Raw genomic sequence first — 434894 nt, 5'->3', positions numbered from 1 at the left:
GGACATAGAACAGTCTATCACTAAGCTATGTTTAATGAAATTTCCAATTTCCTAAACTCTTTAAAGTTTCTAGCTTTGATAACAAGGTCATAATTTTAATAGCAATGAAGAAGCAAAGATATGAATTATCTGTATAACATCTAGATGGAGATGTCTAACAGAGGGCTGGAAATAGTATGTTGCACAAAAGAGAAGACAAGGTAGGTATTATGATTTGGAACTCATCAGCATCTTGGTAATACCTGAGATTACCTTTGAACCATGTAAATTTTTAAAAGAAATATAACTATTATAGAACTTGGGCTTTTTGGGAAACTGAGGTGATGTGAAGGCCCCCTTCACACTGATTCTTGCAATCAAGTCAGAAAGATTTCAGATATGTCCCTCAGAGTGACAAAAAAGTTCATTAGAAGAGAGACAGCGTCCTTTCAGAGAGGAGAGGGACAGCATGTCTCTCCTGCCCTCCAGTTTTATTGGGCTGTCCCAGGGAAGTCTCCAGAGAGTTCCACCTAGGTCCACCTCTTGACTTTTGACTGACAGCAGGATGATGTCAGACTTTCGAGTCCTCATTGCCGTGACAACTGTAGGTCACTTTGACCTATGTTACCAATTCTAATTGGAACCTCTTCTTGTAGATTTTATGATTGGGGGAATTATCCTAATAACCAGGATCTGGTTGGTGTAAGGGTCAAAAGAACCCCCGCTCTCCTTCAGGTAGCTTGTGTTCTTATTGGGATTTAGAGGACTGCATTTCTGCAGATAGCAGGGAGTTTACTGGGGAATATAACATATCCTGTGGATGTAAGTCAGGCAGAGATACAGGTAAATTATTTTTTTTTAAAGTGAAAGCACATGTGGGTTAATGCTGTGGGCCCAGTTTATAGAATTATTCCCTTAGCCTCATGTTACCACCATTCATATCTGTCTCCTATCATAACTACACAGAGAAAATAATTTTTTCAAGATTTTATCAAAGTGTTCTGACTATACAGAATTCATTTGGCATATATCCTACAGACAAAAACAGTGGGAATGGTGGCATACACCTTTAATTCCAGCTATTTGGAAGGCTGAGGCAGAAGAATTGAAAATTCAAAGCCACCCCAGGAATTTAGTGAAACTCTGTCTCAAAATAAACTAGGAAGCCCTGGGGATGTAACTTAGTGGTAGAGGTCTTTCCTAGAATGTACAAGGCCCTGGTTTCAATCCACAGCACTGTAACTGATAATGATTTTTAAAAAAAGACAACAAACACATTTTAGTTTCCATCAAGTAAATTTGTTGTTTGTAGTGATATGAATTTAGTAATTCTGAAATTATGTTATGCATGTTATAAAATTGAGAAACAAAAAATATATTGATTACTTCCCCAAGTAATGTGTTCTCATTGTGGGAAAAGATAATACAAACATGCAATTAAGGAAGGAAAGTAAAGAGTTTTGTGGTATTAACTTAGAACAAGTATCAATATGAAGTTATAATTTGAATATGTCTAGAGAGGAAAAACTTTTTTACCCTCTTAGGTTGAAGACCTATGGACTTCCAACTTAAACTTACAAAATATTGATTAATAAGACAAAAGGCATACAATTTTTATTAATATTTATGTGCGTGGAAGTTCACATAAAAGAAGTGAAACTCAAAGAGGCAATCAGACTAGGTGGGGAGCATATATACTCTTTAAAAAAAGAAAAAATGGTCCAGGGTTGTAGCTCTGTGTTAGAGTGCTTGCCTAGCATGTGCAAGGCCCTGGGTTCAATCCCCAGCACCACAGAAATTACAATAAGAAAGAATAAATAAAAAAGAAAGATAGTTTGAGCTTCAAGGGATAAGAAATTGTGGGCATAACTAAGAAATATATTGGGGAAAATAATAGATAATAATAGCTATTTTAGGAAAGTCTGTTTATACAAAGTCATTACAAGAGACTGAATGTTGGTGTTCCCCCACCCCACCACCAACATCACCCTGCCCCCAGTTCATATGTTGAATGTGATATTATTTGGAGGTGGCCTTTTTAAGAAGCAATTAGAGTTAGATGAAAGAGGTTCAGGAAAAGTCTAAATATTAGATTGTAAGAACAGAAAATAGAAGTTAGAGATAGAGTATAGCTCAGTGGTAAAACACTTGCCCATCAGATTATGGTGAATTCATGGATAAAAATAATGTGAGGTGACAAGCAACAATGACCATACTTGATAATGTTTTCCTGAGTGACCAGAAAAAAAAATATATAAAATGGACAATTCTTTGACCATTGTTTGGTACAGTCTTATTTCTAAACCATATGTGATCTTAGAAAGTTTTTAAGGACAAAAATTAAGAGTGCTCTTTTATATATTAAAAATTAGGCTTAGATTAGGTCATGAGGTGGGGACCTTCATGATGTGTTTAATGATCTTTTAAAAGAGAGAAAATAACAACTCTATCTCTCTCTGGAATGTGAGGATTCAGCAAGAAGACCATGCTGATCCTTTGGCACCTTAACCTTGGACTTCCCAACCTCCACAACCACGAGAAACAAAATGTTGATTCAGTCACCCAGTCCATGGTATTCTGTTATGGCAGCACAGACTCAGACATTCATTTTGATACTGATTCCCCCATCAGAGTTTCTTTTCACTCCCTATATGAGGGATGGGGGAGCGCTTTCCTCAAAGGAAAATTTATGCTGTACCTTCAGGCAGATAAGAGGTGAACAGAGAATTTTTGCATCTGTTGATTCTCAGTTGCCTTTAGCTAAAAGAAAAAAAAAATGGGGGTGGTGGTATGGAGAACAAACCCAGGGCCTCGTGCCTGCAACACAAGTTCTCTACCACCAACCTACATCTCCTGCCCCTAACTTGAAATAATCTTTATGCCAAAGTGCCATATTGGGTATGGAATGTTCCAATCCCCTTCAAATACATATGTGTATTTTATATATACATGTATGCACACGTGCGTGTGTGCGTGCGTTTTTTTGCTCTGTTCACTTATAGAGCCAAGAAGCAGTGACAACCTAATAACAATGACCATTCCTAATATCCAGATTAAAAGAAACTCTGGAAATATAGATGATGCAGTGGTAAGGCAGAGGAAAGGATTAATCTTGGAATGCTTTGTTATACCAGAAAGTAAGGAAGTGTTCAAAATATGAGTACAAACCCAAGTGCTAATGGATAAGCCTAGAGAGTGGAACCTTCTGAAACTATTTACAAAATAAGTAAATGAATTGGTACTATTTTTTTTAAAGAGACAGGGTCTTGCTATGTTGCCCAGGCTGGTCCCAAACACTGAGTGCAAGCACTCCTGTCTCAGCTTCCCAGGTGAGTAGCTGGGAGTACTTATAGAGCCAAGAAGCTTGAACCGGTCCATCTCTCTACATAGCTTTGAACAGGTTCTCAAAAGTAGTTGATAATCAAACAAAAATGTGTACAGGCTTGCCAGGACACATGTGCCACTATGCTTACTTTTATTACATCTTTCAGACCTGTATCAGCTAAATTTTAAATATAAAGTGTCCACTTATTAGGGCTGGGGTTGTGGCTCAATGGTACAGTGCTTCTCTAGCACAAGTGAGGCACTGGGTTTGATTCTCAGCACCACATGTAAATAAAGAAATTAAATAAAGGTCATCAACAACTAATAAAAATATTGTTTAAAAGTTTCCACTTATTGATGAAATACTGCTGTGTGTACTCAGCCTTATGCCTGGGTGGGTCACATAGCACCTAATTCTTTCTGGACCATCTCAGGTCACCTAGTCACTTGATGTTCGATGGTCAGACATTTGGTCTCTAACAAGACTTACGTGGCTTTGCTGCAAAACAGTAAATGATTCTTTTGTTGAGGCTTTCTGGAGACTATGTAACAAATTTATTAGCTACTGTCTCTGAGTGTCATCTAATTTGCTGGGATTTTGCACCACAGCTTACTTTTTCACTTCAGCCAGAATTTGTTACAGAGCTTCTTCTTTCTCTGCTCCCCAGTGAAAACTCCCCTCACAAGTTGCTTATTAAGTGAGCTAGAGTAGACATCAACATCAATTGATCATCACAATTCAAAAAGGCTTATCAAGCATTGTGTTTCTATTCTATTGTTTTGTTGTGTGGTCATGAGTAGTTATAGTGCAAGGGACAGCAACTTGTCTTTTACTCTGGAAGTAATAGGCCTCCAGTAACAAATTATATTGTGAAATCCATTTCCTGGAGAGACAAGCAATCAATTGTGAGAAATAATATACCAGTGTTATGAATGAGTTGGGCCACACAGAAGAAATGCTATATGATCTGGTGCAAATGCATCAGCTAATGGATAAATTATTTTAAAACTTAATTAGAAATTTTATCTCTATAATACACTCTTATGGTTAAAGTTTTTTCAAAAATTTACTAATTAAAAAGTTTTCCTCCTATCCCTGCCTTTGTACACCCTGTTAGGGCAAGGTCTTATATTAATTTCTTACATATTTTTTCAGTATGATTTTCCTAAGGCCTCATGAATACTAGGCAAGTGCTCTACCACTGAACTACATTTCTAGCCCAGTACATATTTATTTCTTTAAGACATTTTAAATTGTTAGTATTATTTTTAGCATATATTTATTTACAAATTAATGGGATTCACTGTAGTATTTCCATATGCACATGGATCATGCATTGATTATGTCCATTCACCCTTCTTCTATCTTTTTCCCAACACCCCTTTCCTCCTGATCTCTATCCCCACCCCATTCAATCATACTTTCCAGTCCATAGTAATCCCTCTTCTATATTCTCATTGTTGGTTTTTTCTTTTTCTTTTAGTTTCCACATCAGAGAAAATATGAGATACTTGTGCTTCGGTGTCTGGCTTGTTTTGATTAACACCATGTTCTCCAGTTTCATCTATTTTTCCACAAATGATAGGATTTCATTCTTCTTTGTGGCTGAATAATATTCCATTGTGTATAACCAAAAAAGGATGGCTAGGTGCTGTGAAGAAGGTGATAGTGCCTTACCTGTATGCATGTTGTCATCCATTCTTCCATCCTTGTCAAGGGAGTAAGGTTAATGCTCTCTCCTTTCATACAATACCTAGCTAGCATTTACTCATGCAAATAAAAATATGTAATCTTTTTATTTTCTTACAAAAAAAGGTAGCACACTCTTTCCAGTATGTACCTCACTATTTTAATTTAAGGATGTGTCTTGGAGAATGTTTCATATCAATACATTTTATTATTCTTTTAAATAGCTGAAAATATACCATTGTATGAATGTACCATGAGTATTTATCAAGTTCTCAATTGATAGACCCTTTGGTGTTCTCTTCTTTTGCAAATGTGAACAATGTTATAATGAGTCACTTTGTACATATCACTTCATCATGTGCAGACTTGTCTGTAAAATAAATTCATTAAAAATCAATTTAACACTTAGATTATGTTAGTGAGCAACCCTACGGTTGGGGAGGGAGTGGCTAAAGATGGGAGAGAGAAATGCTTTGTTTACTGAGCAGCAATATCCCCTATATATGATGGAGTCAACTCAACACTTTCACACTCATGACATTGTCCTAGAGTATTTTTTACAAGTAGAAGGTGGGTTTTAATATCATGCTCCTTAGAAATACTTTTGAAAAAACATCTATAAAGTAAATAGTAGTATAATTTAAAGATGAATTTATTACTTTAATATTAACAGTAGCAAGATTTGAAGAGGTATTTTATGAAATAAGTGATTTTATCTTCCCAGAAATGGTGATATTGAAGTCAAATGTATTTTTCTTGACCCAGATAGCATTTAAGTATAAAAGATCTTTGAAGGATCTTCATTTGTCAGATTCACTCTATTTTTTAAATCTTTGCACTTTGTCCGTGATGCAAAGGGTATATGAAATGAAAATATAAAATCCTTCTGTGTTAAATGGGTAATCCTTTTAACCTCACTTTGCTACTTCAAATATTTTCCTGGCCACTTTATAGTTTCTAAACTTTCTTTTCCCTATTTGTAAATGTAAGAAAAGAAAAAAAATGTTAGAAATAAAGAGAGAGAAGAGGTGGCTCAACAGTAACCCGAGTTTATTTGGGACAAAACTGAGCGAGATATAGAAGAGCCTAGGCAGCCAGAGCAAGATGACAAGTGAGAAAGGGGCAAGCCAGACCAAAGCGGCATGGAGAAGGTCTTCCAATAAGGTCAAGTTCCTGTTTGTCAAAAGTATTCATGGACACCCACAGGGTACCCACTCAGACAGACGCTTCCATACTTGGGTTCCTAAGTGGGGGATCCAATAGAAAAACCAAAATAGATGTATAGACACAGTGGGGTGCACCAATAGATAATAGTTGAGGCAGCCAGAGAGGTACTAGGAAACAACTGTTTTAGCTAAAGACAGGGTCTTATAGGAATTTTTTTTTTTCATTTTTTAAAAATTTAAGTGCCAAATATATCTTTTTAGGTATACATGACAGTAGATTATTTTTTGACATATCATACAGACATGGAGTATATCCTATTCTAATTAGGATCCCATTCTTTTGTTGTACAAAAATTTTAATGGGAGTTTGGTGGGTGGCCATGATGAGCTTTGAGGTATCCCACCCTGTGGTTGACAACTCAGACAGAAGCAATGATATTAGAAGGGAAGGAAAAGCTTCTGGTCCATATGACAGGACAAGGGAGGCAGAGGAGTGTGGGGAACTATGGTAGAAAGTAAAATGGAGGGCTTGAATTTGGTTAGGATGTCCCTGATAAGGATAGGAGTTTGTCCTCAGAGCATTCCAGTCAGGCAGTCAAAAACAAACAAATAAAATATTAACCTAGGGTTTTAATCTGGGGTGGTGGGATCATTCTCCAAGGTTCCCCATTCTATTTGAGTACAGATAATCTATCTTCTGCCTCAATCCCACCTCTGAAGAGGTCCTTGACTACTGTCAGGGGAAAAGGGGCAATGAATGCTCTGGCTTCATCAAGCTGATGGTAGGTGTCAGCTGTGGCAGTAAAGAAAGCCCCCCAGAGGGTCAGTCAAAGGAGAAACTAATTCAAACTAAAAGCCAGAAATAAAATGACAGGGATTAAAAAATCATTTCTTAATAATAACATTGAATGTAAAGACCTAAACTGTTCAACCAAAAGACATAGGCTGGAAGACTGGATTAAAAAATAAGACCCACCAATATGCTGTCTCCAAGATATTCACCTCATAGGCAAAGACATCCATAGACTAAAGTTAAAAAGGATGGCAAAAAACGTACATTCACTTGGAACTGGCGAACAAGCAGGGGTTTATATCTTCATATCTGATAAAGTGGACTTCAAATTTAATCAGAAGGGACAAAGAAGGCCATTGTATATTACTTAAGAGAACCATACATCAACAAGACATAACAATCTTAAATATCTGTGCTCTAAACAATGCAGCCTACATATAAAAAAACAAACCCTTCATAATCTCGAGAATCAAAGAGATCACAACACAATAATGCTGGGTGACTTCAACACACCTTTCTCACCAATAAATAGCTCTTAAAATAAAAAACTAAATAAAGAAGCTGTAAAACTAAAAAATATAACTAATAATTTATACTTAACAGATATATATATATATATGTATTTCATCCATCAATGAAGTGAATACATTTTCTTTTCAGGAGCACATGGAATATTCTCGAAAATAGACCACATCTTAGTCCACAAAGCAACTCAGCACATACAAAAAATAGAGATAAAACCTGTATTTTATCAGATCATAATGGAATGAAATTAGAAATTAATGATAAAAAGTACATTGTGTCAATTCGCCTATAAGCAAATAAAACTGGAAGTTTATATAGAAAGGGTTACAAAAGACACTACCAGAGTCACAAGTTTATTCTAAGTCACTTTGAGAGCTACAAATTTTCCTAACCTCCTGTATAGTTAAATTCAACCTATTTTTTTTTACTGGTATGATTATTTAGTTCTAATATTTATCCTTCAGATTGATCTAAAAGATGTAATATGGCACATAAAAGCTCTGACTTTACCAAGAGAGTCCTAAGTGACACAACTAAAGGGATCCTTCAGCTAACCCAGAGATTACAGAAATAAGATGGCATCCCACAGCTCAAGGTGACATCTGTGCCATTATAAAAATTAAATGTGTGTTTTTAGCAATCCTGCTCATGTTTCTAAAGACTTAAATGGCCTCTGTTTACAAATAAATGACATGGCAGATCACACCCTAAGCTCTAATAAGTTAATGATCTTCATGGTCTTCAGAAGCTTGCTGAAACAGTAATTGTTTTTATGCGAATTATTTTAGGAAAATAATGCTTTGCTGTATTCTTATTTGCCTAGTATAAATTCTGCCCCATGTACACCTTGCCCAGTCACCTGTCAACTGCCATCATGGACCTCTGGATTACCCTGATGCACAAAATTCCAAAAGTTCATTAAGCTCCAGATGGTCATGAAAATATGACCTTCCATGGAGCTGCTTCCCAGCTTCTACTGAGACTTCCTAGATAGACCTTCTGGAGGGCATCCTTTACTGCCACAGCTGACAGCCACCATCAGCTTGAAGAAGCTGAACTGAACAGACGCTTCACAGAAGAAGAAATACAATCCATCAATAAATATATGGAAAAATGTTCAACATCTCTAGCAACTAGAGAAATGCAAATTAAAAGTACACTGAGATTCTATCTCATTCCAGTCAGAATGGGAGTTATAAAGAATATAAGTAGCAATAAATGTTGGTGAGGGTGTGGGGAGAAAGGTACTCTCATACATTGTTGATAGGACTGCAAATTGGTACCACTATGGAAAGCTGTATGGATATTCCTTAGAAAACTTGGAATAGAGTCATCATTTGATATAGTTATCCTACTCCTTGGTCTATATGTAAAGGTCTTAAAAGTAGCATACTGTAGTGACACAGCCACATCAATGTTTATAGCAGCTCAACTCACAGTAGCCAAGACATGGAAACAGCCTAGGTGTCCTTCAATGGATGAAAGGATAAAGAAATCGTGGTATATATACACAATGTAATATTACTCAGCCATAAAAAATAAAGAAATTATAGCATGGTGGTGCACACCTGTAATTCTAGCAGCTCAGGTGGCTTAAAGCAAGTTCAAAGCCAGCCTTATCAAAAGTGAGGCACTAAGCAACTCTGTCTCTAAATAAGATACAAAATAGGGCTGGGGATGTGGCTCAGTGGTCCAGTGCCCCTGAGTTCAAACCCTAGTACCCCCACCATGGCTTGTGGATACTAACCCCCCAAACAAAGGAGATTAGGGAGGGGAATAATAGAAATCCATCAGACTAGACAAAAGGAAATGAAGGGAAGGGAATCAGGAGGGAAATAGGAAAGACAGTGGAATTAATTGAATGTATATTTCCTAGCCTTGTTATTTTTATACATGACCAAGGTAACTCCATATCATGTATGACCACAAGAGTGGGTACATGAATCAGTTATACTTTATGTATGTATATTCTGCCAAAATACATTCTACTGTCTTGTATAACAAAAACAGAAACAAGTATAAAGATAAAACAAAAACAAAAACAAAAATTCTTTCATCACCAACTCACTGGAGTTGCAGGGCCCTTAGAGGGTCCCATTGATCCCTGGGTCCTAGCTGACCTTAGAGGGGCAAAACTAAAATGTTGTCTGATTTTTCTCTGACATTTTACTTCCTTGATTTTTGTCTCCAAGTTTTTTGTTTTAACCATCCAACAGGCCAGTTTCACTGATCTTAAAGTGGGAGTAATGGGTTATACTTTAAAGTCTATAGTTTTTACAGCAACCCCTTTTGTTTAACTAGGGCCATATCAGAACTGGAAATTTGCAGTATATCCTATCTGTTCTGTAGGTGATGCTTCTCTTAGTTCAGATTTTTCTTTCAGAAGTAGTACTTCTGCAATACATTAACAGGCAACTGTTATAAAGTTTCACAAAATGAAATTAATGAGAAACAGTGTTAATGATCAGAAATAAACTTATCTGAGGGGCTGGGGATGTGGCTCAAGCGGTAGCGCGCTCGCCTGGCATGCGTGCGGCCCAGGTTCTATCCTCAGCACCACATACAAACAAAGATGTTTTGTCCGCCGAAAACTAAAAAATAAATATTAAAAAAATTTTTAAAAAAAGAAATAAACGTATCTGATATTTAAGGAAAGTAAAGCTGCTGTTTTGAGCATGAGAGGCAAAAAGTTCTGGGTGATGTCCCCAGTTGAGAAGGCAAACATTTAAATTCCCTGAATTAGAAGAGATAAGTGGTAGTTTACTGTAATTAAGTGAAATGGAACTTATGGTCTTTTTCCTGAAGGATGAGTGGGAATATAGAAGAAAAGATGTCTTGTGAAGGTCTAATTTTGAAGCTAGGGGAGTTTAAGTCTTGATAATCTCCCACAAGGGGTTCCTTTTTAGGAGATGGACAACAGGGACAGACTTGGGGTTTGGGTCCCAGAAAGTGTTTGAAAGACTGAGGTTCCTATGAACTCTAGGCACTTGAAATAGAGAAGATGAAGGAATTGAGGGTCAGTAGGACATACCCAGTAGTTGAGAGTAGCCTAAAGACAGGTATGCATGTAGAAAAGACATTTTTGCAAAGAAAGAAAGAGACAGCTCAGCTCATGCTCTGGGGATTAATGAGTCACCTCTTTCCCAAAGACCTTGGGTCAGACTAAGACTTCATCTCAGGATCCAAGATTTATCAGTGAGGATACCCTCCACCATAAGGGCAAGTCAGTCAGAAACAGAAAGATACCGGTAGTTGATATTTGGTACCACTGAGGACTGTCAGGGTTAGATTCAGGACATTTGACCTCCATGCAGCAACAAGGAGTCAGCCCAGTCTTCTACCTTCAGTTGTCTCAAGCCTTTCTCTGTCCCATGCATCACTATTTTTTTCCCATTTGATCCTGAAGCAAGTCAGGATCAATATTCCCAATGCCTAAGCAAAGGGGGTATCAATCCCATCTGCCCAGGAAGCTTGTCACTTGAGTCTTAGGACCAGCAGCTGCACTAGTCACTTTTAACTGCTGACAGGTACATGTTGTTTAATGACTGTTTGTCCACTAATAAAGAGCACAGAGAAATGAGAATTCCATTGTACATAGTACCCTTCCCCATAGATCACTCCTTCCCTGTCCCCTGAAATGTAACACAGGGGATGGGTGGGTTCTTTGTCTTGCAATTCAAGGGATGAAATTTATGGACACAGGGTCAGACACAGCAAAATAATAGGATGTGTTAGAATAATAGAAAGAAAGAAAGCAGAGCTCCTGAAGAGGGATGGATTCAAAGAAAGAGATATCTTGAGGGCTATTTTTAAAAATTATTATTAATATGAGGAGAAGAATGTGAAAATTTGAGCAGTTTTTGAGAGAGAAGGTCTGGTGTGGAGGTACTAGGCCTGGAGCAGAGGCCTGGACTTAGGGAACTTTGGACCATTTGCCATTGCAGTAGAGAAGTTTGCAAGATTTCTGTGAAATTGGAAATCAAATGTGCCATTTTCAGGCCAGTGACGAATATTGTCCAGCTTGTATTGGGGCCAGGCAATATTACAGAACACCAATCTTTTGAGAAAGGCACCCCAAGAGGGTGTCTTATGGAGGCTTTGGTGGGGTCTGGCCATGTTGGACAAAAGGATTGAGGAGGGCCCCCAAGGACCCTGACAGACAGAACAGCCAAAATCCAAGGGCATCTCCACAAGAATATGGTTTCTCTAAGGATGTTCCAGGAATGACCAATGGACTATTGGGCAATTGATAGGAGCGATAGCAAGTCATTTCCACCCAGTGGTGGCAGGGGTTTCTCTTATCCAGCCCTGGGATTTGTCCGAAGAACAGTATCCACAGAGAGAGAAACTATGGCAGGGATTCCAGGAATGCAGAGGAGTTAAAGGGCATCACTCACCCAACAGGTGATCCTCTGCGGTGAATGCAAAGTCCAGCAATGTGACTTACTAAAGTCACCAAAGGGAGAAGAGGGAGAATAAGAGAGGAAAAGAAAGAGAGACTGAGTGGAGGTCAAGGGAAAGCCTGGAGGGGCTGCCCACGGTGAGAACCTTGAACACTAATCCTGGGTTTGTCACCAAAATAGAAGGAAATAACCAAATGACAGAAATAAAGAGAGAGGAGAGGCAGCTCAACAGTAACATGGGTTTATTCAGGACAAATCTGTGAAGAGGGACTCAGTGGAGACTAAGACCAGTGACAGTCTTGTACTTACAGCCTGAGGTGAGGGGAATTTTTGTGGCTAGGTGGTTGTCAGGGAAGAAAGAGTCCTTGTCGTTGTCACCTCTATTCTTTGAGGCAATCAGTATTCCATATTGAACAGGTGCTTTTCAGTATTTCAGGATTTCAGTCCCAGATAATAATTTTCTTTCTTTGCATAATGATGGAGTATTGTCTAGGGTTTAGGTCAAGCTGAGTCAGAGTGACTGTGAGGTGATTCTTGTTCTAAGATGGAGGACATGTTTCAAATGGCATTGCCTGTGTCAAGGTTTCCTAACAGTAAATAGACAGGTTGTTCTAGAAATAGATTTTAAACTGGGTTTCTCAATTGAGTTCTGGATTAGAGAAAGTAGGAACGTATGGTTGGTAAGTCTTGGGCCCTCTACTCTGTCTGGCTTCAACCAGAGTGACTGTTTTTATGTGTTTTATACATTGGAACTCCTAATACCATTGCTTGAATTAAGAGTTTTTGAAAATCACAAGTCTTAGTCCTTAAGATTTCTGCAGATTTTTTTCCTATCATTGATTATTATTATTTTGCATGGTCACATCTTATATCCGAATATTTTCAAATTCTCTTGTAGGAATCTGATTATCCCAGCTCCTAAAGTTCCTCCTGGAGTCTCTTATTTTCTCACTGTAGATTCCTCTGAATCTCATTGCTAGTGAACAACCTGACACGAGTGAGCTTTGGATCACGTTTCCCTCCTGCTGTTGCCAATCTCTGTTATGCTTATTTTCTCTTTGTTATACTAGTTTTCACAATCCTAAATTTTTAACAGCTGCACCTAAAGCCTACGACATTTTTTACCCACAGGGAACTTATATCACCAGGTGTAAATGAAGTACCATGGTAAATACTGGTGTGTTGTTGTTGTTGTTTCATGCATGCTAGGAAATGAACCCAGGGCCTCCTCACACATGCTAAGCACCCTCTCTGCCACTGAACTACTTGCACAAAGGCAGTGGAGCTGGTAGAACCCTGAATGCACCTTTTTGAATCTTTTGCCTTTCTTTATCCTGAAATGGTTTTTCCCTCTAACCTTAATGTTCCTGGCTATTTGAATGTTGGATCTATTAGCAACATAAATTTTGGTAGAATGAGAATAGGAAATTTGAAAGAAAATCTTATTCTCTATGTCAGTGCCCCTCAGCCATCAGTGTCTATTTACTGCTTCACTCCTCCTCCTTCCCAGAAGCAGTGCAATCCCAATCTTACCTTATCAGGACATTATTTCGGATTATTGCTGTGACATTATGAGAGTGTCACCCACTCTGTGCCTCTGCCTTTAAGATATCCACTCACTTGCTGAAAGTCTTCAAGAATAAAGTGATCAGCTTTACCCGTGGAAGATTAAAAATTTTAAGGAAACTTTATGTCTCATAATAAAATTTTTACTTAGTTAAAAATTAGATATATAGTTTTGTTTTGTTTTCTAGTTTAAACATCCATTTTCTTGAGTAGGTAATACATTCACTATACAGAAGATACTGGGTAAAAATATTCATCTCACCTCTTCCTCAGTCATCCAGTTACCTTCCCTCAAGAGTGCTAATATTAGTAATTTCTTGTATACCTTTCCAAGTTATTCTGTGCATTAATGAATAATTTTAATGTTATTTATTTATTTATTAGTTGCTCAAGACAATACGGATGATCTTGACTTATCATACATTTGATTCAAATAGGGTATGAATTCTCATTTCTCCACATGTACAGATTGCAGGATCACATTGGTTATACATCCATGTGTATACATACAGCAATCCTAGTGTCAGTTGTATTCTGCTGCCCTCCCTATCCCCCCTCCCCTGCCCTCCCCTCCGTCACTATTCTTTACTCATTCTACTGTGACACTTATCTATCTCTCTCTCTCTCTTTTTTCTTCCCTTCCCCCTCACACCATCGTATATATATTTTGTGAACCCATGACGGTCTCCTTCCGTCTTCCGTGCAAGTCCCCTTCTCCCTTCCTTTCTCTCCCTCCTCTTTTCCTTGTTTCGTGGTAATCTTCTTCTCATGCTCTTCCTTCCTACTCTGTTTTGAGTCACCTCCCTTATATCAGAGAAGACATTCGGCATTTGTTTTTTAGGGATTGGCTAACTTCACTTAGCATAATTTGCTCTAGTGCCATCCATTTCCCAGCAAATGCCATGATTTTGTTATTTTTTAATACTGAGTAATATTCCATTGTGTATAAATGCCACATTTAATTTTAATGTTTTGACTTCAAGAACATGCATTAAAGATATTAAATTCATTATTTTCCAGTGAATTTAATAGTTAAATTTTGAGGACTTTCTTGAACAGTGTACCCAATACTAGGAAAATACACATCTTAATGTGGAGAAAAGGGTACACTGATAAATTGTTGGTGGGACTGCAATTTAGTCCAACCACTCTGAAAAGCAGTATGGAGATTTTTCAGAAACCTAGGAATATAGAACCACCATTTGACCCAGTTATCCCACTCTTCAGAATATATCCAAAGGGGTTAAAATCAGAATACCAAAGTGATGCAGCCACTTCCATGTTTTTAGCAGCACAATTCACAAAAGCTAAACTATGGAACAAACCTAGGTGCCCTTCAACAGATGAATGGATAAAGAAAATGTGGTGTATATATACACAACAGAATATTAGGAATAAATAAAAATGACTTTATGAGTAAGCCAATCCCCCCAAACCAAAGGTTGAATGTCTTCTCTGATATGTGGATGCTAACCCATAATAAGAAGGGTGGGGAGAATATAAGTTCCATTGATTAGACAAAAGGAAATGAAGGAAAGGGAGGGAGGATAGGAATAGGAAAGACAATGGAATGAATTTGACATGACTTTCCAATATACATATATGAATACACCACAGTGACTCTCACCATTGTGTACATCCACAAGACTGGATCCTAATTAGAATAAGATATATTCCATGTTTGTATAAATAAACAAAAATAGATTCTACATCATGAATAACTAATAAGTCTAATATGAAATTTAAAAACCCACAAATACATTTTTTTTTTTTTTTGGATACCGGGAATTGAACTCAGGGGCACTCGACCACTGAGTCACATCTCCAGCCCTATTTTGTATTTTATTTAGAGACAGAGTTTCACTAAGTTGCTTAGTGCCTCATTATCGCTGAGGCTGGCTTTGAATCAGGATCCTTCCGCCTCAGCTTCCCGAACTGCTGGGTTTACAGGTGTGTGCCACTGCTCCTGGCCAAACACATATCTTTTCACCTCTAGTTAATTCTGATAATCAACTTGTACTTGAGGCTAGTGTAAGTTTAACCTTCTCATGTGTCTACCTTTCATTATAATCTTTAAAATTAAGTGTTCAAAAATAGAATAGGTAGATGATACAAACTATCAGTAATTTTTTGCACTTTTATATTATATATGGAAAATGAAAAATTTAGAAATGTGCCAAGGAGCTGAGAATTGAAACCACCGTTGGGTTCTAGATATGCCTTTGCCATTTGCTATTGACTCTTCTAAGATGACAGTAAGATTATGTACTTGTAATATGACTAGTGGAAGATGCTGCAGATTGTGAAGTAGGAGAACTAGTCTTTATCCACACTCAGCAAATAATCTGACATTTCTGGAATTCAAATTCTTTCTCTACAAAAATATGACCCAGATTCTGAGGCTACTATTGACTTTCAGATTCTATTTTGAAAAAGAAAAATATTTTCCTGAGCTGTGTGTTTGGCCTAATAGAATATTGCTAGAATGCATGACCTACAGATAGTCACACACCCCTTCAGTGTTGTAAAAATTATTATTCCCCTTTGAGATGTTTCTTCTTTTAATATGATTTACAAGAACATTTGGGCTTGATTGTCATTTCGTTATTATTTGTTCACATTAGATGTTCACTCCAGGCAGTTGTTTATGAAATTGGACATGACTCATCGATCTGCGAGTATTGATTCCCAGAGCAATCAATGGACTGAAAGAAATGCACCAAAATTCAAATCACCATAATCATTCACAAACGAGAAAGGGAAATTCTCCTTCATTTCACTTTTGGTTTCCAATTGAAATATACCAGAAAGGGTCTCAGCTTAGTGTCAACTAAAAAAAAAATACTAAAAATTGTAAAGCATCAAAGAATATTTTGAAACTTGGGAGAAAATTAGGTTAGAGTACATTGATCAAAATTACTGTGCTTGTTCTGGACTAGGGCCCCACAGTCACCTGACTAGAGCCTTTATATCTGCAGCCATCAGCAGTTGTTCCACTAGTTAACCATACATGTTGCAACTTTAAGGTTATTGGAGTCCAATGGTGATTTCCCCCACCAACCTTACGGTAAGTGACAAATAAATATGTGGACTGTCTTGCTTATGTGAATTATTTAGGAAATTCCTATTGAACTAGAAATATAAGAACTGAAATTAAATGCAGAAAAGAATTACCAGCTTTTCAGGTAGGACATGGTAAATTAATATTTGTTAATAAAAGAAAATTGAGAATATTTCTAGGACCTACAGTTATTTAATAGTAAAAAAGAAGTTCTTTTTAGAAAACAGGGCTACTTGTTTAAAGGAACTTCCTCTTGCATACTAACATGTAGATTTAATGTCTATTTTTCATATAGGCCCAGTTTTCTTTTATTTTAAAATCATAAATTTCCACAAATAATAGAGTGACAGAAAGAAGGATTAGAGTTTAGGATTGCCAAATAGAGAATAAGTAAATTGAAATAAGTTAGCTTTCCCATTGCAGGATTTTTATATAAAATTGAAGTTCTAGATTTTTTAAGTGCTAATGGAAATTTAAAAAATAAAGGGTAATGATAGAAATTTTTAGAAGAATAATTATGAGAAAAGACCTTAACACTTTATGAACAGAATAAACTTAGGAAATTGTTTCTTCAATCAACGAGGTATAAATCCAAAATTTTTAAATCTACTTTTATTGTTGTTGTTCTTTAGGTTCAAATGCCTTCTGGACATCTCCACTTTTTGCCATTCAGTTCTGTTTTGTAAAAATCTGTATTTTTTCCAATTATAATTTCTAGCATGGATCTGCTCAGAAAGTCTATCCTTATAAAATATATATATTATTTTATAATATATTTTAATACTCTTTTGACTTAATTTTTCACATTTAATATATTTTTACATCTGGAATTTATTTTTGTGTTTGGGGAAAACTCTAAGGATTTTTTTTCCTCTCTCTCTCTTTGGTACTGGGGATTGAATCCAAGGGTGTTCTACCACTGAGCTACATTCTCATGAAAAATGTTTTCATTTTTTATTTCGAGGCAGGGTCTTTCTCAATTGCCTCAAACTTGCAATCCTCCTGCCTCAGCCTCCATGCCTTTTATATTTTTCTGGTTGATATTAATTTTTGTCTTTTCAGTCTTGTTCCATTTTATAGGTTAGTGAGAATTCTAAGTGATCAAGTACTGTGAGAGTTGGGCACAGATTTATCATGCTTGTTATTGAGTTCCTGACATCTGCCACAATGCCTAGGTGATAGTAATATTTTAGTAAATATTATTGAATGGATAAATTATTAAAGTGGAAAAATGTTTCATGGTCTACTTTAACTAAATTACATTTTCCTATTTTTCCTTTGTGTCTTTCATATCTAAAAGTCTTATATATCTTAGAAATATTTTCTGGAAGGGGTATTAGGGATTGAATTCAGGGCCTCATGCATGCTAGGTAAGTGCTCTACCATTGAGCTATATCCCCAGCCCTTTTTAATTTATTTTGAGGCAAGGTCTCACTAAGTTGCCCGGCCTGGCCTTGAGCTTTCAATTCTTCTGTCTCAGCCTCCCAAGTAGCTAGAGTTACAGGTGTGTGTCACTGCATCCAGCTATATCTTAGAAACCTTTAACTTACCAAGCATTTTAGCCATTTTGAAATTTGAAAGATAATATATTTTTTTCAGGCTAAATAAAGTAACTTGTTCATGTTAGCTATGCCTTGTTTTTTTTCCTATGTCCCAAGCTGGCTAGAGAAGCAGTTTGTTTTCACTTTTCCTCTAAGTTAGCAAACTTTCCATGAAGACATGATGATCCAGATATACCTTAGTGGATGTAATTGTATGTTATTGCTCATACTGTTTCTTTCTGCCTAATCCTTACTGCTACCCTGATCTGAGCCAGTTTTGAGGACTTACTTGGCTGATTTCTATTTTCATTATTTATAATTTATCCTACCATGAAAAACATAAATAATATATGATAAGGATCTACTTTTCCTTTTGGCAATTATTTCATTGATAGAGTAAAGGAACAAAATCTTAAAATAAAAAGACCATTCAACCCACTATTATATATTGATTTTTTTTTTGTGTGTGTGTGCGTGCAAAGACTATAATGCTACAGAAAGAAGTTGCTATCTGCAAGGGATGTACCTTTTTGGGAAGGGAGACATAAGACACAAACATTGCAAAACTCATCTAAGTACAATGCCACATGAGAGGTTGTAGAAACTTATGAAAGGGAAAAATAACTCCAACTTGGGAAAATTCTTGAGGAGTTGAGACTTATTTAAGATCCTATCAGATCTATAATAAATGGGGCATTTCAGAGGAATAGAAAAATGAAAAAATTGTGGAATGGGAATGCATTGTGCAAATATGGAGAATAGAGAGTATAGTGGAATGGCAGGCATGCTGTGTGGGAGAGTAGAAGAGGATGGGAACTAAATTGAGTTAGATTGTGGAGAGTCTTTAAAATTTTTTTTTCCAAAAAAACAATATTCCTTGGAAAAATTCTGTTTCATCAAGCATGGACCTGGAAAATCATTTGCAGTGTTGCTGACATGAAAAGGAAGCTGCTGTATTTATAAGCATATGCCTTTATAGATTACATCTGTGGGTGCTATTAACCTCAGTGTTTTCTGTATATTTCAGACATTAGTCTCTAGCCATGGGGGACTGGAACTTATTGGGTGGCATCTTAGAGGAAGTTCACTCCCACTCAACAATAGTGGGGAAAATCTGGCTGACCATTCTCTTCATTTTCCGAATGCTGGTACTTGGTGTGGCTGCTGAGGATGTCTGGGATGACGAACAGTCAGCATTTGCCTGCAACACCCAGCAGCCAGGTTGCAACAATATCTGTTATGATGATGCTTTCCCTATCTCTTTGATCAGATTCTGGGTTTTACAGATCATCTTTGTATCATCTCCTTCTCTGGTGTATATGGGCCATGCACTTTATAGGCTCAGGGACTTTGAGAAAGAGAGACATAGGAGAAAGTCACACCTTAGAGTCCAAATGGAGAATCCAGAGCTTGACTTGGAGGAGCAGCAAAGGATAGATAGAGAACTGAAGAGGTTAGAGGAGCAAAAGAGGATCTATAAAGTCCCTCTGAAAGGATGTCTGCTGCGTACATATGTCTTACATATTTTGACCAGATCTGTACTGGAAGTAGGGTTCATGATAGGCCAATATATTCTTTATGGGTTTCAAATGCGCCCCCTATACAAATGTACTAAACCTCCTTGCCCCAATGCAGTGGATTGCTTTGTATCCAGGCCCACAGAAAAGACCATTTTCATGCTCTTTATGCACAGCATTGCAGCCATCTCCTTATTACTCAATATCCTGGAAATATTTCATCTGGGCATCAGGAAAATCATGAGGGCACTTTATGAGAAATCCAGCAGTGGGAGCATTGAGAATGAGAGAGGCCCTCCATTCCATTTGAAGAAATATTCAGGGACCCAACCATGTACGATTTGCTCCTCCTTACCTGAAAGAATCTCTCCACTTCAAACCAATAATCAACAGAAAGTCATCCAAGTCAACGTTCCAAAGTCTAAATCCATCTGGCAAATCCCACAGCCCCCGCAATTTGATGTAGATTCTTCCTTTAGCAAAAGAGACTGCACTGAGAAAGATCAGCACAACGGACAGCTCCACATCCATAGCCTATGTCCTCAGGACGGCAAAGCCAGAATTCAGCACCCAGGACAGCAACCTTGCCATTCCTCCTTTGGCTTAAGGAATACAGTGTCCCAATCCTGGCTAGGTGCAACGGTGGCCTCTCAACACTGTCCATCATATGCATTACGAACATGGGAGCAATCCCAGGACCTGGAATCCTCAGGTGAACCTCTCACAGATATGCGCAGTCACTTCAAAGGGAGTGATGGCAGTGTGAGAGGGAGTGGTGTCTGGATAGACAGATCTTGCTCAGGCAGTCGCAAGATTAGCTTTCTGTCCAGATTGCTGTCTGAAAAAGGACAGCTGTGCAGTGACTCAGGAAGCTCCAGTTCTCTGAATAGCACCTGCTTGAATTTTTCACACCGGGAAAACAGCCCCTCACCTCTGCCCTCAGCTACTGGCCACAGAACATCAATGGTAAGTAGACAGACAGCCATATTGATTACGGAACAAGAGCTGGTCCACTCTGACTACCTCTTTCCTTTTCCTCTTTCCTGGTGTGTGTATATATATATATATATATATATATATATATATATATATATATATATATATGTGTGTTAAGAGAGAGGTGTGTGGAGGGAGATTAATTCATGAAAAAGTAAATCCATTCAATACCTTCAATTTAATTCAATTCATTAAATTAATAAAATAAAAGTTTAGAAAACATACTTTGTACTAATCACTCTTATAAGTACTGGTATATAAATGAATAAAATACCATTTCCTTCCAACAAAGGGCTCAGGCTCAGAGTATAGCTGGGCATAGTGGCACACACTTGCAATCCCAACAACTAGAGAGGATAAGTGAGGAAGATTGTAAATTGGGGCAGTCTAAGCACCTTAGCAAGATCCTATCTCAAAATACAAAATATAAATGTCTGGGGGTGTAACTTAGTGGTAAAGTGCCTCTGGATTTAGTCCTCAGTACAAAAATCTGGGGGAAAGTGCTTAGAGCATAGTTAGGAAAGTTAGACAGATGAACATGTTAGCATAATCAAGTGTAAGGTGCCATACCATGTTAGTGGGAATAAGTGGGTTGGTGAGGGAGTGATCAATTCTGTATGGATGGGTCAGGGAAAACTTCTACAATTGAAGTTACTTTAAACTGGATTTTGAAAGATGTAGTGAGTTTCTACAGAACTAGGAGGACTGGAGTACATCGAAGAGGGCTATCCTGGTAGAAAAGGCAGTACAAAGGCTGCATGACACAGAACTGTCTGGGGATCTGTGGGTGGCTGGATCAGGGGGTGGTAAGAGGGCTGTGGAGATAGGGAAGTTTGGAGAATGAACATGGAGGTCTCATAGGTTGACAATGTAGAATCAATACGGAATGTGAAGCAGAGAAAGGACTGAATCAGGTTTGCAGTTTAGAAAGTACTTGCTGTCACAATAGGCCCTGAGTTTGTTCGCCAGCACCACAATTCCCACCAAAGGACATAAATGTCTAAACAGACATTGTATTAGTCAGCTTGAATTACTAGAATGAAATATCTGGGGCTGGCTAACTTTATTAAGACATGTATTTAGCTTATGACTCTGGAGATTCAAGGGTAGGGCACTAGCATCTGCTTGATTCTGATGGGGCCTCTCCTGGCTGCATCACATCACAATGGAGGTACATGTGTAAGGAAGGTTCACAGCTTGCAACAGGAAGCCATGGGTGGCAGAGATGGAATCCAATGATCTTCTAAGGGCACCCCTCCAATTGACCTAAGTACCTCCCACTAGGCCTCATTTCATAAGGTTCCACACTACCTCCCACCACTGCCACTTTGGGGATTAAACTTCCAAAATATGAACCTTTGGGAGGAAAAACAACATCCAAACATAGCAGGCATGTTTGACTCTGAATGTTGCAGTGTTTTTTGTTTTAAATACTCTGCTTTATTTTTTTAGAGCAGTTTTAGGTTCACAGCAAAATTAAATAAAAAATTCAGAGAGTTCCCATATACCCCGCCCCCAACTCTCCTCTGCTATTGACATCCTGCGCCAGAGTGGTACAATTGTTACAACTGATGGACCTACATTGACATGATTAGCACTCAATGTTCATATTTTACATTTGGGTTCACTCTTGGTATTGTACATTCTTTATATTTTGACAAATGTATAATGGCAAGTACCTGCCATTATAATATTATACAGAATAATTTCACTGCCTTAAAAATCCCCTGTGCTCCATTTATTCATTTTTTCCTTTCTTGTAACCTCTGGAAACTACAGATGTATTACCATAGTCTTAACTTTTCCGGAATGTCAAATAGTTGCAACCATACAGTATATATATAGTCTTTTCAGATTGATTTTCTCCACTTAGTATTATGCATTTAATTTTCCATGCCCTTTAATGGTTTGATAACTCACTTATTTTGGTCATTGAATAATATTTTATTTTCTGGATGTGATATAGTTTATCCATTCACCTACTGACATACATCTTGTTAGCTTTCAAGTTTTGGCAATTTTGAATAAAATGGCCATGAACATCTATGTCTAGCTTTTTGTATGACTATAATTTTCAGTTAGTTCATTTGGTTAAATATCGAGGAACATGATTGCTGAATCATATGGTAAGAGAATATTTAGTTCTGTATTAAACTGTCAAACTCATCATTATCCAAAGTGCACATATGAAGACACAAATTGGTGTGAACATACTTTATATACAACCAGAGGTATGAAAAATTGTGCTGTATATGTGTAATATGAATTGTAATTCATTCCACTGTCATTTATTTAAAAAAATCAATAAAAATAATAAAAAACCTGTCAAACTGTCTTCCAAAGTAGATATCATTTTTCATTCCTACAACACATGAATGAGAGCTCCCGTTGTTCCCCATCTTTGTCAGCATTTGGTGTTGTCAGTGTTTTGAGTTCTGGCCATTGGGTAATGGCATCTCTTTGTTTTTTTAATTTCAAATTCCCTAATACCATACGATGTTGAACATCTTCTCATATGATTACTTATCATCTATATATCTTCTTCAGTGAGGCATCTGTCTAGGTCTTTTGTCCAGGTTTTAATTGGATTGTTTGTTTTCTTATTGTTGAATTTTAAGAGTTCTTTGTATATTTTGGAAAAATAGTTCTTTGTTATCAGATGTGAGTTTTTTAAAAAAAATTATTTGTTCAAATTAGTTATACATGACAGAAGAATGCATTTCCATTCATTGTACACAAATGGAACAACTTTTCATTTCTCTGGTTGTATGTAACGTAGAGTCATACAAAACATGTACAGTCATACATGTACCTAGGGTAATGATGTTTATCTCATCTACCATCTTTCCTATCCCCATAGATGAGAGTTTTGCAAGCATTCCCACCAGGCTGTGACTTGTCATCTCATTCTCTTTTGCACAGCAAAATCTTTAATTTTAATGAAGTTCAGCTTATCAATGATTTCTTTCATGGATCTTACCTCCAGTGGTATATCTACAAAGTCATTAAACCTAAGGCAATCTAGGTTTTTTTATGTTATTTTCTCATAGTTTTAAAAATTTGCATTTCTCATTATATGACAATTTGTGAAGGGTGTAAGGTATTTATCTAGATTCATTTGGATGTCCAGCTATTTCAGTATCATTGTTGAAAAGACTTCCTCTTTGTATTATCTTTGCTCCGTCACTAAAGATCAGTTGGCTGTATTTACATAGGTTTGTTTCTGAGCTTTCTATTCTGTTCCATAAATATATTTGTCTATTTGTTCACTAGTACCACACTACTTTGATTTCTTTGCAATGACCACTCCAAGAGTACTTTAGTCAGTTATTTTGTATTTTCTAAATGAATGACTATATTGTCTCCATATAAAATAGCTTTATTTCTTCCTTTCCAACCTATATGCCTTTTAATCCTTTTTTTGTATTATTGCATCTTCTAGGACTTCAAGTAAGATCGAGAAACATCAATGCTCCTGATCTTAGTGAGAAAACTTCAAGTTTCTCACCACTAAATATGATACTAGCTGTATTCAAGATGTTCTTTATCAAGTTGAATTTTACCTCTATTTCTAGATTTTTAAAATTTAAAAAAATAAGTAACAGTAGTTTGATTTTATCAAATAATTTTTCTGTAGCTACAGATATGACATGTGATTTTTCTTTTATAGACTATTGATGTGATGGATTACATTAATTTTGGGATGTTGAACCAGCCTTGCACCCTGGAATATAAGCACACTTTATCATGGTGTATATATTTTTCACACATTCTTGAATTTGATTTGCTAATATTTTGTTGAAGATTTTTTTTTTATTTTGTTTGTTTTTTGGTGCTAGAGATTGAACCCAGAGCTTCATGCATGCAAACATATGCTCTACCACTGAGCTATGTCCCAGCCATACTGAGGATTTTTGCTTCTGTGTGCATAAGATATATTGGGGTCTGTGGTTTTCTCATATGTTTTTGTTTGGTATTAGGGTAATGCAGACCTTGCATAATGAGATAGATATTGTAGAGAATTGATAAAATTTCTTCTTTAAATTATTAAAAGTTTGGTAGAATTAAAGACTTTGGTAGAATTCACCAATGAATCCATCTGATCTTGGTACCTTCTGTTTTGAAAGGTTATTATTGATTCAATTTTGGAGGTACTGGGGCACTCAACCACTAAGCCACATCCCCAGCCCTTTTTTTGTATTTTATTTAGAGACAGGCCTTCCCTGAATTGCTTAGCACCTTGCTGTTGCTGAGGCTGGCTTTGAACTCACGATCCTTCTGCCTCAGCCTCCTGAGCCACTGGGATTAGAAGTGTGAGCCACTCCACCTGGCTTGATTCAATTTTCAAAATAGATTCAGGCATACTCACATTTCCTGTTTCTTATTGTGTGAGTTTTGGCAGATTGTGTCTTTTAAAGAATTGGTCCATTTCTTCTAGGTTATCAAATTTGTGGGCATAGAGTTATTAATAATATTCCATTATAATCTTTTTAATGTTGATAGGACATGTACAGATGTTTCCCTTATTGATTTATAGTTTAATTCTGTTGTGGTCTGAGAGTAGTCACTGTATGATTTTTATTCTTTTGAATATGTTAAGGTGTGTGTTTAATTCCTAGAATGTAGTCTGTCTTGATAAGTGTTTCATGTAAACTTGAGAAGAATATGTATTTTGTTATTGTTGGATGAAATAGTCTTTAGATACCAATTATGTCTAGTTGATTGATGGTGCTGTTGAGTTCAGCTATATCCTTTCTGCTTCTCTGCTTGCTGGATGTGTCCATTTCTGACACAGCAATGTTAATATCTCCAACTGTCACAGTGGATTCATCTGTTTGTTCTTGCAGTTCTAGCAGTGTTTGGCTCTTTTGGCGTTTGGTGGGGTGTTGGGAATTGAACCTGGGACTTGAACATGTTAGGCAAGTGTTCTACTACTGAGTTACATCCACAGTGTGCCTCATTTATTATGATGTTCTGTTGTTAGGAACATACACATTAAGAACTGTATCTTCTTGGAGTTGGCACCATTATTATTATGTTGTGCCTCTATTCATCTCTGATAACTCTGGTTGCTCTGAAGTATTTAGACCTACTCCTGATTTATTTTGATTAGTGTTAGATGGTACATCTTCTCCATCCCTTTGTGTTTGGTTCATACCTATATTTATACTTAAAGTGAGTTTCTTGTTGCCAACTTATTTTTTTTTTTTGGATCTTGTTTTGTGATCCATTCTGAAAATCTTTGTGTTTTCATTGGTGCAATAGTTAGACATTGATATTTAAAGTGATGGTTGATATAGTTGCATTAATATCAACCAAATTTCTGTTGGTTTTCTATTCACTGCCCTTTTCTTTATTTTTATTTTTGTCTTCCACACTTTTTTTTTTTTGCTTTTTATGGTTCTACTTTCTTTGCATATCAATTGTACTTTTTTTTTGGGGGGGGGTACCAGGGATTGATATCAGGGGCACTTGACCACTAAGTCACATCCCAGCCCTATTTTGTGTTTTTATTTAGAGACAGGCTTTCGCTGGGTTTCTTAGTGCCTTGCAGTTGCTGAGACTGGCTTTGAACTTGCAATCCTCCTGCCTCAGTCTCCTGAGCTGCTGGGATTACAGACATGCACACCACACCTGGCTCTATTATACTTTATAAAAAAACTTTTAAAAATGATTGTCCTAGAGTTTGCAATATATATTTACAGTTTAAAATTTTTGCCTTCAGATAACACCATGCCACTTCATTGTAATGCAAGTAACTCTTAATAATAACATTTTCTTAATGCATCCTTCCACTCCCTTGGATCATTGTTGCCATTCATTTCATACATATAGGAGCACATACACATCAGTACAAATAATTGAATATGTTGCTATTATTATTCTGAACAAATTGTTATCTGTTTACATAAATTAAGAATAAGAAAGACTGAATTGGGATGTAGTTTAGTGGTAAAGTGCTTGTCTAATATGCACAAGGTCCTGGGTCCAATACCCAGAACTGAAAAAACTAAAAAATATTTTCATTTTACCTTCAATTATTCCTTATTCAGTGCTTTCTTTTTACATAGATCTGGATTTTGGACCTATATAATTTTCCTTCTCACTGAATAACTTTCTTTTGTATTTAAAAAATATTTTTAGTTGTAGACGGACACAATAATACCTTTATTTATTTATTTATTTATTTTTATATGGTTCTGAGGATTGAACCCAGTGCCTCACAAGTGCTAGGCAAGTGCTCTACCACTGAGCCACAACCCCAGCCCTCATTTGTATTATTGAGAAGGTGGTCTTTCTATTTTGCACAAGCTGGTCTCAAACTCATAGGCTTGAGTGATCCTCCCACTTCATTATCCTGAGTAGCTGGAACTATAGGTGTGTGTCACCAAGGCCATTGTGAGAATATCTTTTAACATTTCTTGCAAGGTTAGTCTATTTTTTTAATATTTATTTTTTAGTTTTCGGTGCACATAACATCTTTATTTTATTTTTATGTGGTGCTGAGGATTGAACCCAGCGCCCCGCGCATGCCAGGCGAGCGTGCTACCGCTTGAGCCACATCCCCAGTCCAAGGTTAGTCTATTAACAAGAAATTTCATCAACTTTTGTTTGTTTGAGAAAGTATTTCTTCTTCATTTTTGTAGTTTCAAAGGATAAGGAATTCTAGCTTGGTGGTATTTTCCGCTTAATGTCTTAAATGTTTCACTCTATTCTTACATGCCTGGTTTCTGATAAGTAGTAAGATATAATTCTTATCTTTGCTCTTCTATGGAGAGTTGGGTTTTTTTTTCAATCTGGCTTCTTACAAGATTTTTTCTTTATCTTCAATTTTCTGAAGTTTGGATATAATATGTGTGGGTATAAATTTTTGGCATTTATCTTGTTGAGTGTTTTCTGAGTTTACTGATATGTGGTTTAGTGTCTAATATTAAAATGAAGAAATTATCAGTCATTATTGCTTCTAAAATGGCTTCTCTTTCTTAAATTTCCTTCTTCTTGTTCTGGCTTATATTTGCATTATGTCCCTTGTATTTATCCCACAGTGCCTGAATACTTTGTTCCTTGTTTCTCCTCTTTTTTGTGTATTAGTTTTGGAAGTTTCTATTTTCACATCCTCAAGCTCAGAGATTTTTTCCTCAACCATGTCCATTCTACTAATAAGCCATCCTTTATTTCTGTTACAGTGTTTTAGATCTCTAGCATTTCTTTTTGATTCTTAGAATTTCCATTTCCCTATTTACATTACCTGTTCCCTGTTTACATTACCTGTCTGTTCTTGCATGCTATCTACTTTTTCCACTAGAGCCTTTAGCATGTTAGTTATACTTATTTTAAAATTCTGATTTGAGAATTTCAACATTCCTGTCAAATCTAACAATTGTTCTAACACTTGTTTAGTCTCTTCAAACTATGTTCTTTTGTCTTTTAGTATGTCTTGTAATTTTTTCTTTTTGTTTAAAATCTAGACATTATGTATGGGTGACAGGAAGCTAGTATACAGAGGTTTAGTGGTGTGATGTAAGATGTGGGGTAGGGAAAACATTCTATAATTCCATGATGAGGCCTTAGTCTTTTGGTGAGCTTGTGCCACTGGATGGTGAACTTCACCAGTGTTTTTTGGTATTTATTTTTCCTGCCCTTGAGTGTGATAGGATGGCTAGAAGGAGCAGGAATTGGGCATTTCCTTTCTCCTAGGTAGATTAGGCTCTGAGAAAGCCCTGGGAAGTTAAGACTCTGAGTCTTAACTCCTGATGGCAGGCCTTGTTAATAAGAACAAAGTTCCTTAAACAACTACTTTTGCTGGGTGTGGTGGAAGACACCTGTAATCCCAGCATCTCAGGAGGCTGAGGCAAGAGGATTGCAAGATCCTGGTCAGGCTCAGCAATTTAGCAAGTAACTTAGTGGGCTCCTGTCTCAAAGTAAAAAGGGGGGTGGGGCAGTGCTGTGGATGTAGCTCAGTGGTAAAGCACCCAGTACCACAAAAAGGATTACTTTTCCTCTTCCTATGCAAGAAGTGGGAAGGGATTTTTCTCTGGTAGTCACTTTGAGGATCTGTTGAGAGCTTCAGGAGATAAAACTCATGACAGCATGGGAGTCCCCACATGACTGAGTTTCCCTGAAGCTTTTAATTCTCAGATCTGTCCATTCTCAGGCTCTAGGAATTTGTCAGGTACAGTTTAGGTTTCTCTACCCTGGCTCTGGTTCCTGCAAGGGATATTCATGGATTTATGTTTTGGGAAGTTGCGATTTTTCTGAATTGCCTGTCTGTCTCTCTAATTATGGGGGCTGTGGTTTTCCTTGTGGCCTCTCTTCTCTCACTCATAAAAGGAATTTTGGATTTTTCAAGTTTATTAGCTTTTTACTCATAATTTAGACAAAGTGGTTATTTCTAAGCTTCTTACATGCCAGAACAGAACCCTCTTTCTTATTTCATTTTTTTCTCTTTCTTCTCTGTTTTTTATATTTCTAGGAATTGTAAGTAATGCCTTTGGACATAGAGCTTTCCTAATAATAAATCACCTTTTCCCAAACCTCTTATGGTGTTGACAAGCTATATCAATCAAAAAATGGTAGGAAGAGTTAGGCCTTGAGGCCACGGATATCAACTTCAGAGAACTGTGGCTGCCGTATGATATTTTCTGCAGACAGAAGGATCTTTCATTAGAAAGATAGGGCTGGAATGTGGTTCAGTAGTAGAGCACTTGCCTAGTACATGTGAGGCCCTGGGTTCAAGCTCCAGTACTCCAAAAACAAAAGAAAACTAACAAACAAACAAAAAAACCTCATATAGCATATAGAGAATTATGATCATTCACTTTTAATATATGGGACTTAAACTTTTTGTTGTGTGTGTGGTACTGGGGGATTAAATCCAGGGGTGCTCTACCACTGAGCTACATATATAGCCCTTTTAATTTTTGAAAATTTTAGTACAGGGTCTTGCTAACTTGCCAAGGCTGACCTTGAACTTGAAATCTTCCTCCCTCAGCCTCCTGAATCACTAGGATTATAGGTGTGCACCACTGTACCTGGCTAAACTGCTTTTTCTGCTGTGTATATTAGGTCCCAGATAGCATAATTTCTAGGAATCAATCAGATACATTCTGATTGTAGCAATTAACTTTTCAGAAAGAATGATTCCTAGTAGGACCACAATTGCTCTGTCACTTTTGACATATCCCCTTCCAGTTACAGGGAATTGTACTATCAAAGAAATTCATCATGTTTTATAAAGTCAGAAAAGCTATCTGATAGAACTATTATTTCCTATTTGCAGACATTTACCTTGCAATCAACAAAATCCTCAAATTCAGACCCTTTGGCTGCTGAACAACTTTCTATCAGAGTCAACTCTTTGAGGATGGACTTAATTAAGCATAGAGAGCAGCCTTTCAGTCTGGCTGAGTGAACATGGGGAAGAAGTCTGATTGGGTTTTAGGAACTCATGCTGCCCTCTGGACTGATTTCCCCCCATTACTTGGTGTCTTCACCTGTGAGGAATGCTGTGGGAGAAGTAATTCCCACCACTACAAGGTCTTTGAAAGATGCCTCTCAGTAAGAATCTCTGGAGATTGGAACTGGGCACCAGTACCACCTTCTTCCTTCCTTCCTTCCTTCCTTCCTTCCTTCCTTCCTTCCTTCCTTCCTTCCTTCCTTCCTTCCTTCTTCCCTTCCTTCCTTCTTTCCTTCCTTCCTGACTGGGAATCCAACCCAGGCCTTGAACATGCTAAGCACATACTCTATCATTGAGTATTCCCACTGCTGGGCCACTAATATTTTATAAAGCACCCAGGTGACTCCATTTTTCAGGAATTCAGAGCCATGACTTTAAGGAGAAGGAGATTTTGGCATGAAGAAGTTGCCCTGTGAACTCTTCCATTCTTTTGGGACATTAAGGAGAGGAGTGCACTGAGAAGAATTGTTCCTGAAAAAACAATAACACTTCTCCCTTCTGCCTAATACCATTGTATTTGTCAATTTACTGTTATTATAATGAGATACCTGAGGCTAGACCTTTTATAAAAAGGTATTTAAGCTCACAGTTTTGGATGTTCAAGGATATGGCACCAGTATCAGACTGGCTTTGGTGAAGATCTCATAGCAGATGGCACCAGAATGGTGTAAGCATGTGAGGAGCAAGAGATTACATGCTGAGACAGAAAGCCAGAGAGTGGGCTGGGGCCAGGCTTGAATTGGGCGGGGGGTTATCAGGGATCCAACTCAGAGGTACTTGACCATTGAGCCCCATCCCCAGCCCTATTTTGTATTTTACTTAGAGACAAGGTCTCAGTGAGTTGCTTAGCACCTCACTTTTGCTGAGGCTGGCTTTGAACTCATGATCCTCCTGCCTCCCGAACTGCTGGGACTACAGGCATGTACCACTGTGCTCAGCTTCAAGCTTGATTTTTTTTTTTACCACCCTGTGCCTGACTTTTGAGGACTGAGTTTGGCTTGTCTTGAACTTAGGGCTCAAGTGATTATCCCATCTTAGACTCCCAAGCATCTGGGAGTTATCCTCTGCAATATGTTTTGTTTGGGTCCCTGGCATTTATGACAGAGGTCCAGGTGGGTGGGCAGGGAAGATTTTTACAAGCCTTTTGGATATATTTTATTTGTTTTTGGTTTCTTATCTCTTTCAGAATATGCTTCTAGAACTTTCATCTATTATGAAAAAGTAATGCACCAAGAGCATTATCTGGTATCTGCGGAGTAAAGCTGCATCTTTGTCAACTCAAGACTATGGAAAAGCTTTGGGATTCACCTCCTCACAGTACTGTTACAGTCTGGATCTTAAATGCCTCTCAAAGACCCATGTGTTTAAGGCTTGGTCCCCAGCTTGGTGCTAATGGGAGATGGTGGGACCTTTAAGAGGTGGGACTAGTGGGAAGTCTTAGATCACTGAGGATGTGCCCTTGAAGGGAATTGTGGGGCCTGAGCCCCTTCCTTTTTCTTTTGTATATGGACATGAGGAGAACAATTTGATTCATAATACACTCCCACCATGATGTGCTACCTTCTCCAGGCCCAAAAGGAATGGGGCTAACCAATCATAGGCTGAAACTTCTAGAAGGCTGTGAGCCAATATAACCCTTTTCTCTTTCTAGGTTGATTACCATGAGTATTTGATATAGGGACAGAAAGCTCACCCACACACATGGAGACTCCTGGTAGGTGACAGGCTGTGAACAGAGTGCTCTAAACCTGGACTCACCTCCCCAGGATCTCTTTCTCAATGGGGACTGAAGCCAGCCTCTCATCCCTCTGTCTGGGAATGCTGTATGAGGCAGGTCTAAGCCCAGGCAGGGAGGAATTGTGCACCATGAGGGAAAATCTAGGGGCAAGAGCTGCTGTTGCCCCAAGGAAAAGAACTGGGATATGTTTCTCTTTCCTAGCCCCAGCAGTCTGGTGGGACACCAGAGAGAGCATCCAGCTCTGCAGCAGCAGCAGATGGTCCCTTGAACATGGATACAGAGCAAGCCTGGAGCTCTGTGTTCAGCCTGGGCTCAAATATGCTTCCTGTCTGCAAAGGAAGGTAGATGACGAATTTTTATCCTCTTTCTCTTGTTAGTACATTTCTTGGGATAAACGAGCTGAATTTTTAGTTCATAAATGCTATGAAAATAAAATATTGATTAAAACACTGGCGAATACTCACATTGCATGATTTGATTCTATCTTTCCACTGGGACCATGCATCATCAGTGGTGCTGCCATGACTGTGGCCCACACAAAATGGGTTTCCTGAGGATTAGTAGAAGCCAGCACCTTTTCTTTACCTTGCCAGTGGTCCTGAGCCATCCAGCCAAACTGTCTCCCAAAGCACTTAGCACTTACAGTGTAGACAGACACAGTTGGCCATGTGATGTGCACTAACTAGCTGGTCTATGAGGCTGCTTGGCTGGTTACTTGTTACTTGTCTGAGTTCTGAGGCTAAGGTGGGCTTAGTTCCCATGGGAATTACTTAACTCGTCATCTTCCGTCCCATGGCTAGACTTTCCCAAACTCTGGCCACATACCTTGTAATAAAGGCTTCAAATTATAAGAAGAATCAGTTTGGTTCAAAGTCACAGGGCTCTGCATCATCTACATCCTGTGAGATAAAATCCAGAGGAAATTCATGTGCTGGCTTCTGCCTCTGACCTCATTCCTACATCACATACTCTGCCTAATATGACTGCTGATAGTGCTCCTGCTCCTCCCTGTTGTTACCTATATAGCAGTAGGCTTCTGGACAGCCTTTTGAGGACTGAGTTTGGCTTGTCTTGAACTTAGGACTCAAGTGATTGTCCCAGCTTAGACTCCCAAGCATCTGGCCTACAGTTACATATCACCACACCTGGCCTGGGACTCATTCATTTTTATACTGGCAGTTCCAACCCTCATTCTAGACAACCCTTCACTCATGATGCCTTTCTTTATATCAGCCTTGTAATTATAGTAATAGGTGCTATTCATTTTTGGTTGACGTGATTTCTTGGTATATGATAATTTGTATTTATTTTTATTTTTTGCGAAAGGGAAGTATAGTAGGTGTATCTTATTTTCAAGAAGCAATTTCTAGACATCAGAAATAGGCTCTCCACTATAGGGGGTATTCAGACAGAGGCTGGGCAGCTGCTGGGATGTTGCAGAGACAGCTTAACATTGGCTGGGCTGTTTCATGCTTTTGGCTCAAATATCTCCTGGGTCTTCTCTGTTCTATGTTTTGTAGAGCTATGAAAAGAGAGTCTTCTACAGACACTGACTTTGTAGACAAGCCAGTGAAGACCAGGCAGATGAAATGACAGTGGGACCAAATTTAAAAATGTGCCTTTTAAGGTGCATATTGTATTTCAGGTACTCATGACACATTATCTAAACCTGCATAACTGTGTAAAATTCTTATTGCTCATCCCCATTTTTAGACCAAACAAGGTTCAAAGAGATGAGGTACCCTATTGAAGGGTATGCTGGAGACCAAACCTAGGCCTACTTGCTCCTGTGCCCACTGTTCTCCATAAGCTGCTCTCCTGTCCCTAAGTCTCCTGCCCCTGGGAAATGATTTATTTCTACATCTCTCTGCCCAGCTAGTTTATGCAAACTCTTAAGAAGAAGGCCTGTACATTTTTGATATTGGATATTCAGCATTTTGCAGTGTTGGTTGAATGAAATATATGTATGTATAGATGCCCAAAACAATCTGTCTGGCAGCTTTTCCCCCTATTTTTGTAATTTAAATATCCTTCACCCTGAAAAGTCTTTATAGGGTTGTCAACCATACAGAACAAATAAATAGAAGTTAAAAATAGTTTGAAGAACTCAGTGTAAAATGTAATGCTTCCAGTGATTGCTAGCGTCAGTGTCTCTGAAGGTTTTCATCCATTGATTTAGAGTGAGGGTCGCTGCCTCAATAGTGTACTTGTCTTCAAGAGGTAGGTGTAAAAACTAGCCATGGAGAACCAACAGTGTCTCTTTCTGGTTGACCAGGCAAGTCAGTGGAGGCATGTGTCAGGATCTGCAGGAGCCCCAGGTGTGTGTATGGACAGGAGGTGTCATGTTCTTGAATGAAATGAAAAGAAAGCACTTGCATAATGAGTTGTGTGCTTTTCTTCAGCTCTCTGGGCCTTCATTCTTTGACACCAGGAAGTACCATGTTAATTTGTATTAGGAAGGCAAAGGTGCTCAATGGGGAGAACTAGGAACCCATTCCATGTTTAGGACACCATCACCAGATGGTGTTAAATACACATCATATATAAACTTGTTAATGTGTCTCAGCTGAAGGCTTGTGAGTGGGTTAAAGAAGAGTAAAACATTCCAAAGCAATTTCAAAGAACAACTCAAGTTATTTCCAAATACATACAATAAAGCAACTGTCCTGATGAGGAGGGAGCCAGTCCTCACTATGGCCAGAGTAGATACAAATGACTCACAGGGAAGTCATTTTCTTCCCTTATTCATAGTAGGGAAGAAAATGACTGCTACCCATCTGGGGCTGGAAAGTCTTCACATGCTTCCTTTCTCCAGAATAGAAAAGCTGGTGAGGTTTATTCCTTTTTATACAACAACTATCACTCCTGCTACAGAAGCAAATGTTAAGGTTGAAGTTGCAAATGATCACAGTTCTAAATTACCAGGTTTGTCTACAGAAAAATTTGCTATTGCAACCCTCCTGATTTTCCAAGATTGGATTAAATAACTTAATGGCTTCAGGCAAAAATGATCTACCTCTTGTATGACATTGATGTTTTCACAACAAAATAATCTAGTGTTCTCTGGAAGCCTTCCATGACTCAGTAGGTGCCTGAACCTGTAATTCTAAACTTTTGTCCTTGAGACTCATTGCATTGTTATGTTGGTTTAATGCCCACCCCCATTCACTTTCATTTAGTTTTAGGGTTTTTGTTTTTTGAGATAGGGTCCCATTTTCTTGCTCAGGTTGGTCTTGAATTTGTGGACTCAAGTGATGCTCTTGCATTAGCTTCCCAAGTACCTGGGGTAATCACTGAAGGAGAGGAGTGGAGTGCAGCAGCTTTTAATTTCAGTCTTCCCATCTGGCAGATGAGATATGGCCTGGATTCCGTGCACTGAGTTGGATGGACCTTGTGTGTATTCATTATTCACAGCCTCGCTGTCAGCCCAGCCACATTGCAACTCCTCTCTTCTAGTGGCTTCTCTCTTACCTCGAAGTGTGAGTCCTGTGTTACTCATGGACATCTGGCATGTCTACAATGCAGTATCTTGTTTTCCCTTTACATAAAAATCCAAGACACAAGCTTGTTTAACTATATTTACTCCCTGTAATTCTAAACTTCTGTCCTTGAGACTTATTGCATCGTTATATTGGTTTAATGCCCTCTCCCGTTCACGTTCATTTAGTTTTAGGGTTTTTTAATGTTTATTATTGTTATTTTTAAAAGTTCTTTGAGATAGGGTCTCATTTTCTTGCCCAGTTTGCTCTTGAATTTGTGGACTCAAGTGATGCTCCCACAATAGCCTCCCAAGTACCTGGGACTACAGGTGTGTGCCACCATGCTCAGCTTAGTTTTATTTTTTGTTTGTTCTATAAAGCAAATATTTTATTTTGATATAATTTTAGACTCACATATATCTGAAGGAAATAATACCCTTCATGTAGTTTTCCCAATAGTAAGATTTTGCAAAACTACAGTTCAATATCAAAACCAGGAAATTGGGTTTAATGCTTTTTATCTACTCTAATAAGCACTAAGGATTTTTAAAATTCAGAGTTTAGGAATTACACTAGCATTATAAAATTTTTAAGATTTCTAATCAGTTTAATCAGGTAGTAGGGAAAGGTCCAAACTAGAAGAAGAAAAATGTCCTCTTAAAAAGAAAATATTTCTACAGGCTTCCCACTCTGTAATCTGTAAAACATGGATCAGAGGCAAAAAAAAAAAAAAAAAAAGCAGTTTACAATGCATAATGATATGTCTTTATTTCATCAACAGAAATGGTGTCTAGACAAAATTCAGTTAACACTAGCAATTCAACTGAGTGAATTTTTTTTGCACAATAGTGTATTTACAATGAGTAAATGAAGTTTCAATTCATTAGTTCTTAGCAATGTTTTCCCCAAAAAGGTAAAAATTCTTAGTTACAGATAATAAGCATCAACCGCCATTTCATCTTTACAATAAAAACCACAAGAAAAACCACAATCACTTAGAAAACAAAAATAAGGACAAGCCTAAGAACTAGTACAATAAAATGATGCATTGAATTAAGTTACATTAATCGCATAGAATCTGTGTAAAAAGTATGTAGAAAAACACCTGATGTAACCTGTTACAGTCGTTGACCAGTTATGAGAGGTACAGAGGGTTATACAGGTAGATATGTGTGAAAACTGTCCGTATTGTTCGACCTGGGGGGAAGGGAAGAGGGGCTGCAGCCCCTTGCATACGCTGAGAAGACCCTGTTTTGAATATGGCCTCTGGAGTTTATAAGGCATAAATTAGAGGTGCACTTGCATCAGACTGGTTCTGGAACAAATTCTCACAGGCCCTCTTGCCTTGATTGGCTCACTGTGTCTAACAAGCACCCGAAGCTCCCAAATGCATTTGCCATCTTCCTGATAACTCACTAGAAGTGCCATGTTCTTTTGTCAGAGTGTGAATGGACATTCTAGCATTTGCACACACAAAATGCACTGTTCTGCCTCCAGACATGTTTTGGTAGAAGACTTAGCATCAAACATAGGAAAAGCTCTCTTTGTCCAAGTCCCTTCACTCTTTCCTGATATCCATGTCCGATTATCCCCATGGGAGCATTTGGCACTGAATGTGAGTCTACCTGAAGTGAATGGTCTTGGTGCACTTCTGCTTCTACCAAGGGCCACTGTTTTATCTGAGGTCAATAAACTGGAATGAAAATGAAAGTCAGAGTTGCTTGTTCATTGCTTAATAGTGAAATGCATACACCATGTCACAACATTAAATCAAAGCTACAAAAGTTGGCCTTTGCAACCAAGTGGGTATTCTTCACAAAATGGCAGCATCATTTTCATACTACGATTAAAATGTACTGATATTCATTTGATATAAATAATTATGACCCAGAGTGGAGTGTAGGAAAATACTATACACTTACTTCTCTTTGCAAGTAATATTTTTGCACCGTCGGTTGAATAATTTATCCTCAATCTGCCACAAGAAGACTTTTCTATATACAAATACTATTTGCACACGCTATTTGTGTACAAATATATTCTATTCTACAGCATCAGTCTTGGATGCTTGGGTCATTAGATGGCTCGGGCAGTATTAAAACATACACTTTGGACACAAAATGCCTCCATGCACACAGATTTCCTTTATGAATACCAACTTGACACAGGGCATCTCACTGGCAACTGACTTGCCAAAAATTGGACCTACAAGAAGATCCCGAATTTGGGAAGAAACACTAACTCATGATACAATGAATAGCTTTATTCTTTAAAGAAAATCTTGATCTCTAGTCTGTTTTCCATGATTCGAGGACAAAACTTAATTTTTACCCAGATCTTTCCAGATCTGAAGAGTCCTCCTGAACTGTAAGCAATAGTGGAGCAGTTTGAAGTCACTTATAAAACAGCTCCTAGTTTAAATGGGGCATGGTGTATAGAAGCAGTTTGCTATGTTCTATAGAAAGCTTTGCAGGGTTTGACTCATTTTGAGAGGAAAATACTACTCCATTGGATGCAGAGCAGCTTCCTGGGGCAGGACTTTGAGGTTTCTTTAAAGGCTTACGATTTTCAAATCCATGTTTGTTGTTGCTGCTTCTCCTTCTTCTCTCTTCTTTAATGGCAATCATAAACATTAAAAGAGAATATGTAGGTTTTTGCCAGTCCTCTCATGAAAGTCCTGTAGCTTGGTCCCCGAGCTCCTTTTTAAGGAGAAGTGGCAGTTGGCATACTAGTCACTAGCCTTTTTTTTTTTTTTTTTTTTTACTTCCTTGGAAAAGCTATACAAGGATTAAATCCAAAATTATAGTGCATCTTAAAAAGCAGCATACTTTTAGAAAGACAGTCAATAAATTACTTTGTACAACATACAAAATAACATTTTCTACTGCAGCATCACCTCTGACGCCTGAGTCATCGTTATGGGAACTCGGAAGAGAAGTAGCAGGATGGCCTAGTAACTTTGCCAGCTTTTTCTTTTCTTTTAAAAAGTTTTAAAAACCATTTTTGTTCCAGAATCAGTATGTAATGAAGTTTGATTTTATTCAAGGCACCCCCAGATAACGCAGAGAAACAAAGACATATAGCAAAGCACTCACCTGCCCAAAGCCTGACCAACCTGAATGAAGGGAGGTGGTCTGGAGACACAAATAGGACAAAGATGGATCCCCAGAGAGGACTAGATTTAGGTGGGATGTTAATTAGTCTTGGGGTCACCTGCACTGGCCCTACCACCACAATCCATTCCTATTATCCTGACCATCTGGAAATGCAACCAGGCTGTCACAGAGATCCTCCCAAAGAGCCCACTATTGGAGTGTTCTTTATTTTTGTAAGGAAGAACTCTTAAAAAAATACAACTGAATGTTACCTTGTTGTGCAAACATTTATTCTTTGCTGTTCACTTGCTTTTCCTTTTTATAAAAGGCATGAGGTTGACTAAGGGATCCCAGGTAAAGAAGACAGACTGGGTTTTTCAATTCCACTTTGAGGCAATTTGGATTCTGGTCCCCAGCAAGACCTCCCTTTGAATTGAGACAGAAATATTTCTGACAAACAATGATTCAGAATAGCAAAAGACAGACTATCACATGAACAATTACATAAAATCAGTCACTGTTTGTTGTGGCTAATGAATGAAATAACTTGTTAAAAATACTTCAGAAGTAGAATGACTGTTTTTTTTAACATTTTTTTTAAAGCCAGTTCCCATGGCAGAGGTTGGGCAGGGGAAGAGGAAGAAAAGTGAGGCAGAGGCTGATGGGAGGGAAATGAAGGTTGAGTTAGGGTGAAGAGAAAAAGAGACCCCTTCCCTCCTGGAAATGGCTGCCACTCAGGTCTGGGCTACTGAACAACAGAAACCTGGGGAAACAGATGGAATGTGGTCAAGACTACCAGTTGCACATGAGTTGTTACCAGGGTAAATCAAGCAAAGAAGCTGGTCTGCACCTGGTTAGTTATGAGCAGAAGACATTCCTTTTTTAAAAGAAGAGGAGAGGTCACTTAAAAAGGCAACGGGAGAGTTAAAAAAAAATACTGTCTGCTGACTCTTGCACCATAACACACACCTGTGAAGTATCACATGATTCACATTGAGTTAAAATTCTAGCTGTCACCAGTTTTCCACAAAGGCAAACCTCCCGGTGAAGCACAGAGCTGTTCTACAAGGCTGAGAAATTCCAACAACTGTAACAAAAGACAGTAGCTCCAACACAGAGCTCTATTAAAATCTGTCTTTGACAAGTTCGTGTGTGTACACACACACACACACACACACACACACACACATGGAGAAACGAAAACCCAGAGGCAGGTTTCAAAAGTGGAACTATTTTAAAAGAAAAGCCTTTTTTTTTTTTTAAATCCTACTGCATGAACCAACAAATTTCTGGCATTCGTACATATTTAAACATTTAGTGCTAATATTTGTACAGAAAAAAGTTAATACTAAAACATATGTTACTATGATTTCACTTTTCGCCTACTAATCATATACTAATTTCTCCTTTTACATGCAGCTTTAATATTGTCCAAACAATGGCACAAAAAAGAAACAAAGTCAACCATCTATTCCCACTGCCCACCACCCCATTCCCACATCAAACTGTTCTGGACTCTCTTTTACAGCCAGGCTGAAGTGGCCTTCAGGCTGCTTAGTGAGAGGAGATGGGACCACTGGAAGGAGGGAGCTGATTCCTCTTCCTTGGGGCACACCTTCCTGTAAACATGGCCAGGGGCCAGGATGCCCCCAGAGCCAAGGGAAGCTGCTCTCTCTGGGTTGCAAGCCAACCAGTTTTGCAGCAAGAGAAGAAAATGATCATCAGGTGAGGGTAGGGTGTATGTGTGTGTGTGTTTGGGAAGAGGGGCAGGGAGGACTCCTGGTGATGTCTCCTCCAAAGCCTCTGAATGAAGCTGCCTTCAGACAAGAGAATGGCAAAAAGCCTCAGAGTACAACTTAGCATTAGGAGAAGGAAAGGAGAAGAAATGTGTTAGTCCGCGTCAGGGATGGATCTCAGGCTCGAGTCTGCCATGTTCTCTCCTACTTTCGGGGAGCTGCCCCTTAAACAGGACCCTCAGGCTGCGACTCAAATTCCCTCAGGGGAGATGTCCTGGGAGGCCAATCCCAGGCAGGAAAGCCGATGGTTGGTCCTTCAAAGGAGAAGGTCCTACTGCATAACACTTCTAAGAGCAAGCTAATGAAGTGCTGAAATGGATGAGCCTACTCCCTGGGAAAGAAAACAGTTCTAGCTTGATTTCTAGGAGCCTTTGCCTGCTGAGTTCTGGTGAGAAATCATAGATTCCTGCTACTTTGATGCAATTTTGAGTGAGATGTCCAAACTCTCTCCCCACCCAGGAATCTGAACATCCAGCATCAACTCTGAAGTCCTTTATCTGCAGTTAAACTTTACTTAGGGAAAGGTGGGGACGAGGTGAAATATAAAAATATTCAAGCAGATTATTGTCTAAACATCCTAGGATGAATTCATTATTTGGCAAGATTGTTTTTCCTACATAATTATCACCTGAGTGCTTTTTAAAATTAGCTAAAATGTTTTACTTTTTAAACTAAAAGCAAAGAATATACAGTATACTTGAGATATACTGAAGTTACAACTTCATTTAAGAAAATAGGTTTGACCCAAGACTCAGTGCAAGTGGCAAAGTTGACCATTACTGTACAGTATCTGCAAGGAAAAACAAAACAAAACAAAACAAAAACGGAGAACAAACCCACGATGCTCACACGACACCACCTGGCGGTGCCCAAACCAAACTAAACAAACAAAATAAGGGTCTAAAATAAAACCTTGAAAAGCTTCCAACATTGAATTTTATCCATAAATAAGCACAAATTGAACTGTGAAGCAAGAAAAACGTTAACAGTTACCAAACTGGTTTTAAGCATCAGAGACAAAAGAAGAGGAATGTTGGAACCTGTTTATAAATGAGAAATGAAGTTTCCAGTTTTGAGAAAATTGAGGCATGCAGGACTTTTGCATATGGATATATATATATATATACTTTATATATATTATATATAATATGTACAGTATAGCTATAAAATTTTGATGTGTATAGAAGCTGTCTTCAATGAAAAAAATTGAACATTCAGAAGAAATTCCTGAGATAGGGTTTGTGACATGGGCCACTGAGAAAAAAAATCCGTGGTTGGGTCCTCGAGGTGTTGTAGTCTATCCCTGTGAAGACTGAAATTAACCCACAGACAGACAGTGTCGCACTGTTGTCTTTCCTTGCCTGAGCAAGGGGTAGCACCATTGTGAAGGTAACTCTGTCGCTCCTGCTTGAAGAGAGGAGGGAATACTTCAGAACAGTATTGCTGCTAAGACCACTGTAGTGTGCACCAAATTCATTCTTGGTTCTTCAAGACAACAGATGAACAGTGCCATAGGCTGACTGAAGAACACCTGGATGGGAGAGGTGTGAGGACTGGGAGGCAGATCCAAGTCACTAGGTGTAATCTTTTCTGGGCTGTTCATCAGTCGTACACTTGTCAGTCATTTCCTGGCAGAAGTCCACGGTCACTGACTGGCTCCTGGGTTCAAGAGGAGGTCCTCTCTCAGAGAAGGTTCCTGGGTCAGAACCTTCCAACCTCCTCCCAGAGGTACAATTCTCAGAGGCGTTGCTGGGGACCCAAGGGGGCCCGGGGGGAGCCGCACCTGGCTCCAAGCAGCAGGGCACACTTTCCCCCACTGCACACTGGGAGGCTGCAAGGTTCTGCTCAACACCCAAGGGAGTGGGGTTAATACTGGAGGCTCCAGGGAGATCCATGGGGATGAGGACAGGGCAATACCGGTGCAGGGCCTGGATCTGCTCGGGACTCTGGATGTCTCGGCAGACTTCCTGGGAGAGGCAGGAGAAGTTGTCTAACAGTTCCCCCATGCATGCTTTCAGTTGATTCCTCTCCGACAACAGTTTTTCTTTCTCACATACCTGGACGATAGAGGAAAAAAGAGACGGCTTGATCAATTCTGAAACTGAGGGCACAAGACCAACGTTTATTTTTATATACCATACATCATAACACATCTCATGAACAATGAGGTCAGGGTCAGACACTTAAAAATTACACATGTCCAGGGAGCCTGGACACACAGCTTGGCCATGTCTGCTGCCATGGATACGTTCCCTGTGGTGTCTCTTCATGCTTCCTCTCTGAGACCCAGGCAAGAGAACAGCAAAATCACCACCAAACGGAAAACAGCAGGAAGTCAATGCCCCAATTTCCTGGAATTTGAGGTTTGTAGAACATCAACTGGAAAAAGTCTTAGTCCCAAACCTTATAGTTGAAAATCTCCCTCTACTGTATTGGGTTGCCATTTTAAGAGGCAAAAGTTGACCAATTCTAGCTATCTGACATTCTGAAAATGGCAAAGCTATGAAGATAGTTAAAAGCTTATCTGCGGTTACCAGAGTAAGGAATAAATGAATAAGTGGAGCACAGACGATTTTAGGTCAATGAATCTAATCTGTATGATACTATAGGGGTAAGTACTATAGTATGTGTATATATATATGAATATATATATACACATACATATCTATATATCTCTTTCTATATATAGTCTTTTATATATTTGTCAAAATGCACAGAATGTACAAACCAAGTGTGAACACTAGTGTAAGTAAGGACTTTGGGTGACAAAGATGTGTCCATGTAGATTATAGCAAATGTGCCACTCTGGAGGGCATGTTGGCAGTGGGGAGGCTGTGAGTGTGTAGGATCAGGGGGCAACTGGAAACTCTGAATATCCCATTCTATTTTTTTGTAAAACTAAAACTACCCTGAAGAAGTAAGTCTACTTAAAAACAAATAAAATCAACCATCAGCAATTTCATGTGGTTGAACCTACACCTGCAGGCTCTTTGGCCTTTGTATCACAGCAGACAGAATACAACAGTTCCCTTTTTGGGACCCTGGACGCAGGACAGGAAGATAGAAACGTGGAGCCTGAGTCCTGACATACTAGCCCACGATTCTGAGATGCTTTCCCCCTTAAGTCAAATCCCACATACGGCGCTTCTGTTACTAAAATTTATCACCTCCTCTGAGAGATGAGTGTAGCACCAGAGAGGAGACTAATTAAGGTTTTACCATCGGTGTTTATGCGAGGTCCATGCGTTGCATATAATGAAGTGGATGAGGAAACCAGGCGCCTGAGGCAGTGTGAAGGGATTCCTGGCCAGCCCTCTGCTGGTGCGGGTGGGAAGGGCAAGGGAGGAAGGGAGGGAAATGAAGAGGAGGGAGAGAGGAGCAGACATCGCATGCACAAGGAGCAAGTCTCCGATGTGGTAGCTGCACGTGCTGTAACACGAATACAATCTGGCAGGCAGCGTGGGCATGTGTGTCGGAGAGAGAGATTTACATGGGGAAAGGGCACCTGCTAAAATATTTATAAATTTATCAAGAAAACATGTTTTAAAAATGAAAAATAAACAGATGTACAAGTGCGACTCGAGAGAAATACATTATGCGAGTTTGCACAAGCGGAGTGGCGGGTGTGTGGGAGACGGTGTGGGTGTGGGAAGTGAGTGTGGGGCCTGCTGCGGATTGTGCAGGGTGAGAGGGGTGGGGATGGAAGCTGTCCTTCCTGCCCAGGCCATCTCTGTCACGGGATCAGGCAAATGAGTGGAGCACCTGTTTAGCTGATAAGAAATAAATCAACAAGGGAGGTCTTTTGGGAAGAGAGTCTTGCATGCATGATGGGTCACCTGGACCCCTCTCCTTTGAACCTAGAAACCTGCAAAGGAAGGGGCAGCAACTCCCAGCCACCAGGAAAGGAATCTCAGTCTCAATTCTGCCACAGCAGCTTGGCCAAGGCACACACCACTTGTGAAAAATGTCTGGGCCACTTTCTAGGGGAAAGAAAATGAGGTGCCCCTTGTGAGAGTTTTGGCTCTGCAGGAAAGGCAGCATGAGTCACGCCTTGGGTAAAAACATAAGTTCTAAATCACAGATACAGATTGATGAGCGTGTGGCACTCTTAGCACTGGAACACAGCATAGTATTTAAGTGGTCGCCAAAAAGTGGTGCAGAACTAGGAATTCTTAGTTTTTCCTCCGAACAATACCAGCAAAGGTAGATATCTGCCTATATAGTTTCTATCTTTAGATATCTGCTATATAGTTTCTCAGATTTTGTTATTTGTTCAGTATTACACAATTATAACAGCAGAATGTTATTAAAATCTTTTTCTCTACTACCTGAAGAGAGGGGCAGAGCAAGAATTACTATAGAGATGTGACCCTGTAGACTTGTACCTGGTTGTCTTGGTGATCTAAGCCCACCAGGCTTTCAGAAGATCCACAATCACCAGCAGGAACATCCTGCTTCCTTATGTGGTTTAAGTTATGTTCTGTATTAAAACAATGAGGGCTGGGGACATAACTCAGTGGTAAAGCTCTTGCCTAGCGTATTCAAGGCACTGGGTTTGAGTCCTAGCACTGTAAAGAACAAAACAACCTCCTGCCCCCGCCCCCCCCCCCCCCACACACAAATCAAACAAACAGAAAACACTAAGGAAAAATTTGGAAAACAAAAAAATTTGTAATCTTCTGGCCTAAATTGTCACAACTTCCAGTAAGTTCTTAAAAGCCAACAGTGGGCCAATGCTGGTGATTCAGAGATGATGAAGACACTGTCTTGTCCTTGAGGAACTTACAGTTTAGAGTTGGCGGTGGCGGGGACAGACACATGCACAAATAATCTAAGAATGAACGATAAGCACTAAATCAGAGGGCAGATCAGGGCTCCCAGGGCAAGGCCTCAGTCTAACTGGAGACTCAGCAAAGGCAGACTTCCTGAAGAGTTGACCTGATTCTTAAAGCACAAAGCAGATAATTTGAGAAGGAAGAAGTAGAGGAATGTCCAGGGTAGAGGGGAGTCAGTAGGCATGGATGCAGAAGTATAAAACAGCAGGAGATGTGGGGTAAATACGGACAGTTTGATATCATTAGGGGTTGAATCCTAAGAAGGCAGTGAAAGGAGATGCCAGAGGGACAGTTTAGAAACTGAATCATGGAGAGCAGGGTATGTCTTTAAAAATGTTTCTAAGTTGACGCATATTAATTGTGCATATTTATGGTGTACAATGTGATAATTCAACATATGAATACAATGTGAATGATCAATTCAGGCTAATTAGCCTGAATTTCTCTTTCCTTAACCACTTTTAATTTCTTTTTTTGGGGGAAACTTTGAGCTCCTCTTTTCCAGTTCTTTATAAGATAAATAATAAATTGTTATGAACTATAGTTCTGTAGTTGTAAAACATTGCAATTTATTTCTCGAATTGTATTTTGGTACCTGTTATCCAGCCTCCCACTAGGATTGCTCCTTAGCAAGGACTGACCTTACTAAGGAGCTTTAGCTTTACTTTGCAGGTGATGGGATCTACTGACCATGGGCAGATTTTCCCTGTATCATGTCAAAACAAGAACAAGAACAATAGCAAACCCCTGAAGTCCAAGGTTATCTTTTCTTAATTTTTTTTTTACAACTTTATTTTATTTATTTATTTTTATGTGGTGCTGAGGACCGAACCCAATGCCTCACATGTGCTAAGCAAACACTATACCACTGAGCTACAGTCCCCCAGGGTTATCTTAAGAATAAATTATACAATACTTCCTTGGGCTTTCCCAATATCTCATCATTGCTCACGAGGCAATGAATTTGCTGCAAATAGCCTGAGAACCTAAACTTAGATCTTGACCATATTATGTGGCCTCTCTCTTCTTAAGCTTGACACAATCCAAGGCCAGAATTTGGATATCTTGACCATATTATGTGGCCTCTCTCTTCTTAAGCTTGACACAATCCAAGGCCAGAATTTGGATAGTAGAGAGGTAGAACTGAATAGGTCAAGTTGGTTGTCTTCAAAGCTATAGTCAGAAGCCAGAGGTTGACTGTATTTACTTCCTATATCTTGCGGATGCTTACCAAGGAGAAGGGTGGGGACACATAAAGCATGGAGGAGCCTGGGAGATGGGAATTTGTTTCCTGAGATAAAACATTCTCAGGCACAGGGAAGAGATGGCAGCCACTTTTAGAAGAATTGCAAAATCAAGGACCTGGGGCTGCAAAGGGTGCTAGATCATCTCACTAAGCAACTGCCTCTCTGTAGGTAGATGTCCTATCTCTCACCTATACTCTTCTGCTGGGACGCAGAGAAAGCAGTGGTAAAATAACACCATTTGGAATCAGACATCTAGGTTTTCATCCAAGGAAATTTACCTAATCTTTTGCATCATAGTTTCCTCCTCTATAAATGGGGATAAAATAGTATTTAAGTCATAGTGTAGATTAAATGTGATCATCCACAAAAATAGTTTAGAAGAATACCTAGTCCACTAGTGCATGCAATAAATATCTGCTATTATTACATATCAAATGGAAAATTAAAAAATTCTATATGGATGACTGAAGGGATGACACATGATTCCACACCTACACACCCACACACAATGCAAAATTTCTGTTGAGAAATTTCCTTAAAAATAAATCCAATTCCCAAAAGGGTGCCCCTTCTCTCTATTTCTCCAGTCATCACTGCTACAAATTTACATCAGTCCTGGTCACTTTGGTTACTGAACACAACTGATGGGTCAACTCACCAATTTGCGGATTTCACATTCTAAGTTCTGAATACAGTCCAGTTTCCTCTTGCGGCAGCGCTGAGCTGCGATGCGGTTCTTGCTGCGCCGCCGGACGTCGTGAATGAACTCTAACTGTTCTGAGGTTAGCTTGTGCATCTTAATCATCATCTGGAAATCGTTCCTTGGAAGATCTGTGATTTGATCTACAGGAAAAGGAAGTTTAACCTGAAACCAAGAAAAACAGAGAAAGATTATAGCATCTGGATTTTAATTTTAATTCTGATAGAACATCAGAGAATGGTCACTGCTCTTTTTAGGATCACCAGGTAGTAGGGGAACTACTGAAAGCAAGATGCAATTAATTGTGGCCTCTCTATTCTTCAGCTTGACACAATCCAAGGCCAGAATTTGGATACTAGAGAGGTAGAACTGAATAGGTCAAGTTGGTTGCCTTCAAAGCTATAGTCAGAAGCCAGAGGTTGACTGTATTTACTTCCTATATCTTGCGGATGCTTATCAAGGAGAAGGATGGGGACACATAACTCTGTTTTAAATACAAGTAAGATGAAATATTTGGGTAAGCAAACAGAATAAGAACACAAAAGTACAATGTGGTTGTTATTCCTAAAACTTTTGAGGCAAATTACACGGAAATTGTGTCATTTTCTCCCATTGCCATAGTGCTTTTACAAGAGGGACTCAGTATATATCTATATGAAGATAAAAACCTTCAGCCACAGACATATAGCATAACTCAATAAAATGGCAAGTTATAGGGAGGTACTATTGAACAACTTATGCAAAACACTCGAATGAAGAGAATCATTCCTACCTTGAAGATCTGGAAAGATAAAACAATCAGCATGATTCTTAGTCACAACAGCAAAAATGTCAAGCAAGAAATAACTTGGATAGCTCTGCCAATGTAGACTAGGAGTCAGAACTGGGTTTTATTCTTTCTAATCAGACATGAGACAAGGGGGTCTCTCTCAGTCTCAATTTCCTCATCTGCAAAATGGGGTATGCTTTTTAGCTGTCCTGTGTTATGCACTGTAACTGTGTGTTAGGTACTTTGGCAGACTGTGTTTTCCAAAAATGGCTATAACATCTCACATTTTCTATTACAACATAATGTTTTCATTCCTCTATCAAGAATGTGAGGCATATTCCTGCCATATCAACAGAATTCACTGGATTTCCGGGGCCAGAAAGGCATGCAGTTTCCCCTTAGCCCTCTTAGACTACTTGTTCTGGAGGAAACCAGCTGCCATGCCATAAGAATGCTCAAGCAGCTCTGTGGACAAGCCCATGTGGAGATGAGCCAACACCTCCAGCCAATAGCCAGCCTCACCTCAATAGTCATGTAAATGGGCTACCAAGAAATGGATTCTCTAGCCCCACTCAAACCTTCAGATGAACACCCACTTCAACCCCATGAGAAATCCTCAGTCAGTATTGCTCATGGGCCACTCCTGAATTCCTGACTCCCAGAAACTCTGAGAGATATTAAAGGATCATTGTATAAACCATTAAATTTGTGGATGACTTATTACACAGCAATATATAATCAATGTAGGTACTTTTGTCCATAAGATTCTTACTTTCAAACTCTTGCCAAGTCAAGGTAAATGAGCATTAGCTAAAGAGAAGATGCTTGAGGGATAGATGTGCTTTCCCTGTATGGTTAAATGCTTGACTCTAATCCTGAGGTGGTTTGAAATATTTTTTTCTTTTCTCTCTCTCTCATTTTTTTTTTTTTTTTTTTTTGGTGATACTAGGGATTGAACTCAGAGGTGCTTTACCACTGAGCTACACTGCCAGTCCTTTTTATTATATTTTGAGAGTCTTGTTAAATTGCCCAAGCTGGCCTAGAACTTGTGATCTTCCTGCCTTACCCTCATGAGTCACTGAGATTACCAGCATGCACCACTGCAGCTGGCTGGCTGAAATGTTTCTGAGGAAGAGAATAACAAACAATGAAAATGCAAAAGTGAGAATGAACCAAAGTTCTCTGTCTCCAGGGCCTCCTGAGCACCCATGAGGTGAAGAACACAGGCCTACACCTTTGAGCGGTTTGTCACCCTTTCTAAGGCTCTTAATGACAATTCAGTTATTTCTGGTTTAAATTCTGGTCCTGTTTCAGGAACTCCTGGTAAAGAAAGGAAGGCTCCAAACTGCTTGTTCAGGAAACACAATGTTACCAGCTCAGATGGCTGAGTTTTTGCATACATTCGCCTCTGCTTTGGATGGGCCAGCAGATGGCACTACAAACCTACACTTCATTCCCGTGCTAGACCTGGGCTATGTAACAGGAACAGCAGCCACATAGGTGATTTTAAATTTTCCAGTAGCCACATTAAAGGAAGTAAAAATAAATAGGTGAAATTAATTTTAATAATGTTATTTAGCCCAACAGAGCTGGAATATTTCTGACACGTAATTAATACAGAAATTATAAGAAATCTTTAACATTTAAAAAAAATTCAAACACCCAAAGCATATACATACATATATGTGTATACATTTTATCATTCTAGCACATCACAGCTCAGACTGGCCACCTTTCAGGGGTTCTCTAGCCATGTGCAGGGTGTGACTACTGTGCTGGACAGCACAGCTCTAGAAGACTCAATCTGAGCAGCCAGAAAAACACACGAGCCTGGGTTTCATGAATCAAAATATTTATGGTGAAGGAGTCAAGCCCTCATTACTATTCAGATGCTTTTGTGTTAATGTGGTGTCTTTCAAGGGACTGAGGGTGAAGAAGTGTCTCTAGCCTAAGCTCAAGCCTTTTCTTTGGTTGCATCAGATACTGGCAGATCTGATTTCTGATCCTGGCATCGGTGGTTAGTTAATCCTCATGCACAAAGGCAATCACCCTAAATGATCATTTGACTTCTCTGTAGGTGGGTGCAATTTCTTTGTCAGTTTACTTCCTACCTCTGAGCCAGCTCAATGTGGCATTTACTAAGGGCTCCCAATGGGTGCTCTGATTGGACTTCCACATGGTGAACCATGTCCCATGACACCTGTAAAATTTTGGCCCAAGAAAGCAAAATCGCAGCAGAGCACATTACACTATTCTCAGCTGAGCCCTGCTCCAACTGCTAAAGACAGGCAGCCAGGACAAACAGTTCCTTGTTACAGGCTGGGGAAAGGCCTTTGTCCATGGGGCTGTGTTTGCACAAGGCTTATAATGATATGAAAGAATGTTTGATTTCCCTTTTATACCCTTTGGATAACAAACAGACACTCAAATCCCGGACAGTTTCTCTGTAACACAGAGGTCTGTCTGTTGGAGACATGGGATGTTTCGACACAGCAGGGGTTGTGGCATTTTGGGGGCTCCTGGAGTTTCCCCCTCTGGTGACAACAAAGCCATTCTTCTGCTCCAAATTATGTGTACTTGTTTTCAGAAAGAAAACACACCTATAGTTCAGGCCACAGCAAAGTCAAAAGGACTTCCAAACCAAGAGCTTCTGTATTTAAAGTCATCTAGACAGTAAACATAAAACACAAGGGAGACAGGACACGGGACTGGCAGGAAAAGGGAAAAATCAACAATCCTAGTTTCAAAGTCCTTGAAGCAAAAGGCCAGATGAATTTCAGCAGGGCTGTTGCAACTCAAGCTGCTTTTTAAAAAGGGTCACAGGAAAAGAAAATAGTCAACTACAGACTTTCTTCCATGTGGGAAAAACAAAACAACAAAAGAAACCCCTCACTCTTGGGTCTTTTTAGAGATGTTACCCCTGCAGCAAGCAAGAACTTTCACTGATTAGCAGGTGGAGGCCCCTGACTTGTTCCTGGAGGGCCACGGTGGGAGCCTGACTAAATCTCTTTATTGCTTTCAGAGTGTTAAGTTGGAGCCAATGGGCATCTTCCCCGGAGACAAGGAGCAGCCATCAGTCCTTTGGTCGCCTGGAGAATATTCTACTCACAGACTCTTGGGTGCCCAGCATTCCCCACTTGGGGGCAGAAAAGTCCAATAATGAATTCCACTGGGGCTTGGAAAGCTGAAACACATGGAGAAGACTGGGGCTGTCCTCTTTTTCTCCGGGAAAATTACTACATCACAAATAAGCCCAACAGGGCTTAACATCTTACTGGCCCTCCACCCACTGATTCTTCCAGGATTTCACTTCTCATCAGTGATTCGGTTTTCATTTACAAGACCTCATGAACAGTGCAGAACAGACAATCTGACAAGATGAAGAGCCCTGCCAACTATCACCAACACCTGTCTGAAGGGCCTCCAATTATATATTGCCAGCCACATGTGGCTCCAGGCAGGCAGGCAACATAAAAGGGGAAATGCATGTGGGATTTGTCAGTGCTGATTCTCCTCAGCCATGAGTCTGCTGCTTTGGTTCTGAGAAGAGCTCAGACACGCAGGAGCAGCCACTGGTCAGCAAGTCAAGGGCCAAAGAGGGCACTACAGGCTGCTGTCACAGTTTGCACAATAAGCTACTGTTGATTTTACCCAGCCCTGGCAAAGTGCTGACTCTTCTCTTCCCTCAGGAACACACAGGAGGAAAGGGATTAGAAATTGGTTTTTAGGATGGTATTTGCTCTATCTTCCCTAAGCAATGTCCAGAGGAGGGTTAAATCTTCCAGGGGCTCCAGCTCTTTAGCAGTCAGCAAAATGGATGGTTCTTGCAGCATGCCCAGGGACCTCTAGCCTAAGGAGCTGACAAAGGGTGGCAGGAGGCTGGGATATCAAGATGGTGCATGAAACCTTAAATGTCCTTCCTTCGTGCTGTCTGCATGGCCGGACAGAGTCCCTGAATAGGGGAGCCTGCAGCCAGACCCGCCCCTCTCCCCCAATGCCAGTATTCCCTTCTCAACAAACAGCTTGCCAACAACTACCTGAATTCTTTAGCCTAAGTCATTACCCCCTTTCTTTTCATTAAAAAAATTTAAAAACTTACATGAATATAACTTCTTACAGAAAATTTAAATTTGAGACAAAATGAGAGGAAAAAATTCCCATCCCCAAATGACAACTCTCTTGGATCATGGATTTCTGCATGATATTCATTTGTTTAGCAATTTTTTTTCCATACTGGGGATTGAACCCAGGGTTTCTTTACCACAGGGCTACATCCTTAGTCCTTTTTATTTTGAGATAAGGTCTTGCTAAGCTCCTGAGGCAGGCCTCCAAATCTGTCATCCTCCAGCCTCAGCTTCCCAAGTAGCCTGGATTTCAAGTGTGCACCCCTGTGCCCGGCTGCTCTGCACATTTTGTTAAAGAAGTTGCAATTAGTGGTACCATTTCATCTCACCATGCCTCTGAACACACATTTCACTTGCCTGGTGCTTTTCATTTGCTGGGTAAGGGTTATTGGAAAAGGAAGACAGAGCTGCAGATTTTGGAGTGACAGTCCCAAACATGCATGTCTTTGCTTCCGAACTCCTACTGGAAGAGTGGTTTGTGAATATTTTTTTCCAATTTTAGTTTCACTATCAGATGTTGAATGGAAGCTGCAGTAGTAGGGCCATATTAATAAGATACTTTGAGACACTGATGTACAGTCAGCTCTTTGAAGCCTTTAATCTGTGCTCTTTAAGTCTCTTGTCCTGGTGAGCTGTTGGGGAGGCAGCAAGATACTCACTGGACTGGTGATTCTAGGGCTGGTGGAAGGAGTCAGCCAGGTCAGTACTGAGTAGATGCCAATGATATGATCTCCTTTCCGACTAAGAAATGCCCTTCTACTCTCTATTCTTGTGGTCCAGTTTATAGCACAATTTGTGGAATACCTGGGATTTTATCCTAATGTTGAAACTTATGAGCTGTGTGATTTCAGACAGGTCACTCTCTCTGTTCTAGTGCTCTTTGAAGATCTGTGAGTCAGACAGAAGTACCAGTTACCCTACTTAGCCTATAGGGTTGCTATAAAGAATAAAATTGGATCACTGAAGAAGAAAGTGCTTTGAAAAACGTGATCTGCCTGTTGACATGTAGTATTATTATTTCTATCAGCCCCCATTGTCTTTGTCACTTGGCTTCTTCTTCTAGACATACAGTATGCTTTGGAGTTCCAGATGTTGAGAATGTTCTAGACAAGATGAAAACACTGTTGCAATTAGAAATATGACCAACTTCTACACTGCCCTGCAAGGTCTTCTTTTTATAAAGCAGACCAATTACAGACACTTCTAAAAACATGCCTGATTCACCAAACCACAGAAATGATTGTAAAAATTTTACATACAAAGTGTGTGTCAAAGCCAGCATTTGGGTAGGAGGAGTTAGTAAGACATGGCTCTTCTGTACCATTTCAGTGTTTGCTCTGAAGGGAATTTTTCTCTTTCTCTCCCTATGCCCCCCGATACATTCACTCTCATATACTTTTATCCCCTCAATGTGAATCATGTTAGTAAAGCAAATCCAGATAATTAATTAACTCTACCTTCTAGTGATTAAAAAAAAAAAAAAAAAAAACCTAAATCCACAATTACAAACACTTTGGGTACAAAACAGTTTTACTAGGAAGCTTATTACTTGGAAAAGTGTGACTGCTCTACAATTTTCAAGTTCTAAAAACACACCTATTAACTAATAGTGAGATACCATATCACATTTACTAGAGGGTTACAATAAAAAAGGACATACAATAGTAAGTATTGGTGAGGATGTGGAGAAACCAGATCCCTTATATGCTGCTGGAGGGAATGTAAAATGCTACAACCACCTTAGAAAAACAATCTGGTAGTTCTTCCAAAGGCTAAATATAGAGTTATCATATGATTCAGTAATTCCACTCTTAGATACACAATGAAAAGAACTGAAAACATGTCTACGAAAAACTCACACTCAATGCTCATAATAGCATTATTGGTAATGGCTAGAAAATGTAAACAACCCAAAGTTTCTCAACCAGTGATGATTCAACAAAATGTCAGATGGCTCAAAAAAATGGATCCACATGATGGAATATTATTCATCAATAAAAAGGAATGATGTACTGAACCCAAAAGTCCATATATTGTAAGATTCAATTCATATGAAATGTCTAGAACAGACAAGGCCATTGAGACTGAAGGTAGATTAGTGGTTGCCTGGGGTTGAGGGAAGTAGGCGATAGGAGTGACTATTAATGGGTACAATGTTTTCTTTTGGGGTGATGAAATTTTTTTGGAGAAGTCTGTACAACTGTAAATATATTAAAACCTATTGAATTATTCACTTTAATAGGGTGAATGTTCTGATTTGGATAGGACATATCCCTCAAAGGCTCATGTGTTGAAGGCTTGGTCCACATGCAGCAAAATCCAGAGGTGGGGCTTTGAGAAGTGATCAGATCATGAAGACACTGGATCTCATTAATAGATCAATCTGTTGATTAGTTCATAATTGAAAGGATTATTGGGAGGTGGTATAAACTGTAGTGGTGGAGCCTCGTTGGAGGAAGTCTTGGGGGGTATCCTGGAGGGATATATCTTGTGCCTGGTCCTTTCTTCTCTCTCTCTTTGCTTCTTAGCCACCATTAGGTGAGCAGCTCTGCTTCACTATACCCTCTCAACATGATGTTCTGCCTTACCACAGGTCCAAAGTGATGGGGCCAAGCACCTATGGACTGAAACCTCTGAAACCATGAGCCAAAAACCTATTTTTCTTTAAGTTGATTTTCTCAGGTATTTTGTCACAGCAATAAAAAGCTGATTAACACAGTGAATTTTATGGTATAGATATTATGACTCCATGAAAAAATAAACGTGTGTGTGTTCAGATATACATACATACATACAATGCAAACATTAAAGACCTACACAAAAATGAAAATTTCCCTGTACTCCCTTTCCCAAACCTTGCTTCCAACTTATCTTATTCTGTGTACTGGTTCTATATCTTATTCTGTATTCTTTTTTTTTTTTTAAATGTTTTATTAGTTATTGATGGACCCTTATTTATTTATTTTTATATGCAGTGCTGAGAATCGAACCCAGTGCCTCACACATGCGAGGCAAGTGCTCTGCTACTGAGCCAAACCCCAGCCCATTATTCTGTATTCTTATATGTATTTTATGAAAGGAACTAGGACCTTGTTATGCATACTGGTTTGTGACTTTTTACATGATATGACTTGTTCACTTGTTTCATCCTTGGAAGAGAAAAATTTACAAACTGACTTCTTTTTTTTTTTTAAGTTTTTGCCTTTAGCTTTTATTTATTTTTTTTTTTTTTGAGAGAGGGAGAGAGAGGGAGGGAGAGAGAGGGAGGGAGAGAGAGAGAGAGAGAGAGAATTTTTAAAAATATTTCTTTCTTTTTTTGTTTTAGTTCTCGGCAGACACAACATCTTTGTTTGTATGTGGTGCTGAGGATCGAACCCGGGCCGCACGCATGCCAGGCGAGTGCGCTACCTCTTGAGCCATATCCCCAGCCCCACAAACTGACTTCTTAAGGAATATAGCAAAACCAGAAAAGTCATAAAGAAAAGAAAAAAACCTGATACCTTGACTAGATAAAATTTAAGATTTTCTATATGGAAAAAATACTATAAATAATAAATAGACTAGGAGAAAACAAAGGTAACATCCATGAGAAAGGAATAATAATCCTAATATTCAGGATTAAGGTCTTATAAATTGTTTAAAGCTAAACACCACAAAAGAATAATGGGCAAAGATGTAAAATGGCAATTCATAGGTAAGGAAATACAAATGGTGAAATACACCAAACAAGAGGTTAACCTCACTGGCAGTCACCATTTTATACCCATCAAAAAAGCAAAAGTTAAAAAGACTGGTGATAACTAGCACTGGGAAGAATGGAGGAAATAGAGACTCCTTACCTGCTGAAAGGTATTTGAATCGCTATAACCTGTTAACTTGTTGGCAAGGTAATTAGATGGTCTAAATAAAAGGGTAAAACCTTTACCTCACTTAGGAGACTACAACCCATATAAATAAAAGAACCACTACTAACAATATGTTCACAAAAATGTTTATTGGAGCAATCTTTATAAGGGGGAAGAAAGTGGAAGCAATTGAAATATCTGTTGCTAGGTGATAGCTGAATAAATTATGACTTATGGGAGCTATGGATATTAGAGAAGCACATGTTGGCAGTATGTGATCGACTAGAGGCATGTACACAGTAGATAGCTATGTGGAAAAGGAAGTTGCTGAGAATTATACAGCATAATGCTATTAAAATATGTGAATAAATATCATTAGAGGCACAGAGGAATCCTGTTAAATTTGGTATATTTGGGGCTGGGTATTCCGTATTTTAGCACTTAAAAAAAGAAAGTTGTGGGTGTAGCTTAAGGTAGAGCACATGTTTAGCTTGTGTGAGTCTCTGAGTTTCATCAACAGCACCCCCCAAAAATTATTTAAATTATTTAATTGATAAAGAACTTTATTGTGCTAATTTAAGTCTTTTTCAAAGCTAGGAAAGAGTTAAAAAAGATGATAAATTTAAAAATTAAAAATTTTTATTAAAATTAAAACATTAAAAATTTATGAGATGGGAGAGCTACTTAACATGGTGTAATTAGAACATCTTATGGAAGAAAAGCTATATCGACCCTTTTCTTTTGAGCTAACATTTGGCTCCTTACAAAAGTGGAGAAAAAGAGACTGGGCAGGAACACCTTTAGTATTAGACTGGTGGTGGGTTGCATGTAGGAACCCCAAATTGGTTTCTGACTCTGGTGTCTCCTTGGGGTTTACCTGAAGAGAAAGCACCTGGATCCCATATGACAGCAAGTCAGAGCAGAATAAGTCTAACAGATGCTGGCTTCTGTATCAGTTAAAAACACAAAACAAAACAAAACAAAAAAAAACAAGTTATAACTCATGTGGGGAAGGAACTGCCTTTAGCATATTCCTGAGAACAACACTTCCACCAGGTCAAAATAACTCCTTATAAAAATGTTATTACTTCCCAGAGGAGCAGTCATGCCAAGTCCCTGAGACACAGTCAGTTCTTAGAAAACCTGACCTCCTCTACTCTAGGAACACTGAAATGTCAAACTGGGAAAAAGTTTAGCTTGACTATTTCTCCTCTGAACAAAGTAAATTACCAAGAATGGCTGAGTGTGACTCCTGAGATGGCAGAGAGCTTTGGCAAATGTCTCTTTTCTTGTAACTTAGGGAATGCAAAATGTTATGGTTTGGATATAATGTGTCTCCTCCTGCCCCCCCAACCCACCACAAGGTCATGTTAAATAATGCAGGTATGTTCAGAACTGAAATGATCAGATTATGAGAGACTGTAACCTAATCAGTGGATTGATCCATTTGCTGTAGAAATTATTTAAAAGGAATACTGTAATGGGTGGTAAATGCAAACAGGTAGGGTTTGGTTGGCGGAAGTTGGTCACTGGGGGCATACCCTTGGGGATTATATATCTTGTCCCTGGCTCCATCTGCTTATTCCTCCACTTCATACCTAACATGAGCTTTCCTCTGCCATGCCCTTCCACCATGAAGTTCTGCCTCACCGTGGGCCCAGAATAATTGGCCAATCATAGACTGACCTCTGAAATCATAAGCGTCAAATGAACTTGTCGTTCTTGTCAGGTATTTTGGTCATAGTGACAAAAAACTGACTAACACAGCAAACAACAGATTTAAGTAAAAACAAAAATTACAAGCAGGGGTATTTATTTAGGGGAGGGTAGTCCTATTCTTGACTTTCTATAGGTTGAAAGAAAAATTCTTCCTTCTAACTGAGTAAGTATTTTCAGCTCTAAGGTGGATGTTGACGTGGCCTGAACGTGGAAAAGACACATGCTTTCTTGCTGATGGCGCTGAGTTCCAAAAAGTGACATAAGCTCTCTTTTGGACTATTACAGGGGCACAAGGAACTGTATCCGAAACTGACAGTTCCTGAAACATATGCACACATCATAAAAACACAACCTCTTGAGAGCTGAATGGTGGGGTTTCTCTAAAAGGACAGGCATTAGTCTTCTTTTCACAGAGTACAGGGCAAGATAAGTCGTCACGCGGATGAACTTAGCCCAGAGATGAGCTTTTTGCATCAGGTACACTGCCTGACAGTTCCGGGGACAAAAAGCAAACCCCACAGAAGTTGTGGTCAGAAGGAAAGAATGAATGAGGACAGAGAATGCAAACATTTCCCTGTTTTCACAAAACCTCACTCCTCCGGAGGCCAGGACATATCTGTGCATCTGACTGGGATACTGGGTGCATCCCAAACCCAAGGGGATAAGGTACATCTGAATGGAAATAGTTCCTATTCATATTTCCTTTATAATTTTCTTAGTTAAATTCAATCCTCTGTTTTTCTGTCTTTCTCCATTTGTGCCAGGTAGTAACAGTAGAGCAGGGAACAGGCTAGTTAGCAAAGCAGAGGAAGTGACCACAGGGCATTTCTACAGTTGGCACAGGGAGCTCTGGAATCTATTTTCAAAACATGCCTGAACTAAAACCTCAAGTGCTTCTTGCCTGCCAATCTTGCGGAGGCTGAATAAACTGCACGTGGCTCTGTAAAAAGTCACCTCACCCCGTGTGGCATTTCTGCTGTCTGGTTAGGTTAACATCTGCTGCCCCACAGAAGCTAACACCCAGGAAGTGCAGATGAGTCCAGTATGCTGGCCTCACGAGGACCACACTTCCTTTCTTCTGTGCTTTCTGGACACAGGAGTGTAGGACTTGTCACTGGCTAGGTTTGCTCACTCCTGCTCCTGAAGCAGATCTGAGGCACAGGTGTGTCTCAGGCTGGTTCCGTGTCAGCAGCAAGACAGTGCAGAGAGTGCCAGGTTATGACACAGACTCCTGATTTATCTAGGGAACACTGTGGGGACCAATGGAGGCTCCTATTCTTCTCTCTCTTTAGTCACATGAGTCTAGCTCATGATATGGCTGGTGTTGCCCCTGTTTCTTCTACCACAAGTAGTGAGACATGGACTGAGGCTTTGGATATTTTTATCTACAAAGCACTTTGCTTTCAGGGTATATACAACCACTACTCCATAAAATGACTTCTCATTTTGTGAGAACTCCGGAAATGAGCCATTATATATCTACTTGTGCTGACTAAGACACTTGTGCAGTGATCCTGGGACAAGAATGGATGACCAGCATTCCATCACCTACATTGTGATGGACACAGGATGACCCTGGGGGTCTTCTGTTGACAAGGAAAACATACAAGGTACTGGGAGAGCACTTGTTTTGTGTTGATCTATCTAGTTTCAATCAATCAATTCTGAAAGAGAATCTACATTTCCCTTCATACTGAAGGGAGTGAAGAGCAAGAATGAGGGTGATACATACAGTATCCTTTCAAAGTAGTTGGAGGAGAGAGGAGAAAGGGAGGAGGAGGGGTGGGGAGGATCCAAAGTACCTGAATGCATTTTCATGCATTAGACTTACTCTTTTCATAAGCAGCTACTTCTGCTCATTGAGTACTGAAATATAGAGCAAATACTTAGTTCCTTTTAAAGCAAAAGTGGTTAATTTGGAATCACCTTACTGTATCCTGCCTCCATGGATTGGGGGAAGTCCCTTTACTATCACCTTTAGCCTTGGCAAATAAGAACAATCAGGGAGTGGTGGTGAGGGCAGGGAAAAGTCCAAAGAACGGAGAAAGTAGGTCACATGCTTGAACTTATGTGGGTTCCCTACCTCCTGGCCCCTGTCCTGCACGGGACACGACTCACTGTCTGCTTCTGAGAACGATCCAGATTCATCGCTGGAGTTGGTTCCGTAAGACTGCTCACATTTAATTTGGGGTCGGACTTGGTTGTACATTCCATCTCCCATCAGGCCCTGCTCCTGATGTTCCGTGGCAAGGAATCTGGCTCCCTGGGAACAGGGTGAGGAGGAGAACTCGCAGAGAGGGAGGCTGCAGGGTGAGCCCCCACTCCCATCCTCTGCGTAGGAATAGGAGGAGCAGGAGCTGGAAGTCCTGGTCCTGGTCTCCAGCGGGGGTGAGCGAGGGCAGACTTTGATTGGCACCGGGCAGCTGGTGTTGGGCCGCATCCTTCCTGGCAAGTGGTCAGCCATCAGCCCGCTGTGGGAGTAGGCCTGTGAGCTGGGGAGGGACTGGCCAGCTCCCACCCACAGACCCTTTGGCACCGGCTCGGAGAGGTCTTTGTCTAAATTGCTCACCCCAGAATACGAATGCACCGAAGTGCTCACTTGGTCACAAGCGCTCGAGGAGAAGATCACACTCCTCCGGTCCAGCTCTCCCTCCTGTTTACAGAGAGCCTCCAACCCAGGCCCCCTGAGGGGCGACCCCAGCGTGAAGTTGGACACATCCTTCTGGCCCACTTGGGGCTGTCCATAATTCCCTGTGAAAGGGGTGTAGTCAGTTTTAAGGTCACCCTGAGTGATCCCCTTGTCAAAAGGGCACGCTGAACCCCTGGCAAAGTGCTGCTGAGATGTACTGGGTAGTCCAGACAACTCCACACCTTTTGTTATACTGAATAGAGACCTTAAACAGGAAGGCGAGGACACGCTCCTGGATCTCTCCAGGCAGGTGGCTCCGGTGGGGGTGGTGGGGGCGGGGGCGGGGGCAGGGCTGGGCTGTTTGCGGTCCATCTCGACATCCCCCACTCTGTCCTTGATGTCAGACTCATCTCCCGACAGGCAGAGCGTGATGCTCTCTTCCTCGTTCTCTTCGCTGGGTGGCTCACTTTTGATCGGCCCCATGGCAAGCCCTGGCTTGAGGCTGTTGCCAGGGTTTTCTTCACTGAATGTGCTTGCGAAACCTGAGGTACTGTGTGATGATGCATTATAGACATTCTTGGTACATGCAAGCTGGTATTTCTTGTATCTAGGGTACTGGGTCAGTGCATCCTTTTCTGAGCTCCCCTTGGTGTCCGTGAGCATGTCGGACTCAGGTAGCAAGGCCTCTTCTTTCTCCGCTACTGGGAGGGCAGTGGCCTCAAAGTTGATGGGGCCTGGAAGCATCTGGTCCCTGGGGCAAGCCATCTTGGCTGTCTCTGAATCCATCGTCTCCTCCTCTTCTTCCTCCTCCTCTCCCGCGGAGTTCTCATGGTCCTCATGTGGGCGCTGGCACGCGGTGTCCTTTCGGCACACAAACAGGCCATCCTCGCTGTTCAGGAGCTGGGTCTGCAGGAAGCTGAAGCAGGAGTCCTCCAGGTTGTGCATGCGCAGGAACTCAGCACAGCGGATGACCTCGCGGATGTTTTCTCTGCTGAGTAACAGCTTGGCAGTGTAGGCAAACTGTAACAGCGGCCCAAAGCCCCTGGCAGTGACCTGCAAAACAAACAGGGAAATTGCCAACATTACCATCAGCACTGCTATTGTCCTGAATCCCTCAACTGAAGCAAGATAACCAGACACTGCTAATATCCCACAATAAAGACTGCAAAGGAGCAGTTAATCTCGTACTGGGTCAGCAATGATTCTGCTTCCAATAATTAGTGCCTGTCTCGTGCATGCCACTGCTATACTTCATCAGGGCACAAGCAGAATTGAAAATCACCAGGGTCAAGTGGCTGAACAAGATGACAACGGGTTCAGTGTTTACACTAATGAAATATCCTGGCAAAAATGCATGGAACAATGGGAAGCCTATTAATTTCCCTCCCAATCAGTCCTGTTGAGAGCTGTTCTCCACAAGGAGGGAGTGCTGTGACACTTCTTGCAGCTCACTCGAGCCAAAGAAAGCATTATCATTTTCTTGTCAACCACAGAACTGGCAACAGGGCCCTGTTAAAAACTCAGTCCATGGGGTTTCAAAAATAGTTTTTCCCTCACTAACAATGTTAAAAGAAACATTAAAAACAACTCCTATCTTGCTCATCCATCATGGTTTCTACTTGGGATTTTCAATCATCATGTCACACCTGATGTTATAATGATAGCGGAGATGATGACAATCAAAAGCAATGTTCTCAACAAGAAATTAACTCCTGGCCCACAAAGAATGGGGGTTAGAGAGCTAAGCAAACTGGCTGTCATTTCAATGGTTGGAGCTGCTGAGTGGCACAGGACACAGGCTATGCCTTCCCTAATTATTAGCAGCAGCTTCACCAGGCAGCTGCCTTCTTGCCTTGTAAATCATCAGGGGCTAAGCCTACTGTCATTTGCTGCTTATCCATTATATTTTACACAGATTGAAAATGTGGTACTTATGTACAGCTGGTACACTCACATCTGCACACACAATGACTTATACAATTAAAAATATGTTGCCTAACGTTCACTGTTCTTTCAGACGGAATGAATTAAAGTTTCTGGTATTTAGGGTAGGTGATCTTACCCTGTCTGTGACACTACACATCCTCTAGGTTCCTGCAAGCACTGCTGATCCCCTAAGAAGGAGAGGCAGGTCTACAAATCATGTGTACAAATAAAATGAAAACAGCAATCTTGGGCTCTTGCTGGAAGGTTTAGTAGCAGTGATCAAAAATTTCAGCTGGGGGAATGAATGCAGAGAAAGGCAGAATGGTAAGCTTTGGATCTGACTTCTGTATAAATTAAACTCACTGTAGCATACAGAAACAAACTGTTGCAAGGACCTGTATCCATTTTTCAAAATTCAACTTGGACATTGCCTCCTCTGGGAGCCCTCTTCAGTTCTTTTAGAGAGAATGAATGGCACTGTCTTCCCACCTCCTGTGGTCGGAGTGAGGATGTGTGCAGGATTCTCCAGGGAGCATCAATCCTATATCACTGCATTCCTTCCAGTAAGGGAAATTTTTTAGATCCATAACTGAATGGGATTTTAAATCTTAATATTTTGGAAGTACTTAAAATTCCAAACTTAAAAGAATTCTCTGTCAGATAACAAGTCCCAAGATATTTGGTTAAAAACAAGCAAACAAAAATCTATGTCTGCTAGACCCACACTATAGTTCTACATGGGTAATCAGTGCTGTTTCCCTTTACTGGTACTTATATCTGTTTTTATCATATGATGGTAAGCTCCTTCATTTCTCTAACACTGCATCTAACCTAACCAGAGTCTCTAACATGATACGTGTTTAGTAAAAGCTTGTATGTTACTGAATATGCCATAAGTCTAACTGTGCACCTAACATAACTATAGAAGGTGACAACACAGTATGATGGGTGGGTGTTGTCCTAAGTTAGTTTTGGAGCAAAGCATCATGTATACCAATTAACCAAACCAATCAACCAATCAAAGGCAGGTGAGAGTCCTTCTTTGTCTTGTCCCATAGTACCAGTAGTAAAGTGCAGCTCATCTGACCTACGTTTTTGAGTCCTATTAAACTGATATGGTAATAGATTCAGCAAATGTAGTACCTACTGTATCTGTTTTATGTGTATTTCTCCCAGAAACCTTAAAAGGGTATATGTAATACCTCAAGCAAGTGTGTATATATAGGTCACTAAAGAAGGAGATAAGAATGCTGCACAGCCAATTTCTTTCACGGCAACAGCTCCACTATAGACATCAACAGCAGAATCAAGGCAGAATTAACTCCCCCAGAAGTAAGCCTCTTCCACTACACTCTTAGGCATTTGCCAGTTGCTGAGTGATAATACACATCTTGAGCTCTGGCAAATGTGCTCTCTATATGGGAAATGTGGGAAATTGATCTTAATGCTATTTATACTTTTCATCTGGTCCTTCTCATATACCTGCCCTCATCACTGCTTTTTATTTATTTTTATGTTGTTGGGCTCAGTAAATCTTAAAACTATCCCCTATTGGGGGAGGGGTTGGGGCCTCTTTTCAAGAAAACTAACAAAGAAGCCACCTGCCACAGGGCTGCAAGAAGCTCTCACACAGGGTAGAGCTGACGCTTGAATGTGTGGATTGGACTGAGGATACCAATGAGCAAAATCCTTACATTGCAAATTGATGACACTCCTCAGGTCACTGAGTTTAAAATGATCATCACACGATCATTAAAGAATCATGAATAAATTGGTTTGGAAGAATACAAGGATGCTGCTTGCCATTGCCAGAACAATTAGGTAAAATAAATAAATAAATAAAAGGCAAGAAGGGTAGAAGTGAAATTGTTCCTATTCATAGATGACATCTTATATTTAGAAAACAAAAAATTAAACAGATGAACAAGTTTAGTCATGTTGTGGAATACAAAATCAGCATATAAAAATAAGCAGTGTTTCTATACACAAATAGTGAATTATCTGAAAAAGAAGTAAAAAAAAATCCTATTCACAATAATTACAAAAATACTTAGGAATAAATTTAACCAAGGATAAAAATCTCTACAATGAAAACTATAAAAAAATGAAAGAAATTGTGGACAAAATAAATCAAAGGATATCCTGAATTCATGGAATAGAAAAATTAATATTGTTATAATGTCCATTCTATCCAAAGTGATCTACAGGTTCAATGCATTCCATATTCAAATATCAATGCCATTATTTAAAGAACTAGAAACAAATATTGGAATTGTATGGAGAAGCATGGTTCTGTGTGCCTATAGCCTCAGCTACTTGGGAGGCTGAGGCAGGAGAATAACTTGAACCCAGAAGGTTGAGGTCAGCCTGGTGACACAGAAAGACACTGTCTGTAAACAACAACAACAACAAAAAACCAAAACTGTATGAAATCACAAAAGATACTGAAATAGCCAAAGAAATCTACAGCAAAAAAACACAGTAGGAGGCATTATGCTATCTGACTTCAAATATACTATATAAAGCTGTAGTAATCAAAATAGCATGTACTTGCATAAATAGAAATACAGACCAGTGGGACAGAATAGAGGGCCCATAAATAAATCCATGCATTTATAGATAGATGACTTTTGACAAAAGTGTTAAAAACAACAGTGGGGGAAAATGACCTCTTCAATAAATGGTGTTGGGAAAACTGAACATCCACATGTAGGATGAAAGTACACCTTATCTCAAACCAAATACAGAAATCAAGCTGAAATGACAAATACAAAAATCAAATGTAAGACCCAAAACTATGAAATTAGTAGAAGAAAGCATGGGGATAAGTTTTCATGACATTGGGCTATATAATTCTTCAGACATGTCTTCAAATATGTTGCCTCATAGTTCTGGATATGAGGTAATAAAAGCAAAAATAGACAAATACAATTACATCAAAACAAGAAGCTTCTGCACAGCAAAGGAAACAATCACCAGAGTGAAGAGACCATCTATGGAACTGGAAAAATATTTACCAACTATACATTCGATAAGGAGTTAATATCCAAAATATATAAGGAACTCAAGCAACTCAATAGCAAGAAAACAACCCAATTAAAAATGGGCAAAAGACCCAAATGGAAATTTTCCCCCCCAAAAATAAAAATAGACATACAAATGCCCAAAATCTTTATTAAAAAAGGTTCAACATTATTAAGCATATGGAAAAGAAAAATTGAAATCACAATGAGATATCACCTTATTCTTGGTAGAAATACTATTATCAAAAGGAAAAGTTAATAAGTGCTGGTGAGGCTGTGGACAAGGAAAACCTTTATATACTGTTGGTGGGAATGTAATTCAGGACATTCATTATAAAAACAGTATGGAGGGTCTTCAAAAACTAAAAATAGAACTACTATATAAACATCTCACTATTGGGTATACATCTGAAGGAAGTAAAATGAGAATGTCGAAGAGATATCTGCACTCTTCTGTTTATTACAGTATTATTCACAATACCCAAGGTATGGAGTATGTCTATCAACAGATGAATAGATTAAGAAAATGCAGTACATACACACAATGGAATACTATTCATCCATAAAAGGAAGGGAATTCTGTGACCTGTAACAACAGAGATAAACCTGGAGGACATTATGTCAAGTGATACAAGCTGGCACAGAAAGACAAGTGTGCATGATTTCACTTAAACGTGAAGACTAAAAATGTTGATTTCATAGAAGTAAAAAGTAAAATGGGACTGGGGTGGTTAGGGGATAGGAGGGATTGGGGAGATGTTGGTCATAGGATACATAATTACAGTTAGGAAGAAGAATAAATTTAAGAGACTGTATAGCATGGTGACTAGTTACAGATTTTATTCTTTCTTTTTTTATTGGTGGTGCTGGGGATTGGACAAGGGCCTGGTGCATGCCAAGTAGCACATGTTGTATTCCTGAAAAATGTTAAGAGAATGGATGTGCTCTCACCACAAAATGGTAATTATGTGAGGTAATGCATTTTTTAGTTAGCTAGATTCATCCATTCCACAGTGTATATACACTTCAAAACATTATGTCATACATGCTAAATATACACCATTTAACATGTTAATTTAAAAAACAAGAAATTAAAAAAAGAGACTGGTTTGTCAACTGTCACTCAAGCCTAAGGGCAGAGGAAATGCTGTCCTTACCATGAAATTTCAAGAGCCCATAACTAGCTTTTCTTCTACAGTAGTTTAAATTCTGGGTTGTCACACTCAGTTCTACAAAATTCTGTTCACCTTCTAGGTGCAGGGCTTTGTCTGGTGAGTACCAATTACCTTTAACCAAGCATCTTCTGGTGCCTAGCTATGCCTTCAAGGCAGCCACCATGGCCTCTGTTTTGTACCTAAGGGAACTGAGAGGCAGGGAAGTGAAGGAATACATACAAGGTTAAGTTGGTGGGGAGTTGGCCAGCCTGACTCTCTTCCTGCACTAACCACTGTGAGGGATGGACAAGTACATCACTCAGCCCTGTGCTCAAGAGATCTCTTGAGATCTATGATTTAGTTTTGTAGAAAAGGTACAAATAATAAAACGCTAATTACTGAGTAACAATGCAAGTAGGTCAACCAGGGAAGGGCCATCACAAGATTGTATGACTGTCAACCAAGAAATCCAGAGAAGTTCAAGAGAGGAGGAGACTGCTGAGGTCTGTGGGGTCCCTTGAACACTAGCAACTGCACACCTGGAGTGTAGTTTCTCCCCCCCATCTATGTCTTTGGGTCAGGGTTGCTTTGATACAATGGGTTCTTTATGCTCTGACCCTGAGATTTTTCCTAGGACTCTATATCCGATGAATTTCAGGCAATGTTAATAGTTCCAACAGAAAGCAAGTGCTCATCACACATGTTGGCCAGTATTAAAACAGGTAGAAGCTGTCTAAATATTGGTTTAGCCTTCATGGGAAGAAGAATACACTGTTCATTATTAGGAATCACTTAAATCCACTCACAGTACTTAAAAAGCAAATATTCAGGAACCAGTGTGAAGCTGTGTGTTCATGAAACTGTGTCCACAAGTCTGCATTATTTACTCTTTTTTCTTAACAAATAAGAGTCTGATAATGGGAAGAACAAGAAAGGGTGGGAGGTGGAGAATCATAAAATGACCCATAAAAATGGTATTTTTTAAAAAAGTAATGATCAGAAAGCTAAAGTAGAAAGAAGTGGCTAGAAATAGCAAACCAGTTCTATTACACTGATGTTGATGGAGTGCATCCCACTGCTCTAAGGAAAGCAGACATATCTAGGCTAAAATCCACTGGTTACTAATGGTCTAAAGCTATGATAAGTGCAAAGTACAATATTAGTGCAGCCTGGGATAATAGTCTTGCATTTTGAATGAAATGTTTTGGATGGATCATTTTGAAGAGTTCTTATTCATCACACTTAAATATTTTATTTCCTGGTCCCAGAATGTACAATGCACACTGTGCTACAGGTGAGATTGGAGAACACATAGGAAATAAAATAGAGTGGTCTATGTGGGGCTGAGAGCTGGGAAAGGTCAGGAAATAACACCCTTTTTGCTCCCTTTTTGGAACCAGGATTGAACCCAGGGGGCACTTAACCACTGAACAACATCCCAGCCCTTTTTATTTTTTATTTTGAGACAGGGTCTCACTAAGTTGCTTAGGGCCTTGCTAAATTGCTGAGGCAAGCTTTGAACTTGAGATTCTCCTTCCTCCGCCTCCTGAGTCACTGGAATTACAGGCATGTGCCACTACACCCAGCTCTCTGACTGCTTCCTAGTCAGCAGTTGGCACGGATAAGCAAAGTGACACTGACTTTCAAGTGTCAATCCTGAAAGAAATAAGGCCAGGCTATCAAACTTGTGGGCTATGATGTGAGTCAACACATTGATAATGTTAAAGATATGATCCATGTAAACTATGGCCCTTCACCTTCTATTCCTGTGGGCTCTAATTTATCATTTCTGGGTATCATGAAAAGAAGATGGGTTGATGAACACTCAGTGGGTGTGGAACACTTTTGGGTGGTATTTGCAGGACTAGGAGCTCACTCTCTTTTGAGATGCCCATTTGCGACTGGACAGAGCTAATGATGGAAACTTCTAACAATTTCATTGCAGGACTTTTACAGAGACCAGGCAGTTGGCCTTTGGGTATAGAAAATAGGATCTTAAAATTTTTATGAGATGTGGATATCATTCTCCACTTAAACCATATGATTGATTTTGGCAGTACATACTTGTGGCTGTAGCATGGAACTCATCTGTAGAATGTTGATCAGATTAAATGGGAGATCTGGGGACTGTCCCCTAGGAGAGGGGTGGCATGCTTATCAGGACCCCCTAATTACAGCCTTACAAAATATGGAATCTTGGGCCTTCAGGAAGACCATGTGCACTTTCCTGAAGAAGCTGTATCTCTTACACACTGCAGAAGTTGGGAAAATGAAAGTAACAAAGCCATGCTTGTGGGTTTCTTAAGTTTGTGGCTACTGACTATCCCTCCAGGATGTATCTGCACAGCAAAGCAGATAAAGTTGTTCTCTTGAATAAAGAGAACAACAATAGTGAGAACTCTGCCTGCCCTCCACACACCTGCACTGTATCCCACTCTGCAGGATGAAGATTTATTTAGTGAGGAAGCATCACTTTTAATCTTAATTATCTACAATTAATAGTCACATTATCACATATTTCTCCTCAAAGCAGCATGCTATGCAAGTATATCACCACATTTAGGGTGCATTTATTAGATTAATTACTCTCACTATTTCAACAAAGTTTCTGGTCATGTTAGTATTAATTTTAGACAAAGATAGAACAAATTTTGTTTTCCATTCCTAAAGCAACAATATAAAATATAAATAAACATCCAAATTGGTTTAAATATATCAACACTTCACACACACATATATACATACTTGCTTAAGAAAATCATTATCTGTGCTAGTGGATATGGCTTGAAGCATAAATTGTTTTTTCTCTCCTTGCAGGCTTTAGTTTAGGTCTGTAGCTGAAGTCTCTTTCCTATTTGTGAATCTGTCCCTGAAAATCTCTATCTGATCATTTAGTCTTTTACTATTTTTCATTTATCCATTCATTAATTCTCCAACCATGTGCTAGATACTCACTGTCATTATGTGAAGTTTGGGGGAACTGGCTTTTCTGGCTTTAAGTCACAACCCTTTTATCTGTGAGTTGTGTAAGGTTACTTAACCTTTCTGTGCTTTGGCTTCTCCACCTTTAAGAGAGGGATACTGATAGTGCCTTTCTTGTAATAAAAACTTTGGAATTGAATTTGGCATGGAGTAACAACTATTATTGCTGTTATTACAAATAAAATACAGCTGTCCCTTGGCATTCTCAGGGGAGTCATTCTAGGATACACCATAGATACCAAAATCCATGAACACTCAAGTCCCTTATATAAAATGATGTAGTATTCGCACCTAACCTATGCATATCCTCCTGTGCACTTTAAATCATCTCTGGATTACTTATAATATCTAATACAATGCAAATGCTACATTAATAATTGTTCTGCATTGTTTAAAGGGTAATGACAAGAAAAATGTCAGTACATGTTTGGTATACATGCAAAATTTTCTCTCAATATTTTTCTTCTGTGGTTTGGTTGAGTCTGCTAATGTTAAACTCAAGGATAATGAGGGCCAATTTGTATCAACTTTTTCTCCAAAGAGCTAATAAGTTGGCCAGAGGGATGCATATTTGATAAATTTTACAATATCATCTAAGCATGTCACAGAGGAATTTGCAACAGAGGTGAGGCAGTAACTGCTAAGGACATCCATGTGAGGCAACCTAGAGGAGGTGACATTTGCACTTGAGTGTTGAGGACTGAGTCAAAGTTCATCAGAATAAGTAAAACAAGGGCATGGCTCACTCTGTTCTTTCCTTCAGGCATTTCCTTGAATTCCACTTTTTTTTTTTTTTTTGTGGAGGAGCAGGTGCTAGGGATTGAACCTAGGGCCTTGTGCATGCAAGGCAAGCACTCTACCAATTGAGCTATATCCCCAATCCCTTCAAATTCCACTTTTAAAGTAAATGAGGCCTTTCCTGGCCTTCTTACTCACAATTGCCTTCCTTTACCCCAACACCAAAACAGCCTAAATGATTTGCTGGGCCCAGTGCAAGATAAAAACGTGGAGCATTTGTTCAGAGATTATTAAGAATTTCATGACAGAGACAGTAACACATTAAACTAAGTGCGCAGATCTTCTGAGCATGGAGACCTGTGCAACAGCACAGGTTGTATGCTGTGCAACCAGCCCTGCCAAAACACATACAAAGGCTACCTTCTCCTGTAGTTGGAATGGGCTCTCTAATTTTGGGGATGGGGGATAATGGCATCCCAGGGCAGAGGTCCAACAGTGGAACTCTGAGTTAAAATCAAAGATTAGCTAGCAAGGCTACTGGCATCAGCAGTATAGGTCAGGGGTTACTGACAGGACCTTGGCCATCTTGCACTGAAAATCATGGTCAGCCCACCAAGGTACTTTTTGATTGAAATAAGAAAGAAAATCATGTAGCTTCACTGAATACAGACCTGGCTTGAGTCTCTGTGATAGACAGTCATGTTCCCAGGGTAGTCAATCCACAGACCCAGACTCCCTGAAACCAACTCCCAAGAACTCTTGAGGGAGGACCCATGTTTTTGTGATCATTTCTCCTGTTACAATGGTTTAGAGAAGTGTACATCCTGCAGTTCTTCCTAAATCATGACTTAATGTAAACTTTTTTTTTTTTTAATTAGAAAAAACCTTTAATAAAAAAATTCAGAAACTGTTTAGATCAGACCCAAAGCTCTGTCTTTGGTTCCATCTATTTCCATAGCACTACTTTATTACACACAGAATAGGAAAATCTATTGGTTCTGACCAATTCCTATGACCTCTGTCACTTAATTTAATTTTAGTTTGAAACTATAAAGTCATGTGCTCATTATTTACTATTGTCTCTCAGTCTCATGCCAACTCTTCTTATATTCTCCTCTGTAATGCTGGGTTTTTTATGAATTCATTTTCCTAGGCTGGTTGACTTATTATTGGAGTCTGCCAATAAAGGACACTGGTAGGAGATTATAGGGTGCAAGAATGAGAAGCTATGGCTCCTTCTGTTTCTTGTTCTCTTTTTCTTTCCTTCTCTGGGAGTGGCTGCATCCCCAACTCCCTGCTGGAGTGTTCCGGAAGTAGCCATCTCTCCCACAGTGAATTCCTCTAGCATCAGCCCTCCTCCATGCCCACATGTCCCTTTATCTCCTCCAGCCCTAGGAGTATTAGATGCTTCCTCCAGTAATCAACCATTGGGTTAACTGTCCTTCTCTTTTCTGATCTTTCAGTCTTACAACACCTGTGTAACCAGCTCCCTGTTTCATATCCCCTCTGTTTGAAACACCTGGCATGGTATCTATCTCCCTGATTTAATCATCCATTTTATAGATAAGAAAGCCAAGGCCTAGAAAGGTGAAGGGATTTACCTAAAGTCATGTGGCATCACTAAAGTCTGATGACCATAGAGTTAAATTCTCACATTTTTCTCCTACCTGTTGCTACTTCTCTGAAGTGAATGAAACAGAGAAGAAAAATGATTTCATATGGAAAACCATCAAATTTCCTAACACTGTCTAAGATATTCAATTTCATATGCTTCTATTCAAAGGGATCTGCGTAAGAAGAAAGATGGATCTCAAACTTGGTTCTACCATTTTCATGATTCAGATTCCAGTCCTTAGATTTCTCATGAAAAATAAGGATGGCTGCTATGTTCCTCTCTTACTTGGTAAAATTCTGCAAATACTAGGAAGCCCTTTGATCACATGGAGATTCAATAAATTAGCAGGCTCTGCCTAGCATCATTCTTTAGAATCGAAAAGTTATCAAAGGAGAAATGCCTTTCTGATAGGAAGGTACATGGCATCAAAGCTTTGTTCCAGATTAGAAAGGCAGTCTGAATAGCTCATGTCTAGAGGGAACATCATGTGTCCCCTATCTGTGTCAACTGGCTCAGAATTATCACAGGGCTACATTACAGCTAAAACTGCCCCTCTGTATTTCTTTGTTTCAGGGTTGGTAAGAACAGAGTTGGGGAAGCAAACATGCATTTTTGGCTTTTCTGAGAACTGGTGATAAGTTGGGCCTGTGAATCCTTCATTTCAACTGGGTGGCCTTACCCTCTCACCTTGCCTCCTCTAAGTGTGGCATTCATTATTTTTTTGTTCAGGCATGGATGGTTATATTTCCAAGGTAAGTTGCAGGCAAAAATCATACGATATATTCATTTTTACTCTAACAGTATACAATGAAAATAGAAAATCTCCCTCCTGATGATTATGTAATGAAGTTCATGGAATAATTTTTTAAAAATCCAATTTCACTATAAGTGTAGATCCCAAAATAGACATAAAATAGTAGTAACTTTTTACATTTTTACAGTGTGAAATGAAAGTGAAAAGCATCCCACTCACTGATAACAAAGTAGTAAAACCTGCATCAAGGTTTATAGTTTCATTTGAAAACTGCTGCCAGATGAAAACTATTTTTAAAAAGAAGCGTTAGAAAAAAATCACCTAATTTCCATTTTAAATGATCCTCTCCCTAGTCAGGACGCCAATGATCTTCCTAGACCAAAATGTCCTTGAGTCAAGTTCTACTTTCACCCCCTTGACACCTCTAGTCATTTCGAACCAACCATCAACCACTTGATCTTCAACCAGAAAATACAAAATGATTTTGAAGTTGCCCAATGATGTGAAGTTCAGCCCCTCATTAAAGCCTTCTTACGGTTTTTCATTTAGGCCAAAATTCTCATCTTGGAAATTTAACCAGTGAGGAGTCCTTCTGCTCTCCTGTTGTCCTCTAAACCATTTGATTTTGACTACATCTATCCAGGGTTTTTGTTCCCTTCTCCAAGTTCTTCTTGCTTTTTTGTCTAATGGTCATTCTCTTTTACACACAACAGAGAATCTAACTCTGGGCTCTTTGCCATCCTTAACACTACAATCCGCTTCCAAGAGCTGCTGGGGATTTCCTCATCTTCTTACCTCCAAAGAAAACACAAGTTCATTGGCCTTGTCTGGGGCCTTCTTTGAAAAGTCTCTACTCATTTTGGGCCCAAGTTTTCTTGACACTACTTTTGTGGTTCCATACAGTTTCTCATAGTTCATGTTTTCCTACCATTTAAAACAAAAAACTGAACACAGAACTGCTAGAACAATTACTCCCCTTTGTTGAAGAAGGGTCCTCATCTAAACTTTGTTTTGAGCATTAGACTTTCTGAATTGTCTTTCTCTGTAAAGGCCTCTTTTTTCTTGTTTAAAAGGAAGAAAGCACTTTCACAATGTCTTAAACTCAAAACTATAAAACTCCTAGAAGGAATATAGGTAAAAACCTTTAGAACACTGGGCTTGGTAATGACTTCTTAGATATGACACAGAAAGCACAGGAAACCATGGCCAAACTCAACAACTGGGAGTGCACCAAACTTAAAACCTTGTGACAACCAAAGGACACAATTAACAAAGTGAAAAGGCAACTATGGAATGGGAGAAAATATTTGTAAACTATTTTACAAAACTCAAAAACAACAACAAAAAACTCAAAAATAATAACAAAAATCAATAACTCAATTTTAAAACAGGCAAAAGGCTTGAATAGACATTCTTTGACGATATATAAAGAGCCAACAAGCAAATGAAAAGATGCTCAACATCACTAATCACCAGAAAAATGTAAATTGTGAGCACAACAAAGTATCACCTTCCACCTATTAGCATGGATGCTATCACACAAAACAAAACCACAGGGCTGGTGAGAATGTGTAGAAAGTGAATCCTTAGGTTCTATAGATGGGATTGTGAAATGGCACAAATGCTATGGAAAACAGTATGGAGTTTCCTCAAGAAGGAAAAAAAATAGAATTACCATATGATCCAGCAATTCCACTTCTGGATATATATCCAAAAGAATCAGAGCAGAATGCTGAAGAAATATTTTCTCACCCACGCTCCTAGCAGCACTACTTACAACAGCCAAGAAGCGGAAGCAAACCAAGTGTCCAGTGATGGATGGGAGGATAAGCCAGTGTGGTAGATAATGCAGTGGAATATTATTCAGCCTCAGGAAGGAAGAAAATCCTGCAACATGCTACAATGCGGATGAGCCTGGTGGACATTATGCTAAATGGAATGAGCCAGTCACAAAAGACAAATAGTGTGTAATTCCACTCACACGAAGTATTTAAAAGCAGTGAAATTAATGCAAACAGCAAGTAAAATTGTGTTTATCAGGGGCTGGGGGAGGGGGGAAAAAGGAGAGTTAATCAGTGGAGTTAACAGAATTTCCAGTTTCCAAGGTGAAAAAGTTCTAAAGCTCTGTTTCACAATAGTGTGAATATACTTAACACTACTGAACTGTATACTTGAAAATTATAAGGATGATGAATGATATGTTTTTTTATTTATTTTTTAAATTTTTTCTAGTTGTAGATGGACACAATATATTTATTTATTTATTTTTATGTGGTGCTGAGGATAGAACCAAGTACCTTACACGTGACAGACAGGTGCTCTACCACTGAGCTGCAGCCCCAGCCCAAATGGCATGTTTTTAAAAATATCACAATAAAAAAGTCATGAAATATTTCAGACTGTGAAAAATCTCTTTGGCTATCATATACTCTAAGATGATACTATCTCTTTTTTTCTAAGAATCCTCTCGTGTTCTCTTGACAATGTCTTTTAGTTAGTAAGATTAGGAACCAAACAGCAACACACTCTTGCCTTCCCTATCCTCTGGAAGGTGAAATTGCCAATATGACAGATCAATGACCACTCAAGTATTTAATTGATTGAAGATGATTCTGGTAGCTATTCATATAATTGAAGTTCTGCCACGTGCCTCTCCTCTGACTAATTTTGTAAATGGGAATAAGAACATGGAGCCTATAATCACTAGATGACCCATGATGAGCTCATGCAACAATATTGATTGTTGCTTCTTTCTTTCTAATCTCCTCCTCTGGCTCTTCAGAGGGGTCCTTGTCCTCCTGTTTCTGTATTTGCTTACAGAACTTCTGAAATACAATGCCACTCTGCTTTTCTTCTAGGTGGTTACATATTTTATTTGAATACAGAATTCCTTTGCATACTCATATTTCCATGTGATGTCCTTTTCCCCAACAGGTTATCTGAATTTCCTAAAAATTCTATTTATTATCCTGATAAAAATCTCTAGTTCCAATTTAAAAAATTACTCTTGCTCTACCCATGGATAGAGACTGCAGACTACAGATATTGCTTCTGTCTTCCCTTTTTCCTTGGTTCATCTGATTATTCACCAAATACTTCACACTCCATATGCATGCCAAACCTGGTCAGCCTTCTGCCATAATTGGTGTCATGAATTGAGCAGGATATTCATCTCCTTCTTTCCCCCACCACTCTCAGCTCAAATCACATGCCTTGGGCACTGCAGTTTCTCAATAACCACAAGTTGGATAGACCTGCGCTAGCCCTAGCACTGCCCACTGGAGCAAGGAGATGGTTTGCGTCCCTTTTTCACATGACATATTTGAAGATACCCGTCATGCCTGGCTAGGATTTTTTTTTCTTCAAGAACTTAAGTCATATTTTCTGTCTGAAATCAAAATTGAAGAACTGATAGATCACATGTCTCTTGTAGAAATGAGACTTTCCTCTTGACCTCTGGAAGCAAGAGGGTTGACATGTCAGTAATTCTCTGAGAGCCATGACCAGTGCTACCAAGAGAGGAGGTTGGAGCAACTTGTCTGCTGCCCTTTTTCTCTTTTATTTCAAAATAGGAGTAAGGAAGAACATGCTGAAGAAATGGAGATAGTATGTTTGAAAGGCTTTTGAGAGACAAACACTATAAAGTTTGAAGCAATGTGTATCATCTTTTCAAGCTATCAATGGTACACATTGCTACTGGTCTTGCAGAGGAAGAAAGCTGGAGTTTGCCTCATCAGTGGGGCTTATATAACCGCAAAAAATAGTTACTTCTCCAGTTTTTGTTTCCTTCATCTAAGTCCTTTACTGACTGCCACATAAAAGTATCTGAGACACATTGCCTGGATTCCCAAAGGTGTAAGTGGGGGTAAAATCATCTGTGGAAATCAGACTTTGTGCCAAAGGGACTGTACACTGAATTTTCCCTCCTTCTCATGTCTCTGCAATGAGCTTTGCTGATGGAGAACAGTTAGGCCGAAGCATTGCTGGCACTGCCTGTGCTCTGAAGATTTAAGCACTGCCATTAACACAAAACCCCCTATATGTGAATTGGACAATGGCTGCCCTGGAGCTAAAGGGCAAGTAGACAGAACATGCAGCTCTGTAGTGCACAGGCTGCAGAAATGGTTATGACACAATGCCTACACACGTGGATCAGAGCACCAAGACAGTGATATCACTCAGCCACCATCCTTTAACAACTGAGTTCTAATCTTTCCTATATATGATTCCTGTCTGTCAAGGGAGGGAATGAAGAGGCAGCCAATGTCATTCATCAGCAAGGCCACAGTTACCATTTTTGCCTAGATCTGCTGAGTTCTTGCCTTGCCCTTCCCTGGGACAATAGGGCTCTAGGCTTGTGTATGACATGAACAGGAACTGGGAGCAAGTTTTTGCTTGAAAGAGCATGAGTCTGGGACTTTAGGTTGTTGGGACGTGAGGGCCAGGTCCTATTTTTATCAATGGCGTCATCTCTGGCAGCAGCAGAGCTGACGAGGTAGGGGAGGCAGAAATTTCCAATAATGACTGGAAGGGGTCTTGTCCAGTTTCTGTGGGGCTGAAACATGCTTTTCACACTAACTTGGGGGATGATGAGAAGGGGAAATAAGTCACAGGTGCATCCAGAATGTACCTTGGAGGCTGTTCTGGGCCATCTATTTTGAATGTAGCTTGGAACATTATGAAAAACCTCTTTACTCATAGCTCCCAACTGGGAAAACACCTTTTCTACTATAAATCAAGATATCCAAACATCCTGAAAATGAATTTTTGTTTTTTTGACAAATACCAAATCTCAAGAATACCAGGTGTTCTTGTTATGGGTGAATCGAAATATTTCTGAGCATGCCTTTAAGGACGCAGGTTAAGATGCCTACAATACCTAAGGGTGTTCCAGTATTTTGATGGAATTTGAGTCACTGAAGCTTCAAATCAGAAACCTAAAAAACCCTAACAAAAAACAAGTCCCCCAGTGTCAAATATCTGGTTCACAAGAGGGAGGATCCACAGGGCTCAGTCACAGTTGTTTTACAGTAGCTTACCAGAATGATGTAGCTTTGAAAAGCTCGACTAAGCTATCAGGTGCCTGGAAAGCATCATCATTTCTTTCTTTAACAATTGTGTAGGAGGCTAGGGCTTAAGAATCTCTAGGTAGAGTCACCATTGTGGTAAAAATACAGAGACTCAAAGCAAAAGGGAAGACAAACACTGCTTTTATACCCCACTCCTCTGCTTATGAGCTCTCCTCTCTGTTGATTCCTTCTCTCCTCTCTCCTGTTATTTCCATGATCTCTCTGGAGAGTCAATCAAAGAGAGGTTGGGGAGTCTGTGAGTTAATGTTCCTGATATGGACTATGTTTCAAGCACCAACTCCCTGCTTTAGAGAGTAAATTTAACACTCTGGTCTGACTTCCAATTTCCCCCCAAATCTACTCCTTTTTCAGTCTCATCTCTAGTTATCTTCTGGAGTCAGAGTCTCAGCCCTTCCTTTGACTTCTAACATTTGTTCAAGTGGTACCCACTGTCTGGATGTACTCCTGATATTGCTTCCCCAATTCTGCCTATGTACAAATGTACCTATTGAAAAACAATGAAGGATAGGGATGGGGGTATCCATCAACATGGAATAAAGGGGCTAAGGGAAACACAAAGGAAGCATCAATTAAACTGGATCCTCTTCTCTGACCTGAACAAAGAACACTTCTTACAGACCACCAGTCTTGGTATTTAATCACAAAAATGCTGTTGTGCATTATTATCTGAATATTCCACTGTAGAACTCCATTCAGGAATTCTTCAAAGTCAAGAATCAAATCTTCTAATTCTCATGTGTCTTCTGCATGAATTTTAATAAAACACTTGCACTGTGAATTGGGTTTGTTATTTTTTGGAAGGCAGTAACATTACACAATAATGAAAGGTCATGATTTCATGTCAATCAGATGATATAGTATTCAAGACATGCTACATGATAGCAAATCTCTAACTCACAAAGAAATGCTAAGGCTACATGTGTTTTTATATATGTACAAGGCATCTGGCAGAAACAAGATATTACTAAATAATCAATGTGAAAATATTACTTGAACATTTACTGCTTGGAATGCTGAGGTGAACTTGAAAGAAGCCAAAACACAGTTTTACCCTGGAGGAACTCAGAGTGTATGAGTGGGACATAAAACAAGTGGAGAATAACTAAATGCTAGCCTATACATGGAGCAATAGAAGATGAGAGAAGAGAGGCGGTGTGTGCTAACAACACTAAGCTTGATGGGAGCAGGCTGGGAGACAGGAAAGCTCAAAACCAACACAAGTCAGCCTTTGACTTCCAAGTACTGCAATCCTGATGTTGGCAATTGTTAAAAACAACCTTGTGGCTTTCTAAGAAGAGATCTTCCATAAGCACTTAGGATTAACACCCTTTTCTACCTAAGAAAAACAAGTGCCCTCCATCCTGCATAAAGGAAACAATGAATGGATGGGAACAATGTGGTAGAAAAGAGAGAGGACTCTTTGGGAAAAGGAGGACAGTGCATGGAAAGTAATAAACAAAACAGATGGGGTGCCAGGAGAGGACTCACCTACCATCTCTGTCAGAGCTGCAGGAGGAAGGGAAAAAAGCCCCAGAGCTAGTGTGAAATGAAGGCTGGGAGAGGAGAGTGAGTATGCTAACCTAGTCCTTCCTTAGCCTGTTAAGTCAGAGGAAGAGAACCTTAGATCTAGGGCAGCCTGAAAAAATGTAAAATCAATCTTCAATGCTAAAGTAGGAGAGATGGTTATCAGGGAAGACATTTCAGAAAGTTAAATGGGGAAAAGGAATACAAGACAAGCAGGTAGAATTGTGAAATGTCTAAGAAACAACACAACCAGGGAAAGGTGGGCAGTCAGAGTTCAGAGAATACTGACAGCCAGCGAGGCCATGTGAGCTCAGTCCGCCATGAGAAGGAAGGGCAGCAACATACTGCCAGCCCCCAGGGAGGACCTTGCATAGCCCTGTTCCCAGTCTTGTGTGCTTGAAGCAAAGCACCGCCCAGCCAGGCTGTGAAAACCACTCCACATTCTAACTCTTGGTGGGAAGAGAATACAGTCTGCTCCTCATCATGGTCATGGACCAGACATCAGAACCCTTCATCTGGCATATGGAAGGAATAGAGTGTCAAACGGGTTTATTATTGCACCTGACCAGATAATTAGGTAATTAACACTATTAACTGAACTGGCACATTCATACATGCATCTACATATTTCCAGGGAGGCATATTTTTCAAAAATGTAATATTAAGTGAATTTTTATTACAATTTTTTTTCCCAGAGAACATTTCATAACTCAAAAAGGATGCCAGCATGTTTCTTTTCTGTGCCAGGATGGCCCTTTTGCACTTTGTTAAGCTGGACTGCGAACAAGGAAGAAAAGAATTTGTTTCTGGTCCCCCATGGATCTTACAACAAATCCCGCCGTGCTGGTTGGCTTCTTTGTTCATATGCTCAGGCCCCCACCTGGGTGGTGCACTATTCTAGGAACCTGGCCTTGCGGAAAGAGAGGAGACCAGGAGAGGGAGCACAAGAACACAAGATATTTATAAATCTGGGTGGCAAAGAAAGTCACAGAAGGAGAACAAGGCAGAGCGGCAAACTGCCTCAAAACACATGTGGAGTATGAATGCTGGACTTTTTTTTTTTTTTTAAGGAGGAAAAAGGAATTTTGAACTTGTGTGTTCATCACTTAGAATACATTTTTAGATGAACAAACTGAATGCAGACCTAAAAAAGGCCATTTCATTATGTTAGTCCCAGATGATGACTTTACTTTAGGAACTGCCACATTTGTCAGCAATTAGTAACACTTTCTAGCTACTCACCTCCTCCTAGTTCACATTCATCCCAGTATACAGTGATACAGGAGCAAATGCGTCAAATGGCAAGTGTGCAGTCAGAGAGAAACCAGTGGATTTCGGTTACACTACAGGGCTTAGCTGGATTAGGTGTAGAGGGTGAGGATTGTGTCACCCAAGAAAAGGCAATGGGACCAGAGTTTTCTCCCAGAATGGGGATTCCCAATTCAGGATGCTGTAAATGAACACCTTTGCAATGTAAAGTATAACTCACTTTTTCTTTTAAAAAATAACATGCTATTTTCCATGGTTCAATTTCCATGGTTCCTTAGTCTTAGGTGCTGGGGCAGGGGTATAAAACAATAAATAAGAAGGAAAAGGTGGGATATGTAGCTCAGTGGTGGAGCACTTGCTTAGTGTGCATGAGGCCCTAGGTTCAATCTCCAGTAGTGTCAAAACAACAACAACAACAAAAAAGAATGAAGGTATATCTAGCCAGACTGTGGACCCATGGGTCAGAGACAAGTCATAGGTAATTGCGAGATAGTATAAGAGATAATAGAGAATGTATGGCTGCTGGTGAAAGGACATCCAATTCTGAGAAAGTGAAATATAAACTGATGTATGAGGGAGGGTTAGCCAGGTTTTGGGTGAGGAACTGGCATACCAGATTGAAGGAGATGTGCAAAGACACACAACAGAATACAGGAGAGTGTGTGGCAAGAGTATAGCAGGTATGTGCGGGGGCGCAGATGACACTGGAAAGGAGAACAAGTGGAGGCTGGGAAGGCCATTCTATGTCACACTGAGGGGTGTGTCTAGCAGGAGGACATTCAGGAGATCACCCTGGCTGTATTTGGGGAACAACCTGAATGGGAACAGGACAGTCACAGAAGTCCTAGCAAATGCCAACTGTGGCCAGAATGCAGATGGTGGTGATAAGAAGAGAGATACAGATGGATTAGAGAGGCCATGAGGAGGAGGAACTGCTGGTGTGTGAGAACACAGGACACTTTAACACCCAAAATGATTAAAACAGCATCACACTGCTTCTAACAAATTACTAAAGCTACAAGCTGGATACCCTATGGAGGAAACGGGGTTCAGGTTGGAAGCCATTTGGGATACTTTGCCATATGTTGGTTACAATAGGAGTTGTATAAAGCCCACAGACATAACCAAGGCAGTTTAGGTTTCAGAGTTATAAATTATTGAGGAGGATGGGGCTAAGAATTCTGTAGGTTAGAATGAAGGGGACACCACTGATGCCAGTCAGTTGTTTTAGCTACTGCCTGATGTAGGATTTTCAAAATCAGCAAATTGCCCAACAGATCATTCTGGTGTGGCAAAGTGAAACAGATGAAAGTTCTTTAAGGATGAGAAGGTCGGTTTTATTTTTTAAATAGATGAACTAGTATAAGGTCAGATGATGTGTAGCCCTGGTTAGAGATGGGGAAAAGCAAGGGAAAGGCAACCTTCCTCTCGGGTCCATTTTCTGATTTTCATGGAAGTCCCGGGACAACCAGCTTTATGGCCAGGATCTCCACTAGGCCTCTAGAAGCTACTTCCATCATCACCTGAGTGAACTTCAAGCTTCGAAGTGGACTTTCTGACTCAAGCCCTCCTGCGTCCTTCTTACAAGGATTTTTGTGATTATGTTGAACCCAACTGACTTATGCAGCGTAATCTTTCCACATCTCAAGATCCTCCACTGCCACAGCTGCAGAGTTTCTTTTGTCACCCAGGTAACTCATTCACAGGTTTAAGAGATTAGGAGCTGGGCATCTTGGGGACCATTATTCTGCCTACCATGCTGGGTTAATATCAAATTGGCATAGCTATCTTCAGTGTCTCAAACTCAAGTCCCCAGACAAAGGCAGACCCTTGTATAAGGTGGCTTAGACAGTAAAGTCTATGTGATCAGGTGGCCCGAACTGAGGAAGTCATCAACAGGTAAGTGAAGGAAAATGATAAAAATATACTTCAGATTTCAGGTGTTTCTCCCTCGCTGGCTGTCATTTAAAGTTTCACTTTCTTCAGCATATGTTTTTGTTATTTCTTATGTAAAAATAAATTTCTAGTGCTGGGTCCATGGTATCTTCTGTGGGGTACAGGGAAACTAGAGCTGGAGACACTTGCTGAGTCTCTAAGTAGACAGCTGAAGGATCTGTGACCTTGAAACTTCATTTTCCCACCTGTGTGAAACACAGATGCTCACATCTTAAAAAGCATCACTATAATTGTCTCAGAAGCAAGGGGTTCAGGACATGGGCTGCGTTGCCTGGGCTCATATACAGCATCCTCTGCTTAAGAGCTGATTTTTCGGCAAGTCACATAACCTCTCTTGCCTCAATTTCCTCATTTAGCACGTGGAGATAATAACAGTAGTAATCCCACAGCATCAGTGAGTTGAACATCTAAAGTGCACGCAGCAGTGCCTGGCACACAGTGAATACTCAATAAAGGATATTTTTTGGGTCATCATCATCATTGTAAACAAGGAGGACACATAAGTGACAAAATTTAGCCCTTTTTCTTAGTGCTGGGTCAGGTGACTTTTAAGACTGAGGTTTGATGAAACTCAATATATCAGAGGAGAAAACTACCCTGGCATCTTCATTTCTCATGCATCATGCCATGTTAGCAAAATCTTTTAATATTTCTCCTTTCCGCTGATTAAAAGGCACTGAGACAAGGTTGATAGGTAAAAATTACTGTCCTGTGATCACCTGCTGACCTTGCTAATAAATCTTAACTTAATTAAGCCTATGTATCTTTTTTTTTGTAGAACAGGGTATAACAAAAACTAGAGGTCTAGGGGCTTCAGCTTATTTACTACTTAGTGCCATCTGGCATGGTAGTGCACACCTATAATCCCAGTTGAAGCAGGAGGACGGAAAGTTCAAGACCAGCCTGGGCAACTTAGAGAAACATTGTCTCTCTCTCTCTTACACACACACACACACACACACACACACACACACACACACACACAAGGGGTTGGGGTTGTAGCTCAGGTGTAGACGGCCCCTAGGCTCAATTCCCAGCATGCGCCCCTCTCTTCCCCCACAGCTTGGTCATAATTGTATGCCCGTAAATAAAAATGCTATAATTTTCTTGGATTAAGAATCATTTTCAAAAGGTAGGCAATACACATCTCTATTTAGTAGTTTTTAAAGTAAGTTGTTGCAAGGTCCAACAAGTCAGTTTTAAGAGCAGGCCTTCAAATAGCTCTCCTCCACTTGAAATCTGAAGTGTGGAAGTGGAGTGGATGTATGTTTTACTGAAAGAGTCAGCAAGAGAAAATAGAGTACACTCACAGCTGTATCAAGCCAGAATTAATTTATATGGTGAATTTCAATCAGACTCAAAATTGGCTTATGTTACCCATTTAAAAATCCTATTGATTTAAAGCTTCATGATGATATTTTCTGGGAGAGGAGGTCCTTATTCTGAGAGTCAAGCAAAGTTTTGGATGTAGATTTTTTCCTTTTATTTTCAGAAGAATTTCAAGGGGGCAGAAATTGCTAATGGAATACAGGAACAGAAATGAATATTATATCTCTACTTGTTAACAACTACTCTGGTATTAAACTTGACTGATTTTGTTCTGTCCAAGTGGCTGAATTCCTTTCACCTTATCATCACCTTTTTAGACAGATTTTAACAACTTTACCTTTTTTCTTTTGTCTTTCTCTCATTTCTGTCTTCTGTTCAAACACTTCTATAAAATAGTGTTCTTCTTTAAAAAAAATACAACTCTAAGTCCCTCAACTTTCTTCCTGTGCTCCTTGGTCTGCTTATTTTAGGAATGGCTTGAATGACTCTTTGTTTTTCTGATGCAAAAATCTTTGTGATTTTGCTCAACTCATTCATTTGGTATACAGCAGGTACTCAGTAAGTTTGGTTTCTTCCTTCTTTCTCTGCTTGGCCTCTGACTGGAAGTGCACTTCTTCCTTTAGTCTTTGGTTTGGAAAACATTTGCTGAATACTTGACTCTAAGAGCCTCCTTCAGAGTCTACATCATTTATTGAGAAGCTTAGCCCAAAAGGAGACGACTCTCAAATGAAAAGGTTTCATACAAAAACAAAGTCCACTCATCAAAATGAAGTGCTTTCATTCTCCGTTCAGATATAGTGGCAGAAAGAAAATAATCAGCTTTCAGAGGTTCCAGTCACAAATTTGTCAAGATTTGTAAAATATTTTTTCTTTATTTTTTTTCATAATGCCGACTATATGTTTCTGGAGAAAAACAATTCAATTCAAGTGAACGAACCCTGTTTTAGTGACAGACGCACATATAGAGAGGCTTACTCTCTCTCCCTGAGATAACAACAGTGAATCCACTTTAGAACCACAAGAGCTAGGAAATCAAGAGTTAATACCTAAACCCCACCCTTAATTCATCTTGTCATGCCTGAGAATCACTTCTCCTCTAGCAAGCAAGATCACCCACTGTTCTGAGGCCACTAGACAGAGAATGAAATCAGCTATAACATCACTGTGTCACAGGAGAGGGGACGAGGGATGAGCTTGGAGAACGAGCTGGGGAGCTCTTTGTACAGGAAAGCACGAAGCAGGATGAGAGAGAAAGGAAGGACGACAAACAAAAAGAGTATGGAGAGCAAGGACATCAGCCGCAGCAGGCGCCTGCTGGTCTCTTATCCTGTTGTTGCTCCTCACTACTGCCTTAGATAGTGTTCCTATTTAAAATGATTCTTGAGGCTGGGCACTGCCTTCCACTCCCACCACAGTGGCTGAGGTCTTATCAGTCTAAACCCCCAGACAAACTTGGGGATTATATGAACCAAATGATCACAGGTGATAACATGCTATTGTCTTACACTTTCTTGTGCAACTGTGTACGTGGGCAGAAAAAGGGGACTTTTCTTCTATTCATGTGCTCCTTGGTCTGCTTATTTTAGGAATGGCTTGAATGACTCTTTCAACATTATAGGTTCCGTAGCTGCTAAAATGAAATAATCAGAGTCTATTTCTTTATCATGAAACACCATTTTAATTTTTAACCAAACCCAGTTGGAAATCAAGAGTTTAGCTCTGTTTAGTCATGGAATTAAAATAACTAGTACTAAACACATAAACCAATGGCACTATCTCAGGGCAATAATAAATTTAAGGATGGAATCGTCCTGCTTTCCACTGATGCCCAGTTGGCTCCTGGAGCAGGTACAAAAATCACATACAAAATTGCAGAAACCAAATTTATTAACTTGCCAGGGATTTTTGCCTCTTTTCTACTATTTCACCAGAAAGAGGTCTGCTCTCTATTTATAAATCCATTTTTCTTGAGTGCTTTTTTTCCCATCATATTACTAGGCCCTGCCAATAAGTAGTACTCTCAATTTGTCATTTGCCTGTAAACTTATTATTTTTTCATTTTTGTAGTTTGGAAAATTTTATCATGCACCAAGAATTACTATGTAGATTTTCTCTGTAGCCTGCAGAATGAACTTCTTCCTTATGCTGTTTAAAAAAACACCTCTCAGAGAAGAATGACATCACAAAGTGAAAGTCCTTCTTAAAGTTATATAGCAAATAATAAATAAATACATCCATTACCGGAACTTTTCAGATTTATGAAACAATACCTGCTTGAACCTAAAGCATGTGCAGGAAGTCTATCATCTTTATACTAACTCCTGCTATTGTGTTTGTATTACAGATGTACTATAGAAAAGTCTAAGCTACCTGGATTTTCCAGCTTGGGTTGATAACTACACATCTCAAATTAATAATGATGCTGGTTCCAGTTCAGTGATTGAACTGGGTAAAAAAAAAAAAAATTCCTCTTATTCTTTCCTTGTGAAAGAGCTGCTGGCTTCACAATGCATTTCTTTCTGGAGAAACCTCTTCTTGAAAGGGGAAGACGAAAAACGGTGTGAGAATCACTGGAGAAGAATAGAAATTCATTTTAAAGCAGTGTGCCATGTACAAACGCTGTCTTACAAATAGGATTATTTAATTTAAACCTTAGATCTGTCAAGCTCTATTACTTCAAATGGAGCCTGTCGCTCCTTGAGTTCATTATATATCGAGATTATATTACAATTTATGGTAGGTTAAGTCATTGCTGAGATACAAGGCGGTTAAAAAAAATTACACAGCAGTGTCAGTAAATAGAGCAAAGTCACTGCAGTGTTCGGAGAAGCAAAAAGTCATCTTGCTAAATGAGGATCCAAGCTGTCCTGTACCAAGACTGTTACTAATAAATAAAAGGCCTCTGGGAAAAGTGCTGAGCGTACGCTGGATCTATTTTCAGCTTGCATCAGCAGCTGCTGCCCCTGGGATCACATCTTTACGCATACTCTACACCATATGTAATCACTCCAGTGCTGCAACCAGTAAGATAATGAAAGAGCATGGCATAAATCTATACTTGAGTGGAATGCTAAATGAGAAAAATAACACAAAACGGGGGGAAATAAACCACATTTTCAAGTCATTAGGAAGAAAGACTTTGACATATGAAGTGCTGCAACCATTAATAGCACTTATCATATAGAGTGGAGACAAAGAGACAAATTAATCAAACTGACAGAACTGGGACATTTTATGCTAATGCAGGCTCCTGGGTTTTAGTCTGTATTCCTCTGTGTCTGGAAAACTGATACCATTACAGGGCAGGAAATTGCATGAATAACATGCAACAGATCATAAAAATTCACACACCAAATGCAGAAACACTGCCAAAAGCTCTGTAAAAACACGGATGGAGACCTCAACAGAGAAACTACCAGCAAGCAGTGAATGCAAATAAGTCCAGGAATATCTCCCATTCATGCATTGTAATTAACTATGGGCTTCTCGCTCAAAATTATAGTGGTGAAACTGAAGCTTAGAGAGCAAAGTCTGCAGCTAGCCAGAGAAGGCTGCCCAGACTCTGGTTCAAGGCTGTTCACCATCAGTCACAGCAAGCGCCACTCTGACCTAAATTTACTGACCAGGTTGTATAGGCTTTAAGAAATCATAAAGCAAGCATAAAAATGTTAACTTAGGACTTTAAAGGGAGGAGGGAGGGAAACCAACGGATAAGGCAAAGAAAAGATGAGCAAAATTTTGTATGTATGTTTGTGTGGGTGGTACATTTAAAGAGAATCTGAGACTGAAAGCATTTTTATAAAATACATGCTGTCCCTGACTTATAAACAACCCCTGCTTTATGAATAAGCTGTACTTGAAAGTGAATGGCAGGCTAGTCCTCAGGAAAGCTCATGGGAGCAACTACCCTTTGTTCTTCAATTGTGAACTCCCAGAGGTTTGGTGGAGAGAGCTCTACCAGCTCATTTATACCAATCTATAGAGATAAATTACTGCTGCCCTGAGATCTCTTGTCCCTCCCCAGAGGAAGCCTGTGTGTCCTTGATACTGGAAGAAGATGGGTTCTTTATCTGGTGCACTGAAGATATTTTCCCACAAAATAGAACTCTGTGAATAGAAGTTAGGTGTGGCTGAGAAAGTGCATCAGAACTAACATCCAATGATATCATGTTTGTTGGCATTCCTGGCCTCTAGCCCTCCATGATCTGTTTCCAATTCCTCTTCTCATTCTCATCTCATGTAAACTACACATTTTCCTGCCTCTAAATCTTTGCTAAAAGATGTTCTCATTTATTTGATGACATTAACCAAATGGCTACCACGTTGGCCTGTTTTAGGTGGTAGATTGGCAGACTGAAAACACCATGACCACCACACAGAAATCTTGAACAAGGATCTAAATGTCAAATGAGAAGAGAGACAAGTTATAATTAAATTAAAATAAAATGCAATGTTGCTACGACAGAAATATAGAGAAGGTGCTACAGGGGTACAGAAGTGGTACACTAAATCCAAGATGGCTTCTTTCTGCTTATTGAAATCCTACCCACACCTCCTCTCCTCCTTAAGGTCTTCTCCTAATTCTTATTAGAATTATCTTCTCCTTATTTGTTCTTTCTTGGCTACTGCTTATGTCTTGACTGTGGAACTGGTTTCCTTCTTTCTTTACATTATGATAAATATCTGTTCACTGAAAAAAAAATTTTTTTTAAAAGGAAGGCTATTCTATAGACACAGAAACTTGGGACTGATTTGGGAAACTAAACACCATTCATAACCTGTCTCCAAGAAAAAATTCACTCTGAGTTCAAACAGTTAGCTTCTTAACAAACTTTTATTATGCAATTTATTCACACTGTCTATTTTACCCTTCAATCCTGAGACATGTGACGCCCAAAATATGATCTGCATTTGCATGGACTAAATGAATGAGATAATGGGAATGTTCAAGCATTGCAAATATAAGGCGAAGATTCTTTCTACAGTCATTTCACTTGCATATTTTAAAAAATATGACTATTTTAGGGGAGGATTCCCACAGCACCCCAGCCTTGGTAAAATGGAAACTGAAAAGTCCACCTGAGTGTACAAATGAACATATGGCTATGCTCACCCATGTGCAGTGCTCTATATCAATGCCCTAGGTTAGTCTATTATTATGATGAGTGCATTATGATTATAATTACTAGGTTAGGCTGCTTGCAGTGGCAGGTTCAGGTACATAGCTAGACCACAGAGGTTAACATTTACTCCTGTATACTAAGCCTGAGTGGCCACCCACTTGAGGGAAGAGAAAGACCAGGTGTGTCTTCTCTTTACTGATTTTCAGCCCTAAGGATCCTTAGGTACAGAACTCTGAGAACATCTGAGCTCTGAGAACCCAGAGCTCAGATGTATAAATAGTATACCATTTCATCTGTAGAACCCTGTTGGCCTCCATTGGGAGGTGGTAAGTCTTGGACTTATCCTGCTGTTTTCTTTTTCTTAAGTCCACTCAACTTTTATTTCCTTCCCACTTTCTTTTTCATTCTCTTTCTTTCACTGAGGATTGAACCCAGGAGTGCTATATCACCAAGCTACTTCCCTAGCCCTTTTTCTTTTTTATTTTGAAACAGTGTTTTGCTAAGTTGCTTAGGGCCTTGCTAAGTTGTTGAAGCTGGCCTCAAACTTGTGATCCTCCCGCCTAGGCCTCCTGAGTCACTGGGATGACTGCATCTGGCTTTATTTTTTAATATCATAGGATTGAGAAATATGTTACTTTCATTCTGCTTATCTTTTGTACAATTTTATTTCCCATTTTACCCCTTTGCTATTATTTATCAGGTATCATACTATTGACTGGGTAGAGGCCCATTTATTTGCAGCATTTTTACCATTGATAGGATTAGAGTGCCCTTATTCTTTATGTTTGAATAAGAATGGAATTTTAAAGATGACAAATGGTCTAATTTTTGATTAGGTTTAATTAGATATTAATATTTTGGGAAGAAAATAAATAATCCAAATATAAGAGAAAATAATTATTTAAGCTTAAATATGATGAAAACCAATTGGATTTCTGTGTTAAGCATGTTGGAGAACAGGTCTCAGTGAGGAAGAAAATAAAAAAAAATGAGATAGGAAAAACTGCAAATGGATATTCGGTTCCCCTGAATTCATGAGCATATATCTGAACTGTTTGCAGTTTATGGCTTCTTATTTTAATACATATATTAAATTCTGAGAAATAAAGTGACGGATCAGAAAAGAGGCCTTGTAGGGCTGGGATTGTGGCTCAGTGGTAAAGCGCTTGCCTAGCATGTGTGAGGCACTGGGCTCGATTCTCAGCACCACATACCAATAAATGAATAAAATTTAAAAATTCATCAACAACTAATAAAAATATTAAAAAAAGGAAAAGAGGCTATGTTTAAGGAAGACTTGAAGAGACAGGGTTAAAAGTGCAACCTGCTATTTTCAACTGATATCCCTTTATAAACCCTGGATCTGAGGACCAGCATGAGAACTGGACACATAGGTGGTTTTAAGCCTCCCTGAGAAGTTTCTCTCACTTAGTGGCAGTCTTTGATTGGATAGCCTAAGCACTGTACTTTGGTTGGACAGGGTTATGCAGGGCTCCATGACCCTGGATTGTTAGGGAAATGGAAGCCAACAACTTTGCTATGTATAATCCCAGAGAGTGAAGACCAAGTTGGAGCTGGGTGGGGAGCTGTGGCTCTGTGGGATTCAGGTTGCTGGAGGAGAGGTTTCCTAAGGGAGGAAACCTGCAGGAGAAGGTGTAATTCTGGGGAGGTTCGTTCATGGAGAAAAGAGTCTAAATGGGTTGCTAAAGTAGTGGGCCAGAGGCAGGCCATGCAGATACCGAGCAGGGAAGATGAGAGAAGAGGTGGAGGGCTATATGGCATGGGGGAGGTGGTCCTGAGCAAAGGGGCTGGGAGCAGGTGGCCACTGCATTTCAAAAGCAGCACTAGGCTGGAAAGACACAAAGAATAGCGGCAGCAAGCACACTGAGTCTGAACAAGCCGGTAGAAAGAGGTGGTGGAATCAGCTTTCTCAGAGGCTTTCTCTTTGATATTAAAACATTAAAGTCTTTTGGGGATTGTGTAGTTTCTGTTTTTGGATGCAGATAGAATTTGACAACTTACTGCCTTTTTTTTCCCCTGAAAAGCCCATTTTCAGATTTATACTTTAGCAATAACTGGGCCTTTCATATATCTGTTGAGATACAACTCCAGCTTGTGTGAATAATATAATACACCTCTGAATGGTACTTTATGGATTATTTCTACTATTGTGTCATCTGTTCCTACCAGCTACTTGGTCAGTGAGGTGTTATGATTTTTCTTCTCATTTTCTAGGTAAGTGTGGTTTGGAGAAAATAAGCAACTTGCTCAAGGTCACAAAGCCACAGTGAGTAGGCCAAGGCTTGAGTCCTGAGTCCCTCTTTCCAGATCATGTGCTCTCCACTCTCTGTAGAGCCAACCTAACACAGTGGCTCTTTCTTTTCCCTGTTACTGTTTTTTTAAAAGATATTTTTAGTTGTAGATGGACACAATACATTTTACTTATTTATATATGGTGCTGAGAATCAAACCCAGTGCCTCACATGTGCTAGGCAAGCACTCTACCACTGAGGTACAACCCCAGCCCATCTTTCCCCTATTACTCTTATTTTTAAATATTTTTATTAGTTGTTGATGAACTTTTTTATTTGTATGTGGTGCTGAGACTTGAACCCAGTGCCTCACACATACTAGGCAAGCAACTTACTACTGAGCCACAATCCCAGCCTTCCCCCATTACTCTTAAAATGCATTTTCCCATTTTGATTATTATTCTTACATATTTATAAAACAAAACAAAACAAAACAAAAAACAAAAACAAACAACAACAAAAAAACCATGGGCACTGTGCATGTAAGAGCCTGAGATAAAGACCCAGAAAACAGGCACAACAGAACAGCCCTGGCCCACCACCTACCGGCTTTCATCTAGTCCCTTTGGCTTCATTTTGCCCTGCCTGCAGGTGCTGAGGACTTCAGTTTAAACATACAGGAGATACCCAAAATGCCCATGGGGAATTCTCACCCTCCTTTTTAAAGTGGAGGTCAAAATGCTCCAAAAAACAGTAAACTGATTTGGAAAGGGCATTACCTTGCTTCTGTTAGTGTTTCTTTTTATTTGTTCATTTGACAAATATTTATGGAGTTTTTGCTATGTGCCAGACACTGTGACAGGCTCTAGAGACAATGGCAAATAAGGCAGGCATGATGCCTGGAACTTGTGCTCTAGTCCTGTACTGTCCAACATGGTAGTCATTAGACACATGTGGACATTTCATTAAAATTAAGTAAAATGGAAAATTAAGTTCTTCAGTTACACTAGCCACATTTCAAGTGCTCAATAGCTCCATGTGACCAGTGGCTACTACACTGGACAGTGCTGAAGCACATTTTCATCATTACAGAAAAGGATATGGAATAACACTGAGATAAAAGAAGAGACAGAGAACAAATAAGTTAATGAATGCACAACTGAAAATTCAATTTTAGGTTGTCTTTGTTTTTCTCCAGTCTTTAAAAGTCATCTCTATTTTTTCTTTTCTAACATGTCATTTTAATGGCCTTATTACTTCTTGTTTAGTTCATTGCAACAACCTGTACATTGTCTTTCTCCCCCAATCCTTCATTTGTATTGTTGCTTGATTGATCTTTCTAAAGACAATCATTTTATCTCTCAGCTTCCTGCAGGATATAGCCTTGCCCCTCAGCATGAGATGCATGGCATTCAAGAGGCTTCATGATCAGGCTCACTGACCTGTCCTGCCTGCCTCCTGCCATGTCCTTTCCTTAACCTACACTCTACCAATAGAAAATAGGTTATTAATATCAAACCTGGTCCATATCCCTGCTGTGGAAGAACATCTAAATTATAAGGATTCCCACAGCAGCCAAACAAATTGGCCTTTAAAGAATTTCACTGAATTGAAACATGAGAAAAGAGGGAGGGAGGGAAGGAGGCAGAGGTGTGGTTATAGAGAACTGAGATATGATCATCGTAAATCATCTAAGCTAGTCCTGAAGAAATTATGCCACACAAACCAGCTATTATACAGAACGTCATTCTCTAGCCTCACCCCAAGAAGGACTATGGGAATAGGTGAGGAGGCAGAATAGGTGCTTAGGAACTCAAGCAGGAGAGCTAGAATATTTTGGAAAAAAATAAGTAAACCAGATAATCAAGAATGGATGGTTGAAAGAAACACATAAGTGCTTTCATCTAAACGTACTTAACCCCAAAATCCTGTTGCTATATTTTATATAAAGCTTGGGAAACTAGACACTTCCAACAAGCTGTCATTGTGGTTTCCTTTGAGTAGACATTATATAAAACAGACAAGGCTAGTGGACAAAAAAAGTACTAAATTATGTTGTGTTTCCCCAACTACAGAAACTTATGACCCATGGTCACACTTTTTAATATTTTTTTTTCTAATGCAATTCACTTTCTTCTTTAAATACAGTTTAAAAAGAAACTCCTCCTAAGCAACAGTATTCGTGAGCTCTCAAGTTTAGCACACCATTTTGAATCCATAAGAAAATAAACACAATGATTTTACAAAACATCTAACTCACCATCTGAAGTCATTTCACTTTTAAGACATGTTGTGTGTGTTCACATTTTTTTTTTTAATCTATTCACATTTTGGGAAATACGTGGACAACTACTCTGGCTAAGACCAGCAGTTTGAACATGGCTTCTCTTATTCTCTGGTGTGACACATGGGGATAGGACTGTGTGCGACTCCTCTAGGGTGGGGAATGGGTGCTCTGAAGAGTGAGGCAGTAGTAAAAGAAAATCAATGGTAAACATGTAGAGCTCATCGTGGCTCAACGGCAGCATTACTACTATCCTTCCTGGTGAACTGATAGATTAATGTTTATGAGCAGCACGGAACTTTCCAAATGTCTACTGTGGGTCTCAATTTTTTTGTAGGGAAGTAAACAACTGAGGAGGCCACTTGAGAGCCCCATCTGCTGGAGAGGCTAATGAGGGTCTGAGCTTGTGGGTGGCCTCAGGGGACCCTGGTGGAAGCGTCCATCCTTTGTGGTGACAGGCCATCTCCCCTCTGTCTAGTCCAGAACTCCAGATGCTGTGGGGAGGTGGCTGTGTGAGGGCAGGATGCTCAGATTCTCACATCAACAATGCGCAGACGCCCAGCCCTCATCGTGTCCCAGGGAGTGACACAGGGCTGTCTCTGGGGCCAACGCATGAGATCATCTGAATTAGCCTCCAGAGGGACTTGGCTGGCAGTGTCTCTGTAGCCTTTGTCAGACTAGTGGACAAAAAAAGTACTAAATTATGCTTGCAAAAAGGGGAGGAAAATCTGACCCTCCAAATGAAGGGGATTTTATATAACTCTTCTGCCATTTTTTTCTCTCCCCTCTATAGTGTAGCTGAGCTCTGAGAAAATCAGTGTAAAGCACTTTAGCAAGAAGCCAGGCAATTGAAGCCCCTTCTAACAGCTGTTAATGGTTGTCGATGAGCAGGCAGACACCCGGGCTAGAAGGAAGGGAGCCAAAAATAACTCCACAGCAGTATTTTTCAGGATTCAATCATTTGTGATGCTGGAAGGAAGGAGCTTGAGGAACCAGAGTGCAGCTGCCTAAGAAGAGTAAAGGGGCCATGAGGTGAGGGCCAGGGGCTGCTGTTTCTCAGACACATCACCCCTGAGAAAGACAGAAACAGGAAAACGGGCAAGACAAAATTGGGGAGATTGATGTTGAAGGAGAAAGCAAAGCAGTCCCTGCCTACAGCGGGAGGAGCTGTTAGTGCCTGGCCCAGGGAATGGGGGAGCTTCCTGGCGTGGGTTGTAAATCTGTTTCCTTCTGTGGGATTTACAAGCCCATTCCCTGGTCAGGGAACCACTGTAGGTTGTTTCTCCCAGCACTGGCCTTGCTTGAATGGGGCTGCCCCCTAAGGAGGTTTTGTTCAACTTGCTTTATCTTTGAGACTTGCAGCACTGTGGGTGTTGGGACTCAGTTTTTTTTTTAAAATCACCCCCTTCCCCCAATATCCAGCTTCTATTTGTTTTTTAAATCATATTCCAATCTTATATATTCTCCCAAGAATTGTAGTGAATGATTTTTTTTTTAAACTTTCTTTTCACTTTTTAAATGATACACATGCTGGAGGTGTCTTTTTTCTCTGTCACTCCATTCGGATGTACATGTGGCACTTTCAAACCTTCTCACCCCCTCTCTGAGTGTTTTTTTTTTCTTGCTGCTCTCAGTGAGTAAAACCAAGTCTTTGAATAACACCTCCCTCTGAATTGTATACTTGATCTTTCTGGGTTTGGCAAACAAACCATCACCCACTCAGAACTCAGACAGGGAAGTGGCAGATGACTCAAGCTTCATTAGGAACAAGTCATGCCCAAATAACTTCATTTGGGTCTTGATGGGATTACTGCTCAGCGAACCCAGTAGAAATAGCATCCCAGGATTTTAGCAAGGCAGCTCACATGTCTTAGGTCACTTTCCGAATAATATGAAAAAAGGAGGTTTGGATGAGAGCAATATTAAGTGATGGGTTGCTGGTTGATGGGCTGATGTCAACTTCAACTTAAGGAGAAGCATATGGTGATGTGATCTGGCCTCCTGTCACCTACACTGTCATCTCAACTTCTCTCTTTCTGACTTAGAGAAGACATGGGTGGTCATTTCCAGGAGACAGAATGAAGATTCCCCGTGATGACCACAGACAGATAGAACTGGGGGAATGCATAAAGATTCAATTTATCAAAAATAGATGTTAAATACTATGCTGGGATGAAAAAATTCAACTTTGTAAATACTGAATGAGAGAGGGCTTACAGAGGTGGATCTGTTTGTGACACAGTTGCCAGGAAACGACACAATCCTGGGCTACTTTAAAAGATGTACAATGCAGAGACAGCCGATCATAGTTTCACCCTACTCTTTGCTGTTCAGATCACATTGAGACTCCTGTATTTAGTTCTAGTACTGTGTGTTATGAGCAGGCTTGACCAGAGGATCATGATAATCATTAGATCTGTATCCTAGGTGGCATGTGGGACATGGACTCCTGAGAAAGGGAGACTTCTAGGCATCCACATGACAGTTGCCTCTAGAGAGCACAGGCTACAATGAAGATAAGATATTAACTTTATTCTCTTCTATTCCAGAGGGTATCAATAGGGTCACAGCTGAAAATTTAAGGAAGATTTCCTCTACAAATAATGATGAACTTTCTAGAATTCATAATTGTACAAAATGTAAAGGAGCTCTCAAGAGGAGGTGAGCTCCCCATTGTTGCAAGGATTCAAGCAGATGAGAGAGCCACGTGTGATATCATTACAAAAGGATTCAAAACTGGACAGGAGATTGCATGCTAATGTGTCTTATTTTTTTAACCTCCAATCCTTGGTGCTCCTTATCTCATATGGCAATAACCTGAGAGGTGTTATGGTTCCTTGAACACTTGATATACAAACAACAGATAGAAAGACAAGGTTGATGGTATTTTCATTTACTCTGAATACCATTGGCAAAATAAACGGGCTTGTGAGTTGGCAAAATAAACAGAGCTCTCTTGAATTTCCCTAAGTCTCCTCTACCCCTGTGAATGACACCTTCTTTAAGCTACTTTATACCAGAGTGCTGGCCTCATCCAACCAGTCGGCTGAGATCATGAACTATTTGCAGAGTACACAAGGAGCCTTGATAGGATGTAATGAGAGGCAATACTAAGAAAACAAAGGAGCCAACGATTTCCTAAGTGTGTAAGTTTTCAAAGGCCATCATTCATATTTAACAAAAATTCTACTGTGCCATTGCAGAACCTTGAAATTAAGCAAATACAGAATCGGTAGTCTGACTGTCACGACATTTATACAGGCATTTCTTCCAGGCTTTAGTTTCCCTTCCTGAACAAGTAAACCCTTTCTATTTAGACCTGTCAGGTGAGCAGGTGCAGTCAGTCCCACAGTCCTGCAGTTTTGTTTGAATGGATAGCAGCATGCCCCATCTTGTATTTTCTTGGGCTTGACATAATGACTGAACCATTTAAAAATATCATAAATGTTGTACACACCCTGCCATTCTACACACCTTAAAATGGCAGGAGAAAATAGCCCAAAGCCTTTCCTCCTTAATAATCTCTTGGACCAGTTTTAGGATGGAACCAGGTAATCTTGAAATCGTTGCTAATGAGTGGAAAAGAAACAAGATCTGATTAAAAGTAGAAAAGAGGGAGGATGTGAGGCAATGAATTAAGCTAGGTGAGAGTGAGAGACATACTCTAGAACATGGTGACAGGTAATACAGTTTACTCATGGTGGATATTCAATACACATCTATAATTTACCAAAAATGAATAAAACTTAGGAGAGAATATAGAGGAAGCAAGAAAAATCCTCCTGAAGAGATGGGACTTCCTAGTTTCTGGTGGCCCTCTATTGTCATTGATTTTCTATACTAAGGGCTAATTAGCACTTGACACAGGGTTAGAATTTTGTGGGTAGGTCTCCCAAATTTGAAACTTTGACATAAGAATAAGTGATACTAATTTAATTTAATACTAAACATTAATTTGAGCTAAAGAAAATTTTCCAATGTACAGTTTGTAGTAGAGGGAACTTCTTTCAACTCTGGCTTCTGATCATAGATGGCCAAGCGAGGCAGAGTCTGGCCCCCTAGTTCTACAAGATGGGCCAAGAAGAAAAAGCCTGGGATGGGATGATTAAAATAATCATGCTCTTTTCAGAAATCTTTAATTTGACCTAAAATGTATACAGTTCAGTAGTGTTAAATATATTTGCACTGTTATGAAATAGATCTGCAGAACTTTTTCACCTTGGAAATCTGAAACTCTGGATCCAGTAAATAACACCTCCTCTTTCTTCAATTCCCTAGTAACCACCATTCTACTTTGTTTTTAAAATTTTACTACTTTAGATATTTTTTATATAAGTGGAATCATATAGTAGTTGTCTTCTTGAAACTGGCTTATCTCATTGATATGATTTAAAAAATAAACACAAGAAGATGGGAAGAGGGAGTTTAAAGAGCAGGGAGAGGGCAAATCCAACTCACATGTCACTGGGAATAGGGGCCCATCTCCAGCTCCAATTCCCTCTTTCCTGGCCAGAAAGGAAGGTCCCCTGGGATGTGTTCTCCGGCTGGACTGTCTTTAGCAGGACATGTTCCAACTCAGGGAGATGGTCCTCCTGGCAGAGTGGGTCCAAGGCCCATCATCTCTGTCCATAAACATACTGAGGGCCCAAGTTATTAACCGTCCCTGTTCTATATACACACTCTATAAAGTCCACAGAACCTCAGCAATTCTTGAAGAATTCTCATGAAAGGTCTTTAGCATCTCCCTGGGGGAAGAAGAATCTGAATAAATAAGTTGGCATTATTTTAAGAGCAGTCTCTGTTGGAATCTCGGAGGGAGAGCAGACGAGGAGATGGAATGTGAATGAATAGTCTCAATGCTGCCAGAGCCTGCTCTTGAGGAACCAAATATGCTTAGAATGTGCGTCCCCGATGGACTTATGCGTGGGGCATAGAATGAAGGGAAATTTGGCTTCCAAAATGAAAGGCAGTCTGTGAAATTCAGTGACACGTCAAAGAGGTCACTGGCAAAAAATGTCTGGGAACCACTGTTACACTCTGGCTGAACCTTGCAGGGCCCTTCCCACCAACGCCACCTCATGTGTCATTGTGAATAAGGCCACATCTCCAGCTCCAATTCCCCCTTTCCCACCGAAATTTCCATCCTGCACAAGAACAAGGGAAGCCTCCTACAGCTCCATGTGGGGAGCTGGACCTGGAGAGAAAGAAGTTTGTGTCAATTGGGAGTTAATGTTTTCATCTGAGCTGACAGACCTCAACTTACTCAAAGGTTAATTTGTAAGTGAAAAAAAAAATTCTACTAAAAGATATTTCCAAGTCCTTCCTAATTATCCTTGTACAAGCCTACTGTGAAATACTCAGCAGAACCTCAGCTTTTGCCTTTGCTTCACCAGATTGCTTTCTTTGCTGGTCAACTACTCATCTTGTCACCTACCCACCAGACCCCTTGTCTCTTCTCACAGCCCTGCTCCTTGTGCAGTCTTTCCCACCTCGGTTATAGAAACTTCTACTTTTTTGGGTCCTTCACCCTCCAAACCACAATCATCCTGAATTCTTTTCTTTCTCTCACATCAGTTAGAAAGAAATTCTGGCAGCTTCTCTTTCAAAACAGAGTTGGGATCCAAACCTCTGCATTTTTCCCTTGCAACCACTCCTGTACAAACTACCTCTCTCCTGGATTAACGCAGGACAAGCTTAACAGGTATCCCTACTTCTGCCCTTGTCCCTTGGAGTCTCTTCTCAACTCAGCATCCAGAGCTATCATTTGAAAAGATAAATTGTATTATGTCACTGTTTTATTCAGAACCCCGCCCCCCCCCGCCAAAAAAAAAAAATCCCCAATTCTCTAATAAAAGCCAAAGTCATCAAACTGGCCCATCAGGCTCTGCATAATCTGTCTCCTTCCATCACCCCAGTTGTAATGCCTGGTCATCTTCACAGTGACCCCTTTTCTAACTATGTATTTAAAGCTTCAATCCTGTCCTCACTCATTAGTCTCCTTCCTGATTTATTTTCTCCTGTAGCACTTATCACCAACTTATGTATTCCTGGTTAAGATCTGTCATCCCTAGTGGGGCAAAAACTCTGTGAAGGCAGTTCTGTCCATTTTGTTTACTGTTATGTTCCCAGCATTGAGCACATAGTAGGTGTTTGATGCAAATATGATAAATGAATGAATAGCTCCTTTTTAGTCATTTAGCCTCAATTCCCTGGGTATCCTTCCTAATGTCAATTCTCGCTTGATTACTATCTTTTGTAACATTCTGCTTTATTTTGCTTCCAGCACTTATAATAAATTATCTTCTTTTCCTATTTGTCTTCAACACTAAATGTAGGTTCACAAGAAGTCCAACTTGTTCTGTCTTATCCACAACTATATCCCCAGTATTTAACATCCAGCTAAGCATAGAATTGGTGCTCAGGGGACACTTCTTTTTTTGGAGATGGGACACTCTTTTTTTTGGACACTGTGTTGCTCAGGCTGACCCCAAACTTTTGGGCTCAAGTGATCCTCCTGCCTCAGCCTCCCTAGTAGCTGAGGCAACAGGTGTGTGCCACCTTGCCTAGCTCAGTAAATGCTTTCTTGAATGAATAGGCACCTTCATGTCAAAATCAATCTAAATACATTATTCATTTTTTTATCTTGAAATTTTAATCCACAGAAAAGATGAAAGAAGCACACACCCACATATCTTAAATCTGGATAAACCTGGGGTGAATATGGAATGTTGGAAGGAAAAAGATCATGTTAATCACTGAATTTTGCCAAATCTGTGTGCTCTCTTCCCTCAATTGATATCTACCAACTTTCCCTGTGTGTGAAAACACACACACACACACACACACACACACAGTTTTTCCCAGAAAGTAAATTGCAGCCATTGTGACATTTCACCCCTAAATATTTTACCATTTATTTCCTGAGAACAAGAACATTCTATATTACCAAAATATTACTTTCCCACTCAACAAAATTAATGTTGATACAATATTATAAACCAAAGTCTACATTCATAGTCTCTGAAATACTCTAAGGATGTTCTTTACAGAGTTGTTTTGCAATCTGAGAGCTAATGAGGATGATTCACTGTATTTGTTTTTGTTAATTTCCTTTAATTTAGGACAACTTTGTCTTTTAGAACAGTGACTTTTTTTTTTTTGCAGGGGGGTACCAGAAATTGAACTTGGGGATTCGACCACTGAACCATATCCCCACCCTACTTTGTGTTTTATTTAGAGACAGCTGCTTCTCCCCACTTCCTAGTAAACCTCATCACTAGTTTTTGGTTTATTTTTTGTTTATTTTTATGAAACATGCAAATGTGCATATATGTGTGTATATTTATAAATCATACATGCATACTTATATATATGCTATATATTATTTTCCTTTCTTTCTTGCACAAAAGGAAGCATACCATATACAGTGCGGATACACTTCTGCATTTTGTTTTTGCCTTTAAAAATATATCTTGGAGGGGCTGGGGTTGTGGCTCAGCGGTAGAGTGCTCGCCTCACACATGAGAGGCCCTGGGTTTGATACTCAGCACCACATAAATAAATAATATAGAGATATTGTGTTCAATTACAACTAAAAAATAAATATTAAAAAAACAAAAAAATATATCTTGGGAATTATTCCTTATCAGTTCATAGCTTCTCTTTTCTTTCTCATGGCTACATAGGTTATAGATATGTGGTTGTATGTATGTGAATATCTTTGTGCATGTGGGCTTTTTGTATTTCTATAAATCTTATTTTTTTGTGAATTGTTAGGAACTGAATAATGTCTCCTCTACACAAATTACATAAAGAACCCTAAGGTTACTGACTTCTTAGGAGAATGGAGGGCTCTGTGCAGGATGAAGGGATCAGGGAGTGGTAGGAGCACTAGTGCCTTTAGGGAGGAACCCACCAGGCCCACGGAAGCTTTGAAACCACATGTAAGGCTGGCCACACTGCAGACTTTCATTTTGCCAGTATGATGTCCTACACTTCACCTGATCTTTCTTTCTTCCTTTCTATCACCAAACCGTTTAAATAACCCTGTTATCATTACATAAATACAATAATGTATGCTGTAGGACATTAGAAAGTGCAGACAAACAACAACAAAAAAATCTATCATGTTTCCACCATCCTAAGTCAGCACTTAACAACACTTTAGCACATGTCCTTATGGATTTTCCTTTGTTGCAAGTACACATCACACACACACACACACACACACACACACTCTCACATTTGTAAGTTTTAACAAAACTGAGAGCATACTGGGCCTATTATTCCTCAATCTTCTTTTTCTAATGATCACTGCCTTTCATTAATACCCAGACCATATCTGAGTTTCTCTGATCCCTACCCCCACTCCCACCTGCTGAAAGTCCTTGTTAACTTGTTTGTCCAAACTAATAATGACTCCAGGGCCATGCACTGCCTCTGGAATATAAATTTCTTGAATCATGTATAATTTAGCATAGTCCCATTTTTATGTCACTGACTTACTGAAGAAATCAGGCCATTTGTTCTGCAGAATATCCCACCCTCTGTTATTTGTCCAACATGTTGCTTCTTCTTGGCATTGTTAAGCTTGTTCCTCTAATCCTTGATTTTCCTCCAACTGGAAATTATTTCTAAAGGCTTTATATGGTTAAGTTGCATACTGAATACATCCCCAGGGATGGTGTGTATTTCATGACTAGAAGACCCTTAACACCTGCTGCCCCACTAGGAGTGATATGCAGACTAATCTCTGCCTGTGTTAGTAAAGACAGTTTGAGTCCCTAAGGTACAGATCTGATTTTTCCCTTGTAACTAGAAAAGTATATGTGTGTGTGTGTGTGTGTGTGTGTGTGTGTGCGTGGTGTTATTTTGTGCCTGTATTGGTTACTTTGGTACTATACTAATGTTCACTGATCATTTACCTTAATGGTTTTAACCTAATTGATTATCTTTGCCTGAATCTGTTTGTGGAACTTAAAAAATATATGTGCTATTGTATTTTAAATCACCTTGAGAGCAAAGGCTTTTACATCTAGAGATTTAGCAACTCTTTAAGTAAGAGTTGATTCTCATTCTTATCACTTTGGGGAGGGGAATGCTTTAAAAGGTAATTTAGGGAGCACCTATACATGTATCCTCAGTCTGAAAAACTGTTGGGACTTACATATTTCCCAAATAAAATAAAGATAAAACTAAAAATGGTAATTCAGAGTAAATCTTGTTTTTAGTAGTGGTATCAGCAATGGAGTCTCAATGCTGGAGCTCAATCTCAGCTCCTATTTTTTTTTTTACCCTGAAAGCATCAATAATTCCTAATGGTTTCAGCCATTGCCTGTATGCTGGTGTTTGTCAGATCAGTATCTTCAGCTCTGTGCTCACACCACTTTAATTACATATCAAAGCCCGATGGCCTCTTCTTCATTATGTGCTGCCACATTCCATTTCCAGGTATCTCTGAAAGGTGCCCTCATTCCCCGAGTCCTTCTCCCAGGTATAGACCTTCCTTAGTTCGTGCTCGAATCGGCAGGCATCTCCCGACTGTGCTCTCTGTCAGCGGCTGTTCACATCCACTATGCATTCCATTGCTAGACATATATTCCTTAATTTGTTTTGCATGTGTCACTTTCTGGTTTCATATTTTAGTCAATTCCTATCGCTTACCTGGTCAAGCCTAAATTCTTCTATTTCAATTTTATTCTTTTGTAGTAAGGACTTGTGTAATCTTATTATATCTTGTCCAGGGCTCTAGCTGAACCTTTGCAGCACAAACAACTACAGTCACAAGATAGCATCTACAACAATGCTCTTGACTTATTCACCTTTAATTTCTAAAGGTTTAAATTCTTCAACTGTATGAGTCCTTTGGAGGAGATGGTCTCATTTGCATTTCTAAATTAATTCCCCAAAGATGTGACCCATGTCGCGTGATCCATTCATCTGCTTCTCTCTAGTATTGCACTTAAGCTGTCTTGTCCTGATGAGTATCATGAACAGACACACACTCCTCTGAAGTTAATTCTGAATTTTTTGGTGCCTTACTCCAGGGCCTATCATTTTGTATTGTTATAAAATTCTTCTTTAATTTAGATGAAATCTCCCCTGTGTAGGTGAAATGCTATTTCTTCTCATTGTCAGTGAATAAGAACATCTGGTTAACATCCATAATAGCCTCAAGTATGAGGCATGGAGATGTTCTGGAACTTTGAAAAAGTCACTACATTTCTTTACCTGAACATCTTATAAATCAGATGGATTTAACCCATTCAAAAAAATCTCCAGAGTTACAGATGATCTTTCCTTAGTATCCTGTGGATTTCCCAAATTATGGTCTTTCCCCTAAATCTTGGAGTTCTGTATTTTGAATTTTTCCCCTTCCTAAGTGGAGGGCACAATTCAGTTCCTGGGCTGCTACAGATTCATTCGGCAGACACAAGAGGCACAAAAAATATCATCACATAGTCTAAAGCATGCTGCAGGAAAGAAGAATGACAGTGTAAGTATTAAAACATCTCTCAAGGTATTAGAGTGCCCATAACTGTTTTCTCTAACTTTCTTTTTTAGTAATTAATCAGATAAGAATAATAGACAAGATAGATAAATTTGAAGCATCAGAAGGACTTCTATGGACAGATTTTTTTCCCCCCTGAAGATCGAACCCAGAACTTTGTGCATGCCAAGCACATGTTCCACCATGAACAGACCTTTGAGGAAACATACACGTCATTTCATTCTGACCTATGCTACTCAACATGGTTTGACATACAAGGCTAGCCACTGCTCACAGAGACCTGCTTTGCTCCACTCAGTTCCTGTCTGCCTTTGGCAATGATGTCATCTCTACACACATTTGGGAAGAATAAACTGTCATTTGGTTTTGCATATGAAAAATTTAAAAAAAGAATAGATAGAACAAAAATGATGATTTAGAAATAATCAGAAAAAATGAGCTGCACTGACATTCGATACTATCTTTTATAGAAAAGAAGATAAAATTAAATGGTTACTATAATAAGCTGAGGCCTGAAACTATGGCCTTCTGTATCCTTCTTTTGATTTTCTTCTAAACCTAGGAATCTTTGATTGGCTAGATCCCAGTATTTCTTTTCACCCCTGGGCTAAATTTTTGGCTTGGTTGGGAACAGCTGCCAGTATTTCTTTTTGCTGCCAGTCAGTCAAAAAATGTGCTCACATTGGAGGCCTGGCTGCATCCCACTCAGGGTGCTGGGATGCATTAACTTTTTCACACACAACCTTTGCCAGGCTGTACATGGAAGTCCATCACAGACATTAAAGCTCACTGCATCACTAGCTAGCTTTGAGGTGGTGCCAACGTCAGTTAGAGAGACTGTCAACATATTTTAGGAGTCTGTGGCAAAGTGATGAATTTTACTACATGCACCAAGTTAATGGGGAAAAAGAACACTTCCGAGATTAGGAAGCCAAAAGTGCTATTATTTAATTGCTCCAATTCTCAAAGCAAAACAAACCAACGCCTTATCTAGTCTGTGACTTGGTTAAGAACTCAAACAAATATGAATATAAATATATAGGTATTAACTAATTAGTCTACATGATTTTGTTCTACTTTCCTTATGCGTCTTAAGAACAGAACAGTTTTTTTTTTTTAAATGACAATCATGCTTCAGTCTAATGCTTGTTGAGTATGATCTATTTTATTAAAAAATTCCTGAATCAATTTCCTGGCTTACAGCATATCCAACCAAGATTCCAGGTGTTCTCACCATAAGAAGGGTCTCTTTCAAAGAGACCCTTTGCTTTTATAACTGCACACCCACCAGAAACGTTGCGAACACCCCAACAATAGAGCTGAAACCTAAAGCAGTTTGGTGACATTCCAAATTTTTGAATGGAATGTGAATCCATTAAGATTATTAGGTAACTTTATTGATATACTCAAATTTGTGCCAAATGTTAAAGCTGCCAAAGAAAAGACAAAATAAAAACTGGCTCTTGGATTCCAACTCTTGAGAATTTTGGTGTGGAAACTGTATTTTCTTGTAACTTACTTAAAAGACACACCATGCTATCTCTCTTTTATTGCATTCTCAGTTTTCAGGAAGCAAAGAGAAATAAGATACATAATCAATGTTTCTCTTCCGTTTGGCTTTCAGCCTAAATAGTCCTGCACTTTTATTGGCAAAGTAGGACAGGTAATAACAGCGAACAAGAGACCTATTCTAAGAAGTACTGGCTCAAGTAAAGTACCACTACATCATGAGTGACTCATCATGAGTGATTACTCTACAATCATGAAGCCAGGCTAATTGGACGATGGCCTGTGGCCAAGCTCTTGCTGGCATGACCCAAACACCCTTGGCTGACAGCCATGTTGTCTCTTTATCACACTTTTTTTTGGGGGGGGGGGTTGGGTGGGAAGGGAAGATAATCTAGATGGGAAGTGAAATAATTAAAAATAAAAATCTTCCCAAGTACTATTTAACTTCTTATCATGAATTAAAAGTTTAATTACGTATCCTGTTAAAGGCCTGGGTCCTATGATTAAATATGACAAAATAATAGTTATGATTACTGATCAAGTGAGGAACTTTATAGCTCTGAACTTTGTCTTTAAAGCTATTATTAATTTTAATTGAAATAGTTAAGAGTCTCCATAGTAGGAGAAAAAAGAAAAAAAGACATGTAAGGGACATTTTGTTCATATATACAGAAGAGTTTTAAGAAGCACAGATATGCTGGTAACTAATTTGATAAAATTTAATGCAAACAACTTTATTGTTGAAGTCCTTGTTATAAATCTATATAAAATGTTGATTATTGTGGTCATCTTATGAGATAGGGATAAATGGGTTTAGTGAAAAGAAACCTTAAAACTGGCTTTGAAATCAGGTCACTTAAAATGATTTTTAGATATGTCTTAGGTTTTTGTCTACTCAACTCCTACTACTCTGCCAAAAGAGGAATGCATTTCTGCATCAGTTTCTTTAAATAGGACTTACTGGCCTCAGGATTTAAGAAATGTAAGAGGTTTGAAAACAGCTTATGCATCTCAGTTTTAAAATTAGCTATTGCTGTGGCTATTTTCACCCTAGATTTCCCTCCCTCCATATCAGCATCCTCCTGCAGCCTTCAGAGATGGAATCACAATAGAATCTGCTCCCCTTTTTCATGGCTTTGCTTTATTGCACCCCCATCTGAGGCTGAGGCCCAGATTTCAGGGTTGGAAGTCACCTCTGCATTACTATAAATAAGTTCTGCCTTGAGGCATTTCAGAACTATCAGCATGATTCTAGGACTTGAAAACTTCTTACTTGCCAGCAAGTAGTTACCTGGAATATTCTGACTTCTTTATTTATTTGCTTTTTTTTTTTTTTTTTCATCTGCTGCCAAGTCTCACTAATGCAACTTGGAAAATTGCACCACAGCTTTTAATGAGGATTCTGAGGTAAGAGCCATTTCATCAGAGAAGACTGTTCTTTCCTTTTATGGGAATAATAACACCTACTGTTTCTATAGCACCATCCTTCCAAGAAGCTGAACATATCACGTTTCATTAATCTGAACAGCAACCTTGCAAGTCAAGCTGGGAACTAGTATTGTTACTCCCTGCACACTCATGTTGGAATTGAGGTCATTAAATGTAAAATAATTTTCTCAAAATTCTACAACCTTCTGAAATGGTTAGGGAGCCATGATCTATTTGCATCTTCTGCAATCTGCTTATGTTCTAGGTTATCAAATAATCAGTGGTCCTATAAGTATTTTAACTTCCATCTCCTGTGAACGTCTGTAAGATATTTTCTAAGAATGTAAGGGAGTAGTGACAAAAATAAGTAACACAACTGATCTTCTCTCTGGAGTCCTGTAGTTCTTTCCTTTCCTGAACACTTTTACTCCTATTTCCACAGTCTTTTCCTTTATCTCTTAATATAAACATCTTTTCTCTCTTCCTGGAAAACAAGATTTCTTCTCTTTCCTTTCTGTAGAAACCTGGAAAAGTTCAAGGACCATAAACCTATAGCATGGGATAGGACCTCAGAGACCACCCAGTTCAACTCTATCTTTTTCAAATAAGGATGTGCCTTGAGAAGTTGAGTCCATCTGCTTGGTCAGTAGATCACTTGTGCACTCAAGGACATTCATTTACCAATTGACTTCTGTCTCCTAAATCATCTAGTTTTCTCTCTGCCAGAATTTTCCCATGAGTCCAGGTATTAGTCAGAATAGGTGGGGCTCTATTGTAATAACAAATAAAACATCACATTCTTGTTTTATTTTGAGATGGGATCTTGCTATTTGCCAGGTTGGTCTTGAATTCATAGGCTCAAGTGATATTCCCACCTCAACCTCCCAAGTAGGTAGGATTACAGGTGCAGGTCATCAAGTTCAGCTAAAACATCAAATGGTAATGGCTTAAGGTAGAAGTTTATTTCTTATTCGTGTCAGAGTCTGATTTGAGTTAGATGGCTCTTCTTCCTGACTTTCCTCAAATAGTGACTCAGGGATCTGGGCTTCAGCTTTACTGTCTTCAGAATTCTTTGTCACCAAAGAATGGGAAAGAGCACGAAGAACTCAGACCTGCTTCTAACTGCTTCAAACCAGAAGTGACATGAGTTCATCTTACATATCATTGGAAGATCTAGCCACATGGCCTATCTGATAAAAAAATTGAGAAAAATTGGGTATGGGCAAACAATGGTAATCTTCATAAAGGAATGCAAAAATGCTAGAATTTATTCCTACTTCAAACAAACAAAGAAAAAAAAAACTAAAGCTAAATGAAATGTCTTTTGATGTTATTTCCCTCCAGCTACTGGTTCAATTCATTATTCTCTTTAACTCAAGAAGCCTCAAAAAAATAGCCTATATTAATTTTCTTCAATTCATCTGCATTCTCTCTAAAACAAATTGAATTGGTTTTTGCTCCTATTTCCTTCCCAAAAGTGTTCAATGAAATCACAAGTGGCCTTGACTTTGCTGGATGTCAGCTTTCAGCCTTCATTTAGCTGACTATCAGACTCATTTGACACGGCTGATTATTCTCTGTTCAAAATGCTTCCTTTTCTTGGTTTACTGCACACTATACTTTCTTGCTCTTCCTCCTGCCTCAATGACTGCTCCTTCTTGGTATACTGTGATGGCTCTTCTTCATCTTCCTGACCTCTCATTTCTGGAAATCCCCAAGGCTCAATCCTGAGACCTCTTTTCTTTTCTATCTACACTTACTCCCTTGGCGATTGTTTCTAGTCTGTGGCTTCCAATATCTTTGATACTCTGGTATTAATACTCTTAACTAGCCAGGTGCAGTGGCACATGCATGTAATCCCAAGAGGCTGGAAGCTTGGGAGGCTGAGGCAGGAAGATCACAAGTTGGAAGCCAGCTTCAACAACTTAGAGGGGCCCTAAGCAACTTAGTGAGATCCTGTGTCAAAATAAAAAATAAAAAGGACTGGAGGTGTAGCTCAATGGTGAAGTGCCTCTGAGTTCATTCCTACTACCAAAACAAACAAATAAACAAAATCTCTTAACACTAGCCTAGGCTTATACCCATGAATTCCAGTCATACACATGCAACAGTGGACTAGACCTCTTTACTTAAATGCAAACAGGTATCTCAAATGCAAAATATATGAAATAGAACTCCCAGTCCTTCTCAACCCACCCCCCAACCTCGTCCTCCCAGTCTTAACCAATTTCAGTTAATGGCAACTCCCTTCTTCTATCAGCTTGGGCTCCAAACATGGGAGCTATCTGTCCCCTTTCTTTCCTCCCACTTTATACCCAATCTATAGAAAAACTCCATAAGCTCTACCTTCAAAATGCCTCCAAGAATCTGACACTCCACTTGCCATGGCCCTGGTTGAGGTCACGTCCTGCCTCAGTTACTGTCTTACCCTCTTCAGTGTTCTCCCTGCTTTTGCCCTTGCCCTCTTTCAGTCCATTTGCACACAGCAGTCAAAATGATCTTCTCCTGTGAATCCCTTGGGTGGCTTCCCAGCTCATCCCAAGTAAAGGTCAAGTGTCTGGCAAGGTGCACAGTCCAGCCCCATCTTCTCCCAGACACACCTCTTTCCATTCCCCGCTTGCTCACTCTGCTACTGCCTCAGACGTGCCATGCCTGCTCCAGCCCCTGGCCCTTCCTTGCTGTTCCTCTGCCTAGCTCCCTCCTTCCCCAGATATCAGCATGGCTGGCCCCCTCACCTCCTTATGCTCCTCAAAAGTTGCCCCTGCAAACAAGCCACTCTTGAGACCCCTCTATTTAAAAATCCTGATACCTGTATCCTGACATTTCCTAATCTCCATTATTGTTTTATTTTCCTCAGTGGCATCTAATTGAGTACATTTGGGATTTTTTAGTTTTCTCTCTGTCTTCCTTCTCCCCATTGGAATGTAAGTGAGGTTTACCCAGAACCCAGAATGGTGGCTCGTGGTACATAGAGGGACCGTGAACTGCTGAATGAATGAGGAAATAAATTAGTGGGGAAGCAGAGGCCCAAAGGAGTTGTGTGGTTTGCTAGAGACCTTACACACAGGTGGTGCCAAGTCCCAGATTATGGTTTTTCCATCCCCTTATGGCTGATGGTTCTTAGTTTTAAAAAAATTCCCCTTAGTCTCATCCTGGTAAAGAGTCGTGGTGTCTCCTTCAGAGTTCTGTTTAATTGGTATATGGAGAGGTCAAAGGGCTGGTTGCATGCTCTGGGGTGAATGAGTGTTTTACCTGTATCCCCCTGGTCATGCCACTTCCCAAAGGTGTCACCCATTGTTTTCTTCAAAACCTCCACCTTTCTCTGCAGCCACACCCAGGCTCAGAATGCTATTGGCAAACTGTGCTGCAGCATTAAGTAGCTTCTGTAGCACTACATACTGAAAGGACTGTCTGATGATAATCATGACTCTCTTACTCCTTTCTTAAAAGACTGGACCTAAACCATCCCAGAGACATTAACAGCTTTCATAGCCTCTAAAAACTTCCAGACAAGAAGATTCCATAATCTTGTTGGCATCCACACTTGGCAGTACTGTTGCAGGAACATTCTTTATTGCACCCTATGGTGAAGACAACACAGGCCTCTTCTTCCCAAGCTTTCTGGGTCAGCTTTCTCTCTTTCTCTTTTTGGTACTGAAAAGAATAAGATTTATCACAAGCTGGAAAGAGAGAGCAAGGATATGAGCAAAAGTCTAAAACATATTTGTACCTAAGAGGCCATATTTATTTCCACCCCTTAGACATCCTCTGCACCCTTTCTCTTTTCTAGAGGATGAAAGAACATAGGAAATAAGACAAAGAGGGTGGCGGACTCTTGGCAATAATCCCCTGACAACTGCTATTTCCCTAGCCTTCTGTGAAGGAGCTAAGCAGCCTCCTGAGAATGGGTTGGAGACAAACCCTCCGTGGCTGCACAGCTTCTCAGGAAGCACACCCCATTTCTGATCTCAACTCCACACACCAAGAGATGGAACTTCATGGCAGTGATGCTACTTCTGGCGTGGCTGGCATCCAGCGTGATATGGTCTCCATGACCTTTGCTAAGAATGTGTCTCCTGAGCTAACTTTAATTCTAAGGAGCAGGGGGAGGACAGCCTTGAGGTGCTTGTAACATAACCACTTTCTCTTCTCTCTTTGCACAAAACATAATTTCTAGTAGATTAAAATGACCAGTTTAATTATACTGGAAGTACTTAGTACAATGACTGATTTCCTACTATTTGCTGACATTTTCAATGGGGAGCCAACACTCAAATCCTGTAAGTTTCAGGTCTATCTTTCAATCCATTTTAGAGAAGAGAAAAAATAAAAAATAAAAGCAAAAGCAATTGAATTATTCCTTGACTTCTAGAAGGAGGCCTCTATTTTAAATCTCTCCCCTCTCAGGTTAAAGTGGAAGCTGGGCACTGAGTGAACATTTGTTGGAGTTTTCCAGCAACAGTGAGGATTTCAGGGTAGAAGTACAGGACTAGACAGTAGTTAGATATGAGCTGGGTTTGGCCTAAACTGAATTAGGGAGAAGGGTGCCAGTTTACATTTGGAGGTTTCACAGTGCAAGAAAAACTCTCAAACTGATACACAACATTAGCTGTCAGGTGTGAGTTGAGGTGTGGCAAGTGGGAACATGGGTGGAGGCAGGCCAGAAGTTGATCAGAATTAAGTGATAAGATGATGTGAGGTTAACCATTTCATTGCTTTTTCTTGTATCATGGGGACCAAATGCTAGTTAATTCTAAAGTAGCAATTTGGGATGCTTGCTTATTTGCCAATTAATTCAAATTCTATGAAGTTATTCACAGGGAAAAGTGTGACTATTTTCACTGAGCCTGCAAGGGAATTTCTGTGTGCATACAGCAGAGGAAAACCGTGCTCAGTGCATTGGCCATGGACAGGTGCTGAGCAGAGGAGGAGGCTCTACCAAGGAGGCCTCCAAACACCTATAGCCCCACAGAGGAAAATGCTACTGGGGCTGGTTTGCAGGTCCCATTATTCAGACACTTAAGAGCTAGATGACTGACAACAGAGATTCATTTAAGAAAGAAGGAGACAGCGTATATGGGATGGGAGAGAGGAGAAGGAAGGAAAAAAGGAAATGGAAGGGAAGAAAGGAAAGGAAGACATCCAACCCATAGCTCTATGGGTTAATGTCAAGACTGCAGGAATGGGGGCAAACAGAATGTCGTCATGGTTTGGAGGACAAAGATGATGTAGGGACAACAGTCCTTTTAGAGGCTGGGAAGCAATACACAGCCAACTCTTATTTAACTGGAATAAAACCAAAAAGGTCAAACAGATTTTTGTGGGATATATCTACACAGGGTGCCTCTTATTTTAAATAGGAGTATGCAATGCCATGGAAATAAGCAATTATTAAGGATTTGTTCTAAAATGAAACTTTAAGGTTATGTCATAGGCATTTATACGCTGGTCTCCTTTTCATCTTACTGCACCAGTATTGTATTTTGACTTTAGAATTATAGGGTTCTTAAAGGTAAGATAACTGACAGATTCAGTGACTAGACCAGGACCCCAGGGCTAACCTGGGTGTAGGTCACAATGGTCAGAGAGTCTCAACATGGGGCCAACAGAGTCACAAAAGAGAAACTAAATTATGTAAAACATGACTTTCATTAATACATATATTTTCATATCATCTAATTATTTTTTAAAATCAGTAAAAAACATATATAGAAAATGGTTCTCAAATAGGTAACAGAGAATAAATAAACTGTGAGCATCACCTCCTTCCTTAAGATTTTTTCTGGACAATTGGAAGTTTCCAAATGGTTCCAGAGATTCTAGAGTTGGAGTAAGTAAGAAAGGCATTCTTGTTCCCATCCAGAGAAGAAAAGGCCTTATATTTGACAAATGCTTATTATGAGACAGGCACTGTGCTGAAAACTTTTATATTATCTCTCCTAATCCCCACGACATCCCACTAACTGGTTAAGTCTGCCCTGCTCATGCAGATGAGGACACTCCAGCTCAGGATCCCCACGCATACTGCCATTCTCCAGCCTGTCCACATTACTAGGTACAGGATGTTGGGCTCCCTGCACCAGCCCCAGTTACTTTGTCTTCAAGTGTCTTGCCCTTTAGTTTCTACTCTCTCTCTCTAGCCATCTACTTACTCATGTCATGAGGAGTGGTAATGGAGCATTTTACGGTGGGTACATAAGAAGGATCTGAATGTGGACATACTGAGTGCTTATGCAGTTCTCACTTTTATCAGGGCACTCTCCTGCCCTCAGATAACCATAGATTTTGCTTAACAAGGGACTGGGATCTGGTGGAGCTCTATATCTTGTGTGCTTGTCTTTTTTTGTTTTTGCAGTGCAGGAGAACTCAGGGCCTCACCCATGGCAGGCAAGTGCTCTACCACTGTGCTATATCCCCAGCTGTCTTTTTTTTTTTTTTTTTTTAATGTTGGATCTGAATGTCCATCGATGGAACACATGCTTTGTCTGTCACTTTCCACTGTCTTATACACAACTGCTTTCATTAATACTATTTGCAAAATCTCTGAAGGCATCTGGGTTTGTGACCCCTAGAATTTGATGGTAGCTATAATCACTAGCACCTCATACATGTAAGTGACGGTGTGTTTGTTTTCTCCTAGGATTGTGGTGAAGAGCCGCTTGGTGGAACAGGGTCCAACAAGAGGGCTGTATTTGCAAAGAGTATGAATGTGAGTTGTACCGCTGGGAGTTGTGCAGTAGACACAACAGCTGATGGTGATCCTACAGTTGCACACTGTGCTGGTGGTGTGCAGGGAATGATTCTGGCCTGAACACAAAGCCTTTATTTATCTATTACCCTTTGTCCCATTAAAATTGAAGGGAAGTCAGGCTGATTAAAGGAGAGGAATGGTATACCCAATTCAGGGGGTGACTAGTGGGATAGTTTGTCATTGTGAAGCCCATCCTTTGAGTTTCCAGAGCTCAAACCATCCAACTGAAACTGAATGCCATCTCTGGACAGAGCAGATCCAGTTATTGGTGTCTCCAAAGTACCAACAATACTGGACTCATTGACTTAATCAGAAAACCTGAGTAGGGTATTTTCGAAAAATGGTGAGAGAATCAAGTTTATGCTTCTTAGAATCTCACTATGCTAATGGTGAGAATTACTGGTTGCTTTTATTTTTTTCCCCAAGCAAGGAAGGCCCTGTGAATGCTTTCATTCTTTTATTCTCAAGGGCAACTCAACAATCCTTAAACCATTTGAAAGAGAGAAATCATAGCACTGATTCAGATCCCACATCTAGGACTGCATCAAACTTAGGTGGAACTAGTCAAAATCTGAAGTTTAAGTGAACTAGAAACTACAAGTGACTGAGCCCCAGGTGAGGTTCAGTTTCTTTAAAGAAACATGCTGTGTTCATACTCAGGCTTCTGAGATTTCAAGTGCATCAAACAGAAACTGGCTTTGCCACAAACCTAATATGTGGGTGACTTGGACATCCGTGTGGCACAGGTTATACCTTCTAGATCCTACCAAGCCAATTATAGTCAATCCACCTCCTTTATCAACCATACAAACAAACCAAATTACTATACCTCTTCAGGCAGGCTGACCACCAAGTCATGTTTTGTCTGTCCAACCAGAGCCTGCCAGAAGTATTCACTGCATGCGGCCAGCACAGCCCGGTGGGCTCGGAACTCCTTCCTCTCCACTATCAGAGTCACGTCACAGAGAATATCCTTTTTCCGCTGGTCATTGAGGCCCAGGAGGATGTTGGTGCAGTGGACTGTGGACTCATACACATACATGGGGGAGTCAGGCTTCTCATCCACAGACATGCCGTTCACACCCTGAAAGAAAGAAAGGCTGAGTCACCACCATTATCAGAGAGTCACAGAGAGAAGGGAGAACGAACATCATGGTTTCTGGGTCCAACCCATGGGCCTGGCAGAAAGAAGCAGTACTGCAGATCAGCACGTTCAAACTTGGTTGGCATAATTAGGTCAGGGAGCACATCCGGAAAGTCAAGGTCGATGGCTGACTTTTAACCTTTCCACTCACTGCATACTTTTACCCCACGGTGGCAAAGCCAGATCTTTTAAAGGAACACTTAACATGATTAAAACACACATGTACTTTAAAAGTCATAGTTTTGATTTTATTAGAAAGCTGAAATAGCACTTTTTCACATATAAATAGTTTCCATTCCGGTACTGATTGAAATTTGTGTTAAGATGAAGTATCTGAAATGCTGTTTTGATGAAGTACACGTAAGTTCTCTAAGTTGAAATTTGGTTAAGGTGCCAAGTAGGATAAATGTCTAATCAAAATACATGATTTTACAAGTGTTCTAAACTGCGTACGCCCCGAAGAATAGACATAGCAGCTATTATATCTGCCTTCTGTATTTCAAGACAATGCACAGCCAACGTAATGCAGGTGGTGATTGGCTCTCGGGTGGAACTGTGCTGTTGTTATGTCAGCAGACTTGACGTACACCCTCTTTAAGGAAACACAATGGATCATAATAGGAGTCATGAAAAAGATGTATTCAAAGTAAAAATTACTTTTACAAAAGTCTTCTTTGTTTTAAAAAGAATCCTTTGAGGTAACTTAAAATACAGTATCCATAATTAATTTATATAATGTGGTTTTTCAGTAATATTTACTACTACTATAAATCCAGGCATGGCTTCATTCTCATTCAAAAAAAAAAAAAAAACCACTTTAACAATAAATAAACAGCTTTAACAATAAGCTTCACACATTTATGGTATGAAACTTGATGTATTGTGCAACTATGAAACCATCCTTACAATCAAGATAGTGAAGATAAATTAATCACTGCCAGAAGTCTCTTTAAGCCCCTTTATAGTTCCTCCCTTGTACCTCACAATGCCCTATCTCTGGCAATCATTGATCAGCTTTCTGGCCATATACATTAGCTTGAACTTTCAAGAGTTATACATAAATGGAATCATGAAGTATGTATTCTTTTATGTCTGGCTCCTCTTAGCATAATTATTTTGACACTCACCCATATTGTTGAATATATCAAAAGTTTGTTCCTTTATTCTGAGTCATGTTCTATTCCATGGATAGAGTACACATTTTTTACCCATTAATATATTGATGGATATTTGGGTTGTTTCCAGTTTGGGGCTATTAAATAAAGCTGTTGTAAACATTAGTATAAAAGACTTTGTATGAACATATGCTTTCTCTTGAGCAGGATGTCCAAGTCACCCACACATGAGTACAGTGAATAGATTGTATGCTGTACATAACTTTAACTCTCTAAGAATCTGCCACTGATTTCTAAAGTGGTTGTACCATTTTACATTTCCCTACCAGTGTATGAGAGTTATAGTTTTTTTTTTTACATTCTTGCCAACATTCGGCTTGGCCAGTCTTTTAATTTTGGCCATTCTTATAGGTACACTATGATATTTCTTTTGTGGTTTTAATTTGTTTTCTCTAATGACACAAGATACTGACCACCTTTCATGTGCTTATTTTCCATCTGTGTATCTTTGGTAAAATGTCTATTCAGAGTCCTTGCCTAATTTTAATTGAGATGTTTGTTTACTTATTATGGAGCTTTAAGGATATATTCTAAATAAAACTCCTTTATGCGATTTGTAAATATTTTCCCCCAATCTTCTGTAGCTTGTCTTTTCATTCTCTTAATAGTAGAACGTTTTCAAACAGTAGAAAGTTTTCATTTGATAAGGCTCAGTTTATCAATTATTTTCTTTTTATGGATTGTACTTTTAGTGTCATATCTAAAAAAAATCTTTGCCTAAACCAAGGTCACAAAGATCTTCTCCTATGGTTTTTGCTAAAAATTTAGCTTTTTTCTTTTTTTTTTTTTAAGTTCTTACATTTAAGTACTTGACAATTTTGAGTTAATTTTTTATATGATACAAAGTATGAATTGAGCCTCTTTTTTTCTTTTGCCTATGAATATCTAATTGTTCCAACACCATTGTTAAAACCACTCTTTACTGAATTGCCTTTGCACCTTTATCAGTTGGCTATATATGTGTAGATCTATATGTGCCCGCCTATCTTCATGCCTCTATCAACAGTGTCTTGATTTGTTGTTTTTCAAAGTGATTTTGATTCTTTGCATTTTCATATGCATTTTAGAATTAGCTTGTCAATTTCTACAAAATAATATTTTTACTAGAACTATACTTAATCTACTGATCAGTTTGGGAAGAGCTGTCTTTTAAGCAATATTGAATCTTCTGACCCAAGAACACAGCATTTCTCTTTCTTTTTAAAATATTTTTTTAGTTGTCAATGGACCTTTATTTAATTTATTTATATGACATGCTGAGAATCGAACTGAATGCCTCATACCTGCTAGGCAAGTGCTCTATTACTAAGCCACCACCCCAGTCCCCCATTTCTCTTTCTTTAGTTTATCTTTAATCTTTCTTTCTTTTTTTTTTAAAGAGAGAGTGAGAGAGAGAGAAAGAGAGAGAGAGTTTTTAATATTTATTTTTTAGTTCTCGGCAGACACAACATCTTTGTTTGTACGTGGTGCTGAGGATCGAACCCGGGCCGCACGCATGCCAGGCGAGCGCGCTACCGCTTGAGCCACATCCCCAGCCCTATCTTTAATCTTTCTTAAAGAAGATTTGTAGTAGTCTATTGGTATTGCATATCTTCTGTCAGATTTATACTTACATATTAATATTTCTGATGCCATTATAAATGGTATTGCTTTTGAATTTCAACTGCTGATTTTTCTCTGCTAATATACAAATACGAATGATGTGTGTGTGTGTGTGTGTGTGTGTGTGTGTGTGTGTGTGTGTGTGATGTGATTTTGGAGCTCAAACCCAGAGCCTAGGGTATACTAGGCAAGTGCTCTACGACTAATCTACATCTTCAATTCCTATAAATGAATTTTGTGTATAAATTTTGTATGCCTAATTTGCTTAGTTGTTCTTATATAGTTGTTCTTATAGCTTTTTAAATTTTTTTGAAGGTTCCATAGAACTTTCTTCATTGATTTTTATTCTTATTGTTGTACTTTTACTTTATTTATTTTTTTTTACTTCTCTAAAATAACCCCAGTTGTATCTAGGATTTATTTGTTACAAATGTAGAGGTAAGGTAGGTATGAGAATGTCTTCAGCAACAGAAGCCACCCATCTGGATTAGAAGGATGCCAACCTGGAGAGTCGTCACTTGGAAGTGGACAGCTGAACTGGTCACAGTCACAGGTGTGGGCTTCCTTATTTAAAGTGACAGGCCATCCAGATGTCTAGACACTCTACAGGAGGAAAGCTGAGTGCTCCTGTGTTGTTATATTCTTTATTCCACTTACTTTGAATTTAATTTGCTCTTTTCTTTTTTTAAACCAGTTTCACAATGTGTAGGTTGCATTCATTGATCTTACGTTTTTTTTCTCCTAAGACAGGTTTTAATGCTGTAAAATTCAATCAGTACTGCTTTAGCAGTATCTCACAAATTTTGAAATACTGAATTTTTATTTTTACTCAGTTCAAAAGGCTTGTAAATTTCAATTTTGATTTTTTTCTTGATGTGTTATTTATAAACTTTATTTAGCTTCTAAAATATTAGGGTGAATTTCTAGATATATTTTTAAAATTCTCTTATTTGATTCTATTGTGGTTAGACACAAACTTTGTATAACTTTAATCCTTTTTGATTCATGGAGAATTGTTTTATATGCCAGAACATGGGTTCCATATGCACTGGAAAAGAATGAAGTTTGCTGGTGTGTTCTGTACATGTCAATGAGGTTAAAAGTCAGATGATGAGTATTGCTCAAGTTTTCTATCTCTTGTTTGACTTTCTGTCTATCGGTTTTATCAAATCTTGAGGAGAGACACTGAAATCTCTGACAATAATTGGGGTTGTCATTCAGTTGTTGAAATTTTACTATCTTTGATTTATGCAGCTTGAAACTCTGTTATTAGATGCATAGACATTTAGGATTTTAATTTCTCTTGGAAGTATTCATTCCTCTACCACTAATTCCTTTAATTCCTGGAAATATTCTTTTTTCTGAAATTTGTTTTGTCTAATATTAATACGGCCATTCCAGATTTGTTCGATTAACCTTAGCACAATATACCTTCTTCTATTATTATCCTTTTAACCTTTTTGTCTCTTTATATTTAAAGTGTTTCTTGTAGGCAGCATATAATTGGGTCTTGCTTTTCCTACAATCTAATCTGACAATCTCTGACTTTAAATATGGTGCTTAGACCATTTACATTTAATGTTATTATTGATTTGGTTGAATTTAAATCTGCCATTTTTCTCTTTGTTTTCTATTTGTCCCAAATGTTTTTTGTTCCCTTTCCTCTCACTCTCTGATTTCTTTTGGATTAACTGTATATTTTTTATGATTCGATTTTGTCTCTTACTGGTATGTTTTATTATTTTATTGGTTGCTTTAGAATTTATAATATGCTTCTTTATCACAATCCACCTTCAAGTATACTGTATAATTTAATGCAGATTAATAGAAACTTAAAATGCTTACAAGGGAGAAATAAAAGGGTTCTTCCCTTTCTGCCCTTGTATTATTCAGGTATTTTACTTGTACAAATGTTAAAAAGTCTATACTATATTGTTTTTACTTTTCTTTAAATAGTCAATTATGTTTTAAAGAAATTTAGATAATAAAAATAATATATATACACATACTTACATACACACACATACACGCACACACGTGTGTGTGTGTGTGTGTGTGTGTGTGTATTTTTTCCTTCTTCCTGAAGGACCTCGTTTAACATTGCCTGCAATGCAGGGGTGCTAGTAATGAATTCTTTTAGCTTTTGTTTCTCTGGAAAAGCTAGTTGATTTAACTTTTGGAACATATCTTCATGGGGTATAGACTCTAGATTGACAGGATTTTTTCCTTTTCTTTCAGTACTATAAAAGATGTCATTCCACTGTCTTTTCACTTGCATTGTTTCCAATGAAAAATCTGTCACCTTTACCTTTGTTTCTCTGTATGTAAGGTCTCTCCCAACCCCACCTTGCTGTTTTCAAGGTTTTCTCTTTATCAGTTTTTTAAATGAATAAATTGATTATTATGTGCCTTAGTGTAGTCTCTTTCATGTTTCTCCAGCATTGTTGATCTGTAGCTGTGTAGTTTTCATGATATTGGGAAAACTTAAGACACCAATTCTTGAAATATTTTTTTTTGTTTTCTTCCCTATTCTTCTTAAGGCAGTTCAGTTATTTGTTTATTAGACCACCTGAAGTTGTTCCACACCTCACAATACTGTGTTCATTTAAAAAAATTTTTTGACACCTTTTTTTTTTTAACTCTCTTATGTACTTATGTTTCTCTTTGGATAGTTTTCTCTTGCTAGACTTTCAAGTTCACTAATCTTTTTTTCTGTAATGTCTAATCTGTCACTAATCCCTTCCAGTATAATTTTTATCTCAGACACTGTGGTCATCATCTCAAAAGTCCTTTTTTAGACTTTTAAAATATCGTCCATGTTTCTGCATAAGATATTTAATTGTTTAACCTCTTAACTTTTGGAATAAAGTTATAGTAACCATTTCAATGTCTTTTTAAATTCTAAATCTGTATCAGTTCTGGCTCAGTATTTTCTTTTTAAATATTTTTATTAGTTGTTGATGGACCTTCATTTTATTTACTTATTTATATGTGGTGCTGAGAATTGAATCCAGTGCCTCACATATGCTAGGCAAACACTCTATCACTGAGCCATAACCCTAACCGCCTGGCTCGGTTTTGATTATTATTTCTCTTCAATGTGAATCATATTTTCTTATTTCTTTAAATGACTGGACATTTTTGATTGCATTCAAGACATTATAAATTTTACAATTTTTTGGATTTAATTTTGTTGGATGCTGAATATGTTTGTGTTACTATAAATACTCTTGAGTTGAGGTACTTGGAAACAGTGTGAACCTTTTGGATTTTTGCCTTTGAGATTTGTTAGATGGGAAAAGCAGCATTTAGTCGAGAGCTCTCCATTTCCCCACTACTGATCCAAGACACTTCTGAATAATTTACCTAAAGTCTGCTGAAATATGGGTTTTCTAGTCTGGCTGGTAGGTATAGGGATTATTTCTAGTCCTCCATGAGCTCTATGTTACCTCTGATTGTTTTGGGTAGTTCCCTTCTCAATCTTCAGAAGTTTCCTCACATGCATGTAGTGATCAGTATTCAGCAAAATAGTGATGAGGTACTCTCTGAAAATCTCTGGAAGAGTCATTTCTCCAGACTCTTAGCTATGTCTCTTCAATTTAGGAGTCATCCAGCAATTCCTTGGTTCCTCCTTTCTGTTCCATGGCCCGAAAACTCTTGTAACAGTATGTTGCGTTGTTTGTTTTCTTTTAGGGATTACTGTACTGTCCTTTGTTACTTTGTGTCCAATGTCTTGAAAGTATTATTTCATTTGCTTTCATTGTTATTTCAGCAGAGAGTAGCTGGGATTACAGGTGTGCACCACTATTCTTGGCCTAAAGTCCTAGATTTACTCTTTATAGTACAATTACTCCAAATACTTTAAAACCAATAACTTATCTCATTGCTAACCTTATAGTGTAAACTTTCCTCTTCTATACACGGGTGCTTTAAAATACTTAATTATGAAAATATTTATGAAGAAACATTATTAGTCCTTTGGTATTCCAATAAAAGGTAAAGTATCTGTCAGTTTCTTTATCTATAATCTTTTAAAAAATGTAATAAGAATAACATTCTAAATGACAATTCACTTGTAATGACCCTAGGCCACTGAGTAAGATCAAGGTCACTTAGCTTCTGTTTGTGACTAGAAAATTGCTACTAAATTCTTCATGATTTAGTAAGAAGACAAATATTTTCTATTGTATATTCTTATTAGTTTTTCATTTCCTTAGAATGTTTTACATATTTTATTTTTTTTTTATTGGTTGTTCAAAACATTACAAAGCTCATGACATATCATCTTCCATACATTTGATTCAAGTGGGTTATGAACTCCCATTTTTTACCCCAAATACAAGTTGCAGAATCACATCGGTTACACATCCACATTTTTACATAATGCCATATTAATGACTGTTGTATTCTGCTACCTTTCCTATCCCCTACTATCCCCCCTCCCCTTCCCTCTCATCTTCCCTCTCTACCCCATCTGCTGTTGTTTAATTCTCTTCCTTGTTTTTTTTTCCCCTTTCCCCTCACAAACTCTTATATGTAACTTTGTGTAACAATGAGGGTCTCCTTCCATTTCCATAGTTTCCCTTCTCTCTCCCTTTCTCTCCTCCCACTCGTCTCTGTTTAATGTTAATCTTTTCCTCATGCTCTTCTTCCCTGTTCTGATCTTAGTTGCTCTCTTTATATCAAAGAAGACATTTGGCATTTGTTTTTTAAGGATTGGCTAGCTTCACTTAGCATAATCTGCTCTAATGCCATCCATTTCCCTGCAAAATCCATGATTTTGTCATTTTTTAGTGCTGTGTAATACTCCATTGTATATAAATGCCACAGTTTTTTAATCCATTCATCTATTGAAGGGCATCTAGGTTGATTCCAAAGTCTAGCTATTGTGAATTGTGCTGCTATGATCATTGATGTGGCAGTATCCCTATAGTATGCTCTTTTAAGGTCCCCAGGGAATAGACCGAGAAGGGCGATAGCTGGGTCAAATGGTGGTTCCATTCCCAGCTTTCCTAGGAATCTCCATACTGCTTTCCATATTGGCCGCACCAGTTTGCAGTTCCACCAGCAATGTACAAGTGTACCCTTTTCCCCACATCCTCGCCAGCACTTATTGTTGCTTGACTTCATAATGGCTGCCAATCTTACTGGAGTGAGATGGTATCTTAGGGTGGTTTTGATTTGCATTTCTCTGACTGCTAGAGATGGTGAGCATTTTTTCATGTACTTATTGATTGACTGTATGTCCTCCTCTGAGAAGTGTCTGTTCAGGTCCTTGGCCCATTTGTTAATAGGGTTGTTTGTTATCTTATTGTTTAATTTTTTGAGTTTTACATATTTTCTTATCTCTCACATAGGGTCTCGATTATGATTTATTTTCTCCATTCTTAATTCTTAGATTATTCTTCTTTTGCCTGTCATATTCAGTTTTTTCAAGTAGTCTGTAAAATTTATTTGGTTTAAAAATCATAATAGGTTAGATGTAGCAGGTAACACTCAAAATTGGGCTGGAATAATTAATATTCTAGGGCATAGATGATGTGCTCATTCTTCAGAAGTAGATTAATGAGGGACATCTCATTTTCCCAATTCATTTATGGGTAATACACATTAATGCATGTACTCCAAGACTGGAGTTTGCTATGAAGAATACAAAGCCATAAATTCTTGGGTAAAACACAAAATGAAAGAAAATAAAAAGAGAAATGAAAGTGAAATACAGTAGAAATAAGAGTGAACCAGATATCTTGGGCTTTTGCTCTACTTGTGGCATTGGCCAGCCTTGTGGATTTGGACAAATTGCTTAACTTCATCTGAGCCTGCTTCCATGTTTGTGAAATGAGAAGTATGAACCCAGAAAATTAGCAAAGTTTTCGCAGATCTACAACTCTATGAGTCTGAGTCTATGAAAGAAATAAACCTAAGTGATAATAGGGAGTGATATACTGTCATTTTAATTGATAGAAACTGGCTTTCTTTGATCTTATAAAGACCATTTATGTGCTCAGTGTTATTGTTGTGGATGTTTCATGGTTTAACAAAACCCTCCCTGAAAAGCTGGTTAACAGGGGATGGGGTGGACAATATGCAGAGAAACCAGAGCTTTCTGGGAGAGAAGTAGGACTCTGACTCCTGCTCTGCATAGATTCCAGGTTTGGAAGATCTGTTTGAATGAATAATTCTATCTCCACAAAGGGAAACAAGTCACTTGAAGTAACGTTACCTTTAGGAAATAGGAATCCAAGTCTAGGAGGACATTTTGACACAATATGTGGAGTTAAGGCTATTGGTTCCTTCAATCCTTAGTTCAGAAACCATAGCTGTTCTGGAAACCATAGCTGAGTAAGGAAATATGAACTAAAAGAGTATGCCACTAGGGAACACATTTCACTGAGTTCCACTGAGGCCTAAGCAGAAAATAGTAGCAGAGGTCACAGGTGTGTACCCATCAAGCAGGAGCAGTCATTAATAGTATGAAGCAAGACAGTGGGCTAACTAGCAGATTCCAAGTCACAAGCAAGACCGTGCTCTTTCTGTGTTCTCAGACAACTTGGGGTCTTGAAGAGAGACTCTATATTCTGCTAAAAGGGTAGATTTAAGAAGATAAAGGACAAGTGGCCATATAAACACTTCCAGTTGGTGAAGTAAGCTCTATTAGTCGCACAAACATGGACATTTGCTCTTTAGGCTAGACCTTCCAGAGAATTTTGGAAGAATTTGAACAGTTTTAGTTTTGTTCATCAAATTGTATAATCTGAAATCTATTATTGTCATGAAGTTGTTGCCTGGCTTTGAGAATTTTTTTGATTTAATTATTATGGATAATTCTTTCTGCCATGCCAGCACCACTCTCTTCCTCTTGGCCTTTACATTTCTTTTCTTTTTTAAAAAATATTTATTTATTTATTTTACATGAGCTCTCTTATTATTATTATTATTGCATTACAATTCTTAATACACCTTTAACCACAATTTATCATATCTCTGTATACAAGATATGTTGACACCAAATTCACACCTTCATACATATATTTTGTATAACGATGAAGGTCTCCTTCCACCATCCATGCAATTCCCCTTCTCCCTCCATTTCCCTCCTACCCCTCTTCCCTATCTAGAGGTAATCTTCTTCCCATGCTCTTCCTCCCTACCCCATTTTGAGTCACCCCAGTTATATCAGAGAAGACATTCGGCATTCGTTTTTTTGGGGATTGGCTAACTTCACTTAGCATAATCTGCTCTAATGTCATCCATTTCCCTGCAAATGCCATGATCTTATTATTTTTTAGTGCTGAGTAATATTCCATTGTGTATAAATTGGCCTTTACATTTCTACTGAGTCTTTATCACACCTCTTTCTACTGGATCCACTTCCAGCATCATGGGACACACTTATTCCTTAGCCCTTCCCATTCTCCAATCATGACAGTGCTTTTCTATGAACTCCCTCCAATCCATCTGTTTTTGACTGAACAATGCCAAAGTGAATTCTCCTTCTCCTATCACTGCATTATGTTCCATTAAGTTTTCTTTGTTTACTTGTTTTACTAACATTAATTAAACATTTTTCTTCTTAATACAGCAAATCCTGAAATATTCAGCAGGACTCATAGGATCTAAGAATGAAATACTTTACAGTATAGTGAGTAACTGAGCCCAGAATAGCACGTAGGAGTCTGACAGCCAGTCTTTAAGCATTAGACAATGTGTTGAAGTATGTAGACATTAGCTGAAATCAGATCATAAGAAAGCTTTCCAAAGGTTCTGATTTGGGTTTTGGCTGGATCTCATTCTTCTTTTTGTAGGCCAAAAAATCCCAGCTGCACATGTACATTCCATATATACCCAGATCATTTCATCATATGGTTCAGCAGTAAAAGTTAATTACTATTATTTTGTCATAGTATGTTCATCCCCTCAAGAAGCTACACAGACCACCATTCATATCAATCAAAAATATAGTAATACAAGTTCTCATTAACTTATTCACTCTTCATTCATTATTGGCTCACATCCAGAAATTAAAATGTCTGTTAGTTTTGAAGGTAAAAGTATAAATCAAAAAGTAAAAACAAAAACAAAAACAAACACCCCCCCCCCCCCCAAAAAAAAAAAAAGCCCACAGTGGGAAAGCTGCAATTCACACACACACAAAAAAAAAAAGAATGTTAAATTTTACAGACAACCTGTCATGTCTAGAATGTTTCAGATGAAGAGAAATGAATATGCCTTGCAGGTAATAAAAAATACCAAATTATAAACCACTTCACTTGAAGTTCCAACCATATTTCTCCCAGAAACAGTGCATTAAGTAAATACTTTTGTGAATCAAACTCTAAATTATTTAGTAATTGCTGAGTAAATTTCTGCTTTTATCAAGCATTCTTTTTTCTAAAAGTTATTTACTATAAATCTATAATGGTTAGTTTTTGTAAAAGAAAAGTTATCAAGTCTACAGAAATTTTAGAGTGCATAGTGCTATTAAAATTACTTAGTTATTACTTTTGGATTGGAAACACTTTCCAACCACATCAAGACTCAAACTTCTTACTTAAAGTGGAAAGCAATTCGATTTCAGTATTTCCTAATGGAAAACTGCAGTGCTTGTCACTTAATGTCGCTAATGCCTTAGATAGCTCAAGTAAGGGCCTGACACGGAGTAGCTAAAACATTTTGTGTTCTTTATTTACTCAAATACTCCATCTGCCTACGTACTAGTTAGTGCCAAGGGAACTGAAATTTAAGGCTGTCGCAATCCTATCATCAAATTCTTAATAGCTCTGAATGGTTCTCGTACTTCAGTATAAACTTCCATTTTCTTTGACCTTTCAGGAGGAAGTTCAATTTACTGACACAGTTTATGATGATGCTTTTTTACTGCAAAGTTGAAAAATATACCAAAAAAATTTAAAAGTGGGGGGAAACAAATACAAGCTCCAATTTTTTTTGCTAACTTCCTAGTTAATGTGATTTTTCTCCTATTATTTTACACATTCCAAAAATTTAAATAACTCTTTAAATTTCAAAATATCCAGTAAGAAAGTAGTGACAACTAGTAACTTTTTTTCTAGACTTAAATATAAACTTAGTGGAGATGCAGGATCTGATACAGTAGCTAATCCAGAAAAAATATTAGAATGTTGGTAACAAACTATATATATCGATCTAAAAGTCATAAAGAATTAAAGATAATTATATCTTTATATCTTAAAGATAATTACAATATATAATTACATATCACATAGCCACTAGCTTGAAAAGAATTTGAAAGCTTGTAATATTGTGTGTGACGATGTAAAGTTACAGGAGTTCTTATCTATTGATGGTTGATTCAACTTCTTTGGAAAAGAGTTTGGCATTATTTAGTAAATTGAAGATGGGCATAACTTTTTTTTTGCTCATTTAAAAAATTTTAATTTGTTATATATGACAGCAGGATGCATTACAATTAATATTACACATATGGAACATAATTTTTCATATCTCTGGTTGAACACAAAGTAGATTCACCTACTTAGGGTAATGATGTCCACTCATTCCACCATTTTTCCTACTCCCATACCCTCTCCTTTCCCCTCCCTCCCCTTTGCCCTATCTAGAGTTCATCTAATCATCCCATGTGCCCCACCCCCCACTTAAGCACATTATGATCAACATCCTTAAATCAGAGAAAACATTTGGCATTTGGTTTTTTGGGATTGACTTACTTTACTTAGCATTATATTCTCCAACTCTATCCATTTACCTGAAAAATGCCATAATTTTATTCTCTTTTAATGCTGAATAATATTCCATTGTGTATACATACCACATTTTCTTTATTCTTTCATCTACTGAAGGGCATATCTAGGTTGGTTCCACAGTTTAGCTATTGTAAATTGTGCTGCTATAAACATTGATGTGGCTGTGTCCCTGTGGTATGCTGTTTTTAAGTCCTTTGGTATAAACTGAGGAGTGGGATAGCTGGGTCAAATGGTGGTTCCATTCCCAGTTTTCTAAGGATTCTCTATACTGCTTAGCATATTGGATGCACCAATTTGTAGTCCCACCAGCAATGGATGCATGTACCTTTTTCCCCACATCCTCACCAACATTTATTGTTGTTTGTATTCTTTTTTTTTTTAATTTTTTATTGTTGGCTGTTCAAAACATTACATAGTTCTTGATATATCATATTTCACACTTTGATTCAAGTGGGTTATGAGCTCCCATTTTTACCCCATATACAGATTGCAGAATCACATCAGTTACACATCCATTGATTTACATATTGCCATACTAGTGTCTGTTGTGTTCTGCTGCCTTTCCTATCCTCTACTATCCCCCCTCCCCTCCCCTCCCCTCCCCTCTTCTCTCTCTGCCCCCTCTACTGACATTCATTTGTCCCCCTTGTATTATTTTTCCCTTTCCCCTCACTTCCTCTTGTATGTACTTTTGTATAACTCTGAGGGTCTCCTTCCATTTCCATGCAATTTCCCTTCTCTCTCCCTTTCCCTCCCACCTCTCATCCCTGTTTAATGTTAATCTTCTTCTCATGCTCTTCGACCCTACTCTGTTCTTAGTTACTCTCCTTATATCAAAGAAGACATTTGGCATTTGTTTTTTAGGGATTGGCTAGCTTCACTTAGCATAATCTGCTCTAATGCCATCCATTTCCCTGTAAATTCTATGATTTTGTCATTTTTTAATGCAGAGTAATACTCCATTGTGTATAAATGCCACATTTTTTTTATCCATTCATCTATTGAAGGGCATCTAGGTTGGTTCCACAGTCTTGCTATTGTGAATTGTGCTGCTATGAACATCGATGTAGCAGTGTCCCTGTAGCATGCTCTTTTTAGGTCTTTAGGGAATAGACCGAGAAGGGGAATAGCTGGGTCAAATGGTGGCTCCATTCCCAGCTTTCCAAGAAATCTCCATACTGCTTTCCAAATTGGCTGCACCAATTTGCAGTCCCACCAGCAATGTACAAGTGTACCCTTTTCCCCACATCCTCGCCAGCACTTGTTGTTTGACTTCATAATGGCTGCCAATCTAACTGGAGTGAGATGGTATCTTAGGGTGGTTTTGATTTGCATTTCTCTGACTGCTAGAGATGGTGAGCAATTTTTCATGTACTTGTTGATTGATTGTATGTCCTCCTCTGAGAAGTGTCTGTTCAGGTCCTTGGCCCATTTGTTGATTGGGTTGTTTGTTCTCTTATTGTCTAATTTTTTGAGTTCTTTGTATACTCTGGATATTAGGGCTCTATCTGAAGTGTGAGGAGTAAAGATTTATTCCCAGGATGTAGGCTCTCTATTTACCTCTCTTATTGTTTCTTTTGCTGAGAAAAAACTTTTTAGTTTGAGTAAGTCCCATTTGTTGATTCTAGTTATTAACTTTTGTGCTATGGGTGTCCTATTGAGGAATTTGGAGCCCGACCCCACAGTATGTAGATCGTAGCCAACTTTTTCTTTGTTGTTTGTATTCTTAATAGCTGCCATTCTGACTGGAGTGAGATGAAATCTTACAGTTGTTTTGATTTGCATTTCTTTAATTTCTAGAGATGTTGAACATTTTTTCATATATTTGTTGATTGATTGTATATCTTCTTTTGAAAAGTGTCAGTTCAGTTCTTTGGCCCATTTATTGATTGGGTTTTGTTTTTTTGCTGTTAAAATTTTTAAGTTCTTTATATATCCTAGAGATTAGTGCTCTATCTGATGTGCATGTGGTAAAAGTTTGTTCCAAAATTGTAGGCTCTCTATTCTCCTCACTGATTCTTTCTTTTGCTGAGAAAAAGCTTTTTAGTTTGAATCCATCCCATTTATTGATTCTTGATTCTAATTCTTGCACTATAGGAGTATTAAGGAAGCCAGGGCCTAATCCGATATGATAGAAATTTGGGCCTACATTTTCTTCTAATAGGCGCAGTGTCTCTGGTTTAATTCTTAAGTCCTTGATCCACTTTGAGTTGAGTTTTGTACATGGTGAGAGGTAGGGGTTTAACTTCATTTTGTTGCATATGGATTTCCAGTTCTCCTAACACCATTTGATAAAGAGGCTATCTTTTCTCCAATGTACTTTTTTGGCACCTTTGTCTAATATAAGATAACTGTAATTATGTGGGTTAGTCTCTGTGTCCTCTATTCTGTACCATTGGTGTTTCAATCTATTTTGGTGCCAATAGTATGCTGTTTTTGTTACTATTTCTCTGTAGTATAGATTAAGGTCTGGTATAGTGATGCTACCTGAGAAGATGTGCGTAACTTTTGACCCAGTAATCATACTCTTTGGTTATACTGTATAGATACTCCTGCATATCTTTAACAGGAACCCTCTATAAGAGTATTCATAACAGCATTATTCAGAATGACTCCTCACTGAACCAACATAATGTTTATCAATAGCAGATTGCATAAATATATAGAGATATATATACCATTCATTTATTCATATCATGGAATAATACAAAGTAAATCAGAGCCACATGCATTACTAGTCATGGATTAGTCTCACGAACACCATGTTGAATATTAAGCTTCAGAAGTAAAGCACAAAGTAATAACACATAATCTGAGTCTAATTCAAAAATGGGTAAACCTTAAAATCTCTAGGGATATATACTGTTATGGGCTGAATGTTTGTGTGCCCTCTCCCTCCACAAAATTCAGATGTTGAAACCTAACCCCTGAGGTGGTGGTCTTTGGAGGTGGGGTTTTGGGGAAGTAATTAGGTCAGGAGGGTGAAGCCCTCAAGAATTGAATTTGTGCCTTTACAAGAAACCCCTTCTCACTCTCCTTCTACTATGCGTGGACACAGTAAAAAGATGGCCTCTGTAAACCAGGAAGAAAGTCCTCACAAGAGACTGACCCTGTGGTACCCTGGTCTCAGATTTACAACCCCAGCACTATGAGAAATTAGACTTGTTGTTAGAGTCACCCACTATGGTACCCTGTTACAGAAGCCTGAACTAAGACACAGACAAAGGTGGTAAAATTGAAGAAAATGTTCAGAATAGAGGTTTTCTTTGGGGCAAGAGAGTGGTCATTGGAAAGGGTACTAGAGTGTCTCAGGGTGTTGCCACAATGTTCAATTTCTTGATGTTGGTGCTAAGTTAATTTGATACTAAATTGTACATTTGTTTCATGTACTTTTACGTATCTACATTATATTTTGTTAAAAAAAACCCTCAAAACCCCAAAGCAGCTCCCCCAAAGTTAAAGATTGGAAGAAAGGGCTAACAATTCATGTCTTTATGGAGAACCTGTGCAGGTTCTTTCACCAGATTAGATAGGTCGTAGGTGGGCTTTGGGTTTCAAATGAAATACACACAAGAATCCTTAAAGGTAAGCAAACCTAACCACTTCAACGGGCTGAATATAAGGATAAAGCCTTTTGGGAGATGCTGAGAAATACGAGCTCAGGCTTTTGCTAGAGAGTGAACTATTTTCAGAGATTCCCATGTTTTCTTCTTTCTTGTGAAAAACCAAACTATTTCATGTCTCTGTTTCCTTCTCTAACATGAGGGAAGAGGTGACCTCTAAGATGTTTCCAGTTCTATTTTCTATGGTTCTATGAAAGTACAGAAACTTTAGGAAAGGCTTGAAACATGCTTCTCTAACTGTAGTTCCCAAGAAAACTTTTTAGGAAGTGATAATGCTCAAAAGAACACAGCTGGTGGGAGGAAAAAATGTCATCACATAACTTTTGAGGGAGACAAAGACGACCGATCCAATGAAAAGTGTGAAATTTCCCCCTTATAAATGAAGTCATCCCAAAAGAAAGACAAACCAAAAGCCACTTTTTGCATATTAATGAAACATGGTGTCCACTGGTAGTGAACAATAGGTTGATATTTTGTTCTCATTCCTGGACAGCGCTAGGGTGCATAGGACATGGCCTGTCTTGGAAACCATCTTAGGCATATAGTGCTAGAGTCAGCAGGGTGTTGGTCCTCTGAATCTTCATCCTGTCATATCAGGCCAGACTGTTTAGGGGGGCAGGGAGAAGGCTCTAGCTTGGATTTAACAATAACACAGTACATAAATTCTCACCTCAAAAAGGAAAGAATTCCATGCTTTGAAATCTCTATGTGAAAGGGACTCCATGCCTGGCTGTCCAAGATGCATGATTACTGTTAATGGTGTTTGGGTGGTGGTGGGGATGTAGGCAGAGCAGGAAGGAAGTGGAATTGGGAATGGGAAGATTAGGAGCAGCAGTTTTGTGATCACCTACCCTGTATTTTGATGTTTGCTTTTGGTTCTTTTATGGTTATCCCCCAACTCAGGGTGCAGCTGACACGCCACTTATTCTCCTGGGGTAGGTCGTTTTCTACCCTTGACAAGCTTTCTTTTCTATGTTGTCACTTCCAGTTTGTGTCTGCTGTTACTTCTTTGTATCTGTGTTCTCCATTTATATTCATTTCTCATACATCAATCTCTGCTTCACATTAGCATTTGCCTCTTGCCTATTAGGAGTTAGAGGACACAGAAAAGTCATTTCTTTTCTGCTTCTTTCTTTATCAGGTCATCTGTGTGAAATATTCTCTCCCAGCATCTCCTTCCCTCCCCTTCTAGCCAGAGAAATATTACCCTAGAGCTTCATGCTGCTAATGTGAGAAGAAGTTGTGAACAGTGATTAGAAGGCTAAATGAGGTGGTAGAGCCTATTTACTTCATTAAGGTTCCTTCAGGGAAAAGCAGGGATGGGAAACTGAGAGATAAGGGTTAATGCTAAAAGAATAAAAGATCCATTTGACTCAGAGCAGTCTCAGTCTGCCTGGATTCTATCAGACACCCTTCTCCATGGGGAAATCATTACAGAGAAATGACATGCAAAGTGCGCCATAAAGCATCTGAGTCAAACCAGAGGGAGGATGACTCAACGGATCGTTTTACATTTTAATAGAAGGCGCTGCAGATTTGTACCTAGTGCACAGTTCAACACAGGGCTGGCGACTCCTCCCCAAAACTTCTTCATCGGTAGGAGGGGAGTTCCCAGAACCTGTCTTATTCTGTCTTAGAAGAGAACCAAGTCAAAACTCACAACAGAGAATCAGAGACTAAGAAAAGACAACAGATAGTCAAACACAGAAAAAAGGGGAGATGGCAAGTCTAATTCCAACTTTAGCATTACTGTTAAACAACCTGAAAGACTGAACTCAGTAATTAGTGGACTTCCAGTCTGATAAACCTGGGGGGTGGGGAGCAGGAGGGGAGGGAGAAGACAAGGAGGGAGGAATGGAAGAGAGAGGAGAGAGCAAAGAAAAAAACACCTAAGTGTTAAAATCAAATCATTTTGTTTTCTTCAAATTAGTCTCAAAAGATTTTATTATGACAATTACTGTCAGAAGATTACCCATCAGGTCAGTGACATTGCTGGGCTGGAGTTTCCATGTGAATTCAAGAAAGAGAATCAGTACTGTCTTTGTTCCTAGCCTGTTCTCTGAGCTAGCTATTGCTTGCAGGTACTAACATGTGTAACTTGCCAAAGGTAGATTCAACTGACCAGGAATTATGATGCTACAGATTTGATTATCAAGTCTAACTCCTTCTTGATGTGTGTGGGGTCACACACAGACACACTTTTGACAGAAAGGTCTGCCTTTTCATAAAGAATGTCTGTAGTTATTCATCCTTGGGATCTCTACTGCTGCCTGCCCTGACTCCTGAGAGGACACGCCACTTAAAAGTGGGAAATAGAAGTGAGTTACTGAGGCTTGGAAGAAATATAGCCTTCACAGGAAAGATTCTTAATAAAAGGAAACTTGCTTCCTTTACACATTGGGGTCGGTCTTGTGGATGACATGGTTCTGTTCTGAAATATCATCTTCTCTGTAGGGATGCAAGGTGGAATGGATAAAGTTGAGATTGCAAGATGGTTCACTTGGTAACTAAGAAAACAAAAACTCAGCACCAAAGGAGGCAAGCATCTAATGGGGACAGACATGTTTTCTGGTACCAGGCTCATTCAGGAAATATTTCAAGAAAGGTGTGTGAATTTCCATTGAAGTCTGGGCACCCCAACTCCTTTTTTCCCCCCCATTTAAGAACAATTACTATCACAAGGTTAAGATTATTGGTTGGCAGTATGTTAAACCCCACATTAGGTAATAAAGAATTTGGACCATCTGTCAGCATACAGAAGGTCAAATAGAGCTAGAAAATTAACATACAGGTGAAAGGCTCTCCTGAGAGCATGTGGAAAAGACAGGAGGTCAATGAAGAGGAATAGGAGAAACCAGGATGAGCTTGGAGCCTTCCAGGTCCCTGTCCTGTCCTTGGCAGCTTCTTAGAGTGATGCATATTACCACCAAAAGGCAGTGACACAAATGCTTCACAGCACTGAGCATGCTGTTTAAAATCCAAATTGTCTCACACGCACACTCTACCACATTTTCATGTGGTTTACCTCACCAAGTAGGCTTCAGACAAAGAAAAACATATATTCAAGAAGATATTTTCTAACTCATTAATTACAAAAAGTCAAATTGCATGCCAAAAGGGTAGAAAGTTCCCCCCTCCCCAAATGATCAGGAATGGGTGACTCTTTGGCTAGATGATCCCAAAGAAGCATGGAAAGTAGTGGACAGGAAGACGCTGCTTGGTACTTTCTTGATGCTACAAAGGACCCACTTCTCATTTTTCCTTCCATCCTTAGATAGTGGCTTCCATTTGAATCCTACCCTTTTACTTCCTAGCTACAGAACTCTGGACACATTAATTATATTCCATAATACTTGGTCTTCCCATATTCAAAATGGTTCTACAGATTAAATGAGATGAAACAATAAAGTATTTAGGAGTCCTTTGTTTACAGTAAATACTCCACAAATAAAACCTGTTAGTATGAAAAGGAAAAAATTGCATTTTATGTAAATTTGTAATTCTGAACATATTGAGCATTTTTTATATTGAGGTAAACCTGGATGGCATGAAGAAGGATACTGGTTGCAAGATTCTCCTGCTTAAATCTAGAGAAAGGCCAATTTGCATCCAAGGCCTGTGAGAGAATGATGGGATAAAGTGTGGGTTCTTGTGCTTTCTGGCAACTCTGGGCATGACATCCTTGCAGCCTTTCTTCTACAAAGTCCTACAATGACCATGAAGGTCAAAGAAGGCAATGGATCTGAGAGCTCTCTGAGAAGTGTAAATAACTCTTTGTGCATCAAGAATTAGCCTTACCACCATTTGGTTAATTCTACACATAATTATATCAAGAAGATCTGTTCTTATGAGCACATAACCCTGATATATTTCTCTCTCATGCCAAAAGAAGGCTCCTGGAAGATGGGGAACTTGTATTGATTCTAAAAAAACATTACTTAAGGTTCCATCCTTTCCTATTTGTTAGAAGTGTGTGTTTTGAATATTCTCCAGTCCTCTTACAAGCATTCCCTATTTTCTCTCTCTGCTACCTCCTGCATATACATTTGCACAAATCAGATCCCTCATCTATCATGTGAGGCAGTATACATAGTGAGTGGTGATGAGCCAGGCTCCAAGGCCAGATTGCTTGCACCTAAATGATCATGATGCCACCTCAGACAAACCATGCAAGCTCTCTACAGATTCCTCATCTGAGCCTAGTTGTCATAGGGAGTAAGTGACTTAACACACAAGCATGCAAAATTTCTGGAACAATTCCTGGTGTGTAGTAAGCACTCACTAAATCCTGCATATATCCACAGCTTCTAGAGGCAGCACACTGAGTGCAGGCTCTGGAGACAAATGCCTGGCTTTGGTTTCTGACTCTCCCACTTGCTGGTGGCAGAATCTTGGGCAAGAGATTCAGCTTTTCTTTGCCTCAGTTTCCCAATCTGTAAAAAGAGGATATGATAAAGGGTACCTATTACATATGGTGGTGAGGATTAAACCATTCCACATTTGTTTGTTTGTTAATTCACTATTTCACTTATTTAACTTATATTTAAATAGCCCCCAGAGGATGATTGGCTCACAGAATTCTCAACTGTATCCTGGAGATGATGATTTCAGCGTGACTAAGCTCAGTGAACACTGCCTGGGGCTCATCCCTGAGATCAGACATGGCTGTGGAGGGTCAGGAATCCAGAATAGATGGTGGGAGGAAGGTTTCTAATCTTCATTCCAAGGTTAGACAAGCAACTCTTCCTCATATGCTATGGGAATGTGTTTTAATTCTACTCACAGTGGTCTGATGACAAATTCTTCTAAAAATTTAAAATTTGAAACTGTAAGACATCAGAATCAATGCAACCAATGTAAAAATAAATCACTCATGATCTTTCTGGGAATGTGGAGTTGCATTTGAATAGCAACCCCTAAGAACTGTCCTCTGTGGATGGTTTTCTAATCAACTCAGAAAAGAACTGATTAAAAAACCAGCATATGTGCTGTTAAGTTCCCTATTCCAATGCCTTCAGAGCTCTTCAGAAAGGTAAAAGATGTTCACCTGTTTAAAAAAATTGCGTGTTTCTAAGGAAGACACTTAAAACCAAAAAGAAGTATCACCTTCCTAAAAAAAAAAAAAATCAAATCAAATAGCCCAGCAGAAGTTCACATGAAATGCCCAACAATGCTTCTTTTCAATAGAACTCAGGCTGAGAGAAAGACATTCTTAGATTCTGAGCTTTCCCTGGTAACCTAGGTTGCAAAGGATACCAAAAGAGACTCACACCAGGAATTCTTCGTTAGAATGCCAGTCAAGGAAAGGTTCATAATCTCCTTTGGATTTTAAATTCTATGTGTCTGTGAGGAGGAAACCCATTTAGTATTTTGAACAATTGGAAAAGAAGATTAAACCAGATTTTGTCTATAAAGATATGCTACTCTATGGGCTACACTCATCAAAGCAGAAGGAAACAGCTTTTAAGGCTATCACACTGTTATTCTCTTTCATATTGTGGTTATACAGAGACTACTGGTTTAATTAGAATGGAAATTGATACACAGAGAAGCACACCAAGGGTATCTAGTGTATTAGCCTGACATTTGGAACCAACGCTTGATCACTTAAAATTGACCAGATTTGAAATCTATTAAGATCTCTTAATTATTTGGATGTGCTCACAGTTATTGCTTTCTTTTAAGGAAACATGAAAAGCTTTAAGATTAATATACCACTTTCCAAAGCTTTCTCATGCAGATTGGACTAGACACTGTGGTCTTTACGGAATGATCATTACTTAGTTAATGAACTCAGTGCACTGAACATTTCCCAGCCACCTGAAACTCCAAAGTATTGTGTGAGTTTTGGCCAATTAATTATCAATTACAACATCATAAAACATTAGCACAAAAATAGGAATAATGAAATTTAATTATACATTATTCTTCTGAGTTGCTGCAAATACTATACAAGACTGATTCTGATTAATAATTCATTCAGCAATAAAGTATCAGGAAAGATAATTATGCAGTGCCACAATTCTCACACTGATTTCTATAATTACAGATTACAACAGTGTTAGCAATTTAAAAGGTTAGAGAACTGTGGTAATTTGCTATGTCATCCGCAGCTATATTAATGTCTCTCTTTGAGCACCAAAGATAATTGAAAATATAATAATGGACCAAATCAGATGGCTTGCCCATGTTCTCCTCACCTAGAACATCTCCAACCTGAGTACATTAGTAAAGTCAAGTCCTTAATAATTGGCTTCTTACCTTATTTAAGTAGCCTCACTATTTGGTTTACAGCTAATCAAAGGCAGACAATATGCAGGTATACAAGCCTAACTATGCAAACACAGGAACAAAATGTATAGAAAAGGTACATGACTACAGCCACTTTTTGTGTGTTAACTTGTGTCTGCTGTGACTGTGAATATAAATAGATTCATACCTGTATAATTTCCTCTCAGGCTATTAAACACTAAGTCAAGGGACACACATAATGGAATTTGAGTCTCTTTGGTGATACAATTAAGTAAACAGCACTTGAAAAGATGCAAAGTTACAACTACTCTCTCAGTTGTTTATATATTGTGACACACCAAACTACTTCTGCCTTTGAGTTCTAATATACCCCGAGAAAGAAAAGAGACTCATCCTGCTAGAAATACTTATTCTGCTATGCTTTCATTCCTTGGGGGTGAGGAGGAACTTGGCTAGAAATTGATAGCCTCTTCTCATAATCAGTATATAAAAGAGAATTTTCACCTGGGGATAAGCCCAAGAGAACTAAACACACAGTTCCACATAAATATCACTTTCTTCTCTGCTCTTTCTTGATATTTTTAGAAGAGATTTATAAGATATCTTGGCTTTACTCTCCTGAATGCCTTAAGTATCTAACTTCATGTTCAACTAACATGGAGAAACAGATGGAAAATTCACTGGGACTAAAATCTTAGGCATTATTTAAATGAGTTCCTTGCAGAGTCTTTTGTGTGTCTTGCTGGGACCAGGGGCTCCTTATTTTGGTATGCCACAGTAGGGATGCAAGATATCATTACAGTTCACTCCCCAAAAAGATGACAAAGGAAGATAGGGTAAAAAAGCACTTGTATTTCAGTGGTAGAAGGCACTTGTTGATGATCTGATTGAATCTGCTTATTTAAAAATTGTGCAAGTTTAGACTCAAAGATATTAAACAATGTACTCAAGATCAGAGAATGATTTAGTAACTGAAACGGAAGGAGAACCCACGTGTGTCTGATTTCTAGGTTTCCACCACATCGTACTGGAGAAGATATAGGATCAAGAGGGCCATGGGTGAGCACATGGAGATAATTTTGGTTCTGAATGTAAATCTATTTACTTATATTTCATTTCTATAATAGGGTTATAGATACGATTGGAGGTGAGTAGAGGAAGAGTCATTTTAAGAGAACATCATAGAACTGCAGCTCTTCATGTCTTTGTTCATATGAAAATAAAGATGGGTTTTCTTTCTGTCATGAGCACCATTACAAAACAGGACATTGTTTTTAATAGTGCTTAATCAGCTTTCTCCCCGGGTTACATGTAGGCGAATGGCACAAGACCATATTGTAGGATGCCACACTAAATACAAATTTCCTTTGCCTCTTTTCAACTACTTTTCAAAAACTTTAGTCCCAGCAGGGAAGCAAAACAGGCTCAAACAAATTGGTTGTTGAATCTGGAAGGAGACCCCCAGCAGAAGATATTATTCCCTGTTTCAAGTAGTGTACATGCAAATTTGAGATGGGATAAAAAGGGCAAGAGGATTCTGATCCCACGTTTGCAAGGTCTTGCATGGATTTACATTATGAATTTCCTCTAACATTTTATTTTGAAAGATTCCAAATTTACTGAAAAAAATCAAAGAATTTTACCATGAATAACTAACTACAGGTCAAGCATCTCTAATCCAAAAATCTGAAACCTTCCAAAATCTAAAATTTGAGCACTGAAATGACACCAAATTGGAAAATTAAACCTTGTTTCATGCACAAAATTAAAAACATTGTATGACTCCCATCTGTATGTATATTAAACATAAATTGAATTATTATAAAGGGGTCCCATTCTCCAGATATCTCATTATGTATATGCAAATATTCCATTTCAAAATCCAAAAAAGTCCCAGGTATATGCAAATATTGCAAACAAAACAAAAACAAATCAAAATACCAAATACTTTTGATCCTAACAAGTTTGGATAAGGGATAGTCAACCTGTATCTACATACTATTTAGATTCTATAATTAACACACTTCTTTTTAAATTTTTTTTTTAGTTGTAGATGGACACAATATCTTTATTTTATTTATTTATTTTTATGTGGTGCTGAAGATCAAACCCAGTGCCTCACACATGTGAGGCAAGCGCTCTACTACTGAGTTACAGCCCCAACCCCAATATGCATCTTTTGTAGTATACCTACCCAGCATTCTATCCACTCACTAATCCATCTTATTTTTTAAATGCATATTAAAGCAAAATGCAGAATTCAGCATACTTTCCCCTAAGTATTTTAGCAGACATTGTATTTTCTAAAGTTTCAGATTTTCTTAATAGTTTTTTTTTTTTCTTTTGAGGTAACATTTACATGCAGTGAACTACATAAATCTTAAGTATACATTAATTGAGTTTTGACAAACCTCTGTAATCCATGTCTTATCAGTCTATGAATATGACCATCACTCTAGAAAATTCCCGGTGTCCCATCTCAGTTAACTCCTGCCAAAGGCAACCACTGCTCTAATGTTTGTGGAACATAAATTAATTTTGTCTGCCGCAGAATGGATGGATGAATTTCAAAACTGTTCAAGTAGCTAAGTGTTGTTCTGTTTTTCTTCTTTCAACCAACACATACTCATTGAGCGCTTACAAAAAGCTACACACAGTAGAAACCAGTGACAACAAAATAATTCTTTCATTAAATTAGGAAAACGACTTCAATGGCGGTGAGAACCATGGGATTAATTATATCTCTGGGGCAATGTGGATGCACAACCCAAAGGAAAGCCACACACCACACCCTGCGCCTGTTATTCATTTGGAAACTTGCTGACTCAATAGAAAAATAAAACCCAAACCCATACCCAGTGAAAAATGAGGGTGCTGCAGGATCCTTGGAGTGAATCTGAAGAATAAAAAGACTTTTTTTTTTTAAATATCCATTTTAAGACCAATGTTGCTCTGTTAATTGTCTCAATGTGTCAAACCCAAAAAGCAATCAAATCACAGCCCTTGGTTTTACAGAGCTACAAAATCATGAAGGAGGCTACCAAAGGAGATGAAAACCTCCCTATTTCTTTTCCTTTAACTCAACTATGTAGCTTTTGGTTTGAGTTCTAATTTACCAGCACCTGAATTATTGCTGAGGAGATGATACCCTTGATGCAAATAGTATTGGGCTACCTTATTTTGCAAGAGCTCAACAATGGCACACTTCACAGATCCAGCACTCAAACCCGCTTAAAATGTTCTTCTGTAGCAACTCCAATACTCTTAAAAGTTCTTCATGAACTTCTTGTTATGTATTGAACTGTGTCTCCCACTCCATCTCAAAGAAATGGTGAAGCCTGAACGCCAGTGCTTTGAAATGTGTTCTTAGTTGGAGACAGGGTCACTGCAGATATAATTAACTAAAATGAAACCATAATGAAGCAGGGTGTGCCCCATCCAATATGACTGGTGTTCACCTAAGCAAACTCCATGTGGATATAGAAACACAGGGAAACACCACACAAAGGAGGAGGCAGGAATTGGATCCATGCAGCTGCAAGCCAAGGATACCAAGGTCACCAACACCAGACACTAGCCAAGGAAGTCCTCTTCGCTATAGAGTTCTGAGGGAGCCTGGCTCTACAACACCCTGATTTTGATGTCTAGCTTACTATGAGACAATACATTACTATTCTAAGCCTCCCAGTTTGCGACACTTTGCTATGTCAGCAGTGGGGAACTAATAGAACTGAAAAAAAAAAGGTTTTTTTTTTCTTTTTGATAATTAAAAAAAACACAAAGTATAGTTCTGGTGTTGTGGCTCAGTGGTAGAGTGCTTACCTAGCATGCATGAGGCACTGGGTTTGATCCTCAGCACCACAAAAAATAAATAAAATAAAGGTATTGTGTCCATCGACAACTAAAAATTAAAAAAAAAACAACACCTGAAGTATAATTTACAAGAATAAAACTATGCCAACCTTAGAAGGACACATTAGTGATTTTCTTCCAACTAAATTCACTCATATAACTCCCTCATCCAGGTCAAGAGTATTACCAGCACCCCAGAATTCTTCATGGCCTGTCCCGTTCTGTTCTCACCAAGATAACTGTTATTCTAACTTCTTCACCAGCAATTACTTTTGCCTTTTTTTAAACATTAAATAAATGGAATGATTTATTTCACGTGTTTGCTTCTTTTGTACAACATTATCATTGTAAGATTTATCCGTGTTGTTGGGTATAATTGTGTTTTTATTTTCCTAAAAATTATTTAGAAAAATCTCATTACTTTTTTCATTTTTATTTATTTTTACTTTGGTTGGTATAAAGTGAAAGTATCCACAATTTCCCCAGCTCAATTTCCCAATCACATGGTTCCATTTTCTAGAGGCAATAAATTCTTCTTCTGTATCTTTCTACAGGTATGTTTTGCTTATTTAAGCAAAGATATATACAGCCAGAGATAACACTTCTTCTTTTGTACACAAAGTTTACCTATCATATCATTATCATGTACATTGATTTTTCACTTGAATATCTCTCCATGCCAGTATATAAAATCTTTCTCATTCTTGTTTTATGGTTTCATAGAGTTCCATTTTAATTTATATAACCCACTCCACTATAAAACTTATATAACTATTGCTTACTGAAAGCTATTTGGGGTTGTTGTCAATCATGTGTTATTATTAAAAAAGGTACAAGGTTTAGGCCTTGTAATTTTATACATGTGAAGTATACTTATATATTTTCCCCAAAGTGCAACTGCTGGATCAAAGGATACAAAGTGGTCTTCTCTTGTCCATGGTTTCATTTTCTGAGGTTTTAGCTATTTACATCAAGCACAGTTTGAAAATACTGATTAGAAAATTCCAGAAATAAATAATGCACAAGTTTCCCATAATGCATCATTCTGAGTAGAGTGATGAAATCTTTTTACCATTTGACTCTGTCCTGCCCAAGAATTGTCCTTTGTCTAGCGTCTCCATGTTGTATATGCTGCTAGCCCATTAGTCACTTACTAGCTATCTCCATTATCAGATAGAATGCTGCAGTATTGTAGTGCTTGTTTTCAAGTAACCTTGAATTTATTTATTAATAATCCCAAGGCACAAGAATAGTGATGCTGGCTAATGGATATACCAAAGAAAAGCTGTAAACTGCTTCACTTTAAGTAAAAAGGTGGAAGCCTCCCCTACTTGTAGATATTAAAAATTTGTCCTGAGATTATTTTAGTATTTTTAACATTTATTTTTAAAAGTAAGTTCTTGATCCATTCAGAATTTATCTTGGCATAAATATGAACCATTAATTCTTTCCCCAGATAGCTATTTAGTTTTCCCAACACAATGTATTCAATAATCCAGTTTTGTTTCACTGATCTGAGATTTATCTTTAATATAAACAAACTTTTCAAATGTAATTGAAGTTATTTCTGAACTCTATATTGTGCTGTTGACTTGTCTCTATTCTTGCCTATTTTTTTATTTTAAAAGCCTTTTTATTCACACGAACTTCAGCACTAGCTTGTTTGGTCACAAAATATTCTGTTGGCATTATTTATTTATTATGAGATAGAGTCTTGCTATATTGCTCAGGCTAGGCTCAAGTGATTTTCCCTGCACAGTCTCCTGAACAACTGAGACTACAGTAGTATGCTACTATGCCTGGCATCTAATGGTATGTTTATTGGAATCAAGTTAAATTTGTGATATCGACATTTATTATCTTAGAATAGAGATTACCTTTCCACTCATTCACATTTTTGTTTTTGCTTTGCATCTCAGGAGAACTTTTAAAGTTTTTTTATTTACAGAAATGAAAATGTATATGTTACATATGTCTTGATAAGGTAAATTCCTGTATTTATATGCATAGTTATATCTATATATGCTTATGTATAGATTTAATATTTTTCTTTTTTGCTGCTCTAAATATGATCTATGATCTTTTCTTTAATCGTATCTTCTAGCTAGCTGCTAATCAAGTATATGAAGAAAATTCATTTTTACGTAATGAATTGGTAGTTAATGAGTTCTGTTACTGTTTGTAACATTTTCCCAGTTGATTCATAGAAACAAGCATACGACCCAAGTATACACCATATCACCTGCAAATAATAAACATTAGGTTAACTTCTTTCTTTGATATGTGTGTGTGTGTATGTGTGTGTGTGTGTGTGTGTGTGTGTGTTTTGCTGGGCACTGGATCCAGGGCCTTGCGCATACTAGGCAAGCACTTTGCCACTAAGTTATATCCTCAGCCTTGGATTTTTTTTTTAAAGAATCTTATTTTCACAATAACTTTATTTTATTTATTTTTACGTGGTGCTGAGGATTGAACCCAGGGCCTCACAAGAGCTAGGCAAGCACTCTACTGCTGAGCTACAGCCCCAGCTTCAGACTTGGACTATATCTACTTCCAATTTCTTTCTTTTGTTCTTCCTTGACTAGTACATTTAGAATAATATTAAAGATGAGTTATAACAGCGGGAAACCCTGTCTTCACTGTTTCTGATATAAAATGAATCCTAGTGTTTCCCTAATAAGCATAATGCCTAATTCATGGTGTGTGTGTATGTGTGTGTGTGTGTGTATCTATATAATCATAGTAAGGAGGTATCTATCATTTTTAATTTTATAAAGTGGATAATTTTAATCCATTTTAATGGAAAATGGATGTGAATTACATTGTCTTTTATATTATCAATGAGGATGACCAAATGTCTTCTATAAAGATGTATTAATATGAAAAATTATGATAGTAGATTTTCTAATACTTTACCATTCTTGTACCTCTGCAATGAATTTCATTTGCTTATGGTGTATTGTTCTTATAAAATGCTGCTAGACTCTGCTAATATTTATTTAGTGCTTTATATAGTGATTGATCTGATAAATTCTCCTTCTCTTTAGAAATTAGTATGGCTAAACTATATTTCTTAAAAAATTAGATGAATTCTAGATAGGGCAGAGAAGTGGAAGGGGAAGGGAAGGGGTATGAGGTTAGAAATGATGGTGGAATGTGATGGTCATCATTATTCAAAGACATGAATTGGTGTGAATATACTTTTTATACAACCAGAGATATGAAAAATTGTGCTCTATATGTGTAATATAAATTGTAATGCATTTCACTGTCATATATAAATTTTAAAAATTAATATAAATAAATAAATAAAAAGAAAAAATATTCATTTCATTTAGATTTTCAGATTAGTAAAAAGTTGAGTAAATGGACTTTGAATCCTTTTTAATTATCTTATAGTTACTTTATTATTTCCCCTATTTTATTGACAAAGTAAGCTAAAGTTTCCTCTATTACACTGATATTTTCAAATAATGTGCTTTTTATTTATTAATTCTTGAATTTTTCTGTTTTTAAATTCGTGGTTTTTAGCTTTAGCTTTATTATGTCTTTTCTGCTGTTCTTAGGTTTGTTTTGTTATTCTTTTTCTAACTCTTTGAGTTAGATGCTTTATATGTGTCTATTTTCCCTGTTTTCCAAGATAAGCATTGTAGAACTTCTTTCTGGACCACTGCTTTCTGCAGTATCTACTGGATTCTGAAAGGAAGACACTTAGATCTTATTGGTTTTACATAACAGATTATATATACATGAGCCATAAGAAATTGGTCATTTTAAAGATGTTAGAAAAGATCACTAAAGGAACCCTGTAATGAGTCTGTTCTTTCCATTGTTAAGGGAAAACTCCCACATATGAACACATAGTCCATACCATAATAACATAATACCACATAAGTATAGAGACAAGGTATACAAATAAAACAATATAAACTTTGACATGAAAATAATCTTTAGCAGGAATCCATTTAGTTGATTCTGACTTAAGTTTCTTTTCTGGCTTTAACTTAAAAGCAATTCACGGTAACAATGCTGGTTTTTGTGTGGAATATGTGTCATGGTGGGATCAGAAGACAAGGAGGGAAGCTTGTTGGGAAGCTCTTGTGACAGTTCAGGTGAGCGATGATGATGGCTTGGACTAGGGAGGGAGTGTAAGACTGGTGACTGGAGGCTGTATTTGCCATATAGTGAAAAGGTAGAGCTGACGGGACTTACCGATGGATTGGATGTGGAGTAAATGAGAATGAAGAATTAAGGATGACTTTGAGAATTTTAGCTTGAGCAATTAAGACTGGGAATATCATTTTCTGAAAAGGAAAACTCCAGGGAGGATCATTTTAGGGGGCCAAGACTAAAATAAATTGTTCTTTCTCAGTAGCTTGTCTATTAAAATCATCTCATACAACTCTCCATAAGCTGGTCTTACTGTGTTTTGTTTCTATCGCAGCTCCATATGATTGTGTGTGCTGTTCCCACACCTGAAGTGCCCTGCGCAATCTCCTCTGACTTGCAAACATTTGCTCATCCTTCAGAAATAATCTCAAATGTCAGCTCCATTGGTTACCATTCTGACTCCTGCAGCCACAGTTGGAGATTCATGCTGAAGCTTCCCCAACACCCCAGCCATCTCAGAATCATGGAACTGCTTATACATCTGTCACTGACACCCAGGGCAAGTTCTCCAAGGGCATAAATCATGGCTTTTTACTTTTTATTGTAGCATAACACTTGACATAAAGATGGCTACCATAAGTGTTTTTATTTATTCAAACAATATTGACTCTCTACCATGTACAGTATATGATGTCCGGCAGTGCCTTAGGTACCTGAGAATACAGCAATAAACAAAGGAAAGCTGTGCTTCTCAGGAAGCTTGCATTCTTTCAGGAAAAACATTAATAAACAAACACACAGAGAGAACCACAATAAAATGTATTATAGAGAAAAGGCAAGGCAGAACAAGAGACCTAAAGGATATGGGTGATAAAGTCTGGCTTTAGACATTTTGGTCGGGGAAGATCTCATCTAAGCAGATTCTAAATGAAGTAAAAGAGTAAACTTTATAGCTTTCTGAGAGAAGAGCCTTCTTAGTGGAATAAAGAGCAGTTTCAATGGCCCTGTAGCACGAATGGGCTTGACACAATTGTGACCCAAAGGGCAGAGTGCCTGAAGGGTCATAGCCAGCAAAGCCTACACAGGTAGTTGGAACAGTGAAAGATTTTGCAGGTCAGGATGGGAGTTTGGGTTTTATTCTAAGGATTATGGGCAGCCAAATGATAGGATCTTATTTAAAGTTTTAAAAAATTACTTTGGCTTCTATATGGAAAATGGGTTGTGGTGGGGTTAGACTGGAATCAGGGAGGTATGTTAGTCTCAGTTAAGATGGTGATAAAGGATTAGAGCAGGGACGAGGAAGAACAGTGGTGACAAACTGGCTGGATTTGGCATATGTTTAAAAGGGTGAGCTGATGATATTTGCTAATGAATTAGATGAGGAAGGTGAGAGAATGAGAAGAGTTAAGGATAACTCTAAAGGTTTAAGCTTTAGTGATTCAGTGAAGGGGGGTATCATTTACTGAAATGGGAAACCCCAGGGGAGGATCAGGGATGAGGGGAGAACATGTTTTGGTTCTGGATATGCTAAGTTTGAGGAGCCTGTTAGCATTATGGAGGTATTACATAAGCCCGTAAATACACAGCCTGAGATTCAGGGCAGGGTTGATTCCATAGATGTAAATTTGGGAGCCAGTAGTGTGGAGTAGGTATTTAAAAGCCACAGGATTGGATGAGATTGTCATGTGGGTTGAACGAATGAATAAGCAAGTTTATGTGCAGGAAGAAGAAGGTTTAGCAGATGGATATCTGCGCCTTCAGAGAGACTGGACAAAGAAATAATAAACACAGGGCTGAGAATACACAGTACTACATTTTCTTCGTTTCTAAATAGCCAATTCCTTCTTTTTTCCTTAAACTTTCCAAAGAGCTTGATCCCCAATTATTTGGGGACAAAGTGGACCACAGCACTCTGGAGCTGTTCCTGTTGCTTCTCTGAGTGAGCACCTTATGAACATGTGGCATAGGCCACAGCACACCCAGTGAGTCTTCTGGAGACAAGATGAGCAGATGTACACAACGTGTTTTGAGTTAAGAAAGAGTGAAGAAAGATCCCAAATACAACATATGTGGGCACTCTGTATGTGCAAGGAGTCATGTCCACTGAAGCAGCAGGCAGGCATCCTTCTACAACTAAGATGATCTTTGTTATAAGCCCAAGTTTCATGGAAGTTGAGGGAGTCAAGAGGTGTCTCTCAGAAGTCAAGAGCAGGTTGGTAGGGGCTGGGGTTGTGGCTCTGTGGTAGAGCGCTTGCTAGCACATGTGAGGCACTGAGGTCAATCATCAGTACCACATAAAAAAAGTAAAGTCATTATTAAAAAAAGAGCAGGTTGGTGGTTCCATCAAATTCTTTTGATTATATGACAAATATTGTATTACCAGTACCAATAGCTGCTCAATCCCACAGGAATATAATTACATTCAAAAACACTAGACAATGAAAGAAGAGAGAGCCACTGTGAAGATTATTTTTGAATACTTTCTGAGACTAATATTTCTTTCCAATTACACAGAGTTTTGTCTGCTTCTTATTATTTTGCTTTTTAGTTAGAGGCATTAAAATTGTTGTAATTTTGAAAGGCTCCAGCTTCTTTTGATTTTTTTGATCTCCCTGAATTCTCACAGTATTTCAGACTTCTCTCCTCTAAAAATGATGAGTACTTTGTTTATATCTGCTTCCTTGAAATTACAGATATTCCTCCCTATATCTGTAATTGTCAAAACAGACCCCGAAATAAAATTTTATCATCTCAAATGTTCCCAAGTGTCCTATCCATGTCTCAGAGAGTTAAAGCTCTATTCCATAATGACTATTGATTGGGTTCTTTAAAATAGACCAACTAAAACACACTTAAAGAGCAGAGTTATGGGGAACTTAGGAAAGATTCCGTCATTTAGGTATCTTGGGAATGTTTAGTCTACCACATTTTAGTCACTTTTCTAGATGCTGGATGACAAATACAAATGTGCCTTTGGAGTTCATAATATAATATGACATAACATAACATAATATAATATGCCCTTAGAGCACATAATATAGCATAATAAATCTCTGGAGCTCATAATATAGTGGTTAATCAGGAAAGTAGATACCATGACATGTGGGCTATTGCAGGGGTATTTCAGTATGCTGCCAAGCCCTGATGGTATCCTTCCCAGCAATGGTAATGCCAAAATTGAATTGTAAGAGACACAAAATAGGAATTATCTAAGAGAAAGGGCAAAGTTTGGTGCTACATGAATATAGTACACCTCTTTCCAAGAAGAAGATAAAGTAGCCATTTCCAAATTTCTAAGGAACTATGTAGGAAAAAAGTCCCACTTTTCTGGGTGGTCCTATGGATGACAGTAGTAGAGAAGGTACTAGAGCAGGAAGCTGTGGAGAATAGATTTAATAGGCTCATTTGATATTTTTCTCCACTGACCTTCAGAGATGCCTTTGTGAAAACTTGATGAGCATTCAAAAATGAACTTATAAGAAATATCATAATCTTTCCAGTTAGGCCTAAACAGTTTAGCATAGGCATGATTATTAATGGAAATCAATATAATTCAGGTATCAGGCAACTAAGATAATTAATATTGATGTAAAAATATGACCCCGACCATAAGCAACTATGCCATCAGCTTGTGGGAAGTCCTTATGTTTTTATGGCTTGGCACTTCCTCTGTGTAAACTAGAGATTATTTAAACTATGGCAAGTATCTCAGCAGATATTAAGGGAAAATATGTCTATAAAACTCTATAGTGGATCAAACAAAATCCTAAGACATGTAGACAGTGTGAACAGAAGAAATTTATGATACACACTAAGATGGTGACTTTCCACGGTGGGTATGCTCTGGGACTGGGAAGAGCAGGGACACAAGGAACCTGAAAAGTTTTTCTGACGTATCTGTGAAATTATATTACAAACTACAGATTTTACTTTGCTGGTAGGGATGTGTACAGAAATGAGAAATGCCCTCTAGGGAACATGGGTTAAAATAAAAATGGTCAAGTTGACAATGTATTATAAGATTCCTTTGCATACTTTGCAAATATTTTACCTATTGTGGTTAAGGAGTGATTATGTGACTGTTTTTTATACCCTAATTACAAGAATGAAGGGAAGGATAAATTTATCCTCAAGCTCAAGCAAGTCATTAGTAGAGGCTAAGCCCAGGCCTTGACCAATTAGCCATGTTGTTTCTACAAACCTTGGTGCACTGAGGAAGTTAATCAGAAGTAGGTCTTGTACTGGAGCTGTTGGGCTATATAGGCAGGTTCTTTTCCCACTGTTGGTGCAAATACAACATCAGCTAGAGCTTCTCTGACTCATGGACAATTCATCCTAAGGGAAACTAAGACAGGTAAATGCTTTCCCAGAGACATTCTCTTTCCCTTCTTGGTCTTCTGGATGTTAGTGCTCTTCGGTGGACAGAACTCCATACTTTGTGCCCTATTTTCCTGAATCAATTCTTCTACTCCTATAGTTTTCTTGAAGTTGAATATCTCTGAGTATTTAGAATTTAGTTTTATGAAAATTAGGTCTGGTTTATAACAACCTCTCCTGACATTCCTAGGAGTGCTTATATTCTGAGAGTGAATTGAATTGATAGACAATTGTGGGAGAGATAGGCCTTGTCCATCAGTGCATTCTTAGAGTCACATCATTAACCCCTGCAGGTGGGCTGACCCTGATCTCTCTTCAGCACATCTGCATTACAGGGCTTGGGTCGGCCCTCCATTTTATTCTTTAGTTCTGGATATAGGGCTAGCAAATGCAATGCTAGAGGATTGATTCTCAAAGAGCTTATATCCCTTGCTGTCTAATTGGCTAATCTAGAAGCTCCCTTGAAAGTTTTTTAAATATCTTTCCTTGATACTAAAGATTTCAAATACTTGACAGCTGAAGCAAACAGAGCATTTCTCTAGATGATCAGAGGCTCAATGCATATCCCATGTTTTATCGTCAACTTTATCCCACATTCTATTGTCAACTTTTGTGTAACCCCCCGAATTTCAGTCAGAGCCTCTCTGGCATATTCTATGAAAGTAAGAATATAAAAGCTGAGATTGGGTCCTGGACCAAATCTTCATGCTGACATGGCATTTTATCATGGTATTGTACACTTATCTTCACCAGGAATCAGAGCAAAGGATGGGTCTTGGGTGTGAATGTAAGATAAGAACTTTGCTCATTTACCATTGCTGCAGTTCCTAGGAAAGATCCTAAGACCTTCTGGGCAAAAGACTGAAGAAATACAATGGTTTCTTGGGAATTGAAGGTTGAGGTAAACACTTCTAAAATGTGCAAAAAAGTTAATTTTGAAAATCTGCTATTCATTTGTTATAACTTCAGAGTTTCAATTTTAATTATTTAAAAAATTCCCTCTAACAAACACACTTTCTGAATGACTACTGCCTCATCGTCTGACAGCCAACTTTGAAACTTTGGCACTCTGAGCAATAATTATGAGTATGTCCTAATGTGTATCCATTGCCTGGGAGGTTTGGTTTTTGGCTCTAACACTCACTAGCTCTTGAGATTTGTTCTTTTTGACCTTCTGGTGCTTCTACAAAAAGAGGTAAAATAACATTCAACTTGCAGAATCCTAGTGGGGACAGAGTTTATCTGTAAGGTACAGAACTCAAAAGTTCCTTCTGTTGTTCTCCAAAGAATCTAGAGTGAGCAAAAAATAGCTATTTGCAGGCATAAGGCCACCTGAATAAGGAATGATGAGAACCCGAACTCCCTATACATGATCTTAACCTGATTCTGTCATTCCCCAAACATTTATTAAGAGCTTGAGTGGTAAGATTATTTTAGGTTTTAGAGACCCTGTTAGTTCCTACATTCTCAGGTCTTATGTTCCAGTTGGGGAGACAAATAACAAAAATGTACACAAATAAACAATAAACAGGTACTATCATAAAGGCAAAATAGGGTAATATGTTATGATAAGAAGTTCCTGGGGGCCTATAGAAGATGGACATCTCTGAGGTCACGACATTTAAGCTCATAGTTGAATGACATAAAGGAGAGCACTATGTGAATGTCTATGACAATGATCTCAGTGTGGTCCGTGGAACCCCTGGGATCCTGAGACCATTTCAGAATTTTGAGGAAGTAAACACTATTTTCACAATACAAGTTGAATATGCTTTATATGAAATATAAAGTCCACTTCTGGGACTAAAACTGCTTTGGACTTCAAATTTGGGAGGATGATTGGATTATTTGCATATAGATAAATGAGGTATCTTGGGGATGGTACCTGGGTCTAAACACAGAAGTCTTTTATGTATGTCTATACACACCTTACATACATAGCCTAAGGTAATTTTATACAATATTTCTAGTGTACCCACATTTGACTGCAACTCATCATGTGAGGTTGGGTATGGAATTTTTCACTTGTGGCATCATGTTGGCACTCAAAAAATTTCATATTTTGGAGAATTTTGGATTTTCAGATTAAAGTTCTCTAACTTGTAACACTAAGATGCTAGTTGGCATTTTCACAGTGTTGACATTTACACTGATGGTACAAATATAATGGTTGGCACAACAGTTGGCGCCTCAGCATGAAAGAAGGTAGCAACACCAGACTGTACTGTTCATCACTACACACAGTAAAACAAAAATGATGCCAGTTTTGTCTAACATGAACTTGATCAGTAAAAATTATTATTTGTATTAAATCTCAACACTTGAGTACACAACATTTTAACCTTCTGTGAGATACAAATGAGACATACACACAGAATAGTTTTGCTGTACAGTGAAGTATGACTGTATTTCAAGTACAGCATTGGTGGGATGTTTTGAGTTGCAAGTTGAACAGTCATTTTTTCATAGAACACCATTTTTACTAGAAATAATGACTGACAAACTATGGCTATTCAGACTTGGGTATTTGGCAGATATTTTCTTGAAAATGAACAAGGCAAATGAGTTGTCACTTTAAGGAAAACAACTGACAGTAGTTGTTGATGATAGAATTCAAGCTTTCAAAAGAAAGTCAGATTTTTGGAAAATGTATATTTGCCATGGTGAGCTTGATAGCTTCTCAAAATTTGAAAAACTCTTCTTATGAGACTTGGTTATACTAATCTGTGAATTTTTTTGACATTGTAAAATGGTGTAACCATTTTGAAGATCTGCATAACTCAGTAACCCAACATTTTCTAAATAAATAACTATGGTCTTTCAAAACCTTGTTTGCATAAAAGATCCATTCTTTGTACAAGGTAGACCATTGAATTTTAATAAAGTGGAGCATAAAAAGTTTGTTGATATGGTTTTAGATCCCATATTGCTACTAATCTTAAATGTAGTATCAAAGAATACCCACAATTATTTGAAAAGACTATTAATACCCCAACATTCTCCAAATACGTATCTATGTGAGACTGAGTATTTTAATATAAGGAAACCCAATTCACATATCACAGCAGATTGATTACTGAAATAGATGTTAGAATGTAAGTGTCAATTATACCAAGCATTAAAGAGATTTGGAAAAATAAAACACAATACCATTTTCACTATTTTGTTTTGCAAAATGTAGTTTTTCATAAAGATGTGTTATTCACGTTAACATATAGGTTCATTATCATTTTAAAAATTCTCAGAATGTTTAGTTTTAATTTACAATAAACTAAATATAGATAGATAAAATCCCATTAAACAAAAGCTCTTTGGGTTTCTCAGTAATTTTTAAGAGTCGAAAAACTAATTGGAAACTAATTGTTTGGTGTAGAATAAACAATAAAGATTTAGTTTGTTTAGGTCTTGCACAAATTTTGTTAAGATTTATTGTTATATTATAATCAATAACTTTTAAAAGGTTACTTTTCTTACTGATGTATAAAAGGAAATTAATTTTTTATATTGATCTTGTATCCAGCCACTTTGCTAAACTTTCTCATTATATTTATTTATCCATTTATTTATTTATTATTTTGTATCAGTCTTACCATTAGTCCATTGCTCAGAAATAGGATACAGAGACCAAATATGGCACATTACCAGTTTTTGTAAATAAAATTTTACTGGAATACAGTCAGATTTATTTACATATGCTTTATTTACAGGTGCTTTCACACTGTAATGGCACAATTGCACAGAGACTTATGAAATTCCTACTATTTGCATTTAAAAAAATTTATTCCATTCATAGAATCAATTTTTGGCTTTATAGATCTTATGCTATTTTTATTGCTACTTTAACTTCTTTGCTCATCCTTCTTCATTTTCCTTTGTTCCTTACTTTTTCTTATTTTTAAAAATTAGTTTGTTAATTTTTATTCTTTTCTTTTCTAGTAAAAGCATATGAAACTACAAATTTTCCTCTAAGCACAATCTTCATTGCATCCTACAAGGTTTGATATGTAATATTTTTCATTATCATTCAATTCTAGTATTTAAAATTTTCCATTATATCTTTGATCAATGAGTTATATAGAAATGTTTTAAAATTTCCACATATAAGGGGAATTTGCAGGGAGTTATCTTTTAGTTATTTAACTGAATTTAATTGTATTATGACCATAGAACATGGTCATTATTGTAAATGATTCTTGGAAATCTGTTGAGACTTGTTTTGTGGCTTCGTATGAGGTCAATTTTTATAACTCTTCCATATGAACAAAACATATCCTGGTTGTTTGGTACAAAGTTCCTTATGTCCATAAATTAAGCTATTTAGTTGTATTGCTTAAGGTTTATATACTTTTAATATTTATTTGTTTCTGATTGATGAAACTATAACTTGAAAAACGTGGAATTTCCTCATAGTTTTATAATTTTTTCTTTTACATATTTTGAGGCTGAGAAATATACTTTCCATGAATTAAAATTTGTATGACTATTTAGTGCTCTCTTTATCCCTAATATCCCTAATAATGCTTTTGTTTTTTAAGTTTATTTTGACTAGTTAACAAAGCTATTTTACCTTTTGATTAATATTTGCTGAAATATGCTTTTTCATCTCTTTACTCTTGACTTTTATTTTTCTTTTTGTGTTAGAGATGACCTTTCTTTGAACACTGTATAGTGGAATTCATATTATTACTTTACAATCCTAATCTTACTATATTTGCCTTTTAGCCAGAAAACTTAGGTAATTTACATGTCTTATGATTTCTAATATATTTATATTTGTTTTTCATAATCTTATTTTTGCTTTCTACTTGTTCTACTTTTTTATGCTTTATTACTTTTTTCTTTCTTGACTTTTAAAAAGCTGGCTTGAAAGTTATATATATTTTTAAGTAGTATAATCTAAAAATCACATTTAATTCCTTCATTATAATTAAATTACCTTAGAATTTTAACTCTGAGTATGCCTTTTATAGATAGAGTTTTAAACTCTATCTTTTTAAAATTTCTGTTAGATATTATCGTTAGCCAATAATATTTGTTTAGATTTACCTACATGCTTGCCAGTTTCTTTGCTTATCATTTTATCCTATTTTTCAGGCCTTTCCTTTTCTCTTCCTTTCCTTCTTTCTGAAGTATATCCTGTGAAGTTCTTTCAGCTTAAGTCTGTTGGTGGTAAGTTCTTTTTAAGTTTTGCTTTTCTGAAATCAACATTTCACCCTCATTTTTGAGGGGTATTTTTGCTAAGCACACAATTTTACGTTGAAAATCATTTCTCTCAGAACTTTGAAAATGTTTCATTGTCTCCTGGCATCAACTGTTCTCTTGAGGAGTGCTGACAGTCTAGTTATTGATCTCTATGAATGTGATCTGTTTTCTCTATATCTCCTTCTAAGAACTGTATCTTCAGTGATCTGCAGTCTTACTACAGAATAAAAGATTGTGCATCTCTTTTTATTTGTCTTAGTAAATAAATCTTACTTCCTATATCTGTGGATCAACATTTCCCAACTTATTTAGGAAATTCTTCACCACAGTCTCTTCAAACATGGTCTCACCTCTATTCTGCAAAATTTGGTTCCCTTTGGGACTCTGAATAGGTTTATGTTAAGCTTTCTTATGCTGCCCTTCATACCTGTTAACTTCTCTATAAAGTTTCACCTTGTCTGTTTGTGTTCGTTGCATGAAACTATTTTTTTCCCCAGTTTACTAATTTACCCAGTACAAACAAACTTATCCACTAAGTCTATTGATAATTGTTTTATTACTATAAGGGTTCTTTGGTTCTTTTTCAGAAATGTCTGGTGATTTCAATAGCTCATTGTTGCTTGCTTATTTTTGTATTTTATCTTTAACTTAACTTTTAATATATAGGCAATCTAATTTTTAATTTGTTAATTCAAACATCTAAAGTCCTTTCCTATCACTTTGGTTGGTTTTCACTGACAGTGGTTTGTATTCTTACTTAATGATCTTTGAGAGTTAAAAAGATCTTTTTTTAATTGATTTTTTAAAAAAATAAATGACAGTGGAATGCATTACAATTCTTATTACACATATATAGCACAACTTTTCATATCTCTGGTTGTATATAAAGTATGTTCACATCAATTCATGTCTTCATACATGTACTTTGGATAATGGTGTCTATCACATTCCACCATCCTTGCTAATACCCTGCCCCCTCCCTTCCCCTCCCATCCCTCTGCCCTATCTAGAGTTCATCTATTCCTCCCATGCTCTCCCTCCCTACCCCACTATGAGTCAGCCTCCTTATATCAGAGAAAACATTTGGCATTTTTTTTTTTTTTGGATTGGCTAACTTCACTTAGCATTATCTTCTCCGATGCCATCCATTTACCTGCAAATGCCATGATTTTATTCCCTTTTATTGCTGAGTAAAATTCCATTGTGTATATATGCCACATTTTTTTTATCCATTCATCCACTGAAGGGCATCTAGGTTGGCTCCACAGTTTAGCTATTGTGAATTGTTCTGCTATAAACATTGATGTGGCTGTGTCCCTGTAGTATGCTGTTTTGGGTGCAGCCAATATGGAAAGCAGAATAGAGATACCTTGGAAATCTGGGAATGGAACCACCATTTGACACAGCTATCCCTCTCCTCAGTCTATACTCAAAAGATCTTAAACTGTGGGAAACTTAGAAGCTTAGAAGCCTAAGTTGTATTGGCTCAATTGGAATTAAGTGGCACCACCAATCTAGATATGTTTACTTTCCCTTACAGAATAGAAGGCTTAATCTGGGAGCTGCAGTGCAGTCCTCATTTGCTCCCTCACACCACCTCTCACACAAACCCAGCAATGGGCAACTCTTCTTTTCTAGTATGCTTATTGCTGACATATCTGCATTTCAGTTACTTGTATTTTTTTCCTCCTTGGAACTTTCCATTACTTCCTAGAAGCTGCAAAATGCAACAGAGACACTCCTTGGAGTATCAGTCTGTTATACTGCCAGAAGAAGAAGTCCTCCTTGGAAGGTTTTAGAAATTAGGGGAATGACCCATCTAATTGCTGTTTTTGAAAAGCTTATTTTAGCTTCTTGGCAGAGAATAAATTGTAGGGAGGCAAGAAGGAAAGCAGAGGGCCAGGAAGGGGCCTACAGTGGTAGTTTACATGAGAAATGACAGTGACTTGGGTAAGAGGGGTAGCAGAAGAGAGGGAGAGAAGGGAAATGACACCTGATAGGTTGTAAAAACCACAGGAGTTGCTGATGGTTTGGATGTGGAAGGTGAAGTAAAGGATCCCTAGCTGGTGGTTGGTGGTTACAGTTACTGAGATGCGCACAACTGGGAGATGAACAGTTTCCAGTGTATTTGTGGAGTAGGATCTGGGTGGAAATTAAGAATTCTGTTTTAGATATGTTAGGTTTGAAATTATTATCCATGTAGATGTACTAATATCCCACTGAGCATAATATATGCCTGATATTCAGGGCTGAAGATAAAAATTGGATGATCACCATGCTTATATAAATATGTAAATAAAGATTCTACTGTCATGAGTGACTAAGAAGAACAAATAAAAACATTGGTAGATAAATTGCGGGGGGGGGGGGGCTGGTGCCAGGAAGGTTTGAAAGAAGGTAATAAGTGAAAGTACCAGACAGAGAAGAGTAAGGTTCAAGATCAAGTTCCCAGGCACATCAGTTCAGGAACCGAGTAGAGGAGACAGCAACGGTAACTAAGAAGAGGGAAAGTCTCTGGAAGGAGCTGATGTAAGAGACCCAGAGAATAGTGGGCTTCGGGGAAAAAAAGGGTGATTGTGTCAGATCTTTTGAAAAGGTGAGGAAGACAAGGCAACGAGGTGACCTGTGGTAGCTTCTCTATGTACAGTTTTGGTGGAGTGGGGTCAGAACTTCCGTGGAGTGTACTGAGGAGAACAGAAGATGATGGAATAGAGATAAACTTAGAAGAAGCAAGAAGTTCAAGGTGTTTTTGTGTGAAAAGGAGCAGTGGAGTATGGGAAGGATTTTGCACAGAGAGGAAAAGTGATCATGTCAGAGAGAAAGGGGATAGATATATTCAGGGTAACATTCTTGAAAATGCCAAGCACTCAAGTCTTTACGATGGGAATGGAGTGTGTGTGTGGCAGGAGCCATCCACATGACCTACAGGACAGCAGGGCGAGGACATCTATGCTATACAGGGACTTGAGGACTGTGCAGTCTTAATTAGTCAAATTCTCAGGAGGTCTTACACACTTTAGCTTCAAATTTACCTATGTCACGGCAGCCAGAGGTGGAAGCTGCAGAGTATATCTGATTGTGATCCAAAAGTTATTTGGGTATTAGGAATGTAGGTGGTTAACACAATCATAATGATGAAGGGCTGTAGGAGATTTTCTAGTTTTGTCTCCTATCTGCTTTAGGGAACTGAATCCTAAAGACCTTAGAACGGACATGTCACTATGCCTTGAAAGCCACTTCTAGAACTGTGTTACCATATAATGTGTCCGACACAAACTGTAGCCCATCTCCTCTTGTTCTATGCTTAGGCCATAGGTACAGCTGGACTGTTATTTTCTTCACCAAAAACTCTATTTGAAGCCAGAGATTAACTTCACTTTATATTCTCTAAGTTAAATAACCTCTTTCTTTTAATTTTCCTTTACAGATCTTATTTTGTACCAGCTGGCTAGTCTTCCTGACTCTATTCCCTCTATCCAACTGTTTCTTATTTTTTAAAGTGCAGTGACCAGCAATTGAGGAGCTACTCAAATAAAGTCTGAGTAATCCTGAGAACAGTGGGGGATTTCAACACATCTCTTTTAGACAGATGAAAGGCTGAGCTGACTTTGCCAAGGTCTGAACACATTCCAGTTCCTGCTGACCTGTGGAGACTCTTCCACTTGTGGTTTTCTTCTTTTACTTACCAATTTGAATAAAACGAAAATACAACCAAATGTATATGGGAAAGTATCTTTCAGATGCCTGTTCTTGAAAATCAACTTAATACTTACGTAAAGTGTCAACAGATATTTAAACTTACAAATAGAGTTTTGTGTTTTAACTGTATATTCCAGTATTTTTTTAAATCCCAATGCAAGTACTCAGATGAAGTAATTAAGTGAAGTGTTGGATTTGAGAAGTCTTCTATTATTTTAAGGGTAAGGATGGTTGAGAAACTCCTTTTGGTATGTTTGAGAGATTCTACCTAATTACTACCCCAGAAAAATCTAAAAGCATCCAACAATCATTCTAATTTTTCCTAAGCAGTATGAAATATCACATCACATTACATTATGTTATGTCAAGTAACAGGATGTTCCTGAGGGTGATATGACAATACAATACAGCCGGGAAAAGCAAATTGAAAGGCCAACTGACGTGTGTGTAATTTCGGGTAGGTAGCACTTGAAAAGAAAAAAGGTACATATTGACAATTAGACCTAGAGCTGACTCAAGGGTTTTGAGGTGATTTTAGGAAGGCAGCTATGTCTCAATCATAAGATTTGAGTCATACGTTTTGGCATGTATCTGTGTGTGTATGTGCATGTGTGTATTTGTTCAACTCTAAATAGCTATTTCAACCTCTTTGACCTTTATTTTTTCCTTCATAAAATGGGGATAATACTTCGAACCTACTTCTCTTATACAACTGACACAAAATTCTAATGACTGGCACATTAAATGTTTATATATATATATATATATATATATATATATATATATATATATATATATATATATATCTGGATATTTATATCTATCTGAATTAAATATAATATTCTATGTTTTAATGATTCTAGGATATAAACTTTCTGCCTAACACACACCAGCTATTAGGATGCATCTTACAATTGATATTTTATTTTAATTTGAATTCTTTTAGTTGTATGTAAAATAATATATTTAAATCACTGGCCACTTAGAAATATAGCAAATAGAAAAGTATAGAATGCAAAGTAGAAAAGTATGCAGGTGTCAGTTATTCATTTATTCATAAAACATGTTTTACTAAAATGTGTAGGGTGTTGAGAGGGAAATGAAAATGAACTAAGACCTAGTCCCTGATCTCAAGCAAAGTTTAATACATGAAGAGGATGCAAATGCCAAACTGCATGTGACGCATGCCATTTGAGCTGCATTTGAAACTCAACACCCCATGAATGCAGAAGAGAAAACAGGGTTCCACAGGGGCAGCGAGGGAAGCAGCATGGAGGAGGTGGCACTTGGGCCTGACCTGTCAGAGGGGTAGTGTGTCAACTGGCACATTTGGGAACAGGAAACACTCTCCACACAGGACACAGGATGCACAGTGTAGGACACTCAGAGAATAGGGAATAGTTCCGACAAGGAGGATCTTACGGACTGTGTGGGCTCCACCTGGTGATGATAAGGCTTTTGAGCAAGGGGGGGGCACTGGGAGTATCAGCTATTTGGTAACATGTAAGGGGACCGGTGAGGAAGAGCTGGAAGCAAGGATATCCCCAAACAGGCCTAGCATAGGCTTAAAAAGTCCAGGTAACTGCTGGTATTGGGGTAGAAAAGAAATGACAAATGGATGGCAGAGTCCTAGCTCCCTGCTAAAGATGCTTAATGGGAACCCTGGAGAGAAATCACATTTCACAACTGGACAGAAAGGACACACAGAATTGGTGTTTGGCTACAAACTCCTTGAGGGTAGGAGCTGCTTTTTGTTTATCATTGTATCCTGAGGCCTAGAGCTGGACCTGGCACACAGCAGTGACACAATGACTATTTCTTGTACTCCTTTCCTCCAAAGATTCCATTTGTTGTGTTCTCCCTCCCTCCCTTCTTCCTTCCTTCCTTTCTTTTTTTTTTTTTCTTTTTCATTCATACTGGGAATCAAACCCAGGGTTTTGAACATGCTAGGCAAATGCTTTACCACTGGTAAGGTTTGAAAATGAAATGTTCCCCAAAGGGCCCTGTGTTGAAGGCTGGATCCTCAGTACAGCAGTGTTCAGAGGTGGGGCTTTTGGGAAGTGATGGGATCCTCATCAGTGGGTTAATCCATTGAAAGCTTAATGGAGTCCTGGAAACTGGTGAAAACTGTAGGCAGGTAGGGCACTGTTGGAGAAAGTAGGCTACTGGGGCATGCTTATGGGGGGTGGATCTTGTCCCGTTTCCCTCCTAACCCTCACCCAGAAGCCTCCCCGCTATTATGAGCCGAGCAGCTATCCTTTGGCATGCCCTTCTGCCATGATGTTCTGACTCATCTCAGGCCCAAAACAATGGAGGCAGCTGACCATGGACTGAACCCTCTGAAACCATGAACCAAAATAAATCTTTCCTATTGTCAGGTATTTTGGTCATAGACAAAATAACACAACCACAGAGCTATATCAACAGCCCTCTTTATTTTGAGATAGTGTCTCACTAAGTTGTTCAGACTAGCTTTGAACTTGTGATCCTCCTGCCTCACCCTTCCAAGTCACTGGGATTATAGGCAGGCACCACCATGCCTGGCTCCATTTGTGTTTTTAATTCAGTAATTTAGTTCTATAAGCATGTATGAGTATCTACCATATGCTTAATTCTTGGCACTGAGGATGAAGGTAAGGGGAATGGTGGTCAGGAAAATCTGGGCTGGTGTGGTAGACTGGCCTTCTAAAATGGTTTTGATAATTACCCTTTCAAGATAGGCTCATGGACAGTCCCCTCTAGCACTGACTCTGGGCTTGGCCATGGGACTTGCTTTTACTGAAGATAATAGAAAATGTGGTACAAGGAGAGACTTGAAAAATGCTTGCATGTTGAGTCTTGCTCTTTCCCACTACTTTTTGGAATTCTGTGACCACCATACATCCAGTTATGTGGGAAACCCAACCAAGCCCCTGCAAAAAGGGAATCACATGGGAATCAATGTGGTGCATTCAAGAGAGGAGACTGGTGGCCCAGATGAGAGGAATCAGGGGGAACGCAGAGAATACAGCTGGGCGTGTGATTCTGGGTTCGGGAGGAGATATGAGGCAAAGTGCGGGAACTTGAGAGTCAGGTGTGGGAGTTGAAATCAAATGCTACAGGAGCAAAGAGGCCAAGTTGATGTTTTAGATTAGTTTGCTAGTAGAGAGTAGAGTGAATTTCAGGTGAGGAGGATAGTTAGGATTATTTACTCATCCATCAGTGAGAGAATAGACTAGCCCAGGAGATGATGGGAAAGCAAGGCTGTGCCATCCCTTGGTACTCCTTATAGAGAACATGTGCTTCAGCATAGAAAGCAGAAGACAAAGGGGACATTGCAGGCTTTCTTTCATGCCATATCTACTGTATAATGGGCACATGAGGACACTCAATAGATCCCAGTTGCATTTGGAACCAGATATACAAGGTCCCAGACCCTCTCCCCACTCAAAGGGAAGCACAAGACAATCAGAAATGGAGGTGAATGCCACAGTGGGCGGCCCACAGGATTTGCAGTGACATAGACTACAGCTTATGGACTGGCTCTACCCTTATTAGCTGTGTGATCTTGAACAGAATGCCACTGATAATAGTATTTACCTTGCAAGTTGGAGTGAGAACTATAGAAAAAGTGGGTGACATGCCCTGTATACAGCAGGTACTGACATGGTTCATAATTATAATAAAAGCAACAGGAAAAAGGAAATCCGTAACTAGCATAAACCAAGTATCCCAATGGTGCAGAGAAAGGAAAAAAAATCACTTTTGGATGAATAGTCACTTTGGAATTAAGAATGAGAACTTGGTCTGTTAGTAAGAAATGAGGGAGATTTTGACAAGTGGGAGGAGGGAGATCATTCTGGAAGAGAGCCTCCTGTGGGAGGCAACAGAGATGAAAGGCGGAGCTTTCTGTGGAAAGGCGTGAAATTTAGCTGGGAGGTGAAGGGTGGAGGGGTGCTAATGGCAGAGTGGGAGCTCGGATGTACTAAGTCCCAAGGTGCTGCAGAAGGATCTGCAGGTGCTGCTGAGTAGGATCCTGACTGTGATCAAAGTGATGTTTTCACCAATCCAACCATGGGTGGCATGCGAAGGCGTGGAGGAAGAAGGGACTAATGCAGGGTGGCTACAGCCATTTTTAGGGAGGGTGTGTGAGAGGGGCTGCAGAACTGTGGGAAACAGCGCAGGCTGGGCAGGGAGTCGGCAAAGCTGGAGTGTGTGATGAAACGTGAAGGTGGACTGCTGCTCCACGCCTTCCTTCCTTCAAACTCCCACTGCACTTGAAATGGCTGTTCGCCAGACAGTTTCAAGAGATAGGTACATACTAAGCATATGGTCCCTTCTCTCCAGTCCAGGGGGGATGACAGACACATAAAGTCCTTTCAATGAGTGTGATAACAGGACATACATGAGATGTGGTTGCAGTCATTGCATTGTGGATGCAGGGGTACATCAGTGACGATTTCTGCAGTGATGGAGCTTGTGCATTCTAGTAAAGAATGAGCATGTGAATAAAGATAGTGGCTAAATTGTTGCACTTTAAGGCTCTGAAAGGCTATCTGGAGGGGGTGAGGTCAGGGGAGATCCCAGAGAGGAGGTGGCTATCAGGTGTGTCAGGTGGATAAGGTGCAATGACAAGCAGAGGACTGTAAAGAACAGCCAGGGCATGAAGCTGTGAAACCACAGGCTACAAAGAAAAACCTCAAATTGTTTAGTATGGCCCAAAGGGCAGGGCTGGGGTGTGTGTGTATGTGTGTGTGTGTGTGTGTGTGTGTGTGTGTCCAGCTGTATCTCCTTTTCTCCAGCCTCAATCCTCTATTTGACCCACTAGTTTTACTTGGATACATCATGAAGATTCCTACCTCTGCTTTTGCTTGCTAGGCTTCCCAGATAAATACTCTTTCCATTCTCCAGGTCTGGGTTTCTCAGTTCATTCTGTAAACACACATGAATCCCAGACAACATGCTAGACTTGGAAACATAGAAAATCAGAGGAATAAGCAAGGGTCAGACACAGAGAAGGTTACAAGTCACATGAAGGAGTTCAGAATGTATCAGTCCATACTTGTGTTTTAGAAAGATCACAATGGCTTCTTGGTGCACAACAGATCAGAGGAGAAAAGGACTGGAGGCAAGATAGGTGGTGCACTGAAGCCTTGGACTACAGAGGAGATGTGGATATCCAAGAGGTTTAAAGTAGTACAGATAAAGGGGAATGGGGGAAGGGAGGGATCATAGGAAAGGAAAGACAGTGGAATGAATCTGAAATAACTTTTCTATGTATATATAAGACTACACCATAGTGAATCCCACCATTGTGTACATCCATAAGAATGGGGTCCTAATTAGAATCAGATATATTCCATGCTTGTATAATTATACAAAAATTAATTCTACTGCCATGTATAACTAAAGAGAACCAATAAAAAATTAAAAAATAAAGTCACCCCTCCATATCTGCATTTTGCATTCAACCAATTTTTGACCATTCAAAAAAAGAACTTGCACAGACTCTTGTATTCATTATTCCCTAAAAATATAAATATATAATAAGAATTTACACAGCATTTGAATCATGTCAGTTATAAGTAATATAGAGGTGATTTAAGCATATGGGAGGATGTGAGCAGGTTACATAGAAGACACTATGCCATTTTGTGTGTGTGCGTGTGTGTGGTGCTGGGGATTGAACCTACGGTCTTGTGCATGCAAGGCAAGCACTCTACCAACTGAGCTATATCCCCAGCCCAATTATGCCATTTTATATAAGGCTTTTCAGAATCCATGGATTTTGGTATCCCTAACGGATCCTAGAACTTGTTGGAGACCAGGGAATGACTGTACAGATGGGTTTGGAGACTACTTGGATATGGTACATGTAGAAGGACAGTTCCTGCACTTGTCTGATCAACAGGTATGAAGGGACTATTCTTGGTAGAAGGAATGGGGTGGGGTAAAATAACCAGCTCCAGTCTGGAGAGATTGCATATGAGATCCCCCAGGAACACCCAGTAGGCAGTTTGGTCTGAAGTATTGGAGAGGAGGTGAGTCTGGAGACAAGACACAGTCAAGTCCTTAGCACGAAGGTGTAGCTAAAAACTGCAGGTAGCTATGGAGCCCCAGCTTCAAGAGGGAGGAGAGAGGATGAGGAATTGTAAGGGAAACCAGATCAGGACACACGCCAGAAAGGACAATTTCACACCAGCAATGTCTGTTCTTAAATAGGAACTGCATTGGGCCTGGAAGTTGGATACACACTTTTATTTTCTGGGTCACATTTAGCATGATTGTGCCTTGGAGCATATCATGAGCCTCTACCACCTAGGAAATGTGATAACTTGGAACAAAGGTTAGTAAAACAAAAAGATAGGACAAGTGACAAAGCTGATTCTTCTTTGTTACTTCTATTTCTTTCTTTCTTTTTTTAGTTGTCGATGGACGTGGTGCTGAGAATTAAACCCAGTGCCTCACACATACCAGGGAAGTGCTCTACCACTGAGCCACAACCCCAACCCTGTTGCTTCTATTTCAAGGTGATAATAACAGTAACACTTTAAAAAACTGGAAATAAATTCTCTGCATTATCTATATCAATACTTTTTCATACAGTATAATAAATATTGGCATCAGTGTTTGTCTTCGCCATTCATTTATGGAGTTCCTGGGACAAATCCCTTATCCCTGTAGCCTCCAGAGTCTTAATATGCCACAGAACTTAATACATAGTAGAAGTTCAATAAATGTTTACTAAATCAATTAATTTATTAATTCAATAAATATTTACATATTAAGCACTGTCTACATGTTGGGCATAGTTCTAGGCACTGGGGATACATTAGAGAACATACCAAATAGTTCTAAGATTTTTGGAAAACTCTTTGAATTCAGCTTGTACCCAAAGCACACACAAAATCACTTCTGTTTTTTTCTACAATATTCAAGAACTTTTCTTGAAGTCAGCTTTTGTTTATCTTTTTTCCTAAGATTAAAAAATACTTATTTGAAAAGTATTCAAGATCCATTTATCTATGAAATTACCTTCAGAGGCTTTTAAAATTGCCATATTAATTTTGAGATTGAAATTAAGCATGGCATGGTACAGAACATATTCATTCAGACAACTATTACTAAGACCTATTATTTGGAAGCTCATCTCAGACACTGCAGAACAGTTAGTGATGAATCAGAAAGTCCCTGTCCTGGAGGATCCTGGGATATAATAAGAATGATAGGACAAATGCAAAGATACTATAAGACAATATTGGGATTCCCACGTGTGCCTTACTTTTTCCCTTCTCCTTTTCCTGCTTAAAACGTTAGTTACCTTCACCAAGTATGCCCTTACTTCCAGCTCTATCTAGCAAATAAACTGGCGCCTGTCACTTGCTATCTATGTCACAGCTATCTGTGTCTGTCTTAGGTCCTCTGCTAGATGGTGAACTCTGGGATGGGGACTGAGCTTTTACTCAGCCCTGCACCAGCAGTGTGATGGGTACTAAAGACAGGAACCAAATGTTGTGGAAACCCAGAGGAGTGGAAATTGAAAGTTCAAATAACTTTCCATCAGCCTATAAAAAATGTGTGCACTTGTGAATGAGACAAAGGCCCAGAGCATTTGGTGGGAAAAGAAAATTACTTCTTTTAAAAAGATGCTGCAAGTTTGTTTTCAATGGGATTTGGCAGTTGACTAAATCACAGATAATGAAAGACCTCAAATGTTATGGTGAAGATTTTTAGAAACAAATAAATGCACTGTGAAAATAAAGCTAACATCTTTACATATCATAATAAAATTCCTTACATACTTAGCACCTTTGTTTCCAAAGAGTTTTTGTAGACATCTCTTCTCACATGATTGTTGGGACAACCTGGGGGGTACACAAGGGATGGTGAGGCCAGGCTAATGTTGAGTCATGAGGTGACCCAAGATCCAACAGCCATGCTCTTTTCATGGGGGCTCCCAAAGAAGCGCCATGTTCTATGAGAGAGAGGGAGAAACTGGTTGCTCTTTCTTTCCTTGGACAGGAACAAATACAGTTTTTTAATTGAAAAATTAGTAATAACTAGGGAGTTAGAGTAACATTCATATGCTAAATAAAAAGCAAAGAAGCTTAATAGGAGAAAACCCCGAAGAAAGATGTGTTCTAGGGGATGTGCCTGGAGAATGAGCGGTTTCCCTTTTGCTTCTATACAGATAAGGATAATTAGCATTGCTTCCCCGGAATCATCATTCAAATTTCCACAAGTAGCCATGCTTCTCAGGATCTGCACTTAAATCATTATCTCACTTTCAGAGCATGTGCCAATTTACACCCCAGGCACTATATATATGATACAACTGCCCTTCTTTCTTTGGTTATTTTTTTCCCTTTCTTCTATCTCTCTGCTTTTATGATTACTCCAGAATTTACTGAACTAGACCCTGTGAGGACTGGTAGGAATAAAATGACAAATAAGCCACGGTTGTGGGTCCCCAAATAGCAGAATGGGAAGGGAGAAAGTCTGGAGGCTCACTTTCGTGTCCTCCTCTGTCCTTAGACTGGGTCTTAAACAGGGACCGGTTTTCTGAATGTTGGGTGGACTGATGGATGAAGGAGAGGTCTGTAATTGGAGGACGGGGTTCCAATTTCTGACTCAGTAAAATGGTGGAAACCACCCCTCCCTCGCACACTGCTCTTTCTGTTTTAGCAATGGGAGAGGCTGTGAACAAGAAAATCAAATTGGCATTCTGAAGCTCTTTGTTTAAAGGCATATATTTAGTAATTTGCTATGTCTAAATTAATACATGGGTTAAGTTCCCTGTGAATGACACCCTCCTAACTCCAGCAACATCATAAAGACAATCAGTTTCTGTGTGTCTGGCAAGTTAATGACTACAAGCCCAGGGGATGAGAGAATGGGAAAATGTTAACATAGAAAAACAAAACAAAACAAAACAAAAACCCCAAACTTGAATCAATTTCAGAGGAAATTGGAACAGGACTCACCTCTCCCTCTCCCAAAAGCTCCATAAAAACTCTTGTTTAGAACAAAAAAGTTATTGAGAGTATCATTTTAAACATTGTGCTCATCAGAACAACCCTATGCAGACCAACAATAATGCCAGTAGGGAAATTAGCTGGAGATAAAGAGGATAAGAAGAGATGAAAGTAGAGGAGAAAGGAAGAAGGAAGAGAGAAGAGGTGGAGAAGGCTCCAGGCTGAGACGAGAGGGTAACAGAAGTTGGATATGAGCATGCGATCAGGTCTTGGGGCAAGAAAGAGAGAACCTTCCAAGGACTTGACCAGCAGAGATGGGTGGAGAGGACACCCCTCTACTAGCCTTCTCAGCTCCAGATGGTCGAACAAGGCTAACAACATATCTACTCTGCAGTAGGTGCTGTGTTGGGGGCTCATCTATGTGACATTTCATTTAATTACCCAGATCACAGCACCTCTGTAAGGAAGAAAATTATATGCATTGCACTGGTGATAAAACAGTTCTGAGGTGGTCAGTTGTGGAGTTGGGTCTCTGGACAAGTGCCCACCTATGGGTAGCACATTGCTATCAACAAAAGACTCCTTTATCTTTCTTAAGCCTCCTGCTAACTTTGGGAAATGAAGAACATTATTTCTACTTTGCATGGCAAGAAATGTAGGCTTTGAGGGCTTGGAGGGAGCCACTCATGGTTGGACAGCCAGCAAGAGGCTGGGACTCAAGGTAGTGTCCTTCTATCTTATTGTACAGCCTCCTTGAGGAAACAGGGATGGGATGGAAGCTTTTGGCTGGGTGTGTGCTGAACTAGGTTCCGCAGGGAGCTGGGGATGATCTCCCCCACAGCCAATCTGCCTGTGATTTTCCATGAAATGAACACTGTGAGTCTTTAATATGTTGGGGTTGTCTGGTTTGTGGCCCACCCCCTCACCTGCCAGTGCAGCAATCTTGTCTATAGCAATTCCCAAACGTCCCAAATGACCCTAGTAGACAATGACTTATTCTAGTTAATGGGGGTGGGGGTGCCATTATCATGAAATCACAGGTTTCACTGTGGATAGTTTTAGCTGCAAGAAGATTCTTGTTCTGAACTCAAATCTCTTCCTTATAACTTCTATCTTTTGGTCCTGCTTTTTCTAGAATAACAGTCTGAATTTCAGATATCTAAATATAGCTATTTTGTCTCCTCTTCTTTCTATTTTCTCCTGGCAATCTGTCCTTTGTTCCTTCAACCACTGGTTAGAAGACACACTTCTAATATGCCCTTTCTATTCCTGATGCTCTGTGTGTGAATCTGCTTCCCTCCTCAAAGGTACTTTTGTAATACTCCTAAAAAATATACATGCCAACAAAATCATTACTGCTTTTCTCTGGATATGACACTTCTATTGAAAAGATTAGGATAAAGTTAAGCTTCTTTAGCAGCCACTTTGTGAACTCAGTAGAGAAGTAGATGGGATGAACCCCATGATGAATGCCAGGAAGGAGATAGGTATTGTGCTGTGGGATGACCAAGGAGGGGTTGCAAATTTTGTCAGAAAGGAGCAAAAAGAAGCTTCTTAATAGAGATGAGACTTGAACAACAACTCAGTGTAAAAGTGAGCCAGGTAGAAAGAGTGGAAGATTCTTCCATGTAGACAGGATTTTGCAAAGGTGAGCTGGTGTGAGAGAACATGGCAGCACTGCTTTTTCTTGTTTCTCCTCTTCTTCAATTCCTTTCTTCTTTTTCCACACTTTATTTTCTGGTGTTCTTTTCTGTCATGGCCTGGGATATACCATGATTTCCTGTTTTAAGAAATACTTAAGCAGTGCAGTGATACACACCTGTAATCCCAGCTATTTGGGAGGCTGAGGCAGGTTGCAAGTTTGAGACCAGCCTCAGCAACTCAGTGAAACCTGTCTCAAAATAAAATGATGGCCATGGATATAGCTCAACGGCAGAGTGCTTACCTAGCCTGTGTGAAGCTCTGGATTTGATCCCCAGTACTAGTGTGGAGTTGTAAGTTCATCATGGAACATCTGTCTACTCTAAGCACTAAGTGAACACTAAATAGCCAAAGCATTGACAATGCTAGTGTAATAAATAGTTTTGGAGCCAGCTCGGCATTTCATAGATTGCTGCTCTACTTCAGTAACTGTTCAATTGTGGTAGTAAAGCAATGATACCCCAAATATCAAATGGCAGCCAAGAAGCATTCAGAGCTATAAGCTGGACTAACCTTGGTATTCTGGTGGAAATGGAGAGGGGTCTTCACTCTTCGATCAGCTGACCTGATTTTTCTGTCCAAGGTTCTAGCCAGCAGGGATTGAAGTAAGGCATTTCAGGATTTCCAAACTGTCTCTAAGGCTATCATTCATAAATTCTTCTCAAGGAAGTTTTCTCAGGCTGGAGGGCAGACAGGCTTGGAGCCTCATCTGTGCAGGTAAAAATCTGAAAGATGCCCTGTGTGAGAACTCACACACCTGTTTATTTCCATCCACCTGTCTCTTCTCTGCCTTTAGCCTCTCAGTCATTCAATCCCACCACTGTAAAGGGCACAATAACTCAAAGCTTCCCCTAAACTTCTGACAGGTGGATGAAGAAAAACACCTTTCACAAATCCATCTTATCAAAGGATGGAAGAGAGAACAGAGCTTTCAGTAAAGAACCCTAAACATCCCACCAGAAAGTCCCAAACAACCCTGAAAAGTGAGAATAAAACTACCAAAAGCTGACAGAGGGTAATAAGCATTACTTCCAACCCACACTTGTCCTTCTAAAAAAAGCCAACTAGCTACTGAAAAAACCCCTGAAATGTATGAAATCTAACATCGTTAACATATTTCCTGTCCTCACATAGCTTATAAAAATGTTTCTGAGCTTTTCCCTGGCTCAGTTACAACCATGAGAAGGAGCAAAAAGGAAATGCAACAGATGGTACTGAGGGGGGAGGTGCTACCAGCCTCTCTTGCAGTAATTTGTCTTCACAGTAATTTATCTTGCCTGGGCAAGATTTCAAAAGTTTTTCAGATGTACCGATGGCTTATTCCTGCTCAAGAACAATGCAGAGGAGGCTCCTTTAAAAGCTGCAGGTTATAAGGCATGTTTACTACTATTTTTGTTGTTTCTAAAAGAGATCACCTCAGCTTGCCTCCAATCCTCCCCATACTGACTCCATGAGAATCTAATCTGGTACTGATACAGGGCTGACAGGTGGTACATGCATAATTAAAGATGACCTAACACAGAATGCTCTCATTCCTGGCATATTATCAGACACTTAAGCAAAGCAATTATCAGTAGGCAATCTTTTCTGTCAACAGAGATAGAGATGAAACATTTCTTCAATTAAGAGGATTCTGCAAGGATGCTGTATATATCCATCTGCAAACACTTGGAAATCTTCGGAGTTTAATACTACGTCAGCTCAATGGGGCACCCCTGACCATTTAGTTCGTCCTCCATCCCCAACTTCCTCTTTTCCTAAAAGGTCACATTTCAAACATGGAAACCAGGACAATTTTGAGGTTTTTCAGAGCCCCTGACATAAACTGACAAGGAAATCTCTACATTTTTTTTTTCCATAGCCCTGCTGAGGTTTGCAAATACACCAAGACTCCCTTAACGGCTCAGAGCAGAAAAGAATAGGGTTCACATTAAAGCAAATTCAATTAAAAAATTCCCTTCCAAACAGGATTATTCCCTCCCCATGCTCCACTAGTGTCAAAAGGATTTAGAGAATTATTATCAAGCCCTAAAACTTCATCTTGAATCTAAGTGACTTAAAGGATTTTTTCTCAATTCGGAAGAAATAAGTATTATTCAAAGAAAGAAGGGTCTTCACAAAACAGATGGGGTTCCCATTCCAGGTGAAGGAGGGAGAGGCTCTGCACTTCCTAATAGAGGGCTGTGATTTTTATAAATTGTAGTGCATGTGCTTTATATAGATGAATGTATTTTAGCGTTCCTTAGAAGAGAAATTGCTTTAATGTTATAGTGAGACAAGTGATTTTCTTTTCTGTTTTTCAAGGGTGGTTTAGAAGTTAATGGTTTTTTGAAGCCCATATAAAAATTGCCTTCTTCAAGACAGAGAACTTCACAACGTTTGTGGTAGAGATTTGGCCACATTTCACAAGAGGTCTTATTGTTTAAATTCTTATATCCTTATGTCATGAGTGAACAAAGGACCTTATTGTTCATCTGAACATGTCTTTATAGAATCTCTGGTGGTAGAGCTGTGTTGTTGTTTGCATTTTTTTCCTCATCAAGTCAGAACAAAAGTCTCTTTTTCTGCAACACTGGGAACTTGGGAACATGGCAGTGTGTGGCAGCCGCTGTCAGTTGGAAACACCATAATGATAATATAAGTGAAGTGCTAACGTTAATGGGTTGACTTCTGACAAGCAAATCTAGGTCTATAGAAGTGTCTTCTACACAGCAGACTTTGTGGTAAAGCAAAATAGAAGCACTTAATAGGACAATTAAGAGTCACCCAGTAAACTATCACGGTAAAAGGACTAGCGGCCTTTCAAGATGTGCTTTACTGGGAAAATACTCCATTCAGAATATTAAGAAGAAAATACCAGTCGTCTTTGGGGAAAACATAATCAGGTAGAGGGGAGGTGGTGATAGCGGGATCGTTAATGGGAGCTTCAACAGGACTCAAAGCTCAAGTTCATTATATTTCTCAGAACTAAGAATAGCTTCTGAATGAGTACTCACAATTCTCTACAGACCTATTTCTCCTAAGGAGCTCCCCCATTCTCCCATTCCAATTTTAATGTAAGAAAGAGAAGAGAGTACAGCCAGACGTGGATAGGGAGGCAGGAACAAAGGAAGCTCTTTGGAAAGGAAAGACTCTGAACCAAATTCATTTTAGATGCTGTCAAATCTCACCAAGATTCAATTCAGAAAAATGCAAAGATACAATTTGATAAACATGCCACATAAAAAGGCCAGTGGGGGGAAAGGGCATGTGTAAGGTTGTGGTAAACAACAAGACACGTGTGATTTCCCAATCAATGTCATGAATGAAAAGAACATGCACGCCACCATTAAAGTGAACATGATTAAAAAAAAAAGGGGGAAATTCAGTGACTCTGTTTAGGGAGAGACTATTATTTCTCATAGGAAGTTCCTGGATTTTATAAAGTTTTAGTGAATAAAACAAAGTCTGGCAGACAGCCTTTTTATGCTGAAGATGGCACAGCCTTTCTATGCTGAAGATGGCGCGTGGCACATGACGGCTTTTGTACAAGTAGATGTTATTTCAGAATTATCAACTAAAACATTTTTTTAAGGTGAGGGTAACTGAACAAAATAGAAATATCCACCATCTTATTGTTAACCAAGTTTTCTCCTGTCTGCCCTCAGATCTGGTTTTCCAAGTATGTTGATTTTACTAAGTTTTATGATTGGATGAAAAAAATAAGAGTGTAACTATGGCTACAAAACAAACTAAATTATGATACCTGATATGAATAGTGTATTATTTTGGCAAAAATAAAAGTCAAATACAAGATATTATTATAGCCACCACTATCTATATGTTCTACCATTTCAGAAACACTGCCAAAAGCCTGCCACTTGGAAGCCTTGTAGAGACATGTTGTAGAATCCCAAACATTCTGTTTTTTTCAGGTTTAGTTCACTAAAGACAATATATGATACCTACTTAAGTCAGGGCTGGGGGTGTAGCTCAGTGGTAGAGGACTTGCCTCCCATGTGCAAGGCCCTGGATTTAATCCCCAGCAATACACACACACACACACAGACACACACATACATCATACACACACATGAGAAACTCAGAATTGATATTCATAACCTATATATTCAGGAGGGGACCTTTACTTTCCAGCTAAGAAGTGATCCTGACTAATTCTAGAGCACCTGGTACTGGCTTTCTTAAGACCTGGCATTTGGACAAAAGTGAACTTCTATGACTTGGAAGGTAGCAATATAATTGATGTGCTTATTTTCTTTTCCTAATTACTTCCCAGAAATGGTGAGACAGATCAACCCAAAAAGGGTAACCCCCCACTTCACTGCAGGGGGACAAAAGAAAAAAGAAGTGAAAAAAAAACCAGTTTCCCCCCACAAGTCACACTCTAAGAATCAACTGTTCTTAACTTTGAGTTTTCATAAAATGAAATGTTATGCGCCAGTACAGACTCTTTGCCTTGGGGATGGAAGGTCTGAGAGGTGATTGGTAATAGAAGAGACTAGGACACACATGCTCTTATTAAGGCAGGGCTAGAAAAGAAACAAGTGTTACCGAGAATTCAATCCTCACAATGCATGTTGGATCCTTATAAAAATAAAATAAGAGCAAACTTATATTGAACACCCACTATTACCCAGCTGTGAATAATAAGAAAGAGAATCCAACAGAGACCACTTTACAGAAATCTACTCGCATTCATTCCCTTATGGTCAAGTGTAACCATACTCCAAGCAGACATGATGTTCTTTCACATGTACATGTCTGTCGCTTCTATAAACTAATTAACAAAGGGGAATACAAACTTCTCCAGGGATAACAGAAACCAGTGACTTCCATCCCTGCAGCCAGTTGCACTGCAGTCTCTTCTGCTCAGTGCTGACAGCCTTCTTTCCCCTCCTCTTATTCCAACACAATGCCTTCAGGTCTAAGTAATGTAATTTACTAGAGTGGAATTCCCCTAGGTACCCTGTGCAGCACTTGGTGACAGTATCATTTATACTCCACAGTGTCATGGCCTGACACTGATACATAGGCCTTCATCCCTCATTCACAGCAGAGTGTGCAATTTCACCTTCTGCTGTGCCCTTCTGTGGTGTGCGTGTACAAATTTACTCCATTCAGTCCTAATTACAAACCTTGGTTGAAATGCTCTCATTAGATTTATATTTCTCATTCCAAATGTCAATCTTATTGAAAATTTCAGTTTTCCTGAGGATTCATCCATTAGCAATAAACTCTAAAGCATTCCATGACTGAGTGCATTAAACCAGCAATGTGGACATGCACTTAAAATACATCATTAGAGTAAATCTCCATTGCAAATGCTTTACATTATTCAACCAAAGGAATAATGAGACAGCCCCGCCAGTGCACTCAAATTGCACATGAAGGAGAGGTTAAAACTGGCTGCTATGCAGGAAGAAGTGCCTGGTGTATCGACGGGGATGCATTTCAGAATCTCTCTTTCCTTAGGAAGGTGTGGGAGGGAGTCAAAGCCAGTCTAATTTATCACTTTCGCTGATCTATGAGTTTTACAGAAACTTCAGACTGTGGCAAAGTGTAATGAGGATGGCAAAGATAGTGGTGTGCATGTGTGCAAAGATAGTGTGTGTGTGTGTGGGGAAACCAAAGCTGTATCTGCAATGCCAGGAACTTTGAAAGTCACTGGAATAATTTCCTCAGCCTGGAAAACATTCTTCCACTTTACTCAAGAGGGAAAAACGGACAAGGCAGCACTGTCTGGATACACTGGGGGAAGCAGAATATTGTTTTTAATAAAAGACAAATCTTCCTGGTAGAGCTAACCTGAGAAACGGCTCTGCTGCAGATTGACGACTCCTAACATTAAAAACCCAGAAAATCTGATGATAGCGCTAATATATAAATTACAATCAGGAGTGGTATCTGAGACAGGGCTGGTATGACAGACCATGGAAAGGAAAATTTGAAGTTAAAAAAAAAAAAAAACTAGCGAGAATTTATTAAGTGATAAAAGTAAGCCATCCCTATTTCCTGCACCATGTTTTAATTCCTTAGGTTATTGGTCTCATTTATCACTTCTTGTCAGGTCCCAGGTAAGGCAAAGTCAAGGTGCTGTCACAGTCTTTTTTTTTTTTTTTAATTTGATAAATGAAGAAATAGCATCCCAGTAAGGTCATGGGGAAAGCTGAATTTGAACTCTTAGCATCTAATTCTACAGGTTCTAAAAGTTAACCAAAAAAGTTACATGATGCCTACAGTTATGACTTTACATTATGAAATGCAAAATAGATTTAATTTTAATAAAAAACTGGTGGGCATAAAAGGACTCCTTGAAGGGCAGGTATGTATTACATGAAATAGAAAATAATTTGCAAAAAATAATGAAAATAGAAGTTAACAGCAATTGATTTCCTTGCATCAGTATTTGGTCATCTGTAGGACTAATCAGTAACCAGAATTATAATAGATTCAGTTTTTTCTGTAGGGAACTACACCACCACAGAAGCTAATTGTTCCTGAAGTTTTGCTCATTCCCACCTGAAATATTTAAAACCTTGCTTGATTACAACATTAGCGCACTCTTTCATAATGCACGCCAGCAGGTACAACAATTAACATGCACAGATGTTAGAACTGAAATATCCATGTTTAAATAAAAAACATAGTGAGAGGGTAAAAATAACTGATTATGCTCAACACAGTGCTAATCTTAAAAGGAAAGAGAGGCTTACATTGTGCTCATTTGATTGTAGAATAAAAACAACATCCCAGATAGTATTAGTAACCAATGAAGTACCAAATCACTCTATAAATGCCTAGATCCTTCTGATTGAGAAACATGAACAAGAGGCTGATCCTTTGTGCATTTAATTCCAAAATCCGTACTCCAAGCATAGAGGGGAATTCCCAAATCCCTGAAATTCTCCAATGATGCAGCAGCACAAATAAGAATAATACCAACATCGGTTTACGGAGCATTGGCTTTGTGCTACAAGGTACATAATCTCGCTGAATTCTTACAACTACCCTATAAGGTAGGTACTATTCCTATTTCCTTTTTCAACAAGACACCCAGGCCTGGATGAGGTTAAGTAAATAGATCAAGGTCAACAGGTAGCTAAGTTAAGATTTGCTCTGGGGTCTTTTTTTTTCTCCCAAAGCTCTTATCTTACTTTAAGCACTGCACCATGCTGTCTGCCATGGTTGGAGGAATGTAATTTACAGTCTTCATTTCTCAGAGGCTTCTGGAATGACTGCCCTCTTGACTCATCTATTTCACAGATTACATCAAACTGAAAGGCTCAGAACACTTGCAGACATTGTCATTCTTTGGAAATGCCACAGCCACTCAGTCAGTGGAACGGGACAGCACCATCTCTGGGATCACGAAGGCACAAATTTCCCTGTGATTGCTGACGCCATCTCTCTTTGGGGTTTCATGTAGCCGCAAACTGACATGTTATCACTTACTGTGGTTGCAGTAGACTCAGAAGCCAGATGAAGGGGAGTTTTCACATGGTTAACTGATCCTCCAACATCTGTGTCCATGGAGGGTACTACAGGGCAGGTGTGTGCTCATCCTTATCCCCTGCTCCCTACCACCCCATCCATATACACGCACACTATTGCCAATCTCTAGGATGGCACCACTAACAGACCCTTTCCTTTCTGTTCTGTGGGTTTACAAGAAACAACAACTTTCTAATAATGAGCCAAGAAATGGATGTCGTAAGACAGCATTTCAGAGAAGGCAATTGCTTTTTAAAAAGATTCAAGGATTCGGCCACTTCTTTCATCCTTCCATTGACACAATTTGTAAATGTTTGGGTTGTGCCTTTCTTCCTTCAGAAGGGGAAAATGCTGATAAACTATCACATGCCGATAAACAGCGCAAAAAACCTGGCTGCCTTTTGCTATTTAAACAAAGACACATTTATTTCCCAATATACCACTTACCAGACAAATGCAAAGATGTGGGCAAACCAGTCATCAGAATTAACAGAGTGATTTTGCTTGCATTACATATTCTGATTTGTATGAATCTTATTTTTAGCCATGCACAAAGGGCAATAAATGGAAAATGTTATTCTAACCGCTACTTTTTCTGGGCCACCCACACTGCTCCACCTACCGCACAACTTCACAAATGTAAAAAACCCAACCCAGGGTTTGTCCTAACAAAGGATGCAAAGTGTCTAAAATGCGTGACATTTTTTCCAGTTAGTGTTTGTACTTTCATTCTTTTTCTGTATCAGGACTTTCAGGGAAAACATGGTTGACTTATCTCTGGGCACATTCAAAGACTCTAACTTGGTATGTAATTCAGTAGAGATGAGCCTGCCATGAACTGCACGCCAGTCAACCTTCAGCAAAGAAATATATCCCAAAGTTTTCCTATCTATTTGGGAAGGTGAATACCTCCCTTGTTTTGAAACAGTGAGGATTTTTAAGAGTTCTTCCAATTAACCAAAGCGCTGTCAGACACATAAACAATTCTAAAACACAGCCCGATGTCAAGAAAGATTCTGCCAAACTTTAGTCAATAGCACTTGCGTTCTATCTGCTTCTAGTCTTCAATGGATCATGCTTACTAAGCCACAGTAACCCCTGCCATCCCTTCCCTTCTGCGAGCATCTTACTCTGTCTGCCGTAACCACACTTTACAACCCATGGCCTGAAGCTCACACAAAGCATTAACCCACACATGGATATCACTGCAGAACCAGGCACCTGATGTTTATAGACAACCACAGCAAATAAGGGAAAAAAAAAAAAAAAACTGATAAAAGGATGTCTGCCAAGGGCACAGACAGGATAGAGAGAACAGTTTATTTTTGATCACTATCTCTTTAGACTTCTAATGAAAAGTTAAGTTATTAAGATCTTAAGGTACCAGAGAAACCTGTTCCTCTGAACCCCCTGCAAAACCACATCAGCAAACGCATGCAGGTAGAGATGAATATTTTTAAAAAGTCTAGTTCAAAAAAAGAATTAAAGGAGTCAACTCTGAGAAAGGCATCTTTACCTGTGTGCTTGCTCATTATCCAGAGACTAGAGGAAAGGTCCTGCCATCCCTTGGTAGTCAACACACGCCCTACAGAGCCGAGAGCTTCTTTCCACAGTGCACAGTACTTGAGCAGCGCTGATGCGATGTTTCAGAAAAAATCTTTTTTGGGTTTTAGTCCACTATTGTCAGAACTTATGACTTGTGTTGTAAAAACACAGGCAATTAAGTATTATGAAAAAGTGGGTCATACACCACTGAGAAACAACCACACCGCCCCCAAATCAGACACCAAATGACTGTGCTGTGACAAGGTGGGAGGGGTCTGAACACAGCGAAAGCAAAACTTTTATGTGGTGAGGAGCATTTTAGTTTTCACTGGTTTAGGTTAGAGAAAGTTAATCTCAATGTCAACTACAAAGCCAACTAACTTTTAGCATGTTCTTGAAATTATATGATTGTTAATGTAATGGGAAATTTCAATACAATGTCATAAATAGTCTGAGGGGCAGTCTCTGGCTTCAATGGCATGCCCATCACTGAACTGCCAGCACTGTGACTCAGTGAAGCAAGGCGCTCAAAAGGAAACCGAAGACAAAGAGCCCAATTCTCATCATCCACATGGGTGTCTCCTTCTCCAGGGGAGCATCAAAGTGCTGTATACCACTTCCCATACCAGTACCCAATCAGGCATCAAGCACGACTGTAGATATTTATCAAAGCACTCTTCAAGGGCTGTGGGAAGAAGGTAAAATGGAGTTACCTGAACTGTACACATTCAGTCATCTGAATGAGCCACAGAAATATTAACTCAAGTCTGTCTACACTGAGTCCCTGCTAAATGCCAGGACACCAAAGATCTGAAGGAATACAGAAAGAAATTTCTGCTTTCAAGGAACTTACTATCTAACATAGGGGATGATGAGACCTAGAGGAACCAGAGACAAACACAGGCCATTTTTTTAAACAAATAAATCTCTTCTAGCAGTTGCTTACTGAATACTTTCTGGTCACAGACAAATATAAGGTTTGTGGATCACACTTCTCAGATGAATCCTTTAAAAATCCAGTTTTATGAAAGGCCTTCCTAATCTTGGCTAAGGGTTAGGACTCTTTTCAACCCTAAGTCCCAGCACTCTCTAAAGGAAAGTAAAGGGATCCCAGCAGGACCCTCAGAGCCTGACATCTCACCAGAGCCATCTGAAGAGAAGCTTTTAGAAGAGACATAAGGATGCAAAGTTGAAAGAAAACACTCGGGGGGGGGGGGGGGGGGGCGGGCGTGGGGGCTGGGGTCGTGGCTCAGCGGTAGAGTGCTTGCCTAGCACATGCAAGGCCTTGGGTTCGATCCTCAGCACCACATAAAAATAAATAAATAAAGATATTGTGTCCAACTAAAAAATAAATATTAAAAAAAAGAAAGAAAACACTCTGGTTCACAGTTCAAGGTATTTGAATGAAATTCTGTTACCATCAATTATAAAATTAGAATTTTTATTGGAATTGATATTATTTGGATTGCGGATGATAGGAAATGGGATCTGTCTAAATCAGTCTTTCTTGTTTATGCCAAATTGGCTTACAGTAAATTGATTACTAATTTTTAAATAACTGGAACACAATCAGTTGGCCTAATACCTGTATATAAGTGAATCTTCCTTTTATGATTACAGAAATCCACAAAGATCTTGCAGTGCCATTCAGTATCTTTGATTAGCAACATGTTGAAATGAAAATACGGGCTGATAGAAACTTCCACCAGATAAAGATTTTGGTGAGTCCACATAGTTATCTGTTCTTATGAGAGTTGATAAATATAATTAAAAGGGGAAAAAATAAGTAACAAGGAGATTGTCCTGTAAAGTGACATGTAACATCATCATTCCTAAGTGCCACCAACTTGTTGGATGCAATCAGTGCAGAGTACTGTTTATAAATTTCTAATTAGTTAGTTGAAAAAGTGTGAAGAATACATAAAATATCAGTTAATAGGTCATATGAAAATTATTTTTGGATAGCCAGGATAATAATATGTAAATTACTTTTCTTCTTTTCTGTTATTTTACAAATTGTGTAGAATAAATATATGTGGTTAAATGCCACCTAATGATGTTTTGGTCAATGATAGTCATGGAGATTCCATAAGGTTATATTAAATAGTGTATTACAGCTGTTTGTGTAAGTACATTCTATAATGTTCACAGAATGACAAACTTGGCTAACAACACACTTCTCAAGACATTTCTCTGCCATTAAGTGACCCAAGGATCTACTACTTTTATAATAAGGAAAATAAAGCTACTTCTGTTTTGATAAAAGGAGCCAACTCTTCTCTGATTCTGGCTCTTTTTTGGGGGTGGGGGGGAGGTACTGGGAACTCAGGGGTACTCAACCACTAAGCTACATTCCCAGCCCTATTTTTGCATTTTATTTAGAGACAGGGTCTCACTGAGTTGCTTAGCACCTTGCTAAGTTGCTGAGGATGGCTTTGAACTCACAATCCTCCTGTCTCCACCTCCTGAGCTGCTGGGATTACAGGTGTTTGCCATTATGCCTGGGGATTCTGGCTTTTTCTGGAAATTAAGAATACTTAACCCATAGGACCCAGTATAAAAATTCAGCCTAGTGACAAATACAGCATGGAATACGGGAAAAATCAGCCAGAGACAAAAGATTCTAGTTTCTAACTAAGCACTACTACAACTCCAAAAGTTCTGCTATTTTGCAAAGCTTTGCAAATTCTGTTCTGGGGTAGAAGAGCTGAAATGTGTTTCATCATCATGAAATTGGTTCTCCATACTTTCTAGCTGCAACAGAGCTATAGGAGCTAGTGCCTCTCAAAGACCAGTCTAATGGGTGTCCTTGAAGGATATGCTATGATCCCCTGGGTTAAATAAGGGTTCAGAGAGAGATATCATTTCATTAGTGACAGATGCTTACAAAACAGAGCACACAAATCATTTCTTAAAAAGTCAACAGGTTGAAAACTATTAGAACAAACTGATAAAATCATGTATGTACAACTGGTATCACTTGGTAGGCAGCTTTATAATACAATAGAGCTCAGTTTCTTTAAAGACTTATAATAAATATCATCTGAAAATTTCAATTTATATATGAACATATCTTATCATGCTGATAGTATCTCTGTACATTTATGATGTATGCAAAGAGTGAAAACTATATTTTTAAAATATAGTTTTAAAAACTGAGGATCAAACCCAGTGCCTCATGTGTGCTAGGTGAGCACTCTACCACTGAGCCACAACCCCAACCCTGAAAAATAAATTTGATGATGCTGTTTGAAGAACACAGCTGTGAAACTGAATTTGTTACAAACAGCGATATCATAGGTTCTTCAGAACAAAACAAAATAAAACAAAACAGAATTGACTTTAAAATTTTGCCAACAGTTCCTCAATGACTATAGAAGCTAAACATATAGGTTCATAAAATTATTTTATGTTACTCTTAAAACTAATGATATCACAACGTCTAGATATTTCCTACACAAGAACAGCACTGGAAAGTGGTAAAAGGCAAAAATTGCATAGTTTCTCAAGAAGAATAAAAAGTAATGTTACATTTTTCTTGGTCAACATTTTTAGACTATTATTGAGGCACAACAGTAGGTATAATAAAATTTCAGTTAACTAGACTATTTGAGGACAAGAAGATGATTTTTGTTTTGATTTTCTGGTTAATCCATAACTAGAAAATGCTTATTGTTAAAGAGCTTTCCAAAGCAGTTTCTTTTCCTAATTTTGAAACATTTGAACATTCTCAATGATTCAGCATGTCACTGTGATCAGCGACAAATATCCTCCAGGGTATGTTTCCCCCTTCACTGAAAACCAAAGCGATCTTGTTTTCTGAGTTTTGTCTCTGAAAAAGGGAAGTGGGGTGTGTGTGGTAGGGTGGGGTGTGTGGGAAGGGCTGGGTGGGTGTGGGTGAATATGAAGGTTAGTTAATTCAGGTTCTGGTTAGTCAGATTCCAGGTAGCTAAGCCATCAGTAAACATGAATTTGGCATCTGAAACTAGGCTCGTCTGATTCCTCGGAAACACGAGGGTCCACAGGAAGGGTCCCCAAGGGTCTGTCGTTGCTGGCTTTCTTTATCTTGTATCATTTGTCTGAGTGTGTATCAGTGTGTTCATCCTCAAATTATGGTCTTTGAACTCATGGGACTACATTTATTTTGATTGGATTCTATATCCATGTCATTTCAACTCAAGCATAGGATGTTGGTAGATTCGTGTGGACATTAGAGATGAATAAGCCCTTATTTTTGTCTCCCTTAGAATTGCTGATCTGAGTTTTCTTTTCTACAAAAACCTTTAATTCCATTTTCTTTTTGATATCATAGCAAGTGAGTCAGAAATTTCCATTGCTCTGTCCTAGTCTCTACTACCTAATTAAAGCAGCAGATTTGGAAAGTATGGCATGAGAATGAGGGGACTGACTATATATACATACATATATACATAAATACATTATATATATATGTCTTTTAACTTCGATGACATCATTTCACCTCTGTTTTGATTATACAAATTCCTTAAGCCAAACATACACATGTATGAGTGTATACCTACCACACACAATCTTGATACTTTAAGGAGAAGGTGGGATAATTTAGGATAACAATTTCTCAGTTTTTTGACACCATGGATCCTTATGTACTATGCCTCATGAATCCTACTCCTGGTCAGCCCCAAGGACATAGCCTGACAGTAGTGAAGGAGATCTGAAGAAAATATGGCTACTAGGCCTGATGAGAACCTATTGGATGTTTTTCAAGGTCAGCTTTCTAGAAACATTGAATTTAAAGCAAAATCCAAGAAAAGTAGGGTACAATGGACTATTCTGGTGGGTTTCAGCCTTCATGTTGGCCCCAGGGGTGCAGGCCACCCACTGACCTGCTCTGTGGCTTATGGATCCAATGTTGCCTGTTCTCAATAGTGTAGAGAGCTGATGATGATGCATAAATTATACTTCATTTGGACATTGTAAAGAGGCATCATAAAAATCGGAAGCCCCATAGTGGGGAGCCCAACACTATTAATTTCCTCTCAAAGCCTTCCTTTTCTACTATGTGGGACTCTTGTGGCAAGTCCTCATTCACTGGTTTCTCCCTATGTGTCCTCCTCCAGAGAACAAGGCCTGTCATAAGCCACAGTTGAGCACACAGCTCTGTGGCACTGTTGGCACCGTGCTCTGGGATTGAATCAGTTTATGAACACATTCTGGAAGAACAGGAGCAGCCCTGTGACAGGAGCATAGGTGACAGATTTCCTCTGGGTGTAAATGGCATTTTGGTAGAGACTACGGATGTTAATGGCAAATTTCCTTGATGGTTTCCCACAGGTGTATCTTTACTCCAATGGGAAACCCATTCCTAAGACTGAGGTATCCTGCTCAGCAGATCCTTACCTCTTCCATCTTTGGAAATTGCCCAAAAGGTAGCAGGAAAAGAGGGGTGAGTGGTGTCATGGTCTGTTTTTATTCCCCCCTCACAAACTACAAAGTCACCACCAAGAACGAATTAGTGATTCTGCCCAGCATTCTTGAGTGAAGGTGAGCCATGGTATTTGGGTTTAAAAAAAAAAATGTGGTAAAACGTAAGTAACAAAAAATTTTCATTTTAATCATTTAAAAATATACAGTTTTGTGACATTAAGTACATTCACATTTTAGTGCAACCATCCATCTCCAGAACATTTTCATCTTCCCAAATTCAAACCTTATATTCATTAAGCAACAATTACCCATTCCTCTGTCTCCAACACCCACAATTCAACTTTCTGCTTCTGAATTTGGCAACTCTAGATGCCTCATATAAATGGGACCATGTAATGGTCCTTTTTGCATCTGCCTTATTTAGTATTTTCAAGGTTTATCTGTATGGTAACATTATCAGAATTTCACATATTTTTAAGGCTGAATAATTTTTATTTATCCATTTATCTGTTGATGGACATCTGAGCTGCTCCCAGCTTTTGGCTATAGTGTATAATGCTGCTATGAACTTGAGTGTGTAAGTTATACATTCAAATTCCTATGTTCACTTTTGAGTGTGTACCCAGAAGTGAAATTACTGGATCATATGGTAATTCTGTTCAGTATTTTGAGGGTTTGCCATACTGTCTGGTATTCAGCTTTTTAAAATTAATATATTTTAAGAGCAGTTTTAGGTTCACAGTATTGAGTTTTACAGAGACACTCCAGGTCCTTGGAGGCCAAGTGCCCTGCCCAAACATGGAGGGGGTGATCCAGGCTGGAAACCAAAACCCAGATTCACTTGAGGAATCACAGAGGCCTTCTTCCCTCCAGAGCACAGGTCACCCTACAGGAAAGCATGATGTGTAAACAGGGAGGTTCACAGAATGGCAAAGCAGGAGGAACACAAGGGACATTTGATCCAAGTCCTTCTTTCACTTCATGGTGAAGATGCTTCATAAACTGACAACTTTCCTTCCAAATGCTATATGAAATAACTAGCACTTGATAGAGATGGTAAAGTTTTTTTTAAATTTTTATTTATTTATTTTTTACATGAGCTCTATTATTATTATTTGCATTACAATTCTTATTACACCTTTATACCACAATTTATCTTATCTTTGTATATAAGATATGTTGACACCAAATTCACATCTTCATACATGTATTTTGTATAATGATAAGGGTCTCCTTCCACCATCGATACAATTCCCCTTCTCCCTCCCTTTCCCTTCCACCCCTCTTGAGATGGTAAAGTTTGTAAGGATACAGTAACTAACTCTATCACTCTCAACTCTGTCATCCCTTATACCAACCCATTCATCCTTTGGGCCACCCCAGAAGACAGCTCTGGGTTAATTCCACTCTAGAATATTCCACCACCTATCACTTTTTGTCTTCTCTTCCTGACCTATTTCTGGGATTTGGGGCTCCATTAATGTTTAGAAGATAGATATGCTCTTTCATTACATAGTTGCTTGGCAATTGCTTTATAAACAGTGATTATTCTCCATTCTAGAGCATTATAATAAAAGAACTGTAAATCCTGAGTACTGCTTTGAATGATAACATTTACCATATCCAAGAAAAATGTTATAAATCACAGTGCTTCATCCACAGATTTAAAATGCCCAGCAATTTCTTGAATGTTTTCCTGGACAGCATCAGTCATACTATTTTTACATTCATATTGATTCAATGAAGGAAAAGAAAAAATGTTTAAAATTTCTAAAATGGGAGCTGGAGATATAGCTCAGTGATACAGTGCTTGCAAAGCATGTGTGAGGCCCTGAATTTAATCCCCAGCACCACACACATACACACACACACACAAAAAAAAAAAAAAAAAAAAAAAGAAAGAAAGAAAAAAAAAAAGAAAGAAAGAAAGGAAGGAAGAAACACAATTCCTAAAATGAGAGCTCAGAAATATGTAAAATGCATATCCATTCACATGTGTATAGTTGTGTGTATATTCATATATATCCAGTGTGCATTTATTTAGCCAAACTCTCCTACTTCTTTCTATTATAATGGGATAAATAATTCTTATCCTTGGAATACAGGTGATTGACCTGTTTGATAGCTAACATACAAGCCAATCCTCAAAACATGTCAGTCCTGGGAACTTAGACCCCACAGAAACCTGAACTTGCTGACTTGGGGTATTTATTGGAGATGTTGTCTCCCTCGAATGTGTTCTGGAAATCAAGTCAGACTTCAATGTACGAAAGAGGAATAATACAATGATGATTTAGTTTGAAAGGTGACAATACATTCCCAACCCAGGGGAAAAAAGATTTCTCTTTTTGAGTGTATCTAAAAGCATGATGAGCACACCTGCTAAAGGACTGCAGTCATTGTTTTAGACTAATAACAGCACCATTAGTCACATCATTTGAAAACCAAGGGCAAAGAATGACTGAGACCAGTAGGAGGAAGGCTGGCAGGGAGTAATGGCAACTATGTGGCCGGATTTTCAAGTGTGAAGGTCCTGAGTAGACCCTAAAATGATTTGTTGAGATGTGTCAATGCATTAAGTAAAGTTTTCATATAATAATTTAATAGTTTTTAATACTAAAGTCACAGTTTTATATCTATCATTCATCTTTCCAGTCACATTTGAGTTAAGGTAGTGATTCTCAAAGTGGAGTCCGTGACCTGGCTACACTAGCATCACTTGGAAAACTGTTGGAAAGCAAATTTCTGGCATTGACCTTGAATTCAGTAGAATTCAGATTTACTGAATCAGAAATTCTGGGCGTGAGGCCCAGCAATCTGTAATTTAACAAGCCCTCTAGGTAATTCTGATGCAAGCTTAAAGTTTAAAAACCACTGAGTTAAGGAACCGCTAACATGGAGATTCCAACCCCTGCTCCTTTCCTCAATTATAACTCTCATGATACTTCGTTAAAACAAAGGTAATGCATATTTGCTTAAGCTATTTGTTACTATTACCTAAGAAAACTTTTATATTGTTTGGTTAAGGAAAAGAAACCTTAGTCAAAACTTACATATAATTTTTCCAGGTCCTGTCCTGGCTTCGAGTCTTAGGATACAGGGAACTGGGCGAAGGGAGAGATGAGAAGGCTACAGCAATCCATTCAGACATGGACCCCAAAGTTTTGCAGGGCAACCTTGTGATAGGTCAGTGAGTGTCCACCTAGTGGAGAAGAGTTGTCCATTAATAAACTTTGAAAGTGAACAATTCCTGCCTTGCTCCTGCTATCTCACACCTGCTCTTTACAACCTCTCTACTAACTTCCTGTCTCTCTGGCTGTGTCTTTTGACCAAGTCACATAATAGAATATGACAAATGAGCCCCCAAAATGCCAGGGCTCCACCAAGGTAGAAGCCCTATGACATTTATTTATTTAAAAATAAATGACAGTGAAATGCTTTATAATTCTTATTACACATATACAGCACAATTTTTAATATCTCTGGTTTTATATAAAGTATGTTGACACCAATTCGTGTCTTCATACATGTACTTTGGATAATGATGTCTATCACATTCCACCATCCTTACTAACCCCCTGCCCCCTCCCTTCCCCTCCCACCCCTCTGCCCTATCTAGAATTCATCTATACCTCCCATGCTCCCCCTCTCTACCCCACTATGAGTCAGCCTCTTTAAATCAGAGAAAACATTCGTCATTTGGTTTTTTGGGATTGGCTAACTTCACTTAGCATCATCTTCTCCAATGCCATCCATTTACCTGCAAATGCCATGATTTTATTCTCTCTTATTGCTGAGTAAAATTCCATTGTGTATATATGCCACATTTTTTTTTCTCCAGTCATTCACTGAAGGGCATCTAGGTTGGCTCCACAGTTTAGCTATTGTGAATTGTGCTGCTATAAACATTGATGTGGCTGTGTCCCTGTTGTATGCTGTTTTTAAGTCCTTTGGGTATAGACCAAGGAGAGGGGTAGCTGGGTCAAATGGTGGTTCCATTCCCAGATTTCCAAGGAATCTCCATACTGCTTTCCATATTCATCAAATAATTGACTTGTAAAGTCTGACATTTTGTTTCTTTGATACCTTAAATGTGTTTATTTTAAAATTAGCAATATTTATTTTTCTGATGATGAATTAATATGTGCTTATTGTAGAATTTGTGGAAAATATGGAAGGTATAAAATAAAAAATTAAAGAGTAATGGCAACGTTGGCACCAGTGAAATCACTAGTGATGTTTTGTTGTGTGGGTCCTTAACCCGTAACTCCTGGGGTGGACACAGTTCAGAATTTAGATTATTTCTTTTAGATTTTAGAGAGTATTGTGATGCAACTACAACTCATTACATATTACCCCAAGGGATTCTGGAGTAGCACCCTTAATAAACACATTGAATAATTCTGTACAAAAATAGAGGCTTACTTTTAGTAAGTGGGATAAAATAGTGCCTTACATTAGTTCAGCTCAGGTTTTTCTACCAAAACAATTACAAATAACATAATGTGACCAAACAACCCCCCAAAGTTTTTGGCTTTAGAACTGGGGACAAGTTCTTAGAAGATAGAAGATATGCTCCTTCATTGCATAGTTGCTTGGCAATTGTTTTATAGAGCAGACAAGGGATTGTGGATCAGTATTCTTTTCAGATACACAAACATATTCAAGAGCTTTGTTTCAACTTTTTAAGTTTAATTATGAAATAAAATGTAAGTTATATGAATGCAAATATTTTCCTAAGTTATTAAAAATCACTTACAAACATGCTTTCTAATATTTATGTGATTTTATACTCTACAGAAATGCATTTTATTTGACTATTTCTTTCAGTTTTAGAATTACAGGTTTTGTGTTATTACCAATTTCACTTTGAGGGATATATCTGACTATCAGATTTGTCTAAACTTCTGGACATTTTCTTAGGTGCCTTTCTAGAGAAAGAATTACCGAGTCAAGTGGCTTGAACTTTAAGGGTCCTAATGACCTTCTAGAGAGGCCACATGAATTTACACTCTTCCCAGAAGCATGAGTGCCTGATGAATTTGCTAATTACCTACTTTATTATGGACACAGAAAGATCCAGTCGCACCCCACACATCTTTACAAAAGTTCTAATCAGTGGTGATCAAACTTAGGATATTTTATTTTATTTTTTCTCAGACGATAAAGAGCATCTTGCTGTTTTGTCGTATGTCATTTGAAATGGGGTTAATGTAAGTTCACCATTGAGTGGACCTCATTAGGCCCCACTGAGTCAGAGGTGCACAATGGGAAAGTCATGACTTGCCTATACAACTTAACATGGAAGGGGTGTGGGAGTATAGACATAATTCACATGTTACCAATGAGAAGGAAACCACTGATTGTGGGCTGAAGATTCAGCTTCTGCAATCCTGAGGGCTTTGGCTTCCTTTCTTTTCATGTTTTCTTCTTTTTAGACATTATGCTGTTCCTTAGCATGGCCTCAGAAACAGAAGGAGATGTGAAGACAAAATCAATTATACACACTAATAATGATGGCTCACCTTCACATGTGTTTCAATATGCCATCTCTGGTGCCATTTGTCTTGCACAGGTTAACTCATTTAATGTTGGGTGCACTGGGATAAGAATAAGCGGCTGGCGAGTTTTGAAAGTATGTGCCCACTCATCAGGCCTTCTTATGCCCTAATATGTTTGAAGGAATGTGAGCTTTGTTATTTCAATGATCTATTGGAGCCTAGTGTTTTATTACCATGATGCCACGTCTGACTGTAAATCATGAATGATACTTTCCCACTCTTTTGCTAACACCATCTATAGCTCCTACACAAAGCAGAAAAATGGTGCAAAGTCCAAGAAAATTGGAGATAAAAGTAAACTCACTGAAGGTCCTGTATTGGCATGAAGTGCATAATAGAAAGATGAGAGACTCTTACACAATACAAAACAGGTGTCCATGGAGAGACATGGGGGCATATCCATGATACATATTTTAACATGCATATACACGAATGTATTCTTCCCAACAGTGAACACAAATTAGGATTGCAACAGCAGGGCTTTCAGCCTCAAGTCCCTTTCCATTTATAGATTTTTCTAATAAGCTTTCTTTCTTTCCCCCTTTATATATATGTGAACTTACAGAATATTTGGTGTAGAGAATGCCACAATTTCCATATGCTAATAAGAGAAAATTAAAACATTTTTTTTTTGTTATATGGAATGAAATAACCTCACTCTTTCCCTTATCTATAAACTCAATTTCTGCACCACATACTATAAAATGGCTAAGGTGTAGGGGGAAAGGGTTCAAAATGTTTCAACTTTACTCTGGAAGTGAATTAAATTTATCTTTCCCAATAGTCTCACTTAAAAGTAGGAATTGTTTCTGTTAAAATGATCCAAAGACCAAAGCTGTATTGAGAAGTGGACCATTTCCTTCACTGTGGCTTCTCCATTTATAATTTAAGAAGTATTCTCCTGAAAATTGGGTATCAAAGTAGGTAAAATGACTTATAAATGATTTTTCTTTGCCACAATCAGATGTATGGTTAATTTTCTAAGCACATGAGGACTCTAAGATGTGAAAAATAAGGTGGTAATAGAGGAAATGACTCCTCAAAGAGCCTACTTTATTTTTTTAATTGCTTGGGTGGGGGAAAATCCAAAAAAAAAAAAAAAAATCACCACTAATAACACAAATGCTTTCCTGAAGCTCTTTAGATCCTCCAACTGTATAATCAGTATTTGTAAAGCTAATTACAAATTTGGATACTCTCATTTTAAAAATATACTTCAAAGCAGCCCACTTCTGTTTCAATGCTGAACCAAAGTCTGTGCAATTGGCACATTATCAAAGAAAAATAAATAAATAAATAAAGTGCATCACTGGAATAAAGTTACTACCTTCAGTGTCACTAAATCTTGAATGCCACAGGCTAAACACTAGTGATGCCACATGGTTATGTTATCTTACGTAAAAAGAGTGTGCAGCTTTCCAAGCCACGAGAGATGTACAGCTTTCTGCTCACACTAGCTTTTTTCTGTTATGTTGGGCAGGTGACTCACTGCCTCGGAGCCTAACACCTCCCACAGGTTCTTGTGAGGATTAAATGAGAATGTGTACAAGAGTGTTGACACACACGGAATTCTGGGCATCATTTTTCTTTTTACTAACAATTTTGTGAGGTATAAAGAAATCAAGCTATTAATCCCCATTTCACAGTTAAGGAAATGGACAGGAAGATGTTGCAAAACCAAACAAATAAAAAAGTTTCACATTAGGAGTTTTATGTCTGCATCAGCCACAAACTAGATGAGTGACTCTCAGGGACTGGATTTATTGGGTAAAATAAGGAGGCTGGATGAGAATGGTTATAAGGTCTTCTTGAGGCCAATGGTTCTGTGATGTGAATCTAGACCATAGCAGTGATAGGGGAGGGGAGTCTCTGGAAAGACCCTGAGGAAGTGGTGCCTCCTAAAGACATGAGGCTAAAGGCAGTGCCCACCAGTTCAAGGCCTGTCGTGCTGGGAAAGCAGCCTTGAGTAGTCTCCTACCCCTGGGGCATGGGACAGACATTAACTTACTCATTTGGTGGACTGAAGAGAGGTTTGGAGAATCCTAGAGAAATGGCTAATACTGCTGGGGCATAAGAAGAACGTAGTGGAGGGGCTTAAAACAGCAGGTCTTTATTAAAATAGTAGTGTAGCTAAACAAATTTGTATCAACTGAACGACAGTCTTGTCAACAATATCAATGTTATCTGGCTATCGGTCTCAAAGAGACAGCCACCTCGGTGGGCTACCTATCTTTCGTAGGTTGAGTTCTTGGGGCAAGAGGCATAAAAGGGCTCTTTGTATTGAGTGTACTTTACAGTCACATGGGAACTTCACTTTTAAAAACTGAGGCCATTAACTTAGGCCACTATTAATACTCTAATGGTGCTGTCTAATACCACTTTCTGTGCTGATGGAAACACTCAACCTTCGTACTTTTCCATTATGGTAGCCACCACCCTCATGTGGCTGTTGAGTACTTGAAATTTATCTTGTGTGAATAGGAACTGAATTTTAACTTTAATCCATTTTAAGTAATTTAAACTTAAGAAGCCACATGTGGTTAGTGGACAATACAGCTAAATAGATTGCCTCCTATCTTAGCTTTCTTGGAGGTATGTCAGAACCCAGAAGCCCACAGGACAACACCTGACATATTCATTCCACTAGGACTTACTGGCCTCTCCCAGGCTCTGTGCACTGTCTAGATGTCTCAAAACAACGGTGAGTATGAGAGCCATGGACACTTCCTGCCCTAATGGCATTTTAAGCTAGATTGATTTCCAAAGACCTCACAGACTCTTGAAGTGGCTCACCAGACTGCTCTTAGGAAAAGGTGGGTGAGAACATATGGTAATGCTACACTAAGCATGAAAGCACTGCTTTTTCATTTCTTCATATTTACTGTTAGAGAAGCCAGGGGAAAGTTTTAAAAGAGATAATCTGAATGGTTACTATTCATTCACTTTCAAGTAAAGTGCCTATCCCAGATATGGGAAATTATCTGTATGTAATTCCCTCTTGTATAATCTTGAATTTACTTAACAGCAAAAAATCAGTGGGAACTGCATTCTTAAGCTAAGGAAAAGCAAATGGCATTTAATTACAACAGCAGTCCTAAAAAAGTACAAGAGGGTCTCCAGCTGCAAACAGTGGGCAAGGGAACATTTATACCAATTAGTTGTGAAATGATCAGGTTTTCTAGAAAGTACTTCTTGTACAAATAAGGCTGATTGCTCTCTTTATCCCTACCACTCAACTCTTAGCTAAGATTTTCTTAGTGGCTTTAATAGGATCTGATGAGCACAGTCCTATTTGCTTTTCCCCAGGAAACTACAGGTGGAGGTATTTCTATCTACACCATGAATCTAATACTAGTAATATAATTTCTAAGAAATACAAAAGTGGTTTGATGCCCTTCTGATTTCCAATATTGCTCCCCATGTCTCTTCTACCCTAATCACTTCTTTCTACCTTACTGGATTTCAGAGTGATGTGAAGAACACAAAAAACAAAATATGCAGAATACTGATTTATGTTTTTGTTTGAACCTTAATTCACATTTGTCTAACTTCAAGGACAGTGACATTATGCTTTTAGATACAAAGTTGTTAAACTAATTCTCTCCAATGTATTAATATCATCACTTGAGGTAAAAGATTCACTAAGGAAAAAAACCTGATATTGCTCAATGTCCCAAATGCAATGGTACGTGGATGACTCCAGTAAGCTAATCTGATTTTCTAGCTTCAAATGCGACATCTGCCTACAGTCAGACTATGATTTTGGGGGTTCACAAATGACTCCTCCATATGTGTACACACACACACACACACACACACACACACACACATTCCTTCACTTTTCCCCTCTGGATTGAGTAGAAAGATAAGTTATAGTGGTCAGAAAACAAAACGAGAGTTCAGAACTTAGTTCCAAAAGCATTTAGAGACTATTATCTTCCAGAAAAGGTGAAATCTCAAATATTTTGCTGGTCACAAGTTGTATAAAAGTATTATCAAAATTTTAACAACAGGTTTGCTGACAGAAATGCTACCTCTGAACAGCCATGGAGTCTTTATTCACATTTAGAAAGACTAAATGGAGTAGTCACACACCATCTTATGGCCAGAATGGTTTTAAAAGGAAAGGGGTACACTGATGTTAATTTTTTTGGGAAACTACAGAGATGGATTTTTTAAATATACCTTTCAAATTATTTAGACAGTCATTTGAATAAAGAAGATGACCTCTGAATCATAGATCTTGTGGGTTTTGTTTTGCTCTACTGGCATGGGAAGGCAATAAAAGGAAATGTACTTTTTTGTTGCAATAGAGAAAGAAGGGGGAAAGATGAGGACATTTAAGACAGGATGGAGACAATTATTTAAGATAAAAAAGAAAAAAAAAAACCTCTGAAAGTTTCCACTTACACATTTCAGGTGCTGGGACCTAGTTATTCTAACTGGAGAACCATAGTTAGAGAATTTACTTCGACATTCAAGGTATTTATGTTCTCAAATACAGTAGAATTCAGAGTTTCACCTCTACCATAAAAGGAGGGCACAGTCAGAGCTACTTGCTATTAATAATTCAGAAAAGAGAAATAGCTAAAAAGAAACAAGTTTTGAAAATACCTCCCTTGAAATATTTTCGGGGTTCTTGTAGATTCTGCACATAGTGAATGGAATACTAGCTTTTTAAATGATGCATAACCATCATCACCATAATTTTTCTTTATTGAAAACTTCTAATTGTTAGGAACTGTGCTGGAAACTTTTACAAGTACTATTAGCCCATTTGGTGGAAGAGAAAGCCTAGGCTCAGAGAGGCATAGTGCTTTGCCTAAGGTCATAGTGCTGGAGAGGCAGTACCATGCCGTCTGAATCCAAGCTTGTCTGACTCTAAAGAGAACTCTCTTTCCTACACAACAGTGACATCCACTACAATTTGAAGGGATTGCATTGCTCTCCTGAGAGGAAACACGACCCAATGTGCTATCAGTAAAATATCAAGGGAATGTCACAACGCTGCAGGTCCTACAATAATTTAATTAGGTACATAAAAATTAATTGATTGGGTAGTTAGTACTAACAGGATTATATTTCATGAAGTGTATTACAATGTATAATTTTTTCCTATTGTAGTTTCTTAAATAGCACTATCAGGCTCTCTTATTAAAAGTAGCCTGGACTGTTCTGTAAAGGTGAAATATAAGCTATGGCACTTGTGCTTGGTCTCTGGACACGGCAATGAAAACACATCATATCAAGTATCTCATTCTGGGTTCCAATCTCTGAAAAGTGCCACCATCCCTGGCAAAGCTTAACAGAAAATGCCTGAAGCACACTCTGAGGTGGTATTGGGGGCAGGGGCAGCTTTAGGGCTCCTGTACCATATTTTCCATCCTTACTTTAGGAATTATCTGTGGTATCAGACAGCCAGTGACTAAATTCCGGGAAGGAGGTAGATGAGTGTGTGTGTTGGGGTGTCTTGTCGACATTAGTGAAGGGGAATTTCTAACACAGGGATGGCATCAGCAGCTTTATCACTAGGCTGGATTTGTGGAGGGCTCTCCGTCTCCTCTCTGAGAACTTCACCTCTGCTCTGCTCTACTATCCAGAAAAACTTGCCAAGTCCAAGCCTTTTCTGGGGAGTTGCACATGACTGCCAACCTCATCTGCAAAGGCAGGTGCTCTCTGATTTCCAGGTTGCATGGGTGTGCTGCCAAGTAGGTCTACAGTGTCTCACACAAGTCAAGGTGCTGCTGGGCCAACCCCGCATGAAGCTGGTGGGGTCCACACACAGCTGATCACTGTCACATGAGTGAGGGCTACAACAAGTTGGACCAAGAACCTTAAAGACAAGTGAGACATGAGGCATCTTACAGAGGTGAGACGCAGCTGTGCCAGCCAAAAACCTAGGAGTTGTCTTTAATCGCCTCCTTCCCCCCACCTGGAAAGTCTACTAGTCCCTCAGCAAACATCATCAATTCTACCTTCAAATGATATCTGAAATCTGTCTACTCCTCTTCATCTTGACTCCATCAACCATTATGTCTCACCTGGCCTGCCACTATTGTCACAGTAACTGGTCTTTCTGTTTTTAATTTCTTCCTGGCAGGCAGGTGTCCCTAAGACCACTGCTGGGCAGTCTCACAGGACTCAGCATATGTTGTACTCATGGGTATGATTTCTTACAGCAAAAGGATGCAAAGTAAAAGCAGCCGTGGGAAAAGGTGAATGGGAAGGAAACCAAGAGAAAGTTCCCCAGAGTCTTCTCTCAGTGGAATCACACAAGTTGTCCTTGACTCCCTTAGCATCAAATTATAATAAGTGTACAGTGCTGTTAGAAGGAAGATCGATAGAGTTTCTGTGTCCAAGGATTTTACAGATAGCTGGTCATTAAGGCACCTTTTGCCAGAAACATACCAGAATTCCAGGATCCCAAAAGGAAAGCAGGTGTTCAACATAAACCACACGGTTGGTACAAATGCTTTAAAACAGCACCACTATGAGTTAGAGAATGGTAAGGATACTTCTGAAGTCCAGGCTCCAGATGCCAGCCAAGTGCCCTGTTGGCAAGCAGGCCTTTGGAGGGGCAGCAATCTCAGGGCTGCTATGCTGACTTTTTTCCTGCATACCCTACTATAATTTATGCTCCACATAGAAACCAAAGTGATCCTAAAATTTAAAAAGTTATGTCACTATTCTTTATAAAATCTCAATTTTTTCCATTGATCTTCAAATAAAATATGCCCCCTAATTGTTCTTCACTTTCTTTTACCACCCTCTCTCACTTCTTGGACTTTGACCATGCAAAGCCCTTGTCTGGCCTTGCCCTTGCTATTTCTTTGCCTAGACCCTCTTTTCTTCTCTCTTGGCCTGGCTGGTTACTTCTCTCCCACTGTGTCTCCTCAGAGACATCATCTCTGTTAATGATCTCTGTTTTCTCCCTAAGAGCCATGTATCTCTCTGTTGGGTTCCTTTGAGGGTCATCAAAATCTATGTGTTTATTTAGTATTCATTCGTCCATCTCAATCCCAGACCTATGAGAGACCTATGGTGGCAGGGATCTTGCCTCTCTTGATCACCACTAAATGAATGAAGACCAAGTATCTGCAGGGTGAAGTGATAGATGCATATAGAGGGGACAAGAGAAGGAAGACACACTGCCCTAAGGATCTGCCTGCCTTCACTGGCCTTCAAATCTTTGGCCACATCTTATCTATTCCCAAATTTAACCCTGTCGGGAGACTGAGCACATATTTGCCCTTGGCCTTCCTCCCCAGCTGCCATCACCTGCCATGGCCTCTCCTTTCTCTGAGAAGCCTCTGTTTCCTGCTCTTCCTTCCTCACAAGATGAACTCAGCTTCTCCCTCTGGATTTAGTTTCTTTGTTCACACCACCATGTGCCTTGTAACACACCCATAGTGCTTAATCTTGCTGTGGTCACATAACCTTCAGAGAATCTGGGGCTGTGGCCCAGGGTCCTATGTACCATAACCACATGGCACTGGCAGGGCCAACTCCAGTCTTGCTGCAGACCCTGAAATCGTCATCAGGCTCCTCCTGCACTCTCTGTCCTGAGTGCCAAACCCCTCTGTCCCTTCTGCCCTCTCTCCCACATCCAAGTCCATGGATGACTCCCGGCAGGCTGAGGAGGGCAAGAATAGGAAGCAGATTACAGGAAGGGTCAGAAGCAGCAGAAGCTGCCGTGTCCACAGGGAGAGTTTGTGGATTACGCTTGTCCATGCGGCATTTTCCACTGTTTTCCAGATTTTTTTTTTCATAATGAATTTAAACCATGGATCAGGAGAGCTGAAAGGGACTTTGAAGATCACCAGGTCCAACCTCCTTTTACTGATAGAGACAGAAGTCTGAGCAAAGATCAGAAGGAGGGAGAAAGAATTTTCAGTATTTTAATATTTAAAAGTAAATTTTACTATTTAAAACCTCTTCTAAATAGTAAAATCAAAATAATATTGAAGATAGCCAAAATGAAACAAAACAAAAAAAGAGTATGAAGGAAAAGCAGGTAGAAAATAAATTTTGGCAGTTGCCTCTAATAAAATCTTTCATACAAATTGATTCTCTGTGACATAGTCTTCATTGGTCTCTTTGTCTTGAAACTGGAAATGTGAGAATGTTGGTCACCAGGGGTAAAGGTAGCCTTTGTTGCTTCTCTAAGTTCTGGACTAGTTGAACCACTTATAAAAATCATATGTAAGCCAAGAAATTACAACCTTCCATGTCTCCTCCATAAAAGGACAACTAAAACAATATTTCTTAGAAAGACAGACATTGTTTTCATTTATTTGTTTGTAGCAGTGCCCTATGTCTAGAGGGAGCTATCTCCATCATTCCGGTCTGTTTCTAAGCAGGGTTTGAAGGTGTTGGCACAGAGCACAGAGAGCGTCCCTTAGTTATTCAGCATTCAGTTTGACTCCACAATATATTTAGCAAGACGACAATTTTTTTCCTTCCCTTCTTGGTTTAATGACCTCCAATGTACCAACATCCTGTCTTACCTAATCCCCTAACAAGTTCTATCAAATGCCAGGACTGAATCAGACTGCCCTGCAGGCAGTGAGATCATTCACTAAGAATTCATTTTTATTCCAAAAATGACGAGTGCCAGACCATTTAACATAATCTATCACAGAGCCAGAAAATTAGCCTAGCATTCTAAATAATTTTTTAATCTTTTTACTTTCATAGATGCTTTAAAACCGTGATAATATTCTCCCCAGAAGAAAGGTACACACATACAAAACATTTATTTCCATACACTATTTGAGGGTTAGAGAATCCTTCAATGTCTATCTAGGGATTCCCTAAGAATCCATGAACCCCACATTAAAATTCCCTGTAAAAGAACTTCAACAGGGGCTGGGGCTGTAGCTCAGTGGTAGAGTGCTTGCCTAGCATGCGTGAGGCACTGGGTTCAATCCTCAGCACCATATTAAAAAAAATAATAAAATAAAGGCATTCTGCCCATCTACAACTATAAAAATAAAATAAAAAAGAACTTCAACAAGAGTTGACTCTGCTCCCAGGCCCCTGCACTGGCCCTGGTCCCTGAAGCATCATCTCAGGGTGACCTCCTTTGGTGCCACTGATCTCTACGTGAGAAATGCCTTCTCTGGTTTCAGCTTCAGGAACACCACAACCTGGCTTCTGGTCAACCCCCCTGGCAACACAGCTATGTCAAGTCAGCTGGTCACCCCAGTCTATGTCACGCTGGCCCTGCCCTGACGTTCTTTCTTTCTGCTCTTCCCTTTGCTGTCTTGGATCCTGTGGTCCCCGCCACTTTTGTGTCACTTTCCTTGTTAATCTTTTCTGGCATTCTTTACCATTAAAAAAAAAATAAACCTTATTTTTTTTAAATCATAAAGTAACAACTTTCCCTTGTATTTAATCCTTTGCCTTTTCCCCAAAACATCCTTCAGCCTTTCATATCTTTGCCCTTTGAGAATAATCCACTGGCCCACACTTAAGCAGAAGGTCTGGTCATTCTCTGTTCAGCCTGGGCCTGGGTCTCCCCTTTAGGAGCAATGTGGTGAAGTGATGGGGAACCGGCCTGATGTCAGACAGACTTGGGTCTGACCCCAGCATACTAGCTGACTGGCCACGAGGAATTCTCAGTTTCCCAATGTGCAAAAACAAGGGTGGTAATACCTATCCACAGGACACATGCCCAGTTAGCAGTGGTGTCCATCTCTTGCCCCTCTAACTCTTCATATGTGGGACTCAGCATACACTGCCTTTAGAAGCAACTCCTGCTGCTAATGCAGCCAAGACCATTTATATTTGGAATGTTAAGTATTTTTAACAGGATTCCTAAGATATAATTCATATACCATAAAATTCACACTTCTTTAAAGTGTACAATTCAGTGTTTTAGGGGTATATTCAGAGTTGGGCAACCATCACTACTACGTAACATCAGAATATTTCCATAACCCCAAAAGAAAGCCCATCTCTATGGCAGCTACTCTTTGTTTCTTCCTTCCCCCAACCTTTGGAAACCACTAATCTATTTTCTGTCTCGATGGACTTGCCTATTCTGCACATTTCATAAAAATGCAATTTTTACGTATAGCCTTTTGGGTATGGCTTGCTTTTATTTTTTATGATGTTTTTAAGGTTCACCCACAATGTAGTCTATTTTGATATTTCATTTCTTCTTATGGCCAACTAATAACTCGTTGTATGCATATAGCACATTGTTCATCCATTTGTCATTTGATGGACATTTGATTGTTCCTACATTTTTTGGCTATTATGAATGTTACGGTTTGAATATGAGGTGTCCTCCAAAAGCTCCTGTGTTAAGGCAGAAATATTCAGGGGTGAAATGACTAGATTATGACAACCATAACCTGATCAGCTCATCCTAGTTCCAAGGCACTAACTTGGTGGTCATTGTAGATGGTGGGGTGTGGCTGGAGGAGGTGGGTCACTGGGGGCATGTGCTGGATGGGTTCATCTTCCCTGTAGCTCCTTTCTCTCTGCTCCCTGGCTGCCATAAGCACAACAGTTTACCTCCACCATGCCCTTCCACCATGATGTTTTGTCTCACCTCGGGACCAGAAGGATGAAAGCAGTCAGCCATGGACTGAACTGCTAAAACCATGAGCCAAGATAAACTTTTCCTCCTCGAAGTTGCTCTTGACAGGTATTTTGGTCATAGTGATGTAAAGGTGATGAACACAATGAATAATACTGCTATGAGGATTTATGTATAGTTGAACATATTTGAACATATGTTCTTAATTCTCTTGGATATGTCTGGGAGATTGCTGGGTGGATGGTTAATTTTTTTGGTGAGTTTGGCTAGGCCATGATAGCCAGGCCAAAGGTATCTGGATGTTGCTGTGAAGATATTTTTAAAATGAGGTTAACATTTACATGAATAGTCTTTAAGCAAAGCAGAATCTAGGTGGGCCTCATTCAGTTAGTTGAGGCCTCAAAGCAAAAAGACTGACATTTGTAGGGAAAGAGAATTCTGACAGCACTACCTTTGAACTCAAATTGCTACATCAATTCTTCCTTGAACCAACAGGCTGCTGGCCAATCTTGCAGATTTTGGGCTTGCTAGCCTCCACAACCAGGGGAACCAATTCCTTAAAATAATTCTATTCTACGGGGCATGGGGGCACACACTTATAATCCTAGCATCTCAGGAGGCTGAGGCAGGAGGATCACAAGTTTGAGGCCAGCCTCAGCAAGTTAGCAAGGCCCTGAGCAACCTAGTGAGACTCTGTCTCAAAATAAAAACAAAAACAAAAAATTTAAAAAGGGCTAGGGATGTGGTTCAGTGGTTAAACACCTTTCAGTTCAATCCCCAGTACTAAAAACAAACAAACAAAAAAACTATTCCCTCTCCCCCTTTACACACACACACACACACACACACACACACACACACCCCTACTTATTGGTTCTATTTCTCTGGAGAATCCTGATTAATATACAGGGATATATGGTAACTCTATAATTAACATTCTGAACAACTTCCAAATTGTTTTCCAAAATGACTGTGTCATCTTACAATCCCATCAACAATGTATAAGGGTCCCAGTGTCCCCACATCCTCCCCAGCAATTATTAATATTTACTTTAGATTTGAGGCATCTTGTTTTTATTTGTTCTTTTTTTTATACATGAGTGTAGAGGATATTTTGACATATTTATACAAACATGGAGTATATCTTATTCTAATTAAGATCCCAGTCTTGTGGATGTGTATGATATTGAGATTCACTGTGGTGTATTCATATATGTACATAGGAAAATTATGTCAGATTCAAATGTCCATCAAATGACAAATTATGTCATATTCCTATTCCTATCGCTCCTGCCTTCCCTTCATTTCCCTTTGTCTAATCTACTGAATTTCTATTATCCCCACCCTTGTTATTGTGGATTGGCTTCTACAGATCAGTGAAAACATTCAATCTTTGATTTTGGGGGATTGGCTTATTTCATGTAGCATAATAGTCTCCAGACACATCCATTTACTAGCAAAAGTCATAAAGACCTTCTTCCTTATGGCTGAATAATATTCTGTTATGCATATATACCACAATTTATTTATCTATTCATCCATTGAAAGGCATCTAGTTTGGCTCCATAGTTTAGCTATTTTGAATTGTGCTGCTATAAACATTGATGTGGCTGTGTCACTATAGAATGCTGATTTTAAATCCTTTGAATATATGCTGAGAAGTGGATAACTGGGTCAAAAGGTGGTTCCATTCCTAGTTTTATGAGGAATCTCCAAGCATAGTTTTGAATTGCATTTCTCCAACCACTAGAGAGGTTGAACATTTTTTCATGTATTTGTTGACCATTCGTTCTTTTTCTTCTCCTTCCTTTTTTTTTTTTTTCCTCCTTCTCCTTCTGGGGATTGAACCCAGGAGCACTTAACCACTGAGCCACATCCTCATCCCTTTTTTATATTTTCCTTAGAGACAGGGTCTCGCTAAGTTGCTTAGAAAGCCTCACTTGCTAAAGCTGGCTTTGAACTCATGATCCTCCTGTCTCAGCCTACTGACCAGTTGGGATTAAGGTATGAGCCACTGTGCCCAGCTCATATTTCTTCTTTTGAGAAAGGTCTGTTCAATTCCTTTGTCCATTTATTGATTTGGTTATTTGTGGGTTTCTTTCTTTTTTTTTTTTTTTTAGTTTTAAGTTTCTTGAGTTGTTTGTATACCTGGTAATTAATGCCCTATCTGAGGTGCAGGTGGAAAAGATTTTCTCCCATTCTGTAGACTCTTTCTTCATACTCGATTATTTCCTCTGCTGTGAAGAAGCTTTTCAGTTTGATGTCATCCCATTTATTGACTCTTGATTTTACTTCTTGCACTTTAGAAGTCTTGTTAAGTAAGTCGGTTTCTGAGCTGACCTGTTGGAGTTTTGGCCTACATTTTCTTCTAGTATGTGCAGGGTTTCTGGTCTAATTCCTAGGTATTTGATCCACTTTGAGTGGATTTTTGTACAGGGTGAGAGACAAGGATTAAATTTCATTCTATTACATATGGATTTCCAGTTTTCCCAGCACCATTTGTTGAAGAGGCTACCTTTTCTCCAGTGTAGGTTTATGGCAGCTTTGTCTAGTATGAGATATCTTAATGGGGGGTAAAGTGGTATCTCACTGTGGCTTTAATTTGTGTTGGCCAAATGACTCATGGTGTTGAGCATCTTTTCATATACTTACTGGCATATGCGTATCTTTTTTTGGAGAAATGCCCACTTTAATCCTTTGCCCATTATTTAATTAGGTTATATGTCTTTTAAGTAATGAGTTGTAGGAATTCTTTATGTACTCTGGATACAAATTTTTTTTCAGATAAATGATCTGCAAATATTTTATCCTTTTCCGTGGACTGTCTTGTTAATTAATGGTTTTCTTTATGTACAAAAGGTTTTAATTTTGATGAAGTTTGCTTTGTTTACATTTTCCTTTGTCCTTTGTCATATTAGCATTTCTTTTGGTGTCCTAAGAAACCACTGATGTGTTCAAGACCAAGACTCATTTTTAGGTTTTCTTCTAAGAGTTTTAGAGTTTTTGCACTTACATTCAGTTCTGAGTTAATTTTTTGTATATGATGTAAGGTAGGACTTCATTTTCTTGATTACTGTAGCTCTGTAGTATGTTTTAAAAGAAAGAAGCATAGACCTCCAAATTTGTTCTTCTTTTCCTAGACTGTTTTAGCTTCTCTGGGTTCTTTGCATTTTCATATGAATTTTAAATCCAACCTGTCAATTCTATAAAAAAAAACTATCAGAAATTTTGGTGGGGATTGTGTTGAATATGTATAGTTTGGGTAGTACTGCCATCTTGACAAGTCTTTCAATTTATGAACATTGGACATTTTTCTACTTATTTAGGTTTCCCTATTTTTTTCATAGCATTTTATAGTTTTAAGGGTTCAAGTCTTACACTTCTTTTTTAAATTTTTTAAAATTTATTTTTAATAAATGATAGCTGAATGCATTACAATTCTTATTGCATGTATACAGCACAATTTTTCATATCTCTTTGTTGTATGTAAAGTATGTTGACACCCAATTCGTGTCTTCATACATGTACTTCGGATGATGATGTCTATCACATTTTTCACTGCTTTTCTTAAACTTATTCCTGCATGTTTCATTACTTTTTGATGCTTTTATAAATGGAATTTTTTCTTAATTTCATTTCTAGTATATGGAAATAAAATTAGTTTGTATATTGACTTTTTAATCCTGTATGCTTGTTGATTTTGTATATTAGTTCTAACAGTTTTCTGTATGTGTATTTTTGTGTATGTGTATGTGTGGTGGGAGGAGCGTTGAAGTCTTAAGTATTTTTAAATATTGTAAAACACAAAAGGATTCTCGTGTTGACTCAGGACTAAATTGCACTATAAATATGAAGATTTAACATTGCTAATCTCCACATTTGGCATTGGGTGATACTCCTGCTTCTGGATCATGGTCTTGGTGGTGTCCCTACTCTTTCTGACTGCCCAAATAATGAGGTGGAGAGATGCATTCCTGACTCTCAGGGTCCATGGTGAAATATGAACCTATTTTCCATAGAATGGTGTTATAAAAAGTCAGGTTATCAACCACATTAAATCTATTCATTTGGGCATCATTAGGTGAGGGTGCCACAGGGTCCAGCCTTGCCATTCTCAGAGTAAGAGAACTTAAAGGCTTATTTCCATGAAAATCCAAATTCTAAATGAGCTTTGAGTAAACTTTACAAAATAACTATCCTGAAGGCTTCCTACGGGTTTTCATGTAGATACCTCTGCTAACCTACTTCCTCTTTCCAACTCAGGGCAGACTCCCAATGTACATTACTTTGAGGGACAGGGGTGGCTATTTTCACAAGAACCGCTAAATTTGACACATATTACAATTTTTTTTTTTTTTTTACTGGACAATATCTTGTTTCAGGTTGAAAACCTGATTCCCAGCCAGCCAGCATTCAGAGATCTACTTTGCATCTTGATCTGTGAGTCACCCATCTGAGCACGCACTTGCCCAGAATACCCAGGCATATGAAAGGATCAAAATATCACACTTTGATTGATTCAGAAAGTTATTTTCTACCACCATGCACTCTGAGAGTTTCTATACTGCATCTGACTAATTGGGGACGTGTAGGAACAGAGTGAACCAGGAGCTGGTGCAAGGAAGACCAGTCTCTCCACTCAGGCACCCGGATCCCTGGGAGTCAAACCCTTAGCTCTCCATGGTAAGGCATCTACAGGATGCTCTCCGAGCGTAATCTGGGTATCGGAGTCATCTTTTGAAGGGATCCTGGTATTTCGGTTTGACAAAAATCGAGAAACATTTTAGAAAGAAAATCGGATTTGTGTATACATGAAGAATATTCCTGAAAAGAAACTCTGTTACGAAACTGAAATCTGGAGACCGCGGTGGTGCTAAGTTGAGTCATCAGTTCCCTTTACACCCTAATAATCAACGGCACTTTGATCACAATGACTGCTCTGGGTGATGCTTTTTTGTTTGCTTTTTTTGGTACTTCCTTGTGTAAACAGGTTGTCTCACTATCGTCTTGCAAACATGTTTACATTTGGGGGATCATAGGGAACATCTGTTAGGAACAGATTTCACGCTTTTCTGTCAACTTAGGGAAATTTGAATCGGATTTCTTGGTAATATAAAACAACAACAACAAAAAACTCTTGTAGAGTTCAATGAAGTTCTACTGGAAGGGGGCTTGACAGGCCACTGTGACTGCTCTTCACATACATATATAAAAATCTGTCCTGAACACATCCAGTTGAAATACTTAGAAAAAGGCATTAATTATTCTCCATTTTTAAGATGGGAACAGTGAGGGACAGAAAAGTTAAGTGGCCTGGTCAGAGCCCAAGAAGGTAGCAAAGGGGACAACATCACCTCAGACCTGTGGATTTACAAACTGACCTTGCATCAGTACCCTGAAAATTCTCAGGAATCAAGTGTCCGTTGATCCAAAAAAATGTTACAATTTCTCACCACTTAATTGATCTCACTTATTCTGGAGAGAGCAAATGAGGGGCTGGTTGACAAACCCTAAAGTCCAGTAGTTTCCTTGTCCCAGTCTTGAGTTGGAGGCTGAAGCATGTGAGTGGCAGGATCAGGAACAAAGCTTGCAGGAGAAGATGAGCAACAAGAAGACTTTGGGCAAAGTTCTCCTCCCCAGCATCCATGCTGAGCCTGCTCTTGGCATGCCCTGGGCATGGTGCTCCTCCTGTGGGTGTGTCGACCCATCAGCCCTTAGAGTCTAGGCAGGAGTGGTCTCTGTGTGATGAGAAATAACTGCTGTTGTGATGGAAGAGGAGGTAGAGAAGATTCCCTGTAAATACTTCACAGGCAGCACAGCCCTTTGACCCAGGGAAGGAGGTCCCGACTTTCCTTCAGCCAGGTCAAGAAACCTCATCCCCCAGCCTATCATCTTCAGTTCATGCTCACCCACTTCAATGCTTTAGAATTTTCCACTCAGCAGCACCAATTGGGCCTCCAGGGTCAGTGGAGGCCTCTTCCCTGGGTACTTCCTCCCCTCGCTACACCACTGAAGGGCAAGCGAATGGACAAGGGCAGCTGATTAGAGATTTAGCTGTGTCTTAGTTGTGTGGGTTGGAAGTCCATGCAGGAATCAAGTTCCCTGCAGGATGATGAGTGGGGGAGTGGGAAGAGAAGGAGCAGGAAAGAAGGAACAAGGTGACCCCAGCTACCCCAAGGTCACCAGGTTCCTGGAAAAAACTCTAAGAGGCCTGAGAATTCTAAATTTAAACCTAGCCTTATGAAGGTCATTGTGCCGAGGCAAAAGGACCACAAACATATTTTATGCAACCAGCTTGTTAGTTTAACATTTAATATTTAAACATATGGCACACAAGCTTCAATCGTGTGCCCTTGTCCTAAACTGTACAAATGTTACAAACTATACACCTGTCCAGGTGCTTGTCCTGGGCAACCTGCAGACCCAGGCAGGCAGTGGTGCACTGTGCACACCCAGAGTTGCCAACACTGACCCTCTGGGTAAGCAAGGGGAGGGTGCTGGAGTCTCCTAGAATATTAAGGTGCTCAGAAAAGACTTCCTTCACTCTTGTTTTGGGAAGACTGTGCTGAACAGGGCTTAGCCAACCAAGCCTTTTCCTGTTGGCTGCGCTACAGCCAAATTTATCAGGGTCTAGCTATAGATGAACTAAGCAAATCTTAATCTTTAAAAAAAAATAATCACCTAATACTTTCATCTCTTGTGGTTTCTTTTTCACATAATACTTCGTAACATACTTATCAGCAGCCTATTGAACAACTTGATGGGACCAGTGGGAACGAAACCCAGAGCAGTTATACACATCAAGTAAGGACCAAAACATAGGCAAGAAAATAAAAATACCAACGAATGTTGGGCTGAACTGTAAGAAATAATTAAGTAGCTGTACATCAAATACATAAATATGATTCATTTTTAAAAGCCCACACATGTTACACCCACTTTCTGGAGTTTCCCAAAGTAATTTAAAACTATTTGATGTTGCTTCCTGTTTTTCAGTCCTTTTATCTATCTATGGGGGTGGCAATTCTACTGTTTCCAACTGAATGAGAAGAAAAAAAAAAAGAAGGATAGGGTAATTTTCCTGGCTTTACTTACCAAAAGTCTGCTTTTAAAAATCTATTTTTTAGACTTTCCATTCCAAAATTTGGGGCCTTGAACTTCAAAGTAATTATTTGCAATGTACCCCATATGATAACCATAGGTTGCATCAACGTTTTCTCTTGGAGTTAATGGACCTCTTGCATAAAGTTTGTGCTTCCTGTTCTCTCTGCAGCTTCCCACTAAAACCACTGATCTTCAGTAGAGGGAGAAGAAAACTCAGGGCAGAGGCTCACTGGCCTCAGTCTATGTTTAATATATTTTTCTTTTCTTCCTCCAGACAAGGACTAGCCAGGACAAGATCTCTTCATGTTTTGAAGCTAAAGGTTAAAAACAAAAACAAAAACTAAAATATTTCAAAGACATTTTATTCCATAAAATTATCTCCAGGTACCAAAAACAGCTCAGACACCAAGATCAGGGAGCAAAACCTCAGCACTCTGTGGCAAAACGTCTGCAGTGGCTACCTCTTCTCATTTGGCTTTCATAGCTCGTTATTTTAATCAAGGAGATGACTGATGAAAAGCAAACCTACACATTTCCTTTTTATTTAAAAGATAAACCTAATTTTTTCCCCATGAAATAAATACTTCATAGGGTGAGACACATTTGGGAATTAGCTAATACAAAATCCACCATCAAAGGCTTGACCACCAAGTGGTTGATGCTGATTCAACACCTCTAATGAGAAGAAAGGTCCCATGACTCCCACAGCCAATCCATTTTGGAGAGTTATATGCAGCATACCATTACATATCATCATAGAGTTCTCTTTGAAGGAAATCTGCCCCTTTGTAGCCCAAAGACACTGTTTTGCCTCCAGGGCAACCAGAGTGAGGCCAACATGCAGACATAGGGGTACAAGCATGGCGGGATACCTTCTCTTCACACAAGCCTTTTCTCTGAGTTATTATTTCCAGTTCATTCAAATATCACTTGAGACCTGGTTTCAAATATGCTCACTGTATTGTCCTGGGCTATCATCTTTTGAAACAATTAAAGCTCTAAATTTAAAAATAACCATTTCACTTTATCACCATATCACAGCCAATATATACACACATCAAAATGTGATCTCAAATAGCAGTTTCAACAGTGAGGAGCAGACAGAACCTTCTATCACTTCTTAGTCTTACAATGCAGACCACAATTTTGTTGTTCTACAGCTCCATCACAACACTGAGTATAGGACAGAGCTTGTAGAAATAAGACCCTCCAATAGTCATATGTTCCTGTTGCATTTTATCTCCCACCTTCTCTATTTTTGACATTTTTTAAGAGGAAGAATACCATCATAATAGGTCTTAGCACTTATTCCTATTATCAAATATCAGCTCGTCAGCTTGTTCAGGTCTATTCTCTCTCTCTCTTTTTTTTTTTTCCTTTCTTCTTTCTTCTGTTTATCTGTACCATAGTAAAAGGAGCACATGAAAGAAAGGTGAGCTCAAAGGATTTTTTCTTTCTTCTCCTTCTTTCATTTTTTTTTTTTGTAAGTCATGAAATTTTACCAGACTTACAAAGCAGTAGGCAGTTAGGGAGAAAACAAACCCAGTAAACAATACCCTTTAGGAACTGGCTCCATGTGTATGCTGTGTTGAATCCTGCTCAGTACATTCTGAGAGGAAACTCTGAATAAATATTTACCATATCTATTTATTTCTCCTACTGAGAACTATCTAAGACAAGAGGATGTTTAATGATGAAACAGATTTCAGGATTTCTGCTCTACGCAGTGTCCTGCCCATGGGGAGAGGGGTCTGATACAAGTCCCAGCCTCATAATGAAACCAGACACAGTTCACTTCCTTTTTTCTTAAACCACCCCCTCACCTGGGTGATGTCTTGAGATGACACAGAGTTAGTCATATATCACTAACTTGAGATAATGAAGGGAATGATTGGTATTCACTGTCATTAACAATAATAGTATTTAAAATATCCTCCCCAGGAAAATGGACAGCATTTTCATGGGATAGAATATAGCCCTGACGAAGCTTCCTGCTGCAAGTTGCTCTCCAAAGGAGAATGTAGACATTGCAACTCCAGAACCATTTCCTCTTCTAATCAGCAGCACAAGGAGAGGGCTGGAAGCAGCCAGCAGAGATGAATGGGCTACACTTCCAGGGCTTATTACTGAAAGTTAGCAACAGAAAAAAATCACAAGGCACTTTTGTCTAATCCCCCATTTTCTTTAGGCTTTTGAGAAACAGCTCAATGACTGGATCAGTCAGAGGAGGTCAAAGCACAAGGTGTTTATCAGGTGGACTATGCTTACTTACCACAGCCAGAGGAAGAACACCAAATGGTTGGATCAGTGCAGAATGTCTACCATCTCTCCATGAAAACACCACCCAACTACCTACCCAACCAAATGCAGAACCTAGGCTCTTGCTATCATTTGAATAGGGTTTGTACACTGAATATGGTGTTCCCTCTCATGTTGAAATTTAGCCCCTAGTATGAGATATTAAGAGGTGGGATGGGGGGGACCTGAATTAGTAATTAGGCTCTGCTGTTGTAAGTGGATTAAACCAATAGTATGATTAATGGGCTAATAGATCAGCTATAAAAGTCAGTTTGGCTAGGTCTCTCACACTCCTCTCTCTTGCCCTATGATGTTCTGTGCTACCTCAGGACTACCAGCAAGAAAGCCATCACCAGATGTGGCCCCTTGATCTTGGACCAGAACCACGACCCTTTATATCTTACCCAGTCTGCAGTATTGCTTTATTAACAGAAAATGGACCTGGACAGCCCTTCTTAGGGTCCCAGAACTTTCTTCAACTTTAACTGTTTCTTTTTTTTTTTTTTTAACTGTTTCTTATTTTTAACCCCTCTGTCTTCAATAAAAGGGTTATCAGCCCCATTCTTGGGTTATTTGCTCCTCCCTCTCCTATCAGGCATTAGTCACTATTCCTGAGCTTTGGATTCCATCCCTTCTCCCTCTCTTAAGCAATCTGTTCCTAAATTTGCCCTCATTCTCCCTGTGACCCCTCCACTCTCCACCATTTCCATTGGCATATATGTATGTTTAACATCTCCTATCTTAAAAATCTTTTCTTGAACCTGTAGCTTCTTCTAAATAGCATCCCCTTTCTCCGACCCTGTTTTGAATGAAAACCTTCAAAAGAGTTGTCTGTACTTCCTGCATTATTTTCTCATTTCTCTTTTTTTCCTTAACCCATTTTAAGTAGTTTTTTTGTGTCAATCAGAGAAACTGATTTTTAACAAGGTCACCAATGATCTGTCTTGACAATTTCATGTTCCATTCCTTCTTCCCATCTTACATGACTTCACAGTATCATTTGACTCTGTTGCAACTTACTTACTTCTTCTGTTCTATTGACTTTTTCTTACACTTCAAGGTGTCACACTGTCCTGGTTCTCATCGATCTCACCTGTGTCTGCTTCCTAATCTTCTCTGATCCTCCTCTAAATGTCTATGTGCCTTAGAGCTCCAGCCTTGGACTTTTTCCTCTTCTCTAATCACACTTGCTCCCAGGTCTGTGGCTTTCATTACCTGTATGATGAGGACGCCCACATTTATTATACCTCACTCTGACCTTTTCCTTCATTTCCTACTTAGCATCTGTACCTGTATATTCAATGTGAATCTCAAATATAACATGGCCAAAAAAGAATTCTTGTTTTCTCTCTCCCTTCAGATCTGCTTATCTCTTGTCTAGATGCTAAGGAAAAATATCTGAAGATGAATCAAAGAGAGTATTAAGATTCCCATCTGCCCTACCTCCACAATACATCTCAAATTGAACCAATTTTCATTTGGTGTTTCTCAAATGCTTTGGTGTGAGATCTCCTTGATGTACTTAAAAATTAGTAAAGACCCCCAAATATTTCTGGATTGTGTGAGCCATATCGATTGATATTTAAATATTTAAGAAATGAAAACAAAAACTTAAAAAAATATAGAAAACTTATTTTACTTGGAATAATGAAATTATCTAGGTAAACTTAAGTAACATTTTATGGATAGTAACTGTATTTTCTAAAATAATAGTGAGATAAATGATATTGTTTTACATATTTGCAAATCTCTTTAGGGTCGGTTTAATAGAGGACTGATGGATTCTCATGTCTGTTTCTGCATTCAATCTGTTGTGTTATAGGGTTTTTATGGAAGGATATGAAGAAAAATCACATAGATTTGTAGTTGGAAATAGGTGAAATATTTTAAGAGCCTTTGGTAACTATGGATATTCCTCTTTGATTCTATTCCGAAACTCAAAAAGTGATAGTTTTAAAGATGTAGAGTCTGAAATGTGGAACCAGAAACCCTACCTAAAAACTTTTCTTATTCTCTGAGACTAAGATCTATTGGTTTATCTTGCACTTTTTAAAAAATTAGTTACAAATGACAGTACAATGACCTTGACATATCATTTTAATCAGATGGGATATAATATCTCATTTTTCTGAGTATACAGGTTGCAGAATCACATTGGTCATGCATTCACATATACACACACAAATAATAATGATGTCTGTTTCATTCTACTATCCTTCCTATCTCCCCAACCCCTCCCCTCCCCTCCCATCAGTTCTTTCTACCTCATGTAGGGTAACACTATTCTTTTTTTTTTTTCCCTCACATTTTCATACATGTATGTATTTTGTATAACAATGAGGGTCTCCTTCCACCATTTTGCACTTTTAATGGATCTTTTATCTGCACACAATTTTATATCATCACACATTCGTCATTTGAAAATACTTGGTCACTAAGCTACAGAGACCTTCCAAATGTTTACACATTGCATTATCCAATGTCAACAGATCCACATTCATTAATATCGCTGCTGATTTCATCAGAAGATGTCTTAAGCATTAGGAAGTTGTCAAGCTCATCCTGGCAGTGACATATTTTCAAAATCCTAATTTTTTGTTTCAAGCTCCAGTTTTACCATTGGCAACTAATACTGTCAGTTATTTTCCCTGAAATAACAGAACCACTTTATTTCTTTTCAAGGAAATGTCTGTCAAGTAAATACCCACATCTGCATAGCTGGTTTATCTATTAGTTGTTCTAATAAGACAAGTTGGTGTCCCATGGAATAGCAGGCAGTTCAGCTTGCGACTCGAACGACTGCATGAGGACTGTCCCTTGAGACAACCATGCTACTCTGGGATAAGGCAGAAGAACTTTACATGTACTTCCCATTTGTCACATGGAATACTAAAGAAGATACCAACTCAAGAGTTGAGATTTAGAATCTCAGTAAGAACTGTCACTGCCTCATCAACTGCATTCTGAAGGAACACTGGCATTCTGTTTTACTATGAGGGTGCAGTAGTGAAGGACCAGCACAATCAGGTGCCACTGTCAGGTCTCAGGCCAAGATACCACCAGTTCCACCCACCATTACATTTGCACCATCAGTGTACAGGCCCAACACTGTGAAAAAAAGCAGAGAACATCTTGGTATAACCAGCAAAAGTGTTTTGACTTTACATCCCCACTGGGACAGGGTCTAGGGAACCCCATGAACATAGAGACCACACTTCAAACTCAACTTTTTTTTTGTCCAGGCCACCGGCACCCTTCTTTTGGACTTGTGCAAAAGCCTCCTCATTGGTTTCTTTGCTTTCCTTTATGCCTCTGTGAAGTTCTTCTCTCCAGAGCAGCTAGGGTGATTTTAAAAATACATTTCAGTTCACATTGCTGTTCTGCTTGAAGCCCTTACTTTAATTTCCCACTATCCACAGAAGAGGATCTGAAATCCTCATGTGGTGCAAGGCCCTGGCTTGGCTCCTCTCCTCACTTGTATCTGTCCTCTTTTTTCCCCATCTCCAGCCACTTTGGCCTGTGGTCCTTCCTCAAATCATATCCTGTGTGCTTTAACACTTCCACATTTTCTTTTGCCTCTGCCTGGAAAGTTTTTCACCCAGTTCTGAGCCTGGTAGGGTCCTTGCTCATCAGGTTGACTCTCATGTCAGGCTTTGCTGGACCTTTCCATGTACACCTCCCTGAACACTGCCCTCCTCTTGAACACAAGGCTCCATTTTATTACCCTCATAGCACTCAATGCTCCCTGAAATTATATTGCTTATTAATTGATTACTGGTTTAGAGTCTTTATACTTGAAACAGGATATAAATTTCCACAAGAGCAAGAATCTTGTGCTATACTGTATCCCTACAGGCTAGATAGTACTTGGAATGTAGCAGTGATTAATTAGTATTTATGAATTAGTATGAATGGATGCAAGCATGCATAAATGGTAATGGGCCCTACACTACTATTCAGAAAATCCCTCTGTGTACTGCAAAATATATTAGGCAGGAGTTCCTGGGTATTCACATGTGATCAGTTCCAAGAGCTTCCTTGGATACCAAAATCCACAGATGCTCAAGTTCTAATATAAAATGACCTAATATTTGTGTATAACTATGTACATCCTCCGATATACTTTAAATCATCTCTAGAATACTCATGATATCTAATACAAGGTAAATGTTATGCAATAGTTGTTGTACAGTATTGTTTAAGGAATAATGACAGGGGGAAAAAGGCTTCACATGTTCAATACAGATGCAATATTTTTTTCTCAAATATTTTCAGTCCACAGTTGGTTGAATCCTTGGATGCAGAATCCACAGACATGGAGATTCAACTGTAGTAAGGTTAGAGAAATAACATGTACCAACTTGTAATGCCCCCTCAACTGTACATACTGTATATTCTCAAACAAACCATAGATGACATTAGCACTATGAATGTTTTCCATCTTGACTACATTTCTGCATATCAAATAAACAAGAGTCTAAGATTCATGACTTCTCCCTGTCACCAGCCTCTTTCTTCTCCAGAACACTTTCTACCATGTAGATAATCTCTCAAAGTGCAAAAGCAATTATGTCATTTCCTGTCCTTCAGACAAAGTACGAATATGGCTTCTGAGGCTATTCATGGTTAGCACATGACTCCTTCTCCAGCCTCATTTTCTGTCATTCCTCCTACCCTATGCACCTCAGGGTGTGCTCCAGCCACCCTGAACTTCAGTTCTTGGAAAGCAACCGGCATTGTCATCTCAGGATTCACATACACATCTTCCTACTCCTTCCCTTGGGTAACACATCCTTTAGGTCTAAGGTTACATAGCACTTTCTTCAGAACCTTTCTGTCTGGGTTAGGTTTGCTTCTTTTATAATTCTACATCATCCTATGCTTCTGCAAGTTCCCATGACAAATGCTCATTTGTACACCGTGCTCCCCACCCCCGCCCTCAACAGTGAGTTCCTCAAGGACAAGGACTCTACTCTTTTGTCCATCACTGAGCCCTAGTGCTCAGTGTGCTACATAAGAACAACAGGTGCTCAATAATAATTATGAATGAACAAATGAATGAATCCATCAAAGACAAAAGAGGTAATTCTAGGTGTGTGTCGTCAACCTTAATGTCTCTCTTTTCTTTAATGTTTTTGATTCTTTCTAAACCCTGAACTTGATTTTCAGCATTCTTGTTTTAGTCTTCTAGTCTTTATTTGTATTTTGGATCAATGTATATCTCTCCATTCTTTTGTATTTTTCAAACTAAGCAAGAATGAACTTTACCTTATCTGAGTTAAGGCTCTTTTCTTCTACATCTTTTTAATCTTCACTTTTTTCCTATATCATTAAAGTATTCTGCAGTATTTATTATCGACTATAAAAGTTTCCTTTTATGATACATCGTAGTTTCTTTTATTATGTGGCAAGGAAACTTTTAAGTCAATAGTGTAAAGTTCCTAAAACTTAAAATTCCTAAATTAATTAAAATGTAAACTTATAAGCTTTAGACTAAAATCATCTCCTATGGACACTCTCCAGCAGTGTCATGCTAACCAGGGGACCCGAAAACCCATCAATTATGTATACCAAGGGAATGGTGACAGTAGATTCATGAAGCTGATTTTCCTTTGCTACTAACTAGCTTTTTCTGCTCTGTGGATAACACAGACAAGATGAAAGAACCATGACAGTCCATGTTTAAATAACTCCTTTAAGCAACTGGGTTACAAGTTAGGAAAATTACTCTCCAGTGATTAAAACAGCTTTTTAGGAGCCCCAGTTACTGCATCCAAGTACATCACTAGTCTCACTGGGGGAGTTTATTCCTTTGAAAGATCCAGCCTCACAGCTGATAAAAGTGTTGATAAATATTTCATTTTATCTGTATGTACCTACATTAATACTGGCATATCAATGATCAGTGCATATGAGCTATAATTACCCTGTTAATGTTAATATCATCCCATTAACTGAAGAGATAATGCATTTGATGAATGAAAAAGTCTTAGTTGTGTAAAGACCAAGATGCACACTTAAGAAAATCTGACCACACAAAGCGAACAAGGTCACTTTAAGTATTGGGGAAAAAAAATGAAAAAAACATTTGTCCTTCACAGTTATCCAAATAGTAGTAGCCAAGCATAGGCTTTATGGTGTGGGTGCTATAGCCTAATAAGCTTTGGTTTGGTTCCAAGCTTTGCCACCTACCACCTGGAAGGTATCTAGAAAAACTTATACTTAGCTCTTCTAAATCTAGTACTATAAGGTAGAGATGAAATTAGGTAACAAGTAGGATTTTTGTGAAGATTACAGGAGATAATACATATAAAGTAAAATTTGAACCCATCCTAGTTATATAGCAAATGTTCAGAACATCTTACCTAAATTAAATAGTATAGTTTATCTTTCTTCCTTCTTTGCAAATCAAGAGATGTGATTTTTCATATAAAAGGCAAAACCTTTATTTACATGTGAAGCTTTACATGATGCTTGTAAGCTTCCATGTGTGTATGGCATTTGGGAACTTTTTTCTATAGGCTGTAGGAACTGTTGATACCTGTTGAGGACATGTAGTAATTAAATCATGATGTTCCAGGGTCCCCTGTGGGCTCAGCCCTACTGCCTTTCCCTGATTACTCTGGTTTCAATCAACAACTACGGTATGGAGAAATAATGAGGCAAAGAAATGAGACACTGCATACATTTCCATAAAATCAATATAAACAATAATGTCCCTAGAGCAATTATTTAAAATATCATACACATTATAGAGAATACTTAAGGATAGTTTAAGTTTGACTAAGTCATCAATTAAACTTAAAAGCCCCAAATCTAAATATATAGAATAGCAAGCAGCTGTAGAAACAACTAAAATATATTACTACCACCAAACAACTAGAAAGGCAATTATTTATTAAAAATATTCACAATTTGATATTACCCAATAACTATAAAAATCATTGCAAAGATATCACTGAAATTTACTGAAGATTTTTAGTGGGTAAAAATATTTTAAATGAAACAAATATGTAGTAGCTCTTAGTAATTGGCCAAAAAAAAAAAAAAAAAAAACTTTTAAAATATTATGTTCATCTACCTTGAAAAGAAAACTACTGAGTTGGACACTTCCAGATCATTGTGAAGCCCAAGTTAAAACCTCTCAGGTGTGTGGGAAAACCTCCAGGCTGTGCCTATCACTGAAACACTAAATGGGTCAAAATCAGAGAGTTGCTCATCTTGGTTTGAGCTATTTGTCACAATCTGCCTGTGACTAGACAAATGGGTCTTTCTCAGGCCTGGAGAACACTGAGGACACAGAAAAGCCAACAAAGCACCAGGAGGTCCTGAGGCAGAAGAAAAACAGGATCAAGAGGCAGAAGACCCAGCTTTAGCACAACTCTAGTTCTTGCTAACCTGCCGACCTGCCTCATCTACCTGTTCATTCCAGGTGCTGGGATATCAATGACACAGACACCCCTCATAGTGCTTCTCCAATAAGGCCTAACTAACACCCTACACATGGGGAAAGGACACATTTAAACCAAAAATCACAAATAGCATGGAAAGTCCAGGCTGGTTATCACTCTTATGAGTGGAAGGTCTTTGGATTTGTTTCTTTATCCTAAAACAGGAATAGAAAAACATCAATTTTCTCTACCTCAGTAACAATCACTGTGTGTATGCACTCAGTTATATAGACTTAAAATTAAAAACAAAAACCAACCTACTATATCAAAATAAACCATTAGAGAGGGGGCATGGGGGCAGGAAAGATGGTAGAATGTGAAGGACATCATTACCCTAGGTACATGCATGACTGCACATATGGTCTGATGCTACATAGTGTACAATCAGAGAAATGAAAAGTTGTGCTGCAACTGTGTAAAATGAATCAAAATGCATTCTTCTGTCACATATATCTAATTAAAGTAAATTAATTAATTAAAAAAAATAAACCATTAGGAAAACCACTTTTCTTCCAAGGCTCTCAGAATGAAGCCTATCTATTTTACAAATATCTTCATTGATATGTTTCTTGGTTCATCAGAAGAAGCCAAATATTTCCCTAAATAACTTGTTGCAGATCTTAATGTCCCAAAGCGGGCTCCTATGCTTAGCCATCATAATAATGTCCATCATTTCATAATTATTTCACTTTACCAAAATAAAAGACATGAAAGACTTAAGCCACCTGATTAGATATGAATAAGAAACGGTGAAAGTTGGAGAAATAATAAAGTTTTAAAAATGATTTTGCAGTCAGATTACATGGCAAATGTCTTAAAAAGAATCTTCTACTTAAAAAGACTACGAATGTCAATCATGTAATAATGTGCACTAAAGATGACACAGAATTCCAATCAGCAGACCCAAACTCCAAGCAAAGGCCTTAGGACCACATCAAAAAATTGATCGATAACAGTGTAATTTGTAATTGTAAGTTAAACCATATTTTAGACTAGCTGGTATATTTTTTAAAAAACTGGTTCATCCTTTAACTGATTTTTCTACTAACAAAAAAACATGCAGTTTAAGTTAGGTTAAAAGTCTTCTACTTATATAGTCGTGAGCCCTAGAATGCTCTAGATAGATGGGGGTTACTTCTTTCTGCTGTTTGAATTTTAATTTTCTTACTCTTCTCAGTGACATTTATTGTTTATTTCATTTAAAATATTTAATTATATATATTATTATATTTTATATATATTACATATATAAATTTCAGATATCATGAATCAAATAAGATATCATGAATCAAATATATATATATATCAAATATACATATATATATCCATATATATATATATATATATATATATATATATATATGTGTGTGTGTGTGTGTATTTTTTAAGAAACAAAAGAAGGTCAAGTATTTTCACTTTTTAAATTTTTTATTTGTTCTTTTTAGTTATATAGGACAGTAGAATGTATTTTGAGACATCATATATACATGGAATATAAATTCCTATTTTTGCTGTTATAAATGATTTGGAGTGACACAGGTCATCATATATGAACATAGGAAAGTTATGTCCGATTCATTCTACTGTCTTTCCCATTCCCATCTCCACTCCCTTCCCCTGTATCCCCCCTGTTTTATTTTCACTTTTATATGGCTTACATGCTTAATAATTTGGCCTTTTGACCCCCATTTCTGGTGTGAGGCTACCACTTATTGGTAGGGTTTGTTCAACTGGAGTTCATTTAACATGAAACTCCCAAGTCACAAAGGCTGCACCTTTCCACAACTGTAAAGTTTGAGTCTGGTGCAAGAGACACCTGCCATGTATAAACAAGGTTTCTTTTACTAATCTGATTCTTCTGCTGTATATTTTGGGAAATGACACATCTAGGCCAAGCACACCATAGGGTAAATGCACATCTCTGCCTGGGCTTTTAAGGGGCTGTGACTCAAAGCACTTCACTGGGGATGCCCAGGGGTTGTGCATGACCAGACACTGGCAAAGCATTTTTGAGAAATCTCTTCTTCAACTGAAAAACCCTCTGTGAGAAACCTATAGTGTGTACTACACAAGGATCAACTCAGTGTAACACCAAAAAAAAAAAAAAAAAAAAAAAAAGGACAGACTTTTGTCATTCTCAGTGTCAAGCTTAGTTCACCCTCCCTTACCAGAACAATAACAATACCCCCCATCAAAAAAAAAAAAAAAAGGTTTACAGGAAAGGACTGCCTGAGAGCAGTAAGGTGGGATCCACAGTTAGACTCATTCATGTTAGCCTTTCCCTTTCCCTTGAGAGCTGGAATGGTGAAAGTAGCCCTGAAATTTTATCTGGTGAGGTCCAGATGAACACAACCAGTTGGCTTACAGTGATATTTTTCTAAAGTTTCTACCAAGACCTAAACTTCACTCCTAAGTGAAGTTCTCTAATTTCGCATCCCAGGAGAACCTAATAAGATCACAGGCACCAAGTATGAATGTGTGCAGACATGGAACTGGATAAGCTCAGTGATGGCTGAGAAGACCAGTCACCAAGAAGGGGAGCCCTAAGAAAGAGCCCTGGGCTCCCCAGGGCAGCTAGTTTAGGTACTCAACTGTCCGGGCAGTCATTTGATTTTTTTCATGGAAGAATTTCCTATAGCTATATGTAAAAAAGGAAAATAAAATCCAAAATCTCAACCTCAGAGAAAAAAGGAAAGTGGGTCTAGAATATTTTATTTGTTTAACTTCAACAATGCTGTTGAACTGTTTAGAGGGTACAGTGGGTTGAACTTTGGACCTCATGAAGACATGTCCATGTCCTCACTTATAGAACCTGTAAATGTGACTTGATTTGGAAACAGGGTCTTTGTAAATGTAATTAAGTTGAGACTCTTCAGATGAAATCATCCTGGATTACCTGGTGTGCCAACCCAAGATTGTATCAAAGTTACCTGGGTGGGGGTGATGGGGACTTTTAAAAATACACATTACTCCACTTAAGAGTGATTGCATGTTTTGTTAAAATTTCAAAGGAAACAATATTTTCCAGGAAGTATGTAGATGGTGAGGTTTTATTTTTTGGGTAGATACCATTTGTTGCTATGTGCATTTTACTTTGGTGTGTATCAGAATCTATCAACAATCTCAAGGACACAACATTTACTAAATCATAGTTTTTGTGGTCAGGAGTTGAGTAGGACTTGGCTGAGTCTTTGCTCAAGGTTTTCCAAGGCTGCAGTCAATGAATAATCTGGGTTGCATTTTCATTTGCAGACATAACTGGAAAGAATCTATCTTCTAGTTCATTCAGTGTTAGTGCAAAGTTGCAACGATGGTTGTTTGCTGCTTCTACCTGATGAATAAAACAAAACTGAAAAGATGTTGGGAAAAAAATGAATGATTGAATCAGAATTTCTGGGTGCTCAAGCTCAAGAATCTGTGTGATTCTGATGATCCACTCTCCTTAAAAATGACCAGGCCTCAGTGGTCTTCCCTTTTCTTAAATGTTGAGAAATGGATCTGAGGCCAACCTCTTCTAAATGATAATTTTAATAAGGCTACTTATTGTTTAAAACCAAATTTATTTTTTAAGTAAAGCCAATACAGATGCATTAAAAAAATACAAAAAAGCAAAGATGAAAGTAAAAGTCACCAGATTCACCATCTTGTGGAACCTTTCACACATGGTTTCAAGCATTTATTGACACATAATGTATGTGTACAGCTTAATCTTATGACTCAAGTGTTGTTCACAGGTCAGCAGCATTAACACTACCAGGGAAACTGTTAACAACAAATTCAGAATCTCAGGCCCCATCCCATTACTGTTGAGTAGGTATCTATATTAGCACATGAACATTTGAGAAGTAGTGGTTCCTGTAACTGCGAATGCACTATATTCCTTATTCTGTAACTTGACTCTTCCATACATCAAGGTATTAACCATCTGTCTTTGTCAATGAACATTGTCTTTGTCAATGAACATGGACCTGTATGATCTTTCTTAATAGATACTTTATTCCTTTATGTACCAGATTTTAATCAGTCTCCTTCATGATCATTTCTATTTTCCTTCTTTTTTTTTTCATTTGCAAACCATGCTTGAGAATATATCTTTCTGCTTTGTCATTATTATTATGGGGTAAATCCCCAGAAATGTGTTTGAGAAAGCAAAAGACAGGCCCATTTACCAGTGGCCACATAATGGCCCAATACCAGAGTGCCTGCCTGGTTTTGGTGAATGCTGGTTTCCCCACACCTTTGCCTGGAGTTTGTCCAAATAATTTTAACCTTTGGTTACCTGGTACTTAAAAGTGAGAATTCCCTGATGTTTTCCCCCTACATTTTTCTAAAAATGATCAAAAAGTCAAAAACCTTTCCATACATTTATTGGCCATCTGTACTTCTCCCTTTGTGAACTGTCCAAAGGTATTTCAAATAACAGTTATGGAAGAATGCGTGGAATTACAGAGTTTAGAAATACAGTTTAATCACAATGAAAAGACACGAAGATTAAAAAAAAAAAAAAAAAAAAAAGGAAGAAGGGAGAAGAAAATGTGCCATAAAAAGGATAATCAAAAGATTAGTTTGTGTGTTTATTTATAGACACTGGTTACGGCAATCCAGTGATTAGGCAAATTAATGCAGCTGTGTATGATCACAGCTCTGGGATCAGCCCCCACATCCTTTTCAAATGATGCCACCTGTCATTTAAGTATTTTGCATTTGCCTTTTATGTTACATACATTTCATGATGATTCTCATTTTAAAAACATCCTTAGTTAACTCTTTGAAGGCTTTAATGACATGGATTCCTCTTCCATCTCTCATCTACAGTTAGGAATAATGTGAACTAACCATGCTCTGGGGGAGGTAGAAGAAACAGTACATTTGCTTCTGAAAAGTAACACCCCTCCAGAATGTTTACATCTTAGGAAAAAGAAATGTTGTATCCTTTTTACTAGGTATGAAATTCATTCCTTGCTGAGGACTGATTGAAAAAAATGAGGGTCAGATGTATACCAGTTTGACTTCAGTATCATGTGTACACCATGCTCCCTTTGCCAGGACACACACAGCTTCTACACTCCCTGGGTGACTTGGGCCTGCTCCCTCATGGAGGCATTCCATGAACTCAACACTTTGCAGTGTACCTGCTCTACCTAACAACTATGGATGGTCTTCTCAGGAGGACCCTGAGTCTCCTTCAACTGAAGCAATGCTGAATGGGTGAAAATCCACCTCATCCACCTCCGCCATCCTCTGGTGGCTATAGCACATTTGTAAGTTGAAACCAATCAGACATCCTCATTTACAGAGAATTTTCCCCACAGACCAAGAGTGCTACATCAGGAGGGACAGAGGAGAAGATGAGGAAAGAAAGTCTCTGGGCTTCGCTTTAATCTGGGGGAATGAACAGGTTGAATGGGTCTCACTTAACACATGCCAGGATGTTAGAATTAAAAGTTGTCCCCATTATAAAACCCTAAGAAAGGAATTTTAGGACAAAAAGATAGGGATGACTTTACACAGCAGGTTCTGTATAAATGTGGTAGCATGCACACCTTAGGGATGTGTTGGTTAAAACATATTTCAGTACCTTGTTCCAGAATATTACACATCATAGATTCTCATAGGTGTTAAAGGAATGGGTGACCCTGGAACACATCTCAAAACTGTCAAAGTTAAGGAAGCTCATACTTTCCTGTCATAAGATGCTCTCAGAGCTATTGTCAGACACAGAGTATGAAAAGAGGGAAAGCACTGGTCTGTCACGGTTGAGGACCCCAATATTTGGATAGGGGAGCTGTTGGGAGAATGACCAGAGACCTTTTAACAAAGTGAAACAAAAGTGAACGTGAATTTACATACAGAGCTACATGAAGTATCAACCTGAGTCACTATGCTTCATTGGTGTGAAGAAAGTTCAATTAAATATTTTTAAAAAATATTTTTTAGTTTGTACCTTTATTTTATTTATTTATATATGGTGCTGAGAATCAAACCCAGTGCCTCACACATGCTAGGCAAGCGCTCTACCACTGAGCCACAACCCCAGCCCCTCAATTAAATATTCAACCTCACAGCGACAGAAAGTAGGCAACCGAGAAGTATCTCCCTTGTTAGTGTTTGTCACCATGTTACATGTCTTTGTGTTTTGCTCTTTATGAAGATGACTTTTTTTTTTTTAACTATTTAAGGACAAAAGTGATGTGGGCCCCAAATTCTAGAACCAGAACAGCAGGAAGTGGCCAAATGCCCAGCAGCATAGCAGATACTTCATTCAACACGTTAGGTATCCTCCAGTGTCCCTGAAAATCCAACAGCCTATGGTCAAAAGAAAAGCTAAAGCTGCAAAAAGACAAGATATAGGAGTGGCAATGACTTTCTGCCCCTCCTGCTCCAGCCAGCTCCACTTGTCAGGGAGAAGGCGTCCTCTGTTTCACTCCCTGCTCAGAGGGGGAAGAAGGCAAGCTGTCGACAACTCCTACCATTCAAAGAGTTGTTCACACTGCAAAAGTGTTTACTGCTCGCAAGTGGCGCTCAAAATTAATTCACAGCAGCAACACCAGCAGAAAGCTTTGACAGACTGTCTTATGTGTTGACACAGTTATAAGTTGTTGGATTAAAAAAAGTAACACACTTTCCCTCTTTTCCAGCCTAGACACACTGAAGTTGCTCCAAAGAGGGAACATGAAATGTGTCTGAGATTGTAAATGCCAGCCGGCAGGTGGGAATTCTGGTTCTGGGGCTTATGGCTTCAGGTATGGAAAGTGTGTGAACCCCATTTTAGAGGCAAAGAAGGCCAAGCCTCAGGCAGCAGGGTGGGCACAGGTGGAGAGCTGTTTCTGAAACCTCCCCAGCAGAAAGGGGTGCCAGAAGCACAGGCACAGATAACTCATCTCACTCTTTTTAAAAACAGCAATCCTTTACTGATAGTGGCTTTGGGGAGGCTGGGGAGATATGGGTTGCTTGCTCAGAAATGATTTACAGTAAAAAGATAAGAAAGAATGCAGTGTGATTTAATTATCGCAAGTCTCTTGAAATAATTAGAGTAAAAAAGAAGCCAGGTGGGATAGCAAATATTTGGCCTTATCTAGAAGATGTTTTACAGACTCCCTGGCTCAGCTCAGCTGTTTGCTGTGTGCTGGAGGTGCGGTGTGTGAATAGTTCCTGTTGAGCAGCAGGTCCTCTCAGGGAGGAGTCACAGTCTTTGGAAAACAAAAACTTCCATTAAAGACACTAATTGTGCTTCCTGATCTGAAGTTGCCATTCATGTAAAATTAGGTAGTAAAACAGCTTCATTGAGTTGTTCCTGCTTTAAAATAAGGTTTAGAGAGAGCTGACCCAGATGAAAACCGTGAACCACTATTGACTGTCTGCTGGTGGACTTTTCTAGGTGCCCCCATCTCTGTTCCTCCTAGTCAGGCTCCACAGGTACCCAAAGAGCTCCTCTGACTTTGCTTCACATCCCTGCCCTGACACATGCTTCTCTCTCCATCTTATTTCTCAATACTAAACTCTCCTTTCTTTTGGTGCCAGGAAGAAAGTGGAGGAAAGAATCCATATCAAGATAGGAATGACTGGAGACTTAATGCACTCACCCTCACAAACCTTTGGAGGCTATCAGAATTGGTGGAGTTCCTGCCAATGTAATGAGATGCCGTCAGAAGTTTTATCCAGATAAAGGCGGCCTGTTTTACCTGCATAGCCCCAAATCCAGTGTTCAAGTGTTAATCTTCAGCCAGCAAGGGAGTCAGCTGGACCAAGAAAGCCACCTGGAAAGAAGTGCTGGTCTTGGCCAATAATGGAAATGTGGACACAGCAGCTAACATAAAGGAACATCTCTGCCGCAGGAACTGTATCACGTGCTTTCACAAGTGTGGTCTCATCCAATACACAGGACAACCCTCACAGAGACTGCTTTTATTATCCCCATTTACCAAGATGACAACAGAGACTTAGAGGGATTATACCACTTGCTTAAGGATGTAACTGCTAACGAAAATGGCAGAACTAGAACTGAAAGCCAACTGAGTCAGCAACTCGTGGCCTTCTACTCATCTCCAGGGGTCTCACATCAATATAAACCATCTACATTGACAGCCAGTGCAGGCCAGTACTCCCATCTCATCATGGTGGATTACTATATCAGAGGCCACACTGCAGGTGCACAGGGTTCACTCACATGAATATAGCCAAGTAAAAAGAGCATGGAATTTGAAGGCTGACAGATCTGATTAAAATTCTGACCCTGTTGCTTGCTTTTCTCTTTTTGACCTGCAGCAAATCTCTGAACTTTAGTTTTCTCATCTAGAAAATTAATCTGTACTACTTGGTACCCAGCATTGTTTGTGAAGATAGAAGAAGGTAATGCATGGGAAAACTGCTTTTAGAATCATAACCTGTTGGATGATCTTATTACTGCTAATATGATCTTTTAATGGGAAGAGTCATTTCTGAAAGTGGAAAACTGACTTTCATGTCAGTACCAACCAGCCCCATCTGGCAAATCCAAGAGTGGGTTCTCAGGAGGACTACTGAGGAAAAAGAAGAAGGGGCAGGTTTTTGAGGCATTTCCCAGCAATAACAAAGCTTGACCCTAAAAAACAACACAAGAAGATGAACTGTGTAAAAATGCCAACTTCCAATACATTTGGAAATTCCCCACTCTGAGCTGCTTGGAGTTCTGTGTGGCAGCTGCGGCAGCAGAGCAGGGGACATGGTTTTCTTGTTGATTACCCTCCTGCCTTTGTACACTCCAGACTGGGTTCAAAAGAAGGGGTCACTTTTATGCAGTCAGTTCCTCATTTTGTATAAATTTCTAAATGCAGTAGCATTTCACTACCCAAAGCGTTAAAAGACACAAGCCTCCTGAGACCCAGGGGCAGCTATCAGGGTACCAAACTTCCCGCTTTTAATAGCCTGAATTCTAGAAAATATTTTCAGATGAATAGATGAACTCCAGAAAGACAAAATATGGCTATTATTATTATTATTTTACAAAATGTGGTTATTAACCTATCACTTTATTATAACAAATCTCAATCTTTTTTCTACATATGAGCTCACCCTTCAAATAGCACATGCCTGACCATTGCAGGAAGGGTTGAATTCAAGTTTAAAGCATTATGTCATTGTAAACAAACAATCACATGTAGCATGACTGTGTGGAAAATACAGCTTTTCACTTTTGTGGTGTTGGTTCCACTACAAGAACAGGGAACCCAAAGGATGAGATCAGTGGGCCAGCTGCCATGAAGAGACAATGCCAAGTCCACGTACACAGAGCAAACTGCCTCCGCTCACAACTAAAGGCTTAAAGCTTCTTGCTTTCATGCCAGGCAAGGAAAGTGATTGCTTTCCTAAAGTAGATGGAAAGAGCTTCAGAGACTTTCTCCTTGGCACTATAAATTCATGCCAGAAGGCCAAGAGGCTGTTGCTGGCAATGGACATACCCACATTCAGGCTCATTTCATTTAGATGACACTGCTACCTAATAAAAAGCAAATGGAAACCCATGCTACTGTGAATCAGGTAGCAGAAAGAGTGGTCACAAAAGAGTGATGGGAGGCAAAAAAAAAAAAAAAAAAAAAGGCTTTAAATCCTAGACAACTTACCCACTTGGCTCTTCTGCCTACTAGCCACAACTTCCACTTTGCAAGCAAGGGGTGCACTGGTATGCCCAGTGTTACTCAGCCCAACCTGACTCATTCTTTGTCTATTTGTTCCTAAGGCAGGACACCAGCCTTCCAGCATGCAACAGAGCTGGTCACAGCCCCTAAACAGCATTCTTTAAATCTAACACAAGCACCAGAACAAGCTTGGGTTATATACCAGCCTCACTTTCCACGCTTCTGTGTCCACCAATCATCCTTACAGAGATCTAGACTTGGAGGCCCCAGGGTCTTTCTGATTTTTCTTTCTAGTTCCTCTGTTCTCCTGAACCCCCCAATGTTCTGCTGATTTCTCCTTTAAGATATGCCCAGAGTTCATTCCATCTCTCATTCTTACAGGCTTTATTTTTGTGCAGGTTCCTCCTTCCACCCCCTCTCATGGCTATACCATGGGTGCAGACTGGTTTTGTACCTCTAGTTTTTGATCTTCCATCTGTCAGGGGCCTCGCCATCAAGCCACTGTCATGGCTTTCCTGGGCCACAGAGGGCAGCTCACAACTCAGCTTGCATTCATGTCCTCTACTTTGCAATGTGGCCTTTCCCTACCAGAAACAGCCCTTCCTCCTTCTGTCTGGCCCAGTGAAGCCACAATTCCTGCAGGAAGACAGGTCTGGTCATTCCTTGAGAATGTGTAGCCCTAATCTTGATCACTCACTTGGTGACAAGTAATGTACCTCCTTGTGATCTCTTTCACACTATTTATGCTTTTGATGGCTATTCAAATGCAAAACAATCAATTTCTTGTCTCCTCAACTAGATTTATCAGGGCTCCCAGAAGACTACATTTTCTACTTTTTTTTTCTTGTAGCATTTCTGTCCATCCCATCCTTTCTCCTTTTCCTTCTTTACAATCCACGTACCAACTGCAATGAATAAGGACTTCTTTTTATCTAGGTCCTGAGGAGAAATCAGGAAGGGAACCTAAATGAAATGCAAGAGTACACTCAGCAAAAATGTAACTGGCCCCTCTGGGCAGAAGATGCACTGGAAAGAATAAACCCAGAATTAAGCACATCTGCTGCCAGCAAATGTGCAGTGCTACCAAGCACCCTCACCCATGTTAAATCATAAACTCTGGGTAAGCTCTGGGTTTGAGATATAATTCAGTACATAAGGGAGAGAGATAAAAGGAAAGAAAATAATTCCTCTACAAAAAAAAAAAATGCATTTCCCCCAAATAATTTAAACACATGCTTTCACTTTTAGATCAATTTTCAAAATTTAGAAATATTTCTTTAATATAATGTATTTTTCTGATGATGCATATCAGTGCCTGATTTGAGGTCAACATATTAATCTGGGCATGGAGAGAGATGAGGACAGACACTTTATAAAAGGATAGATAGGCAGGAATCTTTCCTGATCAATGGGGTTCAAGGCGGCTGGAGTAACCTAGAGAAACTGGTGGAGCCGAGATCATGGAATATTCAGTTGAGGTATTCAGGGGGCTGAGGTCAAGTTCCAATGGTATGGTAGTAATTCTGCAGCAGGGATGGGCTCTGCTTAGGAGAACAATCTGAATGGGAACTGTCTCCATGATGGCAGCTTCCAATGTGAGGGTCTGTCCAGAGCCCAGACTTTCTCGATTAAAAGGAAGGAGGAGTCTGTTAGATGACTTGGTGTTTGTATCTAAGTTGAGAGTTGCCTGGTCTGGTTGAGTTGAAGTCTTACATCAAGAGTTGGCATTGTCTTTTGTCAAGGTAGACAGATCTTTGGGGAAGAGGGTCTGAGAGGGCTGGGCAATTCCTTCCCACCAACTTAGTTAGAAGGGCCATGTCTCCTTGTCTCTGGGGACTTGGATTTTTAACAATAGGTTGTTGAGATATATGGCAGGTACAGACACAGAGCAGAAGGTATTAAGTATAGGATGAGTAGATCCAGACCTTAGCAATGGTCCTGAGCCTTGCATCCTAAGATAATTCAGCACAACCTTACTTTGGAATCACCTATTCTCTCCCCCTCTACTGAAGTGATGCCCTACAATAGTGTCACTTCTGTCCACCAGAAATGATGGCTGCATGTGGTGGCTCTCTTTTGCAAATAAACAGAATAAAAAATTAAGAAATAAAGACTACCAAGAAAGACTTGTCTTCCTTATTCCAAGTAATTTTCTCATCTGACAAACATTTTCTTTACTGTTGCCGTCACTGTCCTCCCACCTGACACAGCTAACAAAAATATTATCTCTGGCTGCAGTATCATAAACACAGCAAATCTCTGCTCCTTCTTTGTCACCTATACCCACCCATCCATCCCTCACATCTTGAGAATTCGCACCAGGAATTTAGAAGATGGTACTTCTGCATGAAGGACCCCAGGGTATCATTTCCCCCCAAGTTTTACTGAAGGCTTGATGTTGATCAGACTTGTGGTACAAGTACCCTTTAAAATAGAGCATTACATGCTATGATCAAGATTACTTGGAGGTTTAAATTCTCTCCACAGAAACTCTCCTTCCTTTTATTCCCTTATTCACTAAGCATTTACAGCACACATGTCATGTGCTGACTCGGGCCTCCTGGATGATGGAGACTAACAATGCACAATCTCCATCGTGGGCTCCTTCTTTCCCCTGCCACTGGGTCTGCAGCTCCACTCCACTGCTGTTTCTCATCCTTGTGACAGACAGCACATCAACCCTACTTGTCATTTCAGTTGCTTCTTGCTTTCTACTGTTCCGCCCCTGCTCTGCTTTCTCTCTCATCACTTTACCCAAGCTTCCTGAATTCCTCCAAGGCTGGTTGCTCTTCTGCAGACATCACCCATCAGTCAAGGCCTCCTTCCTGTGATCAGCCAATACTGCAGGCATAATCCCGGGCTGTAAATCTGCACTACATTGTGCTGATGCTCAAAGCTAAGGCTGTGCCGGCTGTGCTTCTTCACCTGCAGGGACACCTCTAGGACCTCCTTTTTCTTTTTATAAATGTTCAGGGTCAGATATATTATACATAAATATAAAAATGTCACTGTAGGCAACCACTAAAAGAATGTGACAGGGTGGAAAGGGCCTGACTTTAAAGCTAGAGACCTGGTTTCAAATCCTGGTCAACTACAGTAGTATCTGTGGCATCTTTACCAAGTCATTTAATTCTTCTTAGCCTCAGTAGCCATATTTGTAAGATGAGGAAAACAATTCTTACCCCATGTGTCTTTTGATAAAAATTCATATATAAAATACCATATACATAAACACACACACACACACACACACACACACACACACACACACCTATCACCCTAAAAATGCCTCTCCCCTCATCTGCTCTTTTCATTATATGTGTGATTCAGTAGGTGGCTATAAGAAATAGTGAGGAAGCCTGGCATGGTGGCGCACGCCTGTAATCCCAGTGGCTTAGGAGGCTGAGACAGGAGGATTATGGGTTCAAAGCCAGCCTCAGCAACGGCAAGGTGCTGAGCAACTCAATGAGACTCTGTTTCTAAATAAAATACAAAATAGGGCTGGGGATGTGGCTCAGTGGTTGAGTGCCCCTGAGTTCAATCCCTAGTACCTCCACCCTGTGCCAAAAAAATAAAAAGAAATAGAAATAGTGAGGAAAGATGAGAGCGAGCCTGCTGGCAATATTAAGCAAAACTGATAATAGTTAACAGATTAAAGATAAATGTCACTTAATATTACTAGGATTGGTCTATTATAAAATTCTACAGATTAAGATGATTTAAAAAAGGGCAATAAAATTAGTTCCATAGGAGTGGGAAAAAGAAGCAGAATGAGAACACCAAATGTGGACAACAACCACCCAGCTCTAAAATATGAGCACTAAGTCATGCTAATTTCAAAAATATATATCCTATAAAGAAATAGGATGCAAGGAAATTAGTATGTGAGGAAGATGTGGCCTTATGTGTGAAGCTAACAAATATGCAAAAACTTAGAACAGATTCCCACCTTGAAAAGGACTTTGTAGAGTAACTGGACCCATTCTGAAAGTGAAGCAGTCCTTGGATGCTAGGCCATCCTGCGACGCCTGCGCCATGAGCACACATGCAAAACGCCCACTTGGATGCAGCCAGGGAGAGTACGGCATGCCACAGGCAGAAGGAGGGCAGGCTTGTCCTAATGCTACTCGCCATGCTAAACCCAAGACAGACACACCTGGGGAAGTCTCACACCAACACTTCACTCAGGAGTTCCTCCACTGCAAGGCCAGTGAAATAAATTACACACAAGCACGTCTGTCCAAATGACATGCTATCTGAGCACTAAACCAGCTCTTTGTGAAAACCCAAGCAGAACATTCGGATGTTTCTGCTGGAGTGAGAAAAAGCATGTGTGCCTGAGTGAGATGTGATGGTTTTCAACTGTTGAGAGATGCCATAAATCTATTAGCTTGAACTTCAAAGAAACAAATGCTAAGAAAATTTAACGAGTGTACCACGCCGGCAGGCCACCGGGCCTGATCCGCCGGTCGGTTGCAGGTTTGCCTACCCTGCAGGCGCGGGCGGCGGCTCTACCCTGCCCCTACTGAATATGATATGTCAAGAAATTTGTAATGTTTTGAACAACCCACAATAAAAAATTAAAAAAAAAAAAAAAGAAAATTTAATATTAGGGCGGGGCAAGGAGAACTGGAACTAAAGCATTTCTCTGTTCTTTCCCAGAAAAACAATGAGAATCAAACCAGGCTCCAGTCTCTTTCTTTCCCCAATTTTTACTACTCATCACACTTTTAAAAGTATCTTCAATATATATCTATCTCTGGACAAACAGATTCTTATTGAAGTTAGTGGTTAAACAACTCCATGAGCTCATTTTTCTATGATTTGTTAGACATTTTTATGTGGTTTTTAGTGAGAACAGTTTAAAGTGAATTATCTTTGAGAAGCCTATGGGATTCTATAATTCTGGTGCTCTTCCCAATCAGGATGATTTATTCCAAGGCAATTTTAAGCAATGAAGGACTTGATGCCCAGACTTCTAATAAGCTTGGGCTGCTGTCTTGAAAAGACAAGCGATGTAGGATTGTGTGAGTTAGGGTTATATCTACTTGGTGTGGCCAAAGCAAATGATTTCACCTCGCTGGGTCCCAGAGTTTCCAACTATAGAATGTAAAGGGATAGTGGTGAAGGTTTCTTCAATTCCCAAGTCTTAATACTCTTAAGATGTTGGGACTGTTCTATTCACACTCCACACGAATATACATAGTTTGTATGTGCAATGATGTCCAGGGTATGTTTCTCATACCCAAAGGCACATTCTAGATTTAATCAAAGAGACAAATGGAAGAAATGTGGTCACTGAGAGTCAGTTTAAATCACCAAGGATTTACAGACACATATATGATCAATGGTAAGCCAAAAAGATCCACTTTGAAAAAATCCTTGAAAAATCACAACCAGAGCTTGGAGACAGAGATGACACCTAATGTGAATTACTGAGGTGAACTTATTAAATATACTGAAGGGCACTTTCTAGGGAGCCAGAACTACTAAACCAAGGAGGGCATCTTCCAGATCCACCTCTCCCATCCACCTATTTCTCACACTAAATAATAACCCTCAGTGGCTGTATCAGAAAACAAAAAACACTGAAGTAGGGCATGACAAACACCATGCCCATAACCCACCTCCATGTCTGCAGTGATCCACGTACCACACGGTCTAGTAATAATAAAGGAGGGCAGGTGGGTGGGTTCATCCTGCAGACCTCAGGAGGTACGCTCCAGAGCAGGAGCCAGGTCTGCCTTTTGGAAGGAATGTCCTTTCTGCTTCATCATCTTCCCCTACCCACACGCTTCACCAAGGCGAATAAACAGGATGTGCCCACTTGACTTCCTTGTTTGCTACCAAGGTGACTTCACTAAAAAAGAGGCATCAAGGCCTCAGATGGGCACATCACCAAATCAAGCTGCTATACGATCATGGTTGAAACCCTGGAGTTTTTGGATCTTCAATCCTTTCTCCAACTTTTCTTTCTCTTTGTCCTCTTCTAATTATTCCTTGCCAGGCTTCTCATGATTTTAGGTTTGGTAATATTTAATGTTCCATTTAAAAATCTGTGTGCCATGGGCTTAGTGGCAGAGCACCTGTCTAGCATGCATGAGGCCTTGGGTTAGATCCCCAGCATTGGGAAAAAGGGATTAGGTGTAAAAAAAAAAAAGAATGTGCCTTGAGCTGCTTGGTGAAAAAGCTAGAAAACCCTAACGAATGATCACAACGAACTTAAGTAAGAAAGTAAGGGAAAGGGTAGAGAAATGCAGCCTGCAGCTTGTTGACATGCACAGTGACAGATTCCCTGAAGACACTCAGGCTGGCTGCGCAGAGCTGCGCAGAGCTGTCAGTTACAGAGGAGCTGCTGCCTCAGACCTCCAGGAGGCCGCTGCTCGACCTACTTTCTGATAAAGCAGAGTTTGTCAGTTCTTTATTTTTCAAATTGAGATGTAAAAAAAAATTAATTAATTTTACCTAATTGTTTTTTGAAACAATATATAAAATGGTACATTTTTAATGGGGTAATAGTAGGTGCTATTCCTATATACTGTGTAATGTTCAAATCAGGCTAAGCATATCTGTCTCTTCAAACATATGTATCATTTCTTTGTGGTAAAAACATTCAATATTCTTTCTTCTGGCTTTTTAAAAAATTGATAGTCACCTGCTGTGCAATCATTTGTTAGCTCTTTATAAAAACCTCTCTCCCTTTTTTTTTTTTTCTGGGAAGAAAGGTAGAGGACATCCAACAAACAGGCCTCCCACAGTATTTGCTAGTGAACATGGGAGATGCGATTATGTAACACAGCATTCAGATGATGTTCCTATCTTCTGTTGGAATGTTACCAGGTCTACTTCCACATGGGTGGCGGTAGGGGTCCTCTAACTTTACTAAGAAATCTCTTTAAGATAATGAGACTAGAGGAAGAAAATGAAAATGAAAGGGAACAGGAAAATAAGAGGCTATAAAATCAGTATGATCATTGTTTCAATTGGGATTAAGCCAGACATCAGTTAATATAGGCTTAAATAACATACAAGTTTATTTCTCTCAAGTTAACCAAGGAGTCAAGGGCAAGCAGCCCAGGATGGTATGAAGGCTCCTTTTTTATTAGGACTTGCATTCCTTCCAGTTTTCTTTTTTTACCAATCTTAGACATAGTCTTCCTCCAAGTCCAAAATGGCGCTGGTGCTCCAACTACCATACTTATTTTCCAAGGAACTAGATGGGTGTGGTCCATCCATTTAAAAACTTCCTAGAACTGCACCCCCTCCACACACACTTCTTATATCTTGTTGGCCATAACTTAGTCACATGGCCAGGGAGACTGGAACAAATGCCTTTTTTTGCCAGCAACAATGTGGTCTTTTGGCTACCAGCTCAACTATAAAAAGGATTCTGTGAGAAGGCGGAGATTATGATGGTAAACTAGGAGTCTCTCCCATAATGAAGGCTTTGCAAGTTTCCTTATTTTCTGAGGCTGTATAATATGAAGATTAGCAACCCACACAACAAATGGAAAGAAAAAAAGTGCTATTATAGTAAACTACAGTAATAGTATTCTACTGAAGTTAAGAAAAATCATGGATTTTTCTCTCTCATAAGACTCAGGGATGTTTTCTAATGATTTAACATCACTCACAGGAGAGGGTTAATATATCACAAAGTGCTGCAGAAACATCTTCACTGAGCCAAGCAGTAGCAAGCATCTTCAATCAATAGGTTTGGACAATGAAATAGACATGAAATCCTCTAACTTGTATTTAATTCAGTGACAGGAGGAGTGAGAAAGGATGGAGATAGAACAAACATCTTGGACAGAAATAAAATGATCGTGCTAAAGAGTTACTCAGAATTAATTAAGACACTGTCACAAGGGGACAATAATTGAATAATTCCCTAAGATGTAATGAAAGTATTCCTGGTTGATGTGACCTGGCAGTTTATATTAAATATCTCGAAATTCTGCAAGCTCCTGACTTTGCAATTCTATTTCTAGATATTTAACTTATGAAAAATAGCCCTGGCTATACTTAGAGACTTATCTATGCAGTTATTCATCTAGGTTATTTATAATGTAGTAAATAAATGGGAATAAACACCATAAAACTTTAATAAGTAATGAGAGAAATGTTAAATAAATGTTAGTCAACCCATTCTAAAGTAGCCATTGCAAATGAGATAGTTAAGAAACTTAAAGCATGGAAAATAGCAATAATTTTATAAAACATAAGTAGGTTATAAAATGTATTATGTAATGTATTTTTTTTTAATTTAAAGAACTGCTGGGCACGGTGGTACATGCCTGTAATCCTAGCAACTTAGGAGACTGAGACAGGAGGATCTCGAATTCAAAGCCAGCCTCAGCAACGGCGAGGTGCTAAGCAACTCAGTGAGACTCTGTCTCTAAATAAAATACAAAATAGGGCTGGGGATGTGGTTCAGTGTTGAGTGCCCCTGAGTTCACTCCCTGGTACCCCCTACCCCTCCCCCCAAAAAATTTAAAGACTCAATCTGTATTGCCACATATACCTGAATATAAGGTAATCTCAAAAAAAGATCTCCCATTTCACCAATGAAAATACAAACAAAGCTAAAGAACAAAAAAATACACACAGCTTAACTTGATTTTATAATATAAACTCTTAGAAATGTGATGAAATAATTATGTTCATACATAATTAGATTCCACTAATTTAGTTATATACACATATTGCAAATTACATTTTACACAAAATAATTGGTAAAGGTTTTTTTGAATCATATTTCATGAAAAAACTTCATTTAAATGTTTCACATTCATGCTTAAAGTTGTCATCATCCATAGAATCCCTCTCAAGTTATCTAACACCTCTCTTGGTCTGAGATAGAAATTTTGGCTTAGTACATGATGCTGTCAGTGGAAATTTGATCCTGTGTGAGAAATATCCATTTGCATCATATTAAGATAGCTGATGTTCTCATTTGATCTCTATGGGATCTCCACTATTTAACCACTTATTGTACTGCTCTAAAAAAAAGTACTCTTTAAAGAAAGACTTTTCATGATGGCATCCAAGATTTAATGGTTCAATTATTGTTGAGTTACAACAATATGATAAGTCTATTAAGTGACCTCTATTATTTTTTCTCAGTACTAGGGATTGAACCTAGGGGTGCTCTGCCACTGAGCTACATCCCTGGACCTTTTTATTTTTAATTTTGATACAGGGCCTTGGTGAATGAACCCAGGCTGGCCTTAAACTTGGTATTCTCCTACCTCAGCCTCCTGAATTGCTGGGATTGCGGGTGTGTGCCATGGCACTCAGCTTATAATCGTTTCAAACACCAAAACACTCACTGACTGGGAGGAGTTCAAGATAATGAATCTTTGCTCAAATAATATCTCATTGTTCAAAATAAAATAACAGAGAGAGTGTACATAATCTGAGAGACTTAGGCAGACTCAATTGTGACACCCATTTTCATGAAGAATAATATTTGCCCAAACAAATTCTTCTTGTCTTATACTCAGACATATTTCATGTATACACAGAGGGAAAAAAAAAACAACAAAAAACTAGAAGGACAATCTCCATAAAGTCTACAGTGATTACTGCTGGGTAGGTTGATCATTATATGAGATTTACATTTTTTTTTTTTTTAGAGAGAGAGAGAGAATTTTTTAATATTTATTTTTTTCATTTTCGGCAGACACAACATCTTTGTTTGTATGTGGTGCTGAGGATCGAACCTGGGCCGCACGCATGCCAGGCGAGCGCGCTACCACTCGAGCCACATCCCCAGCCCCAAGAGATTTACATTTTTTTTTCCATTTGCTTCTCTTTATTTCCTAAAGTTTCATAGAACTAGGGAGATAGTTAATAATTAGGAAAAGAATACCAGGAATGAAAAGGAACTAAAGGGAGAGATATTATGCCTCTAATGCGTGAAGTATGAGCAGAGGCAGGCTAGCCAGCCACAGGGTGTGAGTGAAGATATTCTAGCTGAAAAAAAAACAAAAGCACCCCCCACCCCCCTCGCCTGCCAGGTAGGGGAAGGGTGACCACCGACAGAAAAGGCCCAGTGGCCCAGGGCGGGACAGAGCTTCCAATCACTCCTGCAAGGTAGGCGGGCCTGCGACCCACTGGCAGAAGAGGAGCAGTCGCCTGCTGAGAGGCTGAGCCGCCCCCTCCCCCTGCGCCGGCATAGTAGAGGGAACTGGGACCAAAGACAGAGCAGGCCCAGCGGCCTGCTGAGGGGCAGAGCCGCCCCCCACCCCCCTCGCCTGCCAGGTAGGGGAAGGGTGACCACCGACAGAAAAGGCCCAGTGGCCCAGGGCGGGACAGAGCTTCCAATCACTCCTGCAAGGTAGGCGGGCCTGCGACCCACTGGCAGAAGAGGAGCAGTCGCCTGCTGAGAGGCTGAGCCGCCCCCTCCCCCTGCGCCGGCATAGTAGAGGGAACTGGGACCAAAGACAGAGCAGGCCCAGCGGCCTGCTGAGGGGCAGAGCCGCCCCCCACCCCCCTCGCCTGCCAGGTAGGGGAAGGGTGACCACCGACAGAAAAGGCCCAGTGGCCCAGGGCGGGACAGAGCTTCCAATCACTCCTGCAAGGTAGGCGGGCCTGCGACCCACTGGCAGAAGAGGAGCAGTCGCCTGCTGAGAGGCTGAGCCGCCCCCTCCCCCTGCGCCGGCATAGTAGAGGGAACTGGGACCAAAGACAGAGCAGGCCCAGCGGCCTGCTGAGGGGCAGAGCCGCCCCCCACCCCCCTCGCCTGCCAGGTAGGGGAAGGGTGACCACCGACAGAAAAGGCCCAGTGGCCCAGGGCGGGACAGAGCTTCCAATCACTCCTGCAAGGTAGGCGGGCCTGCGACCCACTGGCAGAAGAGGAGCAGCCGCCTGCTGAGAGGCTGAGCCGCCCCCTCCCCCTGCGCCGGCATAGTAGAGGGAACTGGGACCAAACACAGAGCAGGCCCAGCGGCCTGCTGAGGGGCAGAGCCGCCCCCCACCCCCCTCGCCTGCCAGGTAGGGGAAGGGTGACCACCGACAGAAAAGGCCCAGTGGCCCGCGGCGGGACAGAGCTTCCAATCACTCCTGCAAGGTAGGCGGGCCTGCGACCCACCGGCAGAAGAGGAGCAGCGGCCTGCTGGGAGGCAGAGCCGCCCCCTCCCCCCCGCGCCTGCAAGGTAGTCGGAACTGAGACCACCATCAGAACAGGTCAGACCTGCAACCGAGAGACAGAACAGGCCCAGTGGCCTGAGGAAGGGTAGAGCCGCCCCCCCCCCCACACGCCTGCAAAGTAGGCGGACCTGCGACCCACTGGCAGTACAGCCCCAGAGGCCTGCAGAGGGGCAGTGCCGCTGCCTGCGCCTGCAAAGTAGGCAGAACTGCGACCACCGACAGAACAAGCCTAGCGGCCCGCAGAGGGACAGAGCCACCGCCCGCGCCTGCAAGGACGGCGGACCTGCTACCGACTGGCAGAGCAGGCCCAGTGGCCTGCCGGCGTGGTAGGCACATTGCCCCAATTGGCGGAGGGGCAGAGCCGCCGCCTGTGCCTGCGAGGGAGACTTTGCAACTATACAAGACCAATATAAATATATAGGGGGAAAATTCAATAGCACAACAGTTTCACCAAGAAGAAAGGAACGCGAACAGTATGAAGAGACAAGGAAAGAAAGGACCACAAGCATTGCAGGTCAACTCAACTTTAGAAGAGGTAATAGCTGCAGCTGATGGAATGTCAGATAAAGAATTCAGGATATACATGCTTCAGATGATCTGGAGTCTCAAGGAAGACATCAGACAGCAAAATCAGACAATGAAAGATCACTTCAACAATGAATTACATAAACAAATCCAAGAAGCAAAAGATCAACTATACAGGGAAATAGAGGTTATAAAAAACAAACAAACAGAAATCCTAGAAATGCAGGAAGCAATAAGCCAACTTAAAAACTCAATTGAGAATACTACCAGCAGAGTAGAACACTTAGAAGACAGAACATCAGACAATGAAGATAAAGTATATCAACTTGAAAAGAACATAGACAGCTCAGCAAGACTGTTAAGAAACCATGAGCAGAACATCCAAGAAATATGGGATAACATCAAGAGACCAAATTTAAGAGTCATTGGGATACAGGAAGGAACAGAGTTTCAAACCAAAGGAATGAGCAATCTATTCAATGAAATAATTCGAGAAAACTTCCCAGATTTGAAGAATGAGACAGAACCCCAAATCCTAGAAGCCTACAGGACGCCGAATGTGCAAAATCATAAGAGACCCACACCTAGACACATTATAATGAAGATGCCCAACATACAGAACAAGGAGAGAATTTTAAAAGCTACAAGAGAAAGGAAGCAGATCACATTTAGGGGTAAGCCAATCAGGATAACAGCTGATCTTTCAACACAGACTCTGAAAGCTAGAAGATCCTGGAATAACATATTTCAAACACTGAAAGAAAATGGGTTCCAACCAAGAATTGTGTTTCCAGCGAAATTAAGCTTCAGGATGGAAGATGAAATTAAAACCTTCCACGATAAACAAAAGTTAAAAGAATTTGCAGCTAGAAAACCATCTCTTCAAAACATCCTTGGCAAAACATTACAGGAAGAGGAAATGGAAAATAACAATGAAAACCAACAGTGGGAGGTAGGACACTAAAGGGGGGAAAATAATCAAAGTGGAAAACAAACCATGTTTAGTAACATAAATAAACAAATATGGCTGGAAGAACAACCCATATCTCAATAATAACCCTAAATGTTAATGGCTTAAACTCACCAATTAAGAGACACAGGCTAGTAGAATGGATCACAAAACAAGACCCAACAATATGCTGCCTACAGGAGACGCATTTGATAGGAAAAGACATACATAGGCTGAAGGTGAAAGGTTGGGAAAAATCATATCACTCATATGGACTTCGGAAACAAGCAGGAGTATCCATACTCATATCAAATAAAATAGATTTTAAGCCAAAGTTAATCAAAAGGGATAAAGAGGGACACTACATACTGCTCAAGGGAACCATACACCAACAAGACATAACAATCATAAATATATATGCCCCAAACAATGGTGCAGCTATGTTCATCAAACAAACTCTTCTCAAGTTCAAGAGTCTAATAGACCACCATACAATAATCATGGGAGACTTCAACACACCTCTCTCACCACTGGACAGATCTTCCAAACAAAAGTTGAATAAGGAAACTATAGAACTCAATAACACAATTAATAACCTAGATTTAATTGACATATATAGAATATACCACCCAACATCAAACAGTTACACTTTTTTCTCAGCAGCACATGGATCCTTCTCAAAAATAGATCATATATTATGTCACAGGGAAACTCTTAGACAATACAAAGGAGTAGAGATAATACCATGCATCCTATCTGATCATAATGGAATGAAACTGAAAATCAATGATAAAAGAAGGAAGGAAAAAGAATATATCACTTGGAGAATGAACAATAGGTTACTGAATGATCAATGGGTTATAGAAGACATCAAGGAGGAAATTAAAAAATTCTTAGAGATTAATGAAAACACAGACACAACATATCGGAATCTATGGGACACATTGAAAGCAGTTCTAAGAGGAAAATTCATTGCTTGGAGTTCATTCCTTAAAAAAAGAAAAAACCAACAAATAAATGATCTCATACTTCATCTCAAAATCCTAGAAAAAGAAGAGCAAAACAACAGCAAAAGAAGTAGAAGGCAAGAAATAATTAAAATCAGAGCTGAAATCAATGAAATCGAAACAAAAGAAACAATTGAAAAAATTGACAAAACTAAAAGTTGGTTCTTTGAAAAAATAAACAAAATCGACAGACCCTTAGCCATGCTAGCGAAGAGAAGAAGAGAGAGAACTCAAATCACTAACATACGGGATGAAAGAGGCAATATCACAACAGACACTTCAGAAATACAGAAGATAATCAAAAATTATTTTGAATCCTTATACTCCAATAAATTAGAAGATAGTGAAGGCATAGATAAATTTCTTAAGTCATATGATCTGCCCAGATTGAGTCAGGAGGATATAGACAACCTAAACAGACCAATATCAATTGAGGAAATAGAAGAAACCATCAAAAGACTACCAACTAAGAAAAGCCCAGGACCGGATGGGTATACAGCAGAGTTTTACAAAACCTTTAAAGAGGAACTAATACCAATACTTTTCAAGCTACTTCGGGAAATAGAAAAAGAGGGAGAACTTCCAAATTCATTCTACGAGGCCAACATCACCCTGATACCTAAACCAGACAAAGACACTTCAAAGAAAGAAAACTACAGACCAATATCTCTAATGAACCTAGATGCAAAAATCCTCAATAAAATTCTGGCCACTCGGATACAAAGGCACATCAAAAAAATTGTGCACCATGATCAAGTAGGATTCATCCCTGGGATGCAAGGCTGGTTCAATATAAGGAAATCAATAAATGTTATTCACCACATCAATAGACTTAAAAATAAGAACCATATGATCATCTCGATAGATGCGGAAAAAGCATTCGACAAAGTACAGCATCCCTTTATGTTCAAAACTCTAGAAAAACTAGGGATAACAGGAACATACCTCAATATTGTAAAAGCAATCTATGCTAAGCCTCAGGCTAGCATCATTCTGAATGGAGAAAAATTGAAGGCATTCCCTCTAAAATCTGGAACAAGACAGGGATGCCCTCTCTCACCACTTCTGTTCAACATAGTTCTCGAAACACTGGCCAGAGCAATTAGACAGACGAAAGAAATTAAAGGCATCAAAATAGGAAAAGAAGAACTTAAATTATCACTATTTGCAGATGACATGATTCTATACCTAGCAGACCCAAAAGGGTCTACAAAGAAACTATTAGAGCTAATAAATGAATTCAGCAAAGTGGCAGGATATAAAATCAACACGCATAAATCAAAGGCATTCCTGTATATCAGCGACAAATCCTCTGAAATGGAAATGAGGACAACCACTCCATTCACAATATCTTCAAAAAAAATAAAATACTTGGGAATCAACCTAACAAAAGAGGTGAAAGACTTATACAATGAAAACTACAGAACCCTTAAGAGAGAAATAGAAGAAGATCTTAGAAGATGGAAAAATATACCCTGTTCATGGATAGGCAGAACTAACATCATCAAAATGGCGATATTACCAAAAGTTCTCTATAGGTTTAATGCAATGCCAATCAAAATCCCAACGGCATTTCTTGTAGAAATAGAGAAAGCAATCATGAAATTCATATGGAAAAATAAAAGACCCAGAATAGCAAAAACAATGCTAAGCAAGAAGTGTGAATCAGGCGGTATAGCGATACCAGACTTCAAACTATATTACAGAGCAATAGTAACAAAAACAGCATGGTACTGGTACCAAAACAGGCGGGTGGACCAATGGTACAGAATAGAGGACACAGAAACCAATCCACAAAACTACAACTATCTTATATTTGATAAAGGGTCTAAAAGCATGCAATGGAGGAAGGATAGCATCTTCAACAAATGGTGCTGGGAAAACTGGAAATCCATATGCAACAAAATGAAACTGAATCCCTTTCTCTCGCCATGCACAAAAGTTAATTCAAAATGGATCAAGGAGCTTGATATCAAATCAGAGACGCGCCGTCTGATAGAAGAGAAAGTTGGCTACGATCTACAGTCGGTGGGGTCGGGCTCCAAATTCCTCAATAGGACACCCATAGCACAAAAGTTAATAACTAGAATCAACAAATGGGTCTTACTCAAACTAAAAAGTTTTTTCTCAGCAAAAGATACAATAAGAGAGGTAAATAGAGAGCCTACATCCTGGGAACAAATCTTTACTCCTCACACCTCAGATAGAGCCCTAATATCCAGAGTATACAAAGAGCTCAAAAAATTAGACAATAAGAGAACAAACAACCCAATCAACAAATGGGCCAAGGACCTGAACAGACACTTCTCAGAGGAGGACATACAGTCAATCAACAAGTACATGAAAAAATGCTCACCATCTCTAGCAGTCAGAGAAATGCAAATCAAAACCACCCTAAGATACCATCTCACTCCAGTTAGATTGGCAGCCATTATGAAGTCAAACAACAACAAGTGCTGGCGAGGATGTGGGGAAAAGGGTACACTTGTACATTGCTGGTGGGACTGCAAATTGGTGCAGCCAATTTGGAAAGCAGTATGGAGATTTCTTGGAAAGCTGGGAATGGAGCCACCATTTGACCCAGCTATTCCCCTTCTCGGTCTATTCCCTAAAGACCTAAAAAGAGCATGCTACAGGGACACTGCTACATCGATGTTCATAGCAGCACAATTCACAATAGCTAGACTGTGGAACCAACCTAGATGCCCTTCAATGGATGAATGGATAAAAAAAATGTGGCATTTATACACAATGGAGTATTACTCTGCATTAAAAAATGACAAAATCATAGAATTTACAGGGAAATGGATGGCATTAGAGCAGATTATGCTAAGTGAAGCTAGCCAATCCCTAAAAAACAAATGTCTAATGTCTTCTTTGATATAAGGAGAGTAGCTAAGAACAGAGTAGGGTCGAAGAGCATGAGAAGAAGATTAACATTAAACAGGGATGAGAGGTGGGAGGGAAAGGGAGAGAGAAGGGAAAATGCATGGAAATGGAAGGAGACCCTCAGAGGTATACAAAAGTACATACAAGAGGAAGTGAGGGGAAGGGGAAAAATAATACAAGGGGGACAAACGAATGTCAGTAAAGGGGGCAGAGAGAGAAGAGGGGAGGGGAGGGGAGGGGAGGGGAGGGGGGATAGTAGAGGATAGGAAAGACAGCAGAATACAACAGACACTAGTATGGCAATATGTAAATCAATGGATGTGTAACTGACGTGATTCTGCAATCTGTATATGGGGTAAAAATGGGAGCTCATAACCCACTTGAATCAAATTGTGAAATATGATATATCAAGAACTATGTAATGTTTTGAACAGCCAACAATAAAAAATTAAAAAAAAAAAAAAAAAAAACAAAAGCAAAAATCCCTACTGGCCTGATATTCACCACACTACCGCTGACAGCTTGTTTCAAATTAGTTAGATGTACATGTGTTTCTTAGAGGGGTAACTAATTTATAAGCTTCCCCCCATTCGCTGTAGATTCATTTATTAGATTTGTTTCAGTGGCTGGATAGGGGCTGGAAAGAATGAGACGGTGACAGGGACAGGTCAGTTTTATGTGAAGAGAAATTATTAGAAAGGCAGGCAACAGTTACCCCTCTCTTCCTACTCCCCACAAAGCCTTAGCAGCCAGAGAGTTGGTGAATAAGGTGGAGGGGGAAGAATGAAGAAATTAACAATGACAATCATTGATAACACTCAGAGGCGGTTCAGTGTGTACAGTTAAGAAAGCAGTGTCGAGAGCTTGCCTGGTGCAAATCCACCCCTGCCCAGTATCCACTGAGTTACACAAGTATGTTCTTTACCTTCTCTGTGGCTCAGTTTCCTCATCTGTGGAATAAGGATGCTAATGGTTTCTACTTCATAAGGTTATTGTGATGGCTAAATAAGCCCACGCACGTAAAGCATTTGGTCATACTATGTGTTTAATAAATAATGGTTATTAATACATGCCAGGGGCCATGTCTCCATGAGTCTGCAGGCACCTCTACATCTTCTACTTTTGTTGTGCTAGAATGTGCTTATCTGCCTGGGCAGTATTTTTCTCACTCTTTTTGAAACAGCCAACAAGTCACCTTGATATAACCCTAACAGGGCTACTTCCAGTGGCTGATGAACCAATACTTATTAAGAGCCTACTATGTGACCATCACTGTCATAGGCACTGTAGATACTCAACCTCACCCTACTCAACATTCGTAATCTTGGACTCCTCCGCATCCCCGTGAGTTCTGCAGCGGCATTACCATATACTTTATAGATAGATCTCTTTCTCCTGTTATCAGGTCACAGGGACCCCATCTCACCTGTCTTTATAGTTTTAGTGTCCAGCACAGAGGTTGGCATACTGGGCACTTAGTAAATATTTGCCAAAACAATGCTGTCCTGAAAAAAATCTTCATGGTAGAAAATACTTATCTATAACCACTTTGTGGGCAAACCTATATAGGAATATGGGGGTGATTCATCTAAAGATAATTTTTTTCCCTTTCTTAACAAGAATGGGTACCTGTGGCTTGCCTTTAGGAAAACCCACATCTGTCTATTGTACATGACACAGAGAAACAGAGAAAAGTCTACTTATTTAGCTCGGAACCACTAGAACTTTGTATAGTGGTAGATATTCAGTAGATAATTAATGCTTGTTGAAGAAAGGAAAGGAGGACAGAAAAAAAGGAATAGAAAAAGGAAAGTTTGGGTATCAGCACACATGGATGTGGTCCTGATCGAGAAAGGCAGGGGTCTGACCAGAAAAGGGTGACCCTGGTGGGGCCTTTCCACTTCTGAAGCAGGTTTCACTCCTCAAGTTCAGGAGTGCACCCTCAGGGACATGACTGTTCCTGAGATAGTTAAACAATGGACTGAGTGAGTAAGCCCCACTGAAGAGGGTAATCAAACCAAATTCTTACAAATACTCTGGAAGCAGGCATACACATTCAGTCTACCAGGGATTGTTAGACACACTGACACACTCCATTTGGCGAGTTGAGCCTCCTATTCACCTCCAATGCAGGTGAGCACACAGAGGGTTTTGAAAAGAAACAGCAATGCATGCTGAACCGCCCCAGAGGGCGGTCACTGACTGCAAAGCACTTCTTCCCCAAATCAGACAGGGTTCACTTATTTACTTATTTATTAATTTAATTTTTTACCAGACAAAAGATGAGAGCAGCAACAATCCCTGGTAGACTGAATCACCGATAAAAGGTGAATATGTTACCCAGAAAGCATGACCTTTCCCCCCACTACCTTGAATGACCCCTCCTAAACAAAACCACACACATATACTCTGAGATGAGGGTGGTGATTCAAGGCGCAGATTCAGAAGAGATGAAATGAAGCCCTGTACATGGGGGAGATGAGAGTGCACACAGCCTGACACACAGTGGGTCTTCTTTAAGTGTTTTTCTTTTTTTATTTTTTTAAGCAACAAAGGAAAGAACAGCTCATCTAATCTGTACTTGGAATTTCTCAAATTACTCATAAGAGCACTTAAAAAATTCCAGAAAGACAGAGAGTATGCAACCCTGTCAAAATAGTATTAAGTGCTGAAACACAGACAAAGATAGGTAATTAACTGCTACTAGTTTAGATGAAAATGTCTGCAATCTTGTTTAAGTGCTTGGGTGATATAAAGCATTTGGAGAGAATCTTGGAACATCGGGGTGGGTGGGAAGAGGGCAGAAAAAGTGTTTACAAAACTAGAACATAGTCAGCTTTTTACAAACTAGTTCACACATTTAAAAAAAAAAACTTTTTAAATGAAGAATTTAAAATAAGATCAAAGCTCCCTCAGAATGGAAAAATGCCTGACAAGGTTGCCTGAAGCTCCCTGGAGGGTCTCTTTCTACAGATATATCCTTTAAAATTGTGTGAAGTGACATTCTCCCAAATATGATTGATGTGCCAGGCCTTTCAAATCATTCATATTAAAATATGTGAATTCATTAATAAATCTCCCTCTGACTAATTTGGACCTTTTGACCCCTCAGTTGCAAGAAATGATGACCTCAAGAAAGAAAGAGGGCATCCTCCAAGAGTTCATGAGTGGATTTAAACGAAGAGGGAAACCACACAGGTTGAAGAAAGAATAGGGCAGGGTACAGAAGACAGCTGGAGAGAAACTGGTAGAAAAGGACGGTGTCCTTGAGTACCTGGCTCAGGCATTTTGTATCCTTTTTTCTTTGACTTCTAACATTCTGTCTTGTCAACTGTGGGACATATCAAACTTGAACAAGAGCTTGAAGCCAGAACTTTTGCTTTTAAAGTTTTACACTAAATTCCATGTACAGATTTATGTGCCTGGGCACAGAAAGAGAATCTGAAGAGCTGAAAGATGAAATATTTTGTTAGTTTGATTTTTTATGATTAAAGTCAGGAGTAGAAGGTTTTAGGGTTAAGTCATATTATGCTGGAATCAATATTCTTGTATCATCATGTGTGACCAAGGAAGACCCAGAGAAACATAGAAGTAATGCTATAGCACTGTGTTCAATGCTAAGTTGTATAATGTATTGACCTAGGTCAGATGTTTTGTGTGTGTGTGTGTGTTAATCCTTGCTTTCCATTTGTGTCCACCTTCCATGACTAAGTTGATGGTGTTTTACTGAAGCACAGATGACATGGTGTGAATTTTCTAGAATGAAATATAAAGACAGTACAGTACAAAATGTCCTTCACTACTCCAAGAGCACAGCTTCCAAGGCCTTGTTCTGTCCCTAAATGAACAAATGGTTCAAACACAGAAAGAAATGGGAAATTACAACAACAAAAAATTAATGATGAAATATTCAACTTGAATGATCAAACACCTTAATATTCCCAGACAAACCACTTTTTGGATTCTATTTATTGTTTCTCAGGCACCCAGGATGGATATTAGGGTTAGAGTTTATTACAAGACTGAAGCATGACTACCACTTGTCTTATGAAGGTAATCTGAGACTTAACAATAAGGAATAACATAGAAAACTAAATTCAAAAAGTCATTTACAGATGAAAATTAAAACCATTCATTTCAGGATTCAGAGCCAATGACAGGAGAGGAAATAAAAAGGCTTGCTATAGCCTTTGAAAGATGTCTGATAAGTCAAAGAGAACACATGAGTGTTCCACTGCTAATTTAAAAAAAGAAGAAAGAAAAAAAGAGAAAGCGAATTTTTCCCGAAAGGGTAGAATCTGGCAGAAATAGTAAATACCAAACCCAGAGAAAAGAGGAAGTTGGTCTCTTACATAGAAATGGGTGACTTGCTCTATGCGATATTAAAAAAAAAAAAATGCCATAACAAGAATGAGGCAGTAATAAAAATAAATTATTTCCCTTTTTGTAAAGCATGTGAGGGTAGGAAGTTGACCTAAACTGCCAGAGAAATGAGGAAGCACCCTTTCACACTATCCTCAGAATGCTATTTCATAATTTATCCCTTCCTCAGATGCCCTTTCTCTGCCACATTCCTGCTCTTTGCTTTTCAGCTGTCCTCTCTCCAAGCTCCTCAATTAAATTATCTCACATTTTTCTCCGATCTGCTGTTCACAGCTTGTCACATTGCTATACCATAAGCCTTTCCACATGCTGCCAAAACAGTACATGGAGACAGCCCTTCCTCTCGCCCTTTGGTGGGAGCCGCTCACTGGTATCCCAATCCCAGACACAAGGTGAACTCCAGGACAGTAGAGTTCATTGTCCAGAAGGGGCCAGGGCTACCCACAGTCTTCCTCTAAGGAGCACATGTATTCACACCTGTAAGAATGTGGTATGGTCAACCTGCTTAAGCAACAACCTGTGTCCCATATAGTCAGTTACCAAAAAAAAGTTGTGCTTGTCCTCATTTTGTTGTAAAAAAAGAGCAGGTGGTTTTCTCCTGAGTTCATGGAATTCAAATAATCAAGCTGTACAGTTATCTCTAGTACATAGCTTTTTATCTTGTTTTAATTTCTGCAAAACAAATAATTTGAGTCTATGAGATATCTTTCACAAAACGATGTTTCAAAAAAATTTGACAGCATGCTCCATCTAGAATGGCATGAATTATCTGAAACAGTAACACAAGGAAACTCCGTGCCAAATTAAAGCATTAAATCAAAAGGCCAATAACAGAGGAAATAGAAAACCTCGCTGTAAAATGAGATGAGATTACAGAAAGACAGACAGATAAGATTCTCCAGTCTGATGACTCAGAAGTGCAACCAGGCTCCTCCAAAGGTCCACCCTTCAAAGGAACAGCTCATAGATTTAAAGGTGGACATTTAGAGGAGGCAGAGGAACTAGTGGCTGATAAATAAGAATCACCCGCACTCACCAGGGAGATGTTGAACTTAAAGAAAACATTAAGAGCCTTGGAACTGGATCTACAGCGGTGAGGGAAAGGAGATTTTGCTTATTTGTTGTTGTGGTGGTGGTGGTTTTTTTCCCCTTGAGCTCCCTCTCATTTTTTCCCCCTCAAATTACAACTCCTGGTCCCATCTACTGATGGGTCGAAATCTCATGTGCTCTGAGTGGGAGGAGAGAAAACAGGTCCATCCTTTAAGTTGGGAAGTTTCACAATCCATTTCCAAACACTTTAAAATATGCATGGTAATTCTATTTCAAGGATGTGTGTAAAGGCACATGCATGAGGATGCTATTTGCTGTGCTCTTCATAACATCCCATGTTGCTTATAATAGTAGAATAAAGCAGAACAACCTGGATGTCCAGTAATAAACCATGATGTAGCTATAAATGGTTGTAAAGGAATATTCATGTGACATGGGAAAATACTCAAGAAGAAAACTCACAGAAAGTGAGAATGCAATGATGAAGCTTTTGCCTTACTCCCTCCAGCTCCCTCTCCCTCCCCCTTTCTCTGGATCTTATGATAAACTCAAGAGTAGGCACAGGGGTTAAAAGGAGGTGATTCAATTAAGATTGCTTTAATTTTTCTTCATCTGTTTCTTTTAAAAAATGTCTTAATAAAAATGTACTGATTTTGAAAAAGAGAAAAACTAATAATTTTTTTTTTTTTTTAGGAACATTATTAGGTAGTAGTCTTGTGTACAGAAACTTATCAAACGCCAGGGCTGGATGAGCCTCTGAATTCTCTGAATCACTTCCCTCATTTGATAGACAAACCAAATGCTTCCAACTGTAGGAAGGTTCTGAAGTCAGAAATGCTTGGGAAAGTGTTCTGGCAGCCACTGCTAGAGAGGGAAAATAGGCAGCTAAAGGTTGTTCCAGCAGGGCTCAGTGAGTAAATGCAATGGCTGGCGGGGATGCAGGCATATGACCTGGGAATGTGGGTTCCACAGAGCTACAAACCCCAGGTGGTGCCGGGTGTTGGAAGAAAAACAAGAGGACTCAAGGAAATCTGGATACTAGAGGTATGCAAGGGACAGAAGACTAACATTTTCCCAGAACCTTCATGTACAAGGCTCATGTTAACTCATGTAATGCTTGAAAAGAACTCAGAAAATACCAGTGGTCTCATTTCTCAGATAAGGACAGGGAAGTTAAGATAACCAGCATTGGTCACAAAGCTAACAAGCAACTGAGCTGTGATCTGCTTCTGATGGACTTTTTACCATGCTATACATTGCCTCCTTTGCTTACTGCCTGAGAGAAATACCTTGATTCACACAGATTACTTATCAACTGCGGCATCTGGAGTTTCAATTGCATCAAATGCCTTGACTGGTGAGTCAGTAATATGGGGGATGTCCACAGTAAGACCTGACATGAACTAAGCACTCAAAGGGATACATTCAGTAAAATGGAAAGGCCAGCTACCCCTGACCATGGCAGGGGGATGGAGAGAAGGAGAAGAGTGGGATTTCAAAAATCCAGTTTCTGGATATAGAGGAGATACATTGCCTGCATCCCTCACTGGGTTCCATTTGGTGTTATCCTTGAAGTACCAGAAGCCTCATAATAAACACTGAGCTGCATGCTGTCTCTTTGGAAGGGAACTTATTATCAGGCTCTGCATACCTCCTCTCTTTTGGTCTGGGATCAGATCTAAATGTGTCCAGATCCCATCAACTGAGAGTCTTAACTATCTTTTAGCTACTTGCAGATATCTACTTAGATCACAACATAACTCTCCTTCAAGCCTAAAATTTTTTTTCCCCTTGTTAGGTTAGTAAAAGCATTAGGTCTCTTCGTCTTCCCTTTCTTTTCAATCTGATCATCTCTGATCAACTTCAGAGCCTTCTGTAGTACCCCTACACCTATTCAGTAGTGTTTCTGAGACCCACGCCAGTGCTGATAATCAGATACACTGTTCTTCTTTAGGCTCTTACTAGACAATTGCTATGCTCCCCCAACTGGTCTCCTTCCTTCAATTATCCCACTCCATCATCGACAGGCCCAAATGCTTAATAATCATTTTTTTTTTTTATTTTGGGGTACTGAAGGTTGAACTCTGGGGCACTCGACCACTGATCCCCATCTCCAGCCCTATTTTGTATTTTATTAGAGACAGGGTCTCACTGAGTTGCTTAGTGCCTCCCTTTTGCTGAGGCTGGCTTTGAACTCATGATCCTCCTACCTCAGCCTCCTGAGCTGGTGGGATTACAGGCATGTGCTATCATGCTCAGCTTAATAATTATCACAGAAAAATCCTCAGGGTGTCCTCATCGTCTCCTGAATTCAAGATCAAATTCTTCAATGCAGTTTCCAAAGCTGCCCCCAATACAGTCCTACTTTTTCCTTCTTGTCTTATCCTCATTTAGTATCTGACACATACAGATGACTAGGGCCATGGCATTAGTTCAGATCACTGAAAAACAGACACTAACAGAGAATTCCATATGCTGGAGATTTCTTGGAGGAAAGGGACAGAAGAAGGCAGGAGAAGGTTTCTAAGCAAGATGCAAGTCTGGATCCTATAAAGAAGAGGTTGAAGGAAGGAGGATAGGGTGGGGAGCCTCTTAGTGAGCAGCATATGTCAATGGGAGTCCTGGCATCTAAGTTGCTCAGTGGTGCACACCATGTGTTGCTGAAAGGGGCATGGCTCAGCACTCTCACTGTGCACAGCCCCTGGCTGGGAGCAGCCCTCTGGAGGGATGGTCTCAGTGTTGAAGTGGTGGGGGGTCAGCAGCAGCAGCAGCAGCTGCTGGGTTTTGGTCATACATGCTCTCTACAGCAAAAGAGCTGAGTGGCGTATTTGCATGACCATCAAAGTCACTGTATAACCTGCCACTTAGCTGGGACACTCTTAACAGTAGGCAAGGCAGCTATTAATAATTATACCAGGACAAGGTGAAACAAATAATGTCAGGTAAGTCATTTAAGGTCACTCTAGAGCAAGAGTTGCATCAAAGGGCCTATTCAATGTTCCTATAGCATAGGTCTCTCCAATTTTTGACAAGCTATCAATTTGACACTGCTTTAAAACCCAAACTATGACTATAGAAATCTAGGCATCTTCTTAAAAAATATCTATTTTTTAAAAGAGATAGGGTCTCTTGGGCTGGGGATGTGGCTCAAGCGGTAACGTGCTCGCCTAGCATGTGTGGGACGCTGGGTTCAATCCTCAGCACCACATAAAAATAAAATAAAAAGATGTTGTGTCCACCGAAAACTGAAAAAATATTTAAAAATTCTCTCTCTCTCTCCCTCCCTCCCTCCCTCTTCTCTCCCCCCCACCCCCGTCTCTAAAAAAAAAAAAAAAAGAGAGAGAGAGGGGGTCTCCCTATGTTGCCCAGGCTGACTTGGAACTCCTGGACTCTTGGATCCTCTTGTCTCAGCCTCCTGAGTAGCTGGGGCTTCAGGCAAGTGCCACTACACCTGGGTCTCAAGCATCTTTTAAAACTGACAAATATAACCTTCTGCATGTCATATTTTTTCTCCTTTAAGTCATTTCAAGCATACCTTTCCTGAAATGCTGATCTTATCCTACATATATATATACACACACACACATATATATATATGTTAATTAATTTTGGATTATCTTATTTCTGCCGTCAAACAGTATGATTCCTAATTGCAGGGGCTATTCATTTTTTCAGTTGCTTCCCTCTGTTGACATACAGTAGGTGCCAAAACAAGGTACACTCTTTACAGTGTTCCAACTTTAACTTGTCAATTTTCCGTTTTAAACAAATATTTCTGTGTGTCATCCAGTATTTCTTAATTTTTTTATGTCTCTATAGTTCAGATAGAATTCAAAATCAGCCAACCTTGGTGAACAAATATTTTTATGATTTGTTAATTACTTTGTCCTTTTTTTACTGCTAAAAGCTTACACTGAATTACTTCAACTTAGCTTCTAAAGGGGACTAACAAACTGCTGAATATAATTTTCACTTTAAACAATAAAGCTCTTAAAGGAATTTTAGCAAGAACACTCATTATATTCTTTGCAGCAATAAATCAGTGGTTCATCTGTTATCAATTGCTTGGTCAGTTTCAAATGGTTTCAGAATAAATCTCCTTCTCCCTTCTGCCCCTACTGTCCATGATAGAGGAGGCAGAAGGTAACCCAGGCATATCATTTTCATCTTACACTACTCTGTAATTTATTTCTAGTGATAAACCTCTTGTAGTTCTATACTGACGACATGCTTACACATGTCCAAACAGATATAGAGAGACAGGTAACTCTTCAACATTAATGCCAAAATGAAGGGACTTTGAGGTAAAGGGCTTTGTAACTATGTACAATGGAATTTTGATGCTTATTGCAGATTTTGGTAATGGGACAGCTGCAAAAAATGAACAAAAAATGCTAATAATTAGACTGTTTTCTCAGCTCCAGAAATGGTAAATATCACAGCAACATAAGTTGGACACAGAGTTGTCCTCTTAAGATTAGGCTACCCTTTTCCTGAGAAATATATGTAATAAGTTCTTTAAAAAAAAATCCTTTGTCTTGAAATAGTCTTGACTCTTGATTTAATCATTTTTGTACTTCAGAACCTAGCACAATATCACAAAGCGGGTGCCTGATAAATATTTAAGTGAATGAGTTAATAGATGAATGCTTTTCATTCAGTCTGCTTAAGTCATATTAGTGTTATTCATTCATCAAAACTAAATGCTACTATGTCACCTATTATAAGCTGATTCCTCTTCTCTATTTAAAAATGTACTCATATTTGGGAGTTATGCTTACTGTCAGCTATAACGCTAACATTTCACATACATGAGGACTTTATGAATGTTATTATGGATAATGGTGATTAGCTGCTTTTAATATCCTAGGTGAAATGAAAATAAATAGACTTAAGCTCTACAGTATGAGGGATTTAAGTTAGATAACAAAGTGTTTGACATCAAATCTAATTAAACAATCAGGGTGAATTAATGAGGGGGGTTATGAAATACTGATTTTTAGAATGGAATTTCAATACATACCATACTTTATGCCCCCAAATAATGATGAAGGAAGATTCTTTGAAAAACAAGTATATTTATAAGGGAATATCTAAAATAATATAATTTTCTAGAGTGTGACTATTTCACATAAAATATTGCTATACATTCTTAGTCAAGGACCTGAATCACATACCAAAGGGGTAACCTTGTCTTCCATTTATTGTGACTTTGGGCAAGGGATTTTATATCAAAGATCCAGATTCTTTTCCAATTAAATAGGAATAATCCTTCTTCTAAAGACCTGCTCTCCAAAATGCACTGTCAGACCTTTTTGGATAAGTTATATTCTAAATAAAATAAGGAATACAATATCTGATTCCTGGAATTTCAGGTCACTTCAATACCACAGCTTCATTTACTGACCTGAAATAAGTTATACTCTAGATAAAAAAGAGTTTTCTTTTATCACATTGGTAACAATTGGGAAAGAGAAACAACACGGATGCAGAAAATCTTAGATTGTGCCAATTAGGAGGACAGAAATGTGATAGTTACAGGCTTTATTTTCAAAACCCAAGTGTCTTCATGTATTCCTAACAATCTCTCCACACTAAAATCTCTACAGTGCATCTTTATTATTATACCACAGCTGTATCCATCACTTCAAAATTTCCAGGCACAAGACAGAGAGAAAATAAAACACACTCCCTCTATGTTATGGAATTCAGAGACAGTAATGCTTTCCTAACCACTGGAGCACATTTTCCTCCTCAGGGTTCATATGACAAATTTTGAAAAGAATCCCTGTGCAGATGATGCAATTTATGCTCAAAGTGTTATAACTGCTTTTGTGTAAGGAATCGTATTATGAGAAAATCCACATACATTATCTTTTTACTGCCTGGATAATAGATCTATTTTGATTGTGGTCACTGGAGCCTGAACAGCCTAAAAAGAACCTATCATTCCATTCTCTGTCTCTTTTAAAATAAGGACTTGGGCCTACAAGATGTTTTTCTCAGCGGCCCAACTTCCACTCAGACATCACTACAAAAGCAGCACCAGGGTCCAGAGCACAGGAGGAAACAACCCTCATTGTTTGCAGTTGAATCACAGCTTCTATTACTAGACAGGTGCTCCAGGTAGGAGAACGTGGGCTACTGCAAAGCATCTAGAGGAAGAGTGATAATGAAGGGAAGGAAATTAATCCTTGGGAAGGATATGACAAGAACAGTGAAGAAGCGGAAGAAGTTGTTGTGACACACACAAAAAGAGTTTTGGAGCCTGGTGCAGGGGCACACGACTGTAATTCCAGCACCTTAGGAAGCTGAGGCCGGAAGATCATGAGTTCAAAGCCAGCCTCAGCAAAAGGAAGGTGCTAAGCAATTCAGTAAAACCCTGTTTCTAAATAAAATACAAAATAGGGCTGGGGATGTGGCTCAGTGGTCAAGTGCCCCTGAGTTCAATTCCTGTTACACTACCTCCCCCTGCCAAAAAAGTAAAAAGGTTTTGGAGAAGGCCTAATAGTGCCTTAAGATCATCTAAAGAGGAAGCAATCTATCAGGTGTTGGAAGACTGATCCTCTCCTTCTACAGATGAGAAACTGAGGCCTAAAGACAGTAAGCGACTTTTTCAAGGACACTGCTACAGTTTGGATTTTAAGTGTTCTCCCAAAAGCCCATGTATTGAAGGTTTGCGCCCCAGGGTGGCAACATTGGGAGGTGCTGGAACCTTTAGAAAATGTGGCCTAGTGAAAGGTCTTTAGGTCACTGGGGTTGTGCCCTTGAAGAGGCTGTGGGACCCCATTTCCTTCCTTTTTTTTTTTTTCGCTTCCTGGCCATGAGGTGATTGGTTTTGCTCCACCACACACACCTGCCATCACCTTTGATGTGATACCATAGGCCCCAAAGCAATGGGGCTAAATGATCATTGACTGAAACTCTAAAACTGGGAGCCAAATTAAACCTTTTTTCTTTATAGGTTGATTATCTTGGGGATTTGTTGTAGTAACTGAAAGCTGACTAACATGATCACTTTATGTCAAGAGATGACAGACATGTGCTGTATAAATTATAATAAGAGTGGCAGGCTCAGAATTTAAAGAGCTCACAATGAGCCCACCTGCCTCTGAAGGACACTCTCCCTAAACACTCCAGTCTTGTTCCCATGGGCCAACCCACCTCTGAATCTGGTGAATATGGAAACAACACCTAGGATCGGAAGGACATCTGCCCAATCTTGTATCCATGATGGCCCTAATTCTGCTCTACCTTTTGAACAGCACCACTCTCATCAGTACGTATAGCAGGAACAAACAAGTGTCATCTGGACAGGGAAGAGACTCTGTCATATTCTTCCTGGGGAAAGACCCTAGAGAACTGGCTCAGACAATAGGATGCCCTCTCCCCAACCAGGCTCAGAGACTTCAGGGAGAAGTACAAACTGGAATGCAAAAAAGGGAGGGCAGAAAAACTGCCAGGAAGAGGGTATAAATATGCAGAACTCCAGAACTTGAGGCAGGCTCACCCACATCAGTCACACACAGACACACGGAGAAGGGGCACTTCACGAGAAAAGCTGGGGATCAGAAATACAATGCTATTCAGGGTGGGGTGTCTGTGATCTGTAATTTATACTGATATAATAAGCTCCATGTCTAAGACATAACAGACCCAAACAGCCACCACCAAAACACAAAGCATATGTTAAAAGGGGTAAATTACCCACAGCACTCAGTTTTTCCCCATGGCTGGACCAGCAGGGCTGCAAAATCCATCACTATTATGAACTGGAATGCCCACCGGGGGAGCCCTGTTAGAACTTTTTCTAGATGAATCTTTTGGCCTTGTAAGAGTGGAGGCTAGTGGTGTTTAACCATAAACACATGGCCATAGGTGTCAGTGATACGCTCCATTCAAAGGCTATACAATAAACATTATTTTCAGAAAGGGAAACTAAACTAAGAACAGATAACCCGCCAGGCCAGACAAGGACAAGAGCACCTTCCCACACTTCAGCCTGCAGCTGAACTGTCTTCATTTAATGCAATATGCGTTTATGGAGGAACGATCCATTTACAATATTAAATCATTGAACTTCTATAAAAACCACTACAGCAGCCTAGAAATATAGGCCTGCACTGACCACCTCATTTCAAACTGCAATGTCTCCACATGCCCAAATGGGCAGTGCCTGGCTCCACTTTCTTTTTCTTTTCATAGCAATTCACATCTTCTACCATATAATTTGCTTTTTTTTTTCCCCCCAATAGAATATAAACTCCAAGAGGGCAGGGATTTTTGTCTGTGTTGTTAATAAATGTGTCCTGTGCACATAGACTAATGCCTGGCATGTAGCAGGTAAGCAAATATGTTGGTTAAAAGCAAAATAGGAAGCACTTTTCTCAGATAACAATAAAGTTGCCTCAATCCTAATTACAAGGAATATTTTTCCAATGGAAATCAATGAAGTTGAAAAAAATCAGAATTCAGAGGTCACCTGCTATTACAACAGGCAGGTGATTCACTCTTGAAGGTTCTGAGGGAACTGATCCTGGTGCTCATGGGGTGAAGCCATTGACCAGCTTCTGCACATCTTTGGGGGTGTAAGACACATGGAGGTGGTGCTGTGTGGTGTGGAAAGGTACTTCACAAAGGTCTGTCTTTGTAGCTTTATACTACTATTTTTGTATCCACTTCCCAGGCATAAGAAACGCTTCACTGTATCTTGTTCTACCCTCATAACAATTCCTTGAGGCAGGAAGGTCAATATTCTGAGTCTTGGAGGGTCTGTTACTTGGTCCAGGAGGTAGGCCAAAGCAGGATTATTCCTGTTTTCCTTTAAGAGTACCTTGCTAAGTGAAATAAGCCAATCCCAAAAAGCCAAAGACCACGTTTTCTCTGATATGTAGATGCTAATTCACAATAAGAGCAGTATGGGGTGGGGAACAAACACTAGGGAAGAATAGATGTACTTAGTGAAGAATAGTGAAGGGAAGTGGGGGATATAGGAGTAGGAAGGATAGTACAATGAATCAAAATTATTACCCTGATTACATGACTAGTATGATTCTACATCATGTACAACTGAAAGAATGAGGAGTTATACTTCATTGATGTATGATGTGCCAAAATGCATTCTATTGTCCTGTATAACTAATTAGAACAAATAAAAAAAAAAAGAATACGAGCTTTTGTGTTAAAAGTTCAGTACCTTTTCCACAGCGTATGGCCAAAGTTTACACTTTCACAGATGGCTTACCTATATGCCTGTCCTCATGGTTTATTACCAGGGGAGCATTTTATGAAAACAAGTGACTGGGAAATCAAGTCTGTAAGGAGAGAATGCTAACGTCTGCTACCAAATAAGTAGGGATTTTAGGTGGTATTTAAGGCCCTGCATTTCTTAGGTTATGCTGTGTTGCATGAGCAGAGATGGAGGATATAAGGGCTGTAGACTTTTACAGAGATCATTCGAAGGCCCAAGGTAACAAAGAACCCTAAGAAACAAATTATACCCCTTTCCTGTGTAGCAGTTATTCGGTAACAGTGGAGAAAGAAGGGCCTAACTCGCATACCATGGAAACCCAGAAAGACACTCAATATGTGAAATGGGCAGGCCTTGACAATTTCTTGCCCATACAAAGCAAAGCCGTGCAGAATCCAGAGAGGAGATAAGGTGTGGTAGCTGGGGAGATGAAGACCTTTGGAGAATTAACTACCAAAGGGGATGAATCAGCTCAGCGTCTGAAAACACCTACAGATTCTGTCAAACCTGCCTGTACTCTTCAAGAGCTTCAAGGTTCACAAACAGGAAATTGCTGGGTATGACTTCACCTGACTCTCACACTCCTTCGAGAGGAGCTTGCCCCAAAAAGTTCTGAGCAAAGTGCAGAGCTGAAGGGTGAGAGGTGAAGAAGAAGGTGAGTTCAAATTCTGGTTACAGGGTATTTAGTGAGAGGAAATAATTTTCAAAATCATTTGACATTTTGGCATTGGGTTCAATGCTAATACATGTCTTTGCTAATAGGCCAGCACTTCACGGAAATGAAAAAAGAGAAAACTGTATTACAAAGGAACTCAAGGAACATTTGTGAAGAAGAAGTGAGAATGAGATTAAATTGTTCATTTATTCATTTGCTCATTCACTCATGTCATTCTGTATAGGATATTTTTAGACACAGAAAAGTGTGAATTGACCTAAACAAATAAGAGGATTTATTTATTTTTTTCCCAAAACAAAGGTGCCCAGAGATAGAGCTATCTCAGGACTGGTTTACCTAGCAGCTCAAAAGCATCATTAGGGATTTGGGTTCTTTCCATCTTTCTGTTCTGTCTCAATTTGATTAGATTAAACAAAAATTTACCTCCAGGGATCAGGAACTAGGGTTAGGACCAACTGCCCTAGAGCAGATAGCAGCCTAGAGGAAATACTTCAACAAAATCAGAGCTGTGCAGTAAGAAAGGATCTTATTGGCCACTGGGTGGCCCCCAGACATACGGTCACTTGAAAGATGCTCACTGAACACTCACTATGTGTCTACTATTGTGGTGGTCAATGAAAATACCAGAGAGCAGGAACTGCCTGGCTGTAGGAACTTAGAGATGAATGGGACAGACAGATCAGACATTAATGAAATAACCACGGAATTCAAACTGCAATAGTAACAAGTGCTATCCTGGAAAGCTACAATATTGTGAAGAGTAACAGGGGAACTTAGGTTAGATGAGGGGAGGGAGGTTTCTTTAAAGAAGGGACACTGGATCTACCAGGGGAGAGGATGGATAAACATTTCAGACAAAGGGAATATGTGAAGTAGCCATGGAGAAGGATAGATTATGGCCCTTTCAAAATTTGTCCCAGAAGGAGAAGACATAGGGAGGGTGAGCTTAGAGCAAGAAGACGCTAAAAAGACAGGCAGGAGCCACACCCTATTAATAAATGTTTCTTTTAATTTTTAAAAACAATTATACACTTTGTTCACATAAAAACCTTGTTATAGAAACAAGGGTCTGAAAATGTGGTGAGAATATTAAACAGCCATTTCCTCTCTTTTCAAAGTGTACATTTCTGGTGGCTTCACTTAAAGTATCCCAGAGGAGAAAAGCAGGTATAGGGGTGGGGAGGCAGGGAGAGCATGGGTAGACAGTGGAAAGATAAAGCCAGGTAATTGTCACTGGGTGGGAAAGGAAGGAAATGATTAAAGAGGCCAAGAGAGGGAAAGGATGCTAAAGAAGAGTACAGCTTTGAGGCAGGGGCGAATGGGATCAGGGGCCTGGGTAGGAGGTTCATGGAGTAGCAACACCACATGGATGGGTGAGTTGGGAGGGGCACTGAATGCAGGTGCCCTCCTAGGGGGCCATCATCTCCACTCACCCCTTCAGAGGAGAGCCTAGTACTTACTCTCTTCCCCTGTTCGGGTAAGTGACATCAGTGAGACTGCAGAACTCAGTCTTCTTTGGACCTTTCTTGGGGGCAGGGGCTGCTCACTTAGCAAAAGGATCTGCTGAAAACTATTCAAGGAAAGGCGCCACAGAATCATCCTTCAGTAAATGAGAAAACGCCTCAGGAATAAGCAACATTACCACTTTCTCATGGGGCCCCACAGGATCACCTCTTACTTTGATCACCTACTGCTGATAAACTAATCTCTCAGCAGCCAGGACAAATGGCCAGATTAACCATCTCCATCCCTTGAAATACTTAAGATTTTTCCATGGTGACTGAGTATGCATTTCTTTAACCACATGGATGAGCAAGTAACTAAATGGGCTCTCATCCTCCAAGGTCAACATTTAAAGTGTGACAAAGTCATCTCAGAGAATGTGTCCCTTTAGAAATGAGATAACTAATTACCCGGTGAAAAGGCAGAGTCTTTTTCCCACTGGGAAATCAACAACACGATCTAGCAGAATGGAAGGCATGGACCATGGAAAATCAGGTCTGCAAATACAGTGAGCAAAACAAGCCACAGAACAATTAACACATGTGGAAAAGCAAACCAGGTACCCACTGCACAGCTGGTCTGATTCAAAGAAAACTGAATATGTGTTTTAGAAAGAAAGGGGAAATAGTAAAAATATACACATATGCAAAAAAAGAAAGAAAGAAAGTCCTAAAAAATAACAACAACAACAACAAAAAACAATTGAAAGCCAAGTAAAAGTCTTACATACACAGACCTCATAGACTACATATTATTTGTCTGGATTATTCTGGAGAATTAGGAAATGATCACTGCTCTTGTATTTTATCATTTGGAAGAACATCCATGTCTCTTCCAGAATCTCAACTATTAAAAACCCAAAGCACGGCACCATGGAGTTGATCCTCCCTTCAACATGGTGGTATAACCTATTTCAGATGTAGCTGGCTAAGCAAGAGCCCACAGACATTACAGTCAATCAAGAAAAAGAAATGGATAGAAATGTAAATTTCATTCAATGAGCTAGCAACACTACACTGTACAAAACTGGATGGGAGAGAGGCCAGGGACAGGCGTGGGAGACACAGTGACTGCTAGTTCCCTTACAGTTTTATAAAATCTTGTATATATTTGTGACTTTTATCCTAAAAATCATAAAAATTTGACAATAAAAGACAATCTGAATAAAATACTGGTCTTAGGTAACTGTCAAGCACAAAAGGAATCATAATTTTTTCCGACAATCTTCCAAAGTATGTATGCGTTTGACATCTGCTGATGAGCTGTGGTTTCCTCCTATTCAAAACTTAAAGCTTCTCTAAATCAAACATAAGCTTGTATTCAGTATCTGCAAAATATATGTGGATAAAATTCAAAGTTTTAGAAAGGGAGTTGCCATAGAAACACACAACTCCCCAAAAGAGCAGTCCCTCTTTTAAGGGGACCCTTCATTACGACATTTATTCAGTGCCTATGTGTGTGGGTGAGGCCACAGACAATGCACAAAGGACAGTCTGGGCACATGCACAAATTAAGTAAGTCAAACACTTACTCTAAGTAAGCAAGAGGGGGTGAGCCCTTTGTGTGCGGGTGAGTGTGTGTGGTGGGGCAGGGATCATGTGAGCTGAACCCTGTGATGCAGCTGAAATGCAGCCATCATAAAAAGATGCATTTAAAACACGGTTCTACAACAATATAGGCATTGCACACAGTTATCACTATGGACTGTTTTCTGTGAATTCTTTTAAAATGTGGATGTCAGTACTAGAAGCAGCACTCACAAAAATAGTTTTATTTTTACTAGCAGAATAGACTTAAGCTAAAAATAAACTAAATGGGAATTTTGTACTGCAGACTTTTCAAAAGCAGAGTGTCAGTATACCTAAGACAAACACCACCTCTTTATTAGAAACTTCTGTGCAGCATTCCAAAAAAGCCAGACAATTTTCAGCAGACGTTAATTCTTTAGACTTAGTTTCTCTAGAGACAAAAGAACCCCATGGAGAAAGCATCTAAGTTGGAGTCTTGACTAAAACACTTATGAATTCTTAACCCATTTTGTTCCATTGTCCCAGATGTGGAACACCTACAAAAACATAAACTGAATAACAAATGTAATACTTAGAGTAACTTTTTGAAATAATATTTGAATCTTTATTGTGTTTGCATAATTAAAAACTTGGGACTTTAATGGGTTAAGGAAGGATTTTTACCCTAGTATTTTCATCAGAAAAAGTCAAATTATGACATAGCCCTTTTACAGTGGGATGGTCCTAACCTGCAAGAAATAGAACAGATACTTAGGAGGGACTATGTCCTCCCAAATCCTATAATGAAAGTCTGGGATGAAACAAAGTTAAAGCCACCTAAAGTGTAGTATGCACAATGATATTATCTTTTTTTTGCCAGTGTATTACCTTTGATTAATTCTAGTGATTTGCAAATCATACTCATGATCATACTATTTTTTCTCATGAAGCACAAGTACTTTACAAACATTAAGTATTTAATTCATTAGGTAAATTACAACTACTCTTAACTAACTATATATTAGAAATGGAAAACTGATACAACCTCTTAAGATATGCCCTAAATCACAGATGACAAACATCTGAATTTATTTTATTTTAAAATGTTTTTTATTTATCGGTTCTTTATATTATTTATTTATTTATTTATTTTTGGTACCATGGATTAAACTAAGAGGCACCTGACCACTGAGCTACATCCCCAACTCTATTTTGTAATTTTATTTAGAGACAGGATCTCACTGAGTTGCCTAGTGCCTCGCTTTTGCTGAGGCTGTCTTTGCACTCTCGATCCTCCTGTCTCAGCCTTCAGAGCCGTTGGGATTACAGGCACAAGCCACCTCACTCGGCTTTTTGGATCTTTTTATTTATACGTGGCAGTAGAATCCATTTTGATATAATTATACAAGAATTTAATATATCTTAGTCTAGTTAGGACCCCATTCTTGTGGATGTACCTGATAGTGTGTGAATTTATTTGAAATAAATGTTAACAATAAAGTACCCACATGTGAACATACAAAGTATGATGATTGGGCACAGCTGAGCCGCTAGTTAAAGAGTTATTCAAGGGCTGGCTCAAAAATCAATCAAGTTGAATAGAGATAACAGAGACCTAGACTTAGCAGTTGGCATTATTATGAAAAAATATCAGAATGTTTAACATCTTACCTTTCTACTGCTGCCATAACTGACAATGGCTAGTGGACCACAGTGCCAACCACAGATAAGAGAAGTCACACTGCAATGAAGCACCATGCATCTAGGCAATGGTGCCTACTAGCATCTGGGTGGTAGTCACAAGTCTAAAAATTGGTGTTGGAAGAAATAGATTTTCGGGCCAGAGGAAGTGACTCTTGGATTTTCTGGTTGGGAGTACATTCAACCCTTGAGATTCAGACTGAGCAGGAATTCTTCAGAGAAGCTACTCTGAGCCCTGGGCTGAGCTCCAGGACTGCTCCAAAGGATTCCCTCAAGGTCTACTAAAGCACTTTACTGATTTTCAAACACACTTTCTTAAAAGCTTCCTGATTCAATCAAAACTTCTTAAAGACAGTGACTATATCTATTTTGCTTGTCTCTGAAATCCTATGAATGTTTATAAACTGGTAGAACTCTATAAAGGTTTGCTGAATGAGAATCAGGTCTGGGTTATTTAAATTACTAACACTCTTGTCTATCAGATAATTTGTTAATTTGGTGAAGATGTGATAAAAATGGTGAGGGTTAAGAGAAATTATGTCCCTAAATAGCTCAAAAAATTTGGAGAAGAGTGATCTGTCCACATGTACACATTTTTATTCTCAGGGGATGAGAAAGCAAAGAATGATCATGATTTTCCATATGTACAACCTGGGGATTAATGAACTACTCACATATCACTGATGCCACTGATTCCTGTACCTCAAAGGAGCACAGCTCTGGGCATGACAGATGAGGGCTATGTAACTAGGATATCCTCTTTGGAGTGTGTCTTTGAAATCTGTGAAGTATCTACTGCTCTGAAAGCAGACCAGTAGTTGTTTTATGAAAAAAATAACAAAGAAAGCCATACTAGTCAAATAAAAATAACAGATAGGGCCTTCAAATTCTCCCAAAGTCCTGAAAAGCTTATTTCTTCCTAAGTGCACTAGTTATAGATGGAGGCAAAAACTCATCCCTCTTAATATAATTGAATTCTCTAAAAGTGACACAAAAAACACACCAGACTTTGGTAGAATCCTCCAGCGGGGATTCAAAAGGAAATATCTCGTGGCAATGGAGAGTCACATGGAGACTTCCCACAGCTCAGTCATTCTCCGTCTACACAAAGGGGGAAAGGCCCTCTCTGTGGCAATTGTTTGATAAACAGACCACTGTAGCCTTTTTGCTTCTCTTCTGATGTAAGTGAAAACAACTTCTTGGTTCTGTGTGTGGAAGCCATCAGGAAAAAGGCAGCCAAGTGATGAGGATTTCAAATGTGGATTTAATTTATCTATGACAACTTTTTGAGATTTTTCTCCTTTAGGCAGGATTATCTTGCATCACATCTTGTTCCAATGATTTTAATTTCAATGTGGAAAGAGTAAAATGTGGGTCCCTAAAAAAGTCCATTTACCTTTCTAGAATCAGCCAAGCACGCGTTTTTCTAAAAGCTTTAGATTGCTAATTTAATAGAAAAGCTTACAAAATCATAAAATTTAATAAAGATTAATAGTAATGTTGTTTTTCATTTTTTTTAAAGGTAATACCCATTACCATTCTGTGAAATAATAGCAAAATACTGTTCATTCAGGACATTTCAGGAAATAGTCTATACAAAATAATTTAGTGTCCCAGAGTGTGGAAGGAAGGGCTCCAGAGTTTTCTTAAAATGGTAGTATTTCCAAAATGTACCTACATATTTTCTATAAACAGAGTCTAAAACATGTAACACACTCTTTCTTAATCACATAATAGAAAATCCAGCCTGTGTGTATAAGCTGAATATAGGTCAAAACAGGATCCATATTTGGTCACAGATAAAAATATGCTGTGATCATGGAAGAGGAAGAATCCTCTGTGACCCTCAAAGCACTCTGTCACTTGTCCTCTCCAAAACATTTCTGATGTCAACTGCCGTCATTAGCCTCTTCCTCACAGAGGCGGAGAGAAGCCATGCAACGTTCAACTTTCAGGGGAATATAATGTTGTTTTCAAAAACCATTTAGTGAGCCAAAGGCTGAAGCAGCTTTCTGCCAGCTTTCTGTGCTACTCCCTAAGTGGGTGTCTTCCAGAATGCTGCTCTCTGTGACCCCTGGCTTCAGCAGGACCTTCTGTGGCAGAGTCTCCAAGGCGCTCTGGCCAGCATACAGTTGCCTAGCTTTCTCACTGGCATTATATGTATTCAGTAGTTGGGAAAGAGGAACACCCTTGGCTAGTTCAAAATCTGAGCCCTGGCACTATGAATCACTACAAATTCTCCAGTGCATCCCTTCTTTTGCTGAGGTATTCTCATAAACTACAGGTAGAAAGAAATCAGTACAGTCTCTTTCAAAGAGCAACTTGGTACTCTTTCTCTCCATTTGGATATCAAAGGCACTAGAAAGAATGCATACTTGGGCCCAGCAAATCACTTCTCAGGAATCTTGCCTAAGGAATCACTGCATGTAAACAAAGAGGATATGCAAAGAGTTAGACCACACTGCTGGTTACAAAAGTAGTTTTGCTGAATCTCTAACATTAGAGGATTGGTTGCAAAAATGGAAATTTAAACAACGGAAAAGAATTCAGCCATTCAAATTTGAATAATGATCTACATTACTGGCATGCAAAGATTTCTGTAACATGTTAAGTAAAAGAAAACAATAGGTTTTGAAAATACATGTGGGTGTACATAGGAAAAAGTCTGTCAGAATATATAAGTTACCAAAAAACTCTGGGAGATCTTAGAGTCTCAGTAATTTTTGCACGGTGGCCCAGGCCAAACAAATACCTAATCGTGCTATTTGTTAAGTAGTTTGGCCCAAACAACATCTAAACATTTATAATGTCATAATGTCTTAGTAGCTATTTGAAAAACTAATATACACACATGAAAAGTACTATTTTTACTTCCTTCTTAAATAACCTTCTAATAATTTATGAATAGAATGTGTACACCTGTTGCATATTGTGAAACTTCAAATCTTGAAATCAAAGTTGGACACCACTACCTTCATTTCCTGTTCTACATACTATTCACTTTTTATTTTTAATCAGTAAAACTTCAGCAGTCACTGAAAACCCAGCTTGACAAAGATATAATGTCATCAAAAGGAATGTACTGTGATCTAATGCTGAAACCGTGAACTGCCTCCAGCTAATAGTTGGTGTAGTGTTGTACAGATGTGTTTCCCTTGATGATGGAAAATATTTTGCACCAACCCCTGATCTGCCCTCAGAATTTGCTATGGTGCCCCAGAATATCCTGACCCACAGTTTGGGAACTGCAGATATATAACAAAATGTTAGTAGCTGCTTTCTCTCACATAATTGGTGATTTTGTTTTACAACAACAAAAAATATATTTTCTGAACCTCTTCCCGATAAATATCTGTTACTTTTTACAATTAGAAAAACCACTAGAGTGATTTATGTATTCTCAAAAATTCTTTGTCCTGGGGCTGGGGCTATAGCTCAGTGGTAGAGAGCTTGCCTAGGATGTGTGAGGCACTGGGTTCTATCCTTAGAGCCAAATGAAAATAAATAACTAAAATAAAGGCATGCTGTCCATTGACAACTTAAAAAAAATCAACTGTTTGCTTAAAATAAAAAAAAAAAAAAGAAGGAAAATCCTAAATGATGCTTTCATGATTAAAAACAAAACAAAACAAAACTCAGTCATGAATAACCTTCTGCAATAACTCTTCCTATTCGGAGCCCTTCCCTGATACTTACACAGGTTGGATCAATGATCAATGAAGTCACTGGTGTCAGGACACTAACCCAGACATTCACCCCACTTCCTGCGGGTAGCCACTACAATTGTTTAACAATAGACTCTCTGTGCCTCAGCTGATGTGCTTGTCACAGAGCATGGTCATGCCCTCGTGGGAACTGAGCTATAAATGGTCCTTTGCTCTTGGTCTGCAGAGCTTTAGTCTTCGGATTAACGGTGCTTCTTTTAAAACAGTGCCTGCTGCTTTTCACCCTGGTGTCCACTGCTGCTGTCTTTAAAGGTCTCTGCTGCTCTCTTTGTTCCCGTCTGGTTACCTCTGCCCTGTTTGTCAGTTTTTGCACTAAAGAAATGAATGTCTTTTATACCTTTACCAGTTGGGACTTTCAGAACCAACCTAGTGAGTTAAGTGTAACAGATATTTACTCCCCTTTGGTATTTAGTTATTGGTGAATATTTTGTTTATCTTTGCCCTTGTGGGATTGGTGGGTACAAAAGAGAATTTTCCAGTTTAATGCTACTTTTAAAACTTCAGGATTTTTTTTTTTTTAGAAAGATCGGCATCATACAGCTGAAGTTTCATTGTGATTAATATTTTTTATCCATTTACTTTTTTAATGAAAGGGGTGCCCAAGAATTATACATTTTTTTTCAATCTAGAAAATTTTACAAAGTATGCACATCAATTTCAATTAATCTTTACAAGTTGAAGTTAGAATTCATAATGCTATAGTGGTAAAATATATAAGTAACTTTGCATAAACTTTAAGTAGAATGGCTCTTAACAGTCTTGAGCATATTCTCTAAAAATGAATAATAAGAACTCCCAATCCTCTTTTTTTTTAAATTTTTTAATTTTTTGGTACTGGGAATTGAATCCAGGGACACTCCACCACTGAGCCATATTCCCAGCCTTATTTTGTATTTTATTTAGAGACAGGGTCTCACTGAGCTGCTAAGCACCTAACTGTTGCTGAGGCTGGCTTTGAACTTGCGATCCTCCTGTGTCAGCCTCCTGAGTTGCTGGGATTACAGGTGTGTGCCACCATGCCCTGTCAAATTCTCTTTTAAATGTCAAATTTTCCCAACTGAATTTATTATCTTTTAACATACTATACACTTTTCCCCATTTATTGTGTTAGTTGTCTCCTCCAATTAGAATGCAAGCTCAATAGGGGTAGGTATTTTTGTCTACTTTAATCACTAATTTTTTTTCCCTGATACCAGAACCTAAAATGTAGGGGCTCAATAAATATGTTGTCAAAAAAGTGAGTGAATGAGTGACCAAATTCTACAGATTTTTTATATGTCCATTTGGGGGGACTAAATAAAATAAAATGAAAATTTAAAAAGCCAAAAACTTCTAAAATGAACATTAATGTCTATGCAAACCAACTACAAATTGAATATCTATCACTTCTACAAATATTTGGGACCAAAATTTTTTCAGATTTGGAATATTTGTATAGACTTTATCAGTCAAGTAAACCTAATTTGAAAATCCAAAATGCTACAAACTGAAGTTTTCAAGTAGTTAAAATGCAGATTTTGGAGCATTTCAGATTTTTGATTAGGGATGCTCAACCTGTACTACTTTTTTTAGTTGTTGATGGATCCTTCCTTCCTTCCTTCCTCCCTTCCCTCCATCCCTCCATTCCTCCTTCCTTCCTTCCTGGTGTGGAGAATTGAACCTAGTGCCTTACACATGCTAGCTTGTAGCTCTATCACTGAGCTACAACTCCAGCCCTTGCACTACTTTTTTGGTAGGTAAAAATGTAATTTTATTGTGGTGTAAAGTTAACTTTTGATTGCAGCAAAATACATAATGACAAGAATCTACCAATGTATTATTGCTTCTCTTCTGTGAAACATTCCAACTTTAAAGAAGATTTCTGATTGTCAAAGTATGGCAAGTTCACGTAGAACACCTAAAAATGCTAAGACAAGCATTAAGAACATTTTTAAAGGCATGACTAAATTACAATATGGTAACAGCAATTATTAAAGGTCAGAAATGACAAGGAAACTAGAAATGGAGGTAAGTAAGCCCAGAAGCATGTGTGCACCATGGAAACATTAGGCAATCCATAGTGCATTTTTAAAAAATATATTTTTAGTTGTCAATGGACTTTATTTTATTTATTTATATTCAGTGCTATGAATTGAACCCAGTGCCTCACACATGCTAGGCAAGTGGTCTACCACTGAGCCACAACCCCAGCCCCTGTTTTTTTTTTTTTTCCAGAGACAAGGAGTTTGTGAGACAGTAGACAGCTCAGTGTCTACACAGGGTGTGAGGGTCAAAGTCAGTATCCCTAAAAGGTGAAATCCTCAGTGAGCAGATTTTTAAAAATCTCCCCAGGATCAGAAGAAAGATAAGCCTAATGATAGGAGAGAAGGGGAAAAAAAAATCCTCAGAAAATTCCAAGCTTACCCTCACACTGTTTAGGATTAAAAATTGCATATCCATGTGCCCTCTCCCAAACCCATACATCTACAGTGAGAAAGTCCTAGGGCAGAAGCAAATGCAAAGACTTGTCTCCAGAATAAGGAATTTCATGTTTCAAAGGATTTTCATTCACAGAATTCCAAGTAATTGAGTTCATAATAAAAAATAATAAAACATACAATGAAGAAAATTCCACAAGCAAGTGTGAGGAAAAGCAAACTACAAGCAACACCTCAAAGGTTGTAGATATTGGACATTTTTAGTTTAAAATACAAAACAGATAAGTTTAATGTGTTTAAAGAAAGGAAAGAGGATCTTGAAATATGAAAAAAAGAACATGATATGAAAAATGGATTTGAGAAACAGCCAAAAATAACTTCTATAAATAAAAATAAAATAATTATAATTAGAGACCCAATGAATGAGTCTAATACCAAATTAAATGAAGCTGGAAACACAGAGTTAGTGATTTGGCAGATAGATATAAAGAAATTATGCATAATCTTATTTAGAAATAGAAAAGAGATGGACAACATGGAAGAAAGATTGAGAGAGATGGAAGTGCAAATTAAAAATAGGGAATGTGTGAGAAAGCACTAGAAGTGATCTTTTTCTGAGATTTTCAAAAATCATCAAATTCAGGAAACCAAATGAGTCCCATGGATGCTAAATAAAAAGAAATCCTCACCCAGACATAGCCTGGTAAAACTTCAGAACACCATCATTAGAAAAAAAATTTTTTTTCTAAATATCCAGGAAAAAAAAACTCAGATTACCTATGCATGATAATTTGATTGATAGCTGATTTCTAAAGGGAAGACAGGAAACTTGCAGGAAAATGATTTTAAAAACATTGGGAGAAAAATAATACAAAATATCAAAGTATATTTCTAGCAAAACTATCTTTTATAAACAAAAAAAAAAAAAAAAAAAAAAAAAAAGAAAACTTACATCCAAAAACTTTCATTCAAGGGACTTCTCAAGGACTGCTTCAGAAAAAAAACAAAAACAAAACCTAGCTGTCTGAGATGAAAGAAGGAATGGTGAGCAAAGAATCTAGTAAACATATGACTAAACTTAAATAAGCATGACTATAGAAAACAAATGCTGACTGTATACAAATGCTAATAATGAGGAACATAAAAGCATAAAACTAAAAACTGGATAACCATAGCATGTTAGTTTGAAAAGTAGTCATCTGAATTAAGCAATTCTAAGACTTCTGAATGGTTTGAGAAAAAGTAAAGAAACTGTTTAGTGAAAAACTTTATTAAGTCAAATGGGATGTTAATATCAGTTGGGTAAGAGCTGAAAGAGAACAGTATGTATAAGTGCCAGATTTAGACAAGAAAATCCATAGAAATATTTTTTAAAAAAAGAAGCCAAAGAAGCAAAACTCATTCAAGCCTATCGATGAAGGCAATTGAAAAACAAACAGAAAAATCAATCAAGTGGGGCAAATAGAGTGCAATAAATAAGATAGTCAAACTGCCACACCTTTCCCTTTTTTTGTGGGGCAGTGGGAGTGCGCAGGGATCTTGCTTTGTGGCTTAGGCTGGTCCTGAACTCCTCCGTCCTAGGCTCAAGTAAAGTTCCTGTTTCAGCCTTTTGAACAGCTGGGACTACAGGCTGTGCCATCACCCCCAGCTTAAGATGGTCAAAATGAATACAAATGCATTAGTGTAATCAATGCAAGCTACTAAAACACTGAAATCAACTCAATTTTTTGGTTAAAAGACCAAGATTGATTAAATTAAAACCAGATAACATATTTCCAAAGACTTACAAGTGAATGTTTGCAGCAGCTTTATTCATAATAGCCCCAAACTGGAAACAACCCAAATGTCCATCAACTGAATGGCTAACTAAACTGTGGTATATCCATACAATGAAATGATATTTAAATATACAGGAACAAAATACTGACACACCTAACAACATGGATGAATCCCAAAAGCATTATGCTAAGTGCAAGAAGTCAAACACCAAGGACTACATATTGTATGATTCCATTTATTTGGCATTCTGGAAAAAACAAAACTATAGTGTTGAAAAGCAGATCAGAGGTTTCCTGGGGCCAGAGATGAGGGAAGGAAGGAAACTGAGGGCAAAAGGGCATGAGGAACTTTCTGTTGTGATGGAAATGATCTGTATCTTTGTTGTGGTGGTAGTTACATGACTGTATACACTTGCCAAAATTCATCAAACTGTACACTTTGAATGTGTGAGTTTTCCTGTATGAAAATTATACTTTATTAAAGCTGGTAAGAAACATAAAATCAAGTTATATGATTTACAAAAGACTAAAAGGCTAAGGTCTAAAAGCTTTTGTGTCCTTGAAAAAAGTGGCTGAAGAAAGATATGTTCGGGCAAAAACTAACCTGGAAATCTGATTTAGCTCAATTAAATACTCAGAAAATTAATTTTAAGCAAAGGTATAAGAAAGGATTATGATGTTAAAAATTTAATTCTGTAGGAAAACATAACTATAGTAAATTCTAGAAACATGTCTTCAAAATATATAAAAACCAAAGTTCACAAAATATCAAGGAAAAACTAGATAGTATTAGGCTAATATTATTTGAACATAAATGTGAAAATCCTGACCAAAATATTAGTAATTCAAATCTAATAATTTTTTTAAAAAAATAACATGCCCAAGTTCAAATTTTATTCTCTTAATTCAGGTTTGCTTCAATATGCATGCTGTTAATCAAATGAAAGAACAGGAAGATATATGATCACCTCAAAGGAAAAGAAGAAAAAAAAAAAATTCAATAAAATATGCCACACACCTATAATTAAAACTCTAGTAAATAAGGAATAGAATGAAATTTCTTCAACTGAATAAAAAGTATCATAAAATGACCCTATACAAATCATCATGTTCCATGGTGAAACTTTAAGTCAATGAAAAGTTAACATTTTATCTATTACCACTTCTATTTAACACTGTAGATACCAGCCCGCTAAACAAAACAAGGAAAAGGAATTAACTTTATCTGAGTTGAAAAGGGGAAAAGCCCAAATTGTTATTACTTACAAATGACATTATAATCCCAGTAGAAAATTCCAAAGAATCTACAAATTATTTTTATTAATAAGGAGGCCAATATGGTTACTATACACATTATAACATGCAGAGCCCTTCAACAGTGGAGTGCTAAATGAATTATAGTATCACAAAAATGAAATGTTCTATGACAATGGAAATGAATGAACTAAAGGTACACAGATCAATGTGGATGAAACTCAGAACATAATGTTTGGGGGCAGCAAGTCACAACATAATCAGCAAGATTCTGTTTACATAAAGGTTAAAATATTATAGCATAGTGCTTAGGGATACATATATATGTGGTAAAATTAAGGAAAAGGAAGTGAGTGAGTGATTAACTAAAGTCCAGAACAACAGTAGAGAAGAGGGAATACAATAGAAGAAAGATTCATAAAGGCTGCAAAAGTGGAGATAATATTCCTAAGACAGAAAATGTAATAGGGATGTTTTCTTTAATCCTTGAAGCTTCCTGCATATTATACATTCACTTGTATATATCTGATGTATGTACTTCATAATTTAAAGAAGTCTATGGATCTGAACTATCAGAATGTGCACTTTAAATTATTAAAATGTTACTTCAGGTTGGAAAACAAGTGTTTAGGAAGTTCTTTTTCTATATCTAAGTTTTGAAGTTAGTATTTTTTTTTAATCCCTAATCCAGGAAAGTTCAGAGTCCTCATTCATATAATGGTTTTCGTAATACACTGAAGGAATAAGAAACTCCCTTGGTGGGTTTTAAAGGTAAACAGCAAAATCACTGTTTTCATAACTGCCTACATAATAAAGAAGAAAAAAAACAAATTCACTGTTAAATGATAAGGAAAGCATATTCACTGATACCAAATGTCAAAAAGCTTGAATTCTCATTTTAAAAATAACTTTTCAGTGGGAAAACCCCTACTCTCTTCTTTTGAAAGAGAATTTTTGTTCAGGCAAAAATGATGGGCTGACCAATGTTACAAAGAGTGAAAATATTTCCATCAACTGCTTTAAAATTGCCAATATAATGAAAATTAATGATCAGAAACTCCTCCTAACGAATTTGGTTCCTAACAACCCAAAAGGTTAAAAATATCCACACAAAGAGCCTAAATCCAAACTTCTACAATAATGACATGTTATCAGAGGCCCCATCTTCAAAAGGCTTCTATTTAATCATAAATTCTGCATTAAATGGGAATTGGGAATGAGTTGATGTTTGAACATAGGGAATTTGAACCACATAGATCTATCTACATGTAGATTTTGGGGGGCAACAATTTGAAAAAACAGACCAAATGCATAGCCTAGAAATATTGAAAAAAATTAAGAAAAGGTAAGTTATAAATGTACAAAATAAATGTAGATAATAGTCTTTACCACTTATCAATGCTATTCATTATTTACCCTTCCAAATCAGTGTTGGGGACAGTGTCCAGTCACCCAAGCAGACCCAGGGCCCTCTGCATATCCTACCAGCCTTCTGGTCCCCCCTTTCAGTTCATCCTCCACTGTCCTCAAAGTAATCATTACAGAGCATGAATATTACCACATTACTTCCTAGCTCCACATCTTTTGGTATTGACCTTACCTTCACAGAATAAATAGCCTCCAAGCCACTTACTTAGAATATGTAATTTTTCTACTGTTCTTTCTGGCTTCTCTGCCTGAATACCTTAGACCACAGCATTATCAACTAATTGCAACTCTGTGTTGATATTAACATTGCTAACTTAACATTTTAACATTAAAATGTATTCCTAGCATGCTTTGTGCTTTTATTTTGAAAAATCCTTGTCTGCCTCAAATTTATCAGTCATCTTCAAAATCTGTGAAACCCTGCCATTCTCAAGGCTTCCCAAACCACTCTAGTCTGCGCTTCTTATGAACCTCGTTTCTATTATTACATTTAACACATTTTGTTTTGCTTTTATGTACATTCATCTTTCTAACTACATTGTAAACTACTTGAATATAGGGACAGTAACTTATTTTTCTTGGTATCTCCATTGTGTAGCACAGCACTTAGACCATAAAAGGCTAGCATCTAGTGAACACATATTGTATACCCTTTATTAAATTTTTCATGTATTATCATATTGAGGTCCCACAATAATTCAATGAGCTATTTATTACTTCCTTTTTATAAACACAGAAACAGATTTAGTAGGTTAATACCATCAGGACCCTCTAGTTAGTAAGTGCTGGGATTCTGATTAGGACTTGGGTCTCTGACTTCACTGTCTGTGTTAGTTTCTCGTGTCTCAAGTAAAAGGTATCACAAAACATGAATCAGATCTTATGAAACCTCACCCAACTTATGTCCTGGGTAGAAGGCTGTTCATGTACAGTACAGAGCAGGTGTCAGGACACCTGGGTTCTCTGGTTCTATCACTGAGTGACTCCCTGCTGTCCCAGGCTCTCTCTGGTCTCACTTTCCTCATTAGGGAGGATCCATACTTAACAGATTCTGTGTCACGTCCTCACTCTTATGACCCTCCAAAGTCAATAAGGAAGTCTCGGTGACCACTGGCACTTTTTATAGTTATTTGCTTTGAGATATTTCTTTCTCTTCTGAAAAATAGTTTCTGAAGAAAAACTGCCAGAAGGCATTTGGGGTAAGGTCAGGGAAACGTCGACTTTGGTCCTCAAACTAGAGCCTCCCTTGTGCCAAGTGCTGTCGACCAGAACAGCAGTGTGCCAGGATGAAGTCAGCCAGTGACATACTTTCTGTAACCTCTTCACAGAAGAGAAAATGAACAACCTTGTGTTTCAATAATACGCAGGGTGTGATACCAACTGAACCTCCGCCCTTCTTCCTGGGGAAATGCAAAGTTAGCTGTGGCCTTTTCATAAACCTCGGAGAGAATGAAATGTCAGCTGTAACTCTGCATTTCCTGGCTTCATTCCACTTACCTCACCACCTTACTATTATCTAAAATGGCATTTTAGATATTAATATGCTACATCTAAACATCATCCCTCACTCAGACATCATGTTACAAACAAACAGCTGAATTCTACAGCTGTTCCTGCCAGAAACAAAAAGATTCTTCACATTATTGAAGGAAAAAAATCTGTTTGTTCACAGATGTCTCCTGAGCCACATTTATGGGGGCTGTCTACTAGCAACAGCGAGTGAACGCTAACTATACTTGTCGGTCCTATTTACACACACTATTGGTTTTAAGCAGCCACTCCTTCCAGCCTCCCAAAAAAAGACAGCTAAAAAAACAATGTTCACTTGGAGGAAGAGAAACTAAAATTCTTTTTTGCTGTTCCTCTCAATAAACCCCTGCAGGAACAAAAGTGTTCACTGTGGTTTAAATACTTGTCACTCAAAAATGCCATGAGCCTTCCTATAACTTCCCTCCTATCTAAGGAATGATGATGTATCAATATTTGCTTCGGGTACAAAATGCAGAGTGGCTCAGTGGCATTTTGACAATGGTATAGATGAAAACTAATTTTAAAAACTACATGCCACCCTACGCCTGGTAGACATTGTTAGACTCACATGTTTCCATCAACAGGGTCAGCCTGGCTCTGTGGGGGCCTGCACAGGTACACGCAAGTACCAAGTCCCTACTGTGAGATACATGCTGTGCTAAATGGTTTACATTTACGACTCCTTAAAATAGCCTTGGGAGGTAGCTATATTCTCCCCATTTTATAAATGAGGAAACTGAATGCTGTGTGAACTGCTCCACACCATGTTGTAAGTTTGCAAAATTGGAATTAGAATGGTCAGAGAGACTCAGAATATGTGAACAAATTCTTTAAGGGAACTTTACAACTCTATTGTATGTGTGTCTGTAAAATTTTTTAAGCATCTAAGAAACTCTAACATTGTACTGAAATATACCTATCAAATCATAATAAAGATTTCAATGATTTTACAACCCAAAACTAAAATCAAGGTGTTACAAAATGTCAAAGAAAACAAAAGTATGACCCTTAAAAGAGGCTGAGGGTACTAATATCTAGGAAAATAAATGTATTTCAACTACTGCCCTCTCCTGGTGGTAACATCAAAGGTATGTTTCCTTTTCTTAGCTTAATGGATTTCCAAGATTTTCATCTAAATGATGTAATAAAACCAAAAATATAGGTAGAGAGAGGTTGAATGGGGCTCTTAAGAATGAGACTTGGTTCTAAGTTGGAGTCAGGTACTATCCAGCTGAGAAGCTAGAGAGAGAAATTATTTAGCATCTTGGCCTCTATTTTCTCATCAGTAAAATGGGAATAATACCTGTTCTACCTACCTCAAGATCATTGAGTATCAATGTACATGAGTGAACTTTTCAAATGCTCCAAAATCTAAGGCATTTTTATTAAGTAAAACCATGTATAACAACATCTGTTAAGATTAAAATTACATTTATTTTTCAATCTTGCAATCTCACTCCAAGGAACCTATGCCATACAAATAATAGTACTTGCTGTATGCAATGACGTGTACAAAAATATTTATAACTTCGGTGCTGATAACGTTAGAAACAAAACCAAACCAGGACCAAGGTAAATATCCACCAGTAGGATAATGATGGAATAGATTCTAGTAATTACACTACAGAATATTTATGCTCATTAAAAAAGAATATTCTAGAGCTTTATCTGTTAGATGTCAAGATTTCAACATTTTTGGTTTGTTTGTTTTGTTTTTGTGCTGCTGGGAGGTGGGGCTTGAGATGCTAGGCAAATGCTCTACTACTGAGCCACATCCCCAGCCCTCAGTGTGGTTTTTGAGAAAAAGATATAAAAGAAAATGTAACAGGGAGTCCCAACAGCCTTAGTGCATTTTTAAACTTTAATAATTTCACAAGTATAAATGTTATACAGTAACAAAGAACATAAGAAAGGTTAAGCATTTAACATTTTAAAATACTGGTGTTTCTTATTAAAATTCAACAGAGATTGTTGTGCACAAAAAATTAAGAGCCAATTTTGTTACTCAAAATTCACAAAAGTAAACAAGTGTTAAAATACAAATAACTACATATTCAAATGTTTCTTTTGTAAATTTATAGCAATTATACTTTTGAAGTTATAAACTTAAAACTGCACTGAAACTCTAAGAACATCCCATATAATTAATATGTTTTCATTTCTGTAAAACAGAATGACAATTCCTTAGCTCCTGCTGTGTGCTAGAGTTTGTGTGTATGTGCATGTGTGTGTGTGTTGATTGTACACTTATATTATATATTTATATAACTGATTATATGAAAAAGGAAAAAATATCAAAGTCTTCATGGGCAGTTAAAATGGGAGAAGTGGAAAAGAAGGAAAGAGTGAGCCAGGCAAAAAGGGAAAAAAATTTAAAAAATTTAAAAAATAGGGAACAAAAGAAATGTGCTAGTATGACACTTATGCATTTATATAAAATCATTTATTAAGATATGAACAATCATTCTATAGATGAATACATATCTTTCTTTTAGAAAAAATTTTAAATGTAAATTGTATATATCTATAGAATGACATTCCCACACCTAGTAAATGGTAGAAGAACCAGAACTTGTTCCTAGGTCTCGTGACCCTATGCTCTGAGCTCTGAAGCAGTCTGGGACCAACACAATGAGCAGTGCAATTACACTTCCAAACTCAGATGGCTGAGGATCCCATTAGTGCAGGAGTCAGCAGCCTTGTGACTAGCATCTGCAGGGTGGAGCTCCAAACCATCTCTGTGAACTCAGAATCTCTCTTCAAATCAACCTACTGTCCTTTAATCTCTTGCTTCTGGGCTGGGACATGATACCGTGGTAGCTCCTGGAGACACAGCTTAGCTATGAGGCCTTTTAGTGGATGGTGATAGAACCCTCTCTTCCATAGAAATATAATTTAATCATCACTGTTCCAAAATTCTTAGTGATCTGTTCATCTCTAAAAGAAACACCATTGTTTTCCTCTCTTGAATAAACTAGAAATGGTACTATCTTGCCAGTCCCTAAACAAGCAATATGCTTTTGTTCCTTTACACCTGTCACATGCTGTTCCCTCTATCTCTAATGCATTTCATCTTTTCCTCTGCTTGGGAAACTCCTCCTCCTTCTTGAAGATGCAATTCAAATGACATCTCTTTCTTCAAGGGGCCACCTGTATCACCCTCTGCATGTCCACACAAGTCAGGATAGGCCTCTCTTATCAGTTCTCACCTTGGCTTTATTATGGGTTAAACTTGCTGATCTTCCCAGTGAACTCCTCACCAGCCTGGCTGGCATCTCATTCACCTCCTTTCTCATATTCTAGGCAGCTAGCAAGGTACTTGGTAAATCACAGACCTTCAATTAAAAATTGGTTCCTACAGAACTGTGAGGCTTAGAGCTTATTAATTCACAAGGTGAGTTGTGGATCCAACACTCAGACAGATGAACATGTACTCTTAGATAAACAAGGTCAAGAATCCCATGTCTTCAAAACATGAAACTAAATCCCTATAGAATTGAGGGTGCATCTCACATAGGTGGATTTTCATTCTTGCCTTTCTTAAATTCAGGAAGAGCAAGACAAGCTACAAAAGATATGAAACCCCTTTTAAACGCTGAATGTTGGTGGAAAACCATACCTGGAGTGTGAGGTGTGAAAAGGTGTATGTGTGTGTGTGTGTGTGTGTGTGAGCGTGTGTGTGCATGTGCACATGGAAAGACTTCATCCATTCAGACCTTCAGACCAACCTTTACCCCCATGTGTGAGATTATTTACAGAAAATAACAATGGCTTATATTTACATAACATTTAAAATGTATTCACTTTCAGAGACACTGATCTGTAGTATGGAGCAGACAACAGATTGACCAACTGGACTTATGCTCCTGTTCACGACGATTTTGCAGTGGTCATTTGTTGAGTTTCAGCCTTGATGAAATGTCCATACCATAAACTGCTGACTGAAGGTTCCTACTCTGAGCATGATCTGTGCAACCCAACAGATCAAATAAATACACATCCCTTATTATCCAACATAGATTTAGGAAGGCAAAAAATTTTAAAAAGAACTGATTATTCTTGTCAATAGCTGTGAACAGTATTCCAGTTAAGATAACAGTCATTTATTTGTTCCCACTGCCATCAATGGAAACAGGAAAAGCATTTGGCAAATTCATTTCCGTCATCCTTAAATTTCAGGAAAATAAGTTCAAACAGAAGAAACTGATGTTACTGGGGTAACTCATTCAGCTCTGCTCTTCCTCCTGAACTGCTCTGGCTCTGTGAGCTGTCTATAATCAAGGATGTTTGACTGAGATCTGTTAGCTGTCGAGGTTTTAGAAGCTGAGCTAGTTAATGAATGATGGCTGGATTTTATTCCATGACTTCACATCATCCATGAAGCAATTAGGGATGTACCTCATGGTCTCCCATAGGAGTTTCAAAGTTGACTTCAATTCCAAAGACACTAAATTCAATGTGGTTTCAGAGAAAACAAATCCACATCCTTTAACCATGAGAGGTGGCAGAAGATGCCTTCTCTTCGAGTCTGTTAGACACATGAGAGGAGTTGCCAATTTATTTTTTGTCCACATAATTCATATAGCTATTTCTTCTTCCCTTGCCTCCTTTCTAAAATTTAAAGGGTTTTATGAGTTGCTTATGTGAAACCAAGTACACTGACCCACAGGCACAGTGTTCCTGGAACTGCTGAAATAGCTGAAATAGCATGCAAGATAATGATATCATTTTAGAAGTGCCAGGCAAGAAAGCTCTGATTAACTACTGCTCAGTGGAGAGATTTGTAACTAGAATAAATGTCATTTTTAACATCTCCTCTTTACCTAAGTTCCTCCTTCCTGCTGTCCTACGATTGTGCATATTTCCTCTTTAGATTCCTTCACACAAAGAATGTTGTTTGATGTAAGGCAGTGAAAACGTGGAGGAAAAAAAGGTAAGGGTTGGTGGAGATAACAGAAGAATTCTGAACCTCATCCAATGTCCCCATGCAATCGCACTCCCTGCCCCACTTCCCCCATCTGCCTCTTCGCCTCTCCTCCCCCACCACTCACCCAAACTGGACTTGGTGCTCTGAATTCATTTGCCACAGGAAACAGAAGCAGCCAGCCAGGTCAGAAGACCAGGCTCCTGGGGAAACTGGAGGACCAGAAGGAGTTTTGTGAATGGGGAATGGCTGGCTTCTGGGATGATGTGACAAGGGTAAGCCCCAGCCCAGGGGGCATGTCCTTCTTCTAGGAGGCTAAGAAGGTCTCTGTCACTCCTTGCAAGTTCCTTCATAGGCTACCTGCGGCCAAAGTGCTTCAGGAAACAACACCTTGAGCATTTTAAGGAGTATATACTCACGCAGTTTCTTAAGGCATAACCAAGGGGATGGCAATAGAGGGTTGAAGACTTACAGGTGATCTTTCACAAAACATGGACCATTATGTCTCTTTTCATTTATGTGCATAAATATAAACACCCAGAGAATTACTGAGTGTGTTAGCTTCGTAGTTGGGGGCACTATAGGGTGAGTTCTTCAGAGACTGAAGGAGTTAAGAGGGCCTGATTAGCTACCAGAAGCTGAATGTCAGCTGGTATGAATGGTATGTAGCTGGGCAGCTTTCCAAGAGGCATGCCGCGGCTGCATATCAGGAAGACTGCTATAAACAAATGTGCATGTGTGCATGGAGTCTGATAAGTCAATGGGGGAAGATAGACACAGAACAGCCACCCAGCCTGAGGAAACATGCAAAGCCGGGTGGGTTTCCACTTTAGGTGAACAATAGATCTGTTTCCGAAACAAGTCTGGATGGACTGGTGAACACACTGAATGATCCTTTGACATTTTATATAAATATGCAAGGATACACTGTGGGAAAAAAAAGGCACACAACAAATTGCATACATAGACCTCAATTATGTAAAACATATATTAATTAAAATATTCATTAAACCTGCCACAAAAATATAACCCTTGATAATTTTCTCTGGGTGGTGAAATTACATGTGATTTTTGTTTTTCTTTGTAATTTAGTTTCCAAAATAAATGTATTACTTTCAAATAAAGAAAAGGACCAAGTTTTTTTTTTTTTTAATTTTAAAAATATTATCCCATGGATGAAATGATATCCGATGATAGGTCACCTGAGTTGAGGAAGGTGGGAAAAGCATAAAATAGAACCATTCATGCTTATAAAATGTTAAAATAAATTTGTCTTCATGCCTGTACACTTCAGTATTTTCTGATTTACACTCTAAACTCCTAGAGAACAAAGGCTATATCTAACTCTGTGCAATGTTTGGTTAAATTTTAAATGCAGACAGACATTGTTTTATGACAATTACATGAATGTACGTGATTCTTGTTCACTCTGGTAGCTAACTTGGAAAATTCCTTAGTGTTATTGATGCCTGGACAGCAACAGAGAATAAGAACACACATTCTCTTTCTCCCCATTCCATACCCTTTTATACCACAATGTATTAATGGCCTACTTCGTTTTTTTTTTTTTTTTTTTGACAACATGTACATTCATAGAGAAGTCTGCTTCTCTTCCATATTTAATGTAGAAAGGAAAACAGTACTTTATTATTTTTTTGTTCTAGCTTACTTCAGTGTTAATAATCCTTAGCACGAGCTAACAGTTTGATTTGCTGATTAATTAAACTACTAGACTCACAACTGACTTAGCCCCTGGAATTAATAGAGGGAGACACAAAAGAGTTTTTCCACTTAAGAAACAAAAGCAAACACAGTAAAGTTGAACCACTCCCACAATACTGGGTTCATAATCAATGGAGCAGCTTTCATTTATAGTTTTCTAGACACCTGGAAGCTCTTCCCAATCTCTAAAATATAACCAAGGTTACTGTAACTTTTGAAGTCACCCTCAAGATGTATTTTTGCAATGTCTTATCTATAAAAAGTAGCTTATTTTAGTCCAGTGGCTACAAGAAGATACAGTGATTATCAAAGTTTTGAGGTGATATTCTTAACTAGAAACTTAAAATACAATGTATCAAATGTGGCCCAAATTAGTCAGTTCCTTTCAAGGTTACTATGAAATGGACAGGCAGGCAAACGTGAGATCCCAGGTGCTTCTTAAATCGAAACAGAAAAGTTTCTTACAGAAAAGTTTCTTTTCGAAAACTTTGTGCTCATTCTCACCCATCAGCAATGGCTAATTCATCCGATGCTTTCCCCAGGAGCCAAGCGTCAGTTGCTTTATGTGCATGATCTAACATAATAATTCTCAGAAGAACCCCAGGGGGTTGGTGTTTGTATCTGTACAGAGGTTTAAGAAGGGGTTATGGACCTCTGAGGCAGACTGGAATTTGAACCCATGTCTGGATAACTCCCAGGGTGTAAATCTTAATTACTAAGGACATGTTCACTTCAGGAGGCTAAGTGAGAAATCAAAGGGATGAATAAACACAACTATGCCACTTTTGAGTCCATCGCATATACAAAGTTGATCTTTCCCTATATTAAGAACTATGTCCTATTTTTTTTTTTAAACTCACAAATTCTGCCAACAAAAACCTCCTGAGGAAAAAAAAAAACTAAGATCATTTACTAAAGTAATAACTCAAGTGTCTTATCAAGAACATGGCAATACTGAGGCTTGGGTGTGGTCACCTGAGTGATCTGGAGGAAACCTAGAGGCAAAATTTACCGACTTTTCTATTGCACAATAGAATCTGTCTGTGGAAAGCACCCCCTAAACGGAAGTGTCTGTCAAAGTAAAAATAAACCGGGTTAACAGCATCTGAAAAATACATTGTGAGTGGGATCCATATTTCTCTCATTTGCAGTACATACATAATTATTTGGTTTAAAAAAAACACTTAACTTTGAAGCCAAATTTATAAAATTGACAAGGACTAATGCCATTCTGTAGTAAATGAACAGAGGCTAGCTGAGGGTCTCAGGTAGTCTCTTGGTTGCGGGGCTGGGGAGAACATCTACTACCACTAACTGATGAATCATTAGGAGGCCAGGGCTCCTGAAGGCTCAGCTTTGCACAGACTAGAAATCATGTACATAGGTTCACACAGAGATGAGTCATTCAACTGGCACACTTACTGATCAGTTTGCACTGAGCACTACAATCTCCCAGAAGAGAAGAGTAATGGAGTCAGTTTTTGTTTTGTTTTGTTTAAAACATTTCCTGAATACCTAGTATGGTCCAGATCTACCCTTGGAATCTTCACATTTAACTCTCACCATGAATGTTTGAACTGTTGTTCTTGTACATTACAGAGCCGAGGTGTGGAGGGGCTCTGCTGAGGTCAGTGAACAAAGGAAATCTGGTAGAGCCCAAGCTCCTAATGCTGAAGCCAAGGGTCTCACTCAGTCTGCAATAATAAGAAACAACCCTGCAAATTTCAGGCTCTCAACTTCTTTTGGTGGCTGTCTTCTGACCAGCAGCCAGAAGTTTGCTTATGATGGCAACATGTTATAATTTCTCAAATGTTTAGTTTAATTAACATCATCTACCTATATTTTGATATATATATATATATATATATATATATATATATATATATATATTTTTTTTTTTTTTTCTGATGGTATAGATACGTTCAAGTGTATTAATGCCTGGGAATTTTATACATAGCTAACTTAGCCATATTTATGTTGATATGTGATAGTTTCAGTTTCAAAAGATATTTTTTGCTACTGTTCCTTGAAATTCAAATTTTGAGGGTACTCAGTATTTGGTACCTGGGCAGTGACTTATTTATATCTACTAGAAATATATGTATATATACATATACATAAATATACAGTGTACAAAACCATGTGCCATGCTGTGTATTCACTCACGACCAAAAGAGATACTGATAATTTATAAACTTATTCCAGTAAACTGAGCCAAAGGATATAGTAAACAAATATTTATATATATATACTTTTTCCTATTCCTACTGAAAAATCCATTGTAGTTGCTTTATACTACTAATCTAGCTCACACAACATTAAAAAAGTGATGTATAATCATGAGAAGTTCCTGTTAAAAAGCTATAGTAAGGAATGGTGTTCCTAAAAATGGAAAAAAATCAGAAGAACCTGATAATTTATGTTTTCAGCACCGATTAACAGATAAATAAGTAAATAAGTAAAATAACATTATTTTTCCAAAAGCCAATTCTGAACACTTTGTTTCCTTGATTTTGCATTAGGGGCTCAGCCTAGAGAATAACCTTGATAGTCATTGTTCATAGCAATTTTGAAGACAAATAATATTATTGTGGCCTATCATGATTACTCTAATTTTACAAAGTTCCCTAAGGAACTTTGTAAAGCTAAAGATGCTTAAATTTTAAAGAGAAATTGAGAGAGTAAATGGTTGCAAAACACAGAGGCAGACACTTATATTAAGAAGCCAAAAGCAAAAATTTTGAAATACCAACAGAAAAATAAAAACAATTTTTGGAAAGAAGTAAAATGTAGGCAAACATCATTGTTTTTGTTTGTTTGTTTCTTTGTTTTAAGGCATATCTGGGCCCAGCCTGTAAACCTAATTCAAGAGGCTGAAGCAGGATGACCACAAGTTCAAGGCCTGCTTAGGTGACTTAGGGAGACTCTTTTCTAAAATACAAGCAAAAATGACTGGGGATGTAGATGAGTGGTAACATGCCCTGGGAGATTCCCAATCTCCCAATCTTCAGAACCAGGAAAAAACAAAATAAAACATATCTAAGCATCCAAAAAAATTCTGTTTTAATTGAACTGAGATTTTCTGGAGAGTAACAGAATATTGTTTCTATATGGCAAATGCTCAAATCATGCTCCAGGAGTGGGTTTCCAATAGGAAAGACAATAGAATGAACCAGACATAACTTTCCTATGTTCATATATGAATACACAACCAGCGTAATTCCACAACACAAGAATGGGATGCTAATTAGAATAGGTTATACTCTGTGTGTGTAGAGTATGTCAAAATACACTGTACTGTCATGTATAGAAAATTAAAAATAAAAGAGTGTGTTTCCATTAGCTTCAAAATGAACAGCTGCATGGGGGATATTACTTAATTCTTGCTCTTCCCTACCAAAATGGGGAGGTGCTAGCATGCTTTACTCTCTGTTTATCTACTGAGCAACAGGGCTCTTCATTCAGTTGGCTACTCTGCTGTGGTATGTCTCTGGAAGGACAATATGCTCATAGCACTGTGGATAAGACAGCAAAAGAACCCAAGGTACATCACCTTACCCCAAAGGCTCCGCTCCTGTGGAGGAAGAAATTTTTTAGGCAATAACATTCCAGTGTCTAAGATTCCCAGGAAGAAAGTACTATTTTTAAACAACTTTTCAAACTACCATTGTAGATAACTACAAGAAATATTCAGGCCTGGAAAAAATATTCATTCATCACCAAACTATGTCTCGCTTCTAATTAATTTACTATGTCTGCTCTTTTCTTAATAACAGAAGTTTGTTGCCATCCACAAACATTTATTGAACATTTACTATTATAGAACACTCATCTTAGGGAAGAGAGAAGTTGTCTATAGTAAAAACACTTCAAGTTTCCCTTCCACATCATACTGCAGAAAGGAGACGGAATGCATTCATTTCCTAATCTATTGAGCCTATGACAGTTTGTGCATAATAAAATTTATGGATAACTAGAATGCAAGATCCCTACAGACTTCAGAGATAATCCGGTTTATTGACTTCTTTATATGCAGAAACCCCTTAGAGAACTGATATGAGTTATGAACTATTCTCTAGGCAGACACTTGCAATATGCCCGCCAAATACTCTGTTCAGTTCCTAGCATTTTACAGACACCCCCTGGAGCCAACCAAGGCTGAGACACCAGGCTAACAACTCTGATGTAATCCCATCACTTCATTTTACATATGGAGACACCATGTTTCAAACAGAGGATGTGACTTGGCCACCATCACTCAGCAGAAACCATGAGCTAAGTAACTCAGATGGAACTAGAAACTATGTAGACAGGCAATCAATCATCAGAAGTCAGGCTTATCTTACTAAGGAGGGAGAAAAGGAGAAATATTTGGAGAGGGATATACCTTTCTTTTATCTTAGGTTTCTAGTTAACTGAGCTCCTCACTGGAAAAACTCCATCTTTCCCTCAGTCCAGGGGCCACCGGTGGCTCAAAGCTGCCTTTTCCTGTATTTGCCTCAGCAAATCAGTAAAACTTGCTTGACCTAGGCACATTCATTCAGATGGGGTCAAGTGTGAGAACATGAATTAGAAACTTATTTTAAGCAACTCGAACTAGAATTCTACAGAACTCTAATTCAGTGACATAATGGATGCTTAAGGAGTATTTTGAATCAATGACTGCAAATTTATTTAGGAAGTGGTAGTCTACTCAAGTGTCAGCAAATAAAAGTCCTAGAGACCTGCCTTAACGATTAGATGGAACTAATTTCCAGCTACTACATCAATTTGTTCATTTGCAAATGGCTTGTTCTTTCAAGAGCTGAAACATCCTGGGATATCTCATTTGCTTTTAGCATAGCAAATTCATTCAATATATTTCAAATTCAATTCAACAAATATTCTCCTTAGGAGGCAACATGACAGGATGGAAATGTGCACGGGTTCTGGAGTTAATAAAAGACCCCAATTCAAATAATGGATCTGCTTTATCCAGACATGTAATATTAGACTCATTACTTAGGGATCTCTGAGACCCCTAACTGAAAAGCAGGAGTGGTACCATCTCCTTGGCAAATTGGCTATGAATATTAGCAATGATAGCCCTATTGTAAAGGAAGCAACACAGTGGTCAACATTAGGTATTCAGTTAAAGTGTAACACTTAAATTATGATTATTTATCAAATATCTATAAAGGACAAACTTCATCTTAGACCCTTCACTGTCAGGTTTTTGAACACAAGGAAATCTACAGTACTACTGATGGATTTTAAGTCATTAGATTAAAACAATGTTTTGTTTTGTTTTTTTTTTTTAACAGTGTTTTAAAGTAACAGAAAAATAAAACAGTAAGATAATGGTTTCTTGACATGAAACTGTATGACTAAGATCTTAAATATTATGGTTCGGTATTAGTGTGTTTTCACACTACCTACCAAGTTTTCAGACTGCACCTACTTATCCTTTGTAAATTGCTATCACTCTCTTTTTCATGTGAAATTTCTTACAAATTACTTGAGAAGCCAAAAATGTGCAGTGGAAAATTTTCCCCGAGTTTCCTTTTCAAGAACAAACCTATTCAACGGGCAAATCTAAATAATATTTAGCAGTTCTAAATGTAGAGAACTCATGGTTTCTTACTGTAATTGAAAAGGAACATACAAAGCAATTACTTAGTCACTTATAAAACCCACGTTCAACTTTCGAAATAATGACTAACCTGAGAGCAGAGACAAGACTTTTATAATTAAATACTAAAGTCTAGCCACTTGAGACAAGCACAGGAGGTTACATAATTGTCCTCTGCACTCACAATATCCCTTCTTTCCCTATTGGATATATATATCATTTTCCAGTAATAGCACATGTAGCAAAAAAAAAAAAGTTACTGTACTGTAGGAAATCATTCTAACCACAAGCTAAACTTTGGGTGGCAAACAAACTCTCATTAATTTGGATTTTACTAGTGTCATAAGGAGAAAAAGTACACATCAGTAGCATAAATAAAATTGCCTTAAGAATGTATTAGAATCTTTAAGAAAACAAAATAGTAAGCATCCATAGGCACTCATTTAAATTTAAACAATTGGAGTATGGATTGAAAAGATTTCCTCCCCAACCTAGAACAGGATTCTCAAACTTGGGTACCTTTCTACACTCTGAGTGTCCTCTTAAGGTGTGCTCAGGAACATAGGAAGTAGAAGGGACACCAGACATGTTTTCCTGGAAAGATGGAGCAGCCTGTATGCACATGTGTGTGTCTGCAGTCATTTGGCACAGTCACTATTCACTTGGGGACTGCACTACATTTCCCAGGCTCCCCTGTACTCAAGTGGAACCATGTGACCAGTTCTCACCAAAGGAATAGAGAAAAGATATTGCCTTACTATGGTGATTAAGAAGTGAGGGCTCCTTCATGGCTCTCTTTCTCTTTCACAGGAAGGTGATACTCCAAAGTCCTCCCTAGGGTACAAAGTTATTCTCTTCTGCCTGTAGAGTTTCTTCAAGACTTTTAAATAAGCCATAATCATTGATTTTTTTTTTTTCAAACTCAGAGGAGTCTTTCTCCAAGGGGCCCAAATATATGAAGGTTTTACTTGGGCACTAAGGACAAAAATACTGTAAAATGAGGTCATATCCTATCCAAAGTTCTCAATATTATTTTAAGTCAGTTTACAGACAGGTCACTAGGTATTCTGTCTTTTCTTTTTTCTTGAACTTCCAAGAAAAGTTATGACCTTTGACTTCCTGAGTCTGGTTTATTTTGCTTAGCATAATGCTCTGAAGTTCCATCCCTTTTTCAATGACAAATGATATTTTGTTCGCTGTGGCCAAATAAAATGCCATGCAAACCACTAAATTTTGAGAGCCTATTTGATATAGCATTACCTAATTTAGGATTTAATTAAGTCATTTAACTGGCAAGTTAATGTTTTATTTTACATGAAAGCAAATGTGGACATGTTACAGAGAACAATGTAAATAATATCCATGTAAATTTTGAGAATAAAAAGAAACTTTAGAGAAAATTTGAGTTTACAGGAAGATATTTTGGGGTGATTCCCCCAAATCCTCCCTAGGGTATAAATATATTCTTTTCTGCCAGTGGACTTTCTTCAAGAATTTTAAATAAGCCACAGTCGCTAATATTTTCCCCCTCAAATTCAGGGGAGCCTTTCTTCTAAGTGGTCCAAGTATATAAAATTTTACATGGGCACTAAGGACAAACATTGCAAAATGAGGTCATAGCCTTTTCCAAAGTTTTCAATTAATATTATTTTAAATGAATCTAAAGAGAGGTCACTACATATTTAACACTTTCTGCCCTCAAATGTAGACCAAAAAAAAAAAAAAAGTATTCCCTTTATGAGAGGGTAACTAACATGGAATAAATAAACATTTTTCATTAATTTTTTTTTTTTCTGGCATGAAGAAAAGGGAAAAGGACAGATTTTTCTAGCTAAGAGACAGAGTTATGGTTTAAAATCCCTCAAAAGCTAAGCTGGCAGTGGGATTCTTGTGTTTATAGAAAAGCCAGGAGGATTCTGCCTGAGCTCAGAGCTCTATTTAGATCACAGCATCTGGATTCAAAACGCATGTGAGCCGTGACAGCAGGTTTCCAGTCCCAGACTGGAGACCACTCACCAGAAACACTCCCCATGGAGAACAAGCCTGAGGAGAGGTAAACCGCACAGGTATCTGAAGTCCTCTCCCAGCTGTTTGGGAGTGGTAACCTCAGTGTCTCCTATATCAGGCAGCCATAAGCAGGTGCTGGGAGCCCATGGGTAAGGCAGTGAGGGAGACACTGAGCAGTCCTATTCAGCTCTGTCATGGTCAGAAAACACCCTCACCAATGACTTCTTTCCTGAAGCGGCTATTGTTCAGATCAAACTATGGGAATCTGGTAACAAAGTGGGAAACCTCAGAGAGCACATGCTTCCTGCTATGATCTGTGTTTAACTTTGCTTTATTTCAAAGAGAAAAACTGAGATAATGGAAGGTGAGGCTGGGGTGGGGGGCAGGGTGCAAATGCCTTCCTTTTTTTTTTTCCCTGTCTTGATAGGAAGAAATCATAGCCATGGTAATTCTGATATAGGTTATGCCCTGAAATCTTAAAAAAAAAAAGAGAGAGAGAGAAAAATAGTGGTACAAAATCTCCCCAGTCCAGGAGCTGGGTTTGTGGCTCAGTGGTAGAGCTCTTACCTAGCATGTGTGAGGCACTGGGTTCAATCATCAGCACCACATAAAAGATAAATGAATAAAATAAAGGCACACAAAAAAATAAAACAACATTTAAAAAAAATCTCTTTGGTCCAATTTTAGTCTCCATCAGAATTCACCTTGCTTTTTCCTTGATTTTTCTTGGATGTGCAATGTCCAGAATGTTGGTGATTCTGATTCTGTAGCTATGGATTTTATGTGCAATAAGAAAAAAAAAAAAAAAATCTTTGCCTGACATTTTTTTTCCCTCACCTTCCCCCTCCCCCATAGCTCTTGCTCTCTCTCTCTTCTCTCTTTGTTGTGAATGTCAGGGCTGTCAGTGTCACAGTCTGACATAATTAGTGTTTCTGACATTACACCAAGAAGCAGACAGAGAGCAAGGAGTGTGGATGGAGGGTAAGGGAGTTAGGACGTGCAGCCATTTAAAGAAGTCAAAGGTAAAAAATAAGCCCGACCTCCTTTCTCTGAGGTTCCTTGATTACAGGACAGCTGATAAATCACCTCGGATTTTTCTCATTTATCCAATTAGTCCATTTCCCTGCCCTCCTGGAGATCCCTAAGGTGTGGATCTATTCCTTGAGATCAAAGCCAGTGGCTCTAATAACAGATAAGACAGAATTCGTGATTCAGCGGATTCTAAGGCTGTGGAGTATAACAATCGCGCACTTTGGGAAGATAGCGCCAGTCCATTTTGAGTATCGATTCGCTGCACTTTGTCACTCTAATGATGTTATCTCATTAAAAGAGATAAATGTCCCACTGTTCTTCTAAGAGCATCTGGTTCTTACTCTTCTCTCTTTTTCAGCAGCATGGCTCTCAGCAGCAGCACATTAAAATCACATTGAAATCCAATGCAAGGCTTGGCTACAAAGCTGTTTACCAAGGCTTTTTTTAATTGCCTTTTCCTCCCCTTGACCCCCTTCCTGTTCCCCTACAAAAGTCATCCACAGAAACAAACAATTAAAAAAAAAAAAAAAGATGTAGAAAGTAATCATAACCAGAAACATCTATTGAGGATCTATTATGTGGAGACTCTGCTGTGTTTAATATTTAACTTACCACTCCTACAACCCTTCCAGATAGGTAGAAACATCCTCAGTTTGCAATTAAGAAACAGAGTTTTAAGTTAAGCAACTTGCCGGAGATTGCACAGGTAATGAGAGGAGGAGCCACAATGTGAATGAGGGCTCATCCTTTTCAAGCGCATTTTCTAAATCTCCATTTTCATTCACGGAACAAATAAGTAAATATGATTGTAACTTGATTAGAATAGGTGAAAAATTGTAAAAGAAGGTGGCAATTATTCTTCCTCCTACTGATACCCAGGAACACAATGCCATAGGCAGTCAGTGGTTTTGTTTCAACAGATTTCTTATTAAATAAAAAAAGGTAGCAATTTTCCATAATGAATGTTTTATACATTATCCCTTTGTGTATCAGGCCTCTCAAGTACACATTATTAAAGTCTATTAAAGTCTGTATTTAGCAGCATTACTAATGTGCCTTTGGGGAGATTATTACAATGAAACAGCATCCGTCTTTCACAAAATTTCAATTGTTTAATATTCCTTTTCTGATCTTTAATACACATGTCTATTTTTAGCTACAATCAGACCTCATCCAAAATGCCATAATCCTAGCCTAGAGCTGTCACAACAAATTGTTTATGAGTTGGATTTAAGAAATAATGAGACGCACATACTGCTAATTTCACTCAATACTTTTTTTTTCATAACTCATTGTAGTTTTCCTACTGTTCTAATTAACAGGTGCTCCTTGATCACTATGACATGTGATGTCACTTTGACTCTCTGGCTACGGTTGGTTATCTGAGTTAATTGCTTGTACTTATATCTAATTCAGAATAGCCTCTCAAGATAATGCTACTGCATTGAAGTCTGAGGGTGATAAGAAGTTATAATATTATTTCATTAAAAAGGAAAGAAAAGCAAATAAACAAACCAGAAGAATATCTAAGCTGTGATTAGTCAAATCCAAATGTTTTCATTTAAATATAAACATTGTCATTTTTACAAGACTAGAAATGTGTGCCTTCTGAACATTGCAAAATTTCTGCAAATTCTGTAGTTTCATACATTCTAAATAGGCATTTCTTTTCTATATAACACTATAATTCATTAATTTATCACACAGTATGAGGGGTTTTTGTTTGTTAAAAAAAAAAACAAAAAACAAAGCCAACAATGCACATATAGACAAAAAAACACAGTCCTCTCTGAAAACATCTTATACAAAACAAAAATGTTAGGCTATTTTATGGAGACAAAAGATAATAGGAAGGATACCAGTAAATAACCACACAATGAAAGGCCTCTGTATAACATAACAGGAGAGGGAAAAGCCAATCTAAAAAGTAGTAAGCACTCAAATCAATAAACTGAATTGGAAGCAATCTCTCTGGTATTTCATACACAGCAATCTCACTGTTTGAGATGATATATTTGCAAAGTCAGACAAATTGAGTCGATTGTTAATATTCTAAAGATGGACAAGCTACAGATTAACTAAGTGACTAAATAATCATGTTTCCAATCATCAATTAACTAAAGAGGGTGTAACTTAATTGTATCCATTAAAGCCTACTAATTGAGAGGAAAGGGCAGGGCTGAGGACTTAGGGAAGAAAGACAGAAGCACTCCTTTAGAGTCTCGAAGACCAGAATCCACTGGTCTCTTTGTTACGAGGACCAGCAGCTACCAGCCTCAGAGAAAGAGGTGGCAGCACAGTCAAGTGACCAAAGGGGCCTTTCTACTTTTGCTGCAGGGCTGTGTGGACTCAGTTAAATACGTGATGCAGAATAAGAATCCACCAGTTCAGTCCACATCCCGTTAAAGCTCCACAAGAAGGCTGGCACACGGCAATTCCTCAGTTTGGAGGAAGGGAGAGCAAAGTCTGTTTTAATCAAGAAAATCCTAAATGCTCCTCTTTAAGTCCTCAAGCAATAAGAATGAACAAGCAACCATCACCGTGTGTGTGAAAGTACTGCGAACAAGAACAAAGCGGGACAGAGAACTTTTTGCTTCAAGTAATGGTCAGTAGCTGTGGCCATATTTCAAAGGGCTTATCATGATTCACCATGACTTCTCTCAGACTTGAAAATTACATTACAGTCATGTCAAAACATATCCTTTCTTCTTAAATCTAAAGTCCAACTTTTCTACTCTGAAGCCTTAATTTACTTCCTATGTGTTGGGATTCTCCTCCCTCTTTTCTGACAGGGTTCGGGGCTAACTCAAGCCACATGATTCCCTCAAGTTTTTGCTGGGTCCACATGACACTGTATAAGGTACACAATGTCATGGGGTAAGGGCTCACTTCAGGGTTCTCCAGCACAATTGCTCATCTCAGGCTCAAATCTCTGTACACAAAGGTTCCAGTTTTTAACATATAACCTGAACCACAAACACTGTTTCTTTAAAGAAGAAGGCACCAACTACTGACTGTCCCAACATGTGTTGCTCTGAGCAGTTCATACTGCTCACATAGGAGATGAGAGACTGATTGAAATGTTTCTAGTTAAGCAGAAAGGAAGAGAAGTGTTTGGGCTGAAATAGAAGCACTGATGTTGCTTTCCTAGTCAAAATGACCATGAGAAGAGCTAATTCTCCATAACTTAGAAGGTACTTCCCTAAAATTTATGTATTTTATATATATTTACACATATACATTATATGCAAGCACATATTTTAAAAACAAATGAGCATAAACACATTCAGTTAATTGCTTTAAATTTGTCTTCTCCTTCCTTCATGCCAAATCAACTACCTACTGTTTTACACGGTCAGTTGTTATTGTAAGTTTGCAGTCTCATACCTTTCAGAAGGGAAATATATTTCTGCTAACTTCCTAAAAGTCAACTGAATTTTCCAGTGCCATGCATGTGAAGATAATCTAGAAGCTAACATCATCATTTCCACACACCCTACATTCAACAGAACTCGATTTACCTGTCACACAGGTACTGCGCTGGTCTTATGCTAACAATGTTCTTTTTAGCCTCCCAAACTTTGTAAAAATAAAGTTTTAAGAAGAACTAAAGGCAGATATTCCTTAATGATAAGAGGGTGAGAACAGGGATACACTCAGTGCTCAGGGCCCAGAGTCCTTTTTCTTAAATCTTTTTTTTTTTTTTTTTGGTACTAGGGATTGAACCCAGGAGGGCTGAGTTAGTAAGTACCTTCCTAATCTACTGGGGATGGCTTTGATCCTCCTGACTCAGCCTCCTGAGTTGCTGGATTACAGGCAAGCCAGCTACCATGCCTGGCTTGTTTTCTTAAATCTTAGAGGAAGTCTTGCCACAGGTCAGATGTGTGCATAGTCCAGTTCACTGTTCCTCATTCATCCCTTTGCAGGCTTATAAGTTATTGAAAATTCTAAAGAGCTTTTGTTTACATGAGTTATATCCATCAATATTTACCATATTAAATATTCAAAATTTAATATTAAAGATTAAAACTGAGAAATTTGGGGACACATGAAAACACACATCCCAGGAAGCAATTCAGGGATGATGTCATGCATGCCATGTAGCCTCCTAAACAGTGCACTTTGTGCTGAAGAGGGAAAATAATATCTTAGCATCAATATGAAAAGAGCTTTGATCTTGCAGGTGGATCACCTGAAGAGGTCCGAGTGTCCCCAAAGGCCCCCAAACCTCAGTTTGAGAACCACTGGTCTAGCTCAACTTTGTACATATTAGCAGTATCTTTGAACCGGTAAATGAAGAAAGAATATAATACTGAGTAAGAGGATATAATGTCCACTTTGAAAAAAATGTACATCATTAAATAAAAAGAGAATCTTTTTCTAGAACCTTTCTCTACTTACTATTATCCTTAAACCATTAGTATGTAAAAATGTTCCTTTCTGACAACATATCAAACAGAATGATTCCCAAGTCCAAAACATCTTCATTCATCTCTAACTCAAATGCAAAGCAACAAAAACATTATTCATTAAAAAATGTTTGTGGTTTTCTTATCATTAATGAAATACACAAATACAGAAAAATACTGAAAGAGAGAAAGGGGAGGGAGAGAAAAAAGAAGAGATGTAGCTCATGTGTCTATTCTCTGAGAAAAACACTGTCAACATTCTGGGAGATATTTTTCCAGTCTTTTTATCATGCAGTTTAAAAATACAGTCAAATTCCTATCATAAGGATAAGTTAATGTCTTTTATTTAAAAATATTTTATGTATAAGAAATGTACATTGCTAAAGAAAATTCAGAACACACATTTTAAAAAAAAGATAATACTCTTAACAGTTTAATGTGCTTCTACAATCTTTTTTGTGTGTATATATGCACCTTTCTGAAAAAATGAAATAATGGTTAAAGTGCACACATTACTTTGTAACTTGACTTTTTCTTGATTTATCGAGAACAACTTTTCATGTCATCAATATTCCTCCATCCCTCCTTGGCATTTTCATTTTTTTGTGACTGCACTGTGGTCATTACCTTCAAAAATACCATTTTAATAATATTATGATGAGCATCTCAGCTAAATTTTTGTACACATTCAATTTTCTTTGAGTTAAGGTTCTAGAAATTAAATTGGGGGGGCAAGGATCAAAGATGTATGAATTTTTTAGATTTTGATATACATTATGTCACCTTGAAAAACGCGTTCTTTGTGTATGAGAGAGCTTGATATTCCTAATTCCCACCTCTACTGAATAAATTTTACAAATACTTGACAACTATTTAGGTGTAAAATACCATCATTTTTAACTTGCATTTCTTTGATACTGTTGAGGCTGGATATTTTCTTACGTTATTTATTTGATCATGTTTATTTCTTCATGGGTCTTACTGCTCTTGGCTCATTTTCTATTAAAGCAATCATTTTTATCTTATTAGTTGATAAAAATTTCTAATAAATTAGCTAAGTTAACTTTCTGTCATGTATGTTATATATTCTTCCCCAGCTTTTTTAGTCTTTTAGATTAGTTAAGAATGTCTTTTACTGGAAGAAAATTTTGAGGTTTTTACATTGTTTAACTTTTTCCTTATTTATCATCTCTGCTACTAGAAATGAATAAGGCCTTTCTCTATTCCAAGATCACTAAATGTTTACTGATATTTTCTTTCATGTCACTAGTTTTTAAACTGTGCAGCAGCTCTTCAAAGACTACCACAAGAGGACTTGGCCATGCCTTTAGGGAAATGACAGTGGAGGCTTATTAAATATAGATTGGGCATTTGGTGAAACCACTAAGGGTGTCCTAGAAAGGGGAGAAGAGAAATCGCCTATGTTTATTATTCGCCAGTTCCTCATACTGTACCCAGTAGCTCTGATAACTTGCTCTTCATGGAAGAAGTTTAAAAGGGGAAAAGTTTTAACATTAGGTTTAGTTATTAAACCTTTAGATGTGATGACTCTCCAACTTTTGTACAAATGGAAGCTTCAGATGGAAAAGACCTTTGTTTTGTCCACTGGTATATTTATTGTAAGCACAGTGCAGGGCACTTAGCATGCACTTAATTAATATGTGTCAGAGGACAGGGCTAAGGATGTGGCTCAGTGGTTGAATGCCCCAGGGTTCAATTCCTGGTACCCCACCAGCCCAAAAAAAATGTGTTGGAGGAGCAGGGTGGAAGAGCCAGGAGGAATGAATTCTGAACTTCACGGCTTCATAGTAAGGAGATGCACAGTAAGAAAAACTGTAAATGAAGGCAGGAACTAGGTTTCAGTTTTACTTTTCAGTTGACTGTAGAGATATTGATCTGAGTGTAAACGTGAAACTGCCTCTGACCTGGTGTGGTGGGATGGGTTGCTGAATACTAGAAAACGTCCAGAGAAATATTCTGGTGGGCAGATAATTAATCCGACAATGGCATCTACCCACCAAGAGAGATAAGAGGCACTACTCTACTAGGCTGGATGCTGTGGCACTTATCCAAAGCAATAAAAGTCAGATCTGGCTTTCTTTGAATATAAGAAGGAGGAAACATTTCAGAAGACGATTCTTTTTCATTATGGGGGGAGCTAGAGGGTGATTTTGTGAAACAACAGAAAAACCAAAATTCAAGGCAAAGAACAGCATGTGGCATGCCTTCATGAAAACAAGAACTATGAGAAAGAGAGTGAAGGATCATAATCTCAGGGTTGCTCCCAGGGAAGGAGAGTCTTTCAAGAGCAGAGCAGAGTCCCAGCTGGTGTGGGTTTTGTGAACAAAATACAATATCTAGTGATAGTATCTAGTAAATGTACATCATTTCACAGAAGCCTTGCTAGTCTCTGTGAAATCCTACTTTGTGCCCAGTTTGGCTGTGAATGTTTTAAGTAACACTCTAAAATCCTCTCATTACAGCATAACACAGAATCCAGATGAACCCAAAACATTAATCCTTACTGGCAGAAATGTTTAATATGCTATATATAATATTTACTTATGCATAAAACAAGAGAATGATCCAGAGAGGATGAATGAACATTTCCCACAAAAGTTAAAAGTTAAATCCCCATCATGAGTTTTTGATCAACATAAATATAAGAAGGTCAACTCTTGCAAAAAGATCTGAAGAGCAAAGAAAAGTTGGAAAAAATGGTCTTCAAGTCTGCATAAGGGTAGGGAGAATGAAAGCTTGGGAAAATATGTGCCCCACAGTCTCTTTAACAAATAGAGCTCGGACTATACAATAATTAAAGCCTGTTTGCAATATTAAAAAGATGATTGGTGTGAGGCCAAATTCCATGTACACTGGCCTCAGGAAACAGTGCCAGATCTGATGAGACTGTGCCTTGTGCCTTTTTCTTCTCTACCAGTGCTAACACACTGATGCACTAGCCATCTGAAGGCCATAGCTACACTTTGGTGATTCCTCATACCCTGGCACAGATGGAAATTCAAAATGTGAGGAATGAAGGTCCCACCTGGTGGGGAAAGTGCATTGGCTATCAGGTTACCCTTGTTTTAGTAAGACAAACTGCTAATGACCTTTTGCCATGAGGGACATTCATGTGTTTTTTGGAAGATCATTCCTGATTAAACCCCCAAAGACCTGCCAGTACATAACTGGGACCAGGATCGTCCTGGTGGCTCACAGGAATAACAAGGATCTAGAACTCTGCAGCCATCCCCCTTTCTGACACTTCCCAACAGAAATGTCCCACCAGCTAGCTGGAATCTAGGGAGGAAGAAGAGTGTTACAGTGTGTCCAATGAAAAGAAGTATGTGCAGCTCAAATGTCTCCAACTTTCTAGGAACAAATCTACTCAGAACACCAGTCACACCCACAACAATGTTTCTAACTTACATGCCTCATGGATGAGATGATTCTCCAATTTAATTTGTGCTGAGAAGAGCTATTTCCTCCCCAGAGAGTGACCTACTCCTTGTCTTATGCCAAGAAAAATGCTGAACTATAGAGGTGACACATCATGCTTAATCACTACTTTCAACTGAAATAACATAAAATAAAGCCCTCGCTCAGCCACTCAGGCAGAACAAGTTATCCCAAGCACACAGACACACCTACTTAGACACTCAAAATTTCTGAGGAGTCTGGTTCCCAGCTGTGTGTTGAGAACAAGCCCATGAGTCGCCCTGGAGAATCTTGGGGCAGGGCTGTTGCAGCATCCTGTGCGTGCTAATGGGAGATTTCCCAAGAATTGTCTTAGCTTTTTCATGCATCAAACTCTAAGAAGCCAAGGTTTGCATCAAGAGCTCATACCCCATCTGCAATGATGACAGTGGAGAACACCTGCCTACCTTCCAGCATTCCCAGAACTGACTTCTTACCTACCCAAAAGTGAATAGTTAAGCCAGGTAAGGAGGGGTTGGAGGGCCACTCAGCACAAGGTTTTCTTCTCTTTGGTTTGGCTCGCCAGCCAAATGAAAACCTCTCAAATGCATTGCTTTTTTTTTTTTTTTCTGGTCTTCTCAAGCAGAATAAAGATGCCACAGCCTCCCATAAAGCTTCAGCCTAGGAAACAGGAGGTTGGCATGGCCTTCTCCAGCATCCTGCAAGCACTGAAAAGGCCTGGGGCCCTTCCCACTGGAGGATTTTTCTCATGATGGGAAAAATCTATCTGTCCTGAAGTAAAAGGATCTCAATAAGTCAAATGGGCTTTCTCAAGTCTAGGGACTCCATAATACTTTTCAAGACCAAATCACCTAAAAATGCTATCCAACACCAACACAACTCATTGACCTCCCACTGACAATGCAAAAACACATCTCTGGAAATGTCTCTTCTGGTTTTTAAAGTCTTCATCTGGTCCATCCTTCTTCTCTGGGTTCACCTTGACCATCTTCCTCTAAGTACTTCTCAACTAGGGGGTGATTTTGTCTCCCCCAAGGAACATTGAACAATATCTGGGAACATTTTTGGTTGTCAAGATTAGAGGCCAGGTGCAGTGGTACACACCTGTAATCCCAGTGGCTCGGGAGGCTGAAGCAGGAGGATAGTGAGTTCAAAGATAGCCTCAGCAAGGTCAAGGTGCTAAGCTCCTCAGTAAGACTCTGTCTCTAAATAAAATACAAAATAGGGCTGGGGATGTGGCTCAGTGGTTGACTGCCCCTGAGTTCAATCCCCAGTATTCCCCCCATTCTTCCAAAAGATTATAGAATGAGGGAAAAGAGGTTACCAAAATCTCTACAATGCAGAAGACAGTTAACTCACTACAAAGGATTATCTGGTCAAAATATTTGGAGCTGTTGGGAAACTCTTTTCCAGCCATACCAACCTCTTTTTGCTCTCTAAACTTGCCAGACTTTCTCATGAGCTGTTGCTGCTTTTTTGTTGTTGTTGTTTTTTAAGTACTGGGGATAGAACCCAGGGCTTCATGCATGCTAGACACGTGCTCTACCACTTAGCCAAATCCCCAGCCCTCACATGCTTCAGTGCCTAGCACAGGCTAATTCCTTTATCTAGAATACACTGTCCTGCATTCTCTATCAGGAACTTACCATCTAGATCCAATTCAAAATGTCCCCTCTTCTCTATTGCCCTTCCCAAGTCCCAGAGTGGGAAGTTCCTTTCTGTGTTTATGGAGCTTCTGGTACATACTTCATCAGAACATAAAGCCACACTGATCCAAGGTAGTCTGTTACCTGGTAAAACTGTGGTCACCTTGACCAAGTCCCATTTATCAATCCCCAAAGTGCCCATTTGGTAATTAAGTACTGTTTGTCAAATCAATCAGGGAACAAAAGGAAATGCTGCAGATGCACCTTAGACTCTCTTATAACTACTTCTAAGAAACAATGCTGTCCCAGGAAAAGAAACAATCTGTAAGGTGAACAGAGAGCCTACATCTTGGGAGCAAATCTTTGCCCCTCACACATCAGCTAGACCACTAATCACTAGGGTATATAAAGAACTCAAAAAGCTAAACACCAAAAAAACAAATAACCCAATCAGTAAATGGGCAAAGGACCTGAATGGACACTTCTCAGAAGACGATGTATAATCAATCAACAAATACATGACAAAATGCTCATCATCGCTAGCAATTAGAGAAATGCAAATCAAAACCACTCTAAGATTTCATCTCACTCCAGTCAGAATGGCAGCTATTATGAAGACAAACAACAATAAGTGTTGGCGAGGATGTGGGGAAAAAGGCACACTCATACACTGCTGATGGGACTGCAAATTGGCACAGCCAATGTGGAAAGCTGTAGGGAGATTTCTTGGAAAATTGGGAATGGATCCACCATTTGACCCAGCTATCTCTCTCCTTGGTCTATACCCAAAGGACTTAAAAACAGCATACTACAGGGACATAGCCACATCAATGTTTATAGTAGCAAAATTCACAATATCTAAACTGTGGAACCAACCTAGATGCCCTTCAATAGATGAATGGATAAAAGAAATGTGGCATACATACACAATGGAATATTATTCAGCAATAAAAGAGAATAAAATCATGGCATTTGCAGGTAAATGGATGGAGTTAGAGAAGATAATGCTAAGTGAAGTTAGCCAATCCCCCAAAACTAAATGCTGAATGTTTTCTTTGATATAAGGAGGCTGATTCATAGTGGGATAGGGAGAGGGAGCATGGGAGGAATAGACGAAGTCTAGATAGGGCAGAGGGGTTGGAGGGGAAGGGAGGGGGCATGGGGTAATTAATGATGGTGGAATGTGATGACCATTATTATCCAAACATGTATGAAGACACGAATTGGTGTGAATATACTTTGTATACAACCAGAGATATGAAAAATTGTGCTCTATATGTGTAATAAGGATTGTAATGCATTCTGCTGTCATATATAAAAAATAACAGCAGCAGATATTTATCAAATGTTTGTAATGTAGACAGGAACTGTATGAAGGTCTGGTATATACATTAACTCATTTTACCTTTTCAACAACCCTTTGAGATAGGTTCCACTATTATTAGCATTTTACAAATGGAGAAACAGAGGCATTAAGAAGTTAATCCACTTGCCAAGGTGGCTTAGCTTTGAAGTCAAAGCCCGAAACTAGAAAGCTAACATCCTTAAAGCTAACATCTGGCAGAGCAGATATTTAATCTCAGAAAGTCTGGCCCAGAGACTCAATCTCCTAATATTCATGCTAAGGCAGTTATACCAACAATCAATCTTTTAGCCACTCAGAAGCCTGTGGAAGAAACAAGTGATACCTTCAGGGGCCTATACAACTAGGGAGTGATCACCTCATGTGACTCCATCAGAAACACTTCACGGGGAACAATCATATAATACTCCAACCTCCTCATACGATGGAAAGACACATGTGCCCAGGAGAATCATGATACCATGGGAAAATAGAAATGCTGATTCAAAGTACCTTTTATTGGGTTGAGGATGTAGCTCAGTGGTAGAACATTTGTCTAGTATGTGCAAGGCTCTGGATTTGATTCTCAGTACTGAATTAAAAAAAAAACTCAAAACAGATAACAAAAAAGAAAAAGCAAAGTACCTCTTACCTTGTTCATGCTGCAGGGATGGTAGCAAGGGATCAGACATGTCACAATGCGAGGCAGCTCTTGAAGATCCTTTTTGTTCCTGGAGCCCTCACTTTCTGAAGCTGACAGCTGCACTGTGAACACACACAAGTAGTTCATCAGTCAGTGCTGAGGAAGGCTCAAAGCTAGGATGGCCCCATCCATGTCTGTGTTGTCCAGTATGGTGGCCGTGTGTGTGGCTATTGAGCCCACAGTGGCACTACTGGGCTGCAGGGGAAGGCATTGAGTCTGGCACGAAGTGGTACTGCTCACCTATTTTAAGGAAGTCAAAGCCATAAAGTAGAAATAGCTAATTTTTAAATTGTATGTAATTTTAATTACATTTAAATAGCCAATGTGTTTGGTGGCTACCATTTAGACAGTGCAGATCTAAATATCAAATCTAGAGTCTTGAGGTAGATTGCTAGGTTCTGAGCATGCTAGTGGCTAGCTAATATTGTGTGCATATTAAGACTGCAGATCACAGGGACAAGAACATTCACTGATTCAATAACAATTTTTTTTAATAAGGTCTGGGTACTAAGGATTTAGTGATCAATAATACAGAGAGGCCAATGACTTAGGTGTTTCTGCTTGGACTCTGAACTGCTCAAAAGGGCAAGAGACAAGTGTGTGAGCAGCAGCGCTGGTCCAGATCTCGGTGCAATCTCCTGCTGCCCAGCAGGCACAGAGGATAGGAAGGCACATGCTGGAGCCTGACTATGTTACTGCCCAGGATTAATACGTAGAACTACACAGAGCTCCTTGGGAGGCGGTGTTCCAACAGGGAATCCAGGAGGTGAGTTTTTCTTGGGCCAAATGAACCAAACAACCCAGCTCTCCTCAAAATGGAATAGAGTCTGTGTTTTCATTGATGGTATTTGTTCTTAACACAGGTTTAAAGTATTTGAATTACATTTTAGAGTAAAATAGTTTATGGTATGGTTTTTGGAGTACTCAATCAATCAAATATTAAAGAAAAAAGAAAGAAAGAAAATGTCTCCAACCACTTAAATAGATTTGTAGACTTTTCCTTTGAAAGGTGCTTATGGGCAGACCTGAGAGGAAAACAAAACACTGTCAGCTTCCTTACAGTTACCTGATTTATGCAGTATTTTTTCAGGTTGCTTCTAGGAAAGATTTATATGTCTGAACCTTCCCATGAAAAATAGAATAGGAAGTTTAATTGGAACCCCAGTGCTTTAAAGTCTTTAAATGCATTATTATAATCTTAACAAGATAGAATAGGAAAAGAAAAAAGCACTCATAATCCCTCTAGCTCACCACAACCACCTTTAGCTCTCAGTAATCAGCCTTTGTCTATTATAAGAGAGTGACATGTTTGTTGAATACAGGACATGGAGAGTCTGAATGTTGATATTCCCCATATTTACATCTTATACTGGCAAGAAAGCAATTCTCCCATTATATTTTCAAAAGATAAAATTCAATTTCATATACATTACTTCTGTGAACACAATATTGTTAATTTTTTAAAAAAGCAAAAAATAGGGAGAAATAATTTCAAACTACTGTAGACAGAGATTCCAAAGAAAATGCCACATTCAGTTACAGCAATAACACATTTTCACAATGATGTATGACAAGGAGAATTCTGGAATTCTGCCTCTGATTCGTCAAACATCCAAATATCTCATGAGTACAAGAGATCTGGAAAATCATGGCTACAGAGTCAAGAAAATTTGGTATCTAATTCTAATTCATTTAAGAGGGACTAAAAAAAAATCAGTACATAACTTTTAGTCTTTGAATTTCCAGAAGCAGATGCCAATGGATTTCTGAGTTTTAAATCAGAACTCTACACATGCTGTTTTCTTCTTATTAATATATGCATTAGTCCATTTAAACATTACAGCCTGGTACTTAACTGGAAAACTGTCCCAATGCCTTGCAGATACCCAGTGTCACAATTCTGCTTGAATATTCACATTGGTATTAACATAGGAAATGGGCACAAGAAGCTAATAACAAGCAAATGAGGATTCTTGAGCACAGCTGCCCTCAGGGGCCCACCCAGGTCCAACTGTGCTACGGGTCCCCATTCCCTGAGAACACAATTTGCACTAAACTAATTATGGATCTCTCCCTGTCCCTTACCTAAATGCTCTTGTCATTTTCGCATATGTCTATAAACCAGACTAAAATTTCTTTGAGGAAAATATCAGTCACCTAGAATATTCTTAATAAATATTATGAATAGATTTAAAAAAATTTTTTTCTTAACTCTCACTCACAGAACCTAAGATGATATAGACTTTAAACTCTGAATCTTAAAAACAATGATAATCATTGCAAAGATAATCATTGATTATCTTTGGGGTTTTTATTACAAAAAAAAAGAAAAATTATTTAATGCTTGGATTGTAAATGTTTTAAAAATATTATTAAGAATATCAAACAGATGTATAATATTCAAAACCATACAATATACTCTTAAATATGGGCTGGGGTTGTGGCTCAGTGGTAGAGCACTCACCTCGAATGCCTGAGGCACTGGGTTCGATCCTTAGCATCACATAAAAATAAATAAATAAAATAAAGTCACTGTATCCATCTACAATTACAGGAAAAAAATTAATATTCTCATTTAGTATGATGTCAATCTGAGTGGTAGTTTTCCTAACCTGACACAGAGGGGTTAAAAAGTTCTTCCTGGTCCTGCTGTAATAAACAGAAGACCCTGGGTTAGAAGTGACTTCACTTCAAGGTACTATGGAATTGGAGCAAGTACAAAGACCACAAATGAAAGATAAACCCAACCTTCCCTGCCACCAATAAAACATACATTCCCCACAAAGACCACCATTAAAGAAAACACCTCAGAGAACAGATGACAGTTTTAGAAAATGGGTCAGTTTGCTTCTGGACAGCAACCAGAAAGATTGGCCTCCTTCTATCAAGTACTTTCCATCTCTTTTGAAACAGAGAGAACCTGGTTGTCTTGTAGCCAATTTAGTTTATGAAGAAGCACAGAGAAATCAACAGCTTAATAAATCAGTCTACATCTTAAATACAAAGCATCAAGGGAAAAGATCCCTGAGTTGCCGTGGTAGATAAGGGTGTTTTGTTTTTATTCTATTTTTCAATGTTTCTTTTTAATCTTTTAAGAAGTTGAAGTTTGGGTACAGAACAAAAAGGAAACACACTTTCATTTAAAGGGTGCCTTGAGAAAGCCAATCCTATAAGCCAACATGTGACTTCTACTCAGTTGATTCTAATTGTGTTGGCTCAATGAGCAATGAAGCCTGTGGCAACCATAGGTTTCTAAAAGGTTAATGGAATGTAATTCATCCTTTGAGAGAAATAGAAGAAGAATGGATAAGCAGGCAGGTCAAGAGAGAGCATAAGAAGAGAAGAGGGGCTTAGGGTGTTGTTCAGTGGGTAGAGTGCATGGCAAGTATGCATGAGGAGCTGGGTTCAATTCCAGCACCAAAAGAAGACGACAAAAAGAGAAAAGAGGTGAATGGGAGGGTTCACCAAGAGGAGGAAAGTAAAGATTGGTAAACAAACAAAGACACCTACAGACAGTTTTGGTGATATGGCCAAGTGCCCCTCACCAGCCAGGTCCTCGCTACGACAGAGACCCAGAGCTTCAGTCTCCTGGTGACAATTCCACATCTTTCGGTGTCTCTAGAGTTCTATGCTCTCGTGGCTTGGGCGTTAGCAAGTGGGAGTTGGAGAAAAGAGAAGACTGGGCCTACCTGTTTCACCACTACTTATTTACTATCAACCTCCACCTACCACAGAGTCTGTTTTACCTGGATCACTGCTCAGGTGGTTTAGAGGTATGATGAGAATCACATACACCAACTTTATTCTAGCCTCCCGACTCTAAGAGATGCTTAAAAGCATCAAGGACTGTTTTCTTTGTGTGCCATGCCTTGCCCTTGCAAATGCAGCTGATACTTATTGCCAACAGAGAATGGAATATGATGACGTGGGCTTTTCTCTCCATTCCACCTCCCCACTCCCTCCTGAGAGGCTAATTCTATACTTTTTTTTTTTTTTTTTTTTTAATATATCTCAAAGCTGTGTAGCCCAGGCACTCCAAAGAGATATACCCAGCAAGTCACTCTTCACAACGTCAAGGTCTCTGGCTTTTAAAAAGACATAATATATCCCGAGACCAGTCTGTGGAATGGACTCCTGTCCCTCCTCTTCCTGCCAGCAGCTTAAGTAAAGGGCTGGAGCATGAGGACTCATGCCAGATCCAAGGGTTTGCAGTGAAGTAACAAATAGCTTTGGAGAGAAAGGGCAAAGAAGTGTATAGAGGAAATGCTCAAAAATCTAGGATTTAGGAGCTTGGGGAATCATATGAACAGGTAAGGGGGGAAAAATCCCCAATTTTCTCCATCCTAGGTTTAGGTCTAGAATAATTCACTTGACTCAGAAGTCAATTCCTGATAACTTTCAACTGGAATCCTTGTCCAAGACTAAATAAATGTAGGCCATTTTTTTTTTTTAATAGAAAGTTCAATCTCTTCCTTCCACAATAAGGGGCATGGTGCTAGGATTAATGACCCAAAGGCAAAGGAACAAACAGACCCAAGTTCCTACCCCAAACACACATGTCCCAAGTCACTGTCTGATTCCTTTTTTTTTCCCAAAGAAGAGGCAGAAGACCAGGATAGAGTAGCCTGAGGAGTTTCTTGCAAGTCCTTTTCTATCCTCCAAGTTACAAGCTGTGGTCTTGCAGGACCTCAGTGTCCTCACCACCCCTGAGGCAGCAAGCAACACAACATGGTTCTGCCCCAAGAAGCTGGACAATGTCTGCCATCTGCCTTTCTCCCCTGTGCTCTACCTTCACGGCACAGCGCAACACAGAAAACACACAGTCCTAAGCCAGAAGGATGAGAGCATCTTCCCATCAACTCATCAAAGTCCTTCTTCCCCAAGGGTAGGGTAGGTGATATGAAAATTAGTTTTCTGAATTTTAACTAATATATATGTTATGGTTCAATAGGAAAATTGTGATTAAAAAAAGAGGAAATGAGAGGGTTTTTTTTTTTTTTTCTTTGAACACAAATAAACTGGTCTGAGAGCCAGAAAAGGATGAATTAAAGGCAGTAAAGGGCCAAGAGTGCCAGGTGCTTTCACAAAACCACTTCTGGTGCACATGCTAGGGCTTTTCCATAGTTAGATCATATGGATAACTAAAGTTTAGCTTCAGGGCCATCACTATAAGAGGCCAATTCCGTCTCCCAGTAATTAAAGACTATCTCAAGTCAAAGGCATAGGACTGAAGAACCCCCAAAAGAGGTTACCTGATCCAGCTGCTTCCTTTACCTGGGTGACTATCTAACGAGGAATCCCAAAGTCAGATGCTAACTGAAGAATTACAATGATGAACAGCCAGGCCTGAGATGATGGGAAGAGATTGAGTCTGCCATTCAGTGCCATCCCCAGCAAAACAAGAATGAGGCTTGAATATAGCCCAGAGCTGCTGCTATATTCAAGAAAGCCAGAAAATTTGAACAGTATATAAAACACTTGGTTTTTTAATGTTGGAAACTTACATTAATACTTTGGAACTCCTGCAGGGGTTGGATGTGGTGGACCAATTTGCACCTTCTACTGTCAATGACCTGGAGAGTCAGTCAGAGGATTCTTCACAACTTTAAATCTCACAACCCACTCCCAGGCCCCTAGAAGGTTATGCAGTGGCAGTTTCTAGCCAAGAAAGCATATAAAGCAAGGCCTGGGAGCCAAGTCAGTCAGTCTGAACATCAACTCTCCTTGGCATGTGATTGTGGCAAGTTGCTGGCTCTCTCTGAGTCTGTGTTGCTTCCTCCCTAAAGTTGAGAAAAATTCTTTACATTTCCCAAAATTGTTTTGAAGACCAGGTGGTATAACATAAAGAGAAGAACCTGCCGCTCCCCACCCACATTCAACATCCTCATTTGGCATTAAATTGCAGGTAGGTGCTCACCTCTCAATCATCATGCTGAGTTATAAGCATTTCAAGAAAACTTGTCTTTTTGACTTACTACCCAAATACCCAGCACCTATTCTGCTGACTTATATACAGAAGACACTAAATATATGCCATGTTTAATTTTAAGGTTTAGGAAGATCTTCCTGTAATCTGGCATCTGTCGAGCTTTACTTCCTTCCATTCATTCTATCCTCTTCTAACACTTTAATGTCAATATCTATTTCTTAACCACTTTTACACAAAATATTTTTGAGGCTAAATGAAAAAAATAATAATAAAATATTAAAGATTTTTGTCCTGAAAAGAATGGCACCACTTTAGTTTGGAGTACTATCTGCACACAATTGTGAGCATCACTCTCTTTGTGCCTCAGAAGAAAAAACGTTAAACATGAGAGATTCCATCAACCTGATAGTACAGGAAGGATCATGTTTTAATCTGAACACCTTGATCTCATGTCTGACAATAATGTATGTCACCATGAGGAGTGTCCTTGGGGGCAGTCCAGAGCTCTAGGCAGCTCCTGATCCATTTGACCACTTTGGAGTGACAAGGTTTAATTTTATTCATTTAGGACAAAGGTTTCCCAACCATGTGCCTGATCTACCTAGGTTTCTTTGGTTTTATGCTTATGCAATTTCAGCTTCCCTCTTCCTCGGGAGGTTTGCTGCAAATTCAGGCAAACCCATTTCCCGTGATTTGGTGGGAAGCTGAAATAGACAGTTTAGCGGGTTACTTCAGAATGGCCCACTCTAAAGGGAGCAATAAGCTGAGGGGAGTCAGGTCTCTTTTCAGTAAAAGGCTTCCAGTTATGAATTTATTCTCAAGAAGACCTCGAGGATGGGCTATATTGAGAGGAGATCACCTTCACGGGTGACATAGTTTACAGCTGAAGATCATCTGCTTGGTAAAGTGGGTTTATTCCTCGTTCCTCATTAATCCCCATAACAAAGCTCTAGCCAGCAGGATGAGCTGTGGTGGGAGCAATCCAGGGGATCCACTGTTGACCTCTGCTTTCTCCAGAGTCAGATTCTGTGCTTTTCATTGCCAGCTTCCTCTGAGTAAGGCTTGTTCTTTCTGAGTTGTGGTAGGTTGTTAAGCATCTGCACAGGGATCTGGTGTTTGCTTCTACCAGGGCCCAGGGCTCTCAGTGCTCTCAAACCAGTTTCTATGTCAAAATAGCTAAAGTTCTCCCACCACACAGGTGGCATTACTACAGATATCACAGCATTCAAATGCTTGGCCCTGTATTTCCAGCTCCAGTTCCAGACCCACTGTGGAGTGGGATATCCTCTAGAGCCAACAGCAGATCTAAAACACTGTCAGGCCAGTGACACCTATGTCTTCTGATTCCTGGGTATTCCCTTTCCTTCTTTTAGCTCATAGAGACCTGAAAATATCTTTTTTTTTTTTTGTAGCATAAGCTATATTGTTGACTCATCTCTAACTCTTCCTCAGTGCAGAGTGACATCTGGTTATAAAAAAGGACTTGATAGTGGTCTAGGCCTTAAGAAATGCACCCTCAGAAAGTATGATAGCAACCACCCAGGCTGCTGCTCCAGGAAGAAGGCTGTCTTCCTGCCCAAGGCTGCACTTTCTCACAGGACAAAGTCTGCCCTCAGTTCTGTGGAAAGGAATCTGCCTTATGTTCATTTTTTCATGAAATATAATTGAATGGCTGCATGCTGATTTCATAGGGTAAGTGAGGCAAAGGCGGCATGAAATGAAACAAAGATAAAACCACCTCACCATGTCACAGCCAGGGTCTGTAGGGAGTGGCTGAAATCTCCAACAGCAGCCAAGAGACAAGCCACAGAAAACGGCTGGCCAGCAGCGTCTGACCTGAAGGCCGGGTCCCTTGGGCCTCCTCTGATCTCATTACAGCAGTCGACACTAGTCCTCACAAAACAAACAGAGGAAATTTATGCCTGCCCTAGCTGTGGAAAACTCTACATTCCTTCTTAACGAGAGTTCCAGCTTCTGAGACCACAGCCACCCTGCGATGGGGAGGATGTCGGCTTTGTGCCCAAGAAAGCACTGTCACTGCCACCTCCTTTCCCTCTTTCTAGGGTTGCACACAAAGGTGCTGAGCTTGGGGCCTGGGCTCTCTGGGCTGGTCCCTAATGAGAAGTTCCCTTGCTGCTAATGTCAACATCCCAAGGGTTAGACAGTCCAGCTATTTCCTCTTGAATAGCTCTGGGAAAGGCTCTACAAGTCAGCCTTGAAGGATTCCACCTGCTAAGGTCAGAATTCTAAGAAAGTTTTTTTTTTTTTTTTTTTTTTTTTTTAACAAAAACAGAACTCCAGGTCTTCTGGTAGGGAAAATGTCTCCCTTAAATACTCTTGCCTGCATTTTAGAAAACTTCACCCAAGTTGGGATTCCTATGTAAAATGACAGAATAGAAGGATGGGTGTCTACCTGTGAGCTACGAGCTCAGTGGTAAAGCACCGGCTCAGCATAATCCACAAGCTCCAGGCCCTGCTTTCAAACCCCAACACCACACAAAGGCAGAAGGCAAAGCATCACTTTATATCCTTTAATTCAATCTCAGAAGTAACTGAATGCTCAGCTCACGCGGTAAAGAGTGAACTGCTAAACCAAAATAAGAATGTAGAGCAGTTCTACGTCAGGGTGATTTCTGTCACCCAGGAGACATTTGGTAATATAAAGACACATTTTTGGTTGTTACTTCTGGGGGAGGTTGATACTGGCATCTAGTGGGCAGAGGCCCCCCAAAGAAGAATTATCAATGTCAATAGTGCTGAGACAAGAAGCCTTGCTGGAAAGGGAACACTCAAAGATATGGGTAGATTTTAAACAAAGATGACTCACAATTAACTTTACACTTATGTTGATATCATGCAGTCTGGTGATAACAAAATGCAGACAATTAATAATCACAAATTTTACCAGTTCTCTCCTCCTGAAAAATAAATAAAAGCTTCCTTAACTACTTAGAGTAAAAGCATTAGTCTCCTGGGAAAAAGTGGTATGACTTCAGTGTTACATTATATTATCAGCAACATCAAGAGAGTGCTGTGCTTGTTCCAGGTCAAGGTGTGATCTGAATGCCTACTATCAACATTCAGTGATGACTATTGGCAGAAGGAATTTATGAGCTAAGCTCTATGATTTCTAAAACCATACAGGTAACCTAAGTATATCTAGTTCTGGAAAAAAGTGATAAAATGTCTCAATATTTAAAATACTAACAAAAGTATTTTATTTTATTTATGTTTTTAAGAGAGAGAGAGAATTTTTATATATATATATATATATATATATATATATATATATATATATATATATTTTTTTTTTTTTTTTTTTTTTTTTTTAGTTTTTCGGCGGACACAACATCTTTGTTTGTATGTGGTGCTGAGGATTGAACCTGGGCCGCACGCATGCCAGGTGAGCGCGCTACGGCTTGAGCCACATCCCCAGCCCCCTAACAACAAAAGTATTTTAAATGGAACCTTGTTGATGTTAACCTACATTCTAGGGTGGCTAAAAAAAAAAAAAAAAAAAAAAAGCAGAGTAGGGTTCAAAATAAACACAGAAATGAAGAATTGCAGAAATGCATCATAATGAAAATAATCATGGTGCAGCAGGAAAAGGGAGGTACTGGGGGACAAAATTGACTAAATTTTATTGTAATATTGTGTGCATGTGCAAATATATAACAACAAATTCCAATATTATGAATAATTATAATGTGCTAATAAAAAAAGAAAAAAGAAATAAACATGGTGCATACTTTGAAATGCTTTTCCTTTCTAATTTTCTGTCCTAATTTCCATACAGTTCCCTCTACCTGGCACACTTTCATTGCATTTGATGGAAAATTGTACATTGAGGTTACTCAGTCATTATTCACTTATGAACTCTTCTATTCCAGCAAAAGAAGGGGGGCAAAAAAAATCCCATGTAAGCAAATTTGAAGAAGAAAAAGAATTTCGTGAGTGAGCAGGAACCACTTTTTAATAGAATGTTTTAAAGACTGTGGCATAAACAGTAAACAAAACTGATTCACTAATGTTAATACTGTTTACTGCTATGTAAGAACCAGGCTTTTTTTTTTTTTTCCTTAATGCCCCCAGAGCTAGAGGAAAATTAATATTATGGCAGGGAAAACTGATCCCTTCCTTGACATTTCAAAATCATTGCTCAATTCTTCTTGAGCAAGGAAACCATAGTAATGACTCTATTTTACCTACCGCAATTATGGTACACCTCACAGCAATTCTCCTTACAATATCCCCTTTCCTCCTTCCACTCAAGTCCTGCTAAATAATCTCTGGAAACCATTAACCAAGAGTCCTGTTCCAATTTTCCTCTTCACCCCCCCCCCCTGCTTCCTCAGTCATGCTGGCGTCAGGACAAAGCAAACTTGTATTACATCACAGCGCAAACTCATTTTCTCTAAACCAGCTCATTGGTAGTTTACTGCTACTGGAACCCAATGCTGTCAACAGTGTGGTCTTTGTTTGGTGGGTGTTTTTTTAAAAAAATTTTTTTTTTAAGTTTCCCGTACCTCTTTCCTCTTTTAAATAGAGGCAAGCTGTTGGAGGCGCCTATCTAGCCTGGCTCCACCCTGCTCAGTAAACTAGACATTACCTTATACACAAATGACTCTAAGGCATTCCTCAGTCTAGCTGCCCGCTGCAAAATTCCTGTGCTCCCCAGCAGCCAGGCAGCACACACTCCCCTGGCTTCCCCTCCTCTTTCCTCTTGCTCACCCTTCTTTTTTCTTTTTCTTTCTTTCTTTTCTTTTCTTTCTTTCTTTCTTTTTTTTTTTTTTTTAATTTCCACTGCCTCACTGTGTTTTTGTGTAAATGATCTCACATGACTCAACAAATCCATCTGCCTGAAGCAGGCCAAGTCTGGAGCCCTCCCAGGAGGGAGGAGAAGAATTGCTTTGTGGAAAGGACCTGGAGCTCTGCCCTTTCTCTGGCTCGAATTACCCGCCTGTCAGGCCTGACGGATTTGGCTAAAAATAAAAGGAAGCGGGCCGTGAAAAGCAGATGAATGGGCTCAGCAGTTCCTTAGATAACACAGGCCTGCTGTTGCCCAGAGCTCCCCAAACAGAAACTTCGCATGTGGGTCTTTTCAGTGCAGAGATGTGGCTTCCAGGTGAAGGGGACAGTTAGATCCATTGGCATGGGGGACAAGGCACATGGTGAATATCAGTTTTTGCACTCCTGTGTGTGTGTCTGTATCTGTGTGGTGTGGTGTGTTTGTGTGTGTGTGTGTGTTTGTGTGTAAGAGGAAGAGAGAGATACACACACAAAGATGGGAAGGGGGGGGGGAGGGGGGTAGCCTAGTATAAAAAGTTACTCAGAAAACAGTAGAGTTCAGTGGAGCGAAGGCTTGGCTTGTAAAACAGGAAAAAAAAAAAAATACGTTTCCACTACAAAATTACCCTTTTCCCTACCTCCAACACCAGACATTTTTCAGCCTCCCTATGATGTCACTTCTCCATTCAGAGCCAGCAAAGAGCTAAAAGTCCTTCTTGTAAGTGTATGCCCAGCGCCCGCAGTGGGTATTAAGCACTTAGGTTGGCAATGTAATGACACACTGTAACAATCTGTAATATGAAGCAGTCAGCAAAGCCCTGGCTCTGAAAGCTATTTCTCCCAACCATTAACCATATGTTTGGCTCCTCAGATAGCCAAGCGGGTGTTCCAGCTCACCATCTGGTTTCTATCCACACAAGCAACTAAAGCACAGGCTACGTCCCTCTGGAGCTGCGTGTTTCTTTTTCTCTCTCTTTTCCGCTCTTCCCTTCCCTTTTCCTCCTCCCAGCTCCTTTGGTTCCCTCACTAAAGAATTCTCTGCCATTCATCACGTGCAAAGAAAACTTTACCTGACATGGCAGCGGCAGAGCCATTAAGAATGCACAGCTGTATTGTAAACACGCCAGAGGGCCATTTACCATCCGCGGAATCTGTGCAAGTCAGTCTCTGCCCCCTTCCTCATCTCCTCTGAGTGCTGACACTTGATCCAGCATGTTAAAAATAGGTGCATTCTTGACAGATCCAGGGGTTGCTGTGGTGCCCTTCATAGTCACTTCATATTCTGAGAGTGGGGCTTTAAAACACACACACATACACACACACACACACACACACACCCTGAGTTTGCCTCTGCATTCAATCTGCCTGACGTCAGTCTCACACAGGATGACATTCCCCTTACTGCAAATAACCAAGCCAACTACAAGATTCAATTCCCTTTTCTGCCCTAAAATACTAGATCCCTGGTGTGTTTTTTTTCCCCTTAAAGAGCCCAAATTGAGACATGACACTTTAGAAAAATACAAGCATTCAGTCATTTTCAACAAATTAATAACTTGCAAAACTCATGCTTTCTTCTGTCTTCATTTTTAACAGTAATGACACAGGATCTGCTATCAGAATTTATGATTTCCCCATAATGTTTTCAAAGTATTTTTCCTCGAGTTTTCTCCTTTGCAGGATTTAAGGTACTTTATAACCTTTTAAAAGTATATAAAGAGATTGCAATACTCAGAAATTAGGTCCTTTTTTCCCCTTATCCCCATAAAAATAATGTCTGTAATACCAGCCCATTTTACTGAATTAGGAAATTAAAGTTAATTTTTTTTCCTCACGTCTAAAAAAAGCAAAAAAAAAAGCTGGCTTCTCACATACCAAGAACAAAAGGATGAATACCATTAAAAAGTGATTAACCAAAAGGTCAGATTTTACCAACATGGCTGAGCTACAGAGGGTTGTCACAGGAACTGTTCATTCAGGCCAACAAGAGTGCCCAGAAGGCTCCTTGCTGCCCTACAAACTTCCTAAATCTACTACCCCTGTCAGCCTTCCACGATCTGAAACAGGTGTTGTGTTAGCCATTTCTGCTAATAAGGGACATAAGAATTTTGCTACATGTAGGCTTTAGAGAAGGACAGAAAAAGGAAATTTTTAAATTCAGAAGCTTTAGGAAATTGTCCACAGATGATAGGTTCTATTAATGTTTCTGTCCTCCAAACCATCATAAACTATAAAGATTTTATTAGCCTTATTCCCCAAAAGATAACAGCAGATATAATTAGTAAAAAGGAAGAAAAATGAAAAATTCCAAACTTCAACTTTTCATAGCTGCCGACCTGTCTGTTATTTTCAAGCACTGCAGACTCATTTTAATACAAGATATTTATGCTTTTCAAAAATATTGGTGCCTGGGCCTACTTCACTCGTCCCATTACACTGGGTGCCTAAGCGAGTCCTGGGCATCAGTATTTCTTAAAAGCTCCCTGGTTTCATGCAGCAAGTTGAGGAATCTTACTCTGTGTGAACTAGCATACTAGAAACCATCTCATCAAAATCAGAATGAAAATACAAATGAAATTTAGGACTATAACAGTGGCTTTCAAATGTGTTTAAAAGTAGAATTATCCACCACATAAAAATCTTATGTGAAATCCCTATAAACAAAATAGGTTAAAAAGTTGTCATTTACACTGTCATCCTATATTTTCTCTGTATAATATCTTTAGCTTTTACCTTTCAGATTTAAATTTTAACTCATTGTAAGTCACCTGGTGAGAACAAAGAGGCTATCTTATTGAACATAAAATCTGAAAGTGGAGTTACAGCTACGAGGTCCAGTCCTGCTACCTCAGCATATAATTTTTCCCATGGCCAGTGGATAAAGTGATCAAGGCCTAATGCATGTAAAAACAGCAGCATGTGCAGAAGGATTAAATTAATTCATAAATTAATTTTTTTTTTTATTCTGGGGATCGAACCCATGGCCTTGTGCATGCCAAGCACGTGCTCTACCACTGAGCTACACCCCAGCTCATAGATTAATTTGATAAAGGTCGATTAGATGTCTACTACACACTAGGCACTATCCTTGGCGGTCATCAGAGGAATAAGTTGCAAACTTTTCCCTTGGGAAGTCTAGTAAAGGGAAGAAGTGACACAAGGGCAGCAGGATAGAGGCACCAAGGATGGTCCTCTGGAGAGGGCTGGCTAATTCTGCTTGAGGAAATGAGGCATAAATTTACCAGCATGAGACAAATAAGTCAGATCATCAAAGCTGGAGCAGGATTTTTGATGGCTAATACAGAAATGGAAGGGCATTTCAGGAAGAAGGAAAAGAATGTGAAAAAAATTAAAAGCCTGAAATATAAATAGGGCTGCTGAGTCTGAGGGTTAAAAGGAAAAAGAGGAGGACAGTAAGAGCTATAATATAGGCCAGAAAGGTACCTGAGGCTAAGAGATTAAAAAAATTTAAATGCCATGATACAGTTTAGACCAGCACGGACCAGCAGAAATACAAAATAAATCAAACATGTAATTCCAAATTTTCTAGTAGTCATATTAATAAAAGTAAAGAAACTGGAGAAATCAATTTTAGTGATGCTTTTAATGATGCATTTTAACGTGTTATCAATATAAAAATTATTATTGAGTTTTTTTTTTTTTCATACGAAGCTTTAAAATAGGGTGCCTGTAGTTACAACCCAGTTAATTGCTATCAGAGTACTAATGTGGTGATTAGGTTAGAACTCTCACAACTCAATCATTTCATCTCTAAGCTTTCATGCATTGTCCACACTTGAGCTTCTGGGGGACACCTCATATTTAAGCCATAACAGTCATGTTCAAATTTATATCATAGAGACTCTGTCACATCCATGTGGAGAAACAGAGGGAGGACTGGGTCTGGGAAAAGGCTTTTGAGGGTGCTTCTACAAAGCATGAAAAGGATGAACAGAAGCTCAAGGCTTGGACAGGGCAGAGGCAAGAGGAAGGCATGGAAAAGTCAGTCTAAACACATTTCTAGAAAGAATTCAGAGAGACTTAAGTGGTTGTCTGTGAGGGATGAAGGACAAGGAAGTACAAAACCATCAAATGTGCTTTGTTATGCTAAAATGTGTGCTTACAGTGAAAGGTCACTGATCATGTATCTAATATGAGTTTCACTGCTCCTTTTAAGCTTGCTTTCCTCTACAGTGGAATGCAATGTCATTTAATAAACAGGTGCTGAGTTATCACCCTGAGTTAGGCTGTGCCAGGCATTGAAGAAGCAAAGCTGAGTAGGAGAGAATCCTTCGTTTTAAGGGGCTCAAATATAGTGTGGGAGACTAAACTATGAATTATCACAAAGTATTAGGTGCATTAATATTGACAGATGTGCAAGAAGGCTACAAAATGTTCCATAAAATATAATTCAGAATTATTTCATATAATGTAGTCAGTGGAACTTTTAAGATAATTTTAAGATAGTAATTTAAGATAGTTTAAGATAGTAGATAGTTTCAAATAGCAAGGCCTGTTTCAATTGACTTAAGTGATGCAGCATATGATTTATTTTCATGTTTGTATTGGGTTGCATTCTACTAGGAAAATCCTAATAACTGCAAGCATAACTCATTAACATAATCCTACTCTTGAAACTCAGGCAATTTTTCAGACAGATCTCTTGCTATTTGCCATTCATACTACTTACCATCTGAAACTCAGAAACCAAATTGGCAAGAATAATACTGTATCCCTTGCTTTTGGAACTCATTATGGGAAATTGCATCTGAATTCTAAAAATGAGTAGATTTAAACAGCAAGGTATAGTTGTGTTGGAAATTATAACCGTTTTTAGCCCTTTATTTTATAATTTTATGATCTGTCTCAGACTTATTCAAACAGTTGGAAAAAAACTAGTTGATTTTTTGGGGGTATTTTCGAATTTTAATCACTAATGATAATCTGACAATGACTTGACTTTTTAAAAAGACAATAAAGGAGTATCCAAAACGCAGTGAGTATACATGACCCTGTAACAGCAGATATGTCACTAAGCGGTATGTACTGTGTTCACACATCATACAACTGGCCATTAACCCATGCAGAAGCCTAAAGCCTTCAGAAGCTCTGAAGCCCTGCCTGGTATGTAATTGAGCATGCTGACTAGGTATGACAGGAAGCTCAATTTATGATCAGACTGGAATCTAAAAATCACTTCTCTCAAACTTCTTGATTCATAATCTATTTATAAGGAGGTAAAATATACACACCAAAATAGCAAAAATTCTTTATTTCAAGATTAATTTGATTATCTAATTTAATGTGTTGGTGGTCTGAATGTATTAAAATTTGGTGTATAACACATTTAAGTGTGTATGTTTTTTAAAAAAATCATAGTTATAAAATTAGTTTTAAATTTTTAAAAATGAAATACAAGTTAAATGTTTGCAGAACCTTTCAGATATCCTCAGGGTACTTCCACAGGGCAAAGTTTGAAGACCACTAGCTTAGGGACTTTGAGGTTAGAATGTAAACATAAGAACAACAATTTGATACACCTAGCTCATCAAATCATTGACAAACTTAAGCCAAGAGCAGAAACCATTTTTCATTATCCTAAAAACAGTGAGGTTGAGAAATAAAAATAAATATATTATGATTCGCTAGTAAGATAGAATTCAAGGGGTTGGGGCTAAAATTTGGGATACATCATTCATTTCTCAGTGTTGTTCATTCATTAATTCATTTCACAATTTATTCACCTACCACTTACCAGGCACTGAAAGATGTGGCATATATCAGTGAAGACAACAGACAATATCCCCACTTTTGTGGAATTTAGAATCTAGTGGGTAGAGACAGACAATAAACCCAAATAAGAACATAATAACTAATACATTTTTGTTACAAGATGACAGGTGCAATGAAAAACAATGGAGTTAGAGGAACTGGAAGGATGGAGGAGGAGGAAGGCGTAATCTTTAATAGGACCAGAAGAGTGGGTCTCATCAAGAAAACGCACATGGAATAAGGACTTGAAGGAGGCAAGAGATAAGCCAAGAGGATATCAGAGCAAATGATTCTCCAAATGTGGCTCCAGCATCACCTGCAAACTTGCCACTGGCTCAGAAGCACTGGTGTGGGGACCTATCAGTCCGTTTTTTTAAGTTCTCCTAATCTTATGTACCCAGAGTTTGAGTAGCACTCAAAGCTTGAGATCCTTTGGGTAAAGGCCCTAAGAGAGGAACATGTCTAACATGTCTAAAATACTCTACAGAAATGGGGAAGAAACCAGGTGTCTGGAGGTGACAGCCCAGAGGACAGTGGTGGAGATGTGACAAAGGAGGGGCGCAACCAGAGTACATATAGTCACAGTGAGAGTCCAAGTGAGAAGTCACTGGAGGGTTTCAGACAGAGCAGTCACATGACCTGCCATATTTTAAAATGTTCATGCTATTTGCTGTGTTGAGTGGAAGCACCACATTGCTTGCCTCAGGAGAAGTCTCCTTCATTTTCAAATTCCACTTTGGGCCTTGGTATGCTGCTAAATTGTTTAAAAACAGACTGTGAAGGTGCAGAGCTCTGATCTGTCATGTTTTCCAATTTTTATGGTACTTCCACCATGGCTGATTCTGAGCTGCCAACATGACTCACGGAACATGGAGCAGTGAAGAGCACAACTGATGTAGTACTGCGTTAGGTCCCAATATCAAGCTGCCGTTAACATTGAAAAACAATGGGGAATGTTGTAAATCTGGTTGAAAAGATTCATGTTTTTTTATGGGTCCGTGTAAATGCAGTGTCTTCTACTAGTCTACTATAGTTAATCAAATACAGACCCTAATTCCTTAGAATTTAATATAAAGATAATATATTACCTTCACCTAAAGAAAACTGCATTAGTATTAAACCCCAGTTTCTTTTACTTGAAAAAAAAATCTATTTAGCGTTAGCTCAGGCTGATCTGTCACAGAATTTTCCCTTCTACTAGAAATAATATTTTGTATCCTCAAAAAGTACACTGATTAGGATTCTGCCATGCAGAACATGGAGGGGTTGTTACTTCAAGAGCTCAAGCAAATCCCAGCAGGCCATCAACAAGTGTGTGTGCATTTCAAGAACAAAAGTTTGCATTTATTTGGAGATGAAGCTTGGATAAGGCCTTCATCTGGTTGATTTGTCATTAAGAAACTTTTCTTGACCTAGCAGAATGTCCATATTTCTGCCAATCAGATTGCAGTTTGTGAATAACATTTTAAAAGTATAGCACTTTCTATCAAGAAAAAAGATGTTCTGTGTACTCTGAATAAACAGAAAATGTGCTCCATGCATTCTCCAGCCTGCAGGGTCCCTGGGCAGTGTACCACCCACACTCAGACCCCAGGCAGGCAGAGCAGCAAATGTGCATAAACTCACACTCCTGTAAAACAATAGGGTCTTTCAGGCCTTACAATCTTGTGAAGAAACAGGCTGAAACGTCATGGGAAAAATTAGGAAATATCGGAGGAAAATAGCTCACAAAATGAGGGGTGGAACCACCGGCTCACATATTCTAATTCCTGAACAAAGAGAAACAACCATGACAGCCCCCTGCTTGCTCTGACCCTTCCATTTCAAAAGAGAAGCATCCTAACCCTCTTTTTCTTGGGGATTACAGCAGCAAGACATAGGCAAGACATCAGAATGAGAAATTTTTAAACCTAAGGAGTAGAGTTAATTTCAAAAGCTTTACCCTTAAGAAAAGCATAATAACCAACCCACACTGCCAACCTTGTTTGGTAATCCAGAATACAAACACAATTACAGACCAACTAGACTTCAACATCCATACAAAGAGAAATAGAAATTCCATATATATATATATATTAGCTCTTCCAAAGTATTCTCGCTCTTGAATCTCACACACTAGCCACCTCCACTCTGCAATCCTTCCTCATTATCTGCCATAGCCAATCTAGACTTTTCACAGCAGCCTAGCTAGTGGTCTCGTAGCCTGTAATACTCCACTTTCCACTCCCTAGCCTTTGCCAAGAGTTCTTCCATTTCTATGGTATGTGTCTCCTCTTACTCACCAAACAGTGTCTTTTGATTTAAAAGTCGCAGTTTAAGATTTACCTACTGTACTTGATCAGTCAAGTACATTTGCAAATTTGTCAACAAATTCACTCTTCTGCTTTAACATACTTTTACAATCCAACTATATTTTCCAATTGGTTATGTTAATCTGATTTTACTAAACTCCCTGAGGGTAAAGTCTGAGTCAATTCTTCCTTACATGATCTCCAACTTTCTACCATATCCCTAAGAGGTTATCAACTCTTAAGCACCATAGGCATGCCTCCTATTGCTACCCAAGAATGACTCTGATAGTCAAAACTTTTGGGAAAAGAACCATAAAGTATGTGGAAGAGGCATTTATTTTGCTCTTTGAAGAAAAAAGCAGCATGCATTAAAACTATAAAAATGCTTTTAAGAATAAAACAACTTAGAAAGAAATGGACCACATAGCAAAAGTAAAAGAGTCAAATGAGAGCTCTAAATATCCCACTACACAGGTCACATCCATACTAATAAAATCAGAATGTCTGGGGCAGAAGCCAAGCATTTGTAGTTTTTATAGATCTTCCAGGTGATTCTAAAGTGCATCAAAGTTTGGAACTCAGACTCTGCTGGTAGGTTTCTTTCTTCCTTATTTTGGTACTGGGGGTAGAACCTGGGGGCACTTAATCATTGAGCCACATCCCTAGCCTCTTTTATTTTTTATATTGAGACAGGGTCTCACTAACTTGCTTAGGGCTTCAATAAATTGTTGAGGCTGGCTTTGAACTTGCAATCCTCCTGCCTCATCCTCCTGAGCTGCTGGGCTTACAGGCATGTACCACTGCACCTGGCTTCTACTAGTAGGTTTAGTACACTGAGGAAAGAGCTAGATTGAAGTTGGTGATGGTGACGAGCAAAGGTTAACTTTGCCACTTCTTAGTGCAAAATCATTACTTCAGTTAAAAAAGAAACTTGTTCTCTGATCCTCATAATCTGGGGCACTCTGTAATCTTTAAAAGGCATTCAATGAACTTTTGGCTTTGGGATTTAGACTAGGACAAGGAAACTAGGCACGATGGTAGGCATGGCCTCTGAAAAGAACAATAACTGGAATGTTGCCCATTGTGTATCAAGGGACTGATCAGTCTCTTGCTACAGGTTATTCAGATGGATAACCCTAGCTGTCCATCGAAGGCAGTGGGTCTGACTGCCTATTTGCAAACTCAGGTCCAGACAGCAACCTCTGACATTTTGACTAGCCTGAAGTGGGGCCCCAGGATTCTTGTATTTCAACAACTTCCCAGATGACTGTAATGTGTGTGGAAAAGCATAGGCAGAAAGGTTACAAGAAGGAACTCCATGGCCCTGCTCTGTGGGCTCAACTCCCTGTTCTATCAGTTACTAGCTATGGCTCAGTTTCCTAATTTGTAAAAATGGGAGACAACTGATAACCCCTCATTTGTTGTGAGGCTTAACTGATGTTGTCCATTCATCTACCTCACTGAATTATGTTGAAGATTTGACATGACACATCACATTCCTGCACATCCATGTGTGCGTGTGTAGTTGTTATAAGGACTAAACAGCATGGTGTTTATAATGTACTTAGCACTGTCTCCAAATAGAAAATGCTCAGTAAATATGAGCTTATCTGATGCTGTGGTGGTTTGGTGGCTGTGGCACAGCTCACTGGCATTTCATTCTAGGCTTACCACACAGCCACCTTAGTCTGAGCAAACCACAATTAGAAGACCTAAAAAAATTATGGTGGTGGAGAGGAATCCTTTTGTTCTCTCTTTTAATGATTAGGAGGTCCCACTAACCATGACAAATAGTTCTGTCTCAAAAGTAATGATGGGAATGTGGGCTTACAGGCAAAGAGCAGTGTAGAGACCGGGTTCTGCCTGGCGAGATAATAAATAGTATAATTTGACAACAAGAGGAAACTCAACCCCCTCATTTCCTAGGAGGAACCCAGAGTGGAAATGTGTTTTGTTCAAAATCACACGGTTAGTGTTAGAACTGGGATCAGACTGAGGAATAGAGCTCTTTAGTTTCCACGTGGCTTCCGCTGATCATCCCTGGTGAGGAGGTGAGTCTGAGAGGCGTATTATCAAATGGAATACACAGTCTTTGTGGACAAGGCCCACGCGAGGGGTGAGGTGCCCTGTTTCTCAACTGCTTCTTTCCACACTCTGCCCAATTCCCTGCTCTGGCACAATTCCACACCCTACAGGTCATTTCCGGCTGAGATGAAGGATACAGAGCACTAGAAAGCAGCTGTGGTTTGCTTTGTGGCCAAGTTGTTTTCTTAGGGATGTTCAGTTCCAATTTTGTAACATAAAACAATTATAAAAGTATTCAACTTCACAACTTTCCATTACATAGGACTGTTCAGGGATGTACATATATTAAGGGACACTTGCATACTTTTTATCCACTGGCCAAGGACAGGAAATCCTATCTTTCAATTGCTGAGTCTTGGGCTACTCCATCTGAGTATTTCTGCTGACAAATGTGACCTTGTTTAGGTTCTGCAGGAATTTAAATATTCTCTCAATGTCATTTCTACTTGACCTTAGTAACATGACCAAACTGCAAATTCAAATGCCATTGAATAAAGGTACAACATTTGCATCCTGTTACCAAACTGCCTGCCAATTCCAATCCAGTGACCCCGAGCCAGAACCTAATCCAAAAGATTACAAAGCAACATACTGATGAGTTGTCATGGCAACCCCTAGATGTCAGATATTACATGTCCCAGGGCTGCAAATTCTCGTTTTTAATCTACTCATATCCTAGTATTTCATGTATAACAACCAACTAAAATGCAATTTGATATGTCGGCTGCCAAACATAATAAGAGATGCCACTTGCTATTATGGCCAATAATAAAAGACTTCTAGTTGCTTCTGTTTCAAAGATACAGCAAATCACTGTGTATTCTAAGTCCATTGGGCTGGCCCTCAAAGAGAGGCTATTTAGCCAGACTTCCTCCACTTTTATTTAATTAGTCAATATTTAAGAGAGCCTAGGAGATGAAAAGCCCTTTAGTGAAAGCCAGGCATTATTATTTTCTAAACGGGAGGAGATGGGCTGATTTTTTGAAACTTTCAATTGACAACAGTATATCTGATCCAAAGAAAGAGGGGATGTGCGGGGGAGCCCGACTATCGTCTATGATCCCAGCCTTTCAAGGGCACAAATATACAAGGGTGCCTTGCAAGATTTTCAAGTCCTTATAAATGGAGGAGACAGAAATACTTATTACTGAAATTCAGGTAATCAAAGTATTTTGTTTTAAATCAGAAATTTCTAGCCTTTTCACATTCTGTATCAATCCTCCAGGAATGGCCTTCATTTTAGGTATAATGGGGTCAAGATCCATCCTTGCAAGTGTCACTTGTGGCCTTGGTTAAAAATATCTGGGGGCAGGCCAAGCTCCAAGACAGCCAGGAGCTCAAAAACAGATGCAGAGAGATCTCTCTGGCAACTCTCATTAGTTAAGAAAGCATTAAAATCATCTCTGCAAATCATAAAAATGATTGTTAGAGGTGTGTGTTTATTTTTATTTTCCCTGATCATCATTTAGCAGAAATGTTAATGGGAAAAGAAATGTTCATTAAATGAACAACAGGCCCAGAGGAAAGAGAAATGAAGACACAGATAATGCACAAGAAAAATCCAGGAGACATATGATAGACCACACATACAGATTTTTTTTTAAATACTAAAAGAGGTTTGCAGAAGACTACATGCCAACAAATTTAATCCAACACTAACCAATACCTGTGGAGTGAGTGACACATTCTTTTTCTGCTCAAATTTTATAAGAACTTTCTCCTTTTAAATTTCAAAAATCAATTTCCTTGACACTTCTCTTTCCATCTTCACAATAGCTGCCAGGAAAGTTCAAAACCACACTTAATGGCCTGTCTCTACCAAGTTCTTAAGTAGTCTTTTGACATCTCTTACTAATTCCTAGCCTCATTTTCTTACTTTTTGTTATCTGCCTTAATAGAGTGTATCTCTGGATCCAAATTAAATCTTTTTGTGATAATGTGGGGTATTATTCAATAGCTTTCATTAAGCCTCAATATTTACAGTGACTTTTCTTCTGGCCATCTCTCTTTGATCCATCAGATGAGAGATTTCATGCTTAAACAAAAAAACTCTTTCAGTTCACAGAGAAGCTGAAACAACAGCAAACTGTCATATTAGTTTTAACTGCATTTTGACTTTATAAGCTCAATTTAGAAAGAGAACTACGGTGGGAATCTGGGACCATGATGAGGTGAGAAACCACTTTTAGTTCTAGATGGACACAATACCTTTATTTATTTTTATGTGGTGCTGAGGATTGAGCCCAGTGCCTCACAAGCGTAAGTCTTGCACTCTCCCACTGAGCTACAACCCCAGCCCCAAGAAAACACTTTTTATTTTATTTTATTTTTATTTTGGGGCTTACACACACATGACTTTGGCCAGCACATCCAATAGACATATTCTCTGGGGTGAAGTATTTACTGTAATATTAGCCAATCATTTTTTCCAGATGAGAATGTCACTTGTGCAGATCTATACCAATGCCTTCTCTGTGCATGACCCAACCTACCTTAGATGGGTCTTGTTTGCTTTTCTGTCTGCCCCTGCACAAAGGCTGTCAATCCTACTCCACTGCTCCCCTCCCACCCCCAGAAAATATGCTTAACTATGTATAGTGCTTGCCTGAAAGGACATAGATTTAGGTTTAAATTTTGTATCCTTCACTGGTGTATAAACTCACACAAGGTATTAAACAGTCTCTGAGTCTCAGGTAACTTGTCCAAAATTACAAATAATAAAGTAAGTCTCTTTGGGGGTTTATGTGAAGATTAAATTTAAAAATGCTAATAGACTCTTTAGCAAAATAATAATAATACTCGACATTCAATAAGAATCCAGTTATTGATGTTAAAATAGTTAGTATACTGATTTTTTAAAAGTAGTAGGTGGTCAGGGTAACCCTATGGTCTTTATAAGCTCTGACTCCATCCACAGGCTCATGTGAGAATTTTCCCAGGATCATGTCAATCTCCTGGAAAAGGAGAGAGTGCCAGCCACAGCCCTATGGTCCAGGTACAGACACCACTCCTGAGTACAGGGTGAAGACCTCCAACCCTCTAGTATAAAATTATACCTCTCTTAACAAGTAGCATTTACATTTTCAGAGACTGAGTGAATGATTGAGAGTTGGACTCAAGAGTTTTGCTGTTTTTCTGAAGAGCCTGCCTTCCTTGAGCTTCACTGGCAGAGTGACAGGATGAGAGTACTCCCGCTTCTTATCACCTCCTTCATCAGTGATGCTGATGTCTATACCTGGGTATTCTGGGTTGCGCAGACTGGGGAGTTGGTGAGGTAGTTATGTTTCCTGGAAATACAGGTAGTAACTTCCTGTGGCTTCCTCTGTTTTTGATGCAAAGATGAGCACATGCAATGCTAAACACATCAAGGATCAGAGCTTTCGTCAGTGGGGGTGCAAATGCTGAAAAATACTGTCATTTCCTCATAAACATATTCAGAAGCAGAAAGTATAGGCCATCTATGCAGAGCTGGCTCCTAATGAGGTCTCATACAGTAAAGCAGGACAGTGACAACAGCTTAAACTGACCTTCCATACCTGAACATGCATCTGTGTCTTGCTGCTTGAGTTGATGAACATTTCCAAGGACTTACTTGCTTACACAAATGATCAAGAACCAAAATTTCCCTGAAGGTCAATGTTTTGCATAAAAATTAGCCTTAAAAAAGCTCTAGTCTATTCACAGGGCTTCAATTAAGATTTCTCCAGAATTTAGGGCCAGGTCAGAAATAGGTCACCCTCTGAGGTGGAAAGTAGTAAAATTTTCAGATGAACTAAACTGTTTACACAACCATCCTAAAAGATAGTTTAGAATTAAATAAAGTACAGCATACTCCTTTTGGGAAGGTGGTCACAGTGTTCCTGAGAACTCAAATAAACAAAGAAAATAATATCTCTGCCATTGATACCATAACCTGATGAAGAAAAGTTGGCAGAAACAGGATGTACAGTCTGTACAGGGTTTATACAAATCTGAGTTGACCTAGAATGGTTTAGACAGGAGCACTAATGCTGAATCCTACCTTTGCCGCTCACTAGCTGAGTGGCAAGTTACTTTGCCTCTGGAAACTTCCACTTCCTCACAGGATTTGTGTTTGTCTTTCAATGACTCTCTTTCCGTTGTGAAAAGGTGCCCCTCCCAACCACCATCACAAGCAGCCTCTTGGCCCAAAGATAGCTATTACAGGACACAGTTCAATCTTTTTTGGTTTAAGTTACTCTGTTGCTTGCAACCAAAAAAGTCTTGGTTACTACACTTTGTTTGCAAAAGTTGCTGTGACAATGTAGTGAAGTCACATAAAGAAAACACAGAAATGCTGGTTAAATTCCTACAAAGTATGTTAGTATGTGGCTAATAGCTTAGTGCTGGAGTCCAACTAGACAGGCTCTCTTGAGGGGAGCTGGGATTTAAAACCAACATCTTCATTCTCAGCTTCTTAGGTGGTAAAAACAGGGCCAATAACCATCACTGGGAGCTGGAGTTGTGGCTCAATGGTACAGCACTTGCCTGACATGTGTGAGGCACTGGGATCGATTCACAGCACCACATATAAATAAACAAATAAAATAATGCTCCATTGACAACTAAAACATATGTATACATATAAAATTTTAAAAAAATAACCATCACTGGTTTATGAAGACTGGGTGGAAATAAAGCACTCAGAATAGTGCCTGACACACAGAGGACATTCGATAGTTAGTCCTTATTACTCCAAAGGTAGAACTGCTCTGAATGCTGTTAAGGACTATGTAAATCACTGACCTAGAAAGAAATAACCTTCAAGGAGAAAAGAATCATTTCTCTAGGTAATATAGCCTGATGGGAAATCTCTCAAGAACAATTTGAAAGGACTCACTTATTCACATCAGAATTCAGCAAGCTCTAATATTTGTGCTCTTAAGTGGACACACCAACCAAAAGGACGTGGCCTGAGCAAATGAATCACGTCAGTTGTGTTGCCTGAGCTCAACACTTTCTCCTCTTTCTCACTGTGGACAGATATGAGAAATTAATTTATAGACAATATGCTCTATAAGTTCAATTATAAGTCAATTCTTGAACATCTCATCTCTGTAAAAGAACTAATAAAACTGATTTTGGTTCCATGACTGTCTACCAGAGAGATGTCCTTATGAGGACCACCTGAGCAACCAGCCAGCCTCCCTCTTGTTGAAGTCTAACTGCAGTTTGAGTCTATTTTGCTTACCAATTAAATGCAGCTTCTCCTTCGTCTCTGCTTCCTGTATTATACAACTACTAATTGATTCATCCATATGATAAACCGTTTACTGAGCATCAACTATGTGTCAGGTGCTGGACAAAATGCAAGCAAGAAATTGTCCTCAAGATGCTTATAATCTAGTGAGGAAGGCAAGTCAACTAACCTCTGGAAAGACTGTGCAGGGACAGAGAGGTTACTAAGGCCTGAGGAGAGTATAAGATGGGACCCAGAAAGAGTGTGGGCAGTTGGCACAAAGGCATGTGAAAAATCAAAGGCTTGGTTACAGCATGATGGTGGTGGAGCAGATAGGAGGAGTAGACTGAAAAGATATGGAGACCCTGGACATTCTGGGTCTCATTTTAGAGGCCTACATGAACTTGAAAATATAGAGAAAGGCACTCTAAGTTAAATATTCATTCCTCCTCAGCAAGAACTAAGTGTTATTATAACTGACCATATCTAACAGGCTCAGAGACATCCTGGATTCTCTGCCATCTTGGTAGGCCATGTGAAATTTCCTGACAGCTGGACTCAGTGTAGTTTTATTTCTTCAGTATCTCTGTTTCCTGCCACTTTACCTCAAAGAATGTTTTTTCTTTGAGTTTAACCAGATAAATGCCATGATCACTGATATAACATTAATGCTGTCAGAGAGCATCCATTTTATATCACAAGAATGTCTGTCCATATCTGTTTGTTTTGTAACACCACGTGCTTTGGAAGAGGTAGAAAATGTCTTGAAACAAACCAACAGTTGACTTTGTCTTAAAAATTACATGCAATAGAATTCCTGTCAGTTTTTCTGAATGAACCTGCTGGGAAATAATGAGAAATCTGAATAAATGAGTCGTGAAGTCCATTGTATTTGTTACCTACAACCTCCCACAAGGAAGAAAAATTACAAAGAGGGTTTAATTCAGGTCACAATCCATCAAGGCAGAGACTCAAGGCCCTGGTGGATAACAGAGACAGGATGGAAGAGAAGGAAAGAAGGACATTTTCTTACAAAGACTCAAAAGGACAGCAAATGAATTTTAATTTTAAAAGGATGTTAGTCATTCTAGAAATCAACATGTTTCAATCCAACATTTCCATGTATAAATGCCAGGAAACAATTGGGAAGGCAGAACTTTTTTTTTTTTTTTTAAATTAGCACTTATTTGGCCTCATTAGTGGTTTAAACTAAATTTATAAAACTATGGGCTTGTCCCTTAGCCAAATATATTCATGCATAAGAATGAAGTTATACTCTATGAATCTACAGGAATTTTTACAATAGTCTCAAAACCCCATTGGGGGAAAAATGTATATCAATCTCTATTTATCTGTCGATCATCTATCCATCCACTCATTTGGCCATCTATGTTAGAAAGAAAACTTAAGGAACTCCTTGAAATGCTCAGTGAAAAATTATGGGAAGATACACACTAGCCAGACACATTTTGATAGTGGTTGCTATGGAAACAAGTGGGTAGATTTCATTTCTGCAGTTTTGCCTTTTGATAAAATATTAAATTTCTTAGAAGTATTTGCATAGGCACACAATAACACAACAGCTGGTGTCCAACTGAATTATATACTTTAAATTAAACTAGTTCTACTTTTTGGTTACTAGTATCTATAAAGGAAAAAAAATAATCCTTAATAAGATGATTTTTTTTAAAGCTCTTCCTCTGCCTCCCTATTGTTTCCTACTGTAAAGAAACTGAAGTAAGAGTGGTAAGAACATAAAACGGGTTGGGGAACAAAGCAGGAATCTAAGGAAAACTGTCTTGCTTGAGAGCAGCTCCCGATGGTTTTCCAACCACCCATGATCACATTCTCCAGGTCGACTATGCAGACAACCACCCTGGCCACTTACTTTCAATTAGACTATTACTTATATCTCATTTTTCTATGACAAGACGGCTCTTTCTCACAGTGTAAGAAATGATGACACACTTCCTTCTTGGGAGAGTGAGAACTGTACCATTGCTGTGTGGATCTCATCTGGTATCTCCTTTTCATTTATATTTAATAAAGTCCTAGCTGAGCCAGGGCCTGAAAAGTACACACTGCACTTCCTATTTTAAAAATTAAGAGAAATTACACACTTTAACACAGGATCAGAACTGTAAAGTTAAACAGCCACTAACTCAAATGCTGATTTCTGTGTGTAAGCAGCAGCACTACATTTTTCTGACTGAAAGCCACCAGGATGTTCATGGATCAATGCTAAATGACACTTGGACTACAATCAGTAGACAAGCCAGCATGTCTGAGTGTGCAGGGAATAGCCTGACCATTGCTGGACCTGGCTTCTAAGGTGTCCATGAGCCACAAACTTAGTGATCTTTGAAACAGAGGCTGGTGGATTTAGTTTTCTGTCAGCTGGGAATGTATTGGCATTAGACCAAGAAACTCAGCCCCCTTAAAACAATGAATTCAGCAACAATCCTGACTTCCCAGACATATGAAGTAAATCACATTAACAGCTGAGAGGAGGCTATGAACTTTCTGTTTGAAGGTCAACTAGAAAAGAAAACAAGAGAAAGATCAACTAAAAATGTCATGGGTGAGCCTGAGCCAGGTGCTTGGCTCTGGAGTTACAGCCAGGTCCCAATGAGAAATTAAAGAAACAGAGCCACCATCCTAAAAAGCACATGTGACTCCCTTTTTGCTTTAAAAGCTATCAATGTATATATGCAAACACTTCAATATTTATATCTATAGTTAGATATGACTAAGATAGAAATTTTATCTATATGACTAAGAGGTGATGATTTATCTCTGGTGGGATCATAGGTCATGTTTGTTTTTCTATTTCCCCCAAGCTCAGTACTGACATGCACAATTGCTACAGTATGTGGGATATAGATTTATATGAATCTATATGGATATATGACACAAATGTATAATTTGCCAACTATTTAAATATATATGCACATATATGTACGTATATATGTATTTGCTATTTAAGAAATTTAAAACCACCCCACAAGAATTAGTCAAACAGAGGGACAATTAGAAAAGCAAATGTAAGGATGCTCAAGGCCTTATATAAAATAGTTTAATATTTACAAGTAACCTATGCACATCCTCTGGTATATGTTAAATCATCTCTAGGTTACTTAAAATAACTAGTACAATGTAAATGCTATGCAAATAGTTGTTTAAGGAATGACAAAGAAAAATGTCTGCACACGTTCATTACAGATCCGATTTTTTTCCAAATATTATCAACATACGATTGGTTGAATCCACAGATGTGAAACCCATGGATTCAGAGCAAACCTCTACCACTACTGCAGACTTACTAAGCAAAATGAAGACATAAAAACAAATCTTATAGAAGAAGAGTGAAACTTGAGGGGAATCATTTCCCTATTATTATTATAAATTATCATATTATTTGAGTTAAGCATTAAAATTAATCTTATAGGTCATATGTATATACTAAGTTTAAAAATTTCTATTTATACTAGTTAAGGACTAGGTCCAAAAGAGATAGTTCAAAACATTTTGGAGTAAATGAAAAAAGTACTGTGTGTTTTCCAATACTATAATTTTTCAAAAACATTAAGATGTTTAACATATTAATCCTTTTAAAAATTAATTTTCCTCACAAAAATATGAAGTTAGTTTTAAAGTAATTCTAACATCAATAAAGGAGGTAAAGTAACTGCACTCAAAAATTTTAAATTCTAAATTTTAAGTGTATTTATGTGACAATAAATTTTTCAAGCACCTTAAAAATATTTTGGTTTGCAGTAGGATTATATTCATGATACTGCATCAGAATTTCTCTAAATATCCTGCGACTGTCTGCTTTATTAGATTAAGAAAAGGAACACAGACTGAGTGCAGTGGCACACACCTGTAATCCCAGCAGCATGGGAGGCTGAGACGGAAGGATGGCAAGTTCAAAGATAGTTTCAGCCTTAGCAAGGCACTAAGCAACTCAGTGAGACCCTGTCTCTAAATAAAATACGAAATAGGGCTGGGGATGTGGATCAGTGGTTGAGTGCCCCTGAGTTCAATCCCCAGTACCCCCTCTCCAAAAAAAATTAAAGAACACAAGGAAAAAATAACAATTATTAACCCAGTCTCTACTGTAATATAATAGAACCTTACAAGAATCTCAAATTAAAGAAGGAAAGATGTAGTTCAAAGAACTTAGTTATTCATCACAAGATAAGAAATCAAACTGATTTTCAGAAGCATGATGGACAAAAATCAACTATTAATCCTTGGCATGTAGATCATGGGCTTTGAGGAGCAGTTGGAGCATAGTAGTGTTACTCTGCCAGGGACCATGTTCTTTCATTCTGCATCACAAACAACAGTAGGCCCCAAGATGTCAACCAGATGTTAATACTACCTTCAACTAAACACAATGAAGAAGATAAATCTGCTAGCTTTCATTAAAATAACATAATACTATTTCCAATATCAAGTTGAAATTACATTTGAGATCATGGAAAAAGTGTTTAATGATTGCAACAGTGAAAATCAGTTGATTGTTGTACTGATTTTTGTTGCTGTTGTTTTGGCTTTAGACTATATAGTTTTGTCCTGGTAACAGGAAAACATACAAAAATTTCCATTGGAGACATTTTCTGACTAGCATTATGATCTTTCCATTTATATGTACTGCTCACCTATCAGAAGCACCCACATACCCGCTCACAGACACTAGTATGCAGGTGCTCTGGGCAGTGCCTCACAGAAGCTGCCTGTGCTACTGGGGACCACCATCTCATACCATATCTGGCAGATCCCATGTTCTCCTGCTGGACTTGACATCTCTCTAAAAGCTGCCTCTAACCATCTCCCCTGAGCTCTTATCCATTCTCATGGGTCCTTCCTACTCCAGGTGATCTTCCTTAATTGATGAAATTAACCAAGCAAGAACATTGAAGAATAAAAATAGCTTTAAAAATAGATTTTAGGGGGATGGGGGTTGTAGCTCAGTGGTAGAGTGCTTGCCTAGCATGTGTGAGGCACTGAGTTTGATTTTCAGCACCACTTATAAATAAAATAAAGGTCAACTGACAACTACAAATATATTTTAAAAATAGATTTTAGGTACTTTTTCATAAGCTGCTAAAAACAATTGTTTAAGTATTGCGAACTCCTCCCTATTATGTATATATACACATATATCTCCTTCATTAAATATATATAAACATATGTACATGTGTGTATGTGTATATATACATACACACACATATATTTTTTGGTGGTGGTGGTGGTACTGGAGATTGAACCCAGTTCCTGACACATGCTAGGAAAATGCTCTACTATTGAGCCTCCCCAGCCCATGTTTTATCTTGAAAAGTGGACATTTATAAACTGGCTGAAAGCAATTTTTTTTTCTTTTAAGAAGGTAAATATATTCTTTATATCTTCATTTACATCTTTCACTAGTTTAGTTAGCGTTGTTCCTACAGATAAACTTTAGCTATGAGGTGAGAAATGAGATTATGAGGATATAAATTATGAGAAACAATTTCAAACAACAACGAGTCTGAATTTAAAAACTTTTTAGCATTTGGTTTAAAAACTTTTAAAGGAAGTGGGGAAAAAAAAGAGTTGGACAAAAAAAAATCTATAAAGACTTGTCCAGGAAGCTGTTCCAAAGGTCTCTAGGTCCAGCTCCTCCTTCCATGACAGGAGGCTGGCAATGACAGAATAACGAGGCACAAAGAAGTAGAAGGAATAGTAGCTAAAGAACATCCAGGGAAGAAAAGTGGGAAAGGAAGACATGGAAGTTAAGCTGGAGTGATGAATGGGTCAACTAAGTCATCAATGAACTGTGTGCAAAGGGTCCTTCCCTCAACCCAGAGCGCAGACAGCCAAAACCACTGAGCCAAAATTAACTGAAACATATATAAACCTGAGGCTTCCAATTTTATTCTTTTTTTTCTGAGCCTCTACTCACTCTCCTTATTCTTTAATTAATCTGTGTAAAATAGATATGAAGCACATAAATTACTATACTTCTGTAATTATAACAGGTATAATGGAGATGATCAATTTCTAAAAGTTAAATATCTACTTTTTTGTGGTACTGGGGATTGAACCCAGGGGTGCTCTACCACTGAGCTACATCCTCAGCCCATTTCATTATTTTATTTTAAGCTGCCCAGGCTGATCTCAAACTTCTGATCCTCTTGCCTCAGTCTCCTGAGCCTCTGGGATTATGGGTGCATTACCATGCCCCACAAATTATCTTTTTTTTTAAATATAAATTTTCCCTTTTTTCTTCCTGTTATCCTGAAAACAATATTCTTTACCAATCAGAAAACCTTAGGCACAAAGAGGTAGAAGGAATGGTTCATCCTTCAGTTTCTACTCAGAACTCTTCAAGGCAGGTTCCATCAAGTTTGTATCCAAAGGAAAATAATTGGGTATATTGGTGTTAAGCTCCTCTGCCTTTCCCAGTTCTTCCCTGTTGATCAATGCAGCATGATGTACTATCTAACATACATTCATCTGAACTAAAACAGCACGTTCTACTATTGTCAAAAAATCATTTACTTAGTCAACTCTTTATAAAATTGCCCCTGCTTCAAAAAAAATAGATAAGTTTTAAAATCAGTATTTATAAAAGATGAATTAGACAATATAAATGGATTTATTACAGGATTATTTTAAGCAGAACACCATCAGGAATATTATAGTGAAATGTGATTCACAATAGCACTTGACAAAATTTCTAGGAACACAGATAATCCATAAAGCAGGGTGCCTTGGCTCACACACAATGTGGGAGTTAAATATAATTTGATCAGGAAAGCAAAAATTTACACTGGAATCATTATGTAGCAATGGAGAAGTAGTCAAAAGAAATCTAACAAAAGTCCATGTCAGTTTCCTTTCAGTGTGCACAGAAAGCATATTGGTCAATTTAGGATACGTATTAACATAACAGTCAAGTTTTTGATATTTTAAACATGGAAAAGACTTCAAAGGTCAAGTTTCTATAAAGATGTTTTTGCTGTCTTTATTTTTATTATAAAGGCTAAAGTCAAGACCATATATAGAGAACTGACTCTACTACTGTCTCAGACCAAGGCTACAGTTTGAAAGGACTAGGCTATCTGTTCTCCCTGGAAAACCCTGTTGCAATGCTCTCGGCATGAAAAACATTAAAACAAGCACAAATTTATTAATGGACATTGAAGAGAAAAATTAATTCCCTTGCTGTACTATTCCAGGTAATTAAAACCATTCTTTTCTGAAGTTGGAGGAATTCTCCATTCTAAAGGTCAACAGCTTCAACCTGTTCTTTCAGCCTGATTTCTTCACTGACACCTACTTTATGTCTCAGTTAGAGAGGGTTAATTGCTATACCTAAAATGTTTTCCCATTTCTGTGCCTTTACTCAAGTGGCTCCAATGCCTAGAATTTCCTCCCTTGTATCTCCAACTGTAAAAATTCTATTTATTTTTTTGAGTAGCATTTCAATCTTTGTTTTACCCAGGATGCTTTCTGATGTCCTTAATCAGACAGTATTCCTTAATTTGTACTCCTATAGCTTCTTAGTATTTTGTTCTCTTTTATATTATATTCACCATATTCAAGTGTATATTTGTCTTAGTATGCTGACTAGATTCTAGCTTACAGTATATGTCAGTTGCTCAACAAATATTTTTACATGAATGAATAAAAACATTCTGTAAAGAGAAAGGAACTAATTTTATTTCTCTTTGTATCCACAGCAATATCCAGCACTTGATTTATATTCAACAAATATTTGGTGAACTAAATAACCTAGTGAATTGCAATTAGGCTCTGTTCAGTTTGCCAATTAGGAACACAATTTTCAAGTGACGTGACCCCCAGATGAGACCTCTGCAAAGCTAGGGACCATCCTGCTTGCCTGTATTCACTACCAAGAACAGCACCTCACAGTGCACTCTCAACTCTTAACAAACATTTGTGAAATCAGTCAATGAATTGATTTATGGTAATTGTCAGTATCTAAAATTGCACATACTTAAGATTGGGAACATATACTTTCAGCTAATAAAAACTATGCAAAATTTATTCATTCAAGAACTATTCCTTGAATGTCCTGCTTGCCAGGAACTGGATAATATGTACACCAGACAAAAGGGCCATGATCCCTGGTGGGGCTGACAGTGTAAGAGGAGAGAAAATCATTAAAGAAAGAAACCTGTAGGTAAACATGAAATCACAATTCTAAGAAAGGCTAGGAAAGAAAGGAGAAGGGGAAATATGAACAGGGTGGTGAGCATTAAGAGTGAGGATCAGGGAAGTTTTCTCAGAGGATGTGATACTAAATTAGACTGAAGGATGAGCTAGAGTAAGAAAAATAAAAGTGTGTGTGTGGGGGTGGGGGGTAGGCATTTCAGAAAGCAGAAGCAGCCCAGGAAGAGTCCAGCCCCTGGTCAGAGTGGCTCATGCAAGATCACTGAAGGGAGGTGGCTAGGTAAGACTAGGGTACCTGGCAGGGGCCAGATCAGTAGAATCCTGGAGACTTCAAGGAGGAGGCTGGATTCTTTGTGCTGGGGCGGAAGAGGAATAAAGAGCTGACTGCTTCACTGTTATCTTGTCATCAGGGTCCAGGCCATAAAACGATTTTTTATGTGGTTTCTGTTCCTTTTAGATGTAGAATCCAAAAGGGGAGTTAAATTTTGGGGGGAGATTTTATGTTTTCCTGCTATCAGAGAATTTACATACAAGAATATTTTCACATCTCAGAGAAACAACGGAGATCACTCAGAAGATTCATGGTCTCTGATTCAGAGATAAATCCTGTCTTGTGGCATGGGAAAAAGTGACTAGGTAAGATGATTTTCCTTGGTCGCTTTTTAGAAGTCATAATGAAAATGACTCAAGCCACCACGCTGGGTGATTCTCTGCCATGGGAGCAGAACCAGAGCTTGCCAAACATCAGCTGGGAGGAAAGATGCACTCTGGATTACAGTCAGGCTCTTTGTTGTGATATGGACCCATAAAAGTCTTGGCAGGCCATGTGGCTTCCTGTCATCTCCCTCCCAGAACTGTGAACTTTAAGACAATATATGGTCCTCTTTCCCTGGTAGAAGGAAGTGAATCTTTGCAAAAGCTACATTTTATGCCTACTTCCTAATGGTGATATTTAAATACAATACTCACTGGAGCATTTTAATATGTCATAAAAACAAAACCTAAGGTTGAGCAGGAAAAAGAAACACTAAGTGTTTTATCCAGAAGCCAATAAACCGTATCAAAAATTTACATTTTTCCATCAAAATAATCTAAATGAAAACTCTATAGAACACAACTGTAATTTATTTAATAGATGGTAGGTTTATAAGTGAGAGATGTGTTCTTCCTCCCTTTATCTCCACCCACAAAGGTTTGGCCATTTCTAGGTGAGGTTCATGAGACATTCTTTTAAAAGACCCAAAAAAGGGTGATGTACTCTCAGTGGAAAGGTAGTGTTCCATCAGTTTGGGTAAATATCGATGTAGGCCTCCACTTTTGATTTCTAAATGAAAGAACAAGATGATTCATATATGCCTTAAGGAAAAAGTGGGTCTAATGGCCACACCTGACTGAGAAGAACAACACTTGAACTTGAGGTGAATCCTGTGCGATTTCTGGGCAAATCATCTAATGTCTTCTCCTTCCATTTGACATCTACATTAAGTTTACTGTTTTTCTTTCCCAGTTCAAGAAAATTTGAGCTACCGAAATAAGAATTTATAAATAATTAAGAGATGGTTGTTTTAAAAATAACTACATCTTGTGAAGAGTCAGCTCTCTGTGTATATTTAAAATCATTTATGAAAATTAATTCACCATTTAAATAAGAAATAACTTTTCAAAAAAATACCCACTATGTCCAATGAAGACTCATTCATTCATTCAACAAATGAGGCAGGCACTGCTCTTGGCTCTTGTGATACAGGATGAACAGAACAGTGTAAACTCCCTCCCCTATGGAGCCCACATCTCATATTAGGTCCACAAATCTATGTAACTGATTGTGGAGGAAATTGAGATTAAAAACAATTATATTCAGTTTTGCAAGATGAAAATTCTAGAGATCTGTTACACAACAAAGTAAACATAGTTAACACCACTGAACTATATGATTCAAAATGGTTACAAGAATAAATTTAACATGTTTATTGAACCACAATTTGAAAAACTAAAATAAATTTTAAAAAGAGAAACAAATAAAAAACATAAGTACTTACCATGTACCAGGTTCTACTTTAAGCAAGCACCATCTCATTTAATCTTCACAACCACCCAAGAAGCCAGGCACTACTATTATCCCAATTTGGAAGATAGGTATACTGAGGCACAAGAAATTAAGCAACTTAGCCAGGAACACAAATCCAAAGGATGGAACTGAGCGATCTGACACCAGCAACTTGTCTCCTAACTCTCTACAAAAACAGTTTTGAAAACAAGCAATAGTATTTTTCACTTGGAACTTCAGGCAACAGTACAAAAGGAGGATATTTAATAGCACAGCAATAGAAAAAGTAACTGCAAACACCTCTATTTTTGTTCTTCAGTTTAGTTTTTAAAATCCTGATGCTTTGTAACCCAAGTCACTGCCCTTTAGATGATGATTTTTCATAAAACTGAAGCATTGAACAAACTGCTTTTAACCACTTCTCCCTAAGCTATAATATTCTTTTCCTACAAATGGAAAAATAAAATCACAGAGGATGGTTTCTTTTAAAACAGACATTACTGAAACTATAAATATTTTTAGCCCTTTGTACTTTTTTATCCAGCAGCTTGGCTGAGAATAATATAGAAACATTTAAAAATAGCCATTCAGTACCCTGAAAACCATTAAATAGTTTAGCACATACCCAGCACCTGCTTGATGCATCTTAATCAACTCTCTTTTGCCAGTCATATAAAAAGAGAGAAAACTTTTTCAGTTTCAGAATTTTTCTCCCAAATGTAACCAAATGTATCACCAGGGCATAAGTTGGCTGCCCCTTCCTAACTTAGAAGACAACACCTGGACTTGTTCATGGGTAACTAATGAAGATACAACTTTCCCCTCAGCACAACCTACCTCATGAGATGTGAGAAACCTCAAATAGGAGCACTCATAACAACTGTTGGGATTTTAGTAGAAAGTTAATTTTGTTCTATGATTTACAAAAGTCAGCCAGAATGACCTGAGAACATTTGGTGTCAAACTGTACTGACAAGGAAGATGACAATGGGGACAGAGGAGGTTCCCTGAGTTGCTTCTTCAGGGGTGGGAAAATTCCATACACAGGGTTTAGAAGGAAAGGGGAAGGAGGGAAGAAAGGAAATGATTTATTTAGAATCAACTGTTTGTGGTGAGGAACTTCACATTTTGCCCACTACATGTTAAGGCCCTTCTATTAAACTGGAGAGTGAAAAAAGAAGGAAAATCAAAAAATGACCAAGACACTATGACAAGAAAAATATTGAACGGGAAAGGCAGCGGAGCACAACAGACACTAGTATGGCAATATGTAAATCAATGGATGTGTAACTGATGTGATTCTGCAATCTGGGTATGGGGTGAAGGTGGGAGTTCATAACCCACTTGAATCAAAGTGTGGAATATGATATGTCAAGAAATTTGTAATGTTTTGAACAACCCACAATAAAAAATTAAAAAAAAAAAGAAAAATATTGAGGGGAAGTAAGCAAAAACAACTTGGAAAAAGATGACTTTTTATTTATATAGCTGAAGATTAGTCATGTGTACTGATAATTACAATTATTTTTATATAGATATTAGGGTACCATATAGGAGGTATCTGCATTTGGTGGGTGTTGAGCCTGAATATGTTTAATATGAATAAGTCCTGTTTAACTCTACCAGCAAATAACTACATGGGGAAAAGTGCAACACTTTCCATGGAATTCATTACTAAGAAGTGTCCTGGACCTGCAGCTATAGAATTTCCTTATAATGCATGAGTTTGTCTTTTCTAGCCAAGTTATAAAACGATAATAAATGAAAGGGTAACCCAATTTGAAATAAGGATGTCAAGGCATTTTTGAGCACACCTTATGGAAAAAAATCTAAGTGAATTTGAAAGAGAAAATACAGCATCAGTTAAACAATGTACTTCATATTTCACCTGAAATTGTACATATAGAAGCTCTAGTCATCATAAAGGGCTTCTTTGTAGTCAATGTACATAGAAATAAATAAACATATCACTACCAAACTTTTTTAAAAAGTTACCATTGCTCAAGTTGCTTTTAACATACACAAAATTCTTATCCAAAAAAACTTTCTGTAAATAATTATGTAATATGTCTTTATTCTTGTCTTTCAGGTTGGTATACTACAAAATAATTTTCAGAATATATACATTTTATAAAAATATGAATGCAGATCATTTGGCAATACATCACAATCAGCTGAAGAACTTAAGAAACTATGAACTCCAGGGCCAAAAAAAGAATCAGAAAAGATAAGAATTTTAGAAAATATATAGAATGAAACCAATCAATGAACTATAATCTCAGTATCTAACACAGAGTTTGGTAAATAGACAGTGGGTGAATAGAAATAGTTGCTCCTTGTCAACAGACTCAATTAAGTATACAGCATAATTTGTTCATGAAAAAATGTGTACCCAAGTCTTCCCAGATCTTTTCAAAATTATTCTAAAAATTTAAGTAAACATAAACTGATATATTAAAGAATGTTAACAAAATGCAGCTGATTCGTTACTCTATTAGGGAACAATGATAAAATAACCTGTTGTATAAACTCCAGACAATACAAGGGTACAATGTCCTTCAAATGTAGTACAGGAAGGTATATTTCAGGGCAGTTTTTAATGAGTTACCCTGTGTCTCTTTGAATTCACAGTATGTTTGGTTTTAAGAAAATTAAAGGGTCTAGAGCAGAAAAAGAGTATTATCTTGGTGTCTATATATTATATTTTGAATAGGTATCTTATGCAAGCTGAGTATTCCTTATCTGAAATGCTTTGGACAATAAATACTTAAGATTTGGGAATTACTTTTGAATATTTGCATATACAAAATGAGATATCTTTTGGAGGGGACTCAAGTATAAACATGAAATTCATCTGTTTCACATACACCTTATAGCAATGGTCCAAAGGTCATTTTATAGGATATTTGTAGTGTGTCTACATTTTGGCTGCAATGCATCACATGAGGTCAAGTATGGAAATTTCCACTTCCAGCTTCACATCAATAATCAGTTTCAGATTTTGGAGCATTTCAAATTTTTGGATTAGGATGTTCAATTTGTATTTAAGGACAATTTTCACTTGGTCTTTTATCCCACAATAAACAACTGCAATCACAGAAACAATAAGAACAATATGAACAAAAACCAATATGCTAGAGGATTTATAGAAAAGTAACAACAACCTGATATATTCTAGCTGTATAAAGAGTCTCTTGCTAATTCATTATCTTCCATTTACAAAAGTATTTTACATACATTTTTAAAGGCCTGAAAAGCTATTATAATATTTCAAACTCAGAAATACTCTCCTGAGGATTAATATAACTTACACTCCCTAAGACCAACCAAAATCTCAATTTGCCTCCATTAATATGTCAAGATGGTAAAAATCAGTCAAGATTGTAAAAATGGTGGCTTCTGTTGACTTTTTTCAACATCATGGGTAAAGATATTTCAGATCCCTGATATGCCCTCTTGTCTAGCCCCATAAATAAGACAAATCATATCCCTTTGATCATGAGAGATGCAAGAAATCACTACAGGCTTTTCCTCTCGTCTTAGTGTGTTGTTGTTGTATTTTTCATGTGACCTGTGGCCACATAAGACTGATTTTCCACACTGAACTTCATTCTCTCTGCCACTGCCTCTCCACAATCATCAGAATTTATTCATTTCCCCTCAATACTTGTTTATTGAAAATTTACCATGTGCAAAGACACTGCTAGGAGCAGATGGTGTGAGAAAGTCACAGTCTTATATAGTTTTTTATTTAGTAGGTAAAAGATTCATAAACAGGTATTGACTCTACAAGGCAGTCAAGTGCCTCTGGAGTGGTAAAACCAAGACCCAGGGAAGATTGAGGAGAGAGAGAGAGAGAAGCTGTGGGAAATGCAAAGAAACAGTTTAGGAAGTAGCATCTGAATTGGACCTGAGAGGACGGGATGGATGTCCAAGATTTTGACAAAAAACAACAAAGAGAAGAGAAGAGGGATAGAGAAGAAAGTCAACTTTAACAAAAAAAAAAAAAAAAAATTAAGGAGCAAAATATGCAAAAGCAAAAAATACATTCTCCTTTCAGAAGTGCAGTTAAATATGGGTACTAGCTAAAATCAGGGCTCACTCATTCATGCTGGGAAAAGGTGAGAAATAAATGGATGATCTGAACATTCCACCAGTGGTTTCCCAGGGTTTGAAAAGCAATCTTCCTTTCTCTGTAAGTCATACTCTGCCCAAGTGCTTATCAGAAGGATCCAACACAAAGGAAGGCTAATCCCAGCTGGTTGTCAAGGTGCAGGACTTAAAAACAGAATGATAGCTGTGGTCAAGAGGCCCTTCTTACACCAATCTGAGAATGTACCAAAATGCTGAAAAGACATTTTCTGATGGAAAACTGCCAATTTTCCTCTCCACACTCTGAATTAACTCATCCACCTGCTTTATCTGCTCCTTTACTGGTTACTGAATGTTGAAGCTTCAAGGGAAAAGAATCGCATATAATTGTGTGATTCGATACATCCAGGTCTCACAGCATGGGCTGTGACCTGCCATTTCCTCCCAGCTGGTCCTCCCGTTTCTCACAGGGACTGCTCAACCAAACTTATATCATCTTCCTCCTGACACAAAGCTGGGCCACATTTCCCAGTCTTCTTTGGAGTTGGTAACTTGTTATTCTATCAATGAAAAAGTGAGAAAAAAAAAATTAGCAAAAGTGATTATACTAATTTCTAGGCCTGGTCCATAAAAACCTTCTATGGATGATCCTTCATGTTACTTTCTTTTCTCTTGGATGTGATATTTAAACATTCACAGAAACTTTAGGAGTCACATATTGAAGATGAAGAAATAACAAAAATCAAAGTACCAGGACTCCTGAAAGTCTAGCATGAAGAATGCCACCTACCATTTGTTATTATCCATATTGGACTTCATGCAAATATATATATTGAGAAGTTTCTTGTGCACCAGTAAGAATTAAGACATTATCTTTAATTTTTTTTTTAAGTTTCATTTAAAAAAATCATATATTTAAGATAAACACTATGATGCCATGGAACACAGATGGATAATAAAAAGGTTACTATAGTGAAGCAAAGGAACATCATCTCACATGATTACCCTTTTTGTGTGTATGGCAAAAAAGCAGCTAAAATCTAGTTATTTAGCATGAATCTCAAATATAATACAGTTTTATTACCCAAGGTCCTCATGCTGTACAATGGATTTTAGACTTGTCTACATCTGCCACTTTGTATCCTCTGGCCTACATGGCTCGTTTCCTTACCCACCCCTCTAGCCCTTAGTAACCATTGTTTTCTATCTATCTCTGTATACTTAAATTTATTTATTTTAGATTCTACATATGAGATCATATGTTTTTCCTCCTGTGTCTGGCTTATTTCATTTAGCATAATATCCTGCAGATTCATCCAAGTTGTGGCAAATGGCAAGATCTCATTCTTCCTTAGGATTGAATAATAGTCCGCTACATATCAGAGTTTACTTAACTCATTTCTCTGTCGACATATACTTAGGTTGTTTCCCTATCTTGGCTATTGTGAATAATGCTGCAATGAACATGAGATTGCAATGAGATTGCAGATATCTCAATGAGGTGGTGATTTCACCACCTTTGGGTATATGCCCAGAAGAGAGAATGCTAAGTCATATGGTAGCTCCATTTTTTTTTTTTTTTCCTGTACTAGGGATTGAACCTAAAGGCACTCATCCACTAAGCCACATCCCCAGCCCTTTTTATATTTTATTAGAAACAGGGTCTCACTGAGCTGCTTAGGGCCTCGCTTAATTACTGAGGCTGGCTTTGAACTTGTGATCCTTCTGCTTCAGACGCCAAGTTGCTGGGATTATGGGTATGTAACACCACACCTGGATATCGATTTTTAATTTTTTGAGGAACCTCCATATTATTTTCCATACTGGCTCTGCCAATCTACATTCTTACTAACAGTGTACAAAAATTCCCTTTTCTCTATACCTTTGCCAACATTTCTTATCTTTTGCCTTTTTTATAATAACTATTCTAATAGGTGTTTGGATTTTCTAATGGTTTTGATTTGTATTTCCCTGATGATTAGTGATATTGAATATCTTTTCACGTAAGAGGTGGACATTTTTATGTCTTCAGAAAAATGTCTATTGAGGTCTTTCACCTAGTTTTAAATGGAGTGTTTTGTTTTTCTTCTTTGTTTGTTCATTTGGGTTTGGGGGGTATTTTTTCTGTTGTTGCTTTGGTTTTGGCTATTGTGATGTGTGGGTTCCTTATACATTTTTTATATTAATCCCTTATATGGTTTGCAAATATTTTTTTCTCAGTCCATAGACTGACTGTTTTCATTTTGTTGACTGTTTTTCCTGCTGTACAGAAGCTTTTTGTTTGTATTTGCTTTTGTGGTCTAAGAAAGATATGAAATGATTGCCAAGGCCAATGTTCAAGAACTTTCTAAGTTCTCTTCTAGAAGTTTTATAATTTTGGTCTCACATTTAGGTCTTTAATTCATTTTCGGTTGAATTTTTTATGTATGGTGTTAAAGGCCCAATTTTATTCTTTTATATATGGAAATCCACTTCTCCCAGCACCATGAAGACACTATCCTTCCCTCATTGTGTCCTCTTGCCATATATAATTGAATTTATTTTTGGTCTCTCTATTCTGTTACACTGGCCTATATGTCTGTTTTCATGCAAGAACTAAAGAAACTATACTGTCCTAATTATTGCAGTTTTATAACATAATTTCAAATCAGGATGTGTGTGGTCTCTAATTCTGTCTTTCTTAAAACTTTTTTTCTTTTCTTTCTTTCTTTTTTTTTTTTTTTGCTATTTGGGGCTTTTTATGGTTTCATAAAAATTTAGGGACTCTATTTACTTAAAATTGTCATTTGGATTTTGATAGAAATTGTGTTGAATCTAAATTGCCATGCCTAGTATATTCATTTTAATAGTATTAATTCTTATGCTCCATGAGCATGAGATATTTTCATTTATTTGTGTCTTCCATTCCTTTCTTCAATATTTAATAGTTTTTCAACTCAAAATGGATCAAGGACCCAGGAATAAAACCAAAGACCCTGCATCTAACAGAAGAAAAAGTAGGCCCTCATCTCCATCATGTGGGATCAGGCCCCAACTTCCTTAACTACTATAGCACAAGAATTAAATTCAAGAATCAAAAATGGGATGAATTCAAACTAAAAAGTTTCTTCTCGGCAAAAGAAACAATCTATGAGGTGAATAGAGAGCCTACATCTTGAGAGCAAATCTTTACCTCTCACACATCAGATAGAGCACTAATCTCTAAGGTATATAAAGAACTCAAAAAGCTAAACACCAAAAAAAAAAAAAAAACCAAGTAACCCAATCAATACATGGGCCAAGGACCTGAAGAGACACTTCTCAGAAAAGGATATACAATTAATCAACAAATATATGAAAAAATGTTCATCATCACTAGCAACTAAAGAAATGTAAATCAAAACTACTCTAAGATTTCATCTCACTCTAGTCAGAATGGCAGCTATTATGAATACAAACAACAATAAGTGTTGGCAAGCATGTGGGGGAAAAGGTACACTCATACACTGCTGGTGGGACTGCAAACTGGTACAGCCAATATGGAAAGCAGTATGGAGATTCCTTGGAAAATTGGGAATGGAACCACCATTTGACTCAGCTATCCCTTTGCTTATACCCAAAGGATTTAAAAACAGCATACTACAGGGACACAGCCACATAATTATTTATAGAAGCACAATTCACAATAGCTAAACTGTGGAACCAACCTAGATGCCCTTCAGTGGATGAATGGATTTTAAAAATGTGGCATATGTACACAATGGAATATTACTCAACAATAAAAGAGAGTAAAACCATGGCTTTGCAGGTAAATGGATGGAAGTAGAGAAGATAATGCTAAGTGAAGTTAGCCAATCCCAAAAAACCAAATGCCAAATGTTTTCTCTGATATAAGGTGACTGACTCATAGTTGAGTAGGGAGAGGGAGCATGGAAGGAATAGATGAATTCTAGATAGGGCAGAGGGGTGAGAGGGGAAGGGAGGGGGTAGGGGGTTAGAAATGATGGTGGAATGTGATGGACATCATTATCCAAAGTACAGGTATGAAGACATGAATTGGTGTGAATATACTTTGTATACAACCAGAGATATGAAAAATTGTGCTCTATATGTGTAGTATGAATTGTAATGCATCCCGCTGTCATATATAAATTTAAAAAATTAATAAAAATATTTAATAATTTTTAGTGTATAGATCTTTCACATCCTTGCTTAAATTTATTCATAAGTATTTTTTATATTATCTTAAATGAGATTGTTTTCTTCGTTTCTTTTTCAGTTAGGTTGTTATTTGTATGTTAAAATGGTACTGATTTTTGTACATTGATTTTGTATCCTGCAACTTTACTGAACCCATTTATTGGTTCTAACAGGGGTTTTTTGGTGTGTGAATCTTTGGGGGTTTTAACATATAAAATCAGTTCATCTGCAAGTAGTGATAACTGTACTTTCTCCTTTCTTTTGAGTGCTTTTTATTTCTTTCTTGTCTAATTGCTCCTGCTAGTACTTCCAGTGATACCTTGAATAGAAGTAGAAAGCATGGGCATCCTTGCCTTGTCCTGGATCTTACTGGAAAAGCTTTTAGTTTTCCCCTAGGGACTACAATGTTAGCTGTGAGGCTTTCATAAATGGCTTTTATTTGTTGAGAAGCTCCTTCTATGCCTATACTGTTAAAGAATTTTTACTAAGAAAAGATGATGGACTTTGTTGAATGCTTTTTCCACATCACTTGATATGATCATATGGTTTTTATCTTTCATTTTGTTAATGTAATTTATTCACATATGCATGCCAGGGATAAATCCCACTTGGTTATGATGCATAACTTTTTGGTGTATTGCTGAATTAGGTTTACTAAGATATAACTGAGAATTTTTGCAATGATGTTCATCAGAGAGATTGACCTGCAGTTTTCTTTTCTTGTGATGTCTTTGTCTGGCTTAGGTATCAAGATGATGCTGGCCCCATATAATGTGTTAGGATGTATTTTCACTACTTTTGTTTTTCTACAAGAGTGTAAGAAGTATTAGTATTAATCCTTCTTTGATTATTCAATAGAATTTACCTGTGAAGGCTCCCCATCCTGGGCTTTCATTTTGGGGAAGTTTTTTAGTTACTTCCTCAGTCTCTGTTACTAGTCTGTTCAAGCTTTCCTTCTCTCTCTCTCTCTCTCTCTCTCTCTCTCTCCTCCTTTCTTTCATTTTCCTGACTCAATTCTAGTGGTTGTATCTTTCTAGGAATTCATCCATTTCCTCTAGATTATCCAATTTGTTGGCATATAACTGTTCATAATAGTCCCTTATAATTCTTATTTTTGAGGCATCTGTTATAATTTCTTCACTTTCATTTTTTATGTATTCTTTTTTTTCTTAAATTAGCTAAGGATTTTTCAATTTTATTTTACAAAAAAAAAAATCAACTGTTGGTTTTTTTCTATGGTTTTTCTGTATTCTTTCATTGACTTCTGTTCTGATTTTTTATTATTTCCTCCCTTCTGCTAATTTTGGGCTTGATCTGTTTTTTTCTAATTTCTTGAGGTGTCTTTCTTGAGTTGGATTCCAAATGTCTGACTATTTGGAATTTTCTTTTTTAAACTAGGCACTTACTGCTATAAACTTCCCTTTAGAGCTGCTTTTGCTTCAATTTTGGTACATTATATTCCTACTGTCACTTGTCTTAAGATATTTTAATGTTTCCCTTTTAATTTCTACTTTGACCCGTTGCTTATTCAGAAGCATGTGTTTAATTTCCACATTTGTGAATTTTCCAGAATTCTTCCCATTACTGATTCTATTTTCATACCACTGTGGTCTGAAATAATAGCAAGTATAATTTTCAACCTTCTTAAATATGTCAAGATTTATTTTATAGCCTAATATATAGTCTATCTTGGAGAATCTTCCGCATGTCCTAAGGAAAAATGTGTATTTTGTTGCTATTGGATGGACAAATCTATGTATGGCTGATAGGTCCATTTGGTCAGAAAAGCAACTGACTTCCAGTATTTCCTTATTAATTTCTGTCTGGTTGATCAATCCATTGTTGAACAGAGAAGTAATCTTTATAGCTGGTAATGTTATCTTAACATACAAATTTTGACTATGTTCTTCATAACCATGATCTTTATGTTAATTGGGTTTATCAAGAAGTAGACATCCAGACATGATTGGAAGTACATTTTTTTAATATTTATTTTTTAGTTATAGGTGGACACAATGTCTTTATTTTATCTTTATGTGGTGCTGAGGATCGAACCCAGCGCCTCACACATGCTAGGCGAGTGCTCTACCTCTGAGCCACAATCCCAGCCCCATTTTTTTTTTAAAGAGAGGATCTTACTACATTTGCCCAAGCTGGTCTCAAATTCCTGAACTCAGGGATCCTCTGCCTCAGCCTCCTGAGTGCTTAGACTATAAGCATACATCACTGCATCTCATGAAATGCTAAAGATTTAGTGAAGAAGGAAGCTAGAAAACACAGGAGTTCCTTCAGAACATATCTATGAACGTGGAGAAAGAAGGAAGGCACATAGGTAGGAAGTCTTGGACTGCAACACATTGCCAAGAAAGGTCTGGTGGGGTCAATGGGAGTTCTTGAGCCAATGTGGCACCCTGGGAAAACTCTGTATCCCACAAGAATGAGCCTGCAGTAAGAGCCCCCATATTGACAAGAATACTCCTGAAATTATGGCCTTGGCACCAATGCAGGGCTGTCAAAGGGGCACCAGCTGAGCCATCACAACTAAGTTTGCTTCCTTCCTTCCTTCTTTTTTTATTTCTTTTTTACAGAAGAAGACATATTGAGTTTAGTTACCAAGAATATACAAGTCATCCATCAACTAAAATGTGAATATCCACAGTCGGCAAGATTTTATATATTCCCTGCCCGACCTTTGTATTTAAATAAGAGTGGCAACATGAAGAAACCCCCTTGGAGTGTTTTTTCATTTTTTTATTTTTGAGGTTGTGTCATTTTTCAATGGCAAATACAAACACTCATTTTCATGGACACCACACTCCTCAAATTTCCAACTTTCGAGTACTCTACTCCTTTTCCTCCTCCCATTAACACCTTGTCTTTCCTCCTTTGCTTCTATTAAGAAGAGCTGTACTTTTTCTAGTCCAAAACTAATCTCTTCACTTATTTCAGCTAATATGCCCTCAGGCCTCCTTAGAGACATTATTTCATTAATTTTCTCCTCTTTTTTCTCACTGCTGGATTCTATCTTCTAAAATATAAATGCACTTGAAATTTTCAACCTCTAAAATTAAGGAAAGATGGGTGTGGTGGTCCATGCCTGTAATCCCAGCAGCTCCGGAGGCTGAGCCAGGAGGATCTCAAGTTCAAAGCCAACCTCAGCAAAGGCAAGGCACTAAGCAACTCAGTGAGACCCTGTCTCTAAATAAAATACAAAGTAGGGTTAGGGATATGGCTCAGTGGTTGAGTGCCCCTGAGTTCAATTCCTGGTACCCTACCCATGAAAACAATCCTCTTTCTCTTGTTCTCTCCTGCTATCTCCCTTCATACTGAAGCTTCCAGCAAGAGCAGTATGAATGGACTACCTTCTCTCATACGTTTCACTGCTCACCAACTGCTCTCACTAGTATCACTGTGCCTACTCGCTGACAAATCTGTAAAAGGTTGCTTGACTTATCTGAAATATTCTTAACCACTACCTCTTTCCAGAGACTCCAGCTATGCATTTTGGAACACACTACCCTCAGCACCCTCTTCTGATCATTCCTTCTAAGGCTTATTTTGTTTGTCTTCTCGTCAAATGTCCACTTTAGGGCTCCTGTCATTGGTTCTCTGTTCTCTGTCTCCCATGTTAACCTCACTTCCTAGTCTCATGACCTAACTAAGCACCAATATATTGATGACATCCCTCATGCAGTCACCCAAACCAGAAACTTGGAAGTGTCCTCAATTATTTCCTCCCTCTCATACCTACATCCAATCAGTCACAAAGTTCTGAGGATTCCACTTCTTAACTGGTTCTCAGCACCTGTGTCTCCTAATCTTTATCCCTATCACCACTGCCCCATCACTGCTCTTGTGGACTTGTGTAGGAGCACAGTAGCTGGTCCCCTGAACTTTGGTTCCCTTCACCATTAGCTGCATCTCCATATTACTGCAAGACCATACTTCTATAGCACAGATTGGATCATGAAGCTTCCTCATTGAAAGTAGTGGTTCCCTAATGCCTTACAGAATAAAGGCCAACCTCCTTAGAATAGCATCTAGCACCATTTGTGATCAGTGTTCCCCTGTCCTTCCTCCACTGTTCTATATCCCCAAACTCTAATCACAAGAAACAAACTGAAATTCATGTGTGACCTGTGTTTTGTGCCTCTACGGTTTTGCATGTGCTCTTTTTCCTGAATGCTCTTTCTATTACCCTCCCCCTCCTGGGGGAATCTCTTACACAATCCTTTAATGTTCAGTTTGGGATTCATTTGTTCAGTGAAGTCTTCAATGACTGACATCTTTCTGTGGGGCCCCTTCCCATCCTCACAATCCCATACCCAGGACATTTGAGAGGCTCCAGTGCTATTAGTGTCCATTTGTGACCCCTGACACACAATTTAAGGGCAGCAATTCTATCTTGTTCCTTTCTGAACAGCACTAAAATGAAATAGGCACTTAATGAATGTTTACTGATGGAAAGAATGAATGATGGACAAAACCTGTCTCCCATGTTGAGTTTGGCCTGACAAAAACTGCCTCTTATAAACAGAATTCTCACAGAGTGGCCAAAAACCATTATGACGCCAATCAATGTTACATACACACACTGGTGGCCAAGTCCAAGTAGTTGACATCACTAATTTACATGTGAAAAATGAGCATTTGGCATTAAAGGAGAAAGATTCAAATATTCTACAGAAGATTGCCACAAAGATAGCTCCAGGGCTATTATCCCAAGGGACATGCATTCACTCTTAGTAATTGTATAAACTAGAGTTCACATTTCACACAGAACTTTCTAACAAAAATTGGAAACAGGAGACAATTAAGCTGGGCAAAGGAAAAGCATGGCTTTGATACACAAGAAACTACACATGCATTTTAAATTAAATGCTTTTTAAATTTGTTCACAGAACAGAGTACAAGAATTATTCTAAAAGTCATAGCTTGTAAATTTGATATGTAAAATGGGAATTTAAAATTAGAAATCTCCATAGCCACTGAATACTAAAAGAGTAAAAAGAAAATGAAAATGAAGATAAAATACATAGTTTCAAACTTTCTGGGATTCATCTCACCCCTGATCAGTCAACGTCTAATTATCACATCCGATGCTCTGGGTAAACACAGGAGTTGATTGAAGATGAATCTTTTCATTAAAAAATCATGGGCCAAATGTCTTTATGACATGTGCCTTCCTTAAAGGAAACACACTTTTTCTCATTTGTGACATGATGTTGCATGATGTGGTTGTTCAGAGAGACAGCTTAATATGGTTCCCATCCCAAAGCTTAGTGAAAAAACCTTTTTGTAAAATTTGCAAAGTAAATCCCTAAACATAGTTCTTCTTGTAAAATATTAAATCCTACCAAAGATGGATGTATTCAGGGAAATGGTCCAAAAGAAAGCTTTTAATTTGTCTAATGTTCTATGAGCTAATGGTATCAATAAAATATATCTGTGCTTTAAAAGACACAAATTAGTGATGCTTATACACACCATCCACTTGACTCTGTCACTGCCATTCAGCTTCGCAGAAGCAGCACTTTCCCTCGAGCTGACTCCTGAAGCCTAAATCTGCAAAAAGTCTGCGATGACATCAAGCTTAACATTTTGCCAGGATGGTAAAATTATGTCTCAAAATAGCATGCTAATATATCAGCTTTCCTCTCAAATCTAAATGAAATATTAGCACAGGACTCCCATGTTTACTTCAACTATCCATTAATGAACATTTTTGACTATAATAAATGAAGGTCCCATCTCTTCAAAGTAATGGCACCAGTGAAATCTCTTAAAAGTTTACTCATAACTACAAGTCCAAGAAGGATGTGGACTCTTGATTTTACATTGGTGATGCTAAAGAAATGTATTTTCAGGATGAAAAGCTTATAACCCTGGCCAAAACCCTAAGTGCCTTCAGGGCTCTCTTTGGAGAGTTTAGAAACACTCCAAACTAAATAAATATTTGGAGAAAATCTGCATCATTTGGGTGGTTTATTGGTCCAAACAAAATTTATTCTTTAGGAAACCCAACAGAGTTCTAATTATCTCCCTATAGTTCTCCTTACATTTTCCAAGTTCAATCATTGCTCTTCTTACTCTTTTGCCCCCTGCCTTAATTTTTCAATTGAGTTATTGTATAATATTACTGTGGTTTTGTAGGAAAATGTCCTTATTCTTCAGAGATGATGCTGAAGTGTTCAGGGGTAAAATGTCATTGGGGCTGCAACTTACTTTCAAATAATTCTTATAAAAAAAAAAAAGAATTTCTCCAGCCAACATACATATATAAAATGATATACAGAGACACAATATAGCAAATGTTAATCTTTGGTGATTGTAAGCAGGGTAAACAAGAGCTCCTTATGCTATTCTTTCCTCTTCCTTCTAGGTTTGAATTTTTCAAAAGAAAAAGAAAAAAAGCTTTGATGAAATTAATTTACTTAATAAGCACCAGGTTTTCACATTGTAAATGGATTTCTTTAGCATTCCAAATCTAAAACTTGAGGGGCCTTGTGCTAAAGAAATGTCAAGAGCAATGAAGGACACATTTTATTATCTTCTCTTGACATGACATTGATTCAATTTGCACATCCTGGAAGTGGCTGTGATTGGAGTCAGGGAGAGAGGTGAAAAGGCATGATGAACACACTTCAGTCCAGACATTTCCCTGTGGACGACCTCAGAAAGCTGGTCTTCAGGGTCTCCTGGTCTCTTTGGCCCAGTGAGACCCTGGCTTACTTCACTGTCTCCAACTGTGTACCAATGGCTCTTGGGAAGTCTGGGAGACCAATAAGGGGCTGAGTTCTGATTCAAAGTATGCACATAGAATGAATTTACCAAATAAACAGTCATGTGCCTGACCTATACATTTAAAAATGAGTGCTAAAAATATTTTTAAATGATTTCAAAACTTTGGCTGACCAAATGGTTTATCATATCTCTATGTGCAAATCTTATGCAAGCAACATTACGATCAGTATATACAGGTATGGTCAGAGAAACAAGGCTATGACTAAGGACATGCTCTATTCCTGACAAAGCAACTATACTGGCATCTTTGACAAGAAAACCTTCTGAACGTTTCCTCATGTGGAGCCATGTTAGGGGATCCACTTCACCCTCACAGAGCAGACTTGTTACACAATTGAGAAGGACCAAGGTATGGCTTCTTCCCTCTCCTCCTATTTTTCCTAAAGTCACTTCCTATCTTTCCCCAAATAGCATTCTAAATAATAGCACTCAGATCGTACTTAGAACAGGGCTCTAAATTATCATTTCCATGGCCAAAAAAGTCTTATGACAGCTTCCACAGAGAAGATTTTATGCTGTGCACCTATTTTCCTTGGGATTCAACAATTTGATATAAATGTAACTTCCTTTAATGTACATGTGTTAATACAATGCTAAATTCCTAACTCTCGTGTCAGGATCTTAACTACAGTCTATCTATCCAGAAGGTGGGTGTCTTTTAATTACACTGAAGTATCTATGCTAATTAACACAAAGCTTCAGAACAACTCAATATACCAGGTGAGACCTTTACTACCTGAAGCAGTTAGATAGCTTATAATCAACCACATGATATTTTCTCAGTGAGAAATACTGCTTGAGAGGTAAGGAGTCTTTGCACAGTGAGTGCTGACTTGGGTGGCAGGCCTGGGGATAAGAACCTGAATGTGCATATCACCTCATGTTTCTCTTACTACACCACTGCAAAGTGGGTAACAATGTGGGCACTGGACAGGGAGGACAAAGAACTCTGAGAAGGTGAGAGAGGTGTACTTACTAAGCACTGCCATGTGGCACTGTCTGGAGCACTCTTACCTGCCTGTCTCTACTATTCTATGATCTAAGTGTTCTGGTCCCATTTTATAGAGAAGACAGGTAGGTGCATCACTGGGCCAAAATTGCAGAGTTAGGAAATGAGCCTATAGGGTCTCATGCCGAATAAAACGTGGACATGATTTCTCCCTCAGGTCAGCACATTCTACAAGCTCCAGACTGGATGATGGAGGTGAAGGCAACCACCATAGGGGAACAGCCATGAATATTTCTCCTCTCCACTGCACCCACTAAGACTAGTGATGGTGCCTTGAGGGTGGACTATAAGTTCCTTTTTAAATTCAAAGGATGTGCAAGGGAGGCTTTGTGTTCCAGTTTAACATAGATCTTGAAGCCAATGAATATAAATCCAAAATCTGGTCCCAAGACTGACCCTTCTAAAGATCCTGCAAATGATCAATAATAGCAAGGAATGTTCTGGAAAGCGCCAGGTACATAGTGGAGAGTTCCACTCAGCTGCCTTTCTTCTTGTCCCTCAGACCTCCACCTGTGTGACTAACTTGGGGTTTAATCTGCATGTGCAATTATTCACAATAGCCAAAAGGCAGAAACAACTCAAATATCCATCAGTTAGTACATGGATAGACAAATTGTGTTATGTTTATAGCTCAAAATGGAATATTATGCAGCCAGAAGCAGGACATGCTATGATATAAATGAACCTCTCAAACACTAGGCCAAATGAAAGAAGCCACACATAAAAAGCCACATGTCATAAGATTCTGTTTGTATGAAATATCCAGAAAAGGTTAAAAACTGCATAGAGCAGTTTTTAGGGGTTAGGGGATGAGAAGACTCAGTAGAGACTGTTGAATGGGTATGGGGTTTCCTTTGGGTGATTAAAGTGCTTTGGAACTGGATAGAGATGACAGATGCACAATGTGAATGTACTATATATCACCGTAGTACTCACTTGAAGAGGGTTTAATTTATGAAATGTGAATTTACCTCAGCAAAAACACATGCAGATGTGGAGACTCTTTGGGCCATCTTGAATAATGATACAGAATACAGTATGTTGAGCCACACAGAGGCCCCACCCAAGGCCCTTCTTACATTACACACAAATAGTCAGAGACGGATTTCCTGTAAGTATGCGGATTTTGAAGAAAAAAATGTTAGAGAAAGAAAATGAAAACTAAGCCATCTCAAAAACCAAATCAAACAAACACAAAACCACTCTCGACATTCTCTCTCTCTCTCTGTTCTCTTCCCATCTCCTTCATTCCATTTAACACCAACAAACAATATACACCCCAAGCACACACACAGAGACTGGTGCTAAGACCTAAAGAAGTGAAATCTGTCATGGTTTCTTCCCCCAAAATAAAACTGAAAGATCCAACAGGCCCTCAAATATATGAAAAAAAGGCATGGTTTAACTGGCCACCAGGGAAATTCATATTAAAACAGCTAAGGATCACTTTACTCACCATGGTGGGAAAATTTGCAAAGATTCCCAGCATCTCACAGGGATGAGGCAAACAGGTCCTCTCATATTTTACTGTTGGGAATCTATGGAAATGCAATGTTTTTGGAATGTCATCTGGCAGTATCCATGATTCTTTGACTCAGCTTTTAGGAATCTTTCCTTCAAATACTAAAGTAGATATGCATGAATATACATATAAGAATTGAATGTCAGTTTTGTTAAGAATGGGTAAAACCTAGATGTTCCTGAATTCCCATCAACTGCAGAATAGTTCACAGATTATGGCAGAACTATAATGTAGGATGCTATGTGGCTGTTAAAAAGAAGCACTAGATTCATATCTGTTGACAAAGCAAAATACCGTAACAAAAATATTAAGTAAAAAATAACTTGTAGAGTTTTGCTGATGACACCTTTTTTTATAGGAGGAAAATAAATCACTTTACTTTTATATGTTTATGGTTGTAAATGTATTTCATATAGAGAATTGAAAAGAAACAACCAGAGAGAATGAGTAGACAGACAATTCACTTTTTTCTATATTTACCTCTCTATTGTTTGAACCATAAAAATCATACATTGTCCTGTAATTTTTTTAAAAAGTAGAAACATTTAAAGAAACAGGATTTTTTGACTTGACTTCTACATTTGCAAAAAATATGAGGGCAACAATAGTTTCCCAAAACCAACTTTGAGGATATGTCCTGAATGTCCTGAAGTTAGTACACACTCAACTTCAGCCTCCAAACTGTCTAGAAACTATTCAGACAATGCAACTCAAAGTGGGATCTGCAGTCAGCCCCTTTGCCAGCACTGAACCTGGGAAGAGACAGTAAAGAGACTTTTACGCAGTTTGCTAGCATGACTTTATGTCTGATTAATACAACAATTTAAAAAATTAATCAGACATATATATATATATCAGGGATTGAACAAGGGCACTGAACCATTGAGCTACATCCCAGCCTTTTTCATATGTTATTTTGAGACAGGGTCTTGCTAAGTTGCTTAGGGCCTTATTAAATTCCTGGGGCTGGCTTTGAATTTGGACTTTTCCTGCCTCTGCCTCCTAAGCCACTGGGATTATAGGTGTGTGCCACTGTGCCTGGTGTTTCAGTGTCTTTCAAATTTTGCTTTTCTAGTAATTCATCCTTATTATGTTTTATGTAATTGTCAATCCATGGCATTGGGAATTAAAAACAAAACAAAATGGATCCTTCCCTTCAGACAGTTAAAGAAGCGCAATTCTATTGTTACATTCTGTGTATGTACAAATACGTAACAATGAATACCACCCTTATGTATAATTATAATGCATCAATAAAAATATGGAAAAATAGCATAATTCCAAACAAAGAAAGTTGATGTTCATAATGATGTCTGTAATGATAAAGTTGATTTTTACACTAATATAACACACTTAAAGACTTTAATAATGAAAGATTAACTTATATTAAGTGCATCTTATTTAAAAGATGCTAAATGGATCCGAAGAAAATTCTCAGTAATCAGAACAGTTTACTAACCATTCTAGGTGAAATGATTAAGCTGATTCTCTTGTTAGAAACAATGAAGTTGGTTATATTGGTTATATCAAGTGAAGAATAAGAGAACTGGAAAATAAGTGAAAAGCCCAGACAACTCCCAAACCACCAACAGTTGACCATAGACACACTTTTGCCAAAGCTTTAAACAAGAAGCAAAATCAGCTGGATGCAGTGGCACATGCCTGTAATCCCAGCAACCTGGGAGGCTGAGCCAGGAGAATTTTGAGCTCAAAGCCAGTCTCAGCAGATTAGCAAAGCACTTGGCAACTCAGTGAGTCCCTGTCTCTAAATAAAATATTAAAAAGGGTTGGGTATGTGGTTGAGTGGTTAAGCACCCTGGGTTCAATCCCTGGTACCAAAAAATAAAACAAAACAAACCCAAAGATGCAAAATCATCCTGACTCTCATATTCTTTGCCCCTCTCATACTTTAGGTGAAAATGTTAATGAGAACAGAAGACAGGCAGCAAAAGAGAGGCAAAGGGCTCAGTAGGGTAGGACTGGGGTCTGACTAGAGTGAGCTGACTCTAATTTAAAGTTTCACCCTTCAGTATTCTATACTGGTGTGGAGGAAAGTGCTTCCAACTCCTGAGTCTTCTGAGTTTTCTAGATGGAGACATGTTTTCTAAAAGCAGAATAAACCAAGTTAGTTACCAAGAAAAACTGGTTGGAAGAATAAAGAACCAAGTAAATGTATAGTCAGAAGCTAAAATAAAAATATGATCATTTGTAAATACAATTTTTTTTTCTCTCCTTCCTAAAATCTAATGCTAAAGTAAGGTGTGTTTTCCAAGTCTGGCAGCTTAAATAAAAATAACAATTGCCACTGCAGGGGAAGAAATGCTTTACAATTCATAGCTGCAATACTGAAAGAAGGAAATCCTGGATTCTCCCCACAGGGGAACCAGGACTCTGAAGATCTGTGTCACACATTCTGGTATTTTGAGGATTTCTGAGAAGGTAGATAAAATGTAGGTTATTGTCATACAACTTGGAATTTACATTCCAAAAAAGGAATCCTCAAACAAAAAAGGAACCCCCTGTGTGGCAGCACTATAATATTGTTTGGATTCTTTCTAACACTCAGTGTATTCCTAAAAGGAAATACACATTCAGAAACTGATGGCACAGGGGCTAGGACGTGCAATGGGTAACTATGTGGACTTCTAAAACTTGCTTCTAAGTAGATGATCCTTGACCTCATCTGCTTTGCTTCAAGGACACATCAACTTGGCCCTAAAATGTTGCAAGCGGCAATAAATTAAACACCTCCCAGTCAAAAACTGGTAGCCGTGTGAATGAATGTGCTAAAAGTCAAAGTTAGGCCAGTGCAACAAATGCAGTTTCAAGCAACCAAGTGGAGCGCATGAAGTTCCTTGGCTTGGCATAGAACCATCTGCAAATGCAGTGCTTAGAAGAGGGCCAGCCATTTGCCACTGAGTAGAACTTGGCAAAACCAAAGTTCATGGTCCAATAAGACTTTGCCTCTCCACTCCACCAAGCTTGATTGTGAGGGCACCACACTTTGTCAAATCTCATGCCCACTTTTTTTTTTTTTTTTTAGAGAGAGAGAGAGAATTTCAATACTTATTTTTCAGTTTTCGGCGGACACAACATCTTTGTTTGTATGTGGTGCTGAGGATCGAACCCAGGCCGCATGCATGCCAGGCCAGCGCGCTACCGCTTGAGCCACATCCCCAGCCTTCATGCCCACTTTCCCTCTTTGTTTTCCTCGATCTCTTTGCAGTAGCCTGCACTGTTCAGCAGCTTTTCTCTCTCTTTTAAAATTTTCCTCTCTGGGTCAGTGCTTCTCCTTTTTCTTTTGTGGTTCCCTGATCCTCATTCTCATTCCTCTTTTTAACCAAGGGCAGTTCCCAAGGCCCTGATTCTCTCTCACTTTCTGAATCATCCATTCCCAGGACATTGATTCTCTCCTTGCTCAGAGTTCCCAAATCAGACCTAACCCTGCCCTTGGACTCCTCACTTTTATCTCAACTTATCAATGAACCAGCTTGTATCACACATTTAACTCATTCAAAAGTCTTAATTTCTGGCTGCACTGCTACTTCACCTGACAAAAGAGCTTCCCTATTGACCTTATTCATTTGTGAAGTAGCGAAATTACCTTCCTAGCTACCCAGGTTCCAAATCCAAGTTACTTTTTCCCTCATTTCCTCTTTTTCATCTTCAATTCTAATCAGACTCTAAGGCCTACTGACTCTACATCTCATCTCTGTCTCTGATTATCCATTTGCACTGACCTGAGCTTGTTTAACTCAGAATAACGCTTCTCCTCTTTTTTTCCCAATGTTTCCTCTTTTCAAGTTGACCAGCAATCTGCTGCCCTCTGGATCTTCCTAGCTTTAACCCCAGCACTTCAAGAACCCTCACCACCACCCTAAAAAGCAACTGCATGGCCCGATAGTGAGGGATGAGATGCCAGAATAGCTAAGAACTCAGGCTCTGGAGCCTGATGCGATGCTTTGAATCACAGTGCCACAACTTAATCACTGTGCCTTAGTCTCCTCATCCCTAAAATGTACTTGATAATATCTCTTTAGAGGGTTTCCATGAGGATAAGATTAGTTAAAAAATGTAAAGCATTCAGAATAGTGCCCAGCACAGTGATTTTAATGACTCCCAGCAAAGTAGCCTACACAGTGCCTCCTGAACCTGGGTGCCCATCCTCTCCTTGTTATTAAACCTTCTCTCATTCAGCTTTTTCTGTGCAGATGCCCTTCTCTTGGCTGCTCTGTACACCTTCTACCCATTGTCAAGGCTCAGCCCTAATTCCCACTCAGCCACCAGATTATTCTGACTGTTCTAGCCATATTCCATTTCTCTTATCTCTGAACACCCATTAATATTTATTGGATGTCTCCAAATCAAGTTGTTCTTTAAATTACTAAGGGGGGAAGGCAGTCCAAACTGTGGAAAGAGCATTGGTGTTGGAGTGGTAGGCCTCGATCTTCACTATGAGGGCCCTTAAGTGGGTGCTGGATGCCTCAGAACATCAGCTTCTTCCTCTGAGAAACAGTTAAGATCATCTCAAGGTTTCTTCAAAGACTGAAAAGAACATATCAAGCTCCCATCACATCATCAGGCATAAATGCTGGTTCCCTTCCATCAAGACTGCAAACTCCCCAAGGGCAGTTTATATTTCTCCTGGTCCCGAGGACTGTACCAGGCTGGTAAAGAGCAAAGAAACTCCTAAGTCTATTGACACCATGACTGTATTACAAAATGGGTCTTTCCATTTTTATTCTAAATAAAGGTGGTTCCATCATAAAGTGCATTTTAACCTAATCTGCCAAGAACATGAACTGATTATATTCTTGCTCTAATGAGGGAATATATTATCCACCTAACCTTTACCTTTTATGTGACACTTAAGATTTTTTAAAGATTTGTTTTTACAAAACAAGAAATTAAGAAATTCTCGAAAAAAAAAAAAAAAGAAAGAAAAGTAAAAGAAATTGCCATGCAGAGTAATGTGGAAGATTTTTCATACCTAAAAAGGGAATTTTCAACCACAACCTTAGTCATAAACCTTCAACAGGCAAATCAGCAGCAACAAAAGATAAGCGCCAGGAGAGAATCCGGCAGAAGTGCGACTTGGGTACAGGCAGAGGGTTACAGGACTCACAAGACAAGCTGCCGGAAGTGGGTGGCCGCCTCCACCTGACCACTCTCGGCAGCCTCAGAGGAAGCACACAGCCCCCGCACACTTTCCAGCTGCATCTTGGCAGCCACAAAGTACGCACACATAATCAGCCAACGTACAGCGCTGTATCAGAAGCATCAGTGTGAAAAGGGAAAGATCTTCAGCTCCCGATGAGTAACCTGTGTTATTTAGATTCTATCACCAAGACCTGAGACTGAGCTAAGGGGAGACCCCTCTAAATACACCCATGCAACCCTGGTAACCAGCCACACAGTACAAGACCCTAGCATCAAATCCTTGGAGCCCTTGAAAGCCTGAGACAGCAAACCCCCTGGTAGAGTGTGTGTGTGGTGGCGGGGTGTCCCCTGGGGACTACAGTTCTTGCTCCTAATGTTCAGTGACAAATGGAAATGTCACTGGTTCTAAATGCAGAGAAGACTATGCCTGGCCTCAAAATCAGTCTAGACAAAGACAAGACCCATGGTCCCATGACCTCATATTGTCCTACAAATGAAAAAGGCTGTATCTTATTGAATGAATGAATGTAACCCATACATTTGGAGCATTGTTCTTTGAGGGGGTTCAGAAACTCACATAAAATCTCATAAGTCAAGAGAAAATGGGGAAAAAAATTAAGAACAACTGTTTACCAGCCACTTCTAAAACTTTGTTTTGTTCCACTTAAATAATTCTACCACCATTTTAAGCAGCTAAACTAAAATGCACCTGCACTGTAAATTGTTGCGAGAACACACCTGTTCTTCAAATATGACTTGAAAATAGTTTGGTCTCCCCCTCCACCTCTCCAGGATGCTCTCATTTATATTTAATTGAATATTAAATAAGAAGAAAAAATCAGTAAGTTTAAATGCTGACCATAACTTAAAATTCTAAAGAGATCATAGATGAGCATTAAAGAAAAATGGGGCTTTTAAACGTTTTCCCATAATCCAAAATACACTCAGTGTTTGGAGGTCACTAACATGAAAATTATAAGGAGGGGCCCACTATAAACATAAAGATCTCTATTACAGCAGTGCATGTACAAAACATATAGTCTATAAGAGCCACAGTCCCAAGTTAATGTCATATTCTTTACTCTAAAATAATTTTAATTCACAACTAATAAACTCAACAATTTTTCCCCAAATAGGCCAAAGAAACTATGAGAGCATTTATCTATATATTCCCACTTTCCATACAACTTACCTATAGCCATTCTGAGTCAGAGCACCAAAAAAGTGGAGCATTTCCTCCTCTATTCAACCTGCTTAAGTTCAGCAACCCTTCTGAGTCTAAATACAAGATGCACATCATTAAACGATTATCATGGATGTCCATAAGCCTCAAGGATAGACACTGAAGTCTTCTGTGTTGGCAAACCCTAGAACTACGTCTCCTTCAGAAGGGAGGCCTCTGGATCAATGTCTGTCCCAAGTTTATTTATTTATTTTCTTTAAAAGAGGTTATAGCATCTGTGATTGCTTTCTTTATAAGAATGTAAGTTCGAGTACCTGTAGATTTCCCTAAGCTAGAGAGGAAATTTCTGTAAAATTTTGAGAGTTGTAATGTTCATTATGGATTTTAAAATGGAATTTCCTGCCATTTACCATTTTCATTGCATTTTTTAGTCCCTAGTAAATAAATACACTCCCCAGGTATCCACCCTTTACTATTCCCTGGTATAATGTCATCTTAATTCTTCATTATCAACTGCTAGTACTTCTGTTGGAGAAAAAGGTACAATTGTAAGAGAAACCTGGACAATAATGAAAGTCAATATTTCAGTATGTTAACCTCTTCAAACTCTTTCTAGATGAAGGAGTTTATTACTGCCTTTTCATCCTCCCTTTCAGACATATGTTAAGAGAGTAAAATTCTCTGCCTTAGACTCCTTTGTAATGGCAACTTTATATTTATATTGATATAATATTGGAGGGGTCAACAGTTTGATTTTTTACTTTTTTCCTTCAAAAGAGTATCACAAGGTCAAATGTCAGCCTCTTCTACAGGACAATTTAAAATTTCACACTGTTTTGTAATTCCACTCCCACATATATGCATGTGTGTGTTCGGCCAAAGATATTTTCTCCAATATTCAACAGTAGTGCTGTTCATGATGACCCCAAACTAGAACTTGCACAAATGGATGAGCCGGGGTATGGTCACACAATGAAGTGCCATACAACATGGAAAACCCAAAAGCAACCACTATACACAACAATATGAATGAATTTCACTAACGTGACTGAATGAAAGAAGTCAGATACAAAACAGCAGTGCTATATACTCCTTTATATAAAGTTCAAAAACAGGCAAAGCAAATCTAGGCTTATATTAAATATAAGAGTAGTGGTTACAATAGATGGGACAGTTACTGGAAGGGAGCCTGGGGAATTTCTGTGGTGCTAATGATGTTTTATGTCTTAACATGGGAGTGGGTTACTCAGTGTGTTTACTTTGTGAACACACAGTATAATAAATGTATGTGATATGCATATTCACTCTATATTCTCGTTCAATTAAAATGCTAAATATAATTAAACTATCTTCTTTTCTCAAGAAGTAGATTTACAGGTATGAAAACTAAAGCAGTTCAGCATAGTAGAATGGAGCTTAAGAGTTGGATTGGAATTCAAAATTTTGCCATTAATTACTCAATCTTAGCATCTCTGGCTTCCATTTCTACAAATGAAGTCAACAGCAAAGATCAAATGACGTAATACTTAGGACATATGAAACAAGAAGGATATACAAAGGATTATCACTATTGCCTATAATACTGACATTATACTTATCCAAGAATTCTTTAAAGGTTCTATACAAGTCAAATCATAAATTAATTGGTAATCCAGCATTGCTAGTTTTGCTATTTTAAAAACTTCCTAAAAATCAAAGGTATGCAATGTTTATGCTATCCAAAGTTAAAGCATCCTGCTCAATCTAGAATCTGGGACATTCAGAAGATCTTATTAACAGAATTTTTGAAAGAGCATCCTATTGCACAATAGAAGATGATGTCAAAGGTTAAAGTTTGAATCCCTTTCACTCTCAATCCTCTGGTTCCCTCATGCCTTTTTCTCACCAACCTCTCTTGGTTTGTGCTTTCCCATCTTCCTTTTTTTTTTTTTTTTTGGCGGGGGAGGATAGGGTAGGGTACCAGAGATTGAATTTAGGGGCACTCGACCACTGAGCCACATCCCCAGCCCTATAGACAGGGTCTCACTGTGTTGCTAAGCGCCTCGCCTTTGCTGAGGCTGGCTTTGAACTTGGGATCCTCCTGGCTCAGCCTCCGGAGCTGTTGGGATTACAGGCATGGGCCACCACACCCAGCACCTTTCCATTCTAGTTCCCGCTCTAACTCACTTCCTACCTGGCTGTACCCCTTTCTCCACACACTGAAATGCCAACCACTTTCCTGGGTGCAATTAATCCATCCTCTTATGGGACACCCTTCTAGGCCACCAGGACCTTTCCTTCCTCTGAAGCACTTTTTTCCCATTTTTGACTCTGTTTGCTGAAACAGCCTTGGATCAGAGCTCTGGATGGCTGTCAAACTGTGATTTGATAAGTCACATGCTCATAGCTCGCCTCCCCTGGCTATATTTTTTCCTAAAGACAGGAACGGGACGTGTGTAATATTTACTTTAACCTCCCTCAATGCCCTGTTCGTTGTAGATATTAAGTGTTTGCTAGCCAATGCTATTTTTATGGATTCAGGGAAGCAAATATCTCTAAAAGTAGGGCGAAGGTGCAGCCGGATATTTCCTTTCCATAAGAAAATGCTGTCAGTGGCATCTCTTCTTTAAAACTTGCTGTTAAGCTCTGATCTTCTTTCCTCTTTAGAGTCTAAACCAGAGCTTAATAGAAATATAAGTTGAGCCACATATGTTAATTTAAATTTCTAGTAGCCACATTTTAAAAAATGAAAATAGGCCAAACTTATCTTAATATTTTTTATTTAACCCTACATATGCAAAATATTATCATTTCAACATGTAATTAACGTAATAAAATTATCAAGGAAATACTTTATATATTTTTTGATTATTTGTTCTAAGTAGTTACACATGACAGCAGAATGCATTTTGACTCATTGTACACAAATGGAGCACAGCTTTTCATTTCTTTGATTGTACTACTATATATTCTTTTCTGTACCTACAGATTACCTTAACAAGAGAGAATTTCCAAGATTTTGAGAACTATAGCTTTCTTATAGCACAACTTAATTTGAACTAGCCACACTTTCAAGTGCAAAAAGTCACATGGGACCAGTAGCTATCATATTGGAGAGTGCAGGCTAGAATCTACACTAAAATTACATGATTTCAAACCATTCTGAAAAATATTCTAAGCTCTGATAAACCCTTTGGGGATATGTAGTAATGTTTCTAAATCTTGCTGTTAAAAACTGAAGAATAGACTTCAAGCAATTATACTTCTAATTACTATTAAGTTCAACTTCAATCTCATACCTACGCAATATTTAAGATGATGATTTAATAATCTCGAAGTGATAAAATGCCATGATTTCTAAAAATAAATTTTTATAAGTTACAACATTCTTTGATCAGGAGCACAGTCAACCAGGTAGCCATAGACTATAAACTCCATGAACGCTGCTACTGTGCAATTCATTTTATGTCTGCCCAGAACTTTGCCCACAGGAAGTCCACAGTATATATCCACCAAGAATGAATAAATGAATGAATAAAGTAGACATGATATCTGGTAGAAAACTCATAGCCTTCTGCCTCACAGGCAATTACGAACATGATAAAGCGTGATAATACTTGTTCACAATTATTTATGGGTGAAGCAATCAAAATCCAAAAAACATTTCATTAAGGCAGAATTTAGAGTTTTCCTAAAGTCAGTCCTATAAAAGGAAGAGGAAACCTTGCTAAACTAAAATTATCACATACGTGTAATGCACAGAAGTTATTAAAATGTCTATAATACTTAACCACTTTTAAAAGCCCTTTGTCATACTTTACTTTGTCCAGATGATATGCATAAACCAAATATTATCTAAGCCAACTGTCAAAGTATGATTTCTTGTTCTATATACACACACACACAAAAAAAAAAAATCCCAAAAATATTTACACAGCCTTAAAGAACATCCATTTGTAAAAAAGTATTCTCCGCTCACTTTTGACATATGGTGAAGCTACTTTATCTCTGATTTTAAGTCATTTGAGAAACCTCTTTATTTTGAATTTTATGACTATCATGTTAATTATTGGTTCTGCTATGGACATCAAAAGAACAAATGACTAATTGCATGAAGGGGAAACCACTAAATGAATCATGGATTCCACTTGAACTTCATTAGTTAAAAGGATAATTAGCAAAATATTTAAGGGTATAAAAAAGAGATGAGTTTAAGTTAGTCATTATCATTTGTAGGGAAAAGACAAAAATTATTTTACTTTCCTGATCTAAATCTAAAATCTGAAAGATAAGCAGTATTGTAGAGAATTATTATAAGATATTCAGACTTCAAAGGTTCCCATAAGGTCAAAACATGGAATATGTAATAAAAAAAAAGTTAACTATAAAATCAATGTATTATGGGATTTAAAAAAATCATTTAAATATCTCTTGGAGTATGCTTAACAGGTACTCAAAATCCTAATCTACTTTGAAATTTTTAATGAATATAGAAGAAAAATTGAAAGCATTAACAAAACATATCAAAGCAAGTATCTAGTCCTATATACTAAAAAGAAAATATAACAATGTTGTATCGTATTTTAACTCCAATATGTGCCCAAATACATAAACAATCTAATCTTTACATTGTGGGAAATGGATAAATATATTTAAAACTAATTGTGCAACAAATACTCATTTAGCTTTGTGTACATATAATATACCCAGGTGTTTTAAATTAATATAACCATATAAACTGATAATTTTCAGTGCAGTATGCATTTTGATAAATAAAATCACTAAATCTTAAGAACTATGAAGGTTCTTAGAAACATTTAGCCCAGTGCCTCTCAAATTTATTCATGTAGGTGTGTCCTCATGGGGACTTGATGAAATGAAGGCTCTGGTTCAGTAGGTATGGGGGTGGGGCTGCATTTCCAAGAAGCTCCAGACAACCAGAGCTGAGAACAGCTGGGCAGGACACTTAACATTCCCAGATTGGGACAGGACAGCTATCTTAATGCGGCTTTATGGAGGTGTCACCTTAGGTGAAATCCAGGCTGTGCTGTGGGCTCAAAATGCTGTGGAAGAACTAGCTTCTGGTGGGCATTCCCAGTTCTGTACCTGAACAATTCAGTTTTTCAATCCAAATGTGAAAAATCTACCGTTGTTTTTGTTTAATATCATCTTGCTGCTTTGGGCCTGGTATTCTCTCAGCTAATTTTAAATTAACAGATCAAATCAGAAATATTTTCAGAAAATAATGATTCACACAAATCTTTCTAAATATTTAACAGGTCACATGTAAACAAAAAACAAAGACACTCTTAAAAATAACTATTAAAAAGTAACATCCTTGGGACCACTACCCAGGTAGGGAAGTAAAATAGGTCAGTTCTTTGGAAGTCCCCAGCCAGCTCCTTCCTGTCCCTCCATCCTGTCCCTCCATCGCCCCCAGGGGTAACCCTTAACTGATATTTTCTAGACAATTGATCCTTAATTTCCTGTGTGGTTTTACTACCTATGTAGGTGTTGCTAAACAATATACTTAGTTTTGCATGCTCATTTTGAACTTTGAATGAATAGAATCAGGCTATATATTCTTCTGTCTTGCTTTTTTCATTTGACATTATGATAGGATTCTCCCATTTTAATGCATTTTTTATTAGTTTAACAAACACATAGAATGTATTTCATGCTGGCCATTTTCCTAAGCATACACTCTATTCAATTCTCCTGACAACCCTCTCAGATAGTCACTATCAATTCCCCTGATACACAGACGAGGAAACTGAAGTCAAGAAATTTGCCCATGGTCATACAGTAAGTGGCAGAACCAAAATTTGAACCCACAAAAAATCCTTTCTCTTAAGCACCCAGAAATATTGCCTCTTCACACCCTCCTACATATAGTTTTATTAGCTCACTTTTCAGTCTTAATAGTATCCGGGTGCATCAATGTAGCAAAATATAGCAAAATTCAATACAATGTTGATGGGAATTTGAGTTTTTTTCCCAATTTTAGCTTTTTGTGAATAACCTTCTTTAAACATTTTTGTCTGTGTTTCTTAAAGCATGTAGGTAAGTGATTCTTAGATGTATGCCTAAGAGTAAGATTGCTGGGTTGTAAGTTATTTGCAGATTGAATTTGGTTGGGCAATAACAAGATGTTTTTCAATGTAATTTTGCCAAGTTTAATTTCTATCAACTATATCCAAGAACTCCCATTCATTTATATCCTCGCCAACACATGATACTGTCAGATTTTAAATGTCTGCCAATCCAGACTGTGTGTAATGGTATGTTATTACAATTTTAATTTATGTGTCTTTAATTATTAAGATTGAACATTTTTTTTTCTTTTTTGGGAGGATGGGGGAGGTACCAGGGATTGAACTCAGAGGTACTCAACCACTGAACCACATCCCCATCCCTGTTTTGTATTTTATTTAGAGACAGGGCCTTATTAAGTTGCTTAGCACCTCATTTTTGCTGAGGCTGGCTTTGAACTTGTGATCCTCCTGGCTCAGCCTCCTGAGTCACTGAGATTACAAGTATGCACCATGGCACTTGGCTTAAGCATCTTTTTTATGGGCGGGGAGGACACTGGGGGTTGAACTCAGGGACATTCAATCCCCAAATTATCCATTCTGGCCCTTGATCACTATTGCTGTGTAGTGTATTTGAATGCTTCGTGTGATTACCAAGATGAATTCACAACTTGTCTCCAGAGAGGGACCACAATTTATGCCAGTATCATGGTTCTACACTGTGCTTTGTGCCTAACAGAGTTCTCTACAAAGAGCAAGGCCTAAGCTCTCAGTACATTATTATTGATCTGTTCAAGAAGTAATTTCACAATAAATTAAAAGAACTTCAGAGTCAAAATATAACTCATATATTTAGGAAACTGTGCAAAAACATACCTAAAACTGTAAGATAGGAACAGATTATGAGGAGTTTGAAATGTCATCCTGAGGAGTCTCAACTTTTTTTCTGGGCAATAAGAAGTTACAGAGGGGTTTTAAAGCAGCAGAGTCAATGAGTTTGTCTATACTTTCATTCAGTTATTTACTGAGGACCCTTTTAGTGCCTGGCACTTCTAAATACTGACACTAAAAGATAAAAAGAATAGCAGGTGGTATATATATTAAAAATCCAAAATGCTAAGAAGATGACCGGAGGCATAAATCAAACAAACATTGAAGATGAAGTGTGGAAGAGGCAAGGTGAACACAAAGTTCCAACTGACGAAATTCTAATTGTGAGCTTCCCTAGGAAGGGTTTATTTCCCCTATCAAGAAAGCAAGGTGCAAATGCCCATGGTTCTAGCAGCTAGGAAGCAAATGACAAACAATGGAAGCATTTTCAAGATGAAGTGTTTGGAAGGCGGGAGGTGGGGGAGAACCTTATAAATGTAATTATGCATGCCATTCTTATTATAGGCTAGAAATTCAGTTGCTTCAACTACAGAATGTAAAAAATAAAGGTTCCTGGACAAGACTACCTGTGATGGTCATCTCTGATGATCTGGCTAACCTTCAGAAAAACAAACCAAAGCTAAACTAAAAACAAGACATTCCTGGTATAGATGTCAACAGGCGGCAGAGTGTGACCATGCATTTGAACTCCTTGTGATGCTGAGGGCAGCCGCTTGGCATGGAAATGCGACAGCACACATCTTCCCGTGACTGCTGCTCCTCTTCACCCCACTGTTTCCTCTGACTCCAGTTTTCTGTTGACTGGCCTCTTGGAACCCTCCCGCAATGACTCACATGGCAGTAGTGCTCAGCAATACCACAGCCCTCCACAGTGGGCGCTGTGTAGGAGGCAGGCAGCCGTGGGCCATGGAGTCTGTACCAGCTTCTCCCTTTCTGCCTTCTGGGAGGATTCAATTTTCAGCCACACTTCCCTCAAAACACAGCCCTGGCAGGAGATGCTTAGTGCACAGATTTCTAAATGATGAAATGATCTGGGTTTGGCTCCTTGATCATAATGAAACTAAAAACAGTAAGATTAAAAAAACAATAGGATCATCACCACACCTTCCAAAAAAAATAAAATAAAAAGCAGCTTTACAACTTGGGTGAAATTAAAAGATCAGGGAAAAAAAAGAAAAAAGCTCAAACTAATATTTTCCAACCTTTCACTGAGAGCCAGGGCTAAAACCACATGTTTTGAAGGTCTTGCACTGTGTTATTATTAGAAGTCACAATTCTATTGATACTGATGAGTCATTTGTATCGGCGGAAACCAAGAACTTCCATCAACATCATGTTACACACAGTCACCGCGGCTTGTTCTTTATTACTGGTCAAAGCTGCTTCAGAATGCTTAGCAAAGCTACAAAAAAAAAAAAAAAAAAAAAAAGGAGAACTCTTCAGCATGTGCAAAGCTTTCCTTTCCTTAGCCAAGCTTACTTTAATCATCCTTCTCAAGAGAGTTTAGGGTGATCTGATCAACTTGTATCTACAAAAGGAAGTTTATGTAGAAACCTCAGAAAAGCAACATTTCACACTTTCCGATGAAAATAAGCACAACTGAACTCTGAAAGCAAACAGTGAAACCAGCTCAGAAAACACACCGCTACCTTTTAAATGATCTCAGGTCAGGTGCTTTTGTTTTTGCTTTTGTTTTTGTTTTAACCTCAACAACATGTAACTGATGCAAACAAAAACTGTCATCACTTAGGAACTTCAGGCTAGTCACTCCCACTCCCTGCCCACTCCCCACTCAGGGCACACTCCTTCCCACAGAAGGAGAAGTGGGTCAAGTTTCAGTTACACCAAGAAAGCCTGAGTTAAAGGTTTATGGAAAGTCCTGCTGCTAAGTAGGAAATAACAGTACATTTCCTTTCCCTTTTTGTCAACCTCTCTCCCCATAAAGATTCCCAGAAAACAAAATGAAGTGAGAGTTGTTCTCCCACCACCACCCCCCCAAGCACTTTTAGAAATGCTGCAATTCTTCACACAGTTCCTACAAAGGCAGAAACTTGCCCAGTTTTCTGTCCTGCAACCAGAAAGCTGTTTGGCTGCAGGAAGAAGGGCACCCAACTTAGCAATGACCACAGATCTGCAAATAGCCCCTCTGCAGCCAGCCAGCCCTGTGCTCTCAAGGGCGCGCTGGCACTGGGGGCATTTTACCCAGCGGCCAGCTGAGCACCGCAACGGCTACATGAGTCAGCAGGTGCTTCTGTAGGAAACTGCTGACATGCTAAATTACTCTTGCATACATAAGGTGCACACACCTACCCAGCAAAAACAAAAACAGGGTACATGCAAATTACCAAACAGAAATCTCTCTACCCTTGCAATTCCTATTTTCCAAGTCTAGTCCAAAAGTACAAGTAATGTATGCCACAATTCAAAAAGAAGTTAACAACTAATAATAATTAATAGTGGTAATAAACAAACAACTCTCCTGTTTCGATGTATGGAACAGCTGCATTCAAAATCTCACGAGTCCGTTAATTTTAACTGGCTTTAATTTTAACTAGATTTAACTGCTTTTTCTCCCTTCTGAAAAATCAAAATAGTTGCCATATCGACCACAAAAACTGGTAACAGACAAGCACAGTTCCTGTTTTTCAGAAGGGACTTACTTTCAAACCCACAATATCAAGATGCTTAACCTAAGTGGAAATTTAAAATTCATTGTCTAATGTGGGAGATTTCAACCTGTACACTCATTCGGGTCCCACAAATGTTGCACCGTGATCGCTCACCACACTTCATCCTACGTATGTATCTTTCATCTCTGTTCGATCCCTTAATACAAGACCCAAAAAGCCACAGGGGAACTGGTTGTCTGGAACTCAGAACACATTTTTCCACAGAAACAGTGCCATGCTGATGAGACAGTGACCCAGGAGAGTTCATGAAAATGTCTCCAATTTAAAATATGAGTCAAAGGTTAAACTTAAAAAGTAGAAGATAATACTATAACAATAGTTTCAAAACCAATGAAAGGCAAACTCTCTTGAATGTGTTTTGAAGAAATGTCTAATTAGCAGAAAATGAGGGGCATGCCTTCTAAGGGAGACTTTGGAACTGTGCCTTTAGATTCAGTCTGGATCTTCAGTATTTTTAAAAAGTGGTTAACTTCACTTTTTTTGTGGGGGAGATAGTGCTAAGGATCAAACCCAGGAGTACTCCACTAGTAAGCTACATTCCCACTCCGTTTTATTTTGAGTCAAGGTCTCACTAAGTTGCCCAGGCTAGTCTTGAACTACGCTCAACCTTTCAAATAGCTGGGATTATAAGCATGCAGTACCATGCCCAGCTAATTTCACTTTAAAATGCATAGTATGCTCTTATTTTGGCATAAAGCAGCATTAAAAAGTTCTTTATATTTATCACTTCTAGGTACTGATTTTTTGTTTGCTTCAAAAAAAAAAAAAGTGATCAAGAGTTGGAAGAGAGGGCTATGGTTGTAGCTCAGTGGCAGAGTACTTGCCTAACCTGTGAGACACTGGGTTCGATCCTGAGTACCACATAAAATATAAATAAATAAATAATAAAATAAAATAAAGGTATTGTGGCCATCTACAACTAAAAAAATTTTTTTTTAAAGAAGCTGGAAGAGAAAAAAGGAGAGTTACAAAAAAGGGTAACTGGAGAAAAGGGGGCAGGAAAAAAGGGAGGCTGAGAGAAAGGAATACACAAGGCATATTTAATTGTGAAGAAAGGAAAAATTGGAACTAGAGAGCGGTACCCCACTGACAGGGCCCTTCCAAAGAAAGAGGACTTCACCTCAGTTCAAGAACAGACCCACAGAATGAGCGAAGTCCAGCGAATAGTTCTATATATTGCCACTAGATGGCGCCATCAACCCAACATAGCATGGTTGCTGGAGGAGTGTGGCGGGGTGGTGTAACTGGCATCTGAGTCTTCAGGTTTGGGTGTTAACCTGGCAAAAACTTTCTCCAAAATAAGTATAGTTCCATTATCAACCAGTCTCTCCAAACCTCCAAGTGTCACCACCATGTTAACAGTATGGGGCACACCAATATTGAAATAAAATCAATTCAATTTTTATCAATGAAACTGGTACAACTGGTGCGGGGAGGTAGGTGATATCAGATTCACTGTTTTTTATTCACCCTTCAAAGATTCAGTATTCGAGGATCGTAGAGAATTCTGGGGTCATTGCCAGTGACTGACAAAAAATCTCTAATCATAGATCAAGTAGCTTTTCCCTGAAGTTTTGTTTAAATGTCACATAACACACCATCTTGCTACATTAGGTTTATGTGCTCAAATCTAGTATCTGGCAGGAGGAAGGTGATGCTAACTGACAAATGTATTATTAAGAATCATCTGCCCTTTATATTTTTAGTATCACTGTGGTTTCTATGCTCTACTCTGCTTGTCTATATTCTCCATCCAGGCTTAGCTTATAAAGAACCATCTCTTCATTCAAAAATGTTCTCCAGGGTATGAAATTCTACATTCCTATCTTCAGGGTTTTAATTCTTGGGCTTTATCTGTTATTAATATGCTGATGCCTCAGAAAAGTAATGCACAAGGTACACTCGGATACTTATATTCTAGTAAAATTATATTTGCAATATCCTTTTCTGAGATTGGTTTTGGGAAGGAAAGACAGAAACTAGTTGAGAGCACTGGGCAGCTAAAAGACAGCAGAGTACAATGCAAAGAAGTAAGGACAGAAAGAGGACCTTGAGGAACTGATGGCAAACTTGCCTACCTCCTTTACAGGTAAGACAAGATCCATCATTCCTGCTGATCTTTCCTGGAGGGGAAATGTTGAAAAGTAAGGGTTAACTCAAAGAATGTCTACATTTTCCTCTTGCTGAATGGGTAATAAAATATTTCACAGTTAATTTTCTTTTTTTTTTTTCACTTTGACTCTTCAGGGCTTATTCATTTGCATAATATGGAATCTTGAACCCATATAGATATTCTACAAATCAATGCAAGTAATTCTCACACTAAATCAGCAGCTTTAATTTAAGCTCATCATTGTTTGCATAGAAATCTTTATGCACTCATCTGCTTGATTTTTTAATCACTTAAAACCTCCAACACTGACACACTAAGCATCTCCCCATTTAGCCACCTCCAAAATTTGAACTAAATGCTGAAAAATAAGCACAGTACATTCATACACTTGATCATCTCCCAAACTGAGCTTCAAACATGTGCTTAATGTTCAAGCAGGTCTCAGAAATAATGCCTCTTGACTCAAGATGACAATGTGGTGTCCAGCCCAGGCACAGCTGAGCTGAGTCAGCATTCTAAACAGTGACCCTGCAAGCCCAAGGTAATCAGTGGACACCGCCAAACTGGCTGCCTGGCTGAGTCCTTTAAAACCATGCAAATCTTCAGGTGAGAGTTGCAACATAATAATCTGGCAAGATAATCTCTTTCTGAAATTGACTAGAATGAGAACAAAGGTTACCTGCTTTTATCTGTTACTGGTAGCTAATATTTCCAATTAGGAGCTCTAATGGGATTGATTCTAAATGAAATTCCTCCTCCAGAGTAGAATATCTACTAGAATAGTTTTGTTGTTGGCAGTGGGGTTTTTCTTTTGGTGTTATTCTGTTTTTTGCTTTTTCTCTTAAGCTATAGATAAAACCATGGGGACAGGCCATGGAATTCATGTTCTATGCCTAATTCATTTTTTGCTTTTCCAAGCCATCACTTTTACTTCATAATCTCTAAAGGGACAAGATCTGAGGAATGTAATTATTAGAAAGTTAGTCCAGTGAATGACAAGAAATATATTCACTCATGTTCCCTCAGAAATTATTTTTCAATCTTATCTTTCAAATAGATGTCAACAAAATGTCCAATATTTCAGAATGAGTTAGCCTATATTTCCACTTTTGGGACCTGCTAGACAGGGTTCCAAATTCAAATGAATAAGGACAGCAAAGTGGAGGCAGAGCCTGGGAGTTAAGAGTACAGCTCTAGCATCATACATCCAATGTCCAATCAAAGCTTGCTCTCATTAGCTGGGTGATATCCATGCTCTCACTGCTGAAGATCATATGCAGTTCTGGGTTGTTATGGGGAAAAAAGTAACTTAACATGAGCAACATACATAGGAAGCGCTTAATGCAGGTTAGCTATCATCAAAGAAAAAGAAAATAGAGGAGTTTTAGTGTACAATATAGCCAATTTGTTTTAAATAGATACTGTCAACACTCCTAAACTGTGCTTCCAAAAAACAGTCTAAATAATCATCCTTGATCTGCAGAGGATGGAGACCCCTCCTGCTCTGTGATAAGTGAAGCACTTTAGATAGAAGTCTGACTCACATTTTCACTCAAGGTATTTGTCTAGGTCTCATACACACAGACATTTTGAAGGGAGTGTCCGTGTAGCTTCTGATCCTTCAAAAATTGTCAAAATTACCCTAAATATATTCAAAGTAAGAAATGTTAACTAGTATTTTTTTTTCAAGAATGGAAATAAACAGTACTTTTGGCAATTAGCAATTCTGTTTTTATCAGACTCCAGAGACACAGGTAAAAAAAAAAAATCAATTTTGGACTCTGTATACAGAAATCATTATTTGCCAAAATGGCCCCAGGGGTTATATCATGGTTTGTGCAATACTCCAAAGGGCCAAAGCGAGTAGTGAATTAATAGGATTATGAGGTTGGAGGAAAAAGCAAGCCTCAAATTTCCAACTGACCCTCACTGAAGCTCATTGCACAATTCCTCCTGGTTGGTGGGGGTGGGAGGAATCCCCACCACCTGACCAGGTCAAAAAACCCCTCCCCAAATTGTACCATGTTACATAGAATAGTTTTCCTTCACAGAAGTTTAATGAATTATCTGCAACTAACTGGTTAATGTCATCCTTTCTATTAGATGGGGGCTTCATAAGGGCAGTGGCCAGGACTGGCTTTGTTCCCCACTAGCACCATGATAATCTGCTACAAAAGAGTTACTAAGTACCACTACTGAAGGAGTGAATGAGGATCTGCCTCTAAAGAACAGCATTTCTGGACACTTGGTCCATTTGGTAATATCTGCAAATTCCTGTTGCTTAGATGAATACAGTCTGGGAAGAAAAAAAGTTCCAAGAATCTATGGATATGGGGGATACTAAGGAAAATTGCTGACCATGCACATTTTTTCCCCTGCTTGTGGAATTTGAATCACCACATTAGAGTCTCCCAAAGTGGGCTAGACCTGTGGAAACTCCTGAGACATCTGCCTGAGACTGACATTTGAAATGATATGGGAGAGAGAAGAGATAGGAAAGCAAGATTAGAGTGACTGGGAACTTAGAAGCTCCAAACCCTTCTTTTGAAGGGTTAGAGTTGGTTCATATGCCAGCCACAGGCTCAGGAACAACTGAAGAGAAGAATGGAAGTGCAAGGACTGGAAAGTAGAGGATTTCACTGCTTGGGAAAAAAAGATGAAAGACGACACAGGACAGGAGGGAGCTGGAAGCCAAGAGCCAGCTCTCCTTCACATCTGCTGCAGCCTGTCCTACAGCTAGCTCTCAGGAAGAGGACAAGAAGGTCAGGGAGGAAAATGACACATCTCAGAACGAAAGGACAATTCATTATCAGGCGAAGGAACAAAGGAGAAGCTAACCAGAGGAATACGCTGGAGAAGCTGTGATTATGAAGTCACAGGGACGATGGGGAGGCATTTGGGCTGTAATTCCAATGACTAGAATGAACTAGTACATGAAATGCTTTCAGGTTGTAGATACTGATTATTTGGGGGAAAAAAACAGCTCAAGGAAAAAACAAAGGTGAAATTCCTGCTTGATTTTTGAAGTAGAGCCACTAGCAGGAGGAGGCTCAATTTACATATTCTTTAAAAATGAAATGGCCCTTGAAAAAGGACATTGTGGTAAGATTCTGAAGATATGTTCTGGTTTAAGGAAGTTGAATAGCATGCTGATATTAAGATTAAGTTTCAGTTTTAAGTAGAATGACATTTGAAATTAATAAATAGGAAAAAAGAGGAAAACTCAACAGGGAAATTTTGAATTGACACATTCAGCTCCTGTTCTATTAAATGTTCCAGACCAAAAAAAAAAAAGAGATGAGTTATATTTTACTGAATTTACAAAATGTTTAGTCCATGGCAGGTTTTAATTTAGACGTGAACAAATTGTAAATATTCATGTAGAATTTAAAGATGGGATAGCAATAGGTCATACATCGTCATTAACAATACAGAGCTCTTTTCCCTCATTCCCAGGGTGTGGCTGCTGCTTTCCCCAACATAACTGGGGCTCTGCCAAAAGTTTCTTATCTGCTTTACCAAATAAATTACAATTTTCGCAACCAGCCTCAACTTCTGAACTTTGAGTGTCTCTGGGAGGGTCATATGTCAATGAGGCTTCTTCAATATCCAGACAGGGAAAGGAGAGGAACAGGAGACAAAGGTTCAGTCTGTTGTCTAAAGTGCAGAGATTGACAAATGTGATGTCCAGTATCGTTCTCTGTTCCATGTATGAGAGGATAGAGACCATGTTCTCTGTATGTGACATAGAACTAACCAGTCAGTGACTCCATGCTGGACTGTGTATACAGGATGGGGAAATAATTTGTACACATCCAAGAAAATACACACTTACTCAGATGAAGTTCTGATTAGAACCTTCCGATGCTGTAGAATGGGCACAATGCCTACTTCACAGAGTTGTGCTGAGGACTCGATGAGATATGTAAAGTAGTCATATATCTCATACGTATGTAAAGTACCCATGTAAAGTAGTTATCACTGTATGGCACATGTAAGCATTCAACAAAACAAATATATTGTTTTAGTGAATGTTCTTCAAGATCAAATTCCCATGGAAGTCCTCAGGCATTAAACGGGCCAAGTTATACCCATCTGGTGGATAACAGATAAATAGAAGGTAAGTGATTCAAAAGCAATGAATTATTTACCTGCAGAGGATAACACTGTGCCTGTGGAATTATTTGGCTTTTCATGTTGAATTCTCCTTTTTAATGGACAGTATTAATACCTGAGTGAGACTTAGTGTTGATTTGGAGTTTTGCTTTTCTTACGTATTTCAATTTTCCTGATACTTGTAATGATTCAGTTGGTACACACCCCAAAATCATCCACTTTGTGTCAGGCCTTTAGAAAATAACTAACTATAGAAATATTAAACAATCATATGTTTTAGTCTGTTAAGTGGTAGAAGACAGGCCATCTTCAGGACAATGCTAATTTTTACATACATTCTCAACCAATGTTTATAAAAATTTGAGCCAATATTTTTAAATAGGAAATTCCACATAAAAATCCAGATATCCAAATTCCCTTGGAAAAATCAAGTGATATGACAGCACAAAGCCAGCACTGCCATCAATTCCTGCCTGGCAACAGTAGACAACAACGAGTGAGGTTGAGCAGTGGTTGTCTGCCACTCCACAATACGCCCTCTCCTCACCAGAACAAGGCACATAATTTGTAGGGTTCAATGAAAATGGAAATGAGAGGTCCCTTGTTCAGGAATTATTAAGGATTTCAAAAATATAACAGCAGAACATAAAACCAGGTGTGAAATCCTTCTGAGGGAAGAGAGGAGGGGCCATGTGCAACTGCACAATTCTGTCGCCATGAAGCCAGTCCTGCCCCTTGGGCCCCTAGACAAACAGCAAGGTGTTTGTTTACCTAAGTATTCTCCCATTCATTCAACAATCAAGCCAGTATTTTCAATATGCCAGACACTAGCCCCTGAAATCTGAGGTTCAAAGCCTAGCTCAGTGTAGCAGCACACAGCAAAGCGTGAGAGCCACTGGGCCCTCTCTTCCTTGTTAAAGCTGGATCCACACCAGAGACACCAAGTGAGACTTAATCCAAGTAAAATTAAACTGCTCCCAACAATACAGATTGGCCTGAGCCCTTTTGTTGGCATCACAGGGGCCTCGATTACAAATTCTGAGGCACAGCTCACAAGTGCTAATGAATAACCAAGTCCTCTTGGCTGGGTAGACAGTGGGCCCAGAAGTGAAGGGCTGGCCTAGGAGAGATTTGAACATGAACCTCACCATCTGGCTCTCTGTGACTCACTTTGATCACAAAATGAATTGCAACAAATTGAAGAGCACATGGCCAGAGTTAATTGTCTCATCTGTAATCTGAACCTACTTTTAAGCAGTTATTATTACCCTCTATCAGGTGGAAATGTTTTCTACCATCACTGCAAAGTGCATTTTCCTGATGAACTGTAATGGATCATTAAATTCCATATCTGAATAACAATACTTTGCACTTATTCAGTGCCTTTCATCCAGGGATTTCAAGGCAGTTTGCAAATAATTAAGCTCCTCACATAGCAGCCAGAGGTGAGTGACTGGAAGGGAATTGCCTGAAGATACTAAGTCAAAGGGCATAATTCAACAGAAAGAGAATAAATGGCTTCCTCCCAGGCATTGGTAATAGTAAGAGTGAATTAGGGGATCTCCATTCCCTCTTCCCTTCTGCTTCACCCCTTCTTCCCTACAACAGATGCTGACATGCAACATACAAAGGACTGAAAAATAAAATAATATAGAGGTGTTCAAAATTTGGTTATCAGTTCAGATACACACATGAGGAAAATGTATCTTTCCATGTAATCCTGGAATCTACATTACAAACTGACACTCCAATCCACCTGCAGAAAGACAGACATCAGAGGAATTTATTGATAATTTATGATCATCAAATGGCAAACCTGAAGCTTTCCAAAATTCAAAATGAAAATACTAATCAAAGTAATTTGTTCCATGATTGTCTATTCCATTTCTGGTCCCCCATCCCACTTGAATGATATTCAAGTTTCAGAAAGAGCAAATAGAATGGAACTTGGAAATTAACGCATTTTTTTAGACCAAAGTACAGGAGGGAAAAACATCACAGCCACTCAAAGTTTTGCGGTGAAATTATAAACTCCAGAAAAACTGAATTTATAATGGAAAGGCTGACAGACCTTTCACTGGAGCAGTTTGAATGCAACATTGTAATTTAGCAATCTCTCTTACAGACTAAAGACTAATTCTAACAAGATGTCATTATGACTCACGTTTATTATTACCTGCAAGAATGAAAAATGCCGTTTACTCGCGAGCTGCTGGAGAACCAGGGTGGGGCGGTCTCATATTTTAAGCGAGACGCCCGCTGCCTTACTGAAATAGCCCTCTCCACCAGAGGAGTGGCAGCCTTTCACGCTCAGCTTCTTTCATGTCAGCCAGAGCCTTCGCAGCTCGACATGCCTTTCCTACATGTTACATTTTAATGATCTGAGAAAACCGTTATCGGAGTTAACATCTCTAATTTTACTCTAAACAGACAAAAGCAAAAAATCTCATTAGGCATCATCTCCGCCAAGGTTCCCACTAGGCAGTAAAGGATTTTTATCTAAAGTAATTACCCTTTTTAGTTAAATACACTCAACAGATGAAATTTACACAGAGTGAGAGACTGCAGCACTAGACAGAGAAGGTGCAAACCGAGGAACGCCGCGTCTCGCCACCCGCGGGGAATCGGCAGCTCTGTCTAGAGGGGGAGGCGCCCTTGTCCTTCTGGTTTCGCGGTGCCAATGGTGGTGGCGGTGGTGGTGGTGGCGGTGGCGGTGACCCGGAGGGCACGCTGTGAGGCGCACCTTCTTGGGCCACGGACAAAACCACTCCGGACAGCTGCCGCGCGGGAACTTGCCCCAAGTTGCCAAACTTGCTTAAAGGCAAGAGGATGCTGATAATACCTTGCGCGCCCAAGACCTCCGAACCCAGGAACGCGCGGCCTTCCAGACACATACACCCGGCCCTGCCCGCTTCCTCCCACGGTCCAATTTCTTGCAAGTCCCTGGCCAGAGCGAGGTCGCCGAGATGCTCGCTCAGTCCCCTCTCGCTGGCACCTGGGGTAGCCCGTGAGCGCCGCCCTCCGCCCTCTCCGTGGTGTTCGGCTCCTGAGCACCCACAGGGTGAGAGAACTGAGAGACCCACGGAGAGTCTGGGCATGGGGAGGTGCTCCCTAGATAAATTCCCATCCTAGTTGGAGCTTCTGGGGCTTGGAGACTGTGTGTAGAGTGTGGGTGCGTGTTGCACTTGGACTTCATGTAGGACCTTGGGAAGAGATGGGTGCAAGGTGTCTCAGCCACAAGGTTGAGCTCCGCGGGACGCATTCCGACTACCGTACCCCTGACTAGTAGGTATTCCACCTAGTTCTAGTCTGCTCTGCGAGGTCCCCAGTTGCTTTTTCCTAGGACCCTAAACTTGAGCTTTGATCCTCCGGCGAGTCGCGATGATCAGGGCCACCCGTTTGCGGCTGACAGCTGAGCGCAAAGGCGCGGCGACCGCAGTCTTTGCGGAGCAGCCCTGGGCGCGGATGTCTTGAGCAGGGAGGAGGCCGCCGGGCCTGGCGCGCGGATCACCGGCTAGGGACCCGGTTGCCCGACCTCGACCGCCAGGGACAGGGCCGTAGGTCTGACAGCTGCTCGGGCTCGCGCGGACGCGCGCCTCCCTCCAGCCCGCCCTCCCCACGCCTGACTTATTACCCTCTGCTCCTCCTCCCCCTGCTGTTCCAAAACACCAGTCGACGCGAGCAAAATACAATGCCGCCTCGCCCGCCGTAAACAGCCAGGCGGGGAAAGCGCACATTTGCTGCTGCGCGTCCGCCGGCTCTGCTCCCAGCCCCTTCCCGTTCCTAGAAAAATGCCATAAAAGCGAGCAGGGCGCTGGGCTAGCAGCTGGGCGCCCGGCGGCCGCGGTTCCCTTCCCGCGCCGCTTCCCCACGCCTCCCCGCCCGCTCCGCGCACCCACTCCCCGCGTAAACTTGCCCCGCCGCCCTGCCCGGCGCCGCGGCCCACGTCCCGGGGCCAGGGACTCACCTCGCCAGAGAACTTTGAGTCCTTTCCGCCTCTTCTTCCCCGCGTCTTTCCAGCCCGCAGCCCCCTCCCGGCAGCAGGCGCGGTGGGCGATTCGGGGGTCAACGAAAGCTCGCTGAGGGGACGCGCATCACATGGCAGCTCGTTCCCAGCCCCCCGAGTGTGCTGGGAAGGGGGAGGGGAAGGGGCGAGGGGAGATCGGGGAAAAGCGAGAACCGGGCGGCGGCGGGACTGGGCAGGCGGGGTGGCGAGGGCGGCGGCGGGCGCTCACGTTAGCGCTGCTGCGATCGCAGCCCGGGCGTGCACGGCCGCTGCTGCTGCTGCTGCTGCTGCTGCTGCTGAGGCGGCGGCGGCTCGGCGCTGTTTGCTCCGCGCCGCGCGGCTCGCGCTCTCCCCGGAACGCCCACACTCTCAATCGCTACATTGTTGACATTCGGCGCTGACGTCACCCGCTCCCCATTCACAATAACTTTACGGGAGCCGGGCAGCGCACCTCCCTGGCCGCTGGGGCGCCGTACGCCTGGCGACTAGCGTAAGCCGCTCCGCGAATGGCGCTCCGGGGGCTGGGGCGGGGGGCGGGCGCGCGCTTCGCTGGCTCGCGGGAGGGGGCGCGCCTCACGCCGCCGCTGCAGCCGTTCGCCCCGCTTTGTGCGGCCGCGCGGCCGGGAGAGCCCTCTCCTCAACGCCGGCCTGACAGACTCGCTCAGCCTGGCCTTGCCAGGCCTTGAAAGACACGGGTTTGGGGCAAGTGGGATTAGAGTAGTGATGAAGGCTAGTGTGTCACAAGGGGAGGGTGCCAGAGCCCCAGGCACTATACCCAGGGAGGAGAGCCAAACCTCGAAACCTGGGATTCCTGGGTTGTCTAGCCTTGCCCTGGAGGGACGGGAAAAGATGCACAACGGGCCCCTACAAAGCTAACCAGGCCCTGTCTTGGGGATGGGGGAGTATGCATAGGAAGAACAGTGTCCTACCCAAGAGAGACTTTGATGTTTGAATTCTTTTCTGGATTGCCTTGGCCTTCTGCAAACTGGATGAGCCTGGAAGCCCCCATGCCAGAGTTTATGGAAGTGCACGGATCTATTGCGAAGCCTAAATAAAAAGCCACCTTCCCAGCTTTAGCCTCACCTCCTACTGCGCTGTAGCAACTTTCCCCTGCCTTTACTTTAGACACTGCTTCTGCCCTTTAAGACCATCGTGTGGCTGCCCTGTAGGAAGAAAGCTTGGTGGTGGTAGGATTTTAAAGGGAGTAATTAGAACTTAGGCTGAACGTACATTTGCAATAAAACAAGGTTGTGTTAATGTTGTGCTGGTGCCTGCAACTTTACCCCTCACCAAGGCCAAGAAATTCTGCCAGGTTTCCCTAAACACCTATAACTTGGCCCTCTTGTGTAAGGCAGTATTCCATATTATTACATGTGGTGCTGATTTTTAATGAATATTATAAAACTTTGGCTTGCTCTACTGAGAGAGGGATCATAAATCCCCCCTTGTAAAATGGGCACTGGCATATGCTGAGGAAGCAGTGAAGCATCACCCTGGGAGTCTTGTGATATCATCCAAGTGTTGCTTGAGCCACCTTCATTTGAGAGCAGAGTTTTAAAAGGCCCCATTCGGAATGTCTGTGTGGTAAGCTAAGTGACCGCCCAATGCAAGCTGAAGGTGCTGAGCTAATTTTTTTAACAGCCCTGCAGATCCTTGAAGTGTGGCAGCACATGAGGAGATTTTTTTCTGCTAACCTTTCTGGTTTCAGATAAGGAAAAGTCTCAGAAGTAGCCTCTGGTTTCTGATCTACTGCCCCTTGGGGGAAAAAACACCTTGCTTCTGAAGTTCCTGCCTGACTCCCCTTGGCAAGGACAGAAGACCCATCCCTAGTCTGACTTGTGCTTGCCATTTCTCACCAGTCCTATGAATGGTTCTGCTTTTGCATTCTTCATTCTTGTACGTGTTGGTGAAAAACTATGCATTTTAATAGCACCAATCAATGTTTTTCTCACAAGAGCCAGGCTTGAGGTCATCTCTATGAGGATGCATAAATTCATTTCTTTTTATGTAGACTATGGCTGCCCTGCTATGGGAGTGGAATTCTGCACATTAGTGTGGAGGTGGGTGAGGAGGGGGATCCCGTTGCAAACTGATCTGGTCCCAGATAGATACAACACAGGCTAGCCAGCCACCGTGATGCATGCCTGTATTTCAGCCTCTCTTCACAGCACTTCTGCAGAGGTTAGGCTCTAAGATAGCCTTGGTCATGAGTGTTTGCTTTCCATTCCCTGGGCTGTGGTGCTACACTTTACGTGTTTACGATGGAAAACTGATGCAGGGCAGGGGCTTTCCTTCTCTGTATTTATGGCAATAACCTGAATAGAGGTCGACTTATTTCCCATGTCTGGAACATGCAACCTTTTCTAATACATCCCCCCCACACACTACATAATTACATATGTGTTTGGATCTGGAATATGGGCTTCATCTGTGATACATTTCTAAAGCACAATATGGTTGCCAGGGACAATAACTTTGTACCATGGCATTAAAGCTAATCAACATGATTTCTAGAAATCTCCTTGATTTTTGTAAAATAGAGAAAAGAAGATATACAGACAACAAAAAGATAAGGAAAGGAAAACAGAAGAAAGAGTGGTTCTGGAGTCTTCAACTTTGTGCTCCCCAGCACCCTAGACAGAATTTGAAGATGCTGAGAAGATAAAAATGGTTTTTCTCAGACAAAACAGTAGGCAGAATTTCAAATGCAGTTGGCACCTTGAATAAGGCTTAGCAGGGCAAAGTTAACATCCAGTGAAATCTGACAAAAGAGAACAGAGTGGGATGCTGAGAGGAAGACTGCCAAAGCCAGCAGGAGCCATGATTATGGGAAGTTCCTTGAGAGTTTTACTAACTAGGACAAGCTCCTTGGAATTATGACTTGTGTTTATTATTTCAAAAACAGATGTTATAAAGTGTGTGTAAAGTATAAAACCTCAGCTTAGTAATGTACAGGTGACACTAGAGAGTTGATGGAATTTGAATAGCTTTGAGTGGTGATTTGTTCAACAATTTTTGAACCACATGTTATGAGGAAGGTAATCTTCTACAGTCTGGGATGTGATAGTGAACAAAACAAAGCCTGGGTTCTCATGGAATTCTCATTCCGGTGATGAGACCAGGAGGGAGACAGACAAGGAGTCAAGCATATATACTCATAGATATGTAGTCAGATTGTGTATTATAATGGCTTCAGGGGGTGGGGATAAAATAAACAAAAGAGCTCAGGAGTAACAGGGGTTGGGGATATTCTTACATGGGGGTGATTGGTCATAGAAGCCTTTCTTAATGAGGGAATATTTGAGTAGAGATATGAATGCCTAAGGGGCAACCACTACAGCTATCCTGGAAGTAAAAGTTTTCAGATATGAGGGAGAGAAGTGCAAAGGCTCTGAGGAACAGTAGACTTGGCATGTTCCAGGAACAAGAAGAGCCAACAGGTCAAGAGGTCAGTAATTGATACAGAAGAGCAAGGAGGGGAGTAGCAGGAGATAACACCAGAGAGATAACCAGCAGGCCTGTTTTAGGTGGTGGGAAGACATTATAGGGGTTTCTACAGAGAAAGCACACGACTGACTGGGTCTTGACTCCCAAAGGATCATTCTGCCTGCAAGGTGGAGGGGAGGGCAAGAATAGAAGTAAAGAGGCAGGAGGCTATTGAGAGGGAGGTGATAGTGATTTGGTCTGGAATAACTACCACAAATGGAATCTGTAAAGTTTCAAAGTGAATTGGGAAGAATTTACTGATGATTCAATTGTGGAATGTGAGTGAAAGAGGAGTCAAAGAAAATTCTGTATTTTGACCTGAGCAGCTAATTGGTGGAGATTCCATTTAATGAGTACGGAAGACCACAGGAGGAAGAGATACAGGTGAAATCCACAGGATTTTGTTCTGGATACAGTAAACTTCAGATGCCTACCTAACTTCAGACACCTAAGTGGAGAAGTTGGGCAAGTGATTAGAGGTGGGGATACAGAATTCCGGTGAGAGTCCAGACTAGAGGTAGAAATCCACAAGTCACCAACACAGAGCAGCTGGGAATATAGTGGAGAAGAGAAGGGAAAAGGAAAAAAATCTGAAAATTAAGATCTGGGCACTTCAACATTTAGAGGCTAGGAAGGTGAAAAAAAGTGAGGAAGACCCAGCCAAGGAGGCCGAGAAGCAGCAGCCAATGAGAGGGGAGAGGAGAGGGTAGCATCCTAGAGACCAAGTGAGAAAGGATGTTTTGAGAAGCAGGAAGTAACCATCTGTGCCTGTTCTGCTGATGAGACAAATGAAATGAGAGAATACAGTATTAATTTTTATGATTGGTGACTTAGAAGTCATTGGTATCCTTAGCAGAGGGAGGATGGCAGAAATAAAGCCTGGCTGGAGTGGTTTTGAGAGAGTGTGGGAGGAGAGGAAGTGGAAGAGAATAGACCCCTCTTTAGAGGAGGTTTGCTGTGAAAGGGGGAAATAGATAGGGGATGTTGGGAGAAATTAGAGCTCATTGGTTTCAAGAGGGGGAAACTATGGACATGTAAAGAGAAATGGAATGATTTCTGGAGTGAAGTTCTTGAGTTGAGAGTAGAACCACTTAATCCCTAGTGATAGGAGGGAGGGCAATGCAGGTGGTGTGCGGGAGGGCTGGGATGTGCTATTGAGAAGTGTGGGGAGCTCTAGTCTGAATGGTTCTGTTTTCTTAGTGGACTAAGAAGCAAGATGGTCAGCTGATGGTGGAGGAGGGCAGGGTATAGGAGCTGAGGCCACAAAAGAAGTGTGAACTAGTTAGTGCTAGGCAATGTAGCAGAATTGCTGAGCAGCAAAGAGGACTTGGATGGGTCACTGCTGGGGTCTTTATGGACATGCCCCTGCCAAGAAGAGTTATTTCTTGCCATACCAAATCTCACCAAGTTCTGAAAAATGATCAATGCATCATAAAGCAGAAAACACCATAGTTTCTAAGGTGACTGGGATCACACAACAATTTGACCTCTAGCTGTTGTTGAATTTGACTGACATTTCTCTTATTTGTCTATCTCTACCTCCTCCCAAGCCACTCAATTCCTAAGGTAAACTTTGGAAATACTCCCAAAGAGGAAGCAACATAGAGATATAGCCCAAGACTTAATTCTGTACTAAACAATGACACTATTGTCTAAAAACTTAGTGAAATAAGTTAATTCTTCAGTCTTCACGACATGAGCATTTGTCATGCTGAGAGATGAAAACCTAGAAAACATTGGACCTTACCTTCCAGTAACTTAAAAGAAATCTAAGTACATGGTCAAAACTAGTATACACAAAATAGTTGACCAATACAATGATTTTATGTTTAATTGCTTTCTATTAACTATTTTAATAAATTATAATAATTAATAATATTTTAAATTATTTACGTAGAAATTATATCTATTAGAATTTATATTAATAAAAAATTTAAGAATGTATGAGGGTATTTTTGGCATTATAGCAAAAAGAAAATAGAAAAATAGAAATGCCTCTTAGCAGAGGATTGGCTAAGTAAATGGTGGTTCATATATAAAATTGAATATTTGGACTCATAAAAAATCATATTGAAGAAGTATGTATGTTGGCATGCCAATGTTTTATTAGTATTTTTTTAAAAAAAAACAATTTGCAAAACAGTATTTTCTACTGAGAAACTGATGTGACTCCATTTTTGAAAAACCAGCCTATACCTCAAAGCAGGGCCTGCCAAAGAAGGGGGGGTGACCCTTGTCCTTGGGAAACTCCTTCCTAGGCACATAGTTACCCTGCTGAGTCATTTGTCTGTACCAGATGTCCTTGACTCAGCAAATGCAAGTTCCTGAAACGACCAAAAGAATGCTTGAGGTCTAATTCGGACCAAAGCAACAACCAATCAGAGTGAGACAGGGAAGATACCTGAAATACCAAGCGGCCCTCCCAGTAGTTTTGATGATTGATAACATGACTAGGCAACCCTGCAAGTTTAGCATATACACTCTTGCAACGTTGAAACGTATCCACCACTTGAACTAACCAATCACCTTTACCTGACTTGTTCCCGCCAATGAATGTGCTAATCAATGTTAAGAGTTGTTGTTTGATTTTCCCAAGATTTGAAATGATTTGCTGTATGATGTTGTGATGCATAGAGTATCCTCAAAAACCTATAAATCCTCACTGAACTAAGAGTCAGGACTCACTCCTCGAGATTGCTGCGTCAGAAACGGTTGTGAGTCCAGGCTGGAGCTTGCAATAAAGACTCTTGTGTGATTGCATCAGATTCAGCTCTTGGAGGTCTATTGGGGTCCCACGAATCTGGCATTACACTACATGATCTCATTTATGAAAAAATTGCTTGTGTGTGCATAGAAAAAAAGTCTGGAAGGGTTTATATATAATATTAAAGGCATTCTTTCAAGATGAAGAGCTGGTGAGTGGCTTTTCCGTTGCTTAACTTTAAAAAATGTTTCTCTAATATAAATGTATTAGTTCTGTAATAAAGAAAGCCAATAAAAGTTATAAAATTCAAGATGTATATAATTAAATTCTAATAAGGACTTAAGTGTTGTAGGTGCTAAGAGGGAAGAAAGTTATGACTGTTGGAGCAGTCCAGAAAGGTTCACTGAGAATGTGAAATTTTAGTTGAACCTTAAATTCAAGACAGATCCAAAAAGGAAGAAAGATGATTGGGAATTCCATACCAGAGGATGCCCAGAGACTGGGATTTGGTCTGACCAAAGTAGCCTTGTATGGGAGGGCTGGGAAAGAGTTAGTTATCATGACATCAAGAAGGTGAGGCCAGAAGAAGAAGGCACAGGAGACCATGCCTGCTGTCCTGGCTAGCGAGGAACACTAAAGTCTGCAGTGATAAGAGGCATTGTGATTGTGACTTGCTTTTTTTTTTTTTTTTCAAAATGTACATTTTTCCTTCCTTCCCCTCCCATTGGCCAAGACTTAGTATTTGTTACAAAGCAATCACTTACCTGCCTGTCTTTTTTTTAAGCACACATAGTCCATGGGTAAGCACTATTCTAACCTTTGGAGATGCTTAAGCCAGGCACTCATGGGGTAGAGGGAAAGATGAACAGGTGAGCAAGTCATCACAGCACACTATGCTGATGGCCAGAATAGGACATGGGGCATTGCCCATTGGCTCTGATTTGGAGAGTTTGAGATGGCTTCCTGGAGGAGGTGACAAAAGAAGTGGATTCCGAAGGATAAGATTTTATCAAAAGAAGATATTGGAAGATCGGGAGAAATAGAGTAGTGAATTGAGATAGTCAGAAGTAACAGCCCATAGCAGAATATGGGACTGGAAAGGTAGACATGAACAAATTTTATCCACAGGACAAAATTCCCCTTGAACTTTTCCAGTGAATGCTCTTAATGGCAGAGGAGATGAAATGCTAATTTTTATTCCTAGGGAACCCAGAACAGGCTCCCAAATGGCCTTCACCAAGAACAAAGTGTCATTGCAGTCTCTGGTTATATGTTAAAAAGCCAACTGAATTTCTTTTGTTATATATTTGTGGGTCAAATTTACTCTAAATTTTTTAAAGCCTATTTGTGACCATCAGGACTAAAGGTTCCTCTCCTACCCTCAAAGTTGTGCCTTCAAAGTTCCCTAGAGATTCTGTAAATTCTGGGTGGACAAGTAGAGAGGCAATGACCAATTTTCTATTGTCAAAGAGGCATAATCAGATCTGACTTTGGAAAGAGCACATTGGCTCTATAAAGGGTCTAAAGAGGCCAGAGACAACAGCTGAGCTCCAGGAACCTAAGCCAAGGCAGTGAAAGGCGCTGGAGAAAGGAGGAGAATTCAGAGAAGCTTGTGGCTGAGAGGTCATTTGCATGTGGGAGGTGAGAGAAGGGGAGGAACAACAAGAGGGAAGAGGGATAGGAGTCTTTTGGCTTGAGTTAGTAGGAAAGAAGTGGCTCTGGATGCAGGAGGAAGGTAAGATCACACTGGTAAAGGGTGGAGTCAGAAGGGAGGAGGGCCAAGTCTGGAACTTTGAGGAATAGCCATTCTGGGATTGGGTGTAGGTGAAAGACCAGGAGTTCATGAAGAAAATGGAATAGAGCAAGCAGGAAGGTTAAAGGTCCATAGACTGAGAAGTTGAGTAAGACAAGAAAAGAGCATTTCAACAAGGGACCTGGGAATAACATTCCTTGACAAAGAAAGGCCGGTGGAAAAGGGAATGCTTGATATGACAGCGGGGAGCATCTAGATGCCCTGCAGGAGAAAGTGGGGAGAAGTGGAGCTTTGGAGGAATTGAGAAATGACTGGAGGAAGAGGTTGGAGATGGGGAAATGGGACAGATTACATCTATAGTACTGAATGTGGAGGTGGAAACTGAGTGAGAATCTAGAACTCTGGGACAGGAAGTGGCCTGTTGATGGTGATGGTATTGGGGAATGTGAGCACTAAACATAATTTGCAGGGTGGGGAAGGGTCATCCATAGCCCTACTCTGCAAAATGGAAATTGAAAATTAAGAAAGGGATTTTGCTAATATTTTGAAGTTTTAGGATGAGTTAGGTAACCGGTGGAATGAGTCAGAATTTGTTTTCCCTCCTAGAGAAGGAGATGAAATCAGGCTTAGATAAACAAAAAAATAGTAAGATCACTTTCCTTTTATTGCCTCTGGAAAAGAAAAAACAATGGTTGTAACAATATTTCCCTTCCTCACCTCCTCAGAGCTTGTTTAAATGCCTGACTTTTCTAAACTAATTAACAAAATATCCGTCTCTTCATTCTTTCCAACTCTAAAAAATGCTTTTGATCAAATAAACTGGTTTTAACTTTTCATCACATCTTTGCTTTAAAGAAACTCGAAAACCTTTGCGGATGGACAGAAGCAATCCAACAATTTTTAAACTACTGTGAAGAGAAAGCCTTGATGATTTTTTCCTAATAAAAATGTACTTGAAATTTAATTATTCTCAACCAGCTTATGATTTTTTTTTTTTGAGGGGCACTGAGAATTGAGTGCACTAGCCCTATAGCAATTTCCCCAACAAATATGTAAGACCATACTTACAGTTTCTAATCTATTTTTAAAAAGATTGTTTATGTGGTATCATTACATGAGGGCATCCAACCCGAACAGTACTAACAGCTCTGCGCTGGTCAGCCCAGCTGTTGTACATGCACATATGTGCTTCCGGCAGAGTGCCTGTGTCAGTGACAGAGATTTGGGCCTCATCTGTCTCTCCATTTTCCCAAGATGTCTCCTACGTAGTTCTCCACCCTAACACACATGAAAGAGCTCACAGCTCTGCACTTCAGTTGTCAGACACCCGTGGAAACTGTTGCCACGTGCCCATTCTTGAATTGCCCTTTGGTCTGCAGATGCCTGAAAATATCGGGTGCACAGTTTTGTTCCAGTCTCACTTGAGTACCCTCTGGATTTACAGATCTTGTCGTCAGGCAAGACACTATTGGTAGGTTTCCTCTGTGCTCACTTTTCTGCGGCTTGCAAGGGCAGTGTCATGGGGTGGGTTGGTTTGAGATGTGTGTCAGGACTGCTGATGGGGCAGAGTCCAGAGGAGGAGCCTGTGTCCCCATAGCTGATGAGCAGCTCATGGTAATAAAAGCAGGTGTTGAGTCAGAATGCTTATTTATTAATTTATCATAAATATGTTATTTGCAAGACAGACTACTTTGTTCTTCATTCACTAAAAATTCTTGTCTTCTGAACGTTCTTTTTTTTAATTCAGTGGTAGATAAAATGTTTATCCGCCTGGTGCCATGGCTTACACCTGTAATCCCAGATTCTCAGGAGGCTGATGCAGGAGGGTCACATGTTTGAGGGCAGGCTGGGCAACAGAGCGAGACTGTCTCAAAAAAGAAAAAAGAAAGCAAAAACCAAAATAATGTTTATCTTCATTTTTGGCCTTTCCTGTTAACTGCTGCCTCACTTGTGGGTTCATTTCAATAAAAGACAATGTCTTTTGAAAACAATTTATCTTGAAATGTCAAACTTTTGGAAAGGCTGCAAGAGTGTTACACAGAATATCATATCTCCCTCATCCAGATCGCAGTGGTTAACATTTCAACACATTTATTGTTTGTCTCTCTGTCTCTGTCTACAGATAAATATGTAGATAGATAGATCCACATACATACCCATTACCATTTTTATTTTCTGAGTAATTTAAAAGTAAGTTGTCAACACAATGCTCCACCAACCCCTAAATGCATTAGTGCATATTTTCTAAAGCAATGACACTACATAACTACAACACAATGTCCAAATCAGGAAGTTAACATTACTATAACACTACCATCCATTCTACAGACCCAATTCAAATTTCACCAACTGACCCAACTATATCTCTTTTTCCTTTCTGGAATAAGATTCAATCCAGGATCATGGGTTGCACAGTTAGATGTCAGTCTTTAGTCTCTTTCCATCTTGAACAGCTTCCTCCTCCTGTCTCCTCAGTACAGTCCTACCATAGCCTTCAGGGAAAGGGAAGGGATGGGATAAAGGAAGCAACAGTAGCACCTCTTTTAACTGTTGCTGCACTCAAATGTTATGCTAAATTTATTGAGCTCTTCATTTAAGATCTGTGCAACCTCTGCTTGTAAGGCTCAGAGAGAACCAGAGAAAGATCAGGTGAAAACAAGTTTGTATTTAGTCTCTAGCTAATGAAGCATCGCAAGGGAATGATAATCCCTTACCTCAAAACACTGCACCCTCTTCTTCCTACCCCTTTTCGTCTTCCTACAAACTCCTCATCCTAAGTGAAGATTCCTTCACCACTGCTCAGGTCAGAATCTTTCTATAGCTACCTTGCATCTAAATCCTTTTACAGGTTTAATACAATTATATCCAAATTTAATATCATGATAAAATTCTGTGTACAATTCAGTGGTCTTAAGTATTGCTGTGCAACCATCACCATGATCCATCTCCACAACTTCATCCTGTAAAACTGAAACACTATACCCATGAAACAACAAACTCCACACCCACCTCCCCCAAATCCCTGACAACCATTTTTTTTTCATTTCTGTCTGTATGAATGTGATTACACAAGGTGCTAATTTCTTCATCTCCTCATGAACATTTGTTATTTTCTGGAGTTTTCTTTCTTTATGCATTTTTTTGATAGTAGTTATCCTAATGGGTGTGAAGTAATACCTGATTGCAGTTTTGATGTGCATTTCTTTAGTGATTAATGATACTGACCATTTTTCTTGTACTTGCTTGTCATTTATACATCTTCAGACAACTATCTAGTCAAGTCCTTTGCCCATATTTTAGTTGGGTTGTTGTGTTATTATTGAATTTTAGGTGTTCTTTATATATTAAGGATATCAACCTATTATCAAACACACAATCTGCAAAATCTGCAAGAAATAGAATCTTCCAGGATGCCTGATGGCAGTGGGCAGGGAGAAACTGATTTCGCCAGCTCCTTCCATTCTTCAGAAACTCATTGGGAATTCCAGGATCCTAACAAGAAATCTGCCTTCAAAGACTCAATTCATTACTCAGCAGATCAAGCTCTGTCTGTAATCTTTAAGGAAAACCTGCTGGAGGGCCAGCCTGGCATGTGTCTAGTATGGGCATGGGGCTTCTGGCATTATTCTGGGCCAGAAGAGGAGCCTGGAGTCTGACTTGCTCTCATTACTCATGGACTTCCTTGTCAGCACAGGCAAATCTCCTTCACTGTTGTCTTGTTCTCAGTGATTCTTGGGCTTTGGGGAAGTGGAAAACTAGGACTTAGTCCGAGAGCCACAAGTTCAACGGAAACAATAACAATTCCAGTAGTCACATTAGCAGCAGGTTCACATGACACTGATGGCTAATGTGTTGATCACTTGCAGTTCTTAGTGCTTCACATGCAGTGTCTTTGTGTGACCAACTTTTTCCAATTTGTCTGTTGTTTAATTAGGTTGTTTTCTGTTTTAGCACTAAAAGTCTCACATTGCACGACGTCCTTTAGTCTTAGGCTTTCTTTATCTGTTTCCTGCTATTACAGAATACCTGCAACTGGGTAATTTGTTGAGAGAAATCTACTTCTCACAGGAGGAGATTAAGAAGTCAAAAATGGAGGAGCCACATCTGGTGAGAACTTTCTTGCTGCATCATCCCTTGGCAGAAGGGCGGAGGCCAAAAAAAGCACATGGGAGATAGAGCAAGGGAGGGTCAAACTCATTTTTACAAGAAAACAATTTCCATGATAACATTAATCCATTTCTAATCACTTTCTCCCTAAAGATCCCACCTCCCAACACTGTTGCACTGGGGATTAAGTTTTTAACACAAGAACTTTGGGGGTCACTTTCAAACCATAGTGGGACAAACCAGGAGGCTTGGTCACCTTAACCAACCTGAGAAGAAGGGAACTTGACACAGTGGAGTGAAGAGGTTTCCTGAAGACACCTCATCAAATATCAAAAGCAGAATTTGAACTCATGCAGTCTGGCTCCAGGGCTTGTTCTCATAACCAATATGCAATGCTTTCAAAGCTGGTAAAAGCAGCCTCTGCCAGCAAATTCTTGGGCTTGGGCCAGATACCAAATGGATAGAAAATAGCACTGGTAGCTGTGGGGGAAATAGTAAATTGTGCAATATGAAATTTCCCAAAATTAAAAATGGAAACTTCATGCTGACAAAATGCCAACGATTGCTTTCTAGACTCAACTAACTGGCTATCATATTTGGTGCCTCACTTTATTCTAATCTTGGTTGTACCTTTTATTATGGTGCATGTGAGAATGGGAATGGGAGTACATCAGCCTGGTTAGTGGGGAGCTTTAAGGTAGGGAGGTGCAAGATGGGATTCTGGATCTCCTTGAAGAAGGATATGATCTCTCATATCCTCTCCTCCCTCTCTCAGATATATGGAATATCAGGACTTAGCTGCCACCGTATCTAATCTCTTGCTTACTTTCTTCCACTTCCTCTGCAGTTGTGCTCTTTGTGCCTCTTTTTTCCTCCTCTCTTCCACTTACTTGGTAATGTTACTTTCAATCCACCATACCCAGTTACAAATATTAGACAATCAACCCAGATCCCTTTGCTGTCAAAATTAGGAGAGGTCTGGTACAGCATAAAGAACTGTGTCCTTATCTCTGCTCCATAATTTCCTAAACACATCATTTCACTTCTTTGAGCCATGGTTTCCTCACTGACAAAACTACTAGTGTAACTCTATTATAATGGTAGTCATCAACAATTCAACAAGATGATGTGTGATAGCAACCAGTAAAGTTTCTTGAGCATTGTAGGTGCTTAATTAAACATAATTTTCTTGGCTCCAAAACCCATCTGTAAAGTTGATTTGGACTAGAGTTGAAAAGCTTGGAAAAGTGTAGCCAGTCAATTATCAGGACAGGCCCAAGGATGGTAATAGGAGGAGGGGATGCAATGCCACAGGAAAAAGACTCAGGCAGGTGCAAACACCAAAGACTTGATCATCAAGTCCTGATAATTGTTAAACGATGGGGTTACTTTGCCTTGGATCTGTTAATTTTATCATTTAAATTGTTTTTCTGTTTCAAAAGTGGAGACTTATTCAAGGCACTGTAAGAAAAGGGGCAGAAGTAGTTATTGTAAAGAAATATATGGACTGAATTTGCAACTGGAATTTCAAAGCTGTCAAAAGTCCTAGGGTCAGTCTCTCAAGGGCTATGTGGTCTCTGCTTTTCTTGGAATGTTTCTGCTCCATTCTCTGCACTACTGACCAGCTTTCAATGCTTGTTCAGGAAATCCTGAGGGAAACCTGCTTAGCCTCACCAGCTGGGGTACCTGGTTCAATCTCCTTGAGTAATTTGTCCCCCAAACCATTGTATCTCTTGTTTCTAGTTGTCAAGTGGTCAAATCTTAACTTGCCCCAGAGTGTATAGGAGAGGTCCATCTTTTAGTTTCCATGGCTCCACAATCTGCAGTTCTGGTGTCACTCCAGCCCTCCCTGATGTTTCATGAAAGTAAGGTCACATGCTGCTCCACAGCACAGCAACCTGACTTCTGATATACCCCAGGACATCTGCTCCCTCACTGCTCCCTGGGAAATGGCTTCTCCTTTCACTCTTCTCTGGCCTAGGAGATGTGGTCGCATCATACCTTTATTCTGCAGGAAGAAGATGATAGAAAAGCTTGTGGCTTTCAGATGGAGCCTCAGACTGGGCTCCAAATCACTCTTGTCTTCCAATACCAAGCCTTTATGGCTTCTTCCAGTTCCTCCAGGTGGATTTCTTCACTGCTTATAGGTCTTTTTCCTTGCAGGGCTTCTGGCTCCCACCAGTATAGGTAGGTTCTATCACTCTCTGTCCCCTGCACGGTCAGACTTGCTAGTGCACTAGGAACCCCAGGAAAACTGGGGGGATGTTGAGGGATGCTTATCGCAAAGCCTTTGTGTCTTCTGTGAAGGCACAAAGGATCTCTGAGACCCCCTCCACCTTACATGTAAGTCAGTTCAAATCTTCTCAGTGTGGGGCTCAGCCAAGACATTCCCAGTGCCCATAACTTATTTGATTCCTAAAATTTTCAGAAATCAATATAGCCCCTTTTTCTTTCTCTTTTTCTTTTTTAAATATTTATTTACTATGTATCTTTAGTTTTAGGTGGATACATTAGTTTGCTTTTATGTGGTGCTGAGGATCGAACCCAGTGCCTCATGCATGCTGGGCGAGCGCACTACCATTTATAACAGTGGAATGCATTACAACTCTTATTACATACATAGAGCTCAATTTTTCATATCTCTGGTTGTATACAAGGTATACTCATACCAATTTGTGTCCTCATACATGTACTTTGAATAATAATGATCATCACATTCAACATTCATTAATTACCCCATGCCCCCTCCCTTCCCCCCCCCCCACCCCTCTGCCCTATCTAGAGTTCCTCTATTCCTCCCATGCTCCCCCACCCTATCCCACTATGAATCAGCCTCCTTACATCAAAGAAAACATTAGGCATTTGTTTGCCCCTTTTTTCTTTTAAGATGGAATTTATGTTGTCAAGGCTGCCCTCAAACTCCTGAGCTCAAAGAATCCTCCACTTCAGTGTGTTAATCAGCTTTCCGTCACAATGACAAAATATGGGAGAAAAACAACTTAAAAGAAGAAAAGATTTGTCAGCTTATGGTTTCAGAGGTTTCTGTTTATGGTCACTTGGCTCCATTATTTCTGGAGCTGTATAAGGAAGTACACCATGACAGAAGGGCATGTTGGAGGAAAGCGGCTCACCTCATGGCAGTAAGGGGCAGCTTTCGGGGACAATATACCTTTCTTTCTCCAACCAGGTCCTACCTCCCAATAGCCTGTTAAACTAGGAATCAGTGGATTAATCCATTGATGAGGTTAGAGCCCTCATGATCAAATCATCTCCCCAAATCTCATCACAGAATATTGTTACATTGGGGGAAAAGGCTTCAACACATGAGCTTTTTGGGGAACATTTAAGATCCAAACTGTTAACCCTTGGCCTCCCGAGTACCTGGGACTATAGGTGCTAGAGAATGCAGCCCTTTCTAAGGCTCTGATCGTTCTTTATGGCAGTTCTACACACATCTTTTCAGCTTCAGTTCCTTGCGAGAGAAGAAATCTGGTGACCGAGTGTATGGGCTAGCAAGACAGGGATTGGCTGCCTTGGATGGGTGCGGCCCACTCTAGGTCCAATCAACTGCTCCATGTTGGAGGGGGCCAAGAGAGGAAGGGCTGTCCTGAGAATGATAGCTGCCTTCTGAATCAGCTGGCTGTGGATAGAGTCCTCTTCTTTTCCTTCAGAGGGGCTGTTGGTGGATAAACACTGTGACTGATATCTCCAATGCATTCATCCTTCAAAAAGGAGCTGTCTACTGAAATATCAACTTGGAAGCCCCTTCCCCCCGATTTAAATGCTCTCCCCTGGTGTGTTTTATTTTATTTTATTTTTTCATCTCAAAATATGAAAAATAATGTAGAATAGAGGAGTGTTTGGAGACAACTTGTTTTGTCATCAAAGTCTGTACTTTTATTGCTTGGACAATTCATGTCCAGATTTAAGCATCATCCGATTTCACACAGATAAATAATGATTCAGAGCTTCAGATGCTGCTGTGTGTTTTTCTGCTGCCTTTCACAATAAGACTTCAACTGCTCTTAAAACACTCACTAAATCTCATTAACATTATCTCCAACATGTTAATAGGAAAACCGGGTCTGTAGAACAGTGACATTTTGTGATTAAAAATACACTTATTTAAATGGTTGAGTTGTCTCCATTTGAATATTACCCACTACTTCCATAATAATTGCAGAAGTTTTTCACAGATGCATTTTAATGGGTAACCCTTGCTATATCTCTAGTAGCAGTTTAAAACCTTGAATAATATGCCTTGATTTGATATGTGCTAATTGCTTATCAAAATTTATTCCGTTGTAGCCTCTTGCTGCTGAAATTACTTCCAAGGAGAAAACTGGGCACTTTTGAAAGGGGCATTAATGCCATTAGGCCACTAGTGTCACATTTAGCATTCTAAAACAGTAATGATAATGGCCTGAGAGAGTCAGTGCTCATCCAAAGGCATCCTGTGCTCATCCAAAGAGGATAGCATGGAAAGCATCTGGCCACCAAGGTAAAAACAAGATGCAATAAAATCATGTCAATATTATTATCAGTGCATTTAAAATTATGAGTAACTCAAAGCAATTACTGTTCTTTAGTGAATAGACATGCTTTATCATTCTATTGTAAAAAAATGTCAAACCTTACTAATTCAAAATTTTATGAAAGTTTTGTGGGGTGGTATATGTGTATGATACAATGCTCCTGATTTTGATCTCATATTAAGGAGGATATACTTGATATTTAACTCTGTGGTCCGTTACTGCCATTTTTCTTGAGGAAGGCTCAATATGCCTTACCAATAATCTGTTCTATTTAGGGTTGAAGTAAGCCATTGGGAAATACCAGGAATGTGGCAATTTGATGACTGACAAAGTAGAGGCAGTGAGGTAGCCACATGTGCTTCCCAAGACTCTAAGTTAGCCGGGATACTTGGGATGGGCAATAAGAAACCTGGACGACTCCATACCCTACTTCAAGGTGGGAGGTTGGAGGAAACCACTGTCGGCTCAAGTCTGGCTTGAGCAGAGGCACAGAGATGTGTGGATGGCACTGGACAAAGAGCATCTCGAGAACACAGGACAGGTATAGGTGAAATGAGACATTGATTCACAGTGGTAAGGATGGTGGGTAGGAATGTTTTTCAATTTTCTTTCATGCCACCATTCTTATAATATCTATTTGGCTCCTGTTACAGCAACATTCAGGGGGCTCTGACTCCCTCAGCTCTGTTTTCCTTTCCATTGGTCTCATTCTCAAGCAGGTGCTTGCTGTTTACAGGGAAAGGGGGTCACCAGCAGGTGCAGGCTCACATGGTCCTCGCTGCTCCAAAGCTCTGGGGAAAAGCAACACCACTTTCTTTTCAGGGTCTGTACATTAACCCACTGGAGAGTATTTGCTTGGTCCTGCTGATTAGGTGCCAATTCTGTGGACACACTATTAGGGAAGAGGTGATAAAAAACCATGAGTGGGGCTGTGGTTATAGCTCAGTGGTAAAGCACTTGCCTAGCACATGTGAGGCACTGGGTTTGATCCTCAGCACCACATAAAAATAAATAAGCGAAATAAAGGTATTGTGTCCATTTACAAGTAAAAAAATAAAAACAAAACAAAACAAAATACCATGACTGGCACATTCCCATCTTGAAGGAAAGAGGGGTGCTGGGCAGTCAAAAACAACCAATGTCCTCTACAGCTTCCTACAGGCACTTTTCCTGAGCTGGAATGGGTCTATTTCTGACATAGATAATATTGTTTGTGAAGGGAATTCTTGAGTAGGAGTAGCTCTTAATGTAGTCTTGGTCCAGGTCCATATCCAGTCTGCTCATATCTAATTCCAACACCCATGCCTTTCCACCTGTTCTTCCCAATGTTCACAATGTCATGCCTCTTCTGTGGATAGTGCTCTTAAAGTGTGCCAGTGTTTCTGCGGCAAGAAGTCTTGAATGCCAGACATATAAATATTTGCACCTAATTTCTTCATCTATGGGGAAATATTCATAAATTTTTGAGTACAGGTATGAAATGACTGGGATTTTCACTTTTGGGAGATCAATCTGGAAGTAGAGTGCAGGATCGATTGAGAGAGGGAACAACATAGGAGACTGCTCATGTGTCTGAGGTGGGGTGGGGGTTTTAAATGGAGATGAGGCCAAGAGAAAAGAAAAGAGAAAGTTCTAGGGAAATGATTTGACATTGGGGAGCAACAAAAAGAAAGGATTGTTAAATCAAAAAATCAAACAAAAAACCCAAGCAAAATAACTAAGCTCTCCAGTTTGGGAACTGAGCAAGAAGAGAAAAGGGATATTTCATTTGATGTGTAGTAGGCAATTTGAAATACACATTAGAGCTCGGGGAAGGGGAGGACAGAGCTGGAGAGAGAGAACTGCAGTCGAGTTGAACACTGAGATTCTATCCAAAAGACTGTAGCGAAATAAGGGAAAGCAAATGGCTTTCAGTCATCTAGAAACCTAGGAGTCATGGTTGTTTACTCCCTCCCTGCCTTTCCGAGATTCCATCTTACAGCCATATATGGCAAGTCTACCTTCAAATTTTATTTTGACTCTGTCCCCTACTCCCTTCCATGTCTGCTTTCTTCACCTTAGTTCATATCATGTCTATGCTGACCCTCTTGTCTGGATAACTCCAACTGCAATGGCCTCTGGACAGCCTGTGTCTCCACTCTTGCTACCTCCAATCTGTCCTGAGATAGTAGGAGATTTTAAGTGGAAACAATATTGTTCACTCTTCTGCTCAACTCCCTGCAGCCTGCACCCCCGAGGTTGGACTAAGATTCCAGCCTCATATGATGGTCTGTAGGGCCTTGCAGAACTTGGCCCTTGCCTCTCTCTCAACTTTAGTTCATCACATTTCAATCACACTCAATCTGTTGGTTTCCTAACCATATCAGCTCTCTACCATTTCTAAACTCTCTCATTCCAGCTTAGGCTTCTGCTCTTCACTCCCCTAGTTCTCCACAGAGCACTTTTAATACCTGAAGAATCATCCTGCAAGAACAGACTACTCCTTGGTTACATACCCTCCCACCTTAGCATTTCGAAGAGCTGAGCAGGAACAAGGTGGATATTCAGAAACCTCTCCTGGTCTCAACCCAAGGCCATAAAAAGTCACCAGACTTCCCTTTTGAAAATGTGTTCCAAAGAATTTTAAAGATTGAATTTATTTTTACAAATATGTTCTACAGAATTCCTTACTTGACAAAAGGACTCATCTGGAGCTTTCTTAAAATATTGATTTTTTTTTCCCTAATAAATTCAAAGCTTGTAGTTTTATTTTCCACCATTCAGTTCACACAAGTGTTCCAGGTAGTAGAAGATAAAGCATGCTTGTATGATTCCTCTGTCATGATGGTGAGGCAGAGGCACAAAAGCTTGCTGGGAATGACAGACTATCCACAATAGAGTCTAGGTTAGAAACCAGAAAGTCATTAGCAATGAATTTTTGCTAGAATCAAAGATTAGTTCTATTTTCCCAATAATTTCCTCTTTAAAATAAAGACTGCCATACTTTTCTAATACTCAAAATGGACTTAAGGATAAACATCTTGATTTTTCATGCAGCACTGGGCAGGAGATTTCCTGACCCTGATTTTCCTTCTTTGGGGTCCTCCTCAGCCAGTTCTGGGGGCTGGGCTGGGCTGCTGTGCCTGTGCTATTTTTAATGGTACATTTGTGTTATATCCAGTGAGCAACTAGGCAGAGAGGCTGTAGTAGGATATATAACTTACATTTTAGCGTAATTTAGAAAAGTGAACAACAAGTTCTTTTTTTAAATAAAAAAGGAAATGAAATTAAAAACAAGACATGAGTTTAATCTGAGGAACTTGACATGGCATGTTTACCCCTTGTAAATTTGGTTCTAGTTTGCCACCTCAACTATTAAACAATAGTACAAATGAGAGAAGTGTCACTCCACCTCTGACCTTACTTGTGGGTTTCAACTGGGTTCCATATTATGTTAAAGGGTTTTTATGTTAACAGATTTCTGTTTATATTAACACAGATTTTTCATAGATATAGTGATTACTTCAGGGGTAATTTATAGGGAAAACCCCTCTATGTACCTAGGTATTTAGAAAAGTATACCCAAGTAAAATCTAGATCCAATTCCTGTCTAAACATAACACCATCATCATCATCAATATCATATTTTGATTTGGGTAGAAAAACTAAAGCTAGTCCTTGCTCAAAAACATTTTCACATTTAGATAATCTGACAAGTGTGGCTGTTCTTTTCACCTTGTCCCTCCTCCTGAGTGTATCAGGACAAGGGTGATAAATTCTACTCAGGCAACTGGTGTAAAGGAAATTGAAATGTAAATCCAGGGTTTATATTAACTACGAAGAACTTACACATCAATAGTACCCACCTAGAAGCCTTTTAGCTACATGTTCCATGTTTTAGTAAAAATTTAGAAGGGAGAAATAACAAATTACTCTCTTTCAGCATGAAGAAATAATTTGTTGGTCCTAAAAATGTTTTTATTTAGTGCTGCCATGGAAAAAAATAAAATAATTTTTGACCCAAACATTCAATTTTCCATTAGGACAAATTTGAGTAATTCTGAGCTGTGAGCAGTGGTGCACGCTTGTAATCCTAGATACTCAGGGGTGTGAGGAAGAGCCTTGGCCAGCCTGGGCAACTTAGTGAGACACTTCCTTAAAATAAAATAAAAAGAGAATGGGAACATAGCTCACTGATAGAGCATTTGCCTAGTGTGCCTGAGGCCCTGTGTTCCATCCCCAGCATTACACACACACACACACACACACACACACACACACATATATATATACACAGTATTAATAATAATAATAACAATAATAATGATAAAAATAAATTTATGTAATTCCAAATGGAAACACAATATTTTCTTCAAATTTTTCACATCGTGGGCCAGGAACAACAATAATAGTTACTATTATTAGATCTATATAATGAACTAGTACTTCAAAAGTATTATTTGCCTAATGTTTACAATAATCCCACAAGATGTTTTATTATCTTCCAATAAATTAGGACTTAGATAGATTGGTATGCCCAATGACATAGTGCTAATAAGGGGCAGATTCAATATTTGACTCCTGACTTCTAGGATATCATACCACTTCCTTTGAAATGGAGGTCCAGTCTTGTGGGAAAAATTATACTGCTTCATGGCACTGAGTATACACCCACACACACACACATACACAGATTATATACACACATATGTGTGCATATACATATATGTGTGTACATATATGTACAAATACACACATACATACACATATACTGGCTATATATACATATATATATATATATATATATATATATATATATATATACATATATATGTAAATAATTGATCTTTTTTTTAAAATAAAGGAAACTAATAATAATAGCACTGACATTACCCTAAGAATGGCAACATTAGATGTCCACATCATCTTATGTACACTGAGTTACACTTTATATTCTGGGTTCTTCCTTCTTATTTTATATATTCTCATTCATTATATTTCAGAGACCCGTCCTTTCCTGTTCCATTTTTCCTTCCTTAGTTGGTTTTGTACCATGCCATTTACAAAAGACAGAATAGCTCTGCATTCGTGAAAAGTTGTATGCCTACTGTATTATAAATCCAATGAAGTTTTAGGTAAACTTTTTTTCTGAGATACAGCATACTTATTGTAAAATGCACAAATCCTAAGTGTACATAGCTCAAGGGAGTTTCTCAAAGTGGACACACCCATATAACCAGCACTCAGATCAAGAAATGGAACCAGTAGATCCAATGATATTTTAATTTCTGAATGAAATATTTATTTTCAAAGTTTATGTAAATAAACTTTGTAAAGGTAAGAACACAACTGAAATGTGTTTATGTCCTACTTCATGTTTTATGTAGTCTGTTTTTTTAAATTCATAGTTTTCCTTTTTTTGTTCTTTTTTTTTTTTTTTTTTAAATTAGAGCTTTATAGTTACACATAGTAGTTGGATTCATCCTGACAAACTCATACATGAATGGAAGTTGAGTTCATGATCCTCCCTTTTTCCTCCCATCTTCCCTCCTCTCCCATTCTCCTTCCTTTACTAGATTTCCTTTTGCTCATGTATTAGTTTATGTTTGATTTGTTCTTTATGTTATCCTATATTTTTTTTCCTTAATTTTACTCTAGTTTCTGCATATGAGAGCAAACACTGGACCTTTGATTTTCTTAATTTGGCTTATTTCACTTAGCATGATATTCTTCATTTTCATCCATTTAATGGCAATAAACTGCCATAATTTTATCCTTTTTCAGTATTGAGTAGATTGTGTGTATATATATATACCACAATTTCTTAATCCACCAATCTATTGCTGGAGGTATGGCTTGACTCCATAATTTAACTACTATAAATTATGCTGCTATAAACATGGAGGTAACTATTGTCACTCTGAAATGCCAACCTTTTGGGAAAAACAACAAGAAATGGGATAGTTGGGTCGTATGATGGTTTCATCCCTACTTCATGAGGAATATCCTTACTTCTTTCCAGAGTAGACTAATCTGCTGTCCCACCAACCATGTAAAGTGTCCCATTTTTTCCCACAATCTTACCATCATTTATTGATATTCATTTTCTTGGTCCTTGCATTCTGACTGGAGTGAGATAAAATCTTAGTATACTTTTGACTTGCATTTCTCTAATTGCTAGAGATGTTTAAAATTTTCCATATATTTGTTGGCTATTTGTGTTTCTTTCAGATCAGGTATTGGAGGCTCCTACAGGCTCAGGCTCAGGTATTGATGCTTCCTGCTTTGATTTTCTTGCTTAGTATTGCTTTGGCTATTCTAAGTCTCTTATTCTTCCAAAGGAATTTAGGAATTGTTTTTTCTAATTCTGTGAAGAATGTCTTTGGTATTTAGTTGGGGATTGCATTGAATCTGTATATTGCTTTTAGTAGTATGACCATTTTCACAACATTGATTCTGCCTATCCAAGAACAAGGAATGTCTTTCCATCTTCTAAGGTTTTCTTCAATTACTTTCTTCCATATTCTATAATTTTCTCCTTTACCTCCTGTGTTAGATTAATTCCAAAGTATTTAATTCTTTTGAGGTTATTGTAAATGGGATGGTTTTCCTGATTTTTTTCCCTGGCTGAATCATTATTGGAGTATGGGAAAGCTATTGTTTTATGGGTGTCGATCTTGTATCCTGCTACTTTACTAACCTCATTTATAAGCTCTAGAAGTCTTCTGGTAGAGTTTTGGGTTTTCTAGATATAGGATCATATTGTCAGCAAATAGAGATAGTTTGACTTCTTCTTTTCCTATTTGTATCCCTTTGACTTCTTTATCTTGCTTTATCTCTCTGGCTAATGTTTTTTTTTTTCTTCTTTTTTTAAATTTTTATTTATTTATTTTTTTAGTCATACATGACAGTAGAATGCATTTTTTTAATTTGCTTAGTTCTTTTTTTAAATTTTTATTGTTGGTTGTTCAAAACATTACATAGTTCTTGATATATTTCACACTTTGATTCAGTAGAATGCATTTTGATATATAATACATACATGGAATGTACATACATCAATCATATTGTTTATTCTGTTCTGCTGCCCTTCCTATCCTCCCTACTCCTACCCTCCTCTCCCATCCTTTCTCTCTATCCAATGTAATGTGACACATTTTTTTTCTCATTACAACATCATATATGTATTCTGTATAACAATGAGGTTCTCCTTCCATCTTCTGTGTAACTCCCCTTCTCCCTCTTTTTCCCTCCCACCTCTCTTCCCTATTTAGTGGTAGTCTTCTTCTCATGCTCTTCCTCCCTATCTCTGGCTAACGTTTTTGAGGACTATATTGAGTAGGAGTGGTGAGAGTGAACAGCCTTGTCTTCTTCATGCTTTTAGGAAAAATGCTTTTAGTTTTTCTCCATTAAGTGTGATGTTGGCTTTGAGCTTGTCATAAATGATCTTTACAATGTGTGGTAAATTCCTTCAATCCCTAATTCTCAAGCATTTTTAACATGAATGGGTGTGAATTATATCAAAGATTTTTCTGCATCTATGGAGATGATCATGTGTTTTTTGCCCTTAATTCTGTTTAAATGGTGAATTACATTTATTGATTAGCATGTGTTTAACCAACCTTGCATCCCTGGAATCAAACCCACTTGATCATGGTCCATTATTTTTTTGATGTATTTTTGAATGTGGTTTGCTATTATTTATTAAAGATTTTTGCATCTATGTTCATCAGGGATATTGGTCTGTAGCTTTTTTTTCCCTTGATGTGTCTTTTTTTTTTTGTATTAGGATTACGCTGGCTTCATAAAATGTATTTGGGAGAGTTTCTTCTCTTTCAATTTCATGAAATAATTTAAGAAAAACTGGTGTCAGTTCTTCTGTAAAGGTCTGCTAGAACTCAGCTGAGAAACCATCAGGTCTTGGGCTTTTCTTTTTTGGATGACTTTTAATTGCTGTTTCAATTTCATTACTTGATATTGGTCTGTTTAGGTTTTCTATATCTTCCAGATTCATTGTGGGCAGGTCACGTGTGTCTAGAAATTTGTCAATGTCTTCCAAATTTTCCAGTTTATTGGAGTATAAATTTTCAAAATAGGTTCTGATAATCCTCTGGATTTCAGAAGGGTCTGTGGTGATATCTCTTTTTCCACCTCTGATCTTGTTAATTTGGATCTTCTCATTCTTTGTTTTGGATATTTTGGCTAAAGTTTTGTCAATCTTATTTATCTTTTCAAGAACCAACTCTTTGTTGCATTGATCTGTGTATTGTTTTCTTTATCTTAATTTCATTGATTTCCACTCTAATCTTAATGATTACCTATAGTTTTCTTAAACCCATGATATGTTTAAAGAGACCTTAGTTGAGCAATGAAAGCACCAAGATATAGATACCTCTCCCACTAACAGTCCATATGGAAACAGCATCCTACAATCATTGAACTGCTTTCTACTGGCTATTAAACTAAAACAGTCTCTTTGTTGTGCATATCCAGTAAAGACGCTTCTGTTCTGAAATTTTAAAATTTGCTTATCTTTGAGAAGCAACATTTCTGTAAGGACTTTGCCCTTTTACTCACCGGTATGGGGTTCATATTCATTGGAGAGAAAAGGTTCCAACTAAAGCCTGTCGGTTTTTGTTTTTTGACTGTCAACACGTGGGGTATGGACTTTTCTGAAGTATTAGACACATGATAATTTACAAACCTGTCTTATTTTTATCTCCATGTTTTAGGGTTTGCTTTCGCATCACCAAAGATCTGCTGCTGTCGCACACACTAATACAAGCATCGCTTCTGTTGCTTCTGTGGAAAAGCGTGCATGCTGCCGAATCAGGCTAAGCACGTGAAGGGAGTCTGCTGTGTTTCACAGATGAGTCACCCAGGATGGTACAGATGGTACAAGAGTGACGTTTCAAAGATGTGAAAAAATACTGATGAAGCCCAGATTGAAGATTAACCTAACAAGGTGAATGGGGTGAGTAGATGAGCCTGAGTTAAATATTTTAGGAAAAAATCTGCCCCAATTGTACCACTTAATGTTGCATGATCTCAAGGAAGTCTCAAGTTATGCCAAATAGTTTCTTTTATGAGACAACTCTTAAGATTTCTAGACTTGTACAGAAAATGTGGCATTATAGTAGATCTCAAATGTGGCTACGTTAGAAGCTTCTAGGGACTCAGATTGAAAATACAAATGTCTGGGTAACAGTCTACACTACTGATGGAGAAATCTATAAGGTTGCATCGCAGGTGTCCATTTTTGAAAAGCTCCTCTAGTGATTTTTATGCTCACTCAATAAAGTCTGAGAATTGCTTCAACATGGGGTTTAAATTCCATATATAAATTATTATGGAGAAGTAAAATGGTAAGCATCATTGAATTCTAGAGTTCAAAAGAAACTTAGATATCATTTTTCACAGAAAGAGGCTGAGACCAATGGATAAGTAACTTGGGACCTGCCACTCAGTAGCATCATCCTAAAGCCAGAGCTAGAAGAAGGTGCTCCGATGCCCAGCTTAGCTTTCACTGCTCTAGATGATACTCTCATCCACCACCTATAATTTAAACCCCAACTATATAGTGTCTTTATCTTTTTTGCACTTTTAAAATACACAAACAAAAATTTAGAAAATATAGACATGAAGCAAGTAAGTTACTATTTTGATGTTTCTTTGAAATCTCTGTTTTGTTCATATTTTATTTTTACATAGATATAATTTATATGCAATTTTGTAATTTCTTAGGATTTATTTATTTATTTATTTGGTATTGGTGATTGAACCCAAGGGTACTTTACCACGGGCCTATATTCCCAGCCCTTATCTTTTTATTTTGAGACAGGGTCTTACAAAGTTACCAAGGATGACTTCAAATTTGCAATCCTCCTACCTCAGCCCCTCAATGCACTGAGATAATAAGCATGTACCGCCAATCCTGGCAGGACGCTTTTTTTTTTTTTTTTTAATTTATACTACAGTAAGCTTGGTTTTACAGTAACAATAAGCTCTTACTGAAAGTAATTTTGTGTTGAAACCAAGTTTATCAATGCTGTAAAAGCTGCAGTGGTTGCTAAGAGAAAATGATACTTTGTTCCCATAGGAACCATTGTTTTAAAATGAGAAATATAGATTCTTTAGCTTCAAAGGCTAGAACTTACGTTTGAGATGGGAAGTATTTCACCCTCTCCGAAAAAAAATTGTGGAAAATCACTATCCTCAGATTGGAAAGATATGGTTATGTGGTTGCAATCTCCCACATGCGTGAAAAATGCTGTAGATGACTTTGGTTTTGTGGTGCTAAGCAGTATACCACTGAGCCATGCTCTCAGCCCTCAAGGTGACAATTTCATTTCTCTCTCTGCCTTCCTGGTATTGATGGCAATGCATAGTGATGCTTGATAGGAGAGTGAGGGAAGGTGAAACTAACCATTCTTAGAGCAGAGTTGTTAGGAAAGGCAAACTTACACTTTCCACTTGATAATGTCTAAGCTGGTAGTTTGGTTTTATTGTTAGGGAAAGGAAAAATGGAAAGGCAGTATTTGCTCCAAATTACTCTGGAGCATTTAAATACCAGCATAACTTTTCAATCTAAAGTTAAAGGGAGGTAATGATGATTTGGAGTTTGTGGGGGGAAATTATCTGCTTACTTCTGATCAGAAGCCAAGGACCAAAATAGGGTGCAATTGATCACAACAGTAGTTACAAACTCAGTGGCAGTCAAAGACAGTTCCTGGATGGGACTATTCCCTGAACCCCACTTTGAATAACATGATTCTGTATTGTCCATGGCCAGTGGGACTGACTGTTCCGCCTTCCCTATGTTTGTTCTCTGTGTCTCACAAAAATGACTTGAAGCAGTCAGAGAAATGCAAATCAAAACCACCCTAAGATACCATCTCACTCCAGTAAGATTGGCAGCCATTATGAAGTCAAACAACAACAAGTGCTGGCGAGGATGTGGGGAAAAGGGTACTCTTGTACATTGCTGGTGGGACTGCAAATTGGTGCGGCCAATTTGGAAAGCAGTATGGAGATTCCTGGGAAAGCTGGGAATGGAACCACCATTTGACCCAGCTATTGCCCTTCTCGGACTATTCCCTGAAGACCTTAAAAGAGCGTACTACAGGGATACTGCCACATCGATGTTCATAGCAGCACAATTCACAATAGCTAGACTGTGGAACCAACCCAGATGCCCTTCAATAGATGAATGGATTAAAAAAATGTGGCATTTATACACAATGGAGTATTACTCTGCACTAAAAAATGACAAAATCATGGAATTTGCAGGGAAATGGATGGCATTAGAGCAGATTATGCTAAGTGAAGCTAGCCAATCCCTAAAAAACAAATGCCAAATGTCTTCTTTGATATAATGAGAGCAACTAAGAACAGAGCAGGGAGGAAAAGCAGGAGGAAAAGATTAACATTAAATAGAGACATGAGGTGGGAGGGAAAGGGAGAGAGAAGGGAAATTGCATGGAAATGGAAGGAGACCCTCATTGTTACACAAAATTACATATAAGAGGTTGTGAGGGGAATGGGAAAAAAACAAGGAGAGAAATGAATTATAGTAGATGGGGTAGAGAGAGAAGATGGGAGGGGAGGGGAGGGGGGATAGTAGAAGTTAGGAAAGGCAGCAGAATACAACAGTTACTAATATGGCATTATGTAAAAATGTGGATGTGTAACCGATGTGATTCTGCAATCTGTATACAGGGTAAAAATGGGAGTTCATAACCCACTTGAATCTAATGTATGAAATATGATATGTCAAGAGCTTTGTAATGTTTTGAACAACCAATAAAAAAAATAAAATAAAATAAAATGCTTTTCCTGAATCTAAAAAAAAAAATGACTTGAGCTCCAGTTATTATCTCAGAGTCTGCCTCTGAGAGGACACAAACTCAGACATATACAGAAAAGTCCAAAGAAAGATTATGAGGATAAAATCACGATAAGAAAAAAACATAATCACATTTGGAATGATACTTCCCAAAGAGCTGGCATTATCATTGGAGCAGATGCATACAAACACTCATATGGTTGTTTATTCAGTTCACACTTATGAAGCATGATATGTTACACCCCTTTCCCCCCAGGACTTAAGGAATTATTACCCCCAGCTGTTGGAAGTGCTGCTGGCAGAGTTGTTAGGAAAGGCAATCTTACAGAAGGCCCTCAGCTGGCATCACTGCTTCAGGAGTAGATTTGTCTAAAGAAAGCTTCTTCTCTCAAGATCACCTCCTTCCCAGGTTGGCCCACGTCCAATGACAGATCCAACTGGGACTCTAAAAGCCCAGTCCTCTCAACTCCCTTAGCTCCAAGTTCTTACCATCTTCAGAACCCTCTGTCAATCAGGCAAAGTATTCCATGGAGTCTGCCCGGAGCTTTACTTCTCGCTCTGCCCAAGCCTGCTCCTCTCCCCTTCTCAAGCGATGTCCTAGGAACACTCCCTGCTGACCCTCTGCCCACCTGTCTCCACCTTGGGGTTTGTTTCCTGCACAACTCAATTTGTGAAAGTATTTCTTGAGTATCTAATATATACTAGACACTGTTCTTGAGTGGAGACCAAATAAGCTTTCTGCTCTTACATTTTATTAGAAAGGAGTTCACATTCTTGAGCCAGTATGTGCAAAGTTTTTTATTGTTTTTTTTTAAGGCCAGAGAGTAAGATGTTTAGGCTTTGTAGGGGTTCTAAGAAACAACTACTCAGCTTGGGTGCTATTACACAAAAGCAGCCTTAGAAATATGTAAATGAAGGGACATGGCGGTGTTTATTTATTTATTTATATTTATATATGACAGTGGAATACATTACAATTCTTATTACTCATATAGAGCACATTTTTTCATATCTCTGGTTGTATACAAAGTATATTCATGCCAGTTTGTGTCTTCATACACGTACTTTGGATAATAATGACTATCACATTCCACTATCATTTCTAACCCCATGACCCCTCCCTTCCCCTCCAACCCTTCTGCCCTATCTAGAGTTTTTCTATTCCTCTCATGCTCCCTCTCCCTATCCCACTATGAATCATCTTCTTATAGCTTCATTTATAAAATAATAAGCATGTTAGATTTAGCCCATGGGTCAGTGATTTGCTGATCCCTGTTGAAAGAGAGGGCCAAATAAGCACATAATTAAACAAGAAAGCATCAGATAATGATGAGTGGTACAAAATAAATAAATTAGGATAATATGATAAATACCACCATTTATTTTTCATTTAAATATTTTGAATAAACAATATATTCATATAATTAAAAACTCAAAAGGATTGACAAAGTGTTCATGTAGAAATATTGTTCTGGTTCACTTTGCTTCTCAGTAGAATAGTTTTATTTTTATATTTTTGGGTTTCTTTTTACTGTTTCTTAATGCACATGTAAGCAATTACAAATGTACATCCTTTACTCCCCTCATCTTTTATGCAAATCTATCATAAAATATATCCTGTTCCATACCTTTATTATTATTCTCTTAGTATGTCCTAGATATCTTTCCCTATCAATAGGCAGGGATTCCTCATTTTTTATAGCTTAATACTATTCCTAAAATGTGTATTATAATTTATTTAATGTATTCCCTATTGTATTAGACAGACTTCTCCAGAGAAAAATATGCATAGAAAGAAATTTATTGTAAGGAAGAGCAATCTATAAGCTGGAGACAAAAGTGAGCTGATGATACTTCTAATCTAGAGGACAGCAAGCTTGAAACCCAGGAAGAGCTAATGAAATCAGAGGACAGTAAAAATTGATGCTCCAGTTCGAAGGCCATCAGGCAGGAGAAATTCTTACTTGGCCTTTTTGTTATATTCAGGCCTTCAACTGATTGGATGAGACTCACCCATACTGGGGAGGGCAATCTGCTTTATTAATGCCATCCCCAAAACCCAGAAAAATGTTTGACCATATATCTGGGTATCCTATAGCCTAATCAATTGACAGATAAGATGAAACTTTATGCTTAATAATAGACACTTGGGTAGCTTTCAAACTTTTGCAATTACAAATAATACTGCAATAAATAACTTTGTGCATACCTCATTTCATAAATGTGTGCATCTATCCATCTGGAGAATAAATTCCCAGATGTGGAATTACTGGATGAAAGCAAATAACCTTGATAGGGATTGTCCTCTGCCATCCATAATATTTATTCTAATTTGCAGCCCCACAACACATGTGGGTGGTTATTTTCCCACAGCTCTGCCAACAATTATTTTATCAAACTTTGGGAATTTTTGCTGCCAATGTAATAGGTGAGCAACAATATCACTATGCCATTTTCATTTGAATTTCTCTTTATATGAGTAAGGTTGCATATATTTTTAGGTTCATTTGTATTTTCTTTTACTGTGAATTTTCTGTTCACATTCTTCATTCAGTTTTTGTTAGTGTTTAGGCTTTTCTCGATATCTAGATTTCTATAAGCACTAAGAAATTTGGCTTTTGCAATATGGGTTGCAAACATTTTCTTGATTTGCTATCTGTATTTTGTGCTTGTGTTGCTTTAAAAAAAATTTTTTTTTAGTTATAGGTGGACACAATGCCTTTATTTTTATTGATTTATTTTTATGTGGTGCTGAAGATGGAACTCAGTGCCTCACCCATGCTAGGCGAGTACTCTACCACTGAGCCACAACTCCAGCCCTGCTTATGTTTTTTTTTTTTTTTTTTAAATCAATATGTAACAATCTTCTTTTGTGACTCTGTCTTTTGCAGGATGACTAGAAAAGCCTTTTTATGGGTCACTGTTGATAGGATGCTCTGGGCAGATAAACAAGTTCCAACTTCTTGCTTATGCACCAGATTGTATATAGCTGAACCTAAACAGGAGAGGAAATGAAAAGTAGATTTTTGACCCAATGTAAAAACTAAAAGTTAAGAAAAACAAACAATATCAGCTAATCACATATAATGAAAGGAATCATATTGATTGTGGACTTGAAAATTATAATTGCTTTGAGGGAAGAAGTTTAAGTTTGTCATAATTCCTCCATGGGAACAAGGAGTGCATAAATTTAATGTGAGTTTTGATAAATACAACTTGACTAATTTAAAATTGATTTAAAAATCTTGCTGTTTCATCTTCATAAATTGAAAAGCAGATTTGCTTATACTGGTAGCCTTTTATGGTACTTGAATAGTGGTCTGACTACTTTTAGAAATGAATAATGGATTAAAAGTACACTTTGCAGCTTACATTAGTTACTTTTGTAATGCAAAATAGAAGCATGATAATGTACTATTCAGCATGCTTTAATATGATTTATACATACACTACACAGCATAAGTAATTCATTACGCCCTTCACAGTGCATTTCCTGGGCACAGAAGCTCATGTTTACCAGTATTTCATCTCATACTCAAGCTGTCTAATGGAGGCAGCCTGGGCCCATGAGTGACGATTCCACAGTTCCACTTGCCCCTGACTGATTCAATGACCTTAGGCAAATACTCTTCTGGATCTGGGGCTGGGAGCTTGTAAAAAAGCTCCATCCTAGAAGAAGGGGCTGTAGAGTAATTACTTAAAGGCTGTAAATGACTTTAAAGTCTGGAACTAAACAGCTTCGCAGTGTAATGATTACTCCTCCAAGGAATTATCCTACTTTGGAAATAACACTCCACAATGGTCATTCATATGAAGCAACAGTTCATTTTGGTGCATTTGAGAAGATCTTCTATTCTTTTTCTTAAATAGTACCTGTTACTGTATTTTTCTATTTGCGAAGTGCAGATTTACTGAAAAGCATAGGTGATGGCCTTTGAAGTCAGCTGCCTTTAAATTTCATTCTTTTTTTAGAATGAGAATGTATGGATTTCATTGAAGCTTGGGAGTTGGAAATGTGTAGTGGTTTTAAGAAGTAGTCCTGCCCCTAACTTTTGTGGGCCCTAGGATGAGAGTGCAAATGGCAGCCCAAATACTGTATGTTTAAATATTTAAATAGTATAGATCAAGCTAACAGACTGTTAAATAAAATATGTTCTATCTTTTTATCTTGACAAATATATCTTCACAATAATCTGGAAGACCGGATTTGAATTTTACCTTTCTTTCTAAAGGTCTCTAAAAATGTTAAAGTCACAATTCTTTCTTCTCTTCTATTTGTCTGGTGCCAGGTATGATAGTGACCAATGATAGTCAGAAGACCAGCATTTGAACACACACTCTCGAGGTATATCTCAAGCCTGTACTTATTTATGATATGCAAATTACATTTCTTTTTTTTATCTTTTGATAATGCTGATGACTGTCTCTATGAAAACTGAAACGCATTAGGAGAAGGGAAAACTCTAAGACAGACTTGTGCCTGTGATAAATGCTTTGACACAATTTGATTCCTTGACAATCTGCATTTTGACCTGGTCTATTTAAATTCTGCTGGGAACATAATTTTCACATCAAACTTCCACAGTAAATTGTAGGATGAGTAAAATATGCAGATTTTGCATACAAACTTATTTTTTGCTTGACGCATAAACCATTATTTTAAATTCAAAGGAATCTTATTGGTCAAATAGATCTAATAATGGGAATGATACAATCGAAAAATTTATATCCTTTGAGAATGCACCTTAAGCAGTTTATTTTATAGCTGATATTTTTATTTTTGCTTGGGTATACGATTCTTGTTTGTCAAGATTCCACTTTCTTTGTTAAAATGTAAAATGCATATTGGGCAAATGCTCCAGGGCAATTTGCATAAAAAGTGATGACAAAGAGCAATTAGTACTTCATTATTATGCAGTGAAATGCTACTTTGCTCAAAAGTGACTGTAGTTTCTCCCCCCCCCTTATAAATCTGGTACAGCATTGTTCTAAAAATAGTACTTTAGAAACCTCTGTTTGTAAATCAGCATATTTGACTTTCCACTAGCAATCCCCAGGAAAAAAATTTAAGCACTAAAGAAAGTTATTACCCAGATCTTTATAATGAAAAACAAGCACCGGAATTCTGTTAGATAAAACAGGGTAGAAGATTTTAGTGTCTCCTCAAATTAGATCCCTATCTTATTTTACCCCTTGGGATCAGCTTTGAAAGTGGGCTCAGATCGCATACATAGCAGCATCCCCCTCTTCCCAAACACTTACTCTGACAAGCGTACTCAGGAACAGGGTCATGCCACACACAGCTACACTACAGAGAACAAACAGTCCCAAGGTCTCTCTACTTAGGAAGGCTTGATTTTCAAGTACAGATTTCATTATCATGAATTTCCTTTAGGGCAAAAAAGAATTGCATTAAAGAAGCTGTGTGGGGAAGCACACTTTGGAAATGTGTTACCAGGCTCTGCCTGTCTTTAATTTGCCAGGAAATATTCTGTTTTGTTGTTGGTTTCTCCTGTTGAGCCAACATTATTATCTAAAATTTTGCAAGCCAAAATATGTCAGTGGTGTGTGTGTGTGTGTGTGTGTGTGTGTGTGTGTGTGTGTGTGAGAGAGAGAGAGAGAGAGAGAGAGAGAGAGAGAGAAGTGTGTGTATGGGAGTTAGTGTGTATGTGTGTGTGTGTGTGTGTGTGTGTTAGTCTGTGTGTGTGTGTTAGTCTGTGTTAGTGTGAAATAACCAAGAAATTAGATACTGGCAAGATGAGAGGGAAAACATGAGAAACTACCATGGTCTTTGGAAATAACCTCATGAGGCTATAGATGGACATAGATGACAGTTTTTCTTTGGATGTCCCAAAGCAGTCTGGATGAGAAGGACATGGGTGGGACAGAGTTTGGAGTTTGGTAAACACTGCTTTATTCTGGGTTCTTTCCTTCTTGACCCTCTGTGACCAGGACAGATCAATGCAATTCCTGAAAATACATTCCTGTCTGGCCTGGCTCCATAATGGCTGACCCACACACGCTTTGGGACATCATAAGTGGTCTCTCAGCCCTGAGAGGCTGGGTCAGTGCAAAGAATTTGTATTGCTTGCAATTTAGGTTCAGAGGCTCGGGGCTGTGTGACACATCTATGAGAATGAAGGGATAGGGATAGATCCTTACATACATTGCTTTATAAGCATAAGCAGCTTGTCCAGCTGAATGTCCTTCACTCAGCCTAGATTTTATTTGCTTTCTCCTTTGTATCTGTTCTCCTCAGACCACCAGCAAAAAGATGGTAATGTCACATAACCCATACCACTTCAGGGGTGCATTGTCTAACCTGGAGGTAATGTATCATCATTTTATACACCACTATGAATTCATTATTCATACAGATTTCTATTAATTTTTAATGCATACAAGTTCCTACTTATCTTACATACAATTGTCCAGACATCTTTATAAAACTATGAAAAATGGCTCTGAAGTACCGTTCCAGAGCATCTCAGCCCGCTAACCAGCTGATGGGACTGCCTTTAACTATGGGCAGGGTCCATGCTCTGGGTCTCCACACTCCAAAGACAACACAGTTTGGATAGCTTTCCTTGAAGGGAAGCCCCTGGCCTGAATGGTGCTTGGTGGGATGTCCAAGCCAAATCTCATTTCTCTTCTCAGGGCACTATCCTATTCTCTACTCATATTGTGAGTTCGGCAGGTAACTCATACTTAATGGGATCATTCTAGGGTCTAGGTGGAGACTTCATCATGAGAGCAGCCTGATGAGGCTGGTGAGGCTGATGGAGTCTATACAGAGGAAAAAGGAAAGAACTGTTTCAGTGTTGCCATTGTTGGTTAGAATGGTGGCTTTTGTGTAACTGTGAGCCAGATGTCACTCTGAGCACTTTACATACAATTTTCTTATCAACCCTTTGTTATTGGTATTCTCCAGATGGGTAAACTGAATCAAAAGCTGAATACTTGGAAGTCAAATGATAACATTATTGGAAAGTGGGAGAAATCACAGTTATCTCCATGTTTTTGAGGCTGGAGGACAGGGAAAACAATTTGGATAACTACATGGTTTGCTTGCTCCCCCCCCCCCCCACCATTGGCTCTAATGGTGAGGGCATTGAGGATGTCGAGTGTCTAATTAATTCTGATTGTGAGTCATCTGAATACCTGAGTAGACATTCCTGGAGACACCCAACCCCCTGCCTCAGATCAGATGAGAGTTTGGGCTATATGTTATGGATTCAGGAATCACTAGGGAGATAAGGGTGCAGTTGTGGGAGTTATATGAGTGTGAAAGCCTCCTCACCTTCAGGATGGAGTGTGCAGAATTTCTTAAGAGAACCAACTTAGGATGGAGAGCTCCATGGGCAAGACTCCAGCATCAACTCAGCAACTAAAATCCCCAGCCACTTCTGAAGAGCTGTTCTATTATATAGTTGGGTCAGCAGCTCAGCTCCATATTTTCATCTACCAGAATGTTCAGATCAATACTCCCAGTCCTCATGATTTACTGAACCTGAATTTCTCTAACTGCTCCATTAACTCTTTGGAAAGGTTTCTCTCTCCGTTAGCACTGGATCATGATTTTCCATAAAATTTGCCCTTGAGCAAGCAATTCTCTCATCATTCTCACTAAGAAAATTGTCTGGCTTCCCACCCCCACCCCCCCATCTCTCCATCTTTCCTTGCTTTCTTAAGAGCTCTGTTTCATGAACCTGCATTTTGCTTGTTAATTAGTGTTTTTGAATAAACACTTGCTATTGAGTTTGAAATCTATGGGGGTTTTGCATATGCCAGTTTGTGAGTTCCTAATCCTTTATGTTGGTTAATATTTTTCCAATTTAGTTATTAAATTAAGAATTTTATTGTTCCTCTGTGCAGTGGAGGTATTTGGTGCTACAGAACTTGGAGCCGTGGTCCCAGTCCTCACCATGTTGCTGTCCTCCATGCTGGGCACAGAGGGGTCTGGTGGCCAAATGACCCATTCTGAAAGGTGAATTTACTCACAACGTGTCTCTTTGTTTCAGGGATTGTTTTGTTCCTCTGATCTTCAGTTTTAGCACGATGAAAAAGTATTTGTCAAGTCCCTAATTGTTCAGAGTGTCACTCTAATCACTCCATAAGGGACTTCACAGCCCCAGTAGGGCTGAATGTGGCAAGGCCAGACCTGGGTGTGGGAGAAAATTGTTGTGGTCATAGCTCTTGTGCCCAGAGTACTGCAATTTGACAGAAAGATAATGTCTTTACAAGTATCCTCAGTGGTGCTGAGATGCCTGAGTTAAGCAGCCACATAGAAATAGCAGGACTTGTAGCAGTGGTAATGGTATACACACCCGAAATCCCATGTCTGAGAAGGGTCAGTGTGATAGCTCATTTTATGTGTCCACTTAACTGGGCCACAGGATGCCCAGAAAGATGATAAAACATTGTTTCTGGGTGTGCCTATGTGGGCACTCCCAGAAGAGATTAGAAGTTGAATTTACAAACTGAATAAAGCAGATGGTACTCTACAATGTGGGTAGGCATAATCCAATCCAATGACGGCCTGAATAGAACAAACAAAGGAATAGTTTCTTTTTGAGAAACCATTTTACTTTTCTTTTTGAGATGGAACATCCATCTCTTCCTGTCCTTAGATATCAATACTCTTAGTTCTCAGGCTTTCAGACTCAAACCAGGACATACACCAGCCTCCATAATTATGGGAACTCATAATAAATATCCTCAAATGGAAGCACAATAGATAGATAGATATAGCCAAAGCTTCTGTTAGAGAACTGACACAAATTCAGAAGGAACAGAATATTAAGGATGAGTTCTCTGAATTGCTTCTGGGGTTTCTGGAATTGGCTTTCAAATCTGATCAGATTTAGAGATGTTAATGAGCATCTATTCCAGTAGTAAGAGAGCACTGATGGTCTGAGGCCCATGGACTTAATCTCCATCAGCATGCTTCAGTTCTCAGGCCTCTGAACTTGGACTGAATTGCAGCACTGGCTTTCTTGGTTCTCCAGTTTACAGACGGTGGGTCCTGTTGGCTCTTCTTCTCTGAAAATCTTAGCTAACACAGGAAGCAAGCTATTTTATTCTCAGGAAGTCTGAAGGATTTGCTCCTGAGAGGAAACAACAACATTAGCAAGTGGCATTCTCTTCAATAATTTGCCAGGGAGGAAACAAATGTGGAAGTTCCTGGAAGTCACAGCATTTGGATGAGTGTCAACATAGAGTTCTTGCCTGTTTGGAGCCAATAATCCAGATTGAGATGAGATGAAGAAATAAATAAGGGCCTAATGCTTGATCACATAAAAAGCATAAAGAGGTAGACATATAGAGGGGCAAGTGTGGGTTTATGTATGTGTGAGTGATACTGTGTGGATGTGTGTGTGTATGTGGAAAGGAAGGCATGCAGTTGATAGGGTATTTTGGTGATTAGATGGGTCGGTTCCCTAAAGTACTCAGAATAGTGTCTAGAACATAGTAAACACTCTACAAGAACCTGTTAAAGAAGTAGATACAGAATCAAGTTCAAGTTAGGAAAACTGGGGAAGTACCAAGGTGAATAGATTTCTCCTTGTTTCCAGATTGACTGGTGCTGCTCTGAAGGAACAGTTCAGGATTAGAGAAGATTCAGGTACTCAGAATGTCCCCAGAAGGCTGGTGTAGACCAGTCTGATATAGACCCATGATTCATCTGTTGGTGTGGGCCTTTGTGCTGTGTGGATCACAGAAACATAGGTAATTCTCTTAGGACAATTCCTTCAGGTTGGAGACAGGGGAAGATGCCCATTTCCTTTGCTTTGTTTGGGTCCCCTGGAACCTAACTCTACAGGTTGTGTCCACTGGGGCCAAGCATGCCTATATAGTGAAATTTTAAATGTTTTTTTTAACCTAGGATTTTGAAGACCAAAGAATATATTGAGAAGGCTTGAAGTTTCCCTCTATCTTAAGATGTATTAAGTCATGGATTTGAATGTCAGGCTGTGGTCTCCCTTCTTTCAGGAACTGTTAGAAGCCTCAGCCACTGTCAGACCCATAGGAAAAGAGCTGATCCTGTCTGATACTTGTGTGTGCCTATATTCTTTTCCTGGGCTTCTCTGCCATGAGGACATTTGCTTCTTGGCACTACCCCCGCTCCAATCCCCATCGTTGCCAGAGAGGTCTTGAGCTTTGCTTGCTAATGACTGCACAGGAGCAGGATGGATGGTCTTTGAGTTTCTAACCTGAGTTCTCTTAGTCTGTGGTTTCTCTGGCGTCTCTACTCTTTCCAGAACTGTGGCCATAAGAGGTAGCTTTAAAACCCCTGAGGTGGGACTTGGAGTCAGATTTCTGGTATGCATAGCCCTGGAATTTTTCTTGTATTGGATAGGAAACATCCCTCCAGCAACAGTCTAGGCATTACCACTTACTACTCAGTGTCCAATGACAGATGGCTTCCAGAACCTGAAATTCTCCTCTGATAGTTGAGATCTCCTCCCGGGTTCACAGGGATTCCTAACATTCAACCCCAGTCATCCGGGGAATCTTGAAAAGGTCATGTCTCATCAGGGACCACAGAATCCATGGCTCTTGCTCAGCCATGCAGCAGACACTTCACAATATTCATCAAGTTCTTTGACTGGCTAGTCCTTGACCTCTTACAAATAGGAGGTTTGGAAGGGCAGAGGGGTGTGCGTGTGTGTGTTGCTCTGCACAGATTTTCTAATTCTTATTCCTTCCTCTCTGTCTTGGTGAATACCAGAACCCCCTTCCTTGCTCTCGCCAATCACGTATATAACTTTTCTAGCTTAAAATTTACTTCCCTAAAGTTTTCTCTGAACATTTCCATCATGCCCAGGCTTTTTGAAAAAAAAAATTGAATTTAAAAATTTGGTCAATTCTCCTTTTGACATTTAAAATTTTTCCTCTGTATTGGATAGTATAATGTTTGTCATAAAACAAGCATTCAGTTAGGGCACATGACTGACTTGTTTTAGCCATACCCAATAACAACTATTGATGATACTAGTGAGCTATCAAGGTAAATAGGAAATTTTGTGAAGCAGAATCATATCATTAAAGGAAATTCGGGAAAACGGAAAGACTGTCTATAACAGTTCTCTTAAGTTGCAGGTATGTAGAAAGTGGTTTGCTAAAATAGTATTTGCCTAGAAATATATTTTTTTTTTTTTTAGTACTGGGGAATGAAACAAGGGTCACTCTACCACTGAGTTACATTCTCATGCCTTTTAATTTTTTGAGATAGGGTCTCATTAACTTGTCCAGGCTAGCCTTGAACTTACCATTTCTCAGATCCCTGGATCGCTGGTATTATAAGCGTGAGCCATTATGTCCAGCTAGAAATAGATATTGGTGGAGGTATCATATGGTTTTGTAGAAAAATATCATAGCATTTGCTAAATCCTTTTCTTGGAATCTCCTCTGACTTTCTAATACGTAATATGTATCTTTCTAAAGCTTTCAATTACCTAAAAGGATGCTTCATGTCCACGGTCTTAAGGCATTTGCTAGCAATGATTGTTGAAGAATAAATGTGAGATGAAAAAGTCCTCCATGGCCCTTGACAAAGGACTAGTTTTAGTGGACCTCTGGGAGGAATGATGGCCCTAACTCTGGGGAGAGCCTGGATAATTTCTGGAGCACCAGCCCAGCACCTTGTTCCAAGAGGGTACTCTGATGCTGGTGGAACAAACAGATGAATATGTTCATTAGATCGGATATCATCTTTTCAATGCCAATGTGTGAGATCTAGTATGTTATTTCATTTAAAACAGAGGAGAATAATTAAGCCTCATAATGAATTTTGTACTATCATTAAAAATAAATGTCATAACTTAGCTGTGTAAGTGGTAACAATTTTAAAATGTTGTGTTTTTAAATAGCACAGCAATAGTAGCACTATCATGTATATAGCAACTTTTAGATCAGACATTACTTTTAACTGAATTAATTCTAAAAAATAACAGCAATAATAGTAGTTCCTTTTTTACTATGTAAGGCACTGCTTTTAAATCGATCACTTGGAACAGTGATTCTATGAGTAGATTCTTCCATTTTGTAGATGTGGAAGCTGGGGCAGAGAGGTGGTAATTTCTCCACCACTAAGTGGTAGAATTTGAAGCTGGGCACTCTAGCTTGGGAATCTATGTTATCCGCAGGTAATTTAGATAGCCTCCACACTGGTGAGAAATCTATTTATACCCATGGGTTCAGAGAGGGACTATTTCCATACTCAAGCATAAAATAAATTCTTACTTATCTATCAATTTGATACATCAACAATATGACAATGATAAGTTGGAAAGGATCCAGGGATTCCAAAGTACTTGTTAAAGTCATTTTTGAAAATCTAAAGAACGTCCAAATGAAAGCAACAATGGTTGTTTATAATCTGTCAAACCATTAACCTAAGGCAATGTACATTTTCCCTGGTTGGAGATAAAAATCCTAGAAAATGGGCAAAGAAGTATTGAGCATCCAGGAAAAGCACCAATGGCTATCCTCTTGGGAGATATAACCTGGACACACTGCCCATTAAAGGTGAACAAAAATCATGGAATATCATCTTTGAATTAACTATCAAGTTAATATGTCTTCTTGAACTTTTAAATTTCTGAGCCAAGGTAAAAATAGTCAGTAAGAGGGGACAAAGAGTCGTTAGTGAAATTAGAGTTTCACTAGTAAGAGCAGATGCCCTTCTTTAGACTTATACAAAAATGCGTAGTTTCAATAATAACTAAAGCAATTTTTCCCAAATTATTTCAGAAAGTTTTATAAAAATGTTTCAAGAAATGAATATGTATAAAAGTTTCAAGAAAACCTTTAAAATTTTGTGTAGATAAGTTTTAGCATGTCCTATCATTTAATGAAGGAATCACAAGTATTCAAAGATGTTATTTTTGATCTTTTAATTCTCCAAGTTATTTCTGATAATACCTCTTTAATTGTTAGTTCAATAGCATGGGTCTTTTTGAAATGATACTGTCAATTCTCAGGTGTATGTGCTAACGGAGATGGCAAGTTTGAAAAACAGGATTAACTCTTTCAACTGGGTTAAAGTCAAGCCCTTGTTCTTGGAATTAAATAACAGTGATAAAGGATGCAATGTGTGGTTTCAGGAGCCAGAGGTGTGGTGTAGTGCTGGGCTTGGCATATGTGTGCAGGTGTTTTCTGAAGCTTTCCTGCTTCTGGTCACAGATTCTACTGAGATGAAAATACTGGTTAATTAGTTTAGAATATGTTCCTGCCCCTTGACAACATGCCACAAGAACACTAAGAAGAACACCTCTGTTTCACAGAGTTCCTTTTAGTTGCTTATTTCATTGGCATACACACACACACACACACACACACACTACAATGGTAACTCTGACCTAGTGGTAATGACTCCTACCATGTGTCCCAGATTTCTATAGCCCCTGCTTCAGAACTGAAGCTCTAATTCTACTCCCTTCTGAGAGGGCTGACATTTGCAGCTGAGTAGAACCTTCCGGCAATTGCCCCTAGCTGAAGAGAACCATCATGCCCCTTCCTTGGGGAGCCTGCACCCAGTGACTGACGTGGGAGAAATAAAAGCCTTGCTTCTTACTTGGCTGGGAATGACTCTGCAGGGTCAACCCAGCTTCAGACATTCCTTTGGGATCAGCAGAGGCTTTTTGTGTGACTGAATATAGTCCAACTTCTGCCTAATCCTGCTTTCTCCACCTCCCCACAGGGATGGTTCCTGTAGTCTCATCTGTTTCTGTGACATCTGATCTGTAGCTCCTGGCAATATGTTTTCAAATACTGCCTGCAGGATGGAGGTGGAGATTTACTTTGGAGCAGGATTCATATGAACTTTCACAGATTCTTTGGATAAGGGTGATGTTTATCTTCTTTGCTTAAACTCCTTCTCCCTAGCTGCTTACCATTAATTAATATCTAATTCACATATAGGTTTTAAAACCTTTACAATTGTTTTCTCATGGGAGATATAATTTGTTTTTAATATAAAATTTAAATATTAAACACACACACATACACACACACTTGAGTGCTTTTCAAGTAGCTGTCATTTACTAGAAGACCTACAGTAGCTCCCTCCATCCTTATACAGTTCTGAGTGTTGGGTAGTTCTTCTTTGTCTGTGACATTTACACCTTAAATAACATACCTGAAGACAAATAGGCATTGACAATAATAATACTAGTTGTCATTTGTTTACAAAGCATTTCCCACCCATTAGGTTGATTTATATCCCAGCATCCTTGAGAAAGCCTGGCTATGTTAGCTATATTTTATATATAGAGAGTAACTTGGTGAAGACACTGGACTAAGGGAAGTTTCTTCTGAAAAGCTCCAATTTATATAATCAACCAATGGGCTCAAGCCCTTCATTCAAAGTCTCTTTTGGAATTTAGTAAAATGGCACATTCTAAAGTCCCTGTCACTCATTGAAGGATGTAAGCTCAGGATCAAAGAATCATCTTCAAAGAAGGGAGAGGTACTTGTTAAATAACTCCTGGAAATTGCTTAAGTATTATAATTTTCAGAGAGCAGGAGCAGAACTAAAAATAGAAGAGTGGATAGAGACAGGACCAGAGACATCATTGTCACTCAAACTTGGATGTCACTTTTTGACAGCATTTGAGCAATTGATTCTTGGTTCTTCACTCTAGGAATTTAGTAGTCATGCTTTGCTGTGACAGTCTTAGGAGAAGGGAAGGGGCAGGACCTCTGAGGAGCCCTGCCTGGGAGAAGTACAAAGAATGGAGGAGATTATTCTTTGTACTTCTCCCAAAAATACATGTATTGCATGTATGAAGATTTGAATTTGGGGCGAATATACCTTATATACAAACAGAGATATGAAAAATTGTGGTATATATGTGTATTAAGAATTGTAATGCAAAAAAAAGAGTGTATAATGGCATAAGTTGGTGTGAACATATTGTATGTACAGAGATACGAAAAATAGTGCTCTATATGTGTAATAAGGATTGTAATGAAAAAAAAAAAAGAATGGAGGGGAGAATTACCATCAGCTAGTGGTGCCTCTTTTCTTGTCAGGGTTCCTTTGACGGCAACAAAACACCATTTAAGCTAGCTCAAATTTACTATATGTTAAAGGACAATCTTATGGACAGGCCATATAACCAGACCCTGATTAGTGAAGCTACCAAGAAGCTCAGCCATTCTTCCCACCTCCTCGAGCTGCAGAGATCTCTGCCTCTGAAAATCTCCTCCACTGTCCTCTCTCCTAACCCAGCTTCCTCTACATACTTATCTTGCTCATTTCATAGCTGCCAGTCTGCCTCAATATTATAATTTCCAAGCTTTAGAAATCACCACCAATTGACAAGAATGCAGTCCCACCAGCAATGTATGAGTGTACCTTTTTACCAGAGCTTAAACTATACTATAGAGCAATAGTAACAAAAACAGCATGGTATTGGCACCAAAAAAGACTGATAGACCAATAGTACATAATAGAGGACCCAAGACTAACCCACAAAATTCAATTATCTTATATTAGACAAAGGTACCAAAAACATGCACTGGAGAAAAGATAGCATCTTCAACAAATGGTGCTGGGAAAACTGGAAATCCATATGCAACAAAATGAAATCAAACCCTTATCTCTCACCATACACAAAACTTAACTCAAAATTGATAAAGGACTTAGAAATTAAACCAGAGACTCTCTCACCATACACAAAACTTAACTCAAAATTGATAAAGGACTTAGAAATTAAACCAGAGACTCTCTCACCATACACAAAACTTAACTCAAAATTGATCAAGGACTTAGAGATTAAACCAGAGACTCTGCGTCTAAAAGAAGAAAATGTAGGCCCTAATCTTCATCATGTGGGATTAGGCCCCAACTTCCTTAATAAGACTCCTGTAGCGCAAGAATTAAAACCAAGAAATGGGATGGAATCAAACTAAAAAGATTTTACTCAGCAAAAGGAACAATCTGTGAGGTGAACAGGGAGCCTACATCCTGGGAGTAAATTTTTAGCCCTCACACATCAGATAGAGCACTGATCTCTAGGGTATATAAAGACTCAAAAAGCTAAGCACTGAAAAAACAAATAACCCAATCAACAAATGGGCCAAGGACCTGAACAGACACTTCTCAGAAGATGACATACAATCAATCAACAAATATATGAAAAAATGCTCATAATCTCTAGCAATCAGAGAAATGCAAATCAAAACTACTCTAAGATATCATCTCACTCCAGTCAGAATGGCAGTTGTTACGAAGACAAATAACAATAAGTGAAATGTGCTTCTGTTACCGCTTTCTTCTTTCCTTCTCTATTTCTAAACCATGAATTTCGAGGTTCTGAAGATTCAGTGTGGGTGAGAACACCTAGAGGAGTTGCTCAAACATGGATCATTGGTTCTCACCCTTGGAGTTTCTGATTCAGTAAGTCTAGAGGAGGGTTTGAAAATCTGCATTTCTAACAAGATGCTGAGTGATGTTGTTGGTGGCCCAGTGACTCCACTTTGGGAACCATCTTCCTGGTTTGAGCCATCATCGTCACTTACCTGGAATATCACTGTGGTTTCCTCACTAAGCTGCTTTTACCTCCATTCTCCTCACAGAAGTCACAAAGATCTTTTATTCAATCAAATCATGTGCTTCTTCCATATGAAATTTCAGTGACTTTTGACAACCCTTCTCCATGAAATATAAGGCCTTAGGAATTCTAGCTCCTGTCACTCTGCACACCCATCTTACTTCATAGTTATCACCTCCAGCTATTCCACCTTCTGTTCTTTACCTTGAATGTGTGTCCTCAGATGTTTGCACCTGAGTTCCTCTGGGATGCTCACCCTCCAGGCTTGACTGACTGGCTCTTTCTCGTCTTCGATGAACTCCGATGTCACCCCTTCTAAGGCCATCCTTCAACACTATGTCTGAAGAAGCCCTTTAGAGCTTATCTTTACTTTCTCACTCTTTTCTGTTTTTCCTGCCTCATGGTTATCTCAATCACTAATTCTTTTTTTGTTGTTGTTATCTATTTATTGTTGTCTTCTTCACTAAGATTGTAATCTCCTTAAGGGCAGGACTATCAACTTCACAGCTCTATGTCTAGCATTTTCCATGGTGCCTGGTACAACAGGAAACACTCGGTAACTATTTGTGGAATGAATTTACTTATCTGTGTATGCCTGAAGTGAATAAAGTACAAGTATTTCTCCTATAAAACCCCTAATTCCGCATAGGTCATTAGATGCAGGCAGATGCCTTGGGTAGGAGTATCACTCATTTTAGCTGTCTGAGTGATTATCTAGTCTGTTCAGCCTGGTGAGGATCACCCTTCTGTAACTCACAGGTTGTGGGAGGCAAAGGCAGTATTCAGTAAACCTCATCCCTCCCCTGCTCCAACCACCTGTATCATCTTCCCTCTTCTGCTTTTGATCAAATGCTCAGAGCCTCATTGTGGCACCTAATATGGAAGACTTCAGCAGTGACTCTCTCTGGTGTCAGACCTCTTTTCTCATTGTTGAAATAAACTCTCCTCCTTCCCAGTCTTTGACGACTGCTCTGGTGCCCTGTGACAGTGGGTGGTTAACTGCTTTGACTTCATTTGTGGTTAAGAGGTACCAGGCCCTTTTGGATTATAACAATTTGCTCCATATTGAATAGGAACAAACTATTTTTGAGCCTGTAGAAATTTCAGATCTGATGTGAGTATATACTTTGGTTTTAGATGTTGTATAATGATTAAAAAGTAAGCTGAAATTTAAAACTACTTTTGGAAGAACTGGGTTATGAAAACATAAGTGAGACTTGGAAGATCCTGAAAAACAAGTTGGAAATTGGCTTTTATATTGATCAGCTGAGAGTTTGACATTTGCCTCTTTGTCAAAGCATATAGTGATGCAATAGAAAACACTGAAGTACCAAAAAAAAAAAAAGTTTATTGACAGACCTCAGAGTTGCATTCAATAACATTGTTGGTCAAGATCAAAACACAAAGTGTTTTTCCATTCAGAAAGACAGTCACTTTGCCTGGTCATGACTAGCCACTTTTTTTGCAGATGGTAGAGGACTGACTGTTTATTGACTGAGATAGACAATCTATAAAGACTTTGAGGCTGATTGTTTCTATTTATGGCAGCAGTTGGGAATGGCAATGTTAGATAATATTAATAAAAAACTACTTGGCTTGTTTTAAAAAAAAAAGTCAAAGCACTATAGCAAATATCTTGCAAGTCCCCTATACTCCAAACAAGTGGAAATCTTGTAAACTGCTTGGCTTCTCCAATCCTTTTCTCTTCATCCAATTTCCCTGATTCATCCTTTGTCTGGCTCTTAGAGTTAACCTGATCTCTCTGTTTTGAAAGTTCACACCCTGGTCTAGTGCTTGGCATTCATCCAAGCTTCTCTACCTCATGGCTATTGATCAGTCTTCTTAGAACAACATTTTGACAGCCCTCCCTTCTGATTAAGACTTGTCTATGGGGACCATTGGCCAAACCTCACTCCCTACTTCAGCATCAATAATCCTACATCATGCATGGTTTAAAAATCGTGGTAAAACATACACATCATAAAAGTTATTTTAACAATTTCCAAGGATTTGATTCCATTGTGTTAAGTACTTTCACAATGTTGTGCAACCATCTCTGCTATCCATTTCCAGAACTTTTTCATCATGCCAAACAGGAACTCTGTACCCATTAAACAATACCTCTCCACTGCACTACTTTTCCCGGATGGTAACCTCTGTCATCCTTCCAGCATCTATGAATTTGCCAATTCCAGGCTCCTTGCATGAGTGAAATCATGCAGTATCTGTCCATAATGTAATGTTTTAAGTTTGATCCATCTTGTAGCATATGTCAGGATTTCAGCAAATTGTGCTCTTCTGTGAGTTTTACTTCAAGTTCTTCCTCCTTTGGAAACAAATCCCAGTGCCTGCAACCTGGATGTGGAAAAGCAACTGCAAAGATGGGCCTCAAGTCTTTGTTTTTCCTTCCAAGAAAGTGCGTGACGTGACTTTCTAACACCACCTTTTCCCTGTCACTCTGAACACATGGATGACAAGAGCTCCCTAAGAATTTTCCCCTTTCCTCATCAATTTCCAAGTCCTCAACTTTGGCACTCAGCCTTCTTGCCTCTCTTTCTTGCCTGACACCTAAACCCTTTATATAGATCGACTCACCTTCTCAGGGCTTTAACGTTTTTACTTTGTTTTCCTGTTATCTTGACTCTACACAATTGAGGTCATCTGTCTACTAACCCAAAAGAGTTATTCCATGAAGATTAGAGACAGGCAAAAGTTTTGAATGCTTATACATTAATATTTTCCCTCTTGTTCACAAGTACTTCTTTGGGGAAAAAAAAAGCTTTCACTTTTTTGCATTATAAGAATATTTTCTGCAGATAAATCTGAACCATGTGAGAGTAGATTTTAGGTCTCTCTTATTTCTTTGCATAGAAAACCTCATTGTCAGCATTCCAAACTCCCAGTGGGCTGGTCTCAACCTGTCTCTCCAGACTCATGCTCACCACTATCCTTCATGTCCCCTATATCTTAATTAATTGGAATGCCCGCTATTTTCCAAATTGTCCTTGCGTTTTCCCACCTCCATTTGTTTCTTCTTCCACTTAACCTTCTTTACTCTCTTCTTGCACTTGTTCAATTTCTACCCATCTCTTAAGATTAAAGTCAAATGCTGCTATTTCCATAAAAATAGCTGTTGTAAGATTAAATAAAACAATGTGTGAAAAGAACTGCTCAAATGTCCAACATTTGGTAGATGCTAGATAAATCGTATATAATAAATATTTTGCTCTGCACTGTTGTTTTTTCTTGTAAACTCATATTTATCACTGAAAAGTTTTTTGACTTAGTTATTTTTGTAATACTTTCACAGCCTATATCAATTTGGACTCTTCTCAACAGAAAATGCAACTCAAACTGGCTTAAATAAAATAGTGGAATTTATTGGGTCACATAAGTGAAAAGTCCAAGGATTAAGTAGGCTTCTCCTTATTTCTAAACTCAGTTCCCCTCTCCTCTATATTTTCATTCTCAGGCTCTTGAGGAAGCAACATGGCTTCTGTAGCTCTGGCCTTCTGGACTGAGGCCTGCTTAAGAAGAGAGAGAAGATGGGAGGGGAAGGGAGGGGAGGGGGGATAGTAGAGGATAGGAAAGGCAGCAGAATACAACAGACATTAGTATGGCAATATGTAAATCAGTGGATGTGTAACTGATGTGATTCTGCAATCTGTATACGGGGTAAAAATGGGAGTTCATAACCCACTTGAATCAAAGTGTAAAATATGATATGTCAAGAGCTATGTAATGTTTTGAACAACCAACAATAAAAATTAAAAAAAAAAAAAGAAGATGAGCCCCCAGGGGGCTCCAGCAAGTGGTCTTGGCTCTGATTTTTTGGATTGTACTTCCATTCCTGAACCAATCTCTTTTATTATTATTATTATTTTTCTTTTTAGTTATACATGACAGTAGAGTATGTTTTGACATATTTGTACAAACATGGAATGTATCTTATTCTAATTAGGATCCCATCTTGTGTTTGTACATGATGTAGAGATTCACTGTACGGTATTCAAAATGAACATAGGAAAGTTAAGTCAGATTCATTCTACTGTCTTTTCTGTTCCTGTCCCCCTTCCTTTCATCCCCCTTTGTCTAATCTACTGTTATTTCTATTCTTCCCCTCACCTTGTTGTGTGTTAGCATATGCATATCAGGGAGAATATTCGACCTTTGATTTTTTGGGATTGGCTTCTTTCACTCAAGAGTTTCCAGATCCATTTTCCAGAAAATTTCATAAAGTCATTCTTTTCTATGGCTGAGTAATGTTCCCTTGGGTATGTATAACACATTTCTTTATCCATTCATCTGTTGAAGGGTACCTAGGTTGGTCCCATATATTAGCTATTGTGAATTGAGCTGTTATAAACATTGCTATGGCTGCAATCTCTCTTGACAAAGTATTCCGATGATTTGATTGGCAATGCCTGGATCATTTTTCACCCAGTAAGCTCCACCAAAACCACACTAAGAGAGAGAAAAGGTTTGGGTGCACCCTCACATAAAACCTGGAGATGCACAAAAAGTAGGGTGACAAGGATGCTGTGGAGCCAAGAAATACCAAATGTCTATGCTAGTGTCTTACATAAAGCAGGTGCTCAGTAGATCTTTCATGAGTGGAATTGAGTTAGTATTCTCTTTAATATGGAACACACAGGATCAACTGCTTATCAAACCATAGTTGCAAAGGGTAGGAAGATAACATTTGTTGAATACCTACTATGTACCAGGAACTAAGCTAGGAGATTTATATATGTTGATCTATGATTAATGCAAGAAAAACTTTTGATACACATGTTATTATGTCAATGTTACAAACAAAGGCAATAAGGGTGAGGAAGCCGAGCAGCCTTTCCAAGGAGATGCAGAGCTGTTGCCCAGGTCTGCTGAACCCAGACACCTGTGCCTGTGCCTGGCTATTAACAGGATTGTGAACCTCTGGAAGGCTGGTTATCTCTCTTCAGAGATAACTGGGGATGGAAATTTGATAGCCTCTCCCTGCAGACTGCTCCATATTATATAAATCTGGGGGTTGAGAAACTCTCCTTGATCTTTCCTTTGTTTTAAAACATCACAGTTCACTCTTTCTGTCTTCCAGAGAAAGTAGAAAACCGTCAAGCAACTCCCTGTAAGATAACCGTGGATTTGATGGTAGTAATTAAGTAGCCACTTATGCTTTCTTTTATTTTGAAAGCATTCGATCCCTTTAACCTTTCCTTGGAGTGCCTATTTTCAGATTCCTTGACACAGGATACATTTTTGTCCAAGATCTGGACCTCAGTTTTCAGCCAGAACGTGACTGGAGGCAGCTGTCTGACCTAGCATTTCTCCAACCTCCAGGGATGTCTGGGAGGAAACTGATTCAGTTGTGTTGACTGTGTGCTCGCCCACAGTGGGACCCCTGGGCTGCAGCCAAACCCTCTCTGCTGCTAGGACCTCATGGCTCACCTCCTGCAACATGCCCCCTGAACACACATGCACAATCACTATACACAATCACCACACACTCATATCACCACTCACATATGCACATTCACACACACACATCACCATACACATCATTACACACATTACCCCATACATATTACCACACACACCACCATGCATACACGTTACCACACACACAATTCACCACACACACAGTTCACCACACACACACACACATCACCATATATATCATGGCACACACACATCAACACACACATTACCCCATACACATATCACTATACACAATCCCCCCACCCCACCACACACACACATCATCACACACATACACCCTACACTCCAGGCCTCTGGAGCTGGGTTGTTTCTCAGTGGCAGCAACTGCATTAGCCCTGTCTGAAGCCCTGACACAAGGGAGCTACCCCAGCTTCTCCTCAAGACCACAGCAGATTCGAGTCATTTTCACTTTGAATTCCTGGCAACCTAATGCTTTTATTTCTGAACTCCCATAGTGGACAAGACAGGAATGTGATTTGCTGTTTTGGATTTCAAGAAATGAAACAGAAACACGAGCTGTTTCTTGATGACTTTGCCTCTGTCTGCTGTGGCCTGTGGAATAATACAGTTTCTGATTTAATTGGTCTGTCATCTGATGTAGGCTCTTTTGGCTTTCTTTGAATATATCAAAGAAAATTAAAAAAAAAAAAAAGAGGAGGAAAATAAAGGACAAAAGCCTGGGTCCTGGGTACTGGATGATTTTGTATGCGTTTGCTTTTCAATAGTTGCCAGAATTTCTGCTGCGAACGAGAATTCAATTTGAAATTAGGAAAAATACAAACAAATTAATTCTAAGAGGTTAAAAGAATCAAGTGATGGCCAAATATTTTAAAGTGAGTGCAATAAAGGAAAAGAAGAGCAGCACTAAGAATTAGACCAAGTAGGATTTGTCATAAAGTAACACTTGGAATAAAAGACCATTTTATGTTGATGGAAGGAGCAATGTAGAGAGAAGGTGTAAGGGAATAAAAAGCACAGGATTAAGTATAAAAAACAAAAATTGACACAAAAAGAGAACTCAACAGAACAACAATTGTTATAAGAGGCCTAAGCATCAGACTTTGACAATCAACAGAGAGAAAAAGACACCAAGATTTGAAATACTATAATTATTAAAGTTGATTAATAGGCAAATATTGAATTTTGTTCCCTAGCAACAACAAAGAATAAGGCTTTGTGAAGTATTATCCAAAATTCTTAGCAAAATGAATAATATATTAGGTCACAAATAAAGCTTTTGTTCAAATTGCAATTAAACCTGAACAAAATTATAAAAGTCTAATTAATCGGACACAACTTTCCTATCCTTGCATATGAATACACAACTAGGGTAACTCCACATTATGTATAACCACAAGAAGAGGATATCAATTAGAATAAGTTATACTCTGTGTGTATAATATGTCAAAATACACTCCAGTCTCATGTATATCTACAAAGAACAACAAACAAAAAGAGACAGGCCATTTAGATTTATAGCAATAAATAAGTCAGCAAATCAAAAAATAGTCTAAGCAAAAATTGAAAAGTTTAAACCTTTGACTACTAGGAAATTTTTAAAAACATTCTTTACAATGATTGCATTAAAAAGAATAATAAAACTATAATTGTAAGCTATTTAGAGAGTAATAAAAATCAGCATTTAAAATTTTTTTTTAAGTTGCAGATGGACAAATAATCTTTATTTTATTGATTTATTTTTATGTGGTGCTGAGGATTGAACCCAGTGTCTCACACATGCGAGGCAAGCACTCTTCCACTGAGCCACAATCCCAGGTCCTAAAAATCAGCATATTATCTGTACGTATTCATGGACTGTAGCCAGATCAGTACAAAGATGTATGTTGAGGGAGTCATATGCTCTCAGTATTAAATCAAGGATAATGAAAATAAACAAATACATGGTAAACATGTGACTAAAAATGAGGAATAGAAGAATAAAATAAATCTAAATAAGTACAAAGAAAGGTAAATGCAATAATTTTTGAATGAGAAAGTAAAGTATAATTGATATATCCAAATGTTTTACATGTTTTTGAAGGCCAAAAAAATGGAAATACTATTCAACAGGTAAATCTAGGAAAAGAGAAAAATAAACTAATAATCAGCAACAAGAAAAGGACTATGAAAATGTTGATGAAATGGCTGGTTTTCTGGCAAAAGTTTCTAAAACTGATTAAATTGATTACATATATGAAAAGACTGAAAACTTTCAGAAGGAATTAACAAAATCATTAAAATCTCCTTTCAAAGTTCAGGTGGCTTACTGAATTTAGAGTTTCAGGAATTATGATTTCTATGTTTTGTAAACCATTCGAGAAAAGAAATGAGTTCGAAATCTACCAAATTTTGTTTATCTATTTAGCATTTCTGTTGATGGACTTTAAATACTAGAGGACCCCACAATTCTATTCCTAGGAATCTAAAGAGTATTGAAAACATATCCACACAAGATATATATGCAAATTTAACATATTATGCTACTTATTAGAGTACCATTATAGTAGCATTATTCATAATGACCCCAAACTGGAACCATCCAAATGTCGTCACTTGCTGAAGAGGTAAAGAAAATGCAATATATCCACACTAAAGAATAGTGTTCAGCAATACAAAATGAATAAAATATGAATACATGTTTTTAACATGCTAAAACATGGATAAACTTCAAAAATCCTGTGCTAAGTGAAAAAAAAAATCAGAAGCAAAATATTGTTTCTTTTATATTTTCTGAACAATATTTTTTGTTTTCCTTTTTCTAAATTTTTGACCAATGACATATATTGCTTTGTCATTTGTAAATCAGAAATTTTATTGGACAACTGTAAATGTTTTTTAAAATAATGAGAGTGGGATTACATCTCTCTCTACAGATGTCAAATGCGGTTTTCACTTAGGAGGTAAAAAGTATGTATACCAGTCCTGACCAGCTTGGCTTCCATTAGACAAGGCTGAAGGGGGAGCCTCCCATTTTACCTTCTTCCCTTTTGGTGGAGGCAGAGGGGCAAGTGAACCAACTTGGGTCAGGATGTGTGTATGTGCGTGTGTGTGTGTGTGGGCATGCCCACATGTGTACACAAAATGTTGGATGTTTAAGACCAAGAAGCACTTTCTCACCTTTGAGTAAGGG

General features: G+C 38.8%; 2 protein-coding genes and 1 non-coding gene across 3 annotated transcripts; 1 reads left to right on the top strand and 2 right to left on the bottom strand.

The window, feature by feature from the left end:
* Window positions 1-4936: 4936 nt before the first annotated feature.
* Window positions 4937-5057, bottom strand: LOC114087006 (U6atac minor spliceosomal RNA). Its single transcript, XR_003581736.1, has one exon. It is a non-coding gene; the product is annotated as a U6atac minor spliceosomal RNA (small nuclear RNA).
* A 14034-nt stretch (window positions 5058-19091) lies between these two features.
* Gja10 (gap junction protein alpha 10) lies at window positions 19092-24040 on the top strand. Its single transcript, XM_027928007.2, has 2 exons — window positions 19092-20611; window positions 24004-24040. Exons 1-2 carry the CDS (start codon window positions 19092-19094, stop codon window positions 24038-24040), a joined length of 1557 nt encoding a protein of 518 aa, XP_027783808.2.
* Window positions 24041-41282: 17242 nt separating this feature from the next.
* On the bottom strand, window positions 41283-381475 carry Bach2 (BTB domain and CNC homolog 2). Its single transcript, XM_027928350.2, has 7 exons — window positions 381259-381475; window positions 301175-301287; window positions 186141-186289; window positions 114041-114295; window positions 59449-61047; window positions 46867-47073; window positions 41283-42183 (listed from the first exon to the last, which is right to left on the bottom strand). Exons 4-7 carry the CDS (start codon window positions 114281-114283, stop codon window positions 41701-41703), a joined length of 2532 nt encoding a protein of 843 aa, XP_027784151.2. The 5' UTR covers window positions 114284-114295; window positions 186141-186289; window positions 301175-301287; window positions 381259-381475; the 3' UTR covers window positions 41283-41700.
* Between the last annotated feature and the right edge of the window lie 53419 nt (window positions 381476-434894).

The sequence above is a fragment of the Marmota flaviventris genome, chromosome 6 (assembly GCF_047511675.1).
Source record: "Marmota flaviventris isolate mMarFla1 chromosome 6, mMarFla1.hap1, whole genome shotgun sequence".
In the NCBI taxonomy this organism is placed as follows: Eukaryota; Metazoa; Chordata; class Mammalia; order Rodentia; family Sciuridae; genus Marmota; species Marmota flaviventris.
Note: the sequence above shows the minus strand (reverse complement) of the source record. Positions and strands in the feature narration are given on the sequence as shown.

Excerpts from the sequence above, each read along its gene's own strand:
- Bach2 (XM_027928350.2), bottom strand. The coding sequence starts at position 114,283 with ATGTCTGTGGATGAGAAGCCTGACTCCCCCATGTATGTGTATGAGTCC. Across the intron at positions 61,048-114,040 it reads TGGTCAGCCTGCCTGAAGAG|GTCACTGCCAGGGGCTTTGG; the intron begins GTATAGTAATTT and ends TTTGTTTTGCAG. Across the intron at positions 47,074-59,448 it reads TGCAGGACAGGGGCCAGGAG|GTTAAACTTCCTTTTCCTGT; the intron begins GTAGGGAACCCA and ends TCTTGGTTTCAG.
- Gja10 (XM_027928007.2), top strand. The coding sequence starts at position 19,092 with ATGGGGGACTGGAACTTATTGGGTGGCATCTTAGAGGAAGTTCACTCC. Across the intron at positions 20,612-24,003 it reads TTTCCTTTTCCTCTTTCCTG|GACTTCAAGTAAGATCGAGA; the intron begins GTGTGTGTATAT and ends TGCATCTTCTAG.